The 487167-nt window shown below is 36.4% G+C and overlaps 68 protein-coding genes, 3 long non-coding RNA genes and 9 pseudogenes across 124 annotated transcripts; 36 read left to right on the top strand and 44 right to left on the bottom strand.

The window, feature by feature from the left end:
- The first annotated feature begins 4185 nt into the window (after window positions 1-4185).
- Window positions 4186-5513, top strand: LOC103327639 (transcription factor MYB114-like). The gene is made up of 3 exons (XM_008229981.3): window positions 4186-4573; window positions 4689-4818; window positions 4906-5513. The coding sequence occupies exons 1-3, from the start codon at window positions 4399-4401 to the stop codon at window positions 5267-5269; spliced, it is 669 nt and encodes a 222-aa protein (XP_008228203.1). The 5' UTR covers window positions 4186-4398; the 3' UTR covers window positions 5270-5513.
- Window positions 5514-9957: 4444 nt separating this feature from the next.
- LOC103327640 (ubiquitin-like protein ATG12) lies at window positions 9958-12148 on the bottom strand. 2 transcript variants are annotated; one of them, XM_008229982.2, is made up of 6 exons: window positions 11894-12143; window positions 11682-11740; window positions 10953-11021; window positions 10807-10869; window positions 10450-10544; window positions 9958-10228 (listed from the first exon to the last, which is right to left on the bottom strand). In XM_008229982.2, exons 1-5 carry the CDS (start codon window positions 11928-11930, stop codon window positions 10485-10487), a joined length of 288 nt encoding a protein of 95 aa, XP_008228204.1. In that variant the 5' UTR covers window positions 11931-12143; the 3' UTR covers window positions 9958-10228; window positions 10450-10484. The 2 variants fall into 2 exon arrangements, with proteins under 2 accessions (XP_008228204.1, XP_088907491.1); XM_089051365.1 differs by lacking the exon at window positions 11682-11740 and having other exon boundaries at window positions 10953-11026; window positions 11894-12148.
- A 2823-nt stretch (window positions 12149-14971) lies between these two features.
- LOC103327641 (transcription factor MYB1-like) lies at window positions 14972-16583 on the bottom strand. Its single transcript, XM_008229983.3, has 3 exons — window positions 16327-16583; window positions 16099-16228; window positions 14972-15892 (listed from the first exon to the last, which is right to left on the bottom strand). Exons 1-3 carry the CDS (start codon window positions 16460-16462, stop codon window positions 15289-15291), a joined length of 870 nt encoding a protein of 289 aa, XP_008228205.2. The 5' UTR covers window positions 16463-16583; the 3' UTR covers window positions 14972-15288.
- Window positions 16584-20924: 4341 nt separating this feature from the next.
- On the bottom strand, window positions 20925-26858 carry EER4 (Transcription initiation factor TFIID subunit A). Its single transcript, XM_008229984.3, has 9 exons — window positions 25989-26858; window positions 25235-25456; window positions 23442-24011; window positions 23258-23332; window positions 22908-22986; window positions 22184-22248; window positions 21885-21920; window positions 21553-21788; window positions 20925-21256 (listed from the first exon to the last, which is right to left on the bottom strand). The coding sequence occupies exons 1-8, from the start codon at window positions 26667-26669 to the stop codon at window positions 21612-21614; spliced, it is 1905 nt and encodes a 634-aa protein (XP_008228206.2). The 5' UTR covers window positions 26670-26858; the 3' UTR covers window positions 20925-21256; window positions 21553-21611.
- A 1706-nt stretch (window positions 26859-28564) lies between these two features.
- Window positions 28565-40824, bottom strand: LOC103327643 (B-block binding subunit of TFIIIC). Of its 2 annotated transcripts, XM_089050325.1 has the most exons (17): window positions 40315-40824; window positions 39139-39520; window positions 38959-39033; window positions 38785-38847; window positions 38076-38279; window positions 37081-37683; window positions 36221-36976; window positions 35263-35547; window positions 34652-34807; window positions 34053-34501; window positions 32490-32970; window positions 31848-32174; window positions 30980-31754; window positions 30813-30871; window positions 29759-30241; window positions 29004-29042; window positions 28565-28870 (listed from the first exon to the last, which is right to left on the bottom strand). In XM_089050325.1, exons 1-17 carry the CDS (start codon window positions 40686-40688, stop codon window positions 28685-28687), a joined length of 5697 nt encoding a protein of 1898 aa, XP_088906451.1. In that variant the 5' UTR covers window positions 40689-40824; the 3' UTR covers window positions 28565-28684. The 2 variants fall into 2 exon arrangements, with proteins under 2 accessions (XP_088906451.1, XP_088906452.1); XM_089050326.1 differs by lacking the exon at window positions 40315-40824 and having other exon boundaries at window positions 39144-39284.
- A 1849-nt stretch (window positions 40825-42673) lies between these two features.
- LOC148917950 (uncharacterized) lies at window positions 42674-43798 on the bottom strand. The gene is made up of 4 exons (XM_089050458.1): window positions 43761-43798; window positions 43219-43555; window positions 42899-43130; window positions 42674-42813 (listed from the first exon to the last, which is right to left on the bottom strand). Exons 1-4 carry the CDS (start codon window positions 43796-43798, stop codon window positions 42806-42808), a joined length of 615 nt encoding a protein of 204 aa, XP_088906584.1. The 3' UTR covers window positions 42674-42805.
- A 3831-nt stretch (window positions 43799-47629) lies between these two features.
- On the top strand, window positions 47630-49531 carry LOC103327645 (protein ELF4-LIKE 4). 2 transcript variants are annotated; one of them, XM_089049674.1, is made up of 2 exons: window positions 47630-47898; window positions 48939-49531. In XM_089049674.1, the coding sequence occupies exon 2, from the start codon at window positions 48973-48975 to the stop codon at window positions 49315-49317; it is 345 nt and encodes a 114-aa protein (XP_088905800.1). In that variant the 5' UTR covers window positions 47630-47898; window positions 48939-48972; the 3' UTR covers window positions 49318-49531. The 2 variants fall into 2 exon arrangements, with proteins under 2 accessions (XP_088905800.1, XP_008228208.1); XM_008229986.3 differs by lacking the exon at window positions 47630-47898 and adding an exon at window positions 47944-48769.
- Window positions 49532-52393: 2862 nt separating this feature from the next.
- Window positions 52394-55187, bottom strand: LOC103327646 (NAD(P)-binding Rossmann-fold superfamily protein). Of its 2 annotated transcripts, XM_008229987.3 has the most exons (9): window positions 54935-55186; window positions 54713-54799; window positions 54558-54616; window positions 54071-54166; window positions 53879-53956; window positions 53428-53490; window positions 53161-53334; window positions 52892-52987; window positions 52394-52747 (listed from the first exon to the last, which is right to left on the bottom strand). In XM_008229987.3, exons 1-9 carry the CDS (start codon window positions 55110-55112, stop codon window positions 52664-52666), a joined length of 915 nt encoding a protein of 304 aa, XP_008228209.2. In that variant the 5' UTR covers window positions 55113-55186; the 3' UTR covers window positions 52394-52663. The 2 variants fall into 2 exon arrangements, with proteins under 2 accessions (XP_008228209.2, XP_088907471.1); XM_089051345.1 differs by lacking the exon at window positions 53879-53956 and having other exon boundaries at window positions 52560-52747; window positions 54935-55187.
- A 438-nt stretch (window positions 55188-55625) lies between these two features.
- On the top strand, window positions 55626-59874 carry LOC103327647 (small ribosomal subunit protein uS3x). The gene is made up of 6 exons (XM_008229988.2): window positions 55626-55767; window positions 55871-56018; window positions 56448-56619; window positions 59052-59106; window positions 59191-59322; window positions 59416-59874. The coding sequence occupies exons 1-6, from the start codon at window positions 55738-55740 to the stop codon at window positions 59584-59586; spliced, it is 708 nt and encodes a 235-aa protein (XP_008228210.1). The 5' UTR covers window positions 55626-55737; the 3' UTR covers window positions 59587-59874.
- A 1218-nt stretch (window positions 59875-61092) lies between these two features.
- On the top strand, window positions 61093-67232 carry TRFL6 (TRF-like 6). Of its 2 annotated transcripts, none has more exons than XM_089049672.1 (9): window positions 61093-61430; window positions 61890-62052; window positions 62725-62896; window positions 63480-63535; window positions 64115-64936; window positions 65185-65322; window positions 65989-66279; window positions 66397-66453; window positions 66817-67232. In XM_089049672.1, exons 2-9 carry the CDS (start codon window positions 61924-61926, stop codon window positions 66976-66978), a joined length of 1827 nt encoding a protein of 608 aa, XP_088905798.1. In that variant the 5' UTR covers window positions 61093-61430; window positions 61890-61923; the 3' UTR covers window positions 66979-67232. The 2 variants fall into 2 exon arrangements, with proteins under 2 accessions (XP_088905798.1, XP_088905797.1); XM_089049671.1 differs by having other exon boundaries at window positions 63947-64936.
- Window positions 67233-68009: 777 nt separating this feature from the next.
- On the top strand, window positions 68010-71874 carry LOC103327650 (developmentally-regulated G protein 2). Its single transcript, XM_089049673.1, has 12 exons — window positions 68010-68153; window positions 68393-68490; window positions 68601-68668; window positions 68871-68947; window positions 69050-69230; window positions 69453-69509; window positions 69767-69851; window positions 70016-70125; window positions 70315-70485; window positions 70781-70894; window positions 71014-71184; window positions 71465-71874. Exons 2-12 carry the CDS (start codon window positions 68421-68423, stop codon window positions 71558-71560), a joined length of 1200 nt encoding a protein of 399 aa, XP_088905799.1. The 5' UTR covers window positions 68010-68153; window positions 68393-68420; the 3' UTR covers window positions 71561-71874.
- A 98-nt stretch (window positions 71875-71972) lies between these two features.
- LOC103327649 (putative pentatricopeptide repeat-containing protein At5g37570) lies at window positions 71973-73950 on the bottom strand. The gene is made up of 2 exons (XM_008229991.3): window positions 72768-73950; window positions 71973-72652 (listed from the first exon to the last, which is right to left on the bottom strand). The coding sequence occupies exons 1-2, from the start codon at window positions 73813-73815 to the stop codon at window positions 72003-72005; spliced, it is 1698 nt and encodes a 565-aa protein (XP_008228213.2). The 5' UTR covers window positions 73816-73950; the 3' UTR covers window positions 71973-72002.
- A 726-nt stretch (window positions 73951-74676) lies between these two features.
- On the bottom strand, window positions 74677-77278 carry LOC103327785 (omega-amidase, chloroplastic-like). The gene is made up of 10 exons (XM_089050991.1): window positions 77120-77278; window positions 76813-76929; window positions 76481-76702; window positions 76293-76386; window positions 76106-76180; window positions 75947-76025; window positions 75410-75425; window positions 75242-75322; window positions 75068-75150; window positions 74677-74993 (listed from the first exon to the last, which is right to left on the bottom strand). The coding sequence occupies exons 1-10, from the start codon at window positions 77195-77197 to the stop codon at window positions 74918-74920; spliced, it is 921 nt and encodes a 306-aa protein (XP_088907117.1). The 5' UTR covers window positions 77198-77278; the 3' UTR covers window positions 74677-74917.
- A 5088-nt stretch (window positions 77279-82366) lies between these two features.
- LOC107880973 (uncharacterized) lies at window positions 82367-83855 on the bottom strand. Its single transcript, XR_001677685.2, has 2 exons — window positions 83533-83855; window positions 82367-83320 (listed from the first exon to the last, which is right to left on the bottom strand). It is a non-coding gene; the product is annotated as an uncharacterized LOC107880973 (long non-coding RNA).
- A 5219-nt stretch (window positions 83856-89074) lies between these two features.
- On the bottom strand, window positions 89075-90992 carry LOC103327651 (protein BIG GRAIN 1-like B). The gene has a single exon (XM_008229993.2). It carries the CDS (start codon window positions 90575-90577, stop codon window positions 89198-89200), a length of 1380 nt encoding a protein of 459 aa, XP_008228215.2. The 5' UTR covers window positions 90578-90992; the 3' UTR covers window positions 89075-89197.
- A 6106-nt stretch (window positions 90993-97098) lies between these two features.
- Window positions 97099-106274, bottom strand: LOC103327652 (dentin sialophosphoprotein, putative (DUF1296)). Of its 6 annotated transcripts, none has more exons than XM_089050268.1 (10): window positions 105833-106274; window positions 104930-104985; window positions 104016-104148; window positions 101639-101774; window positions 100503-101074; window positions 99663-99999; window positions 99036-99303; window positions 98671-98766; window positions 97847-98296; window positions 97099-97600 (listed from the first exon to the last, which is right to left on the bottom strand). In XM_089050268.1, exons 1-10 carry the CDS (start codon window positions 106005-106007, stop codon window positions 97262-97264), a joined length of 2562 nt encoding a protein of 853 aa, XP_088906394.1. In that variant the 5' UTR covers window positions 106008-106274; the 3' UTR covers window positions 97099-97261. The 6 variants fall into 6 exon arrangements, with proteins under 6 accessions (XP_088906394.1, XP_008228217.2, XP_088906395.1 ...); XM_008229995.3 differs by having other exon boundaries at window positions 98671-98763; XM_089050269.1 differs by having other exon boundaries at window positions 101639-101768.
- A 6739-nt stretch (window positions 106275-113013) lies between these two features.
- Window positions 113014-117131, bottom strand: LOC103327654 (protein Brevis radix-like 2). The gene is made up of 5 exons (XM_008230000.2): window positions 116587-117131; window positions 115856-116235; window positions 114619-114754; window positions 113822-114207; window positions 113014-113434 (listed from the first exon to the last, which is right to left on the bottom strand). The coding sequence occupies exons 1-5, from the start codon at window positions 116710-116712 to the stop codon at window positions 113356-113358; spliced, it is 1107 nt and encodes a 368-aa protein (XP_008228222.1). The 5' UTR covers window positions 116713-117131; the 3' UTR covers window positions 113014-113355.
- A 10391-nt stretch (window positions 117132-127522) lies between these two features.
- Window positions 127523-132553, top strand: NF-YA6 (nuclear factor Y, subunit A6). 10 transcript variants are annotated; one of them, XM_089050763.1, is made up of 7 exons: window positions 127525-127791; window positions 129132-129190; window positions 129270-129573; window positions 129989-130098; window positions 130171-130245; window positions 131419-131589; window positions 131713-132553. In XM_089050763.1, the coding sequence occupies exons 3-7, from the start codon at window positions 129273-129275 to the stop codon at window positions 132088-132090; spliced, it is 1035 nt and encodes a 344-aa protein (XP_088906889.1). In that variant the 5' UTR covers window positions 127525-127791; window positions 129132-129190; window positions 129270-129272; the 3' UTR covers window positions 132091-132553. The 10 variants fall into 10 exon arrangements, with proteins under 10 accessions (XP_016649376.2, XP_088906889.1, XP_016649375.2 ...); XM_016793889.2 differs by having other exon boundaries at window positions 129129-129190; XM_016793888.2 differs by having other exon boundaries at window positions 129081-129190.
- A 957-nt stretch (window positions 132554-133510) lies between these two features.
- LOC103327657 (PHD finger protein ALFIN-LIKE 4-like) lies at window positions 133511-137483 on the top strand (annotated as a pseudogene). Its single transcript, XR_016126187.1, has 5 exons — window positions 133511-133672; window positions 135159-135191; window positions 136195-136423; window positions 136568-136700; window positions 137006-137483. The product of XR_016126187.1 is annotated as a PHD finger protein ALFIN-LIKE 4-like (transcript).
- A 2246-nt stretch (window positions 137484-139729) lies between these two features.
- On the bottom strand, window positions 139730-141590 carry LOC103327659 (uncharacterized). The gene has a single exon (XM_008230014.3). It carries the CDS (start codon window positions 141067-141069, stop codon window positions 140023-140025), a length of 1047 nt encoding a protein of 348 aa, XP_008228236.2. The 5' UTR covers window positions 141070-141590; the 3' UTR covers window positions 139730-140022.
- A 1081-nt stretch (window positions 141591-142671) lies between these two features.
- LOC103327789 (midasin-like protein) lies at window positions 142672-180512 on the bottom strand. Its single transcript, XM_089050295.1, is given in 74 exon segments — window positions 142672-142951; window positions 143069-143194; window positions 143431-143529; window positions 143627-143806; window positions 143929-144210; window positions 144297-145596; window positions 145598-146007; window positions 146114-146317; window positions 147007-147153; window positions 147237-147506; window positions 147669-147893; window positions 147983-148141; window positions 148235-148447; window positions 148551-148745; window positions 148943-149288; window positions 149382-149545; window positions 150060-150210; window positions 150330-150398; window positions 150658-150771; window positions 150878-150957; window positions 152218-152330; window positions 152416-152491; window positions 152713-152877; window positions 152962-153092; window positions 153178-153259; window positions 153846-153968; window positions 154120-154344; window positions 154440-154541; window positions 154677-154862; window positions 154953-155135; window positions 155260-155463; window positions 156548-156661; window positions 157610-157764; window positions 158018-158138; window positions 158510-158575; window positions 158657-158798; window positions 159250-159335; window positions 159432-159517; window positions 159625-159760; window positions 161130-161378; window positions 161475-161560; window positions 161654-161707; window positions 161791-163273; window positions 163410-164305; window positions 164411-164618; window positions 164723-164887; window positions 165029-165094; window positions 165189-165278; window positions 165424-165524; window positions 165643-165741; window positions 165934-166081; window positions 166297-167076; window positions 169165-169269; window positions 169420-169609; window positions 169702-169754; window positions 170226-171992; window positions 172078-172203; window positions 172318-172506; window positions 172584-172640; window positions 172732-172866; window positions 172964-173060; window positions 173137-173236; window positions 173314-173433; window positions 173826-173904; window positions 174868-174987; window positions 175065-175174; window positions 176382-176551; window positions 176755-176925; window positions 177026-177303; window positions 178129-178213; window positions 179241-179268; window positions 179271-179442; window positions 179444-179560; window positions 179799-180512. Coding segments are annotated over 74 exon segments (16059 nt in total). The 5' UTR covers window positions 179904-180512; the 3' UTR covers window positions 142672-142921.
- A 6555-nt stretch (window positions 180513-187067) lies between these two features.
- LOC103327660 (threonine synthase, chloroplastic) lies at window positions 187068-188869 on the top strand. The gene is made up of 2 exons (XM_089049868.1): window positions 187068-187209; window positions 187241-188869. Exons 1-2 carry the CDS (start codon window positions 187095-187097, stop codon window positions 188695-188697), a joined length of 1572 nt encoding a protein of 523 aa, XP_088905994.1. The 5' UTR covers window positions 187068-187094; the 3' UTR covers window positions 188698-188869.
- Window positions 188870-189015: 146 nt separating this feature from the next.
- On the top strand, window positions 189016-191485 carry LOC103327662 (aminopeptidase M1-like). Of its 3 annotated transcripts, XM_089049870.1 has the most exons (6): window positions 189016-189244; window positions 189334-189479; window positions 189865-189967; window positions 190176-190362; window positions 190439-190585; window positions 190668-191485. In XM_089049870.1, exons 1-6 carry the CDS (start codon window positions 189170-189172, stop codon window positions 190727-190729), a joined length of 720 nt encoding a protein of 239 aa, XP_088905996.1. In that variant the 5' UTR covers window positions 189016-189169; the 3' UTR covers window positions 190730-191485. The 3 variants fall into 3 exon arrangements, with proteins under 3 accessions (XP_088905996.1, XP_088905995.1, XP_016649352.2); XM_089049869.1 differs by having other exon boundaries at window positions 189337-189479; window positions 190439-191485; XM_016793866.2 differs by having other exon boundaries at window positions 190439-191485.
- Window positions 191486-191774: 289 nt separating this feature from the next.
- On the top strand, window positions 191775-200186 carry LOC103327661 (aminopeptidase M1-like). 2 transcript variants are annotated; one of them, XM_016793863.2, is made up of 21 exons: window positions 191775-191878; window positions 192122-192267; window positions 193774-194097; window positions 194187-194329; window positions 194715-194817; window positions 195027-195213; window positions 195290-195383; window positions 195837-195990; window positions 196156-196260; window positions 196361-196477; window positions 196702-196815; window positions 197305-197487; window positions 197551-197830; window positions 198184-198305; window positions 198396-198493; window positions 198725-198902; window positions 198995-199109; window positions 199223-199290; window positions 199382-199459; window positions 199627-199704; window positions 199824-200186. In XM_016793863.2, exons 3-21 carry the CDS (start codon window positions 193873-193875, stop codon window positions 200004-200006), a joined length of 2625 nt encoding a protein of 874 aa, XP_016649349.2. In that variant the 5' UTR covers window positions 191775-191878; window positions 192122-192267; window positions 193774-193872; the 3' UTR covers window positions 200007-200186. The 2 variants fall into 2 exon arrangements, with proteins under 2 accessions (XP_016649349.2, XP_016649348.2); XM_016793862.2 differs by having other exon boundaries at window positions 194184-194329.
- A 1332-nt stretch (window positions 200187-201518) lies between these two features.
- Window positions 201519-203661, bottom strand: LOC103327791 (uncharacterized). The gene has a single exon (XM_008230158.3). The coding sequence runs from the start codon at window positions 203484-203486 to the stop codon at window positions 201678-201680; it is 1809 nt and encodes a 602-aa protein (XP_008228380.3). The 5' UTR covers window positions 203487-203661; the 3' UTR covers window positions 201519-201677.
- A 2359-nt stretch (window positions 203662-206020) lies between these two features.
- On the bottom strand, window positions 206021-209788 carry LOC103327663 (large ribosomal subunit protein eL20z). Of its 2 annotated transcripts, XM_008230021.3 has the most exons (5): window positions 209554-209788; window positions 207750-207823; window positions 207119-207227; window positions 206922-207039; window positions 206021-206554 (listed from the first exon to the last, which is right to left on the bottom strand). In XM_008230021.3, exons 2-5 carry the CDS (start codon window positions 207757-207759, stop codon window positions 206486-206488), a joined length of 306 nt encoding a protein of 101 aa, XP_008228243.1. In that variant the 5' UTR covers window positions 207760-207823; window positions 209554-209788; the 3' UTR covers window positions 206021-206485. The 2 variants fall into 2 exon arrangements, with proteins under 2 accessions (XP_008228243.1, XP_088906052.1); XM_089049926.1 differs by lacking the exons at window positions 207750-207823; window positions 209554-209788 and having other exon boundaries at window positions 207119-207280.
- Window positions 209789-210979: 1191 nt separating this feature from the next.
- On the top strand, window positions 210980-214234 carry LOC103327664 (DNA binding / DNA-directed RNA polymerase). The gene is made up of 4 exons (XM_008230022.3): window positions 210980-211593; window positions 211974-212123; window positions 212746-213060; window positions 213625-214234. Exons 1-4 carry the CDS (start codon window positions 211189-211191, stop codon window positions 214036-214038), a joined length of 1284 nt encoding a protein of 427 aa, XP_008228244.1. The 5' UTR covers window positions 210980-211188; the 3' UTR covers window positions 214039-214234.
- A 328-nt stretch (window positions 214235-214562) lies between these two features.
- Window positions 214563-218136, bottom strand: LOC103327665 (protein phosphatase 2C 16). Of its 5 annotated transcripts, none has more exons than XM_008230024.3 (5): window positions 217868-218136; window positions 216170-217494; window positions 215571-215930; window positions 215343-215448; window positions 214563-215120 (listed from the first exon to the last, which is right to left on the bottom strand). In XM_008230024.3, the coding sequence occupies exons 2-5, from the start codon at window positions 217040-217042 to the stop codon at window positions 214786-214788; spliced, it is 1674 nt and encodes a 557-aa protein (XP_008228246.2). In that variant the 5' UTR covers window positions 217043-217494; window positions 217868-218136; the 3' UTR covers window positions 214563-214785. The 5 variants fall into 5 exon arrangements, with proteins under 5 accessions (XP_008228246.2, XP_008228248.2, XP_088906051.1 ...); XM_008230026.2 differs by having other exon boundaries at window positions 216170-217458; window positions 217868-218019; XM_089049925.1 differs by having other exon boundaries at window positions 216170-217697; window positions 217868-218013.
- A 1445-nt stretch (window positions 218137-219581) lies between these two features.
- Window positions 219582-224638, top strand: LOC103327792 (U-box domain-containing protein 35). Its single transcript, XM_016793404.2, is given in 11 exon segments — window positions 219582-219885; window positions 220356-220453; window positions 220845-220966; window positions 221101-221319; window positions 221903-222170; window positions 222492-222593; window positions 222691-223119; window positions 223344-223929; window positions 223932-224125; window positions 224445-224474; window positions 224476-224638. Coding segments are annotated over 11 exon segments (2247 nt in total). The 5' UTR covers window positions 219582-219713; the 3' UTR covers window positions 224503-224638.
- Window positions 224639-225927: 1289 nt separating this feature from the next.
- On the top strand, window positions 225928-226924 carry LOC103327667 (mitochondrial import inner membrane translocase subunit TIM23-2). Its single transcript, XM_008230027.3, has one exon. It carries the CDS (start codon window positions 226060-226062, stop codon window positions 226627-226629), a length of 570 nt encoding a protein of 189 aa, XP_008228249.2. The 5' UTR covers window positions 225928-226059; the 3' UTR covers window positions 226630-226924.
- A 2290-nt stretch (window positions 226925-229214) lies between these two features.
- Window positions 229215-235669, bottom strand: LOC103327668 (dihydrolipoyllysine-residue acetyltransferase component 3 of pyruvate dehydrogenase complex, mitochondrial). Its single transcript, XM_008230028.3, has 19 exons — window positions 235372-235669; window positions 234446-234527; window positions 233879-233955; window positions 233606-233700; window positions 233487-233527; window positions 232749-232804; window positions 232589-232663; window positions 232367-232459; window positions 231988-232233; window positions 231819-231891; window positions 231530-231624; window positions 230992-231077; window positions 230836-230911; window positions 230431-230498; window positions 230287-230353; window positions 230107-230202; window positions 229921-230023; window positions 229750-229845; window positions 229215-229642 (listed from the first exon to the last, which is right to left on the bottom strand). The coding sequence occupies exons 1-19, from the start codon at window positions 235408-235410 to the stop codon at window positions 229572-229574; spliced, it is 1635 nt and encodes a 544-aa protein (XP_008228250.2). The 5' UTR covers window positions 235411-235669; the 3' UTR covers window positions 229215-229571.
- Window positions 235670-236989: 1320 nt separating this feature from the next.
- Window positions 236990-241556, top strand: LOC103327669 (telomere repeat-binding factor 4-like). The gene is made up of 7 exons (XM_008230030.3): window positions 236990-237318; window positions 237801-238084; window positions 238818-238902; window positions 239340-239429; window positions 239581-239866; window positions 239963-240004; window positions 241056-241556. Exons 1-6 carry the CDS (start codon window positions 237169-237171, stop codon window positions 239992-239994), a joined length of 927 nt encoding a protein of 308 aa, XP_008228252.2. The 5' UTR covers window positions 236990-237168; the 3' UTR covers window positions 239995-240004; window positions 241056-241556.
- A 461-nt stretch (window positions 241557-242017) lies between these two features.
- Window positions 242018-244869, bottom strand: LOC103327670 (glycylpeptide N-tetradecanoyltransferase 1 pseudogene; annotated as a pseudogene). Of its 2 annotated transcripts, none has more exons than XR_016126338.1 (2): window positions 244712-244869; window positions 242018-243989 (listed from the first exon to the last, which is right to left on the bottom strand). The product of XR_016126338.1 is annotated as a glycylpeptide N-tetradecanoyltransferase 1 pseudogene, transcript variant X1 (transcript). The 2 variants fall into 2 exon arrangements; XR_016126339.1 differs by having other exon boundaries at window positions 242018-244004; window positions 244712-244857.
- A 3865-nt stretch (window positions 244870-248734) lies between these two features.
- LOC103327671 (eukaryotic initiation factor 4A-11) lies at window positions 248735-252099 on the top strand. 4 transcript variants are annotated; one of them, XM_089051011.1, is made up of 6 exons: window positions 248771-248899; window positions 249094-249343; window positions 250242-250314; window positions 250401-250507; window positions 250767-251197; window positions 251309-252099. In XM_089051011.1, exons 3-6 carry the CDS (start codon window positions 250247-250249, stop codon window positions 251942-251944), a joined length of 1242 nt encoding a protein of 413 aa, XP_088907137.1. In that variant the 5' UTR covers window positions 248771-248899; window positions 249094-249343; window positions 250242-250246; the 3' UTR covers window positions 251945-252099. The 4 variants fall into 4 exon arrangements, with proteins under 4 accessions (XP_008228255.1, XP_008228256.1, XP_088907137.1 ...); XM_089051012.1 differs by having other exon boundaries at window positions 248792-248899; window positions 249135-249343; XM_008230033.3 differs by lacking the exon at window positions 249094-249343 and having other exon boundaries at window positions 248735-248899; window positions 250245-250314.
- Window positions 252100-254407: 2308 nt separating this feature from the next.
- On the top strand, window positions 254408-257253 carry LOC103327793 (eukaryotic initiation factor 4A-7-like; annotated as a pseudogene). Its single transcript, XR_016126096.1, has 4 exons — window positions 254408-254907; window positions 255273-255392; window positions 255661-256091; window positions 256302-257253. The product of XR_016126096.1 is annotated as a eukaryotic initiation factor 4A-7-like (transcript).
- Window positions 257254-258926: 1673 nt separating this feature from the next.
- Window positions 258927-259589, top strand: LOC103327672 (uncharacterized). The gene has a single exon (XM_008230035.3). The coding sequence runs from the start codon at window positions 259064-259066 to the stop codon at window positions 259415-259417; it is 354 nt and encodes a 117-aa protein (XP_008228257.1). The 5' UTR covers window positions 258927-259063; the 3' UTR covers window positions 259418-259589.
- Window positions 259590-261936: 2347 nt separating this feature from the next.
- Window positions 261937-263631, bottom strand: LOC148917949 (uncharacterized; annotated as a pseudogene).
- A 381-nt stretch (window positions 263632-264012) lies between these two features.
- LOC148917948 (uncharacterized) lies at window positions 264013-264893 on the top strand. The gene is made up of 2 exons (XR_016126259.1): window positions 264013-264325; window positions 264470-264893. It is a non-coding gene; the product is annotated as an uncharacterized LOC148917948 (long non-coding RNA).
- Window positions 264894-265499: 606 nt separating this feature from the next.
- On the bottom strand, window positions 265500-269884 carry LOC103335948 (uncharacterized; annotated as a pseudogene). Its single transcript, XR_016126337.1, has 4 exons — window positions 269391-269884; window positions 266117-267420; window positions 265976-266038; window positions 265500-265896 (listed from the first exon to the last, which is right to left on the bottom strand). The product of XR_016126337.1 is annotated as an uncharacterized LOC103335948 (transcript).
- A 152-nt stretch (window positions 269885-270036) lies between these two features.
- CKL2 (casein kinase 1-like protein 2) lies at window positions 270037-275487 on the bottom strand. 2 transcript variants are annotated; one of them, XR_001677749.2, is made up of 15 exons: window positions 275086-275486; window positions 274936-274976; window positions 273908-273977; window positions 273665-273813; window positions 273492-273587; window positions 273295-273365; window positions 272389-272450; window positions 272218-272281; window positions 272051-272135; window positions 271819-271945; window positions 271634-271716; window positions 271497-271560; window positions 271072-271214; window positions 270410-270905; window positions 270037-270268 (listed from the first exon to the last, which is right to left on the bottom strand). XR_001677749.2 is itself a non-coding variant. In XM_008230036.2 (14 exons), the coding sequence occupies exons 1-14, from the start codon at window positions 275159-275161 to the stop codon at window positions 270609-270611; spliced, it is 1428 nt and encodes a 475-aa protein (XP_008228258.1). In that variant the 5' UTR covers window positions 275162-275487; the 3' UTR covers window positions 270037-270608. The 2 variants fall into 2 exon arrangements, 1 of the variants encoding a protein (XP_008228258.1); XM_008230036.2 differs by having other exon boundaries at window positions 270037-270905; window positions 275086-275487.
- Window positions 275488-276955: 1468 nt separating this feature from the next.
- LOC103327675 (putative phospholipid-transporting ATPase 4) lies at window positions 276956-283892 on the bottom strand. Of its 2 annotated transcripts, none has more exons than XM_008230038.3 (11): window positions 283701-283892; window positions 281123-283061; window positions 280913-281023; window positions 280194-280470; window positions 280016-280104; window positions 279792-279879; window positions 279482-279691; window positions 279208-279333; window positions 278316-278414; window positions 277940-278131; window positions 276956-277851 (listed from the first exon to the last, which is right to left on the bottom strand). In XM_008230038.3, exons 2-11 carry the CDS (start codon window positions 282937-282939, stop codon window positions 277180-277182), a joined length of 3681 nt encoding a protein of 1226 aa, XP_008228260.1. In that variant the 5' UTR covers window positions 282940-283061; window positions 283701-283892; the 3' UTR covers window positions 276956-277179. The 2 variants fall into 2 exon arrangements, with proteins under 2 accessions (XP_008228260.1, XP_008228259.1); XM_008230037.3 differs by having other exon boundaries at window positions 279482-279718; window positions 283701-283884.
- A 5618-nt stretch (window positions 283893-289510) lies between these two features.
- Window positions 289511-292141, bottom strand: LOC103327676 (coatomer subunit zeta-2-like). The gene is made up of 6 exons (XM_008230039.2): window positions 291983-292141; window positions 290867-291026; window positions 290588-290735; window positions 290410-290487; window positions 289948-290032; window positions 289511-289747 (listed from the first exon to the last, which is right to left on the bottom strand). The coding sequence occupies exons 1-6, from the start codon at window positions 292124-292126 to the stop codon at window positions 289688-289690; spliced, it is 675 nt and encodes a 224-aa protein (XP_008228261.2). The 5' UTR covers window positions 292127-292141; the 3' UTR covers window positions 289511-289687.
- A 588-nt stretch (window positions 292142-292729) lies between these two features.
- Window positions 292730-296138, bottom strand: LOC103327677 (EPIDERMAL PATTERNING FACTOR-like protein). The gene is made up of 3 exons (XM_008230041.3): window positions 293775-296138; window positions 293202-293245; window positions 292730-293117 (listed from the first exon to the last, which is right to left on the bottom strand). The coding sequence occupies exons 1-3, from the start codon at window positions 293878-293880 to the stop codon at window positions 292881-292883; spliced, it is 387 nt and encodes a 128-aa protein (XP_008228263.3). The 5' UTR covers window positions 293881-296138; the 3' UTR covers window positions 292730-292880.
- Window positions 296139-296287: 149 nt separating this feature from the next.
- LOC103327678 (uncharacterized) lies at window positions 296288-297188 on the bottom strand. The gene is made up of 2 exons (XM_008230042.3): window positions 297115-297188; window positions 296288-296774 (listed from the first exon to the last, which is right to left on the bottom strand). The coding sequence occupies exons 1-2, from the start codon at window positions 297152-297154 to the stop codon at window positions 296569-296571; spliced, it is 246 nt and encodes an 81-aa protein (XP_008228264.1). The 5' UTR covers window positions 297155-297188; the 3' UTR covers window positions 296288-296568.
- A 2173-nt stretch (window positions 297189-299361) lies between these two features.
- On the top strand, window positions 299362-301736 carry LOC103327795 (IQ domain-containing protein IQM1-like). The gene is made up of 7 exons (XM_089051009.1): window positions 299362-299798; window positions 299891-300005; window positions 300283-300348; window positions 300647-300735; window positions 300823-300910; window positions 301017-301247; window positions 301355-301736. The coding sequence occupies exons 1-7, from the start codon at window positions 299413-299415 to the stop codon at window positions 301481-301483; spliced, it is 1104 nt and encodes a 367-aa protein (XP_088907135.1). The 5' UTR covers window positions 299362-299412; the 3' UTR covers window positions 301484-301736.
- Window positions 301737-304133: 2397 nt separating this feature from the next.
- LOC103327796 (IQ domain-containing protein IQM1-like) lies at window positions 304134-306556 on the top strand (annotated as a pseudogene). The gene is made up of 8 exons (XR_016126110.1): window positions 304134-304519; window positions 304607-304721; window positions 304991-305056; window positions 305152-305240; window positions 305337-305424; window positions 305560-305790; window positions 305883-305984; window positions 306124-306556. The product of XR_016126110.1 is annotated as an IQ domain-containing protein IQM1-like (transcript).
- Window positions 306557-307537: 981 nt separating this feature from the next.
- LOC103327797 (ABC transporter E family member 2) lies at window positions 307538-314577 on the bottom strand. The gene is given in 11 exon segments (XM_089050457.1): window positions 307538-307936; window positions 308030-308242; window positions 308344-308377; window positions 308379-308587; window positions 308709-308966; window positions 309063-309253; window positions 309343-309438; window positions 313241-313243; window positions 313987-314075; window positions 314208-314512; window positions 314554-314577. Coding segments are annotated over 10 exon segments (1329 nt in total). The 3' UTR covers window positions 307538-307936; window positions 308030-308122.
- LOC103327679 (GLABROUS1 enhancer-binding protein-like) lies at window positions 309703-311194 on the bottom strand. Its single transcript, XM_008230043.3, has one exon. The coding sequence runs from the start codon at window positions 311090-311092 to the stop codon at window positions 309896-309898; it is 1197 nt and encodes a 398-aa protein (XP_008228265.1). The 5' UTR covers window positions 311093-311194; the 3' UTR covers window positions 309703-309895.
- A 316-nt stretch (window positions 314578-314893) lies between the features above and the next one.
- On the top strand, window positions 314894-317944 carry LOC103327680 (protein IQ-DOMAIN 7-like). The gene is made up of 5 exons (XM_008230044.2): window positions 314894-315169; window positions 315273-315518; window positions 316323-316547; window positions 316688-316801; window positions 316923-317944. Exons 1-5 carry the CDS (start codon window positions 315104-315106, stop codon window positions 317574-317576), a joined length of 1305 nt encoding a protein of 434 aa, XP_008228266.2. The 5' UTR covers window positions 314894-315103; the 3' UTR covers window positions 317577-317944.
- A 5924-nt stretch (window positions 317945-323868) lies between these two features.
- On the top strand, window positions 323869-325769 carry LOC103327798 (uncharacterized). Of its 2 annotated transcripts, XM_089050908.1 has the most exons (4): window positions 323869-323957; window positions 324139-324299; window positions 324422-324551; window positions 324684-325769. In XM_089050908.1, exons 2-4 carry the CDS (start codon window positions 324167-324169, stop codon window positions 325516-325518), a joined length of 1098 nt encoding a protein of 365 aa, XP_088907034.1. In that variant the 5' UTR covers window positions 323869-323957; window positions 324139-324166; the 3' UTR covers window positions 325519-325769. The 2 variants fall into 2 exon arrangements, with proteins under 2 accessions (XP_088907034.1, XP_008228386.2); XM_008230164.2 differs by lacking the exon at window positions 323869-323957 and having other exon boundaries at window positions 323975-324299.
- Window positions 325770-326538: 769 nt separating this feature from the next.
- On the bottom strand, window positions 326539-328955 carry LOC103327681 (Ribosomal protein L34). The gene is made up of 3 exons (XM_008230045.2): window positions 328633-328955; window positions 327251-327350; window positions 326539-326805 (listed from the first exon to the last, which is right to left on the bottom strand). Exons 1-3 carry the CDS (start codon window positions 328895-328897, stop codon window positions 326733-326735), a joined length of 438 nt encoding a protein of 145 aa, XP_008228267.1. The 5' UTR covers window positions 328898-328955; the 3' UTR covers window positions 326539-326732.
- Window positions 328956-330202: 1247 nt separating this feature from the next.
- On the top strand, window positions 330203-331499 carry LOC103327682 (F-box/kelch-repeat protein At3g06240-like). Its single transcript, XM_008230046.2, has one exon. The coding sequence runs from the start codon at window positions 330328-330330 to the stop codon at window positions 331456-331458; it is 1131 nt and encodes a 376-aa protein (XP_008228268.2). The 5' UTR covers window positions 330203-330327; the 3' UTR covers window positions 331459-331499.
- A 1528-nt stretch (window positions 331500-333027) lies between these two features.
- On the bottom strand, window positions 333028-334195 carry LOC103327683 (putative F-box protein At5g52610). The gene has a single exon (XM_008230047.3). The coding sequence runs from the start codon at window positions 334188-334190 to the stop codon at window positions 333054-333056; it is 1137 nt and encodes a 378-aa protein (XP_008228269.2). The 5' UTR covers window positions 334191-334195; the 3' UTR covers window positions 333028-333053.
- Window positions 334196-338988: 4793 nt separating this feature from the next.
- On the bottom strand, window positions 338989-346020 carry LOC103327686 (putative F-box protein At5g52610; annotated as a pseudogene).
- A 1560-nt stretch (window positions 346021-347580) lies between these two features.
- On the top strand, window positions 347581-349081 carry LOC103327687 (F-box protein CPR1-like). The gene is made up of 2 exons (XM_008230049.3): window positions 347581-347662; window positions 347806-349081. The coding sequence occupies exon 2, from the start codon at window positions 347807-347809 to the stop codon at window positions 348944-348946; it is 1140 nt and encodes a 379-aa protein (XP_008228271.2). The 5' UTR covers window positions 347581-347662; window position 347806; the 3' UTR covers window positions 348947-349081.
- LOC148917947 (F-box/kelch-repeat protein At3g06240-like) lies at window positions 347630-353086 on the top strand (annotated as a pseudogene). The gene is made up of 3 exons (XR_016126044.1): window positions 347630-347662; window positions 347806-347881; window positions 351327-353086. The product of XR_016126044.1 is annotated as an F-box/kelch-repeat protein At3g06240-like (transcript).
- Window positions 353087-353628: 542 nt separating this feature from the next.
- On the bottom strand, window positions 353629-358485 carry LOC103327688 (uncharacterized; annotated as a pseudogene). The gene is made up of 10 exons (XR_016126043.1): window positions 357814-358485; window positions 357427-357521; window positions 356952-357019; window positions 356822-356865; window positions 356543-356620; window positions 356298-356452; window positions 355311-355460; window positions 355061-355168; window positions 354537-354602; window positions 353629-354079 (listed from the first exon to the last, which is right to left on the bottom strand). The product of XR_016126043.1 is annotated as an uncharacterized LOC103327688 (transcript).
- A 4197-nt stretch (window positions 358486-362682) lies between these two features.
- On the top strand, window positions 362683-368052 carry LOC103327800 (serine/threonine-protein phosphatase 7 inactive homolog). Its single transcript, XM_008230166.3, has 11 exons — window positions 362683-362843; window positions 362945-363153; window positions 363236-363400; window positions 363506-364276; window positions 364582-365049; window positions 365653-365793; window positions 365985-366089; window positions 366426-366497; window positions 366725-366919; window positions 366987-367058; window positions 367125-368052. Exons 1-11 carry the CDS (start codon window positions 362831-362833, stop codon window positions 367218-367220), a joined length of 2307 nt encoding a protein of 768 aa, XP_008228388.2. The 5' UTR covers window positions 362683-362830; the 3' UTR covers window positions 367221-368052.
- A 3930-nt stretch (window positions 368053-371982) lies between these two features.
- Window positions 371983-373732, top strand: LOC103327802 (SMAD/FHA domain-containing protein). Its single transcript, XM_089050598.1, is given in 3 exon segments — window positions 371983-372054; window positions 372056-372440; window positions 373085-373732. Coding segments are annotated over 3 exon segments (924 nt in total). The 5' UTR covers window positions 371983-371997; the 3' UTR covers window positions 373567-373732.
- Window positions 373733-373860: 128 nt separating this feature from the next.
- Window positions 373861-376992, top strand: LOC103327690 (RNA-binding (RRM/RBD/RNP motifs) family protein). The gene is made up of 7 exons (XM_008230053.3): window positions 373861-374091; window positions 374217-374482; window positions 374602-374642; window positions 375405-375568; window positions 375693-375795; window positions 375883-376052; window positions 376142-376992. Exons 2-7 carry the CDS (start codon window positions 374265-374267, stop codon window positions 376619-376621), a joined length of 1176 nt encoding a protein of 391 aa, XP_008228275.2. The 5' UTR covers window positions 373861-374091; window positions 374217-374264; the 3' UTR covers window positions 376622-376992.
- Window positions 376993-377444: 452 nt separating this feature from the next.
- GLYR2 (glyoxylate reductase 2) lies at window positions 377445-381406 on the top strand. 2 transcript variants are annotated; one of them, XM_008230054.2, is made up of 12 exons: window positions 377445-377793; window positions 378078-378156; window positions 378265-378330; window positions 378607-378682; window positions 378763-378818; window positions 379137-379221; window positions 379330-379390; window positions 379708-379760; window positions 379834-379904; window positions 379995-380067; window positions 380826-380930; window positions 381009-381406. In XM_008230054.2, the coding sequence occupies exons 1-12, from the start codon at window positions 377607-377609 to the stop codon at window positions 381165-381167; spliced, it is 1071 nt and encodes a 356-aa protein (XP_008228276.2). In that variant the 5' UTR covers window positions 377445-377606; the 3' UTR covers window positions 381168-381406. The 2 variants fall into 2 exon arrangements, with proteins under 2 accessions (XP_008228276.2, XP_088906723.1); XM_089050597.1 differs by having other exon boundaries at window positions 377446-377793; window positions 380770-380930.
- Window positions 381407-382376: 970 nt separating this feature from the next.
- Window positions 382377-386092, top strand: NAP1;4 (nucleosome assembly protein1;4). Of its 2 annotated transcripts, none has more exons than XM_008230055.2 (12): window positions 382377-382789; window positions 383029-383072; window positions 383434-383529; window positions 383704-383796; window positions 383970-384057; window positions 384137-384198; window positions 384279-384466; window positions 384541-384718; window positions 384819-384862; window positions 385293-385506; window positions 385644-385661; window positions 385779-386092. In XM_008230055.2, the coding sequence occupies exons 1-12, from the start codon at window positions 382723-382725 to the stop codon at window positions 385845-385847; spliced, it is 1161 nt and encodes a 386-aa protein (XP_008228277.2). In that variant the 5' UTR covers window positions 382377-382722; the 3' UTR covers window positions 385848-386092. The 2 variants fall into 2 exon arrangements, with proteins under 2 accessions (XP_008228277.2, XP_088906722.1); XM_089050596.1 differs by having other exon boundaries at window positions 385644-385680.
- Window positions 386093-386404: 312 nt separating this feature from the next.
- Window positions 386405-386840, bottom strand: LOC148917946 (uncharacterized). 2 transcript variants are annotated; one of them, XR_016126148.1, is made up of 3 exons: window positions 386700-386840; window positions 386536-386595; window positions 386405-386446 (listed from the first exon to the last, which is right to left on the bottom strand). It is a non-coding gene; the product is annotated as an uncharacterized LOC148917946 (long non-coding RNA). The 2 variants fall into 2 exon arrangements; XR_016126147.1 differs by having other exon boundaries at window positions 386405-386595.
- Window positions 386841-387620: 780 nt separating this feature from the next.
- LOC103327693 (beta-fructofuranosidase, insoluble isoenzyme CWINV1-like) lies at window positions 387621-390466 on the bottom strand. Its single transcript, XM_008230056.3, has 5 exons — window positions 389605-390466; window positions 389171-389329; window positions 388812-389053; window positions 388629-388719; window positions 387621-387956 (listed from the first exon to the last, which is right to left on the bottom strand). The coding sequence occupies exons 1-5, from the start codon at window positions 390142-390144 to the stop codon at window positions 387780-387782; spliced, it is 1209 nt and encodes a 402-aa protein (XP_008228278.2). The 5' UTR covers window positions 390145-390466; the 3' UTR covers window positions 387621-387779.
- Window positions 390467-393745: 3279 nt separating this feature from the next.
- LOC103327696 (uncharacterized) lies at window positions 393746-395828 on the bottom strand. 4 transcript variants are annotated; one of them, XM_089050600.1, is made up of 4 exons: window positions 395501-395790; window positions 395248-395298; window positions 394751-394989; window positions 393746-394321 (listed from the first exon to the last, which is right to left on the bottom strand). In XM_089050600.1, exons 3-4 carry the CDS (start codon window positions 394931-394933, stop codon window positions 394037-394039), a joined length of 468 nt encoding a protein of 155 aa, XP_088906726.1. In that variant the 5' UTR covers window positions 394934-394989; window positions 395248-395298; window positions 395501-395790; the 3' UTR covers window positions 393746-394036. The 4 variants fall into 4 exon arrangements, with proteins under 4 accessions (XP_088906726.1, XP_008228280.2, XP_008228281.2 ...); XM_008230058.3 differs by lacking the exon at window positions 395248-395298 and having other exon boundaries at window positions 395501-395828; XM_008230059.3 differs by lacking the exon at window positions 395248-395298 and having other exon boundaries at window positions 395513-395646.
- A 105-nt stretch (window positions 395829-395933) lies between these two features.
- On the top strand, window positions 395934-400285 carry LOC103327694 (Metallo-hydrolase/oxidoreductase superfamily protein). Its single transcript, XM_008230057.2, has 12 exons — window positions 395934-396176; window positions 396618-396745; window positions 396877-396989; window positions 397794-397835; window positions 398515-398570; window positions 398752-398828; window positions 398968-399087; window positions 399377-399453; window positions 399550-399613; window positions 399727-399777; window positions 399851-399899; window positions 400048-400285. The coding sequence occupies exons 1-12, from the start codon at window positions 396023-396025 to the stop codon at window positions 400164-400166; spliced, it is 1050 nt and encodes a 349-aa protein (XP_008228279.1). The 5' UTR covers window positions 395934-396022; the 3' UTR covers window positions 400167-400285.
- A 7060-nt stretch (window positions 400286-407345) lies between these two features.
- IDD11 (indeterminate(ID)-domain 11) lies at window positions 407346-410838 on the top strand. Of its 4 annotated transcripts, none has more exons than XM_008230066.3 (4): window positions 407346-407622; window positions 408079-408381; window positions 408479-408875; window positions 409447-410838. In XM_008230066.3, exons 2-4 carry the CDS (start codon window positions 408159-408161, stop codon window positions 410597-410599), a joined length of 1773 nt encoding a protein of 590 aa, XP_008228288.2. In that variant the 5' UTR covers window positions 407346-407622; window positions 408079-408158; the 3' UTR covers window positions 410600-410838. The 4 variants fall into 4 exon arrangements, with proteins under 4 accessions (XP_008228288.2, XP_008228285.2, XP_008228287.2 ...); XM_008230063.3 differs by having other exon boundaries at window positions 408054-408381; XM_008230065.3 differs by lacking the exon at window positions 407346-407622 and adding an exon at window positions 407639-407918 and having other exon boundaries at window positions 408054-408381.
- Window positions 410839-415582: 4744 nt separating this feature from the next.
- Window positions 415583-423651, top strand: BGAL17 (beta-galactosidase 17). Its single transcript, XM_008230060.2, has 19 exons — window positions 415583-415962; window positions 416491-416601; window positions 417020-417215; window positions 417484-417572; window positions 418399-418479; window positions 419183-419277; window positions 419494-419564; window positions 420157-420247; window positions 420311-420428; window positions 420497-420592; window positions 420684-420732; window positions 420841-421019; window positions 421113-421190; window positions 421368-421517; window positions 421623-421673; window positions 422277-422451; window positions 422554-422699; window positions 422805-422870; window positions 423262-423651. The coding sequence occupies exons 1-19, from the start codon at window positions 415750-415752 to the stop codon at window positions 423364-423366; spliced, it is 2160 nt and encodes a 719-aa protein (XP_008228282.2). The 5' UTR covers window positions 415583-415749; the 3' UTR covers window positions 423367-423651.
- Window positions 423652-423915: 264 nt separating this feature from the next.
- Window positions 423916-425429, bottom strand: LOC103327699 (uncharacterized). The gene is made up of 2 exons (XM_089051429.1): window positions 425287-425429; window positions 423916-424255 (listed from the first exon to the last, which is right to left on the bottom strand). The coding sequence occupies exon 2, from the start codon at window positions 424241-424243 to the stop codon at window positions 424064-424066; it is 180 nt and encodes a 59-aa protein (XP_088907555.1). The 5' UTR covers window positions 424244-424255; window positions 425287-425429; the 3' UTR covers window positions 423916-424063.
- Window positions 425430-425620: 191 nt separating this feature from the next.
- Window positions 425621-427280, top strand: LOC103327700 (mediator of RNA polymerase II transcription subunit 9). The gene is made up of 6 exons (XM_008230067.2): window positions 425621-425968; window positions 426082-426144; window positions 426246-426326; window positions 426597-426655; window positions 426773-426843; window positions 427139-427280. The coding sequence occupies exons 1-5, from the start codon at window positions 425657-425659 to the stop codon at window positions 426828-426830; spliced, it is 573 nt and encodes a 190-aa protein (XP_008228289.2). The 5' UTR covers window positions 425621-425656; the 3' UTR covers window positions 426831-426843; window positions 427139-427280.
- A 630-nt stretch (window positions 427281-427910) lies between these two features.
- On the top strand, window positions 427911-429262 carry LOC103327701 (LOB domain-containing protein 22). Its single transcript, XM_008230068.3, has one exon. The coding sequence runs from the start codon at window positions 428036-428038 to the stop codon at window positions 429122-429124; it is 1089 nt and encodes a 362-aa protein (XP_008228290.2). The 5' UTR covers window positions 427911-428035; the 3' UTR covers window positions 429125-429262.
- Window positions 429263-429645: 383 nt separating this feature from the next.
- Window positions 429646-432127, bottom strand: LOC103327803 (Pentatricopeptide repeat (PPR-like) superfamily protein). The gene has a single exon (XM_008230168.3). The coding sequence runs from the start codon at window positions 432037-432039 to the stop codon at window positions 429841-429843; it is 2199 nt and encodes a 732-aa protein (XP_008228390.2). The 5' UTR covers window positions 432040-432127; the 3' UTR covers window positions 429646-429840.
- Window positions 432128-432477: 350 nt separating this feature from the next.
- On the bottom strand, window positions 432478-439267 carry HSP60-3A (heat shock protein 60-3A). The gene is made up of 17 exons (XM_008230070.2): window positions 439119-439267; window positions 438536-438667; window positions 438084-438243; window positions 437733-437908; window positions 437210-437305; window positions 437011-437115; window positions 436381-436467; window positions 436176-436265; window positions 435367-435447; window positions 435218-435286; window positions 435072-435149; window positions 433880-433975; window positions 433696-433795; window positions 433513-433616; window positions 433316-433421; window positions 432842-432920; window positions 432478-432756 (listed from the first exon to the last, which is right to left on the bottom strand). Exons 1-17 carry the CDS (start codon window positions 439176-439178, stop codon window positions 432651-432653), a joined length of 1725 nt encoding a protein of 574 aa, XP_008228292.2. The 5' UTR covers window positions 439179-439267; the 3' UTR covers window positions 432478-432650.
- Window positions 439268-441446: 2179 nt separating this feature from the next.
- On the bottom strand, window positions 441447-442643 carry LOC103327702 (NDR1/HIN1-like protein 13). The gene has a single exon (XM_089051428.1). It carries the CDS (start codon window positions 442388-442390, stop codon window positions 441626-441628), a length of 765 nt encoding a protein of 254 aa, XP_088907554.1. The 5' UTR covers window positions 442391-442643; the 3' UTR covers window positions 441447-441625.
- Window positions 442644-445779: 3136 nt separating this feature from the next.
- On the bottom strand, window positions 445780-450575 carry LOC148917945 (chaperonin CPN60-like 2, mitochondrial). Its single transcript, XM_089050553.1, has 12 exons — window positions 450426-450575; window positions 449843-449974; window positions 449391-449550; window positions 449040-449215; window positions 448517-448612; window positions 448318-448422; window positions 447688-447774; window positions 447483-447572; window positions 446670-446750; window positions 446521-446589; window positions 446375-446452; window positions 445780-446043 (listed from the first exon to the last, which is right to left on the bottom strand). Exons 1-12 carry the CDS (start codon window positions 450483-450485, stop codon window positions 446017-446019), a joined length of 1161 nt encoding a protein of 386 aa, XP_088906679.1. The 5' UTR covers window positions 450486-450575; the 3' UTR covers window positions 445780-446016.
- A 2179-nt stretch (window positions 450576-452754) lies between these two features.
- Window positions 452755-453951, bottom strand: LOC148917944 (NDR1/HIN1-like protein 13). The gene has a single exon (XM_089050554.1). It carries the CDS (start codon window positions 453696-453698, stop codon window positions 452934-452936), a length of 765 nt encoding a protein of 254 aa, XP_088906680.1. The 5' UTR covers window positions 453699-453951; the 3' UTR covers window positions 452755-452933.
- Window positions 453952-457087: 3136 nt separating this feature from the next.
- Window positions 457088-461879, bottom strand: LOC148917943 (chaperonin CPN60-like 2, mitochondrial). Its single transcript, XM_089050547.1, has 12 exons — window positions 461730-461879; window positions 461147-461278; window positions 460695-460854; window positions 460344-460519; window positions 459821-459916; window positions 459622-459726; window positions 458992-459078; window positions 458787-458876; window positions 457978-458058; window positions 457829-457897; window positions 457683-457760; window positions 457088-457351 (listed from the first exon to the last, which is right to left on the bottom strand). The coding sequence occupies exons 1-12, from the start codon at window positions 461787-461789 to the stop codon at window positions 457325-457327; spliced, it is 1161 nt and encodes a 386-aa protein (XP_088906673.1). The 5' UTR covers window positions 461790-461879; the 3' UTR covers window positions 457088-457324.
- Window positions 461880-464063: 2184 nt separating this feature from the next.
- LOC148917942 (NDR1/HIN1-like protein 13) lies at window positions 464064-465260 on the bottom strand. The gene has a single exon (XM_089050548.1). The coding sequence runs from the start codon at window positions 465005-465007 to the stop codon at window positions 464243-464245; it is 765 nt and encodes a 254-aa protein (XP_088906674.1). The 5' UTR covers window positions 465008-465260; the 3' UTR covers window positions 464064-464242.
- A 5943-nt stretch (window positions 465261-471203) lies between these two features.
- LOC103327705 (receptor-like serine/threonine-protein kinase ALE2) lies at window positions 471204-476177 on the top strand. Of its 4 annotated transcripts, none has more exons than XM_089050009.1 (10): window positions 471204-471650; window positions 472133-472180; window positions 472595-472717; window positions 472819-473001; window positions 473090-473185; window positions 473290-473397; window positions 473487-474155; window positions 474372-474764; window positions 474901-475144; window positions 475385-476177. In XM_089050009.1, the coding sequence occupies exons 1-10, from the start codon at window positions 471575-471577 to the stop codon at window positions 476058-476060; spliced, it is 2616 nt and encodes an 871-aa protein (XP_088906135.1). In that variant the 5' UTR covers window positions 471204-471574; the 3' UTR covers window positions 476061-476177. The 4 variants fall into 4 exon arrangements, with proteins under 4 accessions (XP_088906135.1, XP_088906136.1, XP_088906137.1 ...); XM_089050012.1 differs by having other exon boundaries at window positions 471248-471650; window positions 473090-473204; XM_089050010.1 differs by lacking the exon at window positions 472133-472180.
- Window positions 476178-480060: 3883 nt separating this feature from the next.
- HTH (Glucose-methanol-choline (GMC) oxidoreductase family protein) lies at window positions 480061-484407 on the bottom strand. The gene is made up of 6 exons (XM_008230072.2): window positions 484246-484407; window positions 483245-483620; window positions 482018-482328; window positions 481207-481592; window positions 480403-480971; window positions 480061-480293 (listed from the first exon to the last, which is right to left on the bottom strand). The coding sequence occupies exons 1-6, from the start codon at window positions 484313-484315 to the stop codon at window positions 480239-480241; spliced, it is 1767 nt and encodes a 588-aa protein (XP_008228294.2). The 5' UTR covers window positions 484316-484407; the 3' UTR covers window positions 480061-480238.
- Window positions 484408-487167: the final 2760 nt, after the last annotated feature.

Below are 487167 nucleotides of genomic sequence, written 5' to 3'. Positions count from 1 at the left end.
AATGATACTACTAGGAAGATACTTCTCATTTCTACGACTCACACTTTGATAAATATACAAAAATAATTCATAAAAAATATACAAAAAAAGACTTCTGCACACATATCACATTGCTAGTGACATGAACATATGAGTTTCTACTTACCTGAAGATGAGGGAAGTATGAAAATACTTTCAATTATTGAACATCAAAATCAAAGTCAGCACACGCTTAGATCTTCATCTTTGTTAATTAATCTCTGCCCTTGTGGATCTATTTGCTCTATGGAAGAAATAGAGAGGTGTGATGATTTTACATAGCTCTCAACTTTCCTAGGCTTTTCGTTTCTTCATTAATGAATTTCTACCTAGTTATAGTGAATGAGCAAGCATATGGAAATTGATTGCCGCATGGCTTACAACCTTTTGCTTCCCATTCATGTAATGTATAATGTACCAAATGGATCAGTATTCATGCACTCCATGTAGTAATTAATGAGGCTTCAATTGATTAAACTTTGTTAATTAAGAGCAATTAAATTTGTGCACGAATGATGCTGGATTTGAGTTGTTTTTAGAGGGGTAAAATTGTCTCAAAAGATTTTGCTAGTTGACTCAGAAATTTGTTCCTTTTAAATTCCTAACACTCCAATGATGCTAATAATATGGCTTACCTAGTACCTACCCACTTTTATTGGCCCCCTAACTGGGCCTTTTGGGCCTAACTTGTTTATTGGGTTCCTCATGAGACATATTTTTAAGTGGTTTCTCTTTTAGGGCTAATGTTATGTGAAAATAGTCTGGATTTTTTTTTCCCTCAATTTTAGCCCATCGAATATAAGGCATTCAATTTTACCCGTGTATGTGAGTTTTTCCCCTCTCCCTCTTAACTTTGGCCAAAAAAAAATGTACTCATAGTCAGATCAACATGAATGCACGTTAATGAGAAATTCGGAGATATTGGAATTAGATTGGGTTTGGAACTTATTATAACTTCCATTATTATCATTGTAACAATTTACTTCTTTAATTCAAGCCTTTGGGTTTGGGCAACTGTTTTAGAAGTCATGTGTTTTCCAACTTTTGTTGCTAATGCAGCAGTGCAGAGCTCTAGTTGCAGAAACACCAGATAAAGGCCTGCCAAGACCCTGAACAAAGGATTGCTTTGGGCTTAGTCCTCCTATCTTCCTGGGCTTAGTCCTTAGTGTGGGTTTGATTTAGTTAGCATGTCCAAAGAGCCCTACAAGCCAAGGCCATACACTTCTTGTTTTGTGAATCTTTCCCAGCTCTAAGTAGAAGAGAAAGTTTTGTAATTTTCAAGTACCAAAACATTAAGTTTAAAGAGTTTTATTTCTCTTTGCAACCTTTTGTAGATTACAGAAATCAAATCCTCGTCAATTAAGTTGAACGTGTTGTCCTACACATAGTTAACACTAATTGGTTAGTTAACTTGTCCTACACATAGTTAACACTAATTAGTTAGTTAACTTGTCCCATTAATCACATCCTGAATCATGCTACCGGTATCGATTTATCTTTCGATATTTTTCTAGCAAACCGAAATAATATGTATCTCTATGATCTGTTGTATATCTTATATGATACCTACCTCATCGTTGTGGTCAAATTTGGACGTACCACACACTCCATAATTGTAGGACATCCAAATACATTAGTTTAATGAATTAATTAACTCCTAATCTCTGAGTCTTACATAAAACTTCTGTCACTGACAATGTGACTCTACCTTCTTCTCTGATGCACGCCATGTTTTTTCATCCCAACTGGTTGTGTTTGGCAGCACAGGCTTCACACAAGCCCACATGCCCCCCACCCTGTTATTTAGATTTGGTATAATAATAAGATTCACATATTATAAGAACCCTAGTTTTCAGATTCTCCACTTAAAGGTAGGCCATTTATAATCTAAGTGGCTACAGCTTTTTCTACAAATGGGTAAAGTGCAAATGATAATGGGCACAGTTAGCTTCCTACTCTTCTAGCATGATAATCCTACAAATCTATGTATTATTGAAATTCAAATATATTTCAAAGCCATCAACCACATTCTAGGTCATCCACCCTTTGTTTCAAATCACTAGAAAAATTGGATCCTTTTTTGTTTTCAATTTTCCTTTTTCTCTGCTGACATTGACTTTCTTATTATTCAGAGCACTATGTACCAAATACCTCATTTTCAAATTTGACAAGTTCCATTCAAGTGAAATGATTATCATCCAACTAGTAAATGCTTCATTAATTAATCATCTTAATTAGCTAGAGGTTCTGTATTTAGTTGCTAATTTCAATACTTAAATAAGGTGACTAAGATGGGAGGGGATATGCGGTCCTCAAATTTAGTGTCCCTCCATGTCTCTTCTCTATTTGGCTCACATACGTCCATTCACTTAACTCCAATGTAACACTGTTAACTTACAAAATAAATATTATTGTTTGGAAATAATAATAAAAAACCAAGAACCAAAAATCCATCTTGATGAACACAATCATTTTAGTTTTGAGGATGATAATGCAATGAACCATAAGGTTTCATTGGAATGCTAATGCAATGAATTCAAAGCTCAACTGTTTTGAATTCAAAGCTCAACTGTTTCTGCACAAAAATCTTGGAAAAATTCTTGTTTTGCTGCTTCATCATAAGGCCTATAATATATTTAATTAAGGGCTTTATCTGTTTGGCTTTATTAGGCTAAAAATGTTGTCACATTGAACTAATCCAATTCAATTAGAAAACGATTTCCTATTTTTCCATTGCTCAGTAATTCACTTGACCTCTCTTTTGGTTCAATATCTGGCACAACATGGGAGATGCATATATATTTTTATAGTAGATGCATAGAGATGTGTGGAATTTAATTCTCTAAGACTCAGAAGATTGCAGCATGCCATGAGATTCCAAACTGCAAGAACATAACCCAAGAGATCAGATGCAAATCAAGGTATCATATAGATGAATCTCAACTAATATCTGTCTGTCTGTCTGCATTGATTGTCTTTGGTCCACAGCTGCTGCTGTCTGCACTACCTAATCCTTAAATTAAGAAATCCCCCAAACCTAATTCCCCATTAGTTAATATTTCTTCCTGTTTCACTGATTTCATCAGGAAACAAACACATGTTTATATTTGAGCAAAACAAAGTTATTATAGTGCAAATATATTGGCTTTTACACACCTAAAAGCAAGTTCAACCGATCCAGGCATTCATTTTCTAACTAAGGACCCCCTGTCTATCATGCAAAAAGACCAACATTTAGACAATTGGTCAATCCCAAAAAGTCATCATTATTGTGGTCAAAGCCGTTCACTTTTGCATTGGATGCAAACTATTACAGAAAGGTATTAACTACTAATTATAATTAAGCATATAAATTACTATGAATCACGTGAGGGTCACGTGCAGTGACAAACCAGACCAGTGCTCGAGGCCTCACTCAGAAAATATAAGCACTTCAACCAATTATATTAGAACTACATGCACTCACTATACTTAGAGATAATAAAAGATAACAAGTTTAAAAACGGGTCTGGTACAATGAAAAAAGGTCTTGATTTGTAGATTAAGGGTATCAGGTTTGAACCCTCATGATATCTTAGTTGTGTGTGTGAGAGAAATCTCCATCCCCTTTAATTTAGACTATCGCTTCGTTTGTACTAAAAAAATGAAGATAACAACCTTAAATTCTATCAGATTTTTTTATGTTTTTATTTTATTCTAAGGCTCTGAATTTACTGAAGAGCATATATAGCATATTCTTTTCAAGACAAAACTGCTACTTATTAACCTTAATATTGTATTGATCTCTCCTTGTCTATCTAAACCCTACTATTCTTTCTTCCCTTTTGCCAGAGACTATTTTTACTAAAAAGACTGCATGCCTTTTTATTTACTATATCTTTGCACATGCAAAAAGAAACTGTGCTGCTTAACAAAATAATCACATATATCCACTACTTGACGATCTCTCCTATTATGGGGATCTGATCAACTTTACCACAGCCGTCTGATCTGATATGCATCATTTATGTTACCCTTTTCACCACAATGCTTTTGCCACCTTTTTGCGCACTAAGTAAATTAAATTCTAATATCCAACACTTTTTTCTTTAGCAGCCCCCTTTGTAGTAAAATGCAAGCATTGACAACCTTTACAGCACTCTCTTTGCTCAATCATCAACACTATGATCAAAATTCAAGTCTCTTTTCTTGCACCTGCGCCAGAGACCTTGTATATTTATATGTGGTAGTTGGGGTTTTGTTTCTTCTCTCCCATCAAGAAGGTTAGATGACAGAGCTGCCTCTCTGCATAACTTAGTTTCCCAAAAAGCCTCGCAAAATCTCTCTCTCTCTCTCTCTCTCTCTCTCTCACACTCAAACACACTTACACAAAGCGACCCAATGGCTCCTATGACAGAAGAGTCCATTAAAAGAAAAGCGAAGGCAGGGGAAGCCATGAAAAGCTCAAAAAGGGAAGTCAACAAGGGAGCATGGACAGCAGAGGAAGATCACAAACTAGCAGAGGTTATTGAAGTACATGGTGCAAAAAGATGGAAGACAATTGCCTCAAAAGCAGGTATATATCATAATCTTTACAGACTACAAATTAATGGAATGAAACAAAAATCATTCATCACATTACATGTAAGCATGATCAAAGAGCTGAAAGTGTCTTAATTCGATTGATGCAGGCCTCAATCGGTGCGGCAAGAGTTGCAGGCTAAGATGGTTGAACTATCTAAGACCCAACATCAAGAGAGGAAATATATCTGACCAAGAAGAGGACTTGATCCTTAGGCTACACAAACTTCTCGGAAACAGGTACAAAAATCAAATTAGGATCAAGTTGGGTTTGCATGATTATTTATAAAAACTGATCCCTTTTCTCTGTGTGTTTTAACTTCTTAGGTGGTCTTTGATTGCTGGAAGATTGCCGGGTCGAACAGATAATGAAATAAAAAACTACTGGAACTCTCATTTGAGCAAGAGAATAATCCAGAAAGAGAAGCAAATTGGAGCCAACCCAACAAGACAAATGGTCTCCACAGACCACAAACTAAGCCTAGCAGAACATCACCAGAAGGTCCACATAGAAATGAAAGAAGACTCGTCATCAGAAGAAGGTGCTAGCTTTGCATCCAAAGACTCGAACAAAAACATGAACAATATTGATGTTGATGACTTCTTTGATTTCTCCAACGAGGGACCTTTGAATTTGGAGTGGGTGAGTAAATTCCTGGACTTCGATGATGACAGATGGCTTATTAACTGATGCCACTTTGTTGTCTGCTTCGTTTGGTTACTCTTCGTGGATTTGGTGCAGTTCATGATCATCAGAGAGTTGTATGTTATATTTCACCATCTGGACAACTTTTTTCCTCTTCTTTCTTACTGGGTTAAAATTTTAGTTGAGGAATCTGGTGGAGTTTATGTCGGTGCGCTGAAACTGTAAATCACTGAGGCTTTTCGATGCTCCTAATCATATTCATGAATCGAGTTCTGCCTTCTCTTCTATACATACATACCTACACGTATATATACATATATATATATATATAGACAAACACAATATTTTCAATAAAAATATTAGAATGATTGGGATGTTGACATGCAAATAATTTTCCAATTTGTTGATTTTTAAGAAAGAGGATCTTCGAGAGAGTACCTCAAAAAATAGACCGATTCGAATTATAATAATCACATTGTAATTCAAATCTTAAAGAGCCACCTCAAAAGTTAATTTGTTTGAATTATGATTAATCACATTTAGAAAATGCTCCAGTAAAGGAACTCTAGAGATATTGCAAATTTAAAAAGTACAATTAACCAGTGTATAAACGTGATCGAGCGTGACCCGATTACCATCTTTTGGCCAACATACTTGTTAGACAATCACTGGTCCTAATAGTTTAAGCTGTTAGAGAATGAACTGACAGTGTATATCAATCTTGCCTCACGTACATGCCACTGGGGACCACCACTTGTAAAAAAAGACTCTGATTCCATATTAAATAACCACTAACCCCAAAAGATTAAATTGTCAGAGAGTCGACAACGATGTATATCAAACTTACAATATTGATGGTCATCTAAACTACCACCACCACCACATATCAACTGGTTGAAAACAATGGACATGCAGGCTAAATATAATAAGAACAAAAAATAATAATAATACTAATAATGCTCATGGATGGCAACTTTTAAGGTCGTCTTTGAAAGATGGTGAACAGAAGCATTTAACACTGCAGGAATATTTGTCATGTAGTTCCCAGTTGGTTATAGAGATTCTTTTATAGTGGAGGATTTGAATGTAAAGATAGTGAAGAGTAATAATAAAAGAGAAAGAAAGTTGTCTGTATTATTGTGGACAATAGTTGGAGCATAGATGTGTTATGATGAGACAAAAGGCTACATGGGGCTCAGAGCTTTTCATAAGTTTACCATTTGCCTTGCCAGATCTTCCCCAAATTCTTCTTTTTATACAGCACAGAATTTCGATGATTTTGGCATGAATAAATTTTGGGTTTTACTGTCATCTCATTTCAGTTGAAACAAGTCACCGACAGAACTATTTGTGATTCATACGAGTATAGTTAGGAAACTTTTAAGCCTCCAGTTTTCTTCTTTGGTCAACTAAGATTCTAATTTACAATATACGGGTTATGATAACATCAGTCACTCGCGCATGAGTAAGCAACTAACTCGCGCATGAGTAAGCAACTATGAGTTGTTGATGATAACATCAGTCACTCGCGCATGAGTAAGCAACTATGAGTTGTTGATGTATTGTGGGGATCCATTGCATCCACATTCCAGAGAGTGGTAGAACATGTTTTAGATTTTTCTGCTTAATCTGGAGCCTGGACACCATACAATTAAAATATCAATGCATGCATCAACTGCAGCTTTGAGGACCCCCTGAAGGACTGAAAAGTAAAGAGATGTGGTCCTCGTCCTCCCTGCCTAAATAATTGTTCATGTTGCATGAGAATAGCTCCAAAACTCGGGTTAGGCAGAATTTAGTTCATATTAATTTCATTTCCTATAAATTCGATTTGTCTATTCTGTCACACGATGATCAGATTAATTCTTTCTAAGAATGAATATACAAAGTGATAATCTCTTTGCAAGTACCTTAGAAAACTCCAAAACTCTATCCAGCTGAGCTGAGAGTATACATATTATATGTATTGGAATTTAATACAAGCATATTCTAACAAATGGGAGTTAAGATTTTAATGTACATACCTAAACATTTAAAGTCCCACACCTAACACAGAAGCTAACTTTTTAATTTGCAAGCCCTTGATTACCCTCGAGTAGTGATCTGGTGAAAAATGAGTTAGGATTACGTAAAATTAAGAGTTTGATTTCCATCCATTATAACCAGAAGAAAAGAAAATTCTTTACCACTTAATCATTGACAATAATTCAAATTAAGACTTTGAATAATTGATATCTCAAAGCTAAATACAAAGCTTCTAGTTAGGCCCTGTTTGGTATTCAACTTGAATTCAACTTTTTAAACTAAAAAACAAAATTTGGATCCAAAACAAAGAAAACCTGTTTGATAGCCCTATTTTTAAAAACTCAAACTCAGCAACAACTAAAAAACACCCCAATTATTAAAAATAAAAAATATCTATATTTTTTTTTCTAACATCCCACAAGTTCTCAAATTTTTAAGACTTGAAAACTGTTTTCAAGTTGCATACCAAATAAGTTTTTGAATCTTAAAAATAGATTTAAGAACTCATTGTTTTTAAGAAAAATAAAAGTTTTTGAGTTTCTTATTTGAATAGCATACCAAACGCCCCCTTAGGGCCTGTTTGATATTCAACTTGAATTTAATTTTTTTAACTCAAAAACAGAATTGAGTCTAAAACAAAGAAAACCTGTTTGGTAGCCCAATTTTTAAAAACTCAAACTCAAGAACAACTAAAACACACCCCAATTATTAAAAAACAAACAATAGTTGTTTTTTCAATTTTTTTCTAACAACCCACAAGTTCTCAAATTTTTAATATTTGAAAGTAGTTTTCAAATTGCATACCAAACAAGTTTTTGAATCTTAAAAATAAATTTAAGAACTCATTGTTTTTAAGAAAAATCAAAGTTTTTGAGTTCTTTGTTTGAATAGGATACCAAATGCCCCCTGAATTTCTCAGAATTCTTCTCAGTTTACATTGCCATGAAGCCTGCTATACAAGTACTCAATATCACGTTCATTTATCCACATGTGTACATATACTGAGGTCGATATATAAGTAAATTTGTATGTGCAACTAGTTTTTGGTCTAATGATATTTTTTTCCCATGTTAAAAGAGATCCCACCAATTTCGACTCCCCTCGCCAAATGGCTTCTTATCTACCATATGCCCTTTTTCCTGGTCAGAATTTTCATTCTACCAGCAACTGATGTTCCCTTTGCATGTGTGGAAGAACTGTTTTCTTTTGTGGGGAGGTTGGGGGTGCGTTGAAAAGTGAGGGATGGGGAGAAAGTGAGTTGATTGAACTAATAAAAGTACTGTATATTTCTCCCATTGCAAGGACATACTAGATATAGATAATGCTGTAGCAGAATCCATTCATGAATGTACTCCGGTACTACACTATCAAACATGCTTCCTTCACATGGGAACAAAATCAAGGGACACAAGAACCAAGTAGCATGAACCTTTTCCCACTCACAAATGATGAAATTAACTTTACCCTTCACCAATCTGTCCTTCAAAATGTATCATAGCAGAAAGAAAGCTTTAAGTGGCACAAAATAATTTATGGGAGAAAAAGTATTATTTTTTAAAACCATTATTGTAGAGAAAAAACGAAAATCAAAACAGGAGAAGGAAAAGGAAATACTTCATCTTCCATCACAAAGGGCGTGTTTGTTATCCTACTTGGATCTAATTTTATAAACTCAAAAACAGATTTTAAGTCCAAAACCACAAAAACCCGTTTAGTAAGCCCATTTTTAAAAACTCAAACCCAAGAAAAATTCAAAAACACCCTATTATTAAAAACAAAAACAGGGAGGTTTTATAATTCTCTCTCTCTCTCTCTCTCTCTCTCTCTCTCTCTCTCCTTTTCTTTTGTTAATTTCAATTTGGGAATCTAGAATTTATGATTTTCTAATTTTAATTTCAATTTTTTTAGATTTTAAAAATAGTTCGGTGTTCAATACCAAACAAGTTTTTATATCTTAAAATCACTATTTGAAAAACTCATATTTTAAAAAAGAATACTTTTTGGAGTAGAATACCAAACAGGCCTAAGCACCATTCAAGATTCTTCTCATATTCTACTATAAAACTGCATCCTGTCTGTCACATATTAAGTCTTTCTAAGAATGGATGTGCATAGTAATAACTTCGTTCCAAGCACATTAGAAAACTCGAAATTTCTGACGGCAGAGCTTCCTTCATTTTTCTGATGTGGTTCTGGGAAATCTGTTGAAATTGAGTACATATGCAGTTTAACAAATGGACGTTATCCTTTTATCAATGATGGAACGAGGAATTTGAACTAAAGACCTCTTCAACCTCTTCCAATATTAAGAAGAACAGTACTACTAGGGTAAAAACTAGTCGATAATTCCTGCGCACTTAGATTTAATTGCTTACAGGTGATAGGATTGATTGTCATTATTGGATACTAAAGTCCACCACCTGACAGAGAGGCAGCGGTTCTTAATGCCCACCATCCCACTTAGCTCGTGTCCCATTTAGGCTCTGAATAATTCGCCTACATCCCAAACCAAAGGAAAACTACAAAACTTCAAGTCAATTTCTTAGAACTTCCACTCTCCACTGAGTTATCTGCCACCGCCATGAAGATGAAGCCCGTGCTATGTCCCAAACCTGATATGTCTCGAGATCAGGCTGGATCTGTCAATCCCTTCTATCATCGGAATTTTTTTCCTTCTTCTTTTGGACTTTTGGACAGATGGGAAAGCATTAGGGCGACAAAATCACTGTCATTCAAATACGGAAGATAGGTAAATTGTTTGAACCAGCATATATCAATTTTTTGCCTTTACATCTAGATTTATAGAAAAAGTAACAAAAGCAGATAGTTACATCCCAACCAAGAGTAATCATAGCATATATACAATGAGAAGAAAAAAAGTATTGAAATATCTTCATCCATCCCTGGTCCGAATTTTTTTTAAATGGACAGCAACTCATGCTCCCTTTGCTTGTGCGGAAGGAATAATTTCGTGTTCACCTGAACATGCAGTGCTTGTAGAAGTCAGTGAAAAAAAAACAAAAAGATCATTTTCTTTTGGGGGATGAAAAGAAGTGAGAGTTGTGATAATGTGAATTGTTTGGGCTAAAATGGTACTGTATATCCCTCTCGTTGCACTTACATATTCGATAGTGTAATAATATAAGTACTTATTAAATAAAAATAGCGAATTCTAATTCAGAATGTAATCGGTTACTTACACTATCAATAGGTACTGTCAGCCGAAACATGAGTGTCAGCCCCATGCCATGGAGCAAGCATAATTGACCACCAGTTTACCATCAAAACCAAAATTCTGCAATGTTGATAAATTCAAGTGAATAAACTCCCAGATTTATCCAAAACTGTTTCAAGATAAACATCTGCAGAGGTCACTAGAATCTCGACCACAGTTCAGATATGAAAAAAAGCTAAAGGACATAAGAACTGGCAGAATCTTTTCCCTTCACAGATGATGCAACTTGAACCCTCTTCACTAAGAACTTTTTGAACTGATGAACAGAGCACTATTTAAAAAAATCAAGTCATACTAATATTTCTTAGTTATACGAACTTACATTATAGAGATCAATCACCAATTCATCTGGGTTTGGAGAGAATGCACTGTTGACATACACAAACTACCAAAAAAGGAAGATGGGATTAGTTCACCATAACTTATCGATTGTAAATCATCTAAGACATAAATGACGAGATGATTTACCAAGGTATCCCGGTGAAGTTGCCTTCTTAGAAACTCAATCACTTTCGCAAACTTGTCAGTTCCAAGAATCTGTCCTTGGAGGAGAATTAACTTTAATATTCCCATAGAAAAACTAATCATAGAGAAAGAAAGTTTCAAGTGGCACAAAATAATTTCTGGAAAAATAAAAGCAGCTTACTGAATCAAGATGTCCCATCATGATATCTATTATTTCTTAAAATTCATTGTAGAAATTGTTCAAGACATAAGAAAAAGCTTCAACTCCCATCATAAAGCATCGTTCGATATTCTTTTCATTATAATATGAAATTTCATTCACTACAATTCACAAAAGTTATTCCTTTCTAGTCATTGTACCCACCCAATGAGACTATAACTTTTTTTCTTTTAGCTCACAGTCAAATGCCCCATGGCTATGAAGTATGGAACCTAGGAGTTGGTTGGAAATTCTAACAAATGCCTCACTTCAAGGTCAAAGAACGAACTAAGGATTTGTAATAAAGCAATTGAAGAGCAAAAGGCCATTAAGAGCAGACACCAAAAGTATAATCTTGTTTGAAGAACCAAAATGTAGAAACTCATATAAATCATCAAACCAAAAACAAGACCCAAAGCCAACCTAGATAATTCCAAACATTGTTCTTGAGACACAGAACCTTCATCATAAACCATGATCGAGTGGAAAACAGTTTTTAACATTCAAAAACACTGTAACGGAAAAGGGCAGACCTTAAATTTGGCTTGCTTCAGTATAGGGGCATCACCAGTAGCTCTCAGATGAACAACCACTGGACCAAATTGAAATCCCCAAAAAACCCACCATCAAACAAAGCTCCAAAAACCCAAACTCTAAAACTGATCAAACAGCTTAGAAAATTTAAAAACCCTCAACTGAACATTGAGAAATAATGGGTTATTCATAATAAGTCTAAAAGGCTCACCTTTTCTAACAGCGCTCGGAGACTCCACGGTCGACATTGCTATCGATCTCTGATTCGAACGCCTCAACTTACAAACAATTGAACTTGGACGGAAGAATCAGGGGTTTCAAATAACAAGGCTAATGATGGAATTGGAATTTCAATTCGATCCTGTTAGGTTTGGAAATTGGGAAAATTGGGTTTCGACCGAATACAGTGGGCCTATTGGATCAGTGTCTCACCGTCGACTTGGCTCGGTCCATTTTGTTTTAATTTTGTTTTTCTTAATCATTTCATAATTGTGATACTATATAATGAGACCAAAGTCTAGCTTAGTGAAAAAGGTATTGACTTGCAGTTCGAACGCTTATAAGATCTTGCACTGGCGGACCCATGAATTTTTCAGTGGAGATGCAATTTTTAAAGGCACAAGACTTAATTGATGAATAAGTTTTTATAAAGATTTGGAATTCTCTTTTTAAAAAAATTAAAAAATTAAAAAACTTGGTGTGGTGGGGACATAAAAAAAAAATGAATATGATGTTTTATAAGGACTTTTTTATTTATTTAGCTAAGATGTTTTGTAAAGACTTGGATGGAGTCCTCTCCAAAAAAAAAAAACAAAGACCTTGCGATTGGAACTTGGATGTTTTGTATTAAATTATTAATATATATATATAATACTGATTATGATGAACTGCAAGTCTGAGGGCACTTTGGCAGCAAGTTCCGTGGAATTAAGCTTCATCTCTTTTTTTTGTCTTTTTTGTCCTCGTTCAAAATGACGCTATTTTGGTCAAGTACTTTGTAATAAATAAAAATATGAGCAATGTGCTGCGTGCAACAGCCTAGTAACATAGCGAACAAAATGAGTTTCGTTGAGGCATTTTCTCGAGCAGTTTGTGGGCACTTCCAGGGCAGAGCAGAGGTGCAGATTTCACCACCTCCAAAGCATTTTTTGGCAGGGGAGTTGCAGGTGCATCTCCTTGCGCTTTTGTGGGTCCGCCATTGCACCTTGATAGTGTATGTATCAGAGATATTTCTTCCTTTGTAGTCTTTAGACTATCGCTTGTATTAATATATATATATATATATATATATATATTAAGAAGAGAAGGTTGTGACATTTGGATGTAGAAAAGGAGAGTAGATTGGTTGATAGAGAATCCATTTGAAGCTGAGCCTCTAACATTAAGGTAATATATTTTAAACATACATCCAACAACAATAAAGATTGGGTTTTTCCTCTTTTTTGTTGAAAATAGTATGGATGTAATCATGAGATTATGTGACAATTGCACTTTGTGATAACACAAAGTTCTTACACTAAATGGGTTTGTTATTTTTTCATTCACACTTGTATTAGACAATCTTATCATCAAGTCTACTTTTCTTCGTTATTATTACTATTTTTTTTTGTATACAAGTGATATTAGGAGAGAGATTTTCTCACACACAGTAGTATGCAAGTCAAAGTCTTTTTCACTAAGCTAAATCTTGTTTTCCTTTTCTTCATTATTTTTTAATGAAAGGTTAATTTTTGGTTGAACCTGTTGAATTATGATTTCTAATAAGTTTATGATTAACTGACCCAAAAGCCACAAAAATAACATAGAAGGATGGATCAATCAATTAAAATGCCATTAAAAAAATCAACCAGTTATATTGTTTTGTTGCCAAACTAAAATATGATTTGTTCTTGGTTTTCATTTAAAGCGATTATATTATAAATCCAACCATACAAATTTTTATTAGAGTTTTTCTATTTAAACCTCATACTTTTCTTTGTTCACCCCAATATTTAAATCACTAAGCTCTTAAGTTTTATTAGTGTAAAAAGACAAAAAAAAAAGTCATCCAACTTAATACTTAACTTTAGTACACTTATACACACACCCCACTATTCTTCATATTAAGTTTTAGAAAAACACAAACTCCTCTACACTCTATTGCCAAATTACTCTTCTCCTTCAAACAAGAAACCTACTACACTCTCATCTTCTCTTCACAAACCCTAAATACAGTATGCAAATAGTGGCTTGTGGGTTGTCAATTGAGTTTGACAACATTGTTTTTATCTCTTTAAATAATGTGAGATTCATGTGAACTTAGAGTGGTGATGGGCAATATAACGGGGTGTGGAGTGTGAAGTTGATGAGTTTTTTATTTTAATTTTCTTCTGTTGGGTGTGTATTTAGGGGTAGTTTGGGAAGATAGTGAGGTTTTCTTAGAAATTGTGTAAATTTGAATTAGAAATTGGGATGAACTTAGAATATGGGGTGAACAAAGAGAAGTGCGGGATTTAAACAGAAAAAATCTTCTTATTATATCTCCATTTCTTGACTGCACATTCTCTTACAACTTTCATTCCCTTCTCCCTTTTTATTGTTACAATTTTTACCGTTAACGATTTTTAATATAATTTAATATAATTATATAATATTAATCACTCATTCGAACATAATCCATACCGTTATATTATGATCAAAACCGTGATGATGTAAGGGGCGGATCTATTAAGGCGCAAGGAGGTGCAGCTGCACCTCCTTTCACCGGAAAAACCATTGTAGGTGCTTTAAATTGCCCCTTTGCTCAACTGGTGTACAAATGACCTTATTTCCATTTTCAACATTTAAGTAAATGTCTTTGTCTTTTTACTTTTATTTATTTTTATATTACTCCATTTACTTAAGTTTACAATGTAAATAAGGAAGTACCCCCCATTTGGATTCAAATAAAAATACTAGAAAATCAAATTCCCACCAAATAAAAATATGAAAATTCGATTTTAGTGCAAAATACGATATAGGCTAAAAATGATAGCTCATTAAGTCAATATATACTTCATACTAAAATCCCATAAAATCAAGTTTTCTTATTTGATGTATAAGGAATAAAAGCCGCCAAAAATTATCTTGAGAAAATGATTATTCCGAAAAACCATTTTCATACTTAATAATATCACTCCGCTAAAAAATTTATGGGTCCGCCAATGGATGTAACTAGAGCTGGCAAAATCCACCACTGTTAGTACTTAGTATATTCCAATTTATATCCGTCAATGAAATGAATGGAGAAAAAGATACTACACCAAAAAAGTAATTCAAGACTGGCAACTCGGTTTTATTGCGACAACAAGTACATATTGCAGAGATTGAGAAACATGAGGAATTATTTTGTACATAACATAACATCCTCTAGCACTGTAGACTTTGATCATCCAGACACTTGCAGTCGTTGATCGAATTGACTACCCTATAAAATTCATGTAATCACCGACTGCAAGTGCCTACAAAGAAACGGACTCACGTCATATTTTGTACACTCGCACACACAAGATCAACAAGAAGCATTTTCTTATTAAGAAGCTAATTACGTATAAGCTAAAGTTTTTGGGGCTAGCTAATTATTTATTACTAATGAGCTGTATTATCTATGAGCCAGTCTAAGTCATAGTCAATGACAGGAGCCATGGAGGAAGATTGGAAATCTGGGACTTTGTCACATGTAGTAGCAGAAGCAGCGCTACCTCCCTCATCATTTCCATTATTACAGAGCTCAGAAAAATCCACATTAAGAAAATCCGACAGAAAATTCTCATCCATCTTAAAATCCACCATGAACTCACACGAGCTGTTTTCATCATCCAAAGGAAATATGGGTGACAATGGCTCCTCAATCCCAGCAACTTGATCGGTGACCTGGTCAACGGCCACGAGTGGAGCATTATTGGACACGTGGTCATTGTCGTCCCGAATTTGGTCATCAAGATTTTGTGCCTCTTGGGGTATGAACACTTTGGTGCACCTTGATGCCTTTGTTCTGACCACTTTGGTGCATGAATTTGTATCGACTTTAGGGGGCTGTGTGGGTTTTGGGTTTTCTTGGGTTTGCTTTGGTGGTTTACGATTTCCATCGGCAAATGGGTGTCCCTGAATTTTCTTTCCAATCGTAGTGTTCCAGTAATTCTTGATTTCATTGTCTGTTCGGCCTGGGAGCCTTCCAGCTATCAAAGACCATCTGCACCAATAACACAATATTATAAAACTCATATACTTTTTTTATAAAAGTAATATACGGAGAAAGCGGAGAATCGAAGTTAGAGTAAATGCTCTTAATCATTTGAGATTAAAGAAAAATGCGCATTTATTTTATAGAATTAAAATATTCAACTTCAATACGTGGTGAGACGTAAGATACTATATTATTACCCAAAAATTATATACCTGTTTCCAAGGAGTTTGTGGAGCCTGATGATGAGCTCTTCTTCGTCACGAGTGATGTTTCCTCTCTTGATATCCGGTCTTAGATAGTTCAACCATCGGAGCCTGCAACTTTTCCCACATCTCTTAAGCCCTGCAAAACCCATCCATTCCATCAATGATATGTCCTATGCATTTCCCTTTGAAATATATGAAGAAAAAGAGAAGTTTTTTTTAGTAAAGCAATCTCACCTGCTCTTTTGGGAAGGTTTCTCCATTTGCCCTCACCATGAACTCTTATATACTCTCTCAGTATTTTGTCCTCCATACCTGTCCATGCTCCTCTATTTAAGCCCTCATCTTTTGAACAACAAGGACTTCTTCCCATCTATAGAGTCACCCTATAGAACTAAGGAACCTCAAAATCCTCTCTCTCTCTCTCTCTCTCTCTCTCTCTCTAATGGAAATACTAATAAGTTGTGGGCAGATGAAGAGAGAGTGGAAGATCTGTATATATATTGGTACAATGAAGGGCATGAATCATTGAGGACCCCACTGCAACTGGGTGTACTATATTAGTATTATACATAAAAAACCAAAAAAACAAAGGGGTCACATAAGTGTTTAGGTTGCATGTGATGTGATAATAGGAAACCTTCTTTTCGCCTAGCTAACAGTTCTTCTATTATTCAGGGAACAAATTAAACAGTATAATCCTAATTACCAAGAAATTAAATTAAATTGTGCATAGGTTTAATTATTATGTATGCTTTGCACTTAAAAAAAACCAGGGTGGGGGTGGGGTAGTGATGATGATACGTACACCTCTACCTCAAAGCTAAAAACTAAATAAATAAATAATTAAAACCATATATATAAATTAGACTGAGCTTATTATTATGTGTCTCATGGGCTGCTGCTTTGTGCTAGCTAACTTTCTCACACGCCCTTGAAAGTTGGTTGAATAAGAAACAAATTTATGTCCGAATATGTTATATATTTTGCCTCCAACCCAACATGTACGAACAGTTGTAGTGTTTGAATTGGGAACAAGCATTGGCTGTTTCTGTTGGGACCATTATTGGGGAGAGGCCATCTGCCGGTATTTACTGTGTGGATAGATGGTATCAACTACATAATTTGGACCACAACACATTTGGTTAATGGCCATGTGGGATGCTCAATCATGTACATAGAGAAATGATGTGTGGTTAAGATTGAAAATCTAAAGTAAGAAATTATAAGTATTTATTTCGATGTATGATGAAAATTTGTTGAAAAGTCGAAGTGATTTGAGTAATACTTTGTCGTCTGTTTAATCGAATTGTAGTTAGTTTGGTCCTAATCGAACAATTTTGTAGTGGTTCTAGACTCTACTTAGCAATTCTCTTAACTAAACTGGAACAAAATAGCAAAGTAAATACAAGTTTTAGAATAGTATGGCAAAAATGTGTTCCTCGTGGGTGGTTAAGGTGAATCGAGAACTGCATATTCGATGCACTTGCTAGTATATTCAAGAATCATATCAATTGGATATTGCAATAACGCATTCCCTTGTGATATGACCATGGTGAGGATAACTTTATGCTCATTACCCCTTGTTAATGAGGTATCCACTAAAGTCTAATTTCCCCCTGCCAACAACCAATAATGATTAGGAATCCAATGGAGCTCTCGATCCGAAATGTGTACCAGGCTGTCCTTCCTAATCCACTACCCATAACACATGATGATGAACCCTAGTTTCGGAGAGGATGCCAAAACGCAGTGTTTCACAGCTATAATTATAACTTGTATGAGATTAAGCCCTAAAACCTACTTATACTAGATGATTAAGGTGGACCTTACGTGCACGATGATGGAGTTCAGCGCATAAACATGATACCATACCATACCACCATGATATGATTTGTCAAATGTGAACCACCAACTTCCTTGTCATCCATGGAGGCGGGCGGCTGCTGCTACCATTCAACATGGCAGAGGACAATCAATCAATAGCATATAAATGTATTGGTCACCAACTTTAGCCTTTTTTCTGATGCGCATTTGTGCGTGCGTTGCGTCTATTCTTTCTCTGCCATCCCCACAGACAGCAGCAGATCATTGACATCTCTTATGTGGGGGCCGTCAACCTTCTTCATTTAATCACACCTTTCTTTTTTTGGGTACTTATTTTTTTTTCAATATTAAGTGCTAATTATATTGTGAAACTAATTAATCACAATCAAGGAGGTTAATCAAAATCAATCTTCGAAATGCGTGCAATTTAATTACACGCTACGACATGGTGTTGAATATGAATACTTGAAAATGCAATGTTACTCATGTGAGTAATCATCTCGTGTTCAATATGAATACTTGAAATTACAATATTACCACTCGTTCTAGTTATCATAATTCATTGAGTATTTTCATGTGTTCGTATTAAGTAAAAGTTGCACCTAAAAATTATTATGAATTGATTTCGGCGGTGGCTATTCTAGTAAATAATGAGCCAATGTCATGACCTCACTTTTAGCACTTTTGGCATATATAGTGGCATATATAGTGACGTCCTCAAGAAAAGCTTCTAGACTTTAGTACGCTGTCCGTTTAATTACACACACATACATATATACATAGTGAGTCTTTTTTTAATTACAAATTGGTTACCATGTAATGTAGTTCATTAAGTCGAATTATCATTTATTAGATTTTTATTTATGGAAAAAAAGAGAGCACACGGGAGGGTAAATGATCTAAACATGTGAGTTTCAATACATGTGATACAAACAGTATTATTATGTTGCTTTACCTAAACGCCTCTAAGTTATGTATTGATATATTGTTTGAACAATTTCCTTTTATATATACATATACGAGAAAATTTGCTTAATTGTTTAAGAAGGAAAACCAATCGAACCAAACCAACGGATATGTAAACTATAAATTTGAAACTTAAACAGAACTAATCTGAATCGTTGAACTTTTTTTAATTCAAGGATGATGTTTGGAAACCTAAATCAAATAAAAAACGTACCGTGCCCACCCTAACTTTAAGGGAGAGGCCTCTAGCAACATTATCCTCCCAAGGTCTTGGAGTAGAACTGTCCGTGGATGGTGCCGATTACGTATAGATAGATTCCAGAAGGTAAGCACTACAACCATAAGTTAGCGACAGTCACTGGCTCTTGAGTGTGACTAAAAACTAAAGTGTGACCACATCAAAATGCAACGACTTTTTTGGCCAAGATATCACCTCACGCGATTGGATTGATTTCACACTCGCCTTATATAGACAACTTTCATAATTGACATGTGGAAATTCAAAAGTTTCCTTTGTTTTTGTCATCCAACTCACGTTCAAGAGCATTCTGATTTCTCACGGAAAATACTTAGCTTATGATTTGCTAGGAAAAAAAAAAAAAAACTTCGCTAGATGTTATTTATCACAACAAAATGCAAGAAATTTGTACATAATTTGGTTATGAGCAGTAACTATGCACCCAAAGTCATAGGTTTAAATCCACTCTAATAATATCTTTTGTATTAACCCATCATCGGTATCACATTCAATTTGTGCAAATCGTTTGAAGGTCAAATTTGTCGATGCTTTACAACTATTGAATTCAACTAGTTTTTTGTTTTCAATTTTAAACTGTTCATATGTAATATAGATCCGTTTTATTCTGATAAAATGAAAGCGTATCTTCATGTCGTGTGCTATACGTACATAGTTACACACACACATATATATATATATATATATAGAGAGAGAGAGAGAGAGAGAGAGGAGAGAGAGATGTTTGAGAATAATAAAGTCAATACTATGGAAGCTGGACATGCTTGTAAGCCTCCACATATATACGGTTTAAGATGAGAAAGAGAAAGAAAAGCAAGTCTTGTTTGACAAATGAGATCAAAAGAAAGAAGTTATAACACGTTGCATAATGAAGTTGAATAATAAGAAGAAAATAGGTGAAGCAAGTGCATGTATCAAGATTCAGGCATTTCAACTAACGAATTAGGTGATATCATCCTTTACTTTTCTAGTCAATAATCGTAGAGGGACTTGTGTAATACAACTCTAGAAAATGCATATGCTGTTAGGCTACTCGCTATCTACCAATAATTCATTGCTGCCACTCTCTCTCATAGCAACAAAATTCTTCTTATCCTTGACTTGCCTAACCTCATTTCATTTAGGCTAAACCAAAGAAATAGTCTCCCTTTTTTGTTTCGTTCCCGAAAAGGCTAGCTATGAAGAATCACGCAAATGATATCTATCACGTATGTATATATATATATATATATACACACACACACAGTGACTTGAGCTTCTTTCTTTTGTATTTTTCATCAGAGCTAAACTGGAGTTGACGGTTAGCTTAAAGATGAAACGTTTGTCTTCCGCACACCCACCATTCAAATCTAGTGTGTGTGTATATATATATATATTATGCTTTTGGGTCACATCACAAAGCTCAAAATCACAAAACAAAACTGCACAATGAATTTGTAAACATCTAGTTTGCCACTTTTTATAATCCATACATGATCACTTGGGGTGCAAGCAAAATTAGTATAAAAATTACAAATTAATAAATAAACTCAATCCTAGACATGTACTTATAAAAAAACCCAAGCACTATTTAAACATAGAAACACACCCAAAATAAACTCAAAGTCAACTTTTTGAGTGTATTTATAAATGAGTTTTGAGTGTGTATAATGATGGGTTTTGGGTGTGTTTATATGTTTAAATAGTGCTTGGGTTTTTTTATAATTTCAACCCCTATTTTGGGTGTTTTAGTGAAACTCCCTATAAAAATTCACCCCCAAAAAAAAAAAAATGTAATATACAAAGGTGTCCAACCAATTCTTCTTTTTAAATGATTACCATACAAATAAGATCCAAGCCAAAAAGCTTTCAAGAAAATATTTATATTAAAAAAACTACAGATAACAAATTAGATTACAAAGCCCAACCCAACAAACTCTAGTAGGCTGAGAGTTGGCCTTATGAGCCTATGAAATGGAAAAATGCCAGTCCAACCCAAATGATCAACAAATTCAAAAGACAACGCTGCAGCTTACTACACTGACCTTTAACCCACCTAATTATCTTTTTCTTAGCAAGTAATTACAGATTTGTGCTTCTATCAATCCAAATACTGCTCCTGCTTTTGCTAGCCAAAACCTGTGGTACAGAACAGTTAACAGATTCAGCGACAAACAACGAACCCAGATTTACAAGCAATGTCAATGAACCAAAGTCTGGTAAGCACTGGAACCAATCTGAAGCTTGGGGAATCACATGGCCTAAGATAAGATGCAAACTGAACTCTAGAGCTTGGACAAATACGGGCCAAGTCAACATGGCTCTTAGGTTAGATGACTCCTAAGTAGGGAATCATGTATTGCTATACTTCTATTGTAGTTTCTAGCCTAGAAGGATGAAAGGGAATCATAAAACTAGTGAATGAGGAAGCTTACCAACATATCTAAGAACTTAAATCCACAAGGAGACCCAATAAACACTGACAACTGATGTCTTAGAATCGCGTCATTTGCTGCAGCATTTGAGAACCAGTTGATTGTGAAACCAACTGTTCTGCACCAAGTGAAGGTCTTAAGTGGTTGGCACCAACTGGATTGCCAAACCCTCTCATCATCTCTTTAGGATTATTGGTATTGGTTTCCAGGTGCGATGATTCCATCAGCGTCCGTATCTGACCAAATGGTTAGTTGTAGACCAGCTTTTACTTTTGCTTAAAAACAAAGGAATATTGAAAGGAAACACATACACACATAAAGTTGCAGCTTACCATATCTAAACGCTTCTTGTGTAGATCACTTGACAACTGCATGTTATAACTTATAAGCAAGATATCCAATAAATCTCTTCAATCGACTTGATAATAATAATAAAAAAAAATAAAGACCCAAAAAGGGCATATATGGGATTGATGAGATCATGGCAATGTTTCACCCAGAGAGAGATTTGTGGTTTCAATAGTTGATTACAAATTCAACCAAACAAACATAGCATATTCAACTTAAAAAGTACTTATCCTATTTGAAACAGATGCACCAATGTTTATTCCAAGATGTCGAAGATGCTTACAGATTTGTTTTGGTACTTCCTCTCTTCACTTGAAAATCCAGGAATTGTCAAATTCCAATTTTTCTCTGCAAAATTAGTTTAATGCATTAAACTTGGTACTTGCGCCAACTATGATTTATATAAAGGATAAGTGTGTCCAATATTTTGTTAAATGCTACCATAGCTTCCATGCTATTATTGTAGAAATCTCCACAAACCTCAGATTCATCCCATGAGCCTAAAATTGACCTTAATGAACTTCAAAACTCATAATTTACTAAAAAAGAACGACACTATCCAACCCATGAGCCTTATTATTATTATTATTTCTTCTGATAATCAAGAAACTCCGATGATACTTGGAAAACTCAAAACCTAATAAGTAAAATCAAGAAGAAAAATACTGGGAAAGATAAGCAAAACGATAGGGCACAACATGGGGCCAACAACAAATCCAAAGACAAATAAATAGACAGCCAGAAGTACATTGGTCTGATTCAGACACGAATCAGATTAAGTATATGAACACAGATTTGTTAACAATGAGACAGATCAGTTAAATTCAATGATTTCTTTAGTATGCATATTCATCAACCTCTCTTTTTGCATCATATTTCAACTCATAAAGATCTTTCTCTAATCATCAAACTGGGAGAACAGTAAACTAGTTATTCAACTTCTATAACATAAAAAATTCACCAATAATTACAAGAAATATGGAGATGAGATGTGGTACAGCACAAACCTAGGTGTAGCAACACATCCTTGGACTCTAAAGTTGAAGATTTTCTATGCTTTGCCAAATTGCATGCATATGTTGTCACCTGAAATAGGTATAGGATAAGTACATAATGTCCATGCAACATGTCATAAAAAGCTTGACGAGGCAGAACTTGGAAAGAGAAAAGTACATGTTAGCAATATAAAAATTGATTTGGGCCACACAAACATGATTAAGAGGACTTGTATATCAACTTTGAAACTACAGATGACAAGTAGAGATGTATCTCAGTTGTCCAAATGTGATCTACAGATGATATGCAACCAGATGTCATTATATATAGTATAAAATGTTAGCATTTCACCGAGCCTCACAGAATCAATGAAGTCATCAGCAATCTCCAAGAGAAGATCTTCAACTTCAGGATCCAGCCTTCCCTGTGAATCAACCTGGGCAGGAAGAAAAGGTTCTCAATGAGAAATTTATTAGCACATATCCCAACCCCATATACACACCAAAAAAGTAAAAGAAAAAATAGAGTCAATATGAAGGAAAGACCTGAGAGACTAAATCTTGTATCTTTCTCTTCCCAAGAAGTTGGTTAGTTGCTTCTGTTCCTTGGCTTGAACTTCCTCCTGGTGTAGTTGTACCAGATGCAGTAGCATCAGGCTGTGATCCTGTTAAACTAAGAGATTTCTGGCCTGCAGGTACAGCCATTCTCGGGGAGTTCTGCTGCTGCTGATTCAAAGGCAGTTGCTGTGACTGTGATTGTTGCTGTATTTGCTGCTGCTGCTGATTCAAGGGCAGTTGCTGCAGCTGCTGCAGCTGCTGTTGCTGTTGGAGCTGTGGATGGCTCAGTTGCTGTTGCTGCTGTACAAGCTGGGAAAACTGTTGCTGGTTCAAGGGCATAGACTTTTGCGAAGCCAACTGCTGCTGATAGAGAGCCTGTTGCTGCCTCTGCTGTTGAAGACGGAATGAAGGTGAGCCAGGGCCAGAAATTGTTGGCATTTGCTTCAACCACTGTGGTGATAAAGAATTCTGTATCATCGCTGGCTGTCCATTCTGAGTCAACCCAGATGGCTGAGGGTTCATAAATGCAAGTGAAGGTGTTCTTGGCAAGCTCTGAACCTGTACTTTATAAACTCAAATTAAATGTCTCAATCATGAATTAATATATATACATTAAAGACATGCATAGAGTAACAGCATTGCCACAGATCGTCAAACTTCATAAATACATCTCTATCTTTCCATGGAAGAAAGATGATAATACTGTAGAAACAATGTTAAAATTACACGAATTCTACACAATTATCCGTTAAGGGGAGCCATTACAAAACAAAGTGGGTCATTGCATAATGATTGACTCCATTTCCAAACAAAAGAAGAAATGAAAAATGATCCTACGTACAGTTAGACCTGATATGGAATAGGCTAATGTTGGATGCTACAAGTAAATGACAACAACAACCAAAAGAGAGAGAAAAATATATTTACTGGGTGGACCTAATTGAGTTCTCAGTTGCTGCTAAGTACAAACCTAGGACCTCATTGGGTACTAGGGTGAGGCTTGCACATGATCCTAAGAAACCAATCCAGCATCTTGACATCATTGTTTCCACAATATACTATATTATAACTTCTAAGATTTAAGGGGTATATAAAGCATGCACATACCTCAAAAGTGATATCCCACATGTAAAATCAAACAGGTATTTTGGCAATTTTAAGTTGGCTACAAAAGCAGGAGTGCCATTGTAGTAGATGATCCTGATTCATTTGTTACATGCAGATCTTAAATGAAGGTTTGAAATATAAATCCACCAAGGAAAGGCAAAACAATAGGGCAACCTGATACATCATACATGGTCTGACCTTTGGCTTATGTCTTTAAACAAGACTAGAGGAAAATTCACCAAGAAAAAGGTGAGTATTAGGGTAACAGGTTCTCCACTCTCTTATATCCAAAACCATCTTAGAACCAGAAACTGGAATTTTACAGTTTGAATTTATCCTCTCAAACCCAAGAACAAAAAACCTCCATTCACCTGAAACAGGTCAGACTACAAATGCAGAGCCAAAAGCAAGTTGACCTCACTGCATTGGCCCTTTTGGCAGGGTCCAACACCAACACATAAGACAAATCAATTGAGAGAAATTCAAACCGTAGAAAGACTCATTACATGCCATACATGATCAGCTAAAGTGAGTACTCTGTATTCCCAACTTCATATAATAATTTGCAATACACATAAGAAACTGAAACACAGATAAATGTAGCAGTTGGTGGAATAAAGTAGAAGATGCCCAAATCACCAGATCAAGCAAGAGTAAAGTATGCAATATTATACCTGTGCAGAGGTGAGAGAACTTGGTTGGGCCAATTGTTGCCTAAGTTGGCCCGGGTTCATTCTCTGTTGAGCATAAGAAGCGAGTGCCCCATTAGCTCTTAGTTGAGAACCTAAATTGATGGATCCCATCATCCCCATTGCTTGTGTCCCTTGTAAAGATTGCGCAGGAGAATTACCTGCATGAAACTGGGAACCTTGGACGAGCCCTCCTTTTTGTCTCGGCTGCATGAAGAATTTACTGGTATTGTTAAACAAGAACATTTCCAATTTTAGGAAAGCATTAAGTTCACTGGTTTGCTTACTTGACTGGCTATATATATTATGCAACAGTAAAGAAACCAAAGCAACATTTCTATCACTCCAACAATACTGATGCATCAATATTCAATTTGGAATTAAAAAGGGCACTGATATACCATAAAAATATGATTGTTTTCTACAATTTAAAATTTGTATGCATTTGATTTTTTATGGTAATGATGTACTTTACTACACCATTGAAAATATGAATAACATAAGTCATGAAGTGTAGCATAACTATGTAGCATGGTTTTGCCCTTATTGAAGCAACCGGCTATCCCAGCATAACATTCACAGAAAAACACATCAACAAACTTCTGTTGTTAAAAAAAAACACTACAACTAATGCATTTCCACTTCCTTCAACAAGTACTATGTAAACGCACACTCACCACATTCACCTGTCCATATCAAAAGATAACAGCAAATTTCATGAGGAAAATTAAACTCATACCGAGGCCAACATCTGTGGCTGCAGATTGAATTGTGCAGCTGCCACAGCAGCAGCGCTAGACAACATGGGTAAGTGGCCACTCTGCCCCATCAAAGCAGATCGCGACAAGTTTCCGCCACCAATTTGTTGCTGCGACTGCTGTGGCTGGTTTTGCTGTTGCAGCTGATTCTGCTGTTGAATAGCACCGGCGCCACCAAAATTCACCTGCGGATACGAACCCCCCTGCTGCCTCATCATACCAAAATGCTGCTGCTGCTGCTGCTGGTTCTGAGTCTGTTGCTGAAGTTGGTTCACTCGGGACATCGAAGGAGACCTCTGCAGGGTCTGCTGGAGCTGGTAATTGGACATGGAATTCACATTCACATTTTGGGATTGTTGCACCAATGACTGAGATTGCTGTTGGTTCAATTTTTGTGTGTAATCTAATCCAACAGTGGGTGTAATATGTTGGTTTTGAGGGAGAGAGATGTTGGACAAAGGAGGGAGGGGAGGGGATGAGATTTGAGGAGATTGGGCGAGAGCTGAAGGGGATGGAATTGGTGGGTTTGAGGAAGAGTTTGATGGGTTTTGGTTAATTATAATGTTTGTGGCTGCTGCTGTTGATGCTGCAGTTGGGTCAATGCTATTGGGGTTTGAGGGTTGCAGGGGTTTTGGGGATGAAGATGGGCCACTTTCAGCCATGTTTCAAAATTCGTTTGCTTTTCTTTGAACAATTGGGTTGATGGGTTTCGTTGTTCTTGATGAAAAAGATGCTAATTCATTCTGGAAATTTATTTTCTTGGTTTCTGATACTGGAAACCAAAAATTTCAGAGAGCGAGCGAGAGAGGGGTTGAAGAAGAAGGAGAGCTCTGGAGAGAGAGAGAGAGGCAGAGGGAGAGGAGGTCGAATCTGGTGCATACACGTCAGCAGACGGGCAACCAAGGGGTGGGCCACACGTGTGACTTGGTTGCAGAAGAAACTTTGGACCTTGGAGTCAACAAATGATATACGTTCGGGCAAAACCAATCATATACGTGAAAATCTAGACCGTTTATTATCTGCAGGTGACACATGGAGACCTGGTTGTTATTGTCGCTTTAAATCAACATATGATCCATTCTTTTCTTTTTTTTTCTTTCTTTTTAAATCTCATTTTATCGATGCAATTTCCATCACACTCCTTATGCAAATGAGATTAAAAAGTTAGAAAGATAAAAAATGAGTACATGATTACTATTTTGAAATGTCATTAAGAATATTATCCGACAATCTGAATTTATATTTGCATGTGCATGTGTATGATATGTTTTAGTTTTATGTCATTGAGACATAAATTTGGAACGCCATTAACAATTTGTAAATATACTTTTTGTAATTGACACTTTCTCAAATCACAAAACGTAAATTGGTTGTAATTTTAGTGTAAGATAGTCACAGAGGTTCTACTTAGTAGATGTACTTTAGTTAAATCTACGAAAAAAGAAGAGTTGAGAATATGAGTTTACTTATAAAGTATAATTTGCATGTGCATGTTTCATATGTTTTGGTTCTACGTCATTAAGTTATAAACGATCAATCAACAGTTACCGATCATTTATTGATATCTCATATACACGGCTCAAAATATTTGATTTTGCAACATACTATATGATCAAATATTTATTGACTTTTATTAAAAGTCATTTGCCAGTCAAATGTTCGTCTTTTCACAAAATATTCTTTTTATGTCGTTTGAATTTAATGATATTCAAATTGAAGTGGTTTAGCTGTCTATGAAGCTAATTTTCCCCTTTTAATTTGTAATTGACTTTGATTTTCGTAGTGAATTGATTCACAGACTGGACTATAAGTCATGCAATTTTCTTATGGGTGCATTTTGCTTGATCGACATCTGTATTTGTTTTGTACTTGGTTGAAATTGCATGATATCTGCTTAGTTTTTGTTATGCTTTTAGTTTTGGATGTGAAGATAAATACACAATACAGCTCGAATTATAAAACCCGGTAATTTTATATCACATATAGTTTTAGAAGCATCAACTCCTATTTCATCCTTACAAAAAACAAACTCGCATTTCATTGTTTTAGATCTCAATTGATGTGACAGTATTTTAATTATTCATTTTGAAACCGCTATGGAACTTTTTATTTTTTATAATACAAGCAATAATCTAAACTAGAAGGAAGAAGGAGAGGGGTTTCTCACACACACGCTATCAAGGTGTCATGGAGATTCGAACCCTGAAGCCACTAGTATGCAAGTCAATACCCTTTTTCACTAGGCTAGATCCCGTTGGCGCTACAGAACTTATATATAACAAGAGAAGGCCACATCAGTTAGCATCAACAAGTTGGCAGTAGGAAGGTGAAACTAAAATCAGTCCATCATCAGCTACAGCACAAGATTTTCATTTTGTCCCTTTGCTAAAGCATAGGTAGAGGCACAAGTACAATCAGGGCACCACTATTGGAAACAAAATTACAGTTGGGAGCTTTTTTCCCCGCGAGAAAAGGGACTTTGGGAATGGAAAATCATTTTCATGTTTTCATAATACTGATTTTTCAGAACCTCATACATTGCAGAGCTATACAGAAATTGCCAAATCAGTGAATGCATATATTTTAATCACATCCTGTACAAGAAACTTTAACCCACAAAGCACGTCGAACAACAAGTATAGCTCCAAAATAGATTTAGAACAAGACACTAAAACGTCTACAGCAAGGACGTGCTTGTAGAGTTTGCAAAGAAATGCTCACGGAAAACCAGCTTTGGTTCAGTGAAGCTGCTTCCAAAGAGAGTCCTTAGTATTGGTGGTAGCCCATTGGATGTAGTTTGATGCATCTTCCTCACAGAAATATGTTTATCCAAAATCAACAACTCCAACAACTTTCTACAGCTCTGTAAGAAATTTAGAAGTTAGCATTAATATTGAAATAGAAAAAGTCAGACATAATTTCTACCATAACAAGAAAAGACAGACAATATATTGGTAGAGAAACTAGTTCATACAACAAATTGTGGGTTGGAATACCTGGGGGTTCAGTACATCCATCCGGCGGATAATTTCATCCTAACACAGAAAACAAAGACAGAAGAAGTGAGAATAAACTACATTATCTGTGTAAAGCCTTTCCAATTAAAGCTATTTGTTCAAGCTTGATATGCCCAATCTGACCCAAAAATCTCCCTAAACCCCCTACAGGACAACCGTGACAGGTCCTAGTCAACACATATCCATTGACGTTCCATTTGTATACAGCTGCAGAATGACAATCATCCATAACGAGAAAAACAAACATAATGGCAAAACTTTAATGAGAAGAAAACATCTTTCACTATAACTATGAATAACCCTAATTAGCATATTTTGCTGGCTGACTGAGCAGAACAATGAAACTCATAGGTAAATCAATAGGCAGACCAACAGGAATGTTGAGATAATCAAGAGGAAAGCAGCCTCAACAACAATTTTATAACCAATGTGTTTATCTTGTAAGTAAAAATAATATTAACAGTAAAGGCAGCAAAGGGAACCTTGCTGCTGCATCCAGCGCTCACTAGCAATGCCTGGTGAGTATGAAAATTAAAGCAATGTGCAAGAAGAAAAGTTTCAGCAAGATAATCGTAAGATTGAATATCTATATTGACATTGCTAGTTACTTCAGATTTGAAGCTTCCACCCTCCGCAACATTTGATTTATGGGAGGCAAAGGCGACATAAGGTAGCAAAAGAAATGTTTTGCTAGCCATGAATAGAATTATATAAACCCAAAGGATGCAAAGTACCTCTAATATCCCTGGATTTTGCATCACAATTCCAAGAACACGTCGCTGGAGTCCCTTGTAGATAATCTTGTTAATGGTCCCATCACCATTTATCCATGGTAATATTGGCACACATAGTTTAGCCGAAGAGGATTTAGAAGATTCACCCTCACCATCCCCTCTAGGTGAAACTTCTATGCCTTCCATACAGCCTTCCAGCTCACTGCTAGTCTGTTTTTTATATGACAGCTCACAAACCTCTTCAGGGAAATTAAGAAATGTCACTTTATGAACATCATCAACATTCATATTTATATCCCCCGGTAAATGAGCACAACCACTATCACAATTTTTTGGATGGAGGATCAAATGGCCATCATTGCCTCTTTGTGGTTTTCTCCCAGAAGGTGGTTCAAGTTTTTGACAAATCCCTGGCACTGAAGTCATAAAATACTTGCCACGATACAAAGAATCAACAACACGAATGGAGTCATAAGCATTGACCTGTGAATAAAGCAGCAATGTTTAGCTGTAGTCATCAGATTTGATTGAAGTATTGAAATCACACACTTTAACTTCCTGAGATCCAAATTTACGCCAAATAACGCTAATCCTAATTTCTAAAGCCAAAATTCTGTTAAGTCATTTTGAAACAGTTTTTTTAATGTCTGGCACCGCTTAAAAAGTGACAACAATGCCTTCAGGTTGATACCTCAACAAAAAGAAAACCATCTCTCCACTGTTAATCAAATCCTAAATCAAAGAATTCCTAATTGTACTTTAATTTGGCACACAACTTTAAGGTTATTCCAGCTGAGGACAACACAAAGTTAGAAATTGGAATATAAAATAGTAGTTGTCCCACATCCTAACAACCTAAACTTTTAGAAATGGTGGCAAATCAAATGAATTTATCATGGTATCAGAGCAGGAGTAGTAGAAAGAGGCCCACATGTGAGGGGGATTGTCAGAATATACAATACACATACGAATTAACATGCACACACAGTGAAAAACCAACAAACTTTATCAATGAGAAATTATTCTCAGATTGCTAAATCATTAGGAAACTAACCTTTAAGACTCGTTCAAATGTTTGAAGCACGTCAATGATAAACTCAGTCATCCTTTCTCCTAAAAGGAACATCAAGAGATAATCAATACTAATGCATGCATGAGAGCGCACACACACTACAGATACGAATTAACATGCGCACATAAAAAAAGTCATCGAATCCAAACCTGGGATATTTGTTATTCGGGAAACATCTTCTATGCTCAGTCCTTGGTCTCCAGCCGTCTGAATAGCACTGTAAATGGACCTAAAGACCTCGGGATGGATGGGACTTGATTGATTTTGAGAAGAACATGATGGCAGCAAATGTTCAGCATACCGCACCATACCTTCCCAAGGCGAGTTGCTACAATTCTCTAATACATGGACAGTGCTACTTGAATCAAGGATTTCTTTCATATGGTGAGAATGAGATAAAATATTCTGACCACAATTACTATCTAGTTGATAACTCCCACAATTTTTTTTTTCACAAGGAGTATCGTTTGTGAACAAATCTACAGCGTCAGCTGTAGAAAATGATGCACGATATACAGATACCTTGATACCCGGGAAACCTTTTTCTCGGCGGGAAATAATTTCACCTTCTGCTGCCACAAATGATTTTAGCTTTTTAGTCTTATCACCATCTAAAAATTCATTGCTGTCAATTTTACGTTTTGAGCTTCTCAAATCTTCAGCTTCTCCCATGCCTTCATCTGGCAAGCATGGGGAAATTGACAGTTCACCTGAAGAAACTAGAGCAAACAAATGGAATATATCCCCACACTGTAAATCTGCAGAGAGATCAATCCCCCCTTCCATAAGATCCTTATCTCTTTCACGGAGCCAATGAGCGAATTTAGTAGCTCTCTTCCCGGAATTAGTAGGAAATGGTGACATACAAATATTATGCAAGAACTGTTGTGAGAGAGAAAAGTGTTGACTGTCATTTCCCCCTACCTGCCAAATGAAATTTCATCAGGAATGAAACGTATACAGCTCATAAATTAGAAAAACATGAGCATGTAAAATTAACAAAACTCAAGGATCTACCATGATTTTTCTATCTCTAAGATAGTTGAAAGCTGCAAATAGATCACACTCTGAGTAACGCCGTAGAATTTCTGCGAGCAGATTCGGCACCTCTGGTGCTGTTGAGATACTCAAGAAGACAAGCTTAAACAGCTCTACAGCATTAGAAACAGCCAAAGATTTGTAGACTTGTGTACTAACATTAACTCCATGCAAAAGCTTAAAAAACTTTTCATTAAGGTGTTGACAGCATGATCTTCGTGCAGAAATTTTCAACCCTCTTCCACTATGGTTCTGAACATCCTCATATGGAGTAGTTGATGCAATTAATTCAGATTCCTGCGGATCCTGAAGGTAGGTAAATAGTATTCAGTGAACTAGACCAGCCAGATATTTGGATACTATGAAGGAAAAAGAGGATGAGAAACCGATCAAATAAGATACAGTACCATTGCAAGTGGATACCAAAGCACACGAACACAAATAATTTATATATATATATATATATATAGAGAGAGAGAGAGAGAGAGGGAAACACACAGAGAATTAGTCAAACACATGGCTCATTGAGCAACCTAATCACGCTCCACTAAAATCTATTTCAGATATGACAAGGCAACGTTAAGATTTATAAAATCTAAGGTGTAGGGATTCGATAATTACATATTCTTCAGCATTTGTGTTAAGATCTGACCAGTCCTGACAGGTAGATCCAACTCGTTTTGAGGCATCCAATTTAGCCATCCTCTTGTAGTGAAGTACCTCCTCAAGGGCTCTTTTAATGTTATTGTCATCAAAATCATCCCATGGTTCTTCCTGAACACCTGTCCCTTGATTATGATTACTGATATTAGGAAGATTTCTGTCATTATCTTCCCCCGACGAACCTCGCAAAAGCAGCCTACAATCATCTTTGGTTAGTGATCTGTTCTGAGTCTTTTCCAGGAACTTTGCATATCGTTCACCGATCACGTTACACAGCCTCATTACAGCTATTCTAAATCTTTTGTTACTTTTGAGTAATGCCATTCGTTTTTGGCAGGTACTAGGAGGTGCTGGAAGGTCAGGAAGTGAAGTCCAATCTATCCTGTGATATTTTGGCCCAAGAGTTGCACGATGTCTTACATATTGGATAATCAATTGCCTGAAAGGATGATACCAATATAAGTGAAATGCAAATAGGTAACTAATACTCCAATGAAAGAACAAAAGGAATCATATTCTTTTCTTCTTCATGATCAGATAAACCTGATAAAGTTTGTTGAATTACCACTATTCCCAAATGAAGTTGTTAGGAAATGAGCCAACAATTATTTATAGTCTGACATTCCACTCACAAGTGGGCTTTTCTACATCACTAAAGACAAATATGTGGGATTCAACCAATATTGGAAGGTTAAAACCATGATAAACTTTGTTAGTTTACCACTATACCTAAAAGCTTAAGCTGTTTGGATGTCAGACAAAAATTACTTAACAATCTATCAAGACGACAAAGAAATCACCAACGCCAACAGAGTATGCAGCTTACATGTATTAAATGGAGGAGAAAATATTGAAATCCCCCCTTCAGTCTTAACAAATTGTGCTCTGTCTCATCTTTTGGCCAAAAAGATTTAATGTGCAAACATCGATCAATCTCCTAGGCCAACAATAATAGAGTATCATATGCAGGGACCCATAGTTGAAAGATCCAACCATGCCTTTAATCACGATTGACCACACTGCTAGCTTTTATTGTTGGGTCTAGGACATTGACTGACACTTTTAATGTATGATTGACTGCTATCTTCTAATTCATAATAAAAGCATAACTCCACCATGCTTTTAATATACGATTGAATGCATTTCTAGCTTTAACAGATTGTTCTTATGATCGGAAAATGTTTACATATCTGCTTTCTTATTGAGTACAGTGCTAGCCTTTATCAGCTTTTATCTGTAACATATGTAAACGAATGGAACGTCAATGGATATGTTTTGACTAGGACCTGTGTCAGTTGGTTGTCCTGTTGGGGGTTTAGGGAGCAACAGTTTTTGGTGTATTGTTACTGGGGAAGAGTTATTAAGGAAAAATCTGGAAACAAAGATAATTCTGTTTTCAAAAAAAATAAAATTTTGAAGTCTTAGTTTTAAATCCATGTGGAGCAACATGACACAGGAAAAATGGAAAAGGTATAAAAAGGAAAGTAGCTGACATGCATCATCTACATCTTCTTCCCTTACCTATCAGCCTCCTCTGTCCACGAAAACCTTCGTTGACGTGTTGACTGCAACTTTTCTTTTTTGTAAGTACGTGTTGACTTCAAGTTTGAAAAACTACATTTGCTAATAATTGAATGGCACCCATCATCATCTTCGTTTGGTTCAGGTTCCTGCCCGGTTTCTAAATGATCAGCCAATGGTTCCAAATGTGTGTCATGCTTATCTGAAGAAGTGACCAAGAGACTTTTTTCTTCAATGAATTGTTTTACAGTGTCAGATAATGTGGCATTCCCCAGCTCTTCCAACTGTGCAGTTACCTCATCAGTTTCTGTGAACTTTACCGACTCTTGTTCAGAAGATCTCTTCCTTTTTCGTGAAACACGTCTACCTTTTTTAGGTTGAACTTCATCCCTTTTATTTTGCAATCCATGAAGATGTTGATGACGCTTATCATAATACACACGAAGCACCTGCAAGTGACATTACAGGGACAAGCAAACATAAATAATAAAGAAAATATCGATTCAGATCGAAATGTTGATTTTTGCATAACAGGTTATTATTGATACAGTACGAAAGGGATAAGAAGGAGACGTAAGCAAATCATAGCAGAATATAACCTGCTCCAAGGTCAAATTGAGATCCTTTGCAATCTTCCCACACTCTTTAAATGAAAGCTTTTCACTTGGATCATCCTTCTCTACTCGCTTTAAGAGCTCATCACGCTGAGCAGCTGTCATAACTCGAATTTTGGTCCATGACCTGTACAGGGACACCTGTGGAAAAAAAGAAGAAGATAATTTTGCAGCTACGTTGATACAGCAGTTCTTCCTATTGCAGTATTTGTACTCCAATATCAAGGCAATCCTAAGAAATACAAATTCATGTGGACTCCACCCAATAAAGGATACAACCACCAATAACTGGTAAAGGTGAGGTGTAGAATTTTAGCAAAAAATAATTGTACTATCTGAACTGAAATATATTTCTTGAAAAGTTAAAAGATCGAACTCAATCTCCTGGGGTGTGTGCAAGAGAGCCAAGAGTTACAGGCAAAAATCCAGTGCAAGATATATAATTCAAAAACTGAAAAGGGAAAAACCTTGAAAAATATAAAAGAAACAGCATAATATCAAATTTATGGTGGACAAAAAGTTTATAAGAACCCTCTACAAGCAAAAATAAATGAACTACAAATTTAAAGAAGAAAAAAATTCTTATAGTGCACAACCTCATGTACAGCAGATCCAGGAAATGCATGTAAAGCAGCTCTTGGGTCAGCAGCAGCATAACAATACTCTAAAGTTTGCCAATACTCATCAACAGCTTCTCTATTTGAGAGGACAAAATCATGTCTGATTCGTGGGCGAAGATCAACAGATCTAAAACTCAAAGATATTGCATCTTTTGAAAGTGGTTCCTCTATGTAAGGCTTAAACTCCAATGCATGCGTAGAAATGGCATGAGGAACTTTAATTGCATCTTTCAAATGTTCATCACTAACCATTCGAATCAACTGCAACAACAACAAAAATTAGTTATTAGCATCCTAACGTAAATCTACAATGTGCAAGCAAACAAGCCTGTTCAACATGTCGCAATGCAAACCCACAAGGTGGACATAAAGGGTCCCTCTCTCCAAACTACAATGAACACAAGTGAGGAATCAAAGAATAGGGTTTATGAATGATGAGGTTAAATACAGATTTCCAGATATTTAATTGAATTTGAACCAGATATGAGGATCTGTTGCACAAGAACCACAATAAGAGATGCAGAACAATATAACAACTCAAAAATAAGCAATCTGATTATTGTACGCTCTGATTGGGTAATCTCATCCAAAGCTTTTGGCTGAGTCACCTTTTCAACGTGAAAATCACAAGTATCATAATTTCTGGTAGTATTTTCGGCACACTGGAGTCCAAATCAGATTTCTATAGTGGACCATTGCATGTAAGATAAATAACATGTTCTGGACAATGACATTAGTGAGCTGCTTTCATGATTTTAGGGACACAAAACCCCAACAAATTTAAGTTCTACCACCAATCCGTCAATTCCAGTGCATGACCTTTGAAATGCCAAACATTCAGGGCTGATTTATGGGTTTAAATGTGGCAGACATTCTGAATGGCTGATTATACACATATAACGAACCAATTTTGAATGCAACCAAACAATCATACCTTCAATCGCCGTAAAATTTCAATGACCAATGATAGCCTTCCAGTTGCATGGGTATCCATTAGAGACTTGTACTCGTCAGCTGAAAGGTCAGAAAGACACAAACCCCTCTTACACTTCTCAAGCATATCATCAATTTTTTTAGTGCAGCCCACAACTTGTAGAAACAGCTCAACTGGAATAGCCCTGATTGCTGCCTCTAGTGAAAACAATTTGCTTCTGCTGTGAGGATTTTTTAGCTCAATGACATCTTTTCCAGATGCTAAAGCATCATCAGATCCTGTGGAACTAGAGAGGAAATCCCACAGGAAACTATGTAGCAGCTTTGCACGAATCATTTTTGCCAGAATAAATCCGTTAGAGCGCATGGCTTCTGATCTCATGGCTCGGATATCTGTACCGACATGGTTCTGAGTCCTCTGAACATCCTTCAGTACAGGAACTGATCCACTTTTCTTCCATCGAGATGAGCACTGGCCACGACTTTGAATCTCAAAAGACCTCCATGTATCATGAATTTCAGAAACTAGTTCAGGAGTTAAATTCTGAACAGATGGGTGCAGAACCACTAGAGTGGTACGGCTACGACCACAATTTGTGACAACTGGGACGTTAATATGTATGCACTTGCAGTGCCCTAGTTCCTGAAGTTTCTTTAAAATTCGATCAATAGTTTTCCTGTCTGTTGTTGTGCACTTGTCCTTCTCCAGACTCACAAGCCACCTATATAGCTCAGCTCTTAAAATAAACTTCTCATCCTAGACAAGAGAACGAAAATAATAGATTTAGTTGTCAATATACAACAAGTAGATAAAAAAGAAGACCAAGAGAAGTCCTCAAGGTCATGGATGATGACAAGAACCTGTAGCCGCTCAAGTATCCTTTTTTCCCTTCTAGTGCTATCCTCGGTCAAAGACAGACATGGATACCTCGGATCTGATCCAGAACCAAGTGGCTTTAACGCAGCAGGTGGTGTTTCTGGTGAGGCACCATTTATTTCCACTGTGCTCGGTAAACTAAGTTTACTGTCACAAGTAGAATCTTTTGGCTCAAGAAACAACGGTTGGGGATTTCCAGGGCAAAGAAGCATATGGTTAGATTCACTATACCGAGGAGATCCACCAGAAGGCTCAGTATTAATGTATCTAGTTTTCATGTTTCTGGGACCAGCAGTATCACCTTTCAAAGTTGAACAATCATAGGCTGAACGAGTTTGACTTTGACCTGACCTGTCAAGAGCATCTGAGCTGCCAATGTATAGGTCAGTAATTTTATTTTCATTGGCATTTTCTGATTTATTAAGAAAAGGATTAGCCGATTCAGAATTGTGTTCCACAGATGTCCAAAATCGATATGTCTTGGCTTTTTGGTGCATTTCTGGTTGTATATTCATCCCAAACCTAGACCACATACCAGCAAGCCGGTTACAATTTTTTTTGTTGTTAATTCCAAGCCTCTCCAGAACCTGTTTGTAGAAAATATGAAAATTCTGAGAATTAAAATTAAAACACAAACTTTTATGAAAGTATGAAAGTAAACCATGGAAGTGAACCATGACAAATTTATGGTCTCTGAAACTTGGATAGACTAACTATTTTGAAATGCTCATATCCCTTTTTAACTAGGTGTATTAATTATATTCTTTCTAGGCACTTCCAACATGACTGCATGAGCAGCCAGCTTAGACAGGAGCAAGGCAATTGTACCTCACACCAGTCTTTATTAAAAAAGACCCTCAGCTTTCCCATGCTAAAAGAATAACAACGGATTCCATTGCTAACATCAATAATAATGAGTTGGTATCAAACTGCAATGCTTTAAAGAAAATATAGCTGGTCAAGAAATTAATGCACACACCTCATTCCTAGTCAAACCTTCTGATCCTGTGGAATCTATCAATTCATAAATTTGTTGCTCAATTGGAAGTTCTACAAGCTGATCAGTGATTTGACATTTCTTTCTCTTTCCGTATTTCACCTGCTGTTCTTCATTACAATGATCATCTACATGTGAAAGACTTTTTGGCTCAGAATTTTCTGGAAAACGCAGGCAGCACTCAACCTGTCCAAAGTGAAAAGGGGATATCAAGTCAGGACCAATGAACAAACATGATGGATCCTTGCCCTTGAACAGATTGAACTTAATTATTATTTATTACCCAAAAAAAACAGCAACAAAATTTAAGAACATAACAATGAAAAGAACTCTGATCATAATTTATCAGGATTTTAATAAGGAAGGTAATATATATAAAAAATGAACTTATTAGGTTTTCTATTAAACACAATATTGCAAACAAAAACAAAAGTGAACATAAACATCTAATTCTAAAGCAAGGAAAGAACATCATATTAGAAGAAAAATGACTACGAACTTGTACTTTAGATAATTTAATTAGAAAAAAAGGACTGGAAACTTATTTATAAGATAAATTAAAAAAGAAGAAGAAGGACAAAGTGAAACAGTAAAGCAGGAGAATTTGGATTTAAAAGAAACGCAATATTGAAAAACACAGTCAAGCAAAACAATTTTGTAAAACAAAATAAAAATAAAAATAATAAGAAACCTTCTCATTCACTTTAGCGTCAAACAACTCCACGATACCAGCAGCTTTCAACCTGCGACAAACCTAGCAGCACAGTATGTAGGGAAAAATGCAATGAAAAACAATCAGCATAACTTCGAGAATTGCTGATTCAGAGATGGAAGAGCAAATAGATAGTAATTAATTTTTTTTTACTTTTCTCCAAGCTTTATGCCCTCCAGGAGTTCCACTGTAACCAAGATCTTTCTTAATATCCGAAACAACAAGAACCTTTAAAAACAAAATAACATGAAACAAATTTAGTAAGTGAAGGAAACAAATTCAATTGAACTAAATAGATCCATCAAAACTTTTAAGAAACTTGAGTTATGTGACCTTGCCATTGGCTTCTTCAAGTTTATCACAGACTGCCTTCATTTCTGGCAGATAGTCCTTTACAAGCACATCCTCTTTAACATATTTTCCAGCAAAGCCATCTCCACTTGCAGGACTTTCATTTCCATTTCCAAAACTCTCCCTAGTCTGTTCTTCCTTGGTGATCTCAATCTTCTGTTGAGAGCCTAAATGCTTCCCATGTCGATACAAGTATAACATATTGGTAGTCACAAACGGACTGTCACCAGCTTCTTTTGTCTTTAATAGTGCAGATTGCTTCACAATTAACCCTTGACATTCAAGGCTCTTCACTGCATAATGAAAGTTTCTCCCTTCAATGCCAAGTTCCTTAGCAAGCTGACTTTGTGTAATTCCATTTGTCCTGTGATAACCCAATTTGTTAATGAGCCATTACTCACCAAACGAACCGACAAAACTCTTCTCTCCCCATGACTCCCAAAGTTTACTTGCAAACACTCAACATTTTTCTACAAGAGAGATGGGGATAAGAACCCCCAAAACCACATAACCACTGCTTCCGCCTTTATACCATCATTTGACCTTCCATCTTAGTCTAACAACATATTCCTCTCATGTATATATATAAAATTTCTACCTGGACTATTAACAGTTCTCGACCCACAATACAATGAACTAAAGTGTACATTAAAGATTGCAATTTAAACCAACTCCATTCATGGCTCACTAAACCAATCCAACACCGAAAATTGAAACTGAGAAAACACAAACAAATTAACAATTTAACACTCCCATATAGATACATATATACACAAGTTACACAATCAATCAAAAGCACGAATTATTCAGATATATACACAATTGACCAAAACCGCCATATAAAAACATACATACACTATCACATTCCCAATTTTACACATGCATATCTGGCATGCTTATATTTAAAAGCAATAGAAAACTGCGAATGCATGCAAAATTAGATTCTGAACAAAGAGAACCTAGCCATGACGACGCAGTTGATAGCTCACACACATACATACATACATATACACAATAAATCAAAACCGCCAAAACAATCACATATACACAATCGAATCACCAATTTTACACATACGTATTCCGACATGCTTATATACAAAAACCATTATAAAAGAATGAAAATGCATACAAAACCAAATTTTGAACAAAAGATAGAACCTAGCCGTCACGAGGCGTTCGAGAGCCATCCGCTGAATCTTAGACAAGCTGGCATTGGCGGAGCGGACATTGTAGAGGCCCATGAAGTTGTCCCTGAGACCCTCGTCAGCCACGAGCTTCAGGTTGAGCTTCTCGGCGTCTTCGAAGGACAAAATGGAAGGGTCTGCCGGACCATAAGGTGCGTTTTTGGCGTCGAACTTGAGAGTTGGGACGGAGCGAAGGGCGTCCCATAGGGCTTGCTTGAGGTGAGGAGAGAGGTCGAGGTTGGAGGAGGAGAGAGAAAGGTCGAGTCTGGGCCAGAGGGCCTGGAGAGAGAGACCGTTTTGGAGCTCCGAGCAGATTTCTGCTAAGGCTGAGTTTAAAATTGAGTCCATGGAGAAAGCATCTGTGGATTTTTTTTTTCTTTTTTTCTGGTCAGTGTTTGTTTCGAGGGAAAATCTTTGGTTCAGTTCTGGAATGAAAGACGAAGAAGAAGAAGCGAGGTAATTTCAGGCGGGTACCACCAAACGAAGCTTGTTGACCCGCCAAGCTGTAAAATATTCCAGGTCGGGCCAACCCGATTCTGGACGTTCCGACTTGAGGCCATTTTAGTTTTATCGGTTCTAAGAGCAGCTCCACCAATTTGCCTTTAGGGCACTTTTACTCACAAAGTTAAGTCTAAGGAAAGGATAAGCGAACTATTCACGTGAATAGTGTCATCCTGCGTTTGTGAAGAAAACAAGTCAAGGCAAGAAAAAATATATATATGCAACAAAATATAAAATTATTATGTATTTATAGGAAAGTGAATAAAATTGTTATGTATTTATAGGAAAACATCCATAATTTTTGGTTTTAAAAAAAAATTTGAATTTTTATATTTTTTTCTCAGACGCCCTTGAAGTCGAGCAAAATCGCCCTTGGGCTTGCGTAGGTGGGACCTGGGCTTGCCCATTGCAAGTGGTGCGTTGGTGCATTGGCTTGCAGGGCCTTTGCCCGGTTTGATAGCGGCGCTCTTAGCCATGGCAAGGGGAGCTAGGGCAACCACTATTCACATGAATAGTAGTTGTCCTGGCAAATAGTATTTTTCGTTTCCACCCGTTGCCATGGCAAAGGGCAATTACTATTTATTTTTTTATTTTTTTCACAACTTTTTTTACCACAATAATTAATTTGAATAATATTTTCAGATAAGATTTTCGAGTTTCTACGTGTCAATACTATTCATATCTCATAATCCGATAAAATTTTCAATTTCAAATTTCGGATAAATTTTAAAAAAAATTGGTTGGTATTTATAGAAAAAAAATTCGTTAATTTTTTGGTATACTTTTAAAAAATTTCTGAATTTTTTCCAGTATTTTATTGCAAAAAAATTGGTTGTCGTTGGATTGGAGGAAAGAATCATATCGGATAACCCGAGACGAGGCCACGTGGCAACAGAGAAAAAAATCGTGGGAGTCTGTGGCGGCCTTTATGGCAGTACTTTAGCGGCGTCACCCTCGTTTTGAACCTCAGGTGAAGCTGGGCCAACCAAGTTGGTGGGTCCCACACCTCCCCAGGCCCGGCTGGAACAACTTTTTCCCCCAATCTTGGGTTAGGTCCACCGCTGGACTTGCTCTAACAGTGTGAGCTTGATTGATTAATGGCCAGTTTGGCATTGCTATGTTGTGAAAATAATTATTGTTAGATTTGCTGTGAGAGAAATCAGCTATGAGATAAAACAGTTTGGCATTTGGTAAACTTTTTTTTATAAGTGTTGTTTGTACAATAATCAGTTTCTAAGTGTTTGGTAAATTTTTTGTGAAAGTGCTGTGAACAGTGTATAATGACTAAAAAGGATATTATCTTGAATTGGCTTTTCTGTTTAAGTGTTTGGTAAAAGGAAAAGCGCTTTTATTTTATCTTATATATAAATTATTATTTTTTTGATATTAAATATGTTTCCATCACACCCTAAATTTTGTTTTAATTGTAAAATAAATAAAGTTTCCATTGAAAACAAATATATTGTAAAAAATATGGTCATAACAAAAATTAAGTCAGTCATGAACAAGCAATCATATACATTTCTAAGTAGATGAACTCATTAAACTTGCGGCTATATGATTTCTCAATGCCTCCATTTCTTGTGTTGCAGGACCATCTTCTTGTTGTGCATCAACCTCTATCTCAATCTCTTCACCTTGAATACCATTTAGGTCATCTTCACTTTCATCAGAATGACAATCACGTTTGGCATATCTTCTTATATAGTTATGAAGTGTTATGGTTGTAATAACGATTTTTACTTGTTTTGCAAAAGGATAACTAGGCATGACTCGTAAAATACTCCATCTCTTTTTCTATACTCCAAAAATGCATTCAATAACACTTATAAGGGAAGAGTTTGCATGATTGAATACCTCTTTATGACCCATTGGTTGAACACCCCTACAAAAATTAGGAAGATGATGTCTTTCACCTTTATATGGTCCTAAGTAGCCTCTCATTTGTGGGTATCCTGCATCTACTATTTTCCTAAAAAAATTTAATTGATTATTCACAATGTTAAAAACTTAAATATAAATTATATGAATTTTTTTTCTTTAGATAGAAATAATACCAGATGGAGTTTTAGGAAAATTCAAACTTTGATCATGTAAAGCCGATAGAAATATCATTATGTCATGGGCCGTGCCTTCCCATCCAGCACGTGCAAATATAAATTGCATGTCAAAATTGCATGCAGCCATCACATTTTGGGTAGGTATCCATTTTCTACCAATAAATGGTATTTGATTAGAAAGAGATATTATGACTTGGACATGAACACCATCTATAGCACCAATACAATCCTACAAGAGATAAAAAGACATGCTTGATAATAATTATAACATAATTAAACATAGACAAATATTTAAGAGTAACAGATGCAATAGTTACCTTGAAATGGGGCATATATATAGAATCCTGTAGGATTTCCTTTGGAGTGTTGTTAAACCCATTTTCCAATGGTTTAATGACATCCACAGCCAAACGACATACAACATCAAGTAAGATACCAAAATATCTGCTCACAGTCTCACCAGAATGTTGAAATCGATCTTGTGTTTGCCTATTTGCATAACCATGTCCTAAGATGTTCAAGAACATCCCTAACATCTCAGCAGCACTCATTCTTCTTGAACCTTTTAATCCATAATTTTTTTGAAATTCATCACACAATCTTATAAATACATCTTTGTCCATTCTGAACATATTATGGCAATGACTTTCAATACTATATTAAAACAAGAACAAAAAATTCAATACTATATTAAAACATGGATACTATAATAAATTTTTAAACAAACTTTTTAAAAAAAAAAAACATGGATATCAATACTATATTAAAACAAGAACAAAAAATTCAAATACTTGAATTTTATCTTATCACCATTCATCAGATGTATCAACGGTATTCTTAGCGACGTTCCACCCAATACCTGTTTCCTTCCCTTTTAGATCTTTTCATAATTTCCATTCTTTTTTCAGTAAATCTCACTTGTGTTTCAATTGTAATTTTTCGTATAGTCTTCCTATCTCTTTACTAATATTTATAACCAACCTTGCCCATCCAACTTTATTAAAGTGAGTACCAAGATGATTGCCTAAATCCAACTCCTTGATACAAAGGTCAATGAAGATGGCTATAGTTTAAGCATTCCACAATGCTGACAATTTTCGAGATCCACTTGCAACATTTTCAGTTGTGTTGAAGTTACTATTCTTCTTTGACATCTTATTACAACAAAGACATTATATATAAGCACAAAAGAAAATAATAGGTATACAAGTGAATTACAAACAAACCAAACTATAGTTAAGCAGCATAGAGACTGGGAAAAGAAAAACCAAAAAACAAGACAATAATGAAACATAAATTTACAACTAAGAAGAGTAAAACAAAATTGAAGAAACAATCTGCACCTTTAAGATATGCTAGAGCAAGGATCTCAAAGAGTAATGATACACACACAGAGAACAAAATAAACACCAACAGAATCTCTTTTGTTTATACGATATTTCCCAAATTATAGAGAAATTGATAATTACTTCTTTTGACAATTGCACGCTGCAAGCCCACAAATTGATAAGCTCACAACAAGAGGAAAACTAAAGGGATGAAATATGAAATAAAACAATGACTCAAATTCAAAATAAAAAAAAAAGCAAAGAAAAAAAAATCTACACTAATTTACCAAATTGCACCCTTATGTATACTTATAACTTAGTGCCACATTGAATAGTAATTATTTTATAGGACTTCTGCTATAAAGTCTCAGGATCATTCTGTCCTGAGTGATGCTTAAACTAGTAGCACAATTTTATCACATATCAGAATTTCAAAATTACGTTGGAATATTCAACACTGAAACTATTTATATAAACTAATATATATATATATAGACACATATAACAGAACAAACTGGAAATTATCAAACAACTATCTTAAGCCAGTGTAAGTAGCATAAAGGAGAACAATGGTGGTATTTGCTCTGCAACTATCTTAAATGGAGGATTTTCTTAGCTCGTCAATTATGGATGGAGTTGTTCATGCTAATACATGCTTGACAAGTAGAGAAGCTTCACCTAGAATCTTCTTCACCAAGTGTTCATTTGGGCATTTGGGTTTCTTAAAATAGATGGGTTCACTAAATCCCTAAATTCCTTTGTTCCTAAATCCCAACATTAGAAAGAAATAATAAAAAGAAGAAGTAGACAAGAATTGAAGAACCTAAAAAAGAAGAAGTTATGCCCAAGATAATACAGAAAATTCCAAGAAGTACCTCCTCGAAATCTATTTGCCTATTTCCCTTCTCTATACCAATTGAACTAGTTTATAGGAACTTGACCCCATTAGGAAAGGGCCCTAAAACCCAAAATGGAAAAATGTCATTCTCATGCCAATACGAAATATAAAAAACCAATAGCAGCTACAATTGAAAGTTAAATCCTAGAAATCAAAGAGAAAGATAGAACAAGGAAATTGAAAATGAATAAACATAATATGCGGCTCTTACCTGAGTCTTGTAGCTTAGCAGTGCGATTCAATTGATCCAACCAGAAAAAAATCGTAGGCAATATGTGGAAGAGAAGGAGAGGAGTGATCTATGTGAAGAGATGGCATAAAGAAGAACCAGGATAGTTAAAACCCTAAAAATTAAAGAGAAAAAGGGAAGAATGAAATTGAGAAGAAATAAACACAATATGTCTCTTACTTGAGTCTTGTGGCTTCTTAGGAGTGCACTTCAATTGATCCAACAAGAAAAAAAATGGAGGAAGAATGGAAGAGAAGGAGAACAGTGCTCTATGGCTTGGGATAGAGAAGACGCACGAAGAAGAGGAGAGCATGAAATCATGTTGGGGTATTTTCGGAATATTTTAATTTTCATTAAACTCAGCGCTTCCTCAAATCTGATTATCACATAATCAGAAATTGAAAGCAGCTCATTAACTGCTTTCCTTTATTGCTTTCTCCCACAGCAATTTTTAATAATAAGTGATTTTATCACAGGTTACCAAACGGGCTGGGCTTCCCAAATTTTTTTAAAAATCACTTATCACCCCAAAGAAACAATGTCAAACGGGTAGTAAGTAACACATTAATTAAATATGATTAGGGTGGGTAGGGTTCAAATTGGATCCCTTTCATTATAAAACGGATCTGGATCATCTGCTCTGATTTTCTCTGCCATGATCTGTTTTACTTTCACTATAATACTGCTACATCATTAAAAAAACAATCCAAAGGTAGAGAATATAGCACGTGTATTTTAAAAATAAATGACATATATTTTATATATTTTTGACACAAAGTAAAGGCAATAAACAACGTTCTCTCCAATCAAATTGAAGCAAGGTTATGGTCGTGGTGAGATAGATAAAGAGAGTGGTTAGGTGGGTACGCCTGCATCCGGGTAAATCTGAGAGAAATGAGATTTTTTCTTCTTTTCTTTTCATGTTTTAGTTTTAAACCTTTAATTGATTAATTAATATTTTGATATTATTCGTATTTTTCAGTTAATTTTTTATATAATATATTTACTTTCACTGGGGGTAAAGCTGATGAGAGATGGAGAAGACCAAGAATTATGTCAAATTCGATCAAAGGTGGAACTGGTTGTTGTCCAAAAGTTTGAGAAATTAGATAATTATTAAGTGTATGTTCGTTGTTTGGTCGATGAGGAACAAAAAGAAGAAGAAAAAGATTTGTCTTTCAACAGGACAGAACACGAAGAAGAAGAAAAAGGAAAAAAAACTTTAGACATTAAATATCCCGTTAGTTGGGTGTAAGTTTTTTTTTGATAAAAAAAAAAAAAAAGCAGATCATGGCAGAGAACAAAAATAAAGCAGATCATGGCAGAGAAAATCAAAACAAATGATCCGAATCCTTCTAAAACTACCCCCAAATTAATTATTATCGAACAATTTGGTTCGATTTGATTTTGATATAAAAAAACTATTGAAGAACCAAACCAAACTAAATCAAATCAATTTCGATTCAGTTTGGTTTGTGCAGTTTGGACCTAAGCCCTTTTATTGTTGTTGCATTTTCTCAACTTTGTTAGCCTAAATGCAACAAAATATTTCATAATTTGCTACCTTTTTTTTTTTTCTAGCACATCAAACCATTGTAAAATATTATTAAGGCCACAATTCAAACATCTATAACTTTCAAGTTCTATCAAATTTTAAAATCAACATCTATATAGTTATTATCCCATACAAAAACTACACATGTAAACAAAATAAAAAGTAAAATAAATATACAAAAGGATGGTTCGAATTGATCCATTATGGTATGATTTGTTTTTAGACCGTTTGACTTTTTATTGATGAAACCATACTTAAATTATTTTTTGCGATTCAACTCAATTAATTTGATTGGTTCAGTCGAATTAATGTCCACCTCTAAATATTATGGTTCAAACGGCTTTGATAATATCTCTTTATAAGCACTTGAAACGTTAAAAATGTAGCGTCCACGCAGGAGACATGTGGATTGTAAAATTTTTGTTACAAAAAATGCTGAAAAAAGATTTTACAATTCCTTAATAAGATGACGATGTTTATCATACTTTAGTGATTCATTTAAAATCTTAAACCAAACTTATAAGCATTGAATACTAATTTAATTCGTTTTATTAGCGTTGAATCAAAATCTGAATTGTTTATTACTTGTTCAGATCGGGTCACTTTCGAGTTTATTTTAAGTAATTATGATTATGAACCTTAATGATCCACTCATCTTGTGATGGGCTTGATTTGATTTCTCTCTTCATGTTATCTTCTTGTGGGGGCGGGTACTATTTGTCCTTGTGATACAGAGTGCGTCACCTACGCACACTTACACACTGTATTTTCTCACGGCGACAATCAACAACGAATTCAATGAAGTAAAAAGTTGCGTGAAGTAAAACGAGGAGGCGACAATCGAGAGTTAAGAGAGAGAGAGAGAGAGAGCAACTCTGGCTCTGGTTCTCTGGCTTGGCTGTCAATCAAATCTCATGTACAGAAGATCTGCTCCATGTTTCTCTCATGATTTCTGGCCTGCCGGCACAGCAGCACTTTCGTAAATAAGTAAATTCTGTTGCTTTGTATTACTTTCTCCATAAAATTTCATGCCCTTTTGTTTTTTTTTTCTCTAGAATATTGGCTCTCTCTCTCTTTCTTCCTCAATATGTTCCATTTTAGAGTTTCATTTCCTTTTGCACCTTGTAGACTTTTCTGGGTTATCTGGGTTAATGGGTATGTTTTAATCCTTGTTCATTTTAGTTATGCTTCTTTGTTTCTCCCTGGGTGACCCTGTCTGTATGTTAATTATGGAAAATCCTCTCTTTGCTTTAGCTTTTGGAAGCTCAAAACTTTCAACATATGTTTATCAGAAAACACTGCCTTGTTACCAACCTGGATATTGCTATTTTAGAGTATGGGGAGTCCTTGATTTTATTGTTTGCTGCAAAGTTTAGAATCAATACAAAGTTGTTCTCTGCAAGTAAAGTTTCTTCATCTGGTTTTTATTGACTAATTTTGTTTTTTCCTTTTTTGTGTCTCTGCTGTTTTTCTTCTGAAAGACTGACTATTCTTTGGCATTGACTGGGTTTCTGGGGTCTTTTATTGTTGAGATTCTTTTCCACTTAAAAATTAAAAATCAAAACTTTGAATAGGTTGGTTCAGAAAACACAGAAGGGAAAGGTTCCTTTTCTAGGTAAAAGGGGTATTTGCTTTTAGGTCATTAAAAACCCATGTCTGATTTTTTTCTACTTGGTAAGTTGTCTGTGGTGCAGACATATCCTTATCCTTGTGTTTGGTTCCAAAGAATACAGAGGAAAAGAAAAGAATAGGAAAATTCACCTCAATATTGCTAAAACTAAAAGGTAATTCAATTGTTGATTGGCAACAGTTGAATTGTGGCTTACCTATACGTTGGTTCCAGATTCTGGCAAACAAGGTTTGAAACTTTACTTTCTGCTTTACCCTACAATTTCCTGCTAATTCAGTCATGGCCGTTCATTGTGTTTTTTTATTTGTATGTAAAAAAATGGGTACCCATTAGATTTCATCTTCTGTAAAGTTTGTTGCCCATTTCATTTTCCTCATACATGCTGTTTCTGATGCAGGACAAGAACTGTTCTTGGCTGAAGTCAAATTAGAATGGAAGGTAGTATATTTACAGGCATAGGAAACGGAACCCAACTAGATACCAAGGTTGTGCAGACATTTCAGAAGAGCTTTGTGCAAGTGCAAGATATTTTGGATCAGAACAGATTGCTAATTAATGAGATTAACCAAAACCACGAGTCCAAGATCCCTGATAACCTCAGCCGGAATGTTGGCTTAATTAGAGAGCTTAACAGCAACATTAGAAGGGTCGTAGATCTCTATGCTGACCTCTCCAGCTCTTTTTCCAGGTCAATGGAAGCTTCATCAGAAGCTGAATCAGGTGGGACTTTGAAATCTGATGGAAAATCTAGCGAGAAGAGAATTAGATCCGGGTAATTGTTCAAAAATTGGCTTTGTTATAGTTATAGATTCTGCACTCTTCATTACTGAATAAGAAAAATTTGTACTACCAGAGGGAAGAACTTGATGAGCTTGTGTTACTCTTCTGTATCAATTATATCTATATCTGAGGCTCCGTGCAACAGATTCACTGCCACAAACTTCATGAAATATCTCTATGAAAATTTAGCGCTGTAGTTTTCAGTTTCAACACTGGATCTGCTAGATTAAATTGTGCATGCTTTTCTGTTTAGGATTTCATAGTTAATCCTATAAAGATCATTTAGATTTTGGTTGGCAATTGGTGGATGCATTCATCAATTCTTTTTAGGACGGAGAAGAATAAGAAAATAAAAGGAAAAGAAAGTGTTGGATGTATCACTTTTTCATGTATTTAACCTGTCCATGAGTGACTTTCAAGCGTTCACAAGTGCAGTGGTGTTATTCATTAATCTACCCAAGCTTAAATGCTATCAGTTTGAAATTTCTGTTCAGAGATCACAGCTTTCTACTTGTAGACTCCCTTAAAAGCTGAAATTTGATTTGGTTTTTTTATATTTTCTCATTGGTTTCATAATCATTTTTCTGATATATTATCTGCTTCAGATGGGAACTTTAGCTACCCACTTTATTCTTTTCCCATGTTTGTCAAAAAGATATTCTTATGGTGCCCTCCCCTCCCTAGTTCAGGATTACGGTGGAGGATTGGTGTATACTGTTTGCTGCTCGGATAGCCAAGTTTTGTATGTTCAGAAGCTCCTGTGCTTGTTGATCTTACTTCTCCAATGACCTTGACATAGGGGGCTTTTGGGTTTAAGATGCTTTATGAAAATTGGAGAAAGCAGCTCTGGATTAAAAATAATAATAACTAGATATGAAAAAAAGGAAATGGTTTTGGTTTTAGAACTAACACCACCAATGCAGATCTCATGTAGTATAAATGATTGTTCTTTTGAACTTTGTCTTGTTGCTTAGTTTTACAAGAAAGCACTTAAAGGGACAGAAAGTTGATCAAACAGTAAGAAAGAGTAGGGCCCAGCTGTTCATTATTTTTTTAGGTGGAATGGAACTGGTTGAAGCTCAGGCTATCCTTTGCTTAGGTTTATCTCTTTCTGATTGATTCTCTTATCCTTTTTAAAGTTTTCACTTTGTATCTTCCCTTTTAATTTCTCTCTCTCTCTCTCTCTCTCTCTCATGTGGTAGATGATTGCTATGTAGGTTTTGGCATAGTTTCTGAACACTTTTTGGCTTTGGTAACAATCCATTCATTGATATAAGCTTAAGAAGTGATGCAAATATCTGATTTTCCTAAAGCATTGTTGAGGAAGATACATGTGGGGTTGAGGTTGGTTCATGTATGATGTTCCTCCCCCTAATGGATGGTAAATGATTTTAGTCTTATTTGAGCTCAGTGGCCCATTTGCCTGACCAAAATAAAAGTTTAATGGTGGTTAAGGACCCTCACTTAAATTTGTCAGTTATCATTTGCATTCAAATCAAGGCCAGCACAAAGACCACCATGTGGTTGAGATAATTGATTGCTATAATCAGAGTTGAATTTTGAAGGTATGACAAATAAAAGTGGTTACTAGGCAAGGAGATAGTTCAATTTGTAGTAATCATGCGGTTGAGATGCAAGTTCCAGTCTCTCTCCAATAATATCTCCTAAATTAAAATTGTACCCATCAAATGGAAAAGGTACAGTAGATTTTTAAACCAAAGATTGATCTTTGAGCCAAAAACAAAACCAAATTGGGGAATAGCAAGGACTTTTGGAAACGTAAGATTGTGCCCCTACATAGGAGCTATGAGTCAGAACAACGTTCACCAACTCGTTTAAAGTAATCTTGTTCATATATATGGAAAAAGGTTTTTGAATGTAAGTTTTTAAATGTTATAGTAAAGAAGTCATATAATATTATACAACAGATTTGTTGCGGCCGTTGAGTGAGCCCTTTTGACTTTAAATGCATGTGAGTCCCGTTGCGAGACTCATATGCACCAACGATCATAAAATGTTAATGCGTTATCTCAAGTGATCACGACTGACATATGATATCCTAAATCTTAGATAAATTGCTATATACACCCCCCCCCCAAAAAAAAAAAATTAGGATTTCAATCGAACTTAATCCCCGAATTGAAAAGTCTGCCAATTTAACAACTGAATTAATTAAAATGGCAAATTTAGACTTTGTCGTTAAGTTGTGTGAATTTCATCCAATTTTCTGTCACCTATAGGAGTAAACTTGTAATTTCGAGTAAAATAAATTATAATTAATAAGGAAACTATAATAAAATTTAAATTTTAAAAAAAGGGAAAAACAGCCCCATCCAGCAAGAAAGAATCAGCGGCAATGGAGGTGTGTCTCTGAGAGGAAGCTAGATTGAAGCTTTGTCTGTACAATATACCTTGGCTGCCTCCCCGCACCGTCCAAATGAAAATTAAAATGAACCCAAATTTTCCACCCCCGTTGTATTTTTTGCAGACCTGGTTTTTTCAATGAAATTTCTAAAGGTTTCGAACAAAAAACAAAACAATGATAGCTGGATTTTTGGTTTTGGTGGTGGTGGGCTTGATGGATCTGTGCATGAATATTAGAGAGAGATGACGACGATGACGAAGAAGATGGTGATGGCATTGGCGATGATGGATCTGGGGTAGGGAGTGGTGGCTGGGGCGTGGTATGGTTTAAAATATTCGGCTATACTTTTAAAATTTTCTATTTGTGGAGTCTAGCCGCGCGGCTATACGTTTAGATTTAACGTATAGCCGTACGGCTATACTCCGGGTATAGGGTTTTTAGTTTTTATTTTGTAATTATTTAAATATTTACTTTTTAATAACTTATTTTCAAAAGTAAAATAGTAAGTCATGTGCCAAGTATGTGACTTTTTAAATGGAATAGTGAATGAAATTCGAAAAAGTTGACGGTAAGGGCTAAATTGGCTATTTATATATAAGTGCATGTGCTAAATTGACTGAAAAGTTAGTTCGAAGGGGTAATCGGAGGGTTAAGTTCGATTAGGGTCATAATTCAAGGGGTAAAATGGCTGAAAATCCCATTGGAAATGCATTGAAAAGATCCATGGTGTATAAGCAAGACCTGAGAATCCAAAAGTCACATTCAACTAGCACTTTCGGATGAGGCATTGAGTTGTTTCAAATGGTATCACAGCTCAACACTTACACATCGACCCGCGCATGAAGATGATGTATTTGCCGTGGTGTGCAGGTCTTCTTATATGAACGGACAAATCTTTTACCACTTCGTTATTTAAACATAGTAGCACACCCATGTAAAACATTTGTGAAGAAGAAAAATGAAAACAGACAAATTGATTATTGAAGTTGCTGTTCCGATTTCTCCATCAATCTGTTCAAACATTCTTTCCAATCTGAAACCTTCTCACCTCCATTGACCACCTATTATCAAACAATGCCATGAAGATTCATTACTCTCTTATCAAGAAGGGAAAAAAGACAGATCAAAATAAATCAACAAGGGATCACAAATTTACAACATTACATCTTTTTCCCACTGCAAAATGTCTCCATTTTTTTTTATACCTCAAATATGAAGCCTTTCTGGGGGACTGCATCAACTGCTTCCACACAAATAAAGGCAGCATCCTCCTTGCTAAGAGTTCCTTTTGCTGAACTACCCTATAAACAACAACATCAAAATGAGACATGAATTTTTTCCCAAATGATATGAACAGATCAAGCATACTTTCAACATGAGTTTTTTCTTTTTTGGTTTTTACTCCCAAAACTTAGCCAGAAAGGTTCTATGGCTCCTTGATGAAAAAGCAAAACAATTTGGCATTGAATAGTACCTGTTCAAAGCTAAAACCTTGAGTTCCACCAGAAGAATTTTGCAACAAGCCAGCCCGGATCACGGTGTAAGGGATTCCTGAGGCCACCAGTATTGATTCATCTTGCTCAGCCAATTTTCTTGCATTGCTTTTCAGGAGAGCTTGAATGCCAGTGGCACCTTTGTAAACAGACAACTGCAACCTTATTATTAAGTCACAATAACAAACATTTCCTTTTTCCAGTGCTAATGTTTCTCCACACAAACAGAGAGAGAGAGAGAGAGGTACCTGAGATAAGAGAATTACATGTTTGACGCCTTTCAAGCTCCCAACAGTAGATAAGAAGCCTTCCTGACAAAACAGAAAACATTTAAAAGACATCTTCAATGTTTGAGTTCTAAAGAGGCATCATGTCGAAAACATGAAGGCACCAATCTTTGCTCTGGTGGATTAGAGTTCATGTCACATGTTCGAACATAAATTTCTCAGGTGCAATTTCCCATTTTTTCAGTCCATTGCACCAGATGTAAGTTATTTTTACGTGAAATGCTGATTTCACTGTAACTATTGTGGAAGGTCTACAATCTCTTCTAGCAGATATAAGGTGCTGAACAGATTTCGATTTCATTATAAGTTTGATTTTGTTCAGTTCATTTTCAAGATGGTTTATACCGCTACTGAGAAGCTCAAATTTCACGAAAACCAGCAAGTGGGAGGTCTAGATGTTATATATGCATACATTTGGGCATATTACTGTGCAAACTCCTCTTAGAGCTCTCCTTAGAAATGGCTTGTCCCTTGAATCTCCAGCCATTGACTTTGCATACAAAACCACAACAAAATCACAACCATGCAGTCAATATTTCAAGCACAAAAATGAAAAGAAGTATGAGAACAGCAAATGCCAGTACAGGAACTAATGACCACCCACCTCAACATAAGTCCCAAATGCTTCAAGGGCAGCCCGCTTATCCTTCACCAGTGCTTTTATTCGAGCTCTTTTGACAATCAATGACAATATTACCATCTACATGGGCTAGATAGCACAAGGCTCAGAATCCATATGCCAGAAAGCCAATCAAGAGCAATATAAACAGTACTTAATTGCAAGAAGCAGCTTGATTAAATATTAAGGACCATGTTAAGAAATGTTATCAGAGTGCGTAATAGCTCACTGATCGAGCGCTCTTGCACCGAAGATGAATTGTTCTGTGGAACTGGCATCTTTTCCTCAGATATATTTGCAAGCAACAATGTCACTTAAAGTGATCTTTGTGTTGTGACAGTTTGAATTTCATCTACCACATCAATTATTTTCTCAAAATTTAGGTAGATTCAATCAAGTTTTCAATTGCTACATGGGAGATTAATCACAGGTAATATACATCAGAAAAAAATGAAAAATACTGGAAAAGCACCTGACCCATCTCACTATCTCCATCAGTTACCAAAACAGCATCCCTAGTTTCTTCTCCTTCTGCACAAGGACATATCACAACCCTTTTATTAAAAAATGCCCAATAAAGCATGACCATAAACATGCATAAAATTGCTATATATGCCATCACATCACCTGGGAATTCATCATCTTCTTCAACATTTGTTCCATCTTTAGGCAGAAGCTCAGGTGCCCCATACCATTTCCTTAACTTGGGACCCCCTTCACATAAATTGAACACACTGATCACTTAGACACAATGCAAACAAAGCAGCCAACTAATAAAGAATTGGGTCCAAAAGAAGAAGAAAACCCAGCATGTTAGAACAAGATAGAGATGAAAATAAAGATTATTACCTTCAATATAATCAAGAATTTGGTCTGTGAAGCTGACTTTCTTCTTGGCCTTGCATTGAACAAGAGGACTCTTTCGGGTGCTTAAGATGAAACAGCTAGAATACGATGGCTTCAGATAAGGTAAGTTGAGTGAAGCCAGTAGAGAGAGAGTTGATGAAGAAGGAAGTACACCCGCCATTGGTTGTCCGTACGTTGTTATGTTTCTCTCATCCAACCGTTTTTTTCTGTTGCCACTAATGCTATGGCCTGTAGAAGATAAGATTAAATGCTTCCATACACAACAAACCCCCTTTTTGTATGGGAAAATTAGCCCAATGCCACTTTAACCATAGACCTCGTTGCAATTTGACACTTTGTTGCATTAATTTGTCACACCAATTAAAATTTTGTTACAGTGTGTCCCTTATATTATAATTTCATCTATTTTTTCGTTCAAAAATCTATGTGTAATTCGCACGTGACCCTTTGGAAGAATAGTTTGATGCTCGAAATCTTTACACTCCTTTTGAAGGATCATGCAAAGCAAATACAATTTTTTGGACGAAAAAATAGACAAAGTCAAGTCGTATATGGAACATTGCACTTTGCAACAAACTTCAACTGAGATGGCCCATTGCTTCAATTTTATTTTTTCAGGTGGCACATTGCAATTAACCTAAAATTTAGGTGACAACGACATGTCGTTTTAACACCCTCTCCCATCCTATATCTTTCAACTTTCTATCTAGGGTTTCCCAAACCAAATACCAAAAATAGAAAAAACCTGCAGAGCCCGTGGAACTCCAATCCAAGCGGCGCCCACCATGGCTACTCAAATGAGCAAAAAGCGAAAGGTCTTGCCACCGACCAAACACGCCCTAATGTAAATTTCCGACGTTTTCAACTTGTTTGACAGGATATATCTTGGCAATTAATTCATTTTGTATATTATTACAGTTTGTAGCCGACGGAGTGTTCTTTGCGGAACTGAACGAGGTGTTGACCAGAGAGCTCGCAGAAGATGGGTACTCTGGCGTTGAAGTTAGGGTTACGCCAGTGCGGACCGAAATCATTATTAGAGCCACCCGGACTCAAAACGTCCTCGGTAACTTCTTAGACCCTGTTTGGTTGATGGGTAGTATTTGGGATTGTATTTTAGGTTGATTTATGTGTTTTGAGCTTACATTGTGGATTTACAGCACATAATTAGCTTAAAGTTAGTAACTTTGATTTTGATTCTAGTGTTTGTCTCTGTTCAATGCTTGGTTCAGTTGAAGATATGACTTTGAGAAAACATTGAAATTAAATCATTGTCCCTTACTAGTTTGTTTGTTAATTACGTGGTTCAGAAAGAAAGATGTTTACTTTAATAATATAATAGATTCAGTTTATACATGGAAATTGACATTCTTATATTTTCAGAGAAATTTGGAGAAAAGGGATACTTGCTTAGCTTGTAACTTGAGATGAATTTTGTAACTTGTGTTGATAAATTCACACTGCCTGATTTACACTTTTTTATTGATGGGTTTAGGTGAGAAGGGAAGAAGAATTAGAGAACTGACATCTGTTGTTCAGAAGCGTTTTAAGTTTCCGGAGAACAGTGTTGAGCTTTATGCAGAGAAAGTCAACAACCGAGGGCTTTGTGCCATTGCTCAAGCAGAGTCTTTGCGTTACAAACTTCTAGGAGGGCTTGCTGTTCGGAGGTATGCTGAAAACTGACTAGATATCTTTTCTTTTTGATTGTGAGTTAAGAGGATTCTCAATGGATCATTCTCTTTGATTCAATATTTGGTTCTTGGAGTCTGGAGTTGTGGTCTCCAACATCTCATTATATGTTGTGCATTATCCTAACACTTTCTAAAGAGAATGATCCAACTGTTTTGATAGCACTTACTTAGTAATGAAAGTTGTTTTCTTTACAATGATGTATGACTAGTGGTCTTGAGATGCTTTGTATAGGTTAGTCTTTGTTAAAGGAAATGCAATAGTTATCCAATCCTGTTTCTAGTGAATATCAATAGCATTTGGTTTTATCTCCCTTTACTCACAATAATGGTTAACGGGATCCTCAAGAATGCTTAAATTGCATTGGAGTTTTGTTAGTCTGTTTGAGCTATTAATAGTTCTTGGAGTTCGGGAACTCCTACATTTCATAACATCCCTGTGTTATCCAAATATAGCAAACTATTCATTGAACGTCAGTGTGATTGAGGGAATAAAATAAAATAAAAAGATTTGACTAATTAAATTTCAATCACATGATTGAGTGTGACATTGTGCTGGTCCTTTTGGGATGATAGGGTTTGCAGTCTCCAGATCTCATTATGTCTTATGCCTACACACGCATACACACACCAACTAACGCTCATGCACACCTGCACACACGCACATTCAAATACACATGCACACATAAACCAGTTTTATCAGCAATAGCATTCAGTAATAACTTATATCTCCTTTACTCACAATAATGGGTTAAGAGGATCCTCAAGAATGCTTACATTGATTGTTGGAGTTTTGTTAGTCTGTTTGAACTGTTAATAGTTCTTGGAGTTCGGGAACTCCTACATTTCAGAGAGACGGGTTAGGGGCCTACTACTAGCAACACCGATATTGTCCCCAACTTAACCACCTACAAAGCTCAGTTGGTTATGTTAGTAGTGGAACCATTCATTATATATTGTATTTTATTTAGTCAAGTTTCCGATGTGGGACTTATATTCTTCAACAAATAGTTCTTGGAGTTCGGGAACTCCTGCATTTCAAAACATTCATGCGTTATCCAGATATAGCAATCTAGTCATTGAACGTTAGTGTGATTGAGGAACGAAATTAAGTAAAAAGATTTGACTAATTAAATTTCATTCATGATTGAGTGTGGCATTGTACTGGTCCTTTTGGGATGATAGGGTTTGTGGTCTCCAGCATCTCATTATATCTTAAGCGCGTACACTCATGTGCACCTGCACACACACCCAAATGCACTCTTACTCATAAATCAGTTTTATCAGCAATAGCATTCAGTAATGATTTATAAATCCCTTTACTCACAATAATGAGTTAAGAGGATCCTCAAGAATGCTTATATTCATTGCTGGAGTTTTGTTAGTCTGTTTGAACTGTTAATAGTTCTTGGAGTTCGGGAACTCCTACATTTCAGAACATTTCTGTGTTATCTAAACCTAATATGCTCATCGGTGAATGTCAGTGTGATTGAAGAAATTAAATGAAGTAAAACGATTTTATGATAAGTACATCCCATAACCTAGATAATTTCTATCTAAAGAAGATGATCCCACTATTTCGATAGCTCTCAGTAATGGAAGTTTATTGTCTTTGCAATGCTGTATGATTGTTGATTTGGAGATTCTTCATGTAGGTTAATCTTTGACAAAGGAAATGCATATCATGTCTAATATATATCAATTTTACATGTAGGTTAAATCTCACCCATAAATCAGTTTTATCAGCAATAGCATTCAGTAATAACTTATAAATCCCTTTACTCACAATAATGGGTTAAGAGGATTCACAAGAATGCTTACATTGATGGCTGGAGTTTGTTAGTCTTTTTGAACTGTTAATAGTTCTTGGAGTTCGGGAACTCCTACATTTCAGAACATTTCTGTGTTATCTAAATCTAATATACTAGTCGGTGAATGTCAGTGTGATTGAGTTATTTAAATGAAGTAAAAATATTTTACGATAAGTACATCCACATAACCTAGATACTCTCTATCTAAAGATGATCCCACTATTTCTATAGCACTTAGTAATGGAAGTTTATTGTCTTTGCAATGCTGTATGATTGTTGATTTGGAGATTCTTCATGTAGGTTAATCTTTGACAAAGGAAATGCATTACATGTCTAATATATATCAATTTTATTAGCAATAGCATTCAGTTTTATCTCCCTTTACTCACCGTAATGGGTTAAGAGGATCCTCAAGAATGTTTACATCACATGTTTGGAGTTTTGTTAGTCTGTTTGAACTGTTGATGGTTCTTGGAGTTCGGGAACTCCCACATTTGTTTGAAAAACTCCTTTATTGTGTAACCATTATGCTTTAGTATTACATTGGGCTTTTTGGTTTGTTGTCTTTTATTAATCATCCCTTTTACCTCCTTTTGTTAGGGCATGCTATGGTGTTCTTAGATTTGTCATGGAGAGTGGAGCAAAGGGATGTGAGGTACAAACAAAAGCTGTTCTTTTCACTTTATCTTATTAGTTCGTGCCAACATTGTAAAATGAATTTCTACTTTACAACATGCAGGTCATTGTCAGTGGCAAACTCAGGGCTCAGCGTGCCAAGTCTATGAAGTTCAAGGACGGATACATGATATCCTCTGGCCAGCCTGTTAATGAATACATTGACTCTGCTGTGCGTCATGTGCTTCTTAGACAGGTTAGCTCATTGGTTGAGATTTTTTGTAGGCAATGTGCCTGAGTGTTGTACTCATATGTGATCTACATTTCTTAAACCTTTATGATTTTTCAGGGTGTTCTTGGGATTAAGGTCAAAATCATGCTCGATTGGGATCCCAAGGGTAAGCAAGGCCCCGCAACGCCCCTACCGGATCTGGTCACCATCCACCAACCCAAAGAGGAAGGGGACTACATCAGGCCCCCAGTTGTGGCAGCAGCTGAAATACCAGTCCTTGCTGCATAGAATTCTTTGTTCGTCTTAGGTTTGGCACTGTTAGGGACAAGAGTCCAAAACATTATCAGATACCCCTTAGACTTAGTACCCCCAATTAGAATATGGGATTTTGTCTTTCTGTGTTGCTATCTGTTTAAGTGGATAGGATTTTCATTTTCACAAAAAGAAATTGAAAGGCCAAAGAAATTTATTTGCTTTTTGTTCCTCATGCTATCCCGTTGATATGAGCTTGTCCTCCGGAATTGGGGTTTTGGAGTCTTCATACTCAAGTAGGGCAAAAATGCTTTGGATTCTAAACTTATCATTTCCCATTCGTGTAGAATTCTGTGGTGAGGTGGTGGTTAGTTTGAACCAACGGTTAAGAGAAGGGCCTTAGATAATGCCCACGACGACTCCTCACTCTATTGAATGACATTTGGGCTGCTTCTTCTCTCTGTGCCCTTTTTGCTTCTTTTTGGGCATCTATTGTTGCACTTTTCAGGCCCAAGGAAAGGGCGTGGCCTTCAACTTTTAACAAACAGAAGTTTAAGTTGAATAAATTTGACCAAGGTTTTGTCTAATGATCTATTTATAGGAATATGTTCGAATATAACACCGGTTGACAAGGGTCCTTTGTCAAATAATAAGATAAGTGATGGTTCAAATTGTAATTTTATTATTTTTGACGAGGCAATAATTCCATTTGATTCCCTTTTATCAACCAAACGATCACAACGTTCAGGTTGGGGTGGTGGGTCGTTGACCTTGATTTGACTTATTTAATTTTATTCCCCTTTATGAATATTTCTATTAGAAACTTGAAATCTTAAATCACTTGTATATTATTTATAGAATAATAATATCTCACTTACACAAACTCCTAATGATTTCCTGAAAAAAGAAAAAGAAAAAAGAATTGCTACAATTACACAACCTATCATATAATACATATTGATAAAATACAAAATTGGATTTTTTTTTTCTTCATATAATACTAGTTAAACATGTTTATCATGTTTAAAACGGGTTATTAAGTGTGACACTAATCATATACATCTATTATTATGTTTAGTGGGTCATGTAATATTCGTGTTCATATGGTCAACTAAACTCACTAATTTTGTGTTACTTTAGAGTTGTGTTATTGTATTGGTTCAAAAGTTTCCAGTTTATTTTAAAAAGAATAAAAAAAGAAAAATTCAGCAGCTACGAAATAATGAAAAAAGGGAAAATATTATTTGGGAGTTTCGTTGTTATAAAAATCCACACTATTGAAACATATAAACACATCCAAAACCCATCATTACACACACTCAAATTTATAAACACAGTTGACTTTGTTGTGTTGTTGTAATATTATTTCGTGTCACCCTAGAGTCGTGTTGTTGTACTTGTATTGGGTCAAAATTTTCTAGTGCTAGCCAATTCATTTAAAAATGGACAAAAAGAACCAAAAAGAAAAACTTCAGCAGCTAAAAAGAAAAGAAAAGAAAATAGGAAAAATAGAAAAAGAGAAGGCGAAGCTAACCGGACCCCAAGTCGCATTTGTGAACCGTATTGGATGGAGAGTTTGGAGTCCGGAACTGTATGATAGTAAGCACAGCGTACTAAAAAAGCGAGCCAAAAACACAGAGGCGCACACACACGGGTGCGTGCAAGCAAGCAGCAAGCAAGCAAGCAAACCAATCCGATTGTTTTTCCCTTCGTTTTATTTTTTTGGTTTTACAATTTTCAAGCTTCTCTCACAAGCTTTCTTCAGAAAACGAACTCGTCTTCCCCACTTAGTCTCCGGCGCTTCGAATCGGTCGCTTTTCTTTGGATTTTCCACTTGCAAGCACTGAAATCAACTCGCTCGCCACTCACACACTCCTATGGTGAGCCCCATCTTACTTAATTTCATATTCAATTTGGCTTCCAATGTGAAATTTTTTACCAATTTCTAGTCTTTTGGTACTTCTTGCATACGAATTCTCGCTTTCATTGTAGTTTCGTTTCATTTACTTTGCAATTTGGCCTGAAATGGTACTTTTCCCTTTAAAGAAATGTACTTTTATGTATCTAGGCTTGGAAATTTGCAGTGTTTGTAGCAATATAGTTTGGCATATAAATTTTCTTCCTTTTGCAGTTTGCTTTGGGAAATTTTAAGTTTTGAAGGTAGCTCTGAATATTTGATTTGGAAATAATTTTGCATGTGTTTTTATTTCTAGTAGATGGGTTTAGGCGCATTTATATTTTTTGGTGGATAAAGTATTATTTTATTTTATTTTGGAAACTATAAAAGTTAACTTTATTTATTTACTTTGTTTTGTTTTGTATTTCTTTTGGGGTTTCAGTTTGTGTATTTGAGTTGCATGTGGTGGATTTTCCATGGAAACAGTGGTTGGTGTTGAGGGGAGTGATGAAGGGAAGTGTGAGGAGAGTGGGGTTGAGAAAAGTAGCTCTTCTTTGTCTTCACCGAAGCAGATTGCCGATCCTGTTGTATACAAGCTCGTTCGGGTATGTTTTCATTTAAACTAAGTTTAACTATTCTGTTGGTGGTAGTAGTTTTATGCGCATAAAATTGAAAGGTGAGCTGCTTCGTTTTGTTCTATCTTGGAGGTATAAGTCTGGTGCTGCTCAAGATGCAGTAACTCTAGTAAATTTGTTATGAGTGATTCAACTTTTCAATTTGGAAAAACACGATTAGCTTAGTAATGTGTGTTAATTGTAACTTTAGAGTTGATAAAAAGGACTGTCTACCAAGTGTTTTTAACAGTTATTTCATTCATAAATTACAGTTAGAACCCAGTTAAGCCATCAATCAATTAATCCAATCAGTTAGTGCTGTTGGAATCTGAGCCGGGAGAATCAGATTTAAGAAAATCATAATAGAAACATACTGAATCTAGAACATTGCATTTCTTCTCAGAAGCTTGATTTTGGGGATTTAGTTTATACCCCCTTGGGAGTTGAGGTATCTGTCGAGTCTTTAACTTTAAACTACAGGTTTATACTTCAATCAAATGAGAACATTTCTCGTTTGGCGAGGTGAGGCTCTCTATTATGTGTTTAAGGGGAAAAAGGTTAAAATCACATTGCACTTACAAGTATGGACATCGTTAGATCAATGTTGATATTGTCATTGCCATTTGTTATGTTATCCTTCAATGATGTTTTATCTGATGCCAGGTTGAAGGTGATGGGAGATTAGTGCCAGCAACAGATGATGAAGTAATGGAGGTTGAGGAATTTCTTGTGGATGAGAAGATTGAAATACCTGTTGTTACAGACGCTGGAAATGTTGAGTGCATTTCCAATGAAGAGTCTTCCTCTGGGAAGTCTCATAAAGAAAGCTCAGAAGGTCTATTTGAGTTATTGTTGTAACTAATTATTTTACTTCATCTTTATCATTATGGTCATTTTGAGTATAACTTTAAGAGCATGCAATGGGAATTTGGAAGCTTCAGCTAGAATTTATGTTTCTAATTGAGCAGAGGACATTCTAGGTCTGATTTTTATCTCTTCAGATTTTTAGATTGAGTCATAGATGGTATCCCAAATCTGTATTTGGATTTATATTGAGAAATCTTATTCCAATTTGTTTTTTCCTTAATGGGTTTGGGGGTTGATTTGCATTCATGGCTAAAGTGACCAATTTATTTGGTACTTTTTAGTTATATTCATTTTCTGTTTTGTATACCTATTATTTCCCTTACTTTAGTGAAGTATTGATGTGATGATATATGGTTTTTTTTGAGAAACTAGATGCCATGGAACTTGGTTTATTAAATCATTTGAACACATTCTGTTTTATATTTTATGGTGTTGGTTCTGTTATAGTTTTCATGTTGAGGTTTGCTACTCAACCTGGGTCCCTACTAACCCGAGGGTAGGGGGTGTGTTCTGTCATAGTTTTCATGTCTGATTGAGAATCACATTTCCAGGTCCGTCACATTCAGAGAACACAGAACCTGATGCAAAATTAAGTGCACGGCTTGAGGTATTCTTTCGATATAATTTCTTCTTCTGTTCTAGAATCAGATGGATAAAAAAAACATTTAGAGTTGCACATTATAGGGTATTTCGTTTGTACAATCTGATGTTTACATCAAATTAACGAATTTATTCAAGTGCTTGGACATGTTACGTCTGCCCTTGTACAACAGCTGTATTTTCTAAATGCTGTACATTTTAATCTTCTAGAAAAGAATTTCTTGATCTTGGAATTTATTTTTCTGTATTATGTACTGTGGCATATTTCTTCTTCAACTAGTTTGATCACTCACTTCTTTTAACTTATTGATAGTTTATTTCGATTTGTTATTTTCTTGTGCATCTGCGTATGCATAATTTAAGCATATCTAGTTATTAATCGTCTTGGATCCTTCTCGACCGCTAAAATCTCTTGTAGTACATCGAGGAGATGTTGCAAAAGGTCAAACAGGAAGAGAAGCTCCGCTTAGCATGTGGATCTCCTGATCATTCTTCTGCTTTTATGAATGTAGACAGCCAATGTTCTGATCAGCATGATAAATTGCCTGCTATTGATAAGAAGCTGCAATCTGAAATTCCTTTGCAGGAAATTGTTCCTTCTTCAGACCCGAGTTTAGACGACAGCCATATTAATGAATCTGCGAGAATTGGGGAGTGCTCAAAAGCTCCAGATGGACCAATCGAAAGTGGATCACCAGCTTCTGTCATCTGCAATAGTTCGAAGCCTGATTTTTATACATTAAAGGGGGAGATATGCTTGGACAACCTATCAATTAGGGAACTTCATGGATTGTTTCGAGCAACTTTTGGGCGGGAAACTACTGTTAAGGACAAGTTGTGGCTTAAGAGGAGGATCGCAATGGGGTTGACTAATTCTTGTGATGTTTCAACCACAACTTTCACTATTATAGATAACAAATTAGTGAACAAGGGTACAGATAATAGCTTTCAGAATGCAGATGGTATGCTCACTGAAGGGTCTGATGGTGAAGCGAAGAATCTTGGGTATGAAACTTCACCAACTAGCCACAGTAGCCAAATGGAAAATCATCAAATTGTGTTGGGCAAGAGATTGGGAAACCTTAGTGTAGAACTTGATTGTGGAAGTGATGATCTTCAAATGGAACATAGAGGTGCCAAAAGAGTTAGAAAACCCACTAAGAGATATATTGAAGAACTTTCTGAAGTTGAATCAAGAGATTATACCCCAAAAGTGATTGGTTCAGCAAAAAATACAGGACAAGGACAAACATCTCCAAAATATTGTATACGACCTCCTGGAAATGCCCCTTTAAATGAGAGAACTATTGTCACCAGGTTGGACTCTCTCGGTGGATCTGGCGTCCAGGTCCCTTTTGTTTCTCGAGTTCGAAGAAGCCGTCCAAGAAAAAATATTATGGCTCTTATGGTAGGTAAAACCATTTTGTAATGGGGCATTGAGTCATGTTATTCTTTATGTTTGGCTTTTTTTCCCCTCAAGCATGGGAGTTTCTTATCTAAAAGATCTATGTTGTCATTTTTCCCTTTTCTTCCAGCTGGAAGCAGAACCAGTAGTTTCATGATTCATCTGTTTAAATTTAATCAAGAATATATTATAGCACTACAAAACTTCTGAATGACACAATAACTGAAGTGATTTTGGATTTTGATTGGTAGAAATTCGATTCAAGTGGAATGGGTGTGGCAGCTAAACTGGTACAAGAGGCCCTTAGTGTGCGCAGTTCTCCACCAGAGAGTGAGCATGTGGATAAAGTCTTGAAAGTGAGATCTGCTTCTGAACAGATTCAACCACTGGTAAGATAAATTTTGCTCAATTGGATTCAATTTTTCGTACCTGGCAATTGACATTGGGTTTGGGCATATTTGGCTCAATTTGATAATGTGACAACAATGCCTATGCAGCTGATGATAGTCTCTGCCTTGTTACTTTGTAATTTTTCTCCTTAAATTAGTTGTAGACTGGTATTTTGTCTTCTTAAGGACTAAAGTTTATGATGAAAAGAGCGAGCATACCATCTTGGGTATGAAACTGTGGTATTTTGTCGTCTTGGTTGTTTTGCTTCTCTGCATTTATGTTTGTTAGATTAATAGGCTAGACTGCGGTCAACCATCTCGTGTTTAAGAAGGCAAGATATGGCATTAATGTTCTGTTTAAGTATCCATGGATGGTTATACAAACCAATTCAGTCATGCAAAATGCCTTAAGATTATAGTCTTCCATGAGTAAGGAATCATCTTTATTTTCCTATATGTTTGGATCAGTTAAGACTTTTTTAGGCGGGGGATTTGAGATGTGGCTATCAAAAGGCTGTGCCCTGGCTATCAATACTACAGAACTGTTAAACATATATGACTGCTTTGTTGATATCATGGTTTGCGTTTGTTCTCAGTGCTATATGTCATATCTGTAAATTGATTGGATTCTAATTCTTTTGTTATGGTAATTTATTTCCTATGTAGTTTGCTGCTGAACCAGAGAAAGACAAGCGTCGCTCAGTAATGAGTACAATTGAACTGGGGAAGAACTTGGGCTTGAAACAGACGGATTCATCCGAGGACAATTCAGATGATGGTATTGCAACGGTTCCCACAGCAAAAGGTGGAATGAGAAGGAAACACCATCGAGCTTGGACTCTTGTTGAGGTTATAAAATTAGTTGAGGGTGTCTCTAAGTGTGGCACTGGGAGGTGGTCTGAAATCAAAAGGCTTTCTTTTGCATCATATTCTTATCGCACTTCTGTTGATCTCAAGGTATATTTTGCTTCACATTTTGTATTGTCAAAATACCGCGTTCATGTAGCATCCAAATATGCTGAACAAAAAGGGATTGAAATGCTTTAGACTGAGAAAACACACATTGTTTTGTAGGACAAATGGAGGAACCTGTTGAAAGCTAGCTTTGCCCAAACACCTCCTGATGATGGAGTAGTATAAATGACATTTCCCTTCCCTCTCTTTTATGGTTTCGTGAGATGGGAAGTGTACAACTTTTTATGGGTTTGAATGCAAGCTTGCTTTGAACTCTTTGGTCAGCCTTTAACTACTAATTCTGGATTCAAATATATCTCCCAGAAGTGGCAATATTCTGCAAATAAAATTTCCAAACTTTGATCATATCTTTATAATTTTCTACAATTTTGACTGGCAGTAAATTCTGCACTTATATTGAATTTGTCTCTGCCTAGTGCAATTTCTGCTACCCTATATCATTGATGTTTTTTAATTATAAATTTTTGTTAATTTTTGGGTTAACTTGGTTTCTCTGTTTCTCTGTTGGCAATTATGCAGATAAACTCTCGGAAACATGCTTCAGTGCCCATCCCGGCAGCAATTTTGTTAAAAGTGAGAGAGCTTGCTGAGATGCACGCTCAGGTACCGCCAAATCTAGGGCCGGGCAAGCTGCCCAGCGTTAGTCGAAGCGTGCATCAAACGAGATCAGGCTACTTGTAACATTGTATATAAAAAAAATGTTAGTTGTGCGAATCCCAAATAAAGGTACTGAACTGTAACGAGTTTGATCTGCTCACACCATTCACTTGTTAACATAGTTGATGATGTGCTGCAGATGGATATTGCGGGATGTAGGCTTTAACAAGTGTTTCATACATTTTCTCTCGACTCTTGACATTTTCTTTTCAACTTATCATCATTGTAGGTTTTATGGCCATATTAAATTATAATGCAATGAAAGGTCTTAGAATCAAGTCTCAAGATGACCAAAAAGAACATGACCCTTATGCTGATTGCGATTCCGTTGCAACACTTTATCTTTTCTGAATGTTTTGGATTTTCTAAGATTTAACCTGATGTGGAAGTACAGATGGTTATTTTTCATATTTATATTTGATAAAAGTCGTGGTTGGTAAAGGGAGGGGATGCTCTAGAAATGAAACATAATTTCACAGAAGCGTCGTGTAACGTGGATGTGGGGATGTATGATGAAATATTACAATGGCCTTGTTGTAATTAGATGTGCTCTTTTGTTTTTCAGCTTAGGGGTTGAATTCTGTACATTTGATATTTGTAAATTTGTCACAACTTTAACCCAACAAGGGCATTTTAGTAATCAAACTGGAGTTGATTTGTAAGAATTTAGTAAACAACTTAAAGCATCAATATCATTTCTACTTTTATTCCAACAATCCAATTTCTCGTTAATTCAATGCCTCTTATTTGGATTAGTAAATGAGTAATGCTAGGCTTACCACATTTTTCATACCACAATTGTACCACCTCTTTAATAGAGGTGGAGCCCACTAATACAATGAAACCCACCTCTATTAGAGAGGTGGTACAATTGTGGTATGAAAAATGTGATAAACCTAGTATTTTCCTTAGTAAATATGTCATAGATTAGATTAATTTAGAATAATTTATTGCTTGTATTAAAAAAGAAACTCGTTATCTGAGAAAAAAAAAAAAATTGGTATCCAACAAAAGAGGCCCAAGTTGCATATTACAAATCCACGATACCTTTCAAAGAAAGAACTGTCGCTGTTTGGAAAGTAGGCCCTTAATTTTAAGCCCAGACTTTCTCTCTTCTTCTTCTCAGCCCTAACTCTATCACTCCCCTCTCTCTCTCTCTCTCTACCAGCTCCAGAGACATCGTCGCCAACTGAGTCACGGTGAGTCATCCACCGAAGCAATTCACCATTCTACTTCATCCAATTCGTAGAATTAGCATTACTACAATCAAGAATTCAACTTTCCCTCTCTCCACTGTAATTCACTCTTCTTTTGGTTTCCGAGGCATCGCAGTTCAATTAACGATTTCTCAGCAACGAAGAAGAGCTTTCATTATCTTTCAAAATAGTAATTAGCTTCTTTTTCTCTGCAATTTATTTTTCTTGTTGTTGCTTTCTAGTGGTAGCAGCTGAAAAAATCCAGCAACAATGGGGATCATAGAAAGGATCAAAGAAATTGAGGCCGAAATGGCGCGGACTCAGAAAAACAAAGCCACAGGTTCTTTCCCTCTTTAAAATTTTTATTTTTATTTTTGTGGTTGAATCTGTTAAGGTCTTTTAAGAATTTGGTTATATCTTAATTTTTTATTGCAATGCTGAAAAATGCAGAGTATCATCTTGGCCAGCTCAAGGCAAAGATTGCCAAGCTAAGGACTCAGCTCCTGGAGCCTCCAAAGGTATGCAACTCATCCATCTGCATACATATACATATGAATGTAATTTGATGCGAATGTAGAATTTTCCTTTGTTAGTGTTAGGAGTTTTTATGGTCATGAGCTTCTTGTTAGATGCTTACGTTAATTCAATTGGTGTAAAGCAACTTCTTCATTTGTTTAAGGTTTACTTCTTCCTTTTTTATGATTTAAAACCGCAATTCAGGGGTCTAGTGGAGGTGGAGATGGTTTTGAAGTTACAAAATTTGGCCATGGACGTGTTGCGCTCATTGGGTTTCCAAGGTTTGCCATATTTATATGACTTCAAATTGTATTGTGAAATGTTGTAACTTCAAAAACAATAAGAAATGACCGATCCTTACGAGTGTTTCCTGTTGTTTGTAGTGTGGGGAAGTCAACACTTTTGACAATGTTGACGGGCACACACTCTGAAGCTGCATCTTATGAGTTCACAACACTTACCTGCATTCCTGGAATTATCCATTACAATGATACAAAAATTCAGCTGCTTGATCTTCCTGGAATTATTGAAGGTGCTTCTGAAGGCAAAGGTCGTGGGAGGCAGGTGAAATCCTTAAGCTTGTTCTCATGTGATATGATAACATGCCATCATTCTTTTATCTTACCAATAAAATATTATAAGAAATTTAGAAAATGATACTTAATAAATGCCTCATTATAGAGAAGAGATAACTTGTAAATTGTCCCTTGGCAAATCAATGTAAAAAGCTCAGTATTTCCAGGTATCATGGAAATGGCTAGAATTTGACAAGACTGTCTCTTGCAGGTTATTGCTGTTGCCAAGTCTTCAGATATTGTGTTGATGGTCCTTGATGCCTCAAAAGTAAGTGCCTATTCTGTAGTAACATGCATTTGTAACTATTTTGCTATTTTAGTAGCTGATAAATAAGTTTACTACTCGTCTGCTTACAGACTTTCATTATCTTCATTGTTGGCAACCAGCTCGACCTTTTGGTTCCTGACCTGTTGATTTGATACTTTATGTTGGCTTCCCTTTTTTTGTGTATGATTTCTGGCAATTACTTTAGTCTAACCATCACGTTGTTCTATATATTGTTTTTTTTAATTTTAATATTTCAGAGTGAGGGTCATCGGCAAATATTGACAAAGGAGCTGGAAGCTGTTGGTTTACGTTTAAACAAGAGACCGCCTCAAGTAAGTTTTATCTTCAAAATATTGACTTTATAATTTCCAGAACTGACTGAATTGGGTCTTAGTTTCCGTCAATTGTTTAGCTGTTTCCCTATGTTATTTTTTATGTTTGCTTTGCTAGGCTTCTAGGGACTTTAGCTGAATTTTTTTATTTTGTTTCCTGGGCAGATATACTTCAAAAAAAAAAGACCGGGGGAATTTCTTTCAACAGCACTCTTACTTTGACTCATGTGGACGAGAAGCTTTGTTATCAAATTCTACACGAATACAAAATTCACAATGCTGAGGTACTTTACTTTGGATTAGTCAAGATTGTCCTTTGTCACAGCTAATGGTGATTCTTTTATCGGACATACACACTAGTGGTACCCAATTTTCTTTAAGTCCATGATGTACACTCTTGGATATGGTTGGTACTTTCTTTGCCTTAGCCATCCCATGGGAAAGAATGCTCATGTAAGATAAATGTTATGCAGTTGCTCTTTCGTGAGGATGCCACAGTGGACGATCTTATTGATGTCATTGAGGGAAACCGGAAATACATGAAGTGTGTATATGTTTACAACAAAATAGATGTTATTGGTATTGATGATGTGGACAAATTAGCCCGCCAACCTAATTCTGTTGTCATTAGCTGCAATCTCAAGGCAAGTTCTACACTTTTTATTTTGATTAAATTTGAATGAGATACAGAGGCGTGCAACTGTGCTATGAATAAAAAACCTTGAGCAATCTGTCGCAGTTGCACAACTTTTGTTCAGAACTCAAAAGGCATCGTCTACTATGGTTCTTTCCATGAAATATATGTTTTTTTGTTGGATCCTAACGTGCAACATGTTTAAAAATTACATTACCATTTATCAAGAAGTTAGCGATGAAATGAATTTCCCATATGAAATGGTTTCAGGAACACTAACTTTGATTCTTTATGTTGCTCAACAGCTGAACTTTGACAGACTGCTTGCAAAGATGTGGGAGGAGATGGGACTTGTTAGAGTTTATACAAAGCCTCAGGGCCAGCAACCTGATTTCGGTGACCCTGTAGTTCTTTCTGCTGTAAGTTGCAAATCTTTTTTTATTTTTTCTGTTACTTCCTTATGATCAGTTATTACTCCATTCTTATGAGCCTTCTGGCTTTGTTCGTTTTCTCTTATTCTCTTTGCATGTATGTGTAGGATAGAGGGGGCTGCTCCGTTGGAGACTTTTGTAACCACATACACAGGAGTTTGATGAAGGAAGTAAAATATGTGCTAGTGTGGGGTACAAGTGCAAGGCACTACCCACAGCATTGTGGCCTCGGTCATGTTTTGAATGATGAAGACGTGGTTCAGATTGTAAAGAAAAAGGTAAACCTCTCTTTATGTTGTTCATTAGAAGTAAACCTGTCATTCTGCTGTATCAATATACTTTCACCAGGGTTGTACAACTTCTCTCCTTTTTGCTTTTAGATATACCCATTGATTTTCTGAATAGAGGAAAAGAGTTGTGGGGTCTTATGATTATTTTAACTCCAGATGCTTCTTGGATTTCAGTTTTTTTTATTTTTATGTTCTCCTTGCAACAAGATGGGGAAAGAAATGTGTTTTCCATGAAAACCTAATTTTTTTTGGGATTTGCATTCTCCAGGATAAGGAAGGGGAAGGGAGGGGTCGGTTCAAGTCACATTCAACAGCCCCCGCTCGTATATCTGACAGAGAGAAGAAGGCTCCCCTGAAGCAGTAATATCATTCACGGAGACCTGAGTTTCTTACATGAACTGGCACAGAAGAATGATCTGTGAATGAGTACATCCAGAGTCGAGATGCCTATGAAGTATGACATAATCATATCATTTGCTTCATTGAAAAATTAGTCTAAAATGAAGAATTGGTGTTAGAATGTCATGCTTATCAGAAAAGGTAGATTTTTTTGGTCCATGTGTTGTATCTTTAGGGTTTAATTTATAACTTCTTGGAATTTTGAAGATATACTGTACCATGATCTGTGTTTCTGGAGATGGTGATTAATATATTTCTAAAAGGCTCTCTTCAGCTTTATCTTGCTGTCGCGCAAAGGAAAAGTTCAGAGCCCATCTAGCTTTATAAATGTATTTCGAGGTAAAAGTTGGGTGCAGATTTTTGTAGAAAGAGAAATATTACCCATGAGAACGTTAAGAATTAATTATTTATCTCAACTTTTCAATCCAGCTACACCCAGGAGATTTTATCATTCCTCCTTCACTCATCATCTTTCTCACCCTCTCAGCATCATCCCATTTATTTATTTCTGCGTAAGTATTTGCTAAAAGCACATAATTTCCGGCATCATGCGGCTCTATTTTGAAGAGATGCATTGCTGCGATCTCACTCAATTTGGTATTACCATGAACCTTGCAAGCTCCTAACAAAGAGCCCCAGATCTTTGCATCAGCAGCACCAATGGTGTATATTATAAGATTGTACGCCTTTTCAAGCTGCCCAGCCCTTCCAAGAAGGTCAACCATGCAAGCATAGTGCTCCTTAAGTGGCTCGATCCCGAAGACCCGAGTCATGAGCTCAAAATATTGGCACCCTTCCTCAATCAGTCCTACATGGCTACATGCATTGAGGAGACCGACGAATGTTACCTGGTTCGGTCTTATTCCTTCTTTTTGCATCTCTGAGAAGAGATTCATGGCATCCTCGGCCTTTCCATGGTCGGCAAGAGCGGCGATCAGTGCGCTATAAGATATGACATCTCTGATACTCATTCTGTTAAATTCTCTCCATGCCTGTTCTATGTCCCCGCATTTGGAATGCATATGGATCAATGCATTGGATACAAAGAGTGTCCTCTCTGAAAGTGTTTGATAAATGAGGAAACATCAGCAATACAAAAGGGAAGAAGAACATGACATCGATAGAAAAGAAAGCATGCCATTATTTATAGAATTGATTCAATGAAAACTCACCACAACATCCTTCCTCCACGTGCTTTGCTAATGTGGCTGCAACTTCATTATCCCCAAGTTGTGTACAAGCTGAAATAGCTCCAACCATTGCCACCTCATTGACTGTCACTTTTTCTTCCCTCATTTTCTTATACATCTCAATGGCTTCCTTTGCATAGCCATTCTGTGCATAACAAGCCACCATTGCTGCCCAACATGATGCATCTGCCATCTGTGTCTCTTCGAAAACTATCTTGGCTTCCAAAACATTACCACACTTCCCATAACCTGCTATCATAGCCACCCATGCCACTGAATCTTTCTCCACCATTTTTTCATACAATTCCTTTGCTGTTTCCATATCACCATTGTTTGCGTACCCAGCAACCATTGTAGTCCAAGAAACTGCATTGCGCTGCTCCATGTTATCAAACAACCACCGCGCCTCACCCATCAATCCCATCTTTGAATACCCACAAACCATGGCCGTCCAAGCAACCAAGTCTTTATCATCCATCCTATCAAAGATGTCCCTTGCATCCAGTACAAGCCCACATTTTGCATACATATGAAGAAGTGCAGTTTGCACTATCTTGTTTCCCAAGAAACCATACTGCACAACCCTTGCGTGGACTTGTTTCCCTTCAAAAAGTGCCGGAACACGAGCACATGCATTGAGAACTGAAGAGAAGGTGAACCCAGACGGCAATACGCCAACCCGGTGCATTTTAGCATATAAAGTGATGGATTGACCAAAATGATCATGAAGCACATGGGAATGTATGAGGGAGGTCCAAAGAAACTGGTTCCTACACTTGGGTATTTGGTCGAACAGGTAATGGGCATAACGAAGGTTGTCGCCAGGGAATTGTAGGAGCCGCTTGAGCAACTGAACCAAGATATGGTAGCGGTGGTTGGGTTTAGTTGGGGATTTGAGTAGGAGAGTGTGGATTTGTTTAAGTTGGTTTAGGGTATTGCTAACGTACAGGTAATGGGTGACAAGATTATAAAAGGGTTGGTTTGTACCAAGTAGGGAGACCTCGAAGGAGGGAATGAACTTGTTAGTCATGAATTTTCACTCATGTCCTTCTATCACAGGAGTTTGCGAGAATTAAGACACTGGATTTTTTTGCTCAAGCTTATTTAGTCTGGACGTTTATTTACAAAGGTTATGAATCGATGAATTCAGGAATATGAGATCAAATGAATGGTTGTGGGTTAACTACCGCGTATAGCCGGGCGGCTATACTCTTTATATTAAAAAAAAAGACCCGCCTGCGCACTACGTCCGCCACGTGTCAAAAGTAGTTTCGCCGAGCGCCTATACTATTTTTTATTTAAAAACACCGGGTAGAGCCGACCGGCTCTGCTCTCTAAGTATATAAGTATAGCCGAACGGCTATACCATTTTTTATAAAAACCTTAGCATGGCCGTGCGGCTATACGGGGGTTTTTAAAATAAAAAGAGTAGCCGATCGGCGATATTATTTCTAATTTAAAAGTGTAAAAATAGTATAGCCGATCGGCTATACTATAATAAAAATCGTGGTATAGCCGCTCGCTAATTACGGTATAGCCGCGGCCATACTATTTATTTTTTCTAGCGCCGCCGCCACGTGTCAAAATAGTATCGCCGGTTGGCTATACTGTTTTTTATTTAGAAAACCACTGGTATAGCCGCCCGGCTATACGATTTATAATTAAAAAAATACCAGCCGCCTCAAAATGGTATAGCCGGGCTATACCGGTTTATAGAAAAGATTTCATAGTATAGCCGATCGGCTATATGATTCATTTTTTTCGCAATTAAGGGGACCCGCCTGGAGTCTAGCGCCAGTTTCGCCACGTGTCAAAATAGATAGTATAGCCGCCTGGATATACGCTTTTTATTAAAAAAACACCGCGTATAGCCGCCCGGCTAAACTATTTATAAAAAAAACGTTTGGCGTTTAATAATACTAGATTGCCAGTTTAGCTCACATGCAAGTATATATGGACCTCTGTTCCAACTTGACAGTTTCCCATAACATAACATGTGGGGAACATATTTTAAACATATGTTTCTAACTCAAGTGGTAGATGCCACCAAACAATTTTCTGCACAAAACAGAGTTATTCTTGAGTTTTGCAGTTCTTGTGGCGAAGCTAGTGTTATGACGAGTTTCCATCCTTCAAGGATTTAATTCATGTGCATCGATACACTTGTAGATGTCTTCTCGCTTTTGATCATCAAGTGGGAGACTCTTTCTGCATAATTCCATACAACATCTATCAGAAAAAATGAGCACAACATAATACATTAACTACAAATTTCAATTCACCTTTGGAGCTGAATATTAGAGTAATCAATCTCCGCAATGACAGTAGTTTCCTCATGCCCTGAAGTAACAATTATCTCTCCAGACTGCCAATTCACAAAAAAAAGAAGGAACAATCGCTAAAGCTTTTGTTCATGCATATAGGAAACAATTGACCATTTTTAGAATTTACAGTACCGGTCCAACTAGAGTGGAATGGCCCCAAGTTGCATAAGAACCGGTAGAGTTTCGAGCGGGTGAGCAAGTTGCCACAAATAACTAAAAACATTGATGGTCATGTTAGAAGAACTTTTGGGCTGTCAGAACAATAGAAAATTTATGGCGACAGAGTCGGTCTTTAAGCACCTGGTTATCGACGGCCCTGAAGAAAGGGAAGGATTTGTAATTAGTGCAGAGGAAGTATTGTAGTTGTAGGAAATAAGCTCAGAATATGTGGAATGTTGGCAGCAAGGACAGAAGGGAAGAGTGAGTTTTCCTTATGTTAAGAACAAGAAAAACACAATCAACTTCAAAATGTCTAAACTACTCTAATCTATGGGGGAGGGGATTGAACTGGGTGCAAGGAGACAGGCACACTGCCCTAGCCAACTGGCCTAACCCACATTTGCAACTTCGAAGTGGTTAGTTGTCCAGAAAGCATTAACAAGCAAAGATGCTAGAAGTATGTGAGTGATAAAGTCTGGCCCGAAGTAAGTCAAGCATTATGGAATGGCAGTAATAATCTGATTCTATCAATATCTATGCAATGTCTTTGCGTTTGTGAAATGCAACTGGATCATGTGCATCATGTCATATAAGGCTGAGAAAACCTTGAGGAAAAAGAACCAATCTTTTGGGGTTCATACAAAGAATCCTGTCTACAAGGCATATAATCAATCTTACCTAGCTCTCTGTACCAGCTCCCACAACAATTCACCAGTGCTCACGTTGAATGCCCCAGGATAGCATATGATGTCAACCCCTTGCATTTACCACAACCATTTTGAAATTTGAAATATGGATTTAAGATGCTGAAAACCACAATTTAACCAAACCCAGTACCTCTTTTCCTGTATAATGCAGCAAGTTCAGGAAATCGTATATCATGACAAATTCCTATTCCGATTCGACCAACTTCTGCATATGTGCAAATTGCTAATCAGTTGCTTAACTCAGAGACATAGGAGATGTGAAAGTTTAACATCTTATGTTCCCTCAAAAAAAGTTTAGGACAACTTCAGATGCTTACCTGTGTCCACAATGGTAGGTTGATCCCCTGCAGTGAAGGTGTCAGATTCCTTGAATGAAATCTCTCCTGGAATGTCAATGTCAAACAGATGTATCTGCAAAGCAACACCATCATCAACCTTTCAAAGGTTCTATCTTACTTTATCCTCCTAATTTACAGCCAAACGATATCGAATTTGATGTGCTTACTTTCCTGTGCTTAGCTTTCAGCTTTCCATCTGGTCCAAATATGCAGCAAGTATTGTACAACCGACCATGATCCCATTCAGGCAAAGATCCTCCTATGATTGTGATCCCATGGCAACAAGCAGCTTCAGATAACATGGACAATGTTGGCGAGGCATCTCTATTGTCAAAATCCTCAGCATATTTTGCAAAATAATCACTTGAATAAGGACAGTTCCACATTTCCTTTCACAGAAAGTGCAAACCAAACAAACATGAATTTAAGGGTCCTGAGGAACTTTTAACAAATATTTATTCAAACAACTTGGCTACAACCACATGGGTAGCTAACTCACTGGTAAAACAAGCAGCTTTGCACCTTGCTCGACAGAAAATCTTATCAAACGAGAGGCACGATCAAGATTCTGGCTCTTGTCTGAAGTAACTGACAACTGACAGAGAGCAATCTTAAACTGTCCCATAACAAAAACAGTTTTAATTAACATACATTTGCATGTATTTCCTACTATGAAACTAGCAAAGAGCAATTTTTATGATCAAGAACACATTTAATATGGGAAACATTTAGCTATAGTTCAAATGTTGGACATGAAAGGTTTCCAACTTAGCTATAGTTCAATATAACTAGTACTGAAATCAAACCTTGGTAATATTGGGGAGTTGAAATGGATTTGGGGCATCAGCCATGGTGAGATTCCTGGTGGTCCAAAGAGATGCCATCACAAACCAAAGTAGTTTAGTGAATTCAAACCAAAAGGAAACCCTTTTTTTATTTGACTTGTCAATTGACAACCTCTTTACAATTTTGTGCAGGCAATTTTTCTAACTTATCTCATGATTTTAAATTATTAAACATGCAAGACCCCAAGTTTTGGAGAAATTTTTGTAGGTACCTGGTACACAAGCTGGCTCGTGTACCCACCAATAGAAATAAGACACGTGTAATAATTTATTTTTAGCCTTAAAATTGCAGTAACTTTTAACTCTGTTAACTTTTTAACTCCGTCAACCTTTTGCTGCAATCGAGAATCTTTTAATTTTTAATTTATCAATTTTTCAAACAAAACCCTAAAGATACAACTTTAATCTGACAATAACCCTTTTGCCGTCAAATACACAAGCCTGCTGTACGTGTTCAGCTACTCAATCCATGGACAAAGAAATAGATGATTTGTGCTCCTGTTGGAGAGACAGATGCAGAAAACCAATTTCGACCCATATGCAGCAAATGATTTGAACAATTTCGACCCATATGCAGCGAAAGCCCAATGGAAAAGACAGAGTTAAAAGGCTGACGGAGTTAAAAAGCTAACTGAGTTAAAAGCCAGCTGGTGTACCGGATACCTACAAAAATTTCTCCAAGTTTTGTTTCTTTATGTAAAAGAAAAAATGTTGGGACAAGATAGAGTCTAACAATCATGTACGCCAGCACACCAAGCACTAAGCACCATATACTGTACTTTAATTGGCCCTTTTTTTATGCTAAATTTCAAACATTTACTAACCCAAAATCAAAATAAACCACTTGTAGCAAATCTTGGTTGGATCGATGTTTATCCCTATATGATGGGACCATCCGATCAAATTGAGGAGGACAAGCAGCATATACGTATGGTGTCAATGTCTGGATTATTATTCACTAGCCGAATTCTTTGAAACTAACATACTTGTAAGTATTGAATGACATAACATGCGGGATATTTAGAATTTATATTATACATATAGCTTCGGTTGAGGGATTTCTCAAATAAGTTTATTTGAGGACACTTTATAGAGCTCACCACATAATGTATTTCAATGATCCGAATCTATTTTTAGATATTACTTCAAAGATCATCTCGGCAAAAAATCACGTAAATTCGAAACTATTTGACCACTCAATTAGATGGTTGTTGTTGACGTGAGTTAACTTACTAAATCAAGGAGATTTATTTCTTAAGTTAATTATGTGATTTACTTCCTTATTTTATATAATTGACACATCCTTGTATAATTATGAGATATTCTCATAATTAATTACTGTATTTATTTCCTTGTAAACTCTTATGTATACCTCCTTATGGAAAAGAATACAATTAACCTAAAGTATTCAAACCATATTCATACTTTAACAGTTGTAATTATAGTCTTTTCTTGAATCACCGTGTTTATTTATTTTGTTGGTCTCAATTAGATGTTTTAATAAATTTGCTTTTTTTGTTTTTGTTTTTGTTTTTGCAAGGAGGAACTATGAATGAACACTTGAAAAATAAACGGTTTGGATCGTTGAAAAAAAAAATAGAGGACTCGTAAAGGGTGTCCCCCAATAGAAGGGTACTGAGAGAAAAAATTGCATAATAGTTTTAAATGTGTTTGCTCAACATATTGTAAAATGTAGACTGACAAAGAACCAAAATACATAGCTTAAACACAGTCCAAAACCCAAGTAATTAGACTAATTACAGATCTAGAACGGAGGAATGAATCTAGACACTAGTATTACTAAGATTCATATCCTTTTCCACCACCTTTCTGGTCCATGCAGTTTGGTTTGGAGGAGTTTAAAAAAAAAACTAAATTTGGCTTAAGAACCCACAAAAACAGTGAGTTGAAAATTTCCATGTCATATTGTAAATCTCATCATCCCATGCACCTTGGAGCCTCAATAAATATTCTCAGCCCTGTCACGTTCACACCCCCCTTGTAACTCGGCATCGACAAGAAACCAATCAAGTTCTCATATCATTACTATGTCTTTGTGCAAATCGGATCAATGGCCAATATTAATTCAATATCCTAATCAACTTTTGGATTAATTAGTTATTATTAATATATATTTATATCCCCTAAGCACCCCTCCCTCTGCCTCCTAAGAATTATACCATTACTGGTCTGCTAAACCTAAAAACCCCATGCGGCCATCACTCTCATCAGGCATTGTGGTAATTGGTCTGCTGACCATTTCAGTTCTAGTGTTGATTCTTTCTATAGTTGGATGGTACGTATATCGTAACCGTATACTATCGTATACTCCAACAGGCAACGAACCGATTCAGAAGATCGAAGGCACCGTCGATAGGAGGTTGAAGCCGGATTTAATCACATTCAATTATAAGAGTGATGATCAAACTGATCGTGAAGAAGAAGGTTCAAATTGTGATGAAACTCGGGGTGTTCAATGTGGGGTGTGCTTGAGAGGTTTAGAAAATGAGCAACTTCGTGAGGCAGCTGCCAAAATGCAAGCACACCTTCCACGCACCTTGTATTGACACTTGGCTTCACTCTCATTATGGCTGCCCCCTCTGCCGTACTCTCATTGACCGGCTGCCTTCTGATGATGACGCGGCATTGGCTACACCTCCTGACCATGAGAAGATTTCCCAGGAGGTGACACCAGTAGACAATATCAGAATTTCAATGTTATCTGCCTCAATCATCTAGAGATTATATGGCCTTCTGCTTTTTTTTTTTTTGCTTTTTTTTTGTTTTTTGTGTGGAAAAGTTCATATTGAAATGAAAGCTTCATTCCCAAGTTTCTGCATTAACAAGGAAGATGTTGATGAATCGTTCTCCAGTAAGGATGTCCTTGTTATTCTTATTTTTTAAAGGATTATTTATTTACAACATGACCTCATCATCAAGTGATGAATAATATGTACAGCACCAGATTCTCTACTTATATCCAAAATTTCATTATTGTTTTGTTTTGTTTTTTTTAATACAAGCGAGTGCTTGGGGGAGGGGATTTACACAAATATTTATTGGGTGCCTAAAGATTTTGAACATCTACCCTCATGCTTGGAAGTGATAGGAACTCAACCAACTGAGCTATGCCAAAATTTCATTGTTTTAACTAAGCTCAAGTGAGGTTGAGATTTGTAGGTAGAAAAAGAGAGATCTTAAGTTCAAATAATTTAGTCCAAGCCATACGAATATTTTAGCCCAATTCCCAAAGAACATGGGCCCAGAGTGACAAGCCCATGAACAAACGACATGTGGTTCTTGAAACCAGAATATTTCACACATTGCAATCTAGTCGTGGTTTTGTTTTTGTTTTGTGTTTTTAACTCGTGATTTTGCTGCACCTAGTCGAAGCTGTGTGTGTGTCACATCATAATTGAAGGTGGCCAGGTCAACTGTTTGGGTCAACGAATCCCATCCCACTTCATTTTCATTCTGAGGGAAAAAAGTCTTAAACTGACAACAATAATTTGGTATGGGCATAGTCTCCTCCTGCATGCTGCAGCCAGCCGCCCTGCAAATGCAACTAGCAGCAGCTAGTCTTCTTCAAAGCTTCAAATCCAAGCAACAAAGACACCTGCCTAAATTCCCTCTCATCATATATTGGAACTTTGGAGCTTCCATTCATGTAAACAGGGACATGATTTTGAACCCACTAAGGGTAAATTGGTAATTGACAAATATGCTTTCCATTGCATTGCATGCACATGTCGTTGCACAATTTGAGTTAGGACAGTTCTCAACTGTGCTCTGCTAAACCTAGTTCTAGTCTCAATCAAAATGACTTCTGAGTTGATGTTTAAACAAATCAATTGCTTTCATTTCTTTCTTTGGTTGTGTATGTGCATCTTTATACCAATCTGATTGGATTTGCAGGACACTAGGGTTTGGTTTAGATTGCAACTACTCGGCTAGTAATCACTGTACCATTCTAAGTTTCATTTCTGTTGATGATAATGCTGCTTGAAAGTGAGTTCAAAAAGATTTCTTAATGTGGAAAATTATTGGTGCACAAGTTTTCCTTTCTTCTGTTGTATACAAACTATTAGGTTTAAAACGTTGAGAGTGTGAATCTTGTATCGAAGAATTAAAGTTTCGCTTAATAGTTTAAATGATCCCGGATTCTCCATTCATTGCTAATTGATTTTGGGTTGGATGCTCACATCACATGGTATCAAAGCATGATATCCACATGTTGAAACCAACGACCCACATGCTCCCATGCCACCTAATATGGATTGTCCACTTGTTAAGAGTATGCATATCCCACGTCGAGATCTCAAAGCATATTACCTACAAGTGTAAATGGTCCAGGACTTCACCTATATCCCCAATTGGTTAAGGGTTTTAGGTTAATGGGGAAGAAATAAATGTTTATTTTGATTGCTTTGAAAATTCAAAGTATGTATAGCTATTGCTTTATAGAGGAATGTGTGAATTGATAATGACATTTCCATGTGTGCGTATATAATTTTTCAAGGCAGACCAGAAATGGTGCTTAGACTGAGACTGTAACGCTAAATTTAGCACGATGTTAAAAAGGCGTGTATAGTGGGAATTGCACTGTCCACACACACACAACACTAGGGCTTCTCATCTCATCTGTCAACATTATCCTGAAACTTACGATTCAAAGAGAGAATCTTGGAGGAATGGTGACTGGCCACATTTTTTTTTCTTTCTCGGTGGCTTTTTCTCAGTACCCAAGCAACCTCTCTAAGGCCTGTTGCTTTCACCAGAACATCACAGTCGTTGCTTTAATTCAATTTCCACGCCACCCTTTTGCAAAAAATTATGGCACAAATTAAGTATAACTTGTCCTTGTATCTCAGGAAATCCCACATAGTTTTCATTGCAGTTTTTGTCATCATTGAATGATTATGCCGCAGTTTAATTCTTGCCAGAAACTATGTTTAGCTTTGTGTTCTGAAATAGAAGGAAGAAAAAGACTGCGAGAGTTCTTACTGTAGGCATTGGTTCAATTCTAGTTAGTCAAGAACAAAGGATGTTGCTCTAAAATGAACCAATTCAAAGTAGAAAATGAGTTCTGCTATAGGCCACATGATGAAGACCAGGGCATTTTGAAAATTGAAAGGGCTTTTACAAAGATATGCCAAACTCTTATATTATGAACTACGCATTGGTTTGGTGATTTCTAACAAATTTAGCTCCATCCAATTATTTTTTTCATTAATAGAGGAATGATAATTCGAATTTGAGATCTCATCTAACATCGAGAATAGAAGTACAACCATAATCCATAATCCATAATCCAACTTTTATATTAAAATTTTATTACATATGTGAATTAGACCAGTTAATCATAACAGTATACCATACACCCGATTTCGATCAGTTTTACAGTAGCTCAATTCTTTTTGTTTTAGATCAATAAATAACTAAAGAGTTGTTCATATGGAACATAAATAAGTGAATCTAGCAAAGCTCCACCAAGAGTATGTTGGATCCAATCTCTCTCTCTCAAAATAAAGGGAAAAGAAAAGGCTGCATCCTCTCAGACTCTGTTTTTCCATTTCACAATCTTCTTGGGATCACCAAAATTCTCTCCACTTTCTCTTTTTACTCCCTCACACAAAAACAAACACCATTAATCACCTCACCACCTTCTTTTCTCTTTTACTAAAGCTGCCTTGTCTTGTCTCCCAACCCCTTCTTTTTTTCCTCTCCCTCCAAAACTCCCCCATCCCAAAACTACCCATCTCAAAAGAAGACACCCCATACAACTTCCAAGGTCAATTTCGTACTCTCACCCACCAAAGCTGACAGAGCCACAAGTAGCAAAGTAGTACAGGTGTCAGATCATGAGTGGTGTTGATTTTACTGCTAGGCAGTAGGGGGCATATGAGTTGATATTATAATTTATTTATTCTGTGTGTGGTCGCGTGTGACAGCGGATCTCATTGGGATCTGTGAGGACCTAGGAGGAGCTTGCACTCGTGTGAACGCCCGACATGTTGGCCCAGCCCACCACGTGCGGTGAAAAAGCCTTTTATAAAAGTCGCTGTAGACTGCGTTGCCTGCCTGCCTGCCAATTACCAAATCCAATTTGCTCATGCTGTACCACGCTTGGATTCCAGTGCTTTCTGCTCGCATAAAAAAACCCTAATGGGCCCACAGAGTTTTTATTTAATAAATATTTAGTTATATACTCATTCTTAATACTAAAATTATAAATAAATCCTACACCATTTTATTTATATAAACAAACCAAAAAAAAAAAATCAATGATAAAGCAAAATAAAAACTAATAATATATTTATAAATATAAATAATAATATATAATAAATGAAAAACCAACCCACCCACAACCCTACCTCACAGTCGATTTGCTACAAGAAATCTAGCCAAAAGATGCATCTTCCCAAGCCTTTACCCACCTCGTTCATTTACGAAATTCTTTTTGCTTCGCCTGAAAATAGATGGCCCCCATTCAACAAGTCGTTCAATATTTTCAAGCATTGCCTTTTTCATGAATGATGCCGGCTGGGTTTTAGAGGGAGGAGGTAGTGGGTGGGACTGCGTAATCTGTGTCGCCGGAAAATTTGGATTGTGGAGGGACTGGGTAATCTGGGTTTCGAGGGTGTTTTTCTTGGGAAGAAACAGAGGAGAGAAAGAGACGAGAGAGAGAGAGAGAGTCGGTTTTTTTTTTTCTTCCTATTTTCTAACTATTTTAGTTTTTATAATAATAATAATAAATTAAATAGTAAGTCACGTGACTTTTTTGACGGAAAAATGAATGAAATTCGAAAAAATGAACGGCGAGGACTAAATTGGCTATTTTAATTAATTCGAGGACTAAATTGATTGATTTTTTTTTAAAAAAAATTTAGAGATTAATTTCTACAAGGGTCATAATTCAGGAGGTAAAACGGCTGAAAATCTGGGGTTTTGTTTTAGGGATGGAACCTCAACTTTCTTCATGGTATCAAAGCGGGTTGTCCACATGTTAAAGTCCAACTGACACACGTACTCTACGTCACCCAAAATGCATTGTCCATGTGTTAAACTTGAAAATTCGTCACACGTGCGGGAACATGTGAGAATGTGAAGATAAAAAGTCATACTTTGGAATTTGGACTAGCTCAACTCCTTATAAGCCCTTAATAAGATTTTGCCCACAAATGAGAAATTAATGCTTAAATTTGAATGTGAGAGTGTGAATATGATGAGCAAAAGAGAAGGGTTGGAGAAAGGTTTTTTTCTTTTAAAAAGAAAATGCTATTTCTTTTAGACCACAAAAAAGGAAAAATCTTTGCTTGCATTGGATATATATTGGTTTGAAATGAGGGAGTTGAATTTGGATTTTACTGTGAATTGTTTTGTAAGACTTAGAAGAAGTGCTGATCTTCTATGTTAAGAAAATCCATATGTAGATTTGTTGCAAACCATTTGAACTAGTCATACTGAATTATTTTGTTATTTTTCTGCTAAAGACTTATATTATGCTATATCTTTTTCCCTTCACCTAAATTCTTACAAGTTCAGTTTCTTACAAATTCATGGTCTACTAAGTCTACTCATAAAAATATTATATGCAGCAAAGTAAATGTAGTTTTGTTTTGATTTGCTGAAATCACCAAACCACTTTTGTGGATATATCAGATTATATATATTAATTTTCCCCATCTTAGGTACCATCTTCTCACTTCAAAAGTCTATAAACTTTTTTCTTTTTTCACAACATGGGGTACTTTAACAACGAATTTAAATACAAAGGGACGGACTTATTGCATTGGTCAACTGGTCTAACCCACGTATGCATTACCTTCGTTTTTTTTTTGTGAATGTTAACCAATCAAGTACCATCTTGCAAGGCCTAAGAAATGTAATGGACAGAATTCAAGTAAATATTATTTGAATAATCCATGAACAAAAGAACAAACTTATAGACCACAAAGAATCACGACACAACAGATTTTATGACCTATATTTCTTTGTTGGCTTTCCCTCTAAAAAGAGTACATCTCAAATTATTGACAGCCATTATATTATTGCAAAATACAAACACAGATTATTGGTCTAATTCGTGTGACCCAACAGGCACCCTTGTACATGGACATGGCCAACCCCAGTGATCAGGTCGTTTGTGGTTTATACTTGGATTGGATCCTAGCCAGAATTGGTAAGAGCCACATACAAAATAAATGATTGATCGCATTTAATTTCTTAGTAATTAATTAATTAATTTGTTTTAATTGTGCCAGTGACTTGTGCACGGTTGGTAAGTGACATGACCATCCAAAGGCTAACCCTAGTGCTTCATGATGGCAACAAGTCGTTTTTATTAGAACATCGATGTTTCCTAATGGATGCTGCCAACCAACTCGGGCCATCCATATCCTAATATTTTTGTTGGAGAAACGACAATAAGTTTCAATTCATAGCTAGCTTTCCTTGGAAATTTGAGCAATTGGGTGGTTACAATGGAAGGGATTCAGAGTTCTTGGGTTGGGATATCAAAATTATACTATTAGGACATCCCCTCAAATTGTGTATAAAAACACATTTAAGAAGTAGGACGAGGGTTTATAACTCTAGTGGGAGAGTACTTATCGATACATAGATCTTCAACTTATTTTATATTGTGTTTACATATTAATCAGTTAATTCTATCCTTGTTTTATTTCAACCCTCCTAATTCCCTACATGTTTATTTATCGTTAAAAGCTATATGATATGAGTTTATTAAGAATAAACAACCTTGAAAGCATTATGGCTTAATTATTAACGATCGATTCTATGCTTGCAAAATAAATGGCAGGCATAACCAAATTGCATACTATGCCTGTTCTGCGGGCACTTTATGTGCATGCGAACGCAAAATTGTTTCTAGCCGAAAGCTTACCTTTTTATAGGCTTGTTAATGGTCAGACCGGAAAAGTTTTGTAATTAATTAGGGGCTGAGCGTTTTAAGATCCTGATTTAGGGTTAATATCCAATAAAAAATTGGTCAACGCATGGGTGGGTAGGTGGTCTCATAACCCACTATCATTCCATTGAGAACAACTTCTCCCACTTCACCTACCATATTATCACATACACAATCAAAACCCAACTCTCATCTCCTACTTCTTCCAACCAGAATAAATTAAATCTAATGTTTTAACTTAGAAAATCTTAACTCGTGCCAACGGGGTCTAGCCCCTAACAAAATAATGACCTAACAAAATAATGACCTTGATTTGCAGATCAATGATTTCATATTTAAACTTTCATGACATCTTGATAGTATGTGTGTGAAAAATCTTCCTCTCCTTATAGTTTAGATTATCGCTTATATTCAAAAAATTAATAATCTTAACTTGTAATTACATTGAAATTTTGACGCCAATGATTTTGGGATCCAAATGGATATTTTCCCTGCTCAAAAGGCATAATGGTTACTTTATTTTTAGAATCTTAATAGGTGTGGAATCGTTATGGATGAATATTAATCAACGAGATCAAAGCACTAACAAAATCATAATACTTATATCAATTATACCAAGTTACATTCCCAATCCCGGCCAGTTTTTCAATCTATATAGCCATTACAGCTCTATACCACTTTTGACCATAGGGCATATAGCCTTTTCTTTTCCTACAGTCCAAGCTAGCTTTTATAATATTGCGTCCTTAAAATAATTTTAGTTTAGAATGATGTTTTGATAATTTATTATTAGCATATCAAACTGTTATGATCTTGTGGTCCTCACAATTCTCTTACATGACTTGTTTCGTAGTATACTTTAGAGATCACAAAAGATAACAAGCTTGCTAACGAGGTCTAATCCAGTTTAAAAATGTCTTGACTTGTAGAGTAGGGATCTCATGTTCGAACTCCCATAGCATCTTAGTTTTCTGTGTGTGAAACATTCTCCTCCCTATTTAATTTAAACTATCACTTATACAAAAAAAAAGATAACAAACTTTTTTTTTTGGTCTGGTTAATTGTTAATTTCTTCCCAAAAATTCTCAGCAACCAAATTCTTCACATCGTCCAAAAAATTTCCCATGTGTTTGCATATTAAATTCAAAGAAAGTTTGTGCCTCCCTATAAAGTTGTCTCTCTCTCTCTCTCCTAACTTTTTCCTCAAACCACCTTATGTTCAAGTGAAGTAGCAGAAGATATATTTTTAAGTGTAATTGGTTCGAAACACAACTGTTAAAGCTTCTGTCTTTTGACATTTTGCATTTTGATCTGAGGTACTTGCCGCGCTTCTGAGCACCAATCATGGAGACCAAGCCAACAATAAAACCGACACCCAAAAAAAAAAAAAAAGAACCAGACATGGCTAAGTAAGATATATGTCTATCTGGTTTTCCTTTTTCTTAGTAAATTACATAAAAATATCATTTTTCTCATTACTATTTTAAATAAAACAGGCATCGAATGTGCTCTGCAAATGTTGAAAGCAGGTAATAAATAAATTGCGTATGCAAATTGTACCACGTCATCATACCAATCAACAATTCAACGGTATTTTTAATTTCAACACATGCAATGCCGATTAACAATTCAACAGTTTCTTTAATTTCAATACACATGCAATGGTGTTAAAACCAAAACAAATAATATTTCATTACAAAATTATATGAATGCATGAAGCCTTGTGAATCGTTAACCTCACTACCCTAATGATATTGTATGACTCTCATAAGTTTTTATATGTGATGGGTTTACTTTTGTTTCAATCAAATAATATTAGAATGAAGATTCGAACTTGAGACCTCAATTATAGAGATAAATGTTCTTAATTATTAGTTACGAGCTCCGGCTATCACTAGAGAGGTTGGGATATCCTTGCCTTCCATTATTATATGTATTAATTTGGGCTGGATACATAGGAGTAAAAACTAAAAGCTGGAAAAAGTTGAGAGATACCACAAAATATACATTGCTTTACACTGATATTGCATGGTGGTTTGAAAATGAAGTTTATGGGCAGTGTTTTAAGATATATATATATATATATATATATTCTTTTATATGGATATCCGAACGTTATTATCGTACGGACGTCATGTATTGTGTACTACTCCTCCTTGACTTTTTGTCTGTTTATAATAGCATCCGTATGATAATAATGTGCAAACATCCGGATAAAAAAATAACTATACATATATATATACTTGAAAATATCTTTAAAATGCTTTTTGAGCCAATCTCTTAGATTAGAATTAGAAGCCAACCGAATTTGACATGAAGGCTTGTAGATCGACCAGATCAAAGATTAGATCCTTTTGTCCACAGCTTTGGAGACCATACATTATCTCACTCTTTTCTTTCCCTTCAACTCATCATTCACATCATTTTTACTGCCGGTAAATCCATGCCGCCAGTGGATAACTTTAATAGAAATTTTAACCGAATAATATTTTTTTTATTTGTACAAACAAAGTATAATTAAAAACCGAAAAGTGGATTAACAAGATCCAGCTTTTTGACTATTAATCACTCCATATATATCGTATCAGATATGAGATATATCTCTCTCTCTCTCTATATATATATATATATATATATTTATGTATGTAGTGCATGAAGATGGTGTTATGTTCAAGTAAGGGAGGTCCCCACATGGTGATGAGAGAATGTGTAGAAAATCTGCCTTCGCTTTTAAGTACCTCACCTCATCTTCATCTCTTTATTTCTTTTTCCATTTTTCTTGTGAAACACAATGCCATCTTTAATTTTCACTCACCGTCTACGCTTGACGTGACTTGTCTTGCCTTGCCTTGTTGCAAGACCCTTAGCAATCAGAAAGATGAAATGCTCTGCCACTAAAACTATAAGCCTTTCTGCAGTATCTTGAATGTGTTCAAACATCATTTACTACATATGCAGCAAAACGGAAAATAGAAAAAGCCAAGAGATAATAGAAATTAATTAATATTATTTTCTGATGTAAACCCCCAAACCATTTACTCAAAAGAAGAAAAAAAATAGCTAATAAAATTCTCGCCAACTCTTTTTTTTTTTTTCCCTCCTACTAGAAATTACAAAATCAAACGATTAGAAATGGCTCGATTTCTGTCGAAAAAGGTAGTCTCATACACAGGCAATTCTTCACGGTACCTTTCTTCAACCCCGGCGGTATCCAACTCAAATAGATCAGAGCTTGCATAACTCTCTGCGTCATCATCTTCATCTTCTTCTTCAACATTCTTCTTCTGATAATTCTTCAACAACAAGTAATCTCTAGCAACTTGCTCAACTCTCCGACGGTGTTCGTCGTCGTCATCAACCTCCATTACGCAGCACTCAAACCTAATATCTTCAATTGTCGGAGGTTTCGCGGCTTTCTCAGCCGCCATTAAACCCGGCTCTGCTTCATGCAGAGTCTTCTGCCCACATGGCCGACAGTCCTCGTCCACAATCACACTCACAGGGCAGAACCTCACTGACCTTTTTGCGACATCTCCATTGTTGCTGGCGATGCCACTCAGCTCGCTTCTCGAAAGAGGCGTTTTTCGCAGACAAGACCTTGAAAACGAAGAGGCTGAGGAACAAGTGCTGCTCGAGTTTGAATGCCCCTGTTGTCCAGATTTTGAGGATGATTTTCTCTCCTCACCCAAATCGTATGATGGTTTTCTCTCCACACCCAAACCATCAATTTTGGACTTCTTCACATGCCCTGCATTAAACAGAGAGTTGAGAAAACTCGCGAGGCGGCCACCCGGCGAAATTGGCTGCCTCACCTTCTTCAAATCGCCGTAAATCTTCAGCGCTTTCGATTTCGTCTTCACGAAACTGTTCTCGTGCTTTGTCTTCTGTGAATTATGGTGATTTCTCTGCTCAAATTGAACCTTCTCGGATGAAATGCTGGTTCGAATTGGCTTAGGCCTGTGCATGCTGTAGCATGACGACGATGACCTCGATTTTGATCCGTACATGGACTCTGACTCGGATGAAGAAAACCCACCACCGCAGCTCGAGTCCGAAGAGCTGGAGCTCGAATTCAAAAGAAACTCATTACGATTGTAGCTCGACTTCTTCGTGTCAAAATCCGCCATGGAATTTCGTCGAACAGGTAAGGACTTATCAGTCACTTTCTTCTCCATCCACTTCTCGATCAAGCAGGCTCTTCGGAGGCTCATAATTTCGTGTTCCTGGTCTTCTTTGAAGAGGCCATGGCGGCCACTGGTAGTAGTAGCAGCAGCAGCTGTGGTGCTCTGTTTTTTCTTCGTGGTTTCTTTGTAGAAGATAAGGTGTTGTTGCTCTTCTCTTCTTGAAACTCCTTCACCGGTGTTGGGTTCGTCGATCGAACGGTAAATGCTGTCGAGGAGAGTGGAGGAGAAAGATGGGTTTTCTCTACTGTGTCGGTTGCTCCGAGCTTCTCGGTTTTTTTGCAGTGTTTTGATATCCCACTTCTCCATTTTTGTCTGGTTTTATACTTGTACAAGTACGAAATTGGGAAACAGTTGTACTGGGTTTTCAATGATATTCAATTATGGAGGTCTCTCTGTTTTGTCTGCTGTAAATTGAGAGAGAGAGAGAGAGAGAGAATATGGTAAGGCCAAAGATGATTATGGGAAGGACATTTTGAAGACAAAGACTCTTACTTTGCTCTGCTTTTGCTCTCTCATCACTGTGTCTGTGTGTGTGAGGCTAAAGAAGAAAGAAACAAAGAAAAGAAGGCATGGGCTTTGATGGGTTTTTGATGGCTTAGAGAGAGAGAGGGAAAGAGAGAGAGTAATGAAAACCAGAGGCCACGCCTGTTCGAACAGAGAAAACAGAGAGCACAAAGCAAAGTAGACCGATGAGAGAGAGGAGAGAGAGAGAGAGAGAGTGCGGATTCTCTTTTTTCACACGGTCTTATAAGAGAAGGGGAGCGAAAGGGCGAGCATGCAGAGTCCAAGCTGGAGTGGGGTCCAGCCTTGACAATGATGACGTGGTATATTATTTATTTGATTAATTAAATTTAAAAGGGATTCTCATAATTTCTGCCATTATTGGATTGGCTTCTACTTCTTCTTCTGCTTTGCCTCGCCTCGCTGCTCTCTCAAATACTCAGTTGAGATGACCCCAAGATTTGCTTTAAAGCTTTAAAGAAAATAAAGGGATATTAAGTATTGATTATTGTCTAGTGTAGGACATAAACACAAGATGTTGATACTAACGTTACCACACACCTTTTTATTCATTAATTAAGCTCCCTCTTTAATTGCTTTTAATTTTCCGATTTGTATAAAGGGAAATTTGCATAAATATCACCCGAACTTTTAGGCATGTGCGCCATTAGCACTTAAACTTTTTATTTTTATTTTTGACCACCTTAACTTTGTAAACTGTTTAATCCCTTTAAATTTAAGGGCATTTTTGTCAATTCACTATAATTACAAATAATTATAATATACCTATATATATAAAGCAAAAGGTAGAGAATGGTGAAACATTCAAAATACCAGAAAATGTCTTTGGTTAATTCAAACATTAAAAATTGAAATTATTAATTAAATGAAGATAATATGGTAAATTCACACTTTTTCATATTAAAAAAATTAAAATTAAAAGAAAAATAAATAATGAATCCTACTTTTATGGAACACAACTATCCATTATCTTTTTTTAATTCTAAAATTAAATTAAATTTTTTTTTTTTAAAAAAAAGCCTTTCAAGCGAAGCGTGTGCAGAGAGACTAGTATATTTAAAGCAAAAGGCAGAGAATGGTAAAACATTCAAAATACCAAAAAAATACCCTTGGTTAATGTAAATATTAAGAATTAAAATTATTAATTAAATGAGAATAATTCATATTAAAAAAATTTAAATTAAAAGAAAAATTCGATAATAGATCCTATTTTTATAGAACACAACTATTTATTATCTTTTTTAATTCTAAAATAAATTTTTAATTTTAAATAATAAAAACCTGTCGCAAGCACGTGTGGAAAGACTAGTAAAAAATTAAGGGAGATGGGAAGTAGAGGTTTTCCTACTTACCAAACAAGTTGACACTAATATTCAAAATTTTCCAACAAAAATCGAAAGGCTTTGGAGTTTTTTAACTTTGTAACAGAAGATTGCGGATTTAGGTCATTCTATTCAGGATTCCCATTCACATCCTCCCTTATGTGCAGATTCTGCTTGGCGCTGAGACTCTCTTGCCTTTGGATTGCATGCCCTCGAGGCTTCTCTCTGTACATTTCTGATTTTCTTTTTCTTTTTTTAAAAAAACATTGGAGGAAGATGATGATGGGTTTGGAAGGTGGGAATTGGGCGTGAACAGTTGTATGATTAAGAAGTAGAGTAGAGATAGAGAATTATTGCCCTTGCCCTAGCTGTTTTTGCATGCTTCAGTCAGCCTTGGACAGTCAACCAATGCGGCCTCACTTCAGCCATGGCTAAGACTTATATGACGACGATCACCTCAAAGCCCATAAATAAAACGACCAAGTTGTTAAAATTAATTGCTACCGTTGACAAATTTCTACTTTTTGGTAAACAAATCAAATCCATTATTACCAACTACCTGCTCTATACTATTGGTCCCAAAATTTCCTCCTTGTACCAATAAACATGTGATATATATAGAAATTATACTATGTGAACATTCGGACATTATTATCGTGCGAACGCTATGTATTTTGTACTATCTCTTTGCTTTCATGCATGTTTACATAAAGATTCGCACGATAATAACGTGTGTACATTCCAGATAAGAGAATAAATATATATATATATATATATACATGTGTAATATATTCATGAATGTATGTAACTTTTAGTTATGTTGAAAGTTGAAATGATATATTGATCTGAACAATTTTATAACCCCAAGTACCGATTAGAAGTTGGGTGTTCAACATGAATTCACAGTATGACAACACCATTAATCTGATAAAGTAGAATGAACTCGCCGGATTTAACTGTTGTAACTGCATTCAATATAAAGTCTCATGGCAGAAAAACACCCTTATAAGTATTTTGATTTATTATTAGCCAAAATGTGTTTTTAAGAGAGAGAGAGAGAGAGAGAGAGAGAGAGAGAAAGCATGTTGCATGTTCTTAGTGGGTAGTGCTTATTTGTACAATGATTGCACTCGTGGCTCTAAACTTTTCGGCCAGAGTGGTGAGCTAGAGATAGAGATCTAATTAGAAGACACCAAAACGAATAACTAAGTGAGCTTAGCTAGAAGTGATTTGATTAATCTATCAAAGGATTAGGACAAAGAGAGAATGTGTGTGTACATAGAAAAAAGAGAGAAAAAGTAAGATTAAGCTAATACACACTAAACAAACAAAAAGGCCTCCCAAAAGCAATGTGCGTGTGCCGTTGGCTCTTCTTCCCTTCCCTTCCCTTCCCTTTCCTCACACATGTATTCCCTTCAAGGCTTCAAGCTCAAGAAAATTCCTCATCATTGTATTCTCTACTTCGTGTATATTTATAATCCACAAAACCCTACTACTTTGCCCATATTAATCATGCTTTGCAGCCATGAAATCCCATTTCATATGCCAAAAGTTGACATATTAATCAACTAATGCGGTGGGGGTGGCTATCGAGTTTAAACATACACATGAACAAAAAGAAAATGGTGGGTAAAGATTTACACGCCAAGCTATAAATAGAAATCTGACTATCAAATTATTTAGTTGTTTTACCTTATGTTACACTCATGCAATGGGATTAATGTATTTGATTTGTACTTTATTACAAGTAAAATATTAATTTAGAGACGATATTGATATATTTTTTTATTGGTTCAAAACAATGAGAAAAGCGAAAATCGAACGTCTCAACTTAAATGTTTGATGTTATAAGTCCCACTTGCACTAGTGCATGCATAGATATAAAGCGTGTTGAATCCTCTCTCTCCGATAGTTTAAATTAGATTAAAGTAAAATATCGCTTGTTTATTATAAAAAAATAAAAAATAAAAAACTTTGAGCTTCCAATTCTTCATCAAATGTAGGTGGTTGATACATGCCCCTGTGGTCTACTGCTAGGTATATAATACGGAGTAGCTAGGCTTATTATGAAAAAGGATTGAGATTCCTTTCATTTCATGTCACGGGCATGGGGTTGATGTGAGAAGCATGAAGCAAGAAGATTCCATTCAGGTCATGGAATGACCAATTTGGGGTCCCAAAAACCAATTGAATGTAACATTGACATGGCCTAACCTGGAAAAAGTTCAATCTGTACCGCACACTCCCACCACCATCATCCCCACTCAAGAACGTATGAAGACAATACTCTTGGTGGATGTATATTTCAGTTTCCACTACCATCTAATCCAATTAAATCGATTAATTAGACATGTCCAAGGACATATATGGTACTATGTGGTGGGTGATTAGTGAAAACTCATATTTCAAATCAAAAGATTGTCTGAATTTTTACGTATAAACTTCTATAACTATTGAGGTAGAGCATTAATCCTCACACTCAAGACTTCAAATATGAATTCTCATAATAAAAAAAGAATTTTCTGAATCAAAATGGTTTATGAACTAGAAACCCCTTCTGATCCCTAAAGATTAGAAGTACGTAATGAAAACCTAATTTTCGGATTAGGGAAGCAAAAGATTCAATTTGTTTGGTGACATATTAACACAAAAGCGTTGTATATGGTGATTTAAACATTTATGCTTATGTTTCTTGTATGATAGCACATCAATTAATTTGTCCTACACATACTTATACGCACTCAGAATAGGACCATAAATTCCTTGATTTGATATTTTGGTCTTGTACATGCAACACCAACTTATGTACCCCCAAGTGGTGTTACGGTGAATCCACAAACATATGTGAAAAATTCAACGTATCAATCGACTTCATTTTCCATGAATGGAGTCTAACTCAGTGGAAAAAGACTTTGACTTGCACACTAATGATCTTAGATTCGAATCTCCATGACACTTTGCAGTATGTGTGAAAACACCCATTCCCCTTCCTAACTTCGGCCCCAAAAAAACAAATTCAACTTCATTTTTCTTTATTTTTTTTTCATTACCTCCCCCTATTTGTCATTATTTATCATCAACCATAAATCTTTTAAAAAAGAATGATGCTAACACCTCAACACTACACCACCATCCTGCGTACTTGGAAAGGATGGTTGAAATTTGTAAATTAATTTGGTCCATGCTTTTCCATCATTCTTCTCAATCTTTCTTTTCAACCTTGCATGGGTCACCCAACTCATAACGAGTAGCTCCTACTAAAACCATAGATTGCTTTGCCCCCATCTCAATCATCATATTGTAAAGCCAAGGCTACCGCATATTTACAACTCACAACTGCATAAACAACACACAACTATATAAAAATGCCTCGCCTGCACTATTGCTCATCATTCAATTCCTTAGCTATACTTAGGGTTTGATCTCTCTTTAACAAATGGGTCCTAGTTAATTATGTGTTATGTTATGTACTGATATTCAATGTGCATGATCTCAAAACTGTCATTGCAAACCTCCAACTTAATTTTCTCTTATTTGTAGCCGCTAGATCTTAAATCGCGGAATGACATCATTTTAACTATACAAACACAATATTTTTCTGCAAAATGTGTACACAACTTTATTTTCATTTAAAAAAGTTAACGTATAAATCAATTAACTCTTGGTGTAGTGATATTTCTCTTTTAATGTTATAAAATATCTCAACTTCGAAACCTAACAAGTTCGGATTTGGGAATCAATTATATCCAGAAAGGAAAAAAAAAATCATGAATGAAATAAAAAGGGTAGGTTATGGGAGCATGCGTGCGAAGGCATATATGAAAGAGGAGACGACCAACACCACCAGAAGTTACTGCAGATTTGGGACTCATTTGATATTGATTAAATGCTAGTTATTATATCTTTGAAAACCTTGTTTTCGTCTATTTATTTCATCATAAATAAGTTTTTATATATAATATTTTTATATTATTATTTTTTTCAAAGATGATTTATGAATGAAAACTTGAAAAATGAACGATTCATACCGTTAAAATACAATATCAAATGAGTCCCGCAATTCAGATGATGGAATATCACTTGTAATATTATTATAGGGTTAACCACACATTATATTCAGCATTTGAGGAAGATAACCTGTGAATGATTATGATAATATCACCACCAGCCTGAAGAAGGCAACTGAATTCCCAACGGCTGGATGAGCAAAATCATAGGCCATAGCCAGTGGATGCAGCAACTTGGGAAACAGAAAGCTCATCTGGATTTGCTTGGCTAACTTATAAACGTGGGGCTTCAGCTTTAGCCTTGTGGGGTTGTAGATAGCTTTGTCGTGTCGTGTGTGCAGAATCATGAAAGACATAACAAAAAAAAAACAAATTGGAGAAAAAAAAGTGAAGACTTGTGTTGGCAATCCCGAGGTAATGAGAACATTTCTAAGATCTCTTAAAGAGAGCAATGACACAAAGCATGAATGATAGCTGCCTCTCTCTTTCTCACTAGTAGAATAGAATGGAGAATGGGGAATGATAGAGAATAAAGCCACCTCTTCCCCTTCTTTCTTCTGCCAAAATCCCAGGTCATAACCATGTCTCTAGAGGAAATAAAGCACCCTTCTCCTTTTTCTCTTTTCTTTTATTTTACTGTAGAGAAAGCTACATTCGATTTCCTTTGGATTGTTCTTTCGAATACATTTTTTTTTCAGGAGAGACAATTTCTGACCGTTCATTGTACGTGAGCCTCACATGCACCAACGGTCAAAAATCACTTACATCCAGTCAAAAATGGCTTATGAACTCAGTAGACAGCTGAACACACAGTACAACTCAACCTAAAACCCCTCAAATTGTCTACTGTTAAAAATAAAATAAAAATTAGTTTCATGCAAGTTCGAACCCTTCTCCAGGCCCCAAATTGTCTATTATTTTAAGGATAAGAAAATATTGATACCAATAGGACCTTAGGTATGGCACATGAAGAAAATTGAAAAATGGAACACCACATGAAGCATTGATTCATTAAATAAGAAAAGATTATGGGTTATATTCATTTGACAAAGGAAAACCCTGCTATACCTCTACTTCAGCCCTTACAACCAAGGAGTTAGATTCACATTTTCCTTTTACTTTTTTTGTTCTTTCTTTGTTCAGAAGTTGGTTTGCCAATTCATATGGTTCAGTTGGGGTTGCTGATATGCACCAACCTGTGCCCCAGGAGCAGCTGCTGCCACCCCAACACCGACGTTACCGCCCATAGCAGGACCCAAATGGTGTGGATTGGGAATTGCAGCAGGCTGAGGAGGGTGGTACAAACCTGGGAATTGCATGTGGGAAGATTGGGCCGCAGCTGCATTGAAGGAAGCATGAGCAGCGTGAGATGGCATATAAGCACCATGAGGTGATTGTGCAGGCACGTTGTAGTATGGAGTGGATTGCAGGCCTGGGTGCTCCCTTGGGTTCTGAATCCACATCTCTGATGTCTCAGCCTGCCAGGTCAAATGTTAAGAAAATAATTAAGAACAGATGTGTTGATGTGATCAATAATCAATACAAATGTGACATTATCAAACCCTCTCCGGCTCTCCCGTAAGGCATTGATGGAACATTAATTCCAACCCAGGTAATTATACTATTCAACAATTAAAATCAATTTATTTTAACGCAAATAGTTTATTGCACAGTACTCTAATTTTTGCATTCATTGTGTCCCTACAACAAATGTTTAATTTTACCTGTGGATTTGGGACATAAAGATTGCCATCTTTGTACTTGATTCTAGATGAATCTTCGAGCCCTGAGGCACCTCCAACTACACCGGGGCCATTGATTGCATACCCATTAGGATTAGTAAAATTCCCGTACCCTGTGGGACTTCCAGCAGGGACAGGCTTAAACGACTGAACTCCATACTTGAGGCCGTTCGCATTTAGGTGGGATCCACCTCCAGGCATCAGCAAGTAGCTGTTGCCATTAGACATGTGAGGATAGGCAGGGTTGCTGGAATAGCCAGGCACGGCCATTGGTGGAACATAAACTGGTGAGAGAAATTGGCGGTATGGCATAAGATTAGCATAATGTGAAACATGAACTTGTGGGTACATCTGTGCCACAGGGGGTGGTTGCTGTTGAACCATGGCAACTGTTGATGCAGCGATGCTGTTGACATTATGTGAACTCAATGCCTGTAATCATAGAAAATAGCATCTATCAAAGATGTGCTATGAGTTGTGGAGAAGAAAAAGGTAATATTCCCTTCACTATTGTTTCAAAAATGCCAGGAAAACAAATATTTCATTACAGGGTCCCCTACAAAACATGAATAGATTTTGCACACAAATGGGTATCAAGCAGCAGTTTTAGTGTGTCAAATGGAAAACAGGTGTTTTAAACAGGGTTCAGTGTGTAGGGCATGTATAGAAATGGTAGACCCTGTCCCTGAGCTTTCATCAATATCACAAAGGTATCAAGCAGCAATTGTAATGCGTCCAAAGGCGTGTCTAAAATGTGTAGCAGTAACTGTAGTACATATCACAATAAAGTAACCACTTAAACCTACCTCCTGTGGAGATGGCAGACCCTGTCCCCGTACACTTTCATCCATATGCGGTCTGTAATAAGGTATATTATAACTAGTCTGAGGATCAAACGCCTGCTTCAAACACAAAGTGTCAGAATGGACATTCACAAGATGTTGTAAAAAGAAGACAGTATTATGTTGAAAGAAAAGAAAAAGAAAAAGAGAATGTTATACTACACTTATACTTCTTTCAAACTAAGGCCTTCTATCAGCAAGTTTTAGAAAACACCAAAAATCACACTTTAACACTCATCAGATCAGGAAAATTGGTTGGCAAGTAAAATTTGAAAGGTGACAATAAATTTATATATAAAAGGTGGCACTAGTATGAACAGTGTACTCACCGAAAAACCTTCTAACTCTGGTTGTTCTTGCTGCTGTGAATCTGAAGGTGCATAGGACGGACTGGTGTCTCGAACCAAACCAATATCTGCATAATTGTCCAAAGTTTGAGGACTTGAGGTGTCATTTTTCTCAGGCAATTGACGCTCAGGCACTGCACCTGATGCTGGAGAATCAGATCCAGAATTTCTAACTTGGTGATCCAACAAATCTACTGGCTTGATGCCAGAAGCCTCATCACTGCAGGACTGTGGAGCTGATAGTGACAAACTGCACAATAGAGGCATACATAAGCCGAAGGGAATTACCCAAAGATCTTACCACTCTTATTTTGCTTTCTTAAAACATGTTTTTCACTTCGCAAGTGAATAAAAAAAAGAAGAAAAAAAACACAAAATTTATAGATAGATAGCAATGTAAATACAGCTACACAGCAAGGAGATGGTAAATTAATAAATAAATAAATTCTTAAAATTACATCAGCACCCTCTTTATTGTAGCAGAATTGATTCAAAAACTTTACCGTCCATAGAGTTGGATACAGTTCAGAAAATGGATCTTAAGAATATTCATATTTTAGATTTATCAAAATTTGATGCTTGCTTACTACAATTAGAGATAACACCTACCTTCCTGCAGGTTCCCCGTTTGACTCCTCTGTACCTCCTGCTTGAAATCCATTAACCATATTCCCTGTTGAATCAAGCTCTGTCCCCAAGCTTCCAAATGTTAGCCGAAAACGATCACTGTCTGGAACCCTAATATTCTGTGCTATGACGACGTTAGAGTGATCATATATGTTTACTCGAGAAAGCTTATCTTGCAAATTAGCCGCTTCTGACTCTGAGACCTTGGAATTATCAGAAGGAGATGAAACAGATTTTGTTGGTGTTCCAATGACTCCAGGGCTATTAGAGCTGGGCTTTTGGCTTGACTTAGGTTTCCATTCCTTATTAGGCTGGGAAGCTGCATCCAGAAACATGATTAAAACTCTTTTTAGAATTTTAAGTTAGAAAAAAGTGAAGACAAATCTTCTCAAACAAAAATGCAAAATATGTTAAATGAAAAAATTGTTTGGGTAACCAGCAAAGTTTTCTTCAATGGTAAGTCAGTGGTTTACAGATACGACGGCACACAGAAAGTATGTGAGCATGTACCATTCTCATCCCACAAATGCAAATTCCACCTTATCTACAGTTGGTTTTTTATTTATGACAATTTTTATCTACTGTTGGTTGACTAGTGACAATGCATTGGCTGTCGACATCTTCCAGATTGTTTCAGCTTTGGCATAGAACAGGTTAATTTTCACACCTCCAAAAAAAATTAACCAAATAACTCTTATGTTTTCTGACAAGAACATAAATTTGTTTAACATATTTCTGCTATTAAAGTAATTGTGTGAAGACAGATTCATACTCAAAAGGAACTTCACTAATTTTTTTATCTCATTCTTAAAGAAAACATACCTTTCTGATGACCCACAGGTTGTTGATGCGGCCTGGCATTGTGCTGATTACTTAAGAATGGTCTGCTGACGGACATGCTAGGCATCACAGATTCAGAGGTTTGGCCGACTTGATCAGTTTTAGAGATGCCAGTGAAAGGTCGAAATGACTCCGTAGAACCCTCTTTTCCCAAAAGTGAACTTGAGAGAGAACTACTAGGTGCAGATGAATTGGAGTTTTCAGAAGATTGCCTCCGAACACCAACTTCCCGTTTAATAGCACCAACAGAAGCAGATGGTCTGGAATCTGGAGATGGCACATGAACAGGATCTGTGGAAGAAGAATACAACCCAACAACAGAATTGCTCGACACCACCGCTGCAGAGTGTGGTTGGGAATTGCTTGGCTTCACTGCTTGCACCCGCAGAGCTGCAGTTGGAAGAGTAACTCGCTTCTCCACCAATGTCTCTTTTCTTACAGTACCAGTTGCATTAGCATCACTGGTTCTAATTTGAGAATCAGTTTGCCCATTCGATACTTTAGATGAATTCTGTCTGCTGGATGGCTTTTGACTACTTGAACTTCCTGTTGGGCTGACAGCAGACCGAAACAATCATCATAAATCAACATTAATTACACGGCTAAAACAAACACATATTTTTCAAAACTATTAAAAAATTAAACGCGGGAAAGATTCTTGTTTAAACAACTGAAGTACTAAATACAAACTAACCGCTGAAACTTAAGGCCTTCTCAGTTTTCCCTGGCTTGCTACTTTGCGTAATAAATACCCATATTTACTGATGTCATTTTATCCCGCAATAAGAAGAAATAATAATACCCCTCCTTACTTCCGTGGGTCATTTTACACCCCAGCAAGAAGAAGAGAAAAAAAAAACCACCATAAACGGCCAAGCTTCATCAGGTGAGAAGATTTCATTACTTCGAATGCTACCAGTTCTCCTTTTCTTGATATCTCAGTTTCTATTTCTCAATGTGTGACAATACACCCAACAGACCTCTATATCAAACAAAACTCTAACTGCTGCTACTGTTTTTTAAAATACAACAAGATGATGGTAATTATTCATCCCAAAGACTAAAATATAGGTATACATATAATAGACACACAAGGTAACAAGCATAGCAAAACATACCCCTTTCCAGAAATATTTGACAATTGCTCATTGGTGGATGTTGTACATTGTGGTGAATCAGGCTTGGTTTCTCTATTGATATTTCGGTTAACTCTGTTGTCTCTCACAACACGAAACTCTCTGCTGATTCCTGTACCTAGTAAGATTATATCATCACTAAGTAATTCAAAGGAACATTACAGAGGAAAGAAACATAGCCAGCAACACTGCAAGAAAATTCTTCAGATATACATCAAGCAAAAAGTTTTCGAAATGAAATCAACACAGTAAACATGGCTATATAAAGTTACCATTAGTAGTATCAGCAGCTGTTTTGGAATTGTTTTCAAAAACAGGGAGCCTGTGCTTTTAAGGAAGCACATAAGCGTGTGTGTGTTAAATTCTTGCCCAGGTGCTTTTTAATTATATCCAGGAGATTCTGTTCAAAAGCTACTGATGCTTTTGGTTTTTTATTAGACACTTACCCTCACCTTTATAATACACCAAAACAATCAACATGCATTCCTGATTGCTCGGTTCATTTGGTAATGTTTAATTCCACAACACTTCTATCACAAAATTTACAAAACTATAGAATTTACCAAATACTCAACCAGTGCTTCTGCTTAATTTAAGTAGCTTTTATATGATATTAACAAAACACTTGTTCACTGGATTTATACTAAAGCTTCTTAAGAATCCTTTTAAAAGCCACAGAACCCCAAAAGAAGCCCTTGAATTACAAGTCGACAAAACAGGGACCAGGTTGACAGTAAAAAGGTGACTTGGCCTTGTCCTCGACCTGAAACCAGAATTAGTTCTAGCTTCACTCTCTAACTTCCTAACTTCCGTACAAAACACCTTTTCCTGCAAGAACTGCTTGGGATACAGCAAGGCTTATCAGAATCAACAGTTCAGGCTCCTCATTACCCTCCATAGCTGACATCTCAGCATTCATCCCATTTGTAACTGGATTCCATATTGAGAGAAATTGCAAGAAGGGATGGTCAATAAAGCACCCACCACAGTAGCCAATCCCCATTGCCTCCTGCTTGCTATTACAAAATAATAATGCTTGTTGTTTTTGGAAGGAATATGGAATTAACTTCTTATTCAGTAATGTCGAAGGTACCACTGTAATTGGTACCATGAACCACGCCATTTCATCTTCTCACAGAGCAGCATAGTCCCATCTGTCACTCTTCACAAACACTACTTTCTCCAGCTTTGAAAGATTCAACTGACCAGCTGCCCTAACGTATCGGGAATCTTTTGTATGCTCTCTGTTCAAGGCGTGACCAACTACCATCGCATAAGACACAGCAAATTTGTTATCCATTTCTATAGTATTGTACCTAGTTTTCCTCGTCACATCTCTGATTATGTTTCTCTGAGATTGTTGAAATGTATTACGCTCTCCAGCCAGAATTGCATTCATTAATTTCACAGCATTGAAGTTTCTGCGCATCATTACCTCTTGGAAATATAATATAGTATCTATTACCTATCTAATATCACTACTTCCAGATACTAGGCTCTTTTATTCAAGTCTTTTCCAGTTTCGAATCATTCACTTGAAGCTCTCTAATCCTTATCTCTGCTTCTCTCAAACTTTCCATCAACTCCTAAGCCGCCATTCTTAAAACTACATTTATCAGAAAACTTCGCAATCCATTTATTTCAGTAATCTTACTAGATACTCTCAACGATTCTTGATCCACTTGCAACATGAAAACCTTATGCTGCGCTTCATAGTCACTGTATAGTTCGTGGTTCCCCAATCCCTTAAGATTTGGGAATATAAGAAGCATAAAACCTAGCAAAATAGACCCTGAACTTCCTAAATCTAGATACAGATTTCCTTTCAGCCAAGTAAAGGGCCACTTGTTTTACATTAGTTAAATCACACAATGTTCCAATACATAGCCCAGCAATCCATCATGCATCCATATTCTTCAATACTTAATCTTTTATGGGAAATATAGAAAAAACTTATTCATAGCTTAATTAAATTTACATTAAAGGTGAAAAGGTGTTGCACTAAACAAAAACAACCAAATAGAGCACATTAGCAACTCAAGAAACCAATACAACAAAATTCCACAAAGCAGTAACTAACTTCCCAGAAGAAAAAAAAAACAATGTTTCTTGATGAACAATGAGGCATAAGAATGCACACATTTTTTTAAATGTAATGAACCCAGTTGACACCAGATAACAAACGCGATAAAGTATTGGTCAAAGCCATTTCAAGAATTTATCTTTCTTTACCAACTAGGTGCATGAACTCAAAGAGCAGGGTTGAACAAAGCAACCAATTAAAAAATATTAGTCAAAAAGAATATAGCAGGAGAAATATAAACAAAATTGTAAATAAATTCAGACATAAATGAATTACCAGTTACACCACTACGAGCATAACCTCCTCTTCTAACATTACGATCAGAAGATGTATTTGATTTCAGTCCTTGACCTGCACTCTCAAAATGTCTTCTTGGCTCCACAGAAACCGTGTGCCCCATACTCTGAAGCTACAAATACACTAAAGGAGTAAACTTTTGCTTTACAATAAGTTCCCCTTGCAAGAATTTAAAATGATTTAACATTAAAAAAGTTACAATAATGTTAATTGCAAATAAGAACTTAGTGAGTCCTACAACTTTATGACTCTCTCCAAATAATTATACACATGAGAAATCATAAAACGATAACTTTTGCAAAATGTGATTATTCAAAAGCATTTACAATTTAGCTAAAATTCAAGTGAAGTCCACTAACAAGCTCAGTTAGGAGCACCAAGAAGTTTCTTGAAGAATTGAAACACACTATGTTGAATTACTCCAGAGTTCATTAATTGATTACCAAGGCTCATCATATCACAATAGATTAATTGGTTGCATTTTTATGGTGAGCCATTGATTCCACAAAACATAAATGCCTTGATAAGAGCATATGCTAGTTACTGAATTTCTGGAGATCATTTTGCCAAGAAGACTGAATTTAATAAGTCAAACAAAAACCAGTAGATTAGCGGTACAGTAGTGTGTCTCTGTCACCATTGACTGATGACTTGTATTATTCAGGAACCCAAAACCCCAAAAGTATAAAACCACCCATGCATGTCTCGGTAGTCTAAAAAGCTCATTACACCCTTATTTTGAAAAGACTTAAGATCTTCATACAGAACAAGAAACTACTGTCCAGTTGTTCACATGCATGATGTTAAGATATAATGTCACGTAAAGCCAAAGGTGGGAAAAGAATGATCCACAAAGAAAATAAACGATAATTCAAAGCCAAACCAAAACTTACATTAGAGGATACCTCCTTCCTTTTATCTCTTTTTCTCTTCACCAAATGAAATGGGTCTGGATAAAAAAACAAGTGAGAATAATCATAGTAAGAAAACTGTATTAATATATAGTACAAGAAAACTGCACTAATATATAGTACAAGAAAACTGCACTAATATATAGTACAAGAAAACTGCAAGCAAAAAAGGTATAACACAATCAACAATGAAAATTTGTGTTGACAGGTTCTAAGAAAATAAAGCAAAACTAATATAATTTCCAATACAGTCTCAAAAGTGTAATGCAAGCATATAAATATGTACATATATGAAAATAAAGCTAAAGAGAAACTTTTAATGGGAGGACATTCTCAAAAAGCAACATTAGAAGCCACCAAAAATCAAAGTCTTAGTTGACCTATCTATGGGTTTCAGCAAAGCAAAGTACCAACTCCGTGAGAAAATAATCACAACTGAAAGAGATACTAGTATAATGAAGGAATAAACGCCTAGGAGATTGAAAACCACTACTTCTTTCCAAAAAGTTATTAGTTTACCACTCCCAGTCACTAAAATTCAGCCTGAAAACTAAACAGTTCAATGATTAGGCTCATGAAACTGAGCTCAAGATGAAATTTTTAGACTGGCATAACCTCAATAACACAAACATTAGTTCTGCATTCCACAAAACAACTCACAAACTAAATACTTAACTAAAATAGCCCAAACCGTTGACAAATTAAACTCGGTAGAAAGCAAAATAAAAGCCTCAGTGAGCACCACAGTAACCTCTCAATAAAGAAAATACCAACCTCAAAAATAACAAAAACAAACAAAACCCAATACCCAAAACATGGCAAAAAAGCCACCGCACAAAGCCACGGAGCTACAAAACTATGCATCACAGAGTCAAAGGCAGATACCTTGGTTCAGCAATTTCTGGGTGGTTTCATTAGGATCCATGTCGGTTTCTTTGAGAGCCCAATAAATATCAATATCGGAGTGGTTACGCACTATTTCTTTGATGGATTGAATGGTTTTTCTCACTCCCGCAGAGATTATCTGAGTCCCACCTTCGATTCGCGAACCAGAGACCATCTCTAAACTCTACTTCGTCCCAAATTAAAATTCAAAAAAAGGGAAAAATAGAAAAACCCAAATATTATATGATAAATATAAGTTATATAATGCAATATATATAGGACGGAATCAAAACCCTAATGTAGCAGAGGGCGGGAGAGAGAAGCCAGAGCTAGGGTTTTGTGAGCATCCGATGGGAAAAGGGAGAGAGTGAAAGAGAGGGTTTTGAAAACGTTTTACCACTCAAAGACTCCAAAGGGGCAAAATCCTGAAATTTTGAGAATTGAAGGAGTTGCCCTTGATGTTTAGGTTAAATTACGGGACAGCCGACTGTACGGCTTGGAATTTAAACCCCAATTTTTCTTCTAAGTTCTCCCACTATGCTAGTGGCTGGGTCGTGGTGTTAACTAATTTAAAATTTTGCATTAATTAATTCTCTATTATTGTTAGAATAAATTACAAATTTGGTATGTATAATTTTAGGCATTGTCTCTGTAGTTTTAAATTTGCACATTGTATTTAGCAGTCGGTAAAAAAAGTCTGAATCGTCCAATAGGTTACACCAAAAAGTATAACTTTTTGGCAACAGAGTTAGTTGAGCAGAGCAATATGCTCGTAACTCTTGCACACGAGATCTTATATTCGATTTTCCTTTCACCCAATATCTCTTGTATCTATATAGTTATTTAACAATTACTTATGCCACACTCTCATATTTCAGGCTAGGCCTGTTTGGAAGTGCTTTTAAAAGGTTAAGTGCTTCTAATAACGTTTGACGAACAAATAAGGAAGTGCTTATGGATCATATAAGCACTTTTCAAATAAGCAGTTGAGAATAACCTCAAGTGTTTTTGGCTTTTTCAAATAGCGCTTGGATTTCTTAATTCTATTATAATAAAAACGTTATTCCTAGCGCTTATAGAAACGTTTAGTTTTGGATTAACTTCAGGGATATATTGACACACAAGCTTTATTATTACATATGCACATGGGTGGCACCACAGTGGAAAAGTAGGCCAACCACTCCCCCTCCACCTCCGCCTCCCCTCTCCCCTCCCCCCTAAAAAAAAGTGTATCTAGGTTTGATTCACCTAAGAGACAATCTTAGAGTACTTTCCACCCATTTGTAATGGCAAAAGGCAAGGGGAGGCAAGGGGAGTTACTATTCACGTGAATATTGAATGCCCTATGATGCATTCTAACCCACTATGATGATAACCTAATGGCAACCACTATTCACATGAGATATGAAGAGATGAATTTGTATGAAGTTTTCAATTTTTTTTAATATTTAAATTGGCCACTAATGTCAACTTACATAGGCAGCAACCCAGACAAGTCTTGTCTTTGGGTGTGCCTAGGCTTGGTAGGGCCCAGCTCATGCCAAGGCTAGATGGCACTGCTGGGATGGGTTTTGGGAGACCAGGAGGCCTTTTGCCTGAGCAAGCCCTTTCATTAGAAGTGCTCTTTAAGGCAACCCAATATAATACTCCCCCTCCCTTCCATATTGAATGAACCAAAAAAAAAAGAAGCTTTATTATTACATACAATGATGAGAGTTATGTATCTTTTTTAACAAAAATATTTTAAGGTACATTTAAATTTATGAGAGTTAGAATTAGAATAAATAAATTGAGGTCCATGCAACGAATCGAATTTATGAACCAATTTGGAAGTAAAACAATGTGTGATTATTACTATGTAATAGTCTTATTTTCTTTTTTTTCAAATTATTTTATTCAATACGTTTAAGGTGATAAGGAGATATTCAGTATTTTATATAAGAATGAGTAAAGTTATGTTTATTTGCAAAAATATATTGTTATTGTAATCAATGAGTTTTCTTTTTATCGCATAATAACTTAATTTCCAATGTTGTGAAGAAGAAAAAAATTATGGCATTTTGGTGTTTCTAGCATTACGCCGTATTTTATTAACTATAGAACCACTACAAAAGAAAAAAATGCATAGAAAATTTTCTTTTGGACCTCATGCTAAATCCATACACAACACCAAATTCGCCCAATTCACTTAGAAGTAAGGATAAGGGATTTTGAAGTGATGAGAATTTAAAGTGATGAGATTTTTAAAGTGAGAAAATGAGATTTTAAAGTGCGGAACTACAAAGTGATGGGATTAGTAAAATGGCAAATTATTTTGTTGGTGGGATTTGTTTTGGTGTTTGCTACATTACTTTTATGTCATTCAGAAAACAAGAATCTGGACATATGAATGTTTCTGTACTTTTTGGACAATCATTTGATTCTACACAAAATCATGTAATCCTTTAACACAGCTATAGATTTTTTTTTATTTTTTTGTAAAAGTCAAAATTATATTTCATATTGGTTCTCATTTCTCATTGAATCATGACTTATTTTTAACAAAATACTAACTAGAATAAGAAAAACTTCTCAATGTAACAGTCCGTGACCAAATAACATGAAAACCCATTTTCTTGGAGCAGTTTTTAGTGGCATAGGTTATGCATGGATGCATCTAAACATTGTCACATTGTATTATTAATTCTAAAATATAAACCAATCTCACCCATAGATTTGTTTTAGTAAAACCATATGGTAGTATTACGATGACACATCGAATGGAATTTTTTCTACAACTAATGAATAATTGAATAAAAAGACCATTATACCCATGACCTATTGTTATAATGCTTGCAATATTATTGAGCAACACATAAAAATTAGCAATATCTTTTGAGCGAAAATAGGTGAGTATTAGTTCCAATCTCAATTTAATTAGGCTGGTATTTGGCAAGTAATACTTGTACACCATCGTATGTTAGGTATAGGGGTGGGCATCTCATCCGAATTATCCGCGTACCGACCGTACCGTACCGACAGTTTGGTTTGGTTTTGTTAAATAATTATTTTTCATTTTAATTATTCCGATTCGATCCGTACCTAAATGTTTGGTTTGGTTAATGGAAACAAAATTCATAACCTGACGGAAACCCGTACCGATCCGATATTCATACTTATTTTATTATTTAAATACAAAACAATAAACCAAAGGTAAATACAATTAGCATTTTGTATCACTCATTTATCAATATTGTATCACTTATTTCTCACCATTGTATCACTTCTTTATCACCATTTTATCACTGCTTTACCACCACTGTATCACCTCTTTATCACCATTGTATCACTTACCCGGGTAATGTAGCAATTTTTGGTCGGATAAGAATTTATGAACTTCCTATGTTTTCCAGTTTCGACATTTGTCCCATTTTTTATATGTAACTTTCCAACTATTGATCCAAATTGTATGTTATTTATATGGTTGGATTTAGCATGAAAAACTAAAGAACCCAGCGCTGAACAAATGTCAAAATCATTTATATAAATGTAGAGAATTCGATAAAAAGAACACTCAAAGGTTCAAACAACAAACACAAGTGGCTCCTAGTACATCTTGAGTACATATTGAATGATATAGTGACTAAGTTATTTGATTTCATACTTGGATGAATTAGACTATTGGATTTTTACATTTTACAAGGATAATTTGGTGTATTTGTTTAAGAACTTATGTTATGTGAAAGTATTATAAATTGTATTTTTATTAGTATGTTTTTATTACGGTACTACCGGCCTACCGGCTAATCCGAACCGAATATTATGTTAACTGATCTGAAGTCTACCGAAGTCTTTGATTTGGTTAACGGAAGAGAAAATGGTATACCGAAGTCTTTGGTTTGGTTAACGAAAGAGCCTTCTACCGTTCCGAACCGATCCGTGCCCATGCCTAGTTAGGTGGCTTGCATATATTTTGTTGAATTAAACTTTAATTTCTCAGAAAATACTGGTTAAAAGAAATTATTTAAACAATGTGTTGCTGTTTTTAAAATTATAAAATATTTGCGGACTTAGAATTTAGAAAATATTGTTGTTTTCTCTAAAGAACAAACAAAGATGCTTTAAAAACAAGGCTGATTGCTGATCCAATTCCTGATTAGATATTGGTTTATTTTATTTTTGGAAAGGCAGTCTAATTAATGCATGCAAAACTCAAAGCATGTAGGTCTTTTGACCCTTTAAAGCACCACAATGAAACCACCTCTTTAGACAAATTTTAGGGAGGAATGATAAAAATGCAACTCCAACCACGCTTATCTACTTAAAATAGGAAAACAGGAAGACTTATTATAATTTAATGCTGCTTTATTTAATGAGTATTTCAAATCTTTATTTAATGCTAACCATTTTTTATTTTATTTTTTAATAAAGATGGACCAATCCAAATTATGGAGTATGGTTGGAGTTGATCTCCTAAAATAGCTATATTCTTAGCCAAATTTTAACTAAGAAATAGATAGCGTCATTGTGGATGCTCTAAAACAACTCTATTTCCTAACTGGAAAACAAAACTTATTATAATTAGGAGCCCCTTTGGGAATATCATATCTACTAACGCCATTAGGATCACTTTGTTCTAGTGCCGAGAGATTTAGCTACTTTGCCATCTTTCTGGTTTCTTCTTCATTGTTTCGTAAACAACATGAAGAATATGCTTGTTAGACTCTTGATACTCTACATTGCTTCATCTCAGTTGATTGGTTTGGTGTATATCCAAAGAATATTCGATGTTCTCAAGTATGGTGCCGTTGGAGACGGAAAAACTGATGATTCCAAGGTAATTACCTCTCGTAACAAATGTGTCTAGTTCTTTCGAGTAATGTTCTCCTAACAAACATTTTTATAATATCATATTAACTCAAAATTTTCTTTTGCAGTAAGTGTGGGAAGCTTGGGAGCAAATGGGGCGCTTGAGGAAGTGAACAATGTGTACGTGAAAGATTGTAGTTTCAGTGGGACTACAAATGGAGCTAGAATCAAGACATGGCAGGGCGGGTCGGGATATGCTAGGAACATAACCTTTGAGAAGATCACACTCGATGCAGCTAAAAATCCTATCATCATTGACCAGTTTTATTGTGACCGTGATCACAACTGCAAAAATCCTTTGTCTCGTTTGATGCCTGCGAGCCATCTTCCGCCTGTGCCGGCACTACGGCTACACAGGGGACAAACCAACTACTTCTCTGCCAGCTACGCCTTTGCCCGCTACGCCTCTGCCATCTCCACCTTTGCTCGTTACAGCTCTGATTTTGCCACCTCCGCCAGCTCTGCCCTTGCCAGATACGGCTCCAGCGCATCTCTGCCTCTACCTTTGCCATCTCCGTCCCTACCGGCTAAGCCTACACAATCTCGGCCCTTGCCGGCTAGGCTTCTCTCCATCTCTCGCCTCTCTCTGCGCCTCTACCTCCACCAGCTTCGCCTATGCGGGCAACTAGGCCTCCACCAACTCTGCCTTTGCCAACTAGGCCTCTGCCAGCTCCTCCTACGCCGTTGACACCCCTAGCTCCGCCCCTACCATTTCCTCCTCCACCAGCTCTGCCAGCAACACCACAAATGTCCTTCACAGGGGAACCAGGAGTGGCAGATACGTACTTCACACCTGGAGCTACTAAACTACATAAGAAACACTATATTTGGTATCAATTAGCGATCGTGTATGTGTTACAGAAACTACTGTTTGAGATATTTAGGGTAAACGAATCACTTTCACTGGTTGTAAATATATATTTTTTTTATGTGTACAGTTTTTTATGAAGACAACTCCCTCCTCCGTACAGTTTTTTTCGGAAATCGATCGTAAAATCTTGTGATAAATTAATATAGAAAATTGAATCAAAGGATACTTCCAGAAGGATCTAAACATTTGACACAAGTAACAAATTCTCTTCATTATATCATTCATTGCTCACGCCTTCAAATTCAAATAAATTCTTCACACCAAAAAATAATTCAGAAAAATTCTCAGCACTAGAATTTAGTCACGGTGGAGACGTGCTATGAAAGATACTAGAATTTCAATCGTACTACTAGTTCAATTCGCTTTCCCTTGGTTTAAATCAACAGGACGAGAAGGTAATCGAGACAGGCAGCGTAGACTCACCAGAATCTTGACAGTGAAACAGACGGTGAGGACGACGTCGGAGTTGGAAGAGAATCGAGATACATCTTTCAAATGGCCATCGCTTTCTGTGCTTGGATCCAGATGCACGAGATCGGGACACGTGGTGGAGTGGAGGTAGCCAGAGGAGGAAGTGGACCTCCCACTGCTCTCTCTCTCTCTCTAATTTCTAATGGCGCTCCGCCACTGCTCGCATGGTACCACAGCCAGAGCCCCCGCCATTTCTTTCAGGCTATTTCTCTTCCTTTTCCGTTTCTTCTCTCCGCCTTGGTTTGGGTCCATGGCAGCAACGAAATTCGAAATTTCTGACTGGAGGGGAAATCAAGAAAGAAAAGAATGAATGAATTTATATGAACAGACGGACAGCTGTTGCTGTGTGATTGGTCTATTGCTAGACCAGGGTCGTCACATCTCGCGCGTTTTTGTTATTGCCAGAATTTTCGAGGGACTTTGAGATGGGATTCGGGTTATGTGGAATTTGAAATTCCCATATGGTCAGAGAGTAACATGTTTGGCAAATTTTAAAACAGAATTTGAGAAATTCCAAGGAACTTTAAAGACTACCATGGTTTTGTCGCATGGAGTTTTCTCCGGAAAGGTTTTAACAAGGTCACAGTTTACATGTCGACGCAATGTTGTTATCCTTCCTATTGAATGAAAGATGTAAACATGTCGACGCAATGTTGTTATCCTTCCTATTGAATGAAAGAAATCCATCGCTGGGGAGGCAAAAGTCCAAGGACTAAAATGAGTGTTCGGCCTTTCTGTTTGCACTAATGTTTATTTATTTATTTGGCCTAAAATCAATTTATTTATCTACATTTTTATGGAAGTATAAACCCATCAATTTATGATGCTTAGAGGGTGTTAAAGGAAGAAACTTCATTTTGCATTTAGGAGGGGGAAGTGAAAGACAACTCTTCAAGAAAGCCACACACTAACTTCAAGCAAATGTAATAGCCTGTTGATAGGAGCACAAAACATGAAAACTTTTTACCAACCAAGATCATTACATTTCAGATTAAGAAACTGAGAGCAGTTTACATTTTGAGTAAACTGAAAAGTATATGTCCATTATAGATCAAATTTCATTCTTGTAAACATTTCACATTATCCCCATTTTATGCACCCATTTACCAAATTCCCATGAAACGAACAACATTATCCACCCGAAATTGAAAAAAGAAATTCCAGAATTCACAGAGATATATTTAACCTAAGTTAATAACTGGGGCACAGTCGATAAATGAAAGCTTTGTTGAGGAGATTGAGCCTAAGAACATACAGTTGTTTAATGTAATTTTCAAGAGGAAATGCAATTTCCATGAGCCACCACCATCTGAAAGATGTGCTAACTTCCAAGTCATAAGTACTGCTCTTGAATCCTTGCCCTATTCTCTTCCCACCACAATCTCGCATGCATTTCGCCAAACTTTTCCCGGCTGCAAAGCAAAGGACACAGAAAATAAGTTTCATATTCAAGCCAATTTGACCAGTGCAAAAGATAAATTGGTATACTTGAAAAGCCTCACTTCATTGTGGAATTAAGGTCCAGCTTTGCAAGTCAAACAAAAAAATAACAGTAAAAGAACAGGAAGGCTTTGGTTTGCATGTGATACCATCCATAGGGAAATAGTGTCACAATCCACACTTCACCGGAATGTAAAAAAGAAAACTACCAAATGTACTGACCCGGTCTCTGTTCTCACTATTTCAGACAGCAGTGGAGAACAAAACAATCACTAATGCCACAAGCAAGGCAGTACAAAATAAAACTTAGCAATAATCAACTCAAAACTTAACTATTCACAATATAGAAACCTAGTTACCTGAATCGGACACGTCTAAGCTCCCTAGTGCCACCTGGCAATGCTCTTATAGTGATGTACACTCCTGGTTCGTCCTGTTCAACCCACTCAGTCTCCGTATCACTAGCGTTGCTAACTGAAAGCTCTCCTGAGCGATCTACCTCTGAACTAGTCCTTACAGAACCATCTATTGATGATGATTCATTCACCCCACTGATACTGGAAAGTTTAGGTGTTGAAGCTAGACCACTGGTGTCACAGTAAGGACGGGATTGCATTGGATGGTGGTCAAGTGAATCGGATGAAGAGTACCCCATTCCCATTGGTCTGTGGAAGTTCCGTGGCAAGCGCTCTTTGCTCAGTGGGGGAGTCGCAGGACTGTCCCTAGCAGATTCAACCTTTGAGCTCTGGAAGAGGGGGAAGAAAAAAATTACTTTTAAACATTAGAAATGTACATCATCAACGCTAGAATGTGATTCCAATCATACAAAATTGATCACCAAAGTTGATGTTGTTAAGATAGCAAAGTAATTCATGAATCAAAGTAACTTAGTGAGAAGGAAAGGGATGGAGGTAGCCAACATATTATAACTGAATTGATCTGAAATACAACAGATAACAAAATGTTCCATATTACAACCTTGGCTGGTGATAAAAAGTGTCTCAACCTCATGCCCAAATTACAACAGATGTTCTCTGGTTGATCCTTCTAGAATCAATAATGAATACTTGATAAATAAAATTTATTTGACCTTTACTTACCTTAGGTTACCAACAAGAAGAAAATATTTGCATAATTACATTGGGGATGAGCTCACCTCGTCTTCAGATCTAGGTGGAGTTGGAAGTGGGACTGCTTGGTGATTGAACCTTTGGACATTGTACAGTTCCATGACCTTGTCATAATTTTCTGCCCACCACCTTTGAGCTTGCCATTTGTTAAACATTTCACGACTGATCAAATTTACAAGACAGTGATTAGTAGATTTAGAATATTCACAACATGATCAACGAGTAGGCAATATATCACAGGGTGAATAAGAGTTCACTCAAGCAAACAAAACTTTGGGATAAGCACCAAATCCTGTTGATTATGACTGCGGAACAAGACTGATAAATATGTCAACATATAATTAGATGACACTGATTCAAGACTGGGACTGTTCTTTTGCTGATTTAGAACTCTTACTTGTGACCTAACAAACAGTTAATAGTATATCTGTACAGGACATAAGTTCACATAATGTGGAGCTACTGTACGTCTGTATTTCTTTAAAAAGGCGAGATATTCATATTGAGTTGCTTTTAACCACTTTGTAATCACCTAGCAAAACTTAATGGAAATGAAACAAAACTATAGAGACGCCTCCCCCATATTTAAGACCCATACGAAGTGTGTTACAATTGTAAAGTCTCATCACTGAAGTCTTTCTCTCCTTGACACCACATCCAACACTCGAGTTAGCACGGATTGATCCCATAGAATGGATTAATATACACTGGTATTAGGTTTGGCATGATGTTAAGTCATTGAATACTGGTAGATGAGTAAAGCTACCCATGAAAGGAGAGAGTACCACCAGATAAGTATCAATAGGTGGGCTAATGATGAGCACGTCAGGTCTTGGGAATATGGTAGAATGTTAAGATCCTAAAAACAAAATAAAACTCTTTGACAGCTCAAGTCTTTGAAGAGTATCAGCTGGTTCTTATTCTAGGGCCACCTACCACACAAATGAGTGTGAGAAATGACAGTTCACAAGCAACTTACCTGCTACAATCCCACACTCTCATTATATTGTTAAAAGTCCAACTACAAAGGACAATGTGACGATAGACCAACCCCAATCAACATTCCCATACTAGAAACAAGTAGTCACATTCAAAGAATCAGAAGCTATACTTCCAGATCAAGAACAAACAGAAAAAGATCAAAACACAAAGGACAAAAAGATACAGTGGTTCAAACGGCAGCACCATAGCAAAAGCATGTGGTCACACTCCACCAAAATCAGAATCTTCACCATCATATCAACTCCAAACAAGAGAAAGTACCTGAACCGAATACGCTTGAGATCATTTCCTCCTTGGGGCAAAGAAACAAAAGTGATGATCACACCGGGCTCCACTTGTGCCACCCATTCTTTAGGCTCATCTTCCTCCATTAAAACAATAGACTCCGTCCGTCCACTCACTGACGCGGGCGTCCCTTCCCCGCTGGATAGGGCTTTAAGTCTACTGTCCATCTCCTTCCCCCATAGCCTGGGTGTCGAATTCGAGCTCCCCATTGTTCTCCGGTACGAGTAGTGGAACCTCGCGGACTCCGAGTTGGCATCGGATTCAGCATAGTTCCGGTTCCGGTTGTCATTGCAGGACCGTGAACATGGCTTGCAGTTTTTGTAGGCTCCTGAGGCCTTCAGTGCCATGTCCTTGATCTGAAAAAAGATTTATAGTTCTTAGAAAATGCAGGAAAAATAAAATCTGGGTCTTATTTATTCCATTGTTTTGTTCACAAAACTGTGAAGTTTCAGCTGAATTAAATCTTTTACACTCCCACTGTTTTATTTACAAAGATTGAGAACAGAACAGAAACCTTACTCTCTGTTTGGTTCCTGAGAAAATGAAGGGAGAATTAGAGAAAAAAACAGGTTCTGAGTCTTTCTTACCTCATCACCCAAATGTCAATTAGGCTCAACAAAGCAATATTGAACTCCTTTTTTTTTGTTCTCTCAACATTTTCTGTGAAACCAAACAGAAGTTTAAAAACTTATGAGTTACAAGATTACCTGAGCAGTGAGAGCTTTGATGGCTTGCTTGGTTCTAGGAGTCCCAGCCACGGCATCGTCTTCGTCTTGTTGGCGGTGGAGAGATCCATTGTTGAGCTGCTTGGAGCAGGGTATACAAGTAAGCATCTCCGATTCCCAATCGAAAAATAAATAAATAGAACAATAATTTGGATCAGATAGCCTCTGCCAAGTGCCAAGCTAGCCCCACTGAACAATCACAGCCAAACCCAATAAGCACCAAACTGAAGATCTCGTTCTTCAGTGAATTCAATCCCACAGAACCTCCACATGGAAAAATGGCAATAGCTTATGGGCTCTGGTTGGTACACTGAACAGAGTGAGAGAGAGAGAGAGAGAGAGAGATGAGGAGGTGACCGTTAATGAAGGAAAGAGGCCAGGGAAGGGTGTGTGTGATAGCGACGATTTGCAAGGGTGTGTTTTCTTTTGGATCCGAATGACTTGTAAAGTTTATATCTATTAGTATTACCTACAAAACAAAACCCCATTCCCTTTCATTTTGGTTCTTTTCGTTAAAACTAAGGCAAAAAGTCATTTTCATCTATGCATCACTTTAGTCCCCCTAGTTTTAATTTTCTAGATTTTATCTATATAATTTTAAATTTGAGCAATTTAAGAACGCTTTAAAAAATTTCTTAAAATCCTTCTAATTTTGTTGTTATGTCAAATCTCATGCTAAAAACGAAACATAATTGGATTGAATTTGACCGAATTTGTACCATGTTTCTAGATTACTCGAACTTAAAAATTTATAATAAAATTGAAACTATGATGTCCAAAATGGTAAAATTGGCAAACTATGATTTATTGCTATAAAACAAATATTAAATTTTTATAAATAAATTTAAAAAAAATAAGAAGAAAAAAAAGAGAATGAGTATCTGTCACTCTCTTTCTTTCTGTTTGCTTGATACTGGGAAGGCAAATTGCAAAACTGGTGGTGAGGGCTTAAGCAGCAATAATAACAATAATATAAAAAATAATAACAATAATAGAATGAAAATTATTATTATTATTATTATTATAGTAATTAATGTGGCCTGGCTGGCCGTGTGGGTGTGGGCGTGGGCCATTGTGTGTGTCTGCGTCATGCGTGCGCCCCCAGCGCCACCCTAAACGAGCGAAAAAGGTGGAAACCAGACGCTAGCGCTCTGACCCTCTCTCTCACATGCCCTTGTCCACGAGTTTTATCACTTTTGCTACATTTCCTACTCATCTGTTTTTGGGACACTGTTTATATATATATATATATACACGTCCATTGAGGATCTTTGTATAGAGGAAAATTGAGAATATGAGTAAGTATTTTTTTGTCATAAGAATAGGAGTAAGGATGAGATTGATAAAGAGAATGAAAGGGGAGGATAAGAGTAATGAGTAATAAAAGTGAAAATAAAATCTTGAAAGGGAAAAAAATTTGAAATAGATTTCTATTTTTATTTTTTGTTTTTACTTTTGTTACTCCTCCCTCCCATCATCTCCTCTCATTTTCCCTCTCAATCTGATCTCCACTCTCATTCTCACTCATATTCTCCCTTCTTTTTCCTCTATACTATAGCACAAAAAATAAAAATTATAAACTAAAATTAAAATAGTTATCAAACGGGCCCTAATTTAATGCTCTTTAGAACCTATTGATAGAAGGAGACATTATTATTAGACGTTTTCAATTCTTGGTGTATGTGAGGTTTGTATGCAACTTACGTGAGAGCATTCATTTGAAAAGTTAATGCTCGTGAGCTATATAACTCGCAAATATCTAGCAATTATGACAAGAATAAATTTAGTCATGACATGAGATGGGATGACATGGAATGTTTTGCAACAGTGGATTGATTTGTAAAGAAACAATTACTCATTTAGAGCGTGTAATTTGTAAAGGTATTGTATGGGTGGGTGTGGTGCGGTTTGGGTTGGGTTCGGGCCAAACCGCTAAACACATAGTTGGTTTTAAGTTTATTGACATTAAAGCTATAATCGAGTTTTCTCAACAACAAAAAACCATAATCAAGCACACCATTGTTCGATTAGTTTGTCATTTTGCTAACAGTTAGATGACTAAACAATTTTCAATTTACACATATGATCTTTAAATAGGGCATCAAAACACACAGTAGGATGTCAAAAGTGATATTGTTTAGTACATAGAGATCAATTCTTTTCTTGCCAACAAAAATTGGTGTCTTCTTGAAAAAAGCAGGCGATCAAAAGGAAGTGCTTAACGACCAAAGTTCAACGAAAGCAAATTTGATTCTGTGTTTGGTCAATAGTGAGCACGCTTGTAGAAAAGCAGTACGGATAGAAAATCCATGCTATAATTTTGCAAGATTCAGTCTCACAACTCGCAAATTACAACCACAATGTCACGTGAGCCTAACACTTTCTTAATCAACAAGTTTATATTAATTTATTTAGAGAAAGAAAAGAAAAGAAAAGGTTCAAGTTTACCTTAATCACATGTTGGGAGGAGCCCATTGGTCCTGTCTAACTGTCTTAACGCTTAAGCTAATTTAGAAAATTTTATAAAAAGCCTAAGCTAATTTAATACTTCTCTATTAAGGTGAATATATGACGTAACATTAAAAAGAAAAATTCAGACAAAAAAAGCTTGCTCGAGCCTCATATGGTGGAGAAAATTTTGGATAGAAGCTTTCTAATCACGTGACAAGATGAGTGACGTGTACTGTCTAGTTTACATTAGTTGCATTACATGTTTTATCGTAATTTAGATTTTGTAACATGTGTTATGTTTCTATGTCACTCATCCCGACATACGTGGTGTACATAAACAAAAATCATTCATGGTCTTCATTAATTAGGCCACATGCAGGATGAAGCAATGCTGGGAAGTTATGATGTTGTGTAGGAGCCCCCCCAAAACGACATGCATGTTCCCTTGTTGCCCTTTTAATGATTCACATCTCAATTATGTGTGCTCACAATATCATGCATGCTCTCATAACTTTAACCTTCAACAAGTATAACTGAAGGACAAATTTCCGACATGCATACCATGCCATCCAATCCAAATAGGACTTCCCATTTCCGAGAAGCATTCAAGCCATACAAATTCTAAACTCCATTTGGGAAATTGTATCTTTTAAAATATATTTTTTTAAATAAAAAAACATAGTATTTTATTGATAAGATTATCAAAAACAAATACAAAGAAACTAAAGTACCAACTATAGATATAACTTCTCCAATGATCAAACGCAACAACAAGCTGAATTGATATGGAGAGAATATGATGCACAACCCAAAAAATGATTAAAATTCCCGGATTAGCAACCAAAAGCATGTGTACTTAAACCTGCAATAAAAATAAAGCAATTATATCAACAGTCCATGAACTATTATCCGAGTCTTACTTTTAATCCATGAATTGGTTTTTTGAACTCTATATTTCTCGAACTTCTTTTTGTATTTCACTTTCGTCATTGCCGTCAATTCTGTTATTGTTTTTGTTAAAATCGATCTTGTGTATTAGTTATTAAATGTAGTCCGAATAATATTATTATATACATACCCATAAGTTTATGTACCCCAAATGAAATGATTCGTAACATGCAAATTTGTGGAGTTGAAGTCTAGAAGCCTATGGCATTGAGTGGAGAGAAAGCTCCATTATTGTGTTGTGCTTTTCTTTAGGGTGACAACAAACCAACTGTGTTCCTCTTCCGATGTGGAAAGTCCCTATTGTTCCTTCACAAAAGAGGCTAGACCGGAGTATAATATGATGCAGGGTAAAGTAGTTTTCCAACTAAGCCTATTGTAGAGTACCTTTCTGTCTCCTTGTAACCCAAGTTTTGGATTGTTTGTGGTGGGAGATAGATATATATATATATATTTATATATGCAGGCCTAACAACTTTATGTGTTTGTGCTTTGTGGGCAACACTTTGTATATTTAAATGGAAGCAATATTGCAGGATCAAATATATATGCTTTTCTTGCATTGTGTGAGAGTGAGATCATAAAACACAATGCAAAGTGGTAGTACAAAACCAGTCCTAAAAAGCACAAACAACAAGTGAACTTTTTGCCTTTTGCATTCACAAAACTTGTATTTTTTATGTAAGGGAATGTAGTTCAAGTGGTTCAAAGCATTTACCTTTGCACTCGTCCCCATTCGAAATCCTGAGTTCGATTTCCCCCTCTCCTAATATCACTTGTATTAAAAAGTAAATTAAAAAAATGCTTGCATTTTTATTTTATTTTTTTAACCGAAAAACAGTTTATCAGGGCTTTATATTAATACAAATTTATAAATAAACCCAATCCTAGACATGTATTTATAAAAAAAACCCAAGCACTATTTAAACATAGAAACACACCCAAAATCAACCCAAAAGTCAACTTTTTGGGTGTGTTTATAAATGGGTTTTGAGTGTGTATAATGATGGGTTTTGGGTGTGTTTATAAAGTGTTTTGGGTGTTGGGTTTTTTTATAATTTCAACTTCCATTTTGGGTGTTTTAGTGAAACTCCCTTATATTAATTTGGGACAAGCATATAGCAGCCCAAAAGAAGGAAAGTGGATTTAATTAGTGCCTTCAATCAATGATGATTAATTAGGTTTGTTCTAATACTTCCCCCCTCCCCTCCCCAATGAATGACAAAAAAAAAAAAAAAAAAAACTATATGGGCCATGCATTGTTGGATCACACCCACCCAATTAGAAAATGTGATGTACAGTGTGGTCCAGAAATGTGTTCTGTGGATGAATTGGGTTAGGGCTTTTCATAGTTGGTGAGAATTTTTATTTTGGGTTGGAATTTGGGAGGCCTTTGTGCTGGGTTGAGCACATCCCATTGGACAATGAAACTGGATTGGATCCTCCTGGCCTATATAAAGGGTCAGCCCTGTGTCACTGGACTTGTCGCTACTGATTTATTTTGCTAATGGCTATGTTTCATTAATAGTGGGAAACATTATAAATTGAGGAAACTCATTTCCAACGCAGCCCAATACCAACAAATATAGTAGACCCAAGGATAGAAAACCAAATAAACAACAAAAGCTCATAAAATATTAAACAAAGAAACCCTAGATCTATAACACAGGAGCAGCCGCACATAGCATGCCAACAACACCACCAGAAACAGATCTTTCTTGCTCAATCCAATCCATATTAATTTGGATTTTTCAAGTATCAGATGCATCTTTGGAGAAAACATCCTATCTTCAATGCTTACGCAATGTCTTTAGAGGTAATGGAAACTTCTAATACGCATGGAGAGAGTTAATTATTTTGATTGTATTGTTTTGTCCTTCCGTATCTTTCTTTATGTGATAAATTACATGAGGATGAACATAAAGAGAAACAACAGTGCAAATGGAATTGGTAAAAGAAAAACTAGGTCATCCTCTTGTGTGCAACTAGGAGATACTTGATCAATCTAACTACGTATTGCTTTCTAATTCATATCAACAAACTACAAATAAAATAAAAACATTGATACAAACTAACTCTTGGTCCTTATAGGTTATGGAGAACACCACCAATCCACCTCCTTCCAAGTTCCAAGGAAGTTTCTGCCTCCATGTTTCTTACTTTCTTAAGCCGTCTATTAAAAACAAACAATAATGAATTAAAAAAAAGATATAGCTATGGGATAATTTTGTCATGTCATTTGAGACCCAATCATTAAGCCACAACCACTGCCAAATTCTCAATTCTTGTATCTTTCACTCGCAATATAAAATGTGATTAAGATACTAATTTTTCTTGGATGGACTCAAATAGGACATAATCATAAAAACAAACGCAACGTGATACAACTTTATTTTATTTTTGGTTTTTGGCAACGGCTAATAATTTTTGTCACTTTCTCTCAAAATCTATCTTCTTATCTGTCTTTTGTGATGCCTTCTTGAGTGACATAAAAACATTTCCACCCATTTGCCATAAGGGGAGGCAATGGTTATTACTATTTACTTGAATAGTGTCAGCCCTTGTAAAAAGCTTGTTGTGTTTCCACCAATTACCATGGCAAAAGGTAAATACTATTCACTTTTTTAAATAAATACTTAACATATTAATTTATATAAAATTCACATCTCATATTTTGGATAAAATTTTCGGTTGACACGTGTCCATATTTATTATAAAATTCACATATCAAATTTTAGATAAGATTCTGAGTTGCTACGTGTCTATATTTAAATAAAAGACAAACTATACAACTAATTAATAAATGCCAACTCTTCTCAATACAACCTAATGGTTTTCATCATTTAATCAATTGGTGTTGCTAAGTCCATCTATGGCAAATGACTTGTATCCATGGCCATGGTTTCCAATTCTTTTTGTACTTGTCATGTTTGTGTGTATACTCCATTTCTCTTGCAAATGTTTCATCTCTTGCCTTCTCATCTGCATATCTTTTCATGTCTCTCTCAATTCTAATTGTGTTGTTAAGAGCAATTTGCTCTAAAATTTTTGCACAATCATTGGTGGAATTACTCCATCTCTTGGCCTTTGCCGCCTTTCTCCCAATAGACCTAGGCTCCTTTTGACTTGCCCGGTTTCATCGTACATAATTTCTATGTATACGAGGTCTCCCTATCAACCTAAAGTGATTGGAAATGATAAGGAACAACAATAATATTCCAATAATCAAATGATTTGATTATTGCTAAAATTCATATTCACAAAGAATCAGCATGCCACGTGTTGATTAGTTGTCCAAATGACGGATGGCCGTAACCCATAAGCCCTAATTTAAAATGAATTTCTGTTTTAGAAAGTTGATTAAGAATGCTCTGTATTTTATCTTCTCTTTTTGGGTGCAGACAATATTTTATATTGGTTGGTTTATGTTAGATTCCTTGGCGTTTATCATTAAACTAATGAATTTTCTATTATTCAAAAACTCTCTTTTGTTTATTTGAATAACATTGTTGAAATAAAAATTTAACTGATCAATTAGCGTTTTATTTTGGAATACAGACGATAGTTTAAATTAGGGAGTTTCACTAAAACACCCAAAATGGAATATCAATGTTAAACATTAAACACACCCAAAACTATCATTACACACACTCAAAACTCATTTATAAACACACCTAAAAAGGACTTTGGTTCGAAATAGTGCGTGTCTATATATAAATTTGATTTAAATTACCAATGTTATTATAGGGGTTCCGTGAGATAGATTAATTAATAAATACTTGTTTTATAAGAATTAAAATTTACTTGATGCATCGGATGGATAACCTTTGATTATTATTTTCTCTCTATTGGGTATATGACTCATAGTGCCACAAGGAAAAATGAGGTGTAAAATACTAGAATTAGTAATCTTTTGACTTGAATTCCCTCAATTAAATATGTTTTTGGAGATGATGCTTGTCATTATAGTGGAAATAAATAAATATATATATATATATATCAATGGAAGGTAAGACCATGTTCAGCTTATATAAAATGTAATTATCTCCTACAATGAAGGCAGAAAAAAGAGAGTATTAACTAATTAATACTTGAAAATGACAACAATGCCCTTGGGCCTAGGTTGGGTGGGTTTGTCGCTTGTTAAGATGGGAATTTTGGTCACTGAAAGAATGGTACTAATCTCTGCCCTTCCATTATTTTTCTTCTTATTTTCTCACGTGATAATTAAGTTAAATATAATATAATATAATCTAATGCTCTAATGGTCTAGCTACTAATTAGTATTGCACTCTAGTTTATACAATTCTTTGATCTTGATTTAAGTTTAATTAAAGTGTAGTTTTCATGTAAGTGAAGTGTTTGATTTAAATATTAGTGAAGGGGCAAGAGAAATACAATTTGGAGATTATGTTGTCGACCTCTACTTGTAATTAGATTAAAATTTTATAAACTGTCACAATTTAAGGGATTTAAATAAAAATTATAATTTTGGGTCTTTATACTAGATTTAGTCATTTTAAGGTTTCAGATTCTCAATTAGAAAGTCATGAAATAGAAACGTATATTTATTTATAAGTGCTAAATTGCATCGTTGAAGAAACCATAAGTAGGATAATTTTTTAATTGAGTTTTTGTGTGTTATTACAAAATATCAATTAGCAAATTTTGAAAGTATTATCGTTACTTAATTTGTCAGATCAAGACAAAGAACTCTAAAATTTTGTGTCTTGAAAATTGAAACTCGGTTCTAATTCAAACATTACAAGCCAAATATTTTAAATACAAATTTATAAATAAACTCAATCCTAGACATGTATTTATAAAAAAATTCAAACACTATTTAAACATAGAAACACACCCAAAATCAACTCAAAGTCAACTTTTTGGGTGTGTTTATAAATGGACAACTAAAATTGACACCGGTTTTAGTCTATTTAACAAATGGAAGCCATGGCAGATGGCACTAATGTATTAAATGCCATGTGGAGGGGCAAGTGTTGGGAGATGCCTTATCTTTGCTCAAGTGCTTTAGCTTTTAATGCCTTTTTAAAGGTGATTGGAAAACCCAAAAATATTTCTCCACTCTCTTTCCAAACGCGTATTAATCTCCGTGTGACATTTTCTTTTTCTATTGACCAACTTTAGGAATACCGTCCAATTATGAATTGGAAGTCCTGAAGATGCGTACGTATATATAAATGGAACATGAATTATTTACCTAAGAAAAAGGAAGATACAATATTTACCTAAGGGAAAGGAAGATCTCCTTCTAATCACAATTAGGTAGCGGGAGTTTCAATTGGATATATGCTAATATGTTGAATTTGGACAATGAGATCTAATCCAATTGAAAAAGACTTTGGCTTGCAGACTAGTGATCTTATGTTCGAACTCTAATGATACCTTAGTAGTGTATGTGAAAAAACCACCTTCCACTTTCCTAACTTTGAAAAAAGAAGAAGTTGATGTTGATTATGATCCGACCTCAGTCCTCTTCTTCGTCTTGGAGAGTTTTTCCTTAATATGATTCTTGTTTGTTTAAAATCGCAATTATATTGTTGGATCGACACATTTTCCACTTTAAACTGACAAGCAAATCAAATCGCAATCATTTAATGCTGGAAATTTGCCACATGCCCAAAGACAACAGATGCTAGCATTCTGCAATGACTTATTTCTACAATTTTTACCCACGTCTATAACTATTATAGAAAAGTTGATATAGATCCAAATTTTCATTAAGAAGTTGGGTTTAATCCTCAGATATGGCGACTTTGATACAAGTCCTTTAACTCTTGTGCCACATAGGATTACATTCATTTTTTAATATTTTATGATGTAATCTTTTTATTTTTATTTTTTAAAATAATTTTTTGTTCCAATGTTGCCCATTATGTCTTGAATCGGGTAATAATAATTTATGTGATAATATTTAGCCATTAATGACTTTGTCATTGAATAGAAAAAGAAAATATAGCAAGCATATCCCAGAGAGCATTTAAATAAAAACCTCTCTCTCCTCATTGAATCAGTTTCCTACCCCAAGAGCTTTTCTCCCACTTCTTCTTCACATCAGTAGAGTTTATGAAAGGACGAAAGACAATTTGAAAAAATAAGCCTACAATATACTTCCATAGCAAGTAGAGAATTATGGCAGAATATTCCTCAAATGATTCTTGGGGACCATTTTGATGTCAGATACGGAAAGTCTCTTGAAATTCATTTGTCCCTATGGTAGAGGTGTATGACATACTCTTGTAGATATATTGTTCTATTGCCTATTGCATAGGTATATGTGTTTTTCATATTTTCGACAATGAATAATAGTATTTTATGTACTGTTATTTATTTATTTATTTATTTATAGATAACATACCATTTTTATTTGTTTATTTTTGTATCTAACTTATAGGTGGTCTTCTAATTTATGTTCTTGACTTATAAGTAGTCTTTTAATTTATGTTCTTGACTTATAGGTAGTCTTCTAATTTATGTTCATGACTAGGTAACTCGATTTATAACTAAATTTTTTCTATTGCTAATAATAATACTATTTACCTGTATGTTAGATACATAATTTCATGTGGGTGCTTGCCTGAATAATTAATATAATACTTGGATCTTTATTTTTCATTGATTAAATTGTATTTTATCCATATATAGGAAAATGTTATCAAGGAAAGAATTTAAAATTTAAATTCAGAAATTCAATTACAAGGAAATAATGTATTAAATTTAGATTTCCAATGTGTTTTTCTTATTTACCTCAAGGGTAAAATTGACACAGCAAAAAAAGTAATAAATGTTAAAGACCTACATCAAAAACAAAAAATATGTGATCCAATAACAGCTAATCGTTTTAAACATAAATCTAAGAACTAATCGTTTTGAACATAAATTTAAAAAGCCCTAACTATTAAGCAACTGTTCCCAGCACGGTAACACTAGGCATGGTAAGAAACATGTTGCCAGAAGGACGCCGACGGGATTCTCCAACACATGAGAATTATGAGGAAGAGATGACCGTTGGATGGTGGGGACAGCAGGCGTTACGTGATCCAACGGTTCGTTGATAGCCGGAGCATTTGGACATGCGAAGAAGTCCCGTCGTTGACTAAGAATCTGGTCTCCCTTCCACGCGCACCAGGAGGGCGTGGTTTAGAACCAGTTGAAGATCCGAGGGCGGCTAGTCGTCTACCTGGCCAAGTAGTGAATGCGTACGTATTTATGTATTTTGTTTATTTATTTGGTTGTATTTTTAATTTAATTTTTCTTTTTCTGGGTGTGATTGAATTTTCTTTTCGTATGAAAATGAAAATTCAGAGTACTTATTTATTTTTTGAGGAGCAGAAGACGACAAAAAGCGAACTGCGAAGGAAAGAGACGAAGTACCAAACGAGACAAATTTATCCAAAGAAAATGTTGGCAATAAATAATCACTAGTTAAATTAAATGACACGTAGAACAATATTAGTTTATATGAGAGAGAGAGAGAGATGGGAAGGTGGTGAAAGGAGGGAGGTGAGGTGGTGGGGTGAGAAGAGATTGAATTGTGACTTTGTGAGTGCGTTTAATGCAAGGAAATCTGTCGTTTAAGGAAATGAAAGATGGAGCCCTTGCACCAAATAAGCCAAACCAAATGGGAGTAAGTTTTTGAGAGAGAGAGAGAGAGAGAGAGAGAGAGAGAGTCTGCTTTGTGGGTTTAAGGAAGAAGAAGACATGCACAATTCAGAGCTTACAACAAAACCCATTTCTTAATTCCAATCACTTTACCATATTATCCCAAAGGTGTCCCCTCTCTCACTACTCACTCACTCTTTTTGCTTAAATTTCATGCCTTTTTTCTTGACCTGGGCTTGTTTTATTTTTCTTTCTTTCATTTTAGTTTGTCTGAACTTCACTGGTAAATATATATTTTTTCTTTAAAAAGAATTCTGTTATTCAAAATTTTCTGCTTGGTAGCGAGCCTGTGGTTTGTTTGCATGTGGAGCTTAAGATGGTGAGGTTGGTTTTCTAGTGTTTTTTTGTTTTGTTTGAGATGATGGGTTTCTTATTTTGGGTATGACTTTTGTTTTGTTTTTGGTTTTGATAATTATTTTGGGTAAGACTTCAGAGCCATATGTTTTCCTGATTTGGGAGGAGTTTTTGTTCTTGGGCGCAATTGTCATTATTTTGTCCTTGTTTGGGATTTTAATTCTTGGTATTGCATGTTTAAAATGGTTTCCAATTTGAGAATGGGCTTTCTGATAAAGTATGGAGTTTTGTTGTGTGAGAGTTTATTCAACATTTTCAGCCCTGCCTTTTCCTTCTTTTGTGTTTTTTTTTCATTTCATAATTGAAGTATATGTTTAAAAAAAAAAAACTAAATTAATATTCATTTGCTTTACACATTCTGATATTTAACAAAATTCATAGTTGATTACCAAATTTGGTATTTTTGTTGTGGAGCATAATATATGCTTGTCTTTTCCCCCTTGATATAGAGAACAGTAGCACTGTGTATATCTAGTCATTTGATTGGAGCTGTCTTCCATGCCTTTTAAGTACTTCAATGTTTTGTTGGCATTAGGATTGAGGGAAAGAAGGGTGTTTGCATGTGTTTTGGGTTTTTGCATTTTATCAATATCCAAATTAGTACTATATATGGTTTAGAAATCATCACTACACCCAGTGACCGAGATTATAGCTTGGTCCTTGTATTGAATTCTAACTGATGGAAGGGATGGATGTCTGCCTTGCTGATATGCAATGCTGAGGATAAGTTGATCTGAATCCTATTTGGTCCCAGATATGTTTGAATATCTTTTTATCATCCCCTAGATAGTTTTCCCTCCACCTATGGTTCTTACTGGAGTTTTATATCCACCACTTAGGATCCTGTGTATGCGGCATGCCGTATAGTACTCTCGTATATCTGCAGCATCAACTCTTGTTGGTGTGCCCTTTTGGGTACAGTGGATGTGATTTATCTTCTGTTATGCATCATGTTTATTATCAGTACCGTAGTTCACTCAAGTGATGTTATATTGTTCTGTCCTCTTAAATTGATTTCTTAATTTTGGTATTGCAATTTGCAGTGCATGTGAAAAGTTAATTTACCAACGTTCTTTACTACTTGAATGTAGTAGCATTGTCGCAGTTTGCATTCCTGGTTGCTGATGAGTGGACAATTTAAGTAAAAGTTCAGGTTTTCCTCTTTTAACATATTTGAAGATCTATAAAGTTTCAACGCCACAATTTGTAGACAACCTGAATCATTGTTTTAGACAATGCAGAATTTGTATAAGCAAAACTCTGATATTGTTTCTGCACATTCGACATTTCCATTCATTGTTGGATCGTCATCGTGGGAGAATTCTACTGAAACACATGTCCAACAGTCTACCTCCAAAAGTTTAATCTTCAAAATGGGCTTGCCTCTACAAAATTGTCATAACAGAAAGCAATCTGGAATTCACTTTCAAGATCAAGATTCGTCGTCAACTCAATCAACTGGTCAATCACATTCTGAAGTGGATAGTATGAAAGAAGGCAACCCATGTGGGGAAGGCATAGTTTCAGCACAATCAGGTTGGTTTATCTCTATGTTTTCGTTCCCTTAGTTTTCCTTTTACCTCCCTTCTTGTGGAAACTGGCTTCTCATTGATGCTTCTACGGATTTTTTGTTCCTTATATGTAGATATGTTCTGTATATATGGGGTTATTAGTGCTTTTTTGTTTGTTTGACAAGAAACAGAATAATTGTGAAAGAGATAATCGATTCTGCATTTATGTACCACTTGGAGTAATGTTCAGCAACAATGATCTGGAGATTAATATTATGCTCCTTATTCCATTTGCCAAAACTTGTATCAATGTGGTCTGAGATGGCTTACTACTGTACTTATCAGAGAACTTTCCCCAATAAAGTAATGGGATCTTCACATTGATTTCCTTTGTTACGACGCACGAACAATATCTAATTTGGTTAGTTTTGTTCATGCAGGATATAATGAAAGACAAGGGAAGCCTGTTGGTGGTCACCTGAAATCACTCTCGTCAATGGCAAGTCAGGGCTTTGTCTTCCCGTCACAACTTGATTTTAGCCACCCAATGGTAAGTTGAGATTTGCTTGTGTTTTGTCTTGCTGAAAGCTGGGAATCTTATACTTTTTCTGATTACATTCAGGGTCACATTCCATTCCACTATGCTGAACCATACTTTGGTAGCTTACTTGCTGCTGCTTGTGGGCCACAAGCTACGGTGAGTACTTGAAAGTGAATACTAATAGAACCTCTTTTCTAATTTATGTTAGCTTGCTTTCATAGTATGTTGGGAACCTAAAAATTATGCTTTTCAATATTTTCCACATCAAATTATATCAATAGAGTTCAAATTATATTAGAACTTGAAAATTCCGAGTTACTAAATGAGGCTTTGTCATTTCCTTCAATGTGATTGCTCAAAATCTTGAACAATATATGGTGCCTTTGGCATTAAACTATGTTTTGATGTTGTTAATAGAAGTAATCATAAAGGGCATGCCTTCACCCAGAAAGCACATATAATAGATTCTTTCAATTTGCAGGATTTTGAAAACATGAAAATCATTCTTGGAGGAAGTTTTAAATGGCTGTTTTTTCCAATTATTCTGCAGATGCTACAACATTAGGTCCAGCTTTGAGGATGCATTAATTCAATCTTCTTCATTATGACAGTTGCAACGTCAATACTGTCAAAATTAGCATAAAAGGAAATTTTGGAATCTTATGTAGGAGTAGGACAGTGATCATGCATGTTGCACTTCAAACTGTTCATTCTCTTTTCACAGTGCTAAGGTCATATGCCTGTCTTCATTATCAGCTCTTCATAAGAATTTTCAAGGTTTAGACCCTAAATCTTTTTAGCCATGTAGCACCTTCCTAGGCATCTTTTCTTGCAAATTGTTTAAAGTCAATGTACAACAGATAGTTTGATATTCTTAAAGTAGGTTTGCTAATGTTTTTTTTTGCCATCTTATAAATTTTGATTCTATTTTGCTTTGCATCTCCTTTGCTCTTATTCTTTTCTGTTCTCCTTTATTAATAATTATTTATAGTAATAAAGTTTCTTGCCTATTTATTAACCCTAGACCAGTTCTTTATGAAGTTCAACCTTCAAGGCATAGATGCAAAATGAGTGAGGAATCTTGAAGACCTATTATTGTTGGGATCAAAATACAAAAGTTTTATAAGATATTATATTATATCTCTTCTGTGGTTCTACCTTGTGGATTCTACAATTTAGTGGTTTTGATATAGATTCTGATTCTTTTGCCCTTTAATCGAACCATGACCTGAAGATTTATAAAAATAGACCACATCTGGTGGTTTTTGCATAAGAATGTGCCTCTTCTGTTTCCATTTTATGAGATATTCATCATTTAAATGTCTCCAGATTCATCATCCCCAGGTGATGGGGATTACTCCTGCTAGGGTTCCCTTGCCTCTTGATCTTACAGAAGATGAACCCATTTATGTAAATGCAAAACAGTATCGTGCAATCCTAAGGAGGAGACAATATCGTGCCAAGCTTGAAGCTCAGAACAAACTCGTCAAAATTCGTAAGGTATGTGAAGTGTTTTTTATTGATTTGTAAATGTCTCTGTGTGGTTTATGTGAAGGAGACTTGTACTTTTTTTGACTGACAAAAGCATTTTCTCTAAGAAAGGCCATTCTGAAATATGTGCAGCCCTATCTTCACGAATCTCGGCATGTTCATGCATTAAAGAGGGCTAGAGGATCTGGTGGGCGCTTTCTCAACATGAAGAAGGTCCAAGATTCCAAGCCTAATACCACAAACCATAGAGTGGATGTTTCAGGCTCAGCTCAGCTACATTTGACCAGAAATATGTCTGAATCCGAAGTTCATGAGCCTGAGAACTATAGAGATGGTGCTTCCACTACTTCTTGCTCTGAAGTCACAAGCACTTCCAACAGTGATAATATCTTTCCACGGCAAGATTTCAGGTTCTCTGGCTACCCCTCTCACATTGGTGGGACCATGCAAGTTCCCTTTGTTGATGTGCGTGGTGGTGGGAACCAGCACCATATTTCCCTCCTCCGGTGAACAATCACCATAGCAGTCAGTGTTCAGTGTTCTGTTGGAGAATACGACTGCTATGTTCCCTCGGGAAGTCATCCTTGGCTCTGTTAAAGTTCCTATCTATTGTTCCTTCGGGAAGTCATCCTTGGCTCTGTTGAAGTTTCCTTTCGAATTCCCTCGGGAAGTCATCCTCAGCTCAGTTACGTTTCAAATTCCCTCGGGAAGTCATCCTCGGCTGAGTTACATTTCGAATTCCTTCGGGAAGTCATCCTCGGCTCTGTTGAAGTTTCCTTTTTCTAGTTGTTAACCTTTATATTTAGTTTTTGGGCAAACACAAGCATTCCTGATGAACTATGGTTAACTGATACATGGTGACAAGAACATAATTACTCTTGGGTGTGATGAATAATCTGCGTATTTGTTCAGACAATTGACCTTGGATTTAAAAGTTTCTGTAAGTGATGAAAAATTATGTTTGTGCAGAAAACTACCCTTGGTTTTGAAAATTCTATTGATTGAAGTAAAAGTGCTAGTTCCGGATTTCCAAGCAAATAATGCCAAAAAGGAAATTAAAAATAACAATTGATCTGATTAATTATTTAAGGTTCCTTCATGGCTTTAAAATGAACCTTGATGATGCGCTCTAACAGAAAACAGTTCATACATGCAACTACATCCTGCCTGCAAGCCTAGAAGCCTGCAAGTAGCAATATCATATAACTGCTAGGTGGTCAATCACGTTCTTTCCATATGAATTACCAATTGCCTTCATTTATTAAGCGAATGACAACTGTTAGTCTTTTTCTTTAATTAAATTATTTCCACTCCCATTTTCTCCTACTCTTATTTTAAAATTTTAATCTTGTTGTTAAAGAAGTTTAACTTAATAGAAAGTTACTTTTTTTAAAAAAAAAAATCTCTATTTGCCATGGAAAACCATGTCACAGTGTCGTTCATGGATTAACCCCATAACCTAATTGACAGATAGGGATAGATGATGGGTACTCATCAATAATATTTTTTATACTGTATTTGTTGAATTTGTTGACCACCTCTCTAATAGAGATGAGTCCTATTAGTGTCAATATGACAGAGAGAGGTGATTAGCAATATGATCAGTAAATGGAGAAATTATAGAATACTACGATAGTATAGCCACTCGATACTCATTAATAGTTGTTAATGGATCAAATTTTGATCCGAATCGAATTAAGAGAGTTTTATTTTGTTAAGTGATCATTGGTCATTAGCTGGTTCGGTAGTGTCTCAATTTTGTTTGGAGATTCAAATTTCAGCATGAGTTGTCCAAAAAAAAGATAAAAGGTAAATATAGAACTATATAAGGATCTAAATGCAAATATCAAGAGGGTACAAAAATTAAAATTAAAACAAACCCCAGGACCAAAATTGTAATTCCTCTTTTAACACCTTCGTATACTCTCCCTCTCTCTCATTGAGTTTTTGACTTGGTTTTCTCTGACACAGAGAAAGAGAGAGAGAGCAATGAAGGGAGCTGATGCCGCACTCTACAATCCTCGCACAGTCGAGGAGGTTTTCAGAGATTTTAAGGGCCGCAGAGCTGGCATGATCAAGGCTCTCACTTCTGGTCTTTTTCTCTGTCTTTTTCTTTTTTGCTTTTTTTCTTCATTTGTTACTAATTTAGGTTTACTTTGGTTTTTGAGGAAGCCCAGAAAGGAATTTGGTGTTTTTTCACTGATTAGTGGGCTTATATTGATTTGAGATTTGGAAATTGGTCTTGTGTTTTGGTCGTCGCTTTGTTTCTTTGTTGAATTGAGTTTGAATTGGATATTTTCGCACTTACTGGTTTTAGCATCTGGGTTTGGTTTCAGAGAAAATCTAGAAAGAAAAAGGACAGTAAATTATGAATATTAGCGGTTAATGTTGTTTTGGGTTCGGAATAACTTCCCAGTAGGAAATGGTAGGGAATTCACCCTTGTTCCCCTTCGGAATAGGGTTCGGCTCATTTCTCTTTTCTGTTTGGTTTCTGAGAAAACTAAAGAAAGGAAATGGTGGAAGATTGGTAAATTGTGTGCTTAAAGTTCATTTATGAATGGAATTATGCCCTTTGCTTTCATATTTATTCTGCGTTTTTGGTTTTTGAGCACGTTGAGGATTGTATAAAAAATTCTTTTGATTTTGGAATTCTAAGTTGTTTTATAGCTTTGGTGTTTGGTTTTCAGATAAATTACATGAGAAGAGAAGCTAAAATGATACTTCATGTAGGGTTGTTACATTCGTTTCTGATTTGGAAGAAAATTTCTGACGAGTTTGTGTTTTACGTTTTGTTTTCTCACTAATTTAGTTTCACTACCATGTATTTAGTGTTGAATTCCATTATTACGTTGAAAATTCTTTTATGTCTTTGTTTTGGGAGTAAATAAAGGTATACCGAAGAAAATGTTTCTCAATTAGATGTTTTTCTTTGTTTTGGAATGGGAAAAAGTGGTTTTATTTGATTAATCTTTAGCTTCTGCGAGAAAGCCGAAAAAGGGGCCTGTCTATAATTGTTTTGTTGTTCATGCAATCTCTGCTTAGAGCAGATTGAGGAGCAGAAGGGAAATGATTTTATTTTTGTAGTGCTTTGGCCCCAATTTTTGTAAACTGAGAAAAGTCAATTACAGTGCTTTTTAGTTAGTGTGAAAATGGAAGGTTTCTAAACTGGAGTAGATATTTGTTCCTTAATTATTTGGAGGATAATTTGCCATTAGCTGTTTTAAAAAAGAAAAACTTAATATTGAGAATTTTGAGTTTGATTATATGTTACTCTTTTTCTCATGAATCAAGGAATGGATGAATATGTCCACTTATACTCTTTTTATTTTTGATTTAAAGAACCTCTATTTTGATGTGAAGGAAACTTAGGGATTCAAAATAGATAAATGTAAAGACCTAGATTTGAATACTGTTGTACTAGATTAACATATTGAGATCAGTTGAATGGAGAGTCATGACATAAGTAAATTGTATGTGTTTTAGTTTTTTGTCGTGCCACTTCAGTTTTATTTTTGAGGTGATTTTGAAAAGTTTGTTGGAGCTTTACTTGTTGCTGATGTTTTAGATTTTTGTTGCAGATGTTGAAAAGTTCTTTCAGATGTGCGATCCTGGTAAGTCCTGTATGCTTTATAAGTTTATTTCATAAATGTGGCTTCCACTTTTAGAATAGCTTGTGTGCTATGTATAAATTATTCCTTTGGGGCTGTAAATGAGAGGTCTCTAACAAATTTGGAACTTAACTAGGTTGTCATTGCATTCTTTCAGGAATCTAATATATTGGTCATCGACAATAGCTGTTTGCACTCTTGTGTTTTGAGCATGTTCAAGGTTCTATATAGGAGCCTCTGTTCAAATAAGTTAATGGAGATGCTTGTGATGTCACTTATCGACAAAAGACAAAAAGAAAAAAAAATGAAGCTAAAAATGACCATAGCTTAGTAAGAATTTCTTTGGTCGATTATTTGTTTTTGAAAATTGTGATTAAATCATGGTGTTATTGAGTTCATTCTAAATGATGAAATAATCTATACTGGGAAACGGCTAAGTAATATGATTTTGAGAATTAACAAGAAAAGCTAAATTGTCTTTTGTGCATGCTGTGTGTCCCAGGTTTGTCTAAATACAATGTTGCATGTATGCTTGTGTTGTGTTATGAATTATATAATTTTCTTTAGAGCTGTAGTCAAAGGAGAATAATCTATTTTTTGTTTAGTGATGTTGCATCCTGGACAAGGTTGTTATGAAGTCAAGATGACAATGACAAAGATCAAAAAGATGACAATGATGATCATTGTTGTTATTATGATATAATGTCTGTGCATTATTGTTTTAATGAATTTAATGGTTTCTCAGAATCAATGATAATTATTTTCTTTGAATGGTTGAACCTTCATATAAATTCAAGTCCGCATAAAATCTTTTCAAAGCTTGATCTGTGATACTTTGATGTTCAGAGCTGTTTGACAATTAAAGCTGTATCTAATAGGGGTTTTCCCAGTTCTGGCAAAAAAAAAGGGTCCAGTCAGTTTTCATTTTTTGGTGTTACTTCCTATTTGTGGCTATGTTTTTGCTGTCTGTTTCAAGCAGTCTTTATGAGCTATTTTCTTCTTACAGAGAAGGAGAATCTTTCCTTATATGGATATCCTAGTGAGCAATGGGAAGTCAACCTACCTGCTGAAGAAGTGCCTCCAGAACTGCCCGAGCCTGCACTTGGTATTAACTTTGCAAGAGATGGTATGCAAGAAAAAGACTGGCTATCTTTGGTTGCTGTTCATAGCGATGCATGGCTAGTTTCTGTTGCCTTCTACTTTGGTGCCAGATTTGGGTTCGATAAGGCTGACAGGTAAGTTGCAACCAATCTGTAGAGTTTATCTTGATCAGACGCTGCATGGTTGTCAGTAAAGTTCATTTTTTGTGTTCTCCTTGGTAGATAAACATGAGGTTGTGAGCTTCTGTTAAATATATTGTTGTTTTTCTTTTGTTGCAGGAAGCGACTTTTTAATATGATTAATGAACTTCCAACAATATTTGAAGTTGTGACTGGTACTGCAAAAAAACAAGTAAAAGAGAAGTCATCTTCAAATCATGGTAGCAACAAATCCAAGTCGAACTCCAAAGCGGTAAAATTACTTTCCATGCGTACTTTTGTTTCAAGAAAATTACATAAAATGGGTAAATCTTGGCAATGCAAAAGATTACATGGAATTTGCACATAATGGGTTCTATTGATATGTCACCTCAAATGAAAGAGGCATTGTCCCGCTATTGAAATGTAAAGATTCAATTTTTGGTGGTATTTTTTCATCATTAAAATCTGAATCTGTTTGTGGCTCAGTGGAGTTACCAGGCACCCTGGATTTTAAGTGAGTTCAATTCTAATATTTGATGGCAACAATTTGATTTACTTATTTTTGTCACAAAAAAGCAGCGAGGATCAGAATCTCAGGGAAGACATTCAGAAGTGGTGCAGCCAAAGGACGAAGACGAGGGCTTGGACGAAGAGGAGGAAGATGAACGTGAAGAGACATGTGGGGCATGTGGTGGAGGGGACCATCCTCATTAGATGAACCCTGGATTTTTTGTGACTTCTGTGAAACATGGTTCCATATGAAGTGCGTGAAGATAACCCCCGCAAGAGCAAAACAGATTAAGCAGTACAAATGCCCTTCATGCAACAACAAGAGAGCTAGGCCTGATTAAAATAAATACCCAATAGCTTGATAAATACTCTTATAAGTTGATTCTCTAAAATCTGATCTGTTTAAGACTATTTGTAACCTGCTTTTATAATTTGCTTCTAGTGGAGGCTACGTTTAGTGACAGATTTTCTTTTTTACTTTTTAGTCCTATGAAACATTTGCGACGCTTTTCATATATCTATCCAAGTAATTCTTAGTATTAAACATCCTCCATTTTTTTAAATTGTCAATTAAAACTCCTTCATGAAAGGTGGACAATCTTGTTATCACACGGAATTTTAACTGAACAGTTATTTATTTATTTATCATTTATTATCTATGGTAAAAGGAACGAGGCATTATGTTACGCTTGTTTCTTTTCTTGAAGCATGTGATTCGGTAGTGGCCTTGGATGTGGTTATTATTTCCGAGGGTCTTTTCCACCATGGCACTACTGATTCATGGTTATTATGACTCCGATTCCTGGTTAACTGGAATCATGCTTACCTCGATTTCTCATTACTCTGATTCATGCGATACTCCGATTCCTGATTAGTAAACATGCTCCAAGTGAATCGGCATATGACCTTAGATGTGGTTAATAGTTATCAGAAAAACCAAACCAATGGGGGCTTAAAATTTTTGCATACAACAGATGTATTTAATCTAATTCTTGCAGTAAACTAAGCACATAACAAACATATGAGAAATTATTATGAGACCGAGCGTTCCATTCACCAGTTAGAGCATCTCCATTCAACAGGAGAAAAAAGGGAAAGAGAAGGTTGGAATCACTCTTTGCCATACAAAATTATGTTGAGTGCCCCGCCTGACGTCAGCACACCAAGTGGTGTGCTGCAATCCTACACAGCTCTATGATGAATGGCTGAGATGGATTTGAATTCAAAATGGAAGGCCCATATTTCATGCAATTTGCATTGCACTTTCAATGGTCTGAAATATTAGAAAAAAATACCTTAAAATGTTTAAAATAAATTATAAATTTCTACATAGATATTTTTATGTTAGTTTGTAAGTAAAATCATATGTTCTTCAAATTTAAATTTTTTAATGTCAATTTATTTGGAAAAATAAAATAAATCTAACACACAAAATTAATTTTAAAAAGTAAAAAAAAAAAACACAAAAATGAATTATCACAAACAAATTGAATATGCATAAAGTGGCTTTACACCCCCGAAAATACACCCTTCCATTGATGATGCTCTTACATAAGATGCCATAACTTTTTTTCATTATTACTATTTTTTCTTCCAACGAGCAGTGTTAAATGATTTTTTTTTCTTCCCAGTTTTTGTTTTGACCGAAACAATAAGAGATTTATCTTTTTGAAAAATTATTTGGCTCATTCAGTAGTATACAACAATGCTAATATGAGCCATGAGCAAGTGTGTTGAGTCTCTTTTGTGCAGTTCATGTGTGCTTTTTCATGCTGACTTGTCGTTTCATGCTTTGATTTTTACCTTACAAAAAGATTATAACAGAAGATGGACCATATCACATGCTGCGTTTGGGCATCAACCTTAAATTCATGCTTAACGTGTCGTGTAAACAATGCGTGATACGACTTGTCATCAAAATTGATACGACGCATCATTAAAATTTTATAATCAAATACCATTTTCTCATTACTGTCATTTTCTTATAATTTCCTAAATTTTGTTTTAAGCATATTTATAAAAATAAAAGCATTTATGAGCGTGCCCACAAAGTCAGAAACAGATCATCATCAGCATTCTAACTACAAATGATGGATGGATTGTGATATAAAACAACCACTTGCAAAAGTATATATCTCCAAATGGATTATAAGAGCTTCACAAACCTCAGCAACTACTACAAAGTCCAGCACATGCGTTACATAATCATCCAAATCCGGATGCGCATACAAATATATTAATAATACAAAGTTTAAAAAAAAACACGATAACCAAGCTTGTCCCATTGGAAAAAGATTCGTCAAATAAATTATGAACCACAACCATAGAATTGAGAATATGAAAATATATAAATTATAGGATGAAAAGACATGTTGGGTATGTGTTTGTTTTTTCGAGCCAAAATTAGGAAAGAAATGGAGAAAAGTCACACACGGGTATTAAAGGGGCTTGAACCAAGGACCACTTAAAAACAAATCAAAAGTTTGGGTCAACCTAACTAACACCCATTTACACATTAGGGTGTTAACCCCACCATTTTATATTAAACTTATCCAAAACATATCACATCCAAACCAAATGCAATTGTTTGAGCTTTCCTCCACTAACTAGCATGTGATCCTTAATTACAAATATTATGAAAAAGAAAAAGGAACAGAGTGGGTATGTGTCACACTATCACTAGTGGATGTGGTTGAGATTTAAAACCAATCCAATTAACATATCAAAAGCAGAGGACTTTGGGTAGAGTCTAAGTTACACTAGAGTCGAGAATTTTCAATCCAAGCAATCTTTGAAAAATCTAAAGCTTCTACATTAAATCTCATATATGTTACGTTACTGTATGTACAGTACTGCATAAACCAGAAGTTCAACTTCTGCATAAGATCTATATTGAAAATAACATATTTACGTCTGCATTGTATTACATTTGATCAACCAAGTGTGTGCAGGTTAATAGAAAGAAAGAACAAAAACAGAAACTTCTTGGTTGCAAATTGCAACGCAAGAAGAGAAAACAACAGAGACAACTTAACAGAAAATAAAACAGGAATAAACAAAGTATCTCCTCTATTGTTTGTTTATCATGTCAAAACCTCTTGGTTCTTTGTGGAAAGCCGTTTGAGAAACTCATAGGTGGTGATCATTGTGGTTGCAGAAATCGACATTGAAGCCCACCGCGGCCCCAATCCTCTGTAACAAGCTGTCCATCCACCTTCCTTAACCAGATTCCGAACAGTCTGTCCGATTGTTGGTCCACGCCGGCCATTGTCCTCCCCATCCAAAACTTGCAACCTTGTCTTAACTGTATCGAGGGGCATTGTGATTAGGGCTGACATGCCGCCCGCCATGGCTGCACTGACTCCCTGAACTGCCATTATTGTTTTCGAATCCGGTGTATATGTGGTCACCCCATCCTCATTTCTTTCATCACTTTTCTTACAAAAATGATACCCAACTCCACCCCAAACCATTCTTTGAGCAACAGAGTAAGATGCCCACCAAACTGCATTGGATGGTGCATATGTCAAAATAGATATCCCAAACCCTCTATACAATCCTCTTGGCCCATCCGTCTTAATAATTTTCCTGAATGCATCGATCCCATTAACATATTTACAATCAGATGCATTAGGAAATTTGGAACTTGATTTCACACCACCTTGCACCATGAGTCTCTGACTCACAACATCAACTGGAGTCCACACAATTTGTGCAGCCATTGCTGCACTCAACCCTGCAGCTGCATTGGCAATGGCGGCTGCCGTGGACTCTGAAATTCCTAACCTAATCGTGGCAGTTCCGACTTTACTCTTAGTGACCTCAAGCGCTGCCATGTACAGCGCCCGGGCAGGTATTGTACCCATCAAAGAAGTCCCAAATCCTCTGTACAATGCCCTAAAACCCTCGTGCCTAACCATTGAAATCGCAGTTTTGAGGCAAGAAACTTGGGATTGAGCTACTTGTTGCCGGGTTTTCAACACCACAACAGGGTAAAGAGTCGCCGATACACCCGAAAAAAGAGCTGCTCCGAGGAAGAAGAACTTGGATTTATCAAGCATTTGCCAATCAATTTCAGCGGGAATATGAATTTCTTGCGCCGATTCTTCCTCGGCAGTGCTCAAATTCATCTTAGCCACCTTCTTAACGACTCAAATTTCCCAACTTTGACACAATTCGATTGAACCCCAGACCCCAATTACCTCCAAATAACCTTTTAACCCCTCAAAACTTCACAAACTCCAATGTTCAAATCCAAAATCTCCTCCAGTCTCACACCAGTTCTATCTACAAACCCTATCTGTACAAAATTTACAAATCGAAAAATAAAAACTACTTGCGCGGGCTGTACAGTATTGAAGCCTTCATATATGATACAGATTTGATAAGTTCCATAATTAAAAGGGGTCGATATCAACGAATCAGCGGCTTTTTCCTCCTGTGGAACCAGGTCTTGGATCGGACAAGAACCGCACCGAATGCATCTAACATTTTTAGATACAAGAACGAAGCGTATCGAAGAATCTTACCCGGAAAGAGATCATCGGTAGCCGGAGAAGCTCGCCGAGGCAAGCTAGGTTCCGATGGACATCAAACAGAGAGAGAGAGAGAGACTGAGAGAAAGGAGAGAGAGGGGAGGGAAATGGTGGGTAATAATAATATGGCGCGTCTTATTTTAGGCGGAGGCTAAACAAGGAGGAACTGACACGTGTCGGTTACGGATTAGGGTGGTGGCGATTTATAGGTGTTTGCTTTGCTTTGTTTTGTTTTGTTTTGTTCGGTTGCAAACTTGCAGGTGGAGGCCGGTTGCCCGAGCGACAGTGGATGACGTGTCTGATCCTATCCATTTTGGAAAAAGAAAATAACTATTTAATGTACGTGGGTCCCTCACTCCCTACAAATTTCTTTTCTTATTACACTTTAGCAATTTGCTTCGAAATAAATCGTGTAATTATTCAACACGCCAAATTCCTTTATAAAAAAAAAAAAAAAAAAAAAAATCAAATGTATCCAACAAGAGAAACCATGGCCCAGACAAACTGTTGCCAATAATAAAAAATCTTATCTTATCTTTTTACTTATTTTGTCTCATAATTTCGCATGATAAGAGAGGTGAAGATATTTATCAAGGAAAAAAAAGAGAGATGGAGATGGAGAGAAAGTACATATGGATTAATCACGTAACTGATCGAGTGGTGAGAGAGATGAAAAACTGTGCACTACTGAATTAGACACTTCAGCTGATTGGGGTTGTTTTGGCAAAAGGGCTGTGGTTAAACCAAGATAGCCAAGCAAAAACTCATGAGTCATTGAAACCACATCAACTTTCCTTTCATATTTCTGGGATTTAATGGCCTTTGATCCTGCCTTATATTCAATTCGGGGAGAAACCGTTTAACACGCGACGTGATTATGTTTTAGGGTATAACATTAATAAAATGTACATGTATTTGTAATATGGATTGTTAAAAACACTTGCCGAAAGTCAGTGGGGTATAGCTCAGTTTTTAGGGAATTATAACCAGGTGCTTGACTGTTGAAAACAGCTGGTCACTTTGCCCATTATGAGACCAAGATAAGCATGAAATAATTCTATGGTCACTTACATTTGGTCAATTAGCATCCTCTGCTATGAATTCGACAAGTTATCTCCTAATGCCATACTTTAGACACGGAAGAAAAAACGTCGACAAAACCTGGCTGGTGAACATATCCTCCGCACAACAAAACAATAAAGAAGGATTTTTATTTATTTATTCTGCTTAGAAAAAGGCCAAGAACGCAGAACTTGTAGATCTTAATTGATGAGGAGGATTGTAATTGTTTCCTGTACAAGTTTTTCCCTTTGTTGGGTGTTTCCCTATACAAGTATCTATACTTGGGATAACAAATCTACCGTTTATGGTTTTGGCTACCAATAAGCATCGTCCTCATTCTCCAGTTAACCTGCTATGATTCTATGGAAAATGACCTTTAAGCCACTCAAGTATTTTTGCATGCCTGCTCAAACCACTGCAAACAGCAAGTTAAAGATTTCAGATAATAGAAAAGCAACAAGTTTTTATTTTATTTTCAAATTTTGGGGTCAAACAGAAGCGGGCATGCAAAATTAAACCATTATGTGCTTACCTGTCTCAGTAAATCAGCAAGAGTCCTAGGAAGTGCTTCAATGTTCCTTAGTACAATGTAGAATGGGAAAGGAAAAGAGTCCATGTACTTCGAAAATTTAATATTCCCACCCTCGAAAGATGCTTCCTACAAAGACGCATTGCACGAAAGAAAATCCTGGAATTAGATATCCACTTTTCCAACAAAACAAAAAAGAGGAAATTCACAGATATATTATACTTTAAAAGAAGGGTAAGCAGCCAATTTATATAGTTCAAGTCCTTAATATACCTTAAAAAATCCTAGAGGGAAATTAACAGTTGCATGATAGGTCAGGGAGTAAAATGGTTGTTAACCCTAAAAAGAAAGTATGGAGAATTTACCATGAGGTCCATTATGGACTCTTGTGGATTATCAAGAAGCAAAAATGCAACCATACGTTTTCTAGCTAAGGCATCCCTAACACACTGCTTCAAGTTCTCCTGCAAAGATGAACTTTAAATACAAAGAAAACAATAAAACTGAAGACAAGCAGCAACAACAGCCCCTTGGCCACTTAAAAAGGAAAAAGAAAGTTACTTTCTCATGGAAACGACCATCCGCAATAATCAAAACGAGCTGTTCTAGTGGGTTCCATCCAGAGGGAAGTCGTGCTCTTCCAACTGCTTCATCTAGCTTGTTGTTTAGATACTTCAAAAGATCAACAACTGGTTCATCAGCAATGGTATTCTCCTGCTTGAATGACAAACTCGAGATCATCTGCACAACAATCAGTAAGACACTTTAGATGCTATATACCATGGGACAGAATAACTACTGAATAGAAATATGAAAATAAGGATCTATGATGTTATTTATCTACTGATATTAAGGGCACTGACCTTGATTCCAGCCTCTCCAGTAAAAGGTTGATCGAAGTCATGTAGCAACCTTATGTTACCTTTCTTTCCAAAGCTTGCAACAGCCAGGTTGCCCATTTCTAGTTGGGACATTGCACGACATACCGTTACCAAAGCTTCAATAGCAACATCACCACAGCAGCTCTCAGACATACTACGGGAATCATCAACAGCAATGACAACTTGATAATCACGTTTGTTAGGACGGGTCCGTCTCAGCCATATTTTATCTTTCCGATAATGACTGGCCATGTATGGAATCACCTAAGAAATTTTACATCACAAGGAAAACTTATTAAAATATGTTTACAAAAATTGAAGTGGACACACTGGATTATCTTGCATCTTACCTTCTTCATGTTAATCCGCTTGCCTGTCTTATAATCCCCTTCAAGCTTGCTGGCTCGATTAGGCTCCATGACAAGACGTAATTGTTCAGCCAATTCCTGGGACAATCTTGTTGTGGTCTGCTCATATCTTCTCCAGAGAACAGTAGCATTGCCCACAACATCATCAGAAAATTCGCCAGCAACTTGTGCTTTTCCCATGTCACTGTCATTTACAGAAAGTTTACTGAGCTGATGCATGTCATCACTGAAGTAGGACGTCTGCACAGAAACTACATCCTCTACTATGCTTTCGGGATCACCATCATGACGGCTATGAATATCTTGATACTCATCGCCTGGCAATTTTTCTATACCAGAAAGATGCATCTGATCCTCTATCTTATCTTGGAGCATTGGAGCACGACTCCTGCTAGGCTGTGCTTCATATTTTTTATTCTCAATTTCCATGTCAACAAGGCCATCTTTATGCGTTGTACGATCATCTTCACCCGCATTGGACTTATTACCATCTACATTTCTGTCAATCTGTTCAGATGTTGCAGGTCCCAAAGCCTGAGCTGTCCCCTTTTCATACTCAGAAACGTATCCAAACTCATCTGCATTTTCATTCTTGATCTCATCTTGTGGCTCCACCTCACCTTCCTGAAGATCAACAGACACTTTAACTCTTTCCTCCCACTCCTTGAGTGCATCCCCAACACTACGGTAAGGGTTTGGTTTGCTTTTCCTCTCAGATGAAGATTCTTGCCTAGGAAGTTGACTTTTTGGTTGCTCAGCAACATTTTTACCATTATCTGATGCCTCAGAAATCATCATATCCAGCTCTGAGGTATTTGTGGAAGGTAAACCTCTCATAGGAGTAAGCTCATTATGAATATCATTGCTATTTGCCCAGTTTGATTCTGGTGCTACATCTCTTGGATCTGATGCCTTCAAGTCACTCTTAGGTTGTGTTGTAGGTTCTGTGTTGGGCACATCATCACGCATTGAGTCAGACTCTCCCAGTTCGAATACATCCTTACTTAATCCTGAATTTATGTCAGGATTATCTTCATGATCCTTACTTGCGTCATCCCTTTCAGGAGTTGCATCTATTTGTTCTGTCTCTGCCTCTCCCATGGTTTCATCAGTTGAAAATGCATGTTCTTCTTCATGGTCTTCATTCTCCGCATGCTCATCATGCATTTCAGGATCATCCAACTCCATAGGTTCATCAGAATTTTGATTCAAATCATCGGGATTTAATCCTGTAGGATCTACAACTGCTTCTTGTTTGTCCAGGTTCATGTCATCAACACTTCTCGACATCATTGAGATCATCCTGGCTTCCAATCTCACCATTATCTTCATCAATTTCATTTAAATCAAGCTCTCCAGGCTCGTTGGTGGCGGCAGCAGAGTCATCCTTGGCTCTAAGCTCCCTAGAACTTGCATCCCTATCGTTAACTGAATTCCCAGATTCATACTTCTCATTTGAATTATTGACATTTTCATCTTCATCCTTATTCCATAGTTTCTCATCAACAGTTTCACCATCAACTCCTGTTTCTCCCATTGCAGATTCTAAATGCTCATCTGCATCATCTTCATTTGCATCATCTTCAGAGTCTTCACTGACACTAAATGTATCAGCTGCAAAATCCTCCTCCATCTCTATGCCTTTATCATTTTTACTTGGGACTTCACCTGAGGCATCTTGTTCTTCGCTAGCCTGCAGATACATGCAAAAGAAAATTTAGTGACATCTTGTGACAAATTGCCACATGATATAACGCATGATAAGTTGGTTGGAAATTTCCATGTGCTCAAATCAATACCTTCTCAGATATTCCAAGTAGTTGATCTTCATCGGTAATCTGATCACTGACATCATTCAGGCCAACACCATCTCCCATACCTGTTCCTTTTTTATCTTGAGATATATCACCAGTAGCATCATCCTCTTTGTCTTCAGAAGAAATCCCAGATCCCTTTGAATATAAAGCTAAAACGTTTGCAAGCTTATGAATTATTAAAGATACCTGCACATAAATATACATCAATGAAGACATAATGTTATACAAATTTCAAGAATCACTGACAAGAATAATTTAATTTCCTATACATAACCAAGTGAATGTTCAACACACTGAATATGAAACTGGCAACTTCTGTTCAATATTGCATAATTATAACAGCTGGAATGGGCTATAAGTTCCACCTCTGTAGCTTATACATAATGGCATGCAAGTCTTGTTGCTCAGTTAAAATGGTCAGTAATAAATTTAGCCTTCACGGCAGAGTGGAGGCAGGAAGGCGAAGATGTCCGGAAGGGCAAAAGGACCGAAGAGTGGCATGGTGGATTATTTCTGTTGGAAGTAGCACTACTGGTAGTAAAGTGATGAAAAACTCACTTGGAGAAGAATTGGATTACCACGTCCATGTCAAATCTCAGTACAGAAAGAATGGTAAAGAGAAGGATCACAGAAAAAAAGAAAAGAGAATTCAGACACACAGATATCCTTGAGACATAAGAATCACCAGAGAAAACCTTTCAAACCCAATTTTCGGATAATGAAAATAAGGTTTGATGGGAATGGGAGCAACTGGCTGAAACTTTAGTTCCTCATTCCCATTCCCTGCCCCACCAACCCATGAAAAGAAAAAGGAATGAGAGATGACAAAGATGCACCAATATACCCATGATTGAAATGGAGAGAAAATGACTTACAGTTTTGCACATAGCTAAAAGTTCTTTCATCAGAGCATGACCAAAGTTCAATAAGATGTCCAAACACCTACAAAGATGTTTAAAATGTGCTTCAATTCTGAGTAAAAGACTCAGAGAATTTCCACCGCAATGATTCACCAGTTCTCCCTGAGCACAGAACAAAGCTAATTTATTGTGTATTCATACACAAGTGAAAAATAAAAAATATATATAAATATGACAAAACTTACAGCATAAAAGATTGTCCTCAGAAGTTTATTGCGTAAATCGTCCAAGCTCAGATTTTTCAAAAATGAGTCAAATACTTTTTCCCAGGACGTAATTTGCCCCAATTTGTCTGGATGAACATGGTCATTACTTGGTGAACCTAATTTTTGCATTGCCCCCACGATATGTTCAAATGTACTTCTTAGGGCTTCCCAAAATGCATTTTCGAGTTCACCAACTGACACATTTTTCTCATCCATCACTGAATTGAACTCCACTTCCATTGACCTCCCCTGGAAAATCCAGAAAGAAAAATATTCAACTTAAGTAAACCGAAAAGCCTAAAAACATTTGCCAAGAAATCTCCATCATATTTCAATAATACACTCCACGACAGCTACAGAATCATTTGCACACTACTACTAACAATATTTAAAGTACAAAGCCAGAGATACCTTCTCAAATATATCTACAAAATGACCGAGCAAAATATCTTCAACTGAGCTTTTATCCACATCTTTCGCATGGAAAACAAGAAGATGCTCCTCAAACTCCTTTAAAACCTCGAAGTTTTGAGACACCAATTGTTCCATGTCTTTTGAAATAAGAATGCATTTCGAGGAGCCAGCAAGAGTAACTATAGCTCTATCAGGACCAAGAAGGTAATTGTCCAATGATTCCTGTTATAGAGTCGGGCATAAATGTAGTGTGAGAGCTTACCTAATCCAGGGTAGAAACGTAGAACACACGAGGAACAAAAAACACAAACCTTAGATTTCTGTAGAACTGGAATAAATTTCTCGATGGAAGCAATAAACTCATTTCCTTCATTCTTGACAGTTTGACAACCCTTTAAATGGGTATTATCAAATGTCTTTAGCAGCAACAATTCTTCATGCGAAGTGGCACACAAACTATCAAATAGTTGCTGCAACAACAAAAAAATTTCATCATTACCATTAACTGTGAGGAAAAGCCAGGTAATTGAAATAAAAAGTGAAATTCCAACGTTAAAAATTACCTTCTGCTGCCACATGTATTTGAAGGTGGCATGTTGCTTTTGACCAATAGAGCAATTGCCACTTTTATCCTCAGAATCAGTGGAATCCAAATTCTCCAAAGTAGAAATGCATTCCTTCAAGTCCCTCAACTGCTCTGCAAATTTATTGGCAGCTTTATGTTGATTTTTTTGTATTTTGATGAGCTGGTGAAGAAAAGGGTCCGGCCTGCCAATCTGCAAAGCATATAACATTAACACAAACTCTCAGTGGTCACGGCAAAATGACAAGATTCAGTTGACAAGTAAAGGTTGCTTCTGAAATCTAGCTATTATTAACCTGTTTGTGAGTAAAGAGCACAGATGCTATGCTACTGAAGTAGTATTCATTGGTTGTTTTCCATTCAGTAACAAGATCTTGATAGGGCAAAGGAAGAGCAGCATCAGAATCTCCGTGGGGAAGTCTACTTTGTGTCAGCAGAAGATGCTGAACATCATATGATGGATGAACGAACCACCAAGATTTAACTTCATCCTGTTAGAAGCCATTTGGTATAAGATCAGCAATTAGCTTATATGTGATTGTAATTTGTATAGCTATAGAATTAACAATAGAACCATTGGATCTATTTTCAGGCGCTCATCCAACACTTATTTGTAGTCACTCAGTTGAGCACAGCTATATATGGTGATATATGAAGAATATGTTCTAAAGAAGAAGCATGTTCTTACCTCAGTAAATATGTCCCTCGACAACCCACTGCTTTTTAAAAGATTTAGAAGGTAAGAAAAAGCCCGCCTTTTCTTTTGACTCTTGCTTGCATCCTTCCACAGATCACAGCAATCCACAGCACCATCAAAGATATTTTGAAGTGTGTGCCACACAGCATGCCATTCGTCTGTGTATAGAGGATAAGAGGACAGAGAAGCTGAGCATTGCCTTAATATTCCTGCAACTTCTGAGCAAAGACTGTTGGCACCTTTAGACTCTGAATATCCAAATTCAAGTGTTCTGTCACATCGTAACTTCTTCAGAGCAGCATCTGCTTCTTTTATCCAACCAGTGTACCACATACACCTATATCAGATAGATCATGCCACAGTTTTTCATTTAGAACTCTTACGAAAGAATGAAGCAAAATGAAGATTTTTAGTAGATAAAGAGACTTACCTGTCTTCATCATTAAACACTGTCAAATCAAAAGGAGCATCCATCGTCCCTATTTTTCGGTTCACATCATCCACGAAGAACTTTTGACCTTGTTGAGGTTGGGTTTCAGCCCCTTTCACGATATGTTGGCTAAGGAAAACAATTACAGGTTGTTCCAGAACCACCTATATAAACAAGAACAGAGGCATATTATTACTTCCCCCAAGCAAATGTGGACTAAACACATCACTGACAACCATGCATGTTATAGTCACAACCAGGCATGCTATAGCCAAAAACTGTCTGTTCAGATACAAAGAAGAGAAATTACTTGAAAATGGTGGGATATTAAAATTTTAGAAACACAAATCTTGAGGAAAGCATCAGAGACAAAGGTTGTGGCCTTGAACTGAAAGGTCAACCAAAAATATGATATTGGATTTTTATATCTTAAATATTCTCAAAATCAGAAGTTAGTTAACATTGTTGTGACCTTGAACTACACAAATAACCTATGTGGCCTCACCTATCAGATTCAGTGCCAAACCAATATATGTTGACTTGCACAGAATATATTAGGAAAGTATCCATATATGTAGCATTCAAGAACATCACCAGAATGACTAGTAGGAAGTCTGGATATTTATTTGATTGCTTTTTTTCTGATTTGTGAAATAAAATAGATACTACATTACTTACTGTGTACTTCTTTATAATTTTCCTCAGCTTCTGCCTTGTACTTGTGAAGTTTTCAATGGCACTCTCATGATGATCCCACTGACACAGTTTGAGTACTCTTTTGAGTTCCATCTCAATATCTCTTCTAGAGGAATCCATGTGCGCCAAAATTCTAGAATGAAAGCATTGCAATATCTCAATGTTTGTGAACGGAAAAAACAGAGAGAAGAGGGGGGTAGGGGGGGATGGGGGGGGAAGTAAAACAAAGCACTATGAGCTGACTGAACTCACGCTGGTAAGAATTGCGCGTAATATCCAAATGCATTGTACAAAATCTTCACATTTTTCTTCTCACAACCACTGCATGTGTTGTTGAAAGTTAGTATCCCTTAACACAACCCAAAAAAAAATATATATATATATATATATATATATTTATTTAAATGGAAACAATTACAGCTAAGAACTACATCATGTCACCGCCGTGTGGATGAAACCATTGTGAGGATTTTATGCCAGTAAGATTGAGCAGGAAAAAGTAGGAAAGATGTGCAAACTTTCTATTAAACTTTATTAAGTGGTTGGAATGTTCAAGTACATCATGGTTTTAAGATCATACCTTGAATAAACCTGTAGGCTTATACCAGTATTTATTTGGCCAAGGAAAGCAAAAAGAAGTTGAAGGCGTTTTCTAAATTCACCAATGCTGGATGAATGAATGAACTCCTCCAAACTGCAAAGTTGTATTTGTGTCACAGAACTTTAAACACTAATAAACCACAAAGTTCCACATAAACCAGCACTAAATTTTATTCAAGAAAAAAGGTTTTTGAACATGCCTTTCGGTAGTAGATTTTTGGTATTCAACAACATCAGAAGAAAGCCTGTGTCGTAGAACTGAATAAAGAGAAAACCATAACTGCAATAAGACAATAACAGTAAGCACCACAGTTTATCATATGAAAGAAATGAACTAAAATATCAATGCATTAATCAATTATGCTAAGGGTGCTTTATTTGAACTCAGTTTTTTCATAAGTTAATCCATCATTCTATCTACACCCACCATTTTATATAGAAATCCCACATTCCATAAGTAAACTGTACCATCTTTCGAAAATAACGTCCTTGAAACCCTACCCAACTGACATATATATGCTTAACCACATCATATCCTTACATTCCCAAATCTGTTTGACATCAATGTTTAAAACTCAGACCCCACATTTCCACCGCCCAAAAACACCTCACAGCCAAGATCACTCACTGCCAAAGCACCATTCAAGTAATGTTCAACACTTAACCAATACCCATGTGTTTACTTTAAGTGCTGGGTCTTGAAAAGATGGTTAAAAAATTGAACTTTTCATCACTGTATTAGGCACTGGTTCATTGAACTCCAAGGAAGTTAGTCCCGCAGTAAGCCACCAAACTCAAAGAAGGTCTGTTGGCAAACAATGAACAAACCAAGATATTTTGATTTATGTTGTTTGGTTATTGACTATTCAAGGTTATATAGGGGATGCAGAACACCATGCGATTCCAGTTTTAGGAGGTACTAAAAATCTATGGTTGAACTCAAAAAATTTTATTTTATAGCCCATTTTTAGACTCCCAAACTACGATCTGGCATCTGAGCATCCATTTGTTAATAACTGATTAATGAGTGTAGGGTTTTTACTGGGAGGAATGATACAAATTGCCGGGTGGGTATAGAGAGACATGAGAGGAGTTGTGTTTAGGGTTCTTATAAGGAGGAGACGAATGACAAGTGATGTAGGTGGGTATAAAGAGTATTTGTTTAAGTACTTTTTTTTATTAATGTCATTAGGCTTGTAATGGGAATTTATAGTTCACTCAAGGGTTGGGTTTACTTATGAGAAGGTTGGGTCCACCCTGAAGCTAAAGGCATCCATCTTTCCTAACTAGAATGTGTATACTTCATAATTAAATCAATAGGTGATATGATGAAAACAGGAATTGAATAAGTCAGGTTTCTTCAATGTAGACTTTCTTTGCCTATTCTTCAATGTTATTGTTGTTAATTAAGTTTTGTGTTGTTTTTTATTGTTGCTATTTCCCAATCTTACACATACAGTCTGAACTTTGAACACTGCCCCAATCAATCCAATTTGTATTGATAGTACAAATTTCACAAAGACAAATAACCTTGAGTTACCTTTTCAGCATTAATCTCATAACGATCCTGAACCTCATCAAGCAAGGCAGGCCAGGACTCCAACTCCATCCTTTGCCACAAGAGCACAAGATCGCAAATAGGCTTCACTTGATCTATAAGAAGACATAGAAAAAGTAAGCAGAGAAAAATGCACCCACCCCACCACGAGAGAAAGGCTCATTGAATGAGAACTCTTACCAGAGAAAGTGAAGCGCGAGCCATTTTCTTGTAATAAATGGAGTTTGTTAATTAGAAACTGCAATCCCGACAGAGCCTTCGCAGGGGAAATAAAATAAATAGATGAATATTGGAGTCTTCACAATAAGATAACTTTTAACAACAAAAATTGTGCATGCAAGTTTGTAGATGCATGTACTTTTGTGCCCATGCACACATACATGCACGCTGCTAAAAGCTCCATGACAAGAAGCATGTGGAGAGCAACAATAAACCCAGATAAACAGTAAATTTATTTTTTACGGACAACCAGTTTACCTTAGCTAGGGACGTGCTCAGGGGAATATTCAAAAGCATTTCAACTGAATCTAAGATTCTCTGAAGTTCATGATGTTCTTCGTACTCATTTAAAAGGGAATGAATTTGCTGCTTAAGAGCAGTAAGCAATTTCACCATTTCATACATCTTCGGAGCATTTGGGTCCTACAAAATAAGGATGGAAGTCAATTTAATAATATTATGTGATTAAAGATAAATTTTCATACTAGGGTGCGGGTGTTTCCAAACCTTGTAAATATTGTATTTACGGGCTGACGTGTCAGAAGAAACAAACTTCCACTCATGCTCCACACAAATATGAAACAAATTCTCTGGTACAAGTAAAGCATCCAAACTGGAAAGAAATGAACCCCCTAAACCTGGACATAAAAGAATATAAACATACAAAAAGGGTATAGTAAAAAAGAATCCATCCAGAAAGGAGAATCTTCAAAAGAAAATTACCTCTGACCATCCCTACTCCAATTGTATGCGAATCAGTGAATGAAAGAATTCTGTCGAGATCATTGACATGGAAAGCACCCGGCTGAATGAAAAAGAAACAATATCTAAGGAAATATACAAGGTCCAAATACAAAAATAAATAAATAAAAAAAGTTAGGGATATAAAAAATATATAATAATAATCCACATCTTCCCCCAAACACCTTCCAAAACTCTCCTATTTCTCTCCACACAACAAACCCCAAAATTTGGCAACACAGTACATCTTCCTAGTACCATGCCCCTCTTTCACCATGAGTAGAAAGGATCCAATAAAGGTTCCTCCTCTGTACCATGTCATAGGTATCACACACCAAGTACACGCAACTTAATTAGAAAACAAAGAATCAAACTGGTCCATATATGGCTCACCAAAAACAGGTATAGCTTAGGCTTTGAATTTACGAAGTTAATATTTGACTTCAATAGGGAATTTAACAGATAATGATGAGGCCATTACTCCAATGATAATCAATCAGTTGAAAGATTAAACATAGGGCTAACACTCCAGGAAAAATTAGGGTGAAACAGAAGTGGCTGAGAGCTTTTGCATAGAGCCACCCAAAAAAAGCCCTAGATGTCAGCAGTAAACATATGTTGTTGACCATTAAGTTTCACAAACAACTTACAGCTAGAACAAGATTATTTGACCCAAATAACTGATTGTGAGTCTTGACCACGTCCTTCACAATGGAATCCTCCATGAACTTCAATTCCCTCTCCAAATCTTCTTGTTCCTCCGGAGCTTCCTCCTGAATGAAAAAATTTCTTTATGATGAAAGCAGGAAAAAGTACAGAAGTATAAACTACACAGGAAGCATATGCATACATGAAATTTGCAACCAGAACACAGGAAAATGAACAAATCCATAAACTTTGTGCTAATAAAAAAAAAAACAGTACCCTCTCAATATGTTGATCTGCAGAAATAAATTCCTTCCAATCTAAAAAACTTTGATTTGCTAATGTCTTCCCAAGAGCCGATATATCAAGGTCAATGATACTCTCAAGTGTAAACGCACGAGGCTTAAACTTGAATTTCAAAGAAGCATAGTCCTGTTTGTTTTTAGATTGAATCTTCATACTCATCCAATGATCTGTAATCTCACTATATGTCTTATCCAGGAGCTGATTCAGAACAAAAAAATGTATTATCAGACGTCAATAACTCCAAAAATAAACTCCACTCATATGGTTTCAAAGACCATGGGAAATAAACAGACCATAAAGGATGCATAATCCATCAGCCGCGCATTAGCAACAGAATGTGAAACACGGACAAGAATGTTTCGGTGCAGAGTAGTTTTAAGTTGTGTAACAGAGACCTGTAGCAAAACAGGTATGAGTCTTAGTCTTGATTATTATGCCAAAAACTGGAGTAAAATTTCTAGAATTAAACTGAGAAACTGCAACACTTGAGCGGGATTACCCTGCAGGGAATAAAATTTAAAAGACTATACCATTTTATTAGTCAGAACGCCACTGGAAAAAGTAATCAACTTCTCGAGAAGACTTATATCCTCAGCATTGAAGATTGTAGGAATTTCTAAATTGTAGGGAAATTTGCTTGAGCCAGTGTTTAAGTTGACAGAAATGCTCTTGGAAGCAGATACTCGAGGGAATCTCATAAATGAACAAATAGACCCCTGCCACATTCTCCTAGTCAGACATTTAAAGCAACAAGACAGCACTAGAAAGCCCAAAAATCAAAGTACATTAAAAATATAAAGAAATACCATAATCATATTTGCATCGTCCAGCTCAACTTTAGTCAGGATCATTTTTTGCACGATACTTGCCAGAATCAGCCCCAAGCCCAATTTTATTTCATATAATGCAACCAGAACTGGTTGAACAATATCAGTGTACTCACGGTAATCATCTGATAATAGTTGTTCAATAAAACCGGTTGCCATTTTCTAAGATATACATAAGAAGCACATAACAAACAATTAGTAAGCCGAGAACAACACAAGATCTTTAAACAAGAATGAAAAGAATGATTATTATCAGCATCACATTACAAGTCAAGTAGAAGTATACCTGCCAGTTAGAGCCTTGGTCAAGAATCTGTTGTAAGTTAACGGCATCAACACTACCAACTAAAATTTCTGAGCATGTGACGTATTTGTAAAATGTATCAGACGTAACATGTTGAAAAAACTCATCAGATGTAACACGTTCAAGAAACTCATCACATTCATGTTTTAAGCCCTTAAATTTCCGGTAGTCAGAGCGGAAGACGATCTAGGCACCAATGAGAATAAGTTATCATCAGAAAAATGAAAAAAAGAAAGCTAAAAGGAGAACCAGCTACTTGAATGGTATCCTATTCAGTCAAGCAAGTCAATAAAAGGTAACCAATGCATTCAAAAGAAGGCTGCACAAAACAAGCATTACAGGAGACAGCTGAAGTACAACAAGAAAGGCAACGGAGGATAGTAGCTAGAAAAATCTTCAAAAGAAGTTATAAAAAGTTAAAAACAAACCTAACCATAGGAATGAACATAACATGAAACAACACGACCATCTAAACAAAGAAAGAACATAAACATGAAAGTGAGATCTTCCTCCATACAATTAAAACTAAAAAAATTAAAATTCTATAGTAAGCCTGCATTACAATTCTGTATAATAAAATCACATAATTACAAGAGGAAATGGACAAGTAGTCCACCCATACGAGATCCATTAAAACATAACACAAGTGCAGTCGCATACAGTTGGGTGAATTTCTCTAATGTGAACTCCTAAAATGCTTAGATCGGAATAAAAATCATATCAACTCCTCTATAAGCTCGATTAAGTAGAGGGACCGTGAGCAAAGTCAGATTTGAAGGCAGTTGACCTTTTTTTTTCTCTGATATTTGTTTAGAAGGGAGTTGTAATTTAATTTCAGGTAGGATACCCAGCACTGTGTCTTGGGGTCTTTTTTCCTTTTCAAGTTGGCAGATATTTTCACATGGACTTCCGGTTGACCCTCACCCCTCACCAATGCAAAACCCCAAAGAGTGGCAGTCTTCTTGTATGCCCCACACCCAAAAAGACCTCAGCGAGCAAGAAATAGTGGTACAACAGCTAGTATGATTGGAAGGTTCACTTTTAGACATAAAGAAAACCCATGAATCCTGAACAATAAGTTCACCATTCATCTATCTCAACAGGCAACATTCGAATTGAAGTAAACTTCACTAATTATGCACAGCATAATTTTTGCACTGGAGAAGGTAACTACCAGAGATGCATTTCAGACAAAAAGTTACTCTACCAAAGTATATGAATTATCAAAATATAATGATCTAGTAACGGAACAAAGTAAAATTGTTAAGACCTTTCTCTGCAGCCTTTTGTGCTCAGCTTCAAGCTTGTTCAATGCCTGAGCCCTTTTTTCATGAGAATATCTTGTAGAAATCTGCCCTGCCAAGTATTCGCATTTTTGCCGAACCTACCAGGAAAACAAAAATTCATTCAAGAGATATTCAGCTTTACTCTCCTTAAATCATCAAACAAAATTCATCTTGCAGTACAAAGAAGTTCAGAGTTCATTTGACATCAACCATAAATTGGCACATGCTTCATGCATGTTGATAAAGTACAGGGTAGAAAATTGAATGTTCAGGAACATATATTTATAACTAATATACAAACATTAATAATGATTAGTACATTGCAAACCAAAGTTTCGAATGTTAAATATAATGATTTATTTAGTAGAATTGGCCCACAAATAAAACCCTCTTGTAGCATTGCGGTGGCTTCAAATCATTTTGATAATATCTTCTGAGAATTTTCACAGATTTTCCAACTACAGAGAGGGCTTATCTACATTCCATAGATTTCTCTTATTTGGGGTTTAACTGCTTTCGCCGCATTCTTTTAATAAGAAACACAAATCTTCCTTAAAAAATGAAACAGTACCAGATAAGTGAACAAGAAGTCTACTCGTACAAGAGAACTAAACACAAAATCTGAAGCACCACCTAAGGGGAACACATCAATACAAAACCTGAATTGCTTCCACCACATTATATGTGCTGCTGCACACACAGGCACACATAAGCACTATCTACAATTTTCTTCACAAGTGACAAACTTTCATTGGAAGAATACAAAAGATTAAAAAACACAAATATCTAGATTTGCATGCCAACCAATATGTGCTTGCACATACAAAGCAATTTGTAAGAAACAAAACAATTAGATCCATGAACACACATATCTAGATGTATATGCCAACCAATATGTCAGCAAAGATAGCAACAATTGCAGTACATCTTCACATTAATTTTTGTAACGACAACAATGCGCGATATTGAGATTATTGAAAAGCATTACAAAAACTTGAATACTTTGAAACTAATCACCAATAGAAGAATATATTCAAGGAAGAAACCTGAATTTCAAGTTTTAGCAAAGATATCTTCTCTGCTAACAGTGAATTCTTGCAATGGTATTTCATGGCGGGATCCATATCATCACCGCAGAGCAATAGTTTAAGACGTAATATCCCAAGCCGCAGCCAAGCACACCCATGATTAAATCCAGGCTCTGAAACGTCCAGTCAACATTTAAATAGTAAATAAAAAATTGGAAATAATTTATAAACCAATATATAGTCCTACAAGGAAATAGAGAATTCTCATATTGAAAATGAATAAAATCGAAACCATATTCTGGATATGAGTGGATACATTCAGTATGAATTTTTTTAAAAAGTATTAGATTAGATTCCAACAGCATGAAACAGATAGGGTCACACGCCCCAAAAATGTATGCACAAAATAATTCATAAAGAAATTACCTTTAGATGTGCAATGAGGATAGAGGTTTTGAAGCAGTGGTTTGATAAACATATCCACAGAGTCTTTCAGCCCATGATGACTTGACTTCGAAATAAGAGATACCACAAGACCGCTTCCTTGCTGTCACAATAGCAAGGTACAATAGTGCAGTCAATATCTTATTATTTTTGGAAGATCATTGTGATCAGAAAACGTAGAAGAAATGGTATGATTAGACTATTATTTCTTCAGCACATATTGAGTAGCCATGCCAAGTAATCTGTCATCATCTCATGGTATACCACTTACAAACCACAATGTTTTATGATCCATTTCCAAGTAATGGCATTCTGAAAAGTAAATCATAACCTTACAGGAGAGGACTGACTATCAACAATATTCTGAATCTGACAAGTAACCCAACGTTATAATAGAGTGCCATGACCAATTTCCAAGAAGCACGTAATAGTTCAGCATATTATTCACTACTTAGACAACTTAAAACAACATACCTCTAAAACTGACTTGACTTTAGCGAATTGATCAGCATTAAAAGATTTCTCATGTGCATATATGATCTGCAAGCAGAGTATCATGTGAATAAATTTGTATTATACTTACCAAAAAACTTAGTCAACAACGCACATAAGTTACTCTACCTGCTGGAACAGAGAGCGAGCAGCGGAAAGTAGAAAAAAAGGTAAATTTGCTCCTGGCAGAGAGCCACGCCAAAGATTACATGATGCAACTCTAAGCTTCAGAGAGCTCACAAAATAATCCTTGATGGCAGGTGTGCTTTGCCTAATTTGATGGAAAGAGAGAGAGGAACATCATACATGAAAGACACATCTATGGGGACAGGAAACATAGCAATCGACACAAAAAACATACATAAATGTAAAACCCTATTCAACAATAACATTAAATTGCACCAAATTCAAACTTTACACTAAATCATTTATATTTTTTTCTTTTCATAAGAAGAAATACCTTATGCCTATAAATGTTGCAGTTACTCTTTAGTAAGACTTCAAACTGACAAAATCTACAAGTTCTATGGAATGATGACCAAACCTTTGAACCAACATTAAGACCATAAATATAGATGATCATCAAGAAGAAATTCTACCAAGATCCATTACAACAGACCAGGTGCCAAGAAGAAAACATTCAGTACTCATCTTTTTTTTTAACTTCAACTTCTTAAATTTTTTAGAATCAGTAATACTTCGAAAAGAAACCAATGTCTTACAGTATCTGGAATACGGTTGCTGTTACCACCGGCTGAATCAGAACATCAGGTACTGGAATATCATAAACAGCAGTGCTTGAGAAGCTCTGTATGCAATTAGAGTAACATGAAAAAGGAAGTTCGTCAATGAAAACAAAATTTGAAATGGCAGAAAGTCCACAACACAAGATAAAAATAGATACCTTGACAGAAACAGGGCAATACATCCACAACGATTGATGCCACCTGAACCACATCTCAAGTACGAAGCTGGAAACTTTTTCATTGACTGCAACACAAGGAAAGACATAAGCATACTGATCTCCACACATCCAGTATCCACAGAATCTAACAGAATCTAACAGGTAGAAGAATTTAACAGAAAGTTTCATTGACCTGCATCAACTGAACTCCACACATCCAGTATCCACAGAATCTTTTGATGGGGAGAAAACATTTGAGGTGGTCTAGATGAATTACTCAATGAGAATTTCAACGCATACTTCAGATGGCTAGATACTTTGGCTAAATCCTGTCATTCAAAGAAAAGTGCAAAATATGAAATCAATTGTTCTTTTGGAAAGAAACATACTTTCATTAATAAGGAAAACAGCAGTACAATACAGGGAAAAAGATGTCTACTAAAATACAAAAAATAACAGTAACAAGCACCAAACAGTAAAACAATACAGGGAAAAAGACATCTACTGAAATACAACAAATAAAATAACAAGCATCAAACAGTAAAACAACAGAAATGAATAAGCCAAAGCACAGCTAAATGCCAATCACTAAAAAAAAACCATGAAAAAAAAGCCCACAACTCTGAAGAGAGCGATGACCAATTACAACCCACAATTCACTTGTGACAAGTAGAACAACCCAGCTTGGGTCTCCCCAAACAACCTCTGCCACTGTGAGAGAAAGTGATTCAACATTTTCACACATCAAGCAACAATGAAGTGAAAGGTACCAAAAAAATCGTCTCCTGTAAATCAAATATAAATTATTCTGTGGCCTTCCGAAAATGACCAAGAGGGTCCACAAGGAGTGAGAAGAATCGGCCATTGATTGCATATAGTAAGATTTACATGAGAAGACTCCTAATGACTCTAACTTCCATAATCTTCTAACCAACCTAGATGGAACCAACAAAAATTCTATAAGAACTGTTATATTTCAGAGATGGGCTAGTGGCCCACTACTAACAACACCGATATTGTCCCCAACTTAACCACCTACAAAGCCCAGTAGGTGTGGGGTTCTATCACAAAAGGCCTCGGTATTATTAATAGTAGAACCATTCATTATATTTTGTATATTATTTACTCAAGTTTCCAATGTGGGACTCATATTCTTCAACAAGAACCAACAACTATTTTTACTCCCCCACCACTTGATCGTTTGGTTTCCTTCAAAATCAAAACCCAATATCCCAATTGAAGGAAAAGAAGGATTTGCACAAAAATCCCAATATCCCTAAACCCTTTGGTCCATTTTGAATGCCAACCCGACCTCAAGAGACATCTTTCCCAGAATACTTGAAAATCCCACCCAATTGCATGCAACCTAAATTGGTTAGATAAGTGACACCCAACCGAGATATCAAATGTTGGAACCTTAAGTCACAAAGATGGAACTCTAAGTCACCAAACCATTAACAAAAATTACCAAAGCAAAAAATTCAGCTGAGTGTTGAAAAATCAGTGATTTGTGAGCAAATTCCTCTTAAGCTCAGAATTATATCATATATAGTTCATGTATATAGAATTCAGCAGATGTCAACTGTTTAGATGATCTTACCAGCTGTAATCTTTTACTAATGACCAGAATGAAAGATGTCATACATATAGTTTATGGCTATAGATTTCAGCAGAGTACAACAATTTAGATGGTCTTACCAGATGTAATCTTTTGTTATTGACCAGAATGACAGATGATAGTTCCTGAAGTAGCTTCATATCCAGGGCAAAGCTTGTACTATCCATCAAGGGAAATACGTCCTGCCAACAGCCGTACCCATATGCCTGACCTAATGCCACGATGCACAAAGAACAACAAAAAGATCCATTCGCTCCGCAAAAAATCTTGTTCGACCATGAAGTCTCCTCAATTTTGATTCTTTCCTTTACAAACAATTGCAAAAGCTTCTGCAGAAAATTTATATAACATATATATATGTATTTCATCAACATGTGATAGGAAGATTCAAAATGATGATTGTGAAAAACATAAAGGCATCCCACCTGATAAATGCGATCCAACTGTTGAACATGGTCCTCATCCTCGCAAGAATCCGATTTCCCAGTGATACATGATGACATGGAAACACCTACGTCAATTATAAATACCATAAGAATTTGTAACGACATGTCCTCAAACCATTTCAAATGATAGAAATCAAAGAAGTATTTTAATATTCTACCTTCCAAGACAAAGGAGCGAAGATCAGAAACTACTCCAATCAGAGGATCATTCACTGTAACAGCCACCAAACAAAGACAGTGTTATATCAGCTTTAAAACAAAGTAATGGAAGAAACAGATAAAGACAATATCCTACCATGGACAAATAATCCTGTTCTAGTTGGCCAAACCGACTCACAAAGTTCCAAAATCTGAAGCTGCTTTTCAAACAGTTTAGAAGAAGACGGCAAAATTGGGTGACCACCATGAACCCACAGCAAGGACTTCCCTGAGTGGAAGCGCGAAGAACTGTCCAGATTATTGCTCTCTTTCCGCAAACATTTTAAGACTTCTTCAAAGTAACAAGCTTCCTTTGACGCATAGCTGTCCTCATTATTCCACTCTTGATAAGTGAGCCTCAGTTGCTCGACGTACTTCACAGCACTGTGGAGAAACTCACTGGATATTTTGAACTTCTCATCTGATTCAATCACATCAACCAACCCTAATGAGAGCAGTGGTATCAGCTGCTTTTCAAATTCTACTTTGTGAAGAGATGCAAGGTCATGGCATCGAATGGACGTATATTCCCAAACAGGATGATCCATACTTAGTGCAATTGACTTTACAAAATAATCAAAGAACTGACAGAAAGGCTGTAATCGAGAATGAAACCAGCTGAACCACAGAAGGTACAGCTTGAGATCACTTTCAGTAGCCTGTTCAATGGCCCATTTGGCAGCAAACAATAGCTTTTTCTCAACCTTGGCCAATACCTTATCAACTTCAGTATTCTCAACGGAGATTAAAGTCAAAAAAGTGGAAGCCCTGTGAACCATAGTTTCATTTAACAACCCCATACCCCTCAAGTAAGTCACTACATAGCGACAAGCAGTTGAATCCAGGGACATATTGCACCTGCTCCTCGTGTGTTGAAATTTGTATGACGCATACTTAGCCCCCAGAAACTCAAGGTACATGCAATTAGTCTTCACAAGAGCTTGTTTCGAGTGCCACACGAGTTCCCGCAGCTTCAATGGCGTCGGCCATCCTCCAGGCAAACACAAAGATGGACGCAGTGACGAGTCAGATTCACACAATTCAGTTCCTGATAAATATGTGCATTTCACATGACTAATAACATTTCCTCCGACAGCCTCACCGAAAGTACTAAGGTATATATGCTTCCAACTTGTTTGAAGGCTCCACAAAGGCTGGCTTCCGTTCATGAGAAGTTGTTTGAACAACTGAACCCAGCGAGCAAGCTCAAGATACGTGATGGAAACACCAAAACGTAATCCTTCTCCTCTAGCATATACATGTGATTTGGCCATAGAATGCACCACTTTAGCAAAGGGAACACCTGAGAGAACAAGAAATCTTTTCACATCATTTAGTTCAGTCTCCTCACAATTGTATCTGCTGCTCTCATCTAGTAGCCAGTTTGGCTGCATCATAAATATTTCAACTCCTCTGTTCCTCATTGCTCGGGATACTTCACCATAACTAGGGTTAACAGTGAGGAACATCCGAAAATCAGGATGCGGTTGGATGACAACTGGTTTTCCGTCAACAACCCCACGCTCATTAATTGTAATTGATCCAGACGGCTCTACTAAAGAGTTGATCCTATCAAGTACCTAGATTCAACAATCAAATTAGAAACTAGGTGACACAATAAATAAACATGGGGCATATTAACTTCACTGGAAAGCAGCATGAGAACATGAATGTTAGAGGATAATAAAGGTCATAAGCATAGCAAAGTTTACATACCGTGGGATTACAACAATTCGCATTCTCTAGAACAATCCATTCTCCACGTTCTACAGCCTTTATCAATACTCCCGCAACCCATTCAAACTTTACTGAAAAGGGTCCTTTCTCATAACCTTCTTGCAACTTGATGATTGTCCTCATAACTCTATCAAGTTCTTTGCTTGACCAAGATATGGATGGAACATTTTTTTCCACGAACAACATTAGATGTTCAACAATCTCCATTAACAAAGTAAGAGAATTGGAAAATTTCACTCTATCTTCCAAAAAATTAGAACTAAAACAAGAAATAGAATCACAATTTACGTTCGATACGAAAGAAAACCATCTTGTAATAAGACCCTTGCTATCATGTAAAAATGCCTCCTTCGAAAACTCCAATCGCAAACTGCAACACTCCTTCACATAGGAGTCAACCTCAGCAACAACTGAGCGGAAGTTTCGGAAGGCATTATATTGCTCAAAGCATCCAAGTATTTCAGAAATATCAGTCCCAGATGAAAGATGTAATTCATTTAGTACGTTTCCAGTGAGCTGAGCCAGTAACCTGACCAATGAAGTCTTACCACAGGATGCTGGACCAATCAGGATACACATCCATTGATGCTCTACACATTGTGTGGTAGCTTCTAAGCTTTGACGAATTCCAGGCAAAATTTTAAGTGAGCTGCTAGGAAGTTTAGATGACTGGACACAATTCCTTCTTACGGCAGTATTTCCAACCATTAAGTATTCAGAATTGAGGTGAACTCGTGGATAAGGATTTATATATGGCTTTATCTCAAAAATCTGCTCATATAGCTGTAGGACTTTTCTTCGGTCTGATTCAGTACGCATCCGTTGAACATAGACAATGTCCAGGAAGCAATAATCTTCGGACTCAGAGGGTGCATCTAAATTGAAAACAAAATATTAGAAACCGGCATTATCCAACAATACATTGTTCACAAGAATTAACAATGGAAAGAATAGAAAGAAAAAAAAATTGTGGTTCAAACCTTGTATGATTTGACATGATCGAATAACATCTCGTAGATTAAACTCCCAAGGAGAACCTTCCAGAGCAAATTTGTGATACACCATAGTGTCTTCATACAACCGTTTATTAAACAAAATCAGTTTTGAAAGAAGAGGTATAGGAATCGATGGAAAAAGTGAACTACAGATAAAATGATAGTCATCCTCAACCAACTCATCCACATACACCTGAAACAAAGAGAGAGATCAGATTTATACTGTCACCTGGTGTGATTCATAATAAACATCAGTTTCACACAAGTCTAAAATTCCTACGACAATTAGACAAATACCTTAGTGAAACGGTTGAGAAAAGATTTTGGAAGGCCTTTTCTGCCACCACCTTGATAGGAAGGGTTTTGACAAGCAAATATTCTGAAGGATGAGGGACACTTAAAAGTATAACCCAGCTCTGGAATGAACACTTCAGCTCGATGATCCAGAATAGCATTCAAACCCTAAAATGATTCAATTCTCCATTAATCATAATTGACATAAAAATAAAATAACTTACTAGAAAGTGCAGAAGCAACATATTATAAACAAGAAACTATCCAAATATAATTGCATAAAATAACAAACAGGGATCATGGAAATGCCTCCAATACAGATTGTGGAGCAAGATTAAGTTCATCAAGCAAAACCCAAGAGCCTTCTTTCAAAGCCTGCAAGAGTTAACACGTAAGACAAGAAAATGAGAGGAAGGTAAATTCAAGCCACAGGTAAAGACATTAAACTTTCAAGATAAGGTGTTTTAACCTGCAAAAGGATCCCATCGGACCAGGCAAACTTCATTCCTTCATCACTTTCAACCGGTAAGTCAGAACCCAACAAGTCCATCATATCAGTCTGCAGCAGAATCATATGAACCATCCCCAGATGCATAGAGAAAAAAAAAAAAAAAAAAAAAAAAGAGTGAGCAAACGATGCATAACTATATATAAACATATATATGTGCTATATAAGAATAGGATAGCCCAAAAAAATTACTGACCTGCTCAGACAAGTTTATCCTGACAACATTGTGACCAGAAAACTTGCCCAATGCAACAATCAAACTAGTTTTCCCAACACCTGGACTACCTTCTAATAGAACTGGAATGCATAAAATCAATTAAGAATGTTAAAGAAGTAATTAGGATATAAAAACAAAAACAAAAACTCCGGACAAAGAAAACATTTGGAAGAATCACTTGTACTGAAAGGGACATACCAGGTTTGGGAAGCTGCATAGCTCGAAGTACCCGCAATACATTTCTCCTGGTGGTTGGTGCCAAAATCTCAAACCCTTCAGCATCAAAACTTACAGAACCTATAGCACACCATAGAAGAAGACAATATCTAAATTGAATACTAAACATCAAGGAAATTTAATGACAAACATTTAAGATTCAGTGCCATGAAACAGAGAGGGGAGAGAGAAGGAAAGAGTTCATACAGTGCCTAAGAAAAACCTCTTGAAAACAATTAAGCAGAGGGAAAGCATGATGCATAATGTAGTTACCTTTTTCTATATAGAACGGATCCACACCAAAAATATTTTCACACTGCATGCTATCACTGCACAAATCACCTTCAGTTGTATCAGGATTGCCCCAACCATAGTTTTGAATTCTTGCAAGTTTTGAGTACTCCAATTCAGTAACGTTTCCCTGTGTTACCAAATGTACGCAAGAATGGCTTTAGATTGACTACCAAACCACTCGAACTCATGTTTCACACTCAAAGCCAATATGTACAGGTGAAGCAAAAGATAACAGAATTGAAAGCGTATGCACTTGTGTGAGGAATCCAAGAAGATTACAAATAAGATAACAAATTCAAGTACTCAACAAACAAGGAATGGTATAAAGGAAACCAAACAGACCTTCAGTTGCTTTAAAAGGATTTTGAAGCATTCATTCCTCAGATCTATGACGTTCCCTTTTGAAATTTCACTCCCTAAACTCAGTCCATCAAGCAAAACAAGGAATGCCCCATGAAGGAATGCAGACTCAGATCCTAAGTTGTTTTCAGTCACATTAATAAAATCAATCCAAGACAGCAGATCTCTCACAGTAAGTGTTCTCCCTGTTTTTAGATTGTTGAACTGCTCCCAAAAATTCAGCAAAGGATCCAAAATGGATGAGAGCTTCGGGGAGGTTATCCTTGCAAGACCAATACTTTCAAGCTCACCTCTATCACCAATAGTGGGAACCCATATCTCTGTGAACCGATTACGAAGGGCGGGAGACAGTTCTTTCTTACCAAAATCACCACCAGGATTCATTGTCGCAAGCAAAAAGAATCTCTCGTGAGCCACAACTTTCTCCAGATCAGGACCTCCTTTCTCAGCTAAAGACAGTGTTCTCTCTGGCTCCAAGACGCTGTTCAACCTCTCAAGTACACTATCATCAGCCAAGGAAATTTCATCCACCAGAAAGAGATCACCACTCCTCATTGCCTGAACAAGGGGTCCATCCAGCCATACAAACATTTTCTGCCAATCTTGGTGCATCTCAGAAAGCTTCAGCATTATCCCTTCCAAAGTCATCAGATTGTGCTTGGTGACATCAGGATTTAAAATCTGACCTTGTTTGTAATCTTTTATCATTTTGTTCAGATTGGACAATGTTGTAGAGGCTTGACCAATGTCCGAAGAGACAGTCTACAAAGAAAGAGATGCATGAGAAAGTTACAAATATAATACAAATAAAGCAACCCATATCTCTGCTTGACCTAAGTCATGAAGCATTGCCAACTATTGTTCAAAAATAAATAAATTGTATTGTAGGAAAACAATACATTGAACATTTGCAAATAAATGTAAAGGAGTTTTTAATAAGAAATATTAAAGTTCATAAAAACGTGAAAGTGCCTTAGAATTGCTCAATTTTTATCTTCAAAAATACACTACTCTTCAAACTGACTTTTGCTAAAACATATTTTACTTCAAATAAATATATAGATACAATGGGAGCTTCTTAAGAGGGATCCCTTTCAAGGGAAAAGTAAGGGATAGCATCTGCAGACTTTAGATGTGATCCAAGAATCTGAACTACCTACTTTTAAGATCTACACATTCTCCATACAAAACATCAGCCAAATTCAAAATCATTTTTTTTTTAAAACAAGCACATTCTTGTATTATCCAAAAATGTAGGCCAAAATACACTTTTTTTTATACAAATTTATAAATAAACCCAATCCTAGACATGTATTTATAAAAAAACCCAAACACTATTTAAACATAGAAACACACCCAAAATCAACAATTGTATATTTTTTGGGTGTGTTTATAAATGGATTTTGAGTGTGTAATGATGGGTTTTGGGTGTGTTTATAAAGTGTTTTGGGTGTTGGGTTTTTTTATAATTTCAGCCCCCAAGTGAAACTCCCTTTTTTTTATAGAACAAATTTATAAAGCAAAAGGACACGGAGGTGGATAAGACAACCACAACCGGAGAACAACACCAACACACAAAGAAACAAACAACACCAACCCCTCCCAAACTAACAGGGAGGAACAAAGCCAAAAAACCACTGAAACAACACACCCCCCAACCCTCACATAACCACTGCTGCCATATCCCTCAAAATATTAGAAACAGAATAATCTTTAAAATCTTCAGTAACAGAAGCCCACAAAGCTGCCCAGTACTTAACTCTATCCCACAAATCACTCACTCCCACCCCTTGTAGTCTTCAAAAATTCTCCTATTACGCTCCATCCAAATGTTCCAGAAAACAGAGTGAACCAGACAGCCCCACAAGGTTGAGGCGCGCTTCCCCGAACCCCACACCTCAAAATCAGAACAAAGGAAATCAGCGCACCCTTTCGGAATCACCCAAACGGTCCCAACCTCCCTCCACAAAAGCCCCCAAAGACTTGAGGAAAAGGGGCAATGTAAGAAAATGGTGGTCCACACTCTCCTCACCAAGCTTACATAACACACACCACTGAGGAGACAAATACATGAAAGGTCATTTCCTTTGGACAAGATCCGAAGTGTTAACTTTCCCAAGCGCCACCAACCAAACAAAAACTTTGACCTTAGGGGGGGACTTGGCCTTCCACACACTAGAGAAAGGAAGAAAGGTCACAACACTCCCCTTGTTGCGTAAAAAGGATTGAAAGGACTTGCAGGTGAAAAAACCCGACACCTCAAGAAAGGTCACAACACTCCCCTTGTGTTCGTCTATTTGTTTATAACCAACTTGTTTCCGATTTAGGTTTTTTTTTTTGCAAGGATGATCCTCATTTTTTTTCTTGGGAATCCCTTGTGGGGCCAACTTTGCATTCTAGTTCAATGAACCAAACCATTTTAAAGTCTTTATTCAAAGATCATCCATGCAAAAAGTTAGCTAAACTAGAAATCATTGACATAAAATACATAGATGAACACCTTCAATAACCACTGAAATTTCATGATGATAATCAAATGGATAAACAACTTCCAATTTGATTGATCTTTCGCAAGATAATCCTTGCAGTAAAATCAAAGAAATACACGGTTTGGATCATTTAACTAGAATGTGGAGTAGGCCCAACAAGGGATAACCCACTTCTAGCAGAAAAAAATAGGGACCCCATACCTGAAGCTGCTATTTTATATGTATCTAAGCATACTACACTCTAGAGTAAATCCCACAAAAATAAGAAAAGTAATCTCACGTGCTTGAGCCCATGAGTGGTAGTTTTTCAAAACGGAATAAGGAACAGAATTGAAAATATAGACAATTAAAATATTCTTACATAGTCCAGATGAAACTGGTTAAAGGCCTCTGTCATCAACAATTCTTCAATTGTTCTTTTAAAATCTGATGTTAATCTCGATCTCTCCCGAATAGGATAAAACCCCTGTAATGCATTTCATTAACTATCATTCCAATCTTGAATGGTATCAAAATAAAACTAACATTCCAAAAACATTAAGCATCCGCAGAGTACCCAGTAGTAGGAATTAAAAGCACAACTACAAATGCAATAAATAAATAAAACATAACCAACCCCAAGAAAATCAGAGGTTTCGGTGTACTGATGACAGTTCAGGATGTGCAATTTTGAACCCAAAAGAATACTCAGCAACTGACAGACGGTTGTCTTCCCAACCCCTGTTTCACCAACAAGAAGTACAGGTTCCCGCACTTTATAGCAACGCTCCACTAGGAAGTACAATCTTCGCATACTTTTAGTCCAACTACCACCGAATTGAACAGAAATTAGTTTCAGTATTTAGAAGAATAATGAAAACTTACTAGCACCAAACCGAAACTACAGTCTAACCCATACTTTTGAAGACTCTTCGGAACTTCAGCACCATCAGGCAAGTTGGGAACAGGTTCCTATTAAAAGTACAAAAAAGAAGTCAGAACACATTGACAATAAACCAATTTGGTTGCTCATTTTCATGCACTGTAGAAAGTATTGGAAAGCAATCCGGTTCCCCGTCGTAATTGATAATTTTTTCCCCCAATTTCTGAATGAACTCCACCAATACAAAAGGAGACAAATCTATAAAGTTTACAGGACACAATTGACTAACTACATAGGAAATGAGTACAGCACATATGTGGTATTCAAATAATCCTTCTACTAATAGATGACAACAACAAATCCAAAATTATAAGTCTCCTTTTTTTTACTGAATACTGATTACTGAATCCATGTTGGCAAAATTTTATTACGCAGAAGAAATTTCCAGGCCATGCAACCCTAGCCCAACCAGAACACATGAGGAACCAAGAAAGCAAAAAAGCAGGATGTTCCACAGACACCCCAACGCAAGGAGGGGGGGAGAGAGAGAGAGAGATAACCTGAAAGTACAAGTTGTCTTCATCAAGTTTAACACGGAAATTTTTTTCCAAAACTTCTCGAACAACACATTTCTCGCCTTCATCCCGAAGCCTCTCTGCCAAAAGATAATAACCATCTCGGGCCAAATCCACATCAGAACCACCCCCAAGTTCTATGAAACGATCAGCCCACCGGAACAAGTCTCGCGGAGTAATGAACCCATGTTTCCCAGCAAAAACTTTGCTCATCTGCCTTTTCAATTGCAATTCCTTCATCACAATAATCATTTGCTTAGCCATCTTTTTAGAAATTCCAGGGCGCCGCTCTAATAAGATTGTACTCAACTCAGTTTCAGGAATTTCATCAACATGAATTTCTACAAAACGATTGCGGAAAGCTCGAGAAAGCATTTTACGCCCACCATAAAAACCCGGAGGATTCTGAGTGGCAAAAAGCATAAAATTTTCATCTGCATGAATAGTTTCCTGCAACTCAGGCACAAAAAGCTCCCTATTATCATCTAGTAATCGGTTTAATGCTTCCAGCACATCAGATGGAGCTAAGTTAAGCTCATCCAGAACTATCCAATACCCATTTCGTACAGCCTTCACCAGTACACCTTCATGGAAGACGAGCTTCCCAGAAGCATCCGTTATATAGGAACCAAGATATTCTTGCAAGTCGGTATGTTCATGATTATTTATTCTTACAAATTCATGACCTGTTATTGCAGCAAGATGCTGAACAAGGCTAGTTTTGCCACTGGATGTAGGTCCCTGCAATAGAACAGGGTATTTCTTTATCCAAATAGCACGAGCCAAATTCCTGAGACGTTCCTCAACACTTTCAGTTACAGTATACTTTATAATGTTATCAGAGCTCCCATTAATAGTTGAGTCACTTAAGTACTTAAAATAAGGTACTTCCTTAGGAACTTTTCCACCTAACAAATACTTCAAGATTGTTTCTTCCATAACCAAAGCACTGCTTTTATCCAATAAAGTGAGAAAAAACATACAGAACCCATCGTATATTGCTTTTGGAAATCCAAATTCCAACTCTCTTTCAGCCTTTGTTGTATATTCTAGTGCACGGTAGAGAGACCTCAAACTATATTGTGGTTTTTGATTAGCTCCATCCTGCAGCTTTTCTTCAGATAGTTTCTTGGCAATTTTATAAAAGGACACAATGTTATATACTAATTGCAAATCTGATTTTCGGTCACCCAAAAACTGACCAACAAATAGTGTTAGATCTTCATCATCCAACACATCATCAACAAAATACTCTGTAAATCTGCTCCTCAAAGAGAAGGGCAAATCTCGCTTGCCAGCATCAGTTGCAGGATTCATACAAGCAAATAAACGGAAGCTGGGATGCCTATCTATATAATGAATATCCCCCCTTTCCGCTAAACAAAGTGATCCATGCTCCCCTTCAAGCACACTGATTACCCTCTGCAATGTCTCGGGAGGGGCCAAATTCACCTCATCAAGCAAAATCCACTCACCATTTCTCAGTGCAGTTACAAAAGCTCCTTCCACAAACGAAAATATCATTCCATGTGCACTGGCATTCTCTACTTTCAGTGTGAAATTTTCCCAGGCTTTGATTTGTTCCTCAACTGGAGCTTTCTTGCGCTTTTTTCCAGACTCTTCAACTAACGATCTTGCCTCTTCAACTTTCTGGAAAAACTTTTTAATACCAACCTCAAATCCCTTTAGTAACCTTTCCCAATCCTCCTTCTTAAGAGCGTCTTCTAATTTCCCAATAAATTTAGGATTAAGCTGCATATAAGCATATAACAGCACAGGTTATTGCCACAATTTATAAATCCACAATCAAGCAAATAACATTTGATATAAACAATACCTGCACATGAAATGATCTAGAGAATAGATCACAAAACTCATTATACAGCGGAAGGTAAATAAACTTTGCGTCCATGGGCTTATATCCCCCTAACAAGTCAGCAACATCACTTTGCTGACTTAAGTTCTGGAACAAAACAGAAATTAACATTAGATCAACCTTTAAAAGAGACACCCATAAATTAGTTAGAACCCAGACAGTGTGAGTAAGAAAAAGAAGAAGAGGCATAAGCAGTATTACCAATACTGTTAGCTTATGACCAAGCCTCATTGCCAGATCCTGTACAAGTGTAGTCTTTCCAGTCCCAGTTTCACCAACCAATAGAACAGGCTCATTCCACTTAACAGATGAAGCAATTCTTTCAAGCAAGTGAATCGAACTGCGAATCTCAACAAAAGGTTTCTTCTTGTAATTTTTCTTTCCACACTTCTGCAAGAGTAATGAATATCACTAAGTCTGTATTGAAGATATCTTACACTAAGAAAATGTTAGAAGCCTTGACTTACAGCAGCATGAGTGCGAGGGAGGGAAACTCGTCCAACTCTTAAAGTTGAGAGTAAATCCTGCAATATAGCTCCAATTATGAGAAATTCTTTATTCTACCTAACTAGGCACAAAGTTTGTTGCAATCTGAATTCTGAAATTAACTTAGACCTGGACTACAGGCTTATTAGGAGGATACAAGGTATCTGAAACAGTTGATGGCACATCCCACAACCTGGCGATGTATTGCATTAAAGTTAACCGGTTCTTCATAGACGTTGAGAAGGCTGCAAATATGTCAACCGCCTACGTTGCAACACAATGTTCCAAAATTTTAATACAGAAAGCTAGTCATCCAAAACAAAACAAACGATATGATAAAAGGAAGTCCATTGATTAAGACCTCCTGATAGATACAATCACGTGCATAAGGTGACAAATCATCTCCCTCAAAGCTAAAACCCAGGCCTGTTATACGCTTGCACCATTTGAGGAGATCCCTGCCATCAAATGGAATAGAACAAATATTGAAATCCAAACAAACCAATATGAAATCCAGTAACTAACTTTACTTACCTTAAGGAGAATCTACTTGGGTAACTAACAGAAGCAGAATTTCCAGCTTGAAATCCACCAGTTTGATGTAATGTGGCAGAGTTAATGCTTTCAAATGTTTCTGGAAGCAGTAACTAGTTAGCATTCTGTAAAAATAATCGAAAATATTCTTAATATGATGTATGAGTCATTACACACCTGTGAGTTTCACAGCAAGAGGCTCTAAACTTGGATACCACGCTTTCACTATGCTTTGCAAGTCCTCATTAGTTGAGGGTGAAACATACACTTTAAAAAAAATGGAAAGTGAATTCCCACCTGCCGCAAATAAATTCATTTGTAATATGTCCTGGAATTTATATATAATAGCACATTTGTTCCAATTTACAGATGAACTATCGACACTATTCCATATATGACTACAATGGTTGACAGCATAAAAAACTTATATAAATCAATTCAATACGTTTTTTTATTGACTCCTACAATGATAGAATTGAAAATCTGCAGAATCCCAACCAATCCCCTAAGAAGCCAGAAATCTCTCCTGAAACTGGATATACTCTAGTTTCAAAGAAATTAACCAATGACAACTGAGCAACCAAAGAAATAATGAACAGACAAACAAATGACATTGTACAGTGCTATGTACAATCATTATGCCTAAGGACAAAGAGAAACCAGGAATGGCTCAATGGGGGGTCACAAACCTTCTGCAATGCAAGACGGATCAAGCTTAGAGGTTGAAATTGTGGAAAAAATTCGAAAACTTTCTGGCACCCTAATTTCCTGCACATATCCCAAAATGATTCAAGCACGTTTAAAAACTACAATAGAAATGCAAGTACACCAAAGATAGACAAAGAAAGCCCATACATGGCAGAGCAAAAAAAATAATCATCAAAATTCAAAACAAAACAGGAAGGACACACCAGACACAATACAAATTGGAATTGAAAATCATGAATAGCTAGTTAACAAATAAAAACAGGAACATACCTTGCTGAAAAGCAAATAATAAAAGTAACTGTTTCCTTTGGTTTTTTATTTTTTATTTTGGTGGGGGAATCACGAATTTCTAGGTTAATTCCGACCCATATAGATCTTAAAAGATAAGAAACTTCCAAACACAAAAAGATAGGAACTCATAATGTTAAAGGTTTTCTTCAAATTAAGATTCAAATTCAACCTCAACAATATGTAGGGAAATGGTACCTATTTACGATTTAGTCCAGTAAATTCCACAAATTACAGAGAACACAAGGGGGAAAGGTAATGGGCAGAAACTATTACCAACGTCCAAAAAAATAAAAAGGAAAGCTAGTCCATGCAATATGTCTGATGGTTTGTAACATTCTTGGGAGCTTTCTTAGCCAACCTGGGGTAGGTGTTTAAGCCTTATTATTGTGTTTCGTGGCAGCTAGAAAAGATTGATTAAAATTAAATCGAGTCCTCAAAAGTGCTTATGGGTTATAAAAGCACTTTCTAGTGCTTCCTGGAGAAGCAGCTCTTCCATGTGCTTTTCAGAGCACCTCCTCCCAAATTCCCAATCATTGTTTGAAAACAACAGTAGATTTTTCCTTTTTTAAGTGGAGTCAACAACAGTAGCAAAAAAGCTCTTGAAAAAAAAGGTAGCAAAAAAGCATATCAGAGTACTCAAGTAGAAGTAAGATTGACGGATCAAAAAGTAAGCAGGAAAGCATATTTAAATATCTATTTCTAGGGTAAGGAGAATAACTAAGAACCGGTTACCTGTCCATGCCCAGTTGCAAATAGGTTTACACCCTCCAGCAAAGGTAATATAACAGAACGCACATCAGAGGGTGCTTTGTCAATATCCTCGAAAACAACCCAATACCCATTAGAAACAGCCTGCCACAAGGAGAAATTGGGGTTAAAGAGCATACGATAGTACATGTACATTTTCATTTGACAAAATGATTGCAAACCTGCGTAAGTGACCCTGGCTGCCATCTAAATTCACCAGGCTTTTCCGTACATACATAACTCCCAATTAATGTTCTACCATCAATTTGATCATCCATGTGAATTGATAGAACTGTGAAACAGAGAGAGAGGAGATATTAGTTGTATGAAAAGAACCAATGGAACAGCTAGGGAAAGTACTCAGAAAGCAAACAATATGTAAATACTTAAAAAATTCACTAAACTATTAGTAAAGCATGTTCACCACTCCCCCAGGACATATAAGGCCTATATAAGAATTTTTCTACAAGAGAAGAACAGTTTTCCCATAATGCTCTTCCACTACAAATACCTAACATTTGCAGCTGTTAAACGTTTTTACATAAAGCATTTATTTTCAGACCAAACATCGGCGTACAAACTATCTGAATATGATGCCTAACATTATTTTAATTGTGTAACAGTTAATCAAAATACAAAATTTCTTCATGGACTCTGTTTTCATTTGCTGCTTCATCCAGCACCTGTATTGTGCGATAGCAAGCCCAAGTCGTCATGCATGTACCCAAATTCTCAATTATCTCTATTCACTAAGAAAAAGTTCAAACAATGAGAAGAACCCAATCTTGTTCCATAAGCCAATAATTTTCTATCATGTAAGTGGGAATATTAGGAAAAAGAAACTTGAGGGGTATTATATTTCCAAAATGTAGCTGCACAAAAGAGTTAAGTTACTCTTTTTGATGGTTTTGTAAAGTGCAAGTCTCATGCATTAATCAATGGCAACCAGAATTTAAAGGGTTTCCCATGTCAATGAACTGAACAAGTTATAAAATAAAAAAACTAAAAATTCTGGATTCATCTAGTAATATGGACTACATTGGAAACCACCATAATATGGAAGTGCTCACACCTAAGGAAATACTCCTAAGATGAGAATTTCAAAGAAACCATGCATAAGCACAAAACTGTCGCTCATGTAAGGCACCACAGCATGCACATTAGGTATGCATAATCACAGTATATTTTAAAAAATAAAAAATCAACACTACGTCCTACATGAATCTAAAGTTACGTCATATTGTTTGAACACACTGTCAATTTAATTATTTTACAGCAAGACTATGTCAATCTATTTTTTTGGCAAAACTGTCGATTTATTTTGAATCCAATATCAAATTGCATATGCCTCAAATGCAGGTAGTAAGAAACACTGTTTGCCAATCCTATATCCCACCCTATATTTAAAAGGTTAACAGTTTGTTGCAAGTATAAAGCACCAGAAACTACACAACACATAAGAGGAGAGATTTTCATCTAGTATGAAGAACAATATATACCTTGATTTCCACTGTCCTGGGACAATTTGCTAATGAGAGCAGATTTCCCGCAGCCAGTGGGACCATACAGAAGAACAGGCCACTTTTCCTTCACAGCTGAGAGCATCATTTTAAAACTTTCCTTCACCGCTGAAGTTACAACAAATGGATCGCCAGCTGATCTCTCATCCCTAAAGATACCAACAAAGTTAAGTGGCAACATAAGAAAACAAACGAATAGTTGCTACTGCAGACAGGCAGAAGAGAAAACAGGTTGCTCCATATGAAGACACAGATTTCATCATGGAGAGAGAGAGGATAGTTCATAAATTTGCATAGTGATAATATACCATGTTCTTATAAAAAACAAAAGATAATATACCACGTAGCACACCTTTGACGCTTAGTTTGTGGCTCAATGTCAGAACATTGTGATGAAGACTGCAAACAGCTTTTCTGACAATAAACATTCCTTCCATCCAGGGACACTAAGCCCTTTAGTCTGGATGATTCAACATACCAGCCACCGCTCTCAAATGATACGTCCTGACAGAACTCCTCCCATCTGAAATAACAATATCAACATAAATATTGCCATAACTACCTTAGAAACTTTATATTTGTAATCCAGAAATAACTTTCTAAAAGGAGCAAACAAGACCAACCGTAATAAACATGAAAATGCGTCTTCATCTGTGATGCCCAAGTTTTCGGTTGCTTTACAACTTAACTTAAGAATGAGGGAAATTATCTGTAGCCCACACCATCTTATGTCTGCGATGACCTCCACAGTATCCGAATTACTATTGTGCATGTCAAAATTTGCAGACTGCTCGACAAGGTCCAGGAAACATGACCAATTCTGAAGTTTAGAGAAAAAATCATATTTCACTAAGAGGAGGCGGTAGGACACCCCTACCACAAGCAATACACGCGTTCCAACCTACAAAAGCAAAAATATGACATAAAGCCAATTATCAATAAGGGGAACCAATAGAAAAATGTGGAACTCTAAACTCACAAATGCAAGGGGTCAACAAGAATCGAAATTCATTTTGATTTCACATAAGAACTCACAGCACTACCACTTCACTGACAACCATTTGAAGTTCAAGAGTAAACACTCACAAAACAAAATTCCAGCTCGTGAGAAAGCACAAGGCAAGGCTAGCAATTGCAGATAAAAAACAGACTGCATATTGCATATCCAAATAGAAAGTGACCAAAGTGTGTTGGGGTATGTTTTGAACCATTTGTTTGCAACATTACATCAAGTTTCAAGTTTCAACCACTAACTTTATTATGTGCTTTGTTTATTACCAATGAGAATAAGCTTCCGCTATTTCCTGCTTTCATTTAAACCTAAAGCAAATACAAAACACAAAAATAAAATAGTGGCCGAAAAATAGCAAAACCAAAAAGGTAATGTGAGACTGTTAGTGTTTGTTAGATTTCAGTGAAAACAAATCGATTCTTGGGACAAGGAATGGTAAAACTACACCATTCGCCAATATATGAAGAAACTGTAAATCTAAATGAAGGCAAATCACTTTCTTTCTACTTGTTCAACTTCCTTAACAACAATCATTAAAAAAAGAAGTAACAAAAAAAAAACATATATGATTGATGCAATTAAGTATTCTAAATATATGCTGAATCTTTTTTTTTTTTTTTTTTTTTGGGGGAGGGGGTCGCTGGGGAGGGGAGAGGATGGGGAGGAGAGAGAGTTTCCATATTTACACAGATATGTGCTACAAAACTTACAAACCTCAACACAGAGATCAGACACTTTTGGTCCCATCAAAATGCGTTCAAATGGAGGTGGAGCAAATTCAAAGTAACCTACTATAGACCTGCCAAAAGGGGAAAAGGAAAGTCAAAAACAAACAATGATACAGCTTCTATAATTAAATTTCCAATTATCAACCACAGAGCGCACCTAACAGTATCTCCACTAGGTGAATCCTTACAGAGGGAAAATGATTTTCTTTAAAATAATATATATATATATATATATATAAACACTGCTCAAAAGCTTGTTCACGATATACCATTTAGAAAGGCACATGAAGTAGAGCTAGTGACAGTATGAGTTTCCAACACAAGACAGAAGAAACTATAATGAACAAGAAATTTTTTTAATTAACTATTCATGCTTTTGATCAAGAAAGACTTCAAGAGATTTTCTTTTTAGTTTCTTTCTTTCGTTCACACGGGAAGGGAGAGTGTTTTGGAGAACAGGGTCGACTTTTTATATTATCACTATCATCAGCTTCATCTTAGACTGCTGACAGGGACACATTGCCAAATGAACAATCAGAACTTTTTATATTGCCAACTGCTGCGTGCTTCATTTATAAAGCTTGAGTATCAAAGAAAATAACTAGTGAAATAATCTCACTTCACTTGATCCTAGGATTCATTTGATATTTATAATATCTGAGTTAGTATACTTTAGTTTGTCTTCCATGACTATAACAAAAAACTGCAAACAAATTACTTATGAAACAGAAAAGATAAGAATGCAAAAACCTCAAAAGCAAGTAAACACGATAACAACACTACTCTGGAATGCAAAGTCTCCAAAATACCCTCAACTTTGTCTGTCTCTAGTAAGTCACCAGAACACTCATAAAGGGAGAAACAAAATTAATAAGGAGGAAAATAAAGAAACAAAATTAATAAGGAGGAAAATAAAGTAATACAAATACACATTTAAACATTGGTTCATTAGGCTCTCTCATACACAATTACACACAACTCGAATATATAATACATATATATATATATACATATGAATACATACAAGACATATACATACACATATTATATATATGGAAATTTATATATCACCCTATTCACATAAAGAAATTAACCTACCCCCAAAAAAAAGGTGCCAACTCAAGGCGCGACAGAAGGCTAAACAAACAAGCTCATGAAGATCCAGACCCCTCCCAGCTCCACTATAGAACTCAATCACATTTTCAACTTCATTTAAATCTCTATCTTTCCCAACTTCTACAACTCCGCTGTCAGAATTAGACCGCAAATTGGGCACAAGCCGAAGCAATTCGACAGCCTTTGTCCACGATTTTCTGAGCTATTGGACGAAAACATCCCATCAAGGGAATAGTATAATTTGGATGCACAAACAACTCAACTAGAGCTTTCACCACTTCATCTTGAGTCAATGCATTTCCCTGCATAAACCCAAAAACCCAAGAAAAAAAAAAGTAAATTTAATAGGAACATTATTAAACCCTTCAATATCAATTTGTTGAAAAGATATTCCCAATTTTTTTATTAAAAAGAACTAAATCAATGCAAATCCTTAGTTTTCATGTCTTCTAATTTTGTAACACCTTAAAAACGAATATCTCTTACGGACTTTTTTCAACAACCAAATAAAGCTGGATAAAATGAGGGTGAACACGGTACCTTTTTCGTCAGCAAAACAAACTTTGGAGAAGATTGGAGCTTTGGACAACGGGCAAGAAACCTCTCCAGTGCAGATTCCAGGCTGAAGCTACCATCCATAGCCATTTGAAAACTCAAATATAACGATTAAAAACCTGTACTAGTAATATATATTATATATATATACGTTTGAAAATATATATTTTAGGTAATTTTAGTAACAAAAATTCTCAACACAGAAGCAATTCAACTTAGACGGACTGGTCCAAACCTCTGTATATGTAACGCAAACCAAAATTTTATATATATATATATATCGTTCAAAAATGAATTGCCAAAATTCTTTTCAAAACTCTAGGCTTTCAGGGCCCTTTTTTTTTCAGTAGAAAATTGAATTTGACGAAAGGGATTCCACAGAATTTGAAAATGCAAAACACTACACCAATTTTCCAGGAAACAGATAGAAATTAGGGTTTGACAAAGGATGTGCCCTAAAGCTCGAAGTTGGGGTTTTTCGTTTACTGGTTTATCAGCCTCGGAGGTTTTAGCTCTGGTTTCAGGGTTTAGGGTTTTAAGGCGGAAAGGTTTTATATATAAGAACCAAACTCAGGGTTTTGAACTTTTGGAGGGCGCCGCGACACCGCCTTGGCAGGTGACCTTTTTACTGCGTGTCATTTTAATTTGGGTTAATTACATAAAAGTACCAACCTTTGTGTGTCATTTCAAATTAGTATCCAACCTTTTAAATTTTTTACAATATACCGGACCACCTGGAAAATATACAAATTAGTGCCTATGCTATGTTAGTCAGACCGTTCATGTGTCTGTTAAATGATGACATTGCTGCTCCGATGTGGATTTTTTTGCTTAGATAGATACCACATGGACTTTAAATTTATTAAAAATTCTTTATTTTTAAAATTAATTATAAATTTTAAAATCAAATACTAAAATAATAAAATAACAAAAAATAACCAAGCCCACCACCATCTCATCCTCCCCGACCACCCCCCCATCCCGATCGTCACCCCAAACAAAACTGAATCGATCACCATCACCAAACCCAGCCCACCGTACCTCGATCCCATCGTAAGCCAACCTCCCTCTCTCTCTCTCTCTCTCTCAAAACTTGTCAAGAATCAAGATACCCATTCCCTAGTCGCAGCACCACCCTCTTCGCCAAACCCAGTCGCATGACCACCCCAGATCTGACAACTTCTGTGTTGGCGTTGCAGCGGCCGAAGAATTTGGCGACGAAGACGGTGGCGTGGCCTCGGGCTTAGGGGGTTGGATCTGGTTTAATCAATTGTGCATAATGCACAACTTCAAATGAGTTGCTGGTTCGGCTTTCTAAGGTTGGAATGGTAGAAAATGTAGCTATGGCTTTGTTTAAATTAGTGGAGATGGTTCAAACCACATCCTAATCGTGGGGTGTTTTGGTGTAATCAATCTGCAGAGAAAGAAGCTGTTGTCTGCATTTGACTTCAGATGCAACAGAAACTCTTAGGTTCTTGGCTTGAAAGCCCAACGGATGAAGATGCTATTCATATTTGTTGATATTATTCAAGATAAATGAAAAAAAAATATTTGATATGTCACGTCGTCATCCAATCCTCTCCCAAAAAAAAATTTATTATTTTTTTTTTAAAGCCACGTTGGAAGCAGCCACATCATCACTTAACGCCTTAATTGACAGTCTGACTAACAAAGAGACTAATTTGTATGTTTTTCATGAGTTTTGTATCTACGTCCAAAATTTAAAAGGTTAGACACTAATTTGAAAGGACCCAAAAAAATGGATACTTTTATGTAGTTAACCCTTTTAATTTCTTTGAAGACAAATGAAATGTTTACATATTGTTGAATAAAAATTAAATATTTTGGCAAAAAAAAAAATTATGTATGTAAATGATCAAGAATATTATGTAATGGTCAAATGCTTCATCGTTTATATACAAGTTTGTGGAATAATCTAGTTTTTTTGAAAATTAGCGATAAATAATATACATAGTTAAGGCAAGTTTAGTATTGTTATGGAAATAATCGTTATCAAATTTGATGTGAGATAAATTAGTTGTGAAAGAAAGCAATTTGACATTTGATAAACTTTTTGTCAAAATGGTGTTGGTACAATAATCAGTTTTAAGTGTTTAGTACATTTTTATGTCAAAGTGCTATGATTTAGAGCATTCACAATGGACTCTCTAAACCACATTCTTAGACAAATTTTAGGGAGGAAAAAAATGCAACTCCAATTGCTCTCTATTCACCTCCTAAAATAGGGAGTCCTCTAAGCTCCTATCCACAATGGTTAAACCACCTTTAGACAAATTTTATAATAAAAATGCAACTCCAACCACGCTCCCTTCCACCTCCTAAAATAGGGAGTCCTCTAGGAAAATCTAAGGAGAGATAAAGGACACTTATAATTTAATGCGCTTTATTTAATGAGTATTTCAAACCTGTATTTAATGTTAACTATTTTTTATTTTATTTTTTAATATAGATTGACCAATCAAAAAAGAGTTATAGCATTTACGACTCTCCAAATTAGGGAGTATGGCTAGAGTTAAATTTTTTTAGAGAGCTCCTAAAATAGTTTTCTTATATTCTTAGTCAAATTTTAGCTAAGAAATAAAGAGCATCATTGTTGATGCTCTTATAATGACTAAAAATGACATTATGTTTAATTGGTTTTTATATTCGAGTTTTTGGTAAAAAGAAAAACACTTTCGCGTTCACTTATATATTTTTTTAAAAATATGTTTTCATCATACCCTAATATTATTTTAATCATAAAATAAATAAAGTATCAAGTAGTACATAGCTCTTGTTTTTTATTGGTCAATCACAGTTCATTAAGACCCCAAAAATGGGAGAAAAACAAACAGAGAATACAAGGCCGGAAAAGCCAAATGCATAAACAAAGTACCACAAGCACAAGGAAGATCAAACTAAGAACCACCATAGTCTAGTATAACAAATCTTCCCCACACAAAATCAAAGCAAAATATAAAACCGAGCCACCATCGCCATAAAGGTACCAAAGATCGCACCAACCGCACCGACAAGGACACAAAGGAGGGGATTCACATCCTTCACACAAGTCAGCATAGTTGCACATAGAGACCCACAGATCTTACGCCAAGAACAAAATTTCCCCAAAAAATAGAAGCACATCAACACAAAGAACATTCCTCCAAAAGTCACTTTTTGCTTCACACCCGAGTCCGCTTGGACACCAAGAAGAAATCACAACACCAACATAGCCAACAAAGCAAGCACTAGAGCTAAGTAGCAAGTCTAGATTAAGTTAGAAAAGTAGTCCCAATGGAGAAACCAGATTTGGAAAAAGGAAGAAAGCAAGGGTAGGAGGGGATGTTGTGGGATAAGTAAATCTGGTTGAATTGAGTGTTTGGCGAAGAAATGAGGACACAAAATCGGCTTAAGACATATAATCTCATCCCAGAGCATAAGGCTTAAGCAGTCACCAGGAGAAGCAAACAACTCTCACAGACAACCACCAATTCTCATAGGAAACCACCAACTCTCAGAGACAGCCACCAACATAGCCAAACAAGCTCAAAACAAAATAAGACTAGCCCTACAAAAGAATCCAAGGAAGGTGAAGTTGAGAACTAGCATAAACGAAGGAGGAAAAGGGTGGGAGGGAGGAGGAGAAGAAGGATGACCTCCTCCTCCCCAATGGAGTCGTGTGGCGCTGAGAAGAAAAAAGGGGGGTGTTAGGTTTTGAGAGAAAAGGCGCTAGGTTAGGTTTATCATTGATACAAGTTAGAAGACTCAATTACAATAGCCACACATAACTCAGTTTTCTAATTTCAATATAGAACCTAGTTGACCAACAATTTAGAAAGCAAAACATAATTCAAGCTGCTAAAATTAATTTTATGGTTTAGTATCAGTTTGAGTTGTAAGATAAACTCAAATCAATGAAAAGCTTTATCAACCCTAATTGAGAAGAATGAAATTGACAATAAAAATTAACCTAACATGTCTATGGCCAGATTCTTATGGCGTCTAGAGAGTGCTTCAACGATCCAACAAGAAAAATTGAAGGAAGAAACATGAGAAGAGTAGATATGGCCTGAGGAAAGTGGAAGATGAGTGAAGACGAACTATGGGAAGTAGAAGAATGAGGATAAAGAGACGCGATCGTGAAAACATATGGAGTTATTTTGGAATTATGAAATTTTCATTAAATTATAGCGCCTCTCAAAACCGATTACCGCATAATCAGAAAATGAAAGCGTCTATGTACCAACTTTCCCTAATTGCTTTCTCCCACAACAATTATTCACAATAAGTGAATTTTTTTTTCTTACCAAATATGATGGCCTTTCAACTTTTTATTATTATAAATAATCACTTATGATGCCAAACAAGCATTTAGTAATGACCCAAGCTGATTTTTCTTTTTAATAATTGAAGTTTGAAATTCCCCTGCTCAAAATAAGCAATTACGTCATTTTCTAACACCATATGATGAGAGCCAAATGAAGATTTAGTAACGTGATCCTCTCATCAATACATAAACAATGATGAAGTGAAATATCAATGAAAAATAACATAATTAGCTACTTAGCAATGGACTGTGTATTTATGGATTTGTGCTTTGTGATATTTAGCTCATTATTAGGGCCTCTTAAAACTAGTCTTCAACGAAAATATTATTTTTTTTAAAAACCACATAATGATAAACTTACAACGAAAACTGATACAATGTTTTTTTGGGTAAGAAGGGGGCTAACGCCCAAACACAAAGATCATAATTTTGTTTGTAACAAAAAAAAAAAAAATCACAATTTTTTTAAATACTATTAAACAAATAATTCAATGGGAACATAAAACCAAAATAATTTGATCATCGTATTACTAATTATCCTTATATAAATATATTATTATATTATTATATTATTATATTAAATCATAGGTGGCTGGTGGCCCTTATTCACTATGAAAATAATTAAAGTATTTAAAAATATAATTATTAATTAAAATAATTAAATAAAGCCAAGATGTTACTTAATTATAAATGTTAAACTAAATAAACTAATTAGTATTCGTTTGACATTGCTTATTTTGAGTTATAATCACTTTCTTTCACATTCTTGGATATCCATCCCGTTTAGTAAAACAAACAAAAATTGCTTTTTGAAGGAAATCTCTACAACATACAACTGTGTGAAGAATCTGGTAGGTAGCTGCTTTCAATTTTCACTTTTACGGGAATTAGATGTGGAATCGGTGTGGGTTAGTCTATATATATAAAACAAAAGGCAGAAAATGATGAAACATTCAAAATGCCAAAAAATGCCCTTAGTTAATTCAAATATTAAGAATTAAAATTATTAATTAAATGATGATAATATGGTAAATTCATATTTTTTCATATTAAAAAAATAAAAAATAAAAAATCAAATAATATGTCATACTTTTATAGAACATAGCTACCCATATTATATTTTATTCATTCTAAAAACTAGCCCCTTGCATGAGCCAATTAGTTTTTTTTTTCTTTTTTTTCTTTTAAAAAATTCAAAAAGATAACATGGATAGTTATGTTCCATAAAAATAGGACTTATTATCTGATTTTGTTTTTAATTCTAATTTTTTAATATTAAAAATGTGAATTGACCATATTATCATCGTTTTATTAATAATTTCAATTCTTAATGTTTGAATTAACCAATGACATTTTCTGGTATTTTGAATGTTTCACAATTCTCTATCTTTTGCTTTATATATTCTAAAAATAAAATAAAAATAAAAAATAAAACCAATTGGCACATGCGTGAGCATCTGCCAAGAGGCTAGTAAATATTTATGTAATATATATTATCTTTATGTCTTTTTACAATTTACGTCACATATCCCTTCATTCCATTCAGTCTTTAGTTCACCCATTCTCTCAATTTCTTTTTTTCCTCTTCACTGATTCATCATTTCACTCTTTAAAATAATAAATATATAAATATCTTGGTGGTTTCTTATTAATTAGTAATTATATTTTAATTAGTATTTAAATTTTAATTAATTTCATCAATTACTTTAGAAATAGTAACTAATTATTTGAAATTATTTTGTGAACTTTTTTATATAAAAATTAATTTTTTTAGTTTAATATTTAAAATTAAATAATATCTAAGCTTTATTTAATTATTTTAATTAGTAATTATATTTTAATTAGTAATTTATTTAGTAAATAATTAATATTTTAATTAATTTCATAAGTTTTGTTTAGAACTCTTATTAGTTGAAAATAAAAAATAAGGCTAAATTGTAGCAATGGTTCATGGACTAAGATCAAACTTTATTTTTCGTCTCTCATATTACTAAATTGTTACGATGATACTTTAATTATGCCTCTACTTTCAAAATCGTCATTTCCACACTCAGTCAACTTTTCCGTTAAAAATGATGACATGGCATGAACAAGTCCTACTTGGCATGGACAAAAATGTCTTTTCACACAAAAATTTAAAAAATAAATATCATCTCTCATCTCTCTCCATCCCAATTTTTTCTACCCCGTCCCATTTCTTCTTTCCCCTTAATACACCTAGATTTCTTCTTCCCCTGACCACACCAATTTATTCTCCCACCCAAAAACCCACATCAGACCCTAATAATTTCTCCTTTAGATGTGGAATCTTGGCTCCAAGTCTCTCTCCCCTACACCCATCTATTTGATGAGATAACACACATCAGACCCAAATCTTCCAACAAAATCAAACAACAAAGGAAAGAAAAGAAATATTTATAAAAAAAAAAAGCCTTAGTGGATGAATTTTTTTCTCTTTCCTATAGTTGTTGGGGTTTTGGGTTCATGAGGGCGGGTGGTTGTCATGGGGAACGGGGGGAGAAGAAACCAGTGGGGAGAGAGAGAGCGCCTATTTAAACATATAAACACACCCAAAACCCATCATTATTTTATAAACACACCCAAAAAGTTGACTTAATCGATTTAAAATTAATAAATTTTAATCGATTTAAAATTAATGAAAAGACAAATATGCCCTTATTTTTAACAAAAAAGTTGACTGAGATTACGGAAATGACGATTTCTAAAAATAGAAACATAATTAAAGTACCATTATAACAATTTAGCAATATAATAAACGAAAAGTAAAATTTGGTCTTAGTCCAAGAACACAATTTTACCTACTATTCCCTTTTCATGAAAATCTTCCTCTCAGATCTGCCCCCTCAGTCCCTGACCCAGGTATATAAAAACAAACCGCCCACCAAGCCCCACAGTAAGTCTCTCTCTCTCTCTCTCTCTCTCCAATCTCCACCATGGCATCTACCTCTCTCTTGCAATCTCCCAATCTCTTCCTCAAACCCCAAAACCCCAACCCCCCAACCAAACCCCATTTCCCCACCACCACCATCAAATGCTCCTCATCCTCCTCCTCCTCCTCCCCCACCACAACCACTCGTTCCAAAGCCTCCTTCTCCTCCTCCTCCCTCCCACCACCCTCACCACAACATTCGCGACGAAGCTCGCCGCCACAACACAACCCACAACCACCATTTCTCCGCCCACTACATCCCCTTCAACGCCGACCCTTCCTCTGCTGCCGCCGCCGACTCCGAGTCCTACTCCCTCGATGAGATCGTCTACCGATCCAACTCCGGCGGCCTCCTCGACGTCCAGCACGACATGGCCGCCCTCAAGAACTACGACGGCAAGTACTGGCGCGACCTCTTCGACTCCCGCGTCGGCAAGACCACCTGGCCCTACGGTTCCGGCGTCTGGAGCAAGAAGGAGTGGGTCTTACCCGAGATCGACAGCGACGATATCGTCTCCGCCTTCGAAGGTAACTCCAATCTCTTCTGGGCTGAGCGTTATGGCAAACAGTTTCTGGGCATGAACGATTTGTGGGTCAAGCACTGTGGGATTAGCCACACCGGCAGTTTTAAGGACTTGGGCATGACTGTTTTGGTCAGCCAGGTGAACCGGCTGAGGAAAATGAACCGCCCTGTGGTCGGCGTCGGCTGTGCCTCCACCGGAGACACGTCTGCCGCCCTATCGGCCTATTGCGCCGCCGCTGGAATCCCCTCGATTGTGTTTTTGCCGGCCAATCGGATTTCGCTGGCTCAGCTGGTTCAGCCGATTGCCAATGGGGCGTTTGTGTTGAGCATTGATACTGATTTTGATGGGTGTATGCAGTTGATTCGGGAAGTCACGTCGGAGCTGCCGATTTATTTGGCCAACTCTTTGAACAGTTTGAGATTAGAGGGTCAGAAAACCGCCGCTATAGAGATTTTGCAGCAGTTTGATTGGGAAGTGCCTGACTGGGTTATAGTTCCTGGGGGCAATTTGGGAAATATATATGCCTTCTATAAAGGGTTTCATATGTGCAAAGAGTTGGGGCTAGTTGATAGGATCCCTAGGCTTGTTTGTGCCCAAGCTGCAAATGCAAACCCATTGTACTTGCATTACAAGTCAGGGTGGGATAAAGAGTTCAAGCCTGTGAAGGCCAACACTACTTTTGCATCCGCCATCCAAATTGGTGACCCCGTTTCGATTGATAGAGCCGTGTATGCACTGAAGAACTCGAATGGGATTGTGGAGGAAGCCACTGAGGAGGAGCTGATGGATGCCATGGCTCAAGCTGACTCCACTGGCATGTTCATATGTCCTCACACTGGTGTGGCATTGACTGCATTGATTAAACTTCGGAACAAAGGGATCATAGGAGTGAACGACCGGACCGTGGTGGTGAGCACGGCTCATGGGTTGAAATTTACGCAGTCGAAGATCGAATATCATTCGAATGATATTAAGGATTTGGCTTGCCGGTTTGCTAACCCGCCGGTGCAAGTGAGGGCGGATTTCGGTTCTGTGATGGATGTTCTGAAGACGTATTTGTTGAGCAAGGCCCCGAAAACTTAGTTAGTTTTGTAAGGGGGGAATTGTGTGTGTGTGTTCTGCTCAGGTGCTGCTTATGTGTACTGTTATGTTCTTGTTATTTGGTTTAAAATTAGGCATCTTCTATGTGTTTTTTGAGCAACTGTTTTAGTTTATAGCACTCAGGAATCAATTTGAATTTCATCAGTTTTCTTGATGGCGAGTTTCTTTAGCTCCCAAGTTTTTACCTTCATTCTCACTTGTTTCACTGTTGCATCACTTGCTTGGTTAATTGTTTGTAAGTAGGTGGAAGTTTCTGGTTTTCTTTTGTCCTATTTGCATTCTGGGTTTTAATTTAATATGATATGATATCTTATGGTTTGTAGTTAATAATGTAATATTCCTTCTATGCTTTTGCAATCTTTAATTCGTTCCCTTAAAGTCGTGGGGGCCCAAGTATTGCTCTTTTAATCGTGACCCTTGAAGAGATTCATCCATCTGTTGTCTCAATGAAGATATGGCCAAGTTTCTTGCCTTGATTGCTCTTGAACTTGATGTTCATGAAGTTTGCTTCACCAACTCTCATGGACAAGTAACTGATTCTGATCACTGACTTGATCTGATTCGATTTTGTTTATTGGGTTTTCTTTTAACTGACAGTTTTATATTCTTTATTTGTAGCAGTACCACCAAAGTGATGTTGTTTTGGATGGTAATGAAGAATTTCTTGTTTTGGTGTTTGATCAAGCACTTGGTGTTGGTGAAGGAGTTTTGGGGATTGGGTTTTCTGCAGTCCTTAATGTGCACTTGAAAGGCTTCTATAAATTGTAAGAAATATTGTATCATTTTGTAGGTAAATCATAAGTTGCAGTTGTGAAAAATTATTTTTCCAAAGGCAATGAAGTACTTTCAGGCGGGCTTTTTGTGGAAGAAGAAATCTGTAGGCTGTCAAGTTACACAAATTCTTCATCCTTACCCGTCTGTTTGGTTGCTAAGATAGAGACAGAATAAAAGAAAAACCTGAATTTAGAATTACCACTTAGCTAAACTTAAAACAAGTGCAAGCTCCTGTAGTTTCGAAGGAAATAGAGGGAAAAAATTTCATTTACCAAAGAAAGTGGGCATTTAATTGTGTTTTATTTGCTTTTGTCCCTTGTAGTTTCTTTGCTACCAAATAAGGTTTTTAATGAAAGCATTTGACAATTTGCACAGCACTTACTTGGATGGAGGAGAGAAAAAGAATATGGCCGTCACTCAATTTGAACCTGTGGATGCAAGGCGATGCTTCCCATGTTGGGATGAACCTGCACTCAAGGTATGTGTAGTCGAGAAGTTCCCGTAATTGTTGAAACTCTTTTCGATGCAACCTCTGTGTTCACTTGCGAAAAAGCCCGGGAAAGTTAAATCTTTTCTCCACCACATTGGTCAAATGGTTGTATAAATGTGTTTTTGGTTGTTCTAGATTTGCTTGAATCTGAGAGTTGCTCATTTCTTCTTTGACATTACTAGTACATTCTTGACAGGCCACCTTCAAGATTGCAGTAGATGTACCATCAGAGCTGACAGCTTTGTCCAATATGCCAATTATCAGTGAAAAGCTTGATGCAAATGTTAAGACTGTTTATTTTGAGGAATCTCCTATTATGTCAACTTATTTAGTAGCTGTTGTTGTTGGCCTATTTGAACATATTGAAGATACAACATCTGATGGTATGTATATAAGTGGGAGACTGTTCGATTATTTAACCGATTTGTCATTAGAGACTACTGAAAAATTTGTTTGCAGGGGTAGGTTTGTGCATATTGCCCTGTCTGGGGAAGAGTGACAAAGGGGAGTTTGCACCTCCAATCATTTCCCAAATAATTAAAAGTAATCTCTGGAGAACCTGGAGTCATTACCCATGGGGCATGGCTGCCTCTGAAAATAAACAACGTAAATTTACAATCCAAATTATACATAACTTTCTTTCTGTTCTCTGTTGTGCTAATTCTAACCTGGTTATGGTTTCAACCAGATACTTCTCAACGCCTTACCCACTTCCCAAGCTTGATAATTCTAACCTGGTTGCGGTTCTGAATTTTCTGGTGGGGCCATGGAGAATTATGGTTTGATCCCTTACCATGAAAATGCAATGCTTTATGATCATTTGCATTCCACAACAGCAAGGAAGCAAAGAGTATATTTTCAGCTTCGTTACACTTTTGCAGTCATACAATACTGTACATAAATCAGAACATTTGAAGGGGAAGTAGAGCTTTCTTTAGTTTCTCTTGTATAGTTTCTACTCTGAAAAGTCCGGTGATGTATGTTCTATTCTATACCCTTTTTCCTGAATGGAAAATATGGTCTCAATTTCTTCACCAAACTACTGGTGGCCTAGTCAAGGATGCACTGGAACGATCACATCCAATTGAGGTAAAGAACAACAAATACTGTTGCTCACTGTGAAAACTGCTGAAAACAGTACTATTTCGCATAATTTCAGGTGGAGATGCACCCTGCTCGTTCAATTCTTGAGGTTTTCGGTGATATCAGCTACAAAAAGGGATCTGCTGTTATTCGAATGCCGCAGAGTATCTCGGGGATGACATATTCCCAGTACAAAATTGATGTCCATAAGTACCAATGAGTTTAATTTTTCATGCATCACCAACAACTTCAAGTTTTCATAGTGAATATTGTATGTGGAAATACTCTTCTTATCACCAAATGCACTGCTTGAAATTAGCCCCGGCATCTAGGAAATTTTCTGAAATGCCAGGTGCAATCCAATGCCCAGTACTGATCAATTCTTTCTCTCAAAATATAAACATAAACCCTTGAAAACTGCAATTAATGGTTTTTTTCTTCTCATGAAGTGCCAATGTACATAGAGTTCTGAACAAAAAGGTCTGAATGGCAAAGACAAGTTATATTGTTTATTCTGAAGTCATTCTTGTTTTCTCTGTAATGAGTGAAAAATTATTAACATAGTTCAATTTATCTCTTTGAACTGTGCTGCTTCATATTAAATCAGAAATCGTTAAGTTCCTACATAAAATGATATTCTGGATAAATTTCTGTTGGTGCTCATCAATTACACCAACTATTTTTGGTAGCATCACCTTTTGTGTTATATATGCAACAGGTTTGTTATGACGTCCTCAAAATATCAAGTGAGGCCATCCCAGATTCAGCAAATGATTTGAAACAATTTTTCATCAATCTCCTTCTGTTTCCAGCAGAGTAAGAACAACTCTAATACAGTTTCGATATCGCAATACCTTCCTTGTTAAACTTATTGGTTATATTCGTACACACATACGTGCTAAAATGAACAGTGTTTGTCCTTATGATGTATTCCAGTCTCTTCGAGGTCATGGTCGCCGGTAATGTTCCGGTTTATGTGGCTGATACTTCATTTAGGATCACCAAACAAAACTTTGATGCTACCATACTTGGATGTCATGTCTGAATTTTTTCATGCAGAAAACTAGGTTGGGATTCAATACCTGGAGAGGATCATTTCAGTGCACTTCTGAGAGCAGAAATCTTGCAGGCCTTGGTTATCTTTGGCCATGATCAAACCCTTGTTGGTAGCACTTGGGAGTGCTTCATGAAGAAGCATATAACAGGTTCTTATCAAGAAAGCGCTTTTATGACTCATAAGCACTTCTAAACTTTTCTGTCAAACACTGTCAGAAACACTTTTGGTTGTCAAAACACTTTTGGTTGTCAAAAAACGCTTTTAGCCCTTTCAAAAAGCGCTTATATGACCTAGAAGCATTTCTATCTGTCAAACGATGTCAAAGTGCTTTTCGTTATCAAAAAACATTTTTAACCCTTCCAAAAGCACTCCCAAACGTGCATTATTACATTTGCATACTTTTATTCTATTCCAATGATCCAGACAGGAAAAACCCCTCCCCACATAAGGATCAATATTTATGTACATGACAAAACCACACAAATAGTATGGCAAACAACCAATTGATCCAAATAAATAAATAAAATAAATAAAAATTAGGTACCAAATCTTGAATTCCATTCCCTTACAAATTATAACAATCATGAAATCCCCAATTCCAGCACTCAACACAGACCCTCATTAGATGCATAATGCATTCCCATGATTAGTTAGTTTTGTAATGGGGCCTTGTGAGTGTGTTGTGCTCAAGTGCTGCTCATGTGTACTCTTATGTTCTTCTTATTTGGTTTAAAATTAGGCATCTTCTATCTGCTTTTTGAGCAACTGTTTTAGTTTATAGTACTCAGGGATCAATTCTGCAGACGAATTTCTGGTTTTCTTTGTTGTCCTATTTGCTTTCTGGGTTTTAATTTAATGCGCACCCACATATGATATGATATCTTACGGTTCGGAGTTATTCCTTCGATGCTTTTGCAATCTTTAATTCGTTCCCTTAAAGTTGTGGGGTAACCCTTGAAGAGATTCATGCTACTGCCGAAATTGACAGATACAATGGTCCAAATTTCCCACTCTTGAAAATGACGGATATCTATACTAAAGAAATAAAAGGATAATATGTAAACTGTCTCGCATGTGGAATTGCCCGCTAGTGTGATGCATCTAATCATAGATTAAATATATTTTTTTAGTAGAAATGATAGTCTAAATTGCTAAAAAAAATTTACCTAGCCAATAATATAATGAAACGTGAAAAAGTTATCTTACGTGTGATTGTGTTATTGGTGGAATAACAAAAGTGATATCCCGTTGCATGAGAGTTTCTCTCCTCAACTACAGGAAGGAATCTATAGTCTAGAAGTCAATACCTTTTTTCACCAGACTAGAACATATTTCGCAAATAGATTAAATACTTGATTAAATCTAAAAACGTTTTCGCCCAACCAAAAGCGATTTTCTAATTTCCACTCTCTGCATGAAATGATTATTAACGTCACTTTTTTCCACCATTTATGTCAATGAACGACTTCTTGACAATCCCACAAACGGAAGTCTAAAAGACACAAACAAGATAGGATGCATAGGCATGATGACTTTTTGAGTAAAAGCACAGCAGCTAACTGCCATTGCCGCCTGGTCACGATAGAAGCAAAGAAACTTAGAAAGAATCTCTATATTCAATATAAAAACACTTTCTCATCTTTGTTGATCCCAGAGGAATAAGTGGAGGATTCCAAAACTTGATTAGGAGACATAGATTCAAGCTTTGAGCGAGCGGTGGTTACAAACGTGTGTTCTGAAGTTTTTCTCCGAAATGGAGCAGAAACAAAGCATAGAGCAATTCAAAGGCCGAGCTCGGCTACCAAATTTTGCAATCCCAAGGCGCTATGATCTTCATCTCAAGCTTGATCTCTCAGCATGCACGTACTCCGGCACCGTGCAGATTAACGTTAGCATTGTTGAAGAGACCAAGTTTCTTGTCTTGAATGCTCTTGAACTTGATGTTCATGAAGTTTGCTTCACCAACTCTCATGGACAAGTAACTGATTCTGATTACTGACTTGATCCGATTCAATTTTGTTTATTGGTTTTCTTTTAACTGACAGTTTTATTCTTTACTTGTAGCAGTACCGCCCAAGTGATGTTGTTTTGGATGGTGATGAAGAATTTCTTGTTTTGGTGTTTGATCAAGCACTTGGTGTTGGTGAAGGAGTTTTGGGAATTGGGTTTACTGCGGTCCTTAATGCACACTTGAAAGGCTTCTATAAATGGTAAGAAAATTTGTATCATTTTGTAGGTAAATCATAAGTTGCAGTTCTGAAAAATTATTTTCCCAAAGGCAATGAAGTACTTTCAGGCGGGCTTTTTGTGGAAGAAGAAATCTGTAGGCTGTCAAGTTACACAAATTCTTCATCCTTACCTGTCTGTTTGGTTGCTAAGATAGAGACAGAATAAAAGAAAAAACTGAATTTAGAATTACCACTTAGCTAAACTTAAAACAAATACAAGCTCCTGTAGTTCGGAAGGAAATAGAGGGAAAAAAATTCATTTACCAAAGAAAGTGGGCATTTAATTGTGCTTTATTTGCTTTTGTCCCTTGTAGTTTCTTTGCTACCAAATAAGGTTTTTAATGAAAGCATTTGACAATTTGCACAGCACTTACTTGGATGGAGGAGAGAAAAAGAATATGGCCGTCACTCAATTTGAACCTGTGGATGCAAGGCGATGCTTCCCATGTTGGGATGAACCTGCGCTCAAGGTATGCGTATTTGAGAAGTTCCCGTAATTGTTGAAACTCTTTTCGATGCAATCTCCGTGTTCATTTGCTAAAAAGCCCTGGGAAAGTTAAATATTTTCCCCACCGCATTGGTCAAATGGTTGTATAAATGTGTTTTTGGTTGTTCTGGATTTGCTTGAATCTGAGAGTTGCTCATTTCTGCTTTGACATTACTAGTACATTCTTCACAGGCCACCTTCAAGATTGCAGTAGATGTACCATCAGAGCTGACAGCTTTGTCCAATATGCCAAGTATCAGTGAAAAGCTTGATGCAAATGTCAAGACTGTTTATTTTGAGGAATCTCCTATTATGTCAACTTATTTAGTAGCTGTTGTTGTTGGCCTATTTGAACATATTGAAGATACAACATCTGATGGTATGTATATAGGTGGGAGACTGTTCAATTATTTAACCGATTCGTCATTAGAGACTACTGAAAAATTTGTTTGCAGGGGTAAATGTTCGTGCATATTGCCCTGTTGGGAAGAGTGACAAAGGGGAGTTTGCTTTAAATCTTGCTGTTAAGACGCTTGATCTTTTCTCCAAGTAATCTACTTCATTCTTAGATGGGGGAATTTTTAAGTTTATGTATTTCGATTCTTTGTTTATACAGAATGACATTAGATCCAGGACTCTGTAGTCTAACAAACATTCCCAGAATCCCATGATTTTTGGCCTTACCTTTTGTTCAAGGAGAGGTAAACTTTTAACTAATATTCCCCCATATATCTTCCTAACTATACCACTGAACCCAAGCTAAATATCAATGCAAAATACGGGAACAGCTTGAATTTCTTCCCTCCACCCTTTGCGGTTTCCAGTTTCCACCCCCAATCATTTCCCAAATAATTAAAAGTAATCTCTGGAGAACTTGGAGTCATTACCCATGGGCCATGGCTACCCCTGAAAAGAAACAACATAAATTTACAATCCAATTATACATAACTTTCTTTCTGTTCTCTGTTGTGCTAATTCTAACATGGTTATGGTTTCATCCAGATACTTCTCAACGCCTTACTCACTTCCCAAACTTGATATGGTTGCGGTTCCTGAATTTTCTGGTGGGGCCATGGAGAATTATGGTTTGATCACATACCGGGAAAATGAAATGCTTTATGATCATTTGCATTCCACAACAGCAAGGAAGCAAAGAGTATATTTTCAGCTTTGTTACACTTTTGCAGTCATACAATACTGTACATAAATTAGAACATTTGAAGGGGAAGTAGAGCTTTCTTTAGTTTCTCTTGTATAGTTACCACTCTGAAAAGTCCAGTGATGTATGTTCTATTCTATACCCCTTTTCTTGTTTTTTCAGATGGCAATTGTTGTAGCACATGAAGTAGCACATCAGTGGTTCGGCAATCTGGTAACAATGGAATGGTGGACTGATTTATGGCTTAATGAGGGTTTTGCGACTTGGGTAATTTTGAGTCTTTCATTGCTTTACCTTCCAACATAATAGTGTTGCACTAAATATAACTATTTGATTTTTGCGTGCCTTCTTGATATTATATTGGCAGGTAAGTTACATGGCCACTGATATTTTATTTCCTGAGTGGAAAATATGGTCTCAATTTCTTCAACAAACTACTGGTGGCCTAGTCAAGGATGCACTGGAACAATCGCATCCAATTGAGGTAAAGAACAACAAATACTATTGCTCAGTGTGAAAACTGCTGAAAACAGTAGTGTCTATGTATGTATATATATGGCACAGTAAGAAGTCAAGGAGCAATGGAATATAATAGTTTCACTTGAATGATCAAAGTGCCAATATTTATCTTAACATTGATCCTGAAAAAAGAAAGAAAGGGGAAACTGCTCCATGCAGCATGCTTACTCCTGTCTCACATAATTTCAGGTGGAGATACACCATGCTCGTTCAATTCTTGAAGTTTTTGATGATATCAGCTATAAAAAGGGATCTGCTGTTATTCGAATGCTGCAGAGTTATCTTGGGGATGACATATTCCAGGTACAAAACCAGGTTAAACTATCCAGTCGAACTATGTAATCAAATAATCCATGGCAGACAGGGGTTGATCAAGTTTTGTACCCTTATTGATGCACATAAGTACCAATTAGTTTAATGTTTCATGCATCACCAATAACTTCAAGTTTTCATAGTGAATATTGTGTGTGGAAATACTTTCTTGTCACCAAATGCACTGCTTGAAATTAGCCTCGAAACCTGGGAAATTTTCTGAAATGCCATGTGCAATCTAATGCTCAGTACTGAGCAATTTTTTTCTCTTAAAGTATAAACATAAACCCATGAAAACTGCAATTAATGGTTTTTTTTATCTCATCAAGTGCCAATGTACATAGTGTTGTGAACAAAAAGGTCTGAATGGCAAAGACAAATTATATTGTTTATTCTGAAGTCGTTCTAGTTTGCAGTTCATTATAGTTTACTCTGTAATGAGTGAAAAATTATTAACTGTGCTACTTCATATTAAATCAGAAATCGTTAAGTTCCTACATAAAAAGATATTCTGGAAAAAATGCGAAGACGGAAGATTTATGGAGTGTTCTTTCGGAGGAATCTGGTGTCAAAGTCAGCAAACTGATGCATGCTTGGACAAAGAAAAAAGGATATCCTGTTATATCTGTAAAAGCCAAGGAGCATATTTTGGAATTTGAGCAGGTACTACTGATCAATACCAAAATCTTATTATCTGCAGAAATCTAATGAAGTTTTGTTTTGCAGACACAATTCCTGTCATCGGGTTTGCAAGGTGATGGGAATTGGATTGTTCCAATAAATTTTTCACTTGGTTCGTACGACAGACACAAGAGTTTCCTTTTGGAAACAAAGTCCAGAGAAGTGGACATTTCAGATCTTGTTGATTCCTTTGATAATGAACAACTGTGGGTGAAGATTAATATCGACCAGAGTGGTTTCTATAGGGTCAATTATGAAGATAAGCTTGCAGCTCGACTTAGGAAGGCTATTGAGCATAATAGCTTGGAAGCAACAGACAAGTTTGGTATGTACTATGTGCCACTTACTATTTTAACTAGAAATGATTTTGCATTGTCTTATGCATCTTGTATTCATTGACAACCGGTTAGTGTTATATGCTTGATTTGATACTATGGTGCTTCATGCTTTGGTGGATGTTATCTTCACTAGGCAAAGTAACAGTAACTGCACTATGATAACTATTAAGAATGGGCTTGTCCTGGTTAGCATGAAAATCGGCCAAATTAATAGGATGAATGATAAGCCACCTATATTATGGTTTATTCTGTGGATTCACTTCTTAGATTGTTTACTTGGTTTTGTGGCACTATAAACCACTCATGCCCAACTAATGTATAACTCCACGTCTCATTTCAGGCATTCTGGATGATGCATATGCTCTCTGTGAAGCTTGTGAACAATCACTTTCCTCTTTGCTTTCCTTGATGGATGTATACAGAAAAGAAGTTGATTATATTGTCTTAACAAATTTGATCGACGTAAGGATAAATTTCTGTATTTATGTTGGTGATTATCAATTACACCAACTATTTATGGTAGCATCACCTTTTGTGTTATATATCCAATAGGTTTGTTATAATGTCGTCAAAATCTCAAGTGAGGCCATCCCAGATTCAGCAAATGATTTGAAACAATTTTTCATCAATCTCCTTCTGTTTCCAGCAGAGTAAGAACAACTCTAATACAGTTTTAATATGGCAATACCTTCTTTGTTAAACTTATTGGGTTATATACATGCTAAAATGAACAGTGTTTGTCCTTACGATGTATTCCAGTCTCTTTGAGGTCATGGTTGCAGTAATGTTCCGGTTTCTGTGGCTGATACTCCGTTTAGGATCACCAAACAAAACTTTGATGCTACCATACTTAGATGTCATATCTGAATTTTTTCATGCAGAAAACTAGGTTGGGATTCAATACCTGGAGAGGATCATTTCAGTGCACTTCTGAGAGCAGAAATCTTGCAGGCCTTGGTTATCTTTGGCCACGATCAAACTCAGAAAGAAGCATTAGACCGTTTTCAGACATTATTGAATGATAGAAACACTCCACTTCTTTCAGCTGACACAAAAGGGGTAATTAAATCTTTATATGTATATTACATTCTCATCCTCATAGTAGGCATCTTCAAAGATAATATGTAGAAGTTCCAAACCTTGTCCTGCAGGCTGCATACATTGCTGTGATGAGGAATGCTAGCATCTCAAATAGGAAAGATTTTGAGTCTCTTTTAAATGTTTACAGAGAAGCCAATACAGTGCAAGAGAAGGAAAGGATTCTACGTAAGATTTTGTAATGGTGAATTGAAATGCATTCTTTGACATTCCCATTCCCTGTGTCTCTTGTTTGGGTGATAGTAACTTGGATTTCTGCATTATGTTTTGACCTTGTGCAGGTTTTTTGGCATCTTCTCCGGACCCGGATACAGTTCTTGAGGTTCTTAACTTTTTCTTATCGGATGAGGTATTTATTTGCAGTACTAAATTGTTGCTTGAAACACCTACACTTTCTTTGCCAGTTTTACAGATGTTTCATCTCAATATATTATTTTCAGGTTCGAGATCAGGATATTATATATGGACTTTTTGGTATAAGCTTAGAATGCCGTGAAATAGCATGGATATGGTTGAAGGTATGGATTTCATTCATTCTTGGAAAGTGGAAACATGTTTTAGATGAATATCACATCAGTCAATACCATATTTGGAAGTAACTGGCATTTTGAATTGGAATTAGGAAGCCCCTTCTACTTCTGAAGTTCACAATTTGATGAGTTCAAATTTTTGGTTATGAATGCAGGAGAACTGGGACCTGATTTTGAGCAAATATGGTGCTGGACTGCTACTCACCCATTTTGTACGAGACATTGTGACACCGGTAAGCAAATGTATTTCTGTCCTGGCACTGTTAGGCAACTGGACTGGACCTTGTAAAACAAGGTACATTTTCTGACTCCGTCGTCCATTTTGCATTACTGATAAAGTCTTCACTGGCAGTTATGCAGCAATGAAAAGGCTGATGAGGTTGAAGAATTTTTCGCAAGCCGTGTGCATCCTGCGATTTCTATGACTTTGAAGCAAAGCATTGCGCAGGTCCGAATCAAGGCGAGGTGGGTTGAACACGTAAGGCAACAACAATCTGTGCAAGAGCTAGTCAAAGAATTAGCATGCAAGAAATGATTGCCTGTCACTCGAATAAGTTGAAACTTAAAATATGTCAATTAATAGAATCTGTACTGCTTGAGGCTTGAGAGTTTGCTTGCCTCTAAAGATGCCAACTTGATACAAAGCAATTAATTTGTTGGTCAAACACAAACAAATCAGAGATTTTCTTAATTGATTTCTAACAAGTTTCTTTCACTTCTAGCTTACTACTTCTATACTACATTTATTTGCAACTTGATCGGATTCGGATCAAAATCCGATCCATTGACAGCTCTAATTGCATGCCCTAGTTGACCAATGTTCCAGAGAAAAACGTGTCGAATAAGAATTAATTATAAGCCGCCTTGTTACATCGTAATCAAATACATCATTAGCATTTACTTAAATAATTTCATGCCCAAAAGATAAGTCACCTCTTGAAACACACTGTCTGCGGTGCAATATCTTTAATGAGTTAGGTCAAGTTATATGCCTTGAATTAGGGAGCGTTTGGTCCTCGTTCTAAAAGCAATTGACCATAATTCAGTTTTGTCATCCAGCTGTCTAATGCCAATGATGTAGACCAACAATTATTTTATTTTTTCCGGTTGAGGTTCACTCTAGATTTTACTATTGACTGCAGACGAGAAACTGCAACATCAGTTTGATGTATTAAGTTGATGTCTCTAGTGTAATTCATATAAGAAACTCAAGGAAAAATAATTTACATGACAAGGTTCTTGCCAAGTGGTAATGAATGTTGTGAAAACAATTCAGTTTAAAGATGAAATGTAATTGCAATACTAAATCTAGACTCGAATTCTCATTGTAAAAAAAATCTAAAGTGCTCGCTCTTTTTTCTTCTGTTGACAACAAAATTACACTGATTTGCTTGAGGTTTTGTGTACTTTTTTTTTCATTGGATTCCACTTGAAAATGGGCAAATGGTCTCAAGACAAATATGTTAGCGTCCAATTTGATAATAAATTGACTCGTTTGGGATTGCTTCTCTATGAAGCATTTATGTTCATAGGTGTTTTTAGAAAGAAAAAAAAACGTTTTTGTTATAAAGATGTTGAAGTTTTAATAAAAAATTGAAATACTTCTCGAAAAGAATCACATGATAGGTGCTTCTCTAAAAGCACTTTTAAGATTCAAAAATATTTATGAATTTTTTATCAAACACTATCAAAAACGCTTTTGATTATCATAAGGCGTTTGTAGCCATTCTTGAACGATTCCAAACATGCATAATTGTTACAGTTACATACTTATTCCAATGATGAGACAGGAAGCTCGCCTCCACACACGGGTCAATATTTATATCTGTCACACGCCAACGGAGACCCATTACATCCATGCACATACATGACAAAACCACACAAAATTGTATGGCAAACAACCAATTAATCCAAATAAATAAATAAAATTGGTACCAAATCTTGAATTCCATTCCCAATTCCAACACTCAACACAGTACTAACCAATGTATAAGAATTTTAGAAAACCAAATAAAATAAAAGAATTGTACATTACATACATTAAAAATTCCTATGTAAATGTACCTCTCTATTCTCCAATGTATATGTCAGAAAACAACTCAAATCCACAAATTATATATCTACCTTCCTCAACCTCAATATCCATACCCATGTAAAATTAAAATAAATAAATAAATGAAAATTAATTGGGAAAAAAATAACATATTTAGTAACTTGGGCCTTCTTCTCCTTCTCTTGTATCTGGGCCAAGATTGGACCTCCCCCTCACAGAGTTCATCTTCTCCAACCTCAAACCAGCTCTGAACCTTGCAATGAAAGTATCAGCTTTGGTGTTGACATCTGGGCTGGGGCAGAACATGGCTTTTGGCGACTCTCCACTCTCCAATGGCGTCCTGTTATTTTCCATGGTTGGTGATGAAACTGCTGAATCCGGATCATCCCCATCGTCCAAATCAGGGGAGCCACTGCGCGAGCTGTTGTTGCTTTTGATCCTCACAAAGTCTCCGTGCACCACAAATTTCATCTCCGGCATTCTAAACGGCGGCAATGGCGGCGGTGGCGGTATCCGAACCAATGGCGACTCGCCGCCACTGTTATTCTCATCATCTCCGTTGATGAAGCTGCTCACCTTAACTGGCAATGGCGGCTTTTGGGTCGTCATCATGGGCCTCATTTGGGCCTTGGTTTTCGATAACTGTGCCGTCGACGTGGTTGCCGCCACTGGAGGCGGCGGCGGCGGTTGTGGAATTGACAGCATTGTCTTCTTGGGTTTGTTGGATTTCTTTGAGGAAAACAAGTTGTGAAATACCGAAGGTGGCGGTGGTAGGGGTGGAGGCGGAGGCGGCGGTGATGGCGGCGGAAGTAAAGAGTAAGGAGCTGAAGAAGCAGACGCGAGGAGACTCTCGAAATTTTCAACACTCTTTTGTCTTTGCTTCTTCTTCTTCCTCCTCAATGACGTGATCAAGAATTCTTTTGTAGTACTCACCCCTCTCTTCTTCCCATCTTTCCCAGCCGATTTCGATATCCGCGGTGGCGGTGACGGCGGAGATGGCGGCGGTCGGGCCGGGGGTGGCGGGAGATTTTTCTTAGCTTCCGAATTGTCATTTCTCTCAAGGCTTTGAGTAGAACCCGAGTTTTCTTTCTCTCCAATAGCTTGGTATGTTCTCTTGGACTTGCGCGTCGTTGGCGGCGCTGGTTGGGAAGAAGATGGTGACCTCCGCGGCGGCGACGGCTGCAGTGGCGGATCAGATTGAGCAGCTGGAATTTGTGTGTGTGGTGAATTAACTTGTTCCGTACGGATTGCAAAAGTGTCAACTTCTATAGTCTTGGTTTGGACTTGTTCTGCTTCTTCTTCTACTGGTAGTTGTACGGATTCTTGATGCCATGACCGATGACGACGATGATGGAGCGGATCCGAACCCGAAACCCGATAATTGACCACATGTGTATCGTCGTAAAACCGCCACCGATCATCTCTGGCGACCCACGAAGCTTCCTGTTGCCGCAGATCCGGGTAGGAACTGCTGGTCCTCACTCCTCTGTTCATGGCGGCACTGGTGCTGCTACTGCTGTGATTGTAGACCGTCCGATCTGAATACTGATCGAACCACTGACGCGGGGTTGATGGATTTGACTTGGGAGCTTGTGGTGAAGAAGAATTGAAAACAGTTTGATTATGAACTTGATCATAAGAAATGGGGCTGCTGATGTTGCCGTCATTGTTGGTGTTTCTGCTGAGAAACCCACAGACAATTGCAAAGAGAACGAGGACCAAATTGAGAGAGTCCCAGCTTTTTTTGACGGAATGGGGTCTAAAAATTTGTGAAGTGAACGACAAAACTGATGGGATTATAAAGAAAATAAATACAAGAGCTATGGCTAGCAAGGCCAGGATAAAGGCGCCGGAGCTGAAGAAAACAGAGGAGGATGAGCGGCGGAGGCGGCGGTTGGCTTGCCGGAAAGAATCGGAGGGTTGGAGCCAGAATGGTGGAACCATGTATTCCTCTTCTTCCATTGTTTTTGGGTTCTGTTTGGTTTGGTTTTCAACTTTTGGTGTTTTGAGTTGGGAGAGAGAAATGAAAGGCTGAAGTTGGAGAGAAATGAGTAAACTTCTTTTTGCACACACTGCTTTGTTGTTGTGGCTTTTGGTTTTGGCTTTTGCTTTTTGGGTGAGGTGAGCTTTTGCTTATATAAAGGCAGAAGCCAAAGCAAGCAAAGCATATTTGTTTGTGTGTTGCCTGTCATTGCTAGAATGACAGCTAAATGAATTGGTAGATGATTGATTTTCTTGATAGTAAACCATGTGCTTTTTTAGGCCATTTTTTCTTTTTTTCAAATTGGTGTCATGGTCATACATACACTCATACGTTTCCGCGTATGACAATCGTATTCACATATAAAATTATATTTTCATTAAACACTTAATTTTTTTTTTTAAAAATGTTGTATTAGCTTATAGATATAAAGTGACTAGTGGTTGAGGCTCATCTATTTTGTTGGGTTTTTTAGCTATAATTAAAAGGTTTTTTAGGTTTTAGACATAAAAAAAATTTCACTTTTGGAAAAAGCCAAAACTTTTTCAAAAAAGACAAAAAAACCACTCAACTTTCAAATCAAAGACATGCAAATGTATTGGATTCCTTAGGAAATCTAAAAATAAATAATGGCATTTTTGTCCATTTTTGCTTCTTTTAAATTTTTTTTTTCTCTTTTTACTTTTTCCACCCATAATTAAATATGAGAGAAATCTCGTGGTATTTACCCAAAAAAAAAAAAACGAGTATCTTTGCTCACCCCTTTAACTCAAGGTATACAATCAAGACTCTTTTTAACACTTGACTCGTGTTCATAAGCATAACTATAGTTCTACAAATATAAAGTAAATAGTTAATTATGATTAAACCCATGAACAAATGTCGAGTGTTGCGAAGGGTAATAATGGTACCTTGAATTTCCATTTAACATTGGATATAGCTACTATACTGTACCCGTGCTTTGGCTGCAAGAAAATTGACCTTTTTGGTCTCCAAAATGGTTTAGTGCCATAAAAGATGAGTAATCAAGTCATCTACATCACCGATTTCCTTTTTAGCTTTACATGCAATTTGGACTTCTTTTGTCTTTTTCAATTTGTTGGTTTTTGGCAATTAGTTTTATTTTTCTAGTCTAATGGTTTTTGGTAATTAGCTTTTTAAAATTATATAGTTTTCATAATTGTAAATTGTTTCTGGTAAATTGATTTTGAATAATTTAGTCTTATGAGCAGGTGTGCCACCGCAACCCAGTCTTTGCAAGAAATACAGCTTGCACGTTGTGAACTTGTGCTTTAAGACACTGTCAGGAATCAGGATTTTCCGGGGGGGAGAGAGAGATGTATGGATATCTAAACTAGGTGAAGAGAAAAATAAATAAATAAAGGTATTATTTCATAATATCTTTGTGTTTCTCTTTAAAAAATAATAATTTATAGTTATCCTCTTTGTTTTCTCTTCTTTTTTTACTCTTTACTAAAATACAAAGTTAAAAAATTATGGAGACAAACGTTGAGGAATGTTATGGTCAGTCGCTCACGTGACGATGAAATGCTTGAAGTTTGATGCGTTGTGTGTGAACCGTTGCAAAATTATTGAAAATAAGGACCTTGGTTTGGACTAAGGTAGGGAAGGCACTCAATACACGACACCGTGTAGGGGGTCCGTCCAAACGAAAGCTTCTCGTGTCAGTATAGCAGGTTTGATTGCCAGAGATGGGATGGGATCCCAAGCTCACGCGAGAAATCAGGCTAAAAGGTAAATATTTTGATCAATACAGGATTGGTAGAACAGCACACAGAGAAAAGTTCCACGGCTGAAAAACTGAAACCAGCAGAGTTTGGATTTTGCATGAAAACAAATTCCAAACGTTTTTAACTTTGGTACATAAAGTGATATGACACTAGTTGATTGCTTTAGAAATTTATGGTGAAAGTGGTCCTCCTGATGCCTTTATCCAAAAAAGAAAAAAGGGTGTTTAGAGAGACCAACAAACATACTTAATGTATCAATGGGAATAGTGAAGTTGGTGGTGAAGGAAAAGGGGTTAGGTATAATGACAGATTAGGTTTCTTAATTGTGACTTCCCAAAGAAGTTCCTATCACTTGCTTGGATAAAGGATTTTCAGTAGGAGTTTGGAAGTGGCAATAGCAAGAGAAAAGCATCAGTTTTAAATCATTAGAAGGGATCGAACTCTTGACCTAACCGATTTCCCTAGCATTCGTCACCATTTGGATCAACCCGAATGACGGGCAAAAGCATCATTTGCACAGCAGATTCTCATCCTAATTTGCAATCTAAGAACATGCCAAGGCGCAGAAGGATGGCATATTAAAAGTGTATACCAAGAGGTAGACCACTCCATCTCTATGCATACAAAGTTTGAAGCGAAAACTCATCATACCTTCTTCTCCCCTCCAATGGAATGTGCTTTAACAAGCTAATTCTTAAACATGGACCAAACCTGATTTGCAGCCTCTAGCACTTGAGTTGATTTGCAGATGTGTGCACGCGTGAGATGATAATATCATGTGTACTTGTAAATGTGCTACCTATCTACAATGAGTAATGTTACTCTTACCACATTTGTATACCACATTCTCATATCACCTTATGTGGCAAATGAAGTGGACTTCCACATCAATTAAAAAGTGTCAATAAACCATAAAAGAAAAGAAAATGTTACATTAATTTTAATTGATGTGGTTGTCCAACTCGTCTGCCACATAAGGTAGTATGAAAATGTGGTAAGAGTAGCATTATTCATCTACAATATTTTCTGTACATAGAATTCCCACTATATGGGAGCTATACACGGTTTTTGCCTTGCTCACTATTACAGAGAAGCCCAAACTGCTTCAGGTATCAGTAGCTGGACATACCATGATGCCAACATTTTCCTGGGTTGCGCCTGATACGATTACGGGAAGGACGATTGAGCTAAACATCATCATAGAGAATTTTGTATGACGCCGACATAGGTTATGGGAGAAAGGATTTGAAAACAAAGACAGCTACCACTATGAACACAGCAGTTGTACATATCAAAGCCTGCAACAGTCACAACATTTGTGATTAGTGAAAGATGATAAAGGCCATAAATAACAATGCAGAACAATATTTCAATTATGGGTGCTTCTATTTGCTACATCTTTTTTATTCATTACAACCCCTCCCTAAAAAAAGTTCAGAACTTTCCCATTTCAATCTCACGTATTTTAAACTTTATAAAAGAACTAAGAAAAGAACACAAAAAGGATCAGAGAGGGGTAGAGGGCAGGGGGAGGAAGGGAATAGGAAAAATTAAACTTCTTCTTTTAGAAAAAGATAACTGGGTAAATAAGGGTAAAATGAGTATTACCATATCTGGTGGTGTAGTGAGAAGAAAAGGGTGTGCAAACAGAAGCATAAAACTTACAGCTATTGCTGAAGCTTGGAGCCCAGTTCGCTCCCTTGGGTCTCTATGATAATACTTCCCAAAGTAGAGAAATGCAGCATAGTACCACATCACTGGAAATACAAATCCAAGCAAAAGACTGAAAAAAGAAGGCGCATCCATTAGTGAGAAAAGATGGGGCGGGGGGAGAGCGAGAGAGAAAAAACAGGAATACTCACGAAAACCATCCAATTCCACAACCAAAGCAAGGAAGCGGTTTGTCAAATATTCCCAATATCGGGTCCTCTTGATCCCTGATAGGAGCATAGTTGCCATTTCTATGGTTCACTACATCCACCAAATCACTTTCAGAAGGTAATCCCATAACGTCTTGCCATAAACTTTAACAGAAATGATCAATTATTACAGTAAGCACATAGCTTTTGTATAAGCTTAGTCACCAATGATAAATTATAATGAGGAAAACTGGAAAATAACTTCTACAATTTAAGAACACATTTGAAACCTGCCCTAGGTGTTAAGGACTCCTATAGTCCTCTAAAAGTCATTTTCACTCAATGTTCTGACATTTGACACTGTAAATGTAGACTTCTCAGCTCCAGAGGACTAAACAACTGGTATGGAGGTCTCAGTATATAGACATGGGTCAGGTCATTGATTTAATATAAAATTTAATCTTTACCAATTGATTTCAAATCTAAAAAATTAACCATTATGCTGCCAGCAGCATCCCACATGAGCATGACAACTTCATCCAATTCACCACATTTTACTACTATAAACATTTGTGCAGAGTCCCATTTTATATGGAAAAATAAATTGCACTAGCATGCAGAAGGAGTTGCATACTCTGATCCATCTGTCCCAAACACAATCACCCTCAGTTCTGCTCTCCACCTTGAAAGTAACTGTAGTATTTTTTTCTGAAAAGAAAAGAAATTGTTATATGAAAAGTATATGCTGTTAAACAAGTGAAGATAGGTTGAAGTACGACAAAGGAAGATGTGCGAAGGAACCAATCCAACACAATTTAACTGATGCATTTAGGTAACAATGTGACCGTAATGGTTGAGATAAAAAGATGCAAACAGCATAGACACTCAAAAGAAACATAAAAAGTAAAGGGAGACAAAAGCAAATAGGTCATTATATTGTGCAAATTGATATTCCCGCAAAGAGAAGGCAGTTATTGACAGGTTCAGACTTGAAAGACTTATTAGTCATACCGCAATATGGTTGCATTTAGGTTAATGATCAGCACCTCATGAGAAACATATCTCATTACGAGATAATCTCAACTACTCAAGGATGGATGCAATTTCTGAAATAGAAATCATAGACATCTATCACAATTCAAGCAGCACTTACTCAGAACTGTTACCCATTCAAGTTCATACTAAAACTTGAAAAAACTATACAAGGATAAGATTCAAAAGGAAGGGAAATGCCCTCCAAATGAAAATCATGTATAAAGGGCCTTCCCAAATTCTTGGTAGTGCATCCTACAAATAAAGAATAATCACTCTGGCTAGCTAACTAAAGAGATCACAATGGCAGAAGGGAATTGATCATCCTGCATAAATTCTGCATCATTTCGTCTCAAGGCCTAGCCATGTTCCACTGGTAGATTAAATTTTTCACCATCTTTGACTTACGAAGAATTTATAATTCCGTATCAAATTTCCACTCTAAGAGGATCCCCATCACACTTCACCGACAATGATAAAGGCCTAAGATTGTAACTCTAGATTCTTATTTTTAATTGCATTTCCACCATGTAAAAGAATAACAGGATAAACAGAACCTTAATATGGTTGTTGGGTTACAAATAGATTACTCTTCAAAATAAAAGAATCAAGAGATCATATTTGCATAAGAAATCTCCTTGTGCTGTCATATGCAGCAAATATCACTAATGATCTGCAGAATCAATTGCGATGCTAACTCTTCTCCTTTTAGTTGAGTCTAAATGCCACATGCACAAGCTAGTTTTATTCTATTGTGCCTTCTCCAGAAGTGCCAGAGGAGGGGTGATTTAAGATGGCAACTAGCAAACCTCATGAAAGATTTGTTCTTTCTTCTTCTTTTAATTTTCTTGAAGTAGAAGACAAGAAAACCTCAATCAAGTGGGTTTTAGCAACACCCAAAAAGGAAGGAGAAAACAGTTCTTTTGTATATAGAAAGCCGTACGCACTCAATGGGAGGAAACTACCAGCAAGCAAACACAAACAGTTTTTCTATTTTATTCTTTGGGGTGGAAACAGGATTTCTGGTTACAAATCCACAAAAACCTTCCTCTATTTTTTCAGATAGCAAACTTTGAATTACATTACATTGCAAATCCCAATATATGATAACCAAAATAACAGCAAACAACTTTAGTGAAGTGTTCTAGGAAAATTAAGACGAAAAGCATTCAAGAATTACAAAAAATAAGAAAACCCATGTTTGAGCAAAGGATTTCCCATAATCAAAACAAAGAATTCATGTGGAAAGATCACTCTAAAAATTGAAACAAGTCAAACATGCAGTGATAGAAATCAACCCAACTCGGAATTTCCAATTCTTTCCCAGAAGAAAAAAAAGAAGAAGGAAAGAGCAGAAGACTGAGAGAGAGACGGATTTTGAAAAGAGCAAAAGAGGAAACTTTTACCTCTGAAGAAACAGTCAAACGGAGAGCTGAAATTAGCAGAAGCGGCTTTCTGTGAAGGAGTGCTTTTGATGATTGTAAAAGCAGCTGCTGATGACGAGGAATGAAGAAATGGCTTTTTGGTACGAAGTGCCTTTCTCTCTAATCAAGTACGAACGTTTTTATCTCCATTGATAATAAACTTGAGAGTACAAAGGGGAGGACAGAGACAGGCTCTGTTTCTTTACGTTTTCACAGTTTTAAATATAAAGAAACGAGAAAAATGTAATATAAAATGATTGTGTGTGTGCGCGAACCAAGCAAGAATCTGCTGCAACGAAAGGTACGCCATTAAACGGCATGTCGTACCTCATAACGGAAAAAAATATAGAAAGAAAGATCGAAGGTGTAATTAACAGGATATGGATTTCCACTTTTTAACCTGATAATTCCTTCATTAACTTAACAAATCTATATTAACGTTTTATATATACATTGGATTGATATGAAAGAGTAGGTATAACCTTTTATAATTCAAAACTTTGCTACTTCCTAAATTATTTATTAAATTAAATAGTTAATTTTCAACTTCTTAGCTAACCATTAAACTATGTAAAAGGGAATTTGAACTTGGTTTTTGGGTGGATTAACTTAATTTGAATCGGGTTGTTGCATCAAATTTACTTAATAAATCCCTAAATCAAATATGAACTTATTCGTTAATAATCTATCAAATTATCAGATCCAATTGAATCAAATGATTTTATTTATCAGATCAGATCTTAGTCAAGTGCAAAGTAGAGAGCATATCCATTATAACTAACTTTCAGTTAAGTTCATATATGCGTTCCATTTTCCTTGTTCAAGTATCGTTTGTATCAAAAAAATACAATCACGTTTGATTTATTGCTATACCTGGCCAAAACGTGGTCATTTTGGAACATGTCAGTTTATTATTATTTTTGTTTTTTTTACTTCATAAATTGTTGGCCATGTGAATTAAGTAAAATAATACTAAAACAAAGAGGGTTAGCAGATATTAAGCTCCCCAATACCCCCTTCCCAAATTTGTTTCAAATATAATTTCACCCAAATAAAACCTATTCTTACAAACTCCTCCCAAGCCTAACCCTCCACACCAAAACCACCACTCAACAACCACCGGCGACCACCGAATTTAGTGGCGGTAGTAACTTTTCCAATTTGTTTTGGAATTTTGATGTCTCTCTCAAATTTCAAGATAATGTTGATTTTTTCATTAATTATAAATTATAATTTTATAATTTAATTTTTATGAAATTTTTTATCTAAAGTTTTTTTTTTCGATATTTTACACGTTGACTCCTTCAAGAAAAACTTATAGATCCGCCACTAAGAAGAGTTGTATGCGAGAAGTATAGTTGGTTGGTCGGAGATTAAAATCAAGTTCCCTAACCGGTATCATTCTATTTTGTTGTTTTGAAAAAGTAAACCCGAAAATAAAAACAAAAAAAGAGCCTACCAAAACCCTCACTCATAAACCCAAGCGGCCCCAACCTCTCCTCAAATCTCTCAAGAGTCTCTTAACTGTGCAAGAAACCTGCGCAACCCACCGCCACCACTACCATCAGTGAACCTCCAAAGCTCACAGCTTTTTCTCTTTCTTTTTTTCTTGTACCGATGGAATCAGACGCAGAAGACACCAAGTCCCAAATGACCCAAAACCCATCAACGCCACAAACCCACAAGCACAAGAAGAAGAAGAAGAAAATCCCGACAGTCCAAGCCACAATCCAAGTCGTCCCAGACATCCCAGAGAAAACCCCTCCTTTGGTCGGCTATTTCCCATGTAGCTTCGACCCCACCAAGAGCCCATACTCCAATTCAACCGATGTTGGGTTGTTTAGGGACAGCAAAAAACCTAGAAGACTTCAGATTGTGGTGACCCCAAATGGGACCAATGTTGATTTTGTTGGCACTAACTATACTGGTGAGGCCACGACTGGGCAGAGCTGCAATTTTGCACTTGGTGTTCTTGATAAGGCCACCCAGACTTTGAAGATTTTGCCCGTTGCTTCCAACAAGGTGGGTTGGGACTATAAGTTTTTGTTGGGTTGGTTTAGAAGTTGTTAAAGTGATGCAGTGAATATAAAGCACATGTAAAGTTTACATTTTTTGTTTTGTTTGGGGTTTCATTGCTGAGAACAGAAACCATAATATTTTAGTGACTTGTAAACTTTTTCTTCAGTGGTGTTGCTTTTGTTGTCATTGTGATTTGGATTTAGACTTGGAGAACTAAGTTAGGAGCCTTCTAAAAATGTTATGTACACTAAGTATATCCTTATTCTATATGCTTGTATGAATGTATGTGTTATCTCACAGTACACTTTGGTACAAGGAATTTAAGGTGAGTGTGTGTATTCATCATCGCTTCTGCTTTGCTTACTTGGGACGTGAATTTTCAGATATTTAGATTACAACCAATGGTTAGAGGCTATAACTACTCTGCTAAGGAGCCTGAAAGTTCAGTGAAGGAACAACTTACTGGAGAAGAGAAGGCCGAGAAGCAAATGGAGCTCCAGAGTCGCTATGGAACGAAGAAGGCAATTAGGGAGGTAAGAACCTACTTTTTTATTTATTTATTTTATTTTAAAGTTTTTAAGTAAGGTTCACAAGCATTTTCCACAATCACAGCCACCTTGTTTGAGTGTCTCTGTTTGTAATTTATATAAATTTAGCCAGGTAAAGGGGAAAAATTATACAGTGAGTCAGCGACCAATCTACTTGTTTTGAAGAATATATGAAAATTTTAGAATAAGTATGGGTTTTGCTGCATATGTCCGAGCACTTTTCCTTTTGTACTAAATCCCCACATCACTGCTTGTTTTCTCTATAGCTTCTTTGAAATGTTATATGCCAGTATTGAGTTTTAAACACAAAAATATCAAGGGTTGAAGAAAATTGAAAAAGAAGTCCACATAATGACTAGAAACCATTTTGTCGCTATAATGTTGGTGAGGGGACGTTTCTCAATAATCCATTCCTTTTATCAAAAATTAAAACTCTTGATGCATAAATTTTATTAAAGGACAGCTAGAGCTATGTGTGGTTAAAGATACTTGCAATTTACAACTGAGGCTATATGGGAATTTCTGTACAATACTATATCAAGCTGAACGCAATTGAGATTTTTGAGAAGCATTAGTGTGTTAATCTGAATATTCTATGACAATGCAGAGTAAAAAACTGCGCTCCTTGAAGCAAGAAGACGGTCCTGAATCTCAAAAGGATTTGGATGCCAAAATCAAACTCATTGTGCCAAACAAGGAGGCTCTAGAAAGTACTGAAAGCCAAATCTCTCGCCATATCCCACCATTTAATGAATCTGCCACCACTCCCCAAGAAGCATTTCCACTGGACAAGATCATCCTCACAGGAGAGTGGGATCTACTTGGAGATATTTATGAGCATTTTCAAGGAGGAGCAGAAGTTTCATGGGATGCTTTCCCAAGATTTGTTTGCCACAGAATCCATAAATTGCAGGATATTGAGGTAAGAATGCAGAAATGCCTTCTTTTGTCTGAAACATATTAGTGAAAATCTCTTCTGATGGCCATTAAACTACTATAGAATACTTCTAAATATTTTGATGTGGTTGTGCATATATGCGTATAAGGCCAATCCTCTTTTCTGTTTCTATAAGAGCATGCTGAATTAAAAGGCCAACCTTTTCCAGTTGATTGCAGTTTTCAGGGAAAACAAAAAGGAAAGGATAAAATGGAAACTATTATATTGCACAAACTGTTAATTTTCAACTTTAGAGTTTCTTCCTTTACTCCAAAATGGCTGGTACTACTTTTCTGCATTATAAACACTAACACAGACATATGCTGTGTTTCTTGTGCTGCTTTAATGTTGTGGCTAAGGGTTAATACTGCAGACTTTAGTTTTTGTATTTCATCCTTTGATGTTTTCCTGTACATATCGTTATCTAACAACTGCATTTGTGGAACCTTTTAGTTCAATCTAGTATGCTTTTGCTCCCCCTTTTATCTATTCAATTTCATGGTGAAGAAAACAGAATAATCGACATTCTTATGTTGTCCATCTTTGTAGGTTGACGAGGAGAAGTTTAAGCTTTCTTGCATATTCTCATACATTACGCATCTTATAAAGTTCAAAGATCAGCATTCCATGGATGGTATTTCCTCTTCCAGGACCCACAGGATCCCAAACCTTCTATTCCATAAGTTTTCGACTATGTTTCCTATGGAGTCAAAGAGCCTATCAAATGAGAAAACTAATCTCCTCATTAGTTATGTCTTGGTGCTTACTCTTTTCGTGGATGAATTCGAGACAGATTTAACAGATATAGCAAAGGATCTGAGAATGAGCGCAATAGCTTTGAGAAAGCATTATGAGAACCTTGGTTGCAAGCTTGTACGCAAAAGAAACGTAATGTTTGCTACCCTTCCAGTCCCTCTACAATTTCCACAATTGCGGCAGAGGCGGCAGAAGCGCAATAGATGAATGCTTTGTTTATTCTTTGGATTGTTGACAGCATATGGAAGAATTTGGGTTCTTTTACAGGCATATAAAGTGAGATTTAGATGCAGTTTCACAAAAGTGCCTTAAGTTTTTTGTTTCGTTTCTATTGCACGATTTTTAATTTTACTGTGCTTGTGTGGCAGTAATGTTATAAAGTTTGACCAATTTTTTTATTTTATCATGACGACCTTTTTATCACATTTTTATAGATGAATTTGTAGACCACATCTCTATACAGATGAATTCACTTCAACAAAAATTGACGCGCTTAAAAAAACTGACATTCATAAATCGTTCCTCGTTTCTTTTACTTCTCATGGAGTAACTGACTCAACGAGTTGGCACCATTATTCAGAAAAAGGGTGAAGATGGATAAACCTGCAAATCTGTTGCACATTTTCTCTAGATGTTATATAAAAAGAGGGTAAGTTCTCTATCCATCTAAACCAAAAGAAAGCACATTTTCATGTAACCAGTAGCTAGAACATTGCACATACCCAAAAAAATAGAAAAAGCACATAGGGCATTGCATTATAGTTTCTACAGTAGTAGAGATAGGTACATACAGATTTCTATACTTGTACACAAATTGAGCCCACAAGAAAATCGAATGGGCTGTGCTCTCTATATATATCAGCATATGCCAGAAAAATAGGCGGAAAAAATAAAGAGTCGGATAATAAGGACATAGCCGAAACCACAGAATGCGGGTGAACATTCCTCCTCATTTTAGGATTTAATCTTGAACTTTCTTTGAGCTTTCAAGTCCACCACAATCACAGATATGTTGTCCCTGCTTCCCTTTTGGAGGGCAAGCGTTGAAAGGTAGGCAGCCGCTTCCTGAGCTGCTGGATCAACTCCAGCGCCCCTCTCCACAAGAGCTGTAACTCCGTTCTTTTTGTGCCAGAGCAGAATGCGCCGTCGAGCCACTTCACAAACTTCCTCGTTTGTCATGACATCCCATAGACCATCACTAGCCAAAATAAGGCATTCATCATCTCTAGCTCGAGCGACATTCATCACTTCTGGTTCTGGAATTATCCACGGTTTCAGATACCTATCCCCTGCAGGATGAGAAAAAAGAGTAAAGGATGTTCAATTCGTTATGGGAAATGCTAGTCAGAGAACACAATCCATTTGTTCAGACAAGCAACTCAACATACTTACAGACAGCACACACACATTCTAAATCATAATGTTCTTTTATATCTCTTTTCGTTTTTTTTTAAAAAAAAACACAAGAAAAGTCTAGAGTATCAGGGTAAGTCTAGAGTCTCTAGACGTACCAATGGACCTCGACATTGCAAGAACTCCAAAAACACGATGTCCATTCCACTGTATCACCTTGCCACCAGCTGCCTCAATCCTTGCATATTCATCTTCTCTGTTTGGCTGGGAACAATAACAAAAGAATAAAAAATAAAAAGATAAAAGAAAGATTGGTTTCTGCAACTGCAAAGAGAGAAAGCTTTTTCTTTTAACATGTAAAAAGTAAACCAAAAACACATGCTTACTTTATGGTCGACTGATAACGCTATGGCTTGTTTGCCACGACATAGAACTGCTCTTGAATCGCCACAGTTTGCAACTATAATATGGGATGAACAGACTAATGCAACCACAGCTGTAGACCCTACAGTTTCTGGAGCAATAGGATCAAAGCTAGCCTCGGAAGCATTTCCATCACTTTTGATGATGTTTCCGCTAACTTTTCCTTCAATCTCATCATCAACCCTCTGAAAACAATTAGTGAATGCTTTCTCCCACTGCACCTGCTGACTTTCACCCACAGTTCCATCACTCAAATCGTCTTTAATGACTCCAAGCTCTTCAGCCAAAGCCAAATGGAGCCGCTCACTACAATAGTTAGCAACCTGCAAGAGGAGACTCCTTCCAATCAGGTTCACAAATTCTGAATTCTGAAATCGTTTTACAAGTGTAAAAAGATCAAACAGATTAACGTAAAGAAGCATGTGTTGCACCACAATGTTGTTTAGTATAGCTTACAGTTTGATTAATTACCAATATGCCTTGCAATAATAAATTTGAAATTGTTGTATAAGAATAACCTTAACTTGAATGAATAAAATAAATGTATGAAGAAGGCGTGTACCTGAGGGCCCCCATGGCCATCATAAATGCCAAAAAAGTGACTGGTTAGGTGGGTCAAACTTTGGCTCATTCCATTATACAATTGATTCCCAACGAGCATTTTAATTGGAATATTAATAAAACGAGGAACAGCAGCAATTGCATCCTCCATTTCTGGTCTTCTTCCACAAATTGATACAGAACCCCAGAGGGGAATACAGTCCAGCTCAAAAACACTCCGGATACTTGCTTTACTGACATTCTTCTCCCCATTTGACTGGATAAGTACTGTAGAGGTTGTTAATTCAGACTTATCAGATAACTCAGAAGCTGAGCTAACTGCTGCAACAATGACTTCACCCGAAGGCATTTTCCCAAGAGCTGATTCTACCAAGACAATGGCTTTTGCAACAATCTTACCTTCGACGGCATTTCCTATCTCCACAACATCTGGCAAGCTTATTGCAGACCCCACCTCTAACTTAAGCAATTCCTCACTATCAACTCCATTAGTATCATATCTAAAGGATAAGATTTCACCTCCCTCACTTTCTTGAACCATGGCATCATTACTAACAGAAGTGTTTCCATTCTCTGGTAGCATCTTTAACAAACCCTCTCCCTCTCCACCATTATCTTCTTGTGATGATATGGCCACCACAGTAGCGTGACTTTGTATATCATTGCAACTTCCATTGCTGCACGAAACTGACTCTAAAGGCACTGCCTTAATGGAATCTGATGACAAACTTCCAGGGTCTGTTACTAGCTTTAGCCATGTGAACTCCACATTGGCTGCAATTCCAGAATTATCACATATAGAATTACCTAAACTAAGTGTCACTGCAACTGCTGGAGACATGTCTTCCATCAATTTCCTTTGTCTTTGTACCATTTAACAGTTACCTTCAATCTCTACTCAGTAAAGTAAATTTACAATTTGTAATTCCCTCCAACACCTTCCAGCAATGAACTAGGGCAAAATTCTTAAGGATAGACAATATCTCCTCTTTTGCAGATTATATCATTGATCCCCCAATCCTCTCACAGTTATAGTAACACAAACAACAATTACACCACTAAGATCAAATAAGAGATGGGTATGCGCTAAACATGAGCAGAATGAAATGGGGTCAGCAGATCTGGTGGGCAACAATGGATCTAATCTCCCAGTGATGAAAATTTCAAGACTTCACAGGTAAATTGGGCTTCTTATGTAGTGCTTAGCTTACCAAACTCTTCTCCTCCTGGCAGAGAATCAGCCACATAATACCAAAATCCTATCCTCACCACCAACCCTCAAATATACACCTAAGCACATGAAAATAACTGCAATCTGACGTTTATCTATAAATCCAAGAAGAGAAAGCAAAGGGTTCATGAGAAAGAACCTAGGAAAAAGGAAACTAATACTAGTAATCACAAGAAAACCAGACAAAGGTGAAAACTTTTTGACATAGAACTTGGGTTTTCCTGGATCCAAGGCAACCCAACTCAGTCAGCCTATCTAAAAAGTATCTTTTATATATCTTCTTCTCCTTCTCCTTCTTCTTCTTCCAAGGAACACAGGCAATCCCAAATCATCAACAACCATCACAATAAATTACACAAAGACAGAACATCTGGATATGCTAATTAATACATGATCCTGATAAGTTCCTAAACACAAATAGGAAAGAAAAATCACACAAAATATAAGAAAATTTTAGTGGGTTCTTACCAGCTGAAGCTGAAGAGACTTGAATTCAGAAAAACATGGTCAATGGGTGAAGAAGCCTCTTTCCCTAAATTTGTTCTCTGTGTTTCTTGGGGCATGGAGGGAGGCTCCAAGAGAGAGAGAGAGATTCGTGTGTTGTGCGGAAATGCCTTTCCTTTTCACTATGTACTCCATTTGGGGACACGTATACATGATGATATGTAATAATCAATAATGTTACATCACTTGAAGGTCTCTGTGCGACAGAAAATGCTGAGGAGAGGACACTGCTGACACGAAGACAACTAACCATGGACTTTTCATGAGACAAACTTTGAGGAAAGACACGTGTCCGTGGACTGAAAACGACACTTAATTAGGACCAATTATGTCTGTCTACCTGCACAGTACTCTTGTTTTTATTAGCTTCGTGCTACTTGTCACACGACCTCGATGTTGCTCGGTCATCGTTTGGTGATTACAATTTCCAATTTACTGCGAGGTCAAATCAAAAACTTAAAAACCAATGGAAATTATGAAAACTAACTCAAATTTGGGGCTATGAAGAGATTTAATCTGCCATTGATTATTTGGTTTAGTGGCATTCAGATGGAGGTCTCTCTTGGGGTTGTGTAGCTTGACCCAAGCCAGTAATGTGAACCAACAAATATAATCTCAGATCGAAGAATACCATAATAATTTATAATATAAAAGTAAATAATTTTGTAGAAATTAATTGCATTGAGACTTTTTTTTAGATAAAACCCCATATCTAAATCGTTTATATCTAACCTATTGAACTTAGGTGATTTTTTATTTATTTTTTCGGTCGAATTGTACTTAGGTGATTAAGTTATGACAATACTGGTGATGGATCAGATTTGGTAGTAGAGCTCATGTTTGTTTGTTGCTTCTTCATTGGGCTTCTGGCCCCCGACGCACCAAAAGCAAAAAACACCCCAGAAAATAGCATAGGAAACAATGTAACGATTTCAACTTGCAAATGGATATACATAAATAAAATAAAATAAAAATACATTTCTCATGAACGCACACTACACCTAATTGGGATGATGGCCAGTATCATCTAATAGGCAAGGAGATGCACAGGCTGAAATTTACTATTTTTTCTTCTTTTTTTTGGGTAATAATTAATACATAATTTCAACGTCATTTTTCACTAAGATTTGTAGTCAAATTTCCCAACACAAATTCGATTGTCACATATCTTATGAGTTCTTTCAAGCCAAAAAGATGGATATATATTGAAAGCATTTTAAGAAAAAATGTTTGTTAAAAACGCATTCGAAGACATTTACCACACAATTTTCATACTTGTGCCTAAAATGCGAGAGCTAAATGTTCAATACTACCTTATATTCTAAAATTATAATTTTTTCTCTTAAAATACACGTCATATATGCATGTCACGAAACACCGAATCTATAATATGTGTCTTTACAAGTCATTTCATGCCGCTTGAGCTAAGACTTGTAACAATCCAGTCACGCCCAATTCTTTTAATTTTTATGAATTCAATTGCAGTTGCTAGATGTTCAGTTAGTACCTAGACAACCAGAAAAGGCAGGCTCTCTACTTCTAGAAGTGTGACTTGTGAGAACAACCAACTCCAAGTTACAGCCCATCACTTTGCAATGCTAGCTAGAAAAGAGAGGATAGCATTCTATAAATTGGTTAGTGGAAGTTGGTTTTTCCCATGTCACACCATCCAAATATATATCACAACAGCAATAACCAAAACACCTCTTTCCCCTCCTTCCTTTTTTTTCTTCCTCAACTCTCAATCTCCCTCCTGCAGCTACTAGCTCCCATGGCAGAGGCGGCAGCAGCAGGCGGTGCTCGGGTTTAAATGGCGCTTTTCAGATCAAGATCAGTGGGTGAGGACGTCGGCCCCACCCTGGTTGCCATCAACAAAGATAAGAACAGCCAGTGTGCCGTGAAATGGGCAGTTGACAACCTTTTGGGCGACAAGAACGCTCATTGCACCCTCATTCACGTTAGAAGCCACAGCTTTCATCATCGTAGGTATCCGTCTCTTCATCACCATCATCATGATCATATCATCACCACATTAATAATTATCATCATTCTATATGATCACACTGAACATAATATTAATTGCTTGCATTGTAATTTGCTTGGTATATATTTTTTTTAATTTATAAATAATTATAAATTTTAAAATTTTAAAAAAAAAATCTCCCTTGTTTTTTTTGGATTTTGGAGGGGGCATTTGCCCCTTAGTGCATGGTTTATGTTCACAATGCAACATATGTCAGTCATGGTTGCATATCCATAAGCCCTTTTTTCTTTTCTTTTTGTGCAAGTAGAAGATTAATTCTTAACCCCACCATACAGCCTTGTGTATAGGAATTTTTTATCATTAATTTTGATGTTAAATGTAATGATCATGCATCATCATTTTCCTTTTCATGGTCATTTATCTCATTAAGATTGTGTATGTGCTTGATATGTGCTCTTGGTTTTGCAGATGATCATGGAGCAGTCTCTAAAGATGGCCGCCCACCAACTGAAGCCGAGTTGCAACAGTTCTTTCTCCCCTACCGAGGATTCTGTGCGCGAAAAGGGGTTAGTGATTGATCATTTGATTTCCATATAGACTGAAGCCTTTTCAACCCTAATAGTAGCTCACCAGGAACACTTAATTGGAAGTGTTTGTTATGGTGGACTTTAAAAATATATAAGCTTTTGTTTAATTAGTCCTTATGCATATGCTTTTTGGCTAGTTTTTGAATGGTTTAAACTTACAATTTCTCTCTTGATAAAACACAATCATGTATGGCCTTCCACAAAAACTTGGTTAGTTCATGTGTGCTAAAGAGCAGGCCAGGGATGTGTAGATAGATATATGTATGGAAGGTTAACAAGAACTTGCCAAATCTTTTCACATGGATATTGTCTGATAGATTAAGATCATGATGTGACCTGGTTTTTCTGTTGTTGACAATGAGCTTTTCAGATTGTAGCCAAGGAAGTTGTCCTCCACGACATTGATGTTCCAAATGCGCTCGTTGATTATGTGGTTCGCAACTCCATATGCAATATTGTTGTTGGTGCTTCCCATCACAATGCTCTGACAAGGTCTCTCTCTATCTCTCTCTCTCTCTCTTCCCAAAGTAGAGTAGTAAATAATTTCTGTGATAACTAGTATTAGCCCATGTTTATGTTTTTTTTTTAATATTTAACAGCTACTCTTGGTACTTGTCTTGATGCAGAAAATTTAGGCCTGCAGATGTGGCTACTTCCTTACTCAAATCTGTACCAGAAACCTGTGCTGTATATGTTATATCGAAAGGAAAAATTCGGACTTCACGGTCAGCAACTGGACCTCAAACACCGAAAAGTAATGCAGCTACTCCCAGGAATAATAGCTCTCAACGGACACCGCTTTCCAGCTTTCTTCACGGTGTGCCAGACTTTGAAGATGTGATCGGGTATCATTTTAAACCATTCTTGGTGGATAATATAACTGGACATCAAATCTATAAATTCCGGGCCACTAATATGCACACTCTTTAGTGATCAATGTAGTAAACAGGAACTTGATGTTAGCCTATTCTGACTAATTGTGTCCATTGTAGATGATGGTAATGAGACTGATTCAAAATGTTTCTGCATGACTTAATATTATCAGTTCTATGATTTCTTATTAAGACTTTGTCGTTTCAGCAAGTAAAAACCACATCAACGGGTATCTTAATAAAGTTCAGCAGATCTGGCAGTAGGCAAGAGAAAATAGAGGGAAAAGATTGTTAGTTTATGTAGCTTATCAGGAACTCAGGATCTTCAATTTCCAGATGTCATTAGGATCATGAAATGTCGTATTGAATATGAAAATTAAATAAATTTATACTGACTGTATCCACATATATGTACTCTTTGGATGGTAGACAGTGAATTACTCACATTTGCAAATCCTGCATTACAAGTTTTATGTTGTATCTCCCCCTCAAACAAGTTTATGCTGCTTGGTTTTTTGTTGTTGACTTTTTTCCGGCATTGCACAATGCATTTTAGTCAAGGAAGTTCAGCTGGTAGAATATCTTCGGATAAAAGCACTGATTTTAAGAACGTCCCGCCAAAAGCACATAGGTCTGGCAGCAAAACAAATTCACCAACGCAGTCAGTTACATCAGCTACGTCAGATAAGCTATCCCATGGGAATTCCATATCAGGTGGTAGTGATTTCTCAGGGCCATTTAGTTTCCAATCAAATGGCTCTGACAATGTAGACATCTCAATGAACTCGGAGGGTTCCATTAACTCTTTCTCCTCACATACGCCGGTAAGTACAATGATCGAAAACATGTGAGACCACTCTATTTTATTATCTATCCAGATCATGACAGCATACTGTATGAGAATTGACCATAAAAGGTATTGTATTGGATGGTTATAGTTCACATGGTAGGAAAATGTACTACCTACACTGTTGTCAAATAACAGAAAAGAAGGAAATTAAAAATAAATAAATAAATAAAGAGAAAAGGAAAATATAAAAGTGAATGCTGACATGAAATACATGTTCATTTCAATGGTTTGAACTTATTTCTTTTGATAGTAAGAGGATAGAGAATTGAAATGCATGTTGTTGCATGAGTTACAGTCCGCCTTGGATGCTGAGATGAGGAGATTAAGGCTTGAATTGAAGCAAACTATGGATATGTATACTTCAGTTTGCAAAGAAGCTTTGGCAGCTAAAGAAAAGGTAAGAACATGTTAGAAGATATGGTTATGATTTTTTAACAGTCTCCAATATTGTTTATTCGATTGAAAACCTGAAAATGTGGTATTTGTGCATCCAGACGCGGGACCTGCAAAAATGGAAGACATCAGAAGAGCATAAGCTAGAGGAAGCCAAGCTTGCGGAAGAGGCTGCACTGGCTTTGGCTAATGTGGAGAGGCAGAAGAGCAAGGCTGCAATGGAAGCAGCACGGATGGCACAACGACTAGCCGGTATGGAAACCCATAAGAGAAAAATTGCAGAAAGGAAAGCCAAGCAGGAGGCTGGAGAGAGAAGGAGAGCAATGGATGCTTTGGCACAAAACCACATTCGGTATAGAAGATACACCATTGAAGAAATTGAACTTGCAACAGATTACTTTAAAATTTCAAACAAGGTAGGGGAAGGTGGATATGGACCTGTTTATAGAGCCTGGCTTGATCACACTGCTGTTGCCATCAAGGTCTTGAGGCCAGACATATCACAGGGGCAAAGGCAATTTCAACAAGAGGTAAATTATGGTCCTTGTACATTTTTACAGAAAGCAGATGTATGGAAACAAACACACATAGACAGACAACAAGCACAAAAGATTAGGAAAAATCCACTTAACGCATGAAGATAACTTAAATTATTGATTTAATGGAGTACAAGATCACAGCATGGAAAAGCTTCTCATGTATCATTTTTCGAAATCACATAATCTTTTTTTGCACAATGATGTTTCCAATGCAGGTTGAGGTTTTGAGCTGCATTAGGCATCCACACATGGTTCTCCTAGTAGGTGCCTGCCCAGAGTATGGCTGCCTCATATATGAGTACATGGAAAATGGAAGCTTAGAAGACCGGCTCTTCCTGAAGAGCAACACTCCTCCAATCCCATGGGGAGTCCGTTTTAAAATAGCTGCTGAAATTGCAACTGCCCTTCTTTTTCTTCACCAGACAAAACCAGAGCCGTTGGTGCATCGCGACCTCAAGCCGGCAAACATTCTCCTAGACCGAAACTATGTGAGCAAGATTGCTGATGTAGGCTTGGCTAGGCTAGTTCCACCATCTGTAGCTGATGCTGTCACTCAATACCGCATGACAGCAGCAGCCGGTACATTTTGTTACATTGATCCAGAGTATCAGCAAACAGGAATGTTGGGTGTGAAATCAGACATATATTCTTTAGGGGTGATGCTATTGCAGATCATCACAGCAAAGCCTGCAATGGGTTTGTCCCACCAGGTTGAGGAGGCTATTGAGAAAGATGCATTTGCTGAGATACTTGATCCTGCAGTGACAGACTGGCCTGTTGAAGAGGTTTTGTCGTATGCAAAATGGCCTTGAAATGCTGTGAACTGAGGAGGAGGGACAGGCCAGATCTCAGTGCAGTCATCTTGCCTGAGCTGAACCGGCTAAGAGATCTCGGGATGAAAAATGAAGCTAGTGAAGTTGCTGATGGACAAGATCCATACGTGTCACAATTTTCAACGTCGCTTCCACCAGTTGGATCAACCTCATCTGTAAGCCAGGTTAGTTATAGCTAGCTTTAGTTGTCCAGCTTCCTTCAAAGGAAAGTTAACTTGTTCAAAATGGAAAGGCCACTCTCACAAACTCACATGCATGTTGAGCACATAGAGAGAGAGAGAGAGGGTTGATTTGCTACTTAGCTACTTCTCTAGACTGGCATTTTGGACATCACATAACCATTAATTAGGAAGCATTTTAGCTACTTCTCTAGACTGGCATTTTGGACATCACATAACCATTAATTAGCAAGCATTTTCTAGAATAATTAAGCCTTCCCCTCAACTAGATTTTCAGCTGTAAATTTTTATTATGTATAATCAGGAAGGAATGAGAGAAAATCCTAATGTGGAAAATGGAAATTCAACGTAGATCAATGTAAGAAGGCTGCTGCGGATGGAGTCTGTGGGGAAAATGTGGAGCTTCAAGAACAGTTTTCAGCTCAAACGCGGTTCTGCTACATCATGCAGCAGCAGCAGCAGCAAAAAACATGCAGGAAAATTAAACAAGAAGCAGATGGAGGGTTGTTGGTCGTTTGTAAGCAATTGCTCTTCTGTGCCTCATGCTCCACCTTTGAAGAGGTTCAGTTCATTTGGATTCTAATGAAGTGAACTCATTCTTTGATGCCTTCATTGAAGACATTTGACATGGAACTTGTTATGTTACTGTGATGTTAAGTCAAAATAAACGACATGTTGTTGATGTCGTTGATGTTCCTTATCGACTAATGAGACATCATAGTGTTCATTGAATTCACTGACCACATTCCCAAGTTGCACAAACAACAGAACTTAGAAGCAAAAGAAAAAAAAAAGGCAAGCAGTTTCCAAACAGAGAAATATAAAACTAGAGGGAGAGAGAGAGAGAGAGAGAGAGAGAGAGAGAGAGAGAGATTAAATCCAATTGGAGTGATGTTGCCAAAAGAAGAAGAATTTTGAGTGAAAGCAGGGTCACTCGAAGCGCGTTACGTCATTTTAAATTCATATCAAGTACTAATCAATTCGTACATTGTGTCGCATTAGAATTGATACACAAACTGATCACACATACATCTCTATAAAATAAAAAGTTTGTTCAATCACAATGTTTAGCAAAACCAATCAAGAGAGAAAATTCCATTTTTGAAAGGATCCATAAAATTTGAGATGAAGTTATACAAAAGAAAATTAATATTTTCTTCATCTAATAAAAGTTAAAATGATTTGTTATGTTATAATTTAAAATCAAGTTACTCGTCTTTAATATCAAACTTTACTTATTTATTAGCCTTGTTAGTATGTCTTGATGTATGTATCTATGTTTTAACCCAAGGTTTTTTTATTTTATCAAAGCGTTTTAATTGAAGGTTAATTAGTCTTTACCCAATATTTTAGAGATTTTTAATAAAATAAATAAATAAAAAGTAGATATAAAAATTATTATTATTATATATATATAAAAGCAAAAATGGTGAAATATTCAAAATACCAGAAAATGCCCATGCAAACATTATTAATTAATCAATGATAATATAGTAAATTCACATTTTTTTCATATTAAAAATATATCATTCAAATAAAATTCAAATAATAGATCCTATTTTTATAGAACACAACTACTTATTATCTTTTTTAATTCTAAAATAAATTTAATTTTTTAAAAAAAACACCTCTTGCACAAATCCGAAAATGCGTGTAAAAAGGCTAATAAATAAATAATCGTTGATATTTTTAAGTTCCAAGAATAAGAATTATTTTTCGCCCGACGAAGGAGTTAGAAACCGACCCAATTAACCCCACCGACCTAGTACTTATTCTTCTCCTTTCTTTTTCTACGTTTAGTTCGATTTGGGGAACACGTAAAAATCCTCTCTTCCTCCTCGCGCGAGGCAGCCAAACCCTAACCACTCTTAACCCTAGAAGTAGAAGCCTTTTCTTCTCTCTCTCTCTCTCATTTCACCATGGCTCATCACGTGTCCTCTTCCGATCACGACCCGAACTCCGATGCGTCCAAGGCCCGCCTCTACAACCCGTACCAGGACCTCCAGGTCCCGATGCGAAACCTCTACCAGCTCCCAACGTCCCCGGAGTTCCTCTTCGTCGAAGAGGCTCGCCGTCAGCGTCGCTCCTGGGGAGAAAACCTAACCTTCTACACCGGCTGCTCCTATCTGGCCGGCGCAATCGGCGGCGGCGCCACCGGTCTCCTCTCCGGTGTCCGCTCCTTCGAGGCCGGCGATACCACCAAGCTCAGGATCAACAGGGTACTCAACTCCTCGGGCCACACGGGTCGGGTCTGGGGAAACCGGCTGGGCGTGATCGGGTTGATCTATGCGGGTATGGAGAGTGGGATTCAGGCGGTGAGAGATACGGACGATGTTTTGAATAGCGTCGCGGCCGGACTCACCACCGGCGCGGTGTACCGAGCTGCGAGGGGCGTGAGGTCGGCCGCGGTGGCCGGAGCCGTCGGAGGAGTCTTGGTCGGTGTGGCTGTCACGGGGAAGCAGGCGCTCAAGCGATACGTGCCGATATGAGCAGGGAGAGTTCGTTTGTGATGCCAGTGGTGTGGTATTATTGGCTTTTTCTCTGTCTCGTTAGGGTTTGGAAATTTTGATAGTCCCGTTAGGAATCGGAATTTATGATAAATGAATATATGTGGGCAATGCATGGTGTTTCTGTGCTTGGAATTTTAAACGGAATTGATTATTTGATTAACAAGTAGTTGAGCATGGGAGTGACCATGCTTTCATACTAGTTTTCTTGTTAAAAGTTCTATTGTAATTTGTCGAATTGTCCTGATAATGAATAATTGGGATGCATTTAAACTTCTGGGTTGCATTGTATATTCAATGATTTTTTAAATTTGCTTTCTTTACTAACGTGTGATGTTCAATGTATTTAGTGATTACTTATTCTGCGGTGGAATTGTTTTGGTTTGATGTTCAGTCGACATCTTTTTTATCTATTGTTTTCAGTAGTTGATTCATTATGTCTGTAGCATGTTCTGATTTTAAAGATTGTCAAAGGATGTATGTTGCTAATGCTACTTTAAGCAAGATGAAAGGGTTTCCTCAGATGTTGGTCATCTATTTTTTTGTGTCAAATTTGTTTCAATCTGTCTTCGTATCATGTTTGAAATTAGGAAACCCTTCAGGGCTATTGATGCTAGAGAGAGGGCCATTGTGGCCTTTGGCATTCTTATTGTTAGAATCTCTGTTATGTTGTTCGCATATACCATTACGGGGATGTGAAGATTGGATGTGGATACTGTTATGGTAGAAATCTTGCACTGAATATCAATTCGAGTAATACTTGTTTAGTGGTGCAGGGCACCCTTATTTTGAGCGAATTTAGGAATCTGATAAATTTTGATTTGGGAATAGTAAGATTCTTGTTTTGTGGTCTTCTTCTGTTGATGTAGGTTGCATACATCTAGAAAGTGAAATATAGACATATCGCACATCTTTATGAACTGCTTTGATACTGTAGCTCTGTCACATTGTCCATAGTGGTAATATTACTCTTGTATTCCACTAGGTGCAGTATCTTACAAAATTGAAATCATGCCTTTGACGTTTTCGCTCCATATATTATTGTATCTTGCTTTTGCCTTGTATTTGAACCTGGTTGAGCAAAAAAAGCTACAAGTTTTGTCACCTGGAATGCTGTCATCTCTCAGCAGGAACCTTATAAGTGTTTTACTAGCTGCTGCAGGTGGTGTGGGTAGTTTTGAACGTGAAACCAACGTCAAAGTACTAAGAATCTCAACTCCAATTTGAATTTCTTGGAGCCATTCTAAGGATCAGCAGTCTAATTCGATGAAATGATCACAAATCGTATTTGTATGATGTTGAAAGTAGGTTTACTGAGTTCACACAGTGCTTTATGATTAGATAATTTGCTTTAGCAGTATTTCTGACCGGACAATCTTCAACCATTGAAGGTCCTCCCTCGTTCAATTTTGGATTGCCATAGTTGTGATTTACTTCGTATTTGTGAAAAGGTTAAAGAGAATAGTACATGACATCTGGGGAGTTTCCACTTCTAGATTCGTAGTTTCAATTGGGATATGAAGAGAATCAGTGAAGTTGATTTGTGAATTTTGCTCATATAAGCTATTTCATTGAATAATGCTACAATTGGTCTTCCGGCCTAGTGGATACTTTTCCTCGTTAAGCATACGAGGGGTGAGGTTTGGACTTTGGAGTTCAATATCTGCCTTGTGCAAGATTTCCCTGATTAAAAGAAGAAGGAAAAAAATCTAAATAGAGATGGAAGAGAAATTGATTAAATTAGAGTGGTATGTTTGTCTTTTCAAAACACCCTTTCGGTTTTAAAGATAATGATCATGGTCGTCATCGTGGTGGCCTCGGCTCCATCCACTTTGCTCTCCGCTGTGCGAAGTGCAGGAGAACAGTGCACGATGGGAGGTGATCCCTGAAGTCGTCCCAAAAGCACATTTGGGATCATACGCTACTGGAAGTTAAATTTAATAGTGGCTCCAGTATCTATCCACACTACTATCCTCGTCCACCTCAACGCAAAGGATGTATGAAACATCTCAGACCTATATATCAACTACTGATATGAAAACGTTTCGCCCAGTCTTTTAGACTTTTAAGAATTTTAACCAGTCAAGAAAGTTCGAGCATTCAAGAACGGCTCATGAGGCTATATTTCTTAGGTCTTATGTATTAATGAAAATGTTAGTTTTCAGAATTTCCCAAGATTTGCACAGGAAGAAATGTGAAATGTATTTCTGAAGGCTATAATTGATAGCTATAACCACGTATAAACCCTAAACTGCTATAAAAGTGAAATGCAACTTACATTGAAGAGGTTATGGCCACTTAATGGAGAAACACTTACCTGAAACGGGAATAAAACTATTTTGCTATCCTCTGCCAATCACGGTACGCAGCGCGTGATGACTTTTCTATGCGACAGTACGTAATTGGTTGGGGATAGCATTGTTTCATACAAGTTTTTCTGCACTTAGTGAGGCCTAGTTACCACTGTGTGGTAGAAAGAGCTGCATGGTGAGGGTAGCAAGAATGCATCTTACAAGTGCACAAATAGGACAGGATAACAACAATGTTATATACGCAAGAAAGTAATATTTGAATAGAAGTTGTAGCATTCTAACCAAATCTAAACCTTCCAATATTCACAACAATTATCTGAGGAAAAACATGGGTTAAATTCAAATTTATTCTCGCATACAATGGGGTATTATACTCTACATGAGCAAAATTACTTCCGAAATCTGAACCCTCGATCAACCCCTTTTATTTCAAAAAGCTATGCCAACTTTGAATTAAAAATGAACACTACAAAGTGAATTCCTCAGTTATACAATCATCCGAAGCCCAAGTTAAAGACTGAGAAGAACAGCAGGGTATCATTCAATTCCCTTGTCTTGACAAGCCACACAAGGGAAAAAATTATTTGAATTGAAGATCAAAAAGCCGTTTATTTAGAGCAACATCGACTCGGGGTTCTCAATGTAGCCTTTGAATGCTTTAAGCCATTCCGCACCGATTGCACCTAAACAAGAGCAAGCGGCATTAAGTTGTTATGTATTTCAGAGACATATACAGCTAGTCCTAATGATTTGAGATTTTCAATTCCAAGAATACATCAGATGGACATACCATCAATAACACGATGATCACAGCTTAGTGTTACAGACATGAAGGAAGCAAACTTGTATTGCTCGGGCCCAGAACTAGGTACAACCCTCTTCTCAGCTGCTCAGGGACAACACAGAATAAACATTAAAATAATTTTGGTCCAAAGAAGACATAATTAAGTTCCAAACTTACCTGATCCAACTGCAAGAATGCCTGATTGAGGAGGGTTAATGATGGCACAAAATTGCTTGATGCCAAATGGACCTCCCAAATTCGTTACTGTAAATGTGCCTCCCTTCAAAGAGTATAAAACAATTTTAGATCAAAACCACAAGGTTATTACCTGCAGACAATAAGGGACATAGAAATGTTACTAACCTCATAATCTTCTGGCTTTAAGCTATTCTCTCTGGCTTTTTGGGCCAGCTGCCTGACCTCCTCAGCTATGCTGGAGAGTCCCTTCTTGTTTGCATCCTACAAATTTTACAACGTACAATCAGGTAAACTGCCGTTATAACTAAGTATTCCCAACAGCACAGGACCAAGCCAATCACTCACCCTAACGACAGGCACAAAGAGTCCATTTTCTGTCTGCACTGCAACATTAATGTTCACATTGTGAAACCTGAGAATAGAAAACCGCAAAGTGTTATTTCAACTGTAATATGGCAACTTAATTAAGACTTTTGTATCTAAACTCACTGGCGGATGTGATCATCTGTCCATGAACTATTGCATTGAGGAACCTTTTGAAGAGCCAAAGCAGCAGCCTGCAGTAATAGTAGCATTGGAGTGAATATACGGTCATAAAGGTGTTATATACCTCCAGTATACTTGATTTTTTATTTGCTCTTACAATAAATTATAACTTATCTGGGTTCTAGTGATCTCTAGAACCCATCAGTCTCCCACTTCATATACCTTTTTTGATAGACTAGAAGCCACTCTAATGATCATGAAATTTCATTTCATCATTCTAGTGATCACAAGTACCCGTTATCTCATTCTGCATTCAAGCACCTCATAAATTCCATTGGTCTTACCATGGATGGAAATTTGTACCTCAAATGGGTTCTCAAAAAATTCAGTGAAGAAAAAATCGTGTACCTTAATTACGAGATCATTAACAGATAACCGCTTCCCACCTGATGCTTCTTGTAATGCATTGAGTTGGCCTCTCAAACTGCAGATAAAATAAGAGTTAAAATATTGCAAGATATGCAATTAGTACAATCTTTAAATTGTTCAGAAAATTATACTCACTCCATGAGTCTGTCAACACATGTATCTACAGTCAAATAATAATGAGGAATTGTTTGCTTTGATAATAATAATCTCGAAGCTGTGATCTGCAAAAATCAGACCAGATATAGCTTCAGAAAGAAAAAACTTCGAAGTAACAACAGAGATTAAACAATTAATAGATGAAAAGTCCTTTGAAACATGTAAGTGAAACAAACCAAGGAAACATGTCCAAAATTTTCAGAGACAGTACTTCAGGTACACCAAAGAAATAAATATAGCAGTGAGAAGGAATGGATAGAAACAATCTTGCCACAAGGAAAGGGCAAAAGCAAGAAAAAGAAACAAGAAGGAAATGTTATGGCCCTGATGAGGTTGGAGCCAAACACGATTCATGCAGTAGACCCCAGTAGTTAAGATCCAACTACAAGTACAAATCTCGACACATGAAACAAACAGAATATATTGGCCTAGATATCACATAAAAACGATTCCATGCATCCTCTCAAAACCATTAATTATGACATAAAATAAGTACAATAATTACTTCTAATATTACCTTCCGTATCTGAGAATGAGGGATATCGGTGTAATCTAATGCTAATGCAGCAGGTGCCCCGCCCTTAGCTTTGGGAGCTTCCTTCCCAAGGGAACCTACATAATTATGAGAAAACAAAAGAAAAATATCAAACACAGTTTTTAATCATCAGCTGGATTAGATTTTTCTTCACAAGAAAAATATGGTAGACAAAAGGTCTCAAGGACGAAATGAACCAAAAATAGATTAAAGTTAAAATAACAAAGAGTGACAAAAGTATTAATTATTAAACACGAGTCTTGGATAATACCCAAATACTCTTCAACATCAGCCTTCACAATGCTTCCATCAGGACCTGTTCCTTTGATACTTGATAGGGGCACCTAAAGCAACACAGAAGTAAGAATTGGCTCAATGACGGTAAGTGTTTCCTACCATCAAATGGTAATAACTCAGCCACAGGAGTTTATATGGCATACCTTGTGCTCTTCAGCCAATTTTCTGGCAAGAGGACTAGCAAATATGCGATCTCCAGAAGGGGCAGCTGCACTGGGCTTTGAAACCTTTGGCTCTGGAGAAGTAACTGGTTCTACAACCACCTCCTTTTTGGGAGGGGTAGGCTCAGGTGACGCTTCAGCTGGAGCAGCGCTGGCACCTGATGCTGATGGTGTATAATCTTTAAATTTTGCAATATCTTCCTCATCTTCAACAGTTATTGCAATCACCTATGTGCCAACACCATTAGCAAGTACTCACATTATGCCAAGATGTTTCTTTCTATTTAGTCTAATTTACTCCCATTGGAATGATGAAATAAACATCTACCCAAGATCCGTAACAGTTTAACTAAATCAATACCTCACCAACTTTGATTCCTTGGGTCCCATCTCCTCGTACAATCTTGGCAAGATAACCGTCTTCCATGCTTTCCATCTCCACTGTAGCTTTATCCTTAACACGTAAGTGGATATAAAGTACATGTCAGCTTTCCATCATGAAAAGAAGCACATAAAACTAACAATATGCAGATACGCAATCAACAGACTCAACAGTAAGTGGATGTAAAGTACAGGAACCTACAGTTTCAACTTCACAGAGCACTTCACCAGGAGAAACTTTATCGCCCTCTTTCTTCAACCACCTTGCAATATTACCCTGCATATCATAAAAGCATGACTTAGAAGGAAACAGTAAATTTTGGAAGGTATGACATTCCAATAAGCCTCAAAACAGTATGTACCTCAGACATAGTGGGTGAAAGAGAAGGCATTCCAAGTTCTTGGTGTGGAGGAAGGGCTGAAGGGTTTTGCACAGATGAGTTAGATGATCATATGACTCAAGATAACACTTTTGAGGATGACCAATTCAAAAGTACAAAATGAAAGAAGATCGCACTTCAAAAGGAGATGCATATCCCAAAAATAATCAAATAAAATATTCACAATAATCTCATAGTTTCACACAATTCCTTTTGGAATCCTGCTGTGCAATTATGCTGAACAAACTAGAAGATGAGAAATGCTGATCCATGCACACACGTGCATGCACTCACAATATGTTGAAATAAACTCACATTAAGAAAACTACTTCCCCATGCATTAAAGTAGCAGGGATCTTGAAAATATAATACATAAATCATTATTAGAAGATTAATGGCTAGTACCTACCCTCGAATCTTAAAAATATCCAAATAGAGTTATGGGAATAAAAAATTAACCAACACAACATAGCCAGTCATTGATGACAACAATACACTTTCTATTTCCATCATGACTAACCTAGAAATAGATGAGCTTGAGAAATCTCTGAACAGATAATAAATTATTAGTGCTCTATGCTAGAAACTTGTGTAGTTGAAACAGCTCTTATAAGGAACATGAAATGCATCATCATACTAGGAGATCCAAAAGCCAATGTTCACTCAAGGACACAAAAGTGCATAATAAAATTAGATAGATACAAAAGACCAGGATCATACCTGCATCGGATGAAAAGCCTCTCCTCAATTGCACCTGCATACTGATAAGGGGAAAAGCAGATGTATCAAATAAGAATTTTCCACACAGATACAAAGTAACAAAATCTAGGACAGCATACCATGAAAGCTGTTTGTTGGATTTTGAACCAGAAATTGAATTTCCTAGTTTCATTGTCGTTGAGACATCCCTGGTAAATGTAGCCGACAATGATTTCTACAAAACATGACATATGATGGTGTTATATAATTGATACAAAGTTCACTTCGTTAAAAATAAAAAATAAAATAGTCTGTGAAAAGATTAAGAATAAAAATAAATATAAAAAAAGATAAACGATTAAAACTTTTGCATCTATTGCCATATTAACATGATGGAAACTAGTTTAACTTACAGTGGTACTGCTGAAAGACCTATAAACTCTTGCTCTTTCTGAAGGCACATAACTGTGGCGATGGGCCTTCCGTATATCTGAGATAAAATTGACCTTGCTTAAATCAACTAAACAAAATTTCAGAAGCAATTTGAGAAATAATCCAAGTGGCTAGTTGCATCCAAATGACGCCAAATATCTTGTGTCGCACATTGTACAACAAGAAACCTTTAAAAAAACCTACTACCTGGACTCCAGCTTAAAGACAGCCATAGTAAACAAATGCAGTTAGGTCATCAGGTCAGCAAGTTATTACTTATTTCATTTTCACACGGAAAACAATAAATAAATAAATAACATAGGATCAGCTTCATCATATCATATCTACAAGATCACCTTATTTAATCTGCTTAATTCTAACCATCAGGTCTGAACAAACATATTCATGGTAACAATTTATCAGGATTAGCTACTTCTGTACTCATAAGCAAGATTAGCTTGAGAAATTGACAGGAAGAACTAGTTAACACTTGAAACAAATACATACATATACCACAAGAAAAAAAGGGGGCATTCCATTTCACTTACCAATAGATGGTTGAGCATCATGAGAAAAAAAACGAACCAAGAGGGCCTGCTCTTGCCGTAGTAAGTTGGGAGCATTCCTTAACTGCAGTGCACACAAATATTGTACAAAATTACGTCTTAAAAACCATAAGTTACATAGATTAATACTTGAAACATACCTAAATCAATGATATAAAGCACCTACAAACAGAAAAACAGAACAATAAAAACAAGAGCAATACATTTTATATAATTGCCTATCTTAATTCGGCAATGTTAGCTAGTAAACACTATTTGGTTAATTGGGCAATGTTAGCTCGTAAACACTATTTGGTCATGGTAACTACAAACAAAAATAGAAAAACTTGTATCAACAACCAACACCGAAAAACTAGACTTCAAAAAGCATGATACTCTGCCTACAATTCCAAAACTAGTGAAATTCAAATTAATGACACCCTGGACATAGTATAGCTAAATTACCCATTTGAGAGAATTCAGTCTGGAAGTAACACTACCTACCTCCATCTATATAAACACACGCCCAGCCTCAAAAAACGAAGAAACAAAGGCCATATAAAGGAAATATCTACAGAAGACAGTCCCTACTTTCTACCAAATTTCGAGTTACTCAAAAAGAATGAAAAGGTATGCTGAAGTATAAACAGTATCCTCCAATTACTACCAAGTTAGAGAATTTAAGTCTTCGAGTGAATTAAAATCACTATAATCAATCTAAAACGAGGCTGAGATTCAAGATTTGTGAAACTAAAACAGTAAAAACACAGTGCCTGGCGACAAACCCATTAACACAATAAGCTTTAAATTGAGAATCTCAATGCCTGAATAAAAACCAATCGCTAAAACTCTGAAAATTATCAACAAAAGGCAAAAAGTGAAAAAATAAATAAAATTTTCATGAGAGAAATGGTGAAATTGAAGCTCACCTTTTTCGAGTGGTGGATGATATGAGATGCGTAAGACATTTTTCTGGTACCAAACCGATCAAATAAAAAGTACCCAGAAAAAAAAAACAGTGAAGCAGGGGTGTTAGGGTTCGATGATCGAACCAGATCGCACTGACTTTGTAAAATATATATAGGTTTTTGTGAATTATATTTGTGCGCTGGAGAGACACTGAAATGGAGGAGGAGATGCAAAGAGAGAGTTTTTGGGCTGGGCTTTGTTTATTTGTTTGTTAGATGAGTAGGCGCCCGCCTTTCTGGAATTACCTAACTTTGTTTAAGCTTACAAAACTCACCCCCTCACTTGAGTAGGTGTGGCTGCTGTACTTCACGAGCCGTCAAATTTTTACAGCTGAAATGGTCCTTTTTTTTTTTGGGGCCATAGTCTAGCAAAAAGAAAAATAAAAACATGATATCTTTCTTGGGTTTAAAACCGACCTCTAGTCGGGCTCTGTGCAGGATGTTCGTTCTTTAATAAATATTGAGTTGTCTATATGACATCGATAATGTGTCGATATGACATCGATAATGTGTCGATATCATTGTCGTTAACAAAACATATCAACATGTTATCGCTACATTGATACGCATATCGACAATATGGTCTTTTAACATGATATCTACACATAGAATTTCTATTTAAACAACTCTAAAAACAAATTTTAAAGGCCAAAAGTATAACTTGACCTTTTTTCCTAATGATTTTATTCACAATCAAAAGTTTATTCTCCATGCTATAGGGATGTTTGGTTGCATGAAGGAATGAAATGGAAATGACTAACGAGAGTGAAATAGAAATTATATAACTTGGTTCTAAATTGGAATCAAATCTAGGCTCAAGTTTCTAGTTCAGATTTTTGTCCCAAAATCCATGTCGAATTTAGGGTTTAGATCTCGTTTCATCGAAAAATTAGTTTGTTTCTAGGGTTCTTGGTTTGGCATGTTAATTCAAGTTCAATTTCAGAACTTAAATTTAGATTCATATGCCAGCAGTCTTGGCTCCTTGTCAAGATATGAGTTTTGGAAGTTGAAATATTTTAAAGTAAAGTGAATTGTATGAATGAAATGCGCACTCCCTACTCTAGTTTGAAATGCCATTTCTAGTGTATTGGAGGAAGGAGAATGAGCATCATCAAGTTATATATTTGAACCAAATAATGGAGTGGCCTTCAGATTTTGCATAAAACTATAGTTTTTTTTTTAAATTTCTTTTTAGGGATAATTTTAAAATTTAAGCTAAGCTCTCACTTACTTTATTTCAATGAGAATAAAACATTTAAAATAATCACAAGCAGCAATAAATCCAAGTAAACAATTGCAAGCATTGTCAACCATTTGTTTAAGCTCCTCATGTTAGACCTTCATAGCTTCAGAGAGCCCAAATCCATTTCTTTGACCAAACCAACAAACCTTCCACACTCGTGAGAAGTTTATTTATTTATTTATTTTAATTTTAAATATAATTTTTATTGGGGGCCATTTGAATTTATAAAGAATTATTGGGCCGCAAAATATAATTTTGCGAGTCTGGGCCCATCGAGACATCGATCTTCCAACATGGGCTTTATCCAAATAAACGGAAGGACACGGGAAGCGGGAGAGAGACAGATGTCGTCCTCTTCCCTCGAAAACTGTTTAAGAGAGAGAGAGAGAGGGCTTTAGACAGAGAACGGAGAGAAAAAGCTTTGAGGGGGGAAAAGAAACAGAAAGCTTTGAGGGGGAGAGAGAGAGAGAGAGAGAGAAAGCTTTGAAGGGGTAGAGAGAGAGAAGGAACTTATAATGGGAAACCAAAAGCAAAAATGGACGGCGGAGGAGGAAGAAGGCCTACTGGCCGGAGTTGCAAAGCACGGCCCGGGCAAGTGGAAGAACATTCTCAAAGATCCCGAATTTTCCTCTGTCCTAATACACCGCTCCAATATCGACCTCAAGGTTCCCCCCTATTTACATATATTGCCACTTACTTCCCTCTTTCCCTCTGTTTTAGTTTTTGTTTGTGTTGCTAAGTTTTAAAATTAATAAATAAATAAATAAATAAATAATTTGGTTTTTTGAAAGCTGAATTGGTGGTGGTTGAACTGTTAGACAGATAGATAATTAATTCAAGTTCTGAGAAATATGTAATTTCCTGCTCAGAAAACAGAGGGAAAGAAACCCTAGGTTTGGTTTTGTTGTCCAATGTGCATTTGGTTATGGTTGTATTGGCTGCTGCTGTAAAGCTTCATGGAATTGAATTAGCCCATAAAATGTGACTCTCTTTGGTCTTTTCTTTTGTTTTTAACATATGATGGTTTTCAAATGCTGTTTACTTGTCTCATTTTTGCTGTTTGGTCCCTTGTTTTGTTTTGTTTTGTTTTTTTGTTTTTCGAAAGAAAAAAAGCTGTTTACTTGTCTCATTTTTGCTCTTGTATCAGGATAAGTGGAGGAACTTGAGTGTTAGTACTTCTGGACATGGTTCTAAGGACAGACAAAGGGGTACAAAGGTAAAAAATAGTGTGGCTGCCCAGCACCTTGTTCAGAACTCTGCTCCTATTGCTTCAGTTCGTCCCAATGCATCTCCTGCTTCAGCTCCTCCCAATTCATCTCCCGCTTCAGTTCGTCCCAGTGCATCTCCTGCTTCAGTTTGTCCCAATGCATCTCCTGACGCCATGATGGACGATGCGGTTAATAGCGCACCAGAATTGAAAAGTGCTTCACAGTGCGTGTTTTTCTGATCCTTATGTTGTCAGTCCATAGAAACTGTGTTTCATATTTCTGGTTGATACTGCTTTTTTTTAGACCGCGTTTTAAATAAACATGATGTTTGTGACTCTGTTTAAATTGTAGTTGAAAGTCTAGAAATGTATGGTATGTCTTATAAAACATTTTAGATTATAGGTGCCAAAGATGGAGGGATATATTCCTGAATCCCAACATGCTGCTGAGAAGAGCTCTTTCAATTTTCCTCTTTTTCAGACAACTTGAATTAAGAATTGAAATAAATTTGCTTCTCTTGGACTGGGTTGAAACACAGTTTCAAGGGGCATTATGATTAGAGATCTTTGAAAATGTCAAAGCTGTCTAAATTTTTTAAACTAGATAGAGCCAGTGTTGACCTTTTGTGTATTATGATACAGTACGGTAGGAGGAAATTAGCTATTTACTACAGATCCAGCATGTTTGTATGATATAGATGCAATCGTGCAACCTCTATTGTTATAGAAATTGAAATTTAGTTTGTTCGTTAGTTTGATTGTTCCATTATTTATCACAAGTTAAAACTGTGCTATTTACTGTCTTAACCATTCTAAAAAATTTCTTTTTTTTTAAGAGTTGATAGCCACACTTGTTATGTAATTCTTCTGCCTTATGGATAGGTTTTTGTTTGAGGTATCTTCAAGGTACTTGATCCATTCTTTATTTATTTTATTTTTTTAAACTATGTTCAACAGGTACGATCCAATGATTTTCCAGGCCCTTTCAACGATGAAAGATATGAATGGATCTGATTTAGGTGCCATTCTTAACTTTATTGAGGTCAGAAAGAGGTCTTTTGTTATGTGTTATTAAAAATATCTTATCAAATCCATTTATTCTGAAAAAGCTGTATTACCTTATGGAATATTTGTAGCTTAGTTTGGGAATGCTGCTGCTGAAATGTAAAGGAATTATGATGAGAAGAATCCTGCATTGCATGAATCTTTTCAACTCATCATATATTCAAAATTAAAATTTTGTTGCATGAATCAAAGACTCGAGCAGTGTAAGGTTGGGAAGGTATATGTTAGTTTCATTCACCTTCCATGGGGTTACCAGTTGACTTGATATTTCTTTATCTGAGCAGCAGAATGGCACAGTTACTGACACCTTGCCTCTCACTTGTATTTTTGAGTTAGCAATTAATCTCTAGCTGTCTTTTTAAATTTCTTCTTAGTACAAGAAAGATGGTGACTGTCTTGATACACATACTGCAGCAAAGGCATGAGGTACCTGTACCACTAAATTTCAGAAGGTTATTGGGTCCAAGGTTGAGAAGGCTTGTTTCACAAGGAAAACTGGAAAAGGTTTATGGTTTTTTAGTACTTCTATTTTCTTTCTAACATTTCTCTACGTTGCTATGTTGAGTGCTTCTGTCCTGTCAAAATTTTGTTATCAATTATACGACACTCTTGTGATGCTTAAACATTCTGAGATTTCCCTTCCTCCTAAATGTAGGTGCAAAATGGCTACAAGTTAAAAAAAGATGCAACATTTGGAACAAAAACACCTACACCTACGCGAAATCAAAGGGATGTTAGGCCCCGGAAATTGCAGAATTCTGGGTCAATGACATTTACTGAAACAGTGCAGGATGCAGCTGAAACTGCTGCCCATAAACTTGCAGACGCTGAAGACAAATCCTTTGTGGCTTCTGTAGCAATGAAGGAAGCAGACAGGATTTCAAAGATGACAGAAGATAACGAGTCAATTTTACAGCTAATTGAAGAGATTTATGAACGATGTAATGCTGGAAACACATATGCTTACTTTAGTCATTGTTAGTCTTTCCATTATCTTGATGCGTCTTACCTTCATAACATTTGTTTCAATCTTACAGGTTCACATGGTGAAGTTGTCGCCTTGGCATAGGTCATCAACTGTAAGTCTGAATAGTGGATTCCTTGTAACTTATCCGTATGTAAATTCGTTGATCCAATCACACAGTTTAAGCTCTTTCCTTTTCATGAAAATGCATTAGTATGCGGTTATACTAGAAGTCAATTCCATTTGGATGGTGTTTTGAGTGTTCCTGGATTCAACCTGCAGCTATCTGCTTGTAAGATGTTTTCCTAGGTGTTTATGTCTGTCTTGTGTACTCTAGCTGCTCGATGTCTAGGGTTGGTTCAATGTTACATTCCCATTAGGAACTGGGAAGATACTGTGGACATGGTTTAATGAGGGCTTTTTAGCAATCCCTTTCAATCTAGTTGACGATATCAAAACAATAGGCAGAGGCTCATTTCCGATTTAGGGGGTGTCTTCAATTGGGATTTTAAAAAACTATTTAGGGATAAAAGAGTCTAGTGGATTTATGCAGAATATAATGACTTATAGGATTTTATTTATGGATTTCTATAATCAAGATTTTTTAACTTATGGATTTTAAAAGATTTATATCATAGGATTTATAAGATTTGAAAGGACCACATGGATTTAACTATCCATCATCATCCCTATTTAGAGTTAGCCTCTTGTTCATGGCATAACTACACCTCTCCACTCTTGAGGTCCACCATGACTTGGATTAAGCAATCGCAAGTGATAAAATCCATTATGCAGAACTATAATCACAACCATGATGGAGCACATTGTGCTCTGTTAGGGCACAGCTGCCATGTCACCCACCATTTATAGATGTCCTGTTAACCTATTTGTAGGAAAATTAATGAGAGAAGATGTCCACAACACAGTATGTGAGTTCCTGAGTAATGCATGTGATTTGTTTGGCACTTCTATATATACATGCAGTGATGCCAATTTTACCTAAAAAGAGACAAATATGAACTGGCAAAGTGACAGATCAAAAGGCTCTCAAACATGTTGTAATCAACTATAAAAGTTCCTTGAATTTAACTTTATTATTATTAGATTTTCATTATTCTAAATAAAGGATTGTCCATCTAATGATTTCATATTGTTCTTCGTCCTAGCGAGCTAGCTAACAGTCCAAGTTATCAGCGAGCTTACCGTCGAGGAGTTGGTGGGCGGCTCAATGCAGCAACTGCTGCTGCTGCTCAAAATGGGGAAGCTCCTTGGAGTTTCCCGTCAGGTGGTGGGCAGCTCCACGCAGCAACTGCTGCTGCTGCACAAAATGGGGAAGCTCTTTGGAGTTTCCCATCGAACAGGTGGTGGGCGGCTCCAAGGGGTTGCACAACAGCCCACCTTGCCTAGCAGGGACCTTATAAATAGATTCTTCCACACAACTCAAGTGTAATGAATCACATTAGGAATCAATTTAGGTGAAAGACCTATCACCAATAACAGCTTCACCTTGCGTTTTCTTTGCTTACAAAACTACCAAGTTGCTCCATTTGCCAGCTTTCATGAGAAGGAACATGTTCATGGAAAGGAGTGCATTGCTGCCAAAAACACATTGTGGATTTATTTATTTTTTTGTTTTATTAATATCCAGAGACATTTCTTCTATTTAACCAAGCAAGCCCGTTCATCAACATGAAGAAAAGAAAAGTCAGGTTATTATTATTCCTCCATCTTCACCACAAGTTCTTTGGCTTTTGGAGCAGAGACAACTATATGCCGAGCACATGGGTTGATGAAATCTTCAACGCCAGCAGAGAAAAAAATCTCACACAAAAAATATGATGGTTTAGGGTGTGGTTTGAGATAGGGTTTGGTAACTCTTCTTTAAAATTCCTAATAGTCTTAATGGAATACCACAAGACTTGTTTATATTATTTAAAAGTCTTAATTGAATAACACAAGATTTATTTATCTCAAAATTGTCTTTTAAGATCGTGTTTAGTTGTGAGAATTAAATCGGAAATGAAACTTATAAGGATAGGAACATCACTAAACAAGCTGCTTTTGTTGATGGAGTGACAATTATCCAGGGCGTGACGGGTGGGCATTTTAACCAATCAAATCGACCAAATTAACACAAGAAAAGTTATCAGTTGATAAATCGAACCGAAACAAATTGTGGATTATTTTAATGACATTGTTGTGCGTCATGCTATTATTCGTTGGTTGAATGAATAAATATGAGATTGCACGCACTAAATTAATAAAACCACTCTGGATAATCAATTGCTCCCCTTTTATCTCTCAATCCTACCCTCACTCAGCTATGAGCCTCTAAATGCTATGAGCCTCTACATTTAGAATCGATGCATTTTTCCACATTTCACTTCATCCAGTCCATTACCACCTTCATCTTCACTCCACAATGGCAAAATCAACCAACCAATAAATGGACGAAATCGAACTAGTGTGAATTGTGCCCGGCCCAAGTGAAACTGAGCATCCCCAAATAAACATGCCTCGGATCAAAGTCCACATCAAATCAAGTTCATGGAAAGACTAACAGCCAGTCAGCATTTCAATATTCTTTTGCGTCTCAACAATAGAAATTCCAGCAAAGAAACTTTCACAAAATTGCTCGACTGGCAGACAACCTAAGAATCTGAAGGAGTGGTATCCCACAAACAATGCAACCTCACAATCAATATTATAAGCACATAAAACCTAAAGTGGCTCCTAGTTGACGCCACAATCCAAATATCAGAGCTCAGATTCATAAGAGCACAAGCCCGAGCTCCGATGGTCTCAATGCACTTCTGATCCGATAATTGTAGAGATAATAATGAAGCTTACCATCACCTGGCCCAAATTTCAGTTCCTTCAAGAATGATTCATTTTGCATGACATCCAATGCATTGAAAACATCATAATCGTTGCGCTTTGCAACAATAAGAGCATCATTCATCAACTGTAGCAAAGGCGTCTTTGTCGAAACATTATAATAGGAATAAGCTGCTTTTAGAGACGAATAATTCTGATTGCCAAGGATAGTCGAGGGAAGAGTGTAAAAACTGCAGAAATCAGTGATTACATGAGTTTCTGGACTTTCAACCAGATAACTGTTCACAACATTCTCCTTTGGAAGAAGCCAGTGCTCCACGTCGTTTTCATCAAGATCAGGTGCAACAACAAACTGGCTCAAATAATCCCTAAGTAGCCGTGTAACTGCAGGAACATCATGGAGCTCCATTTTTCTGAACCCTGGGGTGACTGTTGACTCGGGTAACTTGTAAAGTTTGATTGTTCGACTCATTGTCATTCTTGCACCAAGTCTAGAGAACCCAACATCAATCAGCTTCTTCGGATTCAAAGATCTGTGCCAATATTGGCAAGTTGATATAGGCGTAGGGAGAACAACACCAGCAGTATAAGCTGCTTGCCATATATTCTCCAAGTGAACCCTCCTAGTCACCTCTTTGATCATAACAGGAGCAAGTCTCTTTGATCTAAGCTTCTTATGAACACATAGGAAATTAATCTCTGCCATGATAACAACATCATTACGAACCCGGATTCTAGAAGGAACACCAGTAATGAAGGCAACCAACTTCTTTGAACTTATGACCCGGACACCAATGTGCCAACTCCTGAAATAACCTGGAGGCCGTAGCGCCCAACGAAGAAATTCCTTTGAATAATTAAATCTGAACATGTTCTCATCATCCTCAACATAGTTATTTGTAAGAAGGTTATAGACCTCAGTGCACATCTCTTCTGAGTCTATATCACATGTGGTCCATTCATAGAGGTTGGGAAGTTTGTATGGTTCCTGTTTGACTTCAGATAACGGTATTGGGTCCTCAATTGAACCTTCAGGCAAACTGTTGTCCCCGAGGTCCTTGAATTGCCCGACAGGTTGGGTTTCCCAAAATTTATGTTTCTTTCCAACAGAGAAAGATTCTTGAACCTTTCGGGATAGAGAATCAAGTGTAAGGTCATTCTCAGAAGGTGCATTTCCATCAGGATTGGGGATTGGAGTGTCTTCAGGTGATCCAGAAGATGGGTTGCTATCAACCATTTTGAACTAGTTTTAAGAAGATAGCCTGAAAGACAAATAACTAAACCAATTCATTATTCAACAACATATTTCTTTTTCTTTTTGCGCCAATATACATCATAAAAAATAATCTTCACATAAGCTTGTTAACTGCTAACAAATATACATACTTTCAGTTACAACAAGTATATATTTGCTTAACTGGGATGACCAATGAGGATTTCATTTTCCTCTCTTTTTTCCAGTTTTGTAAAAACCTAAAAAACAACTAATATCATCCTAATTTAACCATACTGCACTGACTCAATGCTTCTTTGAAAAAAATAATAATTAAGTTAAACAAGCCAGGAATAACTATCTAAGTTACTTGAAACTAGTTTTCCATTTCCATTCTGTTTTCTCTTCTTTTTTTCTCACACTAAACACATCCGAGAAACAAAATTTCAATTTCTTTATATTATTCTCTTCTTAGCTCAATATTCCCACAAAACTTTCCTGGATCGATAGTGAACCTTGATTTTCCCCGAGTGCCCTTAATTTTCTCAGCAACCAAACATGTTGAGAGAGACAATGCATACAGAAAACAGAATGCCTGGACGATCTAAGCAGCAAAATGATCAGAAAATTCCCAATAATCACTACGAATTCAGCCACAATTATATAAACAATTTTAGCTTCTCATCTCTCTAAACCCATACCAAAACCAGAAAGCAGAGAAACAGAGATTAAACTATATAATTTTTATTTTATAAAAGGATGAACTGTTACCTGAAGTTTCTCTAATCACAGTAAAGTTTAGAGCCGATCTATCAGAGCTCCGTCTAGAGTTTCAAGAGAGAGAGGAGCTTTGGAGAAGTCGAAGAGGGTGTGTCATGGATGCTATAGAGTCGCTCGATCATATGCAATTTTAAACTAGACTGATGGGCAAATTTGTCATTGTGTACGCGTGCGTGTTGTTATTGATTGATTGATTGATTCGATTCGCTCCAAATTTTCATGGAAAATTTAGCTATAATTATACCTCAAAAAATGACCAAACAAAAAATAAAATAAAATAGAGAAGCAGACGGGAAGTGTTTCTTCCCAAAAGTGATTTTGGCTTACAAACGAGTCATAAGAACTTCCACCCACAAGTCTAAAAGAAGAAGCTATTCATGTGAATAATGTCACCGTTTATGGTTCCACTCATGAGGGCAAAGTCTAAAGTCTAAGACAATTACTATTCATTGTACTTTATTTTCTATTTTTTAATACTTTAAACCATTAATTTTGATAATTTTTTGTAATTAAATTTTCGGATAAAAAATATTGGATGTAGAAGAATTGTATGAAGATTTGTGTGAAAAATGAATAATGTAAGTAGAGAGTAAAAAATATTGGATGGAGAAGAGTTGTATGAAGATTTGGTGTGAAAAGTAAATAAAATGGTTAGGTATTTTATAGGGAAAAAATACATATTTTTTTGGTATTTTTAAAAAAATTTCAAATTTCCAAATTTTTTTGCAATTTTTAAGCCAAAAACGAGGACCGTCGGATTCTGGAAAAAGATCGGGCGTCCTGCCGCAACATGTGGCACAACGGTAAAAAATAATTGAATTTCATGCGTTGACGTCGATGACGTCTAAAAACTTAGGTTGAAGCCAGCGAACTTGCCATTGGGCTGCCGGTGGTGGGACCAATGATTGCGGGCTAGATGTCGACGTTGGAGGTGGTTTGGGCCAAGTCGGGGTCCTTTTGCCCGGTTTTTGGCTGCGGTGGAGTTGCTCTAAGTGATTATGAGTATTTATTTTTGTGCACAATGTTTTGTTGAAGAATATGAGTCTCACATTAGAAACTTAACTAAATAAAATACAAAATAGAATCATACTAATAATACCGAGGCCTTTTATGATAAAACCTTACACCTACTGGACTTTGTATGTGGTTAAGTTAGGAATAATATCGGTATTGTTAGTAGTAAGTCGTTGGCCCGTCTCTCTGAATTAACATGGTATCAGAGCAGGTTGATTGATTGGACTTGAATTGGGCCTCTACCCTTACCCAATATGTGGTGTTCACATGTTGGACTTGAATGTTTACTCCTAGCCTTTACCTAATATGTGGTGCTTACGTGTTGGGCTTGAATGATTGACTCCGATATGAACTTGGCTCCACGTGTGGCCCACTATGTGGTGGTCCCACGTGAGGGGGCGTGTTGAAGAATATGAGTACTACATTGGAAACTTGACTAAATAAAATACAAAATATAATGAATAATTATACTATTAATAGTACCAAGACCTTTTATGATAAAACTCCACACCTACTGGACTTTGTAGGTGGTTAAGTTAGGGACAATATCGGTGTTGTTATTAGTGGGCTGTTGGCCCGTCTCTCTAAATTGAACATGTTCTATGTTCAAATTCTTTTTTTTTCCCCCAAGATTTTATGTTGTGATTCTTCTTTTAATGAGGTTCTATAGTTGTTCCAAAAGATTACTACAAGTGAAAATGAAGATGTTCAAACTATATTTCCTAGTTAATAATTAGAGGAAACTACACTAGTCTCTATGGGAAATTTAGGGGTACATTCCTTTGCAGTAAGGTAAGACCCTCTTGCTAATCCTCCAATAGAATGTTGATCCAACAACACCACTAGACCCTCTAATTAGAGCTCAATAGATAAAACATGAAAGTGATCAAATCTTCAATATCCATTCCATAACAATAGATTTTTGGAGGATCTTGAGGAAAATGGAAAAAAGGCTTGAAACTAGGATGAGGAATATATGGTGAAAAAATAGTCTTATTGGGGTTAAAGTTCGGAAGGTAGTTTGAACACCAATTGTTTTTATTTTATTTTATAATATAAGCGATATTGGGAGAGATGTTTTCTCACACACACATTGTTAAGGTACCATAAGAGTTCGAACTTGAGACCACTAGTCTACAAGTCAATACCCTTTTTCACTAGACTATACCCTATTAGCCCACAAAATACCTTTTGGTTAACTAGTTTGCTAAGAAATCACAATTTAACATCATAAGGGTCACCTAGAACAAAACGAAGGCTATGCATTCTTGGAAACCCAATATAACAATAACCATGTAATCCAAAGTAGAAAATTGATTGCTATTTGGTGAAATTCGATAGTGAGGGGCGCCATATATGGATCATTTATGTTGACCTTCATGTTAGTCATTAGCCACAAGATTATTTCATCAAATATAAATGAAATTACTATTCAGATTAATCATATGGCTAATATAAAGGTCCATATTTATAATTCATAAATGACGCCCTTATTATAAAACAACTCTTCGGATTTGTTTGATGTTGGCATGATGATCTGGCTGAACATATGACAAGTTGGGCTGTCGAGTCAAATAAAACTGATAAAAAAAAAAACACATAATAATGGTGGCTGACTCTTATGATGCTTTGCACTTAGCCACAAACCACAAGGCACCAAAAAGCGCCGGCTTTTTCCTGTTTGCCACGTCGTTTGTCATACAAAAAAGGTTACAATCCATGTTGGATGTAAGTTTTCAAATTCCACTACGATTTAATGTTTATCTATAATACTTTGGTGGTTTGAATATCTCTCCTTCTACTTAATTATTGAGAATCCTTGGCCTTTCCTTTTTAATTTGGTCTTTTGCACTTCTAATTAAAAATATATGAATTTTTTTTAAAAAAAAATTATATTAAACAGAGTTAAAAACTGAGGAGGTTTTTTTTTTTTATAATAATTATTTTATTTTTTATAATATGGTGGAAATTATGTGACCCTAAATCAAATGATAATTAGAAAAATATAACATTTTATTTGTGCATTTTAGTTGAAGAAAAATTTATGTGAGCTCATCACATTGCACACGTTGTGAAATTTGACAAATAGTAGTAGGTTACACATTCATTATTAGGGGAAAATAAACTTCTATGCGACAACCTCAACAAAATTATATTCAACGGGTGGAGCCCTTTTTTTTTGTTTTTTATTTAAAAAGACTTTTTCTATCGAGAAATGTAATATTATATTAAATTCACACATACTACACGGATACTAGGACTTGAACCAATGACCTTGCCTAGAAGAGTAATTCTTGCAAACCACCATACTAGTGGATCATTTGCGGGGTGAAGCCACCTTAGACTACAGTGAGCCCTAGATTAGTCCAAATATTTAGAATAACAACAATTCAATCTTCATTTTAAAGAAGTTTAGTAGAAATTAGCCCACCCAATTTCATATTATATTAGCATGTCCTATTATAACAACTCCTTAAATGAAAAGAAGATTATAGCCCACACTAAAAAAAAATTAATGGCTCCTCCCATGTTTATATTTTTTATGCTTAGTTCTCTCATCATGTGACTAAAGATGTAAGAATATATATTGACATAAAAGATCAATGAGATCATTTTAAGAAAATTTATCTTATCTCACTATTATTATGAAGACGTGTTACACGGTCTATACTAGAAGTTTTGTTGCCTCTCTATCCTTAGATGATACCGATTGTCAAGATTATTATTAATCAATTTCAGGATGAATAATAATTTAAGAGAAAATTTGTGTCCAACAAGCAAAAGAATTGAAGAGAAAATCAACTAGCCATCCCCCATTTGAATAAAATAAATAAAATCCCACCGTCACCATGGCAAAGTTCAAGTGGTAGACTACTTGGAAAGTTTTCTTTACTTGTTGAATACACATTTCCGAGTGACCAAACGGGCCCCGGGAGCTGGTGGTAAGAGAGGAAGCCCAAGGGTATATATGGAATTTCAAGCGGGAAACACCAAAACCTAAAACCTAAAACAGAGTGAGAGTATAAACACAGCCTCTTTTTAACACTCGCCCACTTTCAAACTCCACGGCGCAGATCCGAGGAGTTTGGGAAACCCTAGCTCTCTTTTAGCAACCTACTATTCTTCTCTGTTTTTTCTCTCACTAGCGCTCATCAACATCATCAGGTCGCTTTCTCTTTCTCTCTGTCTCATACATGTTCATTCATATTCGTATATATGTGATGGGGGAATTTTAAGTTGATTGATTTTTGTGGATAAAGTCTTTGTTTTGTTAGTGAATTCGTATGTTTTTCTTTGCGTTCTGGATCTAGATCCATGTGCTTGATTTGTGTGCAATTTCTTATTTTTCTCTGTTACAGATGGATTTTAATGGTACTCTGTTTGGTTATCGAGAAATTAGGGGGAGACTATTTGTGGGTTTTATCGTTCTGGGGACCAATTTGAGCATGAAATTGAAGGATTCTTCAGTTTTCTCAGCAGCCCATCAGCGAGTGATCAATGTTTGTGTAGCTAGTTAGTGTGGAAAGTGACAGTTCATGTTGTTTCATTGTATGACTCTCTGTGGGGCTTTTATGTAATTGAAGGACAGCTAAATTTATGGTGAAATAGGTATTAGGATACTCTGTCCACAGTCTATATGTTTCCTTGGTCTCCTTGTTTCTATGTTGAAATGCAAGATTTTTTTTTTCCACGTGTTGGTGTAAAGAAATTGTGTTGTCTAGTAGTTGGGGGCGAAGAGTTTATGACTTAATGTTTTTCTTTTCTGACATCTAAAGAATTGTACTGTAATTTCCCGATTTGATTGTTAAAGCTGATTTCCTAATGTAATTATCGATTTGACCTTCTTATGCTTAGATGAAGAGGCTTATTATTTGTTACCTTTTGTCAAATTATTTCTGTGACATATGGTGGTGTTTGAACCTTGTTAAGATTTGGGGGAGTGGGCAAAGCGATGTATGTTTGCTTGTGGATTAATTCTCTCGATAGTTGATGGACACATGCCCTTTCAAACAGCTTCTCTAAAAAGTAGAACAAGAGTTAATGCTTGTTGTCCTACTTGTTTGGTTAGCAAGTTTGCCTCTTCTGTGACATATTCTGAATAAATGTTCTTTCAAGGCGTCTTGTTTGATATGGAAGTGCTTGAATCTTGTTGATATTTGGAGGAGTGGTCAAATCCTTGTCTGTTTGCTTGTGGGTTCATTCTCTGGATAGCAGAAGGACATTGGCCCATTAAAACTGCTTCTCCAAAAATTAAAACAGGAGTTAATGCTTGTCGTCCTTTTTGTTTGGTTAACAAGTTTGGCTCTTCTGTCACATTATTTTTAATTAGTATTCTTTCAAGCCATCTTTGGTAAGCCTTCGCAATTCCATATTTATTGTGGACAGAGTAATAAGTGCACATAATCTGGCTCCTTATTTTATTTGTATGACTGGATTCTAGGAGTCTTCAAGATAGTGTTCTTTTGGGTATTATGGAACCTTAAAGTTACAAATGGTTTTCTTTCAGCAGTCATGGCAGGTGTTGCACCCGAAGGATCACAGTTTGATGCAAAGCAATATGACACTAAAATGAGTGAATTGTAAGTTTCCTTTGTGAAGATAATAATCCAATGCGTATGATTAGATTTCACCTTGTACAATGTTTTGACAAGTTTATTTGTTGTAGGCTCTCAACTGATGGACAAGAGTTTTTCACATCATATGATGAGGTTTATGAAAGTTTTGATTCCATGGGGTTGCAAGAAAATCTTCTGAGGGGAATTTATGCTTACGGTAGGTATAGCTAAGTTCATTATGTGGTTGTCTTTTGTTTGATTCAATCATTTTCAATTGTGAAGTTGTCATAAGTCATGATAAATCCCAGTGGGGAAGGAATACATAGATATTATTTATAATATTCTGCTTTGCAACTTCTGAATTTTCATTATTACTTTTTGCAATAGGGAACGTGAATACCTTTTTTCTTTGTAGTTATATTCATCTATACATGTCCTATATGTTTCAAGTGTATAATTGTGTTTATCTTCTGAAGGTTTTGAGAAGCCTTCTGCAATTCAGCAAAGGGGTATTGTTCCATTCTGCAAAGGCCTCGATGTGATTCAACAGGCTCAGTCTGGAACCGGAAAAACTGCAACCTTCTGCTCTGGAATTTTGCAGCAACTTGATTATGCTGTGGTCCAGTGCCAGGCTTTGGTTTTGGCACCTACCAGGGAGTTGGCACAGCAGATTGAGAAGGTTATGCGAGCACTTGGTGACTATCTAGGCGTGAAGGTTCATGCCTGTGTAGGAGGGACAAGTGTTCGTGAGGATCAGCGCATTCTTCAAGCTGGTGTTCATGTTGTTGTTGGAACCCCTGGTCGTGTATTTGACATGTTGCGGAGGCAGTCTCTTCGTCCAGATTACATCAAGATGTTTGTGTTGGATGAGGCCGATGAAATGCTTTCTCGGGGTTTTAAGGATCAGGTTTGTTATTTGTATTGTGGTTTCGATATTCGTTTTACTTGCTTTGGCCATTTAGAGTTAGATGGCCTTTTATATTCATTATCCTAACTACTTGAATGTTTTGGTGGTCAGATCTATGACATTTTCCAGCTTCTGCCATCAAAAGTTCAGGTTGGGGTGTTCTCTGCTACAATGCCACCTGAAGCCCTTGAAATCACGAGGAAGTTTATGAACAAACCTGTGAGGATCTTGGTGAAGCGTGACGAGCTCACCCTTGAGGGTATCAAGCAATTTTATGTCAATGTTGATAAAGAAGAATGGAAGCTTGAGACACTTTGTGATCTGTATGAGACCCTGGCCATCACCCAGAGTGTCATTTTTGTTAATACAAGGCGAAAGGTGGACTGGCTTACTGACAAGATGAGAAGCCGTGACCACACTGTCTCAGCTACTCATGGTGACATGGACCAGAACACTCGTGACATTATCATGCGTGAATTCCGCTCTGGCTCGTCCCGTGTTCTCATAACCACTGATCTTTTGGCTCGTGGTATTGATGTGCAGCAGGTATCTCTTGTCATAAATTATGATTTGCCGACCCAACCAGAGAATTACCTTCATCGTATTGGACGAAGTGGAAGGTTTGGAAGGAAGGGTGTTGCCATTAACTTTGTGACCAGGGATGACGAGAGAATGCTCTATGACATTCAGAGGTTTTACAATGTGGTCATTGAGGAGCTGCCATCAAATGTCGCTGATCTGCTCTGAGGAGATGATTTTGTTTTGCTTTTCTTTTTGAGGCAGATTTTCATTATCCTGTTTTGAAAGTACTATTTTAATGTTTTTTTGTCATTTTGTTTTTTTCATCAATTTATGCTGTCAAACATATCTAACTGTTTAATGGTATGCGCCTTCTTGCTCAATTTCGTCGTATAAAAAAGACTTTTAGGATGTCTGTTTCATACTTTGGCTGTGCTTCTGGCTTTTTGTTATTTGGTTCAGTCGCAGTTTTCGTTGTACCTCTTCTTACCTTGAGAATTTAGTACACAAAAGAGGGGTTATTTTGCTCTTACCTTGACAATTTTGTCTATGTTAATGGTTGCATATATTTGCTTACGTAAAAGTTGCTAGTAATTTATTTATGAGATTTCTTCCATCTTTTATTTTCTTTTGTATTTTCAACCCTTTAACAACTCACCGATAGAAAAAAAAAAGGGAAAACTTAATCTTGATGGGAGGATTTTTGTTCTCCAAGAAAAAAGGAAAAGAAACTTGAACGCATAAGAGGGCTTTTACCTAAACCCAGGGCTGACCTTGACTTTTGGGTGGCCTTAGGCTAGAAATTAAAATGAGGCCTATTTCTCGTTCATTCTCCTGAATATAATAAACTAACATGAAAAAAAAAATATTATGTCATTAAATACAATTTGGATAAATAAATACGGCTCGAGTATTGGTCATATAATCACTGTCCCAATCTGTAAATAAACAAGAATAAGGATACAAATAATTTGCACTCTTTCATATTTCCTCGCTATATAATCTACTAACAAGAATTTTTGGATAAATAAAAGAATTTCTAGTCCCTATTGGCTTCTTTCATTGATTGCTACTTTTAGCAATTAAAATACTTTTTGGCAATTAAATGCTTAAATACATGCAATTGATGTTCGTATATTACATAATTTTCATTTGGACTCTTCAGACACACTTGTAATTAGATTTGGGGCCTCCAAATGCCAAACTATTGAAATTATTCTCCTCTAAAGTCATATTCTTCAACTTGGTATATCTATATATATAAAGCAAAATGCAAAAAATGGTGAAACATTCAAAATACCAGAAAATGCCATTGGTTAATTCAAACATTAAGAATTGAAATTTTACAAATTTATAAATAAACTCAATTTTAGACATGTATTTATAAAAAAACCCAAACGCTATTTAAACATAGAAACACACCCAAAATTAACCCCAAAGTCAACAATTGTATATTTTTTGGGTGTGTTTATAAATGGGTTTTGAGTGTGTGTAATGATGGGTTTTATGTGTGTTTATAAAGTGTTTTGGGTGTTGAGTTTTTTTATAATTTCAGCTCCCATTTTGGGTGTTTTAGTGAAACTCCCTTGAAATTATTAATTAAACGAGAATAATATGATAAATTCACTTTTTTTTTTATATTAAAAAAAATCAAATAATAGGTCATACTTTTACAGAACATAACTACCCATTTTATATTTTCTTAATTCTAAAAATAAAATTTATAAATAAATAATTCTTTAAATATATAAAAAAAAACCAATTGGCACATGCTCAAAGGGCTAGTATATAATAATATATATAATTTGGGGCCCTACAAATGCGAGACCTATGGCCATAGCCCTCCTTGCCCACCCTCAAGGCCGGTACTGCCTAATCCAACACTTTCAAACTTATATTCTGGTATAATTATATAGAAAACAAATTCAAACTTTGGCAAAAAAGAAAAAAGAAAAAAAGAAAGCAAATTCAAACCAATATCAGTGATAGAGGACAGTTGTGGAAGATAACCACAGGTATTTCTAAATTAGATTGAGTAAAACAAAATATGAAAATTTTGTAAGTGAGAAAAGAAGCTGGAGTTGAAAGAATTTAAAAATAATAATGGTATGTTTGGATGAGGAATTTAGACGAGGTATTTGGCCTTTCTTAAGATTTATAAATCCACATGGACCAAATGACTTGTTTGGTAAAGCCCAAATTCCTTTATGAAGTAACGCCTCACTATTATCGGTATTGCAACAACAATTCATTATATCCTTCCTACAGATTTTGGGAAAGCATCTTTTGATAAGCAACTTAAAAACTCCTCATTATCATGGATTTATATAATTCTTCCCAATTAGGAAAATACTTTCCTCTTTCTCTCGAAAAGGAACTCCTATTTTTGTGCAATCACAGTTTGACATGGTTAGAGATTTTTATTTATATATTTTTTATAATTATTTTTGCTATATGTGTTAAAATGTGATTTGCTAGAAGTAAAAATACCTTCCCCCAGGAGGGGAGGAGTCAGTGTCCTTGTTGAAATAGTATGAACTTCCAGTGTTTTACCAAATAGACAATTCCGATCACAATAGGAAATGCACCATTGCTTGGATATCAAGCAACCAAAAGGTTTTTGTTTCCTATATAAGTAAAGCAAAAGCTCCATCTCCCCCACACAAAATACCCTAAGTTTGAAATAAGAAGAAGAAAGATCGGTATACCAATAAGCTCTATCTAATATTTTCTTATTTTCTAATTACTGAACCAAGGAGATTACAGTACCACCGCACAGCAGTTATCAATGGAGAGGTCTGATCAAGAACAGACCTCCGGCACCACGGTTGTCTTGGCATCCCTCACTGGCTTAGCAATTGGAGGGTCACTTGTGGCCATGATGGGGTTCAGCATCTTGGCCTCAGTGGCACTAGTTTTGTTGACTGCCAACATCACCCTACTACTTTTTGCTGGCTTTGCGTTTGTTGGAGCAATTTCTGGGTTTGTTTTGGCTCTGGCCATGGCTCTCGCCAGTGTGCTTATGCTGGAGAGGATGCTCCAGAAGCGTGGAGGCACAAGCCTTTTGAGTTTTGGCAGTGAGACTGAGACTGAGACTGAGACTCTGGTGCCTCAGAGCGAGACTGAGACTCTGGAGCCTCAGACTGAGACAGTGAGCAAGGAACAAGTCCAGCATGAGAATAATGAACAGGGTAGGGCACAGAGTACCTTCTAGTTCTAATTAGCAAAGTCATTTACTGCATGTTGATGTTGATGGTTAATTAGCTATGGTAAATTTTAAAACTCTTGGGTTTTAGTTGTTTTTGGCGTCTTAGTAAGCAATTTCGAACATGACAATTAAGAATTCCTCAGTTTTCTCAGCAACCCATTAGCGGATGATTAATTTTTTGTTTATATTTTTATTTTCAATGCTAGTTATTATCTCTCTTTGTGGAGCTTTCTGTATCTGTGTTTTTGTTGGACTGCAATACTTCTATGTTTGAAACTATACTGTATAGAAAATCATGTTTAGCCATTTGAATGTTGAATTAAATTACTCATGGTTTTCTGTCTACAGATAATATGGTCGGTCTAGCTCCTGAAGAAGAAGAGGATTTCGCAACATTCGACGAGGTTTACCACGATTTTGAGTACATGGGATTGCAATATAATCTTCTGAAGGGCATTTTGGCTTATGGTAAGCATTTATGATTACATGGGCTTTGCTTTTTTGTATGATACAATGGCTTTCCCTTTTGAAGTTGTCATGATTTATCCTTGAAAACTAGGAATCCATTTATTTTTTGTTTGTTAATTTACTTTTTATCATTTAGTTTCAAATTTTTTTGTTTTTCCATTAGGCAACATTATCAAGTACTTTCTTTCAAAACAGAAAAGAAAATACTATTTCATCTTTACCTTTTGCCTTGATATTTCAAGTATATGATTCTGGTTTTGTTTGGAAGGTTTTGAGAAGCCTTCTGCAAGTCAGCAAAGGGGCATTGTTCCTTTCTGTGATGGCCTGGATGTGATTCAACAAGCTCAGCCTGGAACTGGAAAAAGAGCTACTTTCTGCTGCGGAATTTTGGAGAAACTTAATATTGATTTGGTCGAGTGCCAGGCTTTGGTTTTGGCCCCTACCAGGGCCTCGGCACTGAAGACTGAGAAAGTTATGCGAGCACTTGGCGACTATCTTGGGCTGAGGGTTTATGCTTGTGTCCGTGGCAGAACTCGTCATGAGGGTCAACGCATTCTTCACGCCGGTGTTCACGTTGTTGTTGGCACTCCTGATTGTGTATTTGAAATGTTGAGTAGCCAGAACCTTTACCCAGATCACATACATATGATTGTATTGGATGAGGCTGGTGAAATGCTTACCAGGAGCTTCAATGATGAGGTTAGTTATCATGAACTTCTTTTGCCAAACAGTGTGACATGTTATGTTGTTTTCGCATTGAATGTATGATCTAAATTGATAGAACGACAACATAACACACTACATTATATATGCAAGAGCCCTTGTTATGCATTAAGATTGTTAGTCTTTTCTTTCTCCCACTACTTTTTATGGGTTTGGATTATTATTTGACATGGTGTTTTGGTGCAGATCCTTCACATTTTCCAGCTTCTGCCATCACCAGTTCAGGTTGGGGTGTTCTCCGCTACAATGCCACCTGAAGCCCTTGAAGTCACAAGAAAGTTTATGACCAATACCAAACCTGTGAGGATCATAGTAGAGCATGATGAGCTCACCCTTGAGGGTATCAAGCAATTTTATGTCAATGTTGAGGAAGAAGAATGGAAGCTTGACACCGTTTGTGAGCTCCATAATTCCTTATCCACCTACCCAACTGTCATCTTTGTTGATACAACTCAAAAGGTGGAGTGGCTTACTGACAGGATGAGAAGCCTTGACTACACCGTCTCTGCTATCCACGTTGACACGGACCTGAACACTCGTGACACAATTCTGCTCGAATTTCGCACTGGCTCTTGCCCAGTTCTTATCACCACAGATCACTTGGCTCGGTGTATGGATGTGCAGCAAGCAAGTCTTGTAGTAAATTATGATTTGCCAAATCAACCAGAAAACTATCTTCATCGTATAGGACGAAGTGGAAGTTTCGGTAAGTAAAAGTGTTGTCATCAACTTTATGATTAGGGATGAAGAGAGAAAGGTGCTTGACATTCAGAGGTTTTACAAATTGGTCATTGAGGAGCTGCCTGCAGATTTTGCTCATCTCTTCTGAGCAGCTTATTCTGTTTTCAATCCCTTCCCTTTTCTTTTTGAAACTTTGAGGCAGAGTTTCTTATCCTTGTTTTGCAAGTTATATCTAAAACTTTATCTTCTTGCATTTTGTTTTTCACTCAATTAGTGGTGTAAAAGAATATCTAACTGTACTTCAATGGTTTTCTTACAGAAAGAAGGTGCTGTTTTGGATTGTTTTATATGTAAAGCTTGGTTTCATATGGTTGCTGTTTTGGAAGTTTTTGCCTAATTCTCAAATAAGTATTTTATGTTAAGGATTGGTTACGCACTTTTAATCTCGGCAGTTGGATTATATTTATTAAATGTGTTGGTAGTCTCTTAGATGCAATCCAATGGTTGAGATTAGAAGTATGTAATCAATCCTTAACTTAAATACTTATTGGACAATCTTAACTTAAATACTTTTGGACAATTTTTTTTTATTTTTAAATATATATATATATAAATTTATAAATTTATAAAAAAACTTATTATTTTGGATCATGAGACGTATATATTCTTTCATGTGATAGGATCAAACCCTCCAGCACCACAATCTTGAAAACTCACTGAAAAAAAAGCAAGGCCACCAGTTATGATCATGTTGACTTTTGTTGTCTAGCCAAATTTAAACTCTCACCAAATTCAACCTTCTCAAAGACAACTTATTTTCACATAATTAAAGTAATTAATTCTTATTTATTAGCAACTTGATAATCTGCTAGAGGTAGTAGCTACAGGAAGACATGATGTGGTTGCTATCTTTTTCCAATAATGCCAGAGACTACTTTCAAGCTCCCACAAACTATATACTTATTAACCTTTGAAAGAGGAGAATTAACTTCAGTTTAACACAACTAAATTTGAGCTCCAGCATAATAATTATGTGAGATTGCTTATTCTATATCTGTTCAAAATTTAAACACAAAATTTGCAAAGTCAACTGGGTGACTCTCTCCCCCGTCATGTTGTGAGAGATTTTCCTCCCAATTTTTGATGGGGTTTGCTTCTTCTCAATTTTGTGTTGGGTTTTGTTTCCCCCCGGTTCTTTTGGACTGGCTTTTAAAGATCCTATTTGCTGTGGAGGTAGAATAATTCTATGAGATCATATGGATGCTGGATGTGTTGTGATCTTCTTTGGCCAAGTGGATGTTGAGCAGTAAAGTCCTTTCACTTTTGGTGTTTCTGGTTCATGTTCATGCAGAATCTGCTATTCTCATAGCCTCTCTGTAACAATGGGGTTGTAAAGAGTTTTTTTAATCAGCTATCTGTCAACTTTGAGTGAGTTGAACTTGATTTTGTAATTGTTTTTACTCACTCTTACTAGATTTATTTTTTCTGAATTTATTATATGCAAGAACCTCCCTTTGAAGCGTGTTCTTCTTATACATCTCTTGTATTTATCCTCTTTATTATTGAAATTCTGCTTGTTCCAAAAAAAAATTGAAAAGTCAAGGCACGCCATTATTATAATTTATAACAATCTCTCTCTCTCTCTCTCTCTCTCTCTCTCGATACCAAATTTTTTATCCAACTTTAGCTGTTCCACGTGTGTACAAACCCAGTCAAACTTGGCAGGTAGCTTCGAATCCAATACAAATTACAACACAAGATGAATCAAATCTAAATTTCGAAAATTAAAAAAAGATTCAGATTTAATTACTACCATGATTTGATGAAAGTTGTTGACAATCTTTACTAACTCATAAAGGTGGCCAAATATAAAAGAATATAATGATTTCTCAAGAAATAAACAGTGATATATATATTTATGCATGATGTCAAATTAGGGTAGACAAGAATGGTTACACTGCATGTTATTGATTGTTGACACCTTAAATAAAAAAAAACAAGACCTTGAACTGTTCCAAAACTAGAATAAATAAATACATATTTTTTTTTGGGTCGAAAGAATAAATAAATACATTTAAACATAGACAAATAGATTTTTTACTAATTTTCACGTTCACACACAAAGAAAGAAAAGCAAACCCAACAAAAGAAAAGTCTTTGCCTCCTCATCCCCCATTGTCTTATTGCCATTCTTTGCATTGAAACCTTCGAACTCCTGTCTGCTCTGCTTCTTCTTCTTTCTTTTTTCTTCTTTTTTTACTTACCCCATGGAGGATTTCAGATCTAAGTCATGTAGAGATGGGAGGATGGAGGTTTACTATGGAGGCAAGGCAGCTCCAACAAGCATGCAGGATCTAAGGAGTTTCAGTACCAATTATGCAGGTTCTTGTGTTTCTCAGCCAAACAATCAGATGGTTAGGGATGTGAAGGTCAAGAAAGGGAAGAGCAGTTTGGGGTCCACCTCAAGGAGCTGGAGCTTAACTGATCCAGAGTTGCAAAGGAAGAAGAGGGTTGCTGGCTATAAGGTTTATACTGCAGAGGAGAAGATGAAAGGGTCTCTGAGGAAGAGCTTTAGGTGGATCAAGAACACCTACACCCAAGTAGTCTATGGCTGGAAATAATTGATTGGTACTTTGAAAAAGAAAAAGAAATTGAAAATTTTAAATAAATAAATCTTTTGGGTTTGTAGTCGGCTCATTAGTGTTTTTTGTTCTGTGCATTTGTGAAGTGAACCATGCATCTGTGTAAGAGTTTTGATTGCTAAAGAAATTTATTACATAAAAGAATCCAATATACTGATGCTTCATCTCTGTTAATTATAGCTCAAGAATTTCTTAAATCCTTCATTAGCTAAGCAAGAAACCTTGGTCTGTGAAATCAAATTTATATACCTCCTTATTCATTTTCCCAAGCCAGTGTGATTGTGATTTCTGTGATGGTTGTTCTTGGACTTCAAATTATTGAAGGTATGTTTTGATAATGGTAAATCCTTTTTCATTGTAAAAAGATTAAAATACCCAATGAAGTATTTTTATGTGGAGATTTCCTTCACTTAGGCCACTCTGTTGAGTAACTGCCCTCCTCTCTCTCTTTTCTTTTTGAGCTTTTCATGGTTTGAGGGAGGTGCTTATGCTGAAATGTGGATCGTGGAACGCTAATGCAGATGGTAGTTTCGTTCGATTTGGTATCTGGAGTCTGGATTATGAATGGACGGTTCCAAAAGGCATGATGCTGTTAAGATGCAGTCAATCTGTGATCCAAATGTGTCCTGAGACTGAGTCTAAATACAGTTTTTATATGCCTAAATATGTATATGTTTTGATGAGATTTAGATCCAATCTGATGTGATATGTTGTGGCTCTAGATGTGATCCAGATCACATCTTGATCGTACTGTGAAGTGAACCATAGCATAAACATCTAAAACAAAAGTAGACACAACTCAATCACATCCACACACATCTAGACACCATCAAGACACATTTTAATCACATCTAATTGCATCTGGACCTTAAAGGTGTTTAGGATATACCCAGAAATTGTAAGAAGAAACTAGCATAAAGAACTTCATGCTCCGTCACTTGGGAGTTTGAGTTGGGTTAAGCGGAGTTCAAATTGCAGATATAAATTGTTTGGAATCCAATCTGAGTACCAATTTACAGTGCCACACAACTCTCTTTCTTTAAGCATGCATCTCTCAGAAGAAAGACGGTTGAATGCTTCATATTTGGTGAAGACATATATATGGATATGAAACCTAATGAATTGCCATTAGAAATTAACTTCTCACGTGTAACCTGAAAAGTACATCTTTGTGTGCATAGTCATTTAAAAGTCACTCTTTACAAGACAGAACCAAGTAAAAGAAGTGCCTGTTGAATGTTCAAAGTAGAGAAGGATTTGACTATTTGTGGGAGCAGAACTTACAGTGAACAAGTGGTTCTTATGATCCTCTTAATCATCAAATGAATGAAAAAAAACTGAACAAGCTTCATCCTACAATCGTCTCACTCCGCCTCTTTGCTCAAATTCTAATCCGAGTTTTGCAAGACCTATTTTCCCATGAAAGATGCTCAACAATTCAGTACTTTCTCTTGATAGTTGATCAAAAACCTGTCCAAGAAAAACTTCTTACTCTTCATCAGGATGGTATTTAAAGAAAATTCTTCCTGTACTATTAAGCCTTTCAACACTTAGAACAACACCTAGGAATGATCCACTTCTCTAAACCATGAGATAGAACACCTGCATTTCCAGCCACATCTGGAGGCTATTTGAAGTTCATAAACAAGGGACTCTTTCTAAATGCCAACAAGAAATTATCTTCAGTCCAACCACACTTCCTATAATTTTTTTTTCCCATTTTGATGCATCCATCATGGACATCACATGTGGTGCTTTCAAGAACGCTGCAGATGAAGGTCGGAACGCCATGCTCATGACCTTGTCGGACATCACAACAGGATAACAGGTCACCCACACAAGAAGATTGAGGATTCTGGCACTCCCAAGTGCTCTGAGAACTAAAATATTGGGAGCAACATTGCCTGTTACTTTGTCCATCAATATCTTTTTCGGAGTTCTAAAAAAATGAGCGATCTTCTCATCGAGGAGAATTACTTTGTCCCTATGTTAGCTCCCTCTCTCTTTTATTATCCTCATCTTTGATAAATTGGGTTCACTTGTCATTAATTTATAGTTAACCACAAGAAAAGAACAGAAAAAATGGAGAAATTTTTGGGATGTATTAAATTTGTACTTGGTGTAAATTTTGCAACGTTAAGAATTCCAACATAACAAAATGGAAAACTGGGGAGAAATCACATGGAACTAACAAAACCAAAGAAAAGAAGCAAAAACCAAGAACCATATAAAAAGTAAAGATGTTTAAACACAATCCAAGAAAAGAACCCTTCCATCGATTGGTTGGTGGATTTCTTTTGTTGTTGAAAGATGAAAAGTCTGTGGTGGCCAACTTCGAAGCTAAATCAGACATACATATGTGAAGAATCTAGCCTCACTTGTCAGGTGATACCACCAGAATTGACAAGGGCAAGTTTCCCTTTCATCAAGCCCTTATTTTGAAAAATAAAAATAAAAGAAGGAATTATCTAATATAGAATCTCAGAGTATAATGAGAATGCCATTAGAAATTAATACCTTCCAAATCACTTTCAAAAAAAATACATCGTTCTGCATAGCTGTATGAGAATCATTATTTACAAAACAGAACATAAAAAAAGATATTCTATTGTAATGTTCGAAGCAGAGCAAGATCTAACTCTTTGTGGCAGTAGAACTTACAATAAATAAGTAGTTCTTATCATCCAGTTAATCATATATTTAAGTACAAAACTAACAAGCTTTGTCTTTCAATTGGTTCACTCCACTACATTCCTAAAATCCAAAGCCGAGTGTTCCACAATACCAATTTTCCCTTGAAAGATGTGCAGTAATTCAGGTACTTGCTCTTGATATCTGATCACAAACCTATCCAAGAAGTACTTTTCGGGAATCATAATGGTACATACAAAAAATTCTCCTTTACGATCAAGCCCTTCAACAGCAGAACTCTAATAACTGAACACCTAGGTATGATCCTCTTCTCCAAACTATAAGTTAGAACACTTGGATTTCGAGCCACATCTGCTGGTTGCCAACCCATCATAAGAAAATCCATTTTACTCGAAAACTTCTTACATGATAAGCTCATAAAAAAGGGATTCTTTCTAAACGCCAATGAGAAATCATCTTCAGTCCAACCGCACTTCTTATATACTTCCGTCTTTTGATCCCATGTTAATGCATCCGTCAGACTAATCACATGGAGTGCTTTCATGAATGTCGCAGATGAAGGGGCGAATCCCATACCTGTGACCTTGTTGATATTTTCCTTGAACTTCTCAGTATCAAGGGACACTACAAAAGGATGACAAGTCACCCACAGAGAAATTGAGGCTTGTGGCACTTCAAGTGCTCTCAGAACTGAAATATTGGGAACCATATTGATTAGTTTGCTCGACATCACCCAATATGAGCTCCTAAGAAAAAGAGCAACCTTTTCATCGACAAGAAGTAAACTTTTGATAATATCATAACACGGTATGATAGTTCTCTCCAGGCTGTTTTTCAATATTATATTTGGGTTGGAATAGAGGACCCCAAAGGCCAGTGCCTGAAAGGCCAACAGAACTGAGAAACTCAAGTTTGGGCACAACGGTCTTCTCAGCATTGGCTGAGAGCAGCTTTGGGCGTTTCCTAACAAGTTGGGAGATGTGGTCATCAGAGAATCCATGGTTTCTTAGAACATTAAGAACTGAGTCTGGTCCTCCTCGGTTATCAAACTGTACACCTCTTGGCAGCAGAGAGAGCCAGTTTTGGGGACAATCCACATGAGTTTATAAGGTATGAAACTGTAAAAGAGATTACTTTTTCTTGTAGCTTATCATTTCCAGAAACTAATGATGATTTTGATGAATATAAGCTGAAAAAAATAGGTTCTTTTTGAAAGAAATGCAAATGGGTCAATGAACCACCAACATTCTACAGCTTGGAAGCAGTAATTGCAATCTTTGACAAGAATTAGAACCAAGCATAATTGCAGTGGACACAGAAAAGATCAGACAAAAGCGCAGTACTTTCAGTGAACGAGAAGGGACTCACCAAAGACCAATGGTCTCTATGCTCAGCTTCGACCGCCAGCAATTAACTGTTCCAAGAACTGATTACTTCCGACGCCAATTTGGGGTTTAGGGTTTGCTCCTCCGCTTATCAAAGAACAGAACTGACATAACGGGCCGGTGGGAGATGCTGCAAATTCATGCATTTACTCTCATTTTTTACATGTGGGTTTCAGTTGTAGGGCATTTGAGTCTTTTACGTGAGTTTATGACTATTTTTAAAAGTTTTTTAAAAAATTGACATTTATAAACATAAGGGGCAAATTTTGACTTTTTTATTTTTTATAAAAACTCAATGACAAGTAGCTCATTATTTTTGTTTGTAAAACTTTATGTATTTGGACGATATTTTGAATCCAATAACTATTGGCTTAATTATGTATACATGCCACATTTATCTCAGATTACCACCGTGGTGAAAACGCGTCTCAAAGTACCCCAACGTATAAATAACCGTCTCAATTTACCCCATCCGTCAAATTTTTGACGGTCCGTTACGAACAGGGCCCTACTTCGTTTTAACCTTTAAGTTTCGAATAAGGGTTTCTCAGTTTGTAACAAAGGGGAAATTGGGTTTAGGGTTCATTGGAGAAGAGGGTTGTTGTCAAAATCTGAGGGTTCCTTCGATTTTGGGAGAAATTGGAGAAGAAATCATTCTTTGTAAAACTCTGAGGTGGAGTTTGAAATTGGAAGATTGTGGAGTAGAAGATTTGGGATGATGGAAACAGGAGAGAAGCAAGGAGAAGGAGGGCATAGCCAATGGTGTCATTGTGGGAAGTTAGCACGGATGCAGACTTCTTGGACCAGTTCAAACCCAGGGCGAAGATTTCTAGTCTGCCCAAAGTCAAAGGTAAGCATGTTTAAGATAAAATTTTCAGTCATTATTTTGGGCATCACAAATTGATAGAGTTGTTAGTGATGAAATTGTGTGATTGATGAAATTTTCAGTCATTTTACCACCCAAATTTTCAGTCATTGTTCTTGGTTGATACAGGGAATGGGAGAAAAATGATGTAGGTTTTTTCAGTGGTTTGATGCAGAAATGTGTGAGCGTTCAAAATCGTTGATACTTGGTTTGCTGAGGAAGATTGATAGGGTGGAGAAGGAAAATACAAATATTCGAGCAAAGTCAAAAATATTGTGGGCTGCTATGTTGCTTTCGTGGTTGGTGGTGTTTGCCATGAAGATGAATTAGACACTTTGGTAGTAGTTCATTGGGCATTGTAATTTGATACCTGATGTTAATGTAATGTAAGGCATTTTGGCAGTAGTTAAGCATTTTGGCAGTAGTTAAGCACTTTGGCAGTAGTTTAATGGGCAAATTTAATTTGAGAACAAATGCTAATCTAATGTAAGACACTTTGGCAGTGTAATGTAATGTCATTTGGTGTAATGTAATGTAATGCTAGTTAAGTTTACTGGATATGTAATTTGTTTAGGGGTTACAAATGGTGACATGAATGGTAAGCTGTTTAGAGGTTACAAATGGTGACATGAATGTAATGCTAGTTAGTTAAGTAATGTAATGCTAGTTAAGTTTGATATGTGATATGAATGGTAAATTGAATGGTAATTTCTTGATGAATGTAGAAGAAGATAACCAAAATTCAGTTTTCCCTAAAAAAGCAGGACCTGCCTTCTTTGCCAAAGTTTATGGTGGATATGTAGCTTTTGGTAACATGCCAAAGTTTACTGGAATCTGGAAAGCAAGAGGCAAAGCCCAAAACTAGCAAAAGCACCTGTCATTATAAGCACAAACCAAAACAGAACAGGTTCCAAAGCAGAACACAAACCAAAACAGTTCCAACCATAATAGTCTTATGAATATATGCACAAACCAAAACAGGTTCCAAAACAGATTCCAACCATAACAACCTTAGGAAATATGCACAAACCAAAACAGGTTCCAAAACAGATTCCAACCATAACAACCTTAGGAAATATGCACAAACCAAAATAGGTTCCAAAATTGGTTCCAACCATAACATACATTAAATATTCAGGTTCCAAAACAAGTCCAACCATAACATACATCAAATATTCAAACCATAACATACATCAAATACTTAGGTTCCAAAACAGGTCCAACCATAACAGGTTCCAAACATAACAACCAACAACCATTAAAGTCTTCCACAACATTCAAGGATGAAAAAAAGGATCTTTGACAAAATGGCTCATCTGTTGATCTTTCATCCTCTTCCGACGTTGTTGTACTCGAGATAATTTGGCAGGTTCAGGTGTTTGAGATGGCTGGGATTGAAAAGCATTAGCTGCTTCAGATGGTTGGGATAGAGAAGCAGCAGCTACTTGAGATGCCTGGGATTGAGAAGGCCCTTGGGAAGTGCTTGAGTGTTTCCTTTGCCTTAATTGCATACTCTGTTGTCCGCCACTTTGGTCTCCACCATCTCTCCTTCTTACCTAAAACAAATAATAATTAGAAGTTTCCATGATATAAAATTTTGATGAGTGAAAACATAGTTGAAACTGTGGCACTTACTGCAAGTTTGTCCTTGGCAATGTTCCTCTTCCTAGTAGGCTTTATGTTGGGATTTCTAGGTTCCTAATAACCAAAGTCATCAAGTCAGAAACCAAATCAAATACATTTAAATGTAAAGCAATAATTCTAAAAACCACATACCTTACAACTACTTCGATTATGCCCTTCTCCACCGCAATTGGCACACTTTAAAGGGATGTCATACCTAGGAAGCTTATATGGATTAGAAGGAAGTTTAGGTTCTTCAACAGCTTGTTTTCTTGTCTTCTTAGGCCTACCAGGCTGCTTGTGGTATTTCGGAGGGAGTAATGGAGGTAAATTAACCTTCATCCACTGATCTTGGCTAGTCATAGGCATAATCATTGGTTGATAGGCTCTCAAATAAGCCTCTTTCTTGTACACTGCATCACAAAAGTCCTCTGGATTCCCATGAAACCAACTTATTGCAGCACATGCATGCAAACATGGTATTCCATTCAAATCCCAAGCATGGCATGAACAAGAGTGGCCATTCAAATCAACAGCAAAGGTGCGGCCACTATGGTGCATTACTTCAAACTGATTCTGTCCAGCAGCCTTAGGAATGCACCACTGAGCTTTTGCTTTGTTTTTCTCTAATATCTTTCTAATTCTTGGCCCAACTTGTCCATGTCATTTCTCACAGAGAACCCTTCTTCCCGCCATCAACAACATTATATACAACCGAATTCTTTCTAGCATAGTCAGAATAGGCTTGTCTCGGGCATCCATTATGCTACGGTTGAATGCCTCACATAGATTGTTCATAAGCATGTCACACTTGGAATCACTCTTGAAATATGCCCTACTCCAATGCCTAGGATCTTTCTCCATGAGCCAATCATGTGCAGGTTTAGACAACTGCAACATATTTGTCATCTCTGCATGAAACCATGGTATTGTGGCTCTAGCAATTGCTTCCATTTGATGTTTCAAGGCAAGACCTCTATGTTCCAAATAGAAATTCCTATATAGATGTTTCAAACAATGTCTATGCTCTGCTGAGGGAATAGAGCATCCACAGCATCTATTAACCCTTTTTGTTTGTCAGTCATAAATACATAACCATGGCTATTTGTAATATTGAGATCACCACTCAATAATTCTAAAAACCACAGCCATGTTGAATTGCTCTCAATCTCTACATATGCATAGGCAAGTGGAAACATTCCGTTGTTTGCATCAACTCCCATTGCAGAAAGCACTTGCCCAGGGTGAGGCCCTTTGACATGACACCCATCCAAGCAAACCACAGGCCTACAACCATCTAAAAACCCCTTCTTGCAGGCTGCAAGACAGATGTAAATTCTTTGAAACCGTGGCCTATCACCTTCCATTTCAGATTTAATGATAATCTTCCCACATTCCTGGTTCTTAACTCATGACAATATTCCTACAATACTTCATATTGTTTGTCAGAAGACCCTCTACAATGTCAACTGCCATGGCTCTTTCTCTGTACAGTTGCTCTAGATGGTCTGTAACCATAGTCTTGGTGAACTTGCTCTACAAAAGAAGAAGCAGTCCAATTTGGATTGAGCCTTAACGCCTGAATATCTTTCACCAACCAACCAGCAGTAGCATGTATATTTTTAGTCCCCTTGCTACAAACATGTGTAGGATTAAAGGTTTTCACTGCAGGTAAGTGCTACCACTAACACTTGAAGCATGGATAACAAAAGGACAGCCCTCTTCACATACTGCTCTTATTTTGTTACGGTCATTATGCATAAAAATCAACTCCTTTCCACAATTAATGGAGTATATCCTCACAGCTTTTCTAAACAACTCGGCAGTTGCAAACCTTTAACCTATTTTGAAACTTGGGCTTCCCATATCAATTTCAGGTCTGAAATCTTCACCTTTTGGCATCCTATTCTTCTTCCTTCTTACTTCACCCACTGCATCATCTTCACTTTGTGAACTATTTGGGCAGGTAAGTGTATGTGACTCTTCTCCATTGTCTGACTCATCATTTTGCTCTGCATTAGGATCATTGTCAAAAATACTATGATCCACATAACCTTCAAACCACTTATCATCATTCTTCAATAATTCAATCTCTTCATCACTCTGTGCATAGTCACTGTCTTCAAAGTCCGGATCACTGCTATCATCATTCTCGAACAAGAATATTCTTTATCACTGCTATCATTCCCCTTGGCTTGAAGTTAAGCTCACTACCTTCAAGTACAAAACTACGACTCTGCTATTGCTTTTAGGTACCATGCTCATACAAGCTAAAAGTGTACTATCAGATATTATTTGAATGAGTCTGCTAGTTCCAAACTCTTCACCATAAAAACTCACATCATACCCATCGTCATATCCCAAATCTTTAGCCATTCCAAATAGCTCTAACATGGACATATAGTCAACCTCACAGTAATCAAACCAACTGACTTCACCACCTAAATAAGACCACTGACTGTCCTTTCTATTTTTCACTAGTTTACCTCCATGGAAAAACTTAAATGTGACAACCTCATCAGCATCTTTATCTGCGTAACAGGAACATTCACTTAACAAATGGAAAAAAACACACAAAGAGAAAAGAAGGACCACACAAAGGATAATACAAGGAACACCCAAGGACCACATAAGGTATATTGGGGCCAGCACAGAATAAAAAAATATATGAAAGAACAAAAAATTTCCAGCAACACACCACACTAGGAACATGCAAGGACCACACAATGATCACACCAGAACCAGCAGAGTCAAAAAGTATACAAAAAACAAAAACAAAATCCTAACAACAGTTCAATGCACATGCCAAAATCAAGAAAATCGAGTAACAATGGGTCCACTTACATATGGGTTGACAACCTCCAGATTCTCTAAGCACCACCATCTTCGCACCTTCTAGCCTTTAAGTCTAACGCCAACGAATGATTTCTTCTCCAATTTCTCCCAAAATCGAAGGAACCCTCAGATTTTGACAACAACCCTCTTCTCCAATGAACCCTAAACCCAATTTCCCTTTGTTACAAACGAGAAACCCTTATTCGAATTAAAGGTTAAAACGAAGTGGGGCCCACTATTCGTAACGGACCGTCAAAAAATTTGTGGATGGGGTAAATTGAGACGGTTATTTATACGTTGGGGTACTTTGAGACGTTTTCACCAGTGGTAATCGAGAAAACTTAAAAGCGTGTACATAATTAAGCCATAACTATTTATAACTAAAAATTAGACCAGTACCGCCAGGCAGACTTGGTTGCAATTTGGCACCTGTCAAGAAAACAGGAACCAAAAAAAAAAAAAAAAGTTTTAATTACATAATACTCTTTGTTTGGATTTTTAAGTGATTGGTTATTTGTGTGATAATTGTAATCGAATCTTTCGACTTTTATCAATTATATTTCTGTTGTTTTAAAAGAGAAGTTTTAGTTACCTTAATTTTAATTTCGTTGCCAATGCCATGATTCAGTCACACATTATCCACAAGCGTGTATCGTTTTCTGGGACAGCACAATACCTTTAAATTAGGTGCAACTTTTTGCAAAAGTCTTGTATGAATTTCCGATTAGGTGAAACCACCGCCAGCTGTATACCGATTACGCAAATTTTCAGATGATTAATGATCTCTAATTCTGAATGAAGACGGGAGTTACAATCAATGAGGAGAGTATGGATCAAATTTATGACTTCCACAAGTATTGGGGTTCCTAGGCCCTCAGAAAATAAAGGCTCAGATCATCCGCGTTTCTTTTTCTGACGGCAACTTCGCAGAAACACAACAATAAAAACCAAAACGAAACAAAAATTGAAATTGATTGATCTTGGAGATCCTTGAAACGATGACAATCTCATGTATATAAGTTTCATTCTTGCCATTCTCATCTACCAAAGGCTCAATTGGAATCTGTAAATTTATCAACAAATCCACAATGTTTATAAAAAGTAGTATCTAAACCAAAAATTCTCCCCAATTCCCCCAACTCACCCAAAAAACCAAAAAAATTAAAAATTAAAAATAGGAGAGATAGAATGGCTCAAATCTTTTATAATCCAGGTAGGGAAAGGGGATACAACGAAAATAATCAAACAATCTTATACCATAAATCCCTGAACGTATTTCTATCACGCAACCAAATATGTCAACATTGTGCTTGAAAATATAACGGCAACAGAAGTAGTACCCACCTCAACTTGTAGGCTTGGACAATCAGGTTCTTTTAACTATTTTATAAACTAAGGAAGAAAGATTACAATTATCATAGACAATATGCATCACAAAATCAAAGCATTTGGTGTACTTACAGTGTCTATCTGCATTTGACCCACACATTGTAATGTTTGATGAAAACCACAAACATGCATGATAAGATATGAAGTTAAACAAAGGTATTAAAAGAAGGTGAAACCAGGGCAACCCAACTCGAACTCTATTGACAAAGGCCTTTGTTTTACCTGGGTGGGTTTTCTGGGCATCCAATTTCCACTTCTGTATCTCGTCTTTATTGCAAACTGCTTAGAGAGAGACAGGCCCCGAATTGTTGCAGCTTTCCTCAAACATAATACACTTAAACCAAATTCCACCCCAAGCGCGTGACAAATGTATAGGTTTTTTAAAAATTTACAGTAGACGATAAATTGGGAGAGGCTGCTACTAATACTGTACTCTCTCATCATTATTGAAGTGCAGGCTCTCGATGCCCCTGAGAGTGGACTCTAAGGTCTTTACGTTTGAAATATTTCTTCCAGAAGATGTACGATTGTTCTCTGAAGGTACAATTGGTGAACTTCTTTGGCCACTAGAAATTTTACCTAGTGTTCCGGGGCTCAAATCTGAGGTTTGAGGGCGAGAGAGATCAGACTCACTGCCAACGATCACTGCATCGCGACTGCTAGAGACTGCCGCCCTCCTCGATGATCCACTTGACCGCAAGAAATTAGAACTTGATAACTGCATGAATCCAAACAAAATGAACGAAATAAATTAATCTAAGACTCTACAACAAAACCAAATAGTAATGAACTTGCACAATGCTGTACTTGTCAAACTGGTCAATAAAAAATAACCGAAGGGGATAAAACCTTATTTGAATCAGAATACAAAATAAATTCTTTACCATTGCGTCTTTAGATAGAGATGGATCATTTGCAGCAGGACTTTTTTGTCTAGACAAGTTTCCAGAATTTACAATTGGCCCAGAGTTTCTCCTACGAGAGGGATCTGACAACGACCAACCTGTAGGTCTACCTTCCTCACCACCTTCAAAAGGTTAAATACAACAAAATTAAAATTTGGGCTACATGAAGAGAAAAAGATATTTATGAATACCGAACTTGAATATGACTCGAAACACTTAAAGATAAAAATAGGGGAGTAGATTTATAATAGCCATATAAAGTAACCAGCTCTTAGCAGCAAAACAAGTACATGTGACTGCATTTTCCAGGACACCGAACTAAGTAAGTAGGGAAACACTAAACAGAATTTTGACATGTAAATGGATTCCTATTATGCCGAAAATGAAAAGAGTGGCAGAATTACCAGATTGTCTTTCAGCATTTGCAACAGCTGGAGGCAAGCCAGAGCTCGGTCCAGCACTAGCACCCTATTTAATAGTAAATAATGTAAGCTAAATGGTTGAGCTAACAAAACACTAAAAAAGTTATCAGATCACTTACAAGAGCACGAGCAGGAGGTGTGGCAATCTGTGACTGCTGATATTTCAAGATGGTCCAATCAAAGACATAATCAAACTGAAAGCCTGAAGCAAGAAGGAAACCATATAAGTAGACGTGGTTAATGTGACACTACTATAACATCAGTAGAGCAGCCTCGAGTAACCTATCAAAAAAGAATTTCAAACCTTCTCGAATAAAAAGGTCACGAAAGAGTCTCTTCAGATACGCATAATCTGGTTTATCATCAAACCGCAGAGACCTACAGTAATGGAAGTACGATGCAAACTCTGTAGGATAACCACGGCACAAGGCCTAAGAAAGAATTAAGAAAGAAGCAGTGAATATTCCATACTGTAATAAATATCATTGTAAATAAAAGATAAACGAAAAATTCATTATCATTAGATTTCAGCTTACCTCAATAGAAGTTGACACTTTCTTTTCACTGATCTTCTCATACTTCTGCTTTTTCGTTCCTGCTTTCAAGCCCTGCCAAGGAAGGCTAAACAGGAAGAAAAAAAGGGTCATAAATAATTGAATATGCAAAAAGAGATATATACAACACTGGCAGGCACAATAGTCACCTTCCTCTTAGAAAGTACATAAGCACATATCCAAGTGATTCTAAATCATCCCTGCGGCTTTGTTCTGTGCAACACAAAATAACATGATCAGAATCACATGAAGGGAGAGCAAGGAAGAGAAAAAGTTAGGGGAGGGGAGGAAGGGGGGAGAGAGAGAGAGAGATGGCTTACCAATGCCAAGGTGAGTATTCATGCTTGCATATCTTGCAGTGCCTGTCAAATTCTTATTTTCTCTGCGGTTATACAAGTATCAAATTAGTTTTATTTTTGAAAACTGCACCCTTCATATATATTATCACTCATAGATATTAACAGCATGTCAATTTTTTTTCCAAGGAAACACCTAAGATAAAAGGCTAAGCAAGACATATGAAAGTCCCAACACTTGAACTTGGGCGGTACCCCAAAGAAAAGGCCAAGCAAGACACTCTTGATCACAATATAAAGATTAAATTGCTTTTAAAGAAGATTGGATGGTTTTCTTCCTTAATCATTTGTTTGTGGTTTAGACACTGACCCCTCCAGCCCTCAATCCTCCAGGTTTTGATGGTTAGCAACAGGCAAAGGAAACCGATAGATAGTAAAATTACTCAACTCCCCAAAAGTATCATTAGTTAAAAACTACATCAAGTATTATTAGTCAAAAACCAACATTATTGAAAATGATTCACCATATTCCTATAATCATTAACAGCCTGGCTGATGAAACCTGCTATAGACCAGGGTCATAATTTGACCACACGAAATCAAATGATATTAACATATTTTATTTAAATAAAAAAAATATTTGTGTTATAGATTAGTATGTGAGTAAACCCTCCACTATCTTGAAACCAACGAGAATTAACCAGCAGTGAACTAGGTATCTATTGCAGCAAGATTTTAAAACAAACAGACACAATCAAGAGCAACCACATAAAAATTTGGCCTTAAATTTTGAAACACGTTTTACTATTAAAAATAGGGACAAGAGGAACAAAACTGACAGCATTTTGGATTTAAGGCGGACTATTTAACCAATTCATACTTGATACATCAAAGACAAAATCGAATATTGAAGAATTTAAAATAACGAACCTATAGGGAATATGCTGATGAGTTGAAGTGTCTCTATACTTCTTAGCGAGACCAAAGTCAATGACGTAAATCTACACGAAAGAAGAGATGAACTTATGCATTTAGATAAAAATGCAAAATCAAAACCAAAATTACAGTGAGTTGCACAGAACTCAAAATCAAAATAAAAAATCAATTTAATTGCAAGGTCCAAGTACCTGATTTGCTCGCCGACCCAAACCCATTAGGAAGTTGTCTGGTTTGATATCACGGTGAAGAAATGATTTGGAATGGACAAACTCCACTCGATTGATCTGACACAAATTCCAATATTAAGATTATCAACCTGCAAAGATTCTAGAACAGTATGCATCTGTGAAAAGAATCCTACCATTTGATCTGCAAGCATGAGAACAGTCTTCAGAGACAATTTCCTACTGCAAAAGTTGAATAAATCCTCAAGACTAGGTCCCAGTAAATCCATCACAAGAACGTTGTAGTCTCCTTCAGTGCCAAACCATCTCACATTTGGAATTCCAGCTGCCAAAGTTGTATACAGTGACCAGTTCAGAAAGATAAGTAATAGACCATGCAAAATATTGAAAAGAAACATGGATAGTGGTAAAGGCATTACTTCCTCCCTGTAGTATTTTGTACAACTTTGATTCATACATCAATTGTGGATGTTTTGTCTTGACATTTTCCTGAGAGAAAGAAGCATGGATAATGAAATTTAAGCAACTGAAACATTGATTATCAACAACATAATTCAGCAAGCAGAAATTGTGGAAATGCATATTATTAAAAATAAAAGAATCAGCAAACCCATCCAAACATGCAAAGAAAGATTAAATAAACCAATCAGAATTCTGGCATCCATCCTCACAACAGAGTTCAGCGGATCAGACTACAGCAGTCTGTGTTAATAAGAAACATTACAATCACACAAAGACTTACTAAAGAAAAGAAAAATAATAATGCATAGGGAATACATCTTCAAAAATCTACTAGAGCCTCGGCACTGTAACCTAGCAAACACCAAGAGTTGTAGACATTCCAAAATCTACTTCTCTTGTGGGTATACATCTTCACACAGATACAAGTTCAAGAGAGTGTCCTAGCTCAAGAGGACACACAAATCATCATATTAGGTGGACCCTTTTCAAGCCTACCAAACTAACAGGAATTGACGCCATATCATCAAACACATTACCCCACTTGGGACATCCCGTACAGTCAAACGACATGGCCCAAACTCAGCTGAACCATACAAATCATATTTTGCATTTTCAAATTATAATTTCCCAGTATCACCAAATTTCAACCACTCACAACGCAGAAGGTAGGTAGATAGCTCCATATCTAAAGGCCAGAAAGGATACCGAGTTCAGTTACAACTGTGAACATTACGCCCTAGTTTGTAATGCCCTATTTAAGATCACACCAGAAAAACACCTTTTAAGAGCCACCAAAGTCTCAATTATGGATTAAAATGCGCCCAAATTTCCACTTATACAACACTCGTCCCAATAAAGTTTATTACTATACAGTATGATCATCAACTAGCAATGACGGAAAAGATAATCATACATAGCATAAATATCCAAGAAAAACCAACAATTTCCTAATGCCGTAGAAAAAATAACATGTAATTCAACTCACAAGCTTAATCGCAACCTCCTCGTTTGTCTGAATATTGGTACCTGAAAATCACAGCACAAAAAGAATAAAAAAGAAAATTGACAGAAATTTGTTCTTTAAAAAAAAAAAAAAAAAAGCAAAGTAAAAGACACCAAAAGTAACAGTACAAACCTAAGTAGATCTCTCCGAACGATCCGCTACCGATCTTCCGCCCAAGTCGAAACCTTCCACCAACCCGAGGCTCCATACCCCCTACAACGCAACGATCACAGAGAAATCCTAGCCCTAAATGAAAACCCTAAGACCAAAAAATCCCTAAAAGAAAGAGAGACAAGAGAAAATTGGGGACCGTACAAGCCCTTGACCAAACCTGAGTCTTGGAGAGGAGTTGGATGGATAAATCAGCAGCGGAAGAAAGTAGAAGGGGACAGGGATGGGAATGGAAGGGATGAGTAGGGGTAAAAGTGGAAAGCCAGGGGACTTTCTCTCTCTAGAAGTCTAGGGTTAGAGTGAGAGGGAGAGATGAGAGAAGACCACGAGAGAATGCGTTATGACTGTCTCACACCATGTCGCGTTCGAAGCGCGATTTTCCTACGGCCTTTATATAGACACTCCCCTCTTTCGTTTCTGTTTTCGGGTAGGCAGTACCGACGACGTCGTTTTTTAATAAAACATATGTATAGCATTTCGTCAATTTCTTCCCTTTCTATATATTTTTTTTTCTCTTCCTTTCTCTTTGTTCAATGAAATGAAACCCACGGTTTTTTTGTTAGCTGCAATGAAAAACACGTTTTTGTAGAGGGAAATGTAAAACCATAACACAACCAAAAATAAGAGAGAGTGTACTTTCTTCTAGCATGAGTTCACCAATAGGATGTTAGTCGAATCCAAGACAATAACTTTTGATGATAAGATAAATTCAGTAAGTTATAAGAGAACCGACAAACAAAATAAATTTTCTTTTTTCTGTTTGTGCCGTAAGACAAAGCCAACAAGTTGGAAGAGAACCACACAAAAAAAAAAAAAAAAAAGAAGGGTTTTTCAAATATAAAATGTTATTATCATAATTAAATTTGATATTATTGATGTGCATTTTGGATTTTCTAAAAACAATTATAATAAAAATTGGAATGAGAATAAACTATATGTACTCTTTTTAGGGGTAACATGTTTGGAAAACAATCAAACTAGTTTAATAGCATGGATGATAGGTTAGGTGAACAAGATTTTATAACAATGTTTAATAAATATGACAGTGGAGGAGAGAGACTTTTCATGGTTATATCACACACAACCACCTTGATATGAAGTCAGAGACATGATGATTTAAAATGAACTTTCACTCTTCTTTGTTGAAATTTATCTCACTAGTCCTTTATAAAACAAATTAATTAGTGGACAAAGAGAACCTACTTGCATTGCATGAAGCAAGGTTTCACTACAGAGAGTGATGTTCTTGTAAGATAGTTGGATATGCTTATATTGAATTGAATAACCAAGACCATATTAGAAATTGTGTTATATATGGAAATAAAATAGTAGCAGGATGATGTGAAAGTTTAATCTTATGTATAAATGAGTTCATATTAAACAGTAAGATAAGAATGGACATTCATTTTATTAGTAGACTAGACTGGTTGTTTAGATTTAGTAAATGCATCAATAAGTAGTCTACTAAATTAGACTTTGAATTGAATTGGTCCAACAATGCATCAAGGGATCAAAAGTTACTAGAGCAATGCTTGGATTAGTCGCCCTCACGGAAGTGAGCGGTTCCCAGCCATTGACGATTAGCGGGCGACTGCACCTAACAAAATCTTGTATTGAATCAACGTTTTTACGATACATTATTTGGTTTTGGTAAACAATTGTTTTACTTGGTCCATTGGGTTCTAAAGATTAACCTCAAGGCACCAGGGGCAGCACAGGGTTGATTGATTGAACTGGAAAGGAACTTGAGCTTAAAATAGTAACATGGTTTTGAGAGTTCTGTCTGTAAACTCCAGAAGATACGTAGAACAACAGGTGGGGCAAAGAAACATAGACAAATGATATCTATCTTCACTCACTTTAAATCTTACAAGATATTGTACATATAACAGCTCCAAGGCTTTCTTCTATAATGAATGGGACTTTTAACCAACCCCACATAAGTGGATAAAACAATACCAAGAAAAGAATTACAACGGGCCACAACGTAAAACTGCAATCGGCCTCAAACCCTAAAAAATTAAGATTTTCAAAACTGTATAATCATGGACATGGTCACAACGGAGACATCGGACTTTGTGTACTTACAGGGGTATGCTTCTTTTGCAGCCTCCCTCTCAAATGTCTGATCTTGGCATCCACTCTAGCCGTAAACCCAATCTTGGTTTCTTGTCTTGCTTTAGACGCCTCCCGCTTCCACATGCGCTGATCCTCAACATCTTTCTTGTAGTATTTGATTTCTTGGATGATATGATGATCCATTGGATTGAAACTTCTTTGGAAGGCTAAGTGGACAATGTAGGGAAGATTACAAGCAATTGTTACTAAAAGGGTGGCTGACCAAAATAATGGTGCAGGACCAAGAGCTTCAACTAGAATTTGATAGGCATTCTTGGAGTGAACTGGAGACAGCATGCCGTAAAGTAAGAGAAACAGGTACCACATTGCAATACTGCCCCATACAAAGAGGTGCTGAATCCATGTAAAGTGGCTCATTGTGAGAGCAATCTGGCAGTTAACAGCCCAGACAATGCAACTAAACATTGTGGTACCCATAGCAGCCATATCAGCAGTCTGGCCATTAGAACGGAAGGCCTGGTCATAGAAGATGATAATGTTGAGGAAGAAGATGATTAGAGAGCAATAGACACCATTGCCCATCCACCCCAGTATCCTGTACCAGTCGAAGAACAAATTTCTAGGTCCTTGCTGATACAATGCAGGGAACTGCAAACAAATAATTTTTTAAATGTCACCACGGAGCCATAGAAAAAGGTGTTTAGTTGTTAACAAGGGCATTGTTTGGAGGACTAACCTGTAAGCAGACCTCGGAAGACACATCTTGTTCAAAGACTCCAAGTGATATGACAGGCAATGAGGTAAGAATCACATTGAACGATAACATGTACCAGTCATCATATATTGATTGCCCAGAGAAACCCGTGAATGCCTCAAAGTAGAAGAGGGTGAGACCAAATGCAATATTTTTGTAGAAGAAATAGCAAACCTGGATGCAAAATATCCCCATTAATAGGTGGATGACTTTAAAAATAAATAAAGACATGGGCACACACACATGCAAATTTGTTTCTAGTATGAAGCGTGTGCCTTTGACCAAACATACAGCACTTGCAAAATAACAAACTTATCAACGAAAGTAAAGTACTAAGATGGACATTTATTGATATTACCATCTGAGCAATCCTCTTATAGCACCAATGCCCATGGACTACCAAAAGTCTCTCCAAAAACCGAAACTGGGCAATAGAAAAATCACTAGCCATCACAGCCTGCAAGTAATTACCAAGTATTGTGAGATTCACCATAAACAAGAAAAAATTCATGCTTCTACATTCCGCTCAGGATACTTTGCTTCCCATTCGGACAGCTAATACAAACCTTCTCACAATTAATCCAAATATGATGCACACTCACATACAAATGTATACCAAAATATAACACAGACCAAATTCGGAGGGCACTAGAGAAATTTGGGTTTTGAGTGATGATTATGCCCCCGGAAATTGTGAACGTCATCAATTTCAATGGAAAATATAACAGACGTACGTCATGTTAAGATTTAAAAACACTTAAATGTTCAGGGGGCAAGGTGAGTCATCTTAAAATTCCAAGACCAAAGTGGAACACGGGCCAAGTTCAAGAGATGTCAGTGTAATTTAAGCTATTTTTAAAGAGTAATGCTACTCTTACCACATTTGTATACCACATTCCCATGCCACCTAATGTGGAAGATGAGGTGTACATCCACATCAATTAAAAAGTGTCAATAAATCAAAAAAGAAAAGAAAATGTTAAATTAATTTTAATTGATGTGGCTGTCCACCTCATCTGCCACAAAGGTGGTATGGGAATGCGGTATACAAAAGTAGTAAGAGTAGCATTATTCATTTTTAAATGTTTAAACTTTACCTGTGCCTGGTAGGGCTTGACAGCTACTAGCTAGTGTATAAAAGAAATAGATGATATTCTGTGTGTGAATTTTGAAGATAATAAAAGAAACAAAACAAAAAACATAGCAACAATAGTAGATTATAAGAAAGAGTAGTCAGAAAAGATACCAACCTGCATACCTTCAACCCCACTGATTCCAACACCAATGTCAGCTTCTTGTATCATTCCAACATCATTTGCACCATCACCAATTGCTAATGTGGTTTTTCCAGTTCCTTGTTTGACTAACCTTGTTACCTAGTGTAAAAACAACTGAACAAATGAAGAAACAGCACGGCTATACCCACATTCATAAGGATATCTCACTCATTTGACAATTGAAATGGAAAAATGGAAAAATGAAAAAAATTTGGAATCAAGTAATAGCAACAAAAAATCCACTTACCAGTGCCTTCTGCTTGGGAGAGACACGGCAGCATATGACTGATGCACAGTCAACAGCTAAACCCAAGAATAGATGCTTCATATCATCCTCCAAAGCATAGGTTAAAGTTTTTCCATCAATAATTAATGCAAATGCTGCATGTGGATCTTTCTCCAACTTGATCATTTGTGAGGCATTGGTAATTTGATTCAAAATGTTATCTTTCACAGCCTGATCATTAGTCAAAAGACACAAAGTCTAACATTATATAAATAAATCTCCTGAAAAAGAAAAAAAAAAATCATGTTCCTTTTCTCAATGAAATATGTACCTCTTTGCTATCTTGTCCCAACGTGTCAAAATTCGCTGTTGATATACAGATCTGCTTCATGCCCTGTCGGAGCAAACTACATGCAAATCTGCACAGCAAAAACCCCAAAAAATAAAATAAAAACATTACATACATCTAGAGGAGCATATTCAACAGATACAACAGGCAATGTTTCATAAGACGGAGCATAACAGTGCTTTCTGCTTTAGTGGTTCGAGACAAACCCTATGTTGATTGCAGTTTCCATCTTATCCCCTGTCAAAACCCATATCTTAAGACCAGCTTGTGCAAGATTGTCTATGCATTGGGGCACCTAAAGAGAAGAAAAAAAAAATGAAGCTAAGTTGCAGGAAATCAGAAAGGCAACAAATCAAATTACGGCTATAATCAACCACTATATACCCCTTTTTGCAATTTGTCCTCCACAGCTGTTGCACCAACAAGGATCAAATCTCTTTCCATCTTATCTGCTACTCGCTCAAGCATTCCATCTCTATCAGCCCCAATAGATGTTTTTGCTTTCTGAAACTCATTGCTCCAAGCGGAGTACTCGGCCTCCTCAAGCCTTCTATAAGAAAGTGCCAATGTACGCAACCCAGCTTCTCCATATTCATTCAAATGCTTCGTAGTAGCTTCCTCATACATTCTTCCATTCTTGGAAAGTCGATCAAAAATGATGCTGCATAAGCCAAGTAAAGGAATGATTCATGGGAAAAATTAAAAGAAATAAATCCCTGTTTTCCTCTCCCTTTCTTTCTCGTGCCTTCTCTTTTTCTTTTCTTGGGAAGGGGGGGGGGGGGGAGAGAGAGAGAGAGAGATGAGATAAATTTATTGAACAACTGTTTGTTACAGCTCGATACTTCAGTTTATAGCTTTAAAGCCTCCAACTGCTTAAAGCATCAGCATCAAACAGTACACTTAAAAGTAGATATTTAGCCTGAATGAAACCCCAAATAAACATTTAACACTTAACAACAAACGAAAGCTAACTGAAGACGCTACATAATCCTTCATTGGATAAAAAATTAACACTGAACAACTTATGAAAGCTGACTGAAGACAGTAGTCGCAGTACATAATGCAATTCCCCGAAATAATTAAACAATAGTTGGGAGCCTAACCTGTCAGCACCTTTGCAAAAAAGAAAAATCTGTCCATCTTCATCTCGCACAATAACAGACATACGCTTCCTTTTGCTAGTGAACTCCAATAGATTTAAGACTTTGTACTCCCTGTAAGTTTCCCAAGAGAACAGAAATGTTAAGACAGAAGGAACTCAATAGAAAGTTTAACTGGTTGTCCTGAATAACATAAATCATTCATACGCTCACCTGTCCACTGGTTGTCCTGAATAAGGAAACTTCTCATGGACAAACACACTTGATTGATTTCTTTTACAAAACTCAAAACCTAACTCTCTTGCTGCAACAAGAAAGGCCGCTTCATCAGGTGACTCTGCTTCATACGTATAACTGCCAGTCCCTTCATTTAGCTCAGGAATTGCAGTGTGGCAAACTGCTAATATTCGTAAAAATAATGAAATCACATCAGGGCTGGGCTCGTTCAACCAATTTCCATTCATAAGCCGGCTGTCCTCAAAGCTAAACCCCTTTATCGTAGGTTTCCGATCCTTATCATCTTTGGAAGTAACAACAGTCTCCAGCTCAATTTCTGATCCTACTCCATTCCCCCATGATACACGTGGATTATGTTTTCGCATGGGAAAATTAGAAAGATCATCTTCATTGTCCTCAAGGTCAAAAGCCATCTGTTTTGCTGCCGCAAGTTCAACTTCACTAGAACGGACACCATATGCAGTACCACCAATGGAACACTTGAGAAAGTCCATTTGGTTGCAGGTTAACGTGCCAGTTTTATCAGAGAGGATGGTGTCTACCTGGCCTAACTCCTCATTCAAATTTGATGTCCGTGCTTGAGCAGGATTCCCAGTCTCTTCATCATACATGTGTATGTCTTGGTTAATGAAGGTTGCTTGCAAAACCTTCACAACCTCAATCGAAACATACAGAGAGATGGGTATTAGATATCCATAAAGGATGAGAGCAGTAACCAGATGGATAAGGCCCGACAAGGCAGGCTTTTCTGGGCTGTACATATCTGTTGTTTGATCAGGGCGCATGTACCACGAGTCTGGCATACTGAATTTTGTCTTCACAGCAAAGCCTATTGAGCTGATCAATGAGATCCCTACAAGGAGGGTGAAAAGGATATAGATAATATTATCCATTTTCCTTTCTATACCACTCCTTTTTGAAGGGGATTTTGTTGAATTCTGCATAACTTTGCTATCATGGCCTGTGAAAATCACCACCCCATACACGTAAGGTGTATTCCTGAGCTTCGAATCTCTGAGGAGTATTTGACCAGGTTCGAGAGGATAAACCTGCCGATCATATTCAAGATTACCCACAAAGGAGTACAGATTGGGGTTTGGATCTTCACATTGAATTGTTGCAGTGAAATCCTTGAAAGTGCCATCATCCTCCAAAGGTGAGGTTACTTCCAAACATCTCTTTACCTTCAAATTCGTCTCACCATCTAAGTTCATAGTCTCAACATAGCAAATCCCGTCTTCATAACTTGATGACAAAAGAAGCAAATCTGCAGGAAAGAATTGATCCTTTTCCACTTTCAAGATGTCTCCAACCTGAATTTTATGCCATGGCCTAAAACCAAAAACACCATCTCCTTTATGAACGATCACTTTTCGGAGATTAACCTTCATATCCTGCAAGAACCTATTCCAATCTTCCAGTGCTTCCTTTGCCATACTGAGACCAACAACAAATACCAGAGGAGCAATCATGCTCACAGGAGAGAATGGTGAGACAGGGGTGAGGGAAAGAATGGCAGCCAAAAGAAAATACACATTGGCAACCCGTCTGAACTGCTCAAACAGTGCCTTCGGCAAGAACGTGATAGGGTTATACTTGGTGGTTGATATGAAATTTGAACGGTATTTATAAGGCTTCTTCTGATGGAGAAGAGGTTGGTTACAATATACAGTTCTTGAGAACCCGGCTCCTTGGATTGGGCGAGACGCCTCTGTCTCACTGGCTTTTGGCTTTTGGCAGAATGTGTAAAGCTGGCTCTGCCGGAGCTTTGCCCTTATCTTTCCTCCTGCCATTTCTATCAATCCCAGCCAAATCCAATTATAATTGGCACATACTCATTAAAGAAAGGACTCAAATCTTTTTCCTCGCCGTAGGATTAATGGTACCCTTGTCTCCAATTTCTCCTTTAAAATGCCTAACATACATAAACCCACATAAAAATTAAATCTCTGCACATAAAATTCACACTTTCCAGCACAAAATATTCATACAATTAATCAAACATCATACATTAATGTTTAAAAACACTAAATTCCTTTCTTAAAAGAGCTCCTATTCAAAGCTAGATTGAAATGCCTTGCACACTAAGATTTCTAGCTTTTCTACGCCTTCAGATTTAAGGAATTAAAGCAAAATCTTTTGGTCAAACAGAGAACAAACTTGCAAGTACAGCTACCAAAAATCAAAAAGGCCCTAACAGAGCAATTCACACACAAAATGAATCATAACAATTTTCATTTCCTTTCCAAACATTAAAATTTACACAGAAAATTGTGTATAAAAAGATGATTAAAAAAATTAAAACGTACAGAAAGCCCAATGAAAACAAATGTTGTAGCTTAGAATCTGACAATGTCCAGCTCAAACCGTGAAACAATCATTAATAAAAGTACAGATTCCTCGTACCAAAACCTTAAAATCCTCAGAAGAAGGCAACGCATCCAAAAATATGAAGAAGAAAAAACAAATCAACCCAGAAGAAAAAAATAAATCTTTTCCCCAAAAAACACAAATTTAAAAAATAAAAAAACAGACACAAAAACAAAATGGGTACCTGCCATCAGGGGCCTTGGTCCATCTTCAAGACAAATTAAGAAGAACCCATTTAGCAGAAAGGGAAGGAGCGAACTTTGAGCTGCAGATCAAGGAGGAAGACAAAGTCTAGAGAGAGAGAGAGAGAGAGAGAGAGAACAGAAAGAAAGAAAAAAAAAGAAAAGAAAGAATGAGCTTCCGCTTTCTCTCTCTCTGCCCGTCGTGAAGTCCAAACCAATGGCAGGAATTTCCGGGCCCTCCTTTTCCTATATTTATATATTTTTATATATATATTTATACATATTTCCCTTTATACAAAATTTTCAGTTTTTTTTTTTTCAAAAATGGTTTTAATAAAGAAATTTCTGTGATTGATTGTTTAGAGCAGGTGTAGGGATGACCTGGCCAAGTTTTTTTTTCTTGGTCTTTGTTTGGGCAGCCACCAAATGAGAACCGGTCGGTCTTTTGCTCTCCTTTTTTAAGGTTTTCAAAAAAACGCCCTCCCTCTGCAACAGTAGCAGAGTGTAGGACCCACATTGTCCTACATGGCGAGTCATGGTTTTTCTCTTTAAAAATTATTTATTTATTTATTTATCTGTACATATAAAGTAAAAGACAGAAAATAATAAAATATTTAAAATACCATAAAATATCTTTGGTTAATGCAAACATTAAGAATTGAAATTATTAATTAAATGAGAATAATATGGTAAATTCACACTTTTCTTATTAAAAAATTAAAATTAAAAGACAAATCAGATAATATATCCTATTTTTATGAAACACAACTACCCATTATTTTTTTTAATTTTAAAACAAATTTAAAATAATAAAATAATAAAATATAAAATATTAATTTTTAAAAAATAAAAACACCTCTTACAAGTGCGGAAGCATGTGCGAAGAGGCTAGTTTAATCTAATTTTCTGTTTCTTTTTATTACAAGGTTACAACTGTTACACTTATTTTTGGTAATTAAAAAAGTAAATAAAATAATAGCTGTGGACAAGTGGACGTACGTGGTTGGTTTTTCTTAACCTTTTTTTTTGGTCGACAGGTTTTTCTTAAAGATTAGAACGTCAAATTTGGCAGATGTTTAGGTGGTGGCTTCTTGGGGGCAACTAAGATCCATCCATAAATCTTGCTGTGTTAGCTGTGATTGCCTTTGACTTCCCATAACTTCATGTAAAAAATTCTCTAATTTGGCATACATCCATGTATGGTTTAGAATCCAATCATTTCCTTCTTCTTTTCATTGTGCATAGATTCGTAGTATGGGAGAATTAAATGTAGAATTCAACTATTTCATTTGTTTTCATTTTCGATCAATATTAATTATTTATAACTAATGAGAAATTGTCGAATCAGTTTGTGTTTGATTTCTCTTTTTATACAATCGATATTGAGGAGGGATGAGGGAGTTTCTTACACACACTACCAAAGTGACATTAAAGTTTGAATATGAGATCATTGATTTATAAGTCAATGTCTTTTTTTGTTGGCGTGTTTGAAATTTATTAGTACAGTAAGTTAGTATGGATCTGCAAACATATGTGGGCCTCACATCACTATTGTGAAAAATGTGAATTTCCTTTTTCATTATGAGTTTGTGCAATTAGTCTGATTTTGGTTTTGGTTGGTTTATTTCCAAATGGATGATTTTGGAATAATGTAAAATTCATATACCATAGTTTATTAGCCATTGTTTGGCGTTTTGCTTTGAGAGAAACACAGGGGGAGGTGGGTTGATATGATAAGATTGAAGGTGACAATAGTGCCACTTTTGACATAATTTAATGCACAAATTACATAACTACCCAGTAAAGATCCATCAAATCCGATGGCTGTTAAAGTTTTCAATTTATTGGGACCCACGGTGAGGACTCCCACTTCGGTCCACTGATGTCCATCTGGATGATAACATTCAAAAATGTTCAATCTTGCTGCAAAAGTTATCATGTGTCTAATTTGATGAACAACATCCAACGGTCAAGACAAAATGTATAAAACGTGCAACTAAAATGGTATGTTTTCTATTAACGGATAGGATTTCATGCATCAAAAGAGCTTACAAGCTTACAAATTTCCTAAACAGTTGAATGATTTGGAATCTGGTTACGGAATTTAGTCTCTCTTTTCTTTTTTTTTTTCTGTTAATCAAAATAGCAAGTGAAAATATAGTCATATTTCTTACACTAAACATATGTTCTTTTGTTTTAGACAAAGACTGAATCCATTAATCACCCAAGAATATTTCAAAGTAATCGGCATGTTAATAGTGACCTCCTTAAAATCTTATCATAGAAAAAACTCTAAGATAGGAAAGAGTACCACACATACTACAAACTAATAAAATAGAAGAGTCAAAATCAAGAATACAAAATAGGATAACTATCTTTAAGACAATTCTAGCACACCATCAACAATAAACTTAAACAAACCCATCTGGAAGAAGACTCCAATGCTTCTTATGTATTGTCAAAGAAGACCTCCTATCTATGATATTTGAATCATTGTCCTTAATCTTATATGCATGTAACATGTCGTTCTTAGTGGATTCAAAAAAATTTCTTCATGGGTTCAGAGATTATTGAGTGAGATTCATCGCCTCAGAGCCTTTTTAAATTAGACCCAAAAAAAAAAAAGGATAATGCATGTTTTTACTTGTAATAATGAACAATATTTTATCTTTTTTCACTTACTACATTATTCCAACAAAATGTATCACTTTCCCACCCTACCCTACTACCATTTGATATACATAGCATACTTTTTGTTATCGCATAATAAAATACAACTTAATAACTATATGATTAGATGAGTATTGCTAATGTATACAGTTAGTCTGATCTCTCGGACTATAAGGGTCCAAGAGATTTGTGGTCGATGATTCACTCTTTCTTGCACTCCTTTTAATAAATTTTTTTGAACCATTGGATTAATATCAAACGATGGATGACCACAATCTCTTAAACTCCTGTAGTCCAAGAGATCGGGCATGTGTATACAATTCATATAGGATTTTAAAATTTTCAAATATTTATGGTACGACTGTATGATGTAATTGAACAAAATAAGTTAGCAATATTTAAAATTCAAATATTTATATGCAAAGGATTTTAACTTCTCATGTTATGTGAAAGTTCAATGATATATTAAAACATAAAAACTAATTTGATGCGAAGATCATATGTACATGAGAGAACACGTAATGCAAAAATCTCAAAATTTAATGTTTTCGTTTGTCTAATTTGAAGATAATTTATTTGTGAGCAAAGCATATGTGAGTTAAGTCAATTAGCTAAGACACTCGTATATTAGAATAGTTTAGAATATCACTGTTATTATAATAAATATAAAACAAATATTTGTGGAACTTTCTTGTCTAATTATAAACTTAATCAAAAAAAATTGGGGGACAATGACTGTCAAACATCCAAAATTTGTACTTTCAATGTATAAATAGTATTGATTAGCTACTTGATTAATTTCCAATATGATTATAATATTCATTTATATAACATTTAGTCCACAAAGTTATGGCCTACAGGGCTAATTGATAATTATGGTGTATCATATAATTGACTCACGGGCTCCACAAACCATTCATCAAAATCAATATGAAACCAATGCCCATAAAATGCATCTAGTTCGACTTAAAGTTCTACCAACAAAATAAAATATATTAATTTTAAATATGTTAGCATGCGCAAGACGTTATTCCAAGAGTCTTACAAAGTGAGCCAATGAATTCAAAACATAAACGTCCTCTTGCTATAAGGTATATATGCATAGTTGATTCGAACCTAAAATTTCAATTTAATATGTGATATAAAACATAAATGTCCTCGAGCGCTTTCAAAAGTACTCTCAAACATGCTCGTATATTATAAGAATAGTATATTCTCTCATTTCGTTTCAAAATTAGTTTATGTATACACTTTTTTATATGTTTTATAGTAATTACTCCACAATAAATCTTCACTGCATCTTAAAAAAATTATTAATTGGATATTCATTCATATATTTTGTTCATTGAATAGGTCAAGAATTACAACTAGCACAATTAATTTAGTACGGACACTGTTCCTCCTTCCGCGTAAGGAGACATTCATACTTCATACAAATCACAGTTTGACACATATACAAAAACAATACATCAAAAACAAAAATACAAATAAAAATATCTACACACATTTCAAACTATAATTGACAGAAAGTAATAGCTCCAACTTCCACAAAGGAAGGCGAGTATAAATATCGTATAGAAAAAAAGAATAAGTCAAGAATTAGAAAGATGTGTCATCCCCCAAGGACCCGCTGGTTTTTGTTCATATACGTTTCCACTAGGTGGACTTTCTTGGAAAATTCCTTTTTCACTGTCTTCATTTTTAGAGTCTTAGATTTTATTATTCTTAGTCTTGGCTTGGGGTCTTTGGCCAACTTGCAATTCAAGGCATTACAAATTAAAGATAATAATCTCAATATTGCTGGTATTCATTGTATAATTAGATGTGAGCCCTTGCAAAAAAATAAAAATAAAAAAAATATTATTTTTAAATATTTCGTTAAATATAATAATGATAACATACTAAAATTTTATAATTATTGAAACATTTTAAAACGCGACGTTCCGTATTTTTCTTACTAGTTCTCTTGCCGGATAGTTTGACACAGTACAATATTAAATTATTAATTAAATTTTTATAATAAAACATGTCATATTATTAAACATATTATTAAACGGTGAAATAAAATCATTAAATTAATTAAGTGTTATTTTGTCTATATTTCTAGAATAAGTGATATTTTGTTTGAATATCGGATCATGATTGACCATCCAACGTAAGACTAAAGCAACACAAGTTGGTCAAGAAAGCAGACATTTCTCGATCATTCTATAATACAACATACTCTAGATATTTATGCATGCGAACCCAAATAGATATTTATGAAACAACAAAACAAATTTACAGTCTCACTTGAACAAACAAAGCTGTCACGTCGAAAAATAAATGACAATACTGAAAAAGAGGGCACGTCTAAAAGCAACAATTTAATTTAATTTAATTTATTTTTCTTGCTAGTTGGGCTGGAGAGGTACATTAATATTTTTGGAATTGTACCAACTGCATTATATTTTGTCTTTAGAAAAATTTAGATTAGACACACATATTCCACATGGGCCAACACGCAAACGTGTGAAGCTGATGGGACCGTCGCGGACGTGGATTATGTGGAATTTTAACTCCCTCGTTAAGTTGACATTCTAGAGGAATATCATGGAATGGAAATGTACATTTCACAACTCAAATATATCAACTTTTAAGCTTAATTTAACTGCAATTACTCAAGTGTTAGCGATATAACCTTTATCCCTGTAGGTGGTTAGTACTGGACCGGATACGATCGAGACTAATTGTCTGTCCCATGTGGGGAAGGGAGGAATCGAACATAGGATTTTGGATCGTGATATAAATCTTTAACACTTGAACAAGTCCCTTGTATCAACTCATACATTTTTATTAGAACAATTGAATTGAATTCTCCACATCATCCTTTTATTTGGAAGTCAAATTTTTCCTTCATGTGAGTTGTAATTTTATGATCTTAAAAAAACATTGAATTGAATTATATTGCATAGGCTTCGCAATGGGATTGAAGTAAAACAAGTAAAAGGTCGCGGTCATGAGTTTATGGTGTGAATTTTGATGCATGCCAAGTTGCAATACGTACTCACGTATTTATTAAGCCTAATATGGGCCTATTTGGGAATTAACATCACGCCACGGCCCACAAGCCTATAGTAAAACCACCAAACACAACTAATAATGAAGCCCACAGAAAAAATAACTGCTCATAACGAGCCCAATGGCATGATGCTGCTGATCCAACTTAGCTCTACAATATGAAAGAAGGGAACAAGATCTTGTCAACATATGAAACAAATTTCCTCGACAGACAAAGAAAAAAGAATGCCAAATGATCATCCGTGTGCGCACACACAAATCACTTGAGAAGGGTTCTGGTTAGATGTTCCCTTGCTGTAGCCCATGCTTGTGTTATGGTCTGCATTTTAGTAAAGGAGACAGGATTAGATTAATATATGATTTCGTAAAAATTGGGTTCTGCTTTCTGAGATTTATAGTCTTAAAGATTTGATGATAGTACAAAAGCAAGCAATCAACACCTCTTCTTCTTTGACTAATGTATGAAAATTATTTTGTTTGGTTTGAACTGAAGGCAAGCAAATGAAGAGTTTGCAGTACCTGCTCAGACAAGGGTGCATCGGCATCCATGGTATGAGTTGCCACCTTTCCTACAATAATACTCGGATCGGTTTCAAGTACCATCCTGCATATAAATTAACGGAATAATTATATGATCAAACCCTTATTTGACCGAAATAAGATTGAGGGTGAAACCCCACAGTGAGCAACTTGGGGTGGTGTTGGACAAAAAGCTCCAGAGGGGGAATCATATAGTGGTAGATGTAGTGGATTGTATTGTCAGAAATTACAGTTTAAGAACAAGGATAATAGATGGTTCATTATGTTAAAATGAAATTTACCACCGTGTGTTCGCCCCCACCTCCACTCCACACAACACACAGACACACTTATCTATGTGACTTTGCCAAATACTCATCATTGAAAGATTGTAATGAACTCTGCAGATATAAATAGGCCCACGGACGTAGAGTGTGAGAATTTAAGAAGCATAGTGCTTACCCCCCATCAACAATCTCATCAAAGCATAGAAGAATAAGATCCAGATTCTCTAGTGCCTCCCTTTTGTCGACATTGTTCCTACAAGAAGGACATGTAAGAATGTACATAGCAAAGGTCTGAAAGTAGGCAATCATCAAAATACAAAAGAACTCAAGAAAAAGCTTATGACCAAGACTACCTCAAGAGAAGGGCAACTGCATCAAAGAACCCCTGAAGGACTGTGGCTAAAATGAGTTCGTTTTCATCGTCACCTCCAGTCACAAAGAAGTGGAGGTCCTGTATGAACTTATATATAATGACATTGCTGTCAAACATCATTATCTCCGCTGCAGGTGACAGAATAGGAAATTATGAACACTGAACTCTGGTGATAAAATACAATTTCTGTAGCACATTGATGAAGATTTTCTCACCGGACAGACTCTATATGTACGACAATCACATTTGTTCTGCATACCTTCTATCCGAGCATTTGTCTTCAGAGTCTTGGTGAAAATAGATTTTTCAAAAGCTAACTTTGCACCATTTGTTGGCCAATCATCCGAGAAATACTTGACGGCTACGCGCTTGCCTTCAGAATCTAGAAGAAGAATGTTCTTCACAGATGGGCATGAATCCTAGACGAAATAAAGAAAAACGTGTATTAATTGAATAGAACAACCATATAATTCTGGCGTAAAGATTACTACCCTATTCAGGGATTAGCTTTATGGATCAATGTAGTATCCATCCTAAATTCTCTTTCCATCACAGGTTTCTTTCATCAACGTTAATATCCTAGCTAACTAGTAGGCTTGAGGAGCAAACCTGCAAACGCCGACTAAGAACAACTTGCATATGAAGATCTAAGCTCTATAACTTTCATGCATAAAAATGCCACCTTACATATTCTGCCAAAAGTCTATAGGGTCTAAGCAAAATGCAAACGCATCTTTAGGTGATTCTTATCATTTGAAAATTCCTATCTAATTTATAACAACATGATGTATCCTTGGATCTCAATTAACCACATTAAGTTTTTTAAGATAAGAATTTAACAACATTTTTCACAAACCCAACATGAAAATATTTCCTAACAGTTTCCCAGTTCATTCCAAATCAGTTAAAATCACAAGTCACCAAAACTTTTACATTCTATAAATTGTTGAAACCTTTGTTGAGTTCATGTATTAACTATCCAGCTTGTCACACACCATTTTTGTGTAATATACACAAAGATCTAATAAATTGGAAAACCCACAAACGCACTTGATGTGACATCGAAAAAAACAAATAGAATCCGTAAATGCTCACGAACTGTTTGGTTCCCAAGAAAATTGAAAAGAAAAAGATCTAACTGAATGTTCCATTCTTTTACAATCTCCAAATCCCCACAAAACAGTTCCCAATTAATACAACCAAAGAAATCGTTAACAGTAGAGACAATTAGATTAAATTTAACACGTTTTCTCAGAATTTCACGGATCTTGTATAACAATCGCTCTGAAACCCAGAAACGATCTTATCGAAAATAGGAATCATGGAAATTCAACACCTCTGAGAGAGAGAGGAAGAGAGAGAAAGAGAGACTTACACGATAGCAGAAGAGGCTGGCCATCTTCACGTAATGTGGAAAACAGAGAGCTTTGGCTTTGCAGTGCAGAGTTCTGTGTAAACGTTTGAAGGTTGGTACTCGGAACCTTTTCTTTAGAGGGAAGGAGATGGGCAATTTCGTCATTGTGGCTGAACTTTTAGAGGGTGTGGACTTAAACCATGAAACGACATGTCGTCTGGAAAAAAGACATTTTTTTTGCTTGCCTAATTGTTAGTTTTTGACAAAAAACTATTTGTTGTCAGTTCTTATTTTTCCACGTCTGGTGGCTAAGCTTAAACTGGAATATTTCAATCGAATTGAGTTAATGTTATGGCCACTATTGGGTAAACTTATAGATGTTGTGACTGAAACAGTCCAATATATTGTGTCTTATAAGTATTGTTTAGAAGAGTGAGACATATAAAAGCTTGTTGGTATAAAGTGGCTCGATAAAAGTTATGATATATAAGTTCACATCGAAAAATACAACAATAATCTCCAGTTTAAATATAAGTGGTTCACTCCTAATTGTACTGAGACTTTTTAAGTTAAAATCTCATACCTAAAGGTCTATTGGGCCTAACCTAACCCAAGGATATTGAACTTGGGTGGTTGAGGTGGGGATAACAACTCCTATTGGGCCCATTGCTACAACAACAGGTATCCGAACCATTTGGTTCAACGCACTTGGTTCTCATATTATGATTTTGATTTAGCATTTAAATTACTCACATTGCACTGTTAAAGTTGAAAAAAAGAAGATCAAAACATATCTAATTTAGTGAAGGGATATAGAGTTAACTAGCAATTTGATTTTTGTACAATGGAATGATCAACTGACTACATAAAGCTCAGAGAGAAACAGAAGCCAAGTATATTCAAATGTCCATGGGATTTTTCATGGGCTGTAAAATGTAGGGCCACACTTGCATTTCCAACTCTCAGGCTCATAATTTGCATATTGAACCCCCAAATGGCTGTGCTTTTTGGTGGTGGTAGGCACCTGAATAGCTTCACATGGAGTACATCCATAACACTTGTGGTCACAGCTGGGAGGGCTTGATCCTATTTTGCCGATCCCTCTGTAGTTTGCTATTGCAGCCATCTTTGTCACTCCATTGATGGTGTTTAAACCCTTCAAAGAGAGAACAATTTCAATAACATAACATTGCACTAAGCAAACAGAGAGAGAGAGAGAGAGAGAGAGAGAGAGAGAGACCTCTTGTAAGGTAACTTGTAAAGACTCTGGGTTCTGGCCTGGGGCTGATCAAGTATTAATATTTAGTACAAGTTAGCAGAGAAAATGAGCCCAACCAAAAAGTATGAGAGAAACAGTAAAGGTGCTGATATGTGATTAAAACCCAAAAGAAGCTTTTCACTGAGAATGGCTTTGAAAAGCTAAGAAGTTTTTCTAGGAAAAAGGCTTTCAGTTGTCCACTTTCTGAATCCTAAAGCCAAAACAGATTCTATTTCTTTTCAATCCTCCAAAAAGAAGGGGAGAAAAAACAAGAAAAAATGATTTTGATTTGTGTAAGGTGTTAGTGAAAGTGTGTTCCTAGAGAAACTGCATAAAGTTGGTGTACTGGTATAGGCAAGCATCCATCTACGTGTGGGGAATGTCAAAAACAGAAATATGCCAAAGACATGTTGCAAATGAAGCTTTCCACATGAACAAGTTGCAAGAAAAACATTCTACAATGGAAATAAGTAAAAAGCATCAGACAACTGAACCAACTAAGTTGATCATAAGCTCACTTTTTACGCTAATGATTGAAAAGGGCAAGTAATTAACCTTCTTGATGAACACCAACACCATCATTTGGAGGAAAAGGCCTACTTGTTGCAGAAACCCAACAAAGGATTTGCAGAGCCATTACAAAGCAATAACTTCTCTTCATTGCTTCAAGCTAAAAATGATTACTGTGATTATGGTGACTATGATTAGAGGCGAAGAGGGAGAGAGAGAGAGAGAGAGAGAGAGAGAGATTGGAATCACTCACAAACACAAGATGTCATGCACAACTGATGGGATATATAAGAAGGTGAAAAAACGCCTAGAGTACAAATTCCTATCCCCAAAAAGCTAGACTCAAAACCTCTAAAACTTTCTTGGTTTTCTCTATAGTCTATCTTGCCTTGGTATAGAGATTTTTTTGCTTCAGAAGCAAGTGATTCTGGGGTTTCTTGTCAAATTGTTCAAAATACACTAACAAGTTTCCACCACATTTGACAACTCACTTCAAGGCTGAAGGAAGTTGCTGATTTCTTACTCTTTAACACAAACCAACCTCTCTCTCTCTCTCTCTCTCTCTCAAATCAATCCAACAGAGTAGAACTAAATGCGCTGGTCCCCAGGCCCAAAATAACAGCTCCCTCTTTTGGGGTCTGAAAATTTGCTAGCCCCTGTATATCTCTGCATTCAGACAAATCTTAGCCTCTTTAGCTCCCTAGCTTGCACAGCTATTTTTCTGCCCTAAAATTTTTTAAATATATTATTTGAATTCCTTTAAAAGGGAATATGTAATCCAGATTCCAGTGTCAGTGGCAGAAGCCATCGTATAGAGAAAGAAGGGAGAAGGAGAAAGCATCAATGTCTGAGACATTCAGCCAGCAGCAGAAAAATTTAATGAGTTAGTTAATACATTAATAAACAAGATACTTGGGTCAACTTTTTACAGGTTGGTAGGTGGGGAGCACCCAGGCTTTGTACCTCCATCCATTCTGAGCCCTCCATTTGGACCTTCATCAGCATAGCATTTAAGAATTCGGGTGGCCTTGATTGTCTTAAAGGTACCTCCAGAATCCCAGATGATCGCATTAACACGTTAGCAACATTATCTTTGTTGTTGTTTTGTTTACTTTTGCCTCTCTCTCTCTCTCTCTTAATTTTTTATGCATGCAATGGATGTAACAATGTGCAGTGGAAAAGCTATTTATTAGGAAGTTAATAGGCATTGTTGTACCGTACTAATGGCTAATTTGAGTATGGATTTGTTGCAAATACTTTTGCCTAAATGGGATTTATTTGGTCAGTAGGGCCGTCATAAACAAAATATTAGTCATACATTAGAATGGACATGAAAAGGAAAGACTGGTAGGCACAGCAGAGGCCAACTTCAAAAGCACCCCTACATATATACATGCATATATGCTATAGATGGCCTAGGATTACCCAGTGAAGCCTATATATTGTATGAGACTTGAGTTTTCAATGTGTTGAGTATACCCAGTGAAGCCTATATATATGTATGTATCTCTATCTCTCTCTGTCTCTCTCTCTCTCTCTGTCTTTCTCTCTCTTCCACCTGAAACTACAACAAGAGTGTGGAAGGAGGTATTGATTCATTTATTGTCCTTCAAAAGGAATTACACCAGCTGGTGCACACACATGATAACCCCCACCAAACACACAGGCCAGGGTTTTATTTCTTGCTAATATGGTCATTTTCAGACCTCCTCACTGAACACCAACTTGTTCATGCAAATTACTGAATGGTGTAAATCTGATTACATTTTCAAAAGAAAAATCAATGGGTTTTCCATAAACCATCAACCAAGTACAAAATGATAATCATTCTCAATATGTCTCCTAAAGACAAAGCTCAGAATATCCCAACCCTCTAGCAGAAGAAGTAAACTTCCCTGAAGAATTTGAACAAATTTAAAATAAAGATCCATGGGAGAAAGAAGATTCAAGTATAATTATGTAAAAAAAAAATTTGAAGATAAAGATTAATATTTATAAAACTGTATTCCTTGAAGGAAATACATCAAATGTGAAACATCCTAGTTGTGAAGCTTCTTGGTCAAACCACAATTTCTAGTTTTGCACAGCTGACAACTGAGAGTTTATGCATCCATAAACCCGGGCAATCCACTTGTGGTTTCATGAGTAAAACCAAGATCATTCAACATTTTAGCCTTTCAACACTATCATTCATAAGCCCATCAAGTGAGTGTCCAAGGATAGTTTAAAGAATATATTGATCCACTGTTTTTCCACTGAATATTCCCATAAAATAATTCACTTTCTACAAGAGTTTAGAGCAGAAAAGATTGGGTAATTATATTCACATAACAATAAGGTTAGCAGCGCTATAAACGGCGATCTACTGGGAAGTTAGAATCTGATTTGCTTCAAGTGATTGTTGAGTAAGTTAATCTCAAGTCTCAACTATAGTGAGCAGAAACTGCATAAAGCAGTTATATGCATATCGGGTTAGTGATATCAACTCATGTGTTAAAATACAAAACAAGGATGCTACAAGCCTACAACAATTTTCCCCTTCTCCAACACACAAGAAATGCCAAATGGAAATCAACATATATATGGTAGATGTAACTACCATTGTCATGGTTTTATTTAGCATCTACAATTGGGGTGCTTATGGCCACCCTCGAGATATAAAATCGAAATTTATGTCTTGTAAACAATATAATCAAAGAATACCACATCATAATCATTTTTGAGGAATCATGAGAGAAATAACACAAAGATTGACAATACAATTTTAGATTTGTCCCAGTTAATCCAAATGAGAGCAAAACTTGTGAAGCATGCTTACAACTGAGGCTCAACCAACCTCTCACTTAGGAGATGAGTCATGACTGCTGGATTCTTTCTTAGGATGAATTGCCTCAACAATGGCTTCGACTTCTTCCTTAATTCGTTCAAACACACCCGGGCCCTTGACTTCATCTACTGGGGTGGTTTCATCTATGTCATCACTCGTTCCATGCGTTTCTTTGTGATGTTCTGGTGATTTATCAGCATGATGTCCTAGTGATTTCTCTGCCATATCAAAATACATAAAGAGATAAATCTATAATTTAAAGGAGATTTCGCTAATAGAAATTCAATTTCCATATAATATTTTTTTAACTAAATAAACACTACCCACCTAATAAAAATATCAACTTTACATAAAACCCATCACCAAAATTAAAATTTTCAGAAGATTAATGGACTTATCCTTGACATAATTTCAGAAATATAAAACTCTACCCAGAAATAGAAAAAAGAAAAAAAAGAGGACAAAAATATGCAAGAACTAAAAAGTGCAGATGATATTACGTTAAATATGGGGAGTTCTGTAAATACAAAGAAATGAAAGTACAGGACTTCGAAGTACCAGAGAGAGAGTCCTTGAGCTCTGTTTTTGGTTCTGCCATGGCAGCTTCTGTGAGAAATTTGACGGGTCTCTGCTAAGACAGTTTGGTTCTCTGTTTCAGATTGTGCCACTATTTTACTCAAGAGGCGATTTCAGCATCCGGGTTGTTAACATGTGGGACCCACAATTGGTGAGGGCCACCAGATGATTTTGGACGGTTGAGATGCAGCTGCACGAAGAGCTAAAACAGGGTCCATGAAGCTTCAAATTGGATTCAGTGTTGGCCCAGTAATGCCCATAAGCCAGTGGCGAGCCCAATGAAGCTGAAGCGCCAAAGTTTGCATCCAATAAATCATGGGCACGATCCACAGTACAAATAGTAAGCCGGAATTGGGATGTGATGGAAATTTTGTGTGTGTGACTCTAACACCGACACACAAATGCAAGAATAACATGTTTTTCATTATTTAGAATAAAGCAATAGATTATATTTGTCGAAAAGTGTAAAGTCTCTTCTGATTCACATCATGTCGAGAAATAAGTAACTTTCGGAACATGAAAATAAAAGTTTGAAATATTGTTATGTGAAGTAATCTTGTAACTAATGCTTATATTTTATGTATGAACGATTATATAACTTTGTGAGAGAGGATGAAAAAATGGGTTATAATTAGGTTTGGGATTAGGTAGGTCAAACATCAATTTCTTGTAACGTAATTTAAGGAAAAGGAATTTTTTTCGGTGAACAAAGAAAGGGAATTTTCAAGACGCGCCCTTTGTGGAAACCAAGACTGTGTCAACAGATTGATAAAATTCCAGATCATTTCCCCATGTTTGTTATAGGGCAGCAGCCTGCAGCGAGATTGCAAAACGCGTGGAAACTTTTACAAATTACTTTTCAATGGCATAGAAATTTGCTGAAAGTGATGTTAGTAGGGTCCAAGGAACATTGTGTAATGATTTGTCTGTGAAAAAGAAAACATGTGGGGGAGAAGGGAATTAAGATTTGCCTTCTCGGTTTTCTAATCTAACCCTATAATTTGGTAATGACACGTTCATTCCTTCGATAAAAAAATAATAAAAAAATAAAAATTCAAAGGACCTGTGAGACATTTGGTGAATTTAATGAAATTGATCTCATGACATTTGGGAAAGCGCAATGAAAAAACCTTGTCATAAACATTAGACAAAGTTGCTACTTCTTGTTTTCTTGGATTTTGGCTTAACATTTCCCTCTCAGTTCCTCTCTATCTCTGAGTAAAAGCAATGAAGTGAATGACACATTCTTGACAAGTATCTTAAGGTTTTAAGTTTGGCTGGCTGATCCTCTCTTCCACACACAGAGACAAAACAGGCATAAAATTTCCAAATCATTTCGTTCCAAAGATAGTAAATGTACCTGGTAAATGCCTTAGAAAATATTAATTGGCAAGTGTTTGAACACTCCTATATATATATGTAACCTTTGAACACTTCCAAGTTCAAACACCTCAAGTTAAGCCAATTTTCTCTTTCTTTTCAAGAAACGGTATAATTGGATTGTATTTTCTGCAATCATTTTATAGGACCTGTAAAGTTGATTATAGTTGTTGTTCTAAGGAGGGAGGGAAGTGATCTGGTTTAGTTAGAAGTAAGCAAAGTAATTGCTTTGGACAGAGAGGCCCTTGTATTTATATTCAGGTGAGGTACCTTCATCTAAATATTTCTTATTTGTATTTAGATTCAGGTGATCTGGTTAAGATACTAATCTTGATAATTTCTTAATGTGGATCAATTTATCATTTATTGCAAGATAGAGAATTCAGTCAGAAATCTTGAAATAACCAAGTTTAAGTTTTTCATGAGTTTAATCATGGTCAAAGTGAAAATTTGGTTTTGCTTTAATTTATTTATTTTTGCAGAAAAATGAAATTGAAAGTCCCCTATAATGAATGGCTCCACTCATAATAACATTGAGGCCTTTTGTATAAAACCCCACACCTGCTAAACAAGTGGTTAAGTTGAGGACAATATCGATGTTGCTAGTGGTGGGCCAAGAATCCATCGCTCTGAAATCTTATCACAATCATATGAACAGAAATTATACAATTCTCAAAGTGGGGATGGACATGTGTTTCTTTAATATTTAGTGTGAGTTTATATGATCCATATTGAGAATATTATATTGCATGATTTGAGCAACTAATGGATGTAGAATTTATGATTAAAAATTCATAACTTAATTCTCTCTTTTCCTGAAGAATTGAAGATTTCATTTTAAACTCTAAATAAGAGCTTCTGCAAATCTTGTAGCAGTAAAAGGTGACCGGAATAATACAAATGATCATACTGACATCCACCAATTTGAAGTCCAAGAGAAAAGCAACATCTAGAACAGTTAGCTTCAAGAAAACTGATTTGAGCAAAGCCAACAAGTCTCATGGGCTGGAAAAAGTGATTTCTCAAGAACCTATAAGCAGCAAGAAAAGGAAAACAGGAGAGCTAAATTTGAGGACAGGTGATTCATTGAAGACTACACAGGAAAAACCTGATAGTTTCATTGAGAAGTTCAATCCAACAAGTTCTTTAACCAAGCCAGAAGATTGGTTTTCTCCCCTGTCCCCAAGGGAGCTTGATGCAGCTGCAATCAAGCTGCAGAAAGTTTACAAGAGTTACCGACCTAGACGAAACACTGCAGATTGCTCTGTGGTTGCTGAGGAGCTATGGTTTGTTCTGTTTTCATTTCCTATTCTGCTGTGCACATAGTCGTAATTCGCATAGTACATTCGTGCTTATTCTCTTCTTTTAATTGTTGCAGGTGGCAGGCATTAGACTTTGCTGCTCTTAGGCGAAGCTCTGTGTCCTTCTTTGGTTCTGGCAAATCAGAAACTGCAGTTTCAAGATGGGCAAGGGCTAAAACAAGGGCTGCCAAGGTGATCTCTTCCTGTACATTTCACCTGCATTCAAAGTTACTTAGCTTTTTTTACAAGATTTTGAACATTAGCAAATTCTTCAACATTATTCTATTTAATATTTGGACCCCATCAGTCTTCTTAAAGACAGAAAAATCTATCCATGTGTTTCTTTGTTTTGAACTTTGACAAAGACCAAAATGGATACCTAATTTATTTGAAGATCTTGACTTGTAAGACGTTATGATATTGTTCACATTAAAGTGTTGATAGAGAAGCATTTGGTTGATTAATGTAGGTTGGGAAGGGTTTGTCCACGGATGAGAAGGCTCCGAAATTACTTCTAAGACATTGGCTTGAGGCTGTAAGCTCACATTAAGAATATTCACATACTCTGTATTAAGCCTATTTTTTCCATTCAACATGGTAAAATAAAGTGTCAAATGAATTTTGTGTAGGAAGACAACATTGAGAATCCATAGACAATTAGTTCTTTTCCTTACATTTCACATGTATGCTTAGTTAGGTACACAATAGCATGGATTAGGACCAAACTAAAAATAAAAATAAAGGCATGAATGGACTAATTTCTTTACATCACAATGAGTGGGGAACTATTATGTTCAGAGCAAGCATGCTTACCTTCTGCTTGTTCGGTACAGATTGATCCGCACCATCGTTATGGACAAAATCTGCACTTGTATTATGATGTTTGGTTTAGTAGTGGGAGCTTTCAACCTTTCTTCTACTGGTAGAATCCCTACAGAAACCAATTTTTCTGTTTTGGACATGTTGAGGCTTATTTTGTAACCTTGTGATGCTCTATCCAAAAATGAAGGTTGGATGTTGGAGATGGCAAAGAAGTAAATCTTGACAAGTGCCCAAGAACTGATCTGCAGGGTCAGTGCATCAAGTACCTTGGACCAGTAAGTATCAAAAAATTTAATTACTTTCCCATATATATATATAAGTTTCTATTTTAATTCTAAGTTTTGCTTTGTTAATGATGTGTTATCTATATTGTTCGCACAGAAAGAGAGGGAAGCTTATGAAGTGATTATGGAAAGTGGGAAGCTTGTGTACAGACAAAGTAGGAAACTTGTGAATACTGCTGAGGGTTGTAAATGGATCTTTGTCCTCAGCACATCAAGGAAAATGTATGTTGGGGAGAAGAAGAAGGGCCTTTTCCAGCACTCTACTTTTCTAGCTGGAGGTGCCACACTTGCAGCAGGGAGAATTGTTGCCTTTAATGGGGTTCTTGAGGTTTGCTGCTTAATTGCTAGTTAATCGCTTAAACACACACAAAATACAACATTACTTTAAAATTTTCTTCCCATCATTCATGAACCTTTTATCTCCATACTGTTCAGGCTGTATGGTCGTACAGCGGTCACTACCGCCCGACGGAAGAGAATTTTATGGAGTTCATTAGCTTCTTAGAGGAGCATCAGGTGGACTTAACAGATGTTAAAGTAATTCTCCCTAAGCCTTCATATTGATGACTTGCACAAATTGCCTAAACATGGTGCTTAAGCTGCTAAACAATGGAGCCTTTTCATATGATTCTCATTAAGCCTAATTACATTTTCCCAATTAATTGTTCTCTGCAGAAATATCCTATAGATGATGATGTTCCACCTTCTTATGCTCCCAAGAAAGAGATGAAGTCAGATATCACATCTGCTAATGTTGATGTTGTTTGTGTATATTCACATGTTTTACACATGTAATTAACCTAGACATATGTATATATTTCACACATGTATATCCAAATTCTTATATCTTTTACATGTATATATTTCACACATGTATATCCAAATTCTTATATCTTTTACATGTATATATTTCACATGTTTCAATTTCATTTATATGTATATAAATTCCTCTCTTTCTCTAATTTTTATTCTCATATTGAACCACATCTATATAACCATTGTTGATTAGTGATTGATCTATGCTTGAACGCTTTGTCTAAACCTTGACTAACAGTTTCGATAATTAGACTAAATATCAATCTGAACCGAGCGAAATTCAGTTATGAGATTTGAATGCACGACTTTCTCTAACAAAGTGAAAATTGAATTTCACTAAACTTTTTCTAGTAGTTGTTGGAAATTTGAATTTTATTAAACTTTATTCGATGGCGATGGGTTAGCCAGGAAGATGGCAAGGGAGTCAGAGGTTGCTCATGTTAATGACCCCTTCCTTGAGTTTCTATGCCAAAACTCTGTATATACGCTTGTAGCTGTAAGCCCATCTCTTTTGAATCTTAGATCGACATTGTCTTGCATGGCTCTAGCTTCAATCAAAGCTTTAAACATGCTTTTCTTATTCTTTTTAAACTAAGGCAAACTCACATGTTAACAAATTGTTAGAAATAGATCAATAATGTATATCAAACTTCGGCAAAACAATTAATTTTAGCATTGGTTTTTAGAGAAAGGCGACGATACTACAATAACCACAAGAGATTAATTCAAACATAGAAAAGTCCACAACACTGATATTTCTTAACATAAAATATTTGGCGATTAAAATAGGAATATTTAACCCATTAAAGTTGCATTTCTTGTCATTTGATTAAAGAAAGACCCAGTTGAGTCAATAGAGGTTGTGGAATATTTAACCCAAAATAAATAAATAAATAAGAAAAGAACAAGAACTTTTTGGGCAATAAGAATTTGTCTTTGACCCAGTTGAATTGTACGGAACAACATCCGAGTGAAGGCAGTGACATGAAGCTTCGGTCGCAAGTCAAATAATTCCCAGTTTTCTTGTTCTTTACCCCATTGCCTCGTGGAGTCTTTTCACAACATTTGAACAAGGATGGAGGATGAGCCTTTGCACAACATTTGATCAGGGATGGATTTAGGATTTCAAATTGGGGTGGGTTTAAAAATTCGACACTACGAGTGAATTTAATTGATTAAAAAAAAACACATAATCCGGATGACTTAATGAATTTTACCCCTCAAAACACATCTAGTACACATCTTTTTTCTGTTTTCTTCAGGTGTGAAAAGTGAAAGGGGGTTGTTTTCTAAGAAAAAAAAAGAGAGAGTTGTTTTTGCCTTTGGCCCCTTTCCATTTTGTACCCCAAAAAAAGAAAAAAGGAAAACAGGGTGAAGGGGGGATTATGAGAATGCAGTGCATGGTTGTCCATTGGGTGGGTTGGGTATGTTAGTTCAGGCTTGAAAAGATAAAATCACCTGGGCTGTAGCCCAGGTTAGTCGAAGGCAGGTCCGTCCCTGCATTTGACGATTTCTCTTAATTTCTGGTTTTCACAATCTCTACTCTATACTTGCTTGACAAGTACGTTACAAAATGTCATGTTTGACCAAACTCTCTCTCTCTCTCTCTCTCTCTCTCTCTCACTCTCTGTAATGATCATGGCTCACATTAAATTTAACGTAACATTTTGTTCCAAATAAAGTAAGCATACACAAATATATTGGGAACTTTGAACACTTCCAAGTTCAAGAATCAAACCCCTCGTGCGGTTGTCAAAATCATGCCAAGTTTTCTTTCTCCTTTTGTTTTTTCATTCAAAACACCCCGTTTGATGGGACCAAATTTCAAACACTTCTATTTTCTGCAGTTTTTGTCTAATACGTGTTGGAAGTTGCTTTGCCAACTACAGACATTCAACCAACTTCTTTTCATTGAGTAGTATATAAAGGAGGCAGGTGGTCTAATTTAGAAATGCACCAAACCAAGTTACTGCTTGAGTTGAGATAGGGGGAGAGAGAGTTGCAATTTTATTCAGGTGAGAAAAACATGCATATTTCAAGTTGTTTGAGCTAGCTCTTGTGGTTGTTCTGCTGTCCTAATTTGATTAGTTCCTGACATGTTTTTTTTTTCTTTCAAAGTTTTGGACATGTTTCGCTTGGTTGATTATGGTCAAAGTGAAAATGTGGCTTAGTTGAATCAAAAGGAGATCTTTAAGAATGATGGGTTAATCTACTTTAGATTCAGAGCTCATCATATGAAAAACATGCGTATTTCAACTGAAGCTATTGCTTTGCATGATTTGAGAACAACTGAAAGTAGAATCATCTTCATTAAAAACTTACCTGCATTTGCTTAAGAATCAATTAGATATCTGTTTTCTGAGGCACATGCTTTTTGTTTTGGCAGAAATTTATAGAAATGGTTACAATGACATCCGTCAGTGTGTCCAAGAAACAGAAGGCGACGACTGGAACAGTTAGCGTCGAACAAACTGATTTGAGCAGCACCATTGAATCTGATGAGCCAGATAAAATGATTATTGAAGAATCCATGAGCTGCAAGAAGAGGAAAGCAGGCCAGCTAAAGCTAGGGACAAATGCTTCTTTCAAGAAAATAGAGGGAAGAATTGATAGTTCCATTGAGAAGTTCAATCCAATAATTTCTTTACCGGAGCCAGAAGATTTGTTTTCTCCAGGATATCCAAGTGAGCTTGATGCAGCTGCAATCAAGCTGCAGAAATTTTACAAGAGTTACCGGACCAGGCGAAGCCTTGCAGATTGTGCTGTTGTAGTTGAGGAGCTATGGTTTGTTCTATTACCATCTCCTATTTCGCAGAACATAGTTGTTAAGCACATGCATATATGCTTATTCTCTTCATGTAATTGTTGCAGGTGGAAGGCATTGGATTCTGCTGCTCTGAAACGGAGCTCTGTGTCATTCTTTGAATCTGATAAATCAGAAACTGCCGTGTCAAGATGGGCGCGGGCTAGGACGAGAGCTGCCAAGGTGATCTTTTGGTACATTGCAGTTAAAGTTACTTAGATTTTACAAGACGTTGAGGATTATCAAATTCTTTGATTACCATTAATTTCCAACACGTGGACCTAATTGGCTAATTCAGTCTTTTTAAAGCCAGAAAATCCATTTGCTTATTTGTTTTGTATTTTGACCATGACCAAAATGCTTGACTAATTCAAAGTTCAGAAATTCTTGTAAGAACCAAGAACTATTGCAGACAATGAGTGTTGATTTAAGTATCATATTGTTGATTGTAGGTTGGGAAAGGTTTGTCAAAGGATGAGAAGGCTCAGAAATTAGCTCTAAGACATTGGCTTGAGGCTGTAAGCTTACATAAACAATACTCTCACTTTGTATTTAACCAATGATTTTCATGGTTGCATCATAAGCATGCTTACCTTCTGCTTATGATGTACAGATTGATCCACGCCATCGATATGGACACAATCTACACATGTATTATGATATCTGGTTTAACAGTGGGAGCTCTCAACCTTTTTTCTACTGGTATAATTCTGCAGAAACAAAAATTTCTGTTTTAAAAATGTTATGGCTTTTTTTTTCTTCTTCTTCTAATATTTTCTGCATATGAAATTAATGAAGGTTGGACGTTGGAGATGGCAAAGAAGAAAATGTTGAGAAGTGTCCGAGAACTGATCTGCAGCGTCAGTGCATCCAATACCTTGGACCGGTAAGCATATTATAGGTTAGCTGACGCACTTCATCTATGTTGGTTTATTTATTTATATTACATTTTAAAATAGGAATATTAAGGGGTTTGATGTGTGGTAACTGATGTCTTCTTATATGTATATTGCTCTCACAGAAAGAGAGAGAAGCTTATGAAGTGATTGTGGAGAGTGGGAAGCTTGTGTACAGGCAAAGTGGGAACCTTGTGAGTACTGCTGAGGGTTCTAAGTGGATTTTTGTCCTCAGCGCATCGAGGAATTTGTACGTTGGGGAGAAGAAGAAAGGCCTTTTCCAGCACTCCTCTTTTGTATCTGGAGGTGCCACTATTGCATCCGGAAGATTAGTTGCTTGCAATGGGGTTCTTGAGGTGTGCCTCTTATTTGAGACATGGAGATTACATTTCCTGAGATGCATTTTTATCCCCCTATCTATTGAACCTTTGATTTTCATGGTGTTCAGGCTGTATGGTGCTACAGCGGCCATTATCGCCCGACACAAGAGAGTCTTTTGGAGTTCATTAGCTTCTTAGAGGAGCATCAGATGGACATGACAGATGTCAAGGTACTTGTTCTTAAGCCTTCATATTGGCTTTTGCATAATTGGCCTAAAACTTGGTTCATATGTATGATATGCTAAGTAATGTAAAATTCTGTTTCTCATTAAGCCAATCTAAAATTCCATTAATTTTTTTTTTCTGCAGACATGTCCTACAGATGATGATGTTCCACCTTCATATGCCACCCAGAAAGAGATGAACTCAGAGTCTATAACAAGCACCCTTGAGGAGACTAAAGAAAATGAGGCTGCTAAAGACACTGATGCAGCAAATGATCACCATGAACACAATGTGGAGCCCCCAGAATTTGTGCTGGGCAGGCCTTTGTCATGCAAATGGAGTACTGGGGCCGGCCCTCGAATCGGGTGTGTAAGAGATTACCCAGCACAGCTGCAATCTCAGGCACTTGAGCAGGTCAATCTGTCACCTAGAGTCACACCAGAAATCTCTGTTAGCAATGCTCCAATCCCTTCACCAAGACCAAGTCCAAAGATCCACCTCTCACCTAGGCTTGCATATATGGGACTTCCTAGCCCCAAGGTTACATAATTTGACCTCTAAACCATCACTAGATTAATCTAAAAGATTAAGCATTTTGTGACATTTTTTTTGGGGTACGGGGGGGTTTGAATGGACTAACCTGGTTAGAATGTCTTCCATTCGGATTTCTTCACCATTTTTGGGGCCCTTTCAGGGGTTTGGCTACTTTTTCCTTGTAAGAGGTTTTCATTGTATTCTATTCATCATTTAATAATCATTGCAGAAATTATTTTGAAAGTCCTTCCATACGTTGTTCAATCTCTCTCTCTCTCTCTCTAGTTTGACCATGCTTCAAGACCTAAGGTGGATCAATATTCCACACTTATGCAATTTTTTGGACATATTTTCCTAACCGTTGACCAGAAATACCAAATTTGACAACTGTTCTGATGGAAAATGCTAAAATCCTTAGCTGTTATTAGTTTTTATTTATTTATTTGTAAATAAGCGATATTGCCCCACCTCTAGTCCTTAACAAAGATACATATACTTAATGTTTAATCTACGAAAGGAATAAAAAAAAGAACAAAAGATGAACTAGGAGGGCTCAGAAGTGAGGCCCAACCAAGGGAAAATGCAAAGCAAAATGAATTAAAGTTACAACAAAAAAGCTGTTAATTAAAGACAAACTAAAAGGAAAATCAGCACCAATGCAAGTATAAACTCAAGTGTTGGTGGTGAGTGGATTTGAAGAACGGTGTTGTTTGACACCAATTATTTAACAACATGGTAGTACATTTTATTATAAGAAGAAACGCCATTGTCATTTCAGCGAAACGTCGTCCTTCCTAACGAAGGACAGCACCGTTAAACATACTACACCGTCGCTGTGCAGTCTATATCCGTTGCTGTCAAATTGTCGCTGTGCACTATATCCGTTGCTGTCAAATTGACCCTCCCCCACCCAAAAATAAAATACAAATTTATAAATAAAACCCAGGCAACACTCTCCGCAGCTCTCAGCTTTTATTTCTGTTTCCAAAAAACACTTTCCACAAAGAAAAACACACAGGGAAACTCAAGGTTAATTCAGCTAGGAGCTTATTTCTCAAATGGCATTTAGTCAAATTCGAATAAAAACCCAAAAAAAGAAAAAATGCATTTAGTCAAATACAATATTTGATGCCATGAAAGGCCATAAAGCACTATCCATAGAGGGAAAATGTACTGAATTTGGTCACATGGGCTGAACACACTCATTCAAGCAAAAACAACAATCTCCTATATATTCACCCGCGAAGGACCCTCTCCGATCATTTATTGGCATGCCGGCCAGTAACTCAGCCTTGTCTAAAACGTTGCAAAACTGCAATAAATATCACGATGATTTCATAAATATATAACATAACTAACAGATTGGAATGAGTAGTGACTAGAGCGTATCTGTCAATACCCTGCCCTCTGAAACTTTGCACAACTGCAAAATACAAATACAGAAAATATCAAATTGTCATAAATACACAACATAAACAGGCGAATTTCGGGCATTGTCAGAATGAGTGTACCATACCTTTCCCGTTTGGTGGCTGGGGCTTAGTTGAGTCCCACCCTCGAAGTTGGAGAGGGGAATTGTTGTCTCGAACATGTTGGACAGTGCTCCAGTTTAGTCGTCCAAGTAATAATAGGACCCAGAAGCCTTTTGCTCCCTATCCTTGGTTGAGTTCAATTTGTTGATTCTTGGGCGAATGTTTGTAGGGTCACGTCTAAATGTGATATCCAGTTGCTGCAATGCCACATTGAAAAAACAAAGAGAATCAGATCCTAGAACAACAAAAATTACATTACATTCAATTGGAGGTAAATTAAACAAGCTGCAAGACTTACAGATAAGAAGAGATTCATCCCAGTCAACAAAGACCGGAGAATTTGCAATACAATCAACTGATGACTTTCCTTCATAGACAATAACTTTGTCTGCCAAGTAGCTAGCAATAATGAAATCATGCTCAACCACGAATGCAGTTTTCTTAGCGTGGAGGACGAACCTCTTTATGACTTTTGCTGCAATAATACGCTGCTCAGAATCAAGATATGCACTTGGTTCATCCATCAGATTGATGTCTGCAGGCTGCAATATCAAGCAAAATTTAGGGGCATACATTATGAGGCTGCATAAGTTCAAAGCAAAGCAGATGCATCATCACACACTTCATTTGTTATTGCTATAAACATAAACTAAAATCTGTTACCTTTCCAAGGCATACACATAGAGCAACCCTTTGCAGCTCTCCACCAGAGAGTTTGGTAATTTCTTGATCCATTAATTGCTCAATCTGAAGGGGCTTCATCACGTCTGTCACAAACTGGGGAAGTGTACAGGAATCACGAATTTTTTCATGAAGCAGGTCTTTGACTTTTGTTGCACGCTTTGGATTAATTTTCTGGTTTTTGTAAGAAACATGAAGCTCAGGTATCTCCACACCAGAATCAGGTTTCGACAAACCAACCTACAAATTGAACAAATGTATGCAATTACTCCACGTATCAAGATGCAATTTAACATATGATTGAATAAAAAGAGTGAAAATGATAAAGACTAGTACCAGCATTCTCATAAATGTGGTCTTCCCTGATCCACTCTCACCCAACATCACAATAATTTGAGAATTGGTAAATTCACCCTCTATAACATGAAGCTTGAACTCTCTCAACGTTTTAGTCATCGATGGGTATCTATACCGTGCATATGTCTCAATTTCCTCACCGCTTTCTTGGTGGAGTCTCAACCTAAACAAGACAACAACATAATATTTTTTATATAAAAAAAAGATTGATTAAGTCACTAAAATCCAGCATTTTCATTGACAAAATATATTATCTTACCTAAAGATTCATCTCGGAACCTTAGGTTTTCTGTAGGAATGAATCCTGACAAGAAGATTTTGATTCCTTCTCTAACTGAGAAGGGTAGGGTTACAGCTCCAAATGCACCCGGCTTCCCATATAACAAACTACCCAACCAAATCACAACTATGCTTTGCTAGCCTATACAAACATATTTGAGTCTTCTTATTTGCTCTTTCTCTTCTACACCAAGATTACAGTGACCACAAACACAAAAACAGTTGCAGCTATGCATAACTGAGATAATGTAACTAAGAATTCAAGGACACTCAGCCAGATTATATAACCCTGCTTATAATTATCAAAGGCATCACCACCAATAACACAACACAAGGGACAGAAACAAAACTGACAATAACAATGCCACATAAATAACTTTAAATCAACATCATAGAGAAGGACAACAAAGGGCAAAGAAGATTTAATACAGACAAACTAGGCAGCTAAATGCTACAGAGTTCTTAATTAACAATTACTAAAACTTTTAAACATTGTCTTGTTAGACATCAACACAGTGCCTTGTTATAAGGTTCTAATGCTCAGATGACTTTAACGCCTCCAGAATCACCTTGGCCTGATCTCTCATCAACTCACTCTTTTTAACAAAAAGCTCCAATTCAGCAACATGCAGCTTCTTCCACTTCTCCTTCAACTCAGCTCGCTTGGCTCCTCCAATCAACTCCAAGCCCTGCTTCACGACACCCTCCGGCAAACCCAGCTCTCTGAAACCCTTATCAAACCCAATCACCTCACTCAAACTTTCAGAACCAGACGGCTTCAGACCAAATTCCACCTTCTCACACTCCTTTGGGCGCTCCGGTGAACTCAAAAGCTCAGCTTTAAGTGAAGCCAAAGTCTTGTTACCCTTCTGGTTTGTCCTAGCCTTCCCATTAGACTTGGACTGTTCAGACAACCCACTGAGCCCAATTGACCCTTCGCCGCTGCCCCATACCTTCTTCGACAAGTCGAACAACTTTTGCTCATGAGGCTTAACAGGATTATACTTCTTCCCTTTGGCCACATTAGTCTCATACTTCTTCTTGATCCTACGAATCTTATCTTGCAATTGGGTCTTGTTCACATCGGCCTTCAGCGATTTCTTGATAAAATCATGAAACGCCCCCATATCAGAATATGGATCCGCCCCTTTCTTGGTAGAGTAATCAATCATGCCTTTCAAGATTGTTATCTCATCGTCATCGCTCCAAATCCTCTGGAACAGCTTCTTCGAGTCGTCTCCACCCGCCTTCTTTTCCTCTCCGGCATGTTCTCGCTCCTGATCCGGGTCTGTGACCTTCTTCTTGGGCCTCTTGGAATCCTTGAGGTCGCTCTCGCTCGGCCGCTTCAGCCCGGCTCTTGCCGCCGGCGTAGTAAGAGCCGAGGCCTTCGATCTGGGTTTCTTGGTCTTGGGCGTCTCTTCCATTGGCTTCGAAACTATCGGCTTTACCACCCTATCCTTATCCAATTCCGAATCGGATTCGGACTCGGACTCTGAGCCAGAGGATGAAGACTGCGGCTTTGAATTGACAGTAGCCGAGTCCGGTTTCTTCGCAGCAACGGGAGTGGGTGCTGCCTTTGGAGGCTCGGGTTCCTCGGACTCTGATTCGGACCCGGATCCGGATTCTTCCTCTTCTTCTCCGTCTACTTCTTCTTCAGACGAAGCTACCTCTTCGTCGGAAGAAGAAGCAGCCGGAGGCTCATCCAGAGGAGATGGGCGCTTGGGTGCCATTGGAGAGACGGTACAGTGAGGGTTTTGCGAAATTTAGGGTTTCTAAATGGGAATTGGGTTTGTGTGTGCGAAGGAAGGAGTAAAAAGGTCCTACTTGGAAAGTTTTTTATTTTTGTATTTGGGTTGGAATCTTGGATGCAGTCAGAGGTTTTTTTTTTTTTTCTTGGTCAACATGCAGCAGAGGTTAAGGACTTTCGAAAGTAGCAAAAAGGCCGTGAATATATCAGGACCGTTGGATTTTATTTTATTTTTTGTTGGAGGATTTTAAATTTGTTGTCTCCTTTTCTTACACAAACAAATGGAAATATAACCATACGCACAACTGATATACAAAGGTACAAACTTGGGAGAAATTATATAATGGTACAGTATCACCATGTCAGGTGATACTTCCATTTAAAATTCGCCACATGTATTATTTTTTGACAACTGGATTCAACACTCATATTTACTTTTAAAATAAAATTAAAATGATTTTTTAAAAACTTTAAAAATAGAAAAAAACCCAAAAACCACCCGCTTCATCGACAGTGATCCCCCACCATTGTCTTTCCTAAACCCTCATTCTCACCGTCTTCCCTAAACCCTCATTCTCTGTGTGAATTTGATGACACGCCAACACATGGATGATTCCACTTTCACAATCATTAGGAAAAAAAAATTGATTCGGCTATTGATACATAGAAAGCTATGCAACCAAGATTGGATTCCTATTCACCTATAAAATTTGCTTTTCTTGTCGATAATCTCAATGGCCATATACCCTGTAGGACTTTGGAAGCTTATCTAAATTCCTTGAACCCTAAAGCCATCATAGAGAGAAAATTCCATGAACCCTAAATCCATAATAGAGAGGAGGGATGGAGAAGGAGAAAGAGAGAGAGATTGGAAAAATGAAAGAACGACAGGAGTCATGGCAGAAAGTGGGCAGTCGGCGAGCTCAGGGAAGTGGTTGTTGTGAATTTTTATTATTAATGAGTTTTTTTTTTATGGTTTTAAATTATAAAATTAGATTTTTAAATCCAACTGTATAAATAATTAATTTTTCTTTAAAAAATAATACATATGGCGCATTTTGAATGGAAGTATCACTAAATGACGTGGTGATACCGTATCATTCTATAATTTCTCCAAACTTGGACTGAAATAACACGCAAAGGTGCATCATTTCACTCGCACGACTGAACCCAATTCCCTTCGCCTCCATTTATACCCATCAAATTCATTAAAAGAAGAAAATTTAACAACAAAAGGAAGTGGAATTTCTAAATCCTATGTTTTTTTTTTATTCAAACACGGGAATTAGATCATGTCAATTTAGAAATTCTGCCATAAAAGCAGAAAATTTAGCAATAAAAGAAAATTAAGTGATGAAGAAAACAACAGTTTAGATACGTCAAGCATTCTATTAATCTGATCGACATAAGTACAACCTCAGTCTATTTAATCAGTTGATAACAAACTTAGAACAATTGTGATAATTTATTAAATAGGTATAAGATAATTAAGCCAAAACACCCAAGCTTTAATAGAATCAAATCAATGGGTGTTAATTTTGTTACTACAAATTTGGAAAATGGTAGGTGATAGTGTAGACAAATGGAAATTTTTTAGTGAAGACAATGACTATTATTACATAATTAAGGCGAATCTGGTGGAACTTTGCAAATTGTTGATGAAACCTTGCATTTGTAGCAAATGTCAAATGGCTCTGTTTTTTGCAATCCTAGGTTGTCTATAAATGTTATGGTATCACCTTATTATTGTATCCATCTTTTTATTTTCTACTTTTAATTTCATAACTGTGTTTTGCAATCCAACACTTTATTGCAGATATTTGCGATCTAAACTCAAGAACACCGTTTGTGATTGCCTATACATTAAAAGGGCCTGTACTATTATGAATTGGGTTCCTCTTGCCATGTCGCTTGTGGGTGGCAGAGGGGAAAATAAATTGGTACTTACTCCTGAATTTCCAAGACCTTGTTTAAATTTGACTAAACTTATGATTGGTCTTGCGCAAAAGTCTGCAAAACAAGAAATCTAGCTGATTCAGTTCGGCCAAGAACTGAACCCCATGTTTGAAGATACTCCCTTAGCCAACTGATCCCAAGCTACCTTTCATTTAGTTATTTATTGTTATTTCACTTCCTTGCCTTCACTGGAAAATGCGACAAATTTTATTACAATTTGACTTACTTTACCTCACTTTTAATTGCTTCAGACAACTCAATCTCTTTACTAACATCACACTCCATCTCCTTTCACTTCTCTTAACAAGCGTGCCACCACAAGAGAAGGTTCAAAGTTGGTGACTGGGTCCTCATGAGAATAATGGAAAACACTAAAGATCTAAATGCGAGCAAGTTTAGTCACTCATGAGAAGAACCGTTCGAGGTCATAGAGGCATACGGAAAGGGGGCCTACAAGCTGAAACGGGTTGAGATTGGTTATTATATGCCATGCCTTTGGAATGCAATTCATCTGAAGAAATATTATGTTTAAATTAATCTACTTATCCATCATTCCACCTATACTTATTTAAATAAAATATGCACTTCTCCATTTACATGTCAATTCGAGCACTTGACTTAAATTTGTTGTAAACCCAGTTGTGTTTGAACTTATCAATGAGGATTCCATATCAATCCCTACATCACATCGGAGGTTACCAATCCCCTAGAGAGCAATCAATTAGATCCATAGTCAATCCCAACATCACTCCCGGGGTTACCAATCATCTGAGGTGATCAATTGGGTCCATGCTAATTCCCTACATCACTCTAGGGGTTACCAATCACCTGGGGGTAATCAATTGCATCCATGTCGATTCCAACATCCCGAGGTTATCAATCATTCTCTAACTGAAGATCATTAGTCTGTTAATCAATTACCAAATGCACCCGGCTTCCCATATAAACAAGAAATGTGATTTGATAAGTAATCTAGTACACTCAAATCATGCTCCACAATGATTACATAGCTAAAAATGTAAAGCAAAGCAAAACATCCATTACTTAAACATGCCCAGTGTAAGCAAGAAAAGACCCCACAAATATAAGCAATGAAAAAAAAGAATTGAGGCAAGAAGAGAAGAGAGCTATGCAAACAAAACCTATCAGGCCTGATCAAAGATCGGATGACTTTGGTTGCTCTAAGCCTTTGTTTCACATCAAGATAACTTGAAGGTTCATCAAACATGTATATATCTGCCTTTTGCATGGCAACAAAAGCAATGGCGAATCTCTGAAGCTCCCCACCTGATAACTTGACTACGTTACGATCTAGAACCTGGTTTAGCTGAAGATCAACAATGAGTTCTTCGATCACACCCCTCTCATCTTTCTGTCTGAGCAAGTCCCCTGCATTGCCTTCAACTACTTTTCGAATATGGTCAACATATTGGGGTTTTATAAGAGCCTGTTTAAAGGAAAAGAAAACATGATATATAAAACAGCAACCATGCAATTAAGAGGACGAAACATTGTTACACACACAGCATAACAACCCAAAACCTCTATAACGAAAGATGAACTCGGAGGGCTCAAAAGTGAGGCCCAACCAAAGGCCCGGACCCGATGCTGTGTGCGAGTGACTCTATTTAACGGACTTGCTTCTGGGCCCCTACCTTGTCACCAACAGGGCTCGGATGACGTTTCGCCTGAACGTCGTCGTTTGCAAATTTAATATCCGTTACATGCTTTCAATTGACTTTTTTTCGAATTCGAAATTCAAATTGCTAATAAAACCTTTCCTTAATTAATATTTAAAAAAAATAAAAAATAAAAAATCTTCTTCTTCAAGGCTCCTTGTTCAATAGTTTAATACACTGACAGATCTGTTGTCAAATTCTAAAACCCAATCCCCAAAAAGAAACCCAGACAGCACTCTCTGCAGCTCTCAGCTTCTATTTCTGTTTCCAAAAAGCACTTTCAGAAGAAAACACTTCCCACAAACAAAAACACAGGAGAAATTCAAGGTTCATTCAGATTTATAGCTTGTTTTTCTCAGATGGGCACTACTGGGAAATGGTTAAAGTCACTTATCAATCTCAAAAAGCCCCCCACAAGTGACCAGGTAAACCCAACATTCCTCACCCTCTGTTTTTATTTTTCTTATTTTCCTCTGTTTCCTCTGTTTCTATTGTTTTCTTCTGTTTTTGGTACTTGGGTTGTTTTAGGAGAAGGTGGGGGACAAGAGCAAGAAGAAGTGGAAGCTTTGGAGGAGTTCATCAGAAGGGTTTGGATCATCATCGAAAGGTGGGATGAAGAGGAGCCAAGTGGCAGCTGCAGAGCCATTGAATTCGCTCGACGATGCATTAGCTGCTGCCATGGCTACTCTGGTCAGAACTCAACCTAAAAACTTCATTGTCATCAAGAAAGAGTGGGCTGCTATTCGGATCCAAGCCGTGTTTCGGGGATTCTTGGTAAGTGGTTTTCTCTCCTTCTGCTATTTCCATTAACATGTAGCATATATTTAAGTACACTGAAATTAGTTATACGTTCTATATAGTTAAACATGAGTTATTGTTTAGGTAGCTAGCTGAATTCAGTTCAATTACTGTCACAAAACTTTATAATCTTTACAGTAACTTTGTGTCCTGTGTTGAATATTATAAAGAGATTGATCCTGAGTGTCAAGGCATTTCTTTGATGGTTTCACAAAAAAAAAATTCTTTCAAACGGGTAATGCAATTCAAACTTCTTGGGTGGCTATGGAATCTAGTTTAGGTTCTGCACTATCAGTAACAAAGTTTTTGGACACTGCAACTTTGATATGTAACTTCCTTTATTTCATCTCGACACAGTTTACATATAGATATAAAATTTAAGTCTTTCTTTGCTCTTACAATTTTCTGGTCAGTTTTAGTACTAGTTTTAGGTTCTTTGTATGTTTGATCTAATCTGGTTCAGAGTAAAAATGAAAATGATAAAGAAATCCGAAGAAAGTTAAGTAAGTTGGAGAGATTGTTGGGAAGTGGATTGAAAAATGAAAGCCAAATTGTATCAGCTTATGTTGTTTTAGATGAGCTGCTTGAATGGAGAGTATTCAAAGATAGAATTAATTGGAGGTCATTGGGCTTGTGATGTTGAAAAGCAAAGAAAAGAGTTAGGATCAGTAAACTGGGCTGTAGATTACAATATGAACTTTGTTGCATATAAGCGAATGCTTAATGTTGTGTCATTATGTTCATTTGATAATGGTTAATGGGGTAACTGATAAACCGCAGGCAAGGCAGGCTTTGAGGGCCTTGAGAGCAGTGGTAAGGCTTCAAGCTATATTTCGTGGTCGACAGGTTAGGAAGCAAGCCGCTGTTACATTGAGGTGCATGCAGGCACTTGCTCGAGTTCAGGCTCGAGCTCGAGCACAAAGGACCTCTCTAGAAGGGCAAGAATCTGTGCAAAACTCATTAGATGAACATTGCTACCAAGCTGATCCCATTAAGCAGGCTGAGGTACTTATCAAAATTTTCTTGCTTTCAAAATTGTGATGAAGTGATGCATATTATCCTGACAATATTGTTCTATTAACTTTTGATGAAGATATTAACCCTGTTTACCCTATGATCAATATTGTGTTTTCAACAATTTTCAGCAAGGATGGTGTGATAGTCCAGGAACAGTGAGTGAAGTTAGAGCAAAGCTGGAAATGAGGCAAAGAGCAAACATCAAGAGGGAGAGAGCAATTGCATACTCCTTCTCTCAACAGGTAATAATGGATTTTTTATATTTCTTTTGGTAAAAGAGTTAACAGGATAAAAACATGGCTTAGTTGAATGAATATGAATGGTGTTTGAGTATGCGCATGATTATGTTGTTTTTGTTTCCAGAGATCAAGATCAAATGCCAGTCCATATTGTAGGACAAGCAAGACAGCAAAGGCTGTTAGGCATCAGAAGGTGGACGATAACAATTCGGGATGGAGCTGGTTAGAAAAATGGATGGCAGCCAAGCCATGGGAAAATAGGCTGATGGAAGAGATTCAAAGTGTGCCTTCAGCAGTCACTCCTTGTTCCAGGAAAAGTGGAGATGGCATTGTTGGCTTTTATCCATATTCTTCAGAACAGAACTCAGTGAAAGTGAGAAGGAACAATGTCTCAACCAGGGTTTCTGCTAGACCTCCTACAGCAAGTCCAATAACTCGCTCGTCTTCTGCTCCAAGTTCTGATTTTCTGCAGGATGAGAGCTCGGCATCAACTTCGTGTACTACTGCATCTACAAATTTGGTGTTTAGTAACAATCTAAAGGTGGAAAATGGAGACGAAACTAATGTATGCAAACCCAGTTACATGAGTCTCACAAAATCAACTAAGGCCAAGCAGAGAACTTCCAATTGTTTTGATATGCAGAGGTTTTCCATGGAGGAGTATCATTACCATAACAAGTCAATGGGGCTTTCTAATGGGGATACAAGGAGCAACTGCGGTTCTGATCTATATCCTCCAATATCTGTGGGCAGAGTTCAACGAGGAAGATATCAATGACAGTAAGGGATACTAAGGATTGCCTTCATGATTTCAACAACTTGTTGTCCTTTTTAATTTCGATATCGTTCAAATTACGCAAAGATTTGCTTCAAACGATTACTGATAGAGAACCGAAACAAGTTTCAGGAGAGTTGGTTGTGATTATATAGACAAGTATAGATTTTTAGAGAGTGAGTTATTACAGAATTCAGAATTCAATAACATATGCAACTTCCATGTTTGATTTAATAAGTGTGTTGTCAATTGCATCTAAGGATTTCACAAGACTTGGGTTTGTTATATGTAATGTTGTAGTTTCTGCTAAAGTATGATTGTTTTCTATAAGTTTGAAATGCAGTCCAGAAATGAAAGTTGCACTAGCTCAATGATTGAAAGTGTTATTATGCACAAGTAGAGTGATTGGTTCAGATTGATTGTCATAAGAATTACATTTTCAAAAGTAATTGACAACATGGAGAGTGATTGAGTTGTCATATAAAAGATCCCTTGATCTTTCTACTTTCCCATATCAAATACAACCAAATGTGAGAGCCCTTGTTTTTCTTTCTGTAATTTGCATAAGTTATGGCTGGAATATGCCTAGTTTTAGTGAGAAATTTAATGCTTGGCAAGGACTTCAAATTCTTGCTTGTAGCCATACTACCCCACTTGCAAAAAGACAAATACTAGAAAGGGGGTTGTTGATTTCACTGTTTTGTAAAACCCAAACAGGATTTCTTATCTGGGCTTTTTTTAATCTTTTTTTACTTTTACTCTTTTCTTTTCTGTAAAGGCCCTACTTGACTTTGTAAGCTCAGCTTCATAATTGGACATATGATTGTCCTTTTTGATGAAGACATGACTGTCCTTTCAATCCTGTTTAGAAAAGATTAAATCTTTACATGAAAATTAATCTCTGAACTCCACTTAGGGGAACATGAACAAATTATATGCATATGTGGGCATCACCATGACGTCCCTAAATTAACTTCTGAACTCCACTTAGGGAACATGACGCAGATGTGGGTATCACCATTAAGACCAAAAAGCCACCAAAAAAAAAAGAAAAAAAAAGTATCACCATTATTACTAATATAATAACCAGATGGTAAACATAAAAATAAAGAAATTTTCTATCTAAACTCCGTATTTCTCTTTGTTCACTCCAATACTTAAATCATTAAACTATAAGTTTTATTATTGTGTAAAAAGACAAAAAAAAGCCATCAAACTTAATAATTAACCCTAGTACATCTATACACCCCACACACTCCACCACTCTTCATATTAAGTTTTAGAAACCTCATTCAAACTTTCTGTTTACAAACTCTCACTCTCTCTCTCTCAACAATATCCAAGTGTTAGAATTTCAGTTACAGTTCTTGGAGAGAGGTAAAACTGTTCTCGTTTTCTAGAAAGTATTAAATTTCTAATTTGGGGTTTCATTTGTTTGTGCTTTTTTTGTTGGGAACAAAGAAAATTATGGGGTTTAAATAGAAAATCTATTTTAGTTATTTATTTTATTTTATTTTTCAGTTTGGGGTGTATTTAAGGGTAGTTTGGGAAGATAGTGGGGTTTTTTTAGAAATTGTGAAATTTTTAATTAAAAGTTAGGGTTAGAACATGGGGTGAACTAAGAGAAATGCGGGGTTTAAATAGAAAATCTCAAAATAAATTAACAATATGGTCACTTCATTCACACCTAGTTGATTGAAAGGTCCAGATGCATTACTATCAACCTTGCCTGCAGAAGTACTGTGAAACAGTAAATCATTACCTTCAAATAATGAAAAGCAGATGGGAAAAGCTTTTGCTGGGCAGTTTCTGTTACTTAAGGATCGACAGAATAATCCAGTTAAACGAGGATATGTGTTTAAGAAATCAAAACTGGCCATCAAAATTGGACATATACTATTTTTTACTGACTTAGACTTTTCTCAAAGCAAAACAATAGTTACATGAAGATAATAGTTTTGATCAAAATAGACCAGACTGTGATGAAATGGTTCATAGGTCAACTTCACAAGTGAGGACACATATTTAGAAGTTTTAGACAGTATCTCCAATTCGTTAAAGTTTGACTTCTCTCAACATGCATGGCCTACGAGCCCAAGGATGGTGCATTGTGATTGGTCCACAAGCTGCTGACGTGGGAGGAAGACCCCTAACAAAGGCAGGAAATCAGGATGCCACCTAAAAGCTGTGAAATTTTGTTGATGTCATCTGATGTGGATTCTCTGCAAGTGAAATTGGAAAGCAACAAAGCATGGCCAACGTTTCTTGAATTGTGAGTAAAAACGTAATCTTTCTTTCATGGGGGGGTTGCCATGAAGAGAAGCAACTCAGTCTGGTGGGTCACTTCTCTCAAATCCCTTTAATTTGTTTGTGTCATTTTCCCTGGCCTACATTGTAATTTTGTTTCATGGGGTACAGATTATCAGTCCTTCTGATTCATTTCAGAAGAATTCAAAACCACTTTTGTTTTTGGGTTTTTACCTTTGGTTTGCAAAATTTGCAAATCAAATGAAAAGCTGATTTGTCTTCTGTTTACATTCAATAATTCATAAAGTTTTCAACTCCTTTATGCATTTCATAAAAAAAGAATACAGCTATGGGTCCAATCCAATATTCGCATCATGTTTTGGTCACTACATTTTGCAACATGAAAATTTTGATGAGATTTGCAGGTTAAAAGTCATCTTTCCAACCCCAAAAAAAACTGGGATCTTCTAGCCAATCCAAGTGCCTGTGGTTGCAAAATTTGATTTCAGCCTGTAGTTTTACTTACTCTTGTATTCTATCATGCATATAGAACCTAGAGTGGATTGAAAGGACAGTTGTTGGAGCTTTCATTAACTGAACTAAGCATTATGTGTTTGAAGTTTAAACCTTGCTCTGGCATGCTTGAATCTTATATCCTTTCCCATCTTTTCAGTCTTTCAGAATTTCAGAGGTTAGGTTGCAAATACAACATATAGAAGAGGAGAAGGTATGAAGGAGAAAAACTTGTATATCGCTGCGATATCAGTTAATTAAATTCATATTCTTCTCCTAATCAAGGAGAATGGATGTCAAGAAACTAGAAAGAAGGAGGGGGAGGGGGGGGTTAATAACAAGAAGATTGAGATCTTTACCATTTAAAACTTGATTTGAGTTTGTCAAACAATATTTTAAAGGACAATGACCCATACCAAAATCAATATTCTATTGATAGAAGACAAGGAATGACCTAGTCATTCTTTCATGTTCTTCATTTGATTCCCCAATAAGTAGGGATAAAAACAAAAATCTCTTGCAGCTTGTGTCCTTTGATGGCTCAACAAATAAAGCAAAAGAGTCTGTTGCAATTAATTGTTGCATGTGCAACAATAAATCAAGAATCTGGTTTGGTCCTATCTCTTCCATCATAAGCATTCCAAACTTTTACTTTTTCTATCAGAAGCAACCAATAATACTTGGGTGCTTTGCAGCAGACTGTTTCTTCACAAATAAGAATTGCCTTAAGGTTTTATTCTATCTTGAAATATTGCATTACTGTGTGTCCATTTGAGAGAGCTATCCCCAATTCAATAGTAACCTCTGGAAAAGGATAAAAAAATAAAAAATTTCATAAATAGGCTCATTCTAACATGACGTTTTATACAAAAGCCCTTAGAAGAGCCTATTTGGAGAGAAAAATCCTCAACTAACTACTTGTCATTTTCTAATTGGTTCTTAGAAAATTGAAACACACTAAGTACCAATTAGAAAATAACAAGTGGCTAGTTAAGAGATTTTCCCTCCAAATAGGCTCGTTTTTTTAATAAAAAAGTAACTTGACATGTTTTATAAAGCTGATTTAAGTTATCAACATCCTCCATGGCGCTTGCTTTCACTAGTTTTGTATATTCAACAACTATCGACAGAGTTCCAAGTCCTTCAACTCCGACATGTGTTTCGTGAAGCAAATATGGTAGCAGACGAGTTGGCTAGCTTTGGTCATCGACTTGATAATCTCTGTATATGGTTTGGTAACTTTCCTAATAGTGTAGCTCTTATGCTTTTGTATGACAGTAGCTAGGCAATTAGGATCCAAAGAAAAAAGCTGATTAAATTTAAGTCCTCAACTTTGTACAAAAGTAACTTTTCTGTCACACTGCTTCAAATTTAAAACGTGTGGGCTAGTTCTTACAATTTTTTTAAGTTAAAAGAACTTGGCAATGGTATCTGTATTATTAATGGCCATCAGTGTCCAAATTAATTGGGATTAGACGGGTTTTGGTTAATTTCATACAGCTCAAGCAACAAATTTGTAATCTTAACATTATCATATAGAAGAATATATTCCTCCTCAAGATTCCATCGAGCAAAAACAAAGAAATTAAGTACTATATCTCAAGAACGAATCCTTAAACAGAACGTAATAGCCTACTTTTACCAATTGCTTTTCATCATTTTTCAACATAATGGAGCCCCAAAAGTGGTGATTCTCCACCTCTTTCAACGAGTTGTTTTGTCTATTTCCTCTTCATGATCAAAGACAACTACAAACCTAAAAAAAAAAAAAAAAATCATGTTCAGTTCTCTTTGAGAAAACCCTAAAAATTACTAGCTGCCGCCCCCTTTGGGGTCCTCGGCCACCCTTCCTACTCGATCCCCTTTCTTCTCATCTTATCCCCTTTCCTCTTTCGTGATCAAAGATAACTATAAACCTATAATGGCACAAATAGTTGTTAGCTATGCATAATTGTCATTAATTACCAGTCTATTTGTGTTTACCAAATGCCCTTAATTTTAACTTGTATCAGGGATCAAGTATAATAACTTGCTCCATTCAAGCATATTGGCCTCACATTATAACGACAATCTGCATATATATATATATATATATATATATGACGGATTATTGAGAGCATTCTATATATATATCAATGGATGAAAATTTTGCCTTAGTGTTTTTACCTTTTCCGTCCCTTGCCAATTAGTTTTATGTTCAAAGGGAACAAATTTTTTTTGGTTCGAAATTAAAGGGAACAATTTGACCACATTGATTATATATACAATCCTTCACATAGTGCATTTGGTTGGTGAAGACATGCATGATAAGAAAACTTGGGATCAAACTCAGATTGTCATTCGTAGATATGAACTTAGCCAAAATGGATAGAGCAGATGTGCTCCCCACTATTCACCCAAGTTCGAATGTCCCTCTCCTTACCCAATTGATTAGATATTTTACAACCACACAAGATTTTTATTTGAGGAAGACAATTAGGAACACAACAATCCAAGGAGAAAGCTGTTTGGTTTTTGAACAATTTTTTTAGGGTGGTGATTTTCCCACTCCCCTTTTGTCCACTTACACTCTCTTTTGTTTTTTAATAGTTTTTACTATAACAAAAAATGGAGTGTAAGTAGAGAAAAGATGAGTGGGAACGTACAATTTTTAACAAAGGTAGTAACTTATTAAATACACTTAGAAATTATAGTGTTTAAGAATTCTTACTGGACAAATGAAAAGCTTCATTACAATTTTGCAGGACATAATGAGTGGCAGCCTTATGAAGTTCGATGCTCATCTCTCTAAGTACACCTTTCCCAAAAGCTCGACCAGGTGTTGAGAAAATAGATAGGTGTAAGTGGATAAAAGAGGAGTGGGAAAATCAGCTCCCTTATTTTTAGGTAAGTTCCTAAAGATCACAACATGTACAACTTTAATTTCTCAACTTGTCTGTGCACGTGTGGAAAGGCAAAATCACTTCCTCTGTGAATTTCATTTTTCACATAAAATGACCGTCTGTGGTTAGTGGTAATGCTAGACAGCTGCAGATTAGTGTATTAGTGTACTTGGGTTGACTCTTATTGTAATTAAATCTATGATTAGTGTTGGATGGGATAATTAATCTTGGTTGTTTGCGCGGTTCTCGTGGATGTTAGCTTTGTTTGCTTAAAAAGCAAGAAAAGAAAGAAAAAAAAACACTCGGACATTTCAATCCATTTTAATATTATTACTTTCTTTAACTCAAATCCAAATCACACCCTGCTAATGTTAATGACTGAACTTGATCTTCTCTGGGGAGATAAGCCGAGATTGGGGCCGGCATATACAGAGGCTCTGCATGTGAGACACGTGTACATGCCAGCCCATCGCTGAGTGAGCAAAGGAAGAACCCATTATAAGCCATACAAGTCTAGCAGAAGGGTGCTGCAGTTTTTAGCCCTTTGCCACAAACCCTAAATTAAGGGGCCACCACCATATATATATATATATATATATATATATATATATATTGCTAGCTATAGTACTGCTCCAAACATTAAATTCACCACCTCACTGTACTTGCGCTTTCATGTCATGCATCCAAGTTTTTTCTCTTTTCTAACTAAGTCACACTAGCTACATTTTCACTGTTTCTTCTTGTAATCTCTCTCTCTCTCTCTCTCTCTCTCACGCACACACAGAAGTTGAACTTTAAGCTAGAGATAAAGAGCTAGCTAGCTAGCTAGCTTTCTTTTTCTATAGTAATCACTTTTTCCTTTTGTTTTGCAATTGTATATATACACAATACTTATCTTCTTTTGCCATTGGCTGCAATATTAGTACTGCTTTGTGAACGAAAGAGAGAGAGATGGGACATCACTCCTGCTGCAACAAACAGAAAGTGAAGAGGGGGTTATGGTCCCCAGAAGAAGATGAAAAACTCATAAACTACATTACAACATATGGCCATGGCTGCTGGAGCTCAGTTCCTAAACTTGCAGGTTCTCTCTCTCTCTCTCTCTCTGGTTTGGGTGCGATTCTGGTTGCTAATCCATTTTAATTTGTTACCTAAATTTTCCTATATTTCTCGTAACTTTTGGGTTTGGTGAATTCCATGAGGCAGGCCTACAGAGATGTGGAAAGAGCTGCAGACTGAGATGGATAAATTATTTGAGACCTGACTTAAAACGTGGGAGCTTCTCTCCCCAAGAGGCTGCTCTCATCATTGAACTCCATAGCATTCTAGGCAACAGGTACATATATTACATGTAACTTATTTGATTATTTATATCATCACCATCTATATATAGCTTGAGCATCCACCAATTGATGATCATCTCCTCATTATTATTGTGATATGTTAATTACATTCTTCATGCAAGCAGATGGGCTCAGATAGCCAAGCACCTACCAGGAAGAACAGATAATGAAGTGAAGAACTTTTGGAACTCAAGCATAAAAAAGAAGCTCATCCCTCATGAAGTTATTCCTGCCTTGGCCTCCTTTTCTCATGATATTCACAACCCTAGTGGTAATTCTGAGGAAAGTTTCTTCACCCTCACCACAAACCCTAATTTGGGTCCTCAACAAGACCAGCTATTCCTTCCCATTCCAAATCCAATGCCTCAAGGTTTCAATTTTCATGGTGATCATAATAACATCAATCTCATCAAGTTAGACCAGACCAATTACGGTTCCAATTTCGTTCATCATTTTCCTTCTCCCTTCCAATTGCCATCAAATTCTTCCTCATATGAGTCCTCATGGTCTTTAGGCTATCAACCCCATCATCAATTTGATCCCAATCAACATCTTCAAAATTTCAGCATTGATGAAGCAGCTGCACATTATAATATTGGTAATGAACTTATGGTTCCAATTAGTATGGCATCATCAGCACCAGCAGTATATGAAAACCCTTCAATTCTACCCACACTGCCTAAATTGTGTGAGATCCTTGATGGTAATGTTTGTAGGATGCCGTGTTACCCATCTGATCCACAAGACCTTGACTCACTTGCCAAATTATCATGTTTTCCATCTACTCATGGAGCTTATCCTCAAGATCTTCAGTTTCTATCCAGTCAATTGGAGTGCATTGATGCCATACTTCCATTGCCATCATCTTCCTCATCATCATCCCCGTTATCGGTATCTTCATCCTTGTCACCTTTATCGAGCACCCAATTCATCGCAAACCCTAATGTTTTGGAAGCCTAGCTAGCTAGACATGGTAATAAATTCAAATTAGGTATTTTGTATGGTTGGAAACTTGGATTTATATTCATAAACCTGAAAAATGCATATATTTATTTCTTGACATTTGCATAAGGTGACGCTATTCCCATTACTAGAAAACCTAAATGTTGCTAGTTCAGGCTCCTTAGGGAGTAATGTTTGTTGAAGCCCCATATCTACCTCCTTTCACATGTTATTATATTCCCATATTTATTTGTATTCCATTTAAGCTAGCACCTGCTTCATTATTATTTTGTATATAAGAACACCAGATAAAGACAAATCTTATGCAGCCCACAGCCCAACCTTAAAAATGAGATTTAGGCCAAAAATTGCCTATACATCCACAAATTAAAAAAAAAATAAAGACAATTAGCTCTTAATTTAATGATATTTCTTTTTTCAATATCGAAAAATGAAAAGATATTCACACTTCGAAAACCCCACCCCATTAATAAGAAAAGAAAAAATGTTAATAGGTAAAATGACCACATTTGATTTTAATAATCTTTTATTTATTTATTTATTTTGTCGAATGGTTTTAAATCATCTATGATTTACTGATAGATTAGTCATATTGGCATCTCCCACCACATATCGTGATCCTTCCAGAAAATGGTAATTTAAACGATGTGTCGTTTTGGTGAAACATAGAATGCAATCACACGTCCCCTGTAAAATTACAAATCAGTGTCCCATCAAGTGTGTACGGCACAAGGGGCTTTTACTCTTCACAAGCATTTTGCAAATTCTATTCAAACATTCAAAGGAAGTGCAAGCGTTTTTGTAAGCTGTGCTTCCCTCTCTTGCTATTATTGTAACTCAGTCACAATACAGGCCAGTATTCATAAGCATGGCCTCGCTTTTCAAGACTCTTGTTCGAACGCTTGTACAACAGCGACATATGCCAAACCAGAATCACCCAAGAAAAAAAAAATGACAACTATTAAACTCAAACATTATGAAAATCTGAGGTAACAAGAAATTTATGACAAGCATAAATACATGGAACGTGATTTAATAGCTGGAACCCTCAAGGTTGCGAGAAGAAAATGTCATCGAACAAATTCTGTTTCCAGTTAAGAAGCCTCAGTACAAGAAGGCTAAGCAACTACAAAAAGAACAAACATTACCATGATCCAAGGTAAAGCTTCTAGACTAGGTTCCGAGGCAAGACTAGGCCAGAGAAAGAGATGCTAAGCTGTAACTCTTGATCGACCCTTCGCTATTCTTCTAGCAATTACTCTCCGTCCACCCTTGGTTGCCTTGCTGTTCATGTGAATAAATATTATGTTAGTCATGCATGGAAAATCTACTGATAACTGGTTTATCTTTCTTGCCAAGTTGAAACTTGAAAAATAAGAGAAGAGAAACTGATAGCATTAATCTACTGATCACTGGCATATTTTAATGACCCATTATCCAGAGAAGTGAATCGCATCCTGTAATATGCTGAAACTAATTTTGCCTATCACAGAAAAGAAGTAAAATGATCCCAAAATAGTATTGGAAATCGGGAGCCCTTAAATCAAACGCCTTTCACTTTTTCCTTCATAAATGGATAAACCTTAAATTTGCATTATATATCTACTTGCCCATAACTAAAATCATAATACTAATTCCAAAAAGCAGCCTAAAACTATACGTTAAAAGAAAGATCACTAGTGAGTGTGTGTATGTGTGTGTCGTGTGTGAGAGAGAGACAGAGAGAGACCGAGCAAAAAATCCATGGTTCCTCTTGCGTCGGATGGTACTAGGCTGGAACGTCCGCTTTGGAAATAATAGCATTGGCTCTGATGATGAAGAATCATCTCCTGAGGAATAAAACATATACCATTTAAGCAGGACCAAAAGGAAACAAAATTGGAGTCACTGTCAAATTACTTTCTGTACAAGTTGACTATTATCCTGTTGGCATACTTGGTAGACATTATCTTTTGGACAAAGAAGTTTTTCTTTTGGGTACTTAAAACATCAGAAGTTGGGCTCCCAGTCTACTATGACAATCATAATTTAACAGAGGAAGAAATAAAAGAACCGCACAATGTCAAAAAACAAAAAAATTACACAAATCTGTTCTGAAATACACAGCTTGACACCAATATGGAAGTAAAATGAAACATCTTATTTCGTAATGCTAGAAGAATTCACTCTCCATCTACAAGGTTCTCCCAGAAAACATTGTATAGCGCAGAAACAATTACTTTTTGTCCAGCATAAGCCTAAACCTATAAATCACATCGCATGAACACCTAGCTAGCATTAGGATTATGAAATGATGTAGATTTGTTGTTCCTGTTAAAACTCAAAATATAAACTTTAGAAACCAATCTACTGAATTTAAGCATACGTTCATTCTCTATGTGATGGTCATGACAGATTATCAATCTATCATAATTAGAGCGACTAATAATAGTTAAACCCCATCTTTAAGATTAGAAACATTAGGTTCCCATCATTTTGGCAATAAGATCAGAAAAAGAAATGACAAAGAAAATATACTTGTTGCCTAAAAACATAAATATGCCAGTTACAAAAGAAAATGCTTCGTGCAACTTACATTAAGCCTCAAGAACAAAATCCATTAAATTGTTAGAAATCCCAGCTTATGAGACTAAATAAGTTTCAGATTCGCAACCCATCAAATTTTATCAAATGGGAACCTCTAGGTGGGCACAAATCAGAGGTACCCGCATACAAGCTAAATCATCTTCAACTCAGAACATAAGGTGTAATACTAGTGAAACGTTTATCCTGATTGAAACTAAAACCGAAATTGATGAACTCAGTGCACACCAAAAAAAAAAAATTTCCATTCCTATTCGCCATTATGGCTGCTGTGTCTCGAAATTTCTCAGCTTAAGGTGCAAATATTTACAATCTAAATATTTGCTGTAAGCTTTGTACAGTCCTAAAAACGCACAAATCATCAAAACTGCTGATTTTAATATATTTCCGACAGTTTCTCAGCAACCAAACTGTCGATTAGTCCAATAGACTGGAGAAAAAAAAAAGAAAAAAAAAAGGGTACAAACATACCGTACAATCCAAAAATGAGCATAAACCAATAAAGAGAGAGAGAGAGAGAGAAAGTACCGTCAGGTAAGAAGAACGGGAGATAAGGGAGGCCACAAGGGTACACAAGCCCTTCATAGGAGACCCGTTTCAGCGATTCGGCGTCGTTTTGGGGCAAACGGAAGGAGGTGTCGAAGTTTGAAAGAGATGGGAATAGCTTGGGAGTGATTTCGAGGCCGTGAGATACAATCTGGTGATTCGAATTGGGGTTCGGGTGTAGCAATGGTTTGGATAAGATGCGGTTCATTAGGGAAGCTCCAGTTCGAATTAGGGTTTTGGACGCCATTTCTTTGAAGAAGATGGAGCTAATTCTGCTAAAGCGATTAGAGAGACAGGGGAGGAGTGTACGTGGACTTCAAAGTGAAAACAGAGCGGCAAGGACGACATCAATTTTATTGTCGTTGGATACAAACATAAGTTACATACACATAACAAAGAGTAAGCAACTATACTTTCTTTTTACAAATTCCACGTTGTTCTTCGGAAGTCACGATAACCTACATTGTTCCTTTGGCCAATGTTTTGTATTTCATTTTCCCCTTTATTGTCAAGTTTGTCGATAATTTTGTGAAAACTGCGAAAACTAATAGCTTTGCTACTACGTGATTTCTTCAATTTTTTGTCACGTACAGAATTTTTAAGGGACTTAACGGTAGGAGTAAAATGACACACCAAACATTTGATAACAAAATAATATTAATATTTTACCGTACTTTTAGGGGCATTACAACAATTAAGGAAAAAAAAAATCTGAATGATGGTATTTTAGGAATTAAAAAGTTCATTAAATGTTCATTTCTGCTTCTTTTGAAAGCAACTTTGAAAAGCAACCCAAAGTCTGCTTTTAAAAACTATTGTCAAAAAGCCATTGCTTTTAAAATAATTGAAATATTTTATTTTTACCAAACACATTAAACTGTCTAACTTTAAAGTAAAACAGATTTTTGACAAAAAAAAAAATCTCAAACGGGGCCTTAGTAGAGGAAGTAAGAATAAACTGTGGTTAGTATGGGGGCCAAGCTTTATTTTCACACATGTCTTAGTTATGAAAGTCACAAAAATGCCCATACCTATCTGCCCTCAACCGCTCAAGCGTTGGACCAAAGCATCATCACAAATTACTCATTTTGTTCGGTCTTAACCTATTTTTATACATGGCATGATGATGAAAGTTACAATAACATTGGACCTAAAAATTTGTTTGAGCCCTATATTAAAAATAAAACAACAACAAATCCTTTCCCTTCGAATCACTAAAAATATTTTGTCTTTACATAATTCCTTGGATATGTGGATGAGTATTAGAATGCCAACTAGTAATTAGTTTAGCGGTATCTCTCTTTTCAAGATCAAATCACCTTACTTATATTGATAAACGAAAAACTAATATAAGAACCCGGTGCATTTTCTTGAGATTAATTGTTGCTCATCGCTCTCTCATTGCCATGTGGTGGTGCTTTATTCTAGGATGCTAATTAAATTACTTGGTCACCCTAATCCATTCAATAACGTCCTGACCAGAATTTTAGTCACTCTTTACTCCTCATAACCTGCCCTAGCCTGAAAACCATTTTTTCTTCATTTGGTTGTTTGCTTGTTTTTTTCCCCTTTATGTTTTAATTTCGTTTCAAAATTTCATTCCTTCGCTTTGCGAATCACCAACATCAAAAGTGAGTCATTGCATTTTCTGCAAAAATTAAACAAATCCATCTCAGGATGTCTTCCAAACCAGGTTTTAACAAAGAAGTCTTAATGGACATCCTCCTCAGGCTACCTCCGAAGCCCCTTGTTCGGTTTCTTTGCGCGTGCAAATTCTGGAATGATTTGATTAGCAGCTCACTTTTTGTTACAACACATTTTAATTTAAATGCAACAAGACGTGACAACATTTTTCTACTTTGCCTCCACCACCAAGATTTCGAACGTAAATTCGATGTTGACGACCCTTTTGTGAAACAAGACCTGCAGTGGTCACTTTTTTCCAATGAAACATTTGAGCAGCGTTTCAAGTTAAAGCATCCCTTAGGGAGCACAGAGCATTTTGGGATATACGGTTCAAGCAACGGGGTACTTTGCATTTCGGATGAAATATTGAAACCCAAGAGCCGTATACACATATGGAACCCAACCATTGGCAAGTATAGGACTGTTCCGTTGAGCATCACTGACGACACAAAATTTGGCTACATTGCTCTCCAATTCGGGTTCCACCCCGGGGTTAATGACTACAAGGTTGTGAGGATGATGTGCATGGACAACAAAGCATTCGCCGTCGAGGTTTATAGTCTTGCCACAAACTCTTGGAAGATGATTGAAGATGTTCCTCCTTGGTTAAAATGCACTTGGGAGCATCATCAAAGCACATTTTTGAATGGAGTTACATACACCATTATTGATAAATGCCCCATAATCACCATTGTTTCCTTCGATTCGGACAGCGAAAAATTCGAAGAGTTCGTACTTCCTGATGCCATTTGGGGTATATGGGGGTTACACATTGGCATTTACAAGGAACAAATTTGCTTGCTCTATGGAAATTATTGCTGCGAGGAGGAGGGCATGGATAAAAATGATTTTTGGGTTCTACAAAAGAAAGGGTGGAAACAATTGAGGCCTTTTGTTTTTTCTTCTGATCACTGCTATTCAACAATGGGGATCAGTGTTGACGATGAACTCTTACTCGAAAAGAATGATTTCACAGTGGGCGCAGCAGATTTGTATTTGTGTAATTATGAATCCAGGCAGATTCGTGAAACAGGTATTAAGTTGGCCTACATGCGTTATGGTCAAAATGAATTATTGTTTGCAATTACTTACGTAGAAACTTTAGGTTTTCTCGATTATTAATGAGATATATTTGTAACTTGTGGCGCAACCAAGTAGATGTTTAGAGTGTGTTTTGAGTTATTATTTATGAGAAATTATTTAAGATGAAGTGCAAAGCATAGTTATATATTTTTCTTTCTTATTTTTCCTGCACAAGTCGAGTTGGCTACATGAATTTTTTTTTTTAGTCAATATTGCCTACATGATATAGGGATACAAAATTATATTGGAAATACTCTCACATACTACCATATCGATATCATCTTTATATGCTGTCAACATTATTGTACTTAGGCACACCTTGTTATCAATGGACAAAAAACAGACAACCAACCATGAAGAATCACGCACACAACCATGACCTCCTTGAGAAATTTCACTAGAAGACTAAAATAAATAAAAATTTGTTTACAATCAAAACCCCATTTGCCCCTATTAAAAACCTAGCTCTCTTCTCGCACCCTTACTCAAACCCACCCAATTTGATGCCCTCATCTATTCTAAATTGTTTAACATAGCTTTGAAAAGTCCAATTTATACCATATTGGACTTGGGTTACAACTTAGAGCAGTTCCAGCAGTGGCTTTTGGCACTGGGCAGGAAAATCTCATTTCACCAATCAATTGCAATCTGGCCATAAGGTGGGCTCCACCAAGATTGAGCATGTCTTAAGGCAAGAACATGCCGAGCTGCTGCATGAAGGCACTGACATAAGCAAAGAAATAAATTAGAAAAAAAAAAAGAAAAAATTCTGAAAAATAACTAAAAAATTCAGATTTTCTTTTTTATACATACCCAACAATTTATTTATTTATTTGTTAATCTCATATATATAAATAAAATTGGCTCATGTGAATAGTAATTGCCCTTGTTTGTCATGGTAATGGGTGAGAAAGCAAAAAAAATTTGCTAAAGCAGATGGTATTCACATGAACAGTAACCGCCCTTAATTTCTTACAATACAAATTGAACTAGGAAAAAGAAAAACCCCTGCAAAATAGGCTAAAAACGACAAACATGAAAGCTCACGTGGCAGGATAAATTCTCGCACCTCGTAAATTATCAAACAGAGGCGCCAGACAATTGCAAAAGACCACCTGGATGACAATTGCTAAAAAGCAAGAAAATTTGTTCCTTTTAATGTCATATATATATATTTATTTATTTATTGCACACATCTTACTTAGTACGAATGTCACAAAAATGCCCGTATTTATCTACTTTTCTGTTCTTCAGATTTATTGTTGCTGATTGCTTTCTCATTGTTATGTGGTGATGCTTTATTTTCAGATGCCCTAATAACTCACTGTCAAGAATTTTAACCTGCCTTGAAAACTATTTATTGTAGTGATATCCCTCTTTCTAATGTTTGGAATGCTCTCGTATACCACGATTATATTGTAGACAGTCTCATTATATCATTTTGATGTGATGTCAATATTGTCTTTCATCTCGATAGCTAACAATTGAAGATAGTCTTGAAATGGCTTAATTAAAGTATGGATATTTTCAAATTAGACTACAAACCCTCCAATAATCTGGATATGTATAATCCAACTCAAACCCTCCAACTGGATATGTATAATCGTGCCAAAAGTTACACATCTCTTCACCAATTAACAATTGAGTAAAATCAAACTTTCTATGTAGGTAAATACAAACAAGAGCTGCTCAGGGTCGTTTCTCGAGATAGCCAACTCAATCCCTGTCTCACGATCTTGCTTGGATTCATAGTTGCACAAATACAAAGCATTGCCATAACTGCTTCTCTCCATTAATAGTTCATTATCTATACTAAACCCAACTACATTGTAGTAGTTGAAAGGATAAAGAAAAGGACGCATTTCTTTCCATCGTTTTTCTTGCAGAACCCAAAACTCAATTTGTGACATGCCTTCTTCCTCACAATGAAACAATCTCAAATAATAAAGCAAGCAAATTTGATCCTTGTAAACCTCAATATACAGCCGCGACCAACATCTAATGGCATCCGGTGCTATGAACTCTTCGAATTTTTCGCTGCCTGAATCGAATGACATAACGCTGAATAGAGGAAATTTCTCAATAATGTGGTATGCTACTCCATTATAAAATGTACCTCTATGGTTCTGCCAAGTGCATTTTAACCAAAGAGGATGTTCTTCAACCATCTTCCAAGAGTCTGTGCTGAGACTATAAACTTCGACTGCGAAAGCATCATCTTTGTGGATGCGCAACATCCTTACAACCTTGTAGTCATTAACCCCGGGGTGTAACCCGAATTGGAGAGCAATGTAGCGAAATTTAACGTTGGTGCTCATTGCAAGGGTTCTAAATTTCCTAACCGAGGGGTTCCATATGTGTATAGGGCTCTTGGTGTCCAATTTGTCATCCGAAATGCAAACTAGGCCATTGCTTGAGCCATATACCCTATAATCTTTCTTGATCCCCAAGGGATGGTTTAACTTGGAGCAATGCTCAAATGTTTCGTTGGAGAAAAGTGACCATTCCAATTCTCGTTTTAGATCTGGGTAGTCTTCGTAGTTTTCGTAGAACTCGAAAGGACGTTTGAGATCGGGGTAGTGGAGGCAAAGTAGAGAGACATGGAGGTGTTTGGTGACATTCATGTTAAGTTGTGTGGTGATAAAACTCAAGCTATTAATCAAATCACTCCATGACTTGCATGCACACAGAAACCGAACAAGGGTTTTTGCAGGTAGTCTAACTAGGATGTCTGTTAAGATTTCTTTCTTGCATAATGTGGTGGATGTCATCTCACGAAGAGAAAATCATAAGAAAAATAAGTTCGAAAATTTAGAGTCCAAGGAAGCATTAAAATACACAGAGCTGTGTGAACGAGTCATGCGGAAGTAATTCAATTGGCATCCTAAAATAAAGCATCACCAAAGGTTCATTTAGTGACACAAAAGAAAAGGGGGTTTATTTTGAATTTTATTTTTAGGCCAAATTGTAGCAACGGTCCTTGGACTATGCCCCAACTTTACTTTTCATCTATCGCATTGTTTTGTTGTTACCGTGGTACTTTAATTATGCATCCAGTTTCAGAAAACGTCATTTCCGTCATCTTTGTCAACTTTTCCATTAAAAATGATGACATGGCAATAACAAGTCCTACTTGGCATGAGCAAAAATGTCTTTTCACACAAAAAATTATAAAATTAAATTAAATCTCTATCTCTCTCTCTCTCTCTCAGAGAGAGAGAGAGAGAGAGAGAGAGAGAGAGAAATGATTAACCCCCCGACACAAACCCATAGCTACAGTTCTTCCAATACATAAACATTAAACACATAGCTATAGGAAGTGACCAACTTCTCTTAGCATATCAATACACCTGACCAAGAAGCTAGCAAATCCAAAGTAAACAAGAAAGTGGAGGGTTGCGGGAGAGAGAAATTTCTTTTGATGGTTTTCCGTTCTTGGGACTTTTATTTGTTCAATGATAAGGCTTTTGCAATTTGTTCAATGGCAGACTATTAATTTGGGAAGAATGTCATTATGAACCATCATTTCAGCCTCCTTCAAATATTGAACCAATTTCTCTTCACAAATCCAGAAGCAAAAGAAAAGATGCCTCTGCTTCTCTGATCAAATCTGGAGTGGAGGATAGGGGCTGGGTTTCGGGTTCATGGGTGTTGGGGTTGCGAGCTAGGGTAGAGGGTTCTGGGTCATGGGTGCTGGGGTTGGGGAAGAAGAAATCATCGGGGAAGTGGGAGAGTGCAAAGGAAAGAGAGAGCGAAAGAGAGAGAGAGAAAAAAAAATATTATGAATTTCCCAATTTGCCCTTAATTTTGACAGAAAGTTTAACTAAATTAACGGAAAGACCAATAATGCAACATGAGGTCTAATTAAAGTACCACGGTAACAACAAAACAATGCGAGGGACGAAAAGTAAAGTTGGGGCATAGTCCAAAGACCATTACTACAATTTGGCCTTATTTTTATTGTACCTTTTCTTGCAGAAAAAAAGAATTCATATATTCTTGGAATTAGCTAGCTCAAGTGGAGAGGGAGGTAGCTTAGGAACTTAGGACTAGAATCAAGAGTTTGGTCCTTTCAATATAACCCAAAATCAAGAAATTTTCTCAAATATTATGGAATGCATGGACACTTTCTTTATGTGCCCCAAACTTTTATGTGACACCATTTTTATTTTTTTTGGTCGAAATTATGTGACACCATTTATATAAGAAGAAATTTATGCTAAGCCCATTAATATAACAAATTATCAACAATTTCTTTATACAGGTTGGTACACATTGTACGCACAATTCATGATTGTAAATCACTAATTTACCTTGTTGTGATCGATGCTTATATAATACTAGCCCCTTGGCACACACGCATGAGTGTGTGCCAGTTGGTTTTATTTTTTTTATTATTTTTTTAGAATTAAAAAAGATAATGGGTAATTATGTTCCATAAAAATAGGACCCATTATTTGATTTTGGTTTTATTTAAAAAAAATTTAAATATAAAAAAGTGTGAATTTACCATATTATCTTCATTTAATTAATAATTTTAATTCTTAATGTTTGCATTAACCAATGCATTTTCCGGTATTTTGAATGTTTCATCATTCTCTGCCTTTTGATTTATATATATAGATGCAATATCATGTGAGGACCTTGTAGCTCAATTTAAAAAGAAAATATCGTATATACCACGGTTAGTGTAGCAAATTGTATCACTATATCGATATCATCTTGATATGTTGTCAATATTATTGTACTTAGGGCACACCCAAGACCTTGTTATATCAATAGACAAAAAACTAACAACCAACCACGAAGAATCACACACACATAAACACCAAAATAAAACACTACCCTAGAACACAAGAGTTCATAAAAGTTCAACAATGTGCATCTATGGTGACCTCCTTGAGAAATTTCACTAGAAGAATAAGAACAATTTTTGTTTACAATCAAACAAAACCCCATTTGCCCCTATTCAAAGCATTGCTCTCTTCTCACACCCTTGCTCAAACCCACCCAATTTGATGCCTTCTTCTATTCTAAATTGTTTAACATAGCTTTGAAAAGTCCAATTTATACCATATGGGACTTGGGTTACAATATAGCTTTGAAAAGTCCTATTTATACCATATGGGACTTGGGTTACAATACAACTTGAAGTATAGGAAACAAAAACCCTACACAATAGGCTAAAAATGACAGAATAGGAAAGCTCGCACAACATGAGAAATTCTCGCACCTCGCGTTTCAAAATTACCAAATAGAGGCGCCAGACAATTGCAACCACAATTTGCAAACAACCACCTGGATGACAATTGCTAAAAAACAAGATAATTTGTTCCTTTTAACGTCATATATATATAGTCCCCTTTTATTGAGGGATCCTTTAAATAATTTTATTTGAGGGACACTCTTTAGGATATCCTACGATTTTTTTTCCAATGATCCAAACATTTATTTTTTAATTCTACATTTATAGATCATCCTTGCAAAAAATAGACAAATTGGAAAACGTTTCGACATCCAACTGTATCCTACAAAATCAATGAACACAGTGCTTTAAGAAAGTACTAAAATTTCAATAACACAATTGAGTGGTCAAACGATATCGGATTGAAGTGATTTTTTGTAGAGATGATCTTTGAATGATAATCTAAAATTGTTTCCCTCTTTTTGGCCGAGGTGGCCGATGGAAGAAACTTTTGGTCCTTCTTCTCTTCGATTGCGTAGCGTGTCACCACAAAGCCACTGATTGGCTTGAATGGAAAAAGTTGGATTGTTGTGTTCGCGCTTCTAACTTCTAACCAGCCGATTGATCGGCCAAGCAAGGAACCTCATTTTGGCCTAAGTTCTTTCACTTCCTCGGGGTCAAGAATGGTTAGGTTTCGTATGGGTATTTTAATATTTTTGAGATTTAATGATAATGATGCAAATTCAATTAAAAGATGCGATTAAACTTAAAGACAAGAATTAAAGTGCAATAAACGAACGTAAATTAAATGAAGAATGAAATAAGAACGATAAACTAAATTAAACTCAATAATAATGAAAGTAAAACAATGGAAATAAACTTGAATTTAAAAGACAAGATGATGTAAATTGCAAGAAAGTAAACTTACACTAAGAAACGGAAGAACTTGCTGCACTAAGTGCATGAAAAGTAAAATCCTAAGTTTAGGGAAGGAAAAGTGTGAGACGAAAAATAGGTTTGTGTGTCTAATGATGTGTGTCTTTTCTCTTCATCTGATGAGGTTTATATAAGGGCATCCGTCAGCCCCTAGGTTGGCCATAACTTCGTTCAAAATCTTTCCTTGGGAAGCCTTCAAGTCTGCGGATCACAGTGATAGAGACCTTCTGATTGCTTGATTCTCTCTTCTTTTGGTATACTCCGGATTGTAGTCAATCTCCTTGATTTTCTTCCTTATGAAGCCTTTGTCACGTGCATGCGATCTTCCGAAAATCTTGGGTTCTAATATGTGGCTTGGGCTTGGACCTCTGAGACTTTAGCTTGACATTGTAACTTATGGAATTCTGATCTTGGTTGAAACACCCACTGATGTCGGTGACTTGGAATTGCTTGACTGGACTTGGAGTTGGGTTCCCACCTCGACTTGAAGTTAGGTTCCACCCTGACTTGGGGTTGCTCGACCTCGACTTGGAGTTGGGTTTGATCCGGCTGATCGAAGGCCTTGATCTTGGTTGATCAAAGGCCTTGATCTAGGTTGATTAGAATACTTGACCTTAGCTAATCATAGTACTTGACCATGGCTGATCAGAGACCTTGATCTTGGTTGATCGAAAACCTTGGCTGAATTTTAACCACAACTAAACATCCACTTCAGAAGTTCCAGATGTTCCGACTTTGGAAGTCAGATGTTTTCAGCTCGTTGTTGGAAGATGAGTTTCGACTTCTTAGTTCTTGGTCTAGATTATGGTGGAACATCGTGCGTAAGATTGAGCCACTAATTTGCATTTTGGCCTATTGGTTTTCCAAGACTCATGGTCGGACTTCGACCAAGCTCAAACAAAAACATAAAGGGTTTGGATTAGTGAAATACAATATGAAGTGGGCCCTACAAAGGTGTCCCTGAAATAAGCTAATTTGAGATATCCCTCAATAGAAGCTCTCTGTGCATATATATATATATATATATAGCATACATCTTACTTAGTACGAATGTCACCAAAATGCCCATATTTATCCACATGGTTGTTCTTCAGATTTATTGTTGTTGATTGCTTTCTCATTGTTATGTGGTGATGCTTTATTTTCGGATGCCAATATTGCTCCTCATAACCTGCCCTGAAAACTATTTATTGTAGTGATACCCCTTTCTTTAATGTTTGGAATGCTCTCATATACCACGATTATATCACAGATAGTCTCATTATATCATCTCGATGTGATGTCAATATTGTCTTTATCATCTTGTTAGCAAACAATCGAAGATAGTCTTGATATGACTTAATTAAAGTATGGATATTTTCAAATTAGACTACAAACCCTCCAATATTCTAGATATGTATAATCCAACTCCAACTGGTCGTGCCAGAAGTTACACATCTCTTCACCAATTAACAATTGAGTAAAATCAAACTTTCTATGTAGGTAAATACAAACAAGACCTGCTTAGGGTCATTTCTCAAGATGGCCAACTCAATCCCGGTCTCACAATCTTGCTTCGATTCATAGTTGCACAAATACAGAGCATTACCATAATTGCTTCTCTCCATTAATAGTTCATTATCTATACTAAACCCGACTACGAAGTAGTAGTTGGAAGGATAAATAAAAGGATGCATTTCTTTCCATTGTTTTTCTTGCAGAACCCAAAACTCAATTTGTGACATGCCTTCTTCCTCACAATGAAACAATCTCAAATAATAAAGCAAGCAAATTAGATCCTTGTAAACCTCAATATACAGCCGCGACCAACATCTAATGGCATATGGTGCTATGAACTCTTCAAATTTTTCGCTGCCCAAATGGAATGATATAATGCTGAATAGAGGAAATTTCTCGATAATGTGGTATGCTACTCCATTATAAAATGTACCTCTATGGTTTTGCCAAGTGCATTTTAACCAAAGAGGATGTTCTTCAACCATCTTCCAAGAGTCTGTGCCGAGACTATAAACTTCGACCGCGAAAACATTGTCTTTGTGGACACGCAACATCCTTACAACCTTCTAGTCGTTAACCCTAGGGTGAAACCCTGTTAGAATACTCATACTATGATCTGATTTATTTGGATTATTGGTAGAATGAGCTCAGGTAAGAAGAGAAAATAGAGAGAGAGCTTGGAGAGGAAGATGAGAAAATTGGGTCTATTCTCTCACTTAGTCACGCACAAGCTGTGCAGCAAAATATATCTATTGGGAATAGAATATTCCCATTTACACCATTCAAATCTAGCCATCAATTTCACTATCCTATGAGATAGCTACACGTGCCACAATTCATTACTACAACTAAGGGTACATCTTAGCTGTCCATTGGACTGTGATCCAATGGTTCACAATTAATGCAATACAAATACTCAGCTAACACACGTATACTTTAACACTCCCTTCTATGTCTTTAGCTAAAATGACTCCAAGCTTGCTCCTTAGATATTCAAATCAATCCCTTGCCAACGCCTTAGTAAAGATATCTGCATTCTGCTCTCCAGTTTTACAGTATAACAAATCAATCTCACCATTTTGCAAAGCATCACGGATGAAATGAAATCTTCTGTTTATATGCCTTGTCTTGTCATGATGTACTGGATTCTTTGTTATTGCTATTGCTGAAGTGTTATCACAGAAAATTTGGGTAGCTTCAACTTGTTCCTCACCAAAATCAGATAGAACAAACCACAGCCAGACTGCTTGTGTTGTAGCTTCTGCTACACTAATATATTCTGCCTCTGCTGTGGATAGAGCTACACTGCTTTGCTTGACTGATGCCCAAGAGAAAACACCTGATCCAAGATGGAAAGCATAGCCAGAAGTACTCCTCATATCATCTTCACATCCTGACCAATCACTATCACAATATCCAACAAGCATTGCTTCTTTTCCCTTCTCATATGCTATGCCATAGTCAAGAGTACCTTGAATGTATCTAAGTACTCTCTTGGCAGTCCCCATATGCTTCCTTGTAGGTCCATGCATATATCTAGCTAAGAGACTTGCAGCAAACATGATATCTAGCCTTGTTGTTGTTAGATACAATAAGCTTCCAACTATCTGTTTGTACACCTTTTCATCAGCCTGTTCACTTCCATCATTCTTTGATAATTTCTCATTCATAGCAAGTGGAGTTGCAACCGCTTTACAATCTTTGAAACCAAACTTGTCCAATAATGTTCTTGCATATTTTTTCTGATGCAAGAAGATGTAGGACTCAGCTTGTATCACACCTAAACCCATAAAATGGTGCAATAATCCGAGATCAGTCATTTCATATTTCTTCATCATTTCAGTTTTAAAACTCATCACCAATTCTTTAGAACTTCATGTGTAGATGATATCATCTACATATAGTGAAACTATGAGGATTCCACTTTATGCAGTTTTCACATATAATGTAGCCTCATTGGGACTTCTCTGAAATCCTGCAGCTGTGAAATATGAGTTGATTTCTTTATACCAAGCTCTTGGAGCTTGTTTAAGACCATACAAGGCCTTCTTAAGTCTATAAACTCTATCTTCCTTGTTTTTAATCCCAAATCCTGGTGGTTGGTCCACATACACTTCCTCATGTAGCACTCCAATTAAGAATGCTGACTTCACATCGAATTAGAATAGCTTCCACTTTTTCTGAGCAACTAAAGCAATTAATGTTCTAACTGTATCAAGTCGAGCAACTGGTGTAAATGTCTCGTTGAAGTCTATTCCAGGCTTTTGAGTGTAGCCTTTAGCTACAAGTCTTGCTTTATTTTTCTGAACTGACCCATCAAGATTTAGCTTGACTTTATAGATCTATTTGACTCCAACTACAGGCTTTTCAGACGGCCTTTTTACCAATTCCCAAGTATCATTCTTCTCAATCATCTCAAGCTCAATTTCCATGGCCTTTTTCCATAATGCATCTTTGATAGCTTCTTCAAAAGTTTCTGGTTCAATAATACATATATTGCATCTCTCATATACCTCTGTAAGACTTTTGTATTTCAATGGAGTTTGATCAATATCATGTGCACATGTGTCAACTGCAGATTCTTCTTCACTGTCTTCTAATAACACATCATTTTCAACTGAGTTTTCTGCTTGCATCATAGCTGTGTCATTAATCCCTTTCTCCTTTTCAGACACCATTTCGGTAAGTGGAATGGACACATTGCATTCTTGCTATGCATTTTAATCCAAGCTAGCATCTCATTGCATACCGCATCTCTTGAGATAATCACCTTTCCAGTGGTAATATTATACAGTATATACCCCTTCTCACAACTACCATATCCTAGAAACACACACCTTTTGCTTGCCAAGTCCAGTTTTTGCCTCTGTTGGTTTGGAACATGTGCATAGCACAGAGAACCAAACACTCTTAAGTGTTTAAGTCATGGCTTTCTTCCACTATAGGCTTCAAATGGCGTTTTCTTGTCCAAAGCTTTAGTTGGACATCGATTTAGAATATACACTGCAACATTAACAGCTTCTGCCTAAAACTTAAGTGGCATACTCTTCTCAAACATCATACACTTAGCCATCTCCACTATGGTTTTCTTCTTTTTCTCAGCCACACCATTCTGCTGTGGTGAATATGCCACTGTAAGCTGCCTCTCCATCCTCATTTCATCACAAAATCTATTAAACTCATTAGAGGTATACTCTCTTCCTCTGTCACTTCTCAATTTCTTAAGCTTATAACCACTTTACAATTCAACAGTAGCCTTAAACTTCTTAAACACAGTTAATACCTCATATTTGTATCTCAAGAAATAGATCTAGCACATTTGAGTATAGTCATCTATAAAGGTAAGAAAATACATGTTTCCTACTTTTGTAATAGTTTGCATTGGTCCACACACATCAGTGTGTACCAATTCTAATGGAGTTGGGACCCTGCTGGTTGCTTCTTTTGGAAAAGACTTCCTGCAATGTTTTCCAAAAGTGCACCCCTCAAACACTTCACTTGTGTTCTTAATTTCTGGCACACCAAGAACCATATCCTCGTTCTGCAATAATTTCAGGCTTTGAAAATTTAAGTGTCCCATTCTCCTATGCCAAATCAATGTTGATTGACTTATACTTGCTTTTAATGTAAAATGTAAATCAGTTTGAAGTTTCAAAGGAAAACTTCTATTTCCCTTCATTTACACCCTGGCCACCAGATTAGAGAGTGAGCAATCATCATAAATTTCTGCCTTGTTATCTCCAAAAATCAGGAAATATCCATGCTCCATCATCTGTCCAACACTGAGTAGGTTTTCCTTGAGACCAGATACTAACATCACCTCCTTAATATATTGTCACACTGTCGGAGGAAACCCCGCGCTCGTGAGAAAATAAAAAGTAAAATAAAATAAATAGAATGTCGAAACATGAGTTTAAAATAAACTTCTCTTATATAAAAAAAATAGATCCAAATCTTACAACTTTACAATAAAAATAGCTCGAACACTCTCATCTAATTCAGCCTCAACTAGTTTAGTCCTTGTCTTGCCCACTAATTCATCTGAAAAAATTAAACAGAGTGAGGGATAAAAAGTAGTACTGAAATTTAGTTGCATACCTAACGCTTTCTATAAGCTTCCCCAAAATTTAGAAGTAAACTTGGAATCCCTATATGATACAATCAAAAATAGGAATTTCATGCAATCTTACTATCTCTCGAATGTAAAGCTCTCGAAGACTTTCAATAGAATATGTTGTTTTGACTGGTATGAAATGTGCAAATTTGGTCAAACGATCCACTATAACCCATACTGCATCTCGTCCCTTTCGAGATCTAGGTAAACCTGTAACAAAATCCATGGTTATATGATCCCATTTCCACTCTGCTATTGGTAATGGCTGTAATGGACCTAGCGGTTTCTGATGTTCAGCTTTCACTTGCTAACATGTAAGACACTTTGGTACAACTTTTTCTATATCTCCCTTCATGCCACTCCACCAAAAGTTACGTTTCAGGTCATGATACATCTTTGTCCCTCCAGGATGAATTGTATAAGACGAATGATGTCCTCCTTTCAAAACTTCCTTTCTTAGACCAGAAATTTCTTATACATACAATCTAAATATCTTAATCTACCATATGTGTGGACATTCCATCCATGTGGTGTCTCTCCAGTTATAATCTTAGTTCGAATGTCTTTAGACACAAAATCAGATTCTTATACATATTTAATATAATAAAATACATATAATTATTAAAATGGTAAAACAACAATATATATAATCAATTTAAATATATAACTAAATAGGCAGCAAATATATATATATATATATATTTATTTATTTAAAAACGGGTCTTCACATATATCTTTTTCCCATCTTAGTTTCAACCATCAAGCTTCCTTTTCCAATAACATCGACTAACTGTCCTGTACCCATTGCAACTTTTGTTGTTATACTCCTATCAATATCAGTCAAAACATCTTCTCTGCCAGTCATATGGTTACTACAACCACTGTCCAAACACCATACATCTTCCATGGACCTTTTGTCAGCTGCATTATTGACATAGAACATAGTTGGTGTAGAGGTTACCTGAGTAGCATCTGGAGCTGTTGCTGCACAGGTTTCTTCTGTAGCAGTCTTTTGCAATGTGTCCAAACTTGTCACAGTTATAGCATTTCGGTTTGCCCTTGAATCGACACTCTCCAAAATGCAATTTCCCACAATGTTTGCAAGAATTTTTTAGCTCCATCAGTGGGTTTGTTATCCCACTTTTTGGCCCTTATCCTTCTAATTCTTCTGATGCTTGCTATTCTGATTTCTAGTGACCTTAGCTGATTTGGAATCTACACTCAGACTAGCAAAAGCCTTCTCAGTCTTGTTCTCATGACGTCTCTCCAACCTTTGTGCAAAGCTCTTCAATGAGGCAACCACCTCTTGAACCTCAATTGCTTCTAGATCCCTCGAATGCTCAATTACAGAACAAATCAGATCATACACAGGCAACAGACTAATTAACATTTTCTGCACAATTCTTTCTCTAGACAACTCTTCTCCATAGCCTCTCATTTGATTTATCAGATCAAACAATTTTGTAAGATAAGTAGATAATGATTCATCCTCTCTCATTCTAGTATATTCAAATTCTCTATGGAGACTTTGTAACTTGACACTCCTTACCTGCTTATCACCATGAAATTCCTGCTTCAGGATATTCCAAGCCTCTTAAGACGATTCTTCATGAGAAATCCAAGGAAGATCTCATCAGAAACTACTCCCTAAATCAGCCCTAAATCCTTAGCATCTTTCATCAGGATCTCAGTGAGAATCATCTTCCCAACACCACTTGATTCCTCTTTTTCTTTCTTCTTCGCATCAGATTCATCGGCTCCCTTCGAATCTGAGCTCTCTATCCCTTTCTCAACAAGTTCCCATAACCCATGAGATTTGAAAATAGTTTTCATTCTTATGCTCCATAACTCATAGTTCTCACCATTGAAGATCGGAGCTCGCAGCTCACCATCTCCAGACCCTGCCATGTTAGACACAGATCTCCAAGAAAGCAAGGTCATCAAAAAAACATAGCTCACTTTCTTCACAAATTCAAATGCCCAGCTTAAACAATCGAACCTAGCTTTGAGGCCATGTTAGAATACTTAGACTATGATATGATTTATTTGGATTATTGGTAGAAGGAGCTCAGGTAAGAAGAGAAAACAGAGAGAGAGCTTGGAGAGGAAGATGAGAAAATTGGGTCTATTCTCTCACTTAGTCACGCACCAGCTGTGCAACAAAATAAATCTGTTGGGAATAGAATATTCCCATTTACATCATTCAAATCTAGCCATCAATTTCACTATCCTATGAGATAGCTACACTTGGCACAATTCATTACTACAACTAAGGGTACATCTTAGCTGTCCATTGGACTGTGATCCAATGGTTCACAATTAATTCAATACAAATACTCAACTAACACACTTATACTTTAACAAACCCGAATTGGAGAGCAATGTAGCAAAATTTAATGTTGTGGTTGGTGCTCATTGGAAGGGTTCTAAATTTCCTAATCGAGGGGTTCCATATGTGTATAGGGTTCTTGGTGTCCAATTTGTTATCTGAAATGCAAACTAGGCCATTGCTTGAGCCATATACCCTATAATCTTTCTTGATCCCCAAGGGATGGTTTAACTTGAAGCAATGCTCAAAAGATTCATTGGAGAAAAGTGACCATTCCAATTCTCATTTAAGATCTGGGTAATCCTCGTAGTTTTCGTAGAACTCAAAAGGACGTTTGAGATCGAGATAGTGGAGGCAAAGTAGAGAGACATGGAGGTGTTTGGTGACATTCCTGTTAAGCTGTGTGGTGATAAAACTCGAGCTGTTAATCAAATCACTCCATGACTTGCATGCACACAGAAACCGAACGAGGGTTTTTGCAGGTAGTTTAACTAGGATGTCTGTTAAGATTTCTTTCTTGCGTAATGTGGTGGATGCCATCTCACGAAGAGAAAATCATAAGAAAAATAATTTAGAAAATTTAGAGTCCAAGAAGCATTAAAATACACAGATCTGTGTGAATGAGTCATGTGGAAGTAATTCAATTGGCATCCTAAAATAAAGCATCACCAAAAGTTCATTTAGTGATACAAAAGAAAAGGGGGTTTATTTTGAATTTTATTTTTATTGTACCTTTTCTTGCAGAAAAGAAAGAATTCATATATTCTTGGAATTAGCTAGCTCAAGTGGAGATGGAGGTAGGTTAGGAACTTAGGACTAGAATCAAGAGTTTGGTCCTTTCAATATAACCAAAAATCAAGAAATTTTCTCAAATATTATGGAAATGATGGACACTTTCTTTATGTGGCCCAAACTTTTATGTGACACCTTTTTTTTTCGGTTGAAATTATGTGACACCATTTATATAGGAAGAAATTTATGCTAAGCCCATTAATATAAACAAATTTATCGACAATTTCTTTATACGGGTTGGTGCACATTGTATGAACAATGCATGAATGTAAATCACTAATTTACCGTGCTGTGATCGATGCTTATATAATACTAGCCCATTGGCACACACGTGTGAGCGTGTGCCAATTGATTTTATTTTTTTATATTATTTATTTTAGAATTAAAAAAGATAATGAGTAATTGTGTTTCATAAAAATAGGACCCATTATCTGATTTTGGTTTTTTTTAATTTTTTTTAAATATAAAAAAGTGTGAATTTATCATATTATGTTTATTTAATTAATAATTTCAATTCTTAATGTTTGTATTAACCAAGGCATTTTTCGGTATTTTGAATATTTCATCATTCTCTACATTTTGATTTATATATACAGATGCAATATCGTGTGAGGACCTTGTAGCTCAATTTAAAAAGAAAATATCGTACATACAATAATAATTAACATTTTTATTCATGGAAATCTAATTTAAAATGAAATTGAACCACTAAACTAACAATATAGGAACCCAAGCATTCCACTACTCTCCAAGCCTTTCCCACCATCACGGAAAGATAGCCATGTAAAAGCATCCACAGTGGGGAGGTGTATATAGGGGTGTATGTTAAATATACACCGAGTCACCGAAATTGTCTTCAATGGGGAGATGTAAATGGATGTAAATATACATCATCATCATGGGGATGTAAAATAAAATATATATTTACATATATTTTTACATCCCTTGCAGGGACCTACCAAAAAAGAGAAGAAAAATGAAGAAAAGTCAACATAAAATCTTGGGACCCACTACTACACCCCAATTTACACTCCCATTGGAGCAAAAACATATTTACACCCCAGAGGTATAAAGGGGATGTAAAAGTGGCTTTACACTCCCGAATTTACATCCCCCACTGTGAATACTCTAAGTTGTAACAAACTCACCGCCTTTTTCTCTCTCTCTTTTTTGTGGGTAATTTACCTAGAGGTGACTTTGAATCTAATGGCCAAGGCCCAATAAAAAAAGAAGCGGTTTCACGTTGCATCCCTGGAATCTCATCCAACGGTTGGGAGTTAATGCCAACGAGGGTTTTTTATGATTCATCTCTCTTCTCCCCTATATATTCTTCCTTCATTTTTTACTGCGGGTAGTCGGCACAGCCAAGCTTCTCAGGGAGCCCGTTCAGGTAAGGGTTTGCTTCCTGTAGATGTAGGGTTTCTCATTTTTTGGAATGAATGTGTTATTTTCATGTGATTGCATAACTGTCTAGAATTTGTTCCATGATTTGTGTGCGCATTTCTAACCTCTCATTTTGATCTATTTGATCAGGATGAGTAACTCAGGCTGCAATGGTTCCCATTACATCCCTGAAGAAATCTTGATCAACATACTATCAAGACTACCGGTAAAATCCCTTATTCGGTTTATTTGTGTATGCAAGTTATGGAGTTCTTTGATTCGAAGCTCGAGGTTTATTGGAATGCATCTTAATAGGAATGTCACAAACCATGATCATGCTTTTATAATTGCCCTCCACGAAAGTAGACGCAAACCCAAATTTTGCTACACCCTTTTCTCTAATGAAACATTTGAGCCGTGCTTGAAGATTAAACATCCCTCAACATGGCCCAAAATTATAGGGCCCAAAATTGACATACATGGTTCAAGTAATGGCTTAGTTTGTCTGTCATATGAACTGGGGAATTTGGATACTGCTATATACCTATGCAACCTATCAATTCAGAAACATGTGGTCCTTCCTCCCACCAGCATTTTGTGCTTACCCTGTCCTGAATATGTCACTTATGTTGCATTCGGATTCCACCCCGGGCTTAACGACTACAGGGTGGTAAGGTTGCTCTCGTTTTCTGAGGGGAATCACTGCATTGAAGTGGAGCTTTATAGTTTGAGCACAAACTCTTGGAAGAGGATTGATGCGATTCCTGCTTCCATAAAGACCATGGTTTTGCACTCTGATCAATGTGCAGTTTATAATGGAGTAGCATATTTTATTATGAAGAAAGAGGATGCTACATATTGTTTTGTGTCGTTTGATACCGACAGTGAGGTGTTTGAAGAGTTTCTGCTACCAGATGCTGTTGTCGATGGAATTGAATCCATGCTTGATAATTGCAAGGAATTAATTGCGGAGTACAAGGGATCAATTTGCCTGTTGCAGTCCAATCTAGATTTCAGAGCTGGTAATGACTACATTGACATGTGGGTTCTCCAAGAAAAGTCTTTCAAGAAGTTGCTGACTGTTTACCTTCCTGGAAAGAGGAGCTTTTACCCTTTGGCCATTACAATGAGCAACGAACTCCTCGTGGGATATCCTTGTGGTAGCTATTTGTGTTCTTATAATCTTGAAACCAAGCAGGTTACAGAAACTGGAATTAAGTTGGCTGTGGATCGCTATAACGACTATCATGCGCGTACTTACGTCGAAAGTTTAGTCTTGCTGAGGGAGTAGAGAAAGGGACGACTTAGAAAGAATGTTAATTATGTTTAGCTGATTTGATTTCCCGAAAGTAATGTCTTCGTTAGATGATGCACTTCTACATTGGTTTCTCTGTTGTTCTTTTATGTCCAGTTACTTTGTGAGAAAGATTTAATGTCTGGGTTGCTTTTTTGACAAATGCAGTAGTCTAAATTATATGCTCAATGTCAATATGTGTTTTCTTTTTCCTCTATCTTGTCCTTCCTCTTTCTTTTTGCGTGGTATGTTTTATTTACATTACATAATTTTGAGGACCTTTCTAATTGAGAGGGGCGATAACATACTGAACTCACACACACAACATAGATACTAGGACTCAAATCCAGGATCTTGCCTGAGAGAGCAATTACTCCAAACCACTACACTAGTGGTTCATTTCCTACTTTACATCATTTGTTGCTCAAAAATGTTGCATCTGTTTTTGTTCTTTGTGGACGGAATACTTGGATGTTGCCTTTTATAATGGACAATGCTTAAATTACAGGACTGCAGAGGATTTGATTTGGCGTTCTGCCCCTATTGCTGTTTTGTAGGGAGGCTAAATTCCTTTAGCTGTAAATGCCTATAATATTCGACCTTATGAGCATTTAGGGTTTAGTGAAAGTATATAAACATACTAGTGTGAACGTACGTTACAAAAAATTTTAGCAAGTCCCTTCAAAGGACAAAATAAACTAAAAACACATAATCTACTTAATTAGTAGCCCAATTGAAAAGTATGTTGGCTTGCTTACTTTTGGAATAGATAAAGACAAATGAATAGTGAAATATTTATAATATCATAAAATACTCTTAGTTTGAAAATAAAACTATTCGTGAAATGAGAATAATAATAAATTATAATTTTTCATTAAACAAATTAAATTAAATTAAAATGAGAGCATGGGTCCTATTTTCTTATGACACAACTAGGGGTGGTTGCGGTTCGGCAACTGCGAATTTTTGCTCAAACAGCAAACCGACCGGCTATTTGCGGTATGGTGATTTTGAAACCGCAAACCGACCGCTTCTCAAAAAGCGGTCGGTTACCGCGAATTAACGGTTTAAAACCGCAAGTTCTCAAGCATTCATAACAATATAAATTCATAACCTAAATAAATAAATACACAACCTCAACTTCTCAAGCATATATAAATTCACAATCTCCTCAACTTCTCAAGTACTCACAACATAAAGAAAATTAAAGTTACAATTCCAAGCATTCCAATTAAAGTTAAACTTCTCAAGCATTCCAATTTCAAATCCTTTAAAGTTACAAACCAAAAGGAAAATATAAAGCAAAATGAATTAAAGTTACAACTAAAAGGAAAAATCCAATTAAAAGTTAATTAAAATTACAAACTGAAAAAAAATACAATGCACCAATGTTACAAACTCAAGTGTTGGTGGTGAGTGGATTTGAAGAACCCTGTTGTGTTGTTTGAGCATCAATGCTATCTACTAATAAAACAACATAATTTAGTACATTTTATTATGAGAAGATCAAATAAAACAACATAGATTGGCTATACTTTGCGGTTCGCGGTAACCGCAAGTTTTGAAAATCAAATACCGCAACCGCAAAAATGCGGTTCAGTTTACGCGATTGTGGTTTCATTGCGGTAAATAGTTTGTTAGTTTTTGCGGTTTTTCAATTTTTCGGTCTAAAATGCCACCTCTAGACACAACTAGACCCATTTTATGTTTCGTATTTCTAAAATCTAAAAACTAAGATATACAAAATAATAAATAAATAAAAAGCAATAGTTACAACTTACATGTGTGTGTGCAGAGGCGCATATACATATATATATATATATATATATATACAGTCCATTTCCATTAAGGGATCCATCAAATAATTTTATTTGAAGGGACATCCTTTAGGGTACTTTGAGAATTTTTTTTCAACGATCCAAACCATATATTTTTTAAGTCTACATTCATAGATTATCCTTACAAAAAATTAGACAAATCGGAAACCGTTTGGACATCCAATTGTATCCTACAAAATCAATGAACACGGTACTTCAAGAAAGTACTAAAATTTCAATTACACAATATATATATATATATATATATATATACAGAGAGAGCTTTCAATGAGGGATCTCTCAAATAAACTTATTTGAGAGACACTTTGTAGAACTTACTCCACCTTGTATTTCACTAATCCAAACCGTCTATTTTGTAGATTTTCATTCAAAGATCATCTTTACAAAAAAAAAAAAAAATACTTGAATATGATATCATTTGATCATGCAATTAAATTATTGAAATTTAAGTACTTTCTTGAAGCATCATGTTCATTGATTTTGTGGTCTCAATTATATGTCTTAATAATTTTCAATTTGTCTAATTTTTTGCAAGGAAGATCTATGAATGTCAAGGTAATGGGGCAAGCAACGCATTTGAGAGTATTTAAGGTGTGCAAATGAGAAATATATCATTTTTCACTCCCCCTCCCCCATAAAGAGATGGGGAGGGGACAACACTTCAATTGCAAGGAGAACGCAAACACACGTCACAGGAAAGGCTCGGATACCATGTTAAATATACTAATTTTCATATATTTCAGATTTGTTAGATATCTCATATTTTTTATTCTTCTCCAATATGGAGGTTTTGTTTTTAAATTTTTGGAGAGAAAATATGGAGGTATTTATAAAGAAATACAAAGATGTACTAACCCTAAATAACATAGGAAATAAATCTAAATTATAATAGGACACAAATCTCAATTACAATAAGACTACTCGCCAACGCTATAAATATGCACTCACTCATGCAGTCTTATTGTGACGTAATCATCTTTTTGTGTGTGTGTTGTCCTCAAAGTGGTTTTTTGAATTTAAGCTTAACGCTTGAAACAGAACAATATAATTTTGTAGGAGCAAACATCCTTTCTAACCTCTCTCATTTTGATCTATTTAATCAGGATGAGTAACTCAGGCTGCAATGGCTCCCATCACATTCCTGAAGAAATCTTGATCAACGTATTATCCAGACTACGGGTAAAATCTCATATTCGGTTTATTTCTGTATGCAAGTTATGGAGTTCTTTGATTCGAAGCTCCGAGGTTTATTGGAATGCATTTTAATAGGAATGTCACAAACCATGCTCATGCTTTTATAATTGCCCTCCACGAAAGTAGATGCGAATCCAAAATTTGCTACACCCTTTGCTCTAATGAAACATTTGAGCCGCGCTTGAAGATTAAACATCTCTTAACAGGGCCCGATAACTTGATTACTCTCTGTGGAATGTGGAATAGAGTCAAGTACATACATAAATGGCTTGACCTTTATGGTTCAAGTAATGGCTTAGTTTGTCTGTCATATGAACTGGGGAATTTGGATACTGCTATATACCTATGCAACCTATCAATTCAGAAACATGTGGTCCTTCCTCCCACCAGCATTCTGTGCTTCCCCTGGCCTGAATACGCCACTGTTGTTGCATTCGGGTTCCACCCCGGGCTTAACGACTACAAGGTGGTAAGGTTGCTGTCATTTTTTTGTGGGGAACCACTGCATTGAAGTGGAGGTTTATAGTTTGAGCACAAACTCTTGGAAGAGGATTGATGCAATTCCTGCTTCCATAAAGACCCTGGTGTTGCACTCTCATCAATGTGCATATTTTTAATGGAGTAGCATATTGGATTATGCGCAAGGAAAAGGATGCTACTCATTGTTTATTGTCTTTCGATACCGACAGTGAGGTGTTTGAAGAGCTTCTGCTACCAGATGCTGTTGAACCGATGCCATATTATTGCAAGGTATTAATTTCGGAGTACAAGGGATCAATTTGCCTGTTGCAGTCCAATCTAGATTTCAGAGCTGGAAATGACTACATTGACATGTGGGTTCTCCAAGAAAAGTCTTTCAAGAAGTTGCTGACTGTTTACCTTCCTGGAAAGTGGAGCTCTTACCCTTTGGCCATTAGAATGAGCAACGAACTATCTTGCGCATACTTATGTCGAAAGTTTAGTCTTGCTGAGGGAGTAGAAAGAATGTTAATTATGTTTAGCTGATTTGATTTCCCTAAAGTAATGTCTTCGTTAGAATATGCACTTCTACATTGGTTTCTCTGTTGCTCTGTTGTTCTTTTATGTCCAGTTACGCTCAAGAAAGTTTTAACGTTTGGCTTGGTTTTGTGACCTCTTTCTCCTTTATTTTGTCATTCCACTTTCTCAAAAACATCAGAAGAAGCAACAAGACATTACTCATTACTGATTTTCTCATCTTCTTGTGTAAAGTAATTACTAGTTGGAGATACATTTTCCACCTCTCTCATACCACGTGTATCGTACTCTAGTATCATACAATAATTTCTCCTAAACAATGTGCTCATTATTGGATTTTTATTTATTTAAAAAAAATTTATAATTTTCTTGTCCTTTCACTTTCCTTTCTTTGGTATGCTTTTCCTTTCTCTAAATTTAGACACATTATATTCTATCCCTCCGTACAGAATTGCTTCTTTAACCGAATTTTTTATACCCTTGTTTTATCATTTTTTTTACAAGCGATATTTGAACAACAAGCCCCCTTGCTCACATGGATTTATCAGAGTATGACGATTATTAACTTATGGCTTACAGCTCCAGACCATTCGTCTGAAACTACTGTCATTTCCCCAGTTTGCAGACGGTATAACAGGAAAGGATAAAAACTTTCTACCAAACACAACCCAACAAGTAGTCATCCTATAACAAAGTAAAGAGTATAACCACATCCAATTACAATACAACCTGCAGTGTTAATGCTGGTGCATAGAAGAAGAAAATGAAGACAAACTGGCATTTCAAAAACATGCCATAGGATTACAAGAAGCATTTGCTCCATGACAAAATAAACCAAAACTATCAACGTGGAGGCTACATAAATTAAATTATAGAAAAGGACACTAGAAATCATGATCAACTGTTAAATAGGTGAATAAATATCAGAACTGCAGACCCAAAAAAAAAAAAAAAGAGGTATCGGAACTCCAGATGTACACAAAATCATGTTGGAGCTGAGAAAGGCTTATTGCTCTTCAAGTGCTGAAGAGATCCAATTGGAGGCAGCTGTTTGAGTTTCTGACTCAAGATGTGCTGAAAGAGAGAGAGGCGTTACCGAGACCTGTTGGTTCAAATTAGAAGAAAGAGTCAGCCACCTTGTGGACAAACTAAATATGTTTCTGTCTAAGACAAACATTACATTCATCTATTATACCTATCATCTAAAAGAGTTCGATAGTTGGGTCTTCAAAGACTACCTATTTCAAATCTTTAGTAAATACCCTACAACGGTAGGTAGGGCTTCAACTTACACAAAAGACAATGAGCATTCAACCATAAAAATGGACCTCTACTGAAACCATTTAATGGCATGGAGCCCCTCCTACGGCACTTTCTATTATTTCTTGACAATAAATATCAGATGCAAGCCGATTTTACAACAGGATCATCTTACAATAACACATGGGGTCCAAAGAGGACCAGAAATGATCAGATTGAACTTCAACAGAAAGTAGACTTAAACAATTTAATTCCTCCAGAAATAAACATAGAGAGGAGAAATGGCACTTTCAACTTACAAATCCACTTTCCAGTGCTCTGAAATCCAGATCCTCATCCGTATCTTCCTTCTCCTTATCCACAAACTGCATAAGATAAATATAAATCCACTTGGATTAGTTATTTTATAAACGGAAGTAGTAAAATATCAGTACATGGGAACAGAAAAGAGTACACAAATTAAGATTAACCTAAATCAAACAGATGAGAAGCTGGAGTTATAGTATCAACAGTTTTATTTATAGCAAAAGGTAAAATTCTAATCGTAAGTGCTAGAAGCAACTTGAGGAAAATAAATTTATGCTATCCTAAACCAGCCACTTTACAATGTTAATAGGCTCCCGTGGTATAACTATTCTAAATTAATTTCATTTCAGAGGTTTCCTACAGGAAGCAAATGCCACCTGCTTCCACAGAGAAGTTTAAACAAATGGAAAAAAGACTTGAAAATTATAAGAAAGCCTAATGAAACTATAGATTCAAATTTTCCTTTTCAGACCCTTATTATCCCTCATATATGCTTACGTGCCAGAAATTTGTTTACCTCTAGTCGGAAGTATTTTTTCACCCGTTCAAAGTCAGATTTTCCCGCAGCTCCAGTTGATTCAATCTCCACATTCTTCCTCTGTGTCGTCACGCGACGAGCTGCACCCTGATGAAAAGAAAAGGGATACAAAAATCCAAGAATGAAAACCAAAGTAGGAAGAGTAATCCCTCTATTCAGAAAACATTAATCAGAAAATTTTAACATAAAAACAAAAAAAGCTGTCACTTTAGTAGAGCTAGCTACTTACGGCAGCAGAAGCATCCCGACCAAGCTGAGCAAGCTGAATTCCAAGGCTTTGTTGACTGTTCATGAAATGTCCAGCAGGATACCGACTAGCTGAAATGGCTTGCCAGCTAGGAGTTGATCTCCACATGCTTTGCTTGGTCAACTTAAAACCCTATCAAGTAGAAGAAAATACTGTAAACATAAGTAGGAGATAACATACAAAGGACATCCAAAAGATGTTCAAATCATGACTTCATATTAACGGCCACAGTAAGTGGTTAAAAAATTAAAACAGAAGTACTTTGAACAACAAAAGAGAAGGAGCTCATTGCCTCTCATTAGATGCAATGTTAAGGTAATCCAACTACGATGTCCTGGCATGGGACAACAATGTCCCTTCTCCTTCAGGTTTGCTTATAGTTTTATACTGTTCAATTAGGAGTTAGAACACAAACAGAATATAAGTAACTAAGATCTGATGCAACACAAACTAGTCAAATATCTGCATTTCTTTCACACACATACCTCAATCAAATAAGAATATATTTAGTGAACATAAAAAAATTGAAGATGAAGAAACACAGAAAGCACTTCTTAAAGAGCTTTAGGAGTTTTGAGTAGATTTCAATAATGTAAAGATTGCTACACATGGAATTGCAACATTACTTAAGTTAAGTGGTAATAAAAATCAATGTCAAAGTAGTGCGAACCGGAAGACAATCAACACATGGACAGTTACACCAAAATAACTAGAAAGAGGCCAAACAAAACAGTTGAGTTTCCTCAAAATCACAGCTTTACATTAGTTCCATTGAAGGTTTTGCCAATTGCAATCTACTTGTGTATCACCCATAAAATACCATCACCCGATAAATAAACTAAACTATATAAGAGCACACCATTTAAGTTGAAAGTATTGTATTACTTAATGAAAATTCCTAGAGTACTTGAGACCATCAGTGATCATTTTCATAAACAAATGATATAATAATGGTTCAAAAACACAAACCTTGTTTGACAAAGGAGATGATGGAATCTCTATATCGAAGGAAGCAACTTTTGGGGAAAATTCCCTTTTGAATATCCCTGATAGCTGCATTTATCAAAGGTAAACAGACGGCAACTGCATCTTTGAAATCATTTTCTTGACTTTCATCCTTCCTCCTACAATGGATTATAACACCAAAGATTAACGTACAGACATTAGTATGCCAAAAGAAACTCAGAATCAAATTGCAGGGTTTGTAAACTCACCAATTTAGTGATATTGACAAAGATGGTATTCCACTTATTAATGCTTCCCTGGCTCCAGCAACAACACCCGAGTACAACCTGGTAAAAGTTAACATTTGAAACAAACATTAGAATCCAAATACAAGATATACGTTGTTAGCATGGGGAGAAAAGATAACAGAGTCAGAAGAAGAAAAATATATCACTACAAAAAATTATGTACCAAAAGAAACTTGACATATTGAATACCAGAATCAAAGACATCAGGAATACTATAGAGGCATATAAACTAAAACTTACATATGATGACCGCAGCTTGATCCCCGGTTGATTCCACTGATTACCTGAAACCAGATTGCACTTAGAAATCTCAGTAAAAGGCTGAACACAGGATCTATATGTGTCTCGAAAATGGCATGTTAATGCTAACCAGCAAAGGCTTTGACCAAGAAAACAGAGCCCCAGATAATGCTAATGAAACACAATCCACGGGAGTCCCTGAGTAAAAGAACGTCACAAAACCTATTACTATCAGTGTCCACAACCAAAATGCAAAAGCAGAAAGAAAAAACAAATCAAAACTCTGCAGGCATATATTTGTAGCATGTCAATTGAACTAACATGAAATAAAAGCAATGAACAGAATTGCTAAATGCTGCCCCAGGCACAATCATTTCTTGCACACTGAAACTACGTAATGATAGAAACCACGTCACAAGTACCAAAATTTATAAGCTCTAACCAAAAAAAGAATCGATATGCAACAAATGACACCTCATTTCCACCAAAAAAATAAAAATAAAAGTTCATCCATTCCACATGCTAAATCAGGAAACTGCAATTGCAACAACTCTGGGAAAAAAAGACAAGAAAATAGGGAAACGAATGCAGAAACATAGTCATACCTGAAACTTCATAAGCTGTGGCACCCTTTATCTCAGCAGAACTCACAGAAACCGTTTCCCGGAGGGTCACAGAATGACCTGACAGTGATTTGTCCCTAAAGCAAGCAACCAATTTTGCAAATTAAAGAAAAATATTATACATTACCAATACTACAAATGAAGGAATCCCAAATCCCCAGATGAAAAAACTAAGGGAAGCAAGCAACAAAACGGAAAAACCATCAATAATCGAAGAAAACCTACCTACCCACATGAGAAAACTAAGGCGAGGAACATCAAAATGCACTAAACAATTAACAATTTGAGAGACCCCCACATACCCATATTAGAAAAATAGCACAGAACACAGAGAAACAAAGAAAGAACCAAAATTTACAGAGAACCCACGATTGAGGAGCGCAGACATGGACATTGTAAAGGCCTTGGTGGACCAGAGCTTCAACGAGGTAAGTAAGGCCAGGGGACTCAATCCCATCACCATTGGTGACCAAAACAATGGGCTTGGAACTGTCATTAGGGTCCTCCACAGTATCAGCAGCTTCAGAAGTAGAAGGAGGGTCAGTAGATTCAGCAGTTTTGTCTCCTTCACCACCAGCCCTTTTGCTCAACACATCTTGTAGATTGGAGACCAAGCTCGGAGGCAACAAGTTGGGTTTCACAGATGTTGAAGTCATGACACTTATCAGAGATAATTGATTGAAAGATTGATGATTTGGGTTCTGGGTCTGTGTAGAGGAATCAAAATCAAAACCCTAGAGAGAGAGAGAGAGTGGGGGAGGAAAAGTGGGGTGATAATAAAGAGCTGAGATTGAAAAGAGAGATGGATGATATAAATGGACCGGTTCAAAAGGAGTTATTTTTAGAGGGAGAGAGAGAGAGAGAGATGAGGGAAGGAAGGGGGTTAAGGAACTTTTGCTTACTTGTCTTAAATTGCCATGATTATAGTTATGGGGGGAAGAAGAACAGTGAGTGACGTAATGGGACTGGTTTTTTAGCTGCAAGTCTTCAAAGTTTCTTTCTTTTTTTCTTATTTTTTCCTTTCTTTTTTCTCAAATCACTCAATCAATGAACTTTTTGCTTGTAATGTGGCAAGATTAAAGGGTGAGTTTTGATTTGTGGGTAAAGTTTCTTTTTTGATAAACTGGTAAGAATCTAATAGGGCAGGTGAGACAAAGGTCACCACCACATTACATGGTAGATGTAACTTGTAAGGGGAAATTTGAAATGAGACAAGGTTTTTTTATCTAACCAATGTGTAGAATTCTAAGCAAGGACTATGAATTTATAATATAAAAATATTCATATTCCTATTAAAATACTCTAATGTTGGGTGTGGTTTGTTAGTTTTAGAAGACAAGATTTGGATTTGAATTTGATTTCTTGGTGACAAAAAACATTAATATTTCATATTCAATAAAATTTAAATATGAATTTTTTAATAAAACATGTAATAATTTATTTGAGCAATAGGAAGGCCGGCCTTGGATGAATGTCAAGATACATTCCAATAAAAATAAAATTAAAAATGGTAGCTTAGATGTTGACGACTTATACTATTGAAGTCAAATTTCATGTAGCTTATGTTTTAAATTAAACTTATCAATCCAAGCATTCATTAATAATGATTACGTCTATATAATATATTGATGTACAAATGAAAAGAATATGTGTGTAGATCTGACAATGGGTCGTGTTAACATGTTTCAGATCGTGTTCGTGTCAACAATGAATCTGAAGGCTAATAGATTAGAACCAAAAACCGAAGGAAAATGTAAGAAGAAGAAAGAATATATTTTATTGTGTGCTTGGATTGAAAGGATAAATAGTTAAACGACAGAGAAGATCTACTAGATCGTGTCTGTTTCGATGTTGTCCAAAACCTCTCTGATCCTAATTCAGTATTATCCTGTGTTCAACAGGTTTTCAAGTTTGAGGATAACTTATATATATTACAAAGGGCCAAGGAGAAAAGAAAAGAGAAAGGAAAAGGAAGCAAAAATTTAAATTTTAAAAAAGTGAAAAAAGGGATGGTTTAATACATCTAAAATTATTTTGATAACCAACGAAGTCTAGTTTAGTGAAAAGAGTATTGGCTTGGATACATGTGGTTTTAAGTTGAACTCTCATGACATTTATAATGTGTGTGTGTGTGTGAGTTGTAAGTTAGAATATCGCTTGTATACAAAATAAAACAAAAAAAAAAACCATTTTGAGGGGGATTTTTATTAGCTTCTGTTTTTCCTTCTAATCTTTAATCTTTATAGGGTTTGGTGTTAGATAGAGTGCAATGTTTTGGCATTTAGAAATGAGAATGCAAATTCTTTTTCCACATCTTGCAAGTGCATTTCAAAATGACAAGACTGTTTTCATTACGAGTATTGAAAACCTACATAAAATCACACATTTTGCACTCTCAATAGAAGGGTCGGGTTACATATATATTTCCGAAAAATGAAATTATCTATAATCTCATGTCATGTCATGATAACTATAATTATTTTCAGCATCTTCAAAGCAAGATTAGGAGGGTGCTGTATTCCTAGGGGATTGCTTTGTTGCTACAACTTTACACAACTATAGAATCTTCGAGCACAAATGCCAGTTGTGCATGGAGGAACATCACCATTATGCTTGATTTGATTTGAAAATGCAAAATAATAATAATATGGGATTTTAATTAGTTCGTCCAGCCATAGATTCCTTGCACATAATTTGATTTAGGTACGTGTGGACCCAGTTTGGGGCTAAAAGTGTGCGCATGCCACGTTCTTATGCAGTTGAGATGCTTTCTCTCCCACTCCCACAGCTCCATATATTCAACCTTATATAAACCAAAGCATAGCTTCAACGGTATGATCACACTTGGTACCATATTTGTTGTGTCAAAAGATATAGGCTGCAAAAGGTTAGCTGGGTTGACAGTTGTTGATCATAAACATGACTTTATTGACTCTTGTCAAGATTCTAGACATATTCATGCGTGACTGTTGAATATTGATCAAATATAACTCCTAGAAATTAATGTACGGTTAGAAATCACTTACGTGCGCATAGGCGATTGACTGTTGCTTAACTCTATTTACAAAGTTCTAACTTTTATATGAGTACCTTAATTGATGATCTTATTTCAAATATAAAGTGCCCATCATCATCTATTATTGGTTGTTGAGATGTTTTTTCTCTAATAAATGTAGAGGTAGTTTTCCCTTTTATTAAAAATTGATGAAAGACAAATGGTTAGGACCAATCTTCAGGATGAGTGAGAGACAAACTTTGGACAGTACCACATCACCCCTAAACTAATAATGAGGCCTCATCATGATCTTTTGCATATGGTCCATACAAATTAGAAATTTCCTGGATTCTAGTGGGCACATGTCCCCTTGGCAGCATATTTACTTTGATGTCTGCACAAGAAACTCTCTATGGAGGCTACAACTAAGTACATACATATATATATTCAGTACAACAAAAGGATAATTATGTTGTTGAAGTCATTGTCTTTGGATGCTGTGTGCCCTAAAATGAACTAGGCATCCACTACATAGTTAGCTTCTGATTGCACATGAACCAAATGTATAGATGCTGATATTATTGAAACAGTAAAATGTCATGGAAAAAAGGGGGCAATCTGCCATGGTGTTGAAGCTTTGTCCAGTTAAAATGTCAGTGGTTAAGGACTTTCATTGAAAGGGCCCCAATCAGACTAACAAAGGTTGTTTGAAGCTGCACACAGTGGTAGGTTGTATTTGGAACTATGAACTGTCCCAAGTAAAGTGACAAATCCTGCTGCAGCCTAGCAATTTTTCACAAACAGACTGAATATATAGTTTTTGCCTGTAAGTATTGCATATATATTTGGTTACATCCATCTGCTATTGATATGAAAATACCAGGCCAATGATTCATCCATCCAGATTAATTTTGTGAAAACCAAAGGATGGTTGGACCAATATAATAGTAGATCTATTACAAAAAATTTATATATGGTATGCGAGCATCCAATTCAAAATCAATTGACAATAAGTAAAGAAATCAAATATCATATAAACCACTAAAGTAAAACTTGTATTTCCGACTCAGGAAAATACTATCAACATAAAGTTCATATGAATCAGTCCATTACAGTTTCCTTCCCCCAAATTTTGTGTTAACACAGTGAAAAAGAGCACTTCATGAAAGTACATAGACATTTGGAGTCCCAGTGCACAAATTAGACAAATGCAGTGACCAATATATATGTGAGCTTACTGGTAGCTATCTTTTCAATCTTTTTACCAGGAGTTATACATGAATTCGCTATTGCTTCTTCGGAAGCACTTATACGTTTGCAGGAGGAAGCTAGCACGGCCAATGCAATAGGGAAAGGTATATTTCAAGAGGGCTTTGCTTCCACAGTAGTTTAAGCATAAAAGAACCAATCCAGCTAATAAGCTCCTGCCTACTCATGCCCATTGCTTTAACATGGTGCTATACCTATACCTAAACATCTCACTCATGTTCTAGCAAGTTGAGTCATGGAAATTTATGCTCAACACATTCCAAAGAAAAAAACCCAAAACATTTATACAGATAAAAACACACATCCAAAACACATAAATCATAGCCTAAAGGAATTTGCCCCAAAAAGAAAAAGAAAAAAAAAAAGGCGCTTAGCTCCATGAATTTACACATCTCACACATAAGGTCAGAGTTTGACTCTCGCTTCCTACATTCCCTAAATAAATAAAATAAGATAACAAAGCTTGATTACAAGGAAGTTTCAATTTTAGGATATAATCACAAAACATGTTATCTCTATATATAAAACAAAAGGTAGAAAATTGTGAAACATTCAAAATACCAAAAAATGTCATTGGTTAATGCAAACATTAAGAATTGAAATTATTAATTAAATGAGGATAATATGGTAAATTCACACTTTTTCATATTAAAAAAATTAAAAGTAAAAGAAAATTCAGATAATGGATCTTATTTTTATGGAACACAACTACCCATTATCTTTTTTAATTCTAAAATAAATTTAATTTTTTTTTAAAAAAAGAACTCATCGCAGGCAGTTCAAAATAATAATAATAATAATTTAATAATCACAGCACAGAAATAAAATAGGGACACCACACCACAACTGATTCTGGGCCTAGATCCATCCTTGGGTAGTTTGTGTTGGTTTTTTGGGCCTTGGGCCTTGGTCGTCAATATACGACAGGAAAATTGTGTCGTCTGTCTTACTTGCCTAAAAGTAAAGTCATCGAAACGATTTAGGGCAAAAGTCGTTTGATTTCTGCATTTCGATTCAGTGAACGAGGAACTCGCTCTGGTCTCTCTCTGCATTTTACCAATTTCCCAGACTAAGCTCTTCACCAAAATCCCATCACGAAGTCTCTGAATTTCGAACTCGAATATGCCCGGCGAAGGTTAGCAGCTGTGTTGATGCCATTTTAGTCGAAGAAAATCAGTGTATGCTTTGATAATTTTGATCGTCAAGCTAATGCTGTATGTATGTTTGGTGTTGTAGACATGGACCGTCGAAAAGAGAGAATGAAAAGCGACTGCAAGAAGATCATGGAGAGCATAAACGCAATGTGTTTTGAGAACCTAAACGACGAGCAAGTGCATTCACTGGTGATGATGAGGGAAATCGCGCGCGGAGTTGTGAACAATCGAGTTGAGAAGGTGACCGCCGGTGACGTAAAAAAGGCCTTGTCTTCCAGTATTGAGAAGATGGTAAGCGATGGTTTTGTGGGTTCTTTTGGGTTTATGTCGTTTTGTCGTTTGATTGATTGGTTTGGGTGTGTGGTGGGTGCAGGTGGATTCGTGTAGGGACGTGGTGAACATTTTGGGAAGGCTTTCGTGTGATGGGTTGGGTGAGGAAGAGGTGGAAAAGGTGTTGAGGATGAAGGAGATTGCAATGGGGATTGTGAGTAAACGTCCCAGAGTTGTAACCATGCTGGGTTGTGAACCTAGTGAACTGGTATGTATGTTTATGAGCTACCATGTCAAGTTTGTATTTTGCGATTTGTTGGTCCACCTTGTTGTTCAATTTTGGGTTGGTTGGTTTATTTGATGATTGTTACAGGGTGATGGGGCTGATGATGATTATACAAGTGACAAGGATGTGTGGAGTGGAGGGGTAGAAGCTGAGTTAAGAAATGAAGATGGTCAGCCTGAGCTGATGGAAAGCCCTGTTTATGGGGTAACGCACACGTCCAATGGGCATGTCCAGATTGGAGGGCTAGGTGCTGAGAGGACGATGGTTGAAGATAAGTATGCAGAGATGGAAGCGGTTTCCAAGAATGAAGATGGTTGGAATGAGTTGGGAGGAAGTGTTTTTGAGGCGACAATGGATACCGGCCATGAGGAGCAGATTGGCAGAGTAGAAGGTTTGATGTTTGAAGATGACTGCCTCGTGGTAGTAGCTGATGAGTTTGAGAGTGAAGATTGTCAAGGTGAGGTGCAGAAATCATTGTCGTCCTCAACCTTTCAGCACTCTCTTTCCTGGCCTTTGGATGACAGGATAACCTTAGAGTGGGTTCAGGGAATGATGTCTGCTCTTGAGCAGTCACCATTGGATTTTCAATCTGTTCTGTCAGTTTCTGTCGTGGATAAATTGATTGATACTGCTACAAGTATCCTCTGCAAGGAGCCGAATTGTGTGGCAGTGGATTGCCATGGAGAGGATTCAAGAGTTGTTGTAGTTGGTGACATTCGTGGACAGTTCCGTGATTTACTCAATCTCTTTGAACATGCTGGTTTTCCCTCTGACAAGCAATTTTATGTTTTTAATGGAAATTATGTTGATAGAGGATCACAGGGCTTGGATGTGTTTCTGGTCTTGCTGGCTTGGAAGGTAACATGAAGATAGTGCTAGTTGTAATCTACTGGTTCCCTTTACGGCTTCTTGTTAATCTCTGACTTGACCTGATATAGAAACTTAGAAGAATTTATATATGACCTTTTATATGTTCACGCATCTGGCCAAGTCGCATGCTAATGCTTTTATTCTATTTTATTTTTGTGTTTTTGGTTATATGGTCCTCAAGCGAATTGCATTGTATGTTGATTTGGATTGCGTAGCATTTTGGTGCACTTACTCTTGGGACTTTAATATGATTTCTTTCTCAGTTTGTTTTTCACTTTATTTTATTTTTATAGGTCTTGATGCCTTGTAGAGTATATCTACTTCGTGGGAACCACGAGTCTAAATATTGCACATCCGTTTTGGGGTTTGAGGTGGAGGTTGAGACCAAATTTGGTAATCAAGGTGAATATGTCTACAATAAATGCCTTGACTGCTTTAAGGAACTCCCTCTGGCTTCGATCATAGCCAATTGTGTATATACCACTCATGGAGGTCTTTTTCGGAGCATGTGTGCTACCTCTTTGAGAAGGTCTAAAAGAAAGAGGGAAGAAAGGCTGGAACTAGGTTCTTTAGAAGATTTATCTAAGGTTCAAAGATCTCTTATAGATGCTCCAGATGAAGGTCCAAATATAATACTGACTGATGTGCTGTGGTCAGATCCATCAAAGGAGGATGGTCTAGTTGAAAAATCATTTCGAGAACGGGGTCTTTGGTGGGGTCCTGAATGCACTGAGGATTTTCTAAAGCAATCCAACTTAAAGGTAATATTATGAATATTGCACTTTACTCCAGCTGATATATTTTGAACAAACGTCTCTGTCTGCGATTGGTATTTCTCACTGTCATCATAATTTGAAATTGTGATGCCATGTATTCACCTAATTGGATATTAGAATCTTAATGGCATATCATCGAACCAAGTTCTTTAACAAAATTACACCCTGTAGCATTGAGACATTCTTGTTGTATGCTTATTTTCTGGTTGTTATGATCAGTTCGTTGAATTTATCAAGATAAATAACTTGTGCATATTGATCAATTATCAGGTAGGTATTATGCATACATTGTAATGCGCAAGCAAGTCATTATTAATCAACATTGATTAGACTCTGTTTAACTTCTCTTTATTAGGTAGGTACTATTATGCATACATTGTAACATACATGCAAGCAAGTCATTATTACTCAAAATTACTTAGAACCTCTTTTGAATTTTTCTTTTTTGGTTTTTTGGCAATAGTGTCTGCAGCTGTGCACAAAATGTTTCAGTTAGGTTTCAAACTTTTGCTGCATTTTGGGAAAATATGACTTGCTCCTTTCATGAGTTGTCATTCTAAGATTGATATCTTTTCTTTGTTGTTATAGTTGATCATAAGATCACATGAAGGCCCAGATGTAAGGGCAGATCAAGATGAATTTGGTGACATGCTAAGTGGGTACAGTTTAGATCATGTTGGAGAGTCAGGAAAACTGTACACTCTGTTTAGTGCTTCGGATTACCCACAGGTTAGGGTTCCTCAGTCCATCTTTTTCTTTATTTTGTAGCTTCATTCCAACGATCAAGTTTCAATTATGTTTTAGTTTACTGATTAAACCTAATTTCTTTTTGTTTCCCTGGCCATTAAACTAGCATTTTTTTCATTTTCAAGTAACTGAAGGAGTTGTAGACCTAAGTAATTGGATTGTCTATTGTGCAGTTGGATGAAAAGAGGTATAACAATGAAGGAGTCTATGCTTTATTGGAGCCTCCTAATTTGGAATTTCCTTCATTCTACTCATTGAAGGCTGTAGGAAGGACAAAGGTACAGATCAAAACCATTTTAAACGTATTATTCCAGGACGGTTTTCTTTATTTTGTCAGGGAGAAAAGGAAAATTCACATATTGTTTATCATAATGCATGTGGACTCTTAGAAGTGAAGTTCTTTATCATCAAAGACATTTATTGCATTTGAGAATTGAGAGGCTTGACTTGGCCCTTTTGCAAAGTGGTTCACCATGCTTGCTTAGAACATGTGCATTCAGCACAAGTTTGAGTGAAGACCAAGAAACGTTTGCAAAAGCCAAAAGGTTCCCTACTTTTGTGTATATTGCTTCTGTGCGAATACATCTCATTAATTCGAGACAATTTGTTAACAGGTAGATCCTTGTGTTGTTGATGCTGCTGACAAAGATTTGGTAGTTGTTGGTGAACCAGACTTGGGATTAATGGTGAGTTGGTTTTAGCTTCCAGATCCTTGTATTGTAATGAAAAATGATGGCGTGGGATTGAAATAGTTGAGCCACACCAAATTGGATTCACATGCACAAGGCTTCCCCCTTGGTTTACAATACAAGATCCATCACACTCAATTTTATAATTATATCAAATGTGATGTGTTCATGTGCCCGAGTGGGATTTTGATATTAAGGTTTCTATTTTTCTTTTGTATCTGCAGTCTGCAACTGTCACTTCTTCGTCTCAAACATCTTTTCCACCTGGGATTAGTTCTGAGGTTAACTTCGAGGCTTTGGGCATTTCCAATCCCCCTTCTTGGAGTGTGATGTTAGCAGATGATGCAGGTGGAACCCAACTTGTCCAAGTTCCAAAGGCTCCTGTCGTGGAAGGATTACCCCTGCCTTCAGACTTACAGGTGATGGATTATTCAGGTTGCAATCCTTCTTTATTAATAGAGGTCTAAAATCCAGGTTTTCATGCAGGAGCCTCACCAGGCTGCTTACAAGTATTTCTTGGAGCTTATTGCTGGTCTGAAGCATATGCTTTCAACAAGGGTGAGTCAGGTTCATTTGTTCCTTTGTACTTCTTTCACTTGAAATTAACATGATTGTATTAAGCAGGAGGTTGAGGATCAGGTCCATGAGTCAGCCATCCAAAAGAGAGCTCGGCACCAAATGGGGACACCGCAGGAGGTCAACTTGAAGCCTGAGGAGTAGACACTACCTCTTATGAATTACTAAAGAGAACAATCATTGTTAATGCTGGCTGGGTGACTGGGCAATAGCTTGTATTCATCTTATTTCTTTCCAAAAAGAGAAATGCACAGATGCCAGGTATGGAATTACATGATTGGGTGGCAACGGGTCTTAACTTTTGCAATGAGGTTCCCCAAACAAGTCCTGGCTATCCATCATACCATTACTAAAAGCACATTTTTTGTGGCTGAGATCAAGCAAGACTTTGCAGTTCGAACGTATATCTTCTTCTAATAGCAGGATGAGCTAAATGATACAGTAACAAGTGAGCCATAACTGAAAAAAATGGTGTTTCTCTTGTGTGGGGATATCGATGATGCCCAAAAGGTGCACTTAGTTCAACAGCCAACGTTTGTTTAATCAAGAAAAGCTACTGGAGGCTGTGGAAGGTGGGTAGGGATTGGAGTTTGCCTTCTACTTATATTCAGGTAGTAAGCCAGCAAGTAACCACTACTGTTCATATGGTTAAGGTATGGTAGCAGTTGCTCGAATCATCGCGCCTCATGAAGAGCTTGAAAGATCGAGTAGTAAATCCTTCACAATTCGTGCTATTGGGACAATGCCTCTTGGAAGTCTCCTGCAACAACAAAACTTGTTTCAATGAATGGTGGCTTGATTGTCCAAAACGTTTAGCATGCAGTGTGAGGAACAGTGGGATTGCTCTGAAATCCATTTTTCTTTTTCTTTGTAATGGTGCACATAAAACGGACTGCAGGTCCTTTATACACAACTTGTAGAAAACAGTGTGTCCACAAGGCACTTTAAAGACCCATAATCTCATGCTTTTCGACAATTCTTACTATTGTATTCCTTTTGGATCTCGTCTTCATTATTCTCATAATTTCTATACACAACTTTCAACTTAAGGAAGATTTTCTATCGTTTTCCTTTCTTTCAAATAAGCATTTAGCACTACCAATTCGAACAGTCTCCACTTGTTGGAGGAGGTACTGAGTTGTTCAAATCTCATGGACTTCGAATGAAAAAAGAAAAGAAACATAATAATCTGGCAAAATATCATAAATTGCCAACCGCAAATTTTCTAATGTTTCATTCATATAATTGAACAATCCTTACAAACTATGATTGACAATTCTGTCAATAAAATAATTGTCCATTTACCTTGCATTAAAGAAAGCATTTCTTTACAGCTAAATGCATTTGTCACAGAGATTCCAAAGTGCATATTTCATCAGACTACCTGGAGCTGCTGAACCATGAGACTCACAAAACAAACATGCCCTGAAATTCTCGGTAAGGAGCTCCATCGCTTACTTTAGTCATAGTCACCAGCTGGATTATCCTCCCTCTCGCTTACGTTTGACAGCATTCTTACACCTACCATTTTTGGAATTCCCAACAACGTCCGTCAAACAGACATGCACTGTACTCTTGATTTCATCAAGCAACTTCCTATCTTGGGATTCCATCTGTTCTACTAACAATGAATCAGCTATGTTCGCAATTTCTCTCATAGCAGCAGCCTGTAAGATAAAGAAAAGTGAAACATAACTAAGTACAATTTTAACTATTATTAAGCGTTATTGACTTTGAAGAAAAAAGAGAGCATAAACTTACTATTCTCTGAAACTCAGATTCTAAAGATTCAGGCCTTCCCACAAATTTACGGGTAATATTCTCGTACCACTCCATGTACGTGCTTTCGTCAACACCTTCCTCACCTTCCAGAATATGGAGTCGACGCTCCAACCATTCCCTAATCTCTGAGCGCATTTTCCCTTTGCCCCCTGACTCCATATCCTTTGACAAGTCTACCCCCTGATCAACTGCAGGAATCTTCCTCTCCCATATCTGGACATCCTCTGGGATAGGTTGAGGCATGCCAAACTGTCTAAGACAACGATCAGGGAGGTGTCTTTCTGCCTTTCCAAAGCATATCAACATAGTTTTTGATGTCCGTAAAATCATCTTATTTTTTATATCTTCGGGTATAACTGTGTAATCAAAATCTTTGTATGGAAACCACTTAACCTGAATGTCAATACCATACCAACTGTTCTCATCATCATCCAAGCAAAATTATATCATATAAACCTAGAAACATGTATTTGGACTTACATCAGAAGGTTGAAGTGAATCCAAGGCCTTGCGGTAGGCAACAATGTTGGTTTTCGATCTTGATCCCGTTGATCTTCCTTTCCACCTAAGAGCAAATGGAAAATAACTATGGTTTGGCTCTTCATTGAACTTTGGTTGGCCAATATTCAGGTGATAATAACTCCAACACTACAAAGAATAACAACTAATGAGAGTCAACGCATCATTGGGAAGCCATTCATCCAGAGACGGAGGACCCAAATAAATAATAAACAGAAACAGCATGCTAATGTTACCTGCAGTAGTGTCAAAGAGCCACTGATTGTGCCTTGAGATTTAAGGGAGGCATTACCAAGAGCTCTATAGAGGAATGCCAATGCTGCTGCACCCCATGCATATTTTCCAGCTTCATCAAACTTTTCAAACAATGGAAGAAATGTAACAGATACTTTATTCCCAGTAGTTGTGGAAAATATTGTGCAACCCACAAGATATAGGAGGTAAGCACGTGTGTGGCGCTCAATCTCTTCAACTGGTGCATCATCAGGACATCTAGAAAAGCACTCTCTCAACCAATTTAGCTTCAACATTCCTCCATTTAGGTCCTTCGGCGCTTTCCCGAGTAAGTCTTCACATACTGAGTGAGGCGTCTTCACTGGTACACCTATAACAGGATTTCCATCAATTGGTAGCCCAAGTATAAGTGCAACATCTTCAAGAGTTACAGTCATTTCTCCAACAGGCAAATGAAATGTATTTGTTTCTCTCCTCCACCTCTCAACAAGTGCCGAGATGAGTGAATTGTCAAGAACAATTGTTGGTATCGATCTAAAGTAGCTAAATCCGGCCATCTCAACCAACTCAGCCTGTTTAGGCGTGAGTCTCCATTGTTCGAGCATTGAAGTGTGTTCATGACATCTAAGAACACCACGCTCCTATACATTTTGATTGAGATATCAGTACACATAATCAGTCAAATTATGGGCGGAAAACCAAGTTCTAAAAAGGATGAAGGAGAAAAGTTCTTGTCTAACCTGTCCATTCCAAATTGCTGAAGAGATATGATTATCTTGATCATAAAGTACAGACTTATAAATTGGTCCAGGATTTATATGCGACTCCATCTCCATTTGAGTCACTAGCTTAAATAATCCTAAACTCAGGAAAGGGAAACATTAAACTCTAGCCCCATAAATTATGCCAATAATAAAACTCTGTTGTGTGCATAAAATACAATTGCAAATAAACTATAGATAAGTTTGAAGTTGACTTTGCTTGAAAATTGAAACCCCATTTACTGGAAAACAAAAAAGAAAGCTTTGATAAATTTGTTCCTCTGGAGACACCAAATGTAATAGAACTTTCATTTAAAAATGTTTTAAGCTACAAGTATTTTATTAAAGCAACCAGGGTATCACTTTCAAAGCATCCAAGCTCATGCTTTAATGAATTCTAAAATTTTGAAAAAGAAAAATAGAAAACTGAAAATCTAAACCATAATAGAAAAATATACCCAGATTACCAGTGACGTCAAACTCAACAACCAATTATTTTCTAGCCAAAATAGGGCAAAACCTTCTTACTTTTCATGAAAAAAAAAATTGAAACTTCGCAATTTTGAAAATTTTATTTATTTTCCAACATTTTCCCAGGAAACAAACGGAAACCACAGAAAATTACGCATACAAATTCAAGCACAGAATATACTGACCTTAAATTAGTTGTGTACCGAAACTAGGGTTTGCTAAAAGGATCAGAAATCATGGAAGTCTTGGACGAGGACGATGAAACCCAGAAAACGACGACAACGAAGGTGTCGTCTAGGTTCAAAGAACCTTGGAGTATAAGTATGAAACCAGAGTCGTTTTCCCGTTCTCTTCTGAGATTTGAGTGAGATGGTGTCGTACTCTGCCGAAGACCATCCAACGGTGAGAATTGCGGAGTCGTGCTATGTCATTTGTGTTGAGTTATAGCAAACGACAATTAACATTCCGTGTCGTGTTATATATGCCCACGTATATGGTTCGTCTTCTTGTATATGGTTGGCCTACGAGAGATATAAAAAGGCAAAAAAACAGAAAGAAAGCCCAAATTTCATATTAAAAAAGGAGAGCCCCCAAACACCAATCTTGCAGCCCATTAACTATTTAGTCTAGTGATGTTTCTCCTCTATAATGATGGAAGATATCCAAGTTCGAATACCTCATTTCTCAAACATCGAGAAAGTACGAATATTTCAATTAAAATGTAATGAGTCGACTACTTCCAAATTAATAGTATGGCGTCTCACCCGAATATTTAACAGATAAATAGAATGATGAAAGAATGATGAGATAGAGTTATAAACTCGAACCATATTTGAACTTTACAACAAGTGCCAAACAAAAAAAATATTTATATGAAACATAAAGTTTGGGCATTTGTTGAATGATTGTACGTATTTAAAGTTTATATAAATAAGAGAGTGAATTATGGAGTTTTCGTTAATCCAAAAAATAATATTTCACGTAGATATGATATGTGGAAGAATCAATTACACTTCATACCAATGTGCTTAAATGAAATTTGGCTCATGACCTTTAAAAAGAAAAATAAATTGCTTTAATACTCACGTGCTTAACACGTGGGGACAAACTAGACAAAGGCAGAGGTAACGACAGTTCAAAGATCCTCCTACTCCATGGCAATGGAAATTGAAGTGGAAGACCATTCGAAACTCATACTAGAGAAGGGTCATGAAGGCTGTGTTTGGAAGAGGAAATGGGTTCAGCACCAACGACCGTACAGTGTCTCGTCGTCATGTTTTGTTCGAATTTGAACACAAAAGCGCGAACCAAACAGAACCCAGCGTTTCATTTGAGGTTCTAGGGAAGAATCCCATATGGGTCCGGAGCCAAAAGGATGGGGGAGTTAGGGTTTTCAGGAGGTCGGAGAAGGGTGAGGTGGCGGCCGGTGATTGGTTCTGCGTGTCTGGGAATAGACCCGTTTGGTTCAGAGTGAGAAATGTTGAGGCGGAAGAGAGAGAGAACAGGGTTTTGGAGAGTGAGAGTGAGTTGGCTGAGGGTTTGCAAAGTGGGTCTGAATTGGAAGGTCTTGATGTCTCAGGCATTGACCCTGTCAAAGGTTTGGCTCTAAATTGCTTCATGGTCTTGTTTGTTTGCCGTGAAAATTGAACAAATGAAGAGAAAAATCTTATCTTGAGATCTTTGGGTGGCTTTTTGTGTTTCTTTTCCTTTTTCCTTGTTTGAGATGAGCTGTTAGTGTTCATGAGAGTAATTAAATGACTTCAATTTGTAGGTTGCAATTACTTTCAGGTACAGTTTTAGTGATTCTTTTTGTTTGCTGATAAATTAAGTAAAAATGAAAGAAATATGAAATCTTGAATTTTGTGAATTGGTACTGTTTTGAGAATCTTTGGTGTTACTATCTGAAATTGGTAAAATGTCTGTTATCAAAAGGTTGAGGATGTTGTAATGAAGAATTTGAGGTTACTTCCTAGGCCATTGAAGTGTTACTTTATTGTGTTCAATTTAGCTTTTGTAGGCAATATTTGTACATTAAAATTGCTACCTTGTATATGTGGTGTATAACAGATTTTGAGTTCTTTCACCTGTAACTTAATTCATTCATAGCGGCTAACTTCTCGATTTGGGGCATTGTATATGTGTATGCATATTTCTTGTTAAATTTTCTTCTTTATACATTACGGTACTTGGAATTACCAGTTATGCTTGTGATGATAATGTCACACTCTTTCTGGAATGCAGAGTTTGGTTTTGTTGTAATGGGGCATGAGTTTGATCCCTATCCCAAACAAATGATCCGTGATGTAAAGAAGTGGAACTGGTTTCTTGAGGAACCTAGAAAAGAAAGCGAAAATGATGACGAATTTGAGCAGAAGGAGAGTAAGGGTGCGCCGAGAAAGAGGAAAAAAGGCAAAGAAAATGAGGATGAGGAGTGGACAGGGGAGAGTGAAGCTGATGAGGAGCTTGTTGCAAAGTTTAGAAAGGTAAATAAGCCAAAATATTCTACAAGATCGAGGGCCAGTTTCGAACCTCAGAAGGATACAAAATGTGGTAGTAAAAGCTCTGTGCAGAAGAAGAAGACTTCTAGTTTGGGTGAAGAAGATGAAACACTTGGAGGCTTCATTGTTGGTGAGGAGGACTTGGAAGAAGAAGAAGTAGACGAAACCGATGAAGACGACGAAGAAGAGGAATTTGTTGAAGAAGAAGATGATGAAGAAGAGTAGAGGATTGACAAGCAAAAAACACGTTTTTGGTTGTGCAAGTTATGTTTTCCAAATGTAGCATCATGTATGTCGTATGGTTTTGCTTTTGCCAACAACCAAACGACTTTGTTTTGATTAGAAGTATAAACATAAATACAAGTAGAATATCTTATTTATTTATTTATAACCAATAGAGAGGAGAGATTCAAATTCAAGGGTAAATAAATTTTCTTTTTGGTTAGAGATCGAATTCAACACACCCATCTCATGTATTCAAGTTTTACTGGTTATGAAAAGACCCATAAAATTTATATTAAAAAACAAAAAAACCAGAACGACGACGTATTGTGCGACGGAAGTTTTATATATGCTGCGTTTTTCCTTGCTCAGCTTCAATATAAATATCTGAAAATGCAAAATTGAAATTTTAAATTCATGTCCGGTTCTCGCCCGACGGCGCCGTTTCAAGCTAGGGTTTCTCTGCAACCACAGAATCCAATTTCAATTCCAACTTCCAACACTCTCACAAAAAACCTAGCTAATAAGGTAACTAACTCAAATCCGAATCTTAGGGTTCATCGCACTGCTTGCTTTGAGGATTTAAGCCAATCCAATGGCATAATTGCAAGCTAAGCTAAGGCTTGGTTGCCCACAAATTGATTCCTTTGCAGGTCTATAGGTATCAAAAAGGTGGAGAGGAAATTTGGGCCTAAGAACAAATGGAAGATTTTCATGAACGCAGTCGTTTCGACGACAACCAAATCGCTTACAATGGAAACGAAGAATTTGAACAACCACCAGAGCAACAATATGAAGAATTTGAACAACCACCAGAGCAACAATTTGATTCGGGGCGTGGTTTTGAAACGAACCATAACGTAGATAGTGAAGGCAATGAGTTTAGGGATTCATTCAATCATCGTGATTCGGCTGCGGGGTTAGTTGGGTTTTGAGTTTTAAAGTTACAGTTTTTCTTGATAGAAATTTCAATTCTTGTGAATATAATTGAGGGTAGAATGAGAGAGTAACACTTGGGTTTGCTTTCTTATGTGGTAGAAAACTATTTGTAGGAGGCGTTTCTTGGGAGACGACTGAAGGTATTTGGTTAAGCTTTTGATTTCGTGTTTTTACTTGTAAATTGGAAACGAACATAGTTTAACGTAGTTTCACATCTGGGGTCATATTGATGCCATGGATTGTACATTTTGTGTTTCTTCATACTGGTGATCAAGCCTATCTTTTTGTAAGCCGTTGTTACTCTGAATGAAACTGGATTTATTTGTTTGAGATATCCAAGAATTCAAAGCTTGTTGCTTTACTTTTCATTTCATGTTGTAGATTCCGGCATCTACTAGATTAGTTGTGTTTGTTTGTTGAATATGGCCATCTGGTGTATTTTTGTGTGCCGTATTGGCCATCTGGAGTTTTCTAGAATTTCCTCTGGACGAGAACATACGAAATAGTTTTCGTTTTAAAAATTTCTATTAAATGCTATGGAGAAAGTGCAATTGGCTGATATGATTTTCATTAATTTCTATGAATAAGAAAATCAAACACACCATTAATCTGTCTTCTGTTTCTTTTTAGACTGTTTACTTAGTTACTCTCTCACATAATTTTTGGCTTGCCGCTAAAGTACGTCATAGAATTTGTTGCTGTTAGTTAATTATGATAGATTATTTTAGTCGTTTTATGGTCCTGTTGCCAATTCAATTTCCTTCTTCAAACTTCACTTTCTTTTATGGAGGGAAAGGAGCTGGAATTTGAGCTACTCTCATTTATTTCCTGACCTGTTTCATTGTGAATAGTATTAACTCCCCCTTTATCCTTATCCGATTTTCTGATGATTTTCCTTTCAGAGGCCTTTACCAATTACTTCAGCAAGTATGGAGAAATAGCAGATTCTGTTATAATGATTGATAAACATTCTGGGAGGCCAAGGGGGTTTGGGTTTGTAACATTTGCTGATCCAGTGGTTGTTGATTCGGTTTTGGAGGAAGAACATGTCATAGATGGCAGAGTGGTAAACATTCATTGTCCTAGTGCCTAATAATATAGTGTCATAATTTTCCCAAAACTTCGAATAGATTGTTGGATAGTTTTGTCTGACTCTGTTACCCAATTGGTGTTGAAATATTTTATACCAGGTGGAGGTGAAGAGGACAGTTCCGAGGGAGGATATGGGGTTTAAGGGGATATCGAAAAGAAAGAAGATTTTTGTTGGTGGAATACCAACGTCTTTGACTGATGGTATAGTAGAACCTACTTCATATTTTTATTATGATTGCAATAATTTTTTTTACTTTCCTTTTTTGACATTATGGTAAAACATTGTAGATGAGTTGGGGGAATATTTCTCTACATATGGTAGCATTGTTGAGCACCAGATTATGGTAGATCATAAAACTGGGAGGTCTAGAGGGTTTGGGTTTGTCACTTTTGAGAATGAAGATGCTCTTGACAAGGTATTTTCTGAGGGCAAGATACATGAACTTGGAGGCAAACAGGTACAAGTTAAAGATTGATTAGTATATCTTTTCATGTATGGTTTCTGGATGAAATGTTTATAACGTTGGCACTTTAATGTTAAATGTAGGTGGAAATAAAAAAGGCTGAACCTAAAAGGGGTGGTGGTGATTTCAGTGGCAGTGCTCCCAAGTCATATGGTGGCTTAGGTGGTACTGCAGCTGGATATGGTGCATATAATTCTGCAAGTCGGTACAATGGAAAAATGAGCAGGGGCTATGGTGGGGGTGGGTATCCCACCTATGGTACTTACAACAACTATGCTGGAAACTATGCTGGAAGCTATGCGGGTTTCTACGGTGGCTATGGTGGATATGGATATGGATTTGGGTATGGTGGACCCATGTACGGCAATGCTGGATATGCAGCCAGTGGATATGGCATGCCTGCTGGTTATGGTGGGAATACTGCCTATGGTGGTGGTAGAGGGTATGGAAATGGTGCTGTTGGCCGTGGTGGTGGTAGCGGTGGTGGAAGTTATGGTTCTGGTAGAGGATATGATCGGAATGGTGGTTCTACGACCGGAAGATATCATCCTTATCAAAAGTGAGGAAATTTTTTGTCGACTTCATACTTTGTAATCAGCGTCCACTGACTGTTGGAGCATAGTGAACTTTCCTCAGTCGCTGCCTGAGAGCGTCAACAAAATTTGCTGTAATTGTGAAAAAAAAAAACTCTGATTAAAATTTGTGGTACTTTGCCCTATTAGACCGGTTGATTTGGAAGAGGAAGCAAATGACAACTTTGCCAGCATAAATGGGTCTCTGATAGGAGGTTTTCTACGATCCTTGCACACTCTGTAAAGAAAATTAATGTGCAGATCAACTTTTTTGCAAGCCATATAGAAATGCTATAGCTTATTTATGTCACAACTTTTAATCCCAGGGATGTTTTTGATTGAAATGTCTTATCAGTTGCTTGTAGTTTTAAGCATCGTTTAGAACATTTAGGGTTGGTCTGTGTTGTGTGCTCTTCTTTGGTTTGGCTAAAAAGGAAGTTGAAAAAGCAGAGGGTAGTCGAGTACCTGAGTAACTGTAAGTTACGGATTTTGGCCATCTTTGAAGTTTGAACAGGTTTCATTCGTTGTGCGCTTTTAGCTTTTCTGACCTATACAACAAGCCAAATGTGTTTTTCCGGTATATGGTTTGCAGTTTGCCCTCTGCTATATTGGAAATGCAATTGTGACTGTATTTAAGTTCAATCACACGCTGTCACGCGACAAAAGTTTACATGATTGGCTTTAGATACGGCCTGACTAGAAAGTTCCTTATTGTAAATTCTAACTTTCTTGTAAATTCGTAGCTTGTATTGAGCCATAGAAAAAATTAAAATAATTAGCAATTGGACAAATTGGAAACGTGGGCCTGCCAATATGGGAATAGGATTAACCCGGCCAAGTTTTGATTGTGTCCAGAATCTCTTGGTGCCTGCGTCTCTGTGTCTACCCAAACAACCAAGTTTAGCATAGAAATGCGAGCTTTCCTTCAATGAGCCCTTGAAACGGAAAGACCAAAGTATTTTAGATAGGTGTGGTTATGTCGTTTTTGGTCAAGACCACTGACTGTCACCATTTATCTTCCACTGCCATGGCAATGTGTTCAAGCTTTTGCCCTCATCTTCCTAAACACTTTGGAGGGAGACCTGCTTACTCATTCCCAACAAAACCACTTTCATTTTCTTTCAAGGCTTTCACTTCTCAAGCATCCAATGCTTCATCCAAAGGTATTTTCTTAATGTCTCTTCATATTATTTTACTGGGTAGTTCTTATTTTTCCCAATAATAATAATTTTTAAATAAAAAAAAACATAAACCAACAATTGAGCTTAGCATGCAAATGGGTTGTGGGGGAGATGGTGTTCCAAAGTTGCAAAGGATAGAATTTTTCACATTTTACACTGAATATTAAACAGAACTTTCAGAATCACTAAGGTATTAGATATTTTGTAGAGTCTTCTGCTACATCTTTATGCCATCCACTGAGCTTGGTATTTTAAAATTCATGCAGATGAATTGCCAACTCGTGTGGGTTTCCTTGGCCTCGGAATTATGGGTTCTCCGATGGCACAGAACCTCATAAAATCTGGGTATGGATTTTCAACATTTGACGATGTTCATTCATTCTTGTTTGAATGGTTAGAAAAAAGTCCCTGTTAAGGTTTTATGTTTTATGTTAACTATTTGGAATTTTATAGGTGTGATGTGACTGTTTGGAATAGGACCAAGAGCAAATGTGATCCACTCATCAGCTTAGGTGCAAAGTAAGTAATGTACTGGATATCAAATGAATATTGCTTTGTGCTCTCACATCCTTTAGAATAATGCCCCTCGGCATAGATGATTAAAATCTTGATAATGTTTGAATGACATCCTTGAGACCTTCTTCTTAACATCATGACATTCAGTTGTTTTCAGTACTAGTAGACTCACCAACAACAAAATTTCTTATAGATTAGTTGTTTATTGGTAGTTTTCTTTTATCTGCACCTTTCAAAAGCCACAAGTGGGTTATCTCATTTAACTAAATGGTTATGCAGATATAAACCCTCTCCTGAGGAAGTCGCTGCATCTTGTGATGTCACATTTGCCATGCTTGCTGACCCTGAAAGTGCTGTGCGTTTGTTTTCATTTAGGTTTTTCCTTGCTTACTCTGCTACCACAGTTGGAGGAACTTATTGCTTCTTTTAACTCAGGTTGATGTTGCTATGGGGAAGCATGGAGCTGCGAATGGGATGAGTTCAGGCAAAGGGTAATATTTGATGAATGCATCCCTTGAACATAAGCAATTTTAGTGTTCCAAATCATGAATCTTGAGTTAGTGCTAAACAATAAAAGTGTTGAATGGTTTCATATCAGGATATATGTTTTCTGAAAACTGTGCAGTTTTTCCACTTTTCTTTTCAAAGTTTAAGTTCTTGCTGTTTATTTCTCAGTTCACCTTCCACAAAGCTAATTATTGTGGTACATACTTCACCAAACACAACTTCCTTCAACCTTTGATTTCCTCAAATATATTCTTCCTAAGCTGGTCAACAGCATTTATGTTACTCTCTATGGACATCTACAGGTATGTGGATGTTTCAACTGTTGATGGTGCAACTTCAAAATTGATTAGTGGACATATCAAATCTACTGGGGCATCATTTTTGGAGGCAAGCCGTTTATTAGCTTTATTTCTAAAATATGTGCAATGCGTCTGTACAATTTCATTCTTTAAGTTTAAGCATGACTAAATCCAAGTATTGGTGTTTTTTCTTTAGGCTCCAGTTTCGGGCTCAAAAAAGCCAGCAGAAGATGGACAACTAATATTTCTCACTGCAGGCATGCAATCTTGTTGTTTTCGTTATTGCATTTCTGAACCATTTATTTATGCTTATTCCTGTCACCAACACCAACACCCCAAAAAAAAGAAAAGAAAAGAAAGTAAATGAATGGAATTTGTAAGTAGTCATTTGCAAGATTGTGTTGATTATATTTGTCATTGAATGTGTTCAAGGATCTTTTTCTAGTAATAACATCAGTACACTTCAAATATCATCTATTTTTCAACATGTAACTCTTTTTGCCCTTTAAAGTTTCATGTTCCATAGCATGTGGAGGGACCTCAGAGAAACTGAATCAAAGTTGAAATCTTTCAGGTGACAAATCTCTCTATGAAATAGCAGCACCGCTTTTAGATGTCATGGGGAAGGTATTGGCTCTTCTTCACCTATCCATCCAGTTACCCGTTTCTATTTTATGCTTATGTTAACAATTCCATCCAGTCAAGATTTTACCTTGGGGATGTCGGAAATGGTGCTGCTATGAAACTTGTTGTGAACATGATCATGGGAAGGTAATGCAGTGTTTCATTTCAGGTAATTCCTTTATTTTTTGGTTGTATTGATCACAGTGTATCCTTTTAACCTTTTTCTACAATTTCTAGTATGATGGCATCATTTTCTGAAGGCTTGCTTCTCACTGAGAAAATAGGACTGGACCCAAAAGTACTAGTTGAGGTACTCTCCAGAACATGCCTAATCTTTCTGCATTGTTTTCTTTATATTACCTTTTATGAAACTCCTCGTGATTCAATATTTTACTTTGAACCAGATTGTAATCATTTAAACGTCTCTGTCTCTTTAAGTTTTTCTTTTCTTTTTATCAAATTTTAGGTGATGAGGCAAAGTTGATAAGTGATTTAGTGACCGATTAACTTACCAATTTCAACAGTTTAGGGCTTTGAATCTATGACCCATGTAGAGAATGATTCTTCCATCTGGGAATGGACTAAAGAGTATCGAGGTTTATAGAGCTAAAGCATTGCCCATGTTCGATAAATAAATAAAAAAGGCATTGCCCATGTTCAATAAAAAAAAGGCATTGCCCATGTTCGATAAAAAGAAGCAGCAGCATTGTCCATGTTCATAATGATTCACAGTGACATTAATGGGCGAGATGTTTCATTCAGACAACTGATTCCAATTCCTTGTTCAAGTTCCTCATCCAAACAGACCCTTAATGAAAACTGATCTGTAATGGAGAGGCAGATTAATTGGCTAGAAAGGAGCCTGATTGGAGAGATTTTATGAGAGATGGTGTTCTCTCTCTATCTTTTATTTTCTGTATGCTGTATTTTAATTTAGGTTCTTTGAGTTATTGTCCTTGAAGGGTTGCTTGTTCTTCATTTTCTCATTGATAAAATTGTTTTTATGTACCAGAAAGAAGGAAAAAATCCCAAGAAGTATGAAATCATTGCATTCCCGTGGTTTTGCAGGTCGTCTCACAAGGAGCCATTAGTGCACCAATGTACTCGGTCAAGGGCCCATCAATGATTCAGTCCCTCTATCCTACTGCATTTCCCTTGAAGCATCAACAAAAGGTGTGTTAAGTTGCCTCACTGCCTTACACTAAATCATTAACCCCCGACCTAATTGTACACGTTCATAAATGCTTGCAGGACCTGAGGCTTGCTTTGGGATTAGCAGAATCTGTTTCCCAATCCACGCCAATCGCAGCGACTGCAAATGAACTATACAAGGTAGCAAAATCACATGGGCTCAGCGACGAGGACTTTTCAGCTGTCATTGAAGCGTTGAAACCAAAGTTGCAGCAATAGGCAAAGTTGTTGATAGTCAATTTTTACATGAAAGTAACTATCAAAGTGAAATCATATCTTACACATTTCTCAATTGTTTTGTTCTTCTTTCTTTTATTTTCAATGATTAAGGGCATGTAGGTAAGAGTCCAATAAAATGATCAATTCTGTGGCGCCTCAGCCCTGTATAGAAAGTTGGATATTCTCTTGCTTTTTGCTCTTTACAGGTATCCCAGGCCAGCTATTCTTATGATCTTCAACTTGGTAGTTCAGTGCGATGATACTTATTTGACCACAAAGGAAGGAAAGTGATGGAAATCCATGTACAGGTGTATATAACGTTCCCCTCTTCTCACAACTCAACTCGAGAGGAGCATTGTATATACCCGTTATATGCCAGAAAATATTTCCAAATTTAGGCTATGGGAATTGCTTTTATGGAGAGTAACACATAATTATCTTAAAAGCCTATGCATAAATGGAAAAATTGTTATGTGTGACATTGACACTACGCTGACATGTCATGTGATGCTCCGGATCCACTCACGCTCTACAATGTAATCGAATCCACTCACGCTCTAAAATGTAATCGAATCCACTCACGCTCTAAAATCTCCATGTATTCGACTTACGGACATATATTAATGATTGTATGCATTACAATTGGGTAGGTTCTTGTAGCATGACGTCGGTATGCCACATAGTGTATTCGACTTACGGACATATATTAATGATTGTATGCATTACACAATTGGGTAGGTTCTTGTAGCATGACGTCGGTATGCCACATAGTGTTACCACTACACACAATTGGGTAGGTTTTTGTAACGCAACATCGGTGATTCGGTATGCTGTGTAATGTTATCAATGCACAAAATTGGGTAGATTTTTGTAACACAACATCCATATGCCACGTACATGGTGTTATCAATGCACAAAATTGGGTAGGCTTTTGTAACACAACGTTGATATGCCACAAAATTGGTAGGTTTTTGTAACACAACATCGATATGCCACACAACATCGATATGCCACAAAATTAGTAGGTTTTTGTAACACAACATCGATATGCCATGTGTAGTGTTATCACTGCACAAAATTGTGTAGGTTTTTGTAACACAATATCGATATGCCACGTAGTGTTTACCATACCACTGCACAAAAGAATTTCACACTGATTTGGATTCTAAGCCTCTCTACCATTATAAATTTGGCTCTTCCCCTTCATCTCCACAAACACTGATTAACAGATAAACACCAAATTGGCGGAGGTGGTTTCATGTTTTGAGTACAAACTAAAGCCTCTAGAGAGAGAGAGAGAGAGAGAGAGAGAGAGAGAGAGAGATTGTCAGTTGCTGTGACTTGTCAGTGGCTATTTCAAACTCACCCAATTGGTTCGTGGAGCCGACGGGCCCCACCCCCCACAGTATAAAACAACTTCTCCTAGGTTTAGCCACGAGACGAGAGACTGAGAGAAAGACTCGCTTCTCAATCTCCCTCCCTTTTTCTCTCCACTTTCCCTCTCTTTCTTTCCCTAGGGTTTTGTATTTTCTCGCTTCCCAAACAAGTTTTCAAAATGAGCAGCAACAAAGATACCTTCGACATGTCCGACCTCGGCTCCTCCCTCCCCGCCGCTGCCGCCGGTAATACCTTATCTCACATGTTAAACCCTATTGTATGTGTAAGGGGAAATTATTTGAATTCTCTTGCGTGAAAGCAAAAACCCTGAAGCTTAATTTTGGTTTCTTTATCTCATTTTGCAATTGGAATTTGGCTGTGGAACTATTTTTAAGGCCTTTGTGTGGTGAACTTGAGAATTTTATTGGCATTTTGTTATTGCAGTACTTTGAATTTGAACTCTTTGTTTGGCTTTTGTGTATAGCTCTTAGTGCAGAGGATCGTGCTGGTCTTGTTAATGCTCTTAAGGTGAGGTTCTTTTGCCATGTTGTAATTTTTTCAATAGCAAGAAAGATATGTGGTTGCTGTTTCTTGTGGTTCTTATGATGATCATCGTATGGTTAAAATTCAAGTTTGGTAGTGGAAATAAAAACAAGTTTTTTTATTTTCTTTTAAGACTTCCAGTAGGTTTGGATAGTAAATTTAAAGTTTTTATATAAATGAATTGAATTATATTAAATTTAGTAAATTTAAAGTAATCCAAAAGATCAAGTTTTTCTTTCCACAGTTCTATTAAAAAAATTTAATCACTTATTGGTGTGGTCTGCCAGGGTCCTATTTTCTTACTGGTAATTCTTTTTTAGTTACTCATTGTTGGTGTTGTGTGCAGAATAAGCTTCAGAGCTTGGCTGGACAGCATACTGACATATTGGAAACTTTGCCACCTTCGGTCAGGAAGCGTGTTGAGGTTTTGAGAGAGATACAGGTTTGTCTGCCTTCAAATTTCATTACATAAGTGTTATTCTGAACTTTTGTACCAAATCCTAATTTTATGGATGAGTATAACCTAAGATTGAGAATAAACAATAAGATCAGTAGAAATAAATTTGTGCTCAATCATAGAGCTCCTGAGTACCCCATATATGTCCATATCTTGCAGGGCCAACATGATGAGCTGGAAGAGAAATATTTTGAGGAGAAAGCTGCATTGGAAGCAAAATACCAGAAGCTTTATGAACCTCTCTACATAAAGGTATGCAGTTTCTCAATAGGCATTTAGGTCTTATTACTTTGCAGTCTTATAGTTTAGAAATTTTCGTGTTTAAAATTCATCTGAAGTTGAGTTTTGTGAATTGGCTTTAAACGTGCTGCTATATCCAAGGATGATGTATGTGCCTTTCTGGTTAATGTGACGGTTGATTGCAGAGATATGACATTGTTAATGGTGTAACTGAAGTCGAAGGAGTGAAAAATGAAGATGCACCAGACCAAGAAGGAGATAAGGCCACTGAAGGTACCTCTCAAAATTCAAATCTTTAATGATTTCATGCACTACCCTTGAGTTTGATGTTGGATTATTCCTTTTGATGTAGAGAAAGGAGTGCCTGACTTTTGGCTCACCGCAATGAAGACTAATGAAGTACTTTCTGAGGAGGTGGGTGATTTTATTAGTCATTTACTGTGCTCATTTCTTGAATTGATTATGGAAATATAATAAGCTGTTTCCTGGAATAGATCACAGAGCGTGATGAAGGTGCACTCAAGTATCTCAAAGATATCAAGTGGTGTAGGATAGACAAGCCAAAAGGATTCAAGCTGGAGTTCTTCTTTGATCCTAATCCGTATTTCAAAAATTCTGTCCTGTCAAAAATATATCACATGATTGATGAGGACAATGAGCCTATTTTAGAAAAGGCAATTGGGTAATTTTCATATCTGTTTTACTGAATTTTTCCCCCTTTTTCCCCTCTAATTCTTAAGTTGGGTTACCTTGTAGGACTGAGATTGAATGGTATCCTGGGAAAAGCTTGACACAGAAGCTTCTCAAGAAGAAGCCAAGAAAGGGATCAAAGAATGCGAAGCCCATGACCAAAACTGAAGATTGTCCAAGCTTCTTCAACTTCTTTAGCCCTCCTCAGGTCCCTGATGACGATGATGATATCGATGATGATACTGTAAGTTTGGTTTCATTCATGATATCGAGGCTATTGAACTGGTTAATGATGATATAAGCAAGTTATTTTAAACTCTGATGTTTACACTTTACGGTGACAGGCTGAAGAACTCCAAAGCCAGATGGAGCAGGATTATGATATTGGGTACGTTAATGATATTTTTTCTTCTTTAATGCATACTGTGTGGTTTCTCTGACATTTAGCAATGCAGTAGATGTTGGCAAAACAATAATTTTGTATTATAGATTGGATTTGTTGTGAATTTGGTGAAGTCTGATCAGTTAGTTGGGATGAGTCTTGTAAATTAAAAATGCAGTTCAAAGAGCTGGAATTGTAACATTAGGAAGAGATGGAAATTGACAATGTACTCAGGATGCTTGAAGAAGGATCACATAACATATTGTGTACATCACATTCTACATAAACAAATTGTCATGCACAAGAAGTAAATAATGGCATTGTATTGACACATCCAAGTACTCATAGTTTCTATGCATGGGAAGCTGTATGGCATCCTACCTATCTTATAGTTTGTATTGGTATTCTGTTGACTTGGTACTGGTGTTATGTATAGTTCAACAATTCGAGACAAAATCATTCCTCATGCAGTATCATGGTTCACTGGAGAGGCTGTTCAAGGGGATGAGTTTGAAGATTTAGAAGATGACGATGATGATGACGTTGATGAGAATGATGATGATGATGAGGAGGAAGAAGAGGAAGATGGTGAGGACGATGATGACGATGACGATGATGATGAGGAAGAGGAAGATAAGGGCAGGAAAAAGGTATATATAAATAAAAATGTATAGATAGGGCATAACATATACAATCTGCAGTTTTCATTCATTATGATATTAGAATGTTGTATTAAGTTTTAAGTTGTCAAGCCTGCTAATATATCCATTTTTATTGGATTTTGCAGCCATCTGCTGGATCTAAGGTGTGATGATTTAACAGTTGTATGTTCTTTTATTTTTATTTTTGTAATTTTAAGATTTTCAGCAACCCTCACTCAGGGTTAATGACTTATTACCTGAATTACCCTGTTCAATTGCAGAAAAGTGGTAGGGCACAAGGTGCGGAAGGTCAGCAAGGAGAGCGCCCTCCCGAATGCAAGCAACAATAGTGACAGTTATGAATAGACGGGCTTGCGTGGGTGGCTTCTGCTTCTTGAGAGTTGAGTGTTTGATATTCCTTGGTATTGTTTGGGGTAAATCGTTACCCTCTGGTGCTTTGGGTTTTATTGCTTCTGTTGGATGTTTAGGTTGGCCAGTGCTGTCTATGTCCTATGAAACCCTAAGTATATTTATTGATACATTTCTCTTTCATTGTTTGTTTATTAAATATAGCAAATGCAACATGCTTTTGTCATCCTGTCACTCCGATAAGCACATTTCTTACATTTTCCGACCATATTACTAATCACATCTCTCACGTGGTATGTATTAACGGCTACGCTTTTGCATCCTCGCGGATCACCATGAAGTTGCATAAAATTCCCAGTCATATCTCAACCCTGCATCACCCCCCAGTGATCCCCTGCTCATGTTTAGTACCATCTAAGCTGGCTTTCAGGACATGCTTAACCTCAAACCCATTTGTCGATGTGTCAAATTGACACGGGATCAAAACCTGAAAACTCTCAGATTCCAGTGCTATTGGCCCAATGAACTGAATGAATCAGAGATGGGTGTAGGCTTACCCAAGTTTTGGATTGTTGGGCGACTGAAGATAGGTTTGATACATTCACAACAGTTATTAAAAAGATTAGCAAAAATATCCTAAAATCATAGCAAGACCTCAAAATAACTGACCATTAGGATCTGTGCACACCCATTTGTCCCATTCATGACCACCAGGAGATTCACGTCAAACTAGAAAACCAAGAAACCAGAGACAAAATGTCAAGAGTCGCAAGTTAAATCAAGATATGTGTGAATTCCAAAAAAAATAAAAATAAAAATGGGTGTAGATATACCATTGATCCAATTCTTGGAGAGGTTGGGATGAGACTTAAAGCTCAACAGCACCTTGGTCTTATGGTGCTTGTGGAGAGAAACTTCCCTGTCCCGGTGCTAGTGTCTCTTTCTTCTTATCTCTCTTCATGATTTAACAAAGAAAGGGAGATATTAGCTCCGAGGTAGGGAAGGATTTTTCGTGGTTTTGAGGAACATTGAGAAACGAAAGGATAGTGTGGTTTTATTTGGGCACACATATAAGAGAAACCAAGCTGTGGCTGGTCTAGCTAATGGAGACTAAGTGAGAGGATAAAAGTTACAGCATGTAGATTGTGATTGTTCTTAACCCAAGGAAAATATAAACAACAACAAAGAAGAGGGAAGCTGTGATTATTCTGATTAAAATTTTCAGTTCAATCAACTACAAGGAAGAGGGAAAGGCCACCACAAACTGGCTCTTTGTGGCCCTTGATGATCATATATACTTGAGCACTTTTAAAGAAAAAGAAAAAATATCCAATTGTTGAGCTCCATTTACAGTGATCTAATAGTATGAACTGTCAATTTATAGATCATCTCTTGTAAAAAAAATCAAATCAAATCAGAATAATTTAGAGATTTTTATTCAAAACCCCATTTTAGCATGACATATTATACCAAAACTCATATAGAGTTTATTTGGAGAGAAAAATCCAACACCAGCCACTCGTTATTTTCTAATTAGTTCTTCTTTTATGTTAAAATTTTATAATAACTAATTAGAAAATGGCAAGTGACTAGTTTTGGGTTTTGGATTTTTCTCTCCGAAATAGGCTTTATAAGGATTTTTGTATAATATGTCATGTTAGAATGAGCGGCCCAATAATTTAACAAAGAGTGATATATACTATAATTCTTATAATATCTAGGTTGTAGTAAACAATTGAAAGCTAGTGGGAAACTTGCAGCAATCTCGATATATAATTATTAAGCAGAACCAAATAGTTTTAATAGTCATTAAACTCAATTATGTGGAACCAAGATCATAAGAATGAATAATATTTCCAAGCTTTGCTTCTCCTTCTCCCAAGAGTCCTCTCCACTAGTCATATATAATTAATTCAATTGATTTCTGCTGTTTTCAAGCTCCATGCACTTCCTGTGATTTTTACATCATCAGTTCCATAATTGAAGGCATACAAGTGGGCATCAACATCAATGGCCAATGTGGGATAAACTCTAGCTGTGATGCACGCCTTCCCTTGTCCGGCAAAGCTCTCCACTACGGAGTGATCTATCTGCAGAAGATGTAAAAATTTCAAATGCATTAGGACAAAATTTCATTATCCTGAAATGGGTAAAAGAAAAAGGATGAACTGAAAATGTATAGGCATGCACATTGCTGAGTAGGAACCATGGGCATAAAGTAGATTTACGTGACTCTGATAGTGAGATTCACATACATCAGTAATCATAACATAAATTAGTTACGCATTCACGAATCACACAACTAACCGTAGCATTTCTCTATCAGAAATATTAAACTATTTTGATTCATGGAAAAGAATCTAGTCTAAGGTGGTCCTAGCACTTAAATGGTGCGATAGGCATCTTTTTAAAGCCCAAACACATCATTTACGGTCAAAATCTTAACTCTGTTAGAAGTTGCTTTGTATACTTTTAGAGTTGTGCTTTTTATTTAATTTCAGCCATATTGATTTGAAAATCAAACATATATAATGTGGTCAATGTAAAAGCGTGAAGGTGGGGTCAGTTTGCGCATGAAAGTTTCAAGGAAACTAAATACGGATAGATTCTCAAGGTTTGATGGAAATTTCTGGTGGGCAAGACTTTTCAAAATCAACAGAACTTTCCCATGAATCCAACTGACTTTTCAACAAAGAAGAATAGCATAAATTGATAATAATAAAAAAAAAGAAACCCTATTTGATTGGTTCACAGCAACTTACCAAGCTTCTTAGTGAGAGCTTCTCATGCAGAGGATCCACCTTTAGAAAAGCCCCATAAGTGGTCTTATCATTATCCTGATTTAAGGAAGACCTACCAACCAAACAACAAAACAAACATTAAAAAAAAAAAAGGAGTTAACAATTTGAAGTTTTGTTAGAGAGAGAGAGAGAGGAGAGGGAGACCTGCTTTGGTCACTGCAGAGGAGTACCACATATTTGTTGTTGTGACCTTTGAATATTCTGTAGAATACTGCTGTGTATTCTTTCAAGCCCTTTGAAGCCAAAACTAGTAACCCAAATGGCCCTAAACCTCCTTTAACTGATGCATCCTTTTGGCTACACAAAAGTTGTGGGTCTGTCCAACTTGGGTCTAGAACTTCTGCTTTCTTAAAATCACTTATTTCAAAAGTAATATCTACATCTGCCTGTAAAACAAAAGCAAATAATACCAAATTTATTTTTGACAATGCTTTTTAATATAAAACGTGGCAAAGTGACATTTCAAAATCTATTATAAAAAAATTTAAGGAAAAAGTACCCACCTGTGCTGCTGTGACACCAAGTACTTCAGGCACCGATCCACCCTTAAGCACGCTGCTTGGCAACTTGACCCCCTTTTCACGCAGCTTTTCTATTTCAGCTACTGGCCATTGTACCAATTGTTTTCCAGATTTATCAAGCCAGATTTTCCTTGGAATTGCCTGCAAAAGTCAATGCAAATTGCTTAGTTCACAAATTCACAAGACAGCTAATTGAAGACTATTCAAATAGGCATTGATTGTGATGACCCAAGTGGGTAGTTGGTAGGTCTAGTCCCTTGACCAATTTATAAGTGTTAGAAATCACACAACTTCATCAAAACAGTTATGCGTGTAGCGAGTAATGTTCTCTTATCAGACTTACGTTACGTGCATAAAAGAGTTAATTCAGATTCACAACTTCTTTTCGTGCATATAGCTATTTGTTTATTTTATACCTGAATTCCAGACCATCCCTTCTTGATATCATCCTCCACACTTGAAGATTCATTAATCCAGCCCCACAATATCCTACGGTTCTTAGAACTGTCGAAGAAAGTTTTTGAAGCATAAAACTTCCCATAATCATATCTCAAGCCTGCGTCACTCTCCACTGAGCCCTTATCCGGGATATAGATATCCTTGTGAATGTTATATGTCCCAATCGTATAGTACTCTCGCTTAGTGTTGTCCAAGCTAGCCTTGAGCACATGCTTCACATCTGGACCATTTTCTGATGTGTGAAGACCATTTTGCCCCTTAATTGAGACTGGATAAAAATCTGGACACTCCCACATTCCAGTTTTCTTTGCTGAGTGAAGTGGGTGTTTGGCCTTAACCCAGTTAAGGAAATCTTTGCTCCTGTACAGGATAGCAAACCCCGTTTGGTCCCTCTTGCTTCCAATGATGACCCTCCATCTCTTATCTGGGCCTAGCCAAGCAGTGGTTGGGTCCCGAAATGAGCTTGCATTGATTTGGTTGGCTTGGGTGGGTGCCATTAGTGGATTTTGGGGGACCTTGGTCCACTCCCTAAGGTATGGGTCTGAGAGGTTCTTGGGATAGGCCAGGTTTTGGACTTGTTGGTTTTGGGGGTTTATTCCGGTGTATAAAATGACTGGTTTGCCCCCGGGAGGATCGTGGCGGATCCCGACCAGCAGCCGTTGATATCCGACGGCTGCGACGGGTAGATGGCGGCATCATGTGGGGTCCAGTTAACAAGATCAGTTGATGTGGAGTGGGCCCACACAATGTTCCCCCAAACTGCACCTTTGGGGTTGTATTGATAGAATAGATGGTAAATTCCCTTGTAAATCAATGGCCCTGAAAAAAGAGCAACACACAACAAGGCATTAGCACATTGAGATTAGAGAGTGCCCAAAAAGCCCAAACCAAAATAGGAATATAGAAAGTGTGACTGAAAATATAAACAGCAAGAATATAAAGCCACCAACCATGACCGGTTGACTTGCTATGACATTCATTCAAATCAAATGCATCATCACATATATAGTTTCATAGAAAATGAACCAAACCCAGAAAATGCATAAGAGAGAGAGAGAGAGAGAGAGAGAGAGAGAGCCAAACTAACCATTAGGATCTGAGAGCAACCAAACAAGTCCATTTGTCCATTCCACAATCAGAACAAGTCAAATGTCAAAAACAAGAAGCAAAAAAACAAATGTTAGAGCTATAAACAATATAGACAAAGACAGGTGAAGGAACAAAAATGAAAACTGAAAAGAAACAAAAAAAGAAGCCAGAAATGAAGAGAATTTGTAGGTGAAGATATATATACCATTGATCCAATTCTTGGGAGGCTGGAAATGGTAACCAGTTCTGTAGGGTTCTTTAACTTGGTGGTGTGAGTCAGCTACTAGGGAAGTTTGAAGGTTTCTGTAAACATGGTGAGAAGCTTGAAGCAGAAGAGCCTGGCCTAGCCAAAGAGAGAGAAAACAGTAGAGAGAGAAAGAGGAGATGGCCATGATGGCTTTGCAGGAGTGAGAAAATAAGGCAACACTCTGCTGGGTATTTATAGGAGCCGCCTTGCCCATGTGGTGGTAGTTGTCAAGAAAGTCTTGGATTTTTTTTTTGGTGCCTTTTTTTTGGGGGTGGAGTCAAGGATAATAATGAAGGGTTGGATAGTTAGATTTAGACGTGATGATAAAGATTAAAAAATCATTGCAACATGATGCTTCACAAGATGTTCAACAAAAAGTATATTTTAAGTTTATAATAGTTAATTATTATTTTAAGGGTAATGATTTCCCCACTCCTTATAACTAAAAAAAGAGTGTAAGTGGATAAAATAGGAGAAATAGAAGTGGAGAAATCACCACTCTATTTTAATTATAGAAAGCAAAATGCAGAGAATGGTGAAACATTCAAAATACCAGAAAATGTATTTGGTTAATTCAAATATTAAGAATTGAAATTATTAATTAAATGAGGATAATATGGTAAATTCACATTTTTCATATTTAAAAAATAAAAAGTAAAAACAAAATCAAATAATATGTCTTACTTTTAGGCTCCGTTTGGTTCACAGAACGAATTTGAGGGAAAATCATTTTTCATGTTTCCTAAGGGATGGGAAATGAAATATTCATTTCTTACGTTTGGTAATGCTAAGAAAGTAACCCGGATATATCACTTTATTTTTTTTTCCATGTTTGTTTTGAGTATGAGTGGAAAATAAAGTTTGTATAAATTTTCAATTATATGCATATTAAATCAAATAAAAAAATACATTTAATGATATATTGTAATTTTAAATTGTTAATGAGGACAAAATGGTCATGAAAAAATGTTTATTTAATATTGGCTCATTTCCCAAATTTTCCCATGAGGAGGGAAAATAAAAAATTAGGAGGATGACTTCACTTTTCCCCATATTTTCTCATAGACCAGACAACGATTTCTCATGTCTAATATGAGAAAGCAATTGATTTCCCATCCTCAAGTCTCATTTCTCATGAACCAAACTGGGCCTTATGGAACATAACTACCCATATTATTTTTTTTAAATTCTAAAAATAAATTTTTTTAAAAAAAAAAAATCAATTGGCATATGCATAAGCGTGTGTCATAGGCCTAATTTTAATTATGAGAGGGAAGGATGGAGGAAATTAAGCTGGCGTATGGTATTTGAATAAGAAAAAGTTGCTAACATACAGAACCGTTAAATTGGACAAGCACACAACATACTGTATACAACCAGTTCTGTCACGTTTTTGGACAGACTCAATACGATTGACTAACCCAAAATCTTCCAAGAGTTGAACTTTTACTTTTAAGCCTTACACTCTAACTGCAATAGATTTTTCCAACGCATTTCATGTATATTACCATAATATAATAATGGTTACTTAGAGCAAGTAAAGAAGTCACTTAAGGCACACACAATGAAAGCGTACATTTAGGGACTGAATATTTTACATTGAGAGAGAGAGAGAGAGTCAAAACCCGTACAAACGTTTGGTTTTAGTAAGGGCATATATGGAAATATAATTAATATATTTTTTATAATTAATGACATTGTTGTAATTGAGAAACAAATAACAGATGTCATCAAGAGAAGAAAGAAAGTTCAAAAGAGAAGATTAGAGAGAAAGTTGCTAGAATTATTAAGTTCATCAAACATGAGACATGACCTCTGTTCTTTGTAGAATGCATTTGAGGACTCTCCGAGTCTCGTATTCCTTTTATAATTCCTATCCAAAAGTAAAGAAATGGGCCTCCAAGATAATTTGTGCATAGAAAACTTCCCTTATAAAACGAACAACTTTGATAAGACCTAAGGCCTCTCATATCATGGATAACAAGCATCTTACATGATGAGATTGAAAGCTTAGTCCGTGATAAGACATTATTCCAACAAGATGGGACATTTAATTCGATTCTCAAGTCCACCCTAACTCTACAGTACTAAATTGAGCTTTTTTTTCTTAATGGATTGTGAGAAAAATTGGTAAACCCCCATTTCCTACTGACTTGTGGTTTGGATTATAGATTTGTAGACAATGTTCAAAAAATTTGTGGTTTGGATATTGGACCGCAATTTATTCAACGAATATTTGTAGTGAACCTAAACATCAAATTGAAGATATAGTCACATCTCTCACTTTATATATACATTTAGAGTATAAGTGCAGAGAAAATACTTTATTTAAGCTTTGCCACGTATGAGAATTGAGAAAGAGAGAAATTCAAGCTACCAAAGGGGCAAACTTCTTGAACCAATAGCCTATACAACTCTTTTAAACAAACACATCCTTCAAACAGAATTAGCACGCCCCATTCTCCTCCCAAAACTTCAATATGCTTTAGAAATTATATACATTTGGTGTAGGAAGTGAAGTATATGACTAGGTATTTATAGGAAAAAAAATTTCTGAATTTTTTGATATTTTTCTCTCTTTTTTTAATTTTTTTGATATTTAAATTGATCGCTAACGTCAGCATAACATTAGTTTGCTCAAGCAAGTCTTGCTCAATTTCTTGAGCCCACTTTTTGCCATGGCAAAAGGTGATGGGTGGAAGTTGTTTTTGGAGCCTACGTGCCAAAAGGTGATAAGTGGAAGTGCTCTAAGAGAAAGCTGATGAGACAAGTCAAGGACTGCAATTTTATTTTTTATTCTTTAAAAAGATGTCTTCAAAGACAGATGATCAAGTTCATCTTCAATGGATTCTGTACACTACTAGCCAATTAAGAAAAAAAGGAATTTAGGTGCACCACCCAGATCAAAACTAAAAGCTCACGATATTTAATACATTGATAAGCCAATTCCCCCAACATACTTCATAAAACTTACTACTACTACCATACCTTATGACAAAAATAAATCCGGAATTTCAAGAAAATGCCAACAGACCATCCATGACAGAATTACATTACCCTTCAGTCGGATTTCCTCCTTGGTCCACATCATATTCATTATCGTCCTCATCCTCATCCTCGTCCTCATCCTCGTCCTCGTCCTCATCATCATATATGCTGCTCGGATGAAACCTACTGACTTCACTTTTTGCATCATCTTCACTAAGAAATTCCAGTCCGTACTTCGTGTCTCGGTGTTTAACCAAAAGCCAGCGCAGCAATCTATCTTCCTTGTTCAAGTAATGCAGCTCCTTGTTGATGTTAGGTGTAGCCATCATCGTCATTTGCATTAGTTGACCCTATACCATATACCAAATTCATTTAAAATAAAATTTTATCTGGTCAAAATGAGATAAGAATTGGTTTGTATTCAGAAAGAAATACTAACTAGACAACATACGGAGATAGAAAAGAGGACAAAACCCCATGAAAGTATCATCCATGATTTTGCCATACATTGTACTTTCTAATTGCTGGGTATGAAGTACAAGTTAATTATCTATCAGCAGGAAGCATCAGTGGCATCTAAAGTTATAGCAACAAATTCATTTTGAAAACATCCGCAAATGCAATACAACAAACAAAACAATAGGCTTGCTTGCTCTCATATTGCAAAATGAAACAATTCAAACAGCGAAAAGAGGCCTGAAATCTAAGTTACACTAACAACGACGTCAATCAAACAATTCTAATTTACTACAAGGTTGCAGGAAAAACCAAAAACCAACCTGATAATATCTGCCATCAAGCTTCTTAATACCATAGCCCAACTGAACAGTGCCAAATGACTTCATGTCAGTAAGAACTCCATTTCTTCTGTAAACATGTTTGCTTACTCTAGCAACCAAGTCCATCAGAGCCTCCTTCCTTACATGGGGTTTCACCAGCAGCATACAATCATACAGAGGCATTTCTTTCTCTTTTCCTTTCCTTTCGTGCAGCAGCTCAACTGGCTGGCTCTTTAAAACTGTACAGAGTCATATACACAAATATCATTAACAGAAATCCAAGCCAACAAATTATAAACCCTAAAGAAATTAAAACAATGAACTTCCAATGTTTTATAATTTATAAAATTATATTCACAGATTCACAGTCAAATTTGAAGTTTATTACCTCCATAAAAAAAAATTTATCAGGAAAACAAAGCTTCACACGTAATAATCTTTATGAATCAATTATAAGAAATAAAAAAGAGAAGCAGATCATCATGTTCACAGCTCACATGTCCATTGGGCACCAAATAAAGATGAAGATTGAAAATTTACAGCAGCCCCTGGAATAAAAAGGACTAATGTAAAGACACTAGCATATACATAATCACAACCCCCACAACTCATACCCAATGTCAACGAACCCCCAAAATAAACAGCCCTAAATCCCCAAAATAAACAGCCCTAATTTCATCACAGCCATCCCTAAACTTGTTTAGTTGAATAAAAGATTAATAACTAAGAAGCCCTAGAGGAAAAGAGTACCTAGTGCCTTGCCTTGTGGAGTGGTTGTGCTAATTGGAAGGTCTACGAACAACAGTGCAAGAGTTGCGCTTTTTCCCTGGCTTGCAACTCGCAAGCAGTAGCAGAGAACGTGAGATACAGAGTCACAGAGAGAGAGAGAGAGAGAGAGAGAGAGAGAGAGAGAGTGAGTGAGACGAGACAGAGAGAGACTGAGAACAGAAGAGTTGAGTCTCAGTTGGTCGACGGCAAGAGGGTAATAGAGGCTGAGGTTCGAATCCAAGGGGAGAGAGAGGAGAAGAGAAGTGAAGAGTCGAGTCCGTGAGAGAGATGAGATGAGATGAGAGAACTGAGATCCAACGACTAGGATTGATCCAAGATAATTAATACCAGCCGTTAGATTAATCTACGGTGAGTTCTTATTCTCAACTCCAGTTTAGTGGAGCCAAAAAGTGATAAATTTCGACCAAAAAAATAAGAGTGATAAATAAAGGGACCTTTTTTCTCTTTCCATTTGTTTATAGCTTTCAGGTGGCCTTTTGCCAAATGGTTCAATGTCTGGGCACCATCCGGCCCTCTCCTTCTCTAAGCTATTTTGCTACTTACAAACGCCAACTATCATTCCGTAGCTCCCCCATCACAGCTCCCGCAAATGGGTTCTCTCCCTTCAGACGAATCTTCAATGCTTACCTTCAATCTAGTAAGCTCTACCATGTTTTCTTGATTGATTATCTACCTCTGATTTGTGGTATTTTTCATTTTTGATTTCTGGGTATCGTTTTAATTCGCTTTGATCCGTTCTGGGTATGAATAACTTTTATGCCATTGATTTAGGCTCCAAATTTTACTTTTTTGCTTGTGCTTGAAAGTTGAAAGTTGAAACTGAACATTTGTTTACAGTTGTGATATATGCATTGAATGAGTCAATCGGTGACCTTGATTATTGGGGGTGGTTTATCTTTTTGGCTTTATATGCGCTCATTCGAACGGTGATGGGCGAAGAATCGGAGAATGTTGGTGTTTTTGTTGTTAGTACCATAAAGGCAAATGTTTGTGGTCTCACATTTGCGGATTGTGTGAGCTATAGGCAGTTGTTTATGGCTTTAGATGAGTTATTCCCTGACTTTGCAATGAATCACAGATTCAGCAACCACCGGCGCTGGCTCACGGTCACCTTCTGAACCGTCGGAAGTCATATTTATAGGTACAGGTACTAGTGAAGGAATTCCACGCGTGAGCTGCCTGACAAATCCTTTAAAGACATGTGAGGTATGGTTATGAAACCTCTGTGCTTAAGTAATTTTGAAATAGTATATCCAAAGGTTTTGCATGGACTACTATGTTTCTAACCAAAAACACATCTGATTCATAAAGAAATGAATGCTTTTTGGTTTTCGCAGGTTTGCTCGAAAGCTGCGGAACCAGGTAATAAAAATCGGAGACTCAATACAAGCATCCTTGTTCGTTATCCTAGACCATCTGGAAGTTGTAATGTTCTTATTGATGCTGGAAAGTAAGTTATATATAGTTTCCATACATGTAGTATCTATGTTACTTTTTAGAATGCCTGTTGACTTCTCTGCTTTGCAATAGCTCTATTCTGCGGTTGGTTAATGGCTTAAAATATTCAACTTAAAATATTCAATCTGCAGTTGTGTAGCAATGGTTTCTTGGAAAGTAACATGCATCAAAATACTCGGCAGTTTAAATTAAAGATTTGCAATATGTAAGACTTTAGTCAACCTAACGAACTCGCTGAGTTCATTGGTAGGCGGGGAAGATAATCCACATAACTATCTGCTTCTCATATGTAGTAAATGGATAATAGAATATGTAAGAGTTCAGTATAAGACGGCACATGGGTGTGTCATCCAAGAATCATGTTTTCTGGATAATTCAGTACCGCAGGCCTTGTGGCTTAGTGGTACTAGCTGCCTCCCCATGAGGCAAAGATCCATCAATCAAATAGAATCTCACTTGCAGCCATATGGGTTGGTTTGATGGCGGCTTTTTTTATTTTATATGTATGTATAGGCAGAACTTAGGCATAAATTACTTAAAATAATAATTCTGCTAATGATTGTTATAACTGTAGTCAAGGCCATCTTCTTGTATTAAATAATATGCCATAAGTGATAGAGATGGATTCAGTTATTTCTTTGTTGTTTTATCTTGTTACTACAACCTTACTTATTCCAGAAGCAAAAAAGGAAAATATAAAGAAAAGACAGTTAATATGAATGAGATTTTGTTGTTCCTCAATGATAAAATGCCATACTGTGTTGGCTAAAGTTGCATTTCTGTCTCTGTTGTGCAGGTTTTTCTACCACAGTGCTCTAAAATGGTTTCCTTCCTATGGGTTAGTTATTTTCTCATCTACTCGTTTTCTTTAATCGATCATTTATATAATTTCAAGACACCAATTGGTCTCTCATGTGTTATAGCTAAATTATCTAGCTAGCTGGAAGGTCTTGCCTGCTATTTTATCTTATGTCAGGAAAGTTCTACAGAATTTTAAGAAGGGTATTATTGTAGTTTGCTAGGAGTTATAAGAAGAGTGGGACACTATAATTTGTGCATATATTAACAGAAAAATGGGGAGGTAGGCAAATAACCTTTCTTCATCTGAGGGGGGACATCTTTTATGGTCACGGGATTTTATTCACATTGGCTTAAAACTTGCTAGTTTCTAGCGGTCTTTGAAGCATGTGGTGTTTTGGTACTGTAAAATTTCTCCCACCCGTCCCTGGATTATGCACAATAAATTTTGTGGGTCCATCCTTAAATTGTTTGGGTTTCAGTTTTTCTGCATAACACCAGAGTTGGTTATCAATTTTGACATATGTTGAAACGTCCTTTTTTGGAATTTTAAAGTTGCAAATCCATTTTTTTCCTTCAGTTGCTTTTCTCATAGGGGTCTCTTTGTATTCAAAGACTTGCATATATGGTTAAATTGGTGGTGCTCCTGCAGATTCCATTATGATTATGTGTCTCTTGTCTGGTATGTACCTTGTCATAACTAGTTGTATTTCTGTCAGGATAAGAACAATTGATGCGGTTATTATTACTCATTCTCATGCTGATGCAGTTGGAGGTCTCTGTCATAAACACTTTCTAATGCTATTCTCTAAACAATTAACAAACTTATGATGATGCTTTGGATCTTTTTTTTTTTTTTTGTTCTCTTTCCTTCTATCTTTTATTTTTATTTTTTTTATTTTTAAATTTCTCTTTAATGTACACATACTGAGTTTCTCCGTTTTATTTGTCTCCAGGTCTGGATGACCTTCGTGATTGGACAAACAATGTTCAACCCCACATTCCTATATATGTGGCCCAGCGTGATTTTGAGGTCGAAACATCTTCTTTCTTGCATTAAATTCAATAATGTATTGTTTACTGCTAAGTTTTGTAATCAATTTGTGGTTCGTAGAATCACATAACCTACCTATCTTATCCCATATATATGATACTAAGAGAGTTATTTACAGGTGATGAAAAAGACTCATTATTATTTGGTGGATACCAGTGTCGTCCTTGCTGGTGCTGCTGTCTCAGAGTTGCAATTTAATATCATACACGAGGATCCATTTTCAGTACAAGGGTTGCAGGTCAGAATTAATATCCATTTGGTTTGTGTTGGGTTGAGATTTTCTTAAAACATGAGTGTTACTACCTGCGCCCTCTGGGATATGTAAACTGTAGTTTTGTATGAATTGAATTATATCTGCATGTAAAATGAGTGAAACAAGGTATGTCTTGATCTAATGTAAAAATCAGTTGAAATTTAACAGGCAAATATCAGTAGATGGTATTGTCAATTTGTCACTTGACTTAAAATGAATCTATTGTATGACTTGGCACTCATACCAGTTTTTTCTTTTTAATGCCATGTTTCAGTTTACCCCTTTACCTGTGTGGCATGGTCGTGGTTATCGTTCCCTTGGATTTCGTTTTGGTAATGTTTGTTATATTAGGTATGGTTCTATTCTTCGAACATATATAGTTGTTATTCTTGTACTTTGATCTCTTATGTAATGTTTCATCATAGGGCTAATTGTTTACATTCACAGTGACGTCAGTGACATACCTGAAGAAACTTACCCACTTCTGAAAAACTGTGAACTTCTGATTCTGGTGCCTTCTCCTCTCTTTCACATTCGTAGCTTGTTTTATGGATTCTCATTTTTCATAATCACATGATAGTTCTTCTTTTCTGACTGGGCTGATATGTCAAATGATTTCTTCAGGATGCTTTGCGGCCAGATCGGTCTACTGCAACACATTTTGGACTTCCAAGGGTATACCATTTTATTCCTTCTTGTAATGATCCATCTTCAATGAACTTTTAAGTTTTATTTACTTTCTTTTCAGGCTTTGGAGGAAGTACGGAAAATCCAACCGAAGAGAACTTTGTTCACTGGTATTTTCCTACTTTGATATACCAGTCAATTTCGTAGTAATATGCGTTTTTAATCAAGATAAGTTGTTAGTTTCTTTTATAACGTTCACCAAGGAATTTTGTTAGTAATTAAACTATATTGCTTCTTTTCCTTGTTGCACTGATGAAGGCATGATGCATCTGATGGATCATGAAAAGGTGAGTGATTATCTTATGAAATTGATGGAGACAGAGGGTCTTGATGTACAACTGAGCTATGATGGACTTCGTGTACCAGTAGCATTCTAGCCGTAAATGGCCTCATTTCTTTTCTTGATTAAGACAGATTACATGTATATTTTTTTAAAAACCTCAATTGTGAATTGATCTTTCATTAGCTTTACAATATAAATTTCAATTGCTACTCATTCTACTGAACTTTGTCGGTGATTTTGAATCGTGCAGTCATCTTAAATTTTCCCGGATGCCTACACTTTCGATTAAGATTAGCGGCATCATTTTACCAGTCATCTTAATATTGCATGATGTAAAGCTATTAGGAAACTATTGCAATGTTCTGTGCTTCATGGATAGACTAGAAGTAAAATTCTTAAAGCAGGGTTGTTTGACCATTTAGATGTTGCTTCTAGAGAGTTGGCTTAGTCAAGTTTAACAATCGAGGACCTGCTTATAAGTTTATATCCTCTTAATTTCGCACTCAGTAGTCAACGCAAGAGTGTCTTGACTATGAAGACTTGGCGTGTAGTAGACAACTTGTGAAAGAGGACGTGATTGCTTGTGGGAAATTGCATTTTGGGTTGTCAAAATGGTCAGCATTTAACAAAAAGTTTGACTGGAGACTGGAGCCTTCAAAGTTTATGCAACTCATGGTTTGCAAATTGCATACAACCATCCTTCCCGTTTACGTTTTGGCCGGTGACCCACTTATCCACAAGGGCCTACAAACGAAAATCGGCTACGCTTTGATACCACTTGTTACGAAATGACGTTTTAAACTCACTCAAAAGACTAGCTTATTAGATCGATGGCACTCTTATTTACTGTTGGATTCTTACATCATATGGTTCATATCAATATAGCATAGAATTTGCCTCCTTGTAAGACTCTTTACTAAGTTTTACTTGCTTATGCATGCCATGGGTTTGTCTTTTGTCTAACATCTTTTATCTTTGGGGCCGTGAGAGTGAGTGATTGTCTAGTGGGAGCCACAGGGTAGCACTTGTGAATATAAAAAGGGGGGTAAATAAGGGCATGACAGGTGTCAAAGGGAATTTTGCCGTCTCTTCTGACAACTCCCTCCTGTCAACACTCACAACTCAACTCACAGGGAAGACTTTCTTCTCCTCTCTCTCTCCCTCTCTCTCTTTTAAGGCACGCATTTGCAAGTGTCTCCCTAACGCGGTGCCACTCATAACTTTCGGGTCAAGGACGGGTCTTCCAATGGGTCCTTATCACGGGTGTTTGAAGCCCACGGTGAAAGAAACTCTTGTAAACAAGAGCGTACACAAGAAATGTACAATATTACAAGATATTCAAGAAGAGAAGGAAGAGCCTATTTAATGTTTTGACCTTGTTAGGAATTAATAGATGCAACCCTACTGAAGGTACTAACAAAGAAATTCATTAAACAAAGTCCCCAACGTTATATAGTCTTATTCGGCATCCCTCCGCTACATTATATGAGAACAATTTCGGGTTTTCACTTCTTATTATTGGAACGTTTCGTGCAAGGGCGGAACTAGAAACCTATATTGTGAAGGGTGTGACTATGTTTGTGCTCTCAAATTGAAAGAAAATAAATAAATAAATCTAGAATTAGGGAAACACACCATGGAACTCAATTGAGTTAGAAAAATGTGACATTTTAAGGGTGTATATGTTACTAAAATACCTTAAACACACTATTTAATTTTCATGTAAAATTTTGTGTAGGGGAACTTGTCTCCCGGATCCACTCCACCCCTTTTGAATATTCATTTTGTTTGGTTTTAAATCGAGTAGATTTATACACTGAGAATGCAAAATTATAACGATAGTTTGGTTGAGAATAAAGATTCAAATTTGCCAACAAGGCCTAGTTCAGTGAAAAAGAACCTTAATTTGCAGACTAGTAGTATTAAGTTTGAAGGTAGACTATCGCTTATATTTAAAAAAAAATCAAATCAAATTATTTTAACGTTCTAAAAAGTGAAATAGCATTAGATCGATAACTAAAAGTACAAATAAATCTTTTGATATCAATTATATGAGGGAGTGGCTCGCACCCTCTTGTAAGTTGGCAAAAGAAGGTAATTGGTGTAGTGGTGCATGGAGGGCAACTCTCTTTGCTTTTTTTTTTTCTTTTTTTTTCATGGTTGACAATAATCTACTAGGTAGTGGGGCCCGCAAATTTTCAATCATTTTGTGTGGGGTCCCCCAAGTACACCGCCCGTGAACTCCCAGTGCATGAGTGGAACATCCGATTATTCACTCGCCTCCTCCTTCTCCTCCTCCTCCAGTCCTCTACTTGCTTCGCATTTGGGGCAGAAGGGATGTTATTCTCACGTGACATGATACAGCACCCAAAAGAACAGTCCAATCAGCATGATTTGTTCAACCTTTTTTTTTTTTTTTTGGTTGCTTTTTTATTTATTTATTTATTTATTTCGGAGAATGAATCTAATAAGGCTGCGCATGCTCGACATAAAAGAACAGTGACATACTAGTTGACTACAGCATGAACTGTTTTATTCTTCTTCTTCTTTCTTTTCAATAAAATTGAATTTGCATGCACATATTATATATATATATATATAGAGAGAGAGAGAGAGAGAGAGAGAGAGAGCACATTCTTTATGGAGGTTGGAAATGATTTTCAGAAACAAAAACGAATTGATATGGTGCCTTTCAAAAAGTTGTATGATCAATAGGGTTGTCTTCCAGAAAAAAAACGAAGAAAGTTGGAGCTAGCTAGCTAGAGTTAGGGTTGCCATGTGTTGAATCTTTTGCATGATATGCAAAATATGGTTTTATACCTGAAAAGAGAATCCCATAAGGATTCAAATCTTTAAAATAAAATAACAAATCTATTGAAATAATTGATTCAGATCAAAATTAATAGTCATGTCATCATAGTGTAAGAACATTTGGTAACTGAAAGTGTTAAAGAACTGTCTTTTACTCCACCTTTTTTCCACTTTTATGTGTTACTTAATTTACGGTGTGTTGTGCTATTAGATGAGAGTGTTTGATTAATTTTAACATGATTTGTGTTATCGTCAGTTAATCGTACGCAATACGCAATATCATAACACATATTTATAAATGTGAAATTCATATGACATGCGCACCCACATATTTAGCAGGAATCTTCCTTTGAACATACTTAACACATAACCATTCAATTTAAGTAACCTAAATATTTATATTGAGAAATCAAAGATGATATGTTTATTGTAACCCTCATCTACTTATTTAATTCAACTTCCAAATGGTTTCCTTTTTTACTTTCATCTTCCCTCCCTCCCTCAATCCGCCTATAGATGAATGAATAAATAGCAAACTTATACCTCAGAACCATGTGAAGGGGAATCAGTGAAAAAATTGACACTTTCCTACGAAGTGGCTGATTCAGGAACTTCACAAGAAATTATATCAAAGCTATAGAGAAGTAAAATTAATTAGCAAAAATAAAGAAGTCACTAGTGTAGTAGTTTGGAGTATTATTCAGGCAAGATCCTAGATTCGAGTCCTAACATCTGTATAATGTGTGTGAGTTTAATATACTATCGCTTTTCTCAATAAGAAATGTCCTAAAAAGAGATAATTAGCAAAGAGACACTACACTTATTATAGTGCTCAACCACTATAAATGCTTGAGAACCAATTGAGTGGCACAAAACTGACTGGCCTGACTAATATATACCCTAAATTTTCACAGGCTCGAAGAAAATAAATTCAGTAAATTAATGGCGCTACAAGTTAATTTGCAAAGGGACCAGTTAGATATGGATGGTTGAAAAATCAAAATCAAGAAAGAGAAGAAAACAAAACAAATGCATGTGAATTGAGGAAGTTACTATTTCAACTCTCAGAACAACACAAAACACAGGTCCTTTCTTTTCAGTCTCATCATATCTTGTAGCACTTTTACTGCAATTAAAGGCTACGTCTTATAGAACTACTAGCAAGGGAGATTTTAACCTTTAGGGCTTGCAAAAGGGCAATTTCAATCTCTCACACACCTACCACTGACTAAAATTATAAATCTATATCAGCTAGCCGACCTCAATTTGATATTATATACATAGCCATTAAAATTTGATCATATCCAACTCATATAGAATGTGATATTTTGTATGGTTATGGTTTAGTGCTTATCTGGCTGGTGTATGTTCCCTTTTAGTCCCCAAGTTTATTCAATCTCAAAGATGGAATCCTCAATATCAAATTACATATACAATGTACTATATAATATATAATATAATACAATTCGGTTCTACATGTACGACTTTCTGTCTTTTTTTAAAGACATGACACGTACATTCTTGCTCAATTTTCTTCAAATTTGATCTTATTTATTGCTTAATTTTCTTCAAATTTGATCTCATTTATTGACATGAATTATATTTTAGGGTGTAGAATCATAATTTAGAGCTTAGACATAAGATTTCTAGTTTCGGATCCCAAAAACCTAAAATGAAAGCTCTAAAGGACCCTTCTATACCCTAAATAATCAATCCACTCAATATAAATTAGATCAAGAGTGAAGAGAATTAAGTTGAAGTGAAATTTTCTTAACGCGTCTTGCTTTTCTTAACGTCCTTCGTATGGAGAACCTTTGTATACATATAGTACATGTAATATATGCTAGAGTTAGCATAAAATTTTACTTGAGCTACCTGTCCCATTGTGACTTGAGCTATCCAAATTATGATGCCCCATGTGACTCAGCAGTCCAAGGGATAACTAAGGTTTAGAATAGACAGAAATATGGAAAATGAAACACTGCCCTCAAAAGCTCGGATGTTCGAAAATTTATAATTAGGTTTCATTCAAGCATTTCTAGCATTGCTCATTCACTAAGTGGCTAGTAGTCCTGAAAACACCAAATCAAAATCCTAAATTTTCGAATTGATCCCAACTAATGTGACAGTGTTTTATATGAGCCGATTCGGGATAAATGTCGACAATGATTATATTTATTTATGCTAAATTCTTTGTTGAAATGCTGATTATCTTGTGTGTACATGTTTTACATCATCATGCAATTCATGCCTTACATACCTATATTTTGTCGGGAAAAATATAATGATCGAATCTTCTGGCGCATGGGCAAAGCAAACATTATATGTGAATCAGTTTGCATCAACACATGACATGCATGACAGGGTCTAAATGTAGTCATCAGATGGTGCCAAACAACATTTGTGTGCATTACAATACATGGAAACTTTTCTCATACTTTTTCTGGTTTTGGTCCTTTTAAAATTTCATTGATTATTCTAATCCCAGAGATGAGCTGGGAGAGCATATTGAGACTTTGGTCGAGCAAGATCCCATTTCAAAAACTAAATCATTGAAGAATAAAACAAGAAAATGACAAAAATGAAATTAGTTTTTTTATGCCCAGCACTTCTTTAAAACCTCTTATTTTACTCAAGCTTATCGAAAAACATGAACGAACAGTAAGATGGTGTAGCTCCATATGTACCTACATTATTTAAAATTCTGTATATGCATCATGCATGGATAGAAAGACATGACAATGTAGATGAGATAACTTTTTTTACGTGTCATTGTGTTATTGATCCGAGATAGCAAAATAGTGTTATCCCCGTTACAAGTAAGGTTTTCTGCTTATTTGCTCATATCTTTTTGTGGTAGTCATTTGATTTTGGTTACAACTTTTCTTTTTCATCCCTTCTTCTGATTTAAGTTATTTTCAAAATTTGTCTGTACTATCTGATTTTAAATTTGATGAACAATTCGGTTGTGTTTGATCTAGTCAAACCCTTGACCAGTGTCCTTTCACCATCTAGCCTCAGAACAGTGCAGACAAATATAGATATAATTAATTAATGACATTTCTTTCCATAATTGAAACAAAATTCTCCTTCCAATGAGAATAATGGTTGGTGTAAATGGCACCATATCAAAGTGTGGATGGTGCTAGATACCCTTCTTTGTGCATATAGCATAACCAAGTAGGCTTTTTTTTCTTTTGGACAAAGTGAATCTCTTAAATAATTAATGACTCATCACCATTGATAATTTTTATACTAGAAAGACCAACCATATATATATATGATAATTTTTGCCACATTATGTTACCAATAAATGTTAGCATTGATATATATATATTCATTATAATATTAGCATTGGCCAATATGTAAATCCTCTCATGTAGGCATGAGCTTAGTCTTGGGTAGAGCGGATGTGCTTCTCACTCTGCACCCGAGTTTGAATCCCCCTCTCCGTAGTTTAGATTAGATTAAAGTAGAATATTGCTTATATTAAAAATAAAAAAAAAATTTCCTCTCACAATTTTTTCTCCTTGTTAGACAATATTTTACCATGGCTAAACATAAAAGAAAAGATGTTATGTATTTTTCTGAACAATATATTTCTATTCGTGCAATGCAAATCATTAATCATATCCCATGGGGGAAAACAAGAAGAAAATCATCATCAATTCCTACCTAAACTTTTTTTTTTTGGTTGAAGTCAATGTAAACAATATATTAACACATGATTAAAGTCAATATCATCAATTCCGTTAAGAGGGTCTTGCAATGCTTGTCCTATAACTTTTCTTGACATGGTAGTCAACATGTGTACCTTTCTCTCTCCTTGGTATAATCCAATGTAATTGCTTGAATTAGTCTTTGTTTTTAACCTTTTCCCTCCCAAAACACAATTAATTAATCATATAATTACTTTGTTTTAGGGTACTTGTGGAATATATATGCATCTTACGATAAAGCAAAAGAGGCGGCCAAGCAGTTGTCTACAGAGCTTTAGCTTGTGTAGATCCATAATCTGATCGAATCTGTATTTGGTAGATTTTTTTATTCTTCGAAGCATGCAAAATTGTCAGAAATTTCAACCCTTTGTTTTATCCTTGTAAGTTGTGATTTAAGTGAGAATAAGTGAAGGGTAAAGAGGCAGAAAAATGTAATAGAAAACTGAAAATATTAAAAAGCTGAAAAGAGCTTTAAGCCATGCCCTGTTAGAGAATTAATCAATGGATCAATCATGCCACTGTAATTGTAGAAAGTTTGGGAAAGGGTCTACTGCCCATGATGTAAAACATACATTTCAAAATCACTCTCTCTCTTTCTCTCTCTCTCTCTCTCTCTCTCTCTCTCTCTCTCTCATATATATATATATATAGATTTATATATATAAATGTACAAATGATACTGTCTTTTTACATGGTTGCTTTTTATGCTCTCCTTTTTTTATTTTTCCTGCTTACTTTATAAGAGATAGAAGGGAAAGGTTGGAGAGTATAGTAGTGATTAGTTTAAAGGTTTCTTAGGTTCAGAAAAGATATAACTTTGTTAAAAGCTTTTCTTGTGCATACAATAATAAAGAAGTGAGTGAGAGAGAAAGAGAGAGAAGGGAGAGAGAAATTTTTCTGGGGTTTGTGGAAGAGAATAGAGGAAAAGACAGAAAGTGCAAACGTCAGTGTTTAGCCGTAGGGTTCCCTTCGGTTGTGGTTTTTGTGAGTTTTGTTTTGGACTGGTTGAGGATTACAGAGGTATATCTCTTATCATCCACATCTCTCTCTCTCTCTCTCTAAGTCTTATATAGCCAGTATTTATCTTTTCTTCATATTTGTGTGGCCATAGTTTGGATTTTCTTGGTATTGTCAAGCATATGGCTACTGAACCATATTGAAGGAGAAAAGTAGCTAGCTAGCTAGAGGATCTGGTTTAGCTGCACTCCTCTCTCTCTCTCTCTCTCTCTCTCTCTGTTGTTTCTTTTGAGCCTTCAAAAAACAAAAAATTGTCTCTTGGGTTGGAGCCAAACAAATTTAAGTAAGAAACAATCAAGGTGTGTGTGTGCATAGTGGGTGTTATGGGGTTGAAAGACTAAAACTGAGTGACATCCATTTTTGCCTCTTATTAGGTTTCCTTCCTTCTCTCTCTTCAGCTTTTTTCTTTGTTTTGTTTTGTCTTTAATTATCAGATCCTGAAGTCTTCTCATCACTCAGAGAATCAAGATCCACATATACATGGGCCATAATGATGCAAGCTTAATAGCAATTCAAGAATTTTCATATCCCACAAAAAGATGATGAAGGGTTTGATGTTCCAACAACAACAGCAACAGCAACACTCACAACTGGTGGATGAGAATATGTCTAATCTAACTTCAGCATCAGGTGAAGCTGCCAGTGTCTCTTCTGGCAACAGAAATGAAATTGGCACCAGTTTTTCCCAACAGTTTTTTGCTCCACCTCCATCTCAAACTCAACCAGCTCTGAAAAAGAAGAGAAACCTCCCAGGCAATCCAGGTAACCAAACTTAATTAATATGATCTCTCTCTCTCTCTCTCTCTGTGGATGTTCTGGTTCAAACTTAAATTAAAACTTTTGGTTAATTTTGAATCAGACCCAGAAGCAGAAGTAATAGCCTTGTCTCCCAAGACACTCATGGCAACAAACAGATTCATCTGTGAGATCTGCAATAAGGGGTTCCAAAGAGATCAGAATCTTCAGCTTCACAGAAGAGGGCACAATCTGCCATGGAAGCTTAAGCAAAGAACAAGCAAAGAGGTGAGGAAGAAGGTGTATGTGTGCCCAGAAGCCAGCTGTGTGCACCATGACCCTTCAAGAGCTCTTGGTGACCTGACTGGAATCAAGAAGCACTTTTGCAGAAAGCATGGTGAGAAGAAGTGGAAATGTGACAAGTGCTCAAAGCGGTACGCGGTTCAATCGGATTGGAAAGCTCATTCCAAGACCTGTGGCACTAGGGAGTACAGATGTGACTGTGGAACCCTTTTCTCGAGGTAACTAATTAACCTCAAATTCATCATCTTTTCAAGCGTTCACATTCATGAAATTGCAAGACCACTCTCTTAGTAATTTATTCAAACACTAACAAGACATACATCTTCACTTCACCTAAGGATAGTGGGGGGGAATTTTAGCAAAAGCTAATTAATTTCTGAAAACCCAGATTTCAAATCATAGAATTTGTTCAAATAAGTTACTTATTTTGGCCTTATTGGGTTGTATTTAAGTCACATTCTTTATTTGGTGCTCCTACTTTGACACCTATCTAGAGAAAAGTGGGGATGAAGGGCATGCTTTCAACTTACTATGGATGGAAATTTTTAATGCACCACCCTAATTTGGACTGTCTGTCCTTAGCTCTCTGAATTTTTTTTTATTAAAACAGAAAGAGATGAGCAAAAGAGAGAGAGAGGGAAGTCAATACATATCTGCAAATGTGTTTATGTAATAGAGCACTTTATGGTTGCTTTTGTTTTCTTGTGGTTTGTCTGTTTTTGGGATTTTTTTGGGGAAAAATTCCACAACAATGTTATTCCTGTTTCACACAAGTTTTTTCTGCTTCAGGAGGGATAGTTTCATCACCCACAGAGCCTTCTGTGATGCTTTAGCAGAGGAGAGTGCAAGAGCCATCACCACAGGAAATAATAACCCTCTCCTCATCTCCCCTCAACAACAGCAATTACAACAGCCTGGATCTACATCAGCATCTCATCATCATCACATGAACCTTAACCAAGTTCAATTAGCCCACCAATTCCAAGACCTCCATGGATTTTCATTGAAAAAAGAGCAGCAAAGTTTCACAAGCCTGAGGCCAGACCTGCCTCCTTGGCTGGCCTGCCCTGGCCCACCCAACAACACTTCCATTGACCTTTCCTCATCCTCCTCAATCTTCTCCACAAGGCTAGACCAAAATTTCACACAAACCCACCAAAATTTATCTCTCCATGATCACAACAGTACAGCCCCAAACCCAAACCCGAACCCTAACCCTAGCCTGGGCCCCACCCTCCCACCCTTCCAGCCTGCCCCTTCCCCACACATGTCAGCAACTGCATTGCTTCAGAAGGCAGCTCAGATGGGTGCAACAATGAGCAGCAAGAATAGTACAGCCTCTGCAGCAGCAGCAACCTCTGCAGGTTCCTCACCACAACCCATGATGAGGTCCCACCAGAACAACCAGGGTCACGTGCCTGATTTTGGTGGTCACGTGTCCAGTTTTGGGAATAATACAGCTGCAGCAGCAACAACGGGGGCAGGAGGAGCCAGTGCTTCTAGTAATGGCACTGGTCCTCCTGCATCATCCTCAGGTATTCATCAACATCATCATCATCAAAGCCAAAACCAAAACCAAAATCAAAATCAACATCAAGCTTCTCTTCTGCGTGACATGATGAATTCTCTGTCCTCTGGAACTGGGTTCGAAGGAGCTTCTTTTGAGCTGGATGCTTTTGGGTCCATGCCAACAGTTTTGAACAATTCAAAGAAAGACACAAACAATTCAAACAATCCATCATCTGCCCATTTCAACAGGTCAAGCGCCAGTGATGAAGGTGGTGGCCATGGCGAAGGTTTGACCAGAGACTTCCTAGGGTTGAGAGCTCTCTCTCACAGTGACATTCTCAACATTGCTGGGCTTGGAAGCTGCGTGACCAGTGCAGCAACAGCTGCTGCTTCTTCTTCCCTTGACCAAACCCACAAACCCTGGCAGGGTTAGCTTTGGCTACTTAGCTAGCTTTAGCTGCCACATACGGATCACCATATAATTGAACATGAACATCCTTTATAATTTTGTTTTTTGTTTTTTGTTTTTTCTTAAATATATAATTAATTACTCTTTTTGTCTTAATTACTGTCTGTCAATCTTCTTCCCAAAGGGAAGGCCTCGTGATATGATCAAACTTGATATGCCGGCATTTTAATTAATGACTTACGTATGTGGCTCTTTTTGACAAATCTTTTGCCCCATGGTTTTAATTTTCCAAGTTATAATTCATGGTAATATTATGGTTGTCTATATATAAATATATATTAAGATTAATTTGATACATATACCAATTAGCGTGCATGGAACATATACGTTGTATTAGCAAATACTTATCAAATGGTTCAAGTATTCATGAAATACAAATACTTCGCTCTTTACCAGGTAAGTATGAGCTCTGGCGCACAAGTCAACTTAGCAACAAAACAAGAGGTTCGCCATGTCAACTTAGCAACAAAACAAGAGGTTCCAATGTAAGAAGATGTCCCTAGCTAACATCTTACATGAATGTAACATATATATATATATATATATATAAAGGTAGGTCCCACAATAATAATTTATGAGTGTTGTTACTATACCAAGAAAACAAATCAAACAAAACACAAAAATGTTGAAAAATAGTTAGTATTTTGTCATGTTACCTTACTCATCCAGTCCAGAGACATGTCAGTTTGACTGCATAGTGCATGGGTCACTCCAAAACCCATTAAATTTAAGACATTGGTAAACAGGAACACCATGCAGGATTGAGTAGGGCAACAACAAAACTTCCCCTAAAGCTTCCTCTTGTGTTCAATTTCACTCTCTTAATTATATTGAGATTGAGTTGGTACTTCCCATTAAAGGCAAAAAAAGTAAATAAATTATGCTGCCACTACCCCCAAAATCGTGGGCGGTCCAATATGTGGGCCCACTTCAAACATAATTTGCAAAAAGTAAAAATAATTTGTCTTAAGCATTCGATCATATACTTAAACTCACACTAATTAATGATTCAAATCTTATGTAGGTTTAGCTCTCTCTCTCTCTCTCTCTCTCTCTCTCTCTCTCTCTCTCATGTAGCAATATATTATTACTATCTAATTTTAAAGCAGGGGACTTTGAATATGCGAACATATGCATGTTAGTAAAAGTGATGTAGGGGTGGGATACGGATTATGGGTACAAAAAAGCATTGGATTCTCCAAGCAAAAAGATTCGTGAAATGTGCTCAAGGCAGAAAGGATGTGTACATGTACACAGTACATGGAACATGTAGGCTGAGCAAAGTTAGCTTTGGTTGTGTTTGGATATTGCTGCTCAATTCAAAACAAAAGAGATAGAAAAATAGAGATGCTGTTTGACACCTAATGTGGGTACAAGTGGGATTCAATCCCGAGGTAAGATCACTCTTTCTCATTGGCTCAAGAAATTTGTACCTCACTTTATGCCACTGTGGCAATATTCCAAACAAATCACGTATTATATCATCATGCGTGATTTGTTTATATAACAGTGCGTGATTGACGTAAAATATCATTACAGAGTAGTATTCTGTAATTCTTCGCTATTGTAGAGGTAATGCACCATTTTTAAAAAATAACTTGTCCCCATAAAATAGTTAGAATTATATACATATGAGAGAGAGAGAGAGAGAGAGAGAGAGAGAGAGAGAGTGTTCTGTATTTTTATGGATATTTCCACATATATAGTACCTAGAGTGGGAAAATTGGACAAGGTGAGAAATGGGTTTTGAATATTTCCACCATAATAAAAAAATAAAAAAAAATAGAAAAAGCTCAGTAGTGGGTCAATGATTTTGTTCTTTCTAGATATAAATTAAATTATAATAGAAGTGTGGGAATATTTTCTTAAAAAGTGGAAAGAAAAAAGAGAAATTGATGTGACCTGGTTGTAAGAATTAATAATTGTAACCTGATGTTATTACTTCCATGGGTGTTGCTATTGCTTGATATTGTAAATTAAGTTAGATAGCAACTCTTATGATCATCAGTGCTTATATTAATTAAGTAAATCAAGGATTATATATATTGCCATTAAGATACTAATTTCTAAAGGGCTATTATTTCACTTTCTAGTTTCTGGTATATTTATATAAGATGCATGATTAGTTAGTGCTTCTGCAAGTGCCTTCTCAACAGATCAGCCACCATTAAATAATTGCCTCCTAATTAACTTCCTTAAGGGTCCGTTTGGAAGTGATTCTGAATAGGTCACAAAACACCTTTATGGAGAAGCACATGGGAGGTGTTTATGTTTAAAATCACTTAAAATCATGGAGAAGCACATGAGAGATGATTCTCCTCATAAGTGATTATGGCATATCCAGAATCACTCCTAAACGAACCCTAAATTCTCAAGCTTCGAGTAGCCAAAATTTATATATATATATATATATAATGTTTCTTTGTGTGTACGTGTGTGTTCATGTGCGGACGCAAGAGAGAAAGAGCTAGAGGGAGACTTAATCAATTAATTAATAAATTTACATATGTATATAAATTTATATCATATGTGTTGAGCAATCAAATAATTAAGAAATGATTAGCCTATCATCAGTTAAAGTGGGTTTATAAAAAAAAAATCAGAGTTATATAAAGAGATTCTCATCCCCAAAGATATATATATATATATATTGTTGCAATGTTAGGTCAATATATGAATATAGATATAGATAGTGTGTAATGCATGTATAGATGTGTCTGGGCTTACTTTGGGAGAGTGGTCTCTAATTGGCACCTGTCCTTTTCATTGGTTTTCAGAAAGTAATTAAATAAATTTAGATCAACAAAAGATTCCTCTGATTTCCCACTTCTCTCATGCATGATCATCATCTTATAATGAAATGTTGTATGAGAGAGAGAGAGAGAGAGAGAGAGAGAGAGAGAGAGAGAGAGATTTCTGAAATTACACACATGCCAACAATGCCATTTTGATGTTTGCTTTGAGCATGAAGCATGAGTGATGTAGGAGAGCATGTTTGTCATTTCATAAAATAGGTAAGGAGAGGTGGGCTCAGTCCCTAAGCCCAAGGCATGCCTATACCTTTTTCTTCTTTTGTTTTTGGTTGGGTTGAAGGCTGGCCCTCCCTGCTCAGGCTCGGCTAGCGTCTATATAAATTGGATGCTTTAGTGGGTGCTTTTTGTCTGGTGGGTTTAGGTAAGCTTAGCTATAGAAAAAAGAAGAAAGAAAGATATATCTAAAAGCTGCAGAAAATTACCAAAGCTGCTGAGCTGACGAGTTGCCAGAATAAAAATGAAATGGCAAATGAGTTTGTTTGTTTGTTGTTTGTTTGTGTATTTTTATGGTTGGCATGGCTAAAAACCAGTTGACTTGTCTTTGTAAAGATGTTTTGCTCTCTTTGTGTTAATAATGTCACCTTTTTATTTGACTTACCATCTCTCTCTCTCTCTCTCTCATGCACATAGGAATAGGAGAGAGATCTGGATATATCTCTTGTTCTCTTTTCAAAAAGTAATGGCAGGCTAGCCTGCTTGCTGCTCATGAACAATCATTGTGGTATGGCTGGAACTGGTCTGAAATTGTTGCATATGTGATGATGACATTTCTCTCTCTTACTTGTACCAGTGATGATGAGAGGGGTTAATTAATATTGGTGACTTATATGCAGATGTAAAACATAAATTAAGAAGCCATATGGCAAAGGAATGCTGAATTAAAATCTTAGCAGAAGGTAATGATTATTACATGTTTTAGGGGCTATTTTATTCCTTTCACTACTTTTTGTGTTTTTGAATCATTGCATGCATGGGAATTAGAGCAATTAACCTACATCATCATCATAATCATTTAAAAGAGGAAAAAAATAATCCTTTTGTTACTTTAGTCAAAAAGTATATTTTCCACACTGCCATTATTCCTCATTTGTTATTTGTTGGGAAGCAAAGGCTTTCTTCCCCCACTTAATCAATTTGTGGATAAACTCATACAAACTCAAGATCACACAATTAACTACAACAAGGACATTAACGGGGTCTAGCTTAATGAAAAATGACCTTAATTACAAATCAGCAGTCTTACGTTTGAACTCCTATAGCAGGCACCTTAACAGTGTGTGTGAAAGAACCTCATTTCCTTTTCTTAATTTTGGCTTTTAAAAAAAAAAAACACCCACAACAACGGCAACACAAAATTGAATGCAAGAAATCTGCTCAATAATTTAATGACCATATGTTATGAAAAAGGTCATTTTTTGTTGTCGAAAGATGTTATGAAAAAGGTCTAAACACACGATTCTCTCGGGCAATTCCTGAGTATCCTAAGACAATTCTTGGGTGCCCATAACATCACTCTATAGAATTTCGCCATTGTATAGCAAATGGGTAGTTGGGCCTGCTGCCAGGAGCATGTTTTTAGACCCGGGCCAACTTGAAGATGGGTGAGCTCATTTGGGTTAAAACGGATAAAAGGCCCAACTGCTCATTGTATGCATTTTATTCTTGCCAGAGCTCATTATATTCATTTTATTTTCATATACAGTAAATTGCTTATTATACTTTATTTTTCCGTCAAAGTCAGGAAGGGAGAGGGAGTGTTTCACACACGGCGCCAATGTGTCATGAGAATTCGAACTTGGAGCCACTAATTTATGAATTATGGACATTTTTCACTAGATTATGCCCTGTTAGCAATTGCTTATAATATACTATAAAAAATACACAAAGAAAGGCCCAAAAACAAAACTTTTATTGTCCTCCATTACAACAATCACCTGGGATTTCTCCTCATTTATTCTATTGCCCAATCAAGCCTCCATGGACAAATAGAAAAGTTGAAATATCATTTCATGCTACAGTTCATCAAGTATAAGACTTTTCCTTGAAAAACATAGAAGTTCACAATAAAAGCAAAAGATTTGAAGTCTTTGTTTTTTCTTCACGGGCAAAATTGATGAGAACTATTTAGCAGTCAAGGGTCGAACAGAAACTGGATTATTTTGCAAGTGTAAAAAAAGGATTTGGTCAAGATTATTTTGTAAGTTAGAGGAGCAGGGTAGGTGGATGGTAAAAAGAGTGACACTAAACTTGACCGTTAAGTGAAACGGAGCTGAAATTTGTCCCTTCCCTGTAGGGGAATGAATGAAGTATAAGAACCAATACCGTAGCTTAGTGTCAAGCTCCAAGTGGTCAACAATGGTGAGGAAGAGATGCACAACACTCACCTTGTTTTTCATCATCTTTCTCTCTCTCATAGCCTTCGGTATCTTTGTCCCTGTCTTCGCTCTTCTACCTTCTCTGTCTTCCCACTCTCTCCATCACCATCAACAGCAGCTCCTTCCTGCCACCAAAAAAGTAAGTCTTTCTCTTTCTGGTATTTTCATGGAAAATGGAAATTGAGTTGAAATAAATTCTGGGTCAGTTTGATTTGTTTCAAATAATTTGTCTGAGCTAAGAATTGAACGAACTGTATAGAACAGCATTGTTCTGCTTTGGTCGTTATCTGGTTCCGTCAAGTGTTTGATTTTTGGGTCATGTGATCTCAGCCCTATATGTAGCAGATGACATTCTACTTGGTTCATAGCACGTTTAAGAAATTAAAAAAAAAAAACAAGCTTTTGGTTATTAGATCCATGGGTCAAGAAACGGAAGTGCATTTGAACCAACTTACACTGCAAGCAAATGTTTGCCTGATTTGAGTTTAAGGTTTTACTTTCTGACTTATGTTTCAGCTATGTGTTTTGCAAATTGATTATCAAGTTGGAGCCAAATTTAAACTATACTCATTTGTAGTGACTCGTGACTCGTGACCCTTATTTTCCAAAAAGAATTCTGTGATATGTTCTTCTAGTGGACTAAGAGTTTTGTTTGGTCGTTTTTCAGAATCACGGTTATGCTCGAAAGTTTGAAATTTCAGACGATAAGTTCTGGAAAGATGGTCAGCCTTTCCAGATCATTGGGGGTGACTTGCATTATTTCCGGGTTCTTCCTGAGGTATGTTTCTTTCATTGGTCCTTCTGAGTACTTAGTGTTGAATTACTAATATCATAAGCTGCCTGCATATTATTCTTAAATATGTCCCTGGTGGCTTGGAAATAAAAAAGCTCAACTCCATATTATCATAATAGAAAATCATATTCAAAGTCTGTCTGTAGTCGCCCTCCTTAAAATGACTACTTTTTACACTTGAATGAAGTAAAAAGTGAAAAATTAAGAGACTGAGCCACTATCCATGAATCCAATACAACTTTAGAAATTTCTTGATGAACCTAATCCGGAGCATCATATTCCATGGATGTTACCTCAAATATTTATATACAGTGAAGATGCATGGGATGTTTGCAAATATTTATGTTACAGTGAAGGCTTTCTTGTATTGTGGTGATGTAGTGTGTTACATTTATCAATGCAGTACTGGGAAGATAGGCTGTTGAGAGCAAAGGCATTGGGATTAAATACCATTCAAACTTATGTTCCCTGGAACCTACATGAACCAAGAGCTGGTACTTTGGATTTTGAGGGTATTGCAGATTTAGTATCATTTCTCAAACTCTCCCAGAGGCTTGGTATTCTGGTTATGCTTCGAGCTGGACCATATATATGTGCAGGTCAGTTGTGACTGCTGTATCTAGGATCTCTGTGTCAACTGTTAAGGGGTTTTGTTAATTTGCCGTGTTCCTTTAGGTTAACTATATGCATGCCTCCTCCCCCTATTTTCCACTAAAATGTGTCTTGTTTCCGAAGTGTGTTTTATATTGAAGCTAAATTGGATCCTTTAATCGGCTTTTTAATGTAAAGGTCTAATTGTTCTACTGCTTGGATTAAATGTATGAAAAATATTTTCCGATAACTGATGTGAATATGTGTATATTGCAGAGTGGGATTTGGGGGGTTTCCCTCCTTGGTTGCTTGCCATCAATCCAGCTCCCAGACTAAGATCATCAGATCCTGCTTTCCTTCAATTGGTATGTTTTCCTTATGCATTCTCTTCTTTGTGCTATTTAGGATGTATCCTAAATCGGTCTACTGAATCTAACTTTGGGTTATTAGATCTCATATTTTGAATCTGGTGATGTCAATTGGATGTTCAAGTAGAAAAGGTTCTTAATTGCTACTTACCAAAAGAAATAAATAAACAACTAAGAAAATGGTGTTGATTGATGAAAAAATTGTGGGAAGCAAATTTGGCAGCATTGGATAGGAAGTGAGTGTTGTGGACAACTTTTGATTTTTAAATTTTAAGGCTCCCCTCACTTGTAGGCTCTCCACCACTAGAGAGCTCAACACATTGGAATTCAGCACTAATTGGGAGGTTGTAGTTATAGGGATTTGACCATAAAAATATGTTAATAGTCTTTTTGTCTCACATTGTTCCTTGAAACTTTAACCGTTAGGATGCGGCCCAACTATTGTTCTATTATTCTAACAGATAGAAAGAAATTCTAGATATTTTAAAGGAATGGACAACCATGGTAGATGTTGTATTCATGGATGCCTCACACTTTGCCACTCTGTGCCCGTTACCAGATTTTCTATCATTTTTATGATTTTATCTTAATTTCCTTTTTTTCTTTGTTTCTGTACCAAGTTGTCCCACCTTGGCATTTTTCAATATATACTGATTACTTATCCAAATAATCTGTGTAAATTATGTTTCTGATCACTTGTTTTGGTGCAAATGCCTCTGGTTATTCTTAATGATGGTCAATTGTGACCCATAAAGTTTATGCTCTGGGACTAACAATATATTTGTTCTCTTCAATATTTTGATATGGCTGTGAACTGTTAAAGGTTGAAAGATGGTGGGGAAGCCTACTTCCAAAGGTAGCCCCCCTTCTTTATGGCAGTGGAGGTCCTATTATAATGGTTCAGGTGTGTGAATTTTTAATTTTCCGCCTTGCCTTTCTTTATGATACTTAACAGAAAGATTTATTTATTTATTTTAAATGTATAATGCCAAGAATCAAGTTTCATAGTCTCAGAACTAAATGGAAGCTTTTGTTGACGGGTTGGAACTCAATTTAATATGTCCAATTTTGTACAACTGTTACAACATTATGGCCAGGGCCCTCCAATACTAAGTCTGGAAAAATTATTCTGAATTTTTTAAGTTCAAATAAATTTTAAAAAGTGGCACAATGATCCAACTTCATTAAAAATAAAAAAAATTAAAAAATAAAAAATCTTCATAACATGTACCAATGGCAAAACCTATTAAATGTTCCACTTATATTATACAGGGGGGAGGGACTGATGGTTTTTCAGTTTAGAAAAATAGATACTTAAGAAAGTCTTCATGGATTTTCTCTTTAAAGTTGTGTACTCTCACTCAGGAGTTCCAGATATTTCTTAACTCCTAAAAAGTTATAGAAATTCATAGACATGTACTAGCAGAATTCTGCATCTGGTGGAGTCCATTTATTCTAGCAATCAACTTGCATATAAATCTTCATATCATCTTTGAGGTGTCTTATTTATTGTTCAAAATTGTCAAGTTAATTTTGAAAAGCTTGAAGCTCTTACTTTTGAGATAGTATTGTTGAAAAATTACAGTAAAGCACCATTTTTCTGACAGATTGAAAATGAATTTGGTTCATATGGGGACGACAAAGCTTATCTTCATCACCTGGTCTCATTGGCTAGAAAGCACCTTGGGGATGATGTTATTTTGTAAGTCCTTCAGCCTTATGTTCATAATGTGTTTTATTGTTATTTTGATGTGTGCACTACGGAACAATCATGATTCATTCATGGTGGTTAGTTCAACTAATTAGAGCTCCAACTATTATATATGAAAGAAAAGATTTCCAATACATACTTTGAGCAAATGGACTTTTGGCGTAGCACTTTCTTATAATTTTCAAGTTTCATTGTAATGGTTTTTAGGTATACTACAGATGGAGGTTCTAGGGAAACACTTGAAAAAGGCACAATTCATGGAGATGCTGTATTTTCAGGTAAAGTTCAACCTCAACCTATACCTAAGTTATAAATTATGAACATTAATTCTTAAAACTTCTTTCTCTCTACTGTTATTAACCATTTCTTTAGTTATTCACTTACTATTACCCATTAAACACCTTGATACATATAGCTTGATTATTTGTCTGTTAGTTTTTTCACTACCGTGTGTTCACTAAAACATTGTATACTGTCCACGTGAGCGATCTGTGCACTCAACAGAGTTTTTATCCATTATAATTGTTTCCTTTGGCTTTCCGATACTTAATTTGGAGCGATCTATGCACTTAACAGAGTTTTTATCCATTATAATTGTTTCCTTTTGGCTTTCCGATACTTAATTTTTGATGCTACTTTAGTGCAACATGTCTTTTCTAGGCCTCAGGGAGAAATTCTTTCTCTGAGTTGTTGAAAGGTAAATTTTACAGATTGGGGCAGTCTACTGGAAATTTTTCCTTGTATATCACTCATCAGAAAGGAAAAGGCCTATTAAATTTCTCAGGAATTTTGCTCTTGAAGCAATGTATAAGCTCTTATGAGTGTATTATGTTTTCTGCTTATGACCTAATCTCTATTTCTCATTTGCAGCTGTTGACTTCACTACTGGTGACAACCCTTGGCCTATATTTGAGTTGCAAAAGGAGTTCAATGCCCCAGGGAAATCACCACCACTTTCTTCGTAAGTATCTTGTTGGTCATTATTAATTAATTTTGTTGGCGGCAGTTAAAATGCTTGCTTCAGAGAGTTTTACACAGGTTGGCTTACACACTGGGGGGAGAAGAATGCGCAGACTAGTGCGGATTTTACAGCAGCTGCCTTGAAAAATATTTTGGAAAGAAATGGTTCTGCAGTACTTTATGTATGTCCTAAAAGTCAATACTTTTCCTGCTTTCAAGTAAAGCTTAACCTAAAATTTCAAATTTCCAGATGGCACATGGGGGAACAAACTTTGGATTTTATAATGGAGCAAATACTGGTTCGGATGAGTCCGATTACAAGCCTGACCTCACTTCCTATGATTATGTGAGGAAGATTTTTCTTCTTTGCTGTAACTTGGTATTAGTTCATGCTACTACAAACTATAAACACATAACTGATACACCTGTTTTCCCAGGATGCACCGATTAGGGAATCTGGGGATGTAAACAATGCAAAATTCAAAGGTATCACTTTACACTGTATATTCTTTTGTACTGGAATAAAATCCTCTTGCTATATGGTTTGCAAATTTGCAACAACATGGTTTATCATTAATGGTGTACTTCTTTCAGCACTCAGGAGGGTTGTAGAGCAATACAGTTCAGTATCTCTCCCTGCAGTTCCATCGGATAATGAGAAGAAGGCATACGGATCTATTAATGTAACTAAAACAGGGAATTTGTTTGAATTGATACGTTATTTTGACGTGGTTGAATCTGACAACCCAATATCAATGGAGTCAATGGGCCAGGTGTGTAAGAATATGTGTTTGTAGCTTTCTATTTGTTTACAGTTGTTCATGGTGATCAAGTGATGTAATTAGATGAATGCTTCCAACTTTCAGATGTTTGGATTTCTGTTATACGTAACCGAGTATACTGCAAAAGACAATGGTGGTGAAAGCATTGTATCTATACCAAAGGTGCAGCATTACTCTTTACGTTAATTTACTGTTAGATATTTATTTACTCTCATAGTATTGCCTCTCATTTGTTCAGAGTCCAAGCCACACATTTATCTGTATATGTTCAGTGTATATAAAATAGCTAACAATATTTTAGTGGTCTAAAAGGGTTTGAAATTTTATTTCATGTTGCAGGTGCATGACAGAGCTCAAGTTTTTATATCGTGCCCTTCCGAAGATGGTCATGAAAAGCCAACATATGTTGGCACGCTTGAAAGATGGTCAAATCAACCTCTAACCCTTCCTAATACTAAATGTCTCTCCAACATCAGCTTACTTGTGTTGGTACTCGAATGTCTTCTCTACTTTTTCCCTTCATAATCTTGCTTTCATTTCTTAACATCCGAAGGGGATTTCTTCCCCCTAATTTGATATCTGTTGTTCTTATAGGTTGAAAATATGGGTCGTCTTAACTATGGACCATATATCTTTGACAGGAAGGTAAGTCAGTTGTAAGTATGGAACTTTTTTTTTTCTCTATTTCTTGATATGATTATGAAGCATAAGGTTATTTGCCAATGTCATTCAATTCTTAATGATCAAAGTTTGTCCTGTATGCTTTTGATTACAAATATATGGATTCGAATCACACTCTGTTATCCTTGTTCGACGTATGTGATATATTTTCAGCAGTAGTTTGAACTTCCAAAAAATGAGCAATGATTCATAGGTCTGGTTGTAAGTTACATTAGGTTTTTTTGGGTCAACAAATATATCATAAAAGCCAACCGGCAAAGGCCCAAATGGGAGCCAATCCCAACCAAACAAACAGGACAGACACACCAAAACTAAGAACTAATGAACAGAAGAAGGAAGCAGAAACAACAAAAAAACAATACATGTAAGACATAATTATTATGCTATTAAACTTTGTAAGACATACATGTGGCATAATCACTGTTCAGGTAATTATTTTCTACACCACCTAACTGAAGTCGAGAATTGTACTTATGTCAGTTTCTCTTAACATCTGAAAAACAAAGTGTGTCCTCGCATAATGGATGACAATGATATTTGACTGGTCTTTCTTACTCTCTTTTTCAGGGTATTCTATCTCCTGTTTATCTAGATGGGAGAATTCTCCGTAAATGGAAAATGTATTTGGTGCCCATAATCAACCTGAACGAATCCCCCAAAATCAATCCCAATCCCATAATTCAGGCTGCAAATTCTGGAGTCATTACTATGTCAGCCCGCAAAAGGTTAAAACAGAAGTCTGGTATGCTCTCAAATACATGTCTCTATGTTCTTTCCTATACCATGTTGCAAACATGCAGAATTAATGAGGTCAATCAATTACTGACATTGGCTTTCTTTTCAGGGAATGCTTCAAAAGAACCGGCATTCTATGCTGGATATTTTTATATTAGCAAAGAAGACATAATCAAAGATACATTCATATCATTGAGCGGGTGGGGTAAAGGAATTGTAACTATTAACAATTTCAATATAGGAAGATTTTGGCCGGTAAAATCATGTTTCTATTTCCCTTGTTCATAACTTTCCTCTGTGTTTTGATATTAGAACACGAGTTCTTTTACTCCAACATTTGAAACATGGTGCCTTTTGCAGTTAAAGGGACCACAATGCAACCTCTACGTTCCAGCTCCCATCCTTCAGAATGGGAAGAATGTTGTGGTATGAGATGCCAAAAGCTATTTTTTATTTCTCATTTACGTTGGACATCTTCTTTTGTTCTGACCCCATTAAAAAAAAAAAAAGAGTTATCTTCTTTTGTTATTTTTCTTTAAATTTTATTTTAAGGTTAGATGAAAAATTATTATATCTATATATACATATAATCATAATTGAATCTTAAGCTAGCCTATATCTTCATTCCAGCGATTGTCTTCTTTGAAAAAGGCTCAACTTTTAAAGGAAATAAATTATGGTATCTAAGCCTTGTGTTTTAATGTTCTGCTTCCAAATCGATATAATTCAGGGAAAGATGTTTAAACATATTGTTTCTCATATTCTTTTTCAGTGCTTGCTTTGGCTTGAACTTCCACTTGTTTTTACCATTGCACAGGTCATATTTGAGTTAGAATCTCCAAACCCGGAGCTTGTGGTACAGTTAGTTGATCAGCCAGACTTTACTTGTGGTCCAAGGAAATTGAATGTGCATCAACTTTAGCGGTACTATGTTAATACAAGATGATCTAGGTCTTGCTTAAAAACATTGAAAGGGGACTTGGACTCTTGGACTGTTGATCTCCACTTTGAAACGCCGGTCCTTCTGAGAATTCTTCCATCGTGTTTGTTTATAACAGTTAACAGATACAAAGTCTACAAGGTTTCATGTTCAATAGGCAAGACAAGAAAAGAAAGCTGTACAGACTCTATTATATTCATTTGTGAAATTCTCCATCTCCTTGTATTCTGCATATTTATCTACTAAGTAAGAAAGTTGCATGACAAACTTCTCTTCCCTAATTGCCTTTCGATAAGCAATTATTTACTTAAGTTGTCCAATTTCTGAAACGTGCTCAGGTAATTAAACATGTCCGGTCTATATATCTTCCCGATATCCATCTGTATTACAGATTCAGCCTGTAAGAGCCAGAAAGCTAATCTCCCAAGTTGTACTCCTTCATTTACCTGCATTGTACCCCGGCTAAGGCTTCACTAAGCTTTGTGTGTTTTCATGCCATGGTTTTATGTGTATCCTCAAATAATAGGGACAGAAAAAAAAACCATATCTTTTTATTTCAAGTGCTTCAAAATCGTCTTATGTTCAAAATTGCAACTTAAATGCAGCAAATTTGCTCCCAAGACACCTTGGGGCATCCAACACTACGCTACAGAAATTACAGATTACATCTATTATTAATTCATTTCGAATCCTTTGATTCTCTTGATCCAATAGCTGCTGTTGCTGCTGCAGTCGCCATAGCTGCAGCTGCACCCACCTTGGCACCACCTGCAGCCTTCATTACACCAGCTACTTTGGCAAATGCAGCTATTCCTCCCACAAGTATAGCTCTGAAGGCAACTGTTGGCTTCACTGCCATATCTTATTCAACCTGCAATTTCCCATTTTATCAAACTCGAAATGTTGTGCGTTACACACCAAAGGATGATAAGTGAAAGCCAAAACACATACATTGGATAATAATGTTACAACGTTAGCAATTTGGTAGCTATCAAGGATTAAACAACAATAAAAAAATCTGAAAGGGACATGTTTCAAATGGTTCTGAGGCAGTGATGCCTGGTTTGTTGCTGCAATCCAGATTAAAGATATCTCCGCTGTTCTTTTTTTCTCTCACATTTTTAAAATGCTTATAATTTATTTAAACCGAGTAATCCTTTCAATATATGAACTAGTTTTAATTTGAAAAACAGCAACCTACATTCCTAGAGAATGTACTAATACTCAAGCTGATAACTGAACTCATTTCAAATCAAATTTGGTACCAACTCCTCTCCATTAACAACCCCTAAAAAAAAAGGCATTCTACTGATTATGAATACTTCTCCTATAGGTGCAACTGGTCTTTGCCAGGCTCTAAACCTTTTGCAAGTTATACATAGCCACAAAGCCCCAAATCAAAACTTCCACAACTGCTAATCTCTTCGAGAATTTCATGGACTTCCTAGAATAAATTCTCATATTTCCAGGTCTCTTGGATGCGGTCTTCTCAACAAAAAAAGTCATTGAAATCAATAGAAAATAAAAAAACAAAAGTGAAGGCATCATATCATACATTCAACTTCTGCAGGCAAAATCTTATATTGCAGACGGCCATTTTACTTAGCAAATGTTGTAATAGAATTTATAACAAGAAATAATTCACTAAATATGCCCGAAACAGAAATTGGGTCGACACCATTTTTCCTTGAAACAATTTCTAATCTCCTCCAATTACATTAGTAACCTCTAAGCTACGTGTTTTCTGCATAAAGCAATCAAATTACAGATACCCAGATGATAGTTTCAATCATACAATAGAATTCGATCACCAAAAATCATTGAAATCACAAAATTCCCAAAACCAACATCACATACATACAGTCACATACATTCACATAATGTAAGAGTTAGAAAGCGAACCGCAAACCCGTAGAAAGAAGCTTTGATTCCTCGACAAAGTTGAAACCTTTATTGTTTGTGAATTTGGGGACAAAGAGAGAAAGAGAGAGAGATTGAGAAATGGCGCCCGCCTTTTAAATAACTCCTCCTCTCTCGGAAACTAGAAAATGAGGTCTGCAATCGTTCGCAAGACAATGATCTCTCTCTCTCTCTCTCTCTCTCTCTGCCCGAGACGACATAGTGTTGATTTGGGCTAAAGACCCAATTTTTACCCGGCCCAATCACTCACAAAAGTACGACACGTCGTATAGCATCAGGCTGCTTCTTCAACTCTGCTGCATAAATCAAAGTTCAAAACTTCACGTCCTGAGAATCGTTCTGCGGAGAGATAATGGAGCATTCGTACTCTGGAGGAGGAGGAGGAGGAGGGGGAGGAAGCTGGAATATGATTCCAAGCGTGCCGACTCACAGTAACCCCTCTACACCCTCGAGTCAGGACCATATGTATCTCCATCATCAGCAGCAGCAGCAACAACAACAACAACAGTTTCAACAGCAACAACAGCGCCTTCTTCTTCAACAACAGCAACAGCAACAGCAACAGCAACAGCAGCAGCAGCAGCAGCAGCAGCAACAACAACAGCAGCAGCAGCAGCAGCAGCAGCATCACCAGTCACTCGCCTCACACTTCCATATCTTTCATGTACCCAAAATAAAAAAAACCCTAGCATTTACAAACATAAATGCATGCATACACATATCCTTATCAATATGAAGTGTTGCTGATTTTTTGAAGTGATTGATTTGATAATGCAGTTGGTGGAGAAATTAGCTGACACCATCGAGAATGGCACTAGGGATCAGCAATCTGAATCATTGGTATTGTTTAATTGGGGCTTTTTTCTTCTGTCATTAAAGTTGTTATCTTGAAGTCTTTTTTTAATGAATTTACAGTTGAATTGGGTAATGGGTTTTGACAGATCAGTGATTTGAACAACCACTTTGAGAAGTGCCAGCAGCTGTTGAACTCCATATCCGGATCAATCAGCACCAAGGCTATGGTAATCAAGTAACTTTGATTCTTGGTTTGTTGGTTTGTTGATTAATCAATGGGGGCATTACATTGTTTAGTGTGATAGTTTTTAGTTTTTATGTGTTATGTCATCTTGTGTTACAGTCTTCTTCATGTTATGTTGCCAGTCAGTTTGGATTAAGCATGTTTTAAATGATCAATGATTTGGATTTATAGTTTGGTAACAGAGCATACCCAGAAACATTTCATTAGTTTTGTAGTGTAATGTTTAAGAACTTGTGTGTTTGTGTGGTTGTAGACGGTTGAGGGACAGAAGCGAAAGCTGGAAGAAAGTGAACAATTGTTGAATCAGAGGAGGTGTGTGCACATTAGCAGTACTATACTTCTTGTATTAAGACTAAGTAAATGCTGCAGTTGCTCAATTAAATTAAATGACATGTTGCTTTTGTTTTTGGTTATTCAACTGAACTCCAGGGACCTGATTACCAAGTACAGAAACTCTGTTGAAGACCTCCTCAAGTCTGAGCCGTAGCTGTTTGCAGATTGTAAGATCACCCTTCTCACATGCCCTTTCCTTCTTCTTAAGAGTTGAGCTCTTAAATTTTGTTTTCTTATCACATGTATCCTCGCTGTTTCAGAATTTTTCCATCAATGGAATATCTATTCTCTTGTGTTTTCAAATGCGAAATTTCTACTTGTTGCTCATTTCAACCTACCAGTATATGCTTGACATCAAATTTTCTCAGAACACAGAATAATGTGTCTTTATTATTTCTATCTCCCAAGTCGTCAGACTCGATTTAAACAGCTTCTTACCATCATTTTGAATCTTGAAATCAGGTCTTGTTGCGGTTGAGCTATTCACAGACTAGTGAAATTCTAGAGGAAGACAGGTCCTTGGACAGCTGGATTGAGTCGACTGATTAGAGAGGGCAGGCTCTCTAAGCCTTGGACCTTATTATTTGTTTACCCCAAAAAAAGTCATTTAAAAAAAAGAGCATTGTATTAGTTACCCGTTGGAAAGAGTCTGAAACTGAAACATGTAATAGGGTCTTGGATATTCTGCAATCATGACAGTGTCTTTTCCCCTGTTGATAATCATCATTAAACCCTCTTTCAAGAATTGAAAATTTCATAGAAGAATTAGATTTCCATCATTTCAATTTCAAGCAATTGAAGATTTCAGTGTTTTGATTTATATATGTCGAATTTTGTAAATGATAGTATAGAAATTGTGAATGATGCCTATTTTGGTGGAAATTAAACTCGGAAATTTAATGCTCTAATTTTCACAACTTTTTCCGTGCGTCATTTAATAAATTCCGCTGTTAAGTTGCCAAATAAGGGAATTGTCAATTTCCCCTCTTAGATTTTTGACTTTTAACTAAATTCCGAGTTTTTAACATGTAAGCCTTTACATTTATCTGTTCTATTATTGAATTAGAGGATTGCATGCAAAAAAAGAACATGATTGCAGTTTCCTTCCCTCCTCTGTCTCACGCTTGCACCGAATCAAAATTGGATGGACAATGCTTATCTGGTTTACCCAAAAATAGATACACCATGCTCTTCTTTTTTCATTTTTTTGTTAAGATTAATCATTCGGACACCCTATTTTTGAGTTTCCACAAATTAGAAAACATCTAATATTACAACACCCTACACTAAACATATCATTACCAAAAATATCACCAATCCACAACTGAATCGGTTAAGATCTGCCTCTCTGTCTCTCTTATGTGTCCACCTTTCCTCTCATCTCTCCCCATCCCTCATCCCACTTCTCCCTTCATTTCCATTGAGAAAATAAGGGAAACCCCCCAGAAAAAAAAGCCTCATCAAGAAAAAAAACCGCCTCTACCACCCCCGCCGGAGACGCATTCGATTACCAACAACACATCAACCCAAAAAGAAATTATCATGAGTAGTATTAGCAACCATACTCATCATCAAATCCCAACACCAACAACACCTACTACCACAAAAGGTAACGGCAACGCCCAAGCTTGCGCTGCTTGCAAATACCAACGCAGGAAGTGCGCTCCTGATTGCATTCTCGCCCCTTTTTTCCCTCACGATCGCCAACGCCAGTTCCTCAACGCTCATAAATTGTTTGGCGTCAGCAACATCACAAAAATTATCAAACACCTTAATCTATCCGACAAGGAAGAGGCCATGCGCACCATCATCTTCCAGTCTGATATTCGAGCCAACGATCCTGTTGGCGGGTGCTACAGAATCATTCGAGAGCTGCAGCGTCTCATCGAGTATAACAAGGCGGAGCTCGACATTGTTCTTCACCAGCTAGCCATATGCAGAGCACAAGCACAAGCACAGCAGCAGCAGCAGCAGAACCAGATTCAAATCCCAGAAGTTGGAGATCAGAATTCATGTGATCAGTTGATTAATATGGACCCTTTGAGTTTTTACAACAACCAAGTTGCCCATTACCATTATGTTCAGCCTCATCCTCATGCATTGCCTGCTGTGCAACAAGAACAGCAGCAACAAGAAGTGCCCTATGTGCTTGTTCAAAATAACAATATTAATAGCCCTAATAGTAATAGCAATAACAATAATAATATCCCACATCAGCATTTGCATGAAGATATGAACATGTGGGCCATGCAAGATTCTATGTCTTCATTGGATATCAAGCATGGTGGTGGTATGAATGCCAATGATTGTGAAGATTTGAAGCCCTTTGTTGAGATTCCTTGTGATGATGATCAGATAAATGGGGAGGTCAGGTTCCAGCCTGAGGATATTGGTGATCATCAGCACAGGTTTGTAGTACCAAACACAAAATTACTTATATCATCATAATGTTTCTTTTATCTTTTTTAAATGAAGGGAGAGTTGGGTCAGATTCAAGGGTAAAGTTTTACCGCTTGAGTTAGAAGCCCCTACATGATTTTAAATTATATGTAGCTAATCTTCTTTATGATTCATGAATTGAGTCAATAAATGACCCTTTTTTTTTTTTAATGTATTCAAGACTGGGTTGTTTAAGATTTTTCTTGTGTTACCAACTAGTTGTTGGTGTGATGTTTTTCTTCTCGATGTTAAAAGAAGTTCCGAGTTTGAATCCCCTTTCTCTTAATAAAAAACCAATTTTCTTGCATTTGTTATGGAACAAATTCAAGAAGGCAATGTATGTGTGCCTCCAAATAGTACGAAACACAAAAGAATTAAAGCACATTCCATGTCCATGAAAACCGAACGCTCCATTAATTAAACCCAAAATAAAAAACTGGCCCAAACTCTAACCCAAGTGTAATTGGACTCAGAGTGTGAGCCAATGGGTTAGGGTTCTAACTCTGTTCCTCTTTCCGTACTCATAACCCAAAGTTAAGAAGAAATAAAAATTTTGCTCAGTCGGGTGAGTTAATTGCCATTTATAAAGAAAATGGGAATTATCTACAAAGACAATACATCTAACCATCTTAGCAAAAATAACATATAATCTAAGCAATCACTTGTCACCTTTGAGAAGAAACTGGTATTGAAACTGGAGTTGAATGTATTATGTCTAGCCTATCTCACTGTGCCTCACCCATAAGATTCAGCTCTTTGTCAACGTTCTGTTGAATGATTCTCTTATCGGGTATATAGCCCTCACTCTCCATTTGAAGCGCCAAGTCTTTGAGGATACCATGAATTAACTCCAAGCCTCCTTGCATAGTGTTCCCTGCTGAAAACATAAAGACTTTGTTCTTCACCTCAATCCAACTCTGCCCCCGGATTTTCTTCAATCCCTTTGTCTTTGCTGATATCCTCACCTTTGCTGAGTCCTCCCATCTCCCGGTAGCAGCATAAATATTGGACAGCAGCATGTAGCTCCCGGTAATTTCTGAGTTCATGTTGAAAATGTGGGTGGCAGTTTCTTCTGCGATATCTGTATTTTTGTGCATCCTACAAGAATTGAGAAGGGCACCCCAAACACAGGCGTTGGGTTCCATTGGCATGTTTTTCACAATGTTGTTTCCTTCATGCAATAACCCAGCACGGCCAAGAAGATCAACCATGCACGCATAGTGCTCCATCTGGGGTTCTATACAATAAATTTCAATCATCTGATCAAAAAGGCGACAACCCTCAGTGACTAGCCCGACATGACTACAAGCAGAAAGAACAGCAATAAATGTTATGTTGTCTGGCTTGAATCCCAATTCGAGCATCTGGTAAAAAATTCTTAGAGCATTCTCACCAAGTCCATGCATCCCATACCCAGCAATCATAGTGTTCCATGATATCAAGTCCTTACTGTCAATATTCTCAAATACTAGATACCCTTGCTTAAAACTTCCACACTTTGTGTACATATTAACCAAGCCATTCCCAACCAAAATGTTAGCTTGCATCAAAGCCCTAACCACATGACCATGAATTTCCTTACCAAGATTCAGTACTGCTAATTCAGCACAAACAGATAAAACACTGGATATAGTGACAGAATTGGCCATTACTCCTATACTCTGCATCTGCCGAAAGAGTTCTAGAGACTCCTCTCCTCGTCCCTTGGAAGAAAAACCTCCAATAACAGCGCTCCAACTTATGATGTTAGGTCTCATAAATGGATGATTATTCAGCCGGGAAAATATTGTGAAAGCCTCATCACACAAACCAGATTCAGCATAACATGAGATCAAAGCATTCCAACTGACAAGATTCTTGCTTTCCATCCCCAAAAACAATTTGTCTGCATCTTCTACATGTCCACATTTTCCATACATGCATATTAGAGCATTTTCCACAAATAAGTAATCTTTGAAACCACCCCTTATAACATATCCATGAATCATCTTACCCCTGTCAACCACAGCCAAATCAGCACATACGGATAACACCACAGCAAGCACCTCAGCAGTAGTCCCAACTCCTCTAACCCTCATCATACCAAACAACTGTATGGTCTCTTCACGGCGGCCACAGCGAGCATGACTTGACAATAATGAAGTCCAAGTCACAGGGTTCGGCTCCAACCCCTCTAACTCCATCCTCCTAAACATCTCAGTAGCACCATCACAATCATAGTTAAAAGCATAACTGGAGACCATAGTATTCCACGAAACATAGCTTCTAACACGCATTCTATCAAACAACCGGCGGGCACAATCCATTCGACCAAGTTTCCCGTACATTCCTATCAACTCATTGACAACATGAAGATGATTCTGAAAACCCATTTGTAAAACATGACTATGCACATTCTTGGACAACTTAAGCCTATCCATAAACGCACAGGCCCTAATAACCAAAGGAAAAGTAAACCCATCTCCCAAAACCCCAAGGTTTTTCATTTTATCATACAGTTTGAGTGCTTGTTCATAGAACCCATGAGAGACATTAGCTCTAAGAATTGAATTCCACAAGAGCAAGTTTGATCTGCCCTCAACTGGGCCGGTGTCAAAAACTTTCTGGGCATCAAAGATGAGCCCAATGCGTGCATAAGCAGTCACAAGTTTGGCGGCCAAGAATTCCGACTGAGACATGCCGGTGGTGATAATTTGGGCATGAACTTGTTTGCACTGTTTATGTCCAGTGCATTGCCGAAGAATGTGTTCAAAGAAATCAAGAAATTCATTGTGGGTGGTACAGGACGGGTGTGATATGATCTGGGTCTGATGAATATGGCGGGGTTTAGAGAAAGAACGGCTAAGTTTTGGTGGGAAACGGAAATGGGTATGATGGAGACGCGAAGAGGTTGATATGAAACGTTGAGACGAAGCATGAAGCATGAAGAAGTTGAGATTTTGAAAAACAGAGCCGTTGTCATCAAGAATTGGTGGTTGTTCTATCAGAAGTTCATAAGTTGGCGGGAGAAATAACTTGTTCGAAGCAGCTGAATATTTAAAAAGAACTAGCTTTTCTGTCCTTAAAAAAATTAACTTTTTTTTAAAATTTTTAAATTTTGAATTTTTGAAGTATTTACATGTTAATATACTTTTTTTTTTCCACTTATCATAGTTTCTCATTTCATTTAACGTATCCATTCTCCATAAGATTTGAATTTGATATTCTTAAACAAAATAAAGACGGAGCGCCACTAGATCAAATTATCATGACCATAAACTCAATATACTGAATCATAATTATGTTATATTATTACAATAGATTAACTATAACTAAAATGAGTACGTTTTCAGTAGAGAATCATTCACCAGTCCCATATGATGTTGCTGTTAAACTAAAATATTATTGACTTGTGGAATTGCCATTGCCTTTCAATATCGACTACTGAATTCCCGTATCAAAATATTTATTGTTCTAGAAAAATAGATAACACAAGGCCCTATATTGTTACAAAACACTCCATGATGTTGCTGTTCAATTTAGTGACTTTTACAAGTTAGTAGCCTCCCAAAGCATCCATATCTGGCACACGGCTAGGAGGTTTTTTCTCATTTGGTTTGTCCACCACAGCTGCCTCAGTTGTTGTCAACAGCAACGAAACACTGCAAAAGAGAACGCGTACCGGTTTGAGATAGCAGAACACCACATAGCAAAAGCGTTTATCACAAAACAGACCACCCATTTCACCTGGCAGCGTCTACCAAGGCGGTTCTAATGACTTTCAGAGGATCTATGATTCCAGCCTTCACCATGTCAACGAATTCCCCTATTCACAAGCACCACGATTAAGCAGCAGGAAAAGAAGCGGAGAATGTTTAGAACAGCCAAACTTGCGAATAAGTTCAAAAGCTGAAACTTTGATAAGATCTCACCAAAATGATGAAAAATGATAACAAAGCAAACATAGGAACTCAAAAGTTATTTTCTGGTATCAGTTTGTTATATAATGAACATATTTCAAGTGCTTTTCATCTGTAATTGGGAGGAAAGTGTTTAAGAACAACTCAACTTGGCCAACATAAAGATGATTAAACCAAATAACAACAAAATCAAGATAGTTTAGAAACGACAGAGCTCAAGAACAGGTAATAAATGTCGTAAAGTTGGCCAAGATGTAAGTATTGAAATAAAGAAAAACAACATAGAAAATGAAAAACCAACCTTTGGCCGCATCATAACCCAATTTAGGATCATCTTGTTCCAACAATTTACCAAGAACCAGCGGACCATCAAAACCAGCATTTGAAACTATAGTGAACGTAGGTGCCTATTCCAAGTAAACAATATGCATACCGTCAGGAAAACTTACAAAAATAAACCCCCAAAAAGAAATGCCAAGAGACTCAATCGAAGTAAACCTTTAGAGCATTCTGGATTATTTGTACTCCTCTTCTTTGGTCTTCATTTTGCACTTGAAGGTTATCCAAAGCTTTTGTAGCATACAAGAGAGCAACACCACCACCTAAAGACAACACTCGTGCTTTTATTATGCGGGTAGAGATGAAAACATATTTGACTGACAAATGGCAAAATCAACCAACCTGGCACAATACCCTCTTCCACAGCTGCTCTTGTAGCATTTAAAGCATCTGTTACCCTATCTTTCCTTTCCCCGACTTCTGCCTCACTAACCCCTCCAACCTGTTAGAAGAAAAAGATATGTTAGTATCTGAGAGCATAAAATACGCAACATATGACAGCAATTCATAAAGGTGAATAACATACCTTGAAAACAGCAACTCCACCAGATAGCTTTGACAGCCGCTCCTGTGCTTTCTCCTTGTCAAACATGGCGGTACTCTTCTCCATTGCTGTTCTCAACTGTAAAATATATTTAGTGTTATTAGACTGCTCAAAAACCTTTGACAGTGCTTTCTCTAATTTATCGGTTGATAATATCAGATCTACCTGAACCCTCATCATGGTCTCTCTTTAAAATTCATAAAAGTTATTTTAATCATGAATAAAGCTAAACAACTCTAAGAAAATATTAAGAATTAGCAAATATTTTACAATTTTACAGATGGTTTCGGGAAGTACAATATGAGAAACCTGGGCTCTTTTGCAGAGAAAAAAAAAAACTTGAGAAACACTTCTGAAGGATCTTCATATTCAGCAATTAATAAATCTTTTGGGTCTTTTTAACTGGAAAATCAGTTGTTTGTTCCAAGACTACTTAAGCTAGGACTTACTCCAGTGGGGAAAATACACAACAATAAAAATAAAAATAAAGTAAATTTGCAGGAAGGGAAAAGACACCTATTATTAAAAGGTGTGAACCTAGAAAGGCACACTACTTCCTGCTAGATGAATTAATAAGACTTTCTAAAAACAACATGCAAGGTATTTCTATTACACAAGATAAGGATTGACTTGGAACAATAGCAGCAGTGTTGTTATAACTGCTTTGTAACTTTCTAACAACCTGAGTCTTTAATTTGCATTGTCATTGTCAGCATACAAGATTTACCATAGGGCAGTCCTTGGATCTAAAGCATGCATTCCAAAACACAAAGACAAGGAGAAATGATGCCCCTGAAGAAGCGGCCAAACAGTCGCTCATCTCAGTTGAGTTGAAATAGAGTTCTGTTCAGTATGAGAGAAACCTATGCTTGTATAAATATTTAGTGAACGATAGTATCATTCAGTAGAACCAGATGAATAAAAATAGTGCTTAAGGTCATAGTTAATCATGTGCAAGAATTTGCGGAAAATTTTAAATTACATGCATATAACTAATTTAAGGACATATTCAAATTTTTACATCAAGTTATAATTCTAAAAACACACACACACACACACACACACTGTGATTTACATAATCAACAATAAGATGTACGAGAAATACATATGACCAATATATCAATAGAAGTTTAACTGACAACACTAGAAAAGGGAACTCTATGTAAGGGCATACCTCCTCACATCTTTCTTCAATCTGTTTCTTATCCCCACCTCCATGTAGAATGATGGTGTCGTCAAGAGAGACAGTCACCTGTTTTAAATTTGGTTATGATTTGCCAGACATATGAGTAAAACATATCATGCAGTGAAAATGCAAACCTTTTTTGCAGTACCAAGCATTTCAAACTGGACTTTGTCGAGAGTTAAACCACGATCTTTGGTGATAACCTGTATAATGAATGCATAATTACACTACTACAACTTACAAGTCAACATGTATATAATTTAATGCTTTGAAACTGTATTACCTCTCCCCCAGTAAGAACGGCGAGATCGTCTAAATTAGCTTTCCTGTTTTCCCCAAAACCAGGAGCTTTGATAGCACAAACCTAACAATATTCCACTTGTCACAATAGTGCATGTTGACATGAAAAAGTACAAAATTTATGTCAAAACATCATGCTAATTGGAAAACATAAAACGTAAAACGTATGTATAGATACTCGCCAATACAATACACTATTCATCCATTCATAATATGAGTAAGGAAAAATTTAGGACCCTAGTTGAAGAGATATACTTTGTAATATTTTAATTTTTTTAGTAATTCCCTGCAAACAATTTCCTTTCATGTTATAATAATTCTTCAACTCATATGGTTTCATTCAAAATAATCCCTTAGGGTTTCTAGGCAGATGATAAATCACACTTTCCAAGAAAAAATGCAGAAATGCTTACGTATATAGAAATGCAGCCATGCATGCATGAAAACATATATGATATATATATATATATATATATATATCACTGATATTTCTTCTCTCACACTATGATGAGATACATCTCCAATACGATTAATACATGTTTTTTTTTTTTTTGGGGTAAGAGATGCATGTTCTCAAAAGAGATATGTAGATATATAAATGTCTTCTTATACATGTTCTCAGATAAAGACATATCTACCAACACCATGCTGTCTCTAGAAGACACATTTTAGCTATCAAAATGTTTAGTATTTCACAACCAACTCATATAATTGAAATTGAAAATGAAACGACAAATACTTCTTGTATCATCTGATGCATGATGAACCTTGCACGGTAAGTCAAAAGCACACCTTAACCCCAGCATGATGTTTGTTGAGTATTAGCATAGCAAGTGGATCACCTTCGACATCCTCAGCCACAATAAGAAGTGGTCTAAGTTTCTGTTTAAAATTAGATGGAAAGAGGAACAGGAGATGAATATCTTATCTATATTTCAAATGATTATTTACTCATCGTTGAACATAAAAGGTAAACAATCAGAAACATGCTACTTACGTTTACTGCCAGCTCTAGTATTTTCACAAGTGAATTCAGGTCCGAAATTTTCTTTTCATAAATGAGGATCAGTGGGTTTTCCAGTTCCTGCAGACATGAAAATTGTAACTTCCATATTGCAGGTCAAATTAAATTATAAGTTAAGAGATTACACTGGTGAAATAAAGATCAAGCACGAAGGAAAGAAGAAAAAACAATAAAGACAGCATGTTACTTTTTACAAAAGTTTATAATTGAGTAGCCTCAAAACTATGGCAGAAACAAACACAAAATGACCACAGATATATAAACTGATGACAAGATAGATAAAGCATAAACCTTCAACTCAATAAAGACGAGAATACATAAGCAACTACATGAACAGGACCGTCACAAGAGTCCAAGACCAAAGTTAAGTCCGTGAATAATAGGGTAAATATGGCCAGGTTGAGATATTTTCAGACCCTCTGGTGCTAAGAGATTTTTTATTTTTATTTTTTTTAAATAAGTAAATTTGCCTTTTAAGGAATATACAGACAAGCAAAAGTTCACAATAATCCATTAGCAAATATTTAGTGCTGACATTGTTGTATCATAATTAGGAATAGGAACTAATCCACATTTCTGCTTACAGCAAATATCTGAACTTACACATTTCTGAGTCTTTTGGTCAGTGATAAAGTAAGGAGAAATGTAGCCTCTGCCTAGCTTCATCCCTTCCACCACTTCCAATTCATTATCCAAAGTATTCCCATCCTACAAAAATACGAAAATTTGAGGAACCATAACAAAAAACTCACATGTTTGTCAAACATAATAATTTAGAAAATAGAAATAAAAAGATGCTCACGGCAACAGTAATGACTCCTTCCTTCCCCACTTTCTCCATTGCTCTTGCTATCAGCTCTCCAATCTCTCGTTCACCATTTGCAGAAATAGTAGCAACCTATTTCATAATATTATTCAAGCCGGAATGTCCAATAAAACAATGATTCAGACATGTAGTGCAACTTATTTGTCATATGAAAATCCAGTCAGAGCAATCAACAATATGCATGAGCACAAACACTTCAAACCATCCACCTAAGCTTTAATTGGTATTTCAATGGAGAAACTATAATAATACCCTCAGCATGTTTCGAAAGGCTGCACTGCTCTCGTGTTTCTATGGAAAGACCCGTCATACAAGATAAAGTTGACGAGACTGATAAAGAGCACAACTTTCACCGAACTTATAGGAAATAGATTTTATCAATTACCAAAACCTGAAGACCTTTTTTAAAGTACATTCCCATCTATTTCCTGTCCTCATAGGAAGATCTGTATAATATGGTTTGGGATTTCAACATTTTTTTTCCAAGAAGTCACATCACCTGTGTAATCTCGTCTGGTGTGCTTATCATCAATGCTCTGCTTTTCAGATCAGAAACAACAGCATCAACTGCCATATTAATACCAATGCGCAAATCCATTGCATTTACCCCAGCAGCTATTGACTTGCAACCTTCTGTGAGTATTGCTTGGGTCAGGACAGTTGCACAAGTCGTACCTGGAATAAGATGATCAACACCTCTCCGAGAAAGACTTTAATATTTTAATTTACATGATCAATTTTGACATTTGAGCTTCCATTGTGCAACTAAAGTGAAGTCCCTGAGTCAGGCGGCCTATTCCTTAACATCAAATTTAGTTATGTTTATGAGATAGATTTGAGAAAGAAGTACCATCTCCTGCAGCAGTATTAGTAGCTTTAGCAACCTGCTTCACAAGATCGGCACCCACATTCTTGTACTTTCCCTTGAAACTAATGCTTTTCGCAACAGTAACACCATCCTTTGTGACCTTTGGATCCTTGTGACTGTTCTCAATTATCACATATCGACCCTGAATCAATCAACCAGCATGAGACAAAAGATAAAACCTCAGTGATTTTTCATTTCACTTTCGCTGTAAGAAATCAAATCTAGGACTACAAAGAATTCACTTCAACCATCAGCTACACGAGATTTGGTTCTCAGTACTGTTCCTTGTTCATGCAACTTATATTTATACTAGTAAAGAAATGTCCATTACACACTGAGCTCAACGGGAAATTATATTAATGAAGTATGACCAAAAAAAAAAAAAATACAAACAAACAAACCTAGATAGAAATGTAAGAATATTAATCCATTACCTTTGGTCCCATTGTAACTTTGACAGCCTCTGCCACCTCAGAGACACCTTGCAACAAAGCGGCGCGAGCCCCAACCCCGAAACTGATATCTTTTGCCACATAATTCCTATTACATATAACCCTACTACATACCTTTCCAAATCACATCAACAACCAACAAAAGAAAAAGTTCATAACCATCAGTCAGCAATGCATTGATGAACAAAAAACATTCAATAAGGAAATTTCAGAAAACTTGGAGTCTTTCATATTAAATCACCCAACTTAATCAATCAATCAAATTATGATCCTTCAAATATAACCATATGCTCCGTTTGGTTTTTAAGAAAATGCAGGAAATGAAACCAAACTAAATTTACAAACTTTGTGGTCATATTGAGCTTCTTATCATATGACAGTGCGAAACTAAGTTCATGTTTCATTTCCCAGAAACCAAAGAATAGCATGAACACTAAAAATGCAACATTCCCTTTTCCGCAAACTTTCCCAGAAGAGTTTTAAGAAAGAAGAAATGTAAAGCAAAATAGTATGAAATGCCATGAATGAAAATGTGAGCAAAAAAGAACAGAAAATTAGTAGCTACCAATTTCCTGGAAGTAGAAGAAGCGACGGAAGACGCTAATTTTGAAGCTATTCGATACATGGCCGGAATTGCACTCACAAAGACGCTGATGGGAGTGATGAGCGTCTGCAAAGAAAAACAGTGTTTTGGGTTTGAAAGTCAGGGGCTTTAGTAGGGTTTTAGCCTTTTAGAATGAGTAAATTTGGGTTTGGGCTTGCAATTAAGATTTATGAGCCTGTTGAGCCATATTGGGCCTCTTGAGATTTATGACCAATGGTCTTCTGTTTTTTTATTTTTTTATTTATTTATTTTTTCATAATGTTAATGTATCATCATCAAGAGAAATTATTGTATGATAGTAAGTCTTCTTTTGGTGTTATCAATTTATGTGTTATACTATGAACAAGTGACGAGTTTATAAAGTATCGATAAATATAAACATGTTATAGTCACATCACAACCAAAAATTATTAGATGTATCACCATAATCAACATTCACTACTTATAAGATCATTGTATTTTGAATAGGCTCGTCATATAAATAAAGCTGATGTGCCCTTGGCAACAGCCAAAAGTGAAGTGCAAGCTGCACACATAAATTAAACGAGAAATAGTGGCATCTCAAGATGAAGAATTGCCGTCTCTATGACTACGTCTTCTTTAGTTCTCCTCTTTCTTGTAATAGTGTTATTATTATACTTTACTGTTTTGTGGACCTTGTATTTCTCTCGGCTTTTTGCCTAGTTATGAAATTTCATCTTTCATACCAGAAAAAAAAAAAAAAAAAAAGGTGCGGGGTAAGATATTCATCTCCTGCATGATGTGTCATACTCATTTGTATGCTAAGTTTAGTTTGATAAGATAAAGCACTTTATAATTAGTGGCGAGAATGCTTCTTCTTGCACATCACAATCAAAGATAACAATTATTATAAGCATCCGTCACCAAACACCAGCTTTATTATATCTACTGGTCATAAACATCGCTTGTAATGCCGTCTTGTTATCTCTACAATCTCAAAACGGGTCGTGTGAATATGGATGCTTTGGTCAGAAATTGTGGATTCTGTATACAAGTGAATCTTCCATCCAATAAAAAAGAATTGTACGATACACTAAGTGATCAATTGAGATGGTAAACGAATAAAAACTTTGGATGAAATTGCACGAATGATGGGATTCTTTATGGGTAGTGAAAATTGGTCAACAAAGTGCTTTAGTAGGTTATACCCATTGAGGGAATTTGCTATTGATGATGAATTTGTGCATTTGTCAAGTCAACTTTGTATGTTGTACAAAAACATAACTAAGTCAGACGCGTAAAGGTTCGACTCAATTTAAGTTTCTAATGACACATGAATTTTTGAATATCAACCGATATGACAATGATTCATTTGTTTTCATTCTACGTTTTTTCTCGACCTTATTCATTCATAATAAATAAGAAATTGTTACATTAATTGATTTTTCTAGTATTTATCGGGGCTAAGTTGCTAACCAGGAATGATGAAACAATCATGACATATTTGTAGCACATGCTATTCTGTCATTGTTAGCAGAGGAAGTGCTTTCCATGTTTCCAAACACAACATGCACTGCAGGCCAAAGCACTTCCTTTTACTAAAAAAATACTTTTGGGGCCACTCCTCACTGTTCAAACTTCAAAATTCAACTTCAATTATTGAAGCCGCGCCCACCGACACAAATATCAAACTTTTACTTACACATTACACAAACTTAAATACAAACTGAACTAAATTGCTTATTTTTCCTGGCATAACTGACATGAAAATGCAAAATAATGCCCACAACTGAAGGAAAAAAAAACATACTGGTTTCCATCTTTTTATTTCATTTTTGTAAACTACTGTTATTTTTCTGAATATATAATTTACCCACGAAAGAATCCAAACATCAAGATCTGGCCTAATGCGAGATTGAAAATATGAAAAAGGAGTTGAGTTTGTGGTTTGCTACCTACCGTTTGTGGTCGGGGACTCTACTAACCCGATGATAAGGGGTGTGCTTTGTCCGACTTCACCTGCCTAAAGTCAAGGAACAGCTCAAAACCACCCCTCACTCGAGAGGGTTTCAATCAAACAACTAATCACTTTAATGCTCAATTTAGTTACAAATCCACGCTACTATTAGGCTTATCAATTTCCTTTTTCTTTTCGCATCTATAAGAGTATTTGACCTTTTTCCCAAACTGCATGTTTGCACGTGTACAGTTCATAATACGACTAAATGGAAAACTGTGATAATATACATCTTGAAACAGATAATACCTAGCTAATACACAAACAATTTCTTAATACAACAAGTTAACAACTTGCTTTCTAACACAATATACAATATCAACCACCACCCTTTCATTAACAAAACATAATAAAAAATAATCACAAAATTAAATTCGCAAGAATATAAGACAAATAATACAAAATCTTAGAAAGAAAACAAAAAAAAAATTATATCACACCTTTTTTTCTTTTCCTTTTCTTTCTTTAATTTTGCAAATTCAATTTCCCCTCACAGGGTCCATTTCCAGATCTTGACTCTAACGTCAACCTTACACTTAGCGTTGGAAGTAGAAGCAGTGGCAGGAGCTTTAGCAGTTGGAAGAGAAGTTACCCTAATCCCCTCACACTTAACCCTAATTCCAATTCTTGGAGTCTTCAGCCCAAGCACCTTCACTCTCACTTTAGTGTCCAACCTGACCTTCAATGGCAGCCCACTTTTGCTCTTAATGTCAGCCTTCAAAGCACTCACTTCACTGCTCTGAAGCTCTTTCCCGCTGCTCGCGATCTTTGCCTTCAACAGCGTCGTGTTCTTCTTCCCATGCACAAAGGAAGGTATGATTCCGTCGCCGATGTCGACGTCGTTGGAGAAGATGGAGATGGCCATGGGGTTGTAGATGAACACGAGTTTCTTGTTAGGGTTTCGAGCGGTGATGTTCAGGTTGAAGCTGGAGGTGAGGTGGGAGTTGGTGGTGAAGTTTAAGGTTTGGAGCTTGAGGGAGGTAACGGAGAAGGAAGGGCGGTGGGGGCGGTAGAAGACGTAGAAGGCGGCGCCGAGGGCGGCGACGATGACGAGCTGGAGGAGGATGAGGAAGATGATCCAGAGGCAGCAGGAGCAGCAGCGGCTTCTGCTACGGCGGCGGTGGTGGGGTTGGGGACGGTAGGCTGGGCGCGTGTTGCTGTAGAGTTGGGCCTTAGTGGCGGGGAAGGCGGGGTTGGCTGCTGTGGCGGGGGCCGCCGTAGCCGGTTTCGCTGTAGGATAGACTCTGTCTGCCATGGTGTTTGTGTAGGAGAGAGAGAGGGAGATGGAGAAGGTGCTTGATAATTTTTTTTGAGAGAGAAAGGAAGGGACAAAAGTGTTTGCTTTTGTATTCGGGAGAGGAGATAAAGCTGGCTTGGTTCAGAAAGAGAGAGAGATGTTTGGGGCTTGTTTTGGAGCCTGGAGAGAGTAAAGAAAAAAGGTATGTGTTATTGGGTTATGGAAAAAGGAAGAGAGAGGGTATGGTGTTGTGAGGTGATGCAAGGTGGAATGGCAAGGTGGAATGGAAATTGGTAAAGAGAGAGGAACGGAGATAGCAACATCATAACCAAAAGCCTAATTAATAATCTTTAGATCATGCCCACACTTGTCATGGGCGCGTGGTGAACAGATTTGCATTTACTTATATGAGACGAATTTGTACTTGAATCTGATCAGTTCGTTGCAACTTGCAATTGTAACTTTAGATATTTTTTCCTATAACCTTTGCCGACGCCCTACGCCTCTTGCATATTGTTCAATCCAAAATGATTTTTTTTTGTAAGTCTGTACTAAGCTTTTATACAATAATACTAACTTTGTTCAGTCCTGGTAATTGGAGAGAGTCTTTGGAGAGTCTTTTTCACTTATACAGTACCTTATATTATCTTGTCTCCTAGATAAGGTGAGACTCTGTATTGAGAGTGTATTTGCTGCAAGGGAAGGGATCCCTATTTATACATGCATCATTCGAAAGCATTGCCTATCAAAAAGCTTTTGAGTGTCCTTTTTGCGTTATACTAGGTTTGTTTCAATTCATATTGTATTAGAAATCCTATTAACACTTGTGTTATACTTTAATAAGCTATGTACAAGTGTTTATCTCATAAGGTTAAGTTCTATTCCCTAATCAATCAAAATACTCTAGTCCTTTTAGGATTAGAAGATCATCTTTCATGGACTAAGACAATAAATTGTCTCACATTTTTCCCCCGGGAAAATCACCACGCTTGCTCATATAATTCATAATATAATTACTAAGAATTCATATAATAATATGAATGAATTGATGTATTTATTCCGCCTTAAAATATATAATTAGTCAGTCTATTGAATAATGCAGGTACATCGTTCTTTCATGGGAATATAAGAAGAATTGATGATGCTGATTTCCCAAAAAGAAAAGAATAATTGATGTGTAAGAGACAAAAATAACATGTTTAATTAAGTTTAATTGATTAAATTTGACAATAATAGAGTGCATCACACGCGACTAGATGAAATTAACCAGACATACAGATATCGATCTCCATCTCACCTGCTTTTGGACTCAGTCTCTCACACACACACGCACACACAGCTGCGTATGGCACACGTGTGAAGATGATGTCCACTGTTCATCATGGAAGTGGAGGACAATCTTTCCACGACACAGATGTATCATCTACTTCTTTTATATGTAGGCATCCCTTAAATAATTATTTGTGGGCTCAATTTATATTCATATTGTATTTCAACCATTCATTTCAAGTAAATAATTTGGAAGCCGTAATGTAAATTATGATTCATAAAATAAACGAATACGATATTTCAAGAAAAAACTAAAATGATAATTATTAATTAAGTCGTTAAATAATTTTGAATTAGAATAATATTTTTTGAAGTGATATTTTTGAGAGAATACATGAAAAATAAACAGTTTAAATTATTAAATATAAGACGGAGTAGGCACTGCAAAGATCTATAAATTGAAGCTCCCCTGATAATGTATATATAAAACCTTGTTGCAAGACTTAGCTTCTGGTACAGTTATTAATCATGAAGAAGAGGTCAAGCTTGTATATTTGTTAATTTACTCCTGACCGGCCCTTAATCTATAATACTTGATAGAATCATGTGACATATTATGTCACACACATGATTATATTTTCATAACAAATACAATCATATACTTTTATAATTAATTTAAGTACGATATATATATATAATACGTTATTAAACATTTTTAAAAATATTGTGTATACTAACCATGAGTATTTAATGAATGTTTAAAATTTTATCTAAATAGATGGTTTAAGGAATCTGTTGCGGATGAAAAAATTGTTAATTTTTAAAATTTTCTTTTTTACAGTGAACCCAACAACAATAGTTGCACTTGCAATGCAACTTGTAATTTATGTCCAACGAACTTTTAACCTTTATGTTTTTCCAATCATGATTGAATAATGGAAGTCAAAGATCAACCTAATTAATTGATCCCCCAACTTCCATAGTGTAATTTATTTCCTTTTAGTTTAACATTATCCATCTGTCCTTGGTGTTTTTATTGTTTTCTTAATTCATGCATTAATGAGTCAAATTTTTTTTTTTTTTGGTTGTTTTGTACTTCCAAATATGAAATTAATAAATAAAAAATTCATCCCAACCCCATTTACTTTCTCCACCAAAGAAAACCCCCTCAACCACTCTAGTGTGTACTCGATACATTTTCTTATGAATAAAATATTGAGAAAATCGAATTCGAGATATCTTTTAATATTAAAAATAATAATAAGGGACTTGTAGTTCGAGATATCTTTTAATATTTTTCTTATCCCTGTATCCTAAATCTAAGTTTGATTCCCAGCTCTGTATGAAAAATATTAGAAAACAATCAAAATAATCTCGAGCCGAAAGTTTTTCCCCTTGGGATGATTAGTGCTTGGCCAAAACTTTACGCCAAAGTGGGTTTGATGGTGCAAAGACTCTCCCTCTCTCAACCTTTCCAAATCCATCACCTTTTTTGTGTGTTAAAATGCATGTGCAAAAACGCTCAAGCACACACATATCATTTTCTTTGTAATTTAACATGTTCCCAGGGTCAAAAATGACTCAACACTAAATTCGTTGAAAGTAATTACTTGATTACTGCTAGAAATCCTTTTTTAACACAAATTCTTAATCCGCACTTTATAATCTGGCTTAACTCTAGCTAAAAATTAACTGTCCCGTCGATGGTAGATAGCATCAAACTAAAACAATTGGAGTTAAATCTTTGTGTTAGGAAAAGGTTATAAAAATATGAATTAGTTAAAAATAGATTTGTGATTAAAACACATTAAACTAATATTAATCACCTTGAGCACCCAATGTACATTGAGATTGTTAATTAAGTCATAATTAAGCAAGTGGTTAGCTGAAAAAAAAACTTGAGAAACACTTCTGAAGGATCTTCATATTCAGCAATTAATAAATCTTTTGGGTCTTTTTAACTGGAAAATCAGTTGTTTGTTCCAAGACTACTTAAGCTAGGACTTACTCCAGTGGGGAAAATACACAACAATAAAAATAAAAATAAAGTAAATTTGCAGGAAGGGAAAAGACACCTATTATTAAAAGGTGTGAACCTAGAAAGGCACACTACTTCCTGCTAGATGAATTAATAAGACTTTCTAAAAACAACATGCAAGGTATTTCTATTACACAAGATAAGGATTGACTTGGAACAATAGCAGCAGTGTTGTTATAACTGCTTTGTAACTTTCTAACAACCTGAGTCTTTAATTTGCATTGTCATTGTCAGCATACAAGATTTACCATAGGGCAGTCCTTGGATCTAAAGCATGCATTCCAAAACACAAAGACAAGGAGAAATGATGCCCCTGAAGAAGCGGCCAAACAGTCGCTCATCTCAGTTGAGTTGAAATAGAGTTCTGTTCAGTATGAGAGAAACCTATGCTTGTATAAATATTTAGTGAACGATAGTATCATTCAGTAGAACCAGATGAATAAAAATAGTGCTTAAGGTCATAGTTAATCATGTGCAAGAATTTGCGGAAAATTTTAAATTACATGCATATAACTAATTTAAGGACATATTCAAATTTTTACATCAAGTTATAATTCTAAAAACACACACACACACACACACACACTGTGATTTACATAATCAACAATAAGATGTACGAGAAATACATATGACCAATATATCAATAGAAGTTTAACTGACAACACTAGAAAAGGGAACTCTATGTAAGGGCATACCTCCTCACATCTTTCTTCAATCTGTTTCTTATCCCCACCTCCATGTAGAATGATGGTGTCGTCAAGAGAGACAGTCACCTGTTTTAAATTTGGTTATGATTTGCCAGACATATGAGTAAAACATATCATGCAGTGAAAATGCAAACCTTTTTTGCAGTACCAAGCATTTCAAACTGGACTTTGTCGAGAGTTAAACCACGATCTTTGGTGATAACCTGTATAATGAATGCATAATTACACTACTACAACTTACAAGTCAACATGTATATAATTTAATGCTTTGAAACTGTATTACCTCTCCCCCAGTAAGAACGGCGAGATCGTCTAAATTAGCTTTCCTGTTTTCCCCAAAACCAGGAGCTTTGATAGCACAAACCTAACAATATTCCACTTGTCACAATAGTGCATGTTGACATGAAAAAGTACAAAATTTATGTCAAAACATCATGCTAATTGGAAAACATAAAACGTAAAACGTATGTATAGATACTCGCCAATACAATACACTATTCATCCATTCATAATATGAGTAAGGAAAAATTTAGGACCCTAGTTGAAGAGATATACTTTGTAATATTTTAATTTTTTTAGTAATTCCCTGCAAACAATTTCCTTTCATGTTATAATAATTCTTCAACTCATATGGTTTCATTCAAAATAATCCCTTAGGGTTTCTAGGCAGATGATAAATCACACTTTCCAAGAAAAAATGCAGAAATGCTTACGTATATAGAAATGCAGCCATGCATGCATGAAAACATATATGATATATATATATATATATATATATATATATCACTGATATTTCTTCTCTCACACTATGATGAGATACATCTCCAATACGATTAATACATGTTTTTTTTTTTTTTGGGGTAAGAGATGCATGTTCTCAAAAGAGATATGTAGATATATAAATGTCTTCTTATACATGTTCTCAGATAAAGACATATCTACCAACACCATGCTGTCTCTAGAAGACACATTTTAGCTATCAAAATGTTTAGTATTTCACAACCAACTCATATAATTGAAATTGAAAATGAAACGACAAATACTTCTTGTATCATCTGATGCATGATGAACCTTGCACGGTAAGTCAAAAGCACACCTTAACCCCAGCATGATGTTTGTTGAGTATTAGCATAGCAAGTGGATCACCTTCGACATCCTCAGCCACAATAAGAAGTGGTCTAAGTTTCTGTTTAAAATTAGATGGAAAGAGGAACAGGAGATGAATATCTTATCTATATTTCAAATGATTATTTACTCATCGTTGAACATAAAAGGTAAACAATCAGAAACATGCTACTTACGTTTACTGCCAGCTCTAGTATTTTCACAAGTGAATTCAGGTCCGAAATTTTCTTTTCATAAATGAGGATCAGTGGGTTTTCCAGTTCCTGCAGACATGAAAATTGTAACTTCCATATTGCAGGTCAAATTAAATTATAAGTTAAGAGATTACACTGGTGAAATAAAGATCAAGCACGAAGGAAAGAAGAAAAAACAATAAAGACAGCATGTTACTTTTTACAAAAGTTTATAATTGAGTAGCCTCAAAACTATGGCAGAAACAAACACAAAATGACCACAGATATATAAACTGATGACAAGATAGATAAAGCATAAACCTTCAACTCAATAAAGACGAGAATACATAAGCAACTACATGAACAGGACCGTCACAAGAGTCCAAGACCAAAGTTAAGTCCGTGAATAATAGGGTAAATATGGCCAGGTTGAGATATTTTCAGACCCTCTGGTGCTAAGAGATTTTTTATTTTTATTTTTTTTAAATAAGTAAATTTGCCTTTTAAGGAATATACAGACAAGCAAAAGTTCACAATAATCCATTAGCAAATATTTAGTGCTGACATTGTTGTATCATAATTAGGAATAGGAACTAATCCACATTTCTGCTTACAGCAAATATCTGAACTTACACATTTCTGAGTCTTTTGGTCAGTGATAAAGTAAGGAGAAATGTAGCCTCTGCCTAGCTTCATCCCTTCCACCACTTCCAATTCATTATCCAAAGTATTCCCATCCTACAAAAATACGAAAATTTGAGGAACCATAACAAAAAACTCACATGTTTGTCAAACATAATAATTTAGAAAATAGAAATAAAAAGATGCTCACGGCAACAGTAATGACTCCTTCCTTCCCCACTTTCTCCATTGCTCTTGCTATCAGCTCTCCAATCTCTCGTTCACCATTTGCAGAAATAGTAGCAACCTATTTCATAATATTATTCAAGCCGGAATGTCCAATAAAACAATGATTCAGACATGTAGTGCAACTTATTTGTCATATGAAAATCCAGTCAGAGCAATCAACAATATGCATGAGCACAAACACTTCAAACCATCCACCTAAGCTTTAATTGGTATTTCAATGGAGAAACTATAATAATACCCTCAGCATGTTTCGAAAGGCTGCACTGCTCTCGTGTTTCTATGGAAAGACCCGTCATACAAGATAAAGTTGACGAGACTGATAAAGAGCACAACTTTCACCGAACTTATAGGAAATAGATTTTATCAATTACCAAAACCTGAAGACCTTTTTTAAAGTACATTCCCATCTATTTCCTGTCCTCATAGGAAGATCTGTATAATATGGTTTGGGATTTCAACATTTTTTTTCCAAGAAGTCACATCACCTGTGTAATCTCGTCTGGTGTGCTTATCATCAATGCTCTGCTTTTCAGATCAGAAACAACAGCATCAACTGCCATATTAATACCAATGCGCAAATCCATTGCATTTACCCCAGCAGCTATTGACTTGCAACCTTCTGTGAGTATTGCTTGGGTCAGGACAGTTGCACAAGTCGTACCTGGAATAAGATGATCAACACCTCTCCGAGAAAGACTTTAATATTTTAATTTACATGATCAATTTTGACATTTGAGCTTCCATTGTGCAACTAAAGTGAAGTCCCTGAGTCAGGCGGCCTATTCCTTAACATCAAATTTAGTTATGTTTATGAGATAGATTTGAGAAAGAAGTACCATCTCCTGCAGCAGTATTAGTAGCTTTAGCAACCTGCTTCACAAGATCGGCACCCACATTCTTGTACTTTCCCTTGAAACTAATGCTTTTCGCAACAGTAACACCATCCTTTGTGACCTTTGGATCCTTGTGACTGTTCTCAATTATCACATATCGACCCTGAATCAATCAACCAGCATGAGACAAAAGATAAAACCTCAGTGATTTTTCATTTCACTTTCGCTGTAAGAAATCAAATCTAGGACTACAAAGAATTCACTTCAACCATCAGCTACACGAGATTTGGTTCTCAGTACTGTTCCTTGTTCATGCAACTTATATTTATACTAGTAAAGAAATGTCCATTACACACTGAGCTCAACGGGAAATTATATTAATGAAGTATGACCAAAAAAAAAAAAAATACAAACAAACAAACCTAGATAGAAATGTAAGAATATTAATCCATTACCTTTGGTCCCATTGTAACTTTGACAGCCTCTGCCACCTCAGAGACACCTTGCAACAAAGCGGCGCGAGCCCCAACCCCGAAACTGATATCTTTTGCCACATAATTCCTATTACATATAACCCTACTACATACCTTTCCAAATCACATCAACAACCAACAAAAGAAAAAGTTCATAACCATCAGTCAGCAATGCATTGATGAACAAAAAACATTCAATAAGGAAATTTCAGAAAACTTGGAGTCTTTCATATTAAATCACCCAACTTAATCAATCAATCAAATTATGATCCTTCAAATATAACCATATGCTCCGTTTGGTTTTTAAGAAAATGCAGGAAATGAAACCAAACTAAATTTACAAACTTTGTGGTCATATTGAGCTTCTTATCATATGACAGTGCGAAACTAAGTTCATGTTTCATTTCCCAGAAACCAAAGAATAGCATGAACACTAAAAATGCAACATTCCCTTTTCCGCAAACTTTCCCAGAAGAGTTTTAAGAAAGAAGAAATGTAAAGCAAAATAGTATGAAATGCCATGAATGAAAATGTGAGCAAAAAAGAACAGAAAATTAGTAGCTACCAATTTCCTGGAAGTAGAAGAAGCGACGGAAGACGCTAATTTTGAAGCTATTCGATACATGGCCGGAATTGCACTCACAAAGACGCTGATGGGAGTGATGAGCGTCTGCAAAGAAAAACAGTGTTTTGGGTTTGAAAGTCAGGGGCTTTAGTAGGGTTTTAGCCTTTTAGAATGAGTAAATTTGGGTTTGGGCTTGCAATTAAGATTTATGAGCCTGTTGAGCCATATTGGGCCTCTTGAGATTTATGACCAATGGTCTTCTGTTTTTTTATTTTTTTATTTATTTATTTTTTCATAATGTTAATGTATCATCATCAAGAGAAATTATTGTATGATAGTAAGTCTTCTTTTGGTGTTATCAATTTATGTGTTATACTATGAACAAGTGACGAGTTTATAAAGTATCGATAAATATAAACATGTTATAGTCACATCACAACCAAAAATTATTAGATGTATCACCATAATCAACATTCACTACTTATAAGATCATTGTATTTTGAATAGGCTCGTCATATAAATAAAGCTGATGTGCCCTTGGCAACAGCCAAAAGTGAAGTGCAAGCTGCACACATAAATTAAACGAGAAATAGTGGCATCTCAAGATGAAGAATTGCCGTCTCTATGACTACGTCTTCTTTAGTTCTCCTCTTTCTTGTAATAGTGTTATTATTATACTTTACTGTTTTGTGGACCTTGTATTTCTCTCGGCTTTTTGCCTAGTTATGAAATTTCATCTTTCATACCAGAAAAAAAAAAAAAAGGAAATGGTGCGGGGTAAGATATTCATCTCCTGCATGATGTGTCATACTCATTTGTATGCTAAGTTTAGTTTGATAAGATAAAGCACTTTATAATTAGTGGCGAGAATGCTTCTTCTTGCACATCACAATCAAAGATAACAATTATTATAAGCATCCGTCACCAAACACCAGCTTTATTATATCTACTGGTCATAAACATCGCTTGTAATGCCGTCTTGTTATCTCTACAATCTCAAAACGGGTCGTGTGAATATGGATGCTTTGGTCAGAAATTGTGGATTCTGTATACAAGTGAATCTTCCATCCAATAAAAAAGAATTGTACGATACACTAAGTGATCAATTGAGATGGTAAACGAATAAAAACTTTGGATGAAATTGCACGAATGATGGGATTCTTTATGGGTAGTGAAAATTGGTCAACAAAGTGCTTTAGTAGGTTATACCCATTGAGGGAATTTGCTATTGATGATGAATTTGTGCATTTGTCAAGTCAACTTTGTATGTTGTACAAAAACATAACTAAGTCAGACGCGTAAAGGTTCGACTCAATTTAAGTTTCTAATGACACATGAATTTTTGAATATCAACCGATATGACAATGATTCATTTGTTTTCATTCTACGTTTTTTCTCGACCTTATTCATTCATAATAAATAAGAAATTGTTACATTAATTGATTTTTCTAGTATTTATCGGGGCTAAGTTGCTAACCAGGAATGATGAAACAATCATGACATATTTGTAGCACATGCTATTCTGTCATTGTTAGCAGAGGAAGTGCTTTCCATGTTTCCAAACACAACATGCACTGCAGGCCAAAGCACTTCCTTTTACTAAAAAAATACTTTTGGGGCCACTCCTCACTGTTCAAACTTCAAAATTCAACTTCAATTATTGAAGCCGCGCCCACCGACACAAATATCAAACTTTTACTTACACATTACACAAACTTAAATACAAACTGAACTAAATTGCTTATTTTTCCTGGCATAACTGACATGAAAATGCAAAATAATGCCCACAACTGAAGGAAAAAAAAACATACTGGTTTCCATCTTTTTATTTCATTTTTGTAAACTACTGTTATTTTTCTGAATATATAATTTACCCACGAAAGAATCCAAACATCAAGATCTGGCCTAATGCGAGATTGAAAATATGAAAAAGGAGTTGAGTTTGTGGTTTGCTACCTACCGTTTGTGGTCGGGGACTCTACTAACCCGATGATAAGGGGTGTGCTTTGTCCGACTTCACCTGCCTAAAGTCAAGGAACAGCTCAAAACCACCCCTCACTCGAGAGGGTTTCAATCAAACAACTAATCACTTTAATGCTCAATTTAGTTACAAATCCACGCTACTATTAGGCTTATCAATTTCCTTTTTCTTTTCGCATCTATAAGAGTATTTGACCTTTTTCCCAAACTGCATGTTTGCACGTGTACAGTTCATAATACGACTAAATGGAAAACTGTGATAATATACATCTTGAAACAGATAATACCTAGCTAATACACAAACAATTTCTTAATACAACAAGTTAACAACTTGCTTTCTAACACAATATACAATATCAACCACCACCCTTTCATTAACAAAACATAATAAAAAATAATCACAAAATTAAATTCGCAAGAATATAAGACAAATAATACAAAATCTTAGAAAGAAAACAAAAAAAAAATTATATCACACCTTTTTTTCTTTTCCTTTTCTTTCTTTAATTTTGCAAATTCAATTTCCCCTCACAGGGTCCATTTCCAGATCTTGACTCTAACGTCAACCTTACACTTAGCGTTGGAAGTAGAAGCAGTGGCAGGAGCTTTAGCAGTTGGAAGAGAAGTTACCCTAATCCCCTCACACTTAACCCTAATTCCAATTCTTGGAGTCTTCAGCCCAAGCACCTTCACTCTCACTTTAGTGTCCAACCTGACCTTCAATGGCAGCCCACTTTTGCTCTTAATGTCAGCCTTCAAAGCACTCACTTCACTGCTCTGAAGCTCTTTCCCGCTGCTCGCGATCTTTGCCTTCAACAGCGTCGTGTTCTTCTTCCCATGCACAAAGGAAGGTATGATTCCGTCGCCGATGTCGACGTCGTTGGAGAAGATGGAGATGGCCATGGGGTTGTAGATGAACACGAGTTTCTTGTTAGGGTTTCGAGCGGTGATGTTCAGGTTGAAGCTGGAGGTGAGGTGGGAGTTGGTGGTGAAGTTTAAGGTTTGGAGCTTGAGGGAGGTAACGGAGAAGGAAGGGCGGTGGGGGCGGTAGAAGACGTAGAAGGCGGCGCCGAGGGCGGCGACGATGACGAGCTGGAGGAGGATGAGGAAGATGATCCAGAGGCAGCAGGAGCAGCAGCGGCTTCTGCTACGGCGGCGGTGGTGGGGTTGGGGACGGTAGGCTGGGCGCGTGTTGCTGTAGAGTTGGGCCTTAGTGGCGGGGAAGGCGGGGTTGGCTGCTGTGGCGGGGGCCGCCGTAGCCGGTTTCGCTGTAGGATAGACTCTGTCTGCCATGGTGTTTGTGTAGGAGAGAGAGAGGGAGATGGAGAAGGTGCTTGATAATTTTTTTTGAGAGAGAAAGGAAGGGACAAAAGTGTTTGCTTTTGTATTCGGGAGAGGAGATAAAGCTGGCTTGGTTCAGAAAGAGAGAGAGATGTTTGGGGCTTGTTTTGGAGCCTGGAGAGAGTAAAGAAAAAAGGTATGTGTTATTGGGTTATGGAAAAAGGAAGAGAGAGGGTATGGTGTTGTGAGGTGATGCAAGGTGGAATGGCAAGGTGGAATGGAAATTGGTAAAGAGAGAGGAACGGAGATAGCAACATCATAACCAAAAGCCTAATTAATAATCTTTAGATCATGCCCACACTTGTCATGGGCGCGTGGTGAACAGATTTGCATTTACTTATATGAGACGAATTTGTACTTGAATCTGATCAGTTCGTTGCAACTTGCAATTGTAACTTTAGATATTTTTTCCTATAACCTTTGCCGACGCCCTACGCCTCTTGCATATTGTTCAATCCAAAATGATTTTTTTTTGTAAGTCTGTACTAAGCTTTTATACAATAATACTAACTTTGTTCAGTCCTGGTAATTGGAGAGAGTCTTTGGAGAGTCTTTTTCACTTATACAGTACCTTATATTATCTTGTCTCCTAGATAAGGTGAGACTCTGTATTGAGAGTGTATTTGCTGCAAGGGAAGGGATCCCTATTTATACATGCATCATTCGAAAGCATTGCCTATCAAAAAGCTTTTGAGTGTCCTTTTTGCGTTATACTAGGTTTGTTTCAATTCATATTGTATTAGAAATCCTATTAACACTTGTGTTATACTTTAATAAGCTATGTACAAGTGTTTATCTCATAAGGTTAAGTTCTATTCCCTAATCAATCAAAATACTCTAGTCCTTTTAGGATTAGAAGATCATCTTTCATGGACTAAGACAATAAATTGTCTCACATTTTTCCCCCGGGAAAATCACCACGCTTGCTCATATAATTCATAATATAATTACTAAGAATTCATATAATAATATGAATGAATTGATGTATTTATTCCGCCTTAAAATATATAATTAGTCAGTCTATTGAATAATGCAGGTACATCGTTCTTTCATGGGAATATAAGAAGAATTGATGATGCTGATTTCCCAAAAAGAAAAGAATAATTGATGTGTAAGAGACAAAAATAACATGTTTAATTAAGTTTAATTGATTAAATTTGACAATAATAGAGTGCATCACACGCGACTAGATGAAATTAACCAGACATACAGATATCGATCTCCATCTCACCTGCTTTTGGACTCAGTCTCTCACACACACACGCACACACAGCTGCGTATGGCACACGTGTGAAGATGATGTCCACTGTTCATCATGGAAGTGGAGGACAATCTTTCCACGACACAGATGTATCATCTACTTCTTTTATATGTAGGCATCCCTTAAATAATTATTTGTGGGCTCAATTTATATTCATATTGTATTTCAACCATTCATTTCAAGTAAATAATTTGGAAGCCGTAATGTAAATTATGATTCATAAAATAAACGAATACGATATTTCAAGAAAAAACTAAAATGATAATTATTAATTAAGTCGTTAAATAATTTTGAATTAGAATAATATTTTTTGAAGTGATATTTTTGAGAGAATACATGAAAAATAAACAGTTTAAATTATTAAATATAAGACGGAGTAGGCACTGCAAAGATCTATAAATTGAAGCTCCCCTGATAATGTATATATAAAACCTTGTTGCAAGACTTAGCTTCTGGTACAGTTATTAATCATGAAGAAGAGGTCAAGCTTGTATATTTGTTAATTTACTCCTGACCGGCCCTTAATCTATAATACTTGATAGAATCATGTGACATATTATGTCACACACATGATTATATTTTCATAACAAATACAATCATATACTTTTATAATTAATTTAAGTACGATATATATATATAATACGTTATTAAACATTTTTAAAAATATTGTGTATACTAACCATGAGTATTTAATGAATGTTTAAAATTTTATCTAAATAGATGGTTTAAGGAATCTGTTGCGGATGAAAAAATTGTTAATTTTTAAAATTTTCTTTTTTACAGTGAACCCAACAACAATAGTTGCACTTGCAATGCAACTTGTAATTTATGTCCAACGAACTTTTAACCTTTATGTTTTTCCAATCATGATTGAATAATGGAAGTCAAAGATCAACCTAATTAATTGATCCCCCAACTTCCATAGTGTAATTTATTTCCTTTTAGTTTAACATTATCCATCTGTCCTTGGTGTTTTTATTGTTTTCTTAATTCATGCATTAATGAGTCAAATTTTTTTTTTTTTTGGTTGTTTTGTACTTCCAAATATGAAATTAATAAATAAAAAATTCATCCCAACCCCATTTACTTTCTCCACCAAAGAAAACCCCCTCAACCACTCTAGTGTGTACTCGATACATTTTCTTATGAATAAAATATTGAGAAAATCGAATTCGAGATATCTTTTAATATTAAAAATAATAATAAGGGACTTGTAGTTCGAGATATCTTTTAATATTTTTCTTATCCCTGTATCCTAAATCTAAGTTTGATTCCCAGCTCTGTATGAAAAATATTAGAAAACAATCAAAATAATCTCGAGCCGAAAGTTTTTCCCCTTGGGATGATTAGTGCTTGGCCAAAACTTTACGCCAAAGTGGGTTTGATGGTGCAAAGACTCTCCCTCTCTCAACCTTTCCAAATCCATCACCTTTTTTGTGTGTTAAAATGCATGTGCAAAAACGCTCAAGCACACACATATCATTTTCTTTGTAATTTAACATGTTCCCAGGGTCAAAAATGACTCAACACTAAATTCGTTGAAAGTAATTACTTGATTACTGCTAGAAATCCTTTTTTAACACAAATTCTTAATCCGCACTTTATAATCTGGCTTAACTCTAGCTAAAAATTAACTGTCCCGTCGATGGTAGATAGCATCAAACTAAAACAATTGGAGTTAAATCTTTGTGTTAGGAAAAGGTTATAAAAATATGAATTAGTTAAAAATAGATTTGTGATTAAAACACATTAAACTAATATTAATCACCTTGAGCACCCAATGTACATTGAGATTGTTAATTAAGTCATAATTAAGCAAGTGGTTAGCTGAAAAAAAAACTTGAGAAACACTTCTGAAGGATCTTCATATTCAGCAATTAATAAATCTTTTGGGTCTTTTTAACTGGAAAATCAGTTGTTTGTTCCAAGACTACTTAAGCTAGGACTTACTCCAGTGGGGAAAATACACAACAATAAAAATAAAAATAAAGTAAATTTGCAGGAAGGGAAAAGACACCTATTATTAAAAGGTGTGAACCTAGAAAGGCACACTACTTCCTGCTAGATGAATTAATAAGACTTTCTAAAAACAACATGCAAGGTATTTCTATTACACAAGATAAGGATTGACTTGGAACAATAGCAGCAGTGTTGTTATAACTGCTTTGTAACTTTCTAACAACCTGAGTCTTTAATTTGCATTGTCATTGTCAGCATACAAGATTTACCATAGGGCAGTCCTTGGATCTAAAGCATGCATTCCAAAACACAAAGACAAGGAGAAATGATGCCCCTGAAGAAGCGGCCAAACAGTCGCTCATCTCAGTTGAGTTGAAATAGAGTTCTGTTCAGTATGAGAGAAACCTATGCTTGTATAAATATTTAGTGAACGATAGTATCATTCAGTAGAACCAGATGAATAAAAATAGTGCTTAAGGTCATAGTTAATCATGTGCAAGAATTTGCGGAAAATTTTAAATTACATGCATATAACTAATTTAAGGACATATTCAAATTTTTACATCAAGTTATAATTCTAAAAACACACACACACACACACACACACTGTGATTTACATAATCAACAATAAGATGTACGAGAAATACATATGACCAATATATCAATAGAAGTTTAACTGACAACACTAGAAAAGGGAACTCTATGTAAGGGCATACCTCCTCACATCTTTCTTCAATCTGTTTCTTATCCCCACCTCCATGTAGAATGATGGTGTCGTCAAGAGAGACAGTCACCTGTTTTAAATTTGGTTATGATTTGCCAGACATATGAGTAAAACATATCATGCAGTGAAAATGCAAACCTTTTTTGCAGTACCAAGCATTTCAAACTGGACTTTGTCGAGAGTTAAACCACGATCTTTGGTGATAACCTGTATAATGAATGCATAATTACACTACTACAACTTACAAGTCAACATGTATATAATTTAATGCTTTGAAACTGTATTACCTCTCCCCCAGTAAGAACGGCGAGATCGTCTAAATTAGCTTTCCTGTTTTCCCCAAAACCAGGAGCTTTGATAGCACAAACCTAACAATATTCCACTTGTCACAATAGTGCATGTTGACATGAAAAAGTACAAAATTTATGTCAAAACATCATGCTAATTGGAAAACATAAAACGTAAAACGTATGTATAGATACTCGCCAATACAATACACTATTCATCCATTCATAATATGAGTAAGGAAAAATTTAGGACCCTAGTTGAAGAGATATACTTTGTAATATTTTAATTTTTTTAGTAATTCCCTGCAAACAATTTCCTTTCATGTTATAATAATTCTTCAACTCATATGGTTTCATTCAAAATAATCCCTTAGGGTTTCTAGGCAGATGATAAATCACACTTTCCAAGAAAAAATGCAGAAATGCTTACGTATATAGAAATGCAGCCATGCATGCATGAAAACATATATGATATATATATATATATATATATATATCACTGATATTTCTTCTCTCACACTATGATGAGATACATCTCCAATACGATTAATACATGTTTTTTTTTTTTTTGGGGTAAGAGATGCATGTTCTCAAAAGAGATATGTAGATATATAAATGTCTTCTTATACATGTTCTCAGATAAAGACATATCTACCAACACCATGCTGTCTCTAGAAGACACATTTTAGCTATCAAAATGTTTAGTATTTCACAACCAACTCATATAATTGAAATTGAAAATGAAACGACAAATACTTCTTGTATCATCTGATGCATGATGAACCTTGCACGGTAAGTCAAAAGCACACCTTAACCCCAGCATGATGTTTGTTGAGTATTAGCATAGCAAGTGGATCACCTTCGACATCCTCAGCCACAATAAGAAGTGGTCTAAGTTTCTGTTTAAAATTAGATGGAAAGAGGAACAGGAGATGAATATCTTATCTATATTTCAAATGATTATTTACTCATCGTTGAACATAAAAGGTAAACAATCAGAAACATGCTACTTACGTTTACTGCCAGCTCTAGTATTTTCACAAGTGAATTCAGGTCCGAAATTTTCTTTTCATAAATGAGGATCAGTGGGTTTTCCAGTTCCTGCAGACATGAAAATTGTAACTTCCATATTGCAGGTCAAATTAAATTATAAGTTAAGAGATTACACTGGTGAAATAAAGATCAAGCACGAAGGAAAGAAGAAAAAACAATAAAGACAGCATGTTACTTTTTACAAAAGTTTATAATTGAGTAGCCTCAAAACTATGGCAGAAACAAACACAAAATGACCACAGATATATAAACTGATGACAAGATAGATAAAGCATAAACCTTCAACTCAATAAAGACGAGAATACATAAGCAACTACATGAACAGGACCGTCACAAGAGTCCAAGACCAAAGTTAAGTCCGTGAATAATAGGGTAAATATGGCCAGGTTGAGATATTTTCAGACCCTCTGGTGCTAAGAGATTTTTTATTTTTATTTTTTTTAAATAAGTAAATTTGCCTTTTAAGGAATATACAGACAAGCAAAAGTTCACAATAATCCATTAGCAAATATTTAGTGCTGACATTGTTGTATCATAATTAGGAATAGGAACTAATCCACATTTCTGCTTACAGCAAATATCTGAACTTACACATTTCTGAGTCTTTTGGTCAGTGATAAAGTAAGGAGAAATGTAGCCTCTGCCTAGCTTCATCCCTTCCACCACTTCCAATTCATTATCCAAAGTATTCCCATCCTACAAAAATACGAAAATTTGAGGAACCATAACAAAAAACTCACATGTTTGTCAAACATAATAATTTAGAAAATAGAAATAAAAAGATGCTCACGGCAACAGTAATGACTCCTTCCTTCCCCACTTTCTCCATTGCTCTTGCTATCAGCTCTCCAATCTCTCGTTCACCATTTGCAGAAATAGTAGCAACCTATTTCATAATATTATTCAAGCCGGAATGTCCAATAAAACAATGATTCAGACATGTAGTGCAACTTATTTGTCATATGAAAATCCAGTCAGAGCAATCAACAATATGCATGAGCACAAACACTTCAAACCATCCACCTAAGCTTTAATTGGTATTTCAATGGAGAAACTATAATAATACCCTCAGCATGTTTCGAAAGGCTGCACTGCTCTCGTGTTTCTATGGAAAGACCCGTCATACAAGATAAAGTTGACGAGACTGATAAAGAGCACAACTTTCACCGAACTTATAGGAAATAGATTTTATCAATTACCAAAACCTGAAGACCTTTTTTAAAGTACATTCCCATCTATTTCCTGTCCTCATAGGAAGATCTGTATAATATGGTTTGGGATTTCAACATTTTTTTTCCAAGAAGTCACATCACCTGTGTAATCTCGTCTGGTGTGCTTATCATCAATGCTCTGCTTTTCAGATCAGAAACAACAGCATCAACTGCCATATTAATACCAATGCGCAAATCCATTGCATTTACCCCAGCAGCTATTGACTTGCAACCTTCTGTGAGTATTGCTTGGGTCAGGACAGTTGCACAAGTCGTACCTGGAATAAGATGATCAACACCTCTCCGAGAAAGACTTTAATATTTTAATTTACATGATCAATTTTGACATTTGAGCTTCCATTGTGCAACTAAAGTGAAGTCCCTGAGTCAGGCGGCCTATTCCTTAACATCAAATTTAGTTATGTTTATGAGATAGATTTGAGAAAGAAGTACCATCTCCTGCAGCAGTATTAGTAGCTTTAGCAACCTGCTTCACAAGATCGGCACCCACATTCTTGTACTTTCCCTTGAAACTAATGCTTTTCGCAACAGTAACACCATCCTTTGTGACCTTTGGATCCTTGTGACTGTTCTCAATTATCACATATCGACCCTGAATCAATCAACCAGCATGAGACAAAAGATAAAACCTCAGTGATTTTTCATTTCACTTTCGCTGTAAGAAATCAAATCTAGGACTACAAAGAATTCACTTCAACCATCAGCTACACGAGATTTGGTTCTCAGTACTGTTCCTTGTTCATGCAACTTATATTTATACTAGTAAAGAAATGTCCATTACACACTGAGCTCAACGGGAAATTATATTAATGAAGTATGACCAAAAAAAAAAAAAATACAAACAAACAAACCTAGATAGAAATGTAAGAATATTAATCCATTACCTTTGGTCCCATTGTAACTTTGACAGCCTCTGCCACCTCAGAGACACCTTGCAACAAAGCGGCGCGAGCCCCAACCCCGAAACTGATATCTTTTGCCACATAATTCCTATTACATATAACCCTACTACATACCTTTCCAAATCACATCAACAACCAACAAAAGAAAAAGTTCATAACCATCAGTCAGCAATGCATTGATGAACAAAAAACATTCAATAAGGAAATTTCAGAAAACTTGGAGTCTTTCATATTAAATCACCCAACTTAATCAATCAATCAAATTATGATCCTTCAAATATAACCATATGCTCCGTTTGGTTTTTAAGAAAATGCAGGAAATGAAACCAAACTAAATTTACAAACTTTGTGGTCATATTGAGCTTCTTATCATATGACAGTGCGAAACTAAGTTCATGTTTCATTTCCCAGAAACCAAAGAATAGCATGAACACTAAAAATGCAACATTCCCTTTTCCGCAAACTTTCCCAGAAGAGTTTTAAGAAAGAAGAAATGTAAAGCAAAATAGTATGAAATGCCATGAATGAAAATGTGAGCAAAAAAGAACAGAAAATTAGTAGCTACCAATTTCCTGGAAGTAGAAGAAGCGACGGAAGACGCTAATTTTGAAGCTATTCGATACATGGCCGGAATTGCACTCACAAAGACGCTGATGGGAGTGATGAGCGTCTGCAAAGAAAAACAGTGTTTTGGGTTTGAAAGTCAGGGGCTTTAGTAGGGTTTTAGCCTTTTAGAATGAGTAAATTTGGGTTTGGGCTTGCAATTAAGATTTATGAGCCTGTTGAGCCATATTGGGCCTCTTGAGATTTATGACCAATGGTCTTCTGTTTTTTTATTTTTTTATTTATTTATTTTTTCATAATGTTAATGTATCATCATCAAGAGAAATTATTGTATGATAGTAAGTCTTCTTTTGGTGTTATCAATTTATGTGTTATACTATGAACAAGTGACGAGTTTATAAAGTATCGATAAATATAAACATGTTATAGTCACATCACAACCAAAAATTATTAGATGTATCACCATAATCAACATTCACTACTTATAAGATCATTGTATTTTGAATAGGCTCGTCATATAAATAAAGCTGATGTGCCCTTGGCAACAGCCAAAAGTGAAGTGCAAGCTGCACACATAAATTAAACGAGAAATAGTGGCATCTCAAGATGAAGAATTGCCGTCTCTATGACTACGTCTTCTTTAGTTCTCCTCTTTCTTGTAATAGTGTTATTATTATACTTTACTGTTTTGTGGACCTTGTATTTCTCTCGGCTTTTTGCCTAGTTATGAAATTTCATCTTTCATACCAGAAAAAAAAAAAAAAAAAAAGGAAATGGTGCGGGGTAAGATATTCATCTCCTGCATGATGTGTCATACTCATTTGTATGCTAAGTTTAGTTTGATAAGATAAAGCACTTTATAATTAGTGGCGAGAATGCTTCTTCTTGCACATCACAATCAAAGATAACAATTATTATAAGCATCCGTCACCAAACACCAGCTTTATTATATCTACTGGTCATAAACATCGCTTGTAATGCCGTCTTGTTATCTCTACAATCTCAAAACGGGTCGTGTGAATATGGATGCTTTGGTCAGAAATTGTGGATTCTGTATACAAGTGAATCTTCCATCCAATAAAAAAGAATTGTACGATACACTAAGTGATCAATTGAGATGGTAAACGAATAAAAACTTTGGATGAAATTGCACGAATGATGGGATTCTTTATGGGTAGTGAAAATTGGTCAACAAAGTGCTTTAGTAGGTTATACCCATTGAGGGAATTTGCTATTGATGATGAATTTGTGCATTTGTCAAGTCAACTTTGTATGTTGTACAAAAACATAACTAAGTCAGACGCGTAAAGGTTCGACTCAATTTAAGTTTCTAATGACACATGAATTTTTGAATATCAACCGATATGACAATGATTCATTTGTTTTCATTCTACGTTTTTTCTCGACCTTATTCATTCATAATAAATAAGAAATTGTTACATTAATTGATTTTTCTAGTATTTATCGGGGCTAAGTTGCTAACCAGGAATGATGAAACAATCATGACATATTTGTAGCACATGCTATTCTGTCATTGTTAGCAGAGGAAGTGCTTTCCATGTTTCCAAACACAACATGCACTGCAGGCCAAAGCACTTCCTTTTACTAAAAAAATACTTTTGGGGCCACTCCTCACTGTTCAAACTTCAAAATTCAACTTCAATTATTGAAGCCGCGCCCACCGACACAAATATCAAACTTTTACTTACACATTACACAAACTTAAATACAAACTGAACTAAATTGCTTATTTTTCCTGGCATAACTGACATGAAAATGCAAAATAATGCCCACAACTGAAGGAAAAAAAAACATACTGGTTTCCATCTTTTTATTTCATTTTTGTAAACTACTGTTATTTTTCTGAATATATAATTTACCCACGAAAGAATCCAAACATCAAGATCTGGCCTAATGCGAGATTGAAAATATGAAAAAGGAGTTGAGTTTGTGGTTTGCTACCTACCGTTTGTGGTCGGGGACTCTACTAACCCGATGATAAGGGGTGTGCTTTGTCCGACTTCACCTGCCTAAAGTCAAGGAACAGCTCAAAACCACCCCTCACTCGAGAGGGTTTCAATCAAACAACTAATCACTTTAATGCTCAATTTAGTTACAAATCCACGCTACTATTAGGCTTATCAATTTCCTTTTTCTTTTCGCATCTATAAGAGTATTTGACCTTTTTCCCAAACTGCATGTTTGCACGTGTACAGTTCATAATACGACTAAATGGAAAACTGTGATAATATACATCTTGAAACAGATAATACCTAGCTAATACACAAACAATTTCTTAATACAACAAGTTAACAACTTGCTTTCTAACACAATATACAATATCAACCACCACCCTTTCATTAACAAAACATAATAAAAAATAATCACAAAATTAAATTCGCAAGAATATAAGACAAATAATACAAAATCTTAGAAAGAAAACAAAAAAAAAATTATATCACACCTTTTTTTCTTTTCCTTTTCTTTCTTTAATTTTGCAAATTCAATTTCCCCTCACAGGGTCCATTTCCAGATCTTGACTCTAACGTCAACCTTACACTTAGCGTTGGAAGTAGAAGCAGTGGCAGGAGCTTTAGCAGTTGGAAGAGAAGTTACCCTAATCCCCTCACACTTAACCCTAATTCCAATTCTTGGAGTCTTCAGCCCAAGCACCTTCACTCTCACTTTAGTGTCCAACCTGACCTTCAATGGCAGCCCACTTTTGCTCTTAATGTCAGCCTTCAAAGCACTCACTTCACTGCTCTGAAGCTCTTTCCCGCTGCTCGCGATCTTTGCCTTCAACAGCGTCGTGTTCTTCTTCCCATGCACAAAGGAAGGTATGATTCCGTCGCCGATGTCGACGTCGTTGGAGAAGATGGAGATGGCCATGGGGTTGTAGATGAACACGAGTTTCTTGTTAGGGTTTCGAGCGGTGATGTTCAGGTTGAAGCTGGAGGTGAGGTGGGAGTTGGTGGTGAAGTTTAAGGTTTGGAGCTTGAGGGAGGTAACGGAGAAGGAAGGGCGGTGGGGGCGGTAGAAGACGTAGAAGGCGGCGCCGAGGGCGGCGACGATGACGAGCTGGAGGAGGATGAGGAAGATGATCCAGAGGCAGCAGGAGCAGCAGCGGCTTCTGCTACGGCGGCGGTGGTGGGGTTGGGGACGGTAGGCTGGGCGCGTGTTGCTGTAGAGTTGGGCCTTAGTGGCGGGGAAGGCGGGGTTGGCTGCTGTGGCGGGGGCCGCCGTAGCCGGTTTCGCTGTAGGATAGACTCTGTCTGCCATGGTGTTTGTGTAGGAGAGAGAGAGGGAGATGGAGAAGGTGCTTGATAATTTTTTTTGAGAGAGAAAGGAAGGGACAAAAGTGTTTGCTTTTGTATTCGGGAGAGGAGATAAAGCTGGCTTGGTTCAGAAAGAGAGAGAGATGTTTGGGGCTTGTTTTGGAGCCTGGAGAGAGTAAAGAAAAAAGGTATGTGTTATTGGGTTATGGAAAAAGGAAGAGAGAGGGTATGGTGTTGTGAGGTGATGCAAGGTGGAATGGCAAGGTGGAATGGAAATTGGTAAAGAGAGAGGAACGGAGATAGCAACATCATAACCAAAAGCCTAATTAATAATCTTTAGATCATGCCCACACTTGTCATGGGCGCGTGGTGAACAGATTTGCATTTACTTATATGAGACGAATTTGTACTTGAATCTGATCAGTTCGTTGCAACTTGCAATTGTAACTTTAGATATTTTTTCCTATAACCTTTGCCGACGCCCTACGCCTCTTGCATATTGTTCAATCCAAAATGATTTTTTTTTGTAAGTCTGTACTAAGCTTTTATACAATAATACTAACTTTGTTCAGTCCTGGTAATTGGAGAGAGTCTTTGGAGAGTCTTTTTCACTTATACAGTACCTTATATTATCTTGTCTCCTAGATAAGGTGAGACTCTGTATTGAGAGTGTATTTGCTGCAAGGGAAGGGATCCCTATTTATACATGCATCATTCGAAAGCATTGCCTATCAAAAAGCTTTTGAGTGTCCTTTTTGCGTTATACTAGGTTTGTTTCAATTCATATTGTATTAGAAATCCTATTAACACTTGTGTTATACTTTAATAAGCTATGTACAAGTGTTTATCTCATAAGGTTAAGTTCTATTCCCTAATCAATCAAAATACTCTAGTCCTTTTAGGATTAGAAGATCATCTTTCATGGACTAAGACAATAAATTGTCTCACATTTTTCCCCCGGGAAAATCACCACGCTTGCTCATATAATTCATAATATAATTACTAAGAATTCATATAATAATATGAATGAATTGATGTATTTATTCCGCCTTAAAATATATAATTAGTCAGTCTATTGAATAATGCAGGTACATCGTTCTTTCATGGGAATATAAGAAGAATTGATGATGCTGATTTCCCAAAAAGAAAAGAATAATTGATGTGTAAGAGACAAAAATAACATGTTTAATTAAGTTTAATTGATTAAATTTGACAATAATAGAGTGCATCACACGCGACTAGATGAAATTAACCAGACATACAGATATCGATCTCCATCTCACCTGCTTTTGGACTCAGTCTCTCACACACACACGCACACACAGCTGCGTATGGCACACGTGTGAAGATGATGTCCACTGTTCATCATGGAAGTGGAGGACAATCTTTCCACGACACAGATGTATCATCTACTTCTTTTATATGTAGGCATCCCTTAAATAATTATTTGTGGGCTCAATTTATATTCATATTGTATTTCAACCATTCATTTCAAGTAAATAATTTGGAAGCCGTAATGTAAATTATGATTCATAAAATAAACGAATACGATATTTCAAGAAAAAACTAAAATGATAATTATTAATTAAGTCGTTAAATAATTTTGAATTAGAATAATATTTTTTGAAGTGATATTTTTGAGAGAATACATGAAAAATAAACAGTTTAAATTATTAAATATAAGACGGAGTAGGCACTGCAAAGATCTATAAATTGAAGCTCCCCTGATAATGTATATATAAAACCTTGTTGCAAGACTTAGCTTCTGGTACAGTTATTAATCATGAAGAAGAGGTCAAGCTTGTATATTTGTTAATTTACTCCTGACCGGCCCTTAATCTATAATACTTGATAGAATCATGTGACATATTATGTCACACACATGATTATATTTTCATAACAAATACAATCATATACTTTTATAATTAATTTAAGTACGATATATATATATAATACGTTATTAAACATTTTTAAAAATATTGTGTATACTAACCATGAGTATTTAATGAATGTTTAAAATTTTATCTAAATAGATGGTTTAAGGAATCTGTTGCGGATGAAAAAATTGTTAATTTTTAAAATTTTCTTTTTTACAGTGAACCCAACAACAATAGTTGCACTTGCAATGCAACTTGTAATTTATGTCCAACGAACTTTTAACCTTTATGTTTTTCCAATCATGATTGAATAATGGAAGTCAAAGATCAACCTAATTAATTGATCCCCCAACTTCCATAGTGTAATTTATTTCCTTTTAGTTTAACATTATCCATCTGTCCTTGGTGTTTTTATTGTTTTCTTAATTCATGCATTAATGAGTCAAATTTTTTTTTTTTTTGGTTGTTTTGTACTTCCAAATATGAAATTAATAAATAAAAAATTCATCCCAACCCCATTTACTTTCTCCACCAAAGAAAACCCCCTCAACCACTCTAGTGTGTACTCGATACATTTTCTTATGAATAAAATATTGAGAAAATCGAATTCGAGATATCTTTTAATATTAAAAATAATAATAAGGGACTTGTAGTTCGAGATATCTTTTAATATTTTTCTTATCCCTGTATCCTAAATCTAAGTTTGATTCCCAGCTCTGTATGAAAAATATTAGAAAACAATCAAAATAATCTCGAGCCGAAAGTTTTTCCCCTTGGGATGATTAGTGCTTGGCCAAAACTTTACGCCAAAGTGGGTTTGATGGTGCAAAGACTCTCCCTCTCTCAACCTTTCCAAATCCATCACCTTTTTTGTGTGTTAAAATGCATGTGCAAAAACGCTCAAGCACACACATATCATTTTCTTTGTAATTTAACATGTTCCCAGGGTCAAAAATGACTCAACACTAAATTCGTTGAAAGTAATTACTTGATTACTGCTAGAAATCCTTTTTTAACACAAATTCTTAATCCGCACTTTATAATCTGGCTTAACTCTAGCTAAAAATTAACTGTCCCGTCGATGGTAGATAGCATCAAACTAAAACAATTGGAGTTAAATCTTTGTGTTAGGAAAAGGTTATAAAAATATGAATTAGTTAAAAATAGATTTGTGATTAAAACACATTAAACTAATATTAATCACCTTGAGCACCCAATGTACATTGAGATTGTTAATTAAGTCATAATTAAGCAAGTGGTTAGCTGAAACTAATTAATGACAACTAGTGCCAGCTGATGGATGGTAGTAGGTAAGAGTTCTTGTTATAAATTATAATAATACTATTTTTTTTACAAATGATGGAAAAGTTTCATTAGAAAAGGAGGTTTATTATCATCACCAACAATTCATGATGGAGGGTATTTCTTGCCAAATTAACTAGGTCAAGGTTTCTATTAGCAACAGCTCTAAGGTTATGGGTCATTGTTATCACGAGATCGATTGATATACATGAGAAATAGAAATGCCTCAAAGCTTAATTGGGTGGGGTATGGCTGGTCCTGGTTATGAGATTTTGAGGACCTTATACGAAATTTAAACTGAGACTCTCACATAATTTAATACGCAAATAGTAAAAATAATAATTTTCCATAACTTTAATGTCATAAAACAATTATTTTTATATAACGAAATTTCATCATCAACAATGGCACAAATTTTGAGTGGTCTTTATGAATTTAGGAATTGGGATATTCATGTTTTGGTGTTGAAATTCCTGAATTTGAAATAAAAACAAAAATTCTCAAAGGATTGAACAAAAGAGCGAAAGAGAGATTGATGAATGATGATGATTTACTTTTTTTTTTTCTTTTCTTTTGGTGTTGATTGGAGGTGAAAGTGTGAGGGTATATATACTGATGGATTATATATATATATATATATATATATATATTTTACAAAGAAAAAAAAGTAGTTTGTAAAGAATAAAAATGCACACCCAAGGACTTTATTTCTACCCAAAAAGGCCTTAAATGAAGAGAAATGCGCTTGAAACCAAACCAGCCAAACACACGCTTGTGTCAATGTGCTGCGTGCTGAAATATATATAAAATGTTTATAATATTAATATATATAATATGCAAGTAAAATATTTTCGAGGGCCTTCAAAAATTGGGGGTCATGTGCAGTAGCGGCATTTGCACACCCCAGGGCCGCCCTAAGTGGGGGGTGCCTATGTGCCAGACTATATATGACAAGTATCGTCTAGTTAAAACATATCATGTGTTAGAAGTTTTATGTATATATAGTTCGAATTATGTATATGTTGTTGGTTAAAATAACGTCAATGAGATTTAAACTCAGCGCTTATTCCAACAAAATGTAAATTAAATACCACAAAACAAAATGATCATTGACTAATCTTAAATCCAATTTGTTCGACATTTAAACTCTAACCCAAACAACTTTCTCCTTCCTCTTCTCCTCCAAGACCTCTAATGTTGTATTGCTCGTTTTAACACAATTTTCCACTTCAACCCAAAAGGATGTGCTCATATTTATAATAAAAAAATACATATTGGGTTTGAAACTCAAAGTGTAAAACATCAACCCAGCCCAAAATAAAAGGTTGGATCAGGTCAATTTGAGCCCATAATCAATTGGTTTCCAAGAAGAAAACCCACTTGATTTACATTAATTAATTCGCAATTTACTTGAGGTCAAACTCGAACCGACGACATGTCCCTTCCCTTGTGCACTATGACAAAATACCTAACTAATCAAGTCAAGAAAAAACAACACAAAAGTTTAAAACCAGCCCAACGATCCAAAACGAACTAATTACACTTTAAGAACTTTTGGGTCAATGCAAATTAAATATTAATGGCTAATGCTAAGAAGGGGTCCATTCATCTATGGTTGATTTTGACAAACCACTAGGAAATGGAAATAGCAATCGCAGTGTCTTATTGAGGTGTAAGCAAAGCATCATGGACGACAAAAAGCTATTTGATTAATTTCTATGTCAATATCATAAAGTGTGTAAATATGTTCCATTATCATTGAGGTGGTAACACAATTGACAAGGCTATAGTTAATTAGGTTTAAGGATTGATAGAAATAGAGAAACTTGGTATATGTGGTTTCATTTGCCGAGAAAATATTTTATATAATTGTAACGTCATATGACATGTTGATGTTGTGCAATCATCAAAATTGTATCTTAAGATGTAAATTTCAATCACACTACTTCGATTTAATGGAGTGACAAAAAAAAATTGCCGCAGTCAATGCCACCGACATATACGAGAGACTTGTAAATCTGGTGAGTGATTGACGCCAATTATAGCAAGCACGGTCAATTATGTAGGGGAAAATATGGCAGCCATGGCCAACACAGCACATGGTTCCTAAACAACTACCAAATCTTTTAGGCTTGTCGCTTATAGAAACACCATCTATTTGCTATGTACATGAAGATGCCAATGTGTTTAGATGTTTCTGATACCATCTTTTTTGTTGGTTTAGGATTTCAATTTGGTGTTGAAAATTCTTGGAAAATTTTCATTCTCATAAGAGCCCATTAGTCGCATTGAATTGTCAAATGTTGGCAGCGTGGGCAAATTTGCCACATTAGTCATGTGGAGTGGGGTATTTTGGGACATAAACTTGAACACACAACATCACAAGCAAAATATTTGCATGTGCAAATTTTGGTCCCATGACACTTGATATGGAATGAGCTTCTGCTTGCCATCCACACAAAACAACAACTAACCTTGACCAAAAAAAAAAAAACTAACTTTTATGTCAATCTATAAAACCTGCTTACGACATGAGTTAAGTTTTCTCGTTAAATATATTGTTGTAAGAATATTGAGCTGTTAGATTGTCAATTTAGTTATGTCACGATAAAGAAAATACTACACTTTCCATTGTACTACATGGTCGTCTTCTGCAATGACCATTGAAGCACTAGCAATCTAGAATATAGCCTATTGGTCACACAAAACAAATCGCTATTGGAAGTGGAACTTTGACATAACAAGCATATTCCTTTGCATACCACATTCATATTTCAAACCTGAATGAAACTGATGTGGAATAATAATTGCCCTCAATTAGTTGAAAAGAAATCAAGAATATCCACATTAGATTAAAAGAATACAGTGTCTTCCATGCTTTTCAAACCATATAATAAAATTTTATTAATCTTGGATCTCTCTCTCTCTCTCTCTCTCCTCTATTTGTGTTCCACCTACTACCTTACGGAAAAGTTTCTAATTTGGACTTATACTGCTTTTAAGTGGACTGTGTGCTGCTTTTTGCTTGATCAGTTGCCGCAACCTTTAATCACTCCCATGACAAAAAGGACAATTCCACTAGAACTCTCTAAGCTTTCCAAATTCAAGAGCTTATTAGTCTCTAAAAGACAGCGATTGGGTTTTTCCCACCTAATCCATTCTTCTTGTTTCACTCAAAATGCCTCTCATTACTTCTTTGGTACTATATGTGGGTCTGCCTCTGTACCTCTAAACTTACCATGAGGTTGCTTCATTAAAGGCCATGCTTTGGTTCAGGGCGCTCTTGTGCCAGTTTGTTCTCTCTGCCTTGTCTGCTCCTCACTTCTGTGGTTGAATGATGAGAGCTGAGATCTTGAGAATTGAGCTCCACCTTCTCTGACTCTGCTAATGAAATGGGCATGCAACTGAATCTGCTGCTTGTGCAAATGTGTTTGATTGTTGGTGTCTTGCCATTCCACGGATCTGCAGGTAACAAGTTTGAATTTTTAGTGTCTGGTTTGGTTTTTTTATACTTAAATATATTTGATCAAGTACAATATGATCTCTTCATTAATTTAAATTTTTAACCAATTTGAGGATCTGGGTTCTCTGAAGCAAGTGTTTCTGTGATCAAGAAATAGGGAAAATGGTCCTCACGTTTCAATGTTTTTCTTTCTATCATATCATTTCCTTCGCAAGTGATCATGGATCACAAACGATCAATTGGATCACTTGCAATGGTGTTTGGTTTTCATAACTCTGTTCTTTGAGCTTGGAAGTTCATCAGTTTGATCTGAAACCTTGGGCCACATTCCTGCAGGTCATTTTCTGGTGATTTTTAATTTCGAAAATGACAAAAATTATGTAGTGAGTAAGGGTGCATGATTTCAATAACTTGCCCTGAGCAGTTCCTTACTGTACTTGCTTATTCTAACTTCTGAGCAGTAAGAGTTATTGCTCAAATGTGACAGGATTCCTGAAGCACCGAAATATTTCTCAGTTTAGTCTTTTCATAAAAGGTGAAGAATTGATCAACATTGTGAATTACACCTTTCCAGCTGAAATAAATGTCAATATTGTAACTTCAAAATTGCACTCTGAGAGCCACTCGCTCAGTATTCTGCCGTCAGAAGCATGGTCCCTTTCATGGTTGCCTACCCTTAAGGGACACCAGTTTGTCAACTACAATGTAGTAGATAATTAGAGTAAGCTGACAAACTTGTGTCCCAAGTGCGAAACCCCGCTACCCCATTGTATGAACTTTCTAGTTATCTACTACATTGTAGTAGATAACTAGAAAGTTCATAGGAAGAGAAATAGCAACATGATAAGTTAAATAGCTGTTTTCTGATACGTTAGATAGCTGTTTTGCTCTCTCCTCAGAACTAGTTATGAGCAATTATTTTCTGAATGGATGTGTTTGTATGCTACAGAACATGCCGTCTCTCCTAAATCTCCTCTAAGCTTTGGCTGGAAAAGACACAAAAAGTTAGTAGCACTACCTCCCAGAAAAGCATTCCACCACGTATTGCCTTCAGACTACTCCCCAGATAAAGGTAATGGAGTCTAAAAGTAGTTTTATTTGCCAACTATGAACTAGCAAATGAAAAAAATGTGCCTGTTCCTATTACTAATTCAGATTCTTTTCTTTTTATAGCCACCCATCCTCATAGTGCCATATGGCCCTCAAGTATTGCAGCTCCACCTACATCCTCTGAAGGTCCTGCAAAGAAATGGGTGCATGGTCCTATATCTTCTCCTTCAATTTCACATCACAAGCATCACCACAAAAGCAAAAAGTTCCACAGCTCTGCTCCAGAACCAACTTACAGTCGACAAGGTTCAAAACTTTGGCGTTTGTCTTACCAATAGATGTACAGTTCATTCATGAAATGTATTTATCTGAAGAATATTTATGAAATGTATAGGCCCTGCAGTCTCCCCCATTCAATCCCCCTTCTCTTCAACAAGTAGCTGGGCTGCAGCTGCACCATCACCAACAACTCTCACAAGCCACTATAATAGTATGGAAGCCTCATTTCAGTTTGGTAGCTTTAACCACAGTGTACTTACTTTATCTACCTAACTATGATTTGAATTAAGTTGTGATTTTTTTCGTCTCTTCTAGTGCCTGTTTTTCCACCTACAGTTTCTCCAGTGGGATCTTCCCTGAAGAATACGAAGGCCCCACCACCATCACCAATTCTGGCACTACCACCTCCACCTCCCAGTGAAGGTATGTACTCTGCCTTTCTATTTTATTTGAAAATAGTTCACAATTTTTTATCTTCAAAAAATAGTAACTGTGCTTAAACATGCGTGTAGATTGTTCATCAATCACTTGCACAGAGCCATTAACATATACACCTCTTGGCTCAAGCTGCGGTTGTGTGCGGCCAATTCAAGTTCAACTCCAACTAGGTGTTGCAATATACACATTCTTCCCTTTAGTTTCAGAGCTGGCTGAAGAAATTGCAGCCAGTGTGGCACTAAACCATAGCCAAGTTCGAATTATGGGAGCAGATGCGGTCAGTCAGCAGCTAGAAAAAAGCGCTGTCCTCATTAACTTGGTACCTACAGGAATAACATTTGATGGCACTACTGCATTCCAAATCTATGAAAAGTTCTGGCGCAGACAGGTTTCCATAAAGCCTTCCCTCTTTGGAGATTATGAAGTTTTCTATGTTCACTATCCAGGTCTTCCACCTTCTCCCCCTTCAGCATCCTCAAGCATTTCTACTACAGATGACGGGCCATACACTGGAAAAGACAACAATGGAAGGGCAATAAAACCTCTTGGAGTTGATGTACCAAGGAGAAAAAGAGATGGGCTCGGAAAAAGTATGATTGCTGTGATTGTTGTATCATCTTTCACAGCCTTTCTTTTATGTGTCGGAGTTGTTTGGCTTTTGTTGCTGAAATGTGGACCATGTCACTCACGTCAACTGGAAAAGTTTCCACAAACTTTGACATCCTCTCCTACAAAACTCTCAGGTATTTTGAAATGCAGCCAAATTCTCCCTGACCTTAAGGCAGTTTACTCACAACAAGCTTATAACATTAATTTTATTTTGAGCATGTTGCACAACTATATATAATCTATAGCGAGATGTTAATGGAAGTTCCTTTCATTTTTAGTCATTATTCATTCATAGTACAGTTGGAACTCTTCCAAGTTACTCCAGAATATTAACAAAATCTACTCAACAGGGCCTCCGAGGTCGGTGATGTTCGGAAGCATGCGTGGTTCTGGATCAACATCCTTGAGTTCTGGCACACTGAATTATACTGGATCTGCTAAAACCTTCACTTTGAACGACATGGAGAGAGCCACTAATAATTTTGATGCTTCAAGAATACTTGGAGAAGGTGGTTTTGGGCTTGTTTACAGTGGCATTTTGGATGATGGAAGAGAGGTGGCAGTGAAGGTTCTCAAGAGAGAAGATCATCATGGTAGCCGTGAATTCTTGGCGGAAGTTGAGATGCTAAGCCGTCTTCACCATAGAAATTTGGTTAAATTGATTGGTATCTGTACTGAGGGCCATACTCGCTGCCTAGTCTATGAACTTGTTCCAAATGGGAGTGTTGAATCCCATTTACATGGTAGATACAAGTTTTAAAAAATTAATTTCTACATCAATACTTCAACATTTGTTTGGTTGAAATGCTAGATATTTAGTTGCTTAAATGATTGGACATGGCTTTGAATTATGAGTGGCTTATTCTTGTGTTCTTTCAGGCATTGACAAGGAAACTGATCCGCTTGATTGGGATGCCAGAATAAAGATTGCCCTGGGTGCAGCTAGGGGCTTAGCTTATCTCCATGAAGACTCAAATCCTCGCGTAATACATCGTGATTTCAAGGCTAGCAATATCTTGTTGGAATATGATTGTACACCCAAAGTTTCAGATTTTGGATTGGCTAGAGCGGCATTAGAAGAGGGAAAGAGACATATTTCAACACATGTTATGGGAACTTTTGGGTATGAACTTCTTTACCATCAAGTATATATATATGTGTGTGTGTGTGTGTGTGTGTGTGTGTGTGCATATATACAAGTAATACTTTTGCCAGACATTTTTGATATGTTATGTTGCCAGACTGTTGTCTAAAAACCAGTGATATAATGAATTCTTAATGGAATTGTGTGGTCCAAGTTGTACATAAATATGGCAACTTATTAGTTTAACATAAACACGCTCTATCTTGTTTCTTGCTCCAGTTATTTAGCTCCGGAGTATGCAATGACCGGCCATCTCTTAGTGAAAAGTGACGTTTACAGCTATGGTGTAGTCCTTCTTGAGCTTCTATCAGGGAGAAAACCTGTGGACCTGTCACAACCTCCAGGCCAAGAAAACCTTGTTGCTTGGGCTCGCCCGCTCCTCACAAGCAAGGAGGGGCTAGAAATGATAATAGACCCAGCCTTAAAGCCATCCGATATCTCATGGGATAGTGTGACCAAGGTAGCAGCAATTGCTTCAATGTGTATACAACCAGAAGTATCTCACCGGCCTTTCATGGGCGAGGTTGTGCAGGCCTTAAAGCTAGTATGCAACGAGTTCAAAGAAACACAAGAAGTAGGAGCTTCAACAAGTTGTGGCCAAGATGATCTCTTCATTCATATAGATAGTGGCAACTTGGAAGTCTCACAATCACTGCAGGAGCAGGAGCTGCCGGGGTTTGGTGCTGGCCATGGCACCAAGATACCATCAACATCAGATCTTTTAAGTGCACCTGTGGGACTTGAGGTTGAGGGGCAGGAGTTTGGGTCTTTTAGGAGGTACTCTAGTTCAGGGCCACTGAGGACGGGGAAGAGGAAGCAGTTTTGGCAGAGACTAAGAAGTCTGTCTAGAGGCAGCATGAGTGAACGTGGAGTTCCAATGAAATTATGGCTCTGAAGCCACATAAACTGGTGTTTGTTGTATCTTCTTTTCATTTAAAGTGCACCTCCCGAAAGGGTTTGAGGCATAAATAGATTTACCATTAGTAATGGAAGGGTGATATTCCAAGAAAAATGGGGCAAAGAAATATGAAGAAAGGGTTTATTTTTAGGGAGATTCACTATTATACCCAATATAGGGGCTCAAATTTTAGAAAAACCTACATGAAATGACTTTACAAACATACCCAAAGCCCGTTTACAACATAACAAAGATGCTTCAAACTTTCTATTACAAAACTGCCATCGATTTCTTAAAACAAGTCCAACGCCAAAACCTCATAAAAAAACCCCGAAACACTCGATAGGGCATCAAAGTAATTTAATAATCAAAAATAAATTCAATATGACCAAATGTCATTTTTTGGGTTTGTTTATAGAAATTAAGTAGTGTAGGGTTTATCTATATCATTAATGCTAAGAATGGTGTAGGGGTCTTTTTATTCTAGCAACCTGACGAATGGGCTTGGGCTGTCGAAAAAGAAAGCAGTGAAGCTGCCTGTGTCTGAGTTCAAAGATCAGGCCCCAAGAGTGTTTCGAAAGGGTAGCTGAGCCTTAGGAAACACTTTGGTCTTCTTCACCAATAAAACCAACAGTCGCTTACAGATAAATTCTTGGCTTGACATAAGAAGCTTGTGGCAAGGGAGCTGAGCATTCACAAGTTTAGCATGAGAGAGAGAAAGAGCTGTGATTTCCAGAAGAGACGATGGGAGGAGATGGAGGAATATGACTCGAAATTACAAGGTTTCAGGGATGAGAGATGATGATTGCTCTCTGGATGTGTGTTTATGGAAAGAGAGGAAGAAGATGGAAGCATGGGTGACTTTAGCATATTTCCAGCAGCTTGAAGAAAGCTTCGTCAAGCTCCTGGGTGATTTGACAAAAGAGAAAATAGGAAGCAATGGAAGAACAAGACTTGAAATCGAAAGGTTCCAGAGATGAGAGATGGTGCTTGCTCTCTCTGGATGTGGGTTTTGAAAGAGAGAAAAGAGGAAGATGGAGGAACAAAGCATGAAATTGAAGGGTTCCAGAGGGGATGCTTGCCTTTAATGAATTTTCATGGTTGTTGGGAGGCTTGCAGCAACTAAGGTGAGTTGTCTTTGTTGGGTAGAAAGTGGCTTCTTTTATAATAACTGAAAACCTCAATTTTATCAAGCCACCATCTCCCCTTTTCATTCATTTTCTTCCATTCCATCTTATTTGGTTAAACTTTCCTAGCCTGAGCATGTAGGCATGAAGCTTTTTGGAGTTCCAAGGTCCTCAGGCAGTTGGACTTCTCCATGTGGGTGAGGAGCTACCCACTTTTGTTTCTTGTTTTCTTACCAAAGCTTGAAGAGGAAAGAATGAGTAAGGGTGCTAGTCAAAAAAGGTGATCTGCACATGGGTTTGCTTGGTTTTGATGGTTTTGACAAATATGTTGGATATTTTCCACGATGCTGGGCTGAGCTATTGGTATTTTGTTTCCAGCGGCTTGTGAGTTTGCTAAGGCTGCTAGAAACAACATATTTGATCAAGGTGCTGGATATTTTGGTTGATGTGGGATTTCTCCAAGTGTTTGCAAGCCATTGGATATTTTCTTAAGCTATTGGGCCACTCTTTCTCTCTCAGACTTACCTATATGTTTGGGCTCAAGAAATGAGCTTGAGTTTTAGTGCTCCCAAGCAGCCCAAAACTTCCACTTCTTGGCCCATCAATGGGCCTCGTGAATCTTGTAACCATCCATACCACAACATGATCAGCAAGCCCAAGGCATTTGCGTGGCTTGGGTCCACTTAGAGTATGTTTGGTACATCGTATTAGACTCTGAATATGAGTAAATAGTCCATGTCAGTTGTTTGGTGTCAACTTGTATTATTTAATTACCAGACTATATTAAATGGATTAGGTTTTTAATACTCTCTTTACCCGACTAACTAATACAACCCACACACCCCGTTTTAGATAATACACACTTAATTATAAGATTAGGAAAAAAAAAACGCTCTACATTTCTACTTTGCTATCTTCTCCTCAGATCTCTCTCTCTCTCTCTCTCTCTCTCACATGGGTTGATCAACAACTAATGACTACTCCGATGAACCTCTAACCCCAGCAGGTCGGCTCTTCCTCCAGCACCTAATTAACGAAATAATCCGTTGTACCATAGACATAGACTCAATCAAGTCCCTTCCTCTTCAACCACAGATTCTCACAATTTGGTTTCCTTTTAGTTTTGATTGATGCCCATCTTAGTTTCAAGTATGCGTTGTTCAGTGTTAAAGAAATACATATTTGGATATTCGATTGTGTAGGAAATTATTTGCTACACAAATTGATAGATTTTTCTTTATAGATTTGGTAGAGTGTGGGTGTGGGCTGCTCATGTTCCAGATTGGGGGTTGGATGTGTTGAGAAGATTTGGGGATGGACTACGATTGAAAAAAATAAAGAGGCTTGAAGCAAAAGACCTTATAGTAGAATTTGGTGAATTTGATAGTAGAGGTTCAAAAATTGGATTTCTGTTCTTGGGTTGAATTATTGATAACAGAGAAACATTAATTTCTATGGTTCTTGGTTGTGGTTCTATGCTCACAATCGACAGGATAGGCCCTCCTTAGCGAAACATAATTGTATACATACTTAATGATGGAATGGCATTACAGATTCAATTGATGATATATAATCGCATTGTAGTTTCAATTTTTTTTTTGGTGCGTGGTAAATCTAGCATTGTACGTTGCAGGTATAGGATGTCAATACACCTCGATTAAATTAAACTGAGTTACTTTTTTTATTTTTTTATTTAAAATTTATGGAGTTCGATTCATTGTTATCCGACGGAGCACCAAACACAGTAGGGGTGGTTGCGGTTCGGTAACAGTAATTTTACTCAAACCGCAAACCGAGACTATTTGCGGTTTAGTGATTTTGAAACCGCAAACCAACGCGTTTTGCGGTTTAAAACCGCAAGTTCTCAAGCATTCACAAAAATATAAATTCACAACCTAAATAAATAAATATACAACCTCAATTTCTCAAGCATATATAAATTCACAATCTCCTCAACTTCTCAAGCATTCACAACCTAAGAAAATTAAAGTTACAATTCCAAGCATTCCAATTAAAGTTAAACTTCTCAAGTATTCCAATTCCAAATCTTTTAAAGTTACAAACCAAAAGAAAAATGCAAAGCAAAATGAATTAAAGTTACAACCAAAAATCCAATCCAATTCAAAGTTAATTAAAGTTACAAACTAAAAGGAAAATGCAATACATCAATGTTACAAACTAAAGTTACAAACTCAAGTGTTGGTGGTGAGTGAATTTGAAAAATCCCGTTGTGTTGTTTGAGCACCAATGTTATTTACAAATAAAACAACATAGTTTAGTACATTTTATTATAAGAAACATAAATAACATTAGCATAAATAAACTAATTACTTATAAGTTGTCATATGTTCCATTTCTATATAGAATTCAACCTCATCATCCGTGCGGTTATACTTTGCGGTTTGCGGTAACGCAAGTTTTGAAAATCAAATCAGCAACGCAAATGCGGTTTGGTTCTTAATACATAAATGAGGTTCATTTACGCGATTGCGTTTCATTGCAGTAAATTGTCGGTTGATTTTGCGGTTTTTCGGTTTAAAATGCCACCCTAAAACACAGTATCTTGTATAATTTAGTCAGATTATTTATCCGGTGCAGTACCATCAGTACAATCCGATGTACCAAATGAGCCCTTACGCTTGTAGCGTGGCATGTTGCTTATATAAGGATTTTCCGCTTAGTGTTGTACTGGGCGGAAATATATTTGGACCCAGCCTTGGATTTTTTTGGGCCTCAACAAATGGGTATATAACTTAATATATTTTTCTTTTTAATAACAATAAAACCACTCAAAATAAATTTAATTTTCTTGGTTAAACAAGCAGAAGGTATTTGTTCTTTTTTTTTTCTTGGGAGAAAAGTAGTTGAGATTAAAGACTAAGAGATAATATTTAATAATAGAATAAAATGTATTTTCACACGGCAAGCCAATTTTTTTACACATTAGAGCTTGCTAAGAATCAAAACAACTAAAATTACATCACACCCTGTTTCAACTAACGCTCAGTTGCTCTCATCCTGCTGACTACTAGGCCTTATTTCCTTACATTATATACCAGCTGCTCTTCCCAATCTCTTTCTCAAGATCTTCGCTCCAAAGTACCTGCATATCAAACAACACATAGCAAATTAATTTCAATTTTCACTTATTTTCTTTCTAAGAAGGGGGAGGCAATTCCACCCAAACATGATATGATCATATGTATACATACCTGCCCATCATCATGACAGTGGCTTGAGGATTAGTCCCTGGGGATTCAGAAAATGTTGAGCTATCGACAACCCGGACCCTGTCTACGCCAAGAACTTTGTGCTGAGGGCTAACCACAGTGCCTACATGAGCACCTCCATGGTAGTGCCAAATAGTGATCACAGTGTCTTTGCAGAACTGCTCCAAGGACTTTGTGTCATTGGTATGCTTAGGGATGAGGTTGACATTAGCCTCGACACTACTGTTAAGCACCTTGTCCACAGTTTGCTTGTTACATCTTGTGTAGTTTGTGAAATGCTCTGATTGCACAACCTTCGTGGCTACACGGATTCCATCAACACAGCGTTGAAGATCGTACGGGTGGCTGAAGTAATTGAAGGTGACAGAGGGGTTATCATCAACATTAGTGTTGACCAAGCTAAGGTCACCTTTAGAAATTGGGTTGGCAATTTTTTCTAGAATGAAGCCTCCTTTGAATGCCTCATGGGGTAAGTTTCTCTTGCGCCTAATGTATGCTTGAACTGCTTCTGGGGTTCTTTGCTTTGGGGGAATAGTAGATAGCTGCCCAATCTGCAAGTTATATAACAAAATGCAGTTCATGAAACAGAGAAAACAGAAATCAAATCCATGAGAATCTTATGAGTATTAAGTATCACGAGAAACTTCTCCATGTGACCGTAACATCATCATGTGGTGTTACCAATCCATCCACGTTATAGCACATAGACTAGTCACAGCGGTGTTAGGATCACACGAAACAATTTCTGAAGCATCATTATCAAATACCAATATGTTAATTACTTACCTCAGCGGACATGATTCCATGGTGGCATTGAATACTATCCATAGACTGACTAAATCCACTGCTAGCTTCAATGTACACACCCATCTTGGTAATCCCTACAGTTTGAATTAGTGTCTGCTTTTCTGCTTTGTTACTAGGGACAAAGATTGCATTCATTGGATTATCAGCCATGCCTTTCCCAACAAACTTATTATCAAGCACCACTGGAATCTTCAACTTTTCAAGGTCAGCTTTGGGTCCAATTCCACTTAGCAACAGCATTTGAGGGCTTCCAATTGCTCCACTGGACAATATTACTTCACTCTGTGGCTTAGCAGCAAGAACTGCTTCATGCTGGTTCCCATTTTCATCTTTAAAGATCACTCCCACCGCCTTTGGTCTCTTCCCTATATTAATGAAAGAAAAAAAAAGGGAGTTTCACTAATGCACCCAAAATAGGGGCTGAAATTATAAAAAAACCCAACATGAATAACACTTTATAAACACTCCCAAAACCCATTTATTAAACACACTCAAAACCCATTTATAAACACACCCAAAAAATATACAATTGTTGATTTTTGGGTTGATTTTGGGTGTGTTTCTATGTTTTAAATAGTGTTGGGTTTTTTTATAAATTCATGTCTAGGATTGAGTTTATTTATAAATTTGTAAAAAAAAAAACTCTTCTTTTAATCACTAAATCCAAAAAAAACTAAAGCTTAAATTGATGAAATGTGAATTAATTGACATATATGACAATTAGTAACAGATTTTATGCTCCAAACTATGTGACCAATTGACATCAAATTTCAGATGTAACTAGCATTACCTGATGTGTCAAAAACAATTCTTTGAACTGTGGCATAGACCAAGACAGTAAGCTTCTGAGGGTTCCCAGATGACAGCAGTTCAGCGGCAGTGTGACGACGACCGAATCTGTCGAAAATGGTTCCACCAACCTTGGTTCCATAGAGGTGATCATAAGTGAAGCCATTAAAAGGTGAAATTCCAACATCCAAAAGACTGTCCCTTAGAGCCACCTGCCATGGCTCAAGCTTAGGCTGGTGAACAATTTGCTTCTCAATCCATGGATAGGACTCATTTACTAGCTTGGCATCCCATCCCACACTCTTTATAAACCTGCACATGCCACAATATATAGCTTCAACATCAAACAAAGGATCCCAATTTTCAAGTAAGGCTGGTTTTGGGTTGCATTTAGACCAAAACTTAAGCATACAAGACACGTGAATTGTCATATGGTCACCATCCATACATTGAACCCTAATGAGGAAATTATCAAATCCATGTGGGTTTGTTTTTGTTGGACATATTTTCAAGCAGTGTAGGCTGATCCATAGCCACACATTTTTGTTTAAATCATTTATGTGTTACATCATTAAGTGACATAATCCTAGGCTGGATTCTTTATAAGGTAATCTAGTAGATAATGACTTTTTTCTTTTAAATGTGGATTGTAATTAATTTAAGTAGGAAATAGGTCTTAATGTTTTCAAACTTAATTATTTTATTATATTTCATAAAAAAAAATTTATTATAAAAATTAATGCACAAGGTAAAAAAAAAAAAAACAATAATGGGTTGGTGAGGTGGTGGGTGGTAGGGTGGAAGCCAATAATACTATAACATGGCAATGCAGCAACCATAAGGAGGTCATTCATTCATTGTCCAAATCAATGCTTAACTATTACACAGGACTATTTATTTGGCCATAATGTGGTATTTATACACCAATACACTAGCTAGTCTTGCACTCTTTTTTTATTATTATTTTTATTTTAATAATAAAAATAAAAACCATATAATTATCCCCATTTTGTTTTGATGCTAAATCTTTTTTGGGGACCAAATCATACATCCAAACTAAGCTATCATAATATACCATGAACCCTTTTCTTGCTCTCCTTCACCTATTTGAACTTAATTGGTTAGCAATTAAATGCCTCACCTAAACCTTCAAAATAAACCCATTCTTTTTGTATTCATTTTCCCCAAAAATGGCTTAATTCCAAGAAAAAAATTATATTCACCATACCTTGTGCTTGCTCTAGTATAGAAGCCAGCATTGATGCAAGTGCCTCCACCCAAAACCCTAGCCCTAGCATTAATGACTCCATCTGTTGAAATGAAGGCTTGGGAGGCAGAAGTAGGTGAAGTGTCTGCCAAAGCAATGTGGAAGTTTTGAAGAAATGAGACATTGGAATTGGCAAAAGGCACACCCCCTCTTTCAAGTACCAAGACATTGAATTTCTGGGAGAGGGTTGAAGCCAATGGGCAACCAGCTGTGCCTCCTCCCACAACTATGTAGTCATAGACATTGTTGTGGCCACTTGATGAAGAAGATGAGGCAGATGGGAAAGTGCTTGCACGCTTGATGAATGGGTACCTAAATTCATTGAAATTCCCCTTCCCTGCATCAAATAATGTCCAAATTTTTATGTCAATTCAATTTGTATATCACTAGCAAGCCAAACATGAAACACAAACTTCTTAATTCTACAATTTCTTGAAGGGTTTTAATTGGTTTTTCCAATTGGGGAAGGAAGAAAGAGATGTTGCATAAGCATATAGCCAAGAGAAAGGGTGATCTTGGGACACAGTTGAAACCAAAATAAAATAGTTGTAGGGACACAAGTCTATATCAACCAAATTAAAATTAGGCCTTCAGAAATTGCCACATACCACATTTTGATATTTTATACTTAGTGCAGCCACCCAACACATAGTATCATGATTAGTGCAAGAAAAACAAACTACAAAGTAATGCATATACCAAAATTTAGCAAAATGGAGCCCATCAAGGTGAAGAACTTCTTTCTTTAAACAAGAAAAAAGAAAAAGAAGAAAAAGAAAGAGCCATCTGAGGCTAGACTGCCCTCCAAGTGATCCCATTGACAGAGAAGAAAAACTTCTAAAACAAGTAATAACTAAACAAAAACACATACACATAACACAGAGCCATAGAGAGAGAGAGAGAGAGAGAGAGAGAGAGAGAGACAGAGAGAAGGTAGAAGAAGTGAGAGGAAGCAAAAGAACCTTGAGAGGAAGGGAGAACGTTGAAGAGCCATAAAAAGAGAACGAGCTTCACTGCCCAAACCAAGGCCATTTGAAAGCAGCAGACGAAGGCCTCAGAAAAGCACTCTCACAGAAGAAGTTGCTGCCCTCCTCAACCTCTATGTGGCTGCCACTGGTTGGCCTAGTTTTGTGTGTGTACACTTATATATACTGAAAAAAGTACCTCAAATTCATGCATGAAAAATAAACAAATAATAAAATTTGTTCCAATGAGATGAGAATAAGAAAAAATAAATAAATAACTGAAAAGAAACACAACAAACTCAACTGTATTTAAGAGTTCTTGAACTACAACTGGAAAAGTCATTAATGGTGAAATGAATGCCACGGTTGAGTTAGGAAGCCACCATGGCCGTTAGATTAATTCTTCTCTGTTATCTCACCATTTTCTTCCATTACTACAAAGGCAGCTCCATCTCTAAACTGTAAATAAGCTCTGTTAAAATAAATAAATAAATAAATAAATAGCGGCAAATACAAATTAAATAATGCTAGAAATACTACTTGGGGTACCTGTAAAAGAACCAAATTTGTTGGGTAACTGAAAGTTAGCTTTAAAAACCATTACCCAAAAAAAAAAAAAAAAAACAGATCCTATGGTTATAAATTTAATGAACAAAATTGTGCTCAATTATTTGTCACCTCAACATGGATTATTTTTATTATTATTTTCTAAGTGGGTATTGATCACATTTTGCTGGGGTCAATGGGATGGGACCAGGGTTATTATCGTGATTGAATAATTGCATTACATGTGTCAATTGGACTGACAATCCAACACAAAGCCAAACTGGGCAGCTCTAATTGACTGATGAACAGGAGTTAATGCCGATGGTCCAGTAATCTTGATTATTTTAGGCTCTCTTTGGAATTGGGTTTCCTTTATTTTTTTGCTTTGGTTTGGAAATCTGTTTGTTTTTCTTCTAGTAAGGAATAAAATGATTAAGAATTAATTTGCATACTGATGCAACAACTTGACTGTTATGGCACATTAAATTATGAATTTGTTTTATGAGGAACTGTGGAGATAATTGTACATATATATGGATCATTGTCAGCTATCGATGCATTAAGAGACCTATATGTATCAACGATTGAAAGCTAATTAAGTGCTCGTAAGTGACTTAACATAATTCTGATTTTATAATAGTGAATTTTCACACAAATTGAAAGGTCGTAAATGGGGAAAACTAGTACAGGAAGTGAATGGGAAGAAATGGATAGCTGTCACATACAGAGCAAACCCGGTAGGAAATGCAAGCTGTCACACAACATGGTTGTGTTGGGTAAATATGCTATCTTCATTAGTTGTTTGTTGCTTCAATCTTCTTCTTAAGATCATTTGGCAAATTGATAAATAGGTAAGACATTAATGAGAAAATGTTTGAGGTGTTCTTTGCTTAAAGGATAAGTATAAGAACCTCATTAAAACTAAAGGTGAAATGACAAGCCTAAGAACAATATTTAGAGAAAAAGATAATGTCCTGCACAACAACTATGCATTGTGCCACCATAAGCTATGATTCATTGTGACAAAACAACGACCTTGATGATTTGTGACAAAACACTATAGTTAATAGTTAAATGCACCATCCTTGCATCACAAGTAGGTGTACAAGTAATAAATGAGTTCTTATATGTAGTTAAACTAGGTATTTCCAAAGCTTTAGAGGATTCTATTTTTGCAACCACATTGACGGGCTCTTTAAAATTTAGGAGGGCCTTCTAACACTCATTATCAGAAATAATTGTTAGCTCAAGTGTGATGGAGAAATTTGTTAGCGTTACGGACAAATCATCATGTGGTGTTATTATTCTATATTTTATAATATAAGTCTGATATGGTTAATATTTTATGGATCTAGGTTATAGTATAAATAAATAGATACACATGTTATAACTTGAGTGGATTATTAACGTCACGTAACTGTGCCAATCATACCAAAAAATTGGGATAAGGTTTGAAATCTTAGTCTCAAACTTTATAATTATTGTACCGTCTAAGAGAAGACTCGGAAGAGTGGCAAGCCCTAACTCAATTAAAATAGAATTGAGATCTTCTTGTCCTTTATGGAGAGGTGTGACCACCAACTAGACTGAATCCCGACCACAACCTAAATCTCATTTGTACCATCATACCCTATGCCATTGTTTGTATATATTTATCATAAAAGCTCGATGCAATAATCGTGGGAAATTTTTTGTGCCAAATATTTTTTTTAATTAGTTTACCAATTGGTCTCAAAATGAGAAGAAGAGTCTTGCAATTTCACCTTTAGGCCTAATTCACACTGACACGTGGCTGGGTCCCTTATTACCATGCCTTGGCTCAAAACCTGTCTGATGGACATGACATCCTGGAGGCATTCCCACATGAAAAAGATAACCATCCAGCTGTAGATTCAAAGTCCATAATTTTAACCTACACAACACAACTGCATATGTTGAAGTATTAATGAAAACCCTAGAAAAAAAAAAAGACAGAAAGAAAGAAAGAAGAAAGGAGAGGAGTAATGAAATCACAAGACTAGATACACTTTCTTTACCAGCAAGAGAATTCGGAGAAAAATATGTGTATTAATGTATTGGAACCTCTTTTTTCTTCATATAGATTATGTTCGGTGATTGAAATTGAACTGAATAATGAGTTAAAATTAGACCTCATTAAATTACATCAATTAGATATGTGTTTTGTACTACATATAGTTAAGGAGTTAACTGACATATGTTATTACATGACCTAACGAACATGATTAGACATAAACCAATTCAACTTAATCTCTCAACCATTTACATGACCGAATGAACATGATTAGACATAAACCAATTCAACTTAATGTCTCAACCATTTGGTTGGGGAATTCACAATTTTACAACAGTTAG

Source organism: Prunus mume, linkage group LG4 (genome assembly GCF_029339155.1).
Source record: "Prunus mume cultivar Tortuosa linkage group LG4, ASM2933915v1, whole genome shotgun sequence".
Classification (NCBI taxonomy): Eukaryota; Viridiplantae; Streptophyta; class Magnoliopsida; order Rosales; family Rosaceae; genus Prunus; species Prunus mume.
The sequence above is the reverse complement of the archived record's forward strand: the minus strand, read 5'-3'. Positions and strand labels throughout refer to the sequence as shown.

Coding starts and splice junctions, on each gene's coding strand:
- LOC103327682 (XM_008230046.2), top strand. CDS start 330,328: ATGTCTTCCAAACCAGGTTTTAACAAAGAAGTCTTAATGGACATCCTC.
- LOC103327705 (XM_089050009.1), top strand. CDS start 471,575: ATGGGCATGCAACTGAATCTGCTGCTTGTGCAAATGTGTTTGATTGTT. Junction 473,398..473,486: donor ACCTCCACCTCCCAGTGAAG/GTATGTACTCTG, acceptor ACATGCGTGTAG/ATTGTTCATCAATCACTTGC. Junction 474,765..474,900: donor TGTTGAATCCCATTTACATG/GTAGATACAAGT, acceptor GTGTTCTTTCAG/GCATTGACAAGGAAACTGAT.
- EER4 (XM_008229984.3), bottom strand. CDS start 26,669: ATGGCTGAAAGTGGCCCATCTTCATCCCCAAAACCCCTGCAACCCTCA. Junction 22,987..23,257: donor CTGATGACTTCATTGATTCT/GTGAGGCTCGGT, acceptor TACCTATTTCAG/GTGACAACATATGCATGCAA. Junction 21,921..22,183: donor GGAAGTACCAAAACAAATCT/GTAAGCATCTTC, acceptor TATAACATGCAG/TTGTCAAGTGATCTACACAA.
- LOC103327681 (XM_008230045.2), bottom strand. CDS start 328,897: ATGGCGTCCAAAACCCTAATTCGAACTGGAGCTTCCCTAATGAACCGC. Junction 327,351..328,632: donor CCCGTTCTTCTTACCTGACG/GTACTTTCTCTC, acceptor TTTATTCCTCAG/GAGATGATTCTTCATCATCA. Junction 326,806..327,250: donor AACCATGGATTTTTTGCTCG/GTCTCTCTCTGT, acceptor TCACATGAACAG/CAAGGCAACCAAGGGTGGAC.
- LOC103327652 (XM_089050268.1), bottom strand. CDS start 106,007: ATGGTCTCTGGTTCGCGAATCGAAGGTGGGACTCAGATAATCTCTGCG. Junction 101,775..104,015: donor TGCTCGTAGTGGTGTAACTG/GTAATTCATTTA, acceptor TAATCTTACTAG/GTACAGGAATCAGCAGAGAG. Junction 100,000..100,502: donor ACCTGTGGGTCATCAGAAAG/GTATGTTTTCTT, acceptor TTCTGGATGCAG/CTTCCCAGCCTAATAAGGAA.
- LOC103327643 (XM_089050325.1), bottom strand. CDS start 40,688: ATGGACTCAATTTTAAACTCAGCCTTAGCAGAAATCTGCTCGGAGCTC. Junction 32,971..34,052: donor TGGACAGAGGAGGCTGATAG/GTAAGGGAAGAA, acceptor TCATCCTTTCAG/GCAATTGATTATCCAATATG. Junction 30,872..30,979: donor CCGAATAACAAATATCCCAG/GTTTGGATTCGA, acceptor TGTTCCTTTTAG/GAGAAAGGATGACTGAGTTT.
- LOC103327639 (XM_008229981.3), top strand. CDS start 4,399: ATGGCTCCTATGACAGAAGAGTCCATTAAAAGAAAAGCGAAGGCAGGG. Junction 4,574..4,688: donor GACAATTGCCTCAAAAGCAG/GTATATATCATA, acceptor CGATTGATGCAG/GCCTCAATCGGTGCGGCAAG. Junction 4,819..4,905: donor CACAAACTTCTCGGAAACAG/GTACAAAAATCA, acceptor TTAACTTCTTAG/GTGGTCTTTGATTGCTGGAA.
- LOC103327667 (XM_008230027.3), top strand. CDS start 226,060: ATGGCTCATCACGTGTCCTCTTCCGATCACGACCCGAACTCCGATGCG.
- LOC103327641 (XM_008229983.3), bottom strand. CDS start 16,462: ATGGGAAGAAGTCCTTGTTGTTCAAAAGATGAGGGCTTAAATAGAGGA. Junction 16,229..16,326: donor AAACCTTCCCAAAAGAGCAG/GTGAGATTGCTT, acceptor TGGGTTTTGCAG/GGCTTAAGAGATGTGGGAAA. Junction 15,893..16,098: donor CACAAACTCCTTGGAAACAG/GTATATAATTTT, acceptor TTATTGGTGCAG/ATGGTCTTTGATAGCTGGAA.
- LOC103327649 (XM_008229991.3), bottom strand. CDS start 73,815: ATGACTAACAAGTTCATTCCCTCCTTCGAGGTCTCCCTACTTGGTACA. Junction 72,653..72,767: donor CGTGGAGGAAGGATGTTGTG/GTGAGTTTTCAT, acceptor AAACACTTTCAG/AGAGGACACTCTTTGTATCC.
- LOC103327668 (XM_008230028.3), bottom strand. CDS start 235,410: ATGTCTTACGCATCTCATATCATCCACCACTCGAAAAAG. Junction 232,234..232,366: donor AAGGAATCAAAGTTGGTGAG/GTATTGATTTAG, acceptor GTTGGCACATAG/GTGATTGCAATAACTGTTGA. Junction 230,024..230,106: donor TAAAGCCAGAAGATTATGAG/GTTAGTAACATT, acceptor TACTCTTTGAAG/GGAGGCACATTTACAGTAAC.
- LOC103327671 (XM_008230033.3), top strand. CDS start 250,247: ATGGCAGGTGTTGCACCCGAAGGATCACAGTTTGATGCAAAGCAATAT. Junction 250,315..250,400: donor GACACTAAAATGAGTGAATT/GTAAGTTTCCTT, acceptor TATTTGTTGTAG/GCTCTCAACTGATGGACAAG. Junction 250,508..250,766: donor GAGGGGAATTTATGCTTACG/GTAGGTATAGCT, acceptor TATCTTCTGAAG/GTTTTGAGAAGCCTTCTGCA.
- LOC103327699 (XM_089051429.1), bottom strand. CDS start 424,243: ATGGCAGTGAAGCCAACAGTTGCCTTCAGAGCTATACTTGTGGGAGGA.
- HTH (XM_008230072.2), bottom strand. CDS start 484,315: ATGGCCTTGGTTTGGGCAGTGAAGCTCGTTCTCTTTTTATGGCTCTTC. Junction 481,593..482,017: donor AATTGTTTTTGACACATCAG/GTAATGCTAGTT, acceptor TCATTAATATAG/GGAAGAGACCAAAGGCGGTG. Junction 480,294..480,402: donor ACTGTCATGATGATGGGCAG/GTATGTATACAT, acceptor TTTGATATGCAG/GTACTTTGGAGCGAAGATCT.
- LOC103327683 (XM_008230047.3), bottom strand. CDS start 334,190: ATGACATCCACCACATTATGCAAGAAAGAAATCTTAACAGACATCCTA.
- LOC103327795 (XM_089051009.1), top strand. CDS start 299,413: ATGATCATACTGACATCCACCAATTTGAAGTCCAAGAGAAAAGCAACA. Junction 300,349..300,646: donor TAAGACATTGGCTTGAGGCT/GTAAGCTCACAT, acceptor TGTTCGGTACAG/ATTGATCCGCACCATCGTTA. Junction 300,911..301,016: donor GCATCAAGTACCTTGGACCA/GTAAGTATCAAA, acceptor TTGTTCGCACAG/AAAGAGAGGGAAGCTTATGA.
- LOC148917943 (XM_089050547.1), bottom strand. CDS start 461,789: ATGTATCGAATAGCTTCAAAATTAGCGTCTTCCGTCGCTTCTTCTACT. Junction 457,761..457,828: donor TGCTTGGTACTGCAAAAAAG/GTTTGCATTTTC, acceptor AATTTAAAACAG/GTGACTGTCTCTCTTGACGA. Junction 457,352..457,682: donor TTGAAGAAAGATGTGAGGAG/GTATGCCCTTAC, acceptor CATACTGAACAG/AACTCTATTTCAACTCAACT.
- LOC103327675 (XM_008230037.3), bottom strand. CDS start 282,939: ATGGCAGGAGGAAAGATAAGGGCAAAGCTCCGGCAGAGCCAGCTTTAC. Junction 279,880..280,015: donor GAAACTGCAATCAACATAGG/GTTTGTCTCGAA, acceptor TTTGCTGTGCAG/ATTTGCATGTAGTTTGCTCC. Junction 279,334..279,481: donor CTCCCAAGCAGAAGGCACTG/GTAAGTGGATTT, acceptor TTTTTACACTAG/GTAACAAGGTTAGTCAAACA.
- LOC103327645 (XM_089049674.1), top strand. CDS start 48,973: ATGGAAGGTAGTATATTTACAGGCATAGGAAACGGAACCCAACTAGAT.
- LOC103327785 (XM_089050991.1), bottom strand. CDS start 77,197: ATGGCATCTCTTTGGACCACCAGGAATCTCACCATGGCTGATGCCCCA. Junction 75,151..75,241: donor ATTCCACTCTAGTTGGACCG/GTACTGTAAATT, acceptor GTGAATTGGCAG/TCTGGAGAGATAATTGTTAC. Junction 74,994..75,067: donor TCTAATATTCAGCTCCAAAG/GTGAATTGAAAT, acceptor GGAATTATGCAG/AAAGAGTCTCCCACTTGATG.
- LOC103327693 (XM_008230056.3), bottom strand. CDS start 390,144: ATGGCACCCACCCAAGCCAACCAAATCAATGCAAGCTCATTTCGGGAC. Junction 388,720..388,811: donor CTCTGCAGTGACCAAAGCAG/GTCTCCCTCTCC, acceptor TTTGGTTGGTAG/GTCTTCCTTAAATCAGGATA. Junction 387,957..388,628: donor AGCTCTCACTAAGAAGCTTG/GTAAGTTGCTGT, acceptor CATCTTCTGCAG/ATAGATCACTCCGTAGTGGA.
- LOC103327700 (XM_008230067.2), top strand. CDS start 425,657: ATGGAGCATTCGTACTCTGGAGGAGGAGGAGGAGGAGGGGGAGGAAGC. Junction 425,969..426,081: donor CACACTTCCATATCTTTCAT/GTACCCAAAATA, acceptor TTGATAATGCAG/TTGGTGGAGAAATTAGCTGA. Junction 426,656..426,772: donor CAATTGTTGAATCAGAGGAG/GTGTGTGCACAT, acceptor ACTGAACTCCAG/GGACCTGATTACCAAGTACA.
- LOC103327646 (XM_008229987.3), bottom strand. CDS start 55,112: ATGGCGGGTGTACTTCCTTCTTCATCAACTCTCTCTCTACTGGCTTCA. Junction 54,800..54,934: donor AATTCTTGATTATATTGAAG/GTAATAATCTTT, acceptor ATTTATGTGAAG/GGGGTCCCAAGTTAAGGAAA. Junction 54,167..54,557: donor GAGATAGTGAGATGGGTCAG/GTGCTTTTCCAG, acceptor TAGCCCATGTAG/ATGGTAATATTGTCATTGAT.
- NF-YA6 (XM_089050763.1), top strand. CDS start 129,273: ATGCAGAATTTGTATAAGCAAAACTCTGATATTGTTTCTGCACATTCG. Junction 130,099..130,170: donor TTGATTTTAGCCACCCAATG/GTAAGTTGAGAT, acceptor GATTACATTCAG/GGTCACATTCCATTCCACTA. Junction 130,246..131,418: donor CTTGTGGGCCACAAGCTACG/GTGAGTACTTGA, acceptor AAATGTCTCCAG/ATTCATCATCCCCAGGTGAT.
- LOC103327679 (XM_008230043.3), bottom strand. CDS start 311,092: ATGGCACCCAAGCGCCCATCTCCTCTGGATGAGCCTCCGGCTGCTTCT.
- LOC103327663 (XM_089049926.1), bottom strand. CDS start 207,264: ATGGGATTACCTTCTGAAAGTGATTTGGTGGATGTAGTGAACCATAGA. Junction 207,040..207,118: donor TGTGGAATTGGATGGTTTTC/GTGAGTATTCCT, acceptor TTCTTTTTTCAG/TCTTTTGCTTGGATTTGTAT. Junction 206,555..206,921: donor TCCAAGCTTCAGCAATAGCT/GTAAGTTTTATG, acceptor TGACTGTTGCAG/GCTTTGATATGTACAACTGC.
- LOC103327678 (XM_008230042.3), bottom strand. CDS start 297,154: ATGGCAGAACCAAAAACAGAGCTCAAGGACTCTCTCTCTG. Junction 296,775..297,114: donor GCTCAAGGACTCTCTCTCTG/GTACTTCGAAGT, acceptor TTGATATGGCAG/AGAAATCACTAGGACATCAT.
- LOC103327791 (XM_008230158.3), bottom strand. CDS start 203,486: ATGGAAGAAGAGGAATACATGGTTCCACCATTCTGGCTCCAACCCTCC.
- LOC103327677 (XM_008230041.3), bottom strand. CDS start 293,880: ATGAAGAGAAGTTATTGCTTTGTAATGGCTCTGCAAATCCTTTGTTGG. Junction 293,246..293,774: donor TGTTGGTGTTCATCAAGAAG/GTTAATTACTTG, acceptor ATACTTGATCAG/CCCCAGGCCAGAACCCAGAG. Junction 293,118..293,201: donor TACAAGTTACCTTACAAGAG/GTCTCTCTCTCT, acceptor CTCTCTTTGAAG/GGTTTAAACACCATCAATGG.
- LOC103327701 (XM_008230068.3), top strand. CDS start 428,036: ATGTGTCCACCTTTCCTCTCATCTCTCCCCATCCCTCATCCCACTTCT.
- LOC103327650 (XM_089049673.1), top strand. CDS start 68,421: ATGGGGATCATAGAAAGGATCAAAGAAATTGAGGCCGAAATGGCGCGG. Junction 69,231..69,452: donor GCAAAGGTCGTGGGAGGCAG/GTGAAATCCTTA, acceptor TGTCTCTTGCAG/GTTATTGCTGTTGCCAAGTC. Junction 70,895..71,013: donor ACCCTGTAGTTCTTTCTGCT/GTAAGTTGCAAA, acceptor ATGTATGTGTAG/GATAGAGGGGGCTGCTCCGT.
- LOC103327676 (XM_008230039.2), bottom strand. CDS start 292,126: ATGACGAAATTGCCCATCTCCTTCCCTCTAAAGAAAAGGTTCCGAGTA. Junction 291,027..291,982: donor CCAGCCTCTTCTGCTATCGT/GTAAGTCTCTCT, acceptor TATTTCGTCTAG/GATTCATGCCCATCTGTGAA. Junction 290,488..290,587: donor GCAGTTGCCCTTCTCTTGAG/GTAGTCTTGGTC, acceptor TCCTTCTTGTAG/GAACAATGTCGACAAAAGGG.
- LOC103327672 (XM_008230035.3), top strand. CDS start 259,064: ATGGAGGATTTCAGATCTAAGTCATGTAGAGATGGGAGGATGGAGGTT.
- LOC148917945 (XM_089050553.1), bottom strand. CDS start 450,485: ATGTATCGAATAGCTTCAAAATTAGCGTCTTCCGTCGCTTCTTCTACT. Junction 447,573..447,687: donor TACTAGAGCTGGCAGTAAAC/GTAAGTAGCATG, acceptor AATTTTAAACAG/AAACTTAGACCACTTCTTAT. Junction 446,044..446,374: donor TTGAAGAAAGATGTGAGGAG/GTATGCCCTTAC, acceptor CATACTGAACAG/AACTCTATTTCAACTCAACT.
- LOC103327654 (XM_008230000.2), bottom strand. CDS start 116,712: ATGCTTACTTGTATACCCTGCTCCAAGCAGCTCAACAATGGATCTCTC. Junction 116,236..116,586: donor TCAAAGCTCTCACTGCTCAG/GTAATCTTGTAA, acceptor ATCTTTTTTCAG/ATCAAGGACATGGCACTGAA. Junction 113,435..113,821: donor CTTAGACGTGTCCGATTCAG/GTAACTAGGTTT, acceptor TTTGCTTTGCAG/CCGGGAAAAGTTTGGCGAAA.
- LOC103327680 (XM_008230044.2), top strand. CDS start 315,104: ATGGGCACTACTGGGAAATGGTTAAAGTCACTTATCAATCTCAAAAAG. Junction 316,548..316,687: donor ATCCCATTAAGCAGGCTGAG/GTACTTATCAAA, acceptor AACAATTTTCAG/CAAGGATGGTGTGATAGTCC. Junction 316,802..316,922: donor CATACTCCTTCTCTCAACAG/GTAATAATGGAT, acceptor TTTTGTTTCCAG/AGATCAAGATCAAATGCCAG.
- LOC148917950 (XM_089050458.1), bottom strand. CDS start 43,798: ATGGAAATTATGAAAAGATCTAAAAGGGAAGGAAACAG. Junction 43,556..43,760: donor TCTAAAAGGGAAGGAAACAG/GTATTGGGTGGA, acceptor GTTTTAATATAG/TATTGAAAGTCATTGCCATA. Junction 43,131..43,218: donor TATATATGCCCCATTTCAAG/GTAACTATTGCA, acceptor TATCTCTTGTAG/GATTGTATTGGTGCTATAGA.
- LOC103327664 (XM_008230022.3), top strand. CDS start 211,189: ATGGAATCAGACGCAGAAGACACCAAGTCCCAAATGACCCAAAACCCA. Junction 211,594..211,973: donor TGCCCGTTGCTTCCAACAAG/GTGGGTTGGGAC, acceptor GTGAATTTTCAG/ATATTTAGATTACAACCAAT. Junction 213,061..213,624: donor ATAAATTGCAGGATATTGAG/GTAAGAATGCAG, acceptor CCATCTTTGTAG/GTTGACGAGGAGAAGTTTAA.
- LOC103327659 (XM_008230014.3), bottom strand. CDS start 141,069: ATGAATTTGAGCACTGCCGAGGAAGAATCGGCGCAAGAAATTCATATT.
- LOC148917942 (XM_089050548.1), bottom strand. CDS start 465,007: ATGGCAGACAGAGTCTATCCTACAGCGAAACCGGCTACGGCGGCCCCC.
- LOC103327694 (XM_008230057.2), top strand. CDS start 396,023: ATGGTTCAATGTCTGGGCACCATCCGGCCCTCTCCTTCTCTAAGCTAT. Junction 398,829..398,967: donor TGGCCCAGCGTGATTTTGAG/GTCGAAACATCT, acceptor AGTTATTTACAG/GTGATGAAAAAGACTCATTA. Junction 399,778..399,850: donor CACATTTTGGACTTCCAAGG/GTATACCATTTT, acceptor CTTTCTTTTCAG/GCTTTGGAGGAAGTACGGAA.
- LOC103327696 (XM_008230058.3), bottom strand. CDS start 394,933: ATGCCTCTGTATGATTGTATGCTGCTGGTGAAACCCCATGTAAGGAAG. Junction 394,322..394,750: donor TTGATGGCAGATATTATCAG/GTTGGTTTTTGG, acceptor TATATGGTATAG/GGTCAACTAATGCAAATGAC.
- LOC103327702 (XM_089051428.1), bottom strand. CDS start 442,390: ATGGCAGACAGAGTCTATCCTACAGCGAAACCGGCTACGGCGGCCCCC.
- IDD11 (XM_008230066.3), top strand. CDS start 408,159: ATGATGAAGGGTTTGATGTTCCAACAACAACAGCAACAGCAACACTCA. Junction 408,382..408,478: donor AAACCTCCCAGGCAATCCAG/GTAACCAAACTT, acceptor ATTTTGAATCAG/ACCCAGAAGCAGAAGTAATA. Junction 408,876..409,446: donor TGTGGAACCCTTTTCTCGAG/GTAACTAATTAA, acceptor TTTCTGCTTCAG/GAGGGATAGTTTCATCACCC.
- LOC103327798 (XM_089050908.1), top strand. CDS start 324,167: ATGGGACATCACTCCTGCTGCAACAAACAGAAAGTGAAGAGGGGGTTA. Junction 324,300..324,421: donor CTCAGTTCCTAAACTTGCAG/GTTCTCTCTCTC, acceptor TCCATGAGGCAG/GCCTACAGAGATGTGGAAAG. Junction 324,552..324,683: donor CATAGCATTCTAGGCAACAG/GTACATATATTA, acceptor TCATGCAAGCAG/ATGGGCTCAGATAGCCAAGC.
- LOC103327687 (XM_008230049.3), top strand. CDS start 347,807: ATGAGTAACTCAGGCTGCAATGGTTCCCATTACATCCCTGAAGAAATC.
- LOC103327662 (XM_016793866.2), top strand. CDS start 189,170: ATGGCCAAGTTTCTTGCCTTGATTGCTCTTGAACTTGATGTTCATGAA. Junction 189,480..189,864: donor TTGAAAGGCTTCTATAAATT/GTAAGAAATATT, acceptor CAATTTGCACAG/CACTTACTTGGATGGAGGAG. Junction 190,363..190,438: donor TGAAGATACAACATCTGATG/GTATGTATATAA, acceptor ATTTGTTTGCAG/GGGTAGGTTTGTGCATATTG.
- LOC103327669 (XM_008230030.3), top strand. CDS start 237,169: ATGGGAAACCAAAAGCAAAAATGGACGGCGGAGGAGGAAGAAGGCCTA. Junction 237,319..237,800: donor GCTCCAATATCGACCTCAAG/GTTCCCCCCTAT, acceptor CTCTTGTATCAG/GATAAGTGGAGGAACTTGAG. Junction 238,085..238,817: donor GAATTGAAAAGTGCTTCACA/GTGCGTGTTTTT, acceptor TATGTTCAACAG/GTACGATCCAATGATTTTCC.
- LOC103327800 (XM_008230166.3), top strand. Junction 365,050..365,652: donor TAAAGCAATCCAACTTAAAG/GTAATATTATGA, acceptor TTGTTGTTATAG/TTGATCATAAGATCACATGA. Junction 366,090..366,425: donor AGGCTGTAGGAAGGACAAAG/GTACAGATCAAA, acceptor ATTTGTTAACAG/GTAGATCCTTGTGTTGTTGA.
- LOC103327640 (XM_008229982.2), bottom strand. CDS start 11,930: ATGTCGACCGTGGAGTCTCCGAGCGCTGTTAGAAAAG. Junction 11,741..11,893: donor TCCGAGCGCTGTTAGAAAAG/GTGAGCCTTTTA, acceptor AATTTGGTCCAG/TGGTTGTTCATCTGAGAGCT. Junction 11,022..11,681: donor TGAAGCAAGCCAAATTTAAG/GTCTGCCCTTTT, acceptor CTCCAAGGACAG/ATTCTTGGAACTGACAAGTT.
- LOC103327651 (XM_008229993.2), bottom strand. CDS start 90,577: ATGGAGAAGTGGGATATCAAAACACTGCAAAAAAACCGAGAAGCTCGG.
- GLYR2 (XM_008230054.2), top strand. CDS start 377,607: ATGTCGTTTTTGGTCAAGACCACTGACTGTCACCATTTATCTTCCACT. Junction 378,157..378,264: donor CAGAACCTCATAAAATCTGG/GTATGGATTTTC, acceptor GGAATTTTATAG/GTGTGATGTGACTGTTTGGA. Junction 378,819..379,136: donor GGGATGAGTTCAGGCAAAGG/GTAATATTTGAT, acceptor GGACATCTACAG/GTATGTGGATGTTTCAACTG.
- LOC103327803 (XM_008230168.3), bottom strand. CDS start 432,039: ATGCTTCATGCTTCGTCTCAACGTTTCATATCAACCTCTTCGCGTCTC.
- LOC103327661 (XM_016793862.2), top strand. CDS start 193,873: ATGGAGCAGAAACAAAGCATAGAGCAATTCAAAGGCCGAGCTCGGCTA. Junction 194,098..194,183: donor TCACCAACTCTCATGGACAA/GTAACTGATTCT, acceptor CTTTACTTGTAG/CAGTACCGCCCAAGTGATGT. Junction 198,306..198,395: donor TCTTAACAAATTTGATCGAC/GTAAGGATAAAT, acceptor TATATCCAATAG/GTTTGTTATAATGTCGTCAA.
- CKL2 (XM_008230036.2), bottom strand. CDS start 275,161: ATGGAGCCTCGGGTTGGTGGAAGGTTTCGACTTGGGCGGAAGATCGGT. Junction 273,366..273,491: donor TGGGTCGGCGAGCAAATCAG/GTACTTGGACCT, acceptor TCTTTCGTGTAG/ATTTACGTCATTGACTTTGG. Junction 272,451..273,294: donor CATCAGCATATTCCCTATAG/GTTCGTTATTTT, acceptor GTATAACCGCAG/AGAAAATAAGAATTTGACAG.
- LOC103327665 (XM_008230024.3), bottom strand. CDS start 217,042: ATGGTACAAAGACAAAGGAAATTGATGGAAGACATGTCTCCAGCAGTT. Junction 215,931..216,169: donor ATGGCCATGGGGGCCCTCAG/GTACACGCCTTC, acceptor CTCCTCTTGCAG/GTTGCTAACTATTGTAGTGA. Junction 215,121..215,342: donor TGCAATGTCGAGGTCCATTG/GTACGTCTAGAG, acceptor CTCATCCTGCAG/GGGATAGGTATCTGAAACCG.
- BGAL17 (XM_008230060.2), top strand. CDS start 415,750: ATGAAGTATAAGAACCAATACCGTAGCTTAGTGTCAAGCTCCAAGTGG. Junction 416,602..417,019: donor ATTTCCGGGTTCTTCCTGAG/GTATGTTTCTTT, acceptor TTATCAATGCAG/TACTGGGAAGATAGGCTGTT. Junction 422,871..423,261: donor AGAATGGGAAGAATGTTGTG/GTATGAGATGCC, acceptor ACCATTGCACAG/GTCATATTTGAGTTAGAATC.
- LOC103327660 (XM_089049868.1), top strand. CDS start 187,095: ATGGCATCTACCTCTCTCTTGCAATCTCCCAATCTCTTCCTCAAACCC. Junction 187,210..187,240: donor CAAATGCTCCTCATCCTCCT/CCTCCTCCTCCC, acceptor AACCACTCGTTC/CAAAGCCTCCTTCTCCTCCT.
- LOC148917944 (XM_089050554.1), bottom strand. CDS start 453,698: ATGGCAGACAGAGTCTATCCTACAGCGAAACCGGCTACGGCGGCCCCC.
- HSP60-3A (XM_008230070.2), bottom strand. CDS start 439,178: ATGTATCGAATAGCTTCAAAATTAGCGTCTTCCGTCGCTTCTTCTACT. Junction 437,909..438,083: donor TAATACTGCTGCAGGAGATG/GTACTTCTTTCT, acceptor ATCTTATTCCAG/GTACGACTTGTGCAACTGTC. Junction 435,448..436,175: donor AACATCATGCTGGGGTTAAG/GTGTGCTTTTGA, acceptor GAATATTGTTAG/GTTTGTGCTATCAAAGCTCC.
- LOC103327647 (XM_008229988.2), top strand. CDS start 55,738: ATGGCTACTCAAATGAGCAAAAAGCGAAAG. Junction 56,019..56,447: donor CCGGACTCAAAACGTCCTCG/GTAACTTCTTAG, acceptor TGATGGGTTTAG/GTGAGAAGGGAAGAAGAATT. Junction 59,107..59,190: donor GTGGAGCAAAGGGATGTGAG/GTACAAACAAAA, acceptor TACAACATGCAG/GTCATTGTCAGTGGCAAACT.
- LOC103327690 (XM_008230053.3), top strand. CDS start 374,265: ATGGAAGATTTTCATGAACGCAGTCGTTTCGACGACAACCAAATCGCT. Junction 375,796..375,882: donor ACCAACGTCTTTGACTGATG/GTATAGTAGAAC, acceptor AAAACATTGTAG/ATGAGTTGGGGGAATATTTC. Junction 376,053..376,141: donor ATGAACTTGGAGGCAAACAG/GTACAAGTTAAA, acceptor TGTTAAATGTAG/GTGGAAATAAAAAAGGCTGA.
- TRFL6 (XM_089049671.1), top strand. CDS start 61,924: ATGGAAACAGTGGTTGGTGTTGAGGGGAGTGATGAAGGGAAGTGTGAG. Junction 62,897..63,479: donor TCATAAAGAAAGCTCAGAAG/GTCTATTTGAGT, acceptor TCACATTTCCAG/GTCCGTCACATTCAGAGAAC. Junction 66,280..66,396: donor GCACTTCTGTTGATCTCAAG/GTATATTTTGCT, acceptor ATTGTTTTGTAG/GACAAATGGAGGAACCTGTT.